Source organism: Larus michahellis, chromosome 2 (assembly GCF_964199755.1).
Source record: "Larus michahellis chromosome 2, bLarMic1.1, whole genome shotgun sequence".
Classification (NCBI taxonomy): Eukaryota; Metazoa; Chordata; class Aves; order Charadriiformes; family Laridae; genus Larus; species Larus michahellis.
Window position 1 is genome coordinate 155,212,094 of NC_133897.1, and position 576,716 is coordinate 155,788,809.

At 41.7% G+C, this 576,716-nt stretch overlaps 4 protein-coding genes across 8 annotated transcripts; 2 read left to right on the forward strand and 2 right to left on the reverse strand.

Moving 5' to 3' along the window:
* The first annotated feature begins 7,296 nt into the window (after positions 1-7,296).
* On the forward strand, positions 7,297-137,240 carry COL14A1 (collagen type XIV alpha 1 chain). Of its 4 annotated transcripts, none has more exons than XM_074577743.1 (49): positions 7,297-7,737; positions 11,382-11,503; positions 17,178-17,294; positions 18,227-18,370; positions 21,595-21,681; positions 45,365-45,520; positions 46,230-46,349; positions 47,758-47,922; positions 48,338-48,499; positions 49,922-50,073; positions 51,061-51,190; positions 56,498-56,643; positions 57,983-58,112; positions 61,370-61,509; positions 63,207-63,333; positions 64,396-64,535; positions 67,671-67,803; positions 68,954-69,025; positions 69,819-69,961; positions 73,780-73,909; positions 74,996-75,118; positions 76,527-76,676; positions 77,313-77,429; positions 79,276-79,422; positions 81,658-81,732; positions 83,092-83,231; positions 84,472-84,595; positions 85,730-85,873; positions 87,875-88,039; positions 89,546-89,584; positions 89,801-89,939; positions 92,139-92,281; positions 93,207-93,316; positions 94,969-95,127; positions 99,581-99,658; positions 99,935-100,021; positions 104,259-104,312; positions 104,715-104,810; positions 106,060-106,113; positions 107,292-107,345; positions 117,518-117,571; positions 118,504-118,575; positions 120,538-120,573; positions 120,967-121,033; positions 121,534-121,722; positions 133,714-133,791; positions 134,806-134,961; positions 136,309-136,401; positions 136,495-137,240. In XM_074577743.1, exons 2-49 carry the CDS (start codon positions 11,416-11,418, stop codon positions 136,632-136,634), a joined length of 5,565 nt encoding a protein of 1,854 aa, XP_074433844.1. In that variant the 5' UTR covers positions 7,297-7,737; positions 11,382-11,415; the 3' UTR covers positions 136,635-137,240. The 4 variants fall into 4 exon arrangements, 3 of the variants coding, with proteins under 3 accessions (XP_074433844.1, XP_074433846.1, XP_074433845.1); XM_074577745.1 differs by lacking the exon at positions 136,495-137,240 and adding an exon at positions 135,742-135,815 and having other exon boundaries at positions 69,819-69,970; positions 136,309-136,387; XR_012585791.1 differs by having other exon boundaries at positions 7,298-7,737; positions 69,819-69,970; positions 135,742-136,401; positions 136,495-136,544.
* Positions 137,241-140,963: 3,723 nt separating this feature from the next.
* MRPL13 (mitochondrial ribosomal protein L13) lies at positions 140,964-178,266 on the reverse strand. Its single transcript, XM_074577748.1, has 7 exons — positions 178,079-178,266; positions 177,305-177,428; positions 173,189-173,282; positions 171,486-171,546; positions 160,455-160,541; positions 159,997-160,118; positions 140,964-141,264 (listed from the first exon to the last, which is right to left on the reverse strand). The coding sequence occupies exons 1-7, from the start codon at positions 178,103-178,105 to the stop codon at positions 141,240-141,242; spliced, it is 540 nt and encodes a 179-aa protein (XP_074433849.1). The 5' UTR covers positions 178,106-178,266; the 3' UTR covers positions 140,964-141,239.
* Positions 178,140-206,259, forward strand: MTBP (MDM2 binding protein). 2 transcript variants are annotated; one of them, XM_074577746.1, is made up of 22 exons: positions 178,140-178,331; positions 178,783-178,863; positions 180,524-180,597; positions 180,682-180,827; positions 181,311-181,369; positions 182,248-182,392; positions 183,636-183,753; positions 184,330-184,464; positions 185,254-185,348; positions 185,801-185,873; positions 187,499-187,616; positions 188,170-188,343; positions 189,495-189,608; positions 190,948-191,112; positions 191,503-191,596; positions 193,002-193,157; positions 195,735-195,830; positions 199,325-199,591; positions 200,679-200,925; positions 202,097-202,210; positions 203,957-204,022; positions 205,564-206,259. In XM_074577746.1, exons 1-22 carry the CDS (start codon positions 178,250-178,252, stop codon positions 205,597-205,599), a joined length of 2,655 nt encoding a protein of 884 aa, XP_074433847.1. In that variant the 5' UTR covers positions 178,140-178,249; the 3' UTR covers positions 205,600-206,259. The 2 variants fall into 2 exon arrangements, with proteins under 2 accessions (XP_074433847.1, XP_074433848.1); XM_074577747.1 differs by having other exon boundaries at positions 178,140-178,292.
* A 4,046-nt stretch (positions 206,260-210,305) lies between these two features.
* On the reverse strand, positions 210,306-326,547 carry SNTB1 (syntrophin beta 1). Its single transcript, XM_074577749.1, has 7 exons — positions 325,838-326,547; positions 267,604-267,820; positions 251,626-251,833; positions 222,986-223,125; positions 215,893-216,089; positions 214,406-214,596; positions 210,306-213,079 (listed from the first exon to the last, which is right to left on the reverse strand). The coding sequence occupies exons 1-7, from the start codon at positions 326,358-326,360 to the stop codon at positions 212,987-212,989; spliced, it is 1,569 nt and encodes a 522-aa protein (XP_074433850.1). The 5' UTR covers positions 326,361-326,547; the 3' UTR covers positions 210,306-212,986.
* Positions 326,548-576,716: the final 250,169 nt, after the last annotated feature.

Below are 576,716 nucleotides of genomic sequence, written 5' to 3' on the forward strand. Positions count from 1 at the left end.
GCTATTTGTTTAAGGCTAGTATATACACTTGCTTTCCTTCTGTGTAATTTCCTGTTATTTTTAGCTTTATAGTTAAGGCACTTAAATCCTATTCAGTGGGAAGAATCCAAGCACTTCCTAGGTGCGTATGCAACACAGAGAGCTAGTTCTGCAACACACGTAGAGAAGAACCAAAACTTTGCCTCCTTGAGGCCCCATCCCTGGAAGTGTTGAAGGCCAGGCTGGATGGGACTTTGAGCAGCCTGGTCTAGCGGAAGGTGTCCCTGCCCAGGGCAGGGGGGCTGGAACTACATGATCTTTAAGGTCCCTACCAACCCAAACCACTCTATGGCACTATGACACCTCACTTTATACTAACAATTCTTTGCATAGCTTGAGACAGCAAATGGCCATCTCAGCCTTAGGGACAGCTCGTTGACAACTGTGTGGGTACTACAGTGTAGGTACTACTCTACGACTTCAGCAAAAATCCTGAGCAGCACCATAGTCCATCCCATGGTAGCACCTTCTTCTCCATAGAGGAGCTTTATAGAAGTTGGCTTTGGCTGAGCGGAGCCCTTCTGCACAGAAGCTGAGTAATACAGGTCTTCACAGCTGACCCTTTCTCGACTCTTACGATGTAGATCAAAGCATGGGGACTTATAAAGTTGGGGGTTTTTTAGCAGGCATAGTACTTGGATACACAGAAGCTAGAAAGACAGAGGTTTGTTAATACAAAAAGAGATTTTTGTCCAAGACTGCCCCCATCTGTTACTGCTTCACAACTGAAAAAAATGTTTAAAACTGATGTAAATTCTCCTTCTCATACCTGATAAAGTGAGATTTCCGGTATACTGATATTTAGTATTGATGTTTATTGGAATAATTTACCGACAGTTATTTCAGCTGCTTAAATGCTCCTGAAATACAAAAGTGGAAGGCATACTGAATTTCTTCAGTGAGTATTTGAGTGGGGTTAATTTTATAGAGCTGTTTGCAACTAATAAAATATTCATATTTTCTTGGCTTTCTTATTTACATTTTGTATAAAATTATTTTGAAACACAGGCTACGATTTTTTACAACAACAGCTTTCTCTTTGGCAAATACAAATCGCAGTACCATTTCTCTTTCATAAAATTTCTGCTAAGGTCAATTCAATATTTTACGTGTGGAAAGCTAACTTTATATGTTTAACATATGCTTAAATAAATATTGGAAAACTAATTCTGTTCTTGAAAATTCTAATTGTAATGCTTAAAAATATGTAGGGGAACAAAGCATCCTTCTCTGAATCTCTTCATCCACTTCAAATCCCTTAAAACAAAAGCAGCAAAGAGAACCAGGCTGTTTAAAACTGACCAAAGAAAACAGTTTAGATGAATAAAATCTGTGAACAAATTGCTGTCTTAAAGGAGAGATTTGTTCAGGTGTTTATTCAGTGGCAAAAATAACTTGTGTGTTGTCATGTGATGTTATTCTAGAATATAACTCTGTAATGATTTTTCAGTCTAGTGAACAGACACGCTTTTCTAAAAATTGCAAATAAGAAAAACTGAAAATTCCTAGTTTTACATTAATCAACAAGCTGGAAAAATCGATCATTGGACAGCATTTAACAAATCTTGCTCCACTTGTCAAGAATTTTACTCTCATGGACACGTGTATTAGAAAAGTGCTTAAAGTACACTGAGGCAGACCAGAGATGTGTAGTTATAGTGTTCAAGAGTATATAGGGTAGAAGCTCAGACAAGAAGCTCAATAGGAGACAAACAAAAAGCTCTGCTTCTTTCAGGCAATAGCTTAAGATACATGTTATTTTGAAAGGAATTCTTCCTTGTTCCAGACATCTCTTGTATTCATTACTCAAGGTATATATTACAGAGACCACCATGGTATTGCTTCCAGCTCTTACTGAGTTTAAATATTCATTTCAGCCTGGATTTCATTCCAAAGAAAATTACTTCTGGCACAGCCAGCCAGAATCTGTAGGTCTTCTGCTTATTCAGTAAAAAATGGGGGGAACCCTTTCCTCACTGCTTTATATCATACCACTGGTGGGCTGCAACTTAATCTGCACTGCAGCGTAATCAGTGAAAAGAAATCTATGTTCCCTCTTGCCAGACTGATGCCGTGTTTCTGCCTACCTATTTCCAGCTGCTGGTAGATCCAAACATTGTAAAGTCTGGCCTTTCCTCTTTCCTGCCTCTTGCCTCCGTGCTGGCAGTCTCCCAGGATTTGCCCATCAAGTGCAGCGCTCTCTTGGGACGGATGATGAAGTCTCGGCACGTAGTCTGGGAACAAGAGGGAGCAGTGATTACAGATTTTGCATTTTGACTGCAATGTTGTTTATTAATGCTTTCTCCCATAACTTCCTCATAGACACACTGATGAAGCACAGGCTGGATAAGTGGATGGTGACATGAATTGAAAACTGGCTGAATTTCTGGGCTGAAGGGGTTGTGGTCAGCAGCATGAAGTCCAACTGGAGGTCAGTCACTAGTGGTGTACCCCAGGGGTTGACTGGAGCCAATAATATTTAATTTTTTCGATGCTTGAGAGTGCACCTCAAACAAGTTTTCAGATAGTAACAAACTGGAAGGAGTGGCTTATACACCAGAGGGTTGTGCTACCCCTCAGAAAGCTGGAGAAATGGTGCGACAGGAACCTTATGAAGTTCAGCAAAGGGTAGCACAAGGTCCTGCCCCCGTAGAGGAATAACTCCTGGCATCAGTACACACTGGTGGCCAACTGTCTGAAAAGCAGCCTTGTAGAAAAGGTCCTGGAGGTCCTGGTGGACAAACTATGCCAGCAATGTGCCCTCACAGAAAAGCAGGCCAACAACCTCCTGGTCTGCATGGGAGAGATAATTGCCAGCTGGTTGAGGGAGGTGATCCTTCCCTTCTACACAGCCCTGGTGAGGCTGCATCTGGATGCTGGGTCAAGTTCTGGGCTCCCCAGTACGAGAGAAACATGGACTTACTGGAGTGAGTTCAGTGAAAGGCCACAAAGATAAGGGCTTGGAGAATCTTTCATAAGAGGAGAAGCTGAGAGAGCTGAGACTGTTCAGCTGAGAGAAGCGAAAGTTCAGGAAGATCTTACCCATATGCATAAACACCTGATGGGAGGGAATGAAGGAGAGGGAGCAAGACTCTTCTCAGTGGTGCCAAGAAACAGGGTGAAAAGCAATGGTCACAACGTGAAACATGAGAAATTTTATCTGAACACAAGAAAATCCCCTTTTTTGTTTTCACTGTGAAGGTGATCAAACACTAGAGTAGGTTGCTCAGAAAGGCTATGGAGTCGCCATTCTTGGAGATACTCATAACTCAACTTGACATGGCCCTGGACAACCTACTCTAGCTGACCCTCCTTCAACAGGGAGGGTTGGACTAGATGATCTCAAGGGGTGCCTTCCAACCTCAGTGAGTCTGTGATCCTGTGTAATGCTCATGGATCCAGAACACTGCCCAGCAAGAGACCAGGAAACTCTTCCTTCTCCTCACCCTCCATGTCCAGTGAGGTAAGGTGGGCCCCTACTGTGCGAGCACATACGTGCATCAGAGAAGAGAACGTCACTTCTCTGGTGGACTGCCTTTTCACTGCAGCTGCAGGGAGGCTGTGGGTGTAGGAATTACACCCATGGTTGGGGCTAATTTCTTGGCAGGCTGAACTCAGCCTCCCTGCTGGTCATGGACTATAATGTGTGGCTGAACTCTCTCCCTAAATGGATCTGGATAAGCTACACTTGCCAGAGGCTAAGAAGAGGGAGCTTAGCTCCCACCCGTGTCTCCAGGATCATACAAGTAACATGTCTGTTCCTCAGCACTGGCCAGAAAAGGGCTCAGCAACCAGCTCAGATGTTTAAGTGTAAACCCAGGATAGATGAATTTCACCTCACAAATCTAAAAGGATCCAATTAGAATGCAAAATGACAACCTAACTTTACAAAACACTAAACTCGTCATTCTTCCTGTTACCTTCTGGGAACCCTCATACTGAGAGATGAACAGAAAAATAAATGACCAAGAAATACTTGTATATTTCCATCTCCCTATGCTCCCTTTGCTAGTTTTGCTCCTTTCCCTGCACATTTGGAGGAGCAGGACCAACACTAAACACGAACAGTTACACTTCAATGGCCATGGCATCAATCTGGCTTCCTACAGATCCCTTTCACTTACCTCATTATATGTAATAAGCTTCAGATGAATAAACCTAGCAGCTCACTAAAGTGCTGACAGCACTGAAATCTTCTAAAATGTATCAAGGAAATGAAAATGACTCATCAGACACGCCAACCGATAACGAAGCAAAGCTGGACTATTCTGGCAGTTCCTGCCTAAAAACAGAGCTGTAAAAAGCCACATTTGTGGGGTTGATAAGAGAGAAACAGCTGTAGCACAAAGTAAGTCACTAGAAAAAAACCATTTAACAAAACATAACTACCCTTTTCAGAAGACATTTCACTGCATATTCGTATCACAAAATAACCGTGACATCGTTTTAACTACTGAGGACAAGAAACTTTGAAAAGCAAGCGTGGCTAATATGTAAAAGATAGTGTATCACAATTACATTTTTCATTAAAACAGGTCTTTTTTGTGTTTTTAATTTGGGAAGAACACAGTCCTAAGTCCTTCTCTGATCTCTCAGCACATGACTACAGAAATCACTTAATTATTGCAAGCGTTGACAGACTGATCTTGGCAAACCCCCTTCCAAAGAGCATTGTATGTACGTTTATATAATATGAATTACATATTTAATATGAACTTTTAATAAGATTTATTTAATCATATTTAATAAGAATTACAAAATTTAAAGCAAAAGTCACCTATGCTTTACCTCAAGTATTACCTCAATTACCTCTGTCTTTGTGTTCTTCAGTTCTTTTAATAGCAGGAAAAAAAGTATTTCTAGGAATTTTGTTAGGCCTAGGGACTAGTTCAAGTCAAATGGATATGGATATACATAGTCAAAATCTTTGAATATGACTGGAGATTTTGGATGCTAGGGGAAAGAGGGCATTTAAAAATGTACATCTCTTTGTAAGATACATTAGTTTAGGATATGAAAACACTAGTCACCTTTAAAAACATCATTGTAATAAAATAATACAAGACTTGATTAGTTTTTAATTATTTGCAATTCAAAAATATTCCCCAAACTTGATATTCTTATTTCACAAAAGTCTTGTCAAAAACGGTACTGCAATTAGCATTGCATTTATTAATATATCAGAAAAAGTCAGAAAAATATTCTAGGTATTCTAAAAAGCAGAAGATATTCAAAAAAGATGAGGATTGATAATTACAGCAAAATTCTTCCCCACAGGCACCCAAAATATCCATTGTTTTTGTTTCTGTTCAGTTCCCACAAGTACTGCTGTCAGTGATCCATTACTTGGTTCAATTGCACTATCAGATATTCAGCCCAGTTCACTTTGAGCTCACCAGCCCGTGCTAATTCTGTTATTTGTGGCACTGGCCTTGGATTAGTGGAATTGTTTCCAGCTGCGTTTTCAATATCATTCCCATGTAATCCTATTTATGGAAATTTCATGGAATCTATACTAGCCAAGCAAAGAATGGACAGTATCTTGTTGGTTTGAATACTTTTAAAATGTGGTGGCTGTAAATCCATGTTATTTCTTTTGAAATCACAGCTCAAAATAGTGGAAGGTAAATTCATGGGGCCAATTCACATTCAGCAAATTTCTTCTCAAAACTCTGTGAGGTCTGTTTTGGAAGAAAGACGAGAAGGAGATATTGGTAAATCATTTGAACATTAATATTGTGCGTATTGTGATCTTACTCTATTTCCAGATGTGCAACTTATACAAATTCTTCCAGGGAAGCTTTACCTTTTAACTTTTAGCTTGAACTTTTGAACAACATGAGCTCTTCCTTGGAATTATGCGAGATCTACTGTGCTCTCCAGAGGAAGCTGAGTAAAGCTCAAAGGTGACAAGCATGATTCACTGTAAAAAAGGGGACAAATAGTGTAAAAATAGCATCGTAAATCAGGAAAATAAACTGATATTAATATAATCAGCTGTTACCCTTGAAAACATATACTTTGCATAAACTAAAAATATTAGTTTCATTGTGGATGCAAACAGGTAATTAAAAATTAAAGTATAAAGTCATTTGAAGGCTCCAGAGAGTTACAGAATCTATCGGTCTGTGGGATCCTCAAGACTTTACTGTGAGTCCCAGTACTGTGACTAGATGCAGCCACAGGAGGGTGCTCGTGGACTTTGTATACTACATTATAAATCCGGAAAAAAAAGAGGAAGGAAAAAAAAGAAAAAAAAAAAAAGAGAGAGGGAGTCAGAGTCGCCCTTTGGCAGGCCGTTTCTTGTCCTGCCCCGAAATACATAAGCCAGCAAGCAGTCATAGATTAGGCTGATTTATCTTTCTACATTTACTGAGTCTTCAAGGGCATTGCAAATAGACCTATTCATCTGCTTGTCTTCTGGACATTATTGTTTAGCTAAATACATAAATTAGGGACTGAAACGGTACAAAATGGATCACATTTAGCATCAATGATCTGAACATCTTATTGCTTCAGAGGAATCGTTATCCTGCAAGCTATTCTCCTCTTGACTGGTACAAAGTGATAGCCACTGCACACAGCTGGCGGTGTATCAGAGTAACTGCAGAGGATCTAGGGATGGCTTTTTAGATCTAGGAATTCTTTTAAACCATTGGTATAGAAAACAAACGGACATAAAAGAGTTTATTTAAAGCTCAAACACTTCTGCAGTTTCAGAGGAAAGATAGCTGTGCACTGTGACTGGCCAAGAGCCTGCAGGACTAGGAACCTTACTTGGCAACAGAAGGTCCTGTTTTGCAAAGTTTAGTCACAGTCACCTCCCCGGGACTGACTGCATTCCTCTTCCCGTGAAGGGGCTCCCACTGACATTAAAAAAGGGATGCACATCTCTGCCTCACCTGCGCCTGCTCTTTCTTAACTGCAGTCATTTGCAATTTTATACAGATGACCAGGCACATTGTAATGAATATTTTCATTCACCTCTTAAATTCTTGGCACTTTGTGAGCAGTACCTCAATTGTAATTTCAGTAGAATATACCACAGGGTAACTCGTATTTCTATACGAATATAGATTCCGCAATTCCAATGTCTATGCATATGGCAAAAACGTGCATATATACTACGATGTTTTTAATGCAGGTTTATGCTAAGCCAGACAATTACTGGAACACTTTAATATAAATATTTCCCCGATGAATCATTAATCCATACATGGCAATACCCGGCACCGGGGGACACGCACATTCCGAGCCGGAACAGGCACCTTCTCAATCATTTCAAACGAAGAGGAAGGCGAGGAGAGGAAAATGAGTTAAAAGGTAGCAAAAACCGGAGGAAAGAGGACACCGAGAGGTACAGCACCTGCCGTGTAAGGCTGCCCGGGACCCCCCCTCCGCCCCCGGGCCCGCCCCGGCCCTGCCTCCCCGCGCACCTGGCCGGCCCCCGCCGCCGGGCCCGGGGGCGGAGGGTTGGATCGCAGACATCGTCTTTTTTTTTTTTTTTTTTTCTGGCCCCCCCTCCTTCTTTCCACCTTCTGCTCTATAATTGCCCGCCTCCTTTCTCTACCCCTTTCGCCTTATCGGATGCGGCGTGGCGACGGGAAGAGCGGCCGGAGGGGAGGGAAGCGGCTCTCCCTCAGCGCCCGCAGCCCCGCCTGAAGCCCAGCGGCCACCCCCCCGCCGATGACCGCACAGGTCGGTGTGAGCTCCGCCGCGACTCCACTCCGGGGCTGGGGCGAGGCGCGCTTGGGGCTGGTCGGCTCCGGGGGCTTAAATCCCGCGGGGCTCGGGATCGGGATGGCTTCCCACCCACCTGCCTGCACCCCCCCCCCCCCCCCCGCCCCGCGGCGTCTGGAGCGGAGCCGCGGAGGGAGAGCTGGGTGCAGGAGGGGTGGGGAGTGGCGAGTCTGAGGCGGGGCGGGAGCCCCTCGGAAACTCCCGCAAAAGCCGTACTTTTAATTAAAATAAAATAACCAGCCCCACTGTAAAACGGGGGGTCTGGCCGCTGCCCGCGGCGCGCCGAGGCAGATCGCTTCGCCCGGCCCGGCGAGGCTGCCCCCGCCGCGGCGGGCTGCCCCCGGCGGAGGGGGAGAGGTACCCGGCGGGCAGTCCCTGCCCCTCACAGGGCCAGTCTTTCGCCTCAGCTCGGCGGCAACAACGAGCTCCGCGCTGCCCCTATCTTAACTTGCCGAGGGTGGCGACGCGCTTTCCAACGGGAGGCCGGTGGATGCTGGTGCCCGAAGGGCAGGCGGGGGTTGAGGCGCGGCCCCTCAGGCCGGGCTGGAGCCGCATTTGCGAGGGTTGCGGAGAAGGGAACGAAGCGCGCCCGCCGGGTCCCGGCACCGTCTCCGGGTCCCCACCTCGCCGCCGGCCCCCTGCACTGCCTTCCCGCCCTTCTCCTGTGGAGGCGGCGGCCATGGCGGCGGGCCGAGCAGCTCCCTCGAGGCCGCGATGGTGCGGGGGCAGGTCGCGGTCTTCGTTTCGCCCAACGGGGCGGGCACTGGACCACCCCGCTTCATAATGAGATAGGAGAAATGAATCCCGGGCTCCCGTTCGGGAGGGCAGCGCGTCTCTGCCTGCCGTGCGGAAGGGTGCCAGCGCTGTGCCTCCTCACCTGGGCTGCGTGCGCTTCTGCAGCCCAGGCGGTGGGAAGCACGGAGATGTGCCTGGGTTTTCTGCCGGGTTAGGAGGTCTCGGAGGCAGGTTGTTCCCTCGGGAGAACGTGCCCTGGTGCCAGGCCCGGGGCAGCTGCCCAGGATCCCACCCTGGAGCCCATCCGGCAGAGGAGCCGTGGGCATGGTGGGAGTGGGGCTCACCTCATGGGCAGGGCCCTCGGCTTGGGAGGGTTTGGTTTCTGCTGACAGGGCTGTTCTGTCAAATCACTGTTGTACCAACTAGTTAGTAAAAGGTGAAATATATAAAAAGCAGGAGGAAGAGGTTATTTCTTTTTATTCCCTGATGTCAGCCACTAGGTGGGTGCAGACGGGTGGTTACCTGTCCTAGTTGAGTGAACCTTGGAGTGCGGGTCATTGCGGAGGTGAACTTGTGCCTAGTTTATCCAGCTCCGGTTGTATGTATCCCAGTTAAATCTTCCTTCTCTGTGCAATGGCTTGTGTCTCAAAGCAGCAGTGGAGAGTGTTTCTACGAAGGATTACCTGCCAGTTAGTATTTATAGCCCTTATTTGGGAGGAGGGTTTATATCAAATGGGGAATTGAGCCATCACTGTGAGTGAATATTGTAATGTCTAGTTTATTACATGGAAAGAAACCCACACACTGTCAGTAGTGACTGCATTGAAGAATGAGGTGTATGCTGTTCTTTGAAGAGTCTGCGTTTACTTGTACCAGGTTGTATTCCTGCGTGAGGAGGGAAGCCTCGATACCCAATGTAAGACACACAAGGGATGTATTTCAGACTGTTTAAGGCTTAACTGTCTTAGTTTTTCCTATTGCCTGTCACTAGGCAACTGTCTGCTGACCATGCTGGCTGGTCTGGATACAGTCCTTGGGTGTCTGGCTCTGTGCTCATGTAGGAGGAAACCTGGGTGCTTTGCTCAGGTTTCTGAATTCCATCTGGAGGATGTGTCCTAAGGCAGGTTTTGGTGCACATTTTTGCTGTTGGATTTAGCTATTTGCCTCTGTCTTGGGTGGTTTATGCTGTAAGAGAAGGATTCAAAATATACATTTAAGTAGTGTGAAATTTGTTGGTAATTTGTCTAAAACTTAGGTAACCTTCTGTGGGAATGGAATTCACAATGGTTAAGCCCCTTATATTTTTCTAGGTGGTACACGAAGCATTCATGGCTGGGATTTGCAACGGTAGACCTACCAAGTCCTGGCAAATTGTAAATACTTGAAGAGAGAAGGAGATGTAGGTCTTATCTGTTTAATAATGGTTGAGGTACTTCAGCCTGCCTTTTGTGTTATATAGGGGTTGAACCACTTGCTTTGTGCCTTACTCAGAAGACAATGAAAACACGGAAGGCACATTTCAATGATGGTATCTTGGGAATATTAGAGAAAACCACACGGAAGGTAAATGGGAGGGGTGTGCAAAACAGAAATACATAAACCAAAAGCTACCAAAGTAAACCTTCAGATGTTGACTCTGTTGACAGTAAGAAATCAACTATGATTCATCTTAATTTAATTCTCCCGTTAAATACTAACAGGAGAGGGCAGCAGAAATTCTTATTCCTGGCCCAGAAAATCGGCTAAAACTAGTGCAGTAAAGTTGAGTGGTAGATAAACATTTATAAGAACAATGTTATGAACATGATGTATCTTGAGAGGTACTTCTCTATATGTTGAATAACTGTACTGGAAAGTGCTAAAGGCCAAGTTCAGGTATTGAAATTTGTACTGTTTTTAACCTGGCTTCTGTGAGCAGATAAATTACCCTGTCTGGAACTTGTTCTTTGGCATCAGAATTGCTTCCTGTAACCCAACTAGTTCACCTAAGACTACCTGGAACGCTCATATAGTGCTGCACTCCAAAGTGTTGATGTTCCTAACTGATTAAGTTAGAGTAAATATTTTTGACCATGGCATTACCTACAAATAGAATTAGTGCTTACTCAGCTGATACACTGCATGCCTTCTGAGGTGTGTCTGCTTTAGTCACTGAAAGTGTCAGGGAGTACAACAGAGTGCACAGAATAAGTTCAATAAGCTAGAAAAAGGAAAAACAGAGTAGGCTCTAGAGGACAGTGAGAAGAGGGCTTGTGTTTCCCTAGGACAAAGTTCTGCATTTTTTGACAACTGATGTGCAAAATTGCTCAGTTGAACTGATCAATGATTATTTCACTGGGGTTATTGAGTATATGTATTTCCTATTTTATGGTAGGCTTGCAGAGCAGTTGTGTCTTTTTTTTTTTTTTATTACAGAATCCTGAAATACATAATTTAACATGCCATTCTGGATATAAAGTAGATGACAGTTTTACTCCTACTTTGTTACTGAGGGCTTCAGAGTTCTCTACCACAAGTATCTTGATGCTTGCAACACTGGACTGTATAGAGACACCCATGTTACCTCGTTATGCATAGCAAACTCTATTTCCAGTACGCATGTAAGCTCAGCAAAGAATATCAATTTTCTCTTTACATGCACTAAATTTTCAGAACTGTTGAGTAGTCCAAATTGGGTTCTTTGTGTCTTTCAGGTAAAACATGCTTTGGTTGTAAAACTGCTGTCAGGATGAAATCTTGGCTGCAATGATGTCTGTGGCAAATTCCTATTTTTCTTAATGGAATCCAGATTTTGCCCACACTTTTCATTGAAGTGGATGCCTTATCTTTGCAGCTTTAATAAATCTTTTTGTTCTATGTGTTTTCAGATCTGCTGATACTGTGTGTATTGAGGGAAAGAAGATGCTTTGTCGGTATGAGACACAGAGCTGTTTCCTCTTGGCTTTTTTAGCTGTCACAGCTTTCTTCATCAGTGATGCCCAGGGACAAGGTAAGCCATAAATAAGAAGATGGAGCTTTTCACTCTGATGTGCAGGAATAGACTTCCTTATTCCAAGTGCAAGTGTTACTTCCCTCTTAATAGGACATGGATCCGGTACTACTGAAATGAAGCAGTTTTGCTGCTGATCTCGGGGGCGGGGGTGGGTAGAATTATGTGTTCATGTGTGTTCTTTGAACCTGGTATCTCAAATAGGGAAAATCTTTCTGCAAATTCAGATGTCTCAAAATGAGTTATATGGAACATTTTTTTTACTCTTATGTACATGAAAGTGTTGATCAGAAATTGCTGTGACTGTCTTCTATGTAATCAAAAAAGTTTGAAGGACCAGCTATGATATTAAGCTTGTATGGAATGCTTTTTTTTTTTTTCTTTGTTGGAACAGTAGCTATTGTAACACTTACATCATACAGGATTGCACAAGACTGTTAAATGTTATAGACTACTTCTGCAGCTTTTTTTTTTATAAATCTCCTTAGTGGGTATTAAAATGTACTGCAGAAATTGTTAGGCTTAAATATTTGTTGGATCATATTGACAGTGGTTTGACTTCTAGAGAAAATTTACCGTATTGCCTGGGGAAGAAGGGAGGAAGTGTGCCAATGAGTTTTTATGATTTCTAAAGAAAGGCGTTTCTGTCAACTTTATATTTATGTAATCCCTTTGAAATGAGACTGCACAGGCATAACTGGGAGCAGAATTTCATCCTGGGTCTCTTCTAAAGCGTCTTGTATAATGCATTATTCACAAGCGCATTCAGATAGTAGTGGCAACCTGAGGCTTTCCAAGTTCTGGTAAATGCAAGTAGCAGTGCTGTCCAGTCAGCGTGGCACTGAAGTGTTGGGGAAGCATACTATCTTGGATGTTTGGAAATCTGCAAGCATTTTACAAGCTTCTTCCAGAACTTAGGGACACATGTAAGCAGTAATATTTCATGTGGGCGATGTGAGGTGAATGAAGAAATACATGTTCCCAATGTTCAACACATCAGTTCTGGTCAGAAATGAGGTCCAGAATGTTTGTGACTTAATGAGCCAATAAAGCAAAGCATATGGTTTGTCCTTTCTCTGTGTATTTCAGTCCTAAGACATATGGTTAAGATTTGCAAAACAGGATTGGGGATTGAGATCCATCTCCAGAAAGTTTTGCAAAATTCCTTGAGCCTGGAAAACCATTCTGTGTTGTGTTTGTTTGTTTTTGTTTTTTTTTTTTCCTTGAACTTTGATTTAATCGGTCATACGTAAGGGAGAAAACTCTCGAACTATTAATACAATAAAATGAAGGTCAGAGAGAGTTTTTTCCACAATCCTCACACCAGCAGAAACTAGAGTTGGTGTACTTGATGAATAAGAACAATACTTCCCTTGTTCTTACCCTCTTTAGGCAAGCATCAGCTGCTGAGTGCTGTCAGCAGTGTGATACTAAGCTAAGTGGACTATTGCCTTGGCTCAAAATGGCTGTTATGTTATTGAAAGAGGTGATATGAAGTCTCTATTTCATGTTTGCAGTATAAAAATATCTCTTGCTACACTTCAAGTAACAAGATGTTTCTCAAATCCTTTCTTTTCTCAAGGTTGCCACCCTTTGCAGCAAACTGTTCAAGCAGCTGGCTAACCATTTACAATGTAATACAGCATAACAGTATGTTTGTCTGTTTTAAGAAATTGCACACTTTGCCAAGGTGTAGGAAGAGCTGGTACTAGTTCCAGCTTGTGGTTCCTTCCTTTGGCAAAGATGCTCAGGTGAAGGTGTGCAGCGTGACTTCTTGGAAAGGAGAATGTGTTTGGGAGACTGAAGTCAACAGTCCTGAAGCGACAACTTATTCCTTCAATTGAGGAGTTATCTGTGTTGAGCTACATGGGTTTATCTTGTTTATTGCCCGAATGCCTTATAAAACATATAGTGCCATTCAGTTTTTACTCAACAAAAATTATTCTGTCATCACTGCTGTTTCTTCCTCATTCAGTGTAATGTCGCTTAAACAACAGCAACAAAAAAAATCCAGCTTTTGTCTGTTTATGTTCTTATATAGTGCACAAAAATAGTGCTGGGCAAGAAGAATACTTTCGAATTTTCCATTTATTCATAAAGTAACTTGCTTTAAGAATTTTCCTTCTGTATGTAAAGACGGAAACTTTTCTTTGTGTAGCAATAATTTCCATGTGTTACTAATGTAAGTGCAGGGCATATTAACTTGTTCAATTCTTATGACACAAGTAAATTGGAAGCTACATGGTTTAGTTAGTATCCAATCTTAGAGTATTGGATGTCTTGGAGACCTACACATGTGCAACTTATGGTATTTTTCCTTTCCATTAAGATACTGAATAGTTCAAAGCATTTTTTCCCTAGTTGTCCACAAGAGCCATGTATTCGGAGTGCTAATTTATCTGGTGGCATAAACCAAAGCCTTGAACTTGTCTGTATTGGGTGACTGCTCTAATGTTGCTGACGGCCATTCACTTTTGCATTCCTGTAAAACCACTTAACAAGCTCTAGCTACTGATTTTTATCAGTTAACTGACTCAGCTTGGATTAATTTTTTTCCCTTTCTGCAAGAAGTGAGATTTTGTTCCACAGACCATAAAGGTCCAAAGAAATAAAGATATCCTCTTCAGGTTGGTGAACGTGTAGTGATTCCCATCAATATTTTGTTGTCTGTTCAAGTGTTAGATTTTTAACTTCCTTAGCTATATGTACTTTTCTGTGCCAGAAAGTTAGTCTTTGCACAACTAAGACACAGTTGAGTATCTGTCTGGTGAATAAATCTTTTCTTCCTTATGGTTAATAGCTGTGTGGGAATGTCTGTTCCCCTGCACTGCCATCTTTGAAACAAAAAGTACCCAGTGAAAATTGACTAGTTATGTAAAGACTATTCTGGCACAAACTTTTCTAGTCTTTCACATTGTAACTGTAGTAAACAGAAAAACTTTTGGTGATTGTGTCCTTCTTTGCTTGTGAGATCTGTGATTGTTTTTTAGGGGCTCCCAAAATTTACCTGGTTTGGTGATGGCTAATAGCAATTAGGCCAGAACTATGCTTCTTTGTTAGAAGGTCCTTTCATAAACTGTTAAAGTAGGATGGAATGGAATGACGGGGAAGGAAGAAGAAGGCAGAGAAAATGAACTCTGAAATCCTAAGACACGATAACTTTTTGTCATTCCTTGGTGCTTGTTGCTCTCTGCTCTGCCTCTTAATCCCCATGCAAATTTACCACTTAATCCTGGTAAAATGTGCAGCATTCTTACACTTGTATACTGTCATTGTTCTGAAGTTTACTTGCTATTCCTTAGACAAAATAAATAATAAAAGGAATTGCATATTTTGCAAACTTCTAGGTATGATTTGTCACTCTTTGTTCATTCAGCCCCAATTCATTGTGATTTATGTATAGCTCAAAGACAGAATGAATCTTGAGAATGAATTAAAAGCTGTAATCCATAACTACAGTCTGCTTGGCTTTCAAAACTTTTTGCCATAGTCTTTGTAATTTTATGACAATTATAGCATGCTGAATGTTCTTGCAGAAACCTGCCCAGCAAAACATTTTACAGTATGAGGGCCAAATTTTCAAAGAACTGATTTTGTTTGCAGTGATTCCTGCACACACTTCTTACGGGCAGCCTCTCTTTCTCTGAACTTCAGGGAGGTGACAGGCAGTCTGAAGACAAGGTCCGACAAGATTGTGCCCAGCACCTGGGGAAATGCACTGTTTGGGTGTAAGCCCAGTGCTGCGAATTGGAACAGTTTTGAGTGTGTGGAATTGGTGTGCTACCTACTGTTTCTGTCTCCCTGCCTCTCTTAAGCATGTTCTCTGAAGTCTTTGAGGGTGCGGAGGTGTTACTAAGCTGTTGTTCTTGGTGCTTACGTACTCTCTTTCCTGTGTTCTGGTGTTAAGTCCCTCAAGGCAGAGAACTGCAGGACCTGCCTTTGCTCTGGCAAAACTGTCCCTACGGATTGAGAGGCTGGATGCAAGGAAATATACCTCTTGTATTTAACCTCCAGATTTTTACTTCTAAGACCAAAAGTATTTTTAATGTTAGATGGCATTAAAAAGCACCACCCCGAATCTCAAAACTACAGCCTGCCTCATTCCTTCTATTTCTTTCTTCCCCCAAACTCTTGGAAAAAGAAGCACGTAGGAAAAAGTAATCAGTTCAGGACAGGTCTTTGGCTGCTGCTGTTGCCAGAGCTGCATTGACTGTAGCAGGTCAAATGGAGAGGCCAGAGACTGTTGGATAGCACATTCTGCCTGTTGACTCAGATGCTCCGTGTGCTGCAGTCCTTAAATCTCAGAAATATGAGAACTATTGGCTTCTTAAATGTAGTGGACCAACAAACTGTGGCATGAGCATAGTCACTTAAGAGCTATCTGGGCAAGAGATTGACCCTTCTTGCCTGCAGATAGTTTCCTTTTTTTCTTGGACTTATCAACAGAAACCTTAAGGGTGGTAGTGGCAGGGGCACCAAGGGTTTGAAAAATGAAGGAAAAACTTCAGGGGGGCTGTGGAGGTAGTGGGAAGAGGAGGGGTAAGGTTAATGGAGGAGTTTGCTAAGCTTTTCTAGCACTTTCTGTTGCTCAGCCTCTGGATAGCTTCCCTGGCTGCCTTCCCCTCTAGATCAGTTAGTTCTGAATGAAATGGATAAAGATTTCCCCTTATTGACAGCCTTGGATAGCACAGGCTGCACACCCAGTAGCTCTGCTTCAGTTGTTTGCTGTGAAGAAGGGATATGCAGAGCACCCTGGAGCAGAGCAGAAATGCTCTATAGAGTGTTGTCTGACATCGGTGGAGCTTGCCTGAGCGGAGAGATGCAAAGCTGTGAAAGGCTAATTGATGTACATAGGTACAATATTACTGATATTGCAGGAATGACCCATGTGGATTTTCCAGTTGTTTCTGCGTGCATTGCTTCACTGAAACACCACCTCTTTCTCAATCATTTCATGCTTTTATTCACTTCACTGGCTGCTTCTATTTGAAACCTAGGTGATGGCACAATTTAAATGGAGGCAGATTTGCTTACCATCTCCAGATTGCACCTCTCTCAATCTTGACTAGCCTACCCATGTCTAGTAGTCTTGATGAGACCAAAGCAGCGCTTGCAGCTGGGCAGGTGTGTCTGCTGCTTAGGCCAGGTTTGCAAATTGAGCAGCTGATGTTCCCCCTGCCTTGTGCATGCCTATCTTTCCTCTTGGTTACTGTGTCTTCACAAGGCTTTGAAAATTTGGCCCTGACTGACCTTAAATGTGGGGAAACTCCCACAGTAATGTGAGGTAAAGGAGGCTAGGTAACACACATTGTCAGTGTAAGCAAGGAGAGCAATTTTAATTACCATATATTAACAAAGAGCATTTTTATTACCAGCTTTGCCTGCTAAACTAGACACTTAACATCTAACACTGTTTGTCTTCCTGTCCTCTGCTGTTAGGTTGTTAGTTTGTTTTTATAAAGAGATAAATAAAAGGTATGTCTGAGGGAAGTAGTGCACTGGGGATGTAATTTTACAAACTAATAAACTGATATATGTGACACTTTGAATAACTTGCATCCTTTATAATTAAAATTTTGTGTTGTCTTCCTATATGTGTTTATTTTTGTTTGTTTAAAATTGACAGTTGCTTTTTATTTGAATTTAAAATGTTGTTTTCTTTCCCCACTTGCAGTGTCCCCACCAACAAGACTAAGGTATAATGTAGTCAGTCCTGACAGTGTACAGATCTCTTGGAAAGCCCCTAAAGGGCAATTCAGTGGATATAAGCTTCTTGTCACTCCAAGTTCAGGTAAAACAAAAGTGTCTATGTTCTTTTTTTAAGGTTCTTTTTTTTAAGGCTTAACAGCTTTTTTGAGGCTAGTGTCCTCTGTCTTTATCTTTTTCCAGTGGAGCGTAAGGAAGTCTAGGAAGTGTTCAAGGGAGATCATAAGGACCCTGTTCCAGTCAGAGCTTAGAGGTGGATCTCTCTGAGCCTTCTCCCATAGCGAGCACCTCAAAAAAGACTAAAAAGATTTTTAGACCAAACTTAAAGAACCCACCAAAACTAACCAAACAAAAAGCCCACAGTTTTAACTTTTTTTTTTTGCGTGAAAACTTGAAATGTAAAATAGGTAACAAAGTGGCTATTATCAAGCTACCTGTGCAGAGGTATTACTTCTGTATATATTTAAATTTAGATAAAGATACACTTTTAACATACAGCTAAAATACATATTTTTACATGTGTGTATACAATCTTTATATATATGTATACATATAAATGGTTAATATTTATACGCGAGAATTTCCTTGCCCAAGGGAAGTGGGCAGAGAGGGTGTTCAGAGATGATGTGGGTGTGATGGGGTCAGAACTGTCAGCCAGTTACAGAGCAGTGTGAAAGCCTGTGGGTGTGATGTTACCATACTTGACAGCTTTTTGTCAAATGCTTCTTTCTTCTTAATCAATAGTTTTGCTGGACACTGTGGCTGTTCCATGAGGCCCTGATACAAAGGATGATTGATTGATCTTAGAGGGTTTCTATCTAAGAAAACTGTCTGTCTCTCGTCAGGCTGCCTGAATTGTTGCTTTTCTGGGATGCCCTCTGGCGTGGCTGTATGGATAGTCCCAAAAGTGGGAATACTTGGGTAATTGTAGAGCTTGAGTTAGTTTTAAGTCATTACATTTACTGTGCTATAAGAAAAGTTACATATTTGTGGCGGTTCTTGTCTTTTCTCTTACAGGTGGAAAAACCAATCAATTAATTCTTCAAAACACTGCAACCAAAGCGATTATTCAAGGTCTTATTCCAGATCAAAACTATGCCATTCAGATCATTGCATTCAGTGAAGACAAGGAGAGTAAGCCAGCACAAGGCCAGTTCAGAAGTAAGTGTCTTTTTATGCCTGATATGCAGAATTTATCAGATATTTAACATAACTTACGGAACAGTTTTTTCTGTGGTGGAAGGCTAATCAGAGCCACAGATTTTAACTGGTACATACCTAGCTGGAGGTGGGAATCGATCCAGTTGCTGTTGCATGGGAGATTCTTGCGTTGGGCTCTCTGTTTCCATTGTTTTGGAATCCTTTTCTTCCCCATTCTCTTATGAAATTAGCCAGTATCTCATGGAAGAGAATCTTCAGGGAGCGGAAACAAGAAGGGAAGTGCTATAATTCTGATACTTCAAAAATTTCCTTTCCTTTGTCCAACTTCTTATTAAAACATTGTTATAGCTGTGCCAACTGGCAACTGGTTGCTAGTTCAATGATACTATGAAAGGCTAAATTCTTACTGGTCTTTAACTGTCAAGTATATTTACAAATTATGCTTAAGACTTTTTTATCCGATCTATACATACTCTTAATGTCTGTATCATAGTGATATATATGTCTTAGCTGATTTGTCTTGATCTGCTTCTGAAACAGATCAGCTAAATAAAGTCAGTGGAGATTTGGCCGATAAAGATAAAAATGTGACAGTCTGGGAGTGCAGTTGAAAGCCTACTGAATTCCCTCAGCACTGAATTTTGCCCACTGTCATTGCTAAACCACCTTTCTCTTAGAACCAGCATAAGACAGAATGTGCTGGCTGCTTGATGTGGTGTGTGTCGAAGTCTGCTTAGCTTTTCGTCACTGCAGCTGTGTGTTTACTACTTTAAGTTCTATCCTGGTTAGGAAACCCACACAACCACAGATTACTTTAGCATTAAAGAGGAGCCCACAGAAAGCAACACCAACTTCTGTAATATTAGGTGTGGCTGCTTTTTAAATTACCTCTATTCTTCAGGAAAAGTAGAGCTGGGAACTTGACTTAAGAATATGGGGGTTATGTTCTATTTAGTATACTGTTTCTTTGCTGCAAGTGAAAACATGTAGTACTTAATGAGACTGGAGTTTCATTTGACAATGTGATGTCTTGCATGAGTAAAAGGAGACACAGCATGTATACAAATCCTTCTTTTTTGCTATCCTATATTCCATGTTTTTTCCCCTTCTCTGACAAACAGTCACTAATTCTTGAGATGAAAAAAGGTCAGACATATACAAAACTTTGAGAATAGCCTCAGGTTTAGTGCATTGGAAGTATGTTTTTAATGCTGCTGAGTTGTAACTGATGTACAAAGAATTCTCAAGCCTACAATAAAATTTTATTGTTAAAAGAGTATTCCTCTTTATATAGCCAGGTATACTTTCTTCTTCTAGTGCTGCTTGTAAGTTATTGTACACAATATGCAATTAAAGATCACTGGGGAAATTTTTCCTTTTAAAACACAGCTGTAAAAACATGCACTAGGTAAGGTTTTTGTCTGTGTAAATATGTGAGTAAAACTGTTGTCGTCTTGTCAGTTCTTCCTATGTGGTTAGAATTCTGACAGAAATGTCTTTCCCAAATCCAGAAATCTCTGTCAGGATGTGACCAACTTGTATCCTATGAACATTTTCAGACTTTTGTGTTGTTTCCCTGGAGACTTGCCAGTCAACAGCACTAGCATTTGAGGAGGCCATCAAGCAGCTCCTTAGCTTGCTCTTAACCTTTTCTCAAAGGAATGCCTTTAGAAGGCTAAGTAATGGCATCCTTTTTGACTAGTATTATTCTGGTAATTTCATCTCTTATTTTAGTTGGAGACTCGTTTAGGTAAGGATTAAACCCAGACTTCTGAGTAAGACCTGGTGTCATCATGGCTTTATCTGTAACCCACCTAATAACCAAAGCCTACCTTGGTAAAAGCTGACTCCTCAGCAAGCTTGTGGACCTGAATTTGCTTCTGAATCAGTCTTACAACTGTTCATTAAAGGTAGAGGTGATGTACATGTGCACATGCTGTGTTAGTAAGGAGAGGAGTCAAAACTTCAATTATTTTTTCATCAGTTTTCCTACCCCTGTACCTGGAGTGCAAGGGCCATAGGTTCTGCAGAGGGTTATCGCGCTGAGAAGGCCACACTCGGATGTTTGACAATGGCTTGTTGTTTTCCAAAGACCTTAGGATGGTCTTGTGATTATATTTTGGATTGGAATTTAGAGCGCTCTTTGCTGTTTGAGGTAGTTCATCTACTATTTGGCAAATTAGCGAAATCCATTTGACTTTCGTTCCGCTCCTGTAGAACAGAATACCTGTCTTATCTATTTTATTTCTTGTGTTTCAAGAGACAGATAACCTTCTTTTACTCTCTTACTGTGGTGTGTGTTGTTTTGTTTTTTTTTAATGATGTAGCACAGAGAGACCCTGATCCTGGCTAAGACTTAGTGCCTGCTTGGATGAATGTTGGTCAGAATCCAGCTCTACGTAAATTAAAGATTTTAATTGGAGTAGAAATTTATTTTCTATGAGAGATTTTCTCTGTTTCATTCTTTTAATCTGTTCCTGCCCATTGTAGACAGCTGGGGCATTGACACCGATTAGTGTTCTAAGGAAATTCTGAAAGGAATTTTTTTTTTTTCTAATATGTAACTTTAGCAATGATTTTGCCAGAATCTTTCAGACTGAGTGGAGTGATACTGGCTACCAATGTAATATTAGGAATTGCTAATCAAGCTGGGTTCTGCCTGGCTGTTGTGAGAGATTTGGAATGTGATAGGGGAGGTATCCCACCCGCTTGTGGGACAGGAAACTGTTGAAGTCTGAGCTTTGGAGCAACTTCGCTCTCATGGGAATATTTGGTGCCCTGAACACAGATTTGGGCATGGGATCTAAGCTGATTCTTTAAAGAGAATAATGTAACAGTTGGCTTATGTGCTTTTGTGTTGAATGACTTGAAGTGGAACTCTGCAATGCTGGACCTTCCCCAGCTAGCTCTGCCAATTTTCTGGACTATATTTCCAGTGGTGGATCTTGTCAGCGTGGGTTTAGGTACTGATGTCACTGTATTTGGACTCTCCTGTGTGAGGAGAGTCACTTCTGAGAACTTTAATGATGATAGGATGGGGAAAGATTCATAAAAAGAATAAACCCAAAGGTAGGGAGCAAAAACCCAGTAACAATCACTTGTTACCTAAGCATATTGCAAGATGTTGTGTGCAGCTTCTTTATCTGGAAGAAGACAATTACATGCTTCTGACTGCACTGTTTCTAGTTTGATTGATTATTTTTTTTCCCCTGCTTACTTTTCAGTTAAAGATATAGAAAGAAGAAAAGAAACAAGTAAATCCAAGGTGAAGGATCCAGAAAAAACAAATGCGAGTAAACCAGCTCCAGAAGGTCAGATCATAACACATGTGACTTGTGTGATATTCTGAAAATAGTCAACTTTTTTATTTAACTTCACCATTGTATAGATTTTCTTTAAGTCAATACTTTAAATCTGCTTCCCAGGGTTAAGTTAAACAGAAGGGAAAGCCCAGTTTTTTCAGGAATGTTGGAGAGTTGCTACAACAGAGGTATTGCTTTTAGTTCTGTATTCTGCTTTACTGCTTTATACAGTAAGCACTAGATACCAGCATGAATACCATGAAAGCAGTCTTTGAACCTGCATTAAAAAATCACATTGCCTGTACTTCCCCACTTTGAGTAGTGAAAGAATTGCGCGTGTGCATGTGTCTGTATATGTAATAATAATTTCATATCATCTTGGCTGCAAGACAGACTTGCAGTATTATTCCCACCTAAGGTCAAATTGATATTATTGTATAATTAGGCATATAATGACTTGATAACTCTGCCCTAATGTGGGTCATATGTATGAAAACTTTTGAAATATTTTGAGGGGAAAAGGAGGAGTTCATTTTTTCTGGTTGCATGGAGCCAACCTTCTGGTGAAAAGTGATATTGCTTGTCATGAGAAGCTCATCTAGTATGGACAGTAAAATCTATTTCAAGCTTAATATATAACTCTATTTCCTGTTATTCTAAAATCCAAATAGCATCTTCTTTATGAAGTAACCCCAACAGTAATTATTCCCTTCAGCGGTTATTTATGATGTACAGAACAAGCACAGACGAGAATAGCTTGATATGACCTTAAATAGTCTCTCTGTGAATAAACTGGACAGTTTCAAGGATCCCATTTCTCCTGTCCCTTTTAGCTCTGTCTCCTACTAAAGCAAGCATCAAAGACCTCACCCAAAGCTCCTTGAAGCCCGTGCAAATTTTTCTGACTTCAGTGGGGTTTTTCTTCTTACTGTATATACTTGTGTCATGTTGTATTTGTTAACATTATACATTTTCCATATAGTGTTTCTGTTTCCATATAGCATTTCTCAAGCTGAAGCACTCTTAAATTCGTCACATTGGGTGCATTGGGGAAAATGTTAGCTAGTATTTGCAACACTTATAGAAGCAAGTTATACCTGCTAGTGCATGATGGCATAGCAGATAGGTGATCTTTCTTTCATGTCTGGAGGAAGACTGAGTTGGAAGAAATGAGAGAACTACGGAAAGAAAACTTGATTTGTTTCTTAATGAAAGACGAGTGATAAAAGTTGAAGGAGGGAAAACTGAGCCTGTAATAGGAAAATGTTGATTAAATACAGACAGAGGAAAGTGTCTGCCAGACTGTGGGAGAGGATTTATGCTTTTTCATGGAGTAGGGGCAAAAATACAGTTGGGGAGAGGAGATGGGATCTGCAGTCTCTCCTTTTTAGGATTCTTGTTTACTTCCAAAGTCTTTAGCTCAGTTGTTTTCCTCCTCCTTGTACAACTTCTTACTCATCTAAACTTCTTAAGTTCTATCGAAGCAGTTTGTATCAGAACAAAATACACTTCTATCTAGGACTTGTGAAAAGCTATTGCCTTATGCTTACTGTGGCAGGTTTTACTAGAAAATGGGGGTATGTATTTGAAAGAAGGCAAAACATACAAACTTTTTGATCAGCAGAACTAACCAAAAAGTGCTATGCTAATTTCTATGAATTCTTGATTTTGTTTAGCCGTATTCCCAATCCAGCTATATTTTAATGTAAAGTAATAGACATTTTTCCTACTGTCTAGTTGTTGCATATTTCTTCCCTTTGCACAGTATAATGATTATTCAAAGTGATGGAGATTCCAACTGAATGACTTCAGTGGGAGTCGAGTGAGAGTCCAAGCAAAAACATTCTACAGAAATAACAGCATCAGCAAAAAATGTATAGCTGGGATAGAAGTGAATTCAGAACTGATACACAAAGAGTAATGATATCAGAACTTTCCTAGGTTAATATATAAAGACCGTTCCACCTCAAATTGAAACTGGTTCAAAAAAAAAAAAAGTCAGGAAGAGTCTGTGAAAGAAATGGATTAAAGAAGTAAGAGCAAAATTTTATGGCAAAAGCATGAAGAATAACTTGATCCTCTGCAGATGTTTGACAGGAAATGATTTGAGTATGACCAAATGAGTTCAGGCCAGCAGTTAATTGGTTTCATAACAGTTTAGTATATGGCTAAATCTGATGAATTTAATAGCAACTCTCATACAGTCTCTGTCAGTGTTATATCCTTGATCAAGTTGGTAAGACCTTAGGAGTTAACAGTACAAAAGAAATCATTAGGTAGTATCATATCTTACCTGCAAAAACAGCAATCTTTGCCCACAAAACTAATTGAAAACACCCATTGTCCTGATTGTTATTGTCAGTGGTTGAGGCTTCTGCTCTTGTCTTGACTGAAAGAATAGCAAAAGCCTATTTCACCATTTCTGCAAGTATTAGAGTCAAGTTTTGATGTAAGGAGGTGCCTTCTGTGAACATCTACCCTTCTTACAGAAGAGTGTTCATGAGAGGAGAACCTAGAGTGTCCTTGAGAGACTTAAAAAGGCAGAGATCATCAGTCAGTCTCCCGCCTATGGAGAATTGTCTGGCAAAATTCTCCGGTGTGACAACTAGGGCAAATTTGGCATTTAGTAGGCCAGATGATCTGAAATCAATGTTTTGGGACAAAACTATTAAAGTGTGGTAATACGCTTCTCAAAGTATATGAAAAAGCACATGGACTCCGTCAATAATCATAGAATGGTTCGGGTCAGAAGGGACCTCAAAGATCACCTAGTTCCAACCCCCCTGCCATGGGCAGGGACACCTCCCACTAGACCAGGTTGCTCAAAGCCCCATCCATCCTGATCTTTAACACTTCCGGGGATGGGGCATCCACAGCCTCCATGGGCAACCTGTTCCAGTGTCCACCCTCACAGTAAAGAATTTCTTCCTAATATATAATCTAAATCTACCCTCCTTCAGTTTGAAGCCGTTACCCCTCACCCTATCATTACACTCTCTGATAAAGAGTCCCTCCCCATCCTTCCTGTAGACCCCCTTAAGATACTAGAAGGCTGCTATAAGGTCTCCCCAAGAGCCGCCTTTTCTCCAGACTGAACAACCCCAACTCCCTCAGCCTGTCCTCATAGCAGAGGTGCTCCAGCCCTCTGATCATCTTCGTGGCCCTCTACTGGACCCATTCCAACAGGTCCATGTCCTTCTTGTGCTAAGGACTCCAAAGCTGGATGCAGTACTCCAAGGTGGGGTCTCATGAGAGCAGAGTAGAGGGGCAGATTCACCTCCCTTGACCTGCTGACCATATGCAAGGTTCCAGTTTGTGCATTATGGGAACTATTGTGATCTGATCTACATGTATCCTGCTGATTTTCCCAAAAGGTGTAAAAGGCACATAATCATAGAAAGTTATTGTTTATAAATACTTAGCTAAAATATTTTCTTCAGACTCACATAATAAAAGCCAGAAATTTCACTTTCAACTTCAGTGCGACAAAGATTTCACCATAACCCTTCTACTCATAGAAATTAGTTCTTCTGTAAGAAATGCAAGATAGATCTCTGTATTAATGATTTCAGATGGTTTCAAAGATTCTCACCCTTATTTTCATCTGTGGTTTGGAGGACTGATTCTGAAGTGCTGTGCACTATTTGATTGCCACTGTCTGAGGGTCCAGGTAGTGCTGGGAGGTGTGGATGTCTTCTCTTAACCTCCCAAATCTACCTTTTTCTTCTGTCCTTAAATTAGCTTGCCTTTGGGTTTCGCTCTGTCTTTATGGAACTCTGTCATTGGCTTGTGTGGCTTCCTAGTGATTTTTCCAGCAGCTTCAGTAACCTAGATTAAATTTTTCCATCTATTGTGTCCTGCCCATTCAAGTAGTTTGAAAAGATTTACTCCTTTCTTTCCTGCTCTAAGTACTATGCTGTTATCTCAAACAAACCTCCAGTGTACATCCAGTAATATTGCTGTGCCAGATTAATTCAAGTTTAATGTCTAGCACTCATCCATCAAATGTTCACTTTATATTTAATTTCCAGAAACCTTCTCTGGCTTTTCTGCACAACCACTTTCAAGTCTTAAAACTTCTTTCTATCTGTCAGTTTTCAGCTTAATGATTTATCACTGCTGCACACTCATATTAGTAATGTCAGAAGCCTTGTCTCTTTCTCTCTGAGATAAAGTTCGCAGACTCAGACTCAGCTTCTTTCAGCACGCACTGATATTTGAGTACATGTGCCCTGGCACTTCTCCAGCTCCCTCATGTACAAAGCTCCTTTCTCTACAGCGACAGGGGTTAATACATTCTGTACCTTCTCAGGTGTTTTACAGTTTCTCAAAGAGCTTCTAAGAGTGATTCTCTAATCAAATCCCTTTGAGGGAGGGAAGAATCACGGTGTTTTGACTATGTCCTGTGGCAAATATGTGGCTATGTCCTTTCTCTGCAGAGTATTTTTCTGTGTATCTGAAATGTTTTTAGCCACCCATTTCAATAAAAACAACAACGCTGTGGACCACTTTTATTTTCTTGCTTGTGGACTTTATTTGGGGGGTTTTTTGAAAGATTTGGTGGGTTACCTAGGCTAGCAGCCAAACTCCCACCTAGCTGCTTGTTCGCTCCCCTCCCCAGCAGGACAGGGGAGCGAAGAGGAAGAATGGGAATGAAAAATCTCATGGGTTGAGATAAAGACTGGGAGACTGCTTACCAATTACCATGGTAGGCAAACAAGACTCAACTGGGGAAAAAATTAGTTAATTTATTGCCAACTAAAATAATTTTAAAAAATTTGCTAATGTGGGTAGTGGGACAAAGGCAAACATTAAAACAACAGCTTTCCTCCCTGCTTTCCCGGGCTAAACTTGACCTTCTTCCTCCTCCCAGACTCCTTGCCTCTTCCCTTGTTCTCACTGCAGGTTACACTCAGTCCAAGTCTCTTCAGAGAGGAAACAAGCAGTGCAAAAGGGGTGTTGAGGGGTTATGATCAGGATGTAGTGGTTTATCCCTGCCATTCCTTTCTTCTCCATCGTGGGTCCTCCACAGGCTGCAGGGAATATCTTCTCCGCCATGGGACACCTTCTCCTCTGACCTTGGTGTTCCCTATGCTGTTTCTCACTCTTTTTTTTTTTTTTTTTTTTTCCTTCCTTCTTCCTTCTCTGCCTGTCATTTTTTGCCCTTTCTTAAATATGTTTTTCGAGAGGTGCCACTAGCTGCACACAGGCACAGGGTGGCCCCTGGCCCCTTCTCAAAAAGGCCACCCCTGTAGCCTCCCTGCTGCCAAACCTGGACAAAGACACCTAATACAAGAGGCACTCTTTTAATGGTCTACTAGAGTAAAGCCTTTACACAGTCTTAAACCTGTCCTGTTCAGAAATTCCCTTGTGCAAACCTCAAATCAGGATGATTTAGGACAGCATAAAGCATATATGTTCCAGATTTCTCTTCTGAGTCAAGTTTTCGCAGAGTAAGCCTTCTACAGACTGTAGACTACTAAAACGATGAGAAAGAAGCTCCCATAAAAGACTACGTGATTTATGTATGATGCAATGTAACAGTTACTTCTCATTGTAAAATGCATGTAATATAGTCATACAGTAAGTATGACTTGTTAGGGAGGTCGGAGATCTTCACTGCACAGAACATGCTGGTTAGTTCAGCCTTCCCAAATGAAAATTACGTTTCATCCCTGGAGCAAGTCCATGAGGGGCAGATGTGTTTATTTTACTGATTCCTATGAACATCTAGTGACGTGTGGCCTAGTTAAAAACCCTGGGAGAACTGCAGTTTTTTAAATCCCTTAGATGCTTCTTTCTGATGGAGTCACCTTTACCACATGCCAGGAATCAAACTGACAGAAAATTACCCGAGCTGCCTGGGTAATTCCTTCTGACACGTGATGGTTCCACTTTCCTCTCTATTTTCTTCACTACTCAGTGCTGCACAAAGAAGAGTTTTTTGGTTATATTGTATTAAATTCCAAGTTTTCAGCACTTCTAGGGTTCAGTATCATAAAGTCCCCTAAAGACCTGAAGCCATCTGTCATGAGATACTTACCTGCTAAATATTAATAGGAATAAGTATGCCTGCAGCTTCTTTCAGGTGGGTGTGCTCTGACAGTGCTCTGAATCATGCAGAAACAATGGCTTCCTGGTCCATGTCTAGAAAACAGGTGGAGTTCTCAGCTGTCTGCAAAAACTCTGTAGACAAATCCAAAGTTATTCTGTTTTAGAATCATAGAATTGTTAGAGTTGGAAGGGACCTTAAAGATCATCTAGTTCCAACCCCCCTGCCATGGGCAGGGACACCTCCCACTAGATCAGGTTGCTCAGAGCCCCATCCAGCCTGGCCTTAAAAACTTCCAGGGATGGGGTTTCCACCACCTCTCCGGGCAACCTCTTCCAGTGTCTCACCACCCCCACAGTGAAGAACTTCTTCCTAACATCCAGTCTGCATCGTCCCATCTCTAGTTTTAATCCATTCCCTCTAGTCCTACCATTACCCGACATCCTAAGAAGTCCCTCACCAGCTTTCTTGTAGGCCCCCCTAAGATACTGGTAGGCCTCTATAAGGTCTCCTCGGAGCCTTCTTTTCTCCAGACTGAACAACCCCATCTCCCTCAGTCTGTCCTCATAGGAGAGGTGCTCCAGCCCTCTGATCATCCTCATGGCCCTTCTCTGGACACCTTCCAGCATGTCCGTATCACTCTTGTAGCAGGGGCTCCAGAACTGGACGCAGTACTCCAGGTGGGGTCTCATGAGAGTGGAGTAGAGGGGGAGAGTCACCTCCCTCGACCTGCTGGCCATGCTTCTCTTGATGCAGCCCAGGATACGACTGGCTTTCTGGGCTGCAAGTGCACACTGACGGCTCATGTTGAGCCTCTTGTCTACCAGCACCCCCAAGTCCTTTTCTTCAGGGCTGCTCTCAAGCCAGTCGCTGCCCAGCCTATATCGGTGCTTGGGATTGCCCCGACCCAGATGGAGGACCTTGCACTTGGTCTTGTTGAACTTCATGAGGTTGGCATGGACCCACCTCTCCAGCCTGTCAAGGTCCCTCTGGATGGCATCCCTTCCCTCCAGCGTGTCAGCCTCCCCACACAGCTTGGTGTCGTCGGCAAACTTGCTGAGGGTGCACTCTATGCCACTGTCCATGTCGCTGATGAAGACGTTAAACAAGACCGGTCCTAGCACTGATCCTTGAGGGACTCCACTCGTCACTGGCCTCCACTTGGGCGTGGACCCATTGACAGCCAGCCACTCTTTGGGTGCGGCCATCAAGCCAGTTCTTTATCCACTGAATTGTCCATCCATCCATCAAAGCCATATTTTATCAGCTTGGAGACCAGGATGTCATGTGGGACAGTGTCAAAGGCTTTGCTCAGGTCCAGGTAAATGATGTCAGTTGCTCGCCCCTTGTCGATTGATGTGACCTTCTCATAGAAGGCCACCAGTTTTGTCAGGCATGATTTGCCCTTGGTGAAGCTGTGGTGTTGTACCCAATCACCTCTTCTGCAGACCTCTTCTTTGATTTTTTTTTTCTTCCTTATGTATTTTACATTATTAGTGATTTTATTATTTACATTATTTCTGCAATCTTTCAAAGCAAATATTTCTGAATGATTTTTTTTTTCATAGTATTTTTTCTTCCAGTGATATGCACACTATCAGATAATGAAAAAGGTGTATCATTCCTCAAAATGACATGGTACATATATCTGAGGTTTCTATTATAATAACTCTTACAGTGAAGTCACATCAGTCTTTGGATAGTGATAGAAATGAGAGGTGCAGTAAACTGGAAAAATACACCGATTTGCTTTCTTCTTCTAATACCGCTATCACCTTTGATGCAAATAAGCTTTGACATTCAATCTGTAGCTGTTGAATGGCGCTATTTAAGCAGAGTAGGAAAAAATCTGCAGAGAGGTACATCAAGATAATATTCAGCAGAAGAGACTAATTATCTAATTTATTAACTTGTCTGTTTAGTTAATGTCAGATGGTTCAGTAAGTATTACTAGACAGTGTGAAATGAGTGCTATGAAGTATTTGACTAAGCCACAGGAATGAATACCTTCTGAACTTCTGCTCTGTTGGCAGTGTTTCATAGTTTTACTCACTTCATCCTGGCTAGTGGAACTGCAAATGTTGGTTTTAGTCATGACGTTTTTCTGGTTTTTTTTCATTACTTACTGAACTCCTAGGCCATGGAACTCATTAACTCTGTCTGTACGCAACCTATAATTGGCCTTACTAACAGCGTTTCCGTGAGCTTTCTGGAGGGCCCTCTAGATATTGTATTATGAGCAAGCAGAGGAAAGACATTGTGACTATGTTGTGTGGGCATTTTTCCCCAGTGCCATTCTGTGCTTCCTAAATAGTCCTTACTTTAGCCCTCACGTTAATCTGCTTCTGCAATCTGAGGGTCAGAGCAAAGTTTATTGGAAAGTACTTGGCTCTCCCATTGTCGATATGATTTCTTTTTTCGTCTTGTGTTAGGGATCACTGAATCCTGTAGCTCAGTAGAAGCATGCAGGGTGTCCCAGCTCCATGCCCCCAGCTCCGACCAGTAGCAAGGATGAGCATGTGGTACCAATAGGTCTGGGGTGATCAAGCACAGGGCTTGGCCAAACAAGTACTAACCAGCCATATGTGTAGATGGAACTGGCCCCTTTTATCCTTTTGTCTTTCCATTTTCCCATGCTTGTTCCTCAAACTACCTTGATCCCTCCCTTTTGTTACTTTTTGGTTCCTCCCCTAAACATATCATGTTAAATCTTGTACAATCCCCAGATACTCTTTCTTGCATCCCATGAGTCTCATTACCCCCTAAGCAGTAACCCCCACAAGTCTGAACCATGAACAGACCATGTTATGAAGTAAGTACAAGCTATAAAAATGCGAGTACAAGTTATAAAAATGTGTTGCTGATTTTGGAAGATACCAACAAGATGAGACCCCTGTAATTAATATTTAGTTTGTCGGTTTATGCTGTACTTATACAAGAGGCAAACACTGAACTACTTGGCCTGCAGCTGCATAATAGGCAAAGCACAAGGTCACCAGGGAGGTATCTTGTGACTTTTGATAATTCCATGAGTATTATCTGCTGATCAGTGGTGTTGGGTATTTTTTTTAATTAAAGCTTCTGCTGTAATTAAATTGTTTCTGCTTTAATTAATTAATCCAGTGCAGTACAGTATAATACCAAAGGGTTGATTGAACTAGATGCAACCAAGCTTACTACTGAACTACTAGCAGTCCAGCTATATTGTCCACTACGGCACTCTCCTTGCTGAATGTGCTAGCCTGCTCAGAACTAGCTAGTTCAAGGACTTCTACCTTATCCTCCCTTACAAAGTATAGACATAACGGTGGCCATTAGTCTTTAGTAGCAGTTTCTTATGTGCTGCAGAATAGGGACAGATGCATTTCCTACTTTGGACATGTGGTAAGTTCTTTAAACATCGTGGAATACTTCAGTATGATAGGCTTCGTTTTGTTACATGTGTAAATTAAAGTCTGTATTAAAAAGTGTAGTGAAGTTTAAAACTATTGATTGCATTTGTCTAAGTGGAAGGCTACTGTCTACATTTCCCTAAAGGATGTATATACATCATACTGAGACTTGGGTATTTCATCTTTGCAGTGTCTGTAGGGGGTATGCAGGTGCATTACCTTGTCATGTATTGAAACAGGATGCATGTTTGCTGTCATTTAACTGCCTCGCAGCTGGGGACGTGCTCTGTGTAAGCTGTTACGTTACTTCAGGACAGCTTTTTTTTCAGTTTACTGTTGAGTTCTGTGCTTACCATCTTGACAAGGATTCTAGTAGTCTTTACCAAAAATTGCTTTTCAGCATCGTGATATGCAGTCTTTTGACCTAATTATGAATAGCTCATGTGTGGTGTATATCTGCTTGTTCTAGCATTTGCTAAACAATTAAAGGTAATATGAACATAAAAATGAATCTTTTGTCCATGCTTCTTTAGGGAGGTGGTCTCAGATCCCCGTGCCTCCCTTGAGAAGACTGGGGAAAGCTTGGCAAGCATTTATAATTATGGTCCCCTCACCACGCTCTTTTGCCCTCTCTGAAGCTGCTTAGCCCTGAATAATTTTATAGACCTATTTTAGTTTTAGACTCTGTCACTTTGGCTTTGAACTCACTTGGCTTTGTTCTGCCTAACCGTAGCCCAACCAGAGGATCCACGGTGCATCCTGTCTCAGCTTTCACTAGTGAAAGCAACACCTGGCCATCTGATCTGTGCCAATACGACACCCATTTAAATGCCTGCAGCCACTCTGGTGTGTCAGTGGTTTTGCTGCTGGTCAGATCACTATCCTGTTGTTGTGCTAAAAGATCTTTGTTCTGGACTCCACCTAGAACCTGCCCAGCAGTCCTATCAGCAGGCCCCCATCCATGCTAGGTTGGCAGAGCATGGGTTTTTTTTGACAGTGACTATTTTTTAACTTGTGTAATGTGAATGATGGCTTTCCATTCTTCTTCTGTGTGACTCCTCATGGACATCATCTTCTTTCTCAACTTCAGGGTATGCAAATATCTCTTTAAAAACAGGAGATGAAGGAGATTTATCAGAATATACCATTGCTTTCTTTGACATTTGAATTTAGGATACTGTATCCAACCCATGTTGGTTTCTATGCTTCTCAGAAGGTAGAATTTATTGAGAGGCATCCATTAAGTTTCCAAGCTAGTCTACAAACCCGTGAGCCACCGCGCAGAACTTTGTCCATTAGAAATTCCTTGTTAGTCACTGGAGGACTTACAGGAGGACACTGTTGCAAGGAAACTCTTGGGTAAACTCCCCCTTGCTATATGGAAAGTTTAGCTCATTGTGCTGTGTATGATCAATGCTTATTCCAGGAGTTCTTACGAATTTCTCTGGAGGACATAGCTAAGCTTTTGTGTCCTTTGACTACTACTTGAAACTTGGATTTCCTTTCGCAATGGCAATGCTTTTATGGACCTGGCCAGGATCCTTCGGCAGACTTCTGCTTCCTGCCTCCCACGACTGGAAAACCTGATAGGAAGTATCAGCATTGACATGGACATAATTCTTAAATACTTTTCCTTTGCCATCATTTTGGTAGTTGCTTTAGAGAAAGCCAAGCAAGCTACACTTAGAGATTGTAGCATTTACATCTGCCATCTGTCCAAACTAAATAGCCATTAGTTTACTTGCAACTGTGTTGAAATCGTCTGAATAAGAGAGAAATATATTCTTGAGAGAAAGCAAGCTTGAAATTGAAGACTCAAAAGTGGACATGAAAGCTGGAATTGGGAAAGGTTCACTCTGAGTAGTGCATTTTGATCCTGACACAAGGAATCTCCAGTTGGAGTGAGGTCAGGGAAGGAGAGAAACAGAGAGAGAAATATTTGGGTGGGAAGGGTCTCATATTTTGCCATGTCTGATTTGGATATCTATAAATTTGTGAATATTTTATTTATTTACCTTAGCCTAGTGCGAGATCCTTCAATTTGTGTATGCCAGACAAACCTTGCTTTGTTCAGAAGATGAAAAGCTTGGCATTAGAAATTATGGCGAGTCTCCATTTTTACCCAGGGATTCCACTCATCTCCTGTCTCCTCCTTTCTGTAGGAGTAGCTGCTTTTCTTCCATCTGTAGGTATGTTAACATCATATAAATGGTCGTGGTGGTGCATTACCTCTCATACAGTGTTCCAGGCCAGGCACAAGCTGGAGATTGGACAGATTGCCTTTCTGTTAGTCACATTCTCCCTCTCTGTCCCTCTTTAGGAACTCTCCTCGAGTGCATGTGCTTCATTGAAAAGTAGACACAGTGTTGACATAGATATCTAGAGAACTTGTAGCTCAGAAAAAAAAAAAAAAAAAAGAAGTGCTTTGTAGCTGCCTTTTTATTTTCTCAGAGTAGAAAAAGAGACTTCGCCTATCTAGGACCTAAACGTAAGTTTCAATTTTGTCATAAAGTGATCCAGCTGCTAATATCAGAACTACTCAGGTTCATAACCCTTGAGTTTTGTTGCACAGTAAATATGTCTAATGCTTGGCAAGTCTGAAACGTTACCAACTGTCTGGGCACTTTTTTCTTTGGTAGCTTTCCCCAAGGCACTGACTTTTTTTTTTTGCAATCTATTCTTAGTTGACGTGAGAGACTGCTATTCACATTCCTGAACGACCAATTAGTAGAAGCTCAGCTGAATGAATAGTCTTTCATTCTCTTATGATTGCTTTTCATCTCTGAAGTCATTCGCTCTTGAGCATCTATCCATGTGCTGGCACGGCTGGATTCTGCTGGCAGCAAGAGGCTCTTACCTTAAGTCAGAATACTTCTGTTACTACCATGCTGAGACACTCCTTAACAGTTCTTCATCATCTGGCAGCATGAATGCTCTTAATCTGAAGTCTGCAGGCTTGCTCATGGCTATGTATATTCTAGGTAAATATCTCTATTATGAGTGATGACTGTCTTTGACATGAGACGCTCTCTATTCTTTGAAACTGAAGCTACATAGTAACAAGTGGAAACGCTGGGCAGTTTTTAAAATTTATGTGGCAACGTTGAAGGGACAACCAAAACCGCTTTGGGGAGATGGTAGCAGACCATCTATATATAAAAATATATTTTATATATAAATATTATATTAATAAACACTGAAGTGCAAGACCAAGACCCACTTGTAAGAAAGCTATGCTCATAAAGGATTGATGCATTCATCAGCAAATCTATCTATCATGAATTTGCATTCCAGTTGTTTTGAATACCCTAATGAACAAGCTGCATTGCTTTGTGCTTTGGACAGCAAAATGGGAGATTAAGGTCACTGTTTTGGTCTCTCTTTTCAGGGACTGTGGTCCCTGAGATGGCCTTGTCCTTAACGCCACTAGAAGGTGCTGAATCTTTTGCTTTTCATCTGACTGCTGTACAAGTTCCCTTTCAAGGCGGTTCCTTACATTTTGAGAGGGGAGTCTTGTTTCACAGTCTGTCTCATTCATCTCATGCTAACACTATTGATCAGCATCAAGCAGGAGCTTGTACTGAGGAGGGATGATTTCGGGGTCATTTCCACCCTCGCTGCATAATCTGAGGGTCTTCATACTCTTTCTAGACTTGTTGATGCAGGACTCTTGATTCTGGGCTGTCTCATTGTCGGCACCCTTTGCCTGGTGCCCTGTGTGCTGAGTAAGCCTTGGTGTTACAACTGAGCTGTGCTCCTTGGTTAAAAAGGTGCGAGTTAGTAGCTGAAACAGAATTTACTTACCTGGCTGAGTGGTCCATGTTTTCCACCTCAAAGGTGTTCTGGCCTGGCTGGTTAGCTGTGCTGGTTGTACTAGTCTGTCTGCATATAATGAGCGAGTCCTCTTTCCTTATCTGACTGCTGGGTTTCATGTGCGTGTCTTTGGCTTGGGAAGTGTTTGTTTGGCCAGTAAATTGAGCTGTGGTATTCTGGTACTCATCTCTCCTGGAATGCTCAAAGGAGCTTCTCTGGAACACCAACTTGATGCTTGAGCATATTTAGTTTCCTTGTATGCAGGAAAGTTAGCAGAATTATGGCTGCATAGTAGCGCGGACAGCTGTTTGAGCTGTTAATCTCAGCAGGGTCTTTGCTTGGGTTTGGTTTGTTTATGTGGTTAAAAATGCGTGGTAAAATTTCTGGTCTTTTGCACTGATCTTTCTAGTAAGTACGGTAAAGGAATGAGAGCTGTAAATTGTCAGCATAGGGATGGTAGCTCCTTCAAAAAGACTAAATTGGCTGTGGTCTGTGACATGCCATTGGTATCTCATCTCTTCTCTCCCTGCCCTCAAGACCTTCCAAATTCAACATCCGAATTTAGCTCAATAATTAGAGGGCAGGGAGGTGATGTCAAACTGCGTCAGCCTTAAGAGTTTCATAATGTTCAGTGTTTTTTATGTTTGTGAAGTAGTAATAAAGCATCAGTTGCAAGCAATAACGATGTATCTGTTAGAGGTTAGTTGAGAAACATTTAAAACTTTGATGGGGCAGGTCTGTTTAGCCGTACCTTAAAACCAGAAAATTACACTCAGAAGCTCGTGTTTTGTCTCAACAGAATCACAGGTCCTTTGCCAGCCTTGCAACTGTTAGTATTTTATTAATCTGGGAATAGGAAACAGATGGTGGGAGCGGAACCCTAAACCTAATCTAATAGATGTGATGATGCAACAATTATTACTTATTGGAAAAAATTGAGCAAGAACAACTGAAAAATTATTTATTGAATATGGAACATATTTTTGGAAAAAAAATTAAAAAACATCCTCTATTGAGCTCCGTTAGACTATTTTAATAAATTTTTATACGGTTGCCTTCACCGTGCTTTTCAGGCATCAGGGTAGTTTAACTATATGCATGCATATTGAAGTACATGGTTTTAGTTATGGGCCAGCAGTTTCAATTTGATTATGGTTATTGAAAATTTCTAAGTAGCTACTGGCCAAACTAAAGACAAACCCAGATGTCTAAGTATAGTCTGTGCCTTGTGGCAGGCCTCTTCTGTGGTTTTGACGGTTCCCATAACAGTTGTATACTCTGGATAGCAGCCAGTAATTTGTCTAGATTAATTAAAATAATTTTCTTCTGTGTGAATTTTAAATTCACTCCTACAGCTTTAGAATTTGCCATTGTTTCTGGAAGATGTTTTAAAAAGTATTGTAGGCAATGTAATCATTAAAGTCTTATTACTTCTTATGCAGACCTTTTCTGCAAAATCAGATTAATATTTTTCTCGTATGTGTGCAAATTAAAGATAAAAAATTGCCTTCCTCTGTAGAGTGAAATTGTCATGAAAATCTCTGTACAAAAGTCTTAGGATAAGGTTCTGCATTAGATTTTTATGCAGTTGGATTTGGGGATAAGGCGTGTCGTTTTGTTTTAAAGCCTTTGAAACACTATAAAGAAAAGTAGCTATAAATGGCATTGAATGGAAGAAAATATTCAGTAAATTATTTTGAGATTTATTAGTCGTCCTTCTGTAGTTTAAAAATGTAACTGTCCGCCATATATGATATTGCATAACTGATGTGCCTGTGTGCATTGTTTATCTGTCTAGCTGGATGGTACTGTAAGTACAAGATCAAAGAAATAAGTGAATGGAAGAGACTGGAATCTCAGACAGAAAGAAATGTTGCAGGCTTGAAGGCATCAGTGTAACCTGCCTGAGGGGAAAAAATACGCAACATGGTTATTTAGGAATTTGTTTATGGTAGGGAATAATTACTTTAGTGGATGAGAGGAATTTGAAAGTCTGTGAACTAGAGGAAAAGAAAATCAAAGGTTATCTTAAATGCTCACTTAGGAAAAGGTATCAGTGGTGTGTTTGTTGCTGCTTAGCCCACTGATCAGTGCTTCAGTACAGCGCAGCGGAACAGACTTTTGGGATTCTTCTTTTATGTTGCTCATTGAGACATAACTAAACAACCACAAAATCAAATCCTCTGAGGAAGATTTTTTTGTTTTAATGTTTGTCTGCTTTTGCTTAATAGCACATATTTTAAGAGATCAGGAATGAAATATGTGGAAACAAATTATGGTAATCCTGTTGCCAGGGTCTCTGCATTGAGTGGCAAACTGTCAGCTGCATGGCTCTGGGGGAAATGGTCAAGGGCATGGGGGTTCAGGTGGTCATCTCCTCGATCCCACTTATGAGGGGAAAGGGCTTGAGGAGAACTGCGTAGATCCTGTTGGTCAAAAACTAGTTTTGCAGCTGCTGTCAGCAACAGGTTTTGGGCTTCTGTGATGGTGGGACACCCTTTGAGGCTTGATAGCTGCTTGCAAGAGATGTAATCCATCTTTGCAAATCATCTTTGCTAACAGGCTGGCCAGCCTGGTGACAAGAGCTTTAAAATAGGAATGACGCGGAGGGAGATGAGAACCTGCAATCACACGAGGATTGGGATGATGGGAAAGAGCGCACCCTCAGCAAGTTTGCAGATGATACAAAACTAGGAGAAATGGTTGATCACCAGAGGGTTGTGCTGCCACTCCAAGTATCCTCAGCCAGGTGGAAAAATGGGCCGAGAGGGAGGTCATGCAGTTCCACGGAGGGAAGTGCAGAGTCCTGGGAATAACCCCAGGAAACAGCAGAAGCTGGTGGCTGCCTGGATGGAAAGCAGCTTTGCAGAAAAGGCCGTGGGCATCCTGCTGGACACCAAATTGACCGTGAGCCAGCAATGTGCCCTTGTTGTAAAGAAGGCCAACAGCCTCCTGGGCTGCATTAGGAAGAAAGTTGTCAGCAGGTCACGGGATCTGATCCTTCCCCTCTGCTCAGCCCTGGTGAGGCCACACGTGGAGTTGTGTGTCCAGTGCTGGGCTGGCTCCCCAGTAGAAGACAGACATGGATTTACTGGAGCGAGTCCAGTGAAGGGCCATGAAGATGATTAAGGGCTTGGAGATCTTTCATAAGAGGAGAGCTGAGGCAGCTGGACTGTTCAGCTTGGAGGACAGCAGTTTCAAGAGATATCTTTCCAATGTGTAAAAATACACATTGGAAGGAGTAAAGAAGGCAGAGACAGACTCTTCTCAGTGGACACAAACTGAAATAACTGTAAACTCCATTTAATCAAAGAAAGCGCTTTTTTTTACTGTAAGGATGGTCAAATGCTGGAGGAGGTTACTAAGGCTGTGGAGTCTCCATCCTTGGAGACTGACTGGAGATGGCCCAGAGCAGTCTGCTGCAGTTGCCTCTGCTTTGAGCAGGACAGTTTGACTACAGTCTCAAGAGGTCCCTTCTCACCTCCACTCCCCTGTGATTCTGGGAGTTGGAGATTTTTCAGAATAGGGTGTTCACTCAGACACCTCTGTGAGTTAGACAAGGGATGAATTGCTACATTTGAGAGGGCACGAGTTTCATCCCAAGTTTTGTGGATTGACACATGACATCCAAAATTACTGATGCTTCTGAAAATCACTGCATATTTATATTTATATGAGCATACATGTTGGTTACATTGTGGTAATATAATTTAGAGAAATGCTTGAAGGTAATATAGGGACTTGAATTTGAAAGTCCTCTGCACTGTAACTGTACTGCACCATCTTTTTTGCTTCTGGACGCAATGGCCACAACATTGTACGTACCTGGATCTATAATACTGAGCTGTAATGTAACAGTATTGTAGCAGTTCGCTTCAACTAATTTTTAATTAGTTCTGTGTTAATGACTTTCATAGATAATGCAGCTTGTTCTCTCAGGCAAGTTCTTTTCTGTTATTTTACCTGTTGTATTAAAGCTGTAACTCAGGCACAGACCAGCTCTTTATCATGGTTTAGAAGGATTTATACGTGTAGCTTAAATAATGTTGAGGATTTCTGAGTGCAAATTTCTTCCGCAGCCTCATGATTAACTGCCTTCTAGATAGCCAGAGAAAACTGTCTCAGGGATTTCATACTTCATTATTAAGGGGAAAAATCACCCTTTTAAATCCTGGCATATTTTTTACATAGGAATGGTGGATAAATATGACCGTATTAATAAAAAATTATAGTTCTCTGCCTTGAAAAGTAATTTAGACTTTGAGACAGTTGTTTCATTTAAAACATTCGTGCATTCAGAGACAGAACTGAGAGCAAAAAGAAGTAGAGAATTATCACTGTAACCTGCAGAAGAGCTTCTTAGGTTTCATGTGCCTTACAGGAGGGTTGTGGACCATTTTCAGTGTAAATCGTTATGGCTAAATGGACACAGTATCTTGCGGTGTTGAAGTTTCAGGAAAGATTTCAGCAGTGTGCTTTGTCCTGTGTTGACGTGTTGCTCATTGGAAGAGAAAGTAAAGTAAATGTTTTGAACTCTCGGTTTAAATGCAGAGGGATTTTTAAACATATTTTTCTAGCTAGATACACAGACCAAGAGAGTTTAGTGTTGCTTTTTGGGAAGCTGCTGCAAACATCAGGTGCTTTGGTACTGTCATTCAGCAATGGTCTGCCAGAAAACATCAGCACTTTCTTTCATAGTTACCTTTTATATTTATTCTGGCTGTCAAGTAAATTAAGATGTAGGAAGAAAGTTCTAAAAAGTTTTTCAAAGCTAGTGATTGCTTACTGCCGAAGTACAACTACCACTGAGTGTGTATGGAAAGGTGCATAGAAAATGGCTGTGTGCTTCCTTCTCTCACACTTGAGAATTATCGCTAGTATATGTATGCAATTAATTTATCAGCTACTGCTTTAACCAATTTTGTGGCTTTAAATTCAAAAGGTACGCTTTAAGTAATAACATCTATTTATTTCTGTGTACTTTTTGAAAGTAGCAAAATTATTGAACTACAGCACTCACAGTCAAATGTGACACGATTAGATGGAGCAGATTTAGTAAATCTTAGTATTCCAACTCCCCTAAATAACAAATTTGTAGGCCTGCCAGTTGGGCTATATTAGTTTCCTGGAACAGAACAAGGTGCATGGGAAAGGGCTGGCTGCTTTATTTTATTTTGTTTTTTTTCTAGGGAGCAGGGACAAACTTCTAACCTCGTTGGGCTGCTCTTTCAACCTAATGATGTTCCAGCATTTGAGTCCTTCAAATTCAAGCTATGGTTGGATCTAGTTCAAAGAAAAGCAGTTATGTTGTATGCATTTGTCTGGTTCGTAGCCTGACATATGGGATGTGTTAAACTGAGGTCTAAGTGCGATGATGATATCACCAGCACAGTGCAATAATATCAATGTCAGAAGCGTGGACTAGTGAGTTGCTGAATTTTGGAGCTGAACACTGCCTCACATCTCTATTTTTTTTTAACCCTTTTTTAAAAAGAAGTGACATCTTGCTGATGTAGACTTATATTGCCCTTCTCCTCAGTGGTGCTTCTGCTCAGCTGTGGTGCTGTCAGTCACTGTGGAGGACTGACTTTTCTCTGTCATTCATGCTTTATTCACAAGGTATTTTCCATTTGCTTCTGTCATCGTGCGTCTTGCCTTCTGTGCTTTGTTACGTTCGTGCTTTGAATGAGTCTTCCATTCATATTGTGCTATTACTGACCCCTGCTTGAACTTTCTTCCTCTCCTTCCACATATATTTGACTTTTCCACTGTGACAGAGAGTAAGAAAGGAAAGGAAAGAAAGGAAACAACAAATTGCAGACTCAGAAAGAATTAGAGTCTTAACTTCTAGCAGAAGTGTGTGTTTTGGCTCTTGAAAATGAGAACAGAGTTTCATACCAAGGGGAGGCAAACTATCAAGTGTGTTTCTGCAAAATTTATCATAACTGTGTGCAAGTTGAACTGGTTCTTCTAAGGCATTGAGTCCTCCTGGGTGGCAGTGCCTGTATTCGCTGCTTCTCCCTTTGCCTTTCAAAAAACTTTCAAAGAGTGGTAGAACTAACTGCAAGAATCACAGGGCCACTACTCTAGTCTGAAATATCATAGTTTGTATTTGTGTCTAAGTAAGGCTCGCAGGTTTTTTTGGTCAAACTTCTGTTTTTTAACGCTGCTTAGTGATCGCATGTGTGAAAGTATAACAGCAGGTTGAAAATACAGGCTCAGAGGAGTGGTGGGTGTTTACAGAAGTTTGCAGACCCTGCTTTGTTCTGTGCACCCCCCGTACTGCCGGAGTCCCTTGCAGTCCTAACCTGCGCTCCATTCCCTTCAATGGGACGTCTCAAGGGTCACATTTTGCAGGCTCCAATAACTCCCAGAAATATCCCAGAAAGTTCTAGCTGGGTCTTTTTTTCAGCGCTGCCATCGTTGGCTTCACTCTCAGCCAAACTCTGATGTGGGTCTTGGTAGTGCTATAGCACTTGCACATCGGAAGTGCAAGCAAATGTGTCACCTTTAATATCTGGGGGCTTGAGGGGTCAAAGGTAGGAAACGTTGTTTGGTAGATGCAAAATTCCTTCAATGCTGGTTATTTTTTGAAAGGTTTCCCTGAAACAAAGGAACTGAAATTCTTGATGATTATATGGCTGTTGGCAATACTGAAGCAGGTTTTGTGCAAATATCTTGTCCTGATACATTGCTGGTAGCCTTTAGTTGTATGCTGCTGTCTTTGGAGGTGAAATTTTGAGCCTATGCCTTCATTTGTGACATGCAGAAATGAGCAGACCAAGCCCCTTCCTGCTCAGTTAGCTTCTTGGCAGAGTGGCAAGTTCCTTCTGTCAAATAACCCTAGGAGGATGGTAAATTTCTTACAGAAAGTCTATTAATTTTTCACTTTCTCCCCATCAAATTCCTGCTTCCATTTTAGGTAGATGCACTGAAGACACTTGCTGGTATATAAGCTCTTTTTCTGAATTTAGGATGTTTGCAATTCTGTCATTTTCTCTAACCTAAAAATCACAGGCTCTGTTATTGTTTGTTGTGGAATGCAGCACTTGAAGTAGAATAATGCTATCTATATAACATTAGGAAACTGGGCTCCTCCCTACTGTCCTGCTCTTGAAACTGGTGAGTATTGTATAATTCAAAGGAAAACGGTACCTTCTCTCTCACTACTGTTTTCTTGATGACCGAGTGAAAGGGAAATACGCACAACCTGATCACAGGTATTGAAACTTGTAGTGGGCTAAAACAGAGTGTTGGAAGCTTTTTTTATATGGAATTACATGCTGTTATCTTCCTTTAAGAAATGTTTTTGAGAAAATTGCCTATTAAAATTACGTTCAGATACTTCAAATGTTCAAAATTACCCCCAAACCCTATAGGAATTCATGACCGTGTATGCTTGTATGGAAAGATTATTGAAAAAGACATTTGCTAGAACTGGTAATGGAAACTGGCTAATCTCAGTGGGGTGTGTAAATTATTTGCTACACACTGTGTCTTTTAGACTAACTTTATAAACTAGGATGGTATGGTGTTTGTATTCCTATCAGGTTTTAAAGGTTTCTGTACAACATGTTATTCCGTTTAATATCTCACTGTTGTTTATTCCGTTTTAGGGAACTTTCTACAATTCTATTAAGTACAACAAGGAGAAAGCATAAGCAAATAGTGGGTGTACAGAAGTAACAAAACCTAAATATTTTATGCAGAAAAGATTCAACAAGTATCTCCTATCTACGAAGAGAACGAATCAGATTTGCACATTCTGTGACATTGCAGTACAATCTTGGATCAAACCACACATGCTATTTTAACAAAAAATAATTGAATGATACTATTTGCACTGATCTGATGATGTGGAAATAAAATATTGAAAGGAATGCCATTATTGTTTTCTTTATTCTTCGTGTTTTGCTGCACTACATGGATTTAGTAAAACCAATAAAAGGTTTTATTCACAAAGCCGTGACTACAGGATTAAAGAAGCCTTACAGGCAAAACTTGATGATATGAAACGAGTAAGACCTAGGGCACTAACTGGGTTTCACAGTAAGCATAAGATTTTAGAAGTACAGAAGGGAAATACAGCCACAACAATCCTGTTATCCTCATTGGGTTATAGGATTAAACTGCTGGGATCATACTGAAAAGGTACATCTGTGCTACAGTACAGCTGCTTGGATGTGAATCAGGGGTCCAGTTCTATCGTTCTTACTGGTGTCGAGTAGCGTTTTACTTTGCCAATAGTTCTTTTGAAGCTTAAGAAGTTAATTATGGCCCATGTGAGAATGGCACAATTGAACTGCATGTTAATGGGAGACAAATACTGCAAGTAATGCAGGCTGATTAACAGGAAGTTCATTTGGCAAAGATATTTAAAATACGGATTTTGCCATGACCAGTAAGTTCCTATTAAGTCACAAAACAAATTTCAGTCCCGCTGAAATCAAGGGAATTTTTCCTGTTGACTTCAGTGATACAAAGATTCGGACCTCCTTTGGATTTATCTTCCAATTTAAGATCATTTTTGTGATGCTTACTAAATGTTCCCCAGTGTTTATACATTAAAATGTGTTGCCAATTCAAATAGCGTTGTCTTGTACTGTAAAAACTAAAATAAAATATTTGTTTTGGCATGTTTGTAAGTGGAATTTTTGTCATGTGTTTAGAACTTATTCTACACTGCTGGCTGCACGTAGGAAATGTTCCCTGCTCTTCTAAAAACATTTGTAGTACATGTTTAAGACATTAACTGTAACTTTATGGACTGGGTTTCTTGCTCAGTGGATTTACACTACAGAACTAATCTAACTTTTAATTATTACCAACTTTTTGAAGTCCTTTTGCGCATCAGATGGTTTTCGCCTGGGAGACTATCAGTTTGTCTTTAATGAAAAGATTGTCATTAATAATATGGTGTTAAAGTTTTAAGTTGCTAACCATGTGATTTATTCCCTCTCTGTAACAGGAGAGCTGCTTGTGAGCTAATGTGAGCACCTTTTTGATGATTTCTCACTGAATTACTTCTTTTATTTGCTGAGCATCTCTGCTCAAGATGTTTCTAGCAATGTACCTGGTGATTCCTGTTAGTACCACCTTAGGTGTTAGTATCCTTTCTCAACCAATTTATGTAGTGGATCCTGAAAAAATAGATGCTAAAAGTTGGGCTGCAGCTTACTTCACTAATCTGTGTTCAGGGATGTAATTTTCATCCCTAAATGGGCTGTGATGCATGATACCTTTTCTACTAACATGCTTTGACTTGCCTACTTCTGTCCTTATTCCATAGTCAGTCTGGTGGGGAGTTTGCTGTTTTTATACTTCAAACATAAGCTCTTGTTTGGTATAGCTGTGTAACATCACTCATTCGTTTTCCCTCCTTACAATACGAACCCACTATTTCAGCAGCCTTACTTTTACAGTCACGCAGCCACTTCTGTGGGATGTGGCAATTCTGTCTGAGGCTATGGAAACCTCTTCCTTTCTCTTACTTCCCTTCCTGTCATTTTCTCCAACTGAAAGTGGCACTTCTGTTTAGGCTTCTCAATTGCTTAAGAATTCCTAGAAACCTTCTAGTTGGCTTATCTTGACATTTTTTCCTCTATTCCCATTTCCTCTGATTTGCCCATTGGTTAGCTAAACCGTAGCTACTAATGCGCATCTCTGCTAATTCTCATCAGGTCTTTTCTGTTGCTTTTTTAATACTCTTTTATTTTTGTATATTTTTCCATAAATCTGTTAGACTAAATCTTCATGTGGTGCTAGTTCTTATAGAGATTGTGAATTTGAATCTGAGTTGTTTGCGTTTTACCTTTACTGTATTGAGTGCCTCCGGCTTTGGTCTAATACAACATGTTCAATTGACCTGCAGTTTTACTCTAGACTCCCAGGGTGGGATTCACTTCTAACTTTAGAAGTCTACAATGGCAGCTAAAGAACTTTTTCTACAGAGTTGTGGAGATGTATAGAAACACCTGCTTTTCTATGTTGACTATAAAAGGGGGCTTGATTACTGTTTTGGACGTCTGCATCTCTAGGTAGCGTTCTCTGCATTGTCTACACCTAAGGTTAAGTGTCATGGACTGTATAATGTGTATGTATATTCTTGAAAATGCAAATGAACTGCTGGTTTGGTTGTGTTACACGACAGTTAAATTTTTCTTTCTGAAGTATTGTATTTTTATAAGAAGCATTTATTTTTTTTGTGGATCTCCCAATAGTAATTTTGAACAGCTTAATGAAAAAGCTGAAGTAGATAATGGCCAACTGTTCTATTACTGAATTTAGAACAAATAAGTTTAGTGATTTTGCTTATTTCTCACTTTGCCCGTGGAAGGAAGCTTGAAGTATTAAGCTTAGTGGGAGGAGGAACATTTACTGGATTACAATTTTATTATTGAATTAAAAATATTGTTTTCATTTTAATGATTTACAGGAAGCCTGTTTACCTGTAAAACTCCAGCAATTGCAGATATTGTGATACTGGTAGATGGTTCTTGGAGTATTGGCAGGTTCAACTTCAGACTTGTTCGACTGTTCCTGGAAAACCTGGTTTCTGCTTTCAACGTGGGATCTGAGAAAACAAGAGTAGGTAAGGTGCTATGTTTTTTCTTAATATTTCTGTAGCAATGTAAAAAATTCATGATTTCAGGAAAGTTAACAGCTTAATGCTACTTATTTGTGCAAGATTCATCCTCACCTGAAACTAGCACTACTGTCATAAAAGTAATGCTGCTTCAATCTTTGTAGTATTAATTCCTCACATGTTACTGTGATACTCAGCTTAAGTAAACTCTAATGCAATGTCAGTGGAAAACTAAAAAACAGTGGAAACAATCTTACTGACTTCAGTCAGCATTAGATCAGACCCTTGCAGTTTAATTTTCAGAGGAAGAATGTGCCAATGGATGGCTTCTCTCGTGCTTTAAACTGGCTCAGATGTTGTATTTCTGTTCTGCTATTTGTATTTTAGTCTGATCAAAAGCATATTAAATAAAGTCCTTCTTCTTCAAAACCCAATTTCTTGGAATCTTACTAAACCATGAAAAAGTTGTGTACTCTTCATTTACTTTCCTTAGCACTTGAAAGAAGGGCTTTGAAAATAAATTGAGGCATTGCCACTAAGAACAACTTTGTACTATTTTTTTGGCATCAAGCAATGCAGTCTTTCTAGTATGGTGGTAAAGCTACTTATGGTAAGCTTACTGTGGTAAGCCGTTGGTAACCAAGTACGTAAAGTGTACATACTTGAAAAAAATGCTTTATTGCCTGATGGATTACCTTAATTTCTGGTTCTTTAGGTCTTGCACAGTACAGTGGTGATCCCCGAATTGAATGGCATTTGAATGCCTATGGCACAAAAGATGCCGTTTTGGATGCAGTCCGTAATCTACCATATAAGGGAGGAAATACATTAACAGGTAAGGCATATGTTTCAGCTTTTGCCTTTTATTAAAAAACAAATTCTGTTGCACAAACCAATAAGTGTTATTGCTTACTATGAAGGGTAAAAAGGGTTTTTGCAGCTTACTAATGGCTTTACCCGATATCAGTGAAGTCTTTCCTGAAGTGCTTGTCTTTTGGCTTCACTGGAAATCTTTCTGGTTAGGACAGAGTCCCATAAAACAAAGTGTGCATGAACTCTCTGTGCTGGAAGTAAAACCTTTTACCTGCTAGGAAGAAAATGCAAAATCCATTCATAATGTTCATACACAGAGCTTTATTCTGGAGAAGGAAAGAATGTTGTTTTAATAACTGACAACTGGCAATAGTAACTTTTCAAATGATCACCTGGGGCTTTTAGATTTCCATTGACCTTTTAGCAGTTAGAGCACTGAAGCCCTAGAAGACACTTAGTGATGGATAAATGGGGGATGCCTGTCAACTTAGGAAAAATACAGTCTCTGAACACAACTCCGGTGTCATCAAAGCAGCAGTTAGCAATATTGGCTGTCTTGCCAGGAGAATGATATATCCAAAGACCCAGACATGGCTTTGAGTAAATTGCTGCCTTCCTTTTTTCTTTTTTTTTTCCCTTTGTTTTTTTTGGCAGGGAGGGAAGGGGAGAAAGAATGTGAAAGATTGTCCTCTTCTGCGGCAGCCTTTATTTTGATAGACGGAGAGATTGCAGTGGGAGAAAGGACAGAAAGACTGTAGTATGATTCTAGGAATGAGATTACTGTGAGGTAGAAAGTAGAAAATTATCACGATTATTTGATATGAATGTTAGAAGAAGGTGAGTTAGGAACCTTTGCTGTGGGAGAGTTAAGAGAGTTTTCAGGTAGGATCTCATTGTGACATGTAAGTTTGTTCTTAGGAGTTCTTTTTCCTTCCCTTTAAAGAATTAGCAGTTATTAAAATGAGATTCTCCCTAAGCTTTATTTAAGCTTTACTTCAGCTTGTAAATTGGAAAGAACGAACAAACAAGCAAATTAAAGTAAGATTGTATGTACTATGACGTTTTACTAAGATGTCCAGAGCATATGCTTTCATTGTAGGTAGAAGGAGAATGGGACTTCCTATTCTAATTTTGTAGAGTAAGAAAGGAAAGATGATGCATTCACAGGAAGATCAATTTAGGTTTCCATAGCCAGTTTAAAATACTTTGATTGATCAAAAGGCTGCTGAAGATGAATGTCAGCTTCCCTGTAGTTTAGATTATGTGTTGGAATTTAATCTTTCAGTAAATAAGTTCTTCTTTTGTACTTTCTCTTCCTTAAGAGGTTTCTCAGGATTTTTAAATTGAGTGGAAAGACAAACACTGTGATATTAGCAAAATCAATGGACGTTTTTCCCTCTTAGTGTCTTTTAAAATGTTTCCTTTTTTAGGTCTTGCCTTAACTTACATTTTGGAAAACAGCTTTAAGCCTGAAGCAGGTGCAAGACCTGGAGTGTCTAAAATTGGTATATTGATCACTGATGGAAAGTCCCAAGATGATGTTATCCCTCCTGCTAAAAACCTACGCGATGCTGGCATTGAGCTGTTTGCTATTGGTGTGTATTCTGCCATGCCCATATACTGTGTCCCATTATACTCTGGCGTATTTGTGTCTGTTGCCCTCTGTATTAAGGGATCGTTCTTTTCTATCTGTATCTGGTAAGTATCATCGTTAATTTAAATCTTCTTTAATATGTTCGGCAATTCATTTCTGCTATAACTGGAATTAAGCAGTGCACACGAATGCTATGTTATCAGGAGACAGCTGAAAGAACGTAAGTTACACCGGTAGAATTAACATCTTGAAGTAACATCTTAACGACAGAGCAATCTGTGGTTGGTCACTAAAACAAATAAAAAGAATTGGATTTTAGTAATTTTTTTATTAATCAAAATTTATCAATTTTTAAGCATACAAGATTTTTTCTTTTTTGTTGCAAATATTTTCTTTATTCTTCTTTCCAATGAAAGGTGTAAAGAATGCAGATATAAATGAACTCAAAGAGATTGCCTCTGAACCTGACAGCACACACGTCTACAACGTTGCTGACTTTAACTTCATGCATACCATTGTTGAAGGTCTCACCAGAACAGTGTGCTCACGGGTAGAGGAACAGGAAAAGGAAATCAAAGGTGAATAAGAAACAAGGTCTAATGTAACTTAATATGAATTTAGAGCTGCTAATCCTATGGCAAATACCTGCAGTTCTAAGCTGGTTTCTGGCCCTTGACTCGTGCCGTGTGTTCTTTTGCTGACAAGAAAGCACATTGTCAGGGAAGTTATCTTCCTACGTATGTTTTATTCTTGCTTGGATATCTTTGATCTTTTGCTCTCTGTCTTTGATAGGGGTAAATATTACGGTATTTGGTAGTACCAAAAGTACAAAAATATACATTCATTCTGCTGTAACTATTTCCAAGTGGTGGGTAAGGAAAAATTTTTTTATAATACACAGGTTTGGGGATAAATTACTTTAACAGCTGCACATGGAATTGTTACATTTGTGCTGTGATTTCCATCTCCTAACTTACTATTTTTATTGTCTCGTAAGTTTTCAAAATTTTAGACTGTTAATATTGTTTTATCCCTTCCTGATGATGGATTATTTTTGTGTGTGTTTAATACAAAAAAATATTTCAGAGCATGAGAAATGGTGAAGGAAATTGTTCGTATATAAACAAACCTTTTCTGACTACAGTATTTTTTTGCTTCTCTGAACAAAGGGAGTGGCTATGAAAAAATGTTGCAGTTTGTCAGAGAAACAGTCCTCCTACCTGAGGAAATTCTTTCCGAGAGGCTTCAGTGGATTTTGTTTGTATTGCTTGGTTTGTGATTCTGTGATATCGCAGAAATGCTTAGTGATTTTTCAATAAGCTTGTCATATATATCAGTAAAGGAAGGCGTTCTTCACACATCTTTCTACCTGTGCAATGAAAAAGCATGTATTAGTAAGGCTTCATTCCATCTTTTTCCTCTTTTATTCACCTGGAAACTGGAAGAAATGCAGAATATTAGCTGTGTCTTAAGGAGGGAGTAAGCAGTCAGTTGGGAAATTGAGAGGGAGAGGATGGAAAAACCATAGAGCGATGAGACGTCTTTGTGGAAAAGAATGAATGCCAGAGAAGATGAGCATTCCCTACATCTCTTCAATCTGCTGACAGGCAGCGTATCAGTTTCCAACCTGCTGAGGAGCACAGGAGATCACAGCTGTATATGTACTTGGACTTTTCGTGGCTGGGAGGAAAGCAACCTGAAATAGAAAACCAGAAAGAGAGGGCTTGAAAGAGTGATGGGAGGAAGGACAGAAAGCTTAGTTTTGTATATTTATTTCTTTCATATAAAGGTTTATGAAAGGCCAGGAAGGCTCAGTGACAACTCCGTGTGCAGTACTCGTTCTTATTATTTTTTTGTTTCCATTGAAAATGGTGTAAATAAGTGTGGAGTAGCCAATTGTTTGATTTTCTGATGAGGAGTGTTGGAGCTTCAGCAAATACAACAAACCAAATAATTATTTTGCAGAGGGGAGTTAAAAAATTGTGTTGTCTCTAACCTAGGAACAATTGTTGCTTCACTTGGGTCTCCTTCGGATTTGGTCACATCTGAGGTAACAGCTAGAGGATTCCGGGTTAGCTGGACCCATGCACCAGGCAAAGTGGAAAAATACAGGGTCGTGTACTATCCCACCCGAGGAGGACAACCGGAAGAGGTAATAGGAGGAAAAGCTTCCCAGAAAATTTTAATACAAAAGCAAGAACTAACCAGACAGAAAATCCCCGAAATTCCCATGTGGACTCTGAAGCCCACTGCAGAAAAGAGATACGGTCACGTTGGATGGTGGTGAAGGTTAGGTAGTAGCCAGGCTGCTTTTCTGTCGTGTAATTTAAAGTAAATGTGCTCTAACAATGAGCACTTTTGGGGGGTGGGGTGAACTGCCTGCATTTTTGCTTACACTTAACGGTTACTTGAACCAATTCTATAGACTTCCCCTGCACCATTCTGCTTACAAGAACAGAAGAGGTAGGAGCTGATGGTAAGCCAGATTTTCAGTTCTAAGAAAAAATAGATCATAAAAAAAAGATGATATGGGTATACATTTTGGGATGTCGACAGCTGGTAATTGAAAATTTGGAGAGGTGTTTATTTGAATAGGACTCAGGCATTTTGGATACCGGAAAAAATGCAGTAGAACAAGCTTTTGGCTTCAGCTGAGAACTTACAAAATTGAAGGAAAAGGCAGAAGAGCAAAAGGATTTAACTAAGGATCTATTTTATTTCTTTTTGTACTAGAAACTTGTTCAACATGGATATGTATTAATGTCAGTTTGAAGTACTGTGTGTGTACATAAGTAGTACTAAAGGAATATTTATGATGATGTAGTATTTACATCAAAAAGTGCCTAATATACATTCTAAAATTTTATTCTGTACACTTTATTTCTCTAAGCAATTCCTTTCTTCTAAATGGCTACTTATATCAGTTAAACATTTTGATTACATATGTGGTTGCTGTTCTTTTTTCAGGCACCTTACTGTACATAAAGGTAGCAAACGCAAATTTGATTTATGAATGGAACTTTAGTATATTGATTCTTAGATGCCAGTGTAAAAATTGCCTGAAAGAGGGATTGATTGATTTGATGATAATATGGTTAGTTTGCCTTATGTGTATTTCGTTAAATTTTCTTCTAAACAGATTGTGGTAGATGGAAGCTTATCAACAGCAGTTCTGAAAAACCTGATGTCTTTGACTGAATACCAGATAGCTGTATTTGCTATATACTCAAATGCTGCTAGTGAGGGCCTCCGTGGAACTGAAACTACACGTGAGTGTCCTTATCATGTTTGTTACGGATTTGACTGTCTGCATTTAATCATACTGTGTCTTTGTGAAAAAGAAATGTGGAGGAGAGTCTTTTTCAGTTTAGCATCTTTTAATGCATTTGCCTTAAATAATTTCTGTTTGAATTAATTCTGGGCTAAGGTCCTAAGTCCAAATGCACTGTGGATATTTAAACACTGAGGAAGGTTTTATCTCTGGGCTGAACTTTGAAGTTGATTGTATTGAACCCTAAATTAGAACATTCCTACACTTTGGGTGTGGAGCCAAGCTTTATAAATTAGGTTTGTGGCGGAGGATGATCTCATGAGGGGAGGATTAGGTGGGACCAAAAATACCTGCATGTGATTCCCACCAGTGCCAAAGATTTCAAGGTAACTTCTCTAAGTTCTTTCTCAATGATTCAGTTACTTTCTGTCTATAAAATGGTGACTTGGGATATTGTAAGAAGGATTATGTTTACAGTTTTGGGTTCTGTAATGAAAACTGTGGTAGTACCTGAGATAACGTGCTGCTATTGATCATATCAATTTTATGCATTTGTATACAAAATACATTTACTTTTTTAGTAAATGTGACAGATATTAGGAATGGAAGTAGAGAGTAACTTTTTAGTTCATCCTAGGAGCCAGGAAGTCAATATGTGATATATCAATAGCTGATATCTGCTGGAAGAACAACACAGCAGGGCTCAAGCAATCTAGAAGATTCTACAGTGCTTTGACAATAGCTTGCTGACACAAGTGCTTGAGGAGCCAGCAAGAGAAGCTGCTGTGCTGTAGCTGATGCTTAAAAACAAGGAAGAATTGACGGGGGGTTTTAAATCACAGGTAGCCTTGGCTGCAGTGACCATGAGATGGTGGAATGCAGGATTCTAAGAGGAGTGAGGAGTGCAAAAAAGCAGGACCACAACTCTGGATTTCAGGGCAGCAGTTTTCAGTCTCTTCAGAGACGTGCTTGGAAGAATCCCAAGGAATATGGCCCCGGAGAGGAGAGGGATCCAGAAGAGCAGCTTGATACTGACAGATCACATCCTACGACCCCAATAAAGGTCCATACTGACAAGTAGGTAATCAAGCTAAGGTGACAGGAGGCCAGCACGGGTAAGCAAGGAACTCCTAACAGAACTCAGACATAAAAAGGAAGTGTATAAGAGACGGAAGAAGAGGCAGATGACCCAGGAGAAGTACAGAATTGCTGTCTGATCTTTCAGGGGTAAGTTTAGGAAAGCCAAGGCCAACCTGGAGCTGAATCTGGCAAGGGATATGAAGGGCAACAAGAATAGACTCTACAAGCGCATAAACAGTGAAAGGAAGACTGAGGAAAACATGGGCCCACTCCTGAATGGGACAGGGGACCTGGTGACAAATGAGGTGAAAAACACTGAGGTACTCAATGCCTTCTCTGACTCAGCCTTTACCGGTTAAAATAGCCTTCAGAAATCCCAGGCTGCTGAGATCAGTGGGAAAGTCTGGAGAAAGGAAGACTTACCCTCATTTGAGGAGTACCAGTATAGGGAGCACTTCAGCAAACTGGACACACATAAGGCTGTGGAACAGGATTGGCTGCACCTGTGAGTGCTGAAGGAGCTGGCTTATGTCATTGTGAGGACAGTCTCGATTATTTTTGATAGGTCATGGTGACTGGCAGAAGTTCCTGACCACTGGAAGAAAGCAAATGTCAATCCTTTATGAAGCAGGATCTGGGGAACTACAGGTCGGTTCATTGTCACTGCAATTCCTGGGAAGGTGATGGAGCAACTAACTACTCCTTGAAATCCTTTTCCAAACATGTGAGGGACAAGGAGGTGATTTGAATTAGTCAGCATGGATATAGGACGGGGAAAAAACACATTTGACCTCACGCAGTTCAACAAAGGGAAGTGCAAAGTCCTGCCCTTGGGGAGGAATAACTCCATGTATCAGTACATGCTGGGGGGTGACCATCTGAAGGGCAGCTCTGCAGAGAAGGACTTGGTGGTCTTGGTAAATAACAAAAGCTGAGTGCGAACCAGCAATGCACCCTGGTCACAAAAAAGGCCAAGAGCCTCCTGGATCTCATTAGAAAAGGATTCCCAGCAGGATGAAGGAGGTGATTCTTGCCCCCTGCTCCACACTGATGAGGCCACACCTGGATGCTTGGTCCTGTGCTGGGCTCCCCAGTACAAGAGATATGTGGACTTACTGGGGTGAGCCTATGAAAGGCTACAAAGATGACTAAAGGATTGGAGCATCTTTCATAAGAGGAGAGGCTGAGACACCTATGGCTGTTCTGACTGGAAGAGAGAAGACTCAGGGTGATCTTATCGATATGTAAAAATCCCTGATGGGAGGGAAGGAAGAAGAGGGAGCCAGACTCTTCTGAGTGGTGCTCACTGACAGGACAAGAGTCAATGAGCACAAATCAAAAATCCATTAAATTAAATCTGAACAGAAGAAGACACGATTTTATTGTGTTGTTGGTCAAACATGAGAGTGCATGTCCAGGTTGTGGAGTCTGCATCTCTGGAGGATGATATTTAAAACCCAACTGGACACGGTTCTGAGCAATCTGCTCTAGCTGGCCCTGACTGAACAGGGAAGTTAGAATAGATGATCTCAAGAGGTGCCTTTCATCCTCAGTGGTTCTTTGATTCTGTGTCAGTGCTAATCTTCACAATCTGAGAAAATAAAATAGGATCATATAAAATTATTTAAGACTTCTACTTTAGTCTCAGTCTCCCAAAATGTCATCTCCAGCCATGTTATACCCTGTAACACGGTGTTAGGACCGGTTTAATTTATTGAGCAGAGAGAACAGTCGCATACTGAGCCAACAAGATTGTTTTGTATTGCACCTGGTATTCCTTTGAAGTCGCGTAGTCAAGTTCTGACGGAGCCCAGCCCCGCTGGCTTTCTGAGATCTGATCAGATCACACCCCAAGGTCATGCAGCATCAAGCATCTTATACAGCTGCCTTTGATAGTGTGTTGGAAGTAATAGTCTGACATGTGCAAGTGTTAATCACTTCACATGAAAAAATACCTGCCGTTTGAAAGTATTTTTTTTACTATCCTAATGGGAGAAGTATGAAAAATTGTAGTTTACAATTGTGTGAGATACTGACTTTGTGTGAGATACAGACAGATTAAAATAGCCACCAATCACATTTGCTCATATAGAACATTGAAAATAGGTTACGGGTATGTGATATCTAAATAGACACATTCAATATGCATACTGTACAGATAATTAGAAAGGTTTCTGATTTAATAGTCACTTCTAACTTGAAATAAATATGAAATGCATTCACACTTTAATTTGCTGCAAATATATTTTACCTGTTTTAGTTTATTCCAGTTCGTTTTTAGTAGGTTTAATTTATCCCTGTGTTACCAGAATATTAGGTAACCGTCCAAGATGCAAATCAGCATTATCTATTTATATTTGAGATTCTGAGCTCTTCAGCTGAAAATTCCAGTAGAAAACACCACTTGTTTAATTTCCAGTCACCTCTTCATTAATTATTATTTATATTGCCTGAGTATGTAGGGAGTTCCCGTTGAGAGTTAAAATATGACTCATAAGTTAGAGAATACTTTTTTGTAGATTTTTAGAATCGAAATAAGGAAAAGGAGAGGTGGTAGATACTCTGTCTGTCATCCTGGGGCAGTCTGAATAGGAATGAGACAATGTGGTAGGAAGTGCCTTCAGAATATCTTGACATGTGGTTTCTTTCTGTAGGTATCAGACATCAGAGTGGAGCTCTGAGGGAGGAGACTGAAGTACATTTTAAAACGTTTATGGATAGTTTCTCCCTATAATTAGAGGAAATGTGGGAATTCATGGGAATATAAGTCAACACATCAACATGGGTTTAAATAGGTTGGAGGTAGGCTGTGAAAGGTTTGGAAGTGAAGATAGATGGGTAACCTGGAAGTGAAAACCTAAAGAGAAGCCTGGGTTGAAGTTTTGCCCACGTTTACAGACCTGAACAACACACTGAGTGAATGTCCGCAATGAACAAGAAAGGACTGGCATGTTTTGTATATGGGAAGTTAAAAGCTCTGTTAGAGCTTGTTGAAGATAACGTAATAGATATACTACTCCTTGGAGATGTCAGCTAGACAGGCTGCAGTTTTTGTTTGGACAAGGAGAGTAGAGAAGCTGTGTGAATTATTAGCTTTGTAATTAGAATTGGTTGCTGAATCTGTGTCTGCAAATCAGATTCTTCAGAAACATGCAAAGCAGAGCTTTGTGTAGAGGTTTGACATCCAGCCTATGACAGTCTCTCTGAATTCCTAATAAGAAAAGTTTGATATCAATTACCAATTACCTTTTGGTTTTTTCAGACCCTTTGAGTCATTTTAGGAACTATTCTCAGTGTAGAAGTTCCAAAGGCGCAGCCAAAGTTCCCTTATATCTCTCCAGTGACTGGATATTTTGGTGGATCCATCAATCATGGAACAGCAGTGGAGAGACCTTGGAATGTTATTCTGGGAGAGAAAGAAAGTGAGGACAATCAGAGAAGTGCAAAATGCTACTTTAAAGAGTTACAAAAATGCAAAGAACCTGGATTGATGCTATGTTCTGGTATCAGTGCCTTAAATTCACAAGTAAACCTCCTAATAATGTTTGAATTTCACTCAGCCTGCTTAGTTGTACTCACCAGGTCAGCATTCGCCATGATTTGCAATGGATGATCTTACCCACATTTGCATAATCCCACTGATGTAGGCCTGGGAGCCAATTTGGACAGTCCAGGCCTTAAACACACAACAGTTTGTAGTCAAAATATTTTGATGTGCGCAACGTGCTCATTCAGGATTTCCTCCAGGGTGCCCTACCTCATGGCTGTCTCTCCCACACTCTGGCTTGGGCACTATTGCCAGAAAGAGCCACCTCTGGGGGCTCCTACTTGTTCCATTTGGCACACTGTGCCCATTTTTTGACAGCAAGTGGTCATCCTCCTGCAGATCAGGGAGAAGGAAGGGTGAGATCTGAACAGAGTGATTTGGTGCTTAAAGGACAGAAATCCTCCCACATGAAATGTTCAAAGCCATTTAGGACAAAGAGCTGAAATGCTTTGTAGGGGGTAGCTCTGCCCTGGTGCTAGAATTGGTTAGGTCATCATTTTCTTCTTCCTCTAATTCTGTGTTCTTTTCAGCTCTTCATGGTTGTGGCATGCAGACAGCACCTCCATGTCTGGAGACAGCTATATTCCTTTGTGTTTCCTGGGGTAGAATAAACTGTTTGAAAAATAGCTGGTTGTTCAAGTGAGACAACTGAAGTGTCTGTTTCTTGTTCCACTGTAGTTGCCTTGCCAATGGCGTCGGATCTGCAATTGTATGATGTGTCACAAAGCAGCATGAGAGCAAAGTGGAACGGAGTAGCGGGTGCCACAGGCTACATGATCCTCTATGCTCCCCTCACGGAAGGATTGGCAGCAGATGAGAAGGAGGTGATGTATTGAGCTTTCATTTGAATAGCAATTATTCGAAAAATAAATCTTTTAAAGAATAAGCTAATACATGGCCTTTAACCTCTCACTTGATCAGCAAACACTTTGGATTTTTTTTCCACGACTGCCTTAAGTATTGTATGTGTTACAGACTGTGAATAAAGTGCAAGTATCAGTTTATTATTTTTATATGTCATTGCCATAAAAAAGCAACAATTTCATGTGAATTAGAGTTACTCTTTTGAAACTATATATGAGATGATACCGTATCATCATATAGAACTAACACTCAAAGGAAGAAAAAAATGAAGTAAAACTAAGATATTTTGTAAGCGTGTTATCAGAAGAATATGAAGTTTAGCCTTTGTTCTCATCAGGACCTTTAAAGTAAATAATATCTGCAGATGTGAGATTTATTGCTTTTCTTTTAGTTCTGTTCAACTTTTATTTTTAAATCTAAAAATAATGCCTTCCATCGAAAGTGATTTTTAGAAGGTATTTTTAGAAGGAAGAGAAGGCGGGACGAGGTAGTGACAGTCTGCTGTCACTAAAATAGTAAAGCCAGTAGACTTTTCTAAGGTTGCTAGCATAGTTCCAGTGGAAATTCTGGTCCGGGATTTGAAAGTTTTTATGATGAAGTTTCTGTATGTATATTTAAGATTATGTACATCTCTGTTGAAGCAAGAACGCTACAAAGCATGCAGGGGCATGCGAACTTGTGGAGAGTGTAGGAAGCTTCTGAAAGCTCGCACAGACTTGTGCTCTGTGCTACATGAGTGGCTGTCAGCACATAATTCTGTTAAAAATGGGGCCTCCTGAAAACTAGCTGATTCAGGAGGACTGAGTCTTACCCCCGAAGAAAGACTTTTTTTTCAGTAAATAAGTCAGTCCATGTTAATGTGTCTCTCAGTAAAGAGGTGGAGGAGGAAAATGATACACACCTTAAATAGCAACAAATCTGAACGTCAGTGTGCACAGAAATCAGTTCCTCCTATGGCATTTCAGTCCTGTCACCAAAGATGAAACAAGGTGTAGCTGGGAATTAAAAGGTCTTAGTAACTGCACGTTCTAGAGAAGACTATTTTGTCATTGCTAGCGTTACTAGTTACTTTTAAAGTCCTCTTAACTATATGTTGGCTTTTGGCTTTTTGACAATTTTGTTCTTTTGATTATTGTGCAAAATCCCAAAATCTCGGGCCAAGTACCACAGGCACAGTATCAGACAGATGCTCAGCAGAGCATTTGATCACATATCTATTTTCAAGTGTGTAAATAGCATTCTTCCCCATTGAGAGCTAATTCAGAAATAACGTGTCTTTTTTATTCATGGTGTTTTTAGATAAAAATTGGGGAGGCCTCAACAGATCTTGAACTGGATGGACTATTGCCAAATACAGAATATACAGTCACAGTTTATGCCATGTTTGGAGAAGAAGCTAGTGATCCCCTTACAGGACAAGAAACTACACGTAGGTAGCACATATCTATATTTGCTCCAGTGTTAATAAAACTTCAGAAAAGTCTTTGCACATATTGGAGCAGACATATGATCTTAAAATTTGATTTGAATAGTCCATAGGGCAAAGTCTTAACCGTGCTTAAGTTTCTCAGTACGAATACTTAATTTGTAGAGGCTGAAGAGGTGAGTTTCTACAAAATCCTTTGTTTTTTTGGAATAGGATTGTGAACTCTTCTGCCTTGTTGGTAGTGGTGCTATGGATATCCCTGTTGATCTTGATGGAACTATTGATGGTTTTCAGAACTTGCTGAAGGTGAATAAAGGTCACCACGTAGAGCTAAATTGAGACCACTCTGTTTAGCCTCCTGTAGACACAGAACCAGGTGTGGGGGGGAGCCTGCTCAGATGCAGAAGTTCATTCCTCTGGCTCAGTAGTAGTACAGACAGAAAAGAAGCAAAGAGAAGGTTTCTGTCCAACCCCTGCTGCCTAACATCTGGTAAACGAAAGGTTGAAAAGCGCCTGTGCGCTCATGATAGATGGTGTGTTTTTAATAAGCGGCAAGAGTTTTGCCAGCTAAATTCTGTCCTCTGCTAACTGTACACGGCACTGTATGTCAGGTCTCTAAATAGCCTCGGTATTTGGAAGACAAAGGAATTGAAAAGAAGCGATTGTGCTGCTGGGATATTTCTGGGACTGTGTTCAGTGACATCTCTATTGCACCCAGCAGCGGAGTGATTGCTTCCTCTAGTTCTGTGCTCCAGGCATGAGTAAGCCAGTGTGAAAGTGACTTACATTGAATAGGTGAGTGAAGTTCAGGCGTGTGAGTGCTAAGAAAAAGAAAGGCCAGAGCAATTGCTAGTAAGGTCAGCAACTAACGGTGGAAAAAGCTCTAGGAATGCTGTTTGAACTGGCTCATCTCAGAGAGGACAGTTGTAGACAGACAAGTCCCAATAGTGAACTGCAACCTGGGCATGTTCGTGGACTTGAGTGTAGAAGGTTCTTAACACTTGGAGAATCAGATCTTTGGCTATTTGTCCCTCTGTCCCTTTCTCCCTCTCTTTCTCTGGAATGGTTTAACCCCAGCCAGCAACTAGCAAGAAAGTGAACCCCATCCCAGCTGAAACCATGACAGTCTCTCACTCCACCTCCTTGCCTCCCCCTGCCCTTGCTTTTGGTCAATATCTGCTCAAGGTTTTGAGCTCAAGTCAATATCTGCTTAGGTTTTCATTTATCCTAAACAGTAGTTTTCATTTATCCTAAACAGTAGTTTATGACTGTGCCAGCCTGAATTCACTTCATGTCGTATGATCTTGGAGGCTGCACAGCAAGAAATCTGGCTAACACATTGGATGGAAGATCACATGCAAATTCCAGGTACATTGGCAGAAGCTGAGGATTCGTGACCGCAGTGTTTGATCACAGAAGCTAGTAACATATGTTAGTCACACCATCATCACTGCTGTTACCAGACCAGAATAAAAAAAACCTAAAATAACCTTCGTTTATTTTTAGGGTGACTCAATGCAGGCAGCTCTAACTGATCTTTAGCACTGTAATATGAAAGAAGATTGATTTTAACCTTCCATATGCAGCTATTCAAATAAGGTCTCTTCTAACAAGCTTTCTAACAAACGTCTGATGAGGCAGTGGGGCACTGTGGGAGGAAAGAAAGCTCTTAGTGAGCCCACCTGTCCCCCATGGTCAGCGTTCAATGGTGACATCTTCCCTGGCTGAATTTGGATTTAAGCTACTTTTTTTTAATTTTATTTTTATTTTCAGCGTGATTATTTCTGGCTCCCAGGTAATGAACAGGCTACCTAGTATTTTCTTCCTGGAGCATATATCTGCCTGGAGAGTGATCTACCTAATTTGCAGTAATTTTACATGTAGTATCTGATATTCTGTATTTAGTAAATAATATTATTCTACACGCTGTATCATTGCAGTTGCTGTAGTGAAACCTTTCTCTGTGCCAGAGGCATGATCAGCCAGCTCATTCTGGGGTGGAGTTTCTTTTTGGGGTGAGGATTTATCCGAGACTCACTGTAAATATCACATAACTCTGGCAGCAGGACTGCCTGTCTGGTTGAGAGCAACGTTGTCAGGAGGTTGATTCCAAGAGGAAAAAGCTGAGACTGAAGCATTTTGTGGTATGGCCTGGATGGTGAAATGAAGCGCATTCCACGACTGACAGAGAGTAGAAAGGAAAGCCAGCACGTGATACTCCCTTTGCTAGACTCTGAGGAATATATTGAATGCCAGAAAGTGTGGCAAACCCATCTAATACAATTCCAATGTGTTCCCGTCTTTTCTTTCCTCATAACCAAGTTGACTGTTCCTAAGCTGGTTAGGTGTTTGCTTGCAGATTCTGAGTTAATATATGGCCTGAATAAAGATCCCACATAATATATGGGGGTTTTATCTTTTGCTTTTTCCCATGTGCTCTTGTGTGAGGCGAAACAGCTTCTGAAGTGCTGATATTTATCTGTCCACATGGATTGGTGAGGAGTGCCTGTGTGAAGGCAGGATGGATAGAGAAAGGTGTCACAATTCTGAGGAAATTAACAAATGTTGGGCTAGTACAGAACCTACTTCTGAGAGTAACAGACAGCACAAAATGCTTTCTCTGGTGTGAAAGAAAAGTGGCTGCAGCCTGAGACTGTCTTGAGTGACATTGTTTTCCTTCAGCTCAGGACAGTCAAGGAGTATATAGTATATAAATATGGCTTTAACTGGAGTTGCTGTTAGGAAACAGCTTCTTTGTGTAAGAAAAGAGGAAAAGTTAAGCAGAGTTAAAAAAATTAGCATCTTTGGAGGTCTTCAGAGCTATTTATGTCAGGGACTTTTAGGATTCAGAAAGTTTTTTTGCCGAAATACTACTATCATGAAATATTTTTGCTAGGATACTCACGGAAAACAAATACATACAGGATGAAGATCTAGTTGAATTAAACTAATTTACACAAATTTATTGTGGAGGTTAGATCTTGCTATGATATCTGCTATGAACAATAATGTAATTTCTTTCTTTTTCAGTATTAGTTGAGACGCACTTAGCAAGACTGAAAGTTCTGTTTCAGCAAAAAGCTAAGCCATTTTACCTGCCTTTAAGTACTTGTGTAGCTCCGTTGATGTAGGTCTATTAATATAAGTATCGGTGATACAAATTTTTGAATGGAAAAAATGTTGTTTATTTTCAAGACATGAAAAATTTCACAGCTAAAACCTGGAATCACTTTCATGGTTTTATCTCTTTCTTTTTTAAGTGCCTCTAAGTCCACCAGCAAACTTGAAATTTTCTGACGTTGGACACAGTAGTGCTAAGCTAACATGGGATCCTGCTTCCAAAAATGTGAACGGCTATCGCATTATGTACGTTAAAACAGATGGAACAGAAACCAATGAGGTAAATTATTAGCTCCTCCCTTCCCTCAACCAATCTCAGAACTCCCCAAACTTCTGTAATTATTAAAGATGACTTTTATAAAGAAAAGGTACCTTGCAAGCTGTAACAAAAGATTTGCTAAATAATTCTGAAATTTAGTGCAAATAAGAGTTTGTTTAATATCGGATATACATTTGGAGTGGATCATACTTGTGGGGGACAGTACTCTGAACTTCTTACATACCAGAACAGCCATTGCTGGCGCACATAAACTGAAGGAAAGTAGTCAAGTGACCAATGGTTTGCAGGTGCAGGATCTTGACTAAATGTGTGGTATGGAAATATTCGTTCTTGATTCAGTCCTCATAACAGGTCTTTCAATATATCATGCGTCATGGACTCAAGCTCCTTCAAAGAGACTATCTGAAGACTTTGCCACATTTTCTTAACATATATTGCTTTAATTATATATTGAAAACTTGCTTCCTAGAAACAGGATTTGGTTTGAACAGAATGATAAGATGATATCAAGATGTTCTAACTCAGAATTTTGCATTTAGTAATTTACTTATGCAGTATTTAGTTATGCCTTGTTTCTAAAGGTGCTTTATAATAGTATCTAGCAGCATGAATTCTGTGATAGAATGAAAGATGGGATGGGATGGCATGATATTAATACAGAATCTGAAAAAATACAGAAAAGTTTAAAAAAAATAATTGCACTATGGGTCTGATTATTAAAACAGGCCAGATCCCCTATAAAATAAGTTGTCATGGACAACAGCCCTCCAAAGAAGTCTTTAATAGTACTTATGTGTAATTATGTTTCTTCTGGGACATATCTGGCCTTTCATCCATACAAGATGGAATTTTGTATTAAATCTGAAGAAACTGTTCCTGAGTTTAGAAGAGAGCATACTTGTGCAATATTTAGTGTCTTTTCTTTCTGCTAAGCCCTTAAAATTTAAATTAGAAATCACTTGACCTCTTCCCGTTGATTACCCTTAATGTAGATAATAAGTCTGGCTGTAGTCATGACAATGGTGTTTGAATATCTCAGGCTTGTGGTAATATACTTTATAGTGTGAGTGAATGCTCAATAGTTTTTTATCCACCTGTTTCCTTTATGTCTGTTCAAAGAGCAAGTGGCACTTTTTTGTTGCTTTGCGTTGGTAGCATTTGCCCTGTGGTGCCGAGCTAACGTGACACTGAATAATTGGACTGGTAAACTGTCAGTTTATACAGCTTTGAGTTTTATATCCCTGGCAAAGTGAGTGACATTAACTGCAGCCTGGATAGAGACCAGATGAAACTGTCATTTTTTTTCTCTTGAAAAATGTTAAACATAATGGCTTATGCAATGATTATCCATAATAAGGGACTAGGTTCAATAACCCCAAAAGTTCGTTCCCCTTCTGGGTGAATCCCCTGAATACTCAGTGCTGATATGTTAGCTGCTGAGTTAAGCTTACTAAGGCTGAATTCTCCTTTTCCTTAGTTTGTCATAAACAAAATTTTCTTTTTCTCTAGTTTGTCTATGTTAATTGATTTTTGTCAGCTTTTATGGCCCTAAATTAATACTTGTTCGTAGTTTTCACAGAATTTCTCTACTAATTACATGACGTTTTCTTTCCGTTTCATTATTACCCAGCAGAATTTCAGACACTGGTAATGTAAAGTGTACGATCAATATCTATTGCAAATTATGCTTTCTCTAGGTGGAAGTTGGTCGTGTTTCAACCCATACTCTAAAAAGCCTGACATCCCTTACCGAGTACACTGTTGCTATTTTCTCCCTGTATGATGAAGGACAATCTGAACCACTTACTGGCAGCTTTACCACAAGTAAGTATTGCAGAACTTTTGAAGGCTTTCCAAGAAGAATTTTTATACTTTCTTACTTTACTGGAAAGTAAGACCAGTAACAGTGAGTGTCTCTGGCTGTGAATTCAGATGTATGGAATGCTTTCTGTTTTTTTCATTGGAGTTTTCAGCTTCTTCGCTCCCTTACTATGGGTCCAATTGCATCCTTACTCGTGGGAGTAATCTCTTGACATCATGAAAACATTTACGTGGATAAAGTTCATTTGTTAAGTCTTTCCAGTCAGCCATTTTAAAGCATTTTTTATTGCAATTAGGTAGTAAAGTGTTTGTCTCCCCAGTTTTCTGAAGCATCATTCAATGTGATGGCATTTGTCCCTCCAGCTGAAGCGTGATGAATTTTGAATCATACATTTAACCAGTGAACTATCTGGCAATAAAGGGTAGAAACTTACATACGGAGAAACTGGAACCAGAGGAGAAGACAGAATACATCTGAGGTTCCTGTAGTGTGTTTAGCACAGTTTTGGTTTCTGTAGCTGTAGTTCTGCAAGTTGTGTATTAAACAAATGGCTGATGACACTTAGCACTGCTTTTGAACATAACAATGGGAAGAGAAGGACTCTGGGGGAGGAAAGAGAAACATGAGGTGGAAAAGGAAGGAGAGCATACATGTACAGAACAAGAGGTTGATACTTACATGCAAACTGCAAATGGAAATGCACGCAGAGTCTCTGGAAAGGACAAAGACTGGGACTTTGCTTTGAGATAGAGAAAAAGAGAAGAGCGTTATTGCCCAGAGCTCTAAGCAAAGGAAGGGGAGTGAGGGTTGCATGGAGCTTCTTCAGCAGAGAGAGGACAAGGAAGCTTGTCCAGTTAGAGTTGATAAAGAGCATGTGTTGTGTGTATTCTCATCACCCCACTACAAAACCACTTCCCTATGGTTGCACACAAATAAGTGTGCAAAGAATCTGTAGTGCCTTTGTGATCCAACTCCCATGTTATGCTCTTTGTAACAAACTGCAAATAAAATGGTATGTGCTTGACCTTACTTTTCTGGCTTTTCTTTTGCATAATAATTTGCAGAAAGAGTTCCAGCTCCGCAGCATCTGGAAATTGATGAAGCATCGACGGATAGTTTTAGGGTCAGCTGGAAGCCCACCTCCTCAGATATTGCTTTTTACAGATTGGCATGGATTCCTTTGGATGGGGGGGATTCTGAAGAGGTGAGTTGCCTTGACTTTCTGAGGGTGTGAAATGGAAGAGAGAATTCCATTCTGGGGACACATATGCTGCAACTTTTGCCAATTAAATATGGCCAGTTGACTTACAGAAAAATCTGCCCCACTGCAAAGCTCTCTAAACCAAAATCAAACCAATATTCCAGTTTCTTTTTGAAGAGGAAGTGAGGAAAGAAAAGATGTTTTGTGAATAATCGAGCTAATCTCTAATGTCCCAGTTGCCACAGAGCTAGCATTGCTGTTTGATAATACTTCAGTTTTTAGAGGTTCATGTTCTTCACTCTGCTGTGAAGATGATAACAGTAGTTGAGCCAGAGGAGTGATATCCTCACATAAGGCTCCACACCTGTCTAATGTGCTGGCCACGGTAAAATTGCCTGTAAAGACTTAGTTATGTAATGTCACAAAGGGAAAAGTTTACACATAGTTAATTTATTAGATTTTTCCTTTATTCCTCGTTACGGTTCTTTCTCTTTTTTTGATGTTGTATTTTTTGCTCTATGCCCTTATATGTCTTCTCCATAGTGCCATTTTCATCTGTCTGAATTTTTAAATGATTTTTTAAATTTCTTTAGCTTTTCCTAGCTTGTTCTCTTTTTCCAGGTAGAAAAAGACAGACGCTTTCTCTCCCTTTCCCAAATTTCTGTCTTTCGTAGTCTGTCTCATTTCTTTTTTCTCTCTCTCTCTTTCTTTCTTTATTCATTCTTTTAACTTCTTTTGTACTCTTCAATCTTTAACGGCTGTCTCAAACATCTTGTTCTCTTGGCGTCAGCACTGTGAAGAGAGGCCACATCCGCAAACTGTTTATTTGGGTACAGAACTCAGTGGGGAAGATGACATTTTCCCCCTGGCCCCAGGTTTCATGGATCATTTTGTCATCCATTAGGGCAGAAAGCAGTCATTCCTGCTTAGGTTATGTGGCATTTTCTCTGTGAATTTAGCTTAACCAGATTCTTTCCTTCCTTTCACCTGGCGAGAGGTAGTCACGCAAGAAAGAAAGAAATTACAGGAGCGAGCGGGGAAAAAGAAGTAGTTGGCAGATGAGTGAGTGGACACAGGTCATCCCCTAGCATTTTCTCCTGCAGTAGGTGAACTGATTAGTTTCTGTTTAAGTTCCAGTGAGTGGCTGTCAGTGAATCCCTTCAAGCCATCTGCATTTTTAAGTGAGATCTATATCTGTGTTCTTTGAGTGTGAGAATATCAAGAAATATTTGAACTGTTAAGGTTCCATTTGTTCATTGTATTCACCAAGAACTGCTGCAGGCCCTAATATTTTAGTACATTGAAATATTAAAAATACCCGAGCTGCTTTCTTGTTCTCCTCGTGTGACCTCTCTAATGGGGTCAGGCCTAGGATAGCACAATACCTCCGGGCTGTTGCCTCTTTAAGCTTCTTTCCCAGCTAAGTGATCAGTCATGCAGAGAAATGACACGCACTCCCTCTGTCTTTCTCCCAAGACCCAACTTGCCAATTAGCTGAGTGGGGTCAGGGGGTGGTGGTGAGAATTATACACCTCTCGGCTTACTTCACCCACACTGCTGATGGGTGAGGAGCGTTTAGTGGGGTGTTAGCGCTTAAGAGCCAGAATAAATGTAAGAGTGACCTTTTATTTCTAGGTTACGGTAGAGAATGCATGCTGTTACACTCGCGCGCTTGTTACTGTTCTTGCTTCTGTGATTTGTCCTCTCTACTTGGAAGTTCAGCACTTTGTGTTCTTTTTTTTGTGGTCTTCTCTGTGGGCTAAATTAGCAGGGAGTGGTGGGTGATGGAAGTTATGTTTCAGAAAATATGCCAAAGTTATGTGTAAGATAGTAACTATGTATAGATATTTCATAATGATTTCATGTATGACTAGAGGCTCTGGAGTATTGGAAAGGAAGGTATTACTTATACCTACTTAGTATACAGCTAAATTCACTCAGGCTTGTTTCGGAAATTTTCCCAAGAAAATCTGTGCCAGAAAGCGTGCAGCATGGGATGCCTAATTCATTATTTGATAGTTGTGGAAGGCATGGCCCCAGCTCATTCCTTTCTGCTTTTGTTTTTGGTATCTGAGTTCAGAAGGTCTATGATTGTTTTATGGGTCCCTCTTCCCCAGGACCAACTCAGGAAATCTCCTGTGGTAATTAAAAGAATAAAGTGTGATTCACTGTTTCTACTAACTGCTGTAGTAAATTTTATGCAGCATATATCTATTGTTTCATTTCCATTATAAGTCTTACTTTGATTCTGTGTATACAGTGGCCAACTTTAACAACTTGCCAGTGTTATCCTAGAGAAAGATTATTTTATTGTAGCATCTGCGTGCATAACCTAAAAACTATTCCCAAAACCAGTCAGCCCATTTCACCAGAATAAACTGCTCAGGCTTGTTGCATTGTGCTTTACAGTCCCTTTAGCTCCAACTCCTGCCCATCTGTTGATCCCTTCAAATAAAATAAATGAAACACACAAAAACCTGAAGTGAAACCTTCTGCTTAACATTTAACATTGCACATGTGAATCTTCTGCTGCTGTCATAGGTAGAAATAAGGAAAATTCCTGTTTAAAACATCACATCATATAGCAAACTTCTCATCAGCACATCTCCTTAATCCCCAAGTCTGCAGCAAATGTTCTTTCAAGTCACATTCAGATGTGTGGGACCATAACTCAGGTTATAATTCTGGTGAACAAACAGCATTTTGTAAGGCTGTGGAGGTGCCGAATACATTTGTCATAACAGTGCTTGAATGGTAGAAACATGAATGAAAGTTCATCTAGCCTGTTATGTTGCTTTCGTTGATGAATATTTTGAATTTTAGTGATTTGCAAATGCAATGCATATGGTCAGCTTTAGCAATTAATTAGATGTGGGTGAAAGTATAAGACTACACATTGGAATGATCAAGCCAGCCACAAAATAATAAATAAATTTGGAGTATTCTTAACAGTGTTTTTTCCAGTTGTAGTCTGTGGTACTTTTTGTTTCAACATAGCTAATAAATTCTTTGGGCAGATTTGAGTGTAGATTTCATTTATTTTAAATGAGAATCCATTTTCCTTCTTCCATTGCGGTCAATTCATATAAATTAATCAAATGCAGAACTGATTTTCTTTAATCTTGCTGTGTTACTTAGGTTGTCGTAAATGGAGATGCAGACAGTCATGTTATTGAGGGTTTGTTGCCCAACACAGAATATGAAGTTTCTTTGCTGGCAGTTTTTGATGATGAAACTGAAAGTGAAGTTGTTGCTGTTCTTGGAGCTACGTGTAAGACAAACTCTTGATTGTAATTTTTAGAGTTGTTTAAGGGATTTAAATTTAATGCATATATCTTAAATTTAAAATATAGTCCATCTTTGGGTAGCTATAATATTGAAGAATGCGGTGGTTTTGCAGGAGGGCTTTGCAGACTGTGTTTTTTTCTTTCTTCTTTAGTACTATGTGATAGATGGCAGTGAATCAAAATGATGGTTTGGCTCCTTATGTTGAGCTGTGGCATCAATAACCTCTGGATCTGTGTAGATACTCTTCCATCCTACATTTCAATATTTAGTCTTTGGCTAAGGTTCCTTGTGAGAAGATACATTCGATTTTGTGGGGAGGGAATAAATGTTTTAAAGTAAATAATTTACAAGGATTTCATTTAAAATCTTTGGCATTTACAATATACCCCTTTCTTTCTCATTTATGTAATTTATACTTGCTAGAAGTGAATTCGCTGAAATAGTGGTCCAAAAAGCTTACACAGGCATCCTGTGTTATTAACATGGAAGTAACAAAGATAAAACTTGAAAATCATGTACAGTATATTTTATAGTTAATAATCAAAACAGCGGCCAGCGTTTCAGTTAGATTACTCTCTTTTTACAGATAGTGACCTGGTTAAGTAAACAATGATATTTTTCATGTGTAAATTCAAAAATTTATTTCAATCTTAGGAATTTAATTGCAGTCTTAATCTTGAACCTTCTGGTAAGAGAAGAAGCCCTTCCCCATCCACATGATGCTGGTATTGCCCGGTGTTGCTGAGCGCACTTTCTGGTTTTGACTTGGGTGGAAGTGAAGCATCCTTAAATAGCCCTCAATTCAATTAATCTGACAGCCTTAACAAGTGGTCAAAGTGGAAGTCATTATGCATAGTTTAGCCAGAAATGTGGGAAAATATATGCATTCTTATTTAATTGTACAGTTTAAAATGAAGTCTTATCTGTAGGTCCGAGTGCTAATCCTGCAAATACGTGTGCCTAAAGTAAACTAAATGAATAGTTCCCTTGTAGTCTCTGAAATGCCTGAAATGTGTGGGATGCTTGTAGGTGTGAGCACATAGTTTCATTGTCATAGTTAGAAACACAAGAGAAACACTGTGACTTCTTCCGTGTCTTGTTGAATTGTTAGTGAGCAGAGTATTGTTTTTCAGTTGCCGGGACTACCACAATACCTACCACTGCATCTACTACCAGTACCACAACTTCTAAGCCCACTACAGCAGGTAAACAAAACAAATGTCAACAGTTTAAATGCTGAACGCAAAGAACTAAGGCTCCCCACAAGCACACCCAGATCTAGGGGCAGAGAGCTGTGATGCTACCGAGGAGCTGATAACCCCAGTTCCTGATGGTCCATGCGGTCAGAACACTGCCATGGCAGATCTTGTGGAAGGATCTGTCCCAGGCAAGAGACGTCACCGGTGAAAAGTACTATCATGCTCCTGCACCACCCTTCTCTATACGGCCATATCCTGCACATGCCGTGTGTGGAGCCAACCCGTAACACAGCATAGGGATTCTGAATGATACCAGTGGTATTACATACAAATAGAGAAACTAATTTGGAATATTCGTCTCTCTTTTCTCTTTCCCTTTATAAATACGAGCTTGGAAACTCTTCAGAATTTTGTTTAGTTTTGAGTGTTCTGTTTGTTTTCCCTGGAATTAGAAGACTGACTTCTAAGTAAAAACAGTTCTGGATTATTTCTCTTCTGTAGCATACTAGCTGCAGTGGAGCTTTGATTATTCCAAAGCTCCATGAGCCAAATAATATAAACAAAGCAGATGGGGTAATATATGATAATGGCAGTATAGGATAACTATTATTTTATTAAATGGTTAAAGTTTTTATGTTATTAAGCCCAAGTGTGACTGAACTGTATGGGTTTGTCCCACCACGGATCTGCAGACCCATTGTGATCTCAGTAGAGCTTTCAGCTACTTGGTGATAATTAGCACAATTTTAAATCTAAAAATAGCATTGAGAAAATATTAATTAAATATTTTGGACTTTAGTTTTTCGAACAGGAATCAGAAACCTTGTTATAGATGATGAAACAACCTCAAGTCTGAGGGTGATATGGGACATTTCAGATTACAATGTCCAGCAGTTCAGAGTGACCTATCTCACTGCGAAAGGTGACCGTGCTGAAGAAGCGGTAAGAATGGTCTGTATGGGTTTTGTGAATAGCTTCATAAGCTTGAAAAGTTTGTTTAATAATTGCTAAGGCATGGTCTCTCCTTATATGACACTCCTGTTGCAATTAGTAAAAGGTCCACGTTTGGTATGACTGTGAGACTGAACTTCAAAGTTTTCATCGTATAGCACCTGCTGCACGGCAGGCAACAGCAGTCAAATGTAAGATCAAGGCCCAGTCACAGGCCCAGACTCTATTTAAAGAAGTCATAATTAAAAGACTAGCTGCCAGTTCTCCTTTTCCTGTATTTTTAAAATCTGTCTAAGTTTTGGGGGTGTTTTTTGGTATTTTGGGATTTTTTACTCCTCGGCCCTTTTTTATCCTTAGATTGTGTATTAACAACTCTTAACTGCTTGTACAGGTCAATCTTAAGTAATTGGTTTTCTTCTTCAGCAATTTTGCTCCTTCCCTAAAAGTCTCATTTTATGCTAAAGCAATGTAATTACAGTTCAAATGCAGAGTTTCCACATTGCTTGTTAACCGGAACATGTTACAATAAGGACAGCACTTTTAAATCTAAGTGCCTAAGAATATTTGTTATTTTTCTAATGCCATGTGATGATCAAAATTAAAATTGTCTTACACAAAAAAAAGTTTCTGGTGATCAAGATTTGAAAAATATTTGCAAGAATGAGTACTACATGTACTTTTTGTGTGTATAGCAAATATTAAAAAAATAAAGAAGGCTTAGCTGTATTATTTTAAAATTTCACAGTTTTTGAAATAATTTCAGGCCAAGTGCTTTCTTCCTTTTTTTTTTTTTTTTAAACAGTTGGGGAAATCTTAATATTGTAGTGCTTGGTTTCCACAAAAACTGTTATAAAATTTTAACATAGCTCTATGTAGATCCATTTAAGAGATTAAATTGTGTAGTTTGAGGTTATTTTCTTAGTAATTAGCTCAGAATGCAAAAATATTCCCCATGTCATTCTCCTGTGTCTGTCATGTGACTCACTTCTGTTCATAGAATAGTTATATTGAAAATATGGGATATTGGTTTTGATGACGCTTTTAGCCCTATATCAGACTACATCAATAAAAAAATATTAAAAGGAGTTAGCTGAATATCATTTTTCTAGAAAAATATGAATCAGTCTCCTTTTATTTTGGTTTCATTCATCTTTTATGAGACCTTGGTAGAAAACTACTTTTTAGCCGTCTCTTTCAACTTTAATCTGAAAGTGAACTTTCAGTGTCGTGGTTTCCTTTTGGACTGGAAAACATGCTTTATGAGTTTATCTCGACTGTATGATAGTCTAGTATATAATACAGTGGCAAACTTGCACAGCATAATGACACAAGTTGTACTAGTCTTCTGACAATAACCCAAAGGCTCTTAAATTCAGATCCCAGATTTAATCTTCAGCTCTGGGAAGCTTAATCAAATTTAGTTGGATGGTATAAATGTAGTTCTGTTTTAGTATTCAACGTCTGTTATTTTAAAAGGAAATTAAAACTGTAGGAAAGTTGTTCAGATTCTGGCTGTCAGAAGAATATTAGAGTTGACTCAAAAGTTCATTCAAGAATATTCTACAATTGCAAGATTAGGTAGGTATCTTGGCTCTAATTCTGCAAATTATTTGATTTTACTTACACTCTCAAGTCTTACTGTCCTTGGTCACAATTCAGCAAACAGATTAACCACATGTTTCATCTTTGAAATTGATCCCATGCATAAATATTTTACTGAATATGGAATGACGTAAGATTATACTTAAATTTTAAGCACATTTTAAGTGGAAGGAATGTATTTTATCATGGGGCTTCAAGCACCTGAGAGGTGCAACCAGATGCCAAAAAAATGACACAGACGTTCAATTTTTAGGGGAGCTTTTATATCTTTAAGTACATTTCTTAAGCAGAACACAAAAGTTTTGTGGAATTTGGGCTTAAATATACTATAGCGTGACAATTCTGTGGTGGATGCTTAAGTTTTTTGGCTCTGATTTCAGTGATATAAATTTCAGTTACTCCTCCCTTTCCATAAAAATATTAATAAGCTTTTTAATCCTTGATGCAATTGGCTGAAAATCAGGGACTAGAAAATGTAATAGAATACTTAATAGAATACTTTTCATTACAGAAGGGTCAGACCCTAAATTGCATGTATGTCCTTGGGTGTGCTGTACATACTGGAAGGATCACTTTTTTTTTTCTTCCTTAAAGCCAAGAATGTTTCTCACTGCTGAAAACTGTGTTGTTCTGTAGATCTTGGATGCGCACACGTGGAAAAGAGAGAGTTCTCAATGCTTGCATCCCTAAAAAAAACTCTCCTAAAAAAAATCTCCTAAAAAAAACCCAAAAAAGTTGGTTGTTCTTTTTTCAGATATTTGGTTTGTGTGTTTTGAGTATGTGTATGGAAGAGTTTAGCACGCGAATCTTTCATACGCATGTCTCTAGATGGTTTTGTTTAGTTTTGATCAATGAATGAAGTACTTTTTTGACAAGTCTCAACACCTGGGTGTACTAGATTAATTTCCTTCTGTGTATGACTTTCCAAAATTAGAAGTAGTTGGAACGTATCCTGGAGCGTTAAAACTGGTAAGAGGTTTCTCTTCTGAGTATATGCTTCAGAAAATTTTGCTCTGCCATCATCACATGCATCAGTCTTCTTTGAAAGAACAAAACACTTTTAGGCTCAGTTTCTGCTTTTTCCCCTTGAGTTTAAAGGCCTTGTAGGTCTCTCAACTGCTTGCCAAATATACGAGGTTCTGGCTCAGGTGATAGATTGGCACAATGGACATGGGCCCGGGAGGGTCCAAAATATGAGATTAGTCCTTGTGACTGTTGCTTCCAACAACGTCACTTCAGAGCTCAGGTTTGGTGCAGGAAACACAGAACTGGTTTCTTTTTTTTACCACGTCCCCTCCATGCGTTAGGTACTTCCCATTCGGTCTTTGGAGGCTCTCTGAGGTTAAAATTTTACTGACAAGTTAAAAGATTGCAAGGCTTTACTTGGGCACTTCTACCACCACTATTGTGATACTAGTTTTTGTTCTGGCTACAATATAGTAATCTATTGAAGAGTTTCAGAAATAGCTGCTTATGGGGAAACCTTGTACTGTATTAAAAGAAGCAGCACTTAATTCAGCGGTTTGAAACATTTACTCTAGCACAGCCAAAACTGCCTGGAGGATTTCTACAATTTTTACAGCTTCTCTACTTCTACTGGGTTACCAGGTTGGATTTGTGCTGCAGAGCCTTCCCTGTTTCGTGATAGTTTGGGATCCTTTGCTATGTGTGGGATGTACTACTACTTTGTCTCCTAAATAGCTACCTTCATTTCCTTGTCACCAGACTAGATGCCAATGGGACAAATGTGTTTTATTCCTGCTTGCTCAGTTCATGCTTCCTGATCCCCTGAATTCCTTTTCCTTTCTTCCAAAGAAAATCAACCTTTATTAATTGGCATAGCGTTGGGCAATTATATTCATGCCAAGAATAAATACAATAAGAGGATTTATTTTGTCTGTGCAGTAAAATTGTTTAAATACTAGCCATCTGTATAGTCCCAGTGGTTTATGGAGCTGTTGTGGCTCATAGGTTTAATATAAAACTGTATTATCCCATAGGCACATTCTCCTTTTGATTTTACTCAGATATAACTAATAGACCGATTAACAGGGGGGAGAATTGAGTTATTTTATTTTACCATAGAGCATCAGAAATATTTAAAAATGCAAGCTATACAGCAGTACTAGTGGAATGTGGTGTAAGATATGAAAAGATTTTGGCCGTAATCCTTAAGCTTGATTGTTTCTGTTTTTCTGACCATCCAGGTAATGGTGCCTGGGAGACAAAACACTCTTCTGCTTCAGCCTCTGCTGTCGGACACGGAATACAAAGTTACCATCACTCCCATCTATGCTGATGGGGAAGGAGTCAGCGTCTCAGCTCCTGGCAAAACTCGTAAGTACAAACTTTCTGCTTGTCTTTGGCCAGGATATGCATGAAGAAAGGCTTACTCTTTTGGCCTTTTTTCCTTGGCTGTAGTAATATATTTTAGTATAAATGTGGGCTTATTTTGCGTGACTTATATGACTTGAGCTTTATATTAATCTCAGTTCGTTGATTTATAAACAACGGGTTCCTTCTAATTGACAGATTGTATTTTATGTTCAGATCCTGTGAGCTTGCAGAACCTTGTTGAGTAATAAAGCTGGTAAGTCCTTGATAGATAGCCCACCAAGGACAAACCAACTAATGCAGAAAATAAAGTAAACAATGCCTGCTGGAATAGCACCAAACCAACCATTGTGCTGTTAGATTTTCTTTTGTGTGAGATCATTACTTCCTAAAGGTCATTAGAAATGCTGCTCAGCTTTTTATAAAAGTGATTGCATTATCTCTAGAGTTCTGACCAAGTACCAAAAGATTACTCAGCTGTGGTTGAAGTTCCCTCTCTACTGTATATTGGTAAAAAATCATCTCATTGTGCACTGTTAGTCATGATAGTATAATTTTATGGAGTTATTCTCCTAATTTACATAATTTCTGCCTAAAATGAATTGCTATTTGTGTAGACACTTAAATCATTTGTAAATTATTCCTTTAATTCCCTTTGAAAGCATTAAGTGTTCATAAGAGCATGAGAGCATACATTAAAAACTGTAGTGCATTTGGATTGAAAGAAATAAGATAAAAGATAATTATCTCTGAATTGTCTTGCATTTTTAATAAAACATAGGGACGAAGTTGGAAATTAATTTGAAAATTCATTGTTTGTTGAACCAAGTTTGTAATTAGTATATTGGTATATATACTATATATATATGTATATTGGTAATGTAATTGGTATAACTTTCTTAAGTATATCAACATTAATCCACTGGTGTAATGCCAAGGATGAATTTGATTATAGGCTTTAATCCTGGCAATTTTACATGTAAATCTAAGGGAACTGGGTATGGCACTATTTACATGTGCGTGTCTTGACTTTTATGCTTGTGCTTGTATGAGATAAACTTGTGAAAGCTCAGTTTGGTTTCTTTTTAGTACCGCTGTCTGCTCCTAGGAATTTACGTGTGTCAGATGAATGGTACAACAGATTACGCATCAGTTGGGATGCCCCACCATCACCCACAATGGGTTACAGAATTGTCTATAAACCTATCAACAGTGAGTTTTTAAACTGATTATTTTTGTCATTTGTTTTTGACTGTACAATGCCTTGACATCGTCTTTTGCTGAATTTTGTACTTAAAACTGACAGTTGCAGTTACAACCTTGAAAGTGCTATAAACTTAAGTGTCTCAGGTTTTGAATATGAAAGTTTCATAGTCACAGAATGACGCAGGTTGGAAGGGATCTCTGGAGGTCATCTGGTCCAACTCCCTGATCAAAACAGGGCCAGCTTGGAACAAGGTTTACTGGAACTTGTCCAGTTGAGTTTGTAATATCTCCAAGGATGGAGATTTCAAAACCTCTCTAAGCATCTGTTCCAGTTTTTGACTACCTTTGCCATGAAACTGTTTGTCCTAATATCTAATCAAAATTTCCCATGTTGCAAATTTTGCCTGTTTTCTCTTACCATCTTCCTGTTTGCCTCAGAAGACATTCTGTCTCCTCCTCCTCCACGCCCTCCCATTAGGTAGGTGTAGGCAGCAGTAAGATTCCCCTTTAGATATACCATCTTGAGGCGGATCAAACCCAACTCTTTCACTCTGTCTTTTTGTGTCATTTTATCATGACTCTTTCTATTTATTTCAGAGACTACCTTTGCTCTCTTCCTGTTCCTCTTTTCTGTCTTCTCCTGTCCTTCAGCTTCCTTCCCCTTACGATGCAAACAAAGCTTTAGTTCCCTTGACTTTTACTCTTACCCTACACCTCCCCAAAAAACATTGCCCATTTTGCGTGTGCTGCATCCCTTGCCCACCTGCACATTGCAGCTGGAGAAGGCACTCAAGCTCCTTCAAATTTCTTTAGAAAAATGAGGTCCTCTGTTGAGAGCGAAATATAAATGTGTCACCATTAAGGGTCTAAAAGACTGTCCAAAGACAATACTGTTGCCTGGTTTCTGAAGTGTATCCAGAACAGCTGAGAGGTGACAAAGGAGCTGTTTGCAGTTCTGATTTGGGAAAGTTTTATTCTTTTCTATTTTCATTATCATTTTTGCACAGTGTTAAATGATGCTGTTGTATAAGAACCCCTTAGGGACTGTATTGCTGGCTGGCATCTGCGTCCCCCCTGTTGGTCCTGGCACACCATCAAACTGGGGAGATCTTTGCCTGCCTATTTAGGGCAGTAGTAAGTCATTGAAGCATAACAAAAGAGTCTTAACAGATGCCAGTGTCTAACCCTGCCCTAATGAATCTCACTGTTGAATTTCCCAAGTGTGTTGTGGCTACTATCCATGCAAGGACTGAGCAGAGTTTGTTTTTGTGTATGGTTAAAAAAAAAAAAAGGCAAAAAAGTAGTGTAAGTGTAGGAGCACATGTAATTTTGGATGCATCTTAAGATTTGTTTTAACTACCTGCCAATTCAATGGATGAGCAAATGATTTTCGCATTTATTTCATTTTTTGCAGTTCCTGGTCCTGCATTGGAGACCTTTGTAGGGGATGATATTAATACCATTCTCATTCTAAATCTCTTCAGTGGAACGGAGTACAGTGTTAAAGTATTTGCTTCATATTCAACAGGCTTCAGTGATGCCCTAACAGGCGTAGCCAAAACCTGTAAGAATGATTTCATGCTCTTCAGATCTCTACAGGCTGTTTTTTGCTATAACTATGGCTTTGTGCAGCTCCCTAAATAAATTTTCCCATGGAAAACTTTCTCAGTTGTGTACAAATTGCTTTCCTGAAATAAAAGTCTTTTTTTTTTAATCAGACTGTATCAGCCTTTAAAATAATCTGCTGGATGTTGGCAAGACTGGGATCGTAAAGCAGATGTTATTATTTATCAGCCAAACGTATTTGTGTAGTAGATTTAAGTCTCCTTCATGGAAAGTCTATTGTTTTTCTAGCTCTCTCTATATAAATTGATTTAGTCTTTATATATCTAATCCTCAATTTTAAATTAGAGTTTGACAGAAATATTGCTGTTATAATGATATTTTTGTACTTATTTGTAGTTTAGCAGTGTTCATTACTTAGTCTTAACTAAACTGACTTAAGTTTCAAACTTTTGGTCTAAAGACTTACTTTTATTTTCCTTCCTGTTTTGGATTTTCTTGACATCGTTTTTTTAAAGCAACTTCTGAAATTATATTTGTCAAATGATTTGACGCAAGTGTTTCACTATAATTCGTCAGTTTTTCTTGTATGTCTTATTAGAGTAGTAAATCTAATTTTTTGTTATATAATTTGCAGTGTATCTGGGTGTGACAAATCTGGATTCCTATCAAGTCCGCATGACTAGCCTCTGTGCTCAGTGGCAGCTCCACAGACACGCTACTGCATACAGGGTAGTTATAGAATCGCTTGTGGGTAAGTTACTAAATCATTAGATATGGACCTATAGCCTAACCCCGCAAATTCAATTGTGTAAGTTAAGAAATTGTATGCAGCTGGACCTGTAACTGGCTCCTGAAATACTGGGAATCATGGACAGAAGAAGGTTGTGTGTACATTGAAAGTTTCTAGAGTAGAAGTAGCATTCCATCAAATAGATGTTGATAACTTACACTTTTTATGGGAGGGAGTTTGATCTGTCAATAGAAGATAGGAGATTACCTGAGTTTTTTACTGGTGTGAGGGACAGAAGATGGATAAAAGATGAACTGAGTACATCTAAAATTGTAAATAAACCATCAATGATAGCTCTGTAGGATTAGGATGGACGCGAAAGGGAGAGTAGAAGGGTAGGGAAAGCTCTGATTCAATCCAGACCATGCTCACAGATTCAGAACAGCGGTCCGGTTTTGTCTGTTCTCATTCAGTTGAACTCAGTTGAATTCAGTTACTCATCTGGATAAGCATGAGATATTTTTATGTGGCAACACGTGATGCTTTTAGCACCGACTGTGTAGAAAGTGAATTACAGCCTCTTCTGTCTCACTGATTCTCAGGAGTAGCCAGAAGAGGTTATGGAGAAGTTGCTATTTGTGCAGACTAATTCTCTTACCCTCAGTAGACATCAATGATCTTTTGAATGGTGACAAATTAGAAGCTTGGATAACTTGAGAGAAGTGTAGTTAATAACATTTAATAGGATCTATCAAAGGTATAATGAAAAATAATACTTACTTGCTTGCAAAAAAAATAATGACCTTTCTGTGGAACGGCGAATGGATGGTGATATAGTTTATTTGAAGGCCTGGAACACAGACAAGCTGTTCAGATAGCAATGATCTTGGCTGGCACAAGACAGCGCAGATTTCTTTGTCATCTGGGTGCTAGCCAACATTCTGCTTTCATCATATAGAATTGCCAGAATTTTTAACTGAGCCAAAAGAGCCTAAATGTGAGCAGAATGAGCTAAAGTGCGAACAATTGCTTCTTATTAACATTTATCATGAAGAGTTTTGATTGTCAGGTTGGGTGTGTGTCGCATTCAGACAGTGATCAATTATTTTTATACTAGGGTAACACCTCCTGATAAGCATCAGATGTTTTTTCCCAGGCAGTGAATGACTACTTGGCATTTTCTGTATATACTCTGTAGAATGTGAGATCAGTTGCATGTATTTCATTCCTTTCTGCTACAGATTATGACTTGTGCTGAAGATTTTCTTCTTATTATTAAAGTATACCTCATGCTATTTCCAGTGTCCAGGCTTTTTCCATTGTCAACATGTTTTCCAATTCAGAATTTAGCAGAGTTAATTTTGGAACCCTGTAAATACTATTCCTTAACCAACTTGTGAAGTAGGTACTAGTGAAAGCTGGAATACAATATCTAGTTCAGTCTCTCTTGCAGTTACTAAGCACGTTACAGACTCTGAGAACCAGTGGCACAGACAAAGGATGCCATAGAATTACATAATGCAACAGTTCCTCATTAGACTCTGATAATTTAGGACCGGATCTAAAGCCCATTGATTACAGTGTTAGTGGTTTTTATTAATTTCGGTGCATGGGATGAAATTAATCTTTTTTCCTGCAGATGCCTGACACATCCCTCAGCTCCTACTTAATACGAGGGATGAAATGTTAGAGACCTCTGCACAGAGGTGAATTTCCAGAAATATGGCAGCATGTAGTTCATTAATATATGTCGACCACTTGCCCTTCATCTGCTGTCATATCCCCTTCTTGTTTCAGACTTAAATTACATTGTTCAATAAAACAGTACAAGAAAGTATGTTTTAATGGTTTCTTTTTATAATTCCAGATGGTAAAAAGCGAGAGGTAAATCTTGGTGGAGGGACGCCTAGACATTGTTTCTTTGAACTGATGCCTGGAACTGAATATAAAATCAGCGTTCATACACAGCTTCAGGAGATAGAGGGCCCTGCTGTAAGCATCATGGAGACAACATGTGAGTAAAATAGATCAGAGCTCAGCCAGCAGCGATAATGCTTGATTGCATCTCGTGTGTTGCTCTTTGCCCACTGATGTGCTATTCCTACGCAGTTTCCTTTGGCTGAGTTTTTAATTTTTCAACGACATTGTGACTTGTCCACAGAGGCGCAGGATTCTTACACCACTGCTGTGTATTACTTGGGAAGTCACATTCATCAACTGTGTTGACTTCGAATGAAACAGGGAGGATGGTTTAGCTTTCTTCATAAAAAGCCCCACTAGGGGATACTCTGAAAATCTGTGACCTTGTGGAGGAAAAAAAAAATGAATCCAGAAAAACAAAGCAGAGATACAGAGAAAGTTTTGTATCCTGCAGCTGTTGTTATATAGTAAAATTTCACCAGTGTCTAAGTAATTTACAGTTAAATGGGACTTTGATACTCAATCTTCTTATGTGTTTTAAAACCAACCAACCAACCAACCAACCTTTTTTATTGTTCTCAGTAACGCAAGACAGGCAAAAACCCCAAATCTCCCAGCTGTTTATGAAGGCAAGATTCTGCTCTCATGAGTTCAAAATACTGCAAAACAAAATACAGGATGATCAGAGTGAATATTTTAACATTATCTTCTAGCTTTCTTTGAGCCCATTTTCAATCTCAGCGATACTCTTCTCATAATACATTACTATACACCACAGTGCTGTTACCTGTCTCTCAGGGTAGATAATGTTTATAATTTTCCTCTTCGAGTGAACCTTCTCACGCTTACGGTTTCACGGAGGCATGACTCCACTTCTCAGTTGTCCGGGGCTCGTTCTCAGAGCAGTCAGGAGCAAGCCAAGTTTCACCTGCTTTTTGGAGGAAGGCATTTGATGTGCTCTGCAGTTCAGTGAGTATGGAGACATCATGAGGAACGCACTGTGGCCTACATCTCCATTTAAGAAAGATAGTTTGTGGTGCAGACAAATTATTGTATCACCTCAGAAGAAAACACTCTTCATGGTGACCTGTACCTCGCTGGTACTTAGAGAGCAGCCTTTCAAGTCCCCTTACTGCAGTTGTGACCCTTTCTAAGTGGAAGTTCCTGGTCTGTCTGTGGCCATGGAAGCCCTGGGCATTAGTTTCTTGTAGGTGTTTCAGAGTCTTAGCCCTTTCTCTTGTTGAAGCCAATGGGAAAACCCACATCAGTTGTACTGGGAGTCAGTTTGGATATGGACATGAGGCTTGTAATGAACCCTGTTTGCACTAACGTTTCGCGCAGATAGGTGCCTTTTCTGAAGTTGTGTATCTAACTCTATCCATTGTCTATAAACATAACATATATTATAGCAAATAACAAGCATAGTCTTACTTGAAGGAATGATATTACGTCACCTGTGGCTTCTTATGCTAACTGCATTGAAAGAAATTGGATAAAATGCCCTTGAAAGAAAGCAGAAGCTTTTCCTCAGATAACAGGGGTGGAAGTCAATATACGTGCATGTTATCTCTGAGAATTCAGCCAAGACTGGATTGGAAGGCACTAAATAGAGCTCTTGCATTCAGCAAAGCTGTCAATCAGCGATCATATAATTAGCTAGGTCTCTGGGACGTTGTCATTCCAAAGGGTATTGTCAGGAGAAGGATGAGACAGAGTAACCAGTTTTCAGAAACTCTGTATAATAACCTTAGTAGACGTTGCTGCAGGCACAAAGCCACAGTCCTGTAGAGTTGTGGTAGGAAATGCATTTCTAGCTGGAAACATGACGAGGTCTTCCACCAAGTTCAGGAAAATCTTAATCAGAACAAGCTTGCTTTTGCCCTGTCTCTTTGTGTTTTGGATTGCAGAACTAATATCTTCCTCCTCAAGTGGAGACCTACTTTCTGTGACGAAGAAAGGAAAAGGACACTGACCTTTTGCAAAATGAATTATGGATACTCGGTCAAGAATGGGGCTGACCCATGGTTTATTACACTGGGGGAACCCCAAAAGGGGTAGTTCCAGTAGTAGTTCAGTTGTATCATTGTATCATTCACACTGAAGTGCAGACATTAATTGCTCTGTAATAGTACTATCCTTTTTCAGGTGGTCAGTAGAGGAGGACATTACATGCACATGCTCACCTACGTTTCTCTCCAGTTGCATAACTAGTTGATTAGAGATAATGAATTTTAAATTTTGAAGATGAGTAGAAAATGCTGTTTTTAATATAGATAAAATATATTGGGCTTTTAAGGATTTTTTAATATTCCTTCCTTTTATTCTCCAGTACCATTTCCAACTCAACCACCAACAACACCTTCGACACCACCTCCACCACCTACGATCCCTCCTGCGAAAGAGGGTAAGTGCTGCATGTGTGGGTTTACAATAATTTCAAGGTGTTGATGCAATGTTTTTCTGCTTCTGACACTATTTTAGACCTGTGAGGATCATATTTCAAAATGCATTTGCTGCAGTGACACTGTTAAGGCAGCTGGCTTAAATTTAATGAGCCAAAAATCTGACATCATTATTGGATTGTTGAAATTTGCAGAAAGGGGAATTAATATGTGTGAGACTTCCTTTTTCCAGAGCTCCTAAACCATACATATTTTGCAACTGAAGCAGATATCCTAGGAGTAATTAAACTTCTAAAACAGCGTGACTTAAAAAAAATATATCTACTTTAGATAATGAGAAAAGTGTTGGCCGTGTTCAGTTTCTTCTCTCTTTAAATACAGACTTCCTTCTATTTATCATTTGAACATGTAGTGTTTTGTACAGATCTCATAAATATTTCTGTGAGGGCATTGTTGTTGGAGACTGAGGGTCAAATCCATCAGCTAGAAGTCAGTGGACCAAACTAACATATAGTAATTGAGAAATTAATCCATAAGTACAGAAAAAAAAAAGACCTTGCGTGTGTGTTTTAGAACTGTACAGAGATAGATGGTTGGTTGTTTTTTTTTTTTAATCCAAGGAGTAATCAACAGAAAAAGAGAAATACAGGTATTTATCTGCCTGTCCCATTCCCTGGATTCAGATGAACATTTTTCTTCAAGATGAAATATGTTGAAAAACGTAACTTTGCTTTGAGACCGTTTCTGACCCCAAGCAATAGACGTGGATTCTGTAGAGTGTTGAAGGTTCCCAGTTCCCATGAAAGGCTGAGCTACTTGTGTGAGCAGGTGTACAGTTCTGCAGGCCATTTTGCGTAAGAACATGCTGGAATAAGATGAGATGGGGGAAATCTGTGTTGCTCCTAAATAGTGTAGTTAAGGGGGTGAGCATTAGGCGCTACGGAGCTTGGGGTAACTTTTTGAATGGACCAGTTTCCCACTGGGTACCTCCACACTCGAGATTTTCTCATCTCGTTTACTGTGTCATGCTAGGAGTCTGGGATTGTATGAGTTCCTGTGTGAATTTACTTAACAACCTAAATAAACATTATGATGGTCAGCCAGGTTTTAAAGAACCGTTACGGCCTTGAAGTGTATTCTGTGATAGGATGTGTCAGTGCAGACCATTCACCCCTTGCAGAGCTCGGCTGGTTCTACACCTGCGCTGAAGTCAATGCCAGCAGGTCTGTTTGCTAAAGCATTATTAACTGACATTAAACAAGGGCTTTTCATGACAGTTGCATTTTCTTAAGTGATTTATGAGATTCCATGAGGAGATGAAGCATTGCTCTAACTCCAAAATACTTGCTTTTCTTTCTCAGTGTGCAAAGCAGCCAAAGCTGACCTCGCATTCCTGGTGGATGGGTCATGGAGTATTGGAGATGACAACTTCAATAAAATAATTAGCTTTCTCTATAGCACTGTTGGAGCTTTGGATAAGATTGGTCCTGACGGAACGCAGGTAAATAGTATGTAGATAGACGGAGGGCGCATGGACTCGACGGAATATTTTAGACTAACACCAGAAGTGAAATGAATCAAAAAGTAATTGACATAATTTCAGAAATTTTTGTGTTTGAAAATACAAACTCCTTTAGGATAGCTTTTATTTTCTCAGTATCTTCTTTTATACACACTGTATGGTGAAATTCATAAGAATTTTGCTAGCATGAAGGCTAAGTATCATTTCAGTCTCCTCTAAATCATTCTAATGAGCTTTAAGTTGTGTTAATGTTTTTGGTATTGGTACTCACTGTGGTGTTTACTTCTAAATAACCTAAAAATGGCACTGATAAGGAAAATTAAGGGTTCATTTATTTAAGATCGTATGTTCTACAGAATCTACAGTGCTTGAAATAGGGTGTTTACAATGATTGTTGTATTTATGTGTTTGTTTAGAAAGATGCTTGAATCTGCTCCAGAAAAGATTATTCGCAAATATGTTACTGTATTACCTATATAATATGCAATTTGGGATGACATTGAAAATTATTTTTAACTTGTCCAAACCCTTAACAATGCTCAGTTTTTACTGTTTCCTGCCATACAGCTATTTTTTCAGAATATAGTCCATGGTGCTTCAGAAACTTATGCACAAGCTTAAGCTTACGCATGTGAATAGCTCCTTTTAAATCAGGGACACCACTTACAGAATATGAAGTTCAATATATGTTTTATGAGTTGTAGGGGTTTAGCATATAGTATTGAAATACAGGGTCTGGATCATGTAGCGTCATATTTGGGAGAGACAATATTTCAGAGTATGTTCTTGCATCTTTCTATTACTTGCTTCAGTATTTCTCCCTAACTTAAGTTACTTCTGTGCAGCTATTAATTCATGGAGACTTAATAAAGTCCCTGCAGTCCTGTGTATGAGTAACTGTACACGTGTGAGCAGCTGTAACTAGGATTTTTCTTTTGGGCTTGATTGAGAGTGCTTTTGCCAAAGTGGGTATTACTTTTCTCATCCTGTTTGCTGCAAAATTAAACCAGAAAGTGTTAGGTGGTTGCCAAGGCTGCAGAGAGTAAAATTGAACTTTATTTAGTGAAAATTTCTTAAAGAGGAAAAAAATTTCTGGCTTCTATTCAAGGATGAAGTAAAGTGAAAAGATAAGTCCTTGTTTTAAATGAGCTGATTCTCTTATTTTTTGCATATACACTGGGTAGTGCTTAAGTAATGAACGCATCTTCTGTGTGCACAGGTGGCAATAATTCAGTTCAGTGATGATCCCAGGACAGAATTTAAATTGAATGCATATAAAACAAAAGAGACTCTTCTTGAAGCTATTCAGCAAATAGCCTACAAAGGAGGAAACACAAAAACAGGTGAGAAAGGTCATGATTATGATGCAGATTTTCTCCCAACTACTGTCTGTGCAGTATTTCCCATTTGCCAAGTGGTTTAATATATCAATGCAAAACCAGTGAGAACATGGTATCTCCGTGCTGGAGGTGAAAGGTTGGGCTTTGAAGTTAGAAATTCTTCGTAATCTGCAGTTTACACCCTTCACCACCTACTGCTGGGTATTCACCCCTCCGACCAACAGCGAGGTCACAGATCAGGGAGGAAGGGAGAGAGGCAGCGAAGCAGGAGTGAATGACTTTGGGTATTGTGGAATGGGGAATAATGGGAAATCAGCTTGGCAAGTGAAAAAGTGGGAGGGGAGAGAAGATGGGAGGGAGCTTGCAGAGCGTGTAGAAACCAGTGGACAGAGTGGAGGGTCTATTTGGTTATAAGCCAGGACAGTTAAGCCTCACTGCTATGTTTAAGACTGGACTGGGAGAAGATGCCTGTTAACTGAATGTAGTTACATTTTAATTAATCCCTTAAGATAGCTCTCTGATGTGAAGAAATTAGAGATGAGTGCTGAAAGGGTTAAAATCTGTTTTAGTTGGAAACTGTATGTTTTGTTATTCTCAGACTGCAAAGAAATTTCTTGCAGCTGTTGCATTGCCTCCAATCTCAGTAGTATCAAAATAACACATTTTCCATTTACTCAAGAAAATGCTACAATGGCACTTCCAGTTGTTACCTGGACTGTGCCCTACGATCCAGTAAGGGAAGATTTTGTTATCTCTAACCCGCACAGAATACTGTTTCCCACACGTCATGTTCTTGAACTTCACCTTCTTGAACTGAAGAAATGAAGCAATCAAATTTTAAAGGTTTAGGGTAAAAATTAAACTTTTCTAACTCTCTATTTTAATAACTACAGAATGCACTGATTTGCAGACTGCTGAGGACACAACAGCTCTTACTGAAATCTGGTTTTAGCTAGGTGCTCGGCTTTCTTCAGTCTCATGATAATTATTCAGGTCTTAAATCATAGCTCTGGCACATTTGGGGCAGAGTATGTGGAGATACCTCCTTTTATTGATGTCCGACATATCATATGAGAAGCCAATAGAAATTGGATTTAAGTCACAGTGAAAGTATGTTGTCAATTTTTTCTGTTTCAGGCAAAGCCATTAAACATGCAAGAGAAGTCTTGTTTACTGGAGAGGCAGGCATGAGAAGGGGCATTCCAAAGGTTTTGGTTGTCATTACTGATGGGCGATCACAGGACGATGTGAACAAAGTCTCCAGAGAAATGCAAATAGATGGTAAAATGTGTAGTTTTAAGAACTATTCACATTTTCCTTTTTCTCATTAATTATAACTACGTAAGTGTGGGCATGAGGTAAGGGTAACTTTTGCTCCAGGAAGATTTCCAAGTTTAAAGAAAACAGACAGCAAATGCTGAGAAACTCAGAATATCACTAGATATTAGATTCTGGATGTTTTTTGGTGATTAATACTATTGTTTTTCCTTTTAGCAGCAGTGCTAAAATCATGTAGTAATCGATGGAATTGCTCCCATGATGCAGAATTTCAGGGACACGATTCCTAGAATCTGGACTGTCATCTATGAAGTGTAGTCTCGTGGTTACCAGCAAACTGAACTGTTTTGTTTTCTATATAAGTGGTCCTTTGAAAATTCTTTTGTATGTTCTTTTACTGGTTCTGATCTGCACTTGTGTTACACTAATTACCTTTAGGAATTATTTTAAACCACCAACTTTAGAGCTTTAAGCAGCCACATGGTGTTTTGAGTCTAAGCATAAGAACTGGGTTAATTGTAGAAATGTCTGATGCTGGGGTTTGTACCAAAACCCAAAGGGCACAGCGTGCCACATGGAGCAAAACTAAAGGATGGAAGAAAAAAGCTATCATCCTTTTAATTAATGTGAGGAAGTCTTAGAAGAAATTACATGCATGCTTTTTTATTTGCCTTTAGAGTTTGGCGGCTATGAAGTTACCAGTTACATCACTGATACCTGGAACGCGATGCAGTCGTTGAGCATGGCTGCCTGCTTGTATTATTGCTACAGGCTGAGTGCAGTGCCTTCATAAATAAAATCATATCACAAAATAGTAGAGCATGCATAACTTGTTTTAAGTAGCAATCAAGAAAACCTCAGATTTGAGATTGAATTGGAGTCTATGTCTAAGCAGAACAACGAATGTTCAACTGTCAGCCGAGTCTTGCAGTTGCCTTATTAACTATTAGCCTGGCAACAACCTCGAGAGGAGGCGGCATACGGTGGGAGTTCACTTGCTGGCTGGGATGTGTCACCTTGGGCAAATGACTTCCTCTCTCCCATTTCCGTCTGTGGGTGCTGTATGCTTAGGCTGCAGACAGGTCGGAGCAGGTACTGACTCGCATCTGTGATAGGGACTGGCATGAAGAGGTGCTGATCTTGGATGAGACATGAAGATGTTGTTATAATACATTAAGTCAAAGTTTTGTTGTGCTAAAAGCTTCACAGAAGGTGATGAATGCCCTTGGGCCTCATTCAAACTTAAAGACAATATTTCTTGACTGGAGTAAATTTGGGACTGAGCCGTGCAAGAACAGTATGTCCGTTAACAATATCCAGCCTCATGTAGGCAGGTTTTTTCTTTATCTTCTACAGAAAGGAAAATGTTGAAAAACTTTTAGCTAGTTTGTGGCTCCTCAAACATATAGGATACAATTCCCATTTCATTTAAATTTTTGAAGTCAGGCTCAAATTTTGAAATATATTGACGCAGGATATATAGAACATATTCAGCTAGTGCAGTTTACTTGCTGATGAAATGAGAACACATTAATTTCAGTGTTCACTCATGAGGCACCAGTGGCTTGAAAACGCGGATTAATATATGGCAGAGAACAAAATCTGTGAAAGACCTACAGGAAATTAATTTCTGTGCTTTGTATTTAGGATATACTTGATACCTGGATATTTTTGTGTGTAATACAGTATAGAATTAAATTAGAAAATTGTTTAAACATATGCTAAAACTTTAAACTACAGAGTAGTCTTAGATGTCTTCAAGAAAACACTGAAGCATTAACTTTAACCGATTAAGCATAAATAGCCAAAAAAAATCTCTCACAGAGAATGTATTATCTTTATTTTAGATTACATGCATGAATTTTCTGGTGTTATGGTATGATAATAAAATTTCCACCTTTGTATTTAATCAGGAAAGGAGCCAGTGCAAATACAGTTGTGTTCATATTGTATTTCCACTCTCTAAATGATTGACTCACAAGAGTGTTCTTTTTTGTTTTACAGGTTTCAGCTTTTTTGCTATTGGAGTTGCCGATGCTGACTATTCAGAGTTAGTGAATATTGGCAGCAAGCCCAGTGAAAGACATGTCTTCTTTGTGGATGACTTTGATGCCTTTGCAAAGATTGAAGATGAGCTGATCACTTTTGTTTGTGAAACTGCATCAGCAAGTTAGCCATTTTGACTTTTTTTTGCTTATAGAATAAGTGCTAAATACTGGGGGGTTTTGCAACTATTAATTTTCTATTAAGAGGTATTCTTGAAAATGTCCTTTTTAAACATAATTTACTTGTAGGTATTATAACTCTAATGTTGTTTCCATAAAAGATTAAGGACTTAAAGTTGTTGTGACTTGAAAATAATTAATGGCTGTTTGCTATAAATGCAGAATAGATCCACTGGTTGTCAGAAAGAGATTTCAGATTTGAAACATTGTTAATAGTTTAGAATTTAGTCATAAAAATTTAATTATATTTTATTTTATAGGCTACTGTAACCATCTATAAGAGTAAACTACATTAATTGTTATTCAAATCACATGATTAATCTATTAACAGAGAGCCAATGATTAATGTTTGTATCGTCATAGAAAACAGAAGAGTTGTAGCCTAGGGAAAAGCATAAAACATGCCTCAAACTCTTTGAAATCTGTGAAAATGCCACACTTCAGACTTTATGAAAAGGAAGGGAAAGACATTCTGGAACAACACCTAATGGTTAGAGATGAGTAATTCACATGCTTTTAGGTGTGTGCCCTTAGAATGTTTTCTTGTATATGAGGCAGGAATTAGGCAGTATATAGCTGCCGTGAATGATTTATGATTATGTGAGTTACGGGACTGTGAGTTAGGAGAGCTGTTGAACACAAATATGTTGCTTGTGTCCCATCAATTCTTTGGTTTTGACCATAAACTCTACTTGCAAATGACCCTAAACTCTACTTGCAACTTTGAACGTCGAGAATACTCAACAGTAGCACTTATTGGTCACTTGTGCTTGTATTCCAAAAGTCATCTCTGAAGATGAGTATCCTGGGGTGCCGTATTTGACACTCTGCACCTAGGCTTATTGATTTCCCAGGGCACCTTTCCTGGAAGAGATTGGTTTACCTTCCTCCTTGCCAGAAGAAAAATATAAAACACATTTACAGCTATTTAAAATGCGTGCACACATCTTAAGGACTGCATGCAATTCTGGCCTCTCTTGCTCATGAAAGCTATTTTGGAGTTTGAAAAGGTACAGAGAATGGCAGCTAAAGTAATCGAGCCTGAGCTGGAGTTAGGCTGGAGAAGCTCTCAAATAGTGAACTAGGGAGCACTTGGTTAAAACCCAGTATAAGACATACTTTTTTATGCAGCAAGCAGTGAATTTATTGCCACAAGAGGTTGTGAAGGCAGGTTCATAGAAGGATTAGACAAATTCATGAACAACAGATCCATCAAAGGATGTTATATGTAACACACAGGGATGTACCCTTTAACATCTTTCCTACAACCCTTGTGGATCCTGAGGAGCATCAACTGAATGGAGTAGAAGGTGGCCAGGTTTGCATGCCCTTCCTAACCAGCAACTGCTTTTGCTGCTGTTGGGGATAGAGTACTGGGCTGAGTAGATCATTGTTCTGACCCAGTGGGATGTGTTTTCTGTCCTTAAATATATCTTTCCTTCTTTTCCAGCCTGCCCATTGGTAGTTAAAGACGGCAATAATTTTGCAGGTACAGTATTTTTGTGTTCATTTTTGTTTCTGATTTATGGAATCATTTTCATTACCTGATTTTCACAGTATTAGGCAATAAATTTCCCTCTATGCTAACAGCTGTTAAACAGATGGTGATATGAAACTCTTTGATGCAACTGGCTTTGTCCTTTTTTGTTTCCTGTAATGTGGTATTAATTTAAATTAATAGAATGTATATTTTATTGCCTTCCAGGATTTAAAATGATGGAAATGTTTGGTTTGGTTGAAAAGGAGTTTTCAGCTGTGGAAGGGGTTTCAATGGAACCTGGTACATTTAATGTTTACCCATGTTACAGACTGCACAAGGATGCCCTGGTATCCCAGCCTACCAAGTATGTATTGACATGTAAATATTCATAAAACACATGAATATTGTCCAATGCAGGCAATTATTCATTTTAGGGACCAGTATTTTCACGTCAGAAGAGCAAATGTTTATCTGCATTATACTAATGAATAGGAAGAGTGTTTGGTGTCCAGACTCCTCAATCAGTTTCATTCAAAATTAGCAGTTGGGGGTAAAAGTGGGTAAGCCTACTGGCTAGTTTGGATATCCCGCATGAGCCAGTTTCAGGCTTGTGCCAGTTTAGCACTTAGCATCTCTATGCAGCTGTGTGTATGGGCAGGTTCCAGTATGTAGTACTTTGTGAAAGATGCCTCTGGAATGTGGGTTGAAGTCTATAAGACTTCAGTGTGTGCAGTGTCTTGAAGTCTGAATCAGAGTGGGAACCTGCTTTAGGTGTCCTCAGTCACTTCCAGCATCAGGCTATGTCCATTCATTGATTACAAAGGAAGATTATCTCCTTATGTTGAAATGAGTATGTGTGAACATCATCTAGTACCTTCCTGGGGGGAAAGACATAGTTCAGTCATGAGGACTGTGTCCTGGGAGAGATGTGGAGGAGGCAATGAAGAAATCTCCTGTTGAACTTTTACAGTCATTCCTCAGAGAGGAAGTGATGGAAACTCTCCGTTTCTTCTGTGAATAGTGTGTGTGCTGCCGTTGGTTTCTCTCAGTCCAGTCCCCCACTTTGTATTAAGTGGCATCAGAGAAAGGCAGTGGCCCTGCTGGATTAGACATGGGAAGATGTAACAAGAAGTATTCTTTAGCAGAGATAAATAAGAAAGAAAAACAGTGGGAAATTACTTTTAAGGTTTACATTAGAAGTCATCTTAGTCTTTTTGTGCGATTATCCAGTCGGAGCTATACTTCTTGGAGCTGTTTCACATTCTCTGCGTTTAGTCTCCTCCTGGGTCTAGATGGAGTGGAATTTCCAGGGATTAGCATTTGTCACTTCTTTTTCCCTTTCTGCTTCTTTCTAATCGGATCTGCTGCATTTGTATGTTCTTCTCTAGCTACATCCCCAGCCCAATCTTACTGCTTCGTTAGGCTTTCACTCCCTTTCATGGTTCAGAGAATACCTTTCTCTTGATGATCTACAGGTACGTCTGAACAATACCGCTTATTTTTGTCATCTCATCTGTGCACTGAATATCATTGTTATTCTCCTTTTTGAGTGCTGTTTCCCCAAACCTTGTGTTTCCCCTGTTGCTTATTTGAGTTTTCTTTCATTTGCACTTTATACAACGGGCATACGGTAAGGCTTTTTTCTTATACCTGTTGAGTTGCCTCTCTCTTTTCTCTGTGGGAAACGTGCAGTGTAACATCACGGTTGATCATCTACAGACCATTGTATATTGATTATATATCACATTTAACCCCTTTTCCAGCATGATTCATATCTATACATCTTATAAGTGCCAGAAACACTTTAGAAGGAATGGATCATATTTTGGGAAAATAAATTGGTTAAATAATGTCTTCAGGCTTTCAGATCTCTTTACTGTGATTTTAAAGAATCAGGCTAATTAACATTTTAAAAATATGGTCAGTCCTTTCAGACACTTGTCCAAATGTCCCACTTTGGGATTTGACAACACAAGGTTAAATTACATTTGAAATACTAAATAACAATTTTTAGGAAATGGGATAAAACAACATACTACTTTTATATCATAAACTTCCTCTGTCTCCTGCAAAAATTCTAGGAGAACAGATTGTATTTCTGTATGTGTGATCTGTTTTGACTTCACTTTCTTATATACTGGTGTTGAAATGTGTAAACTACATTCCCTGTAATTTATAACAGTCTCTGTCCTTCCTAATTTCTATCCGTTAGTGATGGTTTAATGACAAAGGACACGTCTATTGAGATTGGTCTTCCAAGCAACTTCTATTTTCATTGTCTGTTAAACCAGACAGTAGCAAGGGTCTTGCGAATGACTACTAATTTTAAAAAGCTGATCTCTGATTTGGTTAAAATTAAAAAAAAAAAAAAATTAAATGCAATTTTGTGAATTTCAAGGGAAAAGATAGCTTCTTTCTTCATAAGTATTCTTTTGATAGTTATCGAGTTGAGTAGATTTTGCGAACACTTATTCAGAGTAATAGAAGGCGTGTTAAGTGAGCATCTGGTGAATAAATCACGAGATTTAATGTTTCAGTTTATAAGACATTCCTTCTCTTACAGGTATTTGCATCCTGAAGGTCTCCCTTCTGATTACACCATTACGTTTCTCTTTCGTATACTCCCCGACACACCTCAAGAGCCATTTGCTCTTTGGGAGATTTTAAATGAAGAATATGAACCACTGGTTGGAGTTATTTTAGATAGTATGTATTTTGTATTTTATCAGTGACTTTAACTGTATGAATGATTCATTCTCTGTCAAGGTTTATTATTGCCAACGATTTAATCTGCTGCTAGAACAACTATCTGTATCTGGAAGGTGATAGTCCCTAATGGATGTTTCTTAGATTTAATTTGACTGAGTTTAATTTGGAGTTAGAGTCAAATTTTGAGTACACTGCTGTAAAGTGGGAGCAATGATACTGAAATGCAAAGAGCTGTACTAGGTGTAAATTGATGTAAGGGAGCTAATCATTTGCTTTTAAAATTTCCACTGCTCTGAATCTGGTTCTAATGGAATCTCTCTTGATACGTGCCAGTGTACTGACAGTACAGTATACGTAGATGTGGTGCAGTCTGGTAGATAGCAGACTTAAAGCTAGAGACATGAACTCTTGATGACTCCTCATTTCTACTTGATTTGACTTCTACAACTGTAAAACAGGGATTATAATTTAGAAAGTTTCCACACTTACTATTGAGAAGATGTAGCTGCTCTGATGGCTGTGCTTCATAGCTGCCAGTTTTAAAAGAGGTATATTTGTACTTATCTCTCTTTCCTACAGTCTTTTAGATATGTCACCTTAAAATAGGTGGGAATTAGGCATTTAGCTAATTTGAGGAACTTGTCCAAGTCATACAGAGAACTAGTGGGAGAGTAGGATCCAGGTGGATATGGGTGAAGTAGACTCCCAACTATTGGTCCGTCCTTCCTGTCAGAGCAGAAAAAAGCATTTCTCTGAGATAACTTGTTATTTCTGGGTCAGTATATCACTTAGGAATGTGTTTTACTAACATGTGATCTGACATCTTTGGTCGTCTTTGTTAAACATAAAATTGACCCTTTCAGATAACGTATCAGGCCTTTCCTTCCTCTCACCCGGAGCCCTTATTTTTATTCTCACACAGATGGTGGTAAAACTCTGACTTTCTTTAACTACGACTACAAAGGAGATTTTCAAACTGTGACTTTTGAAGGTCCTGAAATAAGGAAGATATTTTATGGGAGTTTTCATAAGGTTAGTAATGGTAATAGGAAAAAACTGCACTCTGAATAAAGGTTTGGGAGTTTTTCATGTTTTGAAATCTTCTTTCATGTGGTCAGCCGCTGCCAAACGCAATTTATTTTGCATATTCAGAATTATTTACCAAACCGTCTTAAGTCTCTTTGAAATATTTAATTAACATTAAAAAAGTCATAGCTTTTGTGATGAAGCTGATGTGATCAATTTTCATCTCATGCCTCGTGACCGTATTTTAGAGTTGATTAAAAATACTTGCCTTGAAAAGCAATTTAGAAATAAATTGGCTTTTCCTTTTAAGGTTTGGATTGGAAATGTCACTCAAAATGAAAAGAAAAAGTCCAGCAAAAAAAATTATCCTTCTTTTGACCAGAGTTGTTATTTTTAAACATATTTTAAGGGCTATGCCATGTCGAAGTTTCTTGGCTGTTAAAGAACTTCTAACATTCTTTCCAAAAGCAGATGAAATAGTGCTGGGATTGTAGCACATACTTTTTGTGGAAAGTGCTTTTGTTGTTCACTTTTATTTCTGGTGTTTGTACCTTTACTAACCAAAAAAAAGGAGACTGTGTTTAGAGAGATAGTATTTACAGAGATTAACTTTTCTGTACTTTCTTTTTAATCAATGAAGCAAGAAAGGGAAGGTAGGTCAGAGCTTGGATCTAATTCTGGCTCTCTTAAGTTGTGCTTTGGAGAAATATGTGAGGCTTTAGCAAATTCTCCTCTTAAGCATTTTTCTGCATTTTGAATAAGGATGCCTGCTCTGCCTGTGTTTGAAAGGTGCAGGAGACCAAATTCATACCAGCTTTGTGGTTATTTAGTTCCCGCTGAGCCCAGAGCAAAGCAGCTACAGGATTTCTTCCTGGCATTCTCTCACCTTGGGCTCCCGTCTCCACATAGTGTACTGGTATAGAGAAGGCACTGCATTTCTACCAGCTCTTCATCTGGTCTCTTCCCCAAAAAATTGTTCTTTCCTTTGCTGAACTGAGAGTTTGCTCATGACAGGACAGTTGTGGTTAGGATTGTCCTCTCTGCTGGGAATGTCTTTGCTGCATCAGCGATGGACAACAGAGTGTGAGCCAAGGCAGAAGGAACTAACTTTGTTGCTGTGCTCTGCTTTTTTGTACTGCGTTTGGTGTGATTTGATTTTTTTCTGTGTAAAAAACTTCACTATGAAAGATTTTGCTGTGTTGTTAATGTATAATTTATGGGCTAAATTTTACTGCTTCGTTTTGGCTTTTGCAAGTGGCTATAAAGGATGTATTGGTGAAATCCAGCGTTATATAGCAGGATCATACAAGGCCCAGGAATTCTTACTGACCACATAAATCAAGGGTTCTTTGGGATCTGGGTGGTATACGAGCATTGTGTAGGTCTTTTGTCAGGGATAAATTATTTTCTTACCAAATACAGATGTTCCATAAGCGGAAAAATAAGCTAAATTAATGAAACAGATTAGAATCATAGAATAATTCAGGTTGGAAGAGACCTCTAGAGGTCATGTAGATTATTTGCTATGGATTATTCTCTGAGTTGCATTAGCAAACATGGAGTTAGGAGCTCATTTCAAAAAATGCCTCACTTTTCACAGGAAATCAATGTATCCTATGTGCTCCTTTGTATGTTAAAGCATCTTTTCTTTTGCTTAGTTGCATGTTGTTATCAGCAAGACTACGGCCAAAATAATTATTGACTGCAAGCAAGTGAGCGAGAAGACCATTAATGCAGCAGGGAATATTAGTTCTGATGGCATAGAAGTGCTGGGGAGAATGGTCAGATCCAGAGGACCAAGAGACAACTCTGCACCAGTGAGTAGAACAAGAACAATTCTTTAAACCATTTAAAATATCCTAAAAGCAAGTGTTTGAGTCTTTGCAGTTAATTTTAAGTTGAAGTAGAGCAAACTCATGTTTGAAACAGTAAAGTTCCAGCATTTCAGTAATTCTACGAATGACTGCAATAGTTCTCAACTTGGGCAAAATCTGTTTTTGGTTATTTTAATAAACGAAATCACTGGATCATCATTGTTCAAATGTTATTCTCAGACACATGGGTAAATACAGTTCATACATTCAGGTATGACTTGTCTTCCAAATTTCATTACATAGTGTAATAGAATGTATAACTCCTTTGCCTGGAATCATTTAAACTTTGTTTTGATGATAATTATTCCCCATGTCTCTTATTCCCTCTTACTCTATGTTTACCCTAAGTGCACTATCTGTTCATTAAATAATTGAACTGCTTTGTAAGCAGTCTTAGTATATCTAGTTCTCTTACAATAGAAAATATTTCAAATGTGAAAGATCCTCCCCAAGACTAAGTACTTTTTCATTCCTTCAAAATTATTCTCCTAGAAGCAGAAATTGATCATTCTGTTTGCACAGCAAGCTGTGGGAGTCTGTCCGTTTTGCTTCAGATGTCATTAAGAAGGTTTGTTTGAGTTTTTCAGGTAGATTTAATTGCTGAAGAAGAACTGACAATCTGATGCTGATCTTAGGAGGGCGGCTTTGCTGTGCAGTACTGTTTGCTAATTTTCTTTGGACTTTCTTGACCTTAGAATGAGGTTAGCAGAGAATGTGAACCTTGAACTCAAGGCTTGACTTGAATAGGAATGAGGTTTCAGAAATGTATTTACTTGCTACTATATGGGAATACTCTTGTTTAGTAAAAAATAAGCCCTCAGAAAGGGTTGCGTACAAAAAAGAGCCTTTAGGCCTCAAACTTATGGATAATAATTATATGAAGCCTGGAAGGACAATTACACAGAGGAACCTTTGTAGTCACATTTCAATAGAAACAGAAAAAGGCAAACTTAGGAAAACTTGGAATTAGAGAAGGCTTTGTAAAGAAGTGGAAAGAAATGGTGTCTTTTGTTAGAACCCAGGAATCTATAAAAGATAAGTCAGACAGCCCACTCACTGAAAAATTTGGTTTTGTTCAAATGAACTGTAAAACTGACGTAAGACTGCAAATGTGTAGCTGAAGATGAAAATTCTTTACTCCACAGTGCTGTTTAGCTGCCTTCAAGTATTACCATAGATACCAAATTATGAGCAGGTCAAGAAAGCACCTTAAACACCATTCTTTAAAGTCTCTATTCTGCACATTTTATGCATATTGTGTAGAACTTGTGTGAACAGTCACATTTAAGTGACATTAAGCATGAATGAGTTGGTTTCATCTACTCCAAAAATTAGAGGACATCAAAGCAAGCTAGTAGGAGGTGGGATAGAAGTTCTTCTCACAGCAGGTAGTAGATCCGTGCAATTCCTTACCATAGAATTTTGCGGGTACAAAATATTTATCTAGATTGTAGGAAAGCCTGGACAAATGAATGAAAGGGAAATATTAGCTCTTAACAAATCTGGGGCAGGAAATTCCTGATCTGAAAGTCATTGGAAGCTAGTGGACTCTAAGGTAGAAGTATGACTTACACCCTTGTGCTTCATTAGATGTCACTTGTGCCGCCGTTGGAAACAGAATACGGAGATTTATTTCGTTCCGGTATCTTCATTTTAAGAGGCTCATGAAGTCATGCAGACAACAACAATGTCTTTTTTGTAAAACACTTCCAAAACCTTTTTGAATCGATATGAAAATTGGGATTTGTTGACAGTCCTGAAAAGTTTTTTTTTCACCAGCTGTGTTTTCATGAAATGCTTTAATCTTAGTTTTAGAGATGCTTATTACATAAAATAAAAACAGGCAGGCAGTTATTTTGGAATACAGTTTTGAATGTTTTGTTCTGACTGTATTCATGTGGAACAGTTTAACGTTGTCAGAATATTTTTAATGGTTTGGGTTTTTTTTTAATAAATTAATCCAGTGCAATCACGTGAATTTTGCAAAACATTTCAATTTGAAATAACAGAATTGTATCAGAGTTTGTTTTTTTTTCCCCATCAACGCATAGGCTGTACAACAGTTCAATGAACAGGCAGAAACAGAGATAGATAGATAGATAGATAGATAGGACAAAAAGGGGATTAGGCTAAAGGTGCCTGGCCCGTTTAACATCCCTTAATAGTGAGGCACCTCCGGATGAGGCACTCCAGCCAGCTCGGGCAATGGAACCCGACTATGACATACAGCAAGTAACGTACTTTATTCCTGCAGTGAGATTTACTGAAAAGTCCAGCTTTAAAACATTGTTTATTTACAATTCGTAAACCTTCTCTTTATTGATGTTTCCTTTTCTTTTAAATTTAACTTGTTTACCTCCGTGTGAATGTACTGTTAGAAAAAGTGAAGTGTGGGGTCATCTGCTCATGAGAAATCCTTGCAGAACTGTAGCCTGATCAGATGAGGATGGGCAGACTTTTCTGTTGTACTGGTTCTGCTTGCAGAATCACTATGAATACAGAGAATTATGAATAAAAGTTTAACAGTAGCAAAGAAAGCTTTGTTTAGTTAGTTAGCTTGAATCAGAGCAACCCACATAATATTTTAAAATAAGAATACTGAGTCACTCAACATTTGGATGGTGAATGCAGCAATTCAGGGAATGTCCATTTGCTCTTTATTTTACACCAACATGCTGGAGATCACTAGGGATCTTTAGATTGTCTAATCCAGAGAAAATGAATGCATATACATGCCTATGTAGGACTGCATAAATTTAGCCCATACGGTCAACCTTCTGTGGTTCAGGATAACAGAATAGCTTGGGATGGATTGGGTTACGAAAAAATGGCACTACAACTTATTTCCGAAACTAAGCTGCTTTCTGCTTAACCAGCTCAGGTGTTTCTGTTCTCCTTTTTCGGGATGTCGTCTTTGCTTAAGTAGTATCATGCAAATGCCCAGGGTCGTTCTGAGTCCCAGAGCGGTACGTTCATGTGCTTCTGCGCTCAAGCTAATGAGCCCTCCCAGAATTAGTAGCTTTGGGATGTGTAGCAAAGAGGCTTCTAAGTGGCTCCACGTGGAGTCAGCTTGCATTTGACGTAGCCAGGGACACTGACTTGTTGGACTCAGGACAGACCTTTGTGGAGCCAAACTAAGGGTCCAAAAGCCGCCTTCCTGCTGCACTTCAGCTGTCTAAGGTGTTTCGCATGGAGCCAGCTCATGTGAGTCTGCATCTGCAGTACAGCATATCTACAAACCAGCTAATCTGCTGGCAGATAAGAAGAATTTCTATGCATATGAAAGTATTCCTTTGTTTAAAATATATTAGTTGACTTATATAAGAAAAAAAAAAAAGAGTCAAAACCGAAGGTGCACATATGTAGTTCATTTTAACAGCTTTAGAAGCAATGCATTTTTCAGAAAGTCTTTAAATTCACTCCTCTGTTCTAGTGTTAAAATAATGCCACTGAAAATAATAATGGGAGCAAAACCAGAGAGAGTTCTATCTCTAGCAGTTCCTCAGATTTTTTAACATGTGGGGTTAATTTAATGGGATGTTCTGTTCCATTCTTCTCTCTATTCAGTATGCACTTAAATGAGGCATGGAAAAAGAATAGAAATAGTAACAGAAGAAAGCTTCATCTCTCTAGACCCCTTTGTTCAGTTCAATGCTGCAAAGGAGACAATTGGTTTTACCATTGAGTCCTATTTAATATATTGTTTCTGACTACCTAGCAGCCATTATTTTTACCAATTGTGTGTGTTCTTGTAGATTAAATTCCTGTCCAAACCACGTTCCCAGACCTGTGATGGGAATTTTCTGCCCAGTGTTGTCGTGTGTTGAACAAGCTTTTCACCGTCCTTAAGCTTAAGTTGCCTGGGAATAATATGGCTAAGAGAAGGCATATTCTAAAGCAAAATATAACTGGAGAAGATGATAAACATTATTTGTGGCTCAGCTCCAGTGTAAGCAATAGGCTACAGTAACCTTGTCCCAGATAAAATCTGAGCACCGTACCAGTGGGTTAAGAGACGTTACTCAGCTTTGAGAAGCTGAGCTCTTTTGCCTGTCTCTTGGTGCCTCCTTTGCTAGAAAGAAATATTCGGAGGCACCACTGGGCAAAACCAGGAATTTAATCAAGGACGTGGGGATAATCCAACAGCTGCCTGCAGCGTTTAACCTTGAACAGCTTGCTTGGTCCACGTAACGTCTGATAGTTTGGACAAGCTGGTTAGAACACAAGCCTTTTACTGTTTAAGTTAGCATATTTGTGATTAGCTGCTTTCAGTTGATACCTTTTCTCTGTCTGCTCTGAGTGTTTGAATCAAGGTACCTTTTTTTGCTGATGGCTCCGTTTTGCACTGATCTTACCACTAACAGTCACTTTGTACATCACCCTTGTTTTTAAACAGTTGCAGTTACAGATGTTTGACATTGTTTGTGCTACCTCATGGGCCAATCGGGACAAATGCTGTGAGCTTCCTGGCTTGGTAAGAAACCTCTTTCAATAACTGTAGAATTTACCTTTTACTTTCCCCTTTATTGAGACAAATGTTTTAATGGAAATGGATGGTTAAGGGTTTTCAAAAAAAGCTCAAGTCTGCTTGGATTACTTGTCCTATGGAAAGTCAATGTGATCTGTGTTTCTAAATCAGGTAGGTGCTTTTGAGGCATCCGCGTAGTACTGTGTGTTCAATTCCTAACATTCTTAACGTCGGAATTGAAGTTTTGGACATCATTCTCTTCCTATCTTGATCTTTCCTTAGAGAGATGAAGAAAATTGCCCTGCCCTTCCTCATGCTTGTTCCTGCTCAGAAGCTAATAAGGGTCCCCTTGGACCTCCTGGACCACCGGTAAGATTTTATTCAGGTTTGTGGTCTGCTGTAGTCAGACAGTCCACTGGCCACCTTTATTCCAAGACATGTGAATATACTGCCATTGTATAACTCATAAGGTTAAATTAGGGTTTCAAGTGTTGGCAAAGAGATAAAATTACATTCAATTTATAGCAAAGGTGTTAAGTAATATGCTGTAAAAAACCTTCTCACCCAATAAGTCAGTCAAATTTTTAATGGTTTAATTGAGACCTGAAGCGCTTAGGGTAATCTGTAGACCTTAAACATTGTTATCTGTCTGTAGCATTAGTAGATATGGCATAATTAGTGCCATTTGTTTTCAAATTTTTGATCACCTGCTATCTGTCTACTCTAGCACGTGTATTAAATGTGGCTTTTGAGTTTAGCTTTCCAAAATGCTAAGTTTACAGCATTCTTGCAAATTTAAAGATATGGAGTATGAGAATGGCACTTGTGTGATAAATGATGAAAGACCACCTTTCTGTCTTAAAAGCCCTAAAAGTATATATTGGAAAGCAGAACTGAAAGTGCTGGTTCTTCTGAGGGCTCCTAGAGGCAGAGAGGTACCCAAAAGCAGTGAAGGGAAGAGAGGATCAAATGAACTGGCTTTGGTGAAAGTTGAATTGAAACTTTTTCTAGCTTGCCAGTGAATGATGAAATACACACTGTCACAGCTTTTACCTGTACTTTGGGGTGTTACATTGGTAGCACTCGTCTAAGTGTTTACTGTGTAAATGTTAAGTCAGTGTATATCTAAGTTCCTTGCGTAACCGGTGGAACTAGATAGTCTCTTCTAGAAAAGAATTATTTAACTTTCCTTCTGTCTCAGCATAGCATCTTACAAAGAGGGGATACATCTCCTTTCTCTTTACTGGCTTGTGGAAGAACTCAGATAATGGATCAGACCGGGCAGCTGAGACATGGCTCACTAAATTTAGATAACCAAGTCTGATTTTTAACTGTTTAGAAAAGTTGTGGGCTCTGCAATGGTCTGTTATTGGTTTGGTTTAATGAGAATCCTAACGGGGATGTTTGTAGAACAGTCATGTGTTTTTTTCTTTTACAACTAGATTGATAACTCTGACTGGCATTTTAGGGCTGCTTGCTCAGCTGGCTTGAGATGAGGCCCTCCGGTGAACAAGTTTGAACTGTGTGTTTCTCTGCTCATACTGTCTCCTGGATGCTCCAAGAGCATGTTTTGAAGAGAAAGAGCCAGTGAAGGAAAATAAGTTTCTGAAAAGGTTAAAGTACACAATTTACATGAGATAGATGTTCAACAACAAAATTAGCGTGCACATAAGTCATTCACATAGTGGATCCTAGCAGACATTTATCCTAGTAACAGCTCAGAGGTTAGTCTTTCTGCAAGAACTGTTCTTCAGGCTCCGGTACAAAAACTTAAAAAGGAACTCATGAGAAAATTCACTGAAGAGGTGTATCTTGAACAAGGAAAAATTATTCTGTTCTCCTATTTGAATGCAGTTTATAAATCAAGTGAGGATTAAGGTTTTAATTTCTGTACGTAGGTGTCCGATTTGTGTTCTGTGAAAAAGACACAGGGATAATTCACACAAAAATGCAACTGAAATAGAGTAGTTTGACCACATTTCACAGTAAAATGAAAAATGTTTGAAAGTTATTTGACTGGAACGATGTGTGTTACTATAGTTCCAAATGTATACAGATCAGGAATTGCCAAAGCTTAATCCAGCAGTAAAATAATGTACTTCTATTTATTACATTTAGGATTAACAATATTTTGAGTAGCATAGTGCCATGCAAGAGGAGGCTTAAAATCAAGCATAAAAACCTGCCTAGGCAGGGGAGTATGTGATTCTGGAACTCAGCCTGTTACAAGTGATACTTTTTTGCCAGACAGTTAGATGGCATAGCTCTGGAAAAAAAGTAAGAGGCCTAGGAAAAAGCAGAGCAAAAGAATAAAGTCAGTGTTCATCTCTGCGCTGACCAACAGTCAGAAAGTCACATGTGCTGTGTCTGGTCAATACCGCTCCAAGTCGTTAAAGTGTCATGTGACTTTTCTCTAAGCCAAGGATTTTTCTGTTTAAGGGATGAGGATTCTGCCGTGTAACCAGTTTTAGACATTAGACCAGAAAGACTCCAAATAAAAGGCTTCCATTTGTTTGGGATAGTAACTCTGGAAATATTTTTTTAAGCTCTCTTAGGAAGTGGGTCGTTTTGGGTAAGACAAAGTATCGTTTAGAGTTAAGACTATCTGGCAGTTTTCATTATGGGATACTGTTTTTCTGGCTTCATCTTTGCCAGAATTTGATCATGCTGTCTGAAGTTCCCCACGCAAAGTCAAAGTAAGATATCACACAAACCTGATGCCGGCATTTGCACGGGGTGCTGCAGAACTGGAGAAGGTGAAGGAGGAGACAAAATATATCGGAGGACTGGAGGAGTTTAATTGCAAAGAAAAGCTTTCAGTGCTTCATAGGTTTTAACTATTAAAAAGAAATAAGGAGGTGACTTGATAACAGTTGATTAAGAACTGTTTCTGCGGGAATGCACTGGCTTTAATTTAAAATAAGAGAAAAAGGCATAACAGGAATTCTTCGCTAGAAGTAGAAGCCAAAGAAGTGAAAATTTTGAAATTAGTCACACCGGCTTAGTAGTGCTGGGGAATAACGACCAAAACAAATCTATGAGAAAAATGAGGGAGGCTCTTGTGATGTTTTCATCTTAAAGCAACACTTTTCTGGAACGTGTGCTTTTACCATGCAAACGTTACTGGGTTCAAAACATGGATAAGTGTACCAAATTCAGTGTGAATCTTAAAGCATATGATTGGCTTGGCATCAGGCTAATTTTAAGTATATATTCTTAGTCAATAAAAACGTAATCTGTTTCTGAGAATGAAATGGAAGAAAACTGTGATTTTGCTTATGTTAACAAGTTGCAGTTATATTGTTGACTATTTGCGTAGGAATTTTTAATCTGAGAGAGAGAGGGGGAGAGGAGAAAGACAGAGGAGGGAGAAAGGGCAGAGGGAGCTACTGGGCTGGAATGCAGAAACGCGAGGATCTGGAATTTGGGAACTGGCAACTGGAACACGGTTCTGTGGAGAGCATGGGATGAGATTTTAGGGTTGTAGCCGACCGTGATGGAATAGGTTGTGGCCATAGAGCTGTGGGGTGGAAGTGAAAAGACTGAAGGATCTGGGACAAGGAGTAGAAAACTGCTCCATGATCACACATATGAAGACTGTATCATGATACCTTCACTGAAGAGCAAGAGTACTCCGGTGCTTCCAAACGTTTCTGTTGTTGGTATTCCTACTTGAAGTCTCATAGCTACTACATATGCATTTAATCTGATAAGCATATTTTCTGGTTTTATGTCTTTAATGCTGTTATTTTTATATGTATTATGTATGTCATTTTTATAAGTACTTAATGTAGCCTCTAAAGACACTGTTCAGTTATGGTGGCAAGTTGTACAAGGTCCTTTTTGAGTAAAAAGAAGGGTAGAATCCCTGTCAAGCTCATAGCACAAGAGATTAATTACTATACTCAGGTGGGGGAAGAGGGAAATTGATCTGAAAAAAGTGGAAAAAAAAGTCTTTATTTATGCTGTCCTAGAGGACAAAGCACATGCAGCGTGTATATGCAAAACACGTTCATGGCAGCGATCCATAGATATATGCAACTCCAGTGTCTCAGATGATACTAATAAAATAGGCAACAGTTGGTTAATAAATGATTAACAGATGTAGGCACTGCTGAAGAAAGCAAAAAAAGAGAAAAACAGACAAAAGAGTATTTTACCTAAGAGTAGCTCTAAAATAAACCATGGCAAGTTGAGTAGATCCTGGAGTTGTCCTTGCTGAAAAGTGTTCTTGAGTCACTGGAAACTCAGCCTTAACGATGTGGTGATTTTGGTGAGAACAGAGAGATGTGCCGGTTTCAGCAACTGGAAGGGAACGCGTGACCACATGTATACATTCCCATCCATATCGTAGCTTTCTGTGTTATTTTGATGCTTACATGGTGTGCAGTCTTGGCCCTAGAAAGTAGTCACATCTGTCTTTAAATCTTTTCCTGTGTATGGCCACACTTAATTATGTTCTCAGTTTAATTACTCCAGCGGACGTATATGGACAGACTATTCACTGATTCAGGAACAAGAAAAAACTGTTTGGGCTTCTCTGGATTTCATTTTTGTTTATTTGAGAGTTTTGTTTTTCAGCAAGTCCTGTGCTTGTGCTTCACAGGGTGGTCCAGGTGTCAGAGGTGCCAAAGGTCATCGTGGCGATCCAGGTCCAAAGGTACTTTGTACAGCACTACACAGTTGACAGATGCACAGGTTCTTGGTTTATCTCTGCTGCATGTAAAGCTTGAAATGAATTCCAGATTCTCTCTCATGTCGCCAAGGAAAAAGCACAGTGAAATGCCATTGGCATTTGGTGCGTCTCTTTTCATAACAGTTGCTTGTCCTGTTTGTTCCTTGATAAAAGATATAAAATTCAGAATGCTGCTGTCACAGCATAAATTTTCATTTTTTTGTGTTTATAAAGGAACCAGGCAGTTTTAAATTGAACCTTAACTGCTCAATCAAATGTTAACCCATATTTCCGGTATTTTTTGAGTCTATTGGTATTGAATTCTTCAAAAAGAAGCTGCCTTTGTCCATATGATAAGAGTTTAACTTATGTTTTGTGCTACTTTAGGGACCAGATGGACCTCGAGGTGAAATTGGTGTTCCTGGACCGCAAGGACCTCCAGGACCACAAGGACCCAGTGGACTTTCTATTCAAGGGCTTCCAGTGAGACTTATAAAATCAATAGGGTTCTTTCTTGTGATGTTTTGAACAGCACGTGTCTTAGACTGGACTGAAATCTGAATCTGAATTTCAGTGTTTGAGATGAAATCCCAGATTTGTGTTAAACAACACGGGCGTGGCCATGGGTTCAATGCCAACATTCCTGGTTTTATTTGGATCTGAACTTTTAGTTAGCTGAAGGTATTTGATCGCAGGTTGAATATGACTCAGGTATTAACATCCAGGCCTGGAGACAAGTGAAAAAAATTGCAGTGGGGGTTGTAACATGGCCCCAGACCAAAATGTTAATATTTTATCGTTTTCTGGTGGTGGTATTGCTCATTGCAGATCAGTTCTGACTTGAAAGGTATACCCAAGCAAGAACACTGTATTCGCTGCCAAAATTAAGCAATAGTATCTATTACACTTACAGAATCTGTCATCAGAGGAGATGATTAGGCCTGGAGTTTGCAATGCTGTTGTGAAATAAGTTTCAGAATTTCATCATAAAGACCCATTGGTAGAATAATGAACCAGCAGCATTAATCTTGTTTCATATATGTGTCCGGTAGATGGGTACACACAAGCCTTGAAAGGTAGTAGATATGTATATTTTTTCTGCTAGACTTTTTTTTCAAAATTGACTGCAGTATAATACACTTTCTTCTTTTTACCCCATCTATATGATGCTGCTGTACAATATAATGAAGTGATTTACCAAAACTGTATATTCTTGATGATGCTGTCATCAGAGAATAATACAGAATACGTTAATTATAAGAATAGTTAATTGATAGAGAAATTGTGTTTCTGGATAAAAAATTAATTAAAATTAGTTTATTATCTAGAAAAGTGTATCTTTGTCATGCGTATGTAGTGTAGAAACACATCTAGTTTCCATAGAAATATATTAGTTTCATCATTATAGGAAATACTTCTGAGGGCTGAAGAGAAACAGATTTCCTTTGAGGAGAAAAGAAAATAACGACCTTTTTTGTAACATAAAGGCTATAGTTTCATCAGGTTAATTCTGGAATCCTTTAAAATTAGTTTTACTTTCTTTATTTTCTGTATTTGTAAATGCTTAATTTACAGTTTTGCAAATAGTCTGTAGGTTTGCTTTCAGCAGAAGAAATAATCTGTTTTCTTATTGGTTGCTTAATTGCTTTTTTCTAAAGAAGCTGAAAGGAACTATTAAAAATAGGAAAGTAACCATGTATTTGGTTTACTGTGTATGATTCTTAATTTGCAGGGGCCACCAGGTGAAAAGGGAGAGAAGGGAGATCTTGGTTTTCCTGGCCTGCAGGTATTCCCTAAGTTATTGCTTAACCTGTCGCTTACTAAGTTTGAATGTTGAATTAACATCATTGTGAATTTAGGGCACACATTCAGAAGTGCTGAGAAGCATGTTGTTGGGGTGAATTTGAACGGAGATTCGGAATCGGGAATCTGGGGTATGCTGGTGTGCAGCGACCAAATCATTCAGGGCCTGAAGAACTGGTTACTTTCTTGACCTTGTTAAACACTGAAATTAGATCTCTATAGACTCAGAAACTCTCCACCCTTAGATTTTTGCTTACACAGTGAATAATTAGCATTTGCTTGTTTTCACTCTGAACTCATTAAATTCCCCCGGAATTATCTAGGAGGACAGATCAGGCACTTAGTCTTTTTGATGCCATCTTTCACAAGATCGGCATCTTAAAAAGCTGTAGTATTCAGTGAATCTTACTCAATTTCGTGTCTGGTATTTAGTCTGGGTATTACATTCCAATTGATTGCTGCTTTCCAGGATCATTTGCTCTTCCATTTTTAGATGTGCCTCTTGTGCTGATCGTATCCCTCCAGTATTTGTTGGTTGTTGCCAAATTCCCCCTTCTTGTTCATATGCACTAGGGATAGTAAACTTATACAGCCTTTCCTCATAAATCGGTTCTGTTAGCCTTCCGGACCACTGTGGTGATGGTCCCAGACTGCTGCTCTGCAGTCTTTATGAGCCAGAGAGTGACATTTCATCTGAACAACGGGGAACTGCTGGATGTAACTTGTAATCCTGCTCAGGCAGGTATTGCCCCTTTGATATTGCTGCACTGGCTTCAGACAATGTGGTAACAGACTCCATTTTAGCAATAAGAGAGAGAAATAGCAGTTGTATTTTCAGTTTAAGGTACTGATGACACAGCATGGGAATCGTGTAGGAAATCAAGCTCTCTTTTCAGCTTAGTCAAAATTGTTTTTAACAGAGGATTGTGGTGAGGGGGTATGAAACCTGTGCATTTCAACACTGTCTGTTCAGCCCCCTCATTTCACAGAAATGCCTTCTTTACTGAATCTCTGCTATGGCTCCACCCATTATTGAACTCCCCAGTTCCATTTATCCAAAACATTTATCCAAAAAGCACGTCATACAGTTTCACTGGAAAGTGATTTAGTTGCATTCTGTTAACTTGATCTCATCATTTTCTCTTCCTTTATCATGATTAGGGTGTCCCAGGAGCATCAGGTTCACCCGGAAGAGATGGAGCTCAAGGTCAAAGGGTAAGGTAAAACAAACATGTTTTGCGTATATTTTAAGAATTTACATTCTATAATGGGTATATTTCCCAGCATGGTTGATTTATTATAGTTTATGTCACTTGTATTATATCATTTCTGGATACCTGTATCTCTGTGGCGATCAGCAGAGCAGACAGAGATCGGCTGGAGGATCCTTCCATCTGCTAGATCAGGGCTGAGAGATACTAGACGAGTGATGGGGAGCCGCACACTATGTTTGTGTTTAGCGCATTTGATAGGAGTAGATGTCACTAGTGTCCAGCACTGCCAATTAGTCCATTTTCTTATACGTTTAAAATTAGAGGGTGGTTAAATGGTACATAATTAGCATGCAATCCAATGCAGTGATCTAAATTTGCTTTCTAGCTAATTAATGAATAACAGGGACAACTACAAGGGAATTTAATATTCAATGTAAAACAATACCTGTAGAAACTGCTGACAAGAGGAAAAGGTGAAGAATAATACCAAAATTTAGTCAACCTTATTCTGCTTCTGGTAAAACAAATGAGGATACTTACAGTCTGTCTGGGAATTGGTAAAAAAATCTTCACATTCATGTGTGCAGTTAAACCTGTGAGTCCTCCTCCCTGTCTCTTTGGGGAGACTTTTGTTTCGTTATTAGACAGGCACTGGAAGGTTACTGTTCGCATAATACTAGGTTACTGTCTACAGCAGGAGTTCATGTATTTAATACGACTTTTCAGTTTCACTTGAACCAGATTTACATATTCATGATCCTTTTTTGGGTACATTCATGTAACTTGAACTTCAGAGAAATTTTGGACCTTCTTTGGATTTCTGGCATTAACCCGAGACCTTGTTATAAAAAAACATCCCTACAGCAAAAGTATTTGAGCTCACTGTTATGAATTTAAGCATTGGCATGTCTTTATGTATAGAAGTAATTCCACTGAAATTACTGTAGAATTTGGGCAATGCATAGATATTTTTTCTCTAAAGTCAGGAAAAGAAAGTAATTTTATTAAGATAAAGATTTGCACAACGTTATCGTAAGATGAATAACCTTCTAATCACATGAATGGCCTTCGAATTTTCAATTAAGTTGTGGTGAAATATGAAGGTAAATATGTTCCTTTTTCAACTTATAATACTGTGATGCCTTCTTCTGTATGGAAGCTCATTTTTGCATGTTTTTAATGTCTTCTTTTTGACTATATTGGAGTTTTTTCCCCCCTAAATTCCCCAAGCTTGGTGTCACCTGTTCATCTCCAGGTTACTAGAGACCTGGAGCCTGACAGACACTTGGATTTTTGCCACTGTGCTGTCTAATCTTGGTCATAGCCAGGTTGAGGTGACTTTGGTGCTAGATGCTGTTCGTGAGTGGTATGTGCCTCCTCTTTCTGCATTCCTGATCACGAGGGACAGGGAGCATTCTGCAATTCAGGGAGAAGAGAACTCTGTGGTTTTACTTTATTGTGTAGCTGCCGGTGTATTTAGCAGTGGAGACCCTCAGCCGTGTCTTGAGGTCAGCCGGCAGTTCAGAAGTGGTCTAGTTTTCCCACATGTGGAAGTCAGCAGGTTGTTGCAGAGAGATGGTACTTCTGAGAGAGGCTGGCAGGAAGACTAGCGCAGCAAAGGCTTTTGATACAGCCTGGGATGGTCACGCAGTGCTTGTTCTGTAGAAGACCCCAGTGTTGTCTATAATAAGGTAAGGCAATTACATAAATTGCCAGGCTTTGTGGATGTGGTAATAATGCTTTGTGTGTTCACTTTCTTCTGGTGTTAATCAAAGGAGCTGCATAAATAGCTTAGATCTCATAAAATTAGGTCTATTAGCCTGTTATTGTCTCTGTGCAACCGTTATGCAATATTGTCCAGCAGTAATTATTTCTATGACAACAAATAATTATGTTACACTAATTTTATGGTGTTATAACTCATTTGATTCCTGTGAAGTTACGACAACATAAAATTGCTTTTAATGGGTGAAGATTCAAACCAATGGTTTCACCGCAGTCTCTCTGAAGGCCAAGTGCTTGAGAAAGGCATAATTCTAAAGGGCATAACTGCAGCAACAGCAAAGGGGAACTGGAAAATTCCTGAGAAGTAAATTGCCTTTTTGTACAATATTCCCTTTGTTGGGCTTCCTCCTGTTAGCCAAGACGCCAGGCTGTTTTGCAGCTATTATACTACTAGAAGTGAGATTTTCTATGTTATTATTTTCTCTTTAGTATTTATTGTCCGTTGAAATTTTTTAATTATAGTGGTACCGGTGCTGTAGAGTACTTAAACAGATGGCTAAATCACACTGATTTTAATGGGAGGTAAGCACGGGACTGATATTTGCTAGGAGATCTTTGAGAGCTTTGCTGAATTGGGGATAATGTGTTATTAGACTCAAGAACTCCTGGAATTGGAGACTTTTTTTCCTTCTGGTTGCTGGAAGTTGGAATCACTGCACTTTTACAGTTCTTTTTCCTTCCCTGCCCTTTTTTTTTTTGATTTCTAGTGTTCATCATTTCTGGTTTTATTTTTGAAATCAGTTGAGAAAAGGTCTTTTTTTCATCTTAATGTTATAGTTCAACAATTAGTCGATAAACGTTCTTTTTGTATTTCTGAACTTCTGCTTTTTAATCCCTGGTTTATTTGTTTTTCTCGGGTTTTAGTACGTCATTAAGAAATAGAGCATCTCGCCTGCACACTTGCAGCCCAGAAAGCCAAACCGCATCCTGGGCTGCATCAAAAGCAGTGTGGCCAGCAGGTTGAGGGAGGTGATTCTGCCCCTCTGCTCTGCTCTGGTGAGACCCCACCTGGAGTACTGCGTGCAGCTCTGGGGCCCTCAGCACAGGAAAGACATGGACCTGTTGGAGCGGGTCCAGAGGAGGGCCACAAAGATGATCAGAGGGCTGGAGCACCGCTCCTATGAGGACAGGCTGAGAGAGTTGGGGTTGTTCAGCCTGGAGAAGAGAAGGCTCCGAGGAGACCTTATAGCAGCCTTCCAGTGCCTAAAGGGGGCTACAGGAAGGATGGGGAGGGACTCTTTATCAGGGAGCGGAGCGATAGAACAAGGGGTAACGGCCTCAAACTGAAAGAGGGGAGATTTACATTGGATATCAGGAAGAAATTCTTTACTGTGAAGGTGGTGAGACACTGGAACTGAGACACTGGAACAGGTTGCCCAGAGAAGCTGTGGATGCCCCATCCCTGGAAGTGCTCAAGGCCAGGATGGATGGGGCTTTGAGCAGCCTGATCTAGTGGGAGGTGTCCCCGGCCATGGCAGGGGGGTTGGAACTAGGTGATCTTTAAGGTCCCTTCCATTCTGTGATTCTGTGAATTCATACAAAGATCATTTTCATAATTAAATACTCTCCCTATGAAAACAAGTGGTATGTAATAAAAATACCATGTGAAGGTTGAATCAGAGTAAAAAATGTGTTGTCTGATAATAAGGCAAACTTTCCGAGTATGCATGTTAATATTTTATACCTGTCTGGTAACTGGTTTAAATCTACATCTCGGAGTCCACACGAGGAACAGTCCCCTCCCCTCTCATTAGCTTCCAGTTACAGAAGAGTGTTATAAAAGATTTTATAAAATAGAAAATGGTTTCTTTTTAATGTATGACTGAGGCCATGGTTGTTTGGTGTCCTCTCTTGCTGTCCTGTATTTGTAGCTGGCAATATAGAGAGCTTTTACTAAAGAGAACAGATTGTCTTTCTCCACCAGCTCTCCCAACGTTGAAAGATATAGCTTGAATTGCACATGCAAGAGAATCCAAACTGACATCATGCCTCTGGTGAGTATGTAGACAGTAATTAAACTCTCTTGTGCTTTTGGTTCATTTATTTCAGCCAAGAGTATAAAATTTGGAAGCAGACTGAAACTGACCTTTGTTGAGATATGTAGGTAGAAGGGAGAAAAGTCTTCCCTTTCCCATATCTTCATGGCTACTATCCAAGGTCAGGTCACAATTGCAATCCCTGTTCTTTCTCACAAAGTGCAGGCCACGCAAGGGGACAGATCTACAGAGCTGCAACAAGAGAAGCCTAATATATCATCCTGAGCAACAAGCATGCTCTGCTTGATGACACAGTCTCCATTGTTCTGACTCCCAAGTTTGTATCTCTTGTGCCTGTGACATTGTTACCACGTTCTGTTGCCTGGTGGTTTCCTCAGGGGTGTCTTCTCTTGGCCAAGCTCGGCCAAGAGGCATGGTTCTTCCTTAGCAGGGTAAAAAGTTCTGGAGGAAGCTCTGTTGGATGTGCTTCCCTGTATGTCTGCTGGGGTGGGACCACAGAGTTAAACTGTCAAGTGATTGGTTTCTCTTGCTGAGCTGCTGCGGCTAGTTTGGAGTCCAGAAGCATTGGTCAATGCTGCCTCAACCTGCTTGAAGACACCGGTCTGCAGTAAGATACCTCTAACTGATAGAGAGGGTGATTCAGTCTCTTAAACACTTCTTCAGCTCCTAAGGGCTCTGATCATCTCACTCTGAGAGCAGGAAGATACAGAGACCATCTGTGAGACACAGAGCCTTTGTCTCTAGACTAGCAAGTTAGATATTGCCAGAAGATGATTTTGAGCATTAGCTAGTGACCTGTGTGGTCTAATGCTTGTCATTCCTCTTGGTAGTGTTGGGCTGGGCGAGGTCTTTCAGGACACTGTTTGGGGGACAGCATATATCAGAAGCCATTTCCATTAGGGAGTTTAGATGCACACTGTTTTAGTGTAATTTATAGCATTGTAAAATTAAAGTTGGAAGGGACCTTTAGAAGTCATCTAGTCCAACAGTCTGCTCAAAACAGGTCTGATCAGATGAGGTTGCTCAGGTCCATGTTAAGTTGAATCTTGAACACTACCAAGTATGAAGATTCCACGACGACTCTGGGCAACCCATAACAGTATTAATTTAACCACTTTAATTGTAACTTTTTTTCCCCTAATGTCTAATCATAATTTCTTCTGTTTCCACTTGTGTCTGTTGCCTCTTGTCCCCTTGCTGTGCACCTCTAAGAAGAGTGGTTACATCTCTTTTCCTCTGGTCATGTAGTTTAAACAGCGTTAAGCTTACCAAGCAGAGCAAACTCCCTTCTTTCAACCTTTCTTCATATGTCCTGTGCTCCAGCCCCTGACCAGCATGGTGGCCATCCACTGGACCTGCTCTGGTATGTCAGTCTTTCTTGTACCAGAGATACCAAAACTGGGCACAGCACTCCAGTGGTAGCTTAAAAGCTCTCAATAGAGGCGAAGGAGCACTTCCCTGAACCTGCTGCTCAACCTGCTGGCTGTGCTCCTACAGCCAGACTCTGTTTGGCTGCTTTTGCTGCAGGGGCATGCTGATGAGTTGTGTTCAACCTGTTGTCCCCCGGGAGCCCCCAGTTCTTTTCCACAAAGCCACAGAAATGCAGCTGTGTATGTTGGTATGAGCGGTGTCGCATCTTTTTCTGTAAGGACGTGCTTAATTTACAAGCAAAGGCATAGTCAAAGGGACACAGATACCCAAAGAAAGGAGTATTGTTTTCCAGATGTTACTCTTAATAGAACACTGCAAATACTGGAGGAGAAATATGACTGATTAGCAAAAGATATGCAAGAAATTTATGTTTTAAATTCTGAAGAATTAGTATTAAAATCATTTCAGACTATCAGCTCGTAGATGTCCCTGGTAGTTTTGCAAGAAAGAGAGGAAATACTAAGTCAGCATTATGGTGTGTTAAGACAGAACTAGCCTATTTTGATTAAATAAAGGCTGTGCATTCTGAGCAACATTTCAAAAAAAAACAAACCCACATTTCTACTCTTTTTCTGGGTTAGCTTTAATTTAAAATAGCTCATGTTGGTGCATAATCTTTTGCAAGCTACACCCCAAATTAATACACTGAGATAGTGTTTTGTGATATTTCTGTGATGGTCACACAGTGGTTTATCTTGAGAGATGTGGTCAGAGTGGTTTGTCTTCATTTGGTTTTGAATTTTTCATCAGAAAAAGAAGAAAGAAAAAAAAAAGATGAGGCAGTCATGGGTGCCAGCTGCCATTTTTTTTTTTAAAGGCTGTATGTTAAAGTCTTTCAAGACTGGTCTCAGTAGCTTCAGTTAAGGTTTTGCCAGCATCTAGTGCTACCTGAAAAACCAAATCTCTGCAAGTACCCCAAACAAACTCCAGGCTACCAAAAGCTAAAAAGTTTATAGTGAGGCCGGCAGCAGTACTGACTTCAGCAGACTTGAGATTTTACAGGGATTTAGATGGTGCCTACATTCTGTGATGCCATTTGTATTCTGGCAAATAAAATTCCTTATTAAAAAATTATTGTGGCTACACTGTTTCTCCATAACTGTTTTTCATGCCATTAGCAAAATATGTCCTGTTTTAAGTTAATCTTCCAAAATAATATAAAACTTGATTCTAAACTGCCCTACATATGGTTTGCCAGCCGTATCCTGGGCTGCATCAAAAGCAGTGTGGCCAGCAGGTTGAGGGAGGTGATTCTGCCCCTCTGCTCTGCTCTCGTGAGACCCCACCTGGAGTACTGCGTGCAGCTCTGGGGGCCTTGGCACAGGAAAGACATGGACCTGTTGGAGCGGGTCCAGAGGAGGGCCACAAAGATGATCAGAGGGCTGGAGCACCTCTCCTATGAGGACAGGCGGAGAGTTGGGGTTGTTCCTCTCAGCTGGGGAGAAGAGAAGGCTCCGAGGAGACCTTATAGCAGCCTTCCAGTACCTAAAGGGGGCTTATAAGAAAGATGGGGAGGGACTTTTTAACATGATCTGTTGCAGTAGGACAAGGGGTAATAGTTTTAAACTGAAAGAGGGAAGATTATACTAGATATAAGGATGAAATTTTTTACGATGAGGGAACTGGAATACTTTACACTGGCACAGGTTGCCCAGAGAGGTGGTAGATGCCCCATCCCTGGAAACATTCAAGGTCAGGTTGGACGGGGTCTGAGCAACTTGATCTAGTGGAAGATGTCCCTGCCCCCCCTGTCCCAGGGGTTGGACTAGATGACCTTTTTAAAGGTCTCTTCAGCCCTTCAACTATTCTGTGATTCTATCATTCATATCAAAATTTTGTTCCCATCCTGCTCTTGGATATACAGCTCCATGGAGGAGATTCAGTGGTTCTGTACAGAGCCATTCCTATTCTGGACTTGACTGCATCAGAAAGTGCCGTTGTCCTATGTAGTTCCCCAGTTATCCTGGAGATGGTTAAGCAAAGCAGAGACTTCAATAAACGGGAGAGTAAATAACGTCTTTAAGGCTTCAGTGCTCAGAATACAATTCTGTGAATTCTCACAGTGCTCTATTTTCTTCTACATTACGCAGACCAAAAATAATGGGAGAAAGTGCCAGAAGAAAAACATTCCCAGTCTTCCTGCCAATTTCCTGGTACCTTCTAATCTCCTCTGCTCACTACTCCTAAGTTCAGAATGAGTATCAGATCCGTTCTGGCCATTGGATGGTCTGAGTAACATCATAGTCAAACTCTGTTGGCAGCACAAACAAATATCTTCGATCGTTTACCTGTGCGAGGGAATAGGTGTTGCCATACTCCTTCTTCAATCGAGCCTCTCTTTGACTTCATTTCTAAATAGCAATTTTCACATCTAACAAATACAGTAGGACGCGATGTTTTGTGTCCAAGCGATACAGACACAGTGCCAAGAGAAATGAATCCTTGGAGAACAGACAGGGGATGATTCTTGAGCAGCCAAGGGTAAGAATCCTCACAGAAGAAAGAAATTGTGAAATATATTCAAAGAAAATATAATTCTGATCATACTGTTAGTTCTACTCTTTGACTGGGATTGGGAGAAGGGAGGGACATACAGCATTAATTTTCTTTAGAATCCACACTAGATCCTAGAAGTCTGTGGAAGCTCTACATTTGCCTCTTCCTAGTTAAATTAAGCCCTTAAGAGGGTCCAGCCAGTTTTCGTCCTGCTTTAGGACTGATCAAAAATAAATGCAGGTTTTAAATCTTTGCTTTAAAAAGTGAAACATACTTGTAAATAGAATCATTGTAGAATCCTATTCAGCCTGATGTAGATGGGTTTTTTCTTTATCTTTTATGGAAAGGAAGATGTTTTAGCTAATTTGCTGCTCCTCAAACATACAGAATACAATTCCCATTTTAAATTAAATCTTTGAAGTTATGCTCAAATTTCAAAATATATTGATGCAGAAGAACATATATAGAACATATATATGAAGAACATTATAGAACATATGAGAATCATAGAACGGTTTGGGTTGGGAGGGACCTTCAAGATCATCTGGTTCCAACCCCCTGCCATGGGCAGGGACACTTCCCACTAGACCAGGCTGCTCAAAGCCCCATCCAGCCTGGCCTTGAACACTTCCAGGGATGGGGCATCCACAACTTCTCTGGGCAACCTGTGTCTCACCACCCTCAGAGTAAAGAATTTCTTCCTAATATCTAATCTAAATCTCCCCTCTTTCAGTTTAAAGCTGTTACCCCTCATCCTGTCGATCCACTCCCTGATAGAGTCCTTCCGCTATATCCACCGAGTGGTCCATCCATCAAATTCATGTCTCTCCAATTTAGGGACAAGGATATCATCTTCCTGAAGGTTTTCAAAAACAAATCTATTTTGCATTATCTTTTAGGGACTTCCGTGTTATTATAAAATTATGAATAGCTGTCATTGGCTTTTTCAATTGTTCAGAACTAAATGCTTCTTCCAGAGAATATCAGAGACCCTATTTTATAATTTTTAATGCATTTCAAAGTTCCTTATACTATTCTCTGTTTCCTCGAGAAACACCAGTTTCGAAGACTGAACACACATTCCTTTGCAAATGTATTTAATTGAGCTAGGCTTGCAATCTTTTCTTTGTATACGTCTTAAAGCTACTGTGATGGAGACACTGCTGGTATCTTTCTTTCAATACCACTGAGCTGTTACGTTTGCTTTAGTTCTTACTGCGATGGGGGAGCTGCTTTGGTCCTTGGAGCTTCAGGAACCAACTGTGAAATAGGAAAGTATTTCCTTATCAAGACTAAGGATGCACAGATAATATAGTATGAGTTGATTTATTTTATCATCGAAACACCCTTCTGGTGGAATTATGAAAAACCCTTTCCAGGTACCTGGCAGATAATATTCCCCAACCGGTTTTTTAATGCCATGTGATATCAGGTTTGAATCATATTTTCCAAATTATGTAAACTGTAAAAGTAGTAGTTCATGCTGTATTCATTACTGTGTCGTAAATAAAGTTTCAGAAAAAAAGTGCAAAATGAAAAAGATGTGTATTTTTTTCTGAAGCTCTGTGAGATACTGAGACCTAGAATGTTCTTTACTGTGTGTGTCATAAACACTTTCAAACCCTCTCTTTCCTTCTACTCTCACCTCCATATTCTGGTCTCGACCCACAGATAAGATCATATTTCTCCTTTTTAGGCTGTAGTAATTCAAGAATTGTCTTATCACCAGGCTGTTCAGAAACCTGTGCTTTATAGCATGTGGTTACAAAATGTGCATATTGGTTAATCTGCAAGAATACTTTATTAATAGTGTATTTTCTTCTACATCTGGTCAGTCTTTTTTTTTTTATGATTTGCTTGCTTTCCAGTTTCCAAGTTGTCTTTAGTTTTTGGCTCCCATTTCTGGAAGCTCTGAAGCACGTTCGTAATGTAAACCACATGAGCATTCCTGCTGCTTCCTGAATCAGGACCTCGGTGATAGCTAGTACATATGTACCGTATTGCTGGGCAGAGAGATGGACTCGCTGTTGCCATCCTTCAGCACTTAATCAGTGGGACTGTGAATGGTTGCAACCAGCGAGAGCAGATGTAGAAGGGTGACCCATCTTGTGGCAGAGAAGGCTGACAGCAAACGCCCTCCTTTACCTTACTACAGCAGCATAAGTGAAACTCACTCAGAGGTGAAAATTGCCAGTAGAAAGAGTTTTGCGTTGCTGCTTCTTACTGCAAAAGTATTGTGAGACTAGTTGGATATTTATTTTTTTAAAAATATTGGCGATGCTATAGCTCCTTTTCAGAAATAAACCCTCCCCAGGGCAAATAAGGGAATTTTCTTCTAAGAAACCACTACCACCGGTTATTACTTTAAGAAAAAGAAAAAAAAAAAGTCTTCTAGATGAAATGGAACAGATTCATGAAGTACATATAAAGAGCTGATAAAATTGCATTTATTTCTCTTTTATAGGGCCTTCCTGGCAAAGATGGACCCACAGGCCCACAAGGACCTCCTGGCCCAATGGTGAGTATTGCCCATGGAATTTGTTACCATAAAAGTCAGCAGGATTTTGGGGGGATTGTAGGTCACTCTCTTATCTAGGCTTCAGCGGACAGACCAAGGCCAAGGATTCTGCTTGGAAGGTAAAGTTCTCATGATGCATGGGGTTGGCAGAGAGTTGCTTGTCCAGTGTCGTCTCTTTCCACTCTTACTTAGCTCAAGAAAAAAATGTCTCCCGTGGGAAGGGGAAACAGTTGTTCCGTCACTAGATCGATAGCTTGTTCTTACTCAAGTAAATGCACCATATCAAGGGAATTAGTGCTCTTAACGTTTGAAACAAGACTTTCTTTTTGTAAGGAATTCCAATTAGGATTGTTAGTTGAAGTGAACTGCCAAGTGTTGCTTGGTCTTGGGGCTGGGGGTGAGTGCGAGTATCCAAGTGCTCTCATAGAGGAAGAGAGCAGAGGCCACATTCAGCCTTCAAAGCAAGACATATGTTGCCTCCAGAATCAGTCTTATCCTTCTCAGCTAGGGCAGCTAGGCAAAGTTAACGTCTTCTTGATAGATTTAAGACGTTAGGTGAAACTGCTGGTGGTATTGAGTATTCTCCAAGCAATTCTCCCGCTCTTTTAACAAAGAATGTTCTGAGTCATCCCCTCTGAACACAGTAGTAACATCACAAGATCTAGTCTTGTGGTTCAGCAATCCGTGCCTGTTTCAGAAAGCAAGCAACACAAGTCCATTTTTCTCAAGTGCTTTTCTAAGATCTGTGCTTTCGGTGCACTTTTTCCTGCAACATGTACTTCTTAGTCCTCTCTCCCAGCATCTTCAGTCTTTGACTCTGCACTGTCTGCTTTGTGAACTTCCGCTCCGTCACACCGTAATTTCTCCCATCAGGATTCATGGATGTTGATTGTCATCACCACTAAGTATTTTCTTTCTCTTTTCCCGTGTAGGGCATACCTGGTGCTCCAGGTGTTCCTGGGGTTACTGGAAGCCAGGGGCCACAAGGTGATGTTGGAGCTCCTGTGAGTAAAATTAATTAATATTGCGATACTTGCTGTGGTGGATTAATTGGTTTCTGTACCTGGCTTCACAGTTTTACAGAACTCCTCAATATTTATCGCGTATGATCTGCTTGCAGTTAGTGGCTCAGCAAAACATCGTATTGGTCTTTCTTTGTTCATTCTTCATAATTAAATTTATTTGTTGATCTTATGTACAATGTTTGGAATACAGGGATTAGAGAGTCAAAACACAAGATTTAAACACAGAAGTTAAAAACATAACAGTATGTGAATTTGTAGTCTGGGTGTAATTACTTTCTCCTCTTTTTCTTTTGCACTTCAAGCAGCTCTCAGGAAATTAAAGTATGCCATTTATTAACCTGAATATTTCCAAAATATTGTTCTGATTTTCAAACTGTGAAAATACTGCATGAATACAAAACTGACTTTCATAGTTACTCTGGCTTTACATCAGGGCAACTGACTAATGATCAAGGCTTTTTCTAGAATGTTATTATAAATTTGACCATGGTTTCATAGAGTGGAAAATTACACTCTCTGTACCAAAAATAAGTATTAGGACCTCTAATACTAAGTTTGTCTTTCAGATATTATTTTCTTTATTATTAAAAAAAAAACCAAACAGTTTAAGTAGAAGAAAGGAATACAACTACAAAATGAGTGTGTAAATTACGTAAAACAGAAGATTTACAGTGGGCCTCTTTTTTTCTGTAACAGTTCAGATACTATTGTGTATTCAGATTTTAACATTTAAGCTCTTGGTTAATTATAAAGCCTCCTCATTTTTTTTCCAGTGAATGTTCTATTTAATGTTTAAAGGCATCAGAATGTGATAGTGTGTACTTCTGACTCGGTTTGTAGAATTGAAAATTTTTTTTCAAAATCCAGTTTGCTTTGGAGACTTAGTCCAATGCAGGCATTTTTCTTTGGTTAAATGGAAATGAAATGACTGCTAATGTATAAGGAAAGATAGTAACCTAATGCCCAGTTCTGCATAGTTTGTAAGTGTAATCATGCCATCTACTAAGGAGATTTGATGAGCTATGGAACTTATTACTATCAATGTATAGATTGATGAGTATTCAGTTCCTGTCCAAATGCGTGTTCCAGGTATTGAACTAGATTTCCTAGAGCGTAGATATTCCTGTGAGTCAGGTAAGACCTCTGCGGTGAATGTTTAGACTCTAGTAGTTCTGAAAAACCGGCTAGGTGGGTAAACATATATTGAGTTCAATAACTGTCTTTCCCAAAAGGTGGAGTACTAGAAAAGAGGCCTAGAAGTAATCTTGCAGTCTTTGTGGGAGTTTCTTCTTTCCCAGGATAGAATAAGCTGTGCTTTAGCCATGCATCAGTCAGCTGGTTACCTCTTCATGCAGATCTGTCCTTGCTTTGGGAGTTCTCAGGAGATGTCTAGCCCACCTCATTGGTGAAGTTGTAACTGCCCTAGACAGCTTGCTCCAATCCATAATGATCCTTACTTTCATTACAGCATTACGTTATCTTTAAGTCACACTTAATTTTCTGTGCAGTTTAATCCCATTGCGGACTCTGGTCATAGTAGATGCAGAGTCTTGGTGCGACAAATGCTACAAATTTCAGACCGATATTTTGTCTCCCATCAGCCTTCTCGTCCTTATACTCAGTGATGATTAGACCCATTTCAGCCATGTGAAATGCATCATCTGGTGGCCTGCCCTTGCTGAAATGTTAAACAAGAGAATTCAGTATGTGACAAACCCCTGAGAAAGTCATTGTCACTGTGTAATTGCCAAAGGTGAACATTTTGTTGAGCACTGAAATGGGAAATGTATATTTGTTACTGTCATGTGGCCTCCTGAAACCATGTTCCTTGTTTGGTTTTTCTCCTTTTACTGTGATGCTGCAAGGGAGACAACGTTTGGGTGTTAAAAATTTTGAGCAAGAACAAAATGGGAATTAATTTTCTATTGAATCTTTTCATAGGGTCCTCCTGGAGCTAAGGGTGAAAGGGGTGAGCGGGTAAGTCTATGTTCACGTTAGCCACCATTTTTTCCCCATCTGGCCTTCTCCAACAATTTATGTTTCTTTGTGTTTACAGGCACAATAGTTTTCTCTGTGCAATCAGACAAACTTTCCTTCTTTTCCAGACATTGTCTTATATACAGCTACAGTAATGTTTTGAAGATGAGAAGTGTGTGGCATTAAGCTTGTCCCCAGATCTCTAACTAGGGTTGGGTTAACTTCAACCTCTGTTTCCTGGCTAAAAACGTTAATGGGAACCAGGGAAATCCCAGAACTTTTTTGGCTCTTTTTCTCATCTGTGAAGATATAATCTCTCAGGGATAATAAATGTCTTTCATTTAATGATGATGCAAAAATCTGGTTTATGACACTGCTGCTGTTGTTATCCAGGGTGATCTCCAGTCCCAAGCAATGGTGCGTGCTGTTGCTCGGCAAGTGTGTGAACAGCTCATCCAGGGTAAGGGATAATTCATATGCTTCCATCTCTAGAATGGATCTTTTCCTGCCACAATTACTTACAAAATGATGCTTTTCAGAGCATCCAAGGGGATATGTTTCTTTTAGGCTAGACAGTCAGGATTTATATTCTGACTAGATGTATGTTCAAATGGATTTGTGTCCAATTAGAGCTGATTAGCATCGGGCACCTAAAAAAAGGGCTGAATTGTCTCCAATCTGTTATAGTATACAGCGGCTTCTGCTGGAACAATTTTAAATTTTTATGGACATAGAATACAAAAACAAAAAACCAAAGCATGGAAATAAAATTCTACACAATAGTTCTTCCCCTTTTCTGTGTACTCCCTAAACCACTGTCACTCCACCACCAAGCGCACAACTTCATATTATCAAAGCACTACAGACCACAGCCCTGAGGACCTGCCAGTGCTCTGTTCAAACTTAGCTGAACCAGATTCTCCACTGCAACTTGCAAATGAGGACATTTTTTCCTGACAGGTCATATGGCAAGATATAACTCAATTCTGAACCAGATTCCAAGCCAGTCTGTCTCAACACGAACCATTGCAGGACCTCCTGGTGAGCCAGGTCGGCCAGGGGCTCCGGGGCCACAGGGAGAACAAGGATCACCAGGCATGCAAGGGTTTCCAGGAAGTCCTGGGCAACCAGGAAGACCAGGAGAAAGAGGTAGGCTTTGTACTTCGCATACAAAAAAAATATACCTCCCTTTCCTGATACGTTCTGATGGCTTTTGTCTCCTATCTAAATGTGAGAACAACGCTTTTCTCACTAGTCGATTGGTGACCTCTACACAAGCCGTAATGAAAACTGTGAGACTCTCAGTCAAGAAGGTAATGCAGGCTTTGCCAGGTGGGATTTGGCAGGATCAGACAGAGGTTAAATGCCTAAACTGATGAAGATCAGTGGCATCTAATTGGGCACATCACATCACATCATGCTTTCATCTTAGTAGGACTCTGAAGTAACCTGGAGCTGTAAATGCAAAGGAGCTTTTGGAAAAGGCAGCTGCAAAACTGATAGATTCGTGCTGGGAAAAGATTGAGCTTTTCTGCTAAACTTGAAATATGTCAGTGTCAAGATTTCTAAATTGTGATAGTCTGAAAGGAGCAAAGTTGATAAGAAAAGGGGAAAAATCCTAGTTTGAGGGGTGGAGGGAAAATGGTGAGGTCAGAGAGAAGTATGCAATTAATTGTTCATTTAGAGTAATTCTCTGTATTCTTACGTGTATGCTACACCCCCTTCTCCTTTCCTCCTCCAGCATTGTCTAATAAAGAACAAGCTCCATGTTTTGACTTACTCTCCCTCTGTGCAACCTGGCAATCTTTGGTGTAGCAGACTAGCACTAACAGAGGTGGTACCAAGTGAATCTATGATTGTGAAAGTGTTTTGAAGGCCATCACATGAGGAAGTGACCAAAAACCCAAGAGACAAATGTGATATTCAAGAGCAATGAATTGGTGTTGCTGTTACAAAATCTAAAACGGGATTTAAAAAATTAATTGCTAAGTTCAGTTTGAGGAGCTTAATAGTTCCAGTTCACAGTAGCCCTGATGACCAGAGTTAAAGCATTGTTTTGAAAAGAAACTCTTTGAGTGAACCTGTGAGTCTGTGGGTCCTTTTTTTTCCCCTCAAGACTGTAATTACAAATTACCTTATTGAAAAAAGAGGCGAGGATTAGGGCAGTGGCCTCTCAGTCGTGCTGCTGCCTGCTCCAGCTGAGCAAAGACCAGACACTGTCCAGAAACAAGGAGGAGTGAGGGGGTGGGAGGCAAGTAGGGAAAAAATATTGGAAGAGACAGCGAGAAACTGACTTTAAAAGTGATGACCTGGAGAGACTGAAGGCAGATTTCAGGGTAGTTGCTTAAAATATTGGTGTGTTTCAATCTCAGGCAGGAACAGTTTAAATACACAGCATATTTTGCAGGGGCTTCAGGAAGAGAGGAACCAAAATGCCAGGCTACAAAAAGGGAAACGTGTCCGGCATTTAGCATGTATTTTCCATTGTGTTTGTTGTGCTGAGGCCCAGACCCACATGTTGTACTACTATGAAATCGCAGAGCGATTAGATATAGTCATTGAAATGAAACATGATGTGGGTTAACCCACTGCTGATAATGTTAATATCAGGGAAACAGCATTGGCGATAGAGTGAGTACAGAAAGGGTAAAAGCACATTAAAAAAGAATATTATTCTTTTCCTGTCTCTCCAGATAACTGATGTTAGGAGGGACTGATTTTGGCAGGTGGTGCTTGTGGGGAGTTTCATACTTGGTTGAGAGCAAGCACTTATCAAGCACACTTCAAGAACTGTCATCAGTCAGCCAGGGCTTTCTGCAGATTTTCATAAAATGTGATGCCAGATGTTGGGAGTGTTTTCCGGTATTTATAGCTTAAAATGAGATTGTTTTTAAAGAAAAAAGAATCTTATGTGTAAACTTAAAGACAAAATAATTGTCTTTATTTGAGTGAAAATGGTTTTTAGGACATTCATGTTAACTAGAGCCTTGCACAGAACCTGGAAGGGAAAGGAAGAAGCACATTGAGAACCTAGGAAAAATATAGAATAATTTATCACTCCTTGAGCATTTAATTTCTTCAGAAGCAACTGAAATTTTAGATTGATGGTCTGCCTAATGTAGTAGCAGTCTATTTAACAGAAAGATACCTCTTGAGTTGTACAGACCCTTGGGACATTTCAGAACCCATTTGTAAGGAACTGCTCTAAGCTAAACCCAAAATGCAGCAGCGAAAAGTAAAAAAACCGTATTTTTACCAGCATCATGCTTGTGGAGATTGATTAGAAGTTTCTTGTGTGTTCCCAGTTCTCACTTATTTCTTAACCACATGTCATATAGTGAAGTGGCAAACTAAAATTCCTCTGCTTCTGGATGGAAGGGTTTTTAGTTTCCAGTGAATACAGAGCGGAAGGTAAATGGATTCACCCCATCCCTTGCTGAGCTGGAAGCCATTGTGCAGCAGGACAGCTATGATGTAGTCGCCATCATGGAAACGTGGTGGGATGACTGTCACGACTGGAATGCTGCGATGAATGGCTATGAGCTCTTCAGAAGGGATAGGCAAGGGAGGAGAGGTGGGGGTGTGGCTCTGTACATTAGGGAGTGTTTGGATTGTATAGAGCTAGATTCCAGTGATGATAAAGTCGAGTGTTTATGGGTAAGGATGAAGGGGAAGGGAAATAAGGGAGATGTTGTGCTGGGAGTATGCTACAGACCACCGGGCCAGGATGAGGAGACGGATGAGGTATTCTATAAGTGGCTGGCTGATGTCTCGCAATCGCCAGCCCTTGTTCTGGTTGGGGACTTCAACCTGCCGGGTATCTGCTGGAAATATAACACAGCAGAGAGCAGGCAGGGTAGGAGGTTCCTCGAGTGCATGGAAGATAACTTCCTGACACAACTGGTAGGTGAGCCTACCAGGGGAGGTGCCTCGCTAGACCTACTGCTCACAAACAGAGAAGGACTAGTGGGAGATGTGGTGATCGGAGGTCATCTTGGGTTTAGTGATCATGAAATGGTCAAGTTTTCAATTCGTAGTGATGTAAGGAGGGGGGTTAGCAAAACCTCCACCTTGGACTTCTGGAGGGCGGACTTTGGCTTTTTCAGGACACTGGTTGAGAGAGTCCCTTGGGAGACAGTCCTGAAGGGCAAAGGGGTCCAGGAAGGCTGGACGCTCTTCAAGAAGGAAATCTTAAAGGCCCAAGAGCAGGCTGTCCCCAAGTGTCACAAGTCTAAAGGGCGGGGAAAATGGCCAGTCTGGGTGAACAAGGAACTACTGATGGGACGTAGGAATAAAAGGAGGGTTTATCACCTTTGGGAGAAGGGACAGGCAACTCAGGAGGAGCACAGAGATCTCGTTAGGTTATACAGAGAGAAAATTAAGAAGGCAAAAGCCCAGCTGGAGCTCAACTTGGCCACTAACACTAAAGACAACAAAAAAAGCTTTTATAAATACATCAACAAAAAGAAAGCCAGGGAGAATCTCCATCCCTTACTGGATGCTGGGGGGAAAGTTGTAATCAAGGACGAGGAGAAGGCTGAGATACCTAATGCCTTCTTTGCCTCTGTCTTCAGTAGTCAGACCTGCTATCCCCAGGGTGCTCAGCCTCCTGAGCTGGAAGATAAGGATGGAGAGCAGAACAACTCACCCATAATCCAGGAGGAAGTAGTCAGTGATCTGCTTCTGCACCTAGATGCACATAAGTCTATGGGGCCGGATGGGATTCACCCAAGAGTACTCAGGGAGCTGGCGGGAGAGCTCACCAAACCTCTCTCCATCATTTATCAACAATCCTGGTCAACAGGGCAGGTACCAGATGACTGGAGGGTGGCTAATGTGACGCCCATCTACAAGAAGGGTCAGAAGGAGGATCCGGGGAACTACAGGCCTGTCAGCCTGACCTCGGTGCCAGGAAAGATCATGGAGAGGATCATCTTGAGTGAGCTCTCACGGCAAGTGCAGGGCAGCCAAGGGATCAGGGCCAGCCAGCATGGGTTTAGGCAAGGGAGGTCCTGCTTAACCAACCTGATCTCCTTCTATGACCATGTGACCCGCCTTCTGGATGCAGGGAAGGCTGTGGACGTTGTCTGTCTGGACTTTGGTAAGGCCTTTGACACCGTCTCCCACAGCATTCTCCTGGAGAAGCTGGCGAATCATGGCATAGACAAGTGTACTCTCTGCTGGGTTAAAAACTGGCTGGATGGCCGTGCCCAGAGAGTTGTGATTAATGGGGTGAAATCCTCTTGGCGGCCGGTCACCAGTGGTGTCCCTCAGGGCTCAGTTTTGGGGCCGGTTTTGTTTAATATCTTTATCGATGATCTGGATGAGGGGATTGAGTGCACCCTCAGTGAGTTTGCAGACGACAGCAAACTGGGTGGGAGTGTTGATCTGCTTGAGGGCAGGAAGGCTCTACAGAGGGACCTGGACAGGCTGGATCGATGGGCCAAGGCCAACTGTATGAGGTTTAATAAGGCCAAGTGCCGGGTCCTGCATTTCGGTCGCAACAACCCCAAGCAACGCTACAGGCTTGGGGAAGAGTGGCTGGAAGGCTGCCCGGCAGAAAAGGACCTGGGGGTGCTGGTGGACGGCCAGCTTAACATGAGCCAGCAGTGTGCCCAGGTGGCCAAGAAGGCCAACAGCATTCTGGCGTGTATCAGGAATAGCGTGGCCAGCAGGAGCAGGGAGGTGATCGTGCCTCTGTACTCGGCACTGGTGAGGCCTCACCTCGAGTACTGTGTTCAGTTCTGGGCCCCTCTGTACAAGAGGGACATGGAAGTGCTGGAGCGGGTCCAGAGGAGAGCCACCAGGCTGGTGAGGGGTCTGGAGACCAGGTCATATGAGGAGAGGCTGAGGGAGCTGGGCATGTTTAGCTTGGAGAAGAGGAGGCTGAGGGGAGACCTCATTGCCCTCTACAACTACCTGAAAGGAGGCTGTGGAGAGGTGGGTGTTGGCCTCTTCTCCCAGGTGAATAATGACAGGACCAGAGGAAATGGTCTGAAGTTGCGGCAGGGGAGGTTTAGGTTAGATATTAGGAAGAATGACTTTACTGAAAGAGTGGTCAGGCACTGGAACAGCCTGCCCAGGGAGGTGGTTGAGTCACCATCCCTCGAGGTATTTAAGAAACGTCTAGATGTGGCACTTCAGGGCATGCTCTAGTGGCAGAGATTGTAGGTTGTTTGGTTGGACTCAATGATCTTAAGGGTCCTTTCCAACCATGAAGATTCTGTGATTCTGTGCTCTGAAGTATTGTTTGTATTTAATTTGTTCAGCAAGTCTCCGTGTATAGTCCTGTCCTGAAGATCTCCAGACAGCCACTTGGAAGTCTTTATGAACAATGTGTTTCTTTTCGCTGATGTCATCAGCATTTTGGTTGTATATAAAGTCAATTTAATGTTCAAAACCAGTGCCAAATTAACAACTCTGAGAAGTCAGCCTCCACCTTTAAGTACAGAAAATACACTGCAACAGTGACAACAGTGTCCATAAAGCGTACTAAAAAGTATTAGACATTAGAAGGGAAAAAAGACCATTTTTTAATTTAGCAGAGTGTTGCTTTTTTTGCTTCGCAGTTCAAACTATTGGGGTTGCTGCAAAAACCTGTTACTGGCTGCGAGCTGAGCGGCAAGGTGCCGGTAGAGTGGGAAGGGAAGAGGTGGGGGAAGGCTATAGATGTTTCCTCCTGCGCACCTCTCCTGCCCACCACCCGTTCAGTCCCAGCCTCTGAGCAGGGGAGAGAGCCTGTGAGAACTTCTGAAAGCAGCGTGTGGAACTGGTTAGAAATCATCTACCAAAGAGAGCTTTGCTGGCTAATGTCAGCAGTGAGAGATCTTGACATCAGTGAACTTGCCTGGCCAATGGCTTCTTCCCCCTTATTTACCTTGTCACTCTGCCAAGCGTTAATCAGGGGTTTTGGAAGGAGGCTTGGACCGAGACAGTGTCCTGGAGTTTTGCTGGAAACCTCCACTTGAACTTCTAGGTTCAGCGTGTCCCATTCCTGGATGTATTCTCTCACTAGTAACACATGGGCTGGGCCTTCCAAGAAAGACCACCTCGGTGAGAAGGGATAAGTCATTCTCTTGACAGATGCAGTTCGCAGTGTCTGTTGCCAGCTGAGATCTGCTTCTTCCCAGTGTAGACGTAAGTGGAGGGATTAGGATCACACTAAGACATTTGTTATTTAGTTTTCCGAGTTGATTATTGTTTTAGCTGTACACTGTGGGGTCTTATCTACTGTATTTTTCTAATGATATGAAAAGAAACATCTCTGACAATCTCCATATTTGTTAGCAATACTAACATTTTATTTGTGCCACAGCAGGCCATTTGAATTGGACAGTTGATTTAAAGATTATGGAGGCCACGTTGTGTTGTCAGTCCCCTATAGGACATAACCCCAGATAAATCACTAGAATTTTGCTTTCTTACGTATCTACATAAATATAGGAGTTTGGAAAAAAACAAACCCAAACACTAATTATTCACAGCAGCCATCTCTATTTTTATTTTAACTAGTTCAGAGCACTGTCTTCCAATTTTATTTAGTTAGTTCGAGCATCTTTTGTTTTGATTTTATGTTTATGAACTGGGACTTAAATAACTAGCGTCTGGCTTCTGAGTGCGCTCAGGAAGTAGCTGGACTTCTGCAAAATAAAAAAGCATGGTTTTTTTCTTCTTTTTTTTTTTTCAGTTATTTTTATAATACATGAGTAGTTTTCTCAACTTTGAGGAAAAATGTAAAAGCCGTAGTAAAAATTATGCTGAGGCACTGCTAGCCTTCGGATGCTGTGACAGCGCAGTTGTTACTCTGCTACTGGGTGGGCTCCTGCTCTTATGATGTGTCCTGAAGTGCTGCACAAAACTTATGTCTGCTCACTCCATCCCACTGATTAAAATACAATAAATACCTAAGCCGTCACTGGGAAAGTCACTATTCTCAAGTACAGTTTCATCCAGATTTGCTTCCTGGTTTCCTATGAGAGAGTTAGTTAAAGATGTGTCATCAAAAGCCACGTGTTTACAGCTCTGATGTCAAAATTCCAATGAAATGAAATGGAACTTTTGCCAGTTGAGCCAATTAAATATTTTTATTTCCAATTTAACTTCATCTGGATAAAACCAAAAATAACCCTGTATTATACATTATGGTTACAACTGAACATCTTTGAAAGGGGACATTTTTGGTAGCAGTTTAATTTTTCTTAATTGCAATATGCAGTTCTCCTCAGAGGACGGTATTCTCTTAAAGAAAAAAAATAGAGAAGCTATACCTAAGATTTCCTTCTGTGCAGAAACCATGGACCTCTGATTTTCTTTGCTAGAGAATGTGTTCATGATCTTAAGTTTTGTTTTTAATAACTGATACTATCAGAGGTATCTTTAGCAGAGCGTTGGAAATAATTGAGTTCAGTTGCTTGTGATCTCCAGGGGGCTGAACTCCGGCCATTGCTTATTTTGGATGGGGACAAGACACAAAACAGTGGTTAGTGTGAAGAGGAAGAGGCAGTTTGATGGTATTGCTGAAGTTATGTCCAGAGCACAAATATGAAAACAGTTACTAGAATTTGAAGCCATTCTAACCCAAATGACAAATTTCGATATACACTTTTATCCCTGAAGTGATTAACCATCTCAGTAATTTACATGGAGAGCGGTGTCTTGCCCAGTTGACTTTCTGTAAGCTATGCTCTAATGAAATGCAAAGATGAGCTTGATAGACAGCGAAATGGGTGAATTTTGAATGTACCGTCATTTATAGGAGGGAGCCATTAACTCTGAGAGGTCTGTGAATCTGTTAACTTACTCTCATAAAGAGCTTTGGTGGAGAGTCCATTAGGGAAGACCATGAAGTGCTTGATTTTAACTCAAGTGAGTTTTGCCTTAGGAGCAGGGTGTTCTTGCTTCAGTGTCTATGTTCTCTTTCGCTTGAGTAAACTTTGCTGGAAATTAAACTAAAAGAAACCTAAAGCAGACTTGTATCTTGGCATTCATTGTGTTTGCTTTAGGAACTTGATATCCATGTGATTTCAAAGAAGGTTGGTCCTGCGCAAGAGCTTCATAACTTGTTCCAGAATGAACATTTTATTCTTAGCCTGCGTAGATTCATTCCATATTTATCATTTCTTACTGCAGTTTATTCCCTGAACATCACGTACGGGTGTGTGTAAAGAATAATAATTGAGTGCATGGGAGGCTGTGATTTGAAAATTGTCTTTGAAGACCCCATGTAATGTTCCTGTACAGTAGGATCCGCAATGGTCTGTCATGGGCCAGTCGTCTTATGATCAAAGTAATCCACACATACAGACTTTGCCCTTTGCAAATGGCAAGCGTTTCCTTCCAGGGCATGTATGGTAAAAGACAATTTAGATGAGTTCACCTTGTTAAAAGGCCTGCAGCAGAAGTAGGGAATCGCAACAGAGGAATCTCTCCATATGTTGGAAGCGAGCCAGGGCTAAGCAAATTTTAGGTATACAGAAACCGCATTTGGAATGCAGGACAAGAGGTTTGCCTGAGAAACTTGTCTTTAAAATGGATGGAAGTCAGTTATTGATCACAGATGACACGCTTTTGTTTGTCAGGTTCCCTCAGGAATATAAATGTAGGTTAGAGCATGTATCTGCCCCCGGGACTTCTTCCTGCATACACTGTGCAATGCAGGTGCAAACACTTCATCAAGGGTTCTGGGTAGCGCTTCTGACTGGAACTGCAATCTCTGCTAACCAAATGCTGGATTGCAAACAGGAGGTTCATACTGGATCATGGAAAACAGTCTCAGAGAGCAGGAATCCCATTGCTGAGAATCCCAGAAGAAAACTGGTGAGGCCCCACCTTGAATACTGTGTCCAGTTTTGGGCCCCTCACTACAGGAAAGACATTGAGGTGCTGGAACGTGTAGGGCAACAAAATTGGTGAAGGTTTAGAGCACAAGTCTTATGAGGAGTGGCTGAGGGACCTGCGCTTGTTTGGTCTGGAGAAAAGGAGGCTGAGGGGAGACCTTAGCACTCTCTACAACTGCCTGAAAGGAGGGTGTAGTCAGGTGGGGGTCGGTCTCTTCTCACAAGTAACAAGCGATAGGACACGAGGAAACAGCCTCAAGTTGCGCCAGGGGAGGTTTAAATTGGATATTAGGAAACATCTCTTCACTGAAAGGGTTATCAAACATTGGAACGGGCTGCCCAGGGAAGTGGTGGAATGGCCATCCCTGGAGGTATTTAAAAGATGGGTAGACGTGGTGCTGAGGGACATGGTTTAGTGGTGGTTTTGTCAGTGTTAGGTTGATGCTTGGACTCGATCTGAAAGGTCCCTTCCAACCCAGACAATTCTATGATTCAAGGTGGCAGAGTAATTTAAACACTTAAGACCCATTGACCTTCAGTGAGATTTAGGAGCTAGGGCTACCAAAGACTATGGACATAAAATTCCTGAAACTTACCATTTGGACACTTCATAATCTGAAAGTCTAAAACAGCCTGAACCAGACCAATAGGTACCTCGCACAACCAGGAGGTGAGTAAGGTGGGTGCACCGCAGTGTGTTAGTACCCAGCAGTCCGACACAAGTTTGCTGCTGTTCCGAGGTCACCAGCGGGGTTGTATTAATGGTGCTGAGCCCTTCCTCAGCAACAAGGTTGTATTAGCTCAAGGCTACAGCTTCAACAACCTGGTCACGTCGCTTTTAGTAATCCTGTAGTTTGGCCAGAGGCTGCTCGTTACCCGCCTGCAGAAGGCTGGTAGGAACGGATTTTGTTGTAAGATCAAGCCGTGGTTTACAAGCAGACAGAAAATAGGAAGATTAGACGTGAATGAGGCTTGCTAGAAGAGAGGGCGGCGGTATCTTTTTGGCTTAATGCATCCCTATACTCGGCACCGTGTCAGTCGAATACCGTGCTCAGTTTTGGGCCCCTCACTACAAGAAAGACATTGAGGTGCTGGAGCGGGTCCAGAGAAGGGCAATGGAGCTGATGAAGGGTCTGGAGAACAAGCCATTAGGAGCAGCTGATAACTTTGGAGGGATGAGTTAGAGCCTCCAGGCCGCGGTACACGCAGGCACTCGTGTTCCTGCCCTGGGCAAAGGAAGAGTTGGTAACACTTCTAACGTGCCGACATAGATAGGGAGTGATGTTAGACTCAGAATAAACTGATGCAGCGTTGCAGTCATCCAATGACTAAACGGTCAGGACAACCAAACACAAAGATTGCCCTTTTAGAAATAGTTTTATAAATATTTTGTTATCCATAAATTCAGGGATGAGGTGTACAAGACCTTGCTCTGTCTTGCCCAATATCCTCTAGAAGCGAGAGGGAGAAACCCGCTGTTTGCAAAATAATGGTGTAAACGTCACCCGGACTGTCACACCTGCTCTCTTTTGCCCCTTCCTGCTGGTTTAGTTGGGCCATGGTATTTCTCCTCTTGGTGGCCAAGTCTTTCCTGTAAAATACAGCATTACTAGAGACACTTGGAAAGCTTTGGAGACCCCCGAATGGAAAATGCTGTGAGAAGTGGGCTATGGTTGTGTAATTTCTCTGTGATAAAATAGCTGGTCACCAAAAGATGTGGTTTTTTTTTAACTCAAAACCGAAATAGAACAGGCAAAATGGAAAGAGGAAGTACTTAAACTATGCCAGGACAGTGTGAAAAAGCCTCGTAGAGGTAAGACAAAGAGCTCATCGTGCTTTGGTTAAAAGTGATGTGCTCGGTATGGAGTTACCGATTGCAGTGGCGTGGCCTGTGTTTTCCAGGTGATTGGGCTACAGGATATATTGCCCTGGAAGCCACCTGTTCTGTAGAAGACCTAGAACTCCTCAGCAAATACCAAATCCTCTGTAATTCAGTAGACTCTTATTTTGTAAACTCGATCTGAGCCATTCTTTGTCGGGATGCGTTTTAATTACTTTTTTTTTTTTTTTTATGGTTAAGAATTCGTTCTTACTTCTTTGCTTCCATCAGAAATTAGCTTAGGAAGGAGAAAAAAAAAATTCTCCTGTGGCTCCTTGCAAAAAATGAGGTGTCCTCCAGATGTTTTTTCCCTAAGAGGTAAGAGTTACCTGAGCGAAAGGGAAGGAAGAAATCGGAGATACAGCCCCATCAAGGGCAGCGGCTGTTTCCTTTCTGCTTTGTTTTTCGGAAGGTGCTCTCTGCTGGCTTTGACTCTGAACGTGTGGAAGCGGTGAAGCAGCGAGAGCAATTACCAGTGCTGGGAGGTCTGGAAAAGGGGGGAAAAGTCCCACAAACCAGCCTGGATTTGGTGTCTTTGAACCATCCAAATCAAACACAGACTTTACGAGAGTTTCCAAGGTGCTGGTGGAAACTCAGGGTCTGGAATTTGTAGTTTTGACACCTACTTGAGTTTGACGCGGCTCACTGTGATTGTGTAGAGAAAGTGTTTCTATAGGATGCCGTAGTGGTAGTGCAGAAGGAGATGGAAAGCTGGAAGAAGCCAATGCCTTCTGTGGATTATTAGATCTGTGATCTCCACGGATCAGACCCAACGACAGAAATTTAGGGCCATGAGCAAGTGCAGGAACCCAGCTCAATGGCTGTGCGCGTTGGAACATCCGAGTTTCACGACTGGGAGACTCTTACACTGGGCTGTGTTTGGGGAGACGGATTTTGCCTGTGTTGAAAATCCTGCCTTGTGTTTTAGCAGGACTCTGCAATAACTCACGATAACTCTCTCCATTTATGCGTAGAACCATCTTACGCTGAGCCGCTGTTTGGCGGGTGAATGTTTGCAGGGAAATGGGCTGTAGCCAATTACTGCCACACAGTAATTTATAGACAGCTTTGTGAGGCTCGGAGGATTCTCCTGACTTACAATAGTCGTACCTTGGTGTAGTCCAGAGGCACCTTTCCAGCAGGAAGCGCAGCCTGGAAACTGGCCGATGCCTCCGCATACCACCTCGATGAAACCACCGTGGCAGCAGGAATGTTTAAGACCCCAGGAATGCCATGTTTCCCTTGGGAGGCCGTCAGGGAAAGGAGGGAAAAAGAACCAAATAATTCTTTATTTTTACCTCCTTCCTCCTCTGCCATCTGTTTTCAGATGAAAAAATAACATATGGGACTATAACCCTGGTTCAATAATAAACACCGCGCACAGTTTTGTTCAAAACGTGACTCTGATGAGTGCCGTTTCCTTAGGTTTACCAGGTGAGAAAGGAGAAAAAGGCAATCCGGGAGTTGGAACACAAGGACCCCGAGGCCCACCGGGATCCACAGGTAACGTTGTTGCGTTTAGGGCACCCGGATGAGACCCCTCTGACCCACGCGCGAAGCAGCAAAGACCTGCAGGGCTCTGCCCTCCGCTTCTAAGGCTTAAGCAGCGCAAGAGTCAGTAGTTCAGGCATCTCAACTCATCATTTTCTTACTATGTAATATGACATCGTGATCTGCCACGGGAGGGTGTCAGCAGTCACGCAAGTATTTTCCTTTTCCCTGCGATAAACTGCTTCTCCACAGCCGCCTTTTTTTAATGTTTTAAGGATTTTTTTCAGAGGTGGAGTCAGTCTGAAAGGGGAAAAAATTAATCTGGATTAATCGTGTTTGTTTTCCCATTGACTCAAGGGCATACCTAACTGTAACTCGACAGAGAAATGTATATTGAGCACATTAATCACAGGGATTTATATTTAGCTCCTGAAAAAAAAGCAGAGAGGGTGGTATCCAGGTCCTGTTGAAACAGGCATAAAATTGCGTTGACTTCGTTAGGATATTGTGGCCATGAGAGCACGGGTGCCCAGGCACCCAGGGGGTGTATTGAAAGGCAGTGGGTGAATGAAGAGCTGCGCAGGCATCCAGGGCCGTCCTCTCCCCAGGAAACGGCCTTCCTGAACGGCTCAGCCTTGGTGAAACATTTGCTCTAGTGTAAATTTCTGGCTAATGGCTGTTTCTGGCAAGGGCACCCGCTCCCAACGAGCCTCCTCTCTGGCCGCTGCTTCATCTCCCTTGCCAGAGGAAGGCTGCAGCCTTTCCCTCAGCTTGCTCGGGGGGAGTCGGAGCCAGGATGCCCAGCTCCTCTGCTCGAACTGTCTCCCAAAAGTGTTTGTAGCACGCTCAGTGCCATGGTTTCCTCGGAGCCAGGATACCCAGCTCCTCTGCTCAGACTGTCTCCCGAAAGTTGTTTGTAGCACGCTCAGTGCTGTGGTTTCCAAGCACCAGGCCTGCCAAGGTGGCCTCAACTCACTGCTGTATGAAAGACGCTGCTCTGATGTTTCATCTCCCCCTTCGATGCAGGACCTCCAGGAGAAAGTCGAACTGGCAGCCCGGGACCACCAGGTTCTCCAGGCCCACGAGGTCCCGCCGGTCACACGGGGCCCCCGGGCTCGCAGGGTCCTTCTGGCCCGCCCGGGTACTGCGATCCGTCCTCCTGCGCTGGCTACGGCATGGGAGGTGAGTAGCCAGGATCTGCGGAGGAGGGGGTGGCATTTTCTAACAGCCAAAGTAAGATGGAGGCTACTGGTGAACCTTGTGCTAAAACGTGGTAGCTCCCTAAAAACGAGCATGTCCAGCACTGCTGTTTTGTGGGCCTGCAGCAGGAAGAGAAGGTGACCCCAGCGTAGTGACCAAAGGAAGTCCACCATCTGATCCCGGCCTGTAGAACGGATCCCGCGTAGTGGATTTTTGTCCTGTGCGTGTTTGTGTAGTTGTGCCATCCTGCTCCGTCTCAGCTGAACGGTCTCTGTGTTCAATCCCCACCTCCTAACGTCCGCGACAGCGGAGTTTTTACATTTGTAGTTTTTCCAATGTGTTGCTCAACTTCCTTTTCCGGGGGCCTCCGGGTGGCATGAGAGCATGACCCTTACTAAACCCCTGGTAGTGTCACCTGACACAGGGATGCACGTGTCCCTCATTAACCGGTGAAGCAACCTGGAGAAAACGAGTCTTTCTACACCTTCTCTGTGTCTTGCTTTCCCGTCTCGTTCCAGCACGGAGAGGCCACGGGAGGAAGTTAACACAATTACCAAAAACTATGTCGCCCGCCCTAAAATCGGAATTTATTAGTAAAGCACTAGTTACTACAAATGTTATGCACAAGGCGTATTTGTTTGATGTTTACGGTTTAATCTGCCCGTGATTTGTACGTTTTACTTACCTGAATGTTTTTGTTGTCGTCTCTTCCTCTCCCTTTCTCCTCACTTCCCCTCCCCGTTGTTGGTTTCCTGTTGGAAGGCCCAATCCCTTACAATGGCTACCCATCCCGAAGGTGAAAGGCTCCCCCTGGGTCAGTTCTCCTTTGGCTGAAGGTCAGAGATGGATGCTGAACTGCTCTGTGCTTTCCAGCAACAATATTGACTACCACTAACGAACTCACTCGCTGCTGTACATGCACTTAGCTTCCTTGCGCTGCTCCAAAGTATCGCCTGACCCATTTTTGCCTGTTAATCGTCTATTCTAGGCCATAATTGGAATTAAGCGAAAGCAGGCGGCTTGTGCAGTGTGTAAGCGCAGTATTGCAACTGGACATTTGACAAATTCCGGTGGTGGTTTCCAACTAACTTGGCTGTCTGTTGGTGGGTTTCCAATTGCTCCAGCTTATTAATTTTGTTAAATGTTTTCACTGTTCCTTTATGTGAATAAAAGATGTGTATTTAAAGATTATATATATATATATACTCACACACATTATATATAAATATATCTCTCTATAAAATGTCAATTTCCTAATGAGCGCTTTAATTTTCTGCTCCCCTTCTCCTGTGTTAACCGTATGAATGCTCTTGGTGGTGGTGGGTTAAGGTGGATACGGTGAACCAACTGATCAAGACATCCCCGTAGTGCAGTTGCCACATAACTCCTACCAAATCTATGACCCCGAGGACCTTTACGATGGTGAGCAACAGCCGTACGTAGTTCACGGGTCCTACCCCCTACCGCCCCCATACTCCCAGCCCTCCTATCCATCACCTCATCTTGCTCAACCAGAGTTTACTCCTGTTCGAGAAGAGCTGGAAGCCGTTGAACTGAGATCCCCAGGAATTAGTCGCTTCCCAAGGAAGATAGCCAAAAGGAGCGTCAAGACTCCAGGACGCAAAAGGGCGAATGGGAAAAAACCCTCTCAATGAACTGTTTAAAAAAAAAGGGAAACGTTTTATGTGCATCTGTGTTTGGCCTTTTGTCCAGGTGCCCGACCTGGCGCGGAAGATGTTTACAGGCTAGTATATTAAAGGAGAAAAAAAAATGTACATGACCAGTTGACACAAACCTAATTATCTTGCATGCCAGAAACTTAGTATGTTAGTGGGTTGGTGCTAGATGAGGATGGAAGGTCACCTGTAGATCTTTCTCTGGAGTACTGTTCCGTACACTATTCACGCTGTATCTAAAAAAAGCTGCATCCGGCTGGTTGGGCTATGGAGAACCATTCGGAAAAGTTACTGTTCTGTTATCCATGTGTTTCCAGTTGATTACGGTCCGTTAATTTTGGATGACTTGCTTTACTAGCGGAGTAACCTGCCGAAATTCACCGCAGAACGAGGCATAATCAGGTTCCCCTGACGCCAGCTATTACCCTTTCACAAAGAAATCTTAGGTTAATGTATTATTTTTTTTTTAACCCACATTATATAAATACACCAGAATGTTCCGTGGGAGCACACTGATAATTTATTGTGAACCTCTTTCATTTCTGTTTTGTATGCAAATAAAAGTGGCAAGCTTTTCTACGTTAATTCTGTACTTGGTTGATTTTTAACTTAGAACAACCGTGTGGGTGTCTGGGGGCGAGAACGTAAAGAGAAGAAAATACATCTTCCTTTTTCAACACTTTTGGGCAACAGTTTTATTTTAAAGGCTATGGGTGCTTAGTATAAATACTATTTAGCTTTATTTTTAAAATTGTAGATGAAGAAGTGGAGAGAGTTAACGGTGAGATGAGGTGGCCGTACCATCAATGGAGGTGAGATTGGGTAGACTGACCTGCCAAAGGCAAGCGCGTGGCAGGAGCAGGCGCGGAGGAAGGAAAAGCCCCGACCCAACGCTGTTTGAGGAGCACAAAGCAATTCCTGATGCTCCACCAAACCAGGCAGATTATAAAGCGGCTCAATAAAGAGTTCTGAATAGCACTATGGAGACCAAGCATCAAAGCAGGATTTTAAAGTAGAAGCTCAAAAAGGGCCATTTATTTAAGTTGAAAGCATAGATTAGGAACACTTTTAATCCAGCCCTATAAAGACACGGAGAGCGAGTGACCGGTGGATCCCAGGCCTGTGTCCTGCTCACCCCAGCTGGGTGGGTGCGTTGGTGCTCAGTAAGGAAAGACCTGTCGGCTTTTGCTTCCAGCCACGGCCAGACGCTCACCGGGAAGACAAACTGGTACCTTTACCGTGTAACCTCAGGTTCCCTGCCCTAGAACTCAGCCTCGTTAGTAACACAAACCATTTAGAGCCGTGACGGACACCCACAGCTCTGTCTGCCCCAGGGCAGCGTCTGGCTCGATGGCCATGGCGCTTCCTGGGCTGTTCCTACTCATAATGAATTTGCACCCTAGGCTGGTCGTCAAGCCACGCTGCATCCAACTCTCAACTCCTGTGGGACCAGGAATAGGAGCAGGGCAGGACCAGGGCTGTAGGGAAGACGGCGTAGACATAGTCAAACTCCTCAAACTAAGGCAACTGGCATTATTTGCCGCATATCTGAAACGGACGGGAACAGCCTGACCAAATCCCTGAGTGTGCCTCTGCTGGGGGGCTGGTGCCACCTTCGCTGTCCCCCTTCCAGCCCCTGGGGTCCCCTGGGGACACGCACCCGACGGGCTGCCAGCGCACCCATCTTCCCCTCACGCTGTACGGGACGGACATGCATGAATCAGAGAGTACTCGGGGGTAATCAAGTAGGCATACTCATTACAATCTTATAACTTAATTTATATACCAAAGCACAAACTTTAATTGCGGTAGGTAATTTGCTTTATGTTTATAATGGCATTTACGGGCAGGCTGCCAACCGGAATGCTCCATGTGTCCTCGGTCATCTGCTCACTTGCTGGGTGTGCCTCGGGAATAAAAAGTAACAACGGGTGGGCACTACCAAGTCTATAAAAATATTATTCAGGATTTGTATGTTCGCCAAAAAAAGTAAGACACAGACGTGTAGAGTCAACATTTTCTCCAAAATTCAGTCTCTGACTGATCAGGAGTGTCTCATATTTTTCCAGACTGCCTAAGAAGCTGAAGTTGCTGACTGTGAAGTATTTAGCACATGATGAACAGCTGATGCCACCTAAATCTTACCAATAAAGTTTAGGTACCGTGTCCTTAAACAAAAAGGAGCATTTACTTTAACCTATTACTTTTAAAAATACATTTACTAGTTAACTAAATGTGGTTTCCGACTTGAAAATGAAGCCTGCACACTCACTGCACAGGAATGTTTCCTGGGATAAGCCCATCTGAACGCCAAAGACGTGCCCAATACCAAATTCTTATTTCATATAATTAGACACGATTATAAATAAAACAATGCTTTTCTTCCTCTATGATGCTTGTATAAAATGGGTAAAGAAAGCACAAATTTTCTTCAAGAAACACTGTAAAATTTGGCAGGTAACGCATCAGCATCTTCTACTCTACAGAAACCAACGGGTGCTTCATTTATTTACACGACAGCTTTGGCTTGAGGGTTATCTGCACAGAAAGCAATAATGGACTTCAGGGAAGTAATTTGCAGAAACAAAATAATTTTTAAGACTTATTTTGAATCATTCAGCACTTAAGTTCAGTTTCCTCAATTGGTTTACATAACAAAAACGTTGCTGCTTTGTTCTTTAATACATGCCTTAAGGAAGGTGTGTTCCTGTGACTTGAATCAAAATCAGATTTGGGCTTAAGAGAGGAAAAAAAGGAAGATTATCCCCTGATGATCTGCCTTTACTGTCTGTTATTTCAATAAACTCTTTAACAAAATCTATCCCATGTTGGGTTGTCAGCAGACCTGCTCCTAGAGAGGAAGAGCCACCACTTAAGACACACCCTGCCCGGCCCCCAGTGGGTGTTTCACTGGTCGCCAGCACCGCAAGCTCCAAAGCGAGCCCTCGTCTCCCAGAGCGACGCCCAGCTGGAGAGGGGAGCTGCCGTCTGCCTTCTAAGGTGGACAGAACATTACAGATACCAACTCTCCTGCTGACAATCACGTAACATCACCACATCAAGAATGAAACAGTACTAGGAATATACTTAACAGCATCCAGCAGCTAGAAAGTAGACGAGAGCCAACCTTGATATTGTCATTCAGCACACTAGAGATTTAAGCGCAGAGCAGACTAACAAGAGCCTGAAAACCAGTAGGATTATTTAAAAAAAACAAGTAGTTTTCATGCTGTTCGTTATGCAGTTCCTGGAGGTACCCCTTTGGATGCAGTCTAGCAGACAGTATCACCTCTGAAATTCCTGCTGTCCTTGCTGCTCCACAGTATTCCAGCAATATGTTCTGTTGGAACCAAAACATCCCTCTTTCAGCATCCAAGAAACTCCAGACGCTGTGAAATGCTGCCATCTTCCTCCCTGTAGCAAAGAGGCCTCTGTAAGCACACACTCATTTCCCCTTGGCTTCATTTTCAGCGTTGCAAGCACACCATATGGCATCCCATACCAAGAGACGGTCAAAGCTTCAGGACGAAAAATGATGGTCGGTGACCAAATACTTCTTTGGTCACAATGAACAGGCGAAACGATGGGCAAAGCATCTTGTGCGGAAAAACCCTTTCTAGAAGGTTGCTGAAGGCTGCGAGATAAACTCCCACAGGACACAAAAAATGACCATGACAAATCTCACCACCTCCTCATTCCTCCAAGATGCATCTTTTAATAATACTTTTCTTATCTCTAAGAGGACTAGAGTACGCACACACACGTATTTGGTACCTGCGCCCATTCCTCTGAAGAGTTGTGTTTTTCTAATGTGTAATTTGGCTCTAGAAGTTTGTTTCTGCCCAGCACCACCACCGGAACTTCAGTGGGTACATTCACCTAAAAAGATACGGAAAGCGCAGGCCTGCACAGACGTGCATTCAGCAAAACCTCACTGTTGATTTCACGTGGTACATCCACTCCGCATTCTAGCAGAGACTTTCAGGAGAACTGCGCAATCTATTACAGAAGTCATAAACAGCTCAAGCCACCGTTATTTTTACACCCCCAAAGAGAGAACGAGTTCTACATGGCAATTCCCTTGTTCTGAGCTCGGACTGGCATCCTCTCGCTCGCCAAGCTGCCTACGGAGGGATCACCCCCTTTACCAGAAAAGCCCATCAGGTTATTTCCCGACAGCGTGCTGTTCGTGGGAGCTCTCGGACCATAATTCGTCACTGCTCCTACCGCATGGAATTCAAGTTTTGTAACTTTCAGAGCGAGACACTTCATTTCAGTAAACAATGCAGTTTCCATGAGATGTAAATATTCATTAAAAATATATCAGTTCTTTAATAATAGTATTATAACAAATGTAATTAACAAATACACAGAGTACAGGTGGCATTAACAATATAATATCTCTTCTTAGCTGTTTCAAATACAATAATTTTTATAATCTTTCCAAATAAAGCTTGCTAATACTTGTCAAAAACGTTCTGTACCCAAGAGCTGACTGAGATGCACAGATGCCTCCACGTTAGAAGAAATTTTTTTCAAGGAGGAGAGACATTCCTGATGGCAGTTTTTCTTCTTTTACCGTTGTTACTTCTTTCGAAAATCTTTAGGTCTGGGGGGAAAAAAGAAAAAAAGGGCAGGTGTTTTGTTAAGGAAATATATGGAAACTGCAGTGGCTTTGCTTTAAGGATGCAATAACAGCCATAAATGGTTTTATTTCCTTATTCTGGTGCTTGAGTTTTTGTGCTGATGAATATTTTCTGCATTACAATAAAAAGACAGAACTAATCAAAGAAGCTTACTAAGAACTCCAAGAATTTACAGACATCAGGTCAAGGTGCTGCTTACAAGCCACTCCTGCTTTCCTAAGAAAACAAAAAGAGTATCTTTAACTGAATGCAGTCTCACGATGACTTTAAACACTAGCATTAATTTGTCTCCACTCTTAAAAAAAAATAAAAATCTGTGCATAAAATGGCAAGTTTTAAGTTAACAGCCTAGCCCACCACAACACTACCAGAATAACTAAAACCAATGACTTAAAGAAAAACCTAGTTTGACTTTTACAGATTCTGCAATCCCTTCTGTTTGGATGACAAATGTGGAAAACATTCAGACAAGAGACTGCTGTGTGTAATCCTCGGCAATTTCCTACTCAAGCAGATGTCACTCCGCCTGCCACACGCCCGCCGGCCGGAGAAACCACATTCTCCCTGAACCTACAAGGCACAGGATCAGACTGCAGCGTGGTTTTTAAAAGAACGCCAAGCTTGAGGGCTCGATGCAAGTCTGCAGCCCTCACAGGTCCTGGAGAGAAGTTCAGTTTTCACTAGAATTGAACAAGAGATGTAGAAACAAAGGTTTTGGAAACATGTAATGGGATACGAGGTCAATGCATTTGCTGTGAAGTTGAATGAAAACAAAGTCTGGAATACAGGAAAAGCTGCAATCCACAACGGTAAACCAAGTTACATTCACAACAGTGGTAAATTTTATCATTAATTTTGTTCACGCATGCAAATTAGAAGCAGGTATCAATGGAAGCAGGGGCTTACACTGAGGACAGAGAGTTTAGATGGCTGCAGAGATGCCAGACAGAAATCCAATGCTTCAGTAGTCACTGAAATCCTGTGTTGCAGATCTAGCATTTTTCAACTAAAAGCACTGCAAAGTGAAGTCACGCAATTCCTGTACAAGCCTGTAGCATCTCATGTGAAAGCCACTCTGGAATTCAGTCTGTGCTATTTCAAGCGTATCGTTTATGTATCAGGAATAGCGTGGCCAGCAGGAGCAGGGAGGTGATCGTGCCTCTGTACTCGGCACTGGTGAGGCCTCACCTCGAGTGCTGTGTTCAGTTCTGGGCCCCTCTGTACAAGAGGGACATGGAAGTGCTGGAGCGTGTCTAGAGGAGAGCCACCAGGCTGGTGAGGGGTCTGGAGACCAGGGCATATGAGGAGAGGCTGAGGGAGCTGGGCATGTTTAGCTTGGAGAAGAGGAGGCTGAGGGGAGACCTCATTGCCCTCTACAACTACCTGAAAGGAGGCTGTAGAGAGGTGGGTGTTGGCCTCTTCTCCCAGGTGAATAATGACAGGACCAGAGGAAATGGTCTGAAGTTGCGGCAGGGGAGGTTTAGGTTAGATATTAGGAAGAATGACTTTACTGAAAGAGTGGTCAGGCACTGGAACAGCCTGCCCAGGGAGGAGGTTGAGTCACCATCCCTAGAGGTGTTTAAGAAACGTCTAGATGTGGCACTTCAGGGCATGCTCCAGTGACAGAGATTGTAGGTTGGTTGGTTGTGGTGGTTATCTCAAAGGTTCTTTCCAACCATGAAGATTCTATAATTCTATGATTCTATATAAAATTTTATGATTACATGAATTTTAAAGAACAACTATAAAGATGAGCTATCGTTCATCAATGTTTCTTTGTTTTCCATTAAAATGGCAGATTCTGTATTTACATTTGGACTTGTAGCTTTTGTGCCTGAAAGAACTGCTGTAAACACCATATCCCTTGTTTATATACTTGCTTAATCTTCGACTTGGAACATACTCATCATTTGATGGCTCGTATGCATTAGATAGTCAATTCATCTTTCCTAGAGTCCTGGATTTCGGTCCTCAGAAATATTCCACATTTTGATACTCAGATCTCACCCCTGCACACCAGAACGTATATTTCATTATATGACACTGTTTGTGGTGGATTAAGAGAGCAGGATTTTGAAAAATTCTGAGCAGCGACTCAGCAGAAGTTTTATCACTGCATCCATCCTAGACAGGTGGACCAGTGCCGAAAGATTTTCGAGATGCAATGTGGTAAAGACATCATTGTCTTGCAGCTTATAGCTATTACTGATCCAGTTGCACACTGCTCAAAGGATTTTGCATTTTTCTTTGAATGGCACATTTAAAACTTCAATCCAGGGTTACACTGGAGTGCTGCAGAGCTAGAGAGCTCACAGGACTTTGTTCTTGGGTGAAAATGCAATTTATTTTTTTTTCTTGCTAGCAATCTGTATTTCAACCTTAATGCTTGTTGTATTAAATGCATAAAACATTGGACTCTTAGTTTGCAGTCTTACAAAGTTAATGAAGCTTAAAGGCAGAATTTTCTACACCGAAACACTTGTGTGAACAAATATAAAAGTTTTTAAAGCCTTTTCTATTGCCACAGTAGGCTTTTATGTCTACTAGTACTTGGCTTTTGGAGGCCACAGTCTTTCTTTTAAAGAGTCCTTGGCACTAGGAAAGCTAAGCCTTGAAAAACACTGCCTTTGGCAAAAGTTATAAATATTTTGTCAGACAAAGACTATGGACCTAGAAAAACCTTGTCCACTCAGAGAGAATTATTAGCTACTTGGGAACAGCAATGGATAACTGCTCATTGATAAATGACATAAATCCTTGCAAGAGTGGTGTTCTTTGATGGCAGTGCTTTCACTCCTCCTCAGCAAAGCACGGAGATTATGCATTTGGAACAAAGGAAATTATATCTCCTGGAAGACATGGTTCAGAAATTCACCCAAAGGCAAGACTTCACATAGCCTCTCTTTATTATTTTTTTTTTTTAAGGCAATGTTCTTGGGGGGAAAAAAATTTTGCTGTATATTGACAGCAGGCTCCTAGACAAGGGGAAATAGGAGGCAAAATGTGGGAACTAGCATCTCTGAAATCTCTGCTGAAAGGCAACGTACTGTGGGTTCACTGAAAATACACAACATTAGTCTGTGCAGCAGATGTCTGCCACCAAAACACGTAAAAAGATATCTGTTCCACTAACATTTTATCCTGCACATAAAAAGCATTAAGACACAGTCCAGCGAATTCTCGGCAAAATAGTCAGCACATTAAATTAAAATCCAATTACACCATGCCTCTCAGTGCTTGGTTTCCTTAACAAATACTTTACCATTGAGCAAAAGAAACTGAAGAGCTGGTCCTGAGCTCTGACCACAGATTCTACATCTCTTATATTCTCCAAACATTTTTGCAACCTCACAGCTATCCGAAGAGGAATACAGTTGATGTAAAATTCTGACAATCCACAGTCATTGAACCTTACAAAACAGGTAAACTTCCACATAGGTACAAATTCATGGGATCAGTTTTTGCTATGGAAAACAAAAGGTTCTTAGTGGTCCCCACTGTAACTGGTAGTGCTTTCTTCTTCCCAAAAGTCTGCAGAATTAAGGTATTCCACGTAAATGTTGTCCTTTGATACAGACGCCAGCCCTACACTCTTGAATGATGAAGAAATCAAATAGACCAAAAGAGTTTTCTCATTTACCAGGGAACTGTAATGTTTTTGCTCTGTACCCCACTTCCAGAAATACGACTGAGGTCAAACTAAACCCTCGAACACGGGCTAACATTTTCTCCAGAGGTGCAGTAGGTCTGGTTGGGTCTATTTTATACTCTGATTTCTCTCACACACACACTTGAACACACCTCTTTCTAAACCAGTACTCTACAAAGCTTTTCTACTCAGACATGTCCAATTTCTAAATAGCCTTGAATTCGCCTTCATTTTGAAAAGAACTGCTGTTCTTATCTCCTGGTCAGTGTCAGCTGTAAATGATAATAATTTCAGCAATGTTAATCCAGTCTACAATACAGAGAAACAGTACAATATCGAGAGTGAATGTGCATGCATTAAAAAACCCCATTTCTGAAACAAAGTCCCATTATGTAACAAAATAAGCCAAATGCCTCCTTAAAACTTTAAAGTCACGGCTATATACACCTAGAGGTTGTCTAAAAGCCTCCACCATAACTCCCACATCAGAGAAGCCCCATCACTGACAGCAGTAATACCACTGTTGCATGTACTATGTTATAAATCATATAATTAAAAATACTACAGTCAGTTCACCATTGTACGATTCTGTAGAAAGCAGAATAAAACTGCAGAGTATTTACTCAGGAAACAAGTTATTCAGAGTTTAAGAGAAAACAGAACTGAAGGCAGATTAACAAGACTGAAATGTTAGTATTAGTTTCAAAATGGAAAGTAAGATAATAAAGACAATCTTCACTGAAAAATACTTCAATATATTACACCATTCTCTCAAAAAGGTGTCAGGATTAGAAAACAAAAGTTCTCAACTTGCTGACCTGCCTCTTTATAACTTATTCAAGGTATCTACAGAGTCTGAATAGAATATTAAGAGGAAAGTGGTGGGACGGCAGTTCTGCCTGGCTCAATAGCACAATTTTCAGCACACTAATAAGCAAACACGGAGTGATCTCCAAGAAAGGGATCTGTGAATGACCTGTGATGACTCGATATGCAGCCTGCAGGATTCCATGCTCCGCAGAGCAGAGAGAGGAAAGCGACAACTGGTTTATAAAATTAAGAGAAGTTTGTTTCATATTCTGAACATAAAGGACCTGAACATCCTTATTTTAAGTCTTTGTGAATCTGGATATTCTTTTCATACCTGTTATTTGAATGTAATGAAAATAATGGGGTAACTGTGTACTATCTATAAAGGATAAAACATCCAGGCGTGAACAAACTGTTAAAGGCTGCATCTACAACACTCAACAGAATATGCAAAATGTTGGTGGAATTAAGGATGAAATGGGACGGTTACTTGAACTCTCAGAAATAATGCGCTACGCTTAAGGGATTCTGAAGACACCCTATATATCCAGGTTATTTTTACCTATTAAAAAAAAAAAATCAGAGCAATTTGTGAAATCTCACTGAAACACAAAAACGACTTATTCTTTCTCAAAATTAGAACCATTCAGCTACATTGACAAACTCCAGAGATTAGCTGGAGGGGCTAATTCAGATGTGCAAGTGCTTCAGATAGGACCTCTCCTACGAGAACAGGCTGAAAGAGTTGGGGTTGTTCAGCCTGAAGCAGAGAAGACTCCAGGGAGACCTTAGAGCAGCCTTCCAGTACCTAAAGGGTACGGGAAAGGTGGGGAGGGACTCTTTATCAGGGTGTGTTGCGATAGGACGAGGGGTAACAGTTTTAAACTGAAAGAGGGGAGATTTAGATTAGATACTAGGAAAAAAATCTTTACTGTGAGGATGGTGAGACACTGGAACAGGTTGCTCAGAGAAGCTGTGGATGCCCCATCCCTGGAAGTGTTCAAGGCCAGGCTGGATGTGGCTTTGAGCAGCCTGGTCTAGTGGGAGGTGTCCCTGCCCATGGCAGGGGGGGTGGAACTAGGTGATCTTTAAGGTCCCTTCCAACTCTAACCATTCTATGATTCACCTACCAATGTTTTGGGGGTCCTGGTGGACACCAACTGAACACGAGCCAGCAACACGCCCTTGCTACAAAGACAGTGGAATGGTACCCTAGGCTGTATTAGGCCAAGTATTGCCAGCAGGTCGAGGGGAGTGATCCTTCCCCTCTACTCAGCACTGGTGAGGCCACACCTGGAGTTTGTTCGCTTCTGCACTCCCCAGTACAAGACAGTCATGGACACACTAGAGAATCCAACGATGGGCCACAAGGATCATTATGGGCCTGGAGCAGCTCATATATGAGGAAAGACTGAGAGAGCTGTTACTGTTCAGCCTGGAAAAGAGAAGGCTCAGGGGGATCTCAACAAAGTATATAAATACCTGAAAGGCAGGTGCAACGAGGATGGAGACAGGCTCTTTTCAGGGGTGCCTACTGACAGGACCAGAGGCAATGGGCACAAAGTGAAACACAGGATGTACCGTCTGAACATCAGGAAACACTTTTTTTTTTTAGTGTGAGGGTGACGGAGCACTGGAGCAGGTTGGTGTAGTCTCCATCCTTGGAGATACTCAAAAGCTGTCTGGACACAGTCCTGGGCAACCAGCTCTAGGTGGCCATGCTTGAGCAGAGGGGTTGGACCAGAGGACCTCCAGAGGTCCCTTCCAAACAACTGTTTTGCTGTAATACGATGTTGCAGTTAGAATGGCATTTCAGACAAAACTGTAGCTGTGTGAAATCTGCACAGACACCTAAGACAAAATTCACAATGTCAAGCTTTAGCCTAAGGAGGCAAGTACCTTCAAGTCATCTCTAAAGTCAGTGATGAAAGGCAGGGCTTCCCCAGAATGCTTTAAGTAAAGATCCATTTTATTTATTCCAAATGGAGTTTAAACTATCTATGCTGAAGTAATACCGAAGTTTGGTGATCATACACATTAGAAGAACAACTTAAGCAGCTTCCCTAACAACTCCCACCAACTCTAACATACACCACTTTGTGCAGCTGCATAAAACAAGTACCTTTAATCTAGGTCAGTTCCCTGCGTCTCTTTATTCCATTGCTACACAAGCAGAATGGAAAGGCAGGAAAAGCAACGGACAACACTTAAACCAGCCTTTTTGCCAGAAGAAACGCTCATGAAGCTATGACCTCAGCCTCTGAATATCTCAGATGGCAAACTACTAAACAGTACAACAGTTAACAGTAACAGTACAAAAAGCCTACTTGCATAGTCGCAACTGTGATGGGACCCCCTGTCTCCATAATATTCAATATTCTTTTTCAGTATAATGTGAAAGGTGCTCTTCCTAGGGGATTTTTCCTGTCGAAGTGGACAGAACAGACACCCTTTCCAAAAGTTAAATGTGTTCAGTTTTCAACTCCTGGAGTGAATATTTATTTCCATCAAGTCTGAACAGACTTGCTGCACAGTTCCATCTTTATTAAATTCTTGTCAGCACATTCCAGCAAAGCTGTTTCCCTTTGCCTAGCAATGTTTTGTGGAGGTAAAACAGCCTCAGAAAAAATAAAATAAAATAAGGGGGGCGGTGGGGTGGTGTTACTCTGTGAAGACCAAATCTAATCACCAATCTGTGTTATACTGCAAGTATCTCGATTTCTAAAATACATAGGCCAACTTCACCCCCTTATTTCTAGGCAAGTGAGAGAACACCTTGTAATACAGTCCTTACAGCAGATTGATGAAAAATAGCATTACCTCTAAAAAACAATAAGGTTAGTCAAGGCTCTACAGTAATACATGACAGTGCCTATTTTATATGTTAAGAATTTATTTTACAATCCTTTACAGCATTTTGATTTTCCTTTTGATAAAAGGATTTGATAAATCCTTTTGATTAAAGGATTTTTTGAATCCTTTAAAAATATTTTCATTTTTAATAACTCTGAATACTTCTTCAAAACTGCAAATTTTAGCCCAAATTATTCTGTTTCTTAGAACTTGTAAATGCATTGGGATTGGCTATAATAATATAATTTATAATGGATGTTGCTCTTCTTTCTTCTTCCAAAAAAAAAAAATTACACACCTGCCTAGTTTTTTCAACCACATGCTGCTGATAAAGTAGCATTTGATGGCATGACCGTATCTTCTTTCAAGCTCAAAAAAACTGGGTGGTCATCTCTCCATAAACAATTTCTACTCAAAATGGTTTTGTTGTTAGGTTGCATTGTTCGAGGCATTTCAAAAGAAGTTACAGAAAGTCAAATTTCACGGACTTTCCAAGTCATTTGTGTGCTTGCAAACATGTCTTCATGATTGCTAACTAATGGTTTCAAAGCTGCGTCTGCTAAGGAATAAGACTGTCAGTGCTGCAGAAGTGGTGACCTGTCAATACCTGCTCTTGACTCAGCAATGCACACCTGGTCTGGAAGCTCTGAAGACCTCAAGTTGCATTTTTCTCTCGCCTGCGGGCAATTACCTCAACATTGGAGAACGTGACCCAGAGAGCCAGCGTTCCCTGTACTTTCTGCAATCTCACCAGCAATAACAATGAGTGTTCAGAAAGGATTTAACCTTGCATCGTCACTGGAAAAGGTCAGTGCCTTAAGGCTAACTAACGCTGCACACTAATAAAACTGACAAAAAGATGAAAGCAGCGGTACAACAGCAAAACGTGAAAAGGACAGGCTTAGAATTCTGTTAAGATTTCACTGCTTCTATGAATGAGAAAAAACACTCCAGGATGCATTAAAAACCCCATAAAAATTAATAACCATCCTGTATGAAAGGCACATCCATCTCTTCCATTCACAGTCTGTGCAATGCTGCCTATTACTTGAAAAATTTCATGTCTGGTGGGTTTACCATTTGCATGGGTTATCCATCAAAAAAAGAAAGTATCAGTCTTAACTCACAGTTATCTAAATGTTTTAAGAGCAACTTGTGCCAGAGGATTTTAGGTCTGTGGCTGCTATGATAGAATTTTTTCCACTGCCTTTTTTTTTTTTTTTTTTCCCTTTTCTTCCCCCCACCGCTCTGTTTCCTGCAGAACAGTGGAGTGTTCCCCAAACAGCTGAATGACTCTTCAGGATCACTGTGTAGTTTTACAGAAGCTCTGCGTGATTTTCCTACACAGATTTCAAGAATTTTAAGTAACAATGGATAAAATCTCTCCAAGTTTGGCTGAAAAACTAAAACACACAAAGGAATGTAGTTTAATTAGTGCTAAAGTACTTCTGAATTACCCCCAAATTTGTTAAGTAGTTAACCAATGACATCCCCTGGCTCATAAATGTGTCTTTTAGGAGAGTTTATAAACAACGCGGTTTCTAACAGAAGACGACAGATAGGGGAAGACCAAATAGTGAAAAGATCTTGTGGATTGATCACGCCACTTCGTACCTAGCCCTCAGCCAGCCTATGATCCAGTTACTCTGAGGCAGCAGGCACACTAGATCTGTATTACTGTAATGCTCTTCTTCATATTTATGGAAATCATCATCACAGGAATGTGGGATTATTGCTACCTGATGACAGTCAGCTGCTTACACTGGATCATTCTACGTCTCATCTTTCACGTCCGCTTATTAATGACAATAGGTGTTCTTTAGCCTTCTCTAATAACAAAAAGTTCCAAATAATTTGTTTTTATATAAAACTGTTGCACAATACACATAGCATGAAATTTGCAGTCTATCTGGCATACTTTTTAAGGTTAATTTATGAATACAACTATAAAATTTGGAGTATCTTAAGATTCATTTTTATAGACAAACTTAAAAGACAGACTTCAACACAGAGCCAAAATTTACTGTAAACTCCAAAACAAGAGGAATATATATATTTTTCAGGTACACTTTGCAAGTTGTGCCAAAGTCAATAGCTATTAGGTAAGTACACTATAGCTAAAGGGGATTTCTGAATACATTTCATCTATTTGACTAATCACACCAGTAAATCAAAACCCAAGGATTAGACATGGCTATCATTCTCTGTAAAACCAAATTATGTGGTTACACTCAAATACCAACAGAGTTTGGAGCTGGGGGCAGGGGGGGCGGGGGGAGAATTTGAATCATTTTTTTACTCAAGAAGTACCTACCATCCCAGGGTAGCTCTATGCCTCTGGTAAAATAATCAGTGAAACAGCTCATGATATTTAAGCTATCATTAAATTTCCAGTAACCACCTTGGCCTATTCTAAACCGTGAACTTGTTCTGCTTGGGGGCAACAGAGCCTTTTCCACATTGGCGTAGTTCTCAGGCAGACTATCAGCTCGGCTAAAAAGCATTTCTGCAAGTATAACTTATTCCACTTGGACAACAAACCACAGTAACAGAAGCTGCATTTAGTAACAAAACAAAGTCAGAAAAGGTGGCTTTACTGAAACTGTTACGCCAGTACAGCTACAGTGACTAACCCTTTCCTGCATACACAGAGCTTAAGATAAATCTTTTGTGGTCCTCGACTGCAGCTTGGGTTTTTTTCCACATAAAACTAGCACTTAGCTTGATTTATGGACACTTTTTAAAAATTAAACCATCTAAAGCAACACTAATATGCATTTAGGTACTCTTAGTGAAGCTAAGAATGGCTTATTACAATTTAAAAGAAACTGGTTAGAACCCCAGTTTCCCTAAAAACAAATTAAGCAAAACTGAAGTAAACTCATTAAAAACTACTGTCAATCCCAGATTTTGACCTGGATTATATGAATTCTGTCTATAAAATGATTTAAGTTAAATCAATGCAATGTGCATGTAAACTTTATCTCAGCAAGATAATGCTTTTTGCAAATGAAAGGGTTCTCCTTAAGTGATATATTCTGCTAAAAACTGTAGGACTGTAGAAAGGACAGCACTGTACACTTGGCTTTGTCCAAAGAATTACGTTATTCTTCAAATAAACAGAGTAGTGGGTAAAGGAATGGTGAAATGCTTTCCAGACTTAACTGTCAGCGCCAAATGCAAAAAAAGCAAATCTAGACATTTATAAAAGAGCAATTAAAAAATAATCTAATTTCATCTGAGCAACACTCTCACATACAACAATTCTCACACTGCTTGTCAAATTCTCATTAATTTAGTTCCTATTCTTGCATATGAGATCAACACATTTTAGGGGAAAGGGAAAATAGCTTTGGAACTTTCTTTTTGGGAGCCTCTTCAGACAGCTGTAGTAAAGTGCCCAGTTACCCATTTATTAAACCTCTTGCTTTCAACTCCAGTTATAGCTATAACATAAGGTGCGCCCAGGTGAAGGGTACTAGAATCAGTAGCACTGGTGTGTTTTATGCATGCTAGGGAAAAGCCAGTAATTCATTTTAATAGGCTAAACAATCTAAACATGAATTTGTTGGATTTTTAAGATGATTAAGCTACCGACCCTTCTTCATTAGTATCCAGGTGCTGCCTGCAGTAAAAAACTAATGTAGAGGAGAGCAATTTTCTTCTCAAGTATCTGTGTGGCTTTTTGTCCACGGGAATTTAGACCCAGCTACGGGAGCCTGAAATGTGAGACTCAGATACCTTCAAGACTCTTGTTAAGTTAAAATTCTACAAAAAATCATGAGATATTTGTATGCCCTTATTATAACAACAACAACAAAAAAGTTATCAATGACAGTTCAGAGATTTTAATGGGGGTTAATGATCTCCAGTTAGTCACTGGAATTCCTACCGAGAACCAAAAAAGCCACAGAAAATGAACTTCCAGAGGGATTCCTCAAAGAGTACATTGGAACAGGATTGGGCTGTATTGGCAGGACAGCTTCTTCCTGGTTTATACAGTTTCTAGTTTTAGGAAAAAGTAAGACCAGCTCAAGTCTTTCACAGAAGTTTGCGTTGGCCACCTCTTCTCTGAACACTGATACACGCCAGCCCTGCGTCGTGAGAGAAGATCAGCACTCAAGTTGGAGGGTCAGTACTGATTCCTAATATAGAAACACCCCATGGCCCAAGATAAGAACCAAACACTACGACAGGAGGCATGCTACAAACACAGTTCAAAACCCAAAACGCTGCAGACACACTCTGCAACTAAACTGGAACTAACAAAATGGCTGGAGTATGTTTATTTCAGCGCAGAATTTTTAAAGCCTCATGAATAAACTCAAGACAGTCCTTATAAAAATTGCTCAAGGCCTCATCATCTTTGGAAGAAGTCTTTATGGTTTTCTTTCTGAGCTTCTCCATATAGCTGGAGCAACCACCCCCCAATTTTTGATTTATTGTACCTTATATTTCATTGCAGAACAAAAAGCATTATACAAACGTGGTATTAACTACAAGTTGTAATTGTTGTAACACTGGAAATACTCCAAATATCATTTTTGTATCCAATATAATGTGAGGTACCTTTTGGTGTTCGTTTCCTGTAAAGTTATCTGGGGAAATTAACTGTCAAAAAAAGCTTCATAAAATAAAACTGCCAGCATCTTACATTTATAAAAGTACTGTTTATAATATCATTTCAGCGGCACATCCAGGGTATCTCTGGCTGCTTCTTCAGCTCTGTTACTACTAAATCCCAGAAATAATTTGACTAAAAATAGGAACCTACGCTAGAAACTGTAGAATCGGGCAAGACCAACTACTGTCGCAGTTATCTTCTAAGACACCAAACAGGAAGGGCAACTGTGGCTGAGAGGATCTCGTAATCCAAACCCCTTTCCATTTATCAACGCCTACAAATTTGTTTGCTGGGAACATCAGCAGTAGGCTTCGGGTTGCCTGAGGTTGGCAAGGCTGACTTTAAGGAACACAAAGCTAGAGAGGAACTGGAAGTTGCAACCACCGTATCATTAGCATAGGATGTATAAAAGGATTATCAGAGCCATCTGTGGTTCCTAGATGTCCGACATACTCCTGTTTCATCTTTTCTTTCCAAGAATATTGTGATTCTCTGCTTTCAAAGCCATGAAGCACTGCTGATGAACTACCAAGAACCTGTGTGCCATGCCATGGGGGTGACACGCACTGTCAATACCAGGACACTGCCTGTTCAGCCAAAACAAAATTATGGCTTCAGCCCAGGTTCTGCAATCCCCTGCCTCAAAGCAGGATGTAAAGACGGGGGCCAGAAGTCAGGCAAGTTTCTCAGAAAAATAAACATTAAAAAGGTGTTTGGTTTTCTTAAACGAAATTTCAGAGTTTACAATACATCAAGTTTTAAAAACGTCAAAAGTGTTCAAGGACTTTTTTCCCCTAGAAAGACAAGCGAGAGGCTGTCTGGCCTGAGGAGAGCTCCTACCAAGGCTGGCAGCGGAACAGGCACTCTGTATGCACACCAGCACCAGCCGAGTGCACTCCTGGAAATCAGACGGCTCCGCTTTCTTAAGGGAAACTCTCAGGAATGCATCCATCTAACTGGAACAACACAGAGCTGCTGTTCTATATATTTGGTGACATTCTTATTTAAATACTTCTTCAAAAACAATTTCCTGCCTTTAAAACTGTCTAAAAACATATATATACCCAGACAGTTAAACAACTTTAAAATGGTATGTAACAGGAAAAATTACACATGAATCTGATGTATCCTTGCTTTTATGGAACAGAATTGTTTGCTTAGTCATATGTGACTGGTGAATTCTGTGATGATTTCTGCTTAAAACTCATTTAAAAGACACACAATTTGAAACTTCAAACACACTTGCAATAATGGTTTCATTCATAGTAAGAAGCTACAAAATCAAACTCAGTCAAAGGAACTAGTTTTTGATCTTTCTCCCCTCTAAATGTGTCTGGAAAAAGACATAATTTAACTTTCCTGTATCTCATGGTTTTCCATCACGCCTATTTCAGACCTCTCCATCGAGGATCTAAGAGAGAAGCTCTGCACAATTTGGGAAATTAATTGGTTCAGGTTAGGAATAAAAGGAAAGAATGTTCAAAGAAAATTTTCACTCTGAGGGTGGTGAGGCACTGGAACAGGTTGCCCACAGAAGCTGTGGATGCCCCATCCCTGGAAGTGTTCAAGGCCAGGCTGGATGGGGCTTTGAGCAGCCTGGTCTAGTGGGAGGTGTCCCTGGCCATGGCAGGGGGGTTGGAACTAGATGATCTTCGAGGTCCCTTCCAACCCAAACCATTCTGTGATTCTTTGAAAATCTCTCTCACTGGAAATATGCTGACATTTAATTCTCCGCTTTCATAGAGCAGGATCCCTCCTTGTGTCTGATCATGAACTCTGCTATGGTGGAAGGAGGGGTGACAGGAAGGCTCTCCACTCTGAAAAACAAACTATTTGCTAGGTTTTCACACCAGCCCTTTGCTTTCCTTAAAAACTGTTTCTCTGTTTAGCATTCCACTTGGATATCGTATATTTGTCTATGGTGTGTCAGTCTCCAATTACCAGCAAAATAGCTTTTAAAAAAACATCCATAGCAAGACATTTTGATACAAAATAGAGGTAAAAACTCTCTTCACATTCTAAATGAAAATTATTTACATATTACTTCAGATTAAAGAGAAAAGGGCTCTTTTCCTCCTAATACCAGTAACTTCTCATATAAATTGTGTTAACTATCTTACGGCTATTTTATATAGAGTGAGGCACATTTCTCGGGTGTAAGTATTAATGTGAAACCTTAAAGATTAACTTTCTTGTCATAACTGTGTTTACCTGTATTTTATAGCTGTACATACCTTTACACAAGATCTGCTTTTCATTTGATCTTTTCCATTAAAGGATACAGCTACTTTTAAAGGGTTAATATCAACTAATTTTTTTTTTTCCATAGAAATATGACGTTCCACAAAGAGTGTTTTCCCTCTAACTCCTTTTTTTTTAATCACTCTCAGAAGAATTTAATTCCCTTTGCAACCTCTTGTTAACCTCTTGTTAAAAACAGTGGTCAAGTGGTCAGCAGGTTGAGAACTTCATGGAAGATAAATAATCATTAAAAACAAAAGCCATGTAAGGCAGGAAGACTTACTAAAACCATCTGAAGGGGGAAAACAAAAAAAGAGTTTCTAATTTTTCTGCATCTTTCATTTTCTGGTTTATTGTAAGGACTACTCACTCTTACTGCTTAGAAGCTATCTCTAGGTTCTGCAGAAGCTCACAGACCAATGTACACACCAGCGAACACACAGGCCTTTTATATCCTAAATGCACGACACAGAGGATAAGAAAAGGCTACTCGTTTTAGCACCATGAGCTCTCACCCTGACTTCTAACACCCTCGTAACGAACCCAAGGGAAAAAAAAAAAAGCCCAAGGAAAAAATCCAAACAGGATAACACTCTTAGCAACCCATACTAACGGTGGTTCTTAAACACAGTTTATTGAAATATTAATCTATTTTACTATCTATGTTTACTTTCATCATATATAAAGAACCATAAAATAATTTGCATCAGAATGGACCCCAAAAATTTATCTGCACCACTCCCCCACTGAAAGCGGAACTAACTTCAGCATTACATCAGGTTGCTCAGGAACTTGTGCAGTCAAGTTCTGAGCATCTCCAAGGCTGGAGGTTCCACAACTTGTCTGGGCAGCCTTTCAGTTGGAGAATAAAAAAATAGAAAGATAGTTTTGCATTCTGAGATACACATATATTCCTACAACATTAGTAATTCCAAACTCCAACCAATGTTCCCTTTACATTGAAAACTCTTCTGAAACAATTTTCACGTCAGGTAGCTGGTTTTTTTAGTACCTCACAAACTGTAAAGACTATCAGATTTATACAATCATACTTTAACTAACCTGTCTTTGATTTGTTAAACAAAGCTGTCTACAGTATTTTGCCCCTTTTTGTGACTCATTTTTAAAAGAACTTCTTTGCTATCCATCTCTAAAAAGGTGACATCATTAGAGAATACGTAAAATGTAAATATTTAAATCTTTGTTGCTTCTACAGTCTTTGAAAGGAGTAATGTAAAGACTACTTCTTCCATGGTCTCACACACACTGAAAAAGTTCAGAACACAGAGTCTATTACAGCTGGATATTCATACAGCCTTTCTTTTAGTGCCTTTGGTGCAAAGCTGTCTATCCTCAGGCACTCCACCTGACACTTTAATCAACAGTGACCGCTACAATTCACTTTAAGTCCTCTTCTACAGACTTCTGTGCTTCACTTATCACATCAGAAAGTTATTTTACCAGATTTGGTCAATTCTAATCTTTTATTTCACAATTAAGCCCTTCCCCCCATAGTACTCTCAGTGCTAGAGAATCACCATAACACATTTATTCCCTCAGTCAGGAAGAAAAGCATTACTATTTTTCCCCATTACTTCAAATTGGAAACCCCGTCCAATGTCAAAACTGACAGAGAAGTGAGCTGAAGGTTAAATTAAAACTCATCTATTTGACACTAATATCTGGCATCCACAATGGTCTGGTTGCAGGCCAAGACAAGCAGCTAAAATTACAACAACAACTACAGTGATGAGCCCTGAGGCTAGTTGAGAGATGGCAGATAACCACCTTCATTCTTGATCCCTCTGCTAGGACTCAGCAGCTCCTGAGAGCAGAAAAGCAATATTTACAACTTCCTGAGCCATGAGTCACATCTGGTGAACCACATTTAAAAGCCACCGATGGCCAAACACTTCGCTTTTTTGAATCCATTTAAAACTTTTACTCCAAACCTACATGTTAACTGCAAGACAGGGAAAACACCCAAAAAGACAAAAGCCAAATGGTGTGCATCTTCAGTAGTCATGTCAACCCTCATGACATCTCACGCTTCACCAAGTTCAACCACTAAAAGCAGAGGAAAAATACTCCACAAATGAAAGGTCTCCTACTGTCTCTGACATGCAAAAATCAGTGCAACTCGGTATGACTACTGTGTGTGTGGATGTGCAAGCACAAATACACATTATACATAAATACAGAGTTCTATGCAGGCTTTTTCACTTGACTTAAGACTAGATAAATGTCACAGACTGACTTTCTCCTGTTATTACTAGGATTTGCAAGCAAAAGCCCACTAATGTTAAGAAGCTTCACTAAAACACTATTTTGGTTTCTGTTAAGCATGTGACAGAACAATGGCACATTACTTGGTTTTCCCCTCAAAGGAATACAAATCCTATAAATACATGTGAAACAGATACAGACATTTGTTCTACATATATTCCTGGGATTTCTTAATTGTATTGTTCTGGCTTAAGCAGTGAGAGCTGCTGCCCCTTAAAAGGAATTATGAGCACGCTCTGCTTTTAAATTGCATTACGGTCCTACTCAAGTGTTCATTTATGTTATCTTATTACCAGTTTTCTTCTGGAAAAGTTATATCTTCTGTCCACATATCTCTGCTGCCTTATCTCCGCTGCCTATGAAGGGTAAATGCCCTTACTTGCATATGCCTTGCAATGCAGAGAAAATACATGCTGTAATTTAAAATGTTTGATTTACTTTAAAAAAAAAAAAATACAAAAAACCCCTTTCATAATTTTGGCAAGCAAAAATAATCAGGCCCCTTTTAAAGGTATACCGGCAGTTTTGGCCATGCACTAAAAATTATTTGCTTTCTCTTTTTACTGCATTGTCTTCATTAATTCAAATTCAATTTTGCTCCTCCAGATTAACTTTACCTTCCTACATAAAATGCCTCCTCTCTTTGTATTTAAAGACTTCCTTTCTTTGAAAGAGCGTTACCGGTTGGTTTCGCTATTGTACAATGATTTTTTTCTACAGTACAAGGCTTGCTATATCTAGTCACTAATAGCCACAAATCTAAACCATGGAGTTGCTGCAGATCAATCTCTAATAGTGTTCTGCAATCTGCTGGATATGAAATTCTACACTGAACCTATTAAACGTTCCTGTAAAAATAAGAAGCAGTCAGTTCTGGCACTTCAAAGTCCTACTGATTTGAACAAGACTTAGTGAAACACAGGATGTACCATCTGAACATCAGGAATCACTTTTTTTATTGTGAAGATGACTGTGCACTGGAACAGGTTGCCCACCAAGGTTGTGGAGTCTCCGTCCTTGGAGATACTAACAGTCTGGACATGGTCCTGGGCAACCAGTTCTAGACAGCCCTGCTTGAGCAGGGGGGTTGGACCAGATGACCTCCAAAGGTCCCTTCCAACCCTGACCATTCTGAGATCATTCAGCTATTGAGACACCTGAGAGATCATATCTTAGGCCCACTAGTGAGAAATAAGCAGCTGACCTCTGTCCACATGCAGCTAAGGTCCAGTTCAGTGGAACTACTCAATAGGATGACACCATTTGAGGCTCATACCAGGTCTATTTTCTAGGATTAGCATATGAGTAAGTACACGGGAACACTTTTTTACAGGACAAAGAGAAACATAAGCTTTTAAAAACTACTACAGAAACAGAAATACCAGTCATCTAACTGGTGAGAGACCATCAAGTTGGTCCTGATGTTAGCTTATTTACACTTTTCCACATCTCCCTGCTTGTTACATTTCTTCTCAAATTTCATTAGAATAATCAGGAAAAGGGCCATCTTTCAAAACTGATTACTCCCTTGACTACTGTAATGGGAGCTTGAGCCTAAATAAGACTCTCAAAATGAACACAAGAAAAATCATACTGGTTCTAATCTGGAAACGTTCCAAATGTAACACATTATTTTCACTAACAGGTTGACTCAATGCTGCATGTAGTGGTATAAAGCAAACCACAAATACTCATTCATATGCCACACAACTAATGTGGGACTGATTTTGTGCATGGAAAGAAACTACTGATCAAAATAAACACATGGTATGTTCCCTGCCAAAGATCCACCCTCCAAGGACTAATTTAGTAGAATTCTTTCCCTTCCTCTGGAGAAAACCTGAAGGGTTCCCCCCGCAATGAATCATTCCCTCACAGAGCTGCATGGTGTTTCCTTTGGCTATGGCTAACAGTTAAGTACTATAGAGCACACAGAACTCAAATAAGGTAATGAAGTTTTTTACTCATCTTTTACTCAACTCATTTTGATGAAGCAAAGAGTTGAAAACATGATTTTAAGTAAAGCTTGTCTCATTCAAAGGCTAGAAACGCAAAAAAATTAGCAACCACTCCCTTCTAATATGACTGTTCTTTGCTTTAATGACCTCCTCTCTCCAAAAAGAGACGACATAGAGAAAAACCGTTACTTTTTTTTCTTACAGATAATGTGAGAGCCTACGTAGTACATACTCAGTCAAAGTGTCCTTTTAAAAATAAATCTAAGATACTTACGGAGTCCAAACCTTCGGAAAGGCAGCGATTTCTTCTGGTGTATATTCATCTAACCTCTTGGGGATTGCCCGTGGCTGAGGAATCTCTTGTAGAAGATTCTTCTGTATATCTTCTGGAATAACCTGAGGCAGATCAGAACAGTCTTAGCTACCTGAGTGTTTAAAAAGCACCACCACTCCCTCCCAAATCCAGACCAAAATTTGTCAGCAGTACTGCATTCTTCAGGCTAAGTGTGTGACCTAAATATAGAAGACAAATCTCATACGTCTTATATCTCACAATTTTGTGAAATAATAAAGAAAAAAGCATCAACTTTTCAACTATATTTAGATATATTATAAAAAACAGCTTGATTTTTCTTATTGACCTTCTTACGACAAGAGTTTTGCTATTGCTAACGCTTCCTTTTAACCTCCAAGGCACACAAAAATGAGTATGTTAACTTCATGACTACTCACATCTTCTGGGAAAAGGTGAAGCCTCTGCATCATAGTTCTTCTCTGAAGGTTTTTTGGAAGCATCCTATAAACAGTCAGTTTAACAATCTGTGGAAAGATAACATGGCAACAAATAATCAGACAGGCTATAAATAACATGAAAAAGGTAAGCTGTTTTTCCCCCTGCCCAGTCCACTAGTCAGCGAACCTCTTTTCAGTCAACTTCTTCCTTGCTGAAGAACTCTGGCACCACATTTAGTGTTTTGGAAGAAGGAACACTTGCTCCCAGTCATATAAACACTTACTGTAACAGCCATATAGAAAATTTCAGCTTAGAAAGTTAAGAGCTATATTTAGCATTGTGGATGATTGCACAGGATCATTCAACTTCGAAAAGAATTGAGAAGCTTGTAGTAACTCCATATCATATTGCACATTTATATACATGTTATTGAGGAAAAAAAATTACGCTCTAACAAATTTACCAAGCGTTCTCAGCATCTAACACCGTAATTTGCAGCGTTTGAAAGTTTTATATAACTAATGCATTGTATCTTAAGCAAAGCTGACATACCAAGACATTGCATCATGAACATACTATACATATTTATAATTTATTCCTTTCCTCTTAGTTCCAGATGAACAATCTCACTTCTGAGCACTAGGAACAAATAGAATTTGTGCACCTACCCTAGATGATGCTTATTGAAAATTAACAAAATCCAAAAGGATTTCTCTTGGACTCTAGTTTAGATGCCCGTAATTTAAATACAAAGCACTTTGTTATGGACTTCACCCAAAAGGGGAACATTTTTAGATGTAAAACAAGGCATGCGACTGTAGGAGGCAAAGAGGGTTTTATAAAGCACAGCAAAGCATTTAGGGGTAGACCTACATGCAATTTTGTAAGTAGATGGAAACCCTCTTTGCCTGTGCTCCAAGTCACCTAGACATAAACTAGCTCCAAATCGGAAACTACCCATCCATGCTGAGCTCAAGTCGATAAGCCACACTGGAATGCAGTGCACTAAACACAAACAAATCTCCCCGGCATATGGATATTTTGAAAAGTGTACTGAACAAAGTTGCTTTTTCAAAAAAATTAATTAAAGGAATTCTATCAAAATTTTAGAGATAATCACTAATACTGAGTTCCCAGCTGGAACTACATAGTTAAGAGAGAATGATTGTTACAGGTGAAATTAATGAGAAGTGCAGGTTCTTAAACTTGCAGGCATTCCTACTTGGATTCTGAAGTTAGTAAACACTCAGACAGTTTGGCCCCAGTATTATTTTCATTTTGCCATTCATAGGCTGGAGACAGAACTTAACAGGCAGTAACCTTGTCTTACGATCCTCATAAACGTATGCCAGCTGGCATTTACAGAAGCCTTAACATCACGAAGATATTTAGATGTTATGCAGCAAGCACCACAGATCTGTGGACAAATATAATTAAGCAAGACAACAGAAGAAATACACCTGGTCAGGCAGGGTAATCTGTAGCGTTGATATCCTCTCTAATAAAAATCAATACACAACTATTAAAAAACAAAGATGAAAACTAATGCTTTTAGGGATAAAAACTATTATGCTTGTACAGCAAACTAGCTTGTTTAGGTCAGTATATCATGTGCTTAGACAAAGGCAAGATGAAGACAAAAAATGAACCTTCACTGAATATTGAAAATAAAGTGAGACACTAACAATGCAAGAAAACACAAGAATATTAACAACAGCTCATGTGAACAGCCTATTTACCATTAGTAATTTTCATTTTGTACACTTATTTTCCTTTCTACTCAATATTTTTCCTTAGAGCCAATGAAAGATCAAAACATATCACATCTAAAATAATGGATCCAGAGACTTCACAACATATTGCCTAACTGGGGGGATTTTTTTTCTTTATCAAAAAATTACTTTGAACTTCAGATTGTGTTAATTCCTTAGATTAATAAACTGTACATACACATGGTTCAACATACGACGTATGACCTACAGATACACAGAACTAGTTATTTAATGATTTCAGTCCAATAAAAAGAGAGACTTTAAAATACTTCAATGAACACTGCTAAATATTGTACTTCTTCAAACAACTGATGTTTGTGTCGGATTTTTCACCTTCCTCTGCAGAATGTGGCATAGACATCTATTGAAACAAACCAGTGAACTAGATGAACAGCCGGTCTATTCTGGTTGTAGGTACTTCTGTCTGGTGAATGTGATTCAATTTTGTTTAACCACATTACAAAGAGAACAGTTCAGTTGTAAAACGGTGCCTATTAAGAAGTCACACTGGAGAAGAATGACTGATTTATATGCTCAAGTTTAACAACAAAGGAATACTTTCAATGTTGTGTGCAGTCACTGGAGAACTGACAACCTCAGGAGATGACACACTAACATGAAAGCAGGACTTCGAGAATGAATCATTGATAATTATATATTCAATAACAGCTTCTATAGGTAAGTAGACTAAGTGCAGTAAGCGTAATGCAAGGTATGCTTTGGCACATCTGCCAATCCCTGTGTTGTTCAAGAACTCATTTGTCTTCCTGTGCTCTGACACATGCAAGAAGTACATTACTGGAAGATCTGGAAGAACAGAAAAATCACCCTCATGTGAAGTGCAAACCCATTTTCACTGCCAAGCAGACCACAGAATGGTTTGTGTTGGAAGGGACGTTTAAAGGTCATCTAGTCCACCTCCCCTGCAATGAGCAGGGACATCTTCAACGAGATCAGGTTGCTCAAAGCCCATCCAACCTGACCTTCAACACTTCCCGGCAAGGGGCATCCACAAATTCTCTGGGCAACCTGTTCCAGTGTCTCACCCCCTCACAGTAAAAAATTTCTTCCTTACGTCCAATCTAAATATAAATCTCTTTCAGTTTAAAACCATTAACTCTTGTCCTGTCAGTACAGGCCTTGATAAAAAGTCTTTCTTCATCTTTCTATATTGAAAGGCCACAACAAGGTCTTCCTGGAGCCCTCTCTTCTCCAGTCTGAATAACTCCAACTCTCTTAGCCTTTCTTCACAGGAGAGATCATTTTCTCTGATCATCCCTCTGATCATTTTCATGGCCCTCCTCTGGACCTACTCCAAAAGGTCCATGTCTTTCTGGTGCTGGGGACCTCAGAGCTGGATGCAATGCTCCAGGTGGGGTCTCACCAGAATCACCTTCCTTGATCCGCTGGCCACCCTTCTTTTGATGCAACCCAGGATACAGTTGGCTTCCCAGGCTGCAAGTGCACATTGCCAGCTCATGTCCAGTTTTTCATGCACCAATATCGCCACGTCCTTCTTGGCAGGGCTGCTCTCAATACATTAATTCCCCAACCTCTATTGATACCAGGGGTTGCCCTCACCCAGGTGCACTTGGCCTTGTTGAACTTCATGAGGTTCACATGGGCCAAATCCTCAAGCCCATCCAGGTCCCTCTGGATGGCATCCTGTCCTTCTAGTGAATCAACTGCACCATTCAGCTTGGTGTCATCCGCAAACTTGCTGAGGGTGCACTGAATCCCATTGTCTATGTCACTGATGAAGATATTAAATCCATGCCTGATCCAGAGCAAGAAACTGGACTTCACTGTTACCGCCTCTCCCATTCCAGAGCTTCAATGAAATTGAATGAACTCTCAGAGGAAACAAACTTACAACTTACTAACCAGACACTTCAAACAGCTTATTAGTTGCATGTTGTTGTGGTTATCACAGAGCCTTTAGTGTCTGAGACACTTGAAAATATTTCCATCTATACATTAGACCTATGTGGAGAACAAGAGAGGAACAATAACCTTGAGTTTGAGCACAGATGTTCCCTGCCCCAGCAACTCACGGTAGGGGCAAAGAGGGAAAAAAGTCTTGGCTTCTGAAGCAGATCATAATTTCCTTGCTGGAACAGGTCAAAGGCAGACTTATACCTCCCACCCTTCAAACTCATTCACCATGGTCAAGAAAAAAAAAAAGAGAAAAAAAAAGAAAAAAAAAGGAGGGCTGAGGTGATGATAAACTATTCTGTACTTTTCTTATTGATTTACTGCAGGGTAGTTAGTTCAGCTACAGAACAGAAGGCCATACAGGGAGCTAGGACAGAGAAGGTAGTGCTGGAAAACCTCTATCTTCCTTCATTGTAACTTCTGCCTCAAAGACTTTTCTACGAGCCAAAGCAAACCTAAACCCTGCTCCTGGAAAGACCAAGTTTACATCCAGGCTTTTTTTGCCCAGAATTCTGCCTATAGCCAGAACCTCACTCTAACTGGTGTGATGACAAGTCAAAGAAGTTAGTAAAGTACAGGCTTAACTGAAGCTGTATGGACTGCTTTTGCAACTTGAGTAAGGTTGTGCAACAGAAGAGGCAGATCCAACCAGCAATATTTACAGGGTGTTAAGTAAGGGTTCTCCTGTTACCTGAACATGCTCAAGTTTTACTAAAAAACCACCAAGCCTAAATAAAAAGGTACAGAATTGCAAGAAAAAGTCTGCTACTGAACTCACACAAAACCTGAACCCAGATTCAATGCTCCCTGAAAGCACACATCAGAACGTGCTGTTTCTTTAAGGAATTTACAACAACAAAAATCTGTCTATGTGCTTGTGATACACTTCTGATAAAAGACAATTCTTATTGTTTTCTATGTGATTATGTTTACTTTGAACTATTAAAATAACAACAGTTTAATTTTACACAAAAGGTATAAAACACAGTTGATTTCTGTGGGATTTGAAACTGGCAGAGGTCTACCTACCCACAGGTCTCACTGCAACCTCCATCTCAGTTTAAAACTAATTCATACAGTTTAACAGTTTATTCAATTATTTATAGATTCCTACTGCCTTCTCTCCCTAGTCCTTTATCTTTTAGAACTAGCAACCTGTAAAATTCCATGTCCTCATAAATACTCACTCCTAAAGGCCATGACACTTTCACTATCAGGTAAAGACATCCACCCTCAGATGTATACAGCCAGGAGAGAGTTAATATTGGGGGATTTTCAAAGTACTGCAATGCTGTTTGCCCCAGTTTTGAATTACAAGATTCCTATTGGCTGCAGTTACAATTACCATCTTGAATACTGCAATACCTTTTTTTGCAGTTGGCTAATTTATATACTCACAGCATAGACATGCTCTTAATCACGCAGTTATATCACATTACCTTTTTAATTTCCAATTTAAAGGGCTAATTAGGACGAAAGGAATCTGAACACGGCCATAGTAAAACTCTTGCACTTCCAGTCCCTTACTACACGGTCTAACATTTTATGAGTACAAATAAATTAAACGTATATTTATTTGAAACACTGTGTGAGGCTTGAACATTTAAATTTTTGCAATAGGCTTTGGCTCATGTGCAATTTGCAGACTACGCTTGATGGAGACAAGTTCTGAGAAAGATCCTTTGCCAGATAAAACATACTGTAAAGAAGGAAATCAACAGAGCAATACCACTCTTGGTCCTGAGAAGCACAAAATAATTGGCCGAATTTCCAGAAGACAGTCTACCCTAACAGCTGAAGTAAGTCCAAGATCACCAGGAAGCAACTCTAGAACATGGGAAGGACACAGTGCTCCAGAGAAAACAAGAGTGATTAATTACAGAGCATACCAAAAAAACCCTAGAAAAATTTCAGGAGATACACCAGTTACTCAGAGGTACAGCCTGACACAACATCTTCTTTCTACCAGTTCTTGGTTTTGTGTTCTGTATTTGACATTGCTCTTTCCACCACATATATTATAAAACCATACAAAGAACTTCACCTTCCTACCTCTGAGAGTTGTATGAGTAGCACAGCAACAGTGAACGTACTTAACACTGCCATAAGAATTATTTGGTCACAGACAAATTAAACTTCCATTGCATGCCATTTAACTTCCCACTACCATTCAGCACTTAAAAACTTAGAAGTTTAATGTATTCTTTAAATTAATATATTAATTTGCCTTGCAAATTTAAATAAGAAATGGATATTTTTTAAAAGTATTTATTTTTGTCTATACAAAGCTAAAGACCAAGCCAGCTCTAAGACTTATTTAGAGCACCTAGAGATTTTAAGATAACAGGTTCTGTAAAAATATTCTCCTCCCCATGCCATACTAACTTCTGTGTGCTTACTAATCCAGACTTTGAAGTTTTGCTCTACTTAATTAAAAAACATTACTCTGTAGTAATAAAGGAAAACGCTGTTATACCTGGTGTTTCAGTAACTGACTTTTAGTATGTACGCATTATTATACCAACTATCCCTTACTGATTCAAAGAAAATAGGCTTTCAAATACCAAGAGCAAGATTTAACCATGTTTTCTGTCTGAGCTTTTCTTCAAAAGACCATTATTATGTAGATATAATGGCAAGTCTATACGTGCAAGCAGTTGCTAAAGAGCATTCAAAAGGAGAATTAGAACATTTTAAGCCCCTTCGTATCAGTGCCAGCAGCTGAACAAACCAGAACCCTGACACCCCCGGAGGCCTCCTCAGGGGAGACTTCCATAGAGCTACCCTGCCTTGCTTAATAATCTTCCCTAGCAGGTAACATTCATTCTGAACAATTATTGCCCATTATTTCTTTGTCGGAGGCAATACAGCCTCTGAATACTGCAAAGGTCAGTCCTCTCACTCAGCATCTGGTATTAGCCAAACATGATTTCTTCTTTTTCTTTTTTTTTGGAGGAGTTTCTGATGCAGCCAAAAAAAAAAAAAAAAAAAAAAAGTAAGCCAAGTTTTGCTTACTTTTAAAACTAAAAATAAAATAAGAATTGATTGAAAACTTTGTCCTGACAGGATTACTACCTGGTTCTACAGATTGCATCTGTCAACATATTTTGCAGGCATTTTAATTAAAAGCCGTAGATTTTTTCCCTCTGTGAGATTTGCTCCCTCCCAAGTCTGTGAGATTTAAAAGCACATCTTTTAGTCTTCCCATATCAAGTACTTCAAAGTCTAATTTTGAAAGTGTTGGTCTCATGCCTACCAGCATTTTTCCAGCTAAACGAAACTTCTGCAAATTTTATTAAAAACCAACAAGAAAACACAAACTTCTACGCATTTCAAACACACGTACCTAAAATAAAAAGTTTACCTGTTTCCTTTATTTTCAAAAGACTGTCTTGGCAATGAAAACACACCAAATCTTTCAAAGAAATTTTTCGTAGCAACCTACAATGGAAATTAATGTTGTCTGCTAATATATATCCGAAGGGAGTAGTAATACCATACAGAATATTAGTATTATATTAACCTGAAGAACAGAGAGGCTGTTTCGAACTACTGCAACAGGCTGTTATGCTGCACCTGAAGAACATATTTAATACTCTCATCTATGGGTGGTCCAAGAATTTACACTAAATCTAAGTCAGAGAAAGGAAATGCTGAAACATGGAGAAGCTATTTTTTTCTTCAGTAGGCACTTCCTGAAGTAGCCTGGCCAAGTCCAATAGATGAGAGCTATTCTCTACTGTTCTCCAGAAGAGCAGACAACTGAAAATACTAGAAATTTTAAACAGATTCAGACACTACCCTCCCCATGCCTCCCACAGGAACTCAAAGGTGCTAAATGTAAAAATGTGCTAGACTATCTACTTATCTACTTTAGATATCTTTTTGGCAACACACTGTAACTTTTCCCCTTCCATAAAACAAAATTTTTGCAAAACGCTGAAAAACTTGGTGCAATGAACATAGAACTTTAAGTTCTACATAAAACATCAACTATGCAGACCTCTTTTTGTATTCGCTGTCCCATATTAACACAAAAGATACTTAGAAGTGGACAAAATAGTAATATTTTGTCAATCTCAGGCATAAAATTATACATCCAAGATTAAATACTTATACTAGGCACAGGGTTTTTTTGTGCACATTCAAAATTCAGCACAAATCCTTCTGAAGCACCATCATCTGCAAGGAACATAAAAGTCCAAAGTTAGTAAGACAGATACAATAATGTTAATCTCCGTAAGCGAGAATATCCAATCATCATCCATCCCCACCTTGGTACCTTATGAAGGAACTAGAAATGATCAAGGATGATTATCTAACCGTACTACAAGTAAACATGTCTAAATTCTGACAACTATACTTACGACTTTCAGCCCTCCATGTAAACATAAACTACACAATTTTGCATGATATTACTCATATTACAAACCTTATGAAGAACAACTGAGGGAGCTGGGGTTGTTTAGCCTGGAAAAGAGGAGGCTGAGGGGAGACCTTATCACCCTCTACAACTACCTGAAAGGAGGTTGTAGAAAGATGGGGGCTGACCTCTTCTCCCTGGTGACAAGTGATAGGACGAGGGGAAACGGGTTCAAGTTACGTCAGGGGAGGTTTAGATTAGATATTAGGAGATATTTTTTCACTGAAAGGGTTATTAAGCATTGGAATAGGCTGCCCAGGGAGGTGGTGGATTCACCATCCCTGGAGGTGTTTAAAAAAAAGGCAGATGGGGCACTTAGGGACATGGTTTAGAAGTGGCTCTTGTCAGGGTAGGCTAAAGGTTGGACTCGATGATCTTAAAGGTCCCTTCCAACCTCAACAATTCTATGATTCTATGATTATAACCTTTTTAATCAGCTATTAGCTGTGTAACAGTTTTTTCTAAAACCAGTCTCTCTGTATACTAAAAACTATGTTTAAACAAAACTATAATGGAAAAATATTTATCTTGGGGATTTGTATGTTTGAATTTAGACATATGTGAATAAAGACAGTGCTAAGCAGTACTGGAGGCCTACTATATACACCCACTCAGGGAATCTTACAAGCTTTAATCCATTTCTTACATAAACCGAAAACAGTCATATCCATCACAAAATCTCTATGTAACACCACGCAAGTTCACAAGGTGTTATGTCAACATCCTTTTCCTTGGAAGTAATCCCTTCCATTAATTTAATGCCTTAATTTCTGTAACATCACTATTTCCAAAAATAATGTCGACTCATCTAATGAAGGACTACCGGGATGAGCTAGCAGGAGACAAAGGGACCAAGTGCAGAGAAAAAGTAGTAGCCTGCAGGATGAAGACAATGCTTTGCAGAATGAAGACACTGATTCCACAGAAAGATACAGCTTGCTTCCTACAACCTACGCAATTCCACTGGCTTGAGAGGATTGAATTTAACGTGATTAAAAGGGAAGAGGTCTCTTTTTAATTCAAAGAAGAGAAATAGAGTGATTTATAAGAGTCTATGTGTCATTTAGATCATATTTTGAAGATCCAAATGCTGCTTAGGCTAGGCATTGTTCTCTTTACAATAATCCTTTTTCAGGTTTTAATAGCCAGTTCTAAAAAGAAAACAGGTTAATAAAACATCATATGATTTCCATCTTCGTAATATCCCAATGTATTTCACACCAAAACAATTCAACTAGTAAATAAATGTTTCTAGCCATAAAATCAGTTGCAAGTCAAAACCTGTAACAGCTATACACACAGAATATATCATGCCAAATTACCATCTACTACTATTAATTATGACAGAAATACATATGAGAGATCTTTATGAGAGGGACATCCAAAGACTTCAATACAGAGAAAGAGTTAATTGCTGAGGGTTCTCCACAATTCTGTTAAAAAAAAAGTTTCTTGCGCTAAATTAGACCAAGCCGTGAGCCACATCACCATTTGCTGAGCCTCTGTCCAACATGCTTTAGTTATTGGCAATGCATTTAATCCTCCTCTGTTTGCACAGAAATTCATCTACGAGTCTGGCAAGAAATGAGGTATTTCAGAATGAATGCCAGAAGGTAATTTATAGGACATCCAGTTCTCAGGCCCTCCCAAACAAGTTGTGTTACACTGCCTCCCAGTGCACAGCGGCTGCCTCAAGCCCAAATGAAAAGGGTTGAAGAATCCATTTTAGACATAGAACTACCAATAATTCCCAAAGGAATTACAACTATCTCAGAGCCTGTTCTCAACAACATTTAAGTTAATTTGAAAAATTCTAGACAGAAAATAATATTGAACTGCGGGATTCCATTTCACTTTAAATAAAGAAATTGCAAAAGTAAAAATGAAAACCAGGCAAATTCATATGGTGGACCACTTTTTTTATTGAGTACTTGTACAATGTCTTCTGAGAGAGTCTTGGAACAAACCAGGATTTCTAAATCATAGATAAAAAAAATCATTGACAAACTCCAAGAATTTTACAGCCAATAAAATTTCTCTAGGAAAAGGAAGTAGCATTTCTATATTTCATATATAAGGTGACCCAAGCCAAAGCATTTCAAAGTCAAAAATAAACATAGATATCTGTTAATCTCTGTGGGCCTCATATCATGTTCTGAAACACTAGTACTTACAGAATTCAGTCCTCCAATACTGACCATTCAAAACCCTAGTAAAGTAATTTCATAACTGTGTAAGTCAACATCCCAAAACGTTCATATCTAGCACTCTGTTTTTTTAATCAATAACAAACACATCAACACTGATGTTCAGTAGAATTAATAATAGTCTGATACAGACATTTATCAGAGAGGCTTAAATTCAATGTAATAATCATTTCCAACTCTTTTACAGACCACGAACACACATTGCAGAAAGGCTTTTAAAAAAAAATCATTTAACAAAACCTACAGTTGAATTTTACTGGGAGAAAGAGGCAGGTATACTTTTTAACATTTTTAAGACTAGCATTATTCTTGCTGGCTCTTAAAAAAGTAGTAGAGTTGTTAAGCTGAAGTACAGCTTAGCTAAGTCTAACTTGGGGCAGTTCACTTATGAGAAAGGTCAGACGTTCAAAACTAAAAGCAAGTTAATCGGTCAAAAATGAGTGAAACAAATGAACTTGACTTGCTTATTTGAACGACATGGAAGAATCAAGAAAACGCACAACCTACAATCTAACCCTCAAAACATGCTGTTTACAAAAACACTGTCACAAGCCAAGCTTCTAAGAGCCCTTAGCAGAATGTCTGTAATTTAGCTTTAGACATGCAGGTGACTGATCCCTTTTGTTTAGGGGAACCAGTTAAATGAAAATAAATCAGCTTTTCAAATGAAAGGGAAGAAGGGGAAACACTTACAGCAGTTGGATCCTTCAAATGCAGCTGAGTTGCTGTCACTTGTTTGAAACCACCAGGATAACTAGAAAAACATAACAAACATACAAGCTTAGCACTCAAGTGTATGCTGAAGTGTGATTTTAACACAAATATTACTACATTTCAAACAACAGCGTAATGGTACAAGCCTTCAAAAAAGGAAGCCGTTCTCACAAGGCCAACCATATTGTATTAGAAAGATTCTATCCTGTGAAGTATTTAATGCCATTGTACCTTCTTATTTATTCACCTGAGTATTAAAAAGTTTGTGTTTTGCAAGAAGATTAATATGTTTTTTAAACTGCTTATTAAATACACCACCACAGCTACAGAATACAATGGGAGTAAGATATGCAAAACTTGGAAATATTTTAAGATGATCAAGACTCACCACCAGTCTGTGCCTGACATACAAGACAACCATTTTGAACAATATTTATTATTTTCCTACTATTTTAAATAAACCTTAGCATTATTTGGTGTATCTACCGTAATAAAATTTGACTTTTACTGCAGTGCATCCATCTTTTTAAAGTCTATGTGATATGGTGAAGTTGCACTAATTCACATTTATACCTATACTTTAAATGAATGATACAGTGGTGCAAGAAATTATATGGATGTCAGGTAAAGCTGGGTTTCATTTTGATTTACATTACCAGGTATAAACCTAAGTGAAATGAAAACAAACCTAACATCATTAAAATATATCCACTCAGGGAGCTGCACAGATTTAAGTATTTGTTTTAATTGTACAATTCTTTTCACTTACTCAAAACCAACTTAGCCATTTATGCAAGAGCTTTAATGTACACAGAAGGTTTTAGAGAAAATTTTTAAGAAGTCCTAGGTGTGGGGGGGAGAAAAAAAGCGCGCATTAATTTCCATCAACGCTGAACAAGAACTTCTCAGCAATTCTGCAAAGGAACTTCAGGATTGAAACATCAGTATTAGCAACATTACCTGTCTCAATGTGATTTATTCACCTCTCAACAGGATACATTTTAACATTTAGAGATTATGATTTAGCATTGTCGGAACAACTGTTCTTATTTGATTGAACTGATCATTGCCATACCATCTGTAATTGATTATTGCACTTCCATCTGTAAACACGTTATGCCTGCTAGAATAATATATTACACACTATCGTATGCATCAGTACAACTTGAGACCATCTCATTTCTTACTAGTTTTCCCATTTTTTTCTTTTTCATCCTCTGATTCAATAATCTATCAATCTTGATATTTACTGTTAGGTAAATAGGTACTGATAGGATAACGAGGGTTGGACTAGATGATGTCCAGAGGTCCCTTCCAACCCTATGATTCTATGATTCTGAAGTAACTGAAGCTGGCAACTGTGTATTTCTTAAATGTGCAGTGCCAAGAGGAACGTCTTCTACTGCTTAGTAAATAGAATAGTCCTGATCATTGGGTTCATGGCTTCACACAAAACAACCTGGCTTACTCAATAGCTCTGACTACTTTTGAGTTAGACTATTTTCCTAACAACATACAATGTGGAAATAGAAAGAAAAAAGGAAAAAAAAAAGGCAAGAAGAAAAAGGCTTGCATCATTTTAAACTTCTCAACACATGCAAACACAAAACAGGTAGGATCTCCCTTTTGAACCAATATGCTAAAAAATATTAAGAAAATATTATATTAAATTTTCCACTTACCCAGTATGTGAAGAGTACACTTTCTGTTCCCATTTGTTACCAGAGAAGGCAATATGTCTTGTATTTATTATGACAACATGATCTCCACAGTCACCTACAAGGTAGAAATTAGTGGAAAATATTAAAAGAACCATAGAAGTAATAAACCAAAATAACAACTATAAAGTGTGCAATACACATATATACACATTTCATAAAGCTCAGATTTAAAGATCTGGGCTTGTTGAATCACACCATCCAAACCTGCATTTAAATACCAACCTTAATTACTATTTTTGTTCATACAGTCAGGCTAGAAAGCAGGTGAGAAGGTAAAATACCACCAGATTAGATAATTAAACCATTGCAACTATTCAGCTAAAATCTGGCTTACAGGTAGCGTATTATTTTATTCAACACATTATGCATATGCACCTATATTTAAAAAAAAAACAATAAAAAATGCTAGTTCTAAACAATGATCCTAAATATTTGTTTAATTTTAGTTTTCTCATAAAAACAATATCAATATTTACTTGAAGACTGAACATTTTGGATAAGTAAAATAGTTCTATAAATAATTACAGTCTAGGGCTAAATACATGAAAGAAACAAAAAGTTTGAGGGCAGGAGGGGGCAAGGGGGGGAAAAGCCCCCTCAGAAACCTAAAATAGGTCTTTTGGGAAAAAAACTACATTTTCATCAATCGAGCAGAAGTGAATGTTACAGCACACGCAGACATGTTTAGTGTTGTATTGGCAACTTTCACATCAGGAGTTTTTTAAGTGCGAAGTCTATAATCTATCACCAACACCTTGCCAGAAACAGTTACTTTAATAGATCTTCTTTACTAATAAAGCGCCAATAAAACCCATACTATATAAAAAATATGACGAAAATATGAAAAATATGTAGTTTTTAATTTCAGAAGTAATCATCTTGATCAGCTGTAAAAGCTATAACCACCCATTCAATCGATTGGAAAATGATTTGTCCCAAGCTCACTCTCATATGCTTTAACATATTAGAACAACATAAGTATCTGAAGGGGCTCATTTGATTAAAACGTTTTTGAGTAGGTAACAAAGCAGCTACTCTAAGGACTTAAATTGAGCATGTTGGGTTTTTTATAGGAGCATATAATTAATCAATGCAAGTTTCACACCCTATTTAAGTTTTCCACTACTTCTTAATTGTGTGTTCTTTTAAAGCTCTACTTTCAACTACAGCTAAAGTGCAAATGCAATTTAAACATCTTCATTGATGCAGCCTTTCGCCATCAACAGATCAGTTCTAAAAACACTGTATGTCTAAATAAATGTCAGGGAACTGACATTGGGACCTCGTGCTCTTGTTTATTACATTTTTTAGTTGGGAAGATGAAAGAATAACCTCACCTAAGGAAATTTTTGCTAACAGTTCACACTTGCATAAACACTGAATTAACAATTCCAGAAACCAATAGATTGATTATGAATAATTAAGAGCCAGGCAAAAAACTAACCGGTATACTTACACACTACCTGAATAATGACTGCAACCTGTTCTTTTTAAAGTAGACTGAATTTATGGATAGCTAATGTCTCCTTCAAAATTTCAAATTAATAGATTATTTTCCACCCGTCTTTAAATAGCGTTGCTCCCATAATCTAAGGGACAGCTGCACTTAATAGGAAGAAAGCAAAAACATTCACTATCTCCACAAACACAGTCAAATTGCATCCTACTTTTGAAAAAAATTCACAAAATATCATGCAAGAAAACCATTCCTTTAGGCTATTTTCACGCTATAATATTGAATTATTCTTTTATGAAGTTTTGTTTTCCTCAAGAAATACACAGAAAACAAGGCCAGAATATTCTATTACATTATGGTGTATGCAATTTGTTACATACAGCATATACATTGCACCTCTGCAGATAAAACTAAGCTGCCACAGTAAATCCATTTTACATCTCTGTACATTTATAATTTCAGTAATTCCTATCGCACAGTAAAAAGACATGCTTCAGGTACATGCATTTTTCCTCCTACATTTTAATTAAGGACTAAATGGTAATTAAATGTAGGCATCATATTGTCAACTGCTAACTCACAAAACTGAGAAACTACTTGCCAGATCTTTCATTAGAAAAACAGTCTTCACTGTTTCTTCTAGCCATTATAAACCAACATTGAATCTAGAGCAACACCTGAGTCAGATCGGGTTTGTGGGACACTTCCTCCAGCCTAGTCTTCTCCTTTGAGGATGCAGAAGACAGCAGTAAATCCTACCCAAGCAACAGAAGTGGCTCACCTACACCTGCTCACAACCCAACATAAAGAATCAGATCACCCAATTTTTTAAAAATCTGGCCTGCTATTTCTGGTTCTGTATTGCGAACCTGCTCACAAAGACAGGATGCAAGGGGATGAGGGCAGAGCAAAGGAGAGGTGCAGAAGAAACCTAAAAATCCATATTCAAACCTCCCGAACAAGGCTGTGCCCTCTTACTTAAGGCATGCGGTCTGACAGCATCTAAAAATACGAGACTCTGGAGAATAATGAAAGATTATCCCTAAAACAGAAAACATACATGAAATCAGATTTCTCTCCTTCCCTAACCACAGCTTAAATTCAGTTCCAGATACTTTTCAACACAATAAATAAATAATGATTTTATAGAAGGGTATCTAGATACCAAATTTAAAAAAAAAAAACCAAACCAACAAAAAACCCAAATAAATCCCCCTAATGTTATTCTGTCTAAGGAACTGTGAACTGTTATCTCCCAGACACTAAAATATTTCTTGTTAGTTCAGGAAAAAAGAAAAAAGAAGCGTTAAGTACACCAACAACAAATTCATACACACTTTTCCCTCTTAGAGAGTATCAAATGTCTCTTAGTAGTAGTAACCTATCAATGTCGATCTCAGGTGTAATGCGTTTGGTCCTGATTTATAGAATACTTTAGACCAAATAAAGTTATCATTGAAATGACTTTCCAGGATTTTATAACTTCATAGACATAAAAGTATCAAGTATCTTTCCCACAGGACAACAGAGAACATTTCCTCTCAGCGTCTGCTTTATTTTTCAGACAGCCTTAGTCTCCAGTGACATCTTGTGGATAAGATATAATTTGCAACAGCATAACTCTGGTATATAAAACATCTTAGAACACTACAAATACTACCTTCTATTATGAAAAACAGATCAAGTATAATTTTTGTATGGACACTCTACATGTATGAGAAAAGTTTAATGCTTTCTTTATGTTTCAGTAACATCTCTTGAAAAATTTGCAAGACGCTTAGAGGAAACATTGTACTATAGATATGAGGGATCACCTTTTTATTATCACTGTGAGACAGGCACTACAGTATTACAAATTACGAACAAGATCACAGATACATCTTTATTGCTGAATGTCTACTTTGCAGAAAAGGAAAATGATTTTTTCATTTCAACAAGAAAATATCTTTCAACAATGATCAAGTCTCCCATTTAAGAATCCGACAGGCTCCAGCCTCATCATCACAGAATGCCCAAGGTTGGAGGTCAGGTTGTCCAACCCGCCTGTTCAAACAGGATCAGCTTTCGAATATCTCCAAGAATGGAGACTTCACAACCTCTTGGGAAACCGCTTCCAGTAACCCTCACGATAAAAAAATGTCTCCTGATGTTCAGAGGGAACATCCTGTGTTTCAGTTTGTGCCCATTGCCTCGTGAAGACAGGACTTCTCTGCATCTTATTCAGAATGAAGAACCATCCCGAGACTCTGTGGTGATGTGCAGCTACTGAAAGGTAGCATTCAGAAAACCTAATCACGAATCACATCAGTGCTTCTTTATGTGCACTGTGAATTAAATCTTTACATCTAAAAGCAATGCAATGAATCACATTTGAAGGTTTTAAAAGAAATGAAGGCAGAAGCCATCGTAATTCAGCTACTAAAATTAAATTATGAATTCATAATGAGCTTTATATGGACTGGTAAAGACAATGATGTAAGATTCTAGGAGGGTATGAAGGAAAAAGATGAGAAGGAAAACGAAGACATTTAAAATTTACAAGGCTTAATTTTAAAACTGAAATCAGAAGAAAAATACAAGGGAAGGAAAGCAAATTTGCTTTTATCTACTGCAATACTCACTGAGTGCATGATAAATAGGTTTATGCCTGCCTTCAAGTCTGATGACAGTCGCAGCTGCGATTTTTCCTGGTGGCTGCATCCTTGCATCGAGAAGATACCAGGCTCTGGCAAAAGTAGCCCATTGCTAAAGAGAAAGAGAGGTAGTACTCAACATGGTAGAAGAACACATCACCATACATAGATGTAGTTCCTCTAATTAGATCAACACTTTTTTTTACGCTCCAAAATACCAGAAAAAATATTAATATTCAACAACACCCCCTCCAAATAACCTTTAAGTGGATGGTGATCACTGCTGTACACATTTCCAATGTAAGCGGGGGTAACAATACTGAAAGGTCCCCAGCTCTGAGGAGCTTGTTTCAAAATGAATATTTTTTGCTGCAAGCTTCCATTATTGCTAACCGAACTGTGGGATCTCTGTAAGCTACTTAACGCCTAACAATTTCCCTCCCGGCGAAGGGCACAACTCCCCCAAACGCAGTTTCATGCCCACGAAGGGCCTGAGCCGGCTACGGCAGGGAGCCTTGTCCCTCAGGCACAGCCACACACGTACCGACCGCCACCCGCTCCTGCCAGCGGCCCCTCAGGGCCCGCACCAAGGGAGGCCGCCCGCCGCCGCCCTCGACCCTCCCCTGGGCACCGACTGCCCCTTCCTCCCGGCGCCCGCCCGCTCCTCACGGCCGCCCTCCGCACCGTGGCGGTGCCGGGGTCCCTCAGAGGCAGCGGCAGCCCCGGCACAGGCTGCACCGAGGAGGAGAGGGCCGCGCTCACCTGGGCCGCCTTAGTGTAACTGGCCATGGCCGCCCGGAGGGGAAGAACGGGAAGGGCAGCGGAGCCCCTTGGCCGCCGCACCGGCGGGAAGCGGAAGCGCTGCCCTGCGAGGGGCGGTGCGAAGGCGGCAGCGCGGGCTGTTCGCAGCGGCGGCTCCGTCCCCGCCCGGCCATGGATCGCTACGTTCTGCACCTGAGCTGGGGGGAGCGCCGGGGTGAGGGGGCTGCGGCCGGCGGGCCTGGGCCCGGAGCGGGTACGGCGGCGGGGGGCCGGGGCCCGGCAGGGCGGGAGGCCGCGCCGTGTCGGGGGAGCCCCAGCCGCGGGGCCGACCGGGCTTCCTTCGGGAGGGAGGTTCTTCACGACCGCCTGTCTGGAATCTGCGCCCGTGCAGGCTTCTCTGGGTCACTACCTCGTCAAACACCCCCTTTTTTCACTTTTTAATAACTTAAGCCTTCAAAACTTCGGGGTTTTCGTGTGTTATTGTGACACTCTACATAACTCGGTAGAGCGTTCCTGAAAGGTGCGCTACTGCAAGCAGAATTTGACAAAATTTGCCTTTTTAAACTCCTGCAAATCTGTAGTTGAGAGGGTTTTTTTCTTTAAACTAAACTTCCAGTATTAGACTGAACTTTTTACCGTATTTGCAAGAAAGCAAGACTTCTGCAATTCAGTAGTTTTAATAAAAGCTTTTTTTTTTTTTTCAGCTGGGACTGCTGCAAACGTTTATCAGTTCCTGAAAGAAAGCTGTAACTCATCTGTAAATGCAGATGTGAGCGCGTTCCCAGGTAAGTATAGTAACATACAGTAAGGTAAGGCAAATGTTTCCCAGGAATTGGCCTGGGCACATTTTAATGTTCTCGGTGAAACAAGTCAGAAGGCTAAGGACGGAAACCTGATTTCTGAATGTGCCTGAACCCGCAGGTGGGACCGGTGCTGCTGTCTCTGTGGAGAACCTGGGTCCTTTCAGCAGCCGAGGTGTTAGGAGATGATTAAATAGATTGGGCACAAGAAAGGAAAGACAAGGGGTTTGAAAGATCAACAAATTCCAATCCAGCTTAGCAAAGTGGAGTAGGAAAGGGCTTGTTTCTTATGTGCAGCTTGATATTTTCATTTCTCCTATGATGTCTTCTAATTTTTTCAGTAGAAGCAATATTTGTCTGTTGGGTAGCAATTCAGAACCCTAATCCATGAATATTTATTAAATCATTTTATCATCTTAAAATAGACTTCTGAAGATCTGCTTCATTACTTTTAGTGGTTGGGTGGTTGTTTTGTTTGGTTTTTTTTTTTTTTTGTTAAAAAACGCTTTCTTTGTTCTTTACTTGGTTTGGATATTGTGTTGAGTTGTTAGGGCTCATCTTGTCACAGCTATCATCTAATTGTGATTCATGTGGGGAACCACTATAAGCCGTTAAAATTCATGAAGATAGGAATGTTAGGCTGATTTCAACTTCTGTGCTTTTTATTGCATAGAAATGTTGAGAGAGCATCTCATTTTGTGCCCTTGTGGCCAAGAAGGCCAATGGCATCCTGGGGTGCATCAAGAAGAATGTGGCCAGCAGGTCAAGGGAGGTCATCCTCCCCCTCTACTCTGCCTTGGTGAGGCCGCACCTGGAGTACTGTGTCCAGTTCTGGGCTCCCCGGTTCAAGAGGGACAGGGAACTGCTGGAGAGGGTACAGCAAAGGGCTACCAAGATGATTAGGGGACTGGAACACCTCTCTTATGAGGAAAGGCTGAGGGATTTGGGTCTCTTCAGTCTGGAAAAAAGACGTCTGAGGGGTGACCTTATCAACACTTATAAATACTTAAAGGGTGGATGTCAGGAGGATGGGGTCAGGCTCTTTTCAGTGGTGCCCAGTGACAGGACAAGAGGCAATGGGCACAAACTTGAACATAGGAAGTTCCACCTAAACATGAGGAGGAACTTCTTTACCCTGAGGGTGGCAGAGCACTGGAACAGGCTGCCCAGAGAGGTGGTGGAGTCTCCAACTCTGGAGACATTCAAAACCCACCTGGACATGTTCCTGTGTAACCTGCTCTGGGTGACCCTGCTCTGGCAGGGGGGTTGGACTAGATGATCTCCAGAGGTCCCTTCCAACCCTATGATTCTATGAACTGCATAAACGTTATGAAAGTTGTGATTTAGTTTAGGTACAACACAACTTCTGCAAATGGAGAGCAATATCGACCAGAATGCAGAGGAGGTCAAAAACTTTCTTATGTATTAATAGTCAGAGGATCATTAATAGTTAGACAGTTACTTAGACACTCACCTACACCTTAATATGTTTAGATCTTAATTATGATGCTAAATTAAAGTATAACTTAAGTCACTGTGCATGTTAAATGACTTGTGTGGTCTTTCAACAGAGATGCTCATACTAGTAGGAAGAATAGATTGTAGTGGATTGATTATTCTAAATAATGGTTTTATCTCTTTTCAGCATGTTCAGTGGCTGGTATTCCAGGTGTAAAGAAATGGTATTTTGCAAGCCATGTTATATGTGGTTATTATCAGGTAAGAGAGAATATAAGTTCCTCAACTCTGCCTGTCTCTAGTGCAAGTTAAAACTGATGTTTGGAATTCTTTTTGCTCGATTAGTTCTGCAGTTCTGATTGGGAAGAAGTGAGTTTTGACACACAGAAAAATGAAGACTGTCTCCAAACAAGTAGTGACGAATGCCTGGGAGCCATACAGAATTTTGAGGAAGAAGACAATAACAGTAGAGAGTCATTGTCTGTGACTGAGTATGCATATTATTATTTTCATTGAAAGCATAGTGATCTGACACTTAACAGTGATAACCCAAGGGAACCGAGAAAATTTAACAAGTTATTACAAAAGCAATAGTTAACTATGAGTAATCCCTTAGTACTACTGAAAATAATTCCATTTCGTTTAATGTAGCTTTTTTTTTTTTAGCTACAGGTGATTTTTATAGAATAACTGGACAGTTCCCTACCAGCTGACAGTTAAATATACAAAAAGAAGTTTCTTGCTAAGAGAAAGCTGACTGTCTTGAATCCTGCTTCCAGTTTTACTGAAGATAGTTTTGATGTAATATAGCCTACTTCTGCCTTAGTAAAAGGGGGGATACATATATCTCATTGCATAGAATGTTTGTGCAGATTTTAAAGGATAAGATACTTAGATCAGTTAGTATGCATTAGTTGTAACTTTCTGTTTCTAAATTACCTTTTTGTTTCCAACCAAGTTCTCTTCATTTTCAGTATCTATGATGAAGCTGCAGAAAGTCTGCATCAGTTAGCTGATAAACTGCCCGCCCCAGGTAATCTCTCATAAAAGAGCAATCTCTTTTTGAGTTTATCTTGTTAGTTATTAGTCTAAAAACTCAGCTGATGAAGTCATAGTCGAATGGAAGAACTCAGAGGATATTAGTTTGTTAGTTGAATTAACTTGTATTCGGCTCTTGCAAGTAGTTTAAGGAACTTAAATTGATTGGCCTCGCAAATCAGCCTGTGATTTGCTTCTTGTTTCTTTGGAAGGCTGTATTTCAGTAGAGACTAATGTAGCTATTTACAGAATTAATTTTTCTATCTGAAATGGCACCAAAGTTATAATAGACAGTAAGCAATATGAAACTCAACATGCAACCACAGGAAGTTTTTATGAAAAAAATGGAAGGTTTGACATCGGGCTTACGTCTGATTTGCCAGGTGATTGTGGGTGGGAGCTAAAAAGCTGTGAAGGAGCATAGATAGAACTGGTGGATTCAGATTTTATAAACTGCAGATGAGTATCACTTTGCAGGTTAGTTGAGTCATGTTGCAGTAGTTGAGTTGGGATAGCAAAGGAACTGAATGCGGAAAGAATGAGAAATAGCAGTTTAGAGGTGTTAAAAGGAGGAAAATGACATAGTGTAGTTGTATTGGAGACAACTCTGATCTGTCAAATACAGCGCTAAGTGAGAGAGGAGAAAGGTGTAGTAACTGAGCAAATGGCAAAATATTTCATGTTAATCTAAGAGGAGCAGTGAGAGATGAGCTAAAATGCATGAAAAGTGTTTTAAATCTTGCTGAGGTTCTTGGAGTTGATCTTTAAGCCCATTTCAGTGCAGTCAGTGATAATTGGTACTTTTCTATCTTTAAAAGACTGAATCATTTACTGAATAATGGTACTTTGAGTCATATATAACTGTTCTTATAGGCAGAGCAATGGTTGACGTAATTCTGCAGGCTGCTGAACGAGATGGACCCAAGCTAAAAGACTGCTTATCTGCTATCGGTGCCCTGAAACACCTGAGAGAATGGCACTCTGCGAAAATCATTATTGCAGCAAATGACTCTAAAGGGTATGCCATTTATTTTAGGTCTATAAACAAGGCCACTCTTGTTTTATGTTAGTATATGTCAGCGTTTTAAAACAAAAACAGTGTTTGAGTACTTTATATGTATACTTTGAAAATACATAGATGTGTCCCCTGTTATTGTTTGAGGAATTACTCATGCTGATTTGTTGTAAATACATGCCCTAACCAGAGGGGCAGGCAAAATAGCAAGTCCTCTGAAGTTCCTGTTTCTATGAGATCAAAAGGTAAAATATTTTCTCTTTTCTTTCCATCACTAGTGGCTTCAGTGTGCATACTATGTTTTGAAGATGTACTACTATGCTACATAATAACTTGTATTGATTGCAGTTTTCTAGTGTTTGTAATATGAATACATAACTCTGCTGGTTTTACTTTAAATTTTATATTACCTGTGGTATTACATTTAAGGGAGAAAAAAAAAAGTGTCTGATTTGTCCTTGGCTTCATAGAATATGTGGTTAATCCTAAATTAATAAAACTTTAAAATTAAAATGTTGAATGCTCAGTCCTTAGATAGAATAAGCAGTATGCTTACCATATAGTACTTCCTAAGGTATATGGAGGAAGAGAGACTTATTGCGGTGGCTTCCATGAGCACTTGATCTCAGTGTGCATTGATAGCTTCTGTGCAGCCAGCTTTTGACTGAATAACTTTCTGCTGCCTCTTACGTAAAATGAGGCCACTTGGGCATGCAGTTTCTCTGATGAAAGTTCTGTCACTTATTCTTCCTGTTCTGTTGATGGTGCTGGTTACTCTTAGGAGACAGACTGCCAGTGGGACCCACAGTTACTGGCCGTTCTCTCTCTCTGCGGTTGTTGGGTTTGGATAATACTTGTGCAGCAGTCATATCTCTACTTAGAAGGTTACAAACCATCTTGATGGGCCAGCGATAGCCCCAGTGATGGCTACCTGGCTTTGTTCTAGCTTCTAGTACCCAACCTTACTGTGGTATGCCTGCAGCTTGCTATTGCTGGTCTTATTTGATGTCTGACAAAGTTCTTTGCCATGACATTCACGGAGCATATGAACAACTTCCTTTACGGAGCCTGAACCAGCAATTCTATAACATTTTCTACTTTGTGGAGTGTAAAGCAATATGTGCCTGTCTTAACATACGCAAGACTATTCAGTGCGAAGAGGTATTAGGAAAATTCAGTCAAATTGCACTGCATCTTAATTTGTAATACTAAATTCGGTAAGATTAATTCTTCCTTATTTTTACAGTAGTTGGCAAAAGATTGCAGACTATCTGTTGGCAGACGTTGTATCTTCGGATGATGTCATGAATATTATTGATTTAAAAGAACTCTGGAGAGGGAAGATTCAGATATGGGAAAGAAAGGTAAAATAACTTTTTTCATCTGGTTATTTTTTATAAAGCATCCGAGTACCTAATTTAAAGTGTGTGTGGCACAGGGCATTTTATGCTTTAAGCCACATTTGGTTTTGAAAATGTAATTCAAGAGGTAACGTGCAAAGTATCTGGGTGGGTGGGGGAACAACTGGCTTTTTAGCACGATGAAAGGATAAATGAGATCAAGGCATCGTGATTCAAATTTCAGAAATCCAGATGCTCTCCTCTAAAATGTTTGCCTTAGAATTTCTTGTTCAAAATGAGATTGTTTTGTATCTGTCACAAATCATTATCACGTAACTCTGACAGTCATTATTGCAAGCACGTGTCTCATGTTTTTGCAAAGACTGATAGCTTTTTGATTGTGAAAGGCATTGTTTACATTTTCAGTATTAACGTTTTGGATATAGTAGTTGGTTATCTCGGTCTAATATTTTTACCTAGTTTTACATATTTGCTGGAAACAAGTATAATAGTAATTGTTTAAAATAGTAATACATGTAACTGGCTGAAAAGAAATATTTTTTCTCTCTCTGTTGACACGTTAATTGTCTCTTTTTCCAGTTTGGATCAGAAGTTAGGTTTCCAGAATTTTGTATAAAGAGCACTTCAGCAAAGACGTTCAGCACTTCACATTTAAGTTCTTGCTTTGCTGTTAAAAATGAACGACAGTCAAGGAATGCTGACACTTTGCCAGAGGCAAGTATTATTCTTGTTCTTTCTTTGAGCCACTAGAATTCATCTGTTTTACTTTCCTGAGAAAATTAGTAGTTGGGGAAGTCCTAATCAGAATAGAAAATTAAACATAAAAGTTTAATGATTGCATAAGACTGAGAAATAATTCTGTTGTTCACGTGTGTTCACAAAACAGGTCGTTAAAATTTCATCTGTTCTTAAGAATGTGGTGCCGAATTTTTTTTAAGAAGAAACTGAGACTTTGTTCAGTCTTAATACTCAAAATATGTAACTTATGTATGAATTCTGTACTTTTTGGTTGGTGTTGGTTTTGGTGGTTGTTTTTTTTTTTTTTTTTAAATTGCTGGTGCTGTTTCACGTTTTCCACTGGAAGTAGATATTTGATGGGAACTCCAGAATCATACTTGTTGAAAAAAACAAAAATGAGTGTTTATGAAAACCAACATCAGTTAAGAGATTATTATTTTCATTGCTAAAATATGTACATTTTTGATTGCATTGGTCTTTTCCTGGTAGATCTTATTTTTCTTTGAATTTGGGTAAGAGTTACAACACATTTGATGCACATGATTGACATTCTGGAAAGAAAGTTTTATTAAACAGAATTAAATACCTTCCTTGTTTTTTATATAATTATGTTTAATATAGTATTTGTGAAATGCTTTTTTATTCCTTTATACCTCTTTCAGATGCACTTGTAAGGCAAATGCCTCCAGCAAAACACTTGAGGAAGTTCTACGGAGATAACATCATACATAGTGTTACAGATTTTTTGATTTGATCTCTTTTCAGGTTTTTCATTACTATGGTCCTGCACTAGAATTTTTGCAGATGGTGGTTCTCTCTGATCTACCTTCCTTTTTTATATCGGATCTGGAATTCGAACTGTATCCTTTTCTAAGAATCTGTACTACTGATAATGGTCTGTAGCAGAAAGAAAACAATCATGCAAGCAACACATGAGGATTAACAAGGACTCACTCTATTCTAGCCTGCCAACGCAGTCAAAGTGATTAGTCAGAACTGGGTTTTTTTATGTTGCTTTTATGTTTACTAGTCTTGGTGTAACAATGGCAGCTTAGGGTGTATAAGCCTGCCAGGATTTTGTGCATATAATTATCTGTTTATGCTTGCCTATATTAAAATATCAGTGGTGTGTTTCATCATATAACATTTCCACTTTGCCTGGAAAAGTGAGTTTCATATATTTTGTGGTACTGAAGTATCAAATATTAGACACTTGCAGACCTTATTTGAAAAATAATCGTAACATGATTTGTGAAATAGAGATGCATACAGTTCTTTGTGAAGATGAGGTTCCTTAAACTGCTCTGTTCAGGAGCCTGGCAAGAAAGGGTGTCAAGGAGACATCTACGCTGCTTTTGGACCAGATTTCATCTCTACCTAGGAAGGTAAATATTTCTTTTGTTTAGGTTTAGCAGAAAAATTAAGATATGTTTATTGCTCATAAAAGATACAAGAATAATATTTTTAAACCTAGTCTCTGTGTAAGGTCCTCCAATATTTAGTTTTAAAGCAAATTTGGCTTCTGAAGTTGCATGCTGTACAGATCCTGACAATTTGTAAGCCCAGTGAACGTTTTTCTCTTTACCTTAGCTAAGTTGTGATCTTCTGAAACATTTTGTAACTTTTTAATCATATCCTGATAGATAATTTCTGTGCTATCATAATTCAACTAATTTCTAGCAAAAGGCAGGCATGTGTGCAGCCTACAAAATGTATCTGTCTAGTCTGAAGTAGTAAGCTTTTTTATTTTGCCTGTGAGTATTCTGCTTTTCCATTCTGATTTTGGATAAAGAGAGTTCTTGAAACATTTACGAGCCTACTTTTTTTTATTTTACTCTTTTTCCCTTGGAATGATAGTATGATTATTCATAGCCACAGTATTAGTTTGAAGATGTTTTTCCTGAATATTTAAGGTGATGTATGCTTGTTTAGGAAAGGTTTTATTTTAGTGTTTATAAAATAAATCTATGCCAATCAAAACAGAACCTGCAATGTGAAAATGCTGATACATTTATAATTAATAACTTATGTTCTTTGTTTACTGCAGAGATGGTATTCCATTATCAGGCTGTATGTTTCATCTTCAGCTTGTGATTTAGGTTTTCATGTCTTGTGATCTTCAGCTTGTGATTTAGGTTTTCCATTCTCCATTATGCTTAGCCAGAAAACAAAGAAATCGTTTTTCTAATGCTGTACCAAAAATATCTTTTGGAATAGTTTTATATTGGTAAATATCCCAGGTAATTTTCATTTTGCACGAGGATACTGAACGTTTGGTCAAATACCTTTACAGTCTAAGAGCTTGCATTTCTACTAGTTCTTTCAAAGAAAAAGCCAAAACAGTTAAAACACATTCTCAGGCTACTATTTATAGTTGCACATGTTGAATTAAATATGTTTTCAAGATAATAGTTTCTTGTAGGGATTTTTTTTCAGACTACTGCTGGAAATAGTACACATTTGTAAGCTTTTTTTAATAGCTGTAAAAGCATTGCTTTATTGCTTGAGTATTCAAACGCTTATGCATTTTTTTCTATTAGTGCTTATTAGCCTGAAATTTATGTACAGACAGAAACATAATCCAGAATCTGATTATTTGAAAAGGATAATATGTAGGGAGAAAAAAAATTACATTTTTCAAAGGAATGCAGTTGCTGATGCCAACTATATCTCTGAATTATCTTTTCATTCTGGATACTACTTCTACAGAAGTGTTTTTAGTCGGATTATTGAAAGATTTGTAATAGGTAACAAATACTTTCTATGCACGAAATAGAAATTCATCAGTTAATGATCTCTCAACTGGAGCAAAAAATAAGCACAATTTTTACAGCTTGTGTATAAAATGCTGTTGTTCTATCTCAATTAATGTGAATGAAAGAAGTGTTGAATAAAGATTATTTTCTTCAGTTGAAGTACGTTTGAAATAATGCCAAATCGGTATCTCAAGAATTAAATGTAAAATAGCTTTTGTAACATTCTATGTATTGTATTTGCTCTTGTTATTTAGGTTGGAGCTTTATTTACGTTGCCGTGTAATGTAAGCAGTGGAGTGATCCCATCCCCCACCCAGCTGAGTTCCAAGAAATGGAAGGAATATATGGCTAAGAAACCCAAGGTCATTACTGGTAGGTAAAGTGAAGATGACTACAGGTATATTTTGTTGTGGTTATATCTATATGCACATTTGCATGTGTATGTGTATATATATATACGGTGGGGTTTTTCTATACATTTGGGATACCGTTTTTTCTCCAATGAAATTAAGTCGGTGATTGTAATCTTTATTGATACAGAAGGTTTTGGTGAATGTGAGTTTGGCTATGCAGACTTGTTATAGAGGAAAATTGAAAATGGCGAGCATTAGGGAAGCAATGCGTCTGCTTCAAACCATTTCTGTGTTCTATCTATCAGCTAAGATCCAGCTTCCATACACCTTCCTAAGGTGATTGGAGAATCCGTGGGCAAAGTGTTTTGCTTCTGTAGATGGAAATCCCTGTGCTTCATTTAGATGCTTCCCTTCTCACTTAAGCATTTCCAGAGGTTCTTTAGTGCACTTGCATTTAATTTCAGCCTCTTCCCAGGAAAATACAGAACATCAGGAAATGCAGATGGCAGATTATAGCTTGTTTTAAAGCTGTTTTCCTGACGGGGTTTCACAGTTCTGTCCTGATGTTTAAGTTCCAGAAATTGAACTGAAAGGAGAATCTTGTCGATACTATTTCTTGCTGCAAGGCAATGGCTCTGGAGGATGTAAAGCAACGTTGATTCATTCAGCTAGCCAGATCAATGGTACGGCCACTCTTGCTGCAGTAAATGGAAAGCTAAAGACAAAAGCAGAAGAAACAGAGTCAAGTAAGACTTATTACTTATTTATTTAAGAGTTTCTGAGTGCAGGCAAATGCTACTAAGATTTATGTGTTCCTTTTATTCATTCCAGCCTGTGTTAAAGGGAGAAAGCAAGGAGGAACATTACATTTTGATTAGTATCTCTGTTATTACAGCAGTATTTTTTCAAATTGATAAAAACACATAATATGACCTTATTTATTCACACAATTTACTACTACCATATTTTTAAAATCAAACTACATACAGTGGTAGTCAGTCATTTCTCATAACTATGATTAGTTGTAAATATTTTAATGTACAGGGACATCCAGGTAGTATTAATGCAAATCAAATTTGCAAAAACTTAATGTAAAAAGTGTGTATCGTTGGTGTAAAAACTGACCATCCCATGCCTAAAATCTAGTCAATTATCTGTTGACAAGCCTATTTCACTGATGGTTTGAAATAAAAACAGTAAGGCTGGCAGGCAAGTTGAATTTCATGATCGTGTCTTCAGTTACTTGGCAGATGTCTGTATCACTGCAGAGTGGTTAGGATATGAGCTCGCAGATAATCAGCTGCTCCACTAGGTAAGAGTGTGCATATAGACATTTATCTTGGTTGTCCTGTTACAACTATGCGTACTAGATAACTTTGCTAATTTGCTCTTAATAATGCTGACAAAGATAAAGAGCACAGTGACCTGCATCTTATCCTCTCATTTCCTTATTATCGAAATAAATCCCTGTGCGACATGACTGACTGCTTACCATTTGTCCTAATTAAAATCCCATTAGGATGGTGTCAGAAGACTGAAAAGTCCTTGACCATATGTTGGGAGAAAACTTTTCTTTCCTGGTATCCAGCTTAGGATCTTTTTACCTTCTTTAAAGTCATGTTGTGTTGTCGTTATATTGGGTTTTTTACAGAAATTCAAAAATACTGGTCAGACATCTATTCCAAGTTATCCCCCTGGTGTATTAATTCAATTGCAATTAATTTCCCTTTTTTTTTTTTTTTAATAATGATTAACCATATTTGAAAGTCTGCTTGTTTCCTTTGAATATGGAAATGGTATGTCTGCTGGGTTTATGTCTTCTTTTAAGAAGTACTGACTTGGTGTCTCCACAGTCCTATGAGAGATCTTAATAACAGAGTTCTCCTAATCTCTATAGGCTTTCCTATTGCTGACTTTATCAAGTCTCTGCCGCGTTTTTGTGGAGAGGAGATTGTACAGAGAGAAAAGAAACTGTCTTGTCTCCAAGTGTTTGCCTTGAAGGAATATCTCAGTAAGTAATGGGGAGAGCACTGGTAGTTCTCAAACTAATGTTTAAAAGGTCTGTATTTCAAACTGAATGGGACGGCTCACCTTGCAAAACGAAGGTGAGTTGATCACTGTGAAGAAAAAAAGCAGAGCTTTAAAAAGAAACTCTTTGTAGTATATCCATGATTGTATGTCACATAATGACTTAAATATTGAGGAAAAGAGAATACCGAACTTAAAATAAAGTTGGTTGGTGTTTGTTACACTTACACTCTGAGAGTCTGAGCACACTTTTGGAATAATTCTGTGGTAATTAACTTTTTCTCTACTTTGCTTTTTTATGCTTTTTTTCCCCATAAAAACTTACCGATGGATGCACCTTCTACAAAAATAAGAATTCTGTTTTGGGGGTTTTTATTTTATTCTTTCTTGCAAAAGTGGTGAACAGCAGAGGAGAAGTATGCATTGGAGATTGGTTACATTTATCATGATACATCATTCGTAATAATAACTGAAAAGTCACCCTCTGTACATTTTCATGACTTTGCAGAGAAGTACATTTGACTGTTCTGATTTTTTTTGTCTAAGTCCATTGCTCAAAAAGACTCAATTTAAAACAAAAAATGCTTCTGAGAGATTGTCAGGATTATTATTGAAAATGGCATACTGTGAAGATAATTTAAGTGTATTATCATTAACAAAGTACCAGTTTCAGGAAAATAAGATTTCTGCTAATACTCTTGTCTTCCACCCCCACCCCCGCCAACTTGCAGTCATTCTCAGCTTCCTGTCTACCTCAACCCTGAGCTTGGGGCTGCCTTAGAGCTTGTGTTTTGAGTGGGTCACCCATTCTCCATGAGGGTGAAGACTGAATAGGAGCAGTTGGGATTTGCTAGTCATCCTAAATCATATCAGAATTACCTGACCTTTGATATTCTAGCCAAAAAGACCGGAACAGGGTGTCAGTTACATTGGAGCCACACTCCTGCAATGGTGGTAAAAATAGGTGGGTAGGAGGCTCTACAGACTGGAGCTTTTCATGTTCAGCAAGTCCAGATGTTTGTCTCTGGGGGATTCAAACCTGGATATACTCAGAAATGCACATATGAAGAAATTGAAGGACCGTAAAAGGGTGATTGACATGTGATTTCAGCTCTTCTCACTGCTAACTTTTTTCACCTCCCATTGGAGTAGACGGTCCATGCCTTGCGTAAGGCTACAGTAGTAAGTGTCGCGTTAACTTACTTGTGTCATTGTTTTGGGGTGGGGAGTTTTTTGTTTGTTTAATTTTTAACAGGCTCCAGTTATTCTTTTGTTACTTAGCAGGTGTAGTAGCTTTTCTTTCTTTCTCTTCCCTTTTATAGAGAGAAAGGAGTTGACCGAGCAGCCTCCAGTTATTTCTACTGATGAGTTCAAAAGCTTGTTAGAACTTACAAGAGAATGTTTTCTGGACCTGTGCAACACTCGTCTTCCTAAACCTGTTCGACAGAAGGTTGCCAATAAAACTAGGTCGTGCACTGTGACTTCTGGTAAGTATCATTATTTAGAAAATACACTGCTTATTTTGGTGTGTTTTCATACCTGTTGTCAATTTTATACTTAAAGGAGAATCTTTTACCAAGAGAGAAAAATAGAAGGAAAAGTAAAGCAGCTTTCTAGGCTTTTTTTGCAAACTGAAATTACCCTTGCGTTAACTATTTCCTTTCTTCTCGTTGACAACAAAAACTATGCAGAAAACATTTCTGATCACAGCACCAGGCAGGTTTTCCTTATATCTGTATATTTTTATATATATATAAAGGAATATATACACATACAGATATATATGTGTATAAAAAAAGCAGTGTATATGTACGTAAATATTTCTTTAAAGAATAAGATTCTTCAGTTAAGGCTTATCCACCATATATTTCTTGCAGGATCTGATTTAATGGAGCCAAATCCATTGGAGTGGCCAGAAAGACACGTTCTTCAGAATTTGGAAAACTTTGAAAAAAACAAACAAAAAATGAGGTAACGGTTAAATACTGGAGATTCTTTGTAGTGGCTGTCGAACATCACCCTACAGGAGCTGTGTATGTTGACAGCCATTTTGTAAACTGTTTTCAAACATATTGATAATCTTTCACAGGAAACATTGCTTAAGGCTAAAACTAAGTTTCTATCAATTTCCGAAGGTGTATTTTCTTGGTATTTAAAGTAGTATTGTTTTGATTCTTATTGAAAAAAATGCAGCTGAAAGTTAGCTAAAAGTAACATAGTTCCAAAATTAAATTACCAAAATAGCACTACTAGAAAATAGCAGCTATAGTTGAAAAAACATACAGAAGGGTTTTTTTCCCCCCAACGTGCCCTGGGGCATAAATAATTAACACAGTACAGCAGTTTTTGTCAGCATGTATAATGTGTTTCTAATCTCCTTTTATTTCCTAAATAGTCAGGACTTGGTATCAGATCTCAAATATTTGGTTTATGTTTGAAATTTATATTTGGTTTTCTTTTTCCTTCAGCGGTGTTTGAAGCCTGTAGACATTTGCATCACTTAATACAGCCTGTTGATTTTAGTTTAGCTCTTGCTTTTACGTAAGACTTAATGATCTTTGCTGGGTCTTAACATTTTTGCTGACAGATCTTTAGAGCAAGGTGTCCAACTTCCTTTTTCTTAGTCACTTCCATCCCATTTCTGTCTTTCAGATGGGCTTAGATTGGAGTTTTGCATGTCGGAAATTCTCACGTTAAGATCTCTGCTTTCTCATGGGTATTATTGTTGTTGTTGTTATTATTGGTTTTTGTTTCTCAAATGGGTAAAGTTCTTCCTTCTAATTAGCTTCTGAAAAGCTTCCTGCAGACCTTTCTGTTTCATAATCAGTTAATGTTTATTTCATTATATTCTGAACTGATTATCTTCTTATCCTGAATCGGCGTACGGCATGTTGCTTAACAGTAGAAAAGAGCTATTTGCTATACTTGATTGAAGACACTTCAAAAAAAAAAATGGAGACTTGAATGCAGTAGTGGCTTTATGGTTCCTTTGATGCATATTGTATGTCTCTTGCTTTTTTTTTTTTTCCCCCTAAGTCAGGAATTAATATTTGATTTTACGGGTCTGTAAACGGAAAAAAAGGATGAAGAATGTTCTTCCCATGTTCTATTTTGTAACTAAGCTATAAAACCTTGAAGAAATTACTTTCTTCAGTAGGGTGGTAGAGAATTTGCATCAACTGTAGTTTATCATGAACATTGGTGTAAATGTTCAAGGAGCAACCTTGTTCGTTTTACTTTGGAAATAAGCTTAGTTGCTCCAGCCTAGCAGTGATTTATTTTTTTTTTATTTTTAATGCAACAAGATTACTATATTGAAAAAAAAAAAACCATTGGTTTTGCTTTTTTTTTTTTTGTTTTCTTTCCCTGTTTTCAGAGTTTCTATGTTTGCACACTCATCTGAACAATTGCTGGGGCATAAAGACAGCCAGCGGGAGTCATTGACATTGCTCGACGCTAAAGAATTACTGAAGTATTTCACGCCAGAAGGGCTACCAGTTGGTGATCTTCAGCCACTACAAATTCCCAAACGGTATGAATCCATCATATTAAAGCCACTGAAGACTATACTCAGAACTGATGTAGGGGTATGTGAACAACGACCCAGTGAGAGTCTCAGAGTGGCCTAACTGGATTTGAGTTTGTAGCTTGCAACATCCTTGCATCGTGTGTCTGACAGTGAACTCAACTGCTACAGTCCTCCAGTCGGTGTTGCGTTTTAGTTCTTTCAGAATCTGAAGTGGCTGCAGATGATGATGTTGGTCCTCTGCATTTAACTAACAAAATAATCACCTGATGTGCAAAAGTGTGCAAAGTAGACCTTTGCCATGGCTCCGCTACAGGCTGCCACCACCACCATACATGTCCATTTAAAAAGTATTTCCAGCAAAGCACAAGTTACTGTGGCAGAACCTTAATTTTATTGGTGGGATTTCTTTCATTCAGTGGAGGGGAGACTAGGTGGGAAGACAAAGTGTAAAAAGGGCAATAGCTGAGCCTATTTAACTACATTTGTCTCATCTCATGCTGGCCAGCATTCCTGTCTATATTCTTATGTGGTAAAGTGCTCCTTAAAGGAAGCTTGTCTACTCTGACTGCAAGTATTCATCCTTGTGTGTCTGCTATTAAGTATTAGTGTATTAACCACTGCTTTTTCAGCAAGAAGATTGATACAAGGAGTTAATGGAGTAATTATCAGGTTCTGAACATCTGTTAGAGTTATGGCCAACCTATATGAGAGTCAGATAGTGTTTGTAGAAGCAGGGTCTATACTTTTATGCAGTGTGTCACAGACTGCTAGGTAAGCAACACGATCTTTGCATTCACTAGAGTTATATTTGTTGACCCTTTTAACGTTGAATAATAGAATACATAGTGGAATTACTGGATACAGCCCTCGATCTTTTTTTAAACTTCATTATATGTGATAAATTAAGAGAGCTTTTGAGAGGGAAAGGTTCTGTAGGATTTTGGAGAATACTTATTGGAGTTTTGAAACTCGCTTGAATTCCCCACTCAGAATATCTTCAATTGAGTTGGAAAATACACAGTGAAGATTGAGAGTCTCCTACAGAGTTGTTAGTTAATGAGTGCAGATGATTTAGGATTTTGTCTATAATGAAAAATATTTTAATTCCGATTAGTTGTGTGGGAAATATCTGAATAATTTGTTGACTACAAAATTATTTTTTTTTAATCCCTGATTTTTCAAAGCCTCCAGAGAAGCTTTATAGCACAGAATACTTTGATTCTCTTGAGTAATTTGCTTTGAGCTATAGCTGAGTGAGGGTTGAATTTGCGGGCGGTTGCCCCACTTTGCTTGGATTTCTGCCAGTTGATACGAGGAAGTATGATGATGAAACCTTCGCTTTGTAGTACCTTACTGTAATGTGAGTCTCTCATAATTCTTAGAGATCTTAGATATCTAAGGGAAGTGTAAAGCCAAAATCAAGATACTAGATAATAAAGCTTGAAGGCTGTAAGGGCTTCCAGTGACTTCTGTATGTATGTATGTATTCTGCTTGGTCCAAAAAGAAACTGGAAAAACCTATGAAAATCCATAGCTAAGTTATTGTCTGGGAGATGGTGAACCATTCCTTTTCTGATGTACCGGGTTGCTGTTACTGTTGTGTCCAGCAGAACTCTGTACTAGCTGCTCATCCTCTAGCAGGTGCTCTGCCTAGATTCTCTGGATTAGTAGCTTTGCACAGTAGATGTTCAAGCACAGTGACTACAGACCCAAAGATTTCCCTGACCAACAGAAGGAAAAAAAGAGATTTTATGAGAGACTGGTGAATTAAAGGAGTTTTCACTTGTTTTCCACATTTGAGTTTAACTAGAGATTTGATAGAGTTTTGCCTGACAGTCTTTCTAAATGGCCATCTTGCTAGATTCAGTTTTGCATCTTTCCTGGATGTTTTTCCCGGGTAGTTTTTCCAGTGGTAATGGTGCAGAGACAGTCTAAGTGAATAAAACTTGAAGCAATGTGTAAGTTTCAGATACTGCTATGTCTTGCCTTCATTTCTTCCCTTCGTTAGAGATGATTGGGATGTGACTTTACAGGGTATGCTAGGATCTGGCAGCAAGCTTTTCCTGTCTGTCTTTCTATGGCTTATCCTGTTGATATACTTTAAAATACATTGGTATGATTAAGTTGCAGAGTGTTACTAGCTGGAATTCAAGTATCACAGGTGACAAGTGATTAGTTATGAAGCCTTGGAAAGGTGACTGTTAGGTGAGACAACAACTTGAAGCTAAAGGGGAGGAATTCACTGATTATGAGAGGTCAGTTCCTGGTTCCTCTCAGTTCATTCTACCACTCAGGTGCCCCATTGGGAAATGGGGTTATTGTTGCCTGTTTTAATTGATAAATTATTTGGAGCAGTGACCTCTAAACTGGTTGAAATGTCTAAGAGCTTCTGTAATAATAATGGATCAATAGCTATTAGTTAGTTGAACTTAAATTCTCACTTCAGTAAAGATTTAATTTTCCATTGATGCTGCAGCCCAGGAACTTAGATACAAGACATGCTGTTTTGGTATTCCTATGTCAAGGCATTTGTTTCTGACTGTAATTAGTTAAAATAGATCTGTATTTTTTTTCTTTCAGTGAAAATGCATTCCTTTTGACACCAGAGCTTACTCCTCGGAAACTCAGAGGTTTGCCTTTCGAAAAAGCAGCTGGATGCCATTATCATGGACTTGAGTAAGTTTCCCGGTTTGTTTTCCCAAAATTATTTTTCAGCTTCTGGTCAAGGTGTAATTAGAAACATTTCAAGCAACGTGAATCTTAACTACGCAAAACTTCATGTATCCTTTTCCTTCATTGGAACAACTTTGCACGTGCCACCTCGCCCTTTTTTACCTTTATTTTATTCAGTGGTTTAAATTGCAACATGTCTGCCTTGATGGTAATGGAAAAACTTTTAGGTTTTTTTCCTAAGTTGTACTGCTGTAGCTACTCTCAGTGTCTCTGGAAATTTTAATTCAGAATTAGAAGTGGCAAGGGGAAGAGTGTTCATTAGTACATACCAAGTCCCTGGAGCAGCACATAAATGAACTAAATACGTAATTTCTACTTTAATATTAAATTGTAGGCACTTTCAGACTAGTAGTCATGAGGTTTATGAGACCTGCTGTGAAGCTAACTCTGTGTTCAGGGAACCTGAAAACAACACCAGCAGGCAAGCATTAGTGGTAAGAACCTTTGAAAGGATCGATATGGTTTGGACTGTATTTAGTGCCAGGCAGCCAGCGTTCGTAATTTGTCAAAGTGTCCATTGGGAAAATATCATATAATGTAGCTGTAAAAAAAAAAAAAAAAAAAAAAAAAAAGTTTCTAAAAATATAAATATTGTGATTGAGGAGAAGAGGAAAAGTACATATGCAAACACAAGAGTAGATAATTCAGCATAACTCTTCTGTATGGACAGGCTCTTGGTCTTAATGCAGTATATATTAAGAAATGCAGCGGATACCAAGCAAGGCAGTTCAATCTTGGTGAAAATTTCTACAGCCTCCTAAAATTGCATTCTCAGATTATCTGAATGTGACTAATGATACCGCTGGTATTTTTCTCCTGTCAACTGCACAAATAGTTTGGTTAAGCCTATGTTTAATATCTGGTAATTTTAGCCACGTTCTCTGGGGAGGTGAAGCAGTCATTCTATCTGTTCAGCTGTGTGTTTCTTCTCTTTTTCTAAGTGGGAACTCATGAGCCTCTTAACCGTTTTAGATTTGTAACAAAAGGCACAGAGAGGCAAGTGGGTAGGTGGGGGAAATGCAGATTTGTCCTCCCAGGTACGGGAAGAAAGCACTTGGCCCGTGTATGTTGGTATGTGGTAGCATGTTCACCTGCCTGACCTCAGCAGGGAGTGCGTGTAAGAATTCAAATTAGGCACAGCACAGCTCATGTCTGCCTCTTCTCATAGCAAAATATGACCAGAGAGAGGCATGGATATTGTGGAGAGGAGGGGGACCCTGGCACATTAATGTTACAAGGGAAATGTGCTAGCAATAAGGGAGGAAAGCAGGAGAATGAGACGGTAGAAACTAGTGCAAAAGGGAGGAACCTAGACCTGTACAACCAGAACATATCGTAGGAACACACGTGTTTTGGATGTGTTTGGAGCGGATGTGTTTTGTACCGTGCAGTTGTGATTGCAGTTTCCATCTGCATAGCTGATGTATTTATATTTGGAAGTAAAGTCTTGTCAACAAAACCAGGAGTCGCAGTTATGATTAAATCAAATTTCTGATGTAATGAACCTGTGCCAAACACTTGGATCTTGTGTTGCAAAGAGGAAGTAATTGCTGTTAAAGCAGAGTGAGTAAAATGGCAATTTAACTTCTAAAGATAAAAACATTTTTATCTTTGTAGGGGATGTGATTACTCAGGGGACTGAGAATATAAATAAGGAAAATTAAATACCTTGAAATTTGTAAGTTAAGAGAACTTACTCTTATCAGGTAATGAATTTATTTCTCGTGGAAAGTCTCACTCAGCTGTACAAATGGATTCAGTGGTCTGCTATTAGAAAAGTGAATTTCTCCCTGAATATGAAATACTCTGAAAAAAGTGGAAAAATCGGATCTAGAAATTTAATGTAACTCCATGTTAAGAAATAAACGTAAAGAATATTTCTAGAGTTCCTAAGGATAGGAAACATTGCTGAGTAGTTTGGAGGGTGGGCTGAGAGATAGCTCACGTTGTTCGGAATGCTTGTTAAGAAAAGGATGGAATAATATTGATAATAGCATTGTCTTTCCCTGCGGTAGAGGTAATGTAAGTTACTGGCCTCTTGCAAGGAATCTTGGAAATTTACACAAGAGAAAAGTCAGTTGAGATGCATTTTGTACAGTTGCAATCTCATGAGTATATTTCACTGAGTTAGCACTGTTCGTTTGTTCTCTTTCAGCTCCCTGATGTTTAATACACTTTCTTGTTTTGATTTGGTTGATTAAACCGCTTATTCTTTGTGTAATCAATAGGAAGCTGGGAAGCTTGTGCTTGTTCAGTGACACTCCTGTATTTTTAGCATTTAAAAAATGTGACTCTCTCATATAGCAGTACTTATCTCAGACAAAGCTGAAAGTTGCATTTCCGAAGAGTGCAATTAGCAAAGAATCTATACTAAATAGCATTTAAACACTTACCGTGACGGTTCTTCGTCATAGTTGGTTCTTCCTCATAGTTACACTCAATTAGTACAATCTCACAGCAACCTAGTTTTTGGCAAAACCTGGCTTTTCCTAAAATTATGTCAGTGTCGTTGCGTTTTGGGATTCCTGAAGCACTGGTAACTTGAAAATGACATACGTTATGCTTTGGGATGTGTTCTTCAGGCATTTCCTATGTGATTCTTTTATGGCATGTGCACTGAAGAAATCTCGTGTTGTTTGTTTTGGTTGGTTGGGGATTTTTGGCCAGCAAAGTTGCACTCTCCCAGGAAAAAACGGAGGGATATTGCATGATCATATTATCTTGTTAGAGTGTATCATTTTATATATTTCTGGATCTTAATGTTTTGATGGATGCTTGTAAGGTCTGAGGTCTGAAAATGCTGTATCCACTGTGGTGTGCTGGGTTCGTCATGTATTTGGGTTCAGAGCTGTCCTCATTGCTGTTTTGTTGGAGTTTCACACTGGTTGGCACGTTAACAGGGGTAACATCTGTTACGTACAGACTGAATTAATTGAAGATGTCCGTGCCCGCTGCAGGACGGTTGGACTAGGTGACTTCTAAAGGTCTCTTCCAACCCAAACTATTCTATGAATATGAAAACCAGTAAAATCTTAAAATGGAGAGACTGATGATACAAATGTAACACAGGGCTGACTATAAGGAGCAAAAAATCCATTGTCAGCATCCTATTGTTCAAGGAAAAAATTCTGCTAACGTCCATGGAAATCTTATGCGTAAGACCACGGGATAAAGACTTACAAACAGTGTATGATTCAGTTTCTTTGTTGGAGTTAGAGTTAGACTTAAATATAGCTAAATCCATCAGGCATGTGTTAATTTACTGGGCTGTTTCAAGGTATCTTTCAGAACAATACACCAGTCCAAACAGAAAAAGTTTTGGAGATTATATGATAGTCAAAAAGTAAGTTGTTCTGTGGTTTGTTTTTTTTTTTTTTCCTGATTGTAAGAAAACAAGAGACTTTCTCTCACAGATTTCTCACAAACTTCAATTTTAGATATTGTCTAGATAACAGAAGAGCCTTAGAGAGAGATGTGGGATATGCTGAACTTCAAACTCGTCTTATTCGCTATGAAACTCAGACGACTTGCACCAAAGAGTGCTGCCCTGTGCCGGTTGTCTTGAGCCCTCTCCCATCTCCCGCAGTCTTGTCGGAGCCTGGAAGTGTCCCTGATGGAGAGTCTTTACAAAGTGAATTCAAAACAGAGGCATCAAGGCTAAAACGCAGATCAAAAGACTTGGATTGCTTTTATCCCAAGAAAAGGTAATGCACTGAATAAAATAAATCTTTAGTTTGAAATATTTCAGTGGTCTCTTGTGAAATGCATCTTTTCTTTCATCTTGAAATGTTTTTAGTCAAGCTATCTAGATGAATACTCTAGTTGTTTAATCCTCTTCTGTAGGTTCATTTCTTCCCTCAAGTGTGACTTCTCATTGATAGCATTAGATTAATCAAAACCATGCAGCACAGGCACCTTTTATTTTAAGATATTTGGGGTTGTATCTTGCAGTCTCAAGTGCCTTTGAGAAGATGACAGATAGGCTCATCTCAGACCGAAACTGTCAGCGCTGTTGCAGTACAAATGAACAGCTAAAGATTTAGAAAGTACTGCGCAAACAGAGTAATTAAATTCCTAATCCAAAGGACTGCTGGTATAAGGTGACCTACCAAAATTCAAACTTATTGTCAGCCTTGTTTATTAAAATCTTTTCTGGAAGCCTAGTTTTTAAGACTTTCCTTTGTACCTTGTCCTCACTCTGAAGATGCAAACTCTTTGCATCAATAAAAAATTAACTGCTACGTAACACTACTTCTGAATTCACTTTTTACTTCAATACTTCACTTCTTCCTTCTTTCCAGTTTGGTACCCTTTGCAATCTAATCACAGTAAGCCTCAAATAGAGGTATGGTTTTAGGAATATCCATATCTTTTGCAGCTTACTGAATAGTTAGAAAAGAAGATGTGATTGTACTTAGCACTTCATAAATTGGAGTTTCAGAATTACGACCGCCCTTACAGTTGAAGGATCAAGCATTTATGATGTTCCAGTAGAATTGTAACGCCCAACTTCCCATAGTTAAAAATGAGTTGTGACATCCCTGTAGGGCCAAAAGAAATTAGGTAGTTTCAAGAAGTTTTGTTTTATCCTGGGACTGGAGGCCAGCAAATTCTGTTCTCCGTATGCAAAACTACCCCTTCTTCCACAGAGTTTATCTCGTTTCTTCAGTTCGTTTCTAGACTTTTTTAATCAGAGGTGTAGTGGGTCTATATATCAGAGACCAAATCAGTGAGTGAAGTGTTCTTCTGATACAAAAAATGTTTTGGTGTTTTGTTTTTTTGTCTTTCCAGGCTAACCAAATCTGAGAGTACAGATTCCCTCCTCTCTCAGGCAAGCGGGAGTAGTGGGAGTCACTACACAGTTGCTGTAGCGAGGAAGCGCTCTGAAAGAGCAGTTTCCTTAGCTTCGATGCCATTGAAACAGCCTGGTCAAGCCCACAAAGTAACCACTAAGGTTGACTCAGGAAGTTGCATAATTGCAACTGAATCCCAGACTTCAAAGCCGGCTAAGGAATCAAGATCCCAGAAACATACACGGGTAAAAGCCTTATGTTGATTGCTTAGTGAAAAAGCATCTGCTTAACGTCTTCCCATGTGACTTGATCTTTTAATTTTTTAACTGAAAGTGAACTGTCTTCATCTCTATTTGTTACTGTTAAATTTCATTCCGTTCACTTGTGTAAGTGAATCCTGAAGGCACTGAGGAGAGTGCTGCGGAAGCAAGCAGTGAAAAAGTATGTAAGGAGTATTATATCATGCCCAGGGAATTAAGGCTGAGTGGAATAACAACTAGGCATAAAAAAGGTGGGAATGGATATCAATGAATAGGAGTTATGAAATGTAGAAAATTAATATAAAACCTAAAGGCACCGAAGAAATATCTGTGCTGGAAGGGTGTCCTGGTTTCAGCTTGGACAGTCAAAGCCATTGTAGAAGAACAGACTATTCTGAGAATCAAGATATTCCAGTAGTTGTACAAGTCCATTAATTGAGATAACATTTAAATACTTTGATGCAATAATGTTTAATTAATAGCTGTATATATTACAAATGCCACTTTTAAAATACAGTATGTAAAACTGTTTCTGACTTGGTGATCCTAATTTTAAATTAATCCCAGGGTGCTAGAGAGGGCACTGCATGAATGTTGGCATTGTGCTGTCAAAGGCAAGTTGGGAATGACCCAAGTAAGCGTAAATTGGTGTGACTCATTCAGACTTACAGCAAAGTTTAAACATCTCTGATATAAAGAATTTCACAGTAAATTTCCTAATTGGTCTGTAGTGTTTGATTATATTTTTTTATTTTTTTTTTTTAATATGGATGTGTCAAACAAGGGAATATCAATATAAAGAAAAGTTATATTTTTATATATATATAGTATTTTGGGGAAGAGAAAACCCAAGCCATTATCAATTTTTTTTCTTTTTTCCAAGCTCCACATGAGTATTCACTGATCCTTTACATTGCTTTGACATGTAAGCATTTCCTTAATTTTTGAGATGAAGGAAATAGAAACAGATTGTTAAATAACTCTTCCCAAATTTGGTCAGTGGGTTGACAGCATTTGGCCAATGGATTAAAAACAGAGCCAAGATCAAAAAAGATCAGATGTTCTTTTTTTTTTATTTTTCCTTTCCCCCCCTTGAACAATTTTTCATGCCAGTAATTGGGATGAACTTTTTGAGTGTGTTTCTGTTGCTTCCAAGATGCTGAAGGAGGTGGTTGCCAAGACTCTTCAAAAACATGGAATTGCAGAGGATCACAAGTGCTTTGCATCATGCAGCCAGCGCCTATTTGAGATATCAAAGTTCTACTTAAAGGTAACTAGAAGACATGCTCTTAGAGTTGTTTGTTCTTAGTTAAGTGAATCCATTCCTGAATAAAACTTGAGAGGGACTGTGGGATATTCAAACTTGATTAGGCTAGTACTTCCTAAAGATGTGTTAGTAGTTTGTAGAGTATGTGGATAAACCTTTGGCCTTACCAAATGCAGAAGCAAGTTTCACGATATATTTTGGTGGTTGTTTATTTGTTTTTAAGCCTTACAAAGCAGTAGTCTTTTATGTGAGATAACATGTTAAAGCGATGGTCTGGTAGGTTAAGGTCATGCTTATACTATACTTCCTTAGCTGTTGTAGCTGTCTCGCGGCCATAACTGTGACAGCTCAGCTCCTCCCTTGTTCTAAGGCTCAACAGGGAGCTTACACAACTGACTCAGAAATTCTAGTCCCCTGACATGCTCACAGAAGTCCTTGTAAATGCATTGTAAATGTGCACAACTATCTAACACACACTGACCTGTCAGCGCCATGTAGAATTGCATCAACCTCATTTTTAGGAGGAGATAAGAATTCTTTCCACGATACCTAGGAGTCAGTGCTTCAGCCCATGTTACTTCTAGTGACTAGTTACTTACTAGTTAGTTACCAGTCCGGGCACAAAACGGGGTTAAATTAGAGCGGAGGGTGTTTAAAAGCTATTGCTCGCAAGCTGAGCGGCTGTTTCTGTTCATCTGCATTCATTTAGCCTACCGCTATTTGGGAGCTAACTCAGTTTAGTCAGCTTCAGTAAAGGTGATTTAAGCTAAATGAAGTTGCAATTGGAAGAGGGCTGAATGCTTACACAGACAATTAGAACATCTTGCTGATGAGAACCAACATCTTAAATAATTAGAACACAATTGCACAGTCTGTAAGCGCTCCCAAAATCTCCCTGAAATATGCCCCGAAGGAAAATCTTCTAATCCAAAATCTGAAAGAACTGCTGTAGGGATGAGTGAGTAGGGCAAATCAGATGGGTTGATGGTGCCATTCCAAGTAGGAGAGGAAAAGGAAGAGTACTGCAGTGATCCGGTCCTTCAGAAAGCCAACAGGGAGAGAGTTGTAGCAGGATTTTGTTGTCCTGAGCTGTCTTGCAGCCCCAAGTCCGTAGGAGCCCTTTGAATCCTTTTCTGTGCTGCGTGCTTCAGAAACGTGGTATCATTTTCCTTTGGAGACAAGTAGTAAATGAATTTTCCTAGTTTTCCTTTCTCTTTAGGCAAAGTTACGTGCGTGCTTTGTTTAAGAGAGTGGATTAGGTTGGGCTAATTGGACTGCAAAACAGACAAACTGTTCTAGGTTTTTCCTTTCTCGCACTGATTTTCTTTCTCCATGTCCTCTTTTCTGTTCTTTGCCAGAACTCTGTATTGCAGTCTAAGTGCCCGGTTGATTTCCATGTTTATGTAGAAATAAGATTTCAGTCAAGAGTGTAAGAATTTTAACTATCATTTAAGAAAAAAAAAAAAAAGACATGTCTGGAAGTGTGTGGAGGGTTAGGAAAAATGTGGCCAACTGCACACTTGGGTACTAGGTTTGGATTGCTGTAGGGAAAGCAGCAACCCGTTGGAATAGATTTAGATTATTTCTTTCTTTAAAAAAAAAAAAAGAAACAAAGTTAAATAATTCTTCTGAACAAGGTGATGAAAGAGTAACACACGCTTCTGCCCCTGGTTATTAGGGCTGTTATAATCCAAATTAGAACAAGCGTATGAGTTTGCTAATTTCTGTGGCTTTGCGTTTCATATTTAGGATCTTAAAACTTCTAGAGGACTTCTTGATGAAATGAAGAAAACTGCAAATAACAATGCTAAACAGGTAAGACCATTTGTTTATTTGTTCCTGTAACTAGCGATGGATAAATGCAGCTGTGGCAGCTTGGCTGTAGAATGGTTTAGTCCATAGCTTTAAGAGATGAAGAGATGCATTCCTTTGGCTGCAGGTCTCATTTCACTCTCTGATCTCACAAAAACTCTCTCAATCAGTAGTCCCATAGCAAAATTTCCGGTTGCGTATATTCAGGTTTTAGATGATATTCTAGTTATAGCTGCCAATATGATGTGCCACAGCGAGAAATGGAAGTGAAGGCAATAAATGTTTCCATGTCACTGGGGAAAAAAAAAAAGAGAAAAAAAAAAAAAGCAGAGATGAGATATTTCTTCATTTGTGAGAAGCCTGGATCATTAGGGAATTATTCTTTCCTTGTGTTGAAGGAAATAACGTTTCGTTTCAAAGGTTAGGAAGCAGTAAATGGATCTATAAAAAGAAATTAATTTCTTAAAATAAGCAATGAAAATCAGTAATTTTAGGCTTGGGAACAGATGTAACCGCAGGAGCTATCAGATGACCTTATTTGTGTGTAAGGTGGGACTTACGTGAACAGTAGCACAGAGCAAATGACAGGAGTAAATACTCCTGTCCTCCAGAAATTAATTAACTCTCTGATTTAAATCATGCTGAAGTGACTCCGTGATTTTAAAAAAAAAAAAAGTATCGTGACTCTTTACAGTACAGTTTTCAAAATCATAAATTAAATGGAAGGATTTGGACTGGGGTAGTTAAATAAGAAAATCTGAACTCTTATGGAAAACTGCTAGATCCCCACAGAATTTATTCTACGAGAGGAATATTTATTGTGTTCTGTACTCAGTTCCCTCGTGAATTGCTTACTACAGATCATAAGGTTTCAAAAACTACACGGGTTGTGTGGAACTGGGATATTGGCGGTATATATTGTTTCTCACCACCATCTTTGCCTGGGGAGGCCAGTTGGTAGTTTTACGTATGTTTGCTGTTGGCAAAAAGGCGTTAAAATTGGGCATCTCTGAAGCTGGCCACCTCTCCCTGCATTTGAGAATACGTTGAAATTGCTTTATAAAAAATGGAATTGCCCAGGACCAGTCAGTGGTCTGAACAGCTACCCAGTTTGGGAAACAGCAGTAATAATGGTTGTGGATACAGCAGAGCACAAATTATCCTTTATTCTTTCCTCTGTGGCTTTAGGAATTTTTTGTGCTGGAACACTAGCTGTATAGCGTTGTGCCTGCACCTTGTTGCCTGGTGCATGGAGAGCATGGGGTGAAGTAGCTCAATTCAGGGGATCCAAAATGCCTTTTTCTAAAGGCAGGGCATTCTGTAAAATGAAATACAATTCTTGGGTAACGCTGAATCCTCTCGGTTTGCTAACAACGCTCTCTCCTTTTGAATGGATTACTTTTAAATCCGGTTCAGTAAACACCACAGGGGTGGTGATAGAGGCGGTGATAAAGAAAGAATTGATAAATTGTATGAGAGGTTCTCAAGCTGCTTTCAAGAACCGCAGTTGTGTAAATCATTTGTTTTCTCCTTTCTTGTCCCAGGTGATTGAATGGGTTTTGGAGAAGGCTGGCAAGTAGAGGCACTGACCGGCTGCTGTTCACGCCTTCCTCCAAACGGCAGAGACAGAGCACTTCGGATTGTAAGAAAAGCGTTACACTGCCGAACGCGTGCGCACGCGTGTCTACGCGCCGGAAGGACTCTGGTCGGTGTAATTATATAGACTCAATTCTCAAGCACAGTAGCACGTTTTGAAACTTTTTATAGTGAAAGTTTTAATTTTTTAAAAAATTCAAATGAAAAAGGTTTTTATTTTATATGCGTATTTATTATGTTTCATTGTTAAAAGGAATATAGCTTGACTTGGTTTGATAAAGCTTAGTATGTTTTTCAACCAGTATATTTGTTTTTTATGTGAATAAAAACCCCACCAGATTTAATTTTAATAACAAAACTACTTTGTTTTACCATTTTGCGTGAAAACCTCTCTGCTATTTATTACTACTTGCTGTTATATAAACTGCTGTTTACAGCGTCGACCGTTGACATTTTATAGAATAATTAAAAACAGATCCTGTTCTGCAGGTGGAAAGCAAATAGAATTTGAGTCACAGTTATCTCTGTGTTGTAGTATAAGAGAAAAACAAAACAAACATGTCTTTTGAAACTCGATGCAAGGTCCCATTAAAGAAAGGATCATTGTTTTACAAGCTGAATTTCCGGTATAATTTCATGTGTACTCTTTGTAACACTCCTTAGAACAAATCATAACAGAGTTCTGAGATTTCTTTTCATGGGAGAGGAGAAAATCAAAGTGATCGCAGTAACGGTGATTGTGAGAGCTGTGAAAGAGCTGGCATGCGACAGTGGAATGTAACGGAAAGAAGAATTTCTACCTGAGTTGCAAGCACAGGAAAATACTAAATTCAGCCTCTGTTTGCCTAAATCTCAGGCATGTGCCTGGCTTGTACTACTGTAATTATTCAAATTAACATTATGTTGAGATGAGAATTTCCTACCAAAACAAATCTGGTTTACAACTTTCAGTGTAAGGATTTCCTATGCGTCATATAAACTAACATGCTTAAAATTGATAGAGGTGCAGCGTTAGCATTTGCGATATTCTCCTGGAAGGAAAATGGATTAAGCAACACTAATACAAATGAAATTTAATATTATGAAAAAGTAATTCAACTGAACCACGTGTAGGTTAGACTTAACGCTGTAAAATCTACTCATTCTCTCAGGAGCCTTCCTGACTTTGTGACATTTATTCTTTGCTTAAGTGTATCTTGTGTAAAGCCGAGCCCTACAGAGGTTTATGGTGTCTAATGAGATCTTGCATTTAACTCTTCTGTTCCCTTGTTCCAGTGTGTATTGTTCTCCTGAGCTCTTCAAGACCTTTTATCTGCGGGTGTACTTGTTTTATCCGCACCCTGAGCGGCCGCAGGAGAGCTCCGGAGCTGTTTTGCTGTGCCCGTGGGCTCTAGAGAGCACAACGGGTGTCTTAGAACACGACTGCTCCGGAGCGGGATTACCTTTGTCTGCACAACACGACCTATTCATAGCGTGCAGGTTAATAACTTCAAGGGCTTTACTGATTTGGTGAAACAGAAACACAATGAGGGTAGATAATTAAAAAATTATTTAATAAGTGCATGCATGAAACTGCTCCAATGTATTAATTACTGCGTATGGCTCACACTTCTTTGCATTCAAGACAGAAATTGTTTCTTCATGTAATTGTATGAATATGCTTAGAGACAAACACTTTAAAATACGTGAACACTTACACTTGTACTATGTTAAATTTAAAATGCTTTTCAGCTAAAACAAGAAATTAATCAATATATTAATTTTCCTTAACACCCAATATTGCATAAAGAAAGTCTCTACTTCCAAATAGAGAGAGAAGAAAGACTTAAGTTATAATCTCATCTCTTCAGCCTGAGCGCTGATACAATTGTCCAAATACTAAAGCACGCTACTGAAAGTTTCATTTCCTACTTAATTTTGGGGGGGTTTATATACTTGTAATTACAAAAAAAATTGTAGTTAAATTATGCATAAGTTGATAAGGAAAAGTACAGAAACTCCACATTTTATAACATGCTTATGGCTTGCTGCCATGAGCAAAAAAAATCCTTTTCCAGAAAGTAATTAATAATCTTTAGCTGTTTTTTTTTAATTAAAAACTATCCGCATGTATCTGTAGAAGGACTTCTATACAAAGGTGCTTTTTAAAATTATTCTCTATTATTTTCTCGTTCCTCCCTTACCTCTCTGTGGTGTCCACAGTGAGCCCTGGATTTAGATACTCTCTGTCTTACTTTATGAGCAAGTAGAACCCAACGGTTATTGTTTTAATTAATACTGTCGACGCAAAGGCTGGCCTGAAATGATCAGCAGGAAAGCACTTAGGGAAACATAAGCATTTTGATGTATGGTTTGTTTGCCTGATTCCCACTTCTGAACTCACAGTGCTGCCCAGGTCTCATTTGCTCTTTGTGATTATGTTGTGGTTTTTAGGATAAGTGATAGCTCGGTTGTTATCGCGGTTTAATAACACTGGGCCCCATTTGAGCTGCGATAACTGTCCTTGGGGTTGCTCTTGCCCCCAAAAAGGCATGCAAAATAATTTGACCTAACAGTGGTAAACCAAATTATCTTACATCTGTCGTAGTTCAAAAACCCCACACTAAGAGTTGCCACAGCTCAGCTAATGTGTTGTAACTCATGTGATGTAGAATGTGATGTCACTCTTTGCCTCTCAACTTCAAATTATTTTCTTTTTCGTGGTTGGTGAGCCCCAAATCCAGTCTGCCCTGAGCATACTTTGCTGTAGAAGGTTTGGGTGCTTGCTTTCGTGTTTTTGCAAGTCAGGATATAAGTCATACTCACCAGTACGCGTTTATGGTCTACCCGTAATCCATGTTGTGCTCTTAGGCAAGACTGGGGTAAGACAGCACTGATGTGGTTGCGATTACTTGGTGAAACGATCATTCTAGTATTACAGCACTCGCGTGATGAATGTTGCTGGGCTACAACAGAACTTAACTTGGGTACAAATGCTTTTCCAAATTCACTCTCCAGTTCTCCCTTGGGATTTGTTTTCTAATGCCTCTCATTATTTACACAAGCACAGAAATTACGACGAAGAAAACAAACTGCAAAGCTAATGTGTAAAAAGTAGATGATATGTTCAGAAGAGGTTATCTTTGTTACTTAAATATTTAATTATTTTCCCCTCATGCTTTTAAACTAAACTTTTGCCGTGGTTCATTTAGGGGTTCGCTTATATCAAGCAGGCTCAGTTTCTTGAAATTTTGCTAGTATATTATTAATATCTGCTCTTTAATATGAAAGTCACCACTGAATTCAAGTGTCCATTTTAGATACAGTTCCAAATTATAGTATTTACGGTAACTGTGTGTATGTATAGTAATATATACCATAGTAATAGTGTGCATGTAGAGTAAATAGCCCCAGCAAACAGCTAGTTATAAACCTGACAGTTTGACTCTCATGAAAAATAAGATAAATTTATAAATCAATGATAGTATGACAATCTGGAACATATTATTTGTTTAGGCTCCAATTCTACTTTCACTGAAACCAAAAAAACTCCAGTTAGCTTCTAAACGTGGGTAAGGAGACATCGAGAAGTCTTACAGATGGAAATCGCATCAACCTCTACTTCAAATGATCGGCGCTTCCCAAAGCAAAGAGCTGGATGGAGCGTGCTCCCGTGACCTGTGGGAAGAAGGAATACTTACCTTCCGCCGAAAAGAGAAAGCCCTCATTTCATTATTCGGAAAACACCAATTCTCATGATGTTCATGGTAGCGATTTACTTGGTAGCACGTGAAGAGTTGTGGTCTGATTTATAAAGTACCTTGAGAGATTCTAGTTCTGCTTAAAGAGCAGGAAACACCAGTATGCTTCCCTGAACACGGTCAAATCAGCTTTATTTTATTTTATTTTTTTAACAAACACCTTATATCACATTTTTCCGGTAACACATATGTTCCAATAGGTATCCAAGTCTTTCTAATGGTGAAGCTGCTCTACAGGCTTTCTGATCAGACCGTTGCATTTACAGTCAGTATTTTGTGAAAGGAATGAGACTCTAGAATACTGCTTTTTAGGATTTCGATGAGGCTGGTCTGCCATACCTCAGATTTAAATTCTGCAGTTGGCTTTTCGATTTGGGCCACTAAGTTAAGAATTGGAGAGGAAGAAATACATCCTTTTTTCTGTAACTGTTCATAAGAACTAAGGAAAGCATGTGTTGGCCTCACTCCTTGGATGTGGAAGCTTGAGCAGAAGTTTCTGTTCTTTTTTTTTTTTTCTTTTTTTTTTTTTTAATGATCTCTGTAACTGCACAGTTAAATATAAGCAAGAGAGGACGCGTTGTAACTTCAGCAGGTGAGTCTGAACCACCTTGCCCAGAACATCTCTCTTTCTGTGATCTCTTTGGCCTTTCAGTAAATGCCAGCAGCAAAAAAAAAAAAATGCTGCTCTTGGCCTGGCATCAACAGCACCGCTGCTGTGTGGGCACCAAGTTTACCTCAAGGAAAGCACCAATGCCCTCTTGACAGATCTTGAATACTTTTGTTTGTTTCTTTGTTTACAGATTTTTAGAAGTCATCCCATCAATACGACGAATAGTCCTCTCAAGTAACTGAATGCTTACAGAATGACTGAGGCTTAAAATGGGAGTTTCCCCAGCCCCAAACCAAAGGACAGCCTTGTGTGGGTACAAAGTAAGCTCACCTCACAAAAATCCAATAAATGACTTTATTAAATATATTCTTTTCCTCTAAAATATAAATATTCACTATACTCTTATAAATGTGGAGTAGGTCCATATTTCATTTGTCTATCCCATCCAAATATGAATCAGTCCAAAATCTGAAAATGAAGAAATAGCATCTGTAATTACTTTTTTTTCTATAAATATATATAATATGAATTTTCTTTGCAAACTGTTTAGTTATTCACTTATACTTCATATAGTACTGAGCACCTTAGATTACATATTGTCTCATTTAATTGTTGGTACTAATATAGGAATTTGTAGTATTTACAATGCACATACATGTTAGGTGTAACATTCCAGTGATTTGTAAGTGTTAAAGGAATAAGGAAATAGTGCAGTATAGTTTACACACGTATTTAACCTACCCCACAGTATGCAAGTTGTAACCTCTGGAACTTTGACAGGAGCCTGCATCCAGATTTTGAAGTTAGACTTTGGAACAGCAAATAAAAGTGTCCTGAATCGCTTTTTAGAAACTTCACGCAATGCTTTACTTGACACTGTGATGTGAGTTCAGACTCGAAGACCCAGTCCCCGAGTGTACCGACTGCTCTCGGCTTCTCAGAAGGTGCTCTCCTAGAAGCTTCCAAGCCAAAGGAGACCCAAGTAACTGCCACAGAGTTACGCGAACGGCAGTGGTCGCTAAATGAGAAATGTTTGGAAATTATTGGTAAGTGATGTAAGCTGTTATCTCCTACCTTCTGAATTTACAAGAGGAATTAATTTTTAAGTGCAAGTACCGTGACAGTAAAAACAAAGTTCACAGCAAGGTGAATCCCCTCCCGGGGTTGCTTTTGGCCGGTGAGAGGCGCTGGGAGTGGGGCTGCTCTTCCAAACGGCAATGCAGCTGTTATTCTGCAATTATTATTTTCTGTATTTGTGAATTCAGCCCACCATCCTAATTTTTTAATTACTTTTGATGATTAAGATACTTATGGAAACCACCATGAACTAATTCCTATGCTGTGAATAAACAGCATGACTTACACTTAACTCTCAAGACTTAGCTTAAAAACAACATGGAACCAAACTGTGGCTTTAATTTTCCTCTTTGCCAGCGAAGTGATGCTAAGTTGAAACTTATGATGTGCTTTCTCAAGAATAAAACAAGTGTTGTAATATGACAAGTGAACTTCCACAAACTTCGGTTTTATTGCTTCCTGCACAGTTGCTGTCCTGAAAATGTGTATTTAGGGCAAAACTCTAAAAGCAAACAAACACCCACCCCTGTATGACGGAGTTTGTTTATGAAGTAAGAGCAACATAAATGCCATCCCTGTTCTGCGTCTTTCTGTTCCCACCCGACCACACTAAGCCAATGGAGTAGTTCCAGGTGCAGGCTGCGTGTGCCAGCTCCGATGAGGAAGGTCAGCGTTCCTGCCTGCTTCATGCCCAACCTAACTGTGAGCAAGGCTGCAACTCGGTGATTCGCATGTTTTGACTTAAAAGAGTAAGTTGTGGGTACAGAGAAGAACATCTTGCATTTCACCAGCAAGGAATAAATCTGGACTTGCCAAGTCATGCTCGCAGGAGCAGTTCCTTCCACATTAAGGCTTTTCTGGCAGTGCAGCTCGTGTTCCTGTATTATCAAGTATTCCGCTTGAATAACTTTTCGCATCTAATCCAGAAAACTCTCAAAAAATCAAGTCTTCCTCCTTCCCCACATTTATTCTTCGAGGAAGACCACACACAACCAGCCTTGTCAGAGCTGAGGGGGTGACACAGCAAGGGTAGGGGGACAGGAAGCTCGGCATGGCTTTCTGTTGGAAAACTGCCACGGAAATGTGCTGGCAGAAGCTTAGGTCGTGCTTCAACATGGATTCAGGTACCTTTTACCGGAGCTGGGGATCCCGGGTAGCTGCAACTCATTAAGCTGTTCTGGGAAGTCACTGTAAATAATACATCCTGTGTGTTCATTAACAAAGGACGCTCCTACCTGCACCCCCCTGGCAGCCAGCTCTCAGTACCGCGCTACAGCTAGTCGTGCTTTGGATCCATCGCTGGGAATGTAGGTAAGATGTATTTATCACTTAATCTGAAACTGCCCCTCAGCAGGGACCCTCCAGCTGTTCACTGCCCACACCTGTATTGCTTTAGAGCATCGGACTCACAGGTGCGTATTTGCCGGCCCTGCTGGGTGTTCAAGCGACGGGTTCTGATGGCACCCCAAAAGAAAAATCTTCTGTAAGCAGTGCACGGGTTAGCACAGAAAAAATATTTTACTTTTGGGTGGTGGGACAATCTTGTTTGGAGAACTTCTACTCAACCAACCTTGAGGTTGCACCACAACCAACACCCACTCTTGTCTGCTTAGCCCTTTACTTATTCTATACAAACAAGTACATTGAAATAGGCACAATTTATGATTCTGAAACATTTACAAGTATGGTACTACACGCTTTTACTATCTCATGGGATTTTAAAATCCCATTATTTACAATGAAATCCATTGTTTTCCTTGTCATGCCACCTCCATAGCTGATCAAAATGAAACCTGGGCCTTGGAAGACTGCAGAAATGACCAGGGCCCAGTATTGAGCCCCAAGCCAGTGTATGCTGCTAGCTGGTACGGGTTGCTGCTGTTGACTGTACTTCAGATTAGCATGGTCACGCCGTCTTTCTTTGCAGAAACAGATGTATTCCGCTTATGCCACCAAGCCGAGTCTTGTAATCTTTGCCGACAGGAAGGAATGAATGATGAACACAATTGGTTTTGGACAGGAATGAAGGTCCAGTTGCTGAAAGTACAGAAAGAAATCAAGTTGAGAATGATTAGATTAGATTACAGCTCAAATAAGCAATCATTTATGGAGTACGTGATTTGCTGCCTGGTCTTTTCAACAGACTTCTATTAATAACAACCCTTTATTACAACATATTGTCTTTTCTTTGCATACAGCTGCAAATATTTAGGTTACTAAAAGTAAGTAATAAGCATCTTGAGAGCAGATGAGATCCTGGTGCCTCTGGGCTTGCATCCCCCAGGTAAGCAGCAGAAAACTGAGCCAGATGCCGCAAGAGGTTTGACTCTCCATCTCTTTGGGCTCTGTTTCTGACCAGGGATGGTGGTGGTTCTGCTGTGTCCAATACCCAGTGCATCTGCTGGTGGTCACTGCTGAAGCCGGCATACCGCTCCTTCCGCTGATGCTGCACGGGTGCTCCTCTGTTGACACGGGTGGCAGTGAGACGGAACTGAGACTCGTTTATCCGTAGTCACAGTTCAGATGATGTCACCACGCGCTTGCTGAGCATGGCAGACTTGTCAGGGTGGACAGCAGGTTCAACACTAGGTTCACATCAAAACCAACCAGATTTGCCCTTCCACCAATCATACATCAACTTTATTCAGAGCTAGTAGCAGACTCCCTTCTGAAAGCCTGCCAATAAGCAGTTTGCAGAGTATATGTTATCAAAGGCGATGTGAAGAATTAAGCACCCAATGTGCTCAGGAACTTCTGAAAAAAATCTGGCAGGAAAGACCATGTTTACATGCATAATTTATGGTAACTAAACTGCTTGTAGGAATAAGCACCTTATTTTTAGGCATTGTGACAGCTAACTTGGAGGCCTAATCAGATGCACTACATCTGTAGTCTTCATTTTTTTTTCAGCAACTAGATATTCAAAAATGTCTAAAACATGGCTTGTTGTCATAACATAAAGTCCGTATGTGTTCGCTGGAATTAATAATATCTCATTCTGAAGTTCTTCCACCCACAATCATTTAAAAAGTGAAATGTATGCATATAAAAATTCTAAAATTTGGCTACATAAAAAACAATTTGTTCTTATATTTAAGAAAACTTTCAATCCTTCTTTGCATGGTTTTACCATTTTATCTCTCTTTTTAGTTTATCTCGTACTAGAAAGCACAGCCTCTAAATACTGGTTCTGGAACCTGGTACTGCCCAGCTGTTATTAGAACAGAATAGAGCATTTCACTTGGAAGGGACCTACAATGATCATCTAGTCCAACTGCCATTAGTGCTTCGCCACCCCCACAGCCTTAAGGATGCATTACCAAAGAGGTGGTAGCGTGCATCTCTGCTAAATGCAGTACTTACAATTTCTCCATCCTTTCCTCCAAAGTCTAAATAAAGCATCCTTATCCCATCATCTGAGGACATTTTCAGTTTTTCGTAGGGATATTGTGCAATTATCTTAGAGAAGGCACCATCTTGTGGTTCAGTTGTAAGAGAGAATCCATGTTCGTAATGGATGGTCAAGCGGCACTCCTGGTTTTTATATGTGCAAGCTGAAGAAGGAAACAAAATTTAGACTTTAATGCTCTTAAAAGCAACAACTTCCATTTGGCTGCAGGTACCTGCATCTCACATTTGTTGTCAACGCTATCTTGTGGAAACCAACCTTTCCTGAAACCGGACTAATCATGCTCTAACTGTAAACCTGCAGATTTGGAAAAACACCAGAAGCCGTTCTGTTGTGCTAAGTCCAAGCAAGGTTTGTTAGTTATGGTGTAAACACACAGCCTGAAGTCATGCTCGGTGGTAACAAAACCGATCTCAGTCCTTTCAGTTACTCACTGCATTCTTCATGTTGCAGCGTACATCTACGTGCTGACACAAAAACTATCTACTGAAGTTTAAGAAGGCTCAGGCTGGCATCTCCTCCTTCCAAACCTTCACAAAGTCACAGCTCCTCTTCTTCTTACATCTGACATACGTTAACCGAGATCAATAAATGCAGCACACAACGCATAAGAAAATTAGAAGCTGTAAAGGGTTTCCCTAACGTATTTTGACAAAGATGAAGACACTCCCGAGTCCTCGTTAGTGTTGTGGTAATTGAAAAAGGGCCCAGATGATTGTATATAATAGCTACTGCAGTGGAAAGTCTGCATCTTCCCCTCAGCTCAGAAACATAAGCCGTGATCCAAATTAAAAAAATGAAGAGTTTAGGTGTTCACATCCCAAATTCTCTTTTCCACCACTTTCCTGTGAACAGTTCTGCCAAGAAGGAACCTTGGTACTGGGATAAAAGCACCGCGATAAAAGAAAGGGCTGACGCCCTCCTGTTTTCGGAAAGAAGGTTATCAACATCACTTGATAACTGAGGAGATGGATAACTGGGCTGAGGAGAGGGACATGCCTTCGAGGTGCTTCTCACTGAACACCCTGGATGGTTTCCAGGTCCTCGGTGTCAGTGTCAGTCCTCCTCTTCGTCCTCTGCAGAAGAAACCCCCACTAAGCTCTCAGGGGTCTCCCGAGTCTCAGTAAAATGCTCTTTTCTGTGGGTTTCTCTGACGATCACTCCTCCATGACACACAGCCCTACGCGGCTGACTACAGACTTGTGTCTGAAACAATGTGCTGAAAACAAGACCAAAAGTCAAATTGAAAGTGATTGTGTCACTGGCCACAGCTACCACACCAGCTGGGACTGGCTCAGAAATCAAGGGGACAGTATTTTAAACACATAGAACCCTAAATACCTACATTTTTTGAAACGAATCACCTCTAGCAGAAGGAGCTTGAACTACCCATGAGGGTGACAAGGAGGTGTGGGGCCATGGCGCCACAGGGGTTACTCACATGTGGTGATTTCCGTGATGAGCTCCGCAGAATTGTGGCAGCCCTGCACTACGCTCCTCGTCCACAGTGACAGGTCTCGGCTCGTCTCTGTCCTGAACAGATGGGTTTCGATCCCCTGCCTTGTACCAGTTCGGGTTGCAAAAGACAAATCCACCCCGGACTGTGGTGAGCCTTTTCCTGGGCCAGAATGGACCAACCTGCAATTGGATATGAAAACGCATCAAGGAATTCGAACGCTGACAGAGCGCACTGTGCCAAAATCCCCACCCGAGCACAGCTCCGCTCTGTATGTTCCTGAACGCACACGGCTGGGAGCACAAGAACTCGCATCTTCTCTGTATTTGAGACTAAAGTGACTCCCAGTGGCATGAAGAAGAGCGAAGGTCCAAAGCAGTGAGTAATGAACCAGCTGGACGTGCATGTAATGACGGGGATGTCTCAGAGGGCCCTAAGTTCCTAACAAATTGTAGCAAACGTCCCTTTGGAGGAGGAACTGAGAGAAATCCCCGACTGGTCTGTTATGGGGTTCGGTGCACGGATACAACTCCTCGCTCGGATGAGGCAGCTGAATCCGACTTTCACTGTCAGGCTGCAGTTGCCATAAAGCTCCAATATCTGCAGAGAAACTCAATGATAAATGCTGTCAGATAAAGTAAGAAGTTCTGTAAAATACGCAGATGCCGAAGTACTGTCTTGTGCATACTTTTCCCATAAAGAACCTGCAAAATGCAAAATGCTGCAGCTATTTATAATCTGAAATTCTCTCATATTTTGCTGCAATTAACATTTTTTTTTGCCTGGCATCGACAGCTGATCTCCCATGACCAGGAAAGGTTTGTTCATCTGGGCAAACCCTCATTGCAGGGAATATTTTTGAGCGAGAAAAGCAACACCTCATAATATTTAATTCTTCTTTAAGCCTGCCCTTTTTTTTTTTTTCCTGCAGAAGTGTGGACAGTGAATACAGAATTCACCCAGCGACGTAACACTGATTCATCGTAAGAGAATAATCCAGAGGAGTTTGTCACTTTGAGACCCAGGCACTAACCCTCTGAGGGAGTCACAAAATGAAACCAGGGAAATTCTTCTGAAAAGCTTATTTCTGTCTTGTGTCTCCTGTTCCCCTTTCTATAGGCAAAGAATAGACGCCATATGAAACTCTACAGTAAGTATGTAGCATGGCAGTAGAACACTTGTGCTGAAGCACAAAACATTCGATTATACTAATCATCTACTGAATGCTAATTCACCCTCAAATTATTGTTTTGCAGCTGGCAGAACAGTTGTCTGATAGCTGACAGGGTAGAAGTATGCCATCAAACAGAGATCTTTTTTATTATGGGTAAAAAAAAAAAAAAAAAAAGCAGATAGGAAAGACACATATGCAGGGGGACCTTTGATAGTATTTATGTACCAGCTGTCAGCACTGATGGATTTGGGTGCAAATGAAAGGATTCCCAAGCTTTAATAAAGCACAGCTTTAGGTTTTGAGTTATTGAAACACTAACCATTGGGCATCTGAAGTTTTCCCCAATTCCCTGGCAGTCCATGCTGGTATTCGGGATGTGCACTGTGCTGAGCAGATGCACCCCTCTTTCATACCCCGCTAGAAGGTTTGCAAGGTTTGTTCATACTCAGGTTTGTGGTAACTTCCTTTGGATTTTGAGCATCCATCTGGATTTCGTGGTCGCAGGAGTTCCCGGGAGGCAAGGGGCAGAGTATCCCGAGCAGAGCTGCCCTATCGCTGTGTCTGGGCAGAAAAGCCTCTTCCAGAGAGGTGGCACAACCCTCTCCAAATGCTTTTTTTTGCCTCCATCAAGGGCTGCATTAACACCCTGGTCAGCTTTGATACTTGGGGCCTCCTAACTGCACCCTGGGCAATTTTGTAGCCGGGGAGTCAGCAGCAAACGAACAGCCCAAAACCTTTTATTCACTTTCATTTGGCGTGAGGAGGTGCGAACTGTGAGGGGAAGCTGCATCTTGATAATTAAGGCAGGAGACCAAGACTGGAACTCCCCGGTGACTTTTGCTGCTGCCTGTCCCTGGCCAGTCTCCCAGGCACAAGCAGGGCCACCGCTCTCACGCTGCCTTCTGCTACCGGGGGGAAACTGCGAGAAATCACATCAAGTTTGTCATTAAAAATAAAACTATTCCATCTTCCCCCTGGGTCATCCCTTCTCCTTTATACAGTGCTCACCAGCTGTGCTAAAAATTATTTTCTAATACTTGAGATACTGAATATGTGAGAGACAGATGGTTCCAAGGTTTTATTTCCTTTCAAATCCACCCCCTTCTGCATCTTCATGCTTCATCCATAGCACTGGCATTTTAGGTGTTTCAGCATAGGGACAGAATGAAGATGTACTTTACAAATTAAAGTATTTGTACGCATCCAACATGAACATTTCTTACCTGTCTTCTCATTCACATTATCCCCTCATTATTAAAAATTCTGTCTCACTATTTAAAAATCGTATTTAAAAATACAACTCAAGACCATGCTTTGGAAAATCATGCGGTTAAACATTAACTAGACAAATATGCAGGGGGACCTTTGACAGTATTTATGTACCAGCCGTCAGCACTGATGGATTTGGGTGCAAATGAAAGGATTCCCAAGCTTTAATAAAGTGGCATTCACACAAGCGATTTCATTTACATAAAAGATGTTTTGTCCTAAAGACCACAAAAATACCTTAAAAGGCAAAAGAAACTTCACAGGCGGCTTCCCCTCACCCCTGTCACTCTGAACGCAGACGGTGGTATGTGTGTGATGCACCCTGCACCCCAGAGCTGAAAAGGCACCCCAGGGCCAGCTCTGGTGACATTCACCCACAGCCCCTGAAGATCACTGGGCTCTGTGGAGGTTTCTGAGATGTCTGTGAGCACGCAGGAGCCCGGTCACGCTTCCCCGGAGCAGCCAGAGCTGCAAGAGGGCAGGAGAAGGTTGGTCACCATCAAGTGTGTTTGCACAGGGCGTAGACAGCAGGCAGCGTCAGTGAAATGCAACTCCAGAGAGCCAGGAAGACACTTCTAATCTTCTCTCATGTCTTCCTTGTCTCTCTATGTTTTGGGGACCTTTTTAGCATTATTCTTTGCAAACATGCGATAGCAAGATGGGTATGGTCAACCATGAAGTGCTGGTGCTGGGTGAGATGCACTGGGACCTGCTTCTCATCCTAACTCTAGGAAAGGAGTTTCAACCAGGAAAATCTAATGGCCTCTTCAAAAAGCACAACGAAACCAGCACTGACATTCAAAGCAAGGGTTCAGCTGCTCATTTGAGACTTACCTCAGAAGAGACTGTGATACAAGTGCATCAACAGTCATGCAGCTCTGCCCAGTAGAAAGCCACTATCATCTGATCTTTCTTATGTTGAAACCACTCCTTTACCCCCGATTTAGCATTTGAAACCTGCTCTGGAATGGCTGTACTCTTTGGAAACCGATGCACATGCTCTCAGCTCATCCAAGCTCCGCCCCGGAGGGAGCCACAGCCACCCTCACTGCCCCGGGAAGATGAGTGGAGAACTTGCACAGCTTGAATGGCACCTCCTACACCTTCCCTGGGTGCTGGGGGACCCCAGTTCTCCCCACCTGCCCCTCTCTCCACTTGCACAGACAAATAATCAGTGTCCAGATTCCTTCTCCAACTTTCCACGGCATTAACTATCAAACCGCTGTAATACTTTCTGGTTGCAGACCTCAGCTTCGCACAAAAGCTATTTACCTGATCTTTAATCAGAGTCCAACATGGGCTGCTTTATTATTATTATTTTTTTTCATATCTGGCTACAAAAGATAATGCAATATGATTGCAAACATTTAAGATGTAATTACTTAAGCCCCATTCCCATGCTGGAGGGAGGCACTGTTATTCAGGCATAAGGAAACACTGAGACAGAGATTATGACAAAAAGGTCCTTGGAGTCAGGGCTACGAGCCAGCTGCCGTGCCTCCTGCTGCAGAGATTTAAAGGACCAACTTAAATCTCCTGATCTCAGTTTTTTTTGAGCTATTACTTATATTCCACACAAAACTGGGAAAGACTGACTGGAAAATATTTTTAAGTCTTAACAGCATCCATAGGTTGAAGGCAAACTTATCAACAAACAGAAAGGACATGTTGAAATTCTGCTGTTGAAATACTGTAAGAAGATTGTAATCCTTCTACCACTTTCCAATTTTCTCTGCTCATTATGTCTTGGGTAGATTAAGCATGACTCTGTACAGTATCTGGCACTGAACTTTTCCAGTTTCAGCAGCTTTTCAAATATGCATTAGCTAAGCAAAAATGTTTTCCCGAGGACCCATAAAAAATCTGAAAGATGGGAGCAGCCAAGATTACAACATGTGGTCTGCAAACTTTCCAGGTGAAAAGTTCTAAATTGCACTCATCAATGCGCAGAGGGGATTAAAAAACCCATCACGAGGAGGGTAATCACTGGCCGAGCATGAACACAGCAGTCAATACCAACAGCAAACCCTGGGTATTTTTGTGGTAGGACTGTACTCAGTGTGACAGATAATAAAAGCAGAATCCTGCAGGGTTTTAATCAAAATCATCCAAACCAGTAGGTGTAATGATTTAGGGGATCTGTCAATTTATGTAATCTGCGCACCTTGGGGATTCAGGTATTTATATGTGTTCATCAGATTGTGACTCTGTTCTGAACATCAGGTTCTGTGTATCTGCTGTCTTTTTACCTGAGTGTTAAGTTCACAGCGATACTAGTAAGAAATCACGGAGACGGGCCTGGAACGGTTCTCAGGAGGTCACCCAGCACATCTCCCTCCCCAGAGCAGGGCCAGCTCTGCCGACACGCTCCTGAGCGTTACACGTTACCCGTCCATCAAAGTCCCCAGTGATGAGGATTGTGCATCTTTCCTAGAGAATCTAATCCACTACCTCACTCGCACACCAAGTTTTTCCCAGGACCTACCCCGAACCTCCCCTGCCACAAATGCAGCCAACTATGTCCTGTTGTATCCAGCAGGGACCTGGAGAACATGCTCCCCTGTACTCCTCATGGTTTCTCATCTTCATACTGGAAAACTAGTGACATGTTTTCCATGGACTTCTCTAGTAAACACCCAAGGTTTCTTAAGTATTCCCATACTGATAGTGTTTTCTAGGTCTTAACATTTGTGTTGCTTCCTTCTAGACCTCCCACAGTCAACTGGCATCTTTTTGGAAGTGCAACGCCTCACATGAAGGTGGTGTATCACCTGAGGCTTTACTCATGCTCTCTAGTTAGGTTAGATTACTACATCTGCCCAACATGCAACACTTCTGCTGTAACCCAAGATGACTGTCTTTGTTTTCTCAACAACATAATACCATAGATTTAAGGAGTATCACCACACTGCCCAGACGCTTCCTGGCAGAGTAACTATTTTGTCAGTTGTCCTCCACTCCAAACCATCACAGCCAATTACTCCCCAGCACTGAACTTTGCGCTTGTCCTTTCTGACCCGCATCCCATCTTTCTTACAGACCATTTTCCTAGTCCATAAAGACCCTCCAGCAGCCTGACACCAATGTCAAGCAACTTCTCAGTCCCCTCCAGCCTGAAGGCTGATGCTCTTCCACTTACACGGGGAGGTGACTATTCCCACCCAAGGCAAGCCATCTGCTATCAAATCTCCTGAGAAAAAGTAATTAAGTAACAGGCCCTCCAAGAAGAGGACTTAGATTGTTTGATCCAGTAAATCAGTGGCCACTGGTGGTGGGGGCTGGTGATGCCCATCAAAGGGCTACCTTGACACATGAAGATGTATAGGCAGGAAGGGGCAGGGAGCGTTGCAGGACCTCTGGTCACTTTAAGGAGGAGGACTTGGGTCCATGTAGAAATGACACCCCGAAGCAGCAGGGAAGAGCTGCATCATGTTCTGCTGGGGCGTTCTCTATCCACAAACTCTTAGTTGACACACCTGGACACAGTCTCCAGCTCCAACACCTTACCCAGTTTTCACTGGGACTTGTCACTTGCAATTGTCAACCTTCACCACCATGACGTGCAGCAGGCTGCAGAGTTTGGGGCTCTCACCTCACATTACAGCAACGCAGGGTGAGTCAGAGGCCCGCTTCCCAGGAAGCCTGAAAGCTCCATCACGGGTAGGTAGACTGGGACAAAGCAACCATCAGCATAATTCACTGAGCTTAATTTTTTTTTTAATATAATGATTTAGCAGCAAAGCCCCAGTTCATTCAGGGAGAGAACTAAGAGACCAAGAACAGAAATTAACTAATGAGAGTGCAGTAAGAGACCCACTGCTTTTGGCCATGTGCTACCAGCCCTTCTGAATGAGAACTCATTGAAAATGGTACAATAGAGGCCTGTAGCAAGGCCAAAACAATGGAATAGCAGCTCTTTCTCAAGCCCTTTGACCATACTGGCAGAGAAATGTGATTAAGATTCACATCAAGAAGCACAGATATTTTCCACTGCATAAAGACAGCCATGGGAAAGCTCTCTCTGAATGTGTTGATGGATACCTTCAAAATAATGCAGATAGATAGTTATTTCCAACCTAGATTCAAAAATGTGTCTTCCAAGCTTACCATTTTAAGCTAAAAAAGCCAGGAATTCTTTTTCTGAAGCAGGAACACAAGCTGTGCTGAAATGAAGTGTCTCCATCGCACGTGCAAGTCCCCAAAAGCCCCAAACCGGTGGGGCACAACTGCCCCACCAGCATGTCCAACTCAGGGCAACAATTTAATGATTTTCAGCCTGGAGGAGAGGCTGGACATCTGAGTGCTTCTGCCAAGCCCTCAGGTTTGCACACTGAAATAGAAATCTCAGGAGATTTTGCTCTCAGCTTTTTCAGCGCTCCTGCCTCTGGATCCGGGCCAAATGGCCACATCCATAATCCTTCTGGTGCGCTTCTGGCCATCAGCCTTGGCCAGAACTTGAAATGGAGGAGAAGTGAGGAGTTATGCTGAGCACATCGGCCCATTGAAGAAGAATCTGCTTCTCGGACCACAACATTTCAAGTGTGATATATAGCTGTACAGCAGCTATACCTGTTCCTGGCTGACTCAGCTGTTCCCACCGCTCTTGAAGCGGTTGTAATAAAAAAGCACAGGTACCTGGTGGCCAGCAGAGGGTAGGTATGCAGAGGGCTGAACCAAGCTTCCTTCATCCGCGGCATGCTCTCATATATTAAGAGGTCTTTCTCCGTCAAGACCACTAACACTGGCTTCCAGTGCTTCTCGTTGTCTCCCGGCACCTGAAAAAGAGCGAAGTCTCAGTGAAACAACAGGAGACAAAGCTACCATTGTGCAAAGCCTGATGATATGAACGTGTCGAGTCCTGGGTGAAACAACGAACAAAGGAGAGTTTTACTTCTTTGGCTTTTTGACATCTCCTACCTGAATTTATAACCAGCTGCAGCAGAAAGGGAATAAAGTGCAGTGACATCTGCTGCTCTCATTAGCACTGCCATTTCCAGCCCTCCTTGCAGCCTCCCCTTACTACAGGCTACTCCATAAGTGCAGCAGTGGAAGAACACCGAGACAGAGCTGGCTGTTATTTAGTTGTGGTATGCATGAAAGGACCTTAAATATATATTTATAATGTGCACCATTCGTGTGTAGCTGTCACATTAACCTGTGTGCTGGGCACTGCTGCCGCTGTTCCTATTTTCGTGAGCGAAAAGAGCTGCAACATCATCACTATTAAACACGAGTGTCAGGTAGTAAAAAATAGTGGTTTGGGATCAGATGCTTTTTTCCTCAGCAGTTCACGTTTTCATTGCTTCTCCTCCTTCGTACTGTTCTTCCAGTTTTATAAGTGCCAATTTATAAAAGCACCCAACCTAAACATGGGGTTGATCTGAAGCATCGACTCAGTGATGGAGCTGCAGCTACATCTCAAACCCATCTGTAGAAGATGTCTGAAGTCTGGGGCATCAGAGCCCTTTACTGGCTGCAGAATCCAGAGGTGGAATTATATTTTGCAGGTTAGACATGTGGTTGTCCACATGGCTACACAATTACTGCTATAGGGACTAAGTATAGATCCTGGTTTTTACTTACTCTACTCTGGCAGCATAGAAGTGATTTAAAATAGATGGGAACATGAAAAGGTCTTAGTTTCAAGTAAGAATGAAGCTCTTGTCTTTCACAGACAAAGTCGTCATTTTCCTTTTGGTGCACATAAGGAAAAAGAAAGCCCCTTACACAGTAACATTCACAGCCATGCTTTCAAACCCGAACATCTCATCTGGGTACTAAAGGGAATGAAACAAATTTTGAGATTCACCAGAGAACATGGTTGTCTACATGACCCCTCCGCTAAAACCTTCTCTGGGAAAGAGAAGCAATTGTCTATGCTGTTCTATGGTTGATGCCACTGGGCACATCACCGAGTGGAGAAACACATAAAAAGGATCAATCAAAGGCTGGCCAGGTTGGGCAAGACACAGCCAGGAATGGTGATTCAGATCCTTGAGTACGATGTGCCTTCAGTGACGGATTCAGATGGAGAACCACATTTGAAACACTTGTATTTTATAGGAAGACAGGCTCCCACAAATTTCTAAACCTTTAAGGACTTTCGAGACAGTTGTAAGATAGCTTCGCATTGCAACACCAATGCCCAAAGCAGATCTTAAACTAAGATTTTTGGCTTGCATAATTTTTAAGAGATATTTTACTTTCTGAATTAAGCTTTTCCAATAATCATATTCCTGTTTACAGCAGGACAGCATCGGTTGTGTTCAGGCCTTTGTGTTAATCAACTTGAAGGCCTTTTAATTTCTTCAGAAGCGTCAATACTTATTTACAATTTTCTTGTGGTGACAGTTTCTTGAAATGCAACCTTTCATTTTCAAATAGGGATGAATAGAGAAGCTGCATAATTAACACACCTATTCATACACTCCAGAAAGTATGCAAAATCCAGAGTTTTCACAGCCCAAGTACCGTGGAAATATTCACATGAGCAAAAAGCATTCTCAGCTTCTTACTACCACAGTTATTAACTACAGTTAACATCCTAGTTCCTAGCGTGGGAATATAGAAATGTTAAAGTTAATAAGATTAATAAATGTTACGGTTAATGTTAACATTTAATTTTTGAGCACCTGCCTGTGTTCTTTAACTAGAAAGATTTCAGTATATACTTTTGAAGATTTCCAGAAAAGAAAAAGAAAGATAAATATGAAATTTCTTATAGGATGAAAAAGCAGGATGTTCGGACCCCAAACCTGGAAGAGTAAGCCGGCAGCGTACAGGGCTGTTACTTCTTATTTTTCAATTCTGTGACCACAAGCAATCCAAAGACTATGGGAAGCTGCTCACAGCTTTTCTGCAGAACCACCCTGCCAGTGCAGCGTTTTCAATCACAAGCTTTGCTATTAGGTGGCTGGTCAGTCAACAGCGACTCCAGAAAATCTGGGAAGCACTGCTCCCTGTAGAGCAACCACAAGAAAGGGAATAAAACTCATTTTGCCAGCTGGTCCCACAACTATTTGCTGGACGGGTGTAAACATCAGGAGCCAGAATTTCCAGCACGGATCCTGCGGTTACCACCTGCACGGTGAAGCCCACAGCTTTGCCCCAGTCCTTCCCAGTAGCAGGGTGACTACAGAGAAGATGTGGCACGGTCATAAGGCATTGAAGACTTTTTCTCAAGTATAAGTGACCTTATGCTACCTCTCCTTGTAGGATGTATCTGTGTACTGGGGGTATACTGGGCACCGGAGAGAGGAGAACAATGTTTGCCTGCGTCCTGCTAAGGAGCCATCCCCAGTAAGAAGGGCCGTGCAAGACACACACTTTTAAGCACACTTTTTAAACCTTGCTAGGACCATAGCTGTCTCACTGGTAAGGAATGCTGGTGTAAGCAATACTGCTGCTATTTCAGACCTGAAGGATTTGTGTGCCTGAAAGCTTGTCTGTTTTTTTTCCAACTGTAACAGCTGATCTAATAAAAGATGCTGCCTTTCCTTAAAAACCTTCAATTGCGTTACTGTTCCCTGATTTTGTTGGGGTTTGGATCAGGCTTTAATAGCAGATGCCGTGCTGTTCAACAGGCAGTTGGCACTTCTGGAAGGTGTCAGAGAGAACACGCTGTCCTGTAAATGGTAATAACAAATTTTACAATGGAAGAAGAGAGACTGCAAATATACCATTAGCCTGCAGGGCACATTCAGAACAAATCAGCATGGGAAACTAAGCCAGATCGAGCAAGTGTCATACCAAGCATGAGTGTAATAGCAAATTACAAAATAAAAGCAAAGAGCATGTTGCTTACAGGCAGCTGACGGAGTTGTTCAAATCGTAAAGGTTTTAAAATCTGACCTATCACAAAGATAACGTGAAATACTTCTCTAAGAGTATATTTAAGTATCATTTGAAATACATTTTAGAGGCACCCTTTTAGACAATGGTTAGGGCCAGCTTCTTAGCCAGAATTTCACAGAAATCTGGCACTTGTGCTATAGTGTCTTTGCACCAGTTCCCACTTGCGTACATACAATTCAAAGTGCATTGATCTCTGTTGCAGACAAATAAAATCGCCACCCACTCCAAAAAACTCTTCAAAGTCAACCCTTTTTCAAAGTCCAAGATGTTAGATCCAAGATAGACGAACTAGAGAAAAGAAAAATCAGTACTCCTCAAACCTCCCACCGCAATAAAATCAATCAGCACATTTTCTGCTGGCCTTCTGGGCACTGTTCAGGTAACTCCAAGCAACAGGTACCAGCGCCCCCTCTCCATGCCCAGCTCGTCTCAGCTGAGGTCACTGCTCAGCTGGTGAAATCCCACTTCAAGACAGTGAAGCTGTAAAGGTATATACCAGAAGTAAGCTTGCTTTTTTTTCCCTTTCCTAGACACACTGTGCCTCTAGATCAAAGTCTTCAAGCACAAACCTGAAAAGGGAGAACATATTCTAACAAAAAAAAAACCAACCCAAGAAGCATCCTTTTTGCTACTTGCAAACCTCTTAGCTCCTCATATACTCACCCCGTGAAGTGCAAACCCCTCTTTTTCCCATATGCACCTCTCTGCTTCGTCTTTCCAACGTCAGCAAGTATTTCATGTATAGCAGATATGAAACTTGTGTACAACAACGTGACGACTGGGCCTGGGGTCACACCAGAGGAGACCTGTAAGCTCCTTGCTCAGCCACAGGCTTCCTCTGCAAAGTCAGTCTAAACGCTCTGCGTTTCCATGCAGACGCCATGGCCTCTGCCGGGACGACAAGTGCTGCTGTTAACAGGCAGTACAGAGTATAGCCATAAATGTGAAGGTGGGCAAGAAGTGTCAAGGACGGCCGCTGTATTTTAGCACCTTCATGGAGACTTGGCCATCAGCCTTCGGCTGACACAAGAGCAGACGTGCTTCGATGCGGAAAGCAGACGGCTCACGCAGCGTTAGGACCGACCAGACCCCACCGCACCAAGGATGCGCCTGAGCTCTGGCTGCTCCTGGATGCCTTTGCAGCGGTGGGGCAGCATCGCTCCAGGCTTTGCTTCAGGGCTGGATCTGCTGTCTGAAGGACTGGATCTGCTGTCTGAAGGACTGGCTCTGCAAATAACACCGTAGCAAGCTCAACGTTATCTGTACAGCTGCTCCTGCTGGTTTTCTGGCAACTGCTCACATGCTTAAGGCCACTGCTTGCCATGTGCCCTTAAAGAGTAACTCCTCTGATACATAGCACACAATATTTCAAAGAGGAGCCAGCTTGTTTTTCCTGCAGGCGATGGGGACCCCTGGCCCCTTTAATGGGTATCACAGCTTCCAAATCTTTTAATAGTTTTCACATATAATTAGTTGCCGTAAAGACAACGGGTATCTCAGTGGAGATAAATCCTTTTACAAACCGCTTGGCCCTTTGCTCTTTCATCTGCCAGGTCTCCTTTTCGTAAGGTTTTTCTTTGAATTTCAGTTATTCATCTACTTCAGGCTGCCAGGAATGGATGAAAGGATACTTTTAATCTATGAGGTTCACAGATAATTAAATTAGAGGCCTCAGTCTACTCTGAAAAGCTGTTTTGTATTTTCATTAACTCAAAAGGGACATTTCAATTACATTCCCTGTTTAGTAAACAAATTATATATTGCCAACAGACTCCACTGCAGCAAGTATCCAAAAATGTGGCCTTTTGGAGAATCACCGTGAAGGTAGCAAGTTTACGCTTACAATAAGTGGTTTCATAGAATCATAGAATCACAGGGTTGGCAGGGACCTCTGGAGGTCATCTAGTCAAACCCCCTGCCAGAGCAGGGTCACCTAGAGCAGGTTGCACAAGAATGTGTCCAGGAGGGTTTGGAATGTCTCCAGAGTTGGAGACTCCACCACCTCTCTGGGCAGCCTGTTCCAGTGCTCTGCCACCCTCAAAGGAAAGAAGTTCCTCCTCATGTTTAGGTGGAACTTCCTATGCTCAAGTTTGTGCCTGTTACCTCTTGTCCTGTCCCCGGGCACCACTGAAAAGAGCCTGGCCCATCCTCCTGACACCCACCCTTTAAGTATTTATAAGTGTTGATAAGGTCCCCCCTCAGCCATCTTTTTTCCAGACTGAAGAGACCCAAATCCCTCAGTCTTTCTTCATAAGAGAGATGTTCCAGTCCCCTAATCGTCTTGGTAGCTCTCTGCTGCACCCTCTCCAGCAGTTCCCTGTCCTTCTTGAACGGGGGAGCCCAGACCTGGACACAGTACTCCAGGTGCGGCCTCAGCAGGGCAGAGTAGAGGGGGAGGATGACCTCCCTCCACCTGCTGGCCACACTCTTCTTGATGCACCCCAGGATGCCATTGGCCTTCTTGGCCACAAGGGCACATTGCTGGCTCATGGTCATCCTGTTGTCCACCAGGACTCCCAGGTCTCTTTCAGCTGAGCTGCTCTCCAGCAGGTCAGCCCCCAACCTGTACTGGTGCAGGGGGTTATTCCTCCCCAGGTGCAGCATGCAGCACCCTACACTTGCCCTTGTTGAATTTCATAAGGTTTCTCTCTGCCCAACTCTCCAGCCTGTCCAGGTCTCCAGGGGGTTTAACCCCCTTTTCCATCACCCTCTCCCAAATCTTGGAGCCACACTACCTCCTCACACATAGCACTGGAGGAGCAACCAAGAAGGAACTTTCTGAAACATTTTTCTTGCTATTTCCCCTCCTCCCTCACTTCAAATCTCTCTGTGCTGACAAGAGCCAGCTTTGACAGAGGCTGGGATATGTTCTGCTATGTATTGCTTGCCTTTTCATTGTCATTTGATGAAGGGCTATGACCATGTTCAGAATTAATTTGATTCATTTACAGAAACCTACTTGTCAGTTCCTGAAAATAACAGCTGGGACTGAAAAGGATTTTTGCAAGACGAACAGCAGAAATGCGGAAATGCATCATGCAAACCCCAGCACATGCAACAACGTTGGTATTTCTGTGAGTTCATTTGATTGGAGGCAATTTGCAATGCAGGAGTGGGTGTAAGTGACAGCCGTAGGCAGGGGATATCAACACCGCCCACGCCACACGCGGATGAGATGTGTTCTGCTGCTAAACTTTGTAGTGTTAAACAGGAAATAATGTGCACGTTATTTAGGAAAAAAAAAAAAAAGCTAATGAAAATGTGTCTGGTTTTGTTCTTCTCTCTCTTTGACCTCAGTGACGGCTCAAAGGCGGCTTGTGCCAGTATCAGATCTGGATTACAGTCAGTGCACACACAAAAATCCCCCAAAGGGTACAATATTGCCTGCTGTGAGCAGCGAGCGAGCGATGCACACGCTCGGCCGTGGTGCCACTGCTGTGCCAGCAGCCAGGGCCACACAGGTCAAGTGGGAACCACAGCAGGGACCACGCTGATCCACCTCTTCTGCTCTCCTGAGCAGAGCTCAGGGTACACTCGTAGCTACAGTTATGGGCACTTCTGGGTATGGACAGGACACCCATTCTCAAGAGAGACCTGTTCAAGTCTGAACTTCTAAATAACCTTTAAAATGACAAGACACAAGCCAACTTTTGTCAAAAGTAACACAGTCAACCACGTCAGCATGGCAATATGTTCAAGCCAATGTCCTGACTCTCTAGACTAATAAAGTTTTCAAACAGCTCTGGCTCGTATCCAAATACCTCTAAATGTCAAGAGAAGCACCTCAGTCCTCTGTACTCACCCACACAAGAATGGCAGGTGATCTGAGACCTTTCCTACAGCCAAACAAGAATGCCCGATCCCAGTTTAGTAGTGGAGATTTGCTCCAGCGCTTGGTGAATTCAATCAGAGTTTTTCTAATGACCGTTTAGGTTTTGGACTAGGCCCTTGGGAAACAAGCCTGGAGGGCAGCATGTCTCCTACACTACAGAGAAGATGAAGCCAAATTCTTCTTGCAGGTGCACAGTGAGAGGATGGGATTCAATACCCACAAGTTGAAACAAGGGAAATTCTGATTTGATACTCAGGGAAACTTTTTCACTCCGCCATGGTGGTCAAACACTGAACAGACTGTGAAACGTCCACCCAGCGAGATACTCGCAACGCGACTGGGCAAGGCCCTAAGCAAGCTGGTCTAGTTGGCTCTGCGTAGAGCTGGGGGGGTTGAACCACGAGAACTCCCTTCCAACCTGTATTATTCTGTGAGTCTATGAAACATTGGAAAAAATGAAAGTAGTCCAGATTTGGATCACATCATTTAGGTTGCCCCTGAGTTAAAGTTGGTTGTATAATTATTCCGTACATGTGCAGTTTTTCATGCATACGTGTTGCATGAATGTTGCAGCAATAAGAATGCAGTAGTCATATAAAACGGTTATTGCAGCTGAAGGGATTGCGGGATGGTTTGTAGTTACCTCGTACCTTACATCATTTAAAGCTGTATAAAATGTGTATCCTCAATCCTTCTGACTTGGTAGAGTTTACCAGTCTGGATTTCCTTTGCAGTAGATTCCTTGCAAAAGGTAAGAAATGTAAGGCATTGGAAAACCCAGCATCACATAAACTTCATTCACTGTACAACATATCTTAAGTGAAAATATATTTCACAACTGCATGAGAAAAGTTTAAAACCCTGTTGTGTTCTCTTTCTTCTCCTGATCCACGGGTCCACAGAAACTGACTAACTAAATACACAGAAATCCAACTCCAGGGGAATCAAAAAGGAAAAAAAAATGGCAATTCATCTATTTTAGAAACCTCTACCATGGCCCAGGATGACTTAGCTACGCCTGAAGTTGAGATTTGAAGGTCCGTAAGTAAGAGGTCTTTTGCAGTGAGACAGGAGACTCTTAACTTTCTGACAAAGTCAGGAATCTTTCCAGGGAAGAGCAAACAGGCAGCATACATCAGAGATGGTAATTGCCCCACGCCATTTGCTAAAGACACTGATTGCTTTTCATCTTAGAGAAGGTGAAAGCAACTCCATTGTGTTTTAAGAAGCGTTCTGATGCTTTCTGATTAAAACACATTTTCTTCCATAACACCTTCTTCAGACCATGAGAGCACTGTCTGAAATTAAGTAGTGGTAATTTATGATCGCAAGGCTTTGCAAACAGCAAAGGTCTGCTCCTGAAAAGATATAGTGCTGAACTAAATGATTTCTGTAGAAAAACCTGCACTTTGCTATTTTCTTTTTCTTTTTTTTTTTTTTTCTTTTTACTGCTTCTCAGAAATTGCCAGGGGAGAGCAGGGAAGGGAAGAGGATATTTCATCATTCAAGGGCTGTGGCAAGGGAAGACCTGCCCAAGCTGTAAGTCGCAAGGACAGAGACAGAAGGCAAGTCAGACACGTGGGAAGGTCAGAACAGCCGAGCTGGCACTGGCAACTGAGGCTGATCAAGAGATAGCGGACAGGCCAGCTACAGTTGAACTGACCTTCAAAGCCAGTTTGACTCGGAACAAACCTGTGGTGGAAGGGGTCACATTTTAAGTATTGCTTATAAAGAGGCACAGGGGAAGGAGGAAAAAAGGAAAGACCATTAACCTCAGGCTTTTTCTAATCAGTTGCACTGATTGCACAAATGAATGGAAAGCCTGAAGAGTGGAGGTGAGCACAAAGCTGCTATATAGAAGCAAAAACCTGTGCAAAAGTGGAGGCAATCACAACTACCCCCTCCATGACCTACCAGCACCTGTGTTTCACCCAGCAAGCTCTCTCTTCCAGCACATTCACACCACACATTCAGGATAAAAGTGAAGATGCTATTAGCAGACATCTCTGCATCCCTTGTGTGTTCATGCATTTTGAGTATGCATGCCTTATCTATGGGATGTCTGGGCTCTTCAGAATGCAAGTGAGGGTGGCTGTAAACTTGCTTTCGGAAACACGTCTCATGAACAGAAAGGTTGGTGATAGCAACTGCCTGAAGTTTAATACAAATTTAAATAAAAATCACAGAATTAAAATATGGGATGAACTGTACTTCTAAGACATAACTCATTTCTGGGAGAGATGAGTGGCTGTGCTGTCTTCAAAATAAACACTGGACCTCAAAGTGATGAGGGAAAATCACTGAACTTCCCTTTAAAATGCAGCAGTCCCCTTCCTCCAGGAAGCCAAGCCTGCCCTAGGAAACACTAAGGACCATGGCATGGTCTTGTATCTTCCTCTTCATGGAGCTATTTTGCACACGGGGGTCAGCCCCAGAAGAAAAGGGATCATACCTGTGAATGGCTTTGAGTTAGAGGCAAGAAGAGATGGGGAGCTTTGGAAGCTCCACCACATCTCCTGTGCAACTGCTCAAGAACAGGTAACTGTTACTTAGTGGTGGGGAAAACCAGTTTCCCCTAGGTATGCTCAAGCGTACTAAGAGCAACCAGTATTCTCTGCTATGCCCTGCAGGCCGCTATATGCAGGAGTTTTGCTGTGAGCAGAGTTTTCTGTTCATGCCAAGGTGAAGCATTTTATGAGGGAGTTCATCGTCATCAGTGGGGTATAATGGTAATTGTACAGGAGCAGAATCAATGTAAAGACACCAGAGCTTCAACTCACTGTCTCTAAAGAGTCTATAATTTCCAATTGAATCTGACTTCAGCTGATCAAGTGGGTACCAGATTAGGATAAATGAGTAATAATACCCATTACCTCAAAAGATACACACATCTCATCTTTCAATTCAGTAAAAGTGCACAGATTTCTAATCATCAGCTCAAGAACACTTGTCAACAGCACCCAATCAATCAAACATGAATGCTGGAGGAGGAGTTTTGATTTGAAAGCAGCTCGCAGTTTTTAATGATGGCTTAAACATGTAAAATGCCATTTGAAATTATTACGGCGTCTGTTTGGTGAAGGACAGGTAATCATCAATGTCTACATTAAAACTATAGTGACTGAAATCTGTCCCAGAAGATGTTCTGTGCTTTTCTCTATCACATTGTCTTTCCTAATATTCAGTCTCAGAAATAATGGTCCATGATGACTGGTACCTTTTGAAGACTGACAGATTTGACTGCTTTACTCAAGGGTCATCATAAATCACAAGTGCTGGAAGAAAAAATAGTAGGGGAGCAATACAGAGAGAACAAGATGTTTCTTTGTCATTGTTATTATGTTGTCTCAAGGACAGTCCAGAATACTGTGTCATTTCAGTGTATTGTGTCATTGATCAATATTCAGCAATACTGCGATGCAACTAATGACCTCAAGCAAATGAGTGAATTCACTACACGCCTGGCACAAAAATGTACTATTTTCAAAAAACACTGACAAATCCTCTATGTTATGCTTCATCAACTGGAATTTTGAACATGCTGAGAAATATTTGGAAGCCTTACTGAAAAAGCAAAAATACAAATAGAATCCATAGTAACTTGGCTTAGTTTTGAAAAAATACGGAGCAGCCACAGGTTTCTGAAAAGTTTGGTGAAAATCAGGCACAATTTGGAATCCAAACCTTCTTATTTAGATGCCTAAGTAAAGATTTATAAACACAAACTTCCTATATTTGTATTTTATTTATTTATGCATTTAGTTATTAGCTGCTTGTCATTTTCAATGGCATGCAATTATCTGAGACCATATCCTTGTTATAGATGGATAGGAACAGAAAGTCTCCATCTCTGCCAGCGCAAAGACAGACCTCCACAAGCTACCTAAGATATTAAAGGAATATATCTGCTTTCTTGCTGGGGGAAAAAAAAAAGGAACTTAAACGTGTAATTTTCATTAGAATTTTTTTATTAAAACTTTCTGATGGGCAGAAACCCAGCTGAGCTCCAAGAGACCTCTGCCCACCAAACAGCTTTCCAGTTTGCTACACCTTGGCAACCAGTATGGAGAGCTGGGAGACCATCCAGTACGTCTCCATGGTAGATCTCAGTATTGGTGGATCCCAGAGTGCCAGCGAAGGTAGGAAATGAACAGTTATTCCATTTAATATCCAATCACTTTCACTCCTTGACCAGGACAAAGTTGAACTTAAAAATCTTTGCCCCCCCCCCCCCTTTTTTTTTTTAATTTGGGATTTGTTAGCTTTCTTAGGAATGGGCAAAGAAGACAAATAAGATCTAATGAAAAAGTGCCACCTGCCCCACTGAAAAGCTGAGAATATAATTTTTCTGCCTTCCAACAAAGCTTAAACCAGTCACTGGTTCAGAAATGCGAATGCTTAGATTCACAGAAAGATTTGTCCAGCTTGTTCTGTAAACCCTTCCCTGACAGAAATCCCCAGCTACTCTATCATAGTCCTTGGCCAGTTTCACCATCAGGAAGTTGTTGCCCATGCTGGAGCACATGCCACTGTGCTCACGAGGGTACTGCGAGGGCAGGTATCGTTACATGCTTGAGTGACTAATAGAAAACTCAAATTTGGGTTTTTAGTTAAATGTTTTTCTAAGATGCTCACTATTCTAACCCTGCCAAAGTCATTTCAGGAGAGCGATGGTCACGGAGGAAATGGGTAAGTGGGAAGAATGCAGGAGAGAAAGTTCGGAGCTAGAGGATAAGTGCAGTTTGTCACTGGCCCTGCGATTTGCAGGACAGCTGTCACCACTGCCTATCTGGTACATGAAGGAATGCATACACATCCCTAATGCTGCAAAAATAATTGACAAGGCAGCTTTAACAGGAAACCAGTATAACCATCTCTAGCCAGCCAAAGCTCCCTTGGGGATGTCAAGCGGAGCTTGAAAATCAGTTGGAGGTTTGCTTGGTATTTAAAATACATTTTTAATTCTTGCTGATCCATCAAGCCTTTTTGCTTTGCTGACATTCCATAGTTTCAAGCTTTTCTCTGTGGCCAGGAACCTACAATAAAAATGAGAGCTCAGCTTTCATAAAACCCCTTTATTTCAGAAGACGGTAATAGAAGAATTGTCCCTAAAGTAAAAGTATCCAAGCTATTAAGTTTGGACCTATGGCCAGGACATGAGCTGCCACTTCTCAAGAGGCATCACTTTCCCTGACCTGGTACTACTTATATTACAAGATCTGACAAGATCACAGCCCAGGGGTTCATGGCAACAACTCTTTTAATTAATCTACTCACTATGACAAAAACGTAGCAAATATTGAAGGGCATGTGTTAATAGAAACTATGAATATTCAACAGAGACATACGAGGAAGACAAACATAAAAAACCTTCTACTTGGCAGTTATCTACACTGAGCTTTAAATTAGCCACACAGGACAAATGGATTTAGTGCTGTGCCATGTTATTTCATCTAGATTACTAAAAGATACACAATTAGGGCCATCAATCTACAGACCCAAATCCCACAAATATCAGCAAATTACATGCTATAAGCTATGCAATTTTGAAAGCTAATGCTCTTTATCTGGCTCTGATTCTCAGTGTTTCATATTTTTGCAATAACCACAGCATTTAACTACTCGTAGGACAATTCTACTGAGAACTGAACATTCCTCTAGAAGAAACACTTTGGAGGAATAAAGTTAATTTCCAAAGCCAGTAAACAGATTGCATGCTACAGGTTCTCTCTCTGGGGCTTTAAGAATTATCCCTGAAATACATAATTTAATAAAATAAAGAACTTCCTGGTAACGGCATTAGACTTTTACATCTCCTAACAAACACACCACATATCCCTTTGGATATGGGCAATGATTTTTGGCACGAGAGATATACGATCTCATGAACCAACTGATTTCGTCAATGGAAGAACTCCTTCCTGCTGTGGGCGAATAAATCACCCCAGCCAGCAGGTGCCAGCCACTTACTGTAAGAGGTGTGGTAACACGAAGAGCGTGGAGCTGGTATTACTTCTGCAGCAACAAGAAAGTGAAAAACCCAAGAGGACAAATACTTATGAATGTTATCAAAGTCACTACGTCTAATTCTACCCTCAGCGTTAGAAATGTATGTGCACTGAAGTCACGGAAAAATTTTACAGGTTAGAATCATAGAATCATAGAATTGCTGAGGTTGGAAGGGACCTTTGAGATCATCAAGTCCAACCTTTAACCTACCCTGACAAAAGCCACTTCTAAACCATGTCCCCCAGTGCCCCATCTACCCTTTTTTTAAACACCTCCAGGGATGGTGAATCCACCACCTCCCTGGGCAGCCTATTCCAATATTTAATAACCCTTTCAGTGAAAAAATGTTTCCTAATATCCAATCTAAACCTCCCCTGACGTAACTTGAACCCGTTCCCTCTCGTCCTATCACTTGTCACCAGGGAGAAGAGGTCAGCCCCCATCTCTCTACAACCTCCTTTCAGGTAGTTGTAGAGGGTGATAAGGTCTCCCCTCAGCCTCCTCTTCTCCAGGCTAAACAACCCCAGCTCCCTCAGTTGTTCTTCATAAGGTTTGTCCTCCAGACCCCTCTGGGTTATTTCCTCTGGCTTTATTCCTACTATGAAGACAAAGATGTGGCTTTTCATTGAGATCTCTTTTGTAGTTTGTACTGGCCTAAACATCTTACATACACTGGTATAAAAAAATCTGAAGTAACTCAGTTGAGTAACACCAGTATAAAACCACAAAAAAAAAAGTGGAAACCGTGTACTTCAGTAACGTTGTCATATGCAAATATTCATATAACCCATTTTAGAAGTACGGCAAATGGGATTGGATATCATACCAATGGTTTCATACCAAAATTTCTGGATTTTTAAATACCATGCCCTCATTGGCTTTTTTATTTCCTTAGCCATATGGAAAACAGTCAGGCACAATTAACCATTTGTCAGAAAACAATCTATTAATTACCACCATTCTGTGCGAATGAGCTGAAAATCATGTTCTTTGCTTGCCAAAAAGCTTCCATTTCTGCCTCATGTTTGTGCTCAGAACTAAACATAGCTACAGATACGCTGCTTGACATAACTGACCAAGGGAAAAAAGAACAACTGCGGCTGAGGTTTTTCAGAACCAGCAGCCAGCGAGATTTTTCTAAAGATAGGTAGAGGGTCAGCTGGGCTTCACCTCTGCATCTCATAAAATTCTTTACTGACAGATCTTTGATTAAACTGGGCAGAAATAGATTAAATCCCAATTAAGACATTCATATTTGTGGCAGGGCTTGAAAGAGAAAAGAAAGTGTGTGTGGGAGAGTAAGTTACAGCGTTTTCTAGGCTTAACCTTAAAAATATAGGACCTGACTTCAATTATATTTATATCTGTACAATTCTGCTGACGTCAATGGATTTACTCCTAAATTATGCCAGATGGAAATCAGGCTAGCTATTACCACATTTTCATGCATATAACCAGCACCCCTTTAAAAGCACCGTTTATTCAAAAGCACCTCCTCAGGCAGCATGCATCCTCAGATGACCCAGCTAAACTCAGAGGAAGAGGCAATCGGTGATGGGGGATGCCAGGGGAGAACTGCAGAGTGATAGATGGGGAAGAGGAGATCCGGAGGGAACTTCCTTTGCTGTTATCTGCACGTCCACATAACCTTCATAACCTGCTGCTAAAGCCTGGGCACTAACCGGATAAACTCTGGGACTGACACAAGACAACATGGTGGCTATCTGCTTGCCTAGCAGAAAAGCAGTGCATGATCTCTGTTACCTCTGAGACCGATATTCCTATATCTCATTTTTCAGCACAGCAGCCTGCAGCGCTGTTGTTTCCAAAACTTTGAACCCCTTTGCAGGTCCGCGCAGGGCTACAGGTGCATAACCAGTATCAGTTAGTGGTTGGCTCCTCCTAACTGTTTTACAGCATTGTTCACTCGCTTGGATGGGATCCTATAACCACAACCCACTCCTTCTGCTTGTGCTTGCAAATATCCAAGCAGCTGTTTCAAGTTATTTGAAGGAACTAAAGACTGAAGTTTTACTTGACATGTTCAGGCTAATGGAAACCGATGATGTACATGACCTTTGACGAGTGCAAACAGCCCCTCTGTCCAATCTGAAGTGAAAGAAGACAGAGAAGCTAAAATTCCTCTCCTTGAGGTCTCCTTGCAGCTGTGAAGAATTAATCTTATAGGGTTATGAAAGGTTCAGAGAAGGCTGGTCCTATTCTTGCCAATAGGGGATTTTTCAACACCTTCCAGCCCACTCAACAATTTTTACACCTGTCTGCGCCCAACGGTCTCTGCAGCTCATCGGTGGGCTGCTCCTTCCATTGTCACCTTCACACAGGCTCCTGTAGCTCAGCTTCATTTCCCAGTCTCTTCCAGTGCTGTCCCAGAGCCCTTCTCCCAGGCTCTATTTGTCTTTTTCAATAATCCATTTGGCTTATGTCCCACAGGAACAAAAACCACAGCAGAAGGACAATGTCTGATGTGCGGTTCCATTCTCTACCTCGCCTACTCAGATGGTTAGAGTATGGAGCAGGGTCTGCTCCTCTAGGTAGTGTTTATACTGCAGTCTTGCACCAGGGCATTCCACGTTTGGCTAGTCCTTAGGCTCTCTCATACTAACGTAATCCTTAATATTATGTTATTAACCACAACAGTCACCACCAGAAACAGTGCTGCTCTCTTCCTCCTTTCAAACTGTTGCAACAACAAGCAAGAACCCAACAGTAAGTCAGCTCCTCCTCAATAACCAGCTCCCCCAATAAACACAAACCCAGGGGTCCTCAAAGCGGAATGTCACATAAAAGGTTCCCACCCTACCCATGCAGCTGTGCAGCCCCTCTCCACGCTGCTCCTCTTTGCAACACCTCCGCTGCCAACAACTTCTTCCATCTCTTCCAGTTTCCTTTGCCTTGTTAACATCTGCCTGCAGTTTTGAGTATGCAAATTTTAACCTCCTTTTTTGAAATTTTGAGAGAACGTTAATGTATTCTTTAACCCTATGATTCAGGAATCCAAGGGAAATAGCAATAATAAGCATTTTTTTAAGGGGAATGAGCACGTGTGTGTGTTTAAACCTAAAGTTTTAATGTATTCTCCCCCTGCAGAAAGCCTCACGGGATGAGATGAGGCCAGAGACAACACCATAAAGCACTTTAATTCCATAAGGAAATAGGTAAGCTTCTATTTCCCTAGCAGACTTCTTCTCAAAGTGAATTTTTTAGACGCGTTTCCATAAACATCATTGACATTTCCAGTATGAAGCACACAAAAGCAGCTCTATCCACACTCCGCATCAGCAGCCTACTCTGGACGATGTCTGCAACTATTTTCAGCAGAAGATCAACAAATGAATGTTTGCACAGCAGCATCTACTCAGCAGAAATGTATAAATAAAAAAAGACCCAGCAATAACGCAATGTGTTCACACAGTTTCAGGAATCTTCACAGCGGCTAAGTCGTTAGTATCTAGTGATTAAAAAACCCAGGTGTTTCCTTCCAGCAGGGCTACAGTTACCATATGAGCACCTGAAACTCAGGGACTCCAAATAACACCTTAGAAAACCTTTGGTAAGTCCATTTATGTTCAACAGCAACACCACTGTATTGGGAACAGCAGGTTCAAACACAGGAACACACACATGTGCGCCCTCCTTGTGATGTACACCCAAAGAAACAGTCACTTTGGCTCCAGAGTGAGCCAAAACAGGCGTGCTGCATAAGCCACTATGCCCTTCCAAAGGAGGAGAGAAAAATCCCTGTACTTAAAAAAAAACGTTCCAGGGTATCTACCCATATCTCCGAGATGGTCCTCAACAGTCTTGCAATAGGGGCTGGTGAGAAAGGGTGTGCTTTTGCTGACGCTGGAGTCAAACCACCCTATTTGTACTTGCTGACAAGATGTCTCACTCTTCATAACAGCGTGTCATCTAAGCACTGCTTTTTTTTTACCAATTTCTTCTGCCTTTTCCGATCCCCCATCTCCAAGAAGTTTAATTTCTATCATTTGTAATACCTGTGACTCTACTGCTGCCGACTTTCCTGAAAAAAAGACTAAGCTGTACCTCAGTAAAACTGATAGCATCACTGGGTTAGAAGAGCAAGATACTTAATGTCACTATTAATGTCACAGAAAAAGCCATGACTCCGTGGGACATTTCAGCAAAAGCAGCTCTAAAATGGACTGCAGAGTTTTCCATGGATGCTATTGTATGACTATTACTAAGGGTCGTGTCGCACATCTCTATTTAAATTGCATCATTCCTGTGTGTCGGGCTAGTGCCGGAAAAAATCCAATATCATCCCAACAGGTTCTGCCATGAGGTCAGGTGTGTTGTAACAGTACCTAATTTCTCCACACCTACGGTTGTCTGACAGGGTAAGTCCCCAGTGCCTCGGTTGAGTGTGAGACCACTTCACTTCTCTTGTGCCCACGTTCTCCAGGACTTGGTGACGCTGCATGTGCTGACTCCTGGTAGGGAACTCTAGCAGGAATGATGCAAAGATGGGGCAGTTTCTCATACATTTAGGGAACTTTGGTCTTCCAGAAGATCCTGCTTTGGACTCCCCTATCCACTGACCCCACTTCTCACCCTGTCCTGTTACATGTCAGGCTGTTTTTTCTATCTTGTATCCAAAGTCTAACGTGAACACCAAAGATTGCATCTCTATGTACTTTGGGTTTTTCCATTTTATGTCACTTCATTTTTTTGTTTGAAGCAGTAACGGTCCTCCAGCCGTATTGATCGGTTCTCACTGCACAAAGAGTAGGACATAAAACTGTGTGTGACCTGCAGAAATCACATTTATTCTGTCTCTCTGTCCCCTGCAGCTGGTTGTTCAGGGCTTACATTAAAACTGAAAATGTTACTTTCTTATTTAGTCATTGTGCAACTCTCCTTTCCTTTCCTAATCCTTCAAGTGAGGAAAACAGCCAGGAGAAGGATACTGTGCATGTTGGGATTTTTGTTCATCTCTCCACGGGGATGATCAGAAAAATAATGTCTCTCCCTAGATTTACAATTGTAAAATGAGATCAAAATCTGGCCCTTCAAGGGAAGTGTTACTTTTGGAAGTGATCAGAAACAGCTGCTTTCAGAACCAGTGATGCCGGCTGTTTCTGGTATTTGAACTTAGGAACTTTTACTTGTGAGGATAGGAGAACTTTGCTTAAGTATTGCTAAATAAGGCATCTATTAATCAAAAAAATATAGCAATGCTCTCAAATTCCTTGGAATGCCATGATAACCATTAGGTGGTAATCTCCAACAAGGTTAAATCTAATGTTATTCAATGGCTGTTCCCCAAAGTAGATTCCCTTTTGGTAGTAAAATCATTATCTTACTGTTTAAACATTCAGGCTTTCCTCTCTATTTCACAGTTCATAAAGCACCTTTATAGTGTTGACTTTTTTTTTTCCCGAACAGACAGAAGACAGTTTGTTTTTCCTGCCTTGATTAAGTCCTACATCCCACAAGCAGTGAACCTGTGATACTGCTCTGCTGTCTTTAATTGTCTCCTTCTATTAAGATGCCAGCGCTGTATGTCTTTCCTGCAGCCCCAGCGCGATTTTGCTACGTGCCTGGCATTAGTGCTGTTGGGTCTGAGGTTAATGTGTACACCGTACAACTCATTAGCTGCGCATTACTATCAGAGCCAAAAATCAACATGATTGATCCAACAATATGTTTGGGCTTGGGACCGAGACTCAAATGAGGTCTCACCAAAAGCAAAGGTCAGCAACTTGGCACAAATTTTGCTGTGCACAGAGAAAGCTTTTCTTCCAAACTATTCATCAGGGAAGGTACAAATGACAACTAATATGGGCCTCATTAAAAACGAGAAGAGGAAACCCCTTGGAGAGGGTAAGGAGGCTCCCTCACTATCTATTTTTTTTTCCCAGTCCTTTCCTAAAGCTTTTATTTACGTTACAGTAAAGACAATGGGGAGCTTAAAGGTAGCTGTGGGGCTTGGCGTTTAGGAGACTCGTTAGACTAATTATCTTGATGCATGCTATCAGTTACTGTCCAGTTAAGCAGAGAGGATAACTCTGCACGCAGAAATAAATCTTCAGAACTGAAGGTTCTGGGGGAAGGGAATAAAAACATTTTTTTTTATCAGCAGTATTATTTCTTCTAGTTAAAACTCCAGTGTCAAAACATTTCTTGTCTTAAAATAACTAAAATAAAACAGACACTAGTTTTAGAGAGGGAGAGAGGAGAGGAACGATACGAGAAACCGTTTCAACTGTGGATTTGTTTCAAGCACAGTTCTGACGAGGATTTCACGCATAACTCAAGCACTCTTGCCACATTCAGGCCCTGAAATTGGTACTTCAAAGTATGCTATTTTACATATGGTATCATCGTGTTCTTTCTTCCTCAGTAACCAAGGGTGTTGAAAATGCTATTGATACAACAATTGGGCTGTACGAGAAATACTTCCCTGCAGTCTCCAGAGTTGCTGTGTTGCAATATAATTGTCTAATGGCACATTTTTGTAAAGGCTGTCATGGTATTATGGGTATAATTTTATTTTTACAGGATACGATAATAAGGTAAAAGGCTGGCGTTAATAGCCTTAGGAACCTATTACATAAACAGAGGTTGAGGATTAAAATTGGACTGGATTTGTGGAGTCTGCATTGAGTAAATGTCTTGCCACACTGAAAATTATAACGCATATAAATTTTCCCTCTCCAGTATTTTTTTTTTAAACTCTTCTATTCTTCTAAAGGTCAATCCCTCTTTCCAACAGAGAACACAGCTTCTTCTCAAGGTATTTTTAGAAAGTCTGTTTATTTTTCTCACCTAACAGTTGTTTGGCAAAATAGGATACAAGCCATATATTGCTTCTGCTTGTACAATATCGCTTGTAAGAGCGATACTCTCCTCTACACCCCTCAAACATTAACCAGCTCATCTGTCCTAAAAGCACTTGTGGGCAGAGAAAACGCACCTCTGCTTGCAAGCTGAGTGGGCGAGCAGGATGGCGCAACACTATGCAGAAAGACAGGGGGAAAAAACAAATGTTCTCCTCTAAATTTGGGCATTTTTACTAGGAATGGCTCCGCTTTTGTCAGGAGTTTTCTCCGTGGGGATCAGCTGGGGGTCCTGAGGGAGCAGGGCCGCAGGGCAGAGAGAAGAAGGGGGTTTTATGGCCTATTCTACTGCTTTCTAATCTATTTATTCATGCCATTAATCAAAAAGCTGAAATGAGAGTATTGATATGCTAGAAAAAAACCCTTGATGCCTGGGGTGAGAGGAATTCATACTGGGCAGAGCCTGAAGGTCAATGCGCCCCCAATGGGCCCCTCCATTCCCCTGAAGGTGATTTTTAACTTCAGGAGGCAAAACCAGCAAGTGAGAACAAGGTAACTTCAAACAGAGAAAAAGCAGCTGGACGAGAACTTAATGTTTGGAAAAGCTGGGATTTTCTAAGGTAGACAATTCCTTTCCTTTCAAACTTCTTACATGCAGCCAGTAAGCAGAAAAATGCAGACAAATGAGCAGACAGTGCAAGGCCAAAGCTCTTGCAAAACACCATCTTTCTCAGCGCCCATCGCATCACAGTGGTGTGTAATCAGGTTAGATCAGCCCGAGCCATGTAAGAATAAATCTGCTTGTCCCGTACAACTGGAGTGGGATCCAGGGGCCGGAGGGCGAGCTGGGTGCCCACAGCATTGCTCAGGTCAGTGCGGTTGATGGGGGGGATGCTCAGAGCTTTCCTACTGCTCAGTCTGCATTTGCCTCGCTCTATGTTTCAGCTGAGTTTGACCCAAAGCATTGCCTTAACAGAGGCCTCCGCGCCCTGGATTAACCACTCCACAGCATCTCCAAATGCCAGGGATGAGCTCCACACCTTCCCCAACCAACGTGCTGGTCTGCTTTCTCCCACCCTGCATCCCACAGCTTTCCTACCCCGCCACTGCTGACACCTTGCCTGCACCAGCGGAAGGAGGCAGAAACACATCAGGGCAGGAGGAGACCATTTTTTGGTGCTTAAGTGCTTAAAATAATTGGGAAGGGAACCCTCCGTTCCCCACTGATGGCAGGGCTGGATATGGATTTAGTAGAGGTCTCTGCTTCCTTATGCAACATGTGTTTTATTCGGGAGAGGCTCATGTTGCATTTAAATCACATTTGGAAAACAAGGAGCACCACTGTCTCAAATTTCTCCACTGTCTTTCTTGCAATATTTACTGTCAAAGGCTGAGAGAAAAAAGGAGGCCTTTCACCTGCTTCTGAAGGAAGGGGATCAAAGCCTTCCTTCACATCATACCTGTATCTTTCCTGCCTTTTTTTTTCCAACTGAACTTGACTGCAAATACGTTCAAACATGGGCTTTCAAACCTGCAAAGCCCCAAAAGGTGAGCTGACCCAGCACGTGAGCAAGGGGAGGTGGACCCTTTTGGACAGAACCAACTGCAGCTGCCGAGGCGAAAGATGGAGAGAGGCCCAACATCCTGAAAATTTAGGAGGAAAATCCCTCATCTACCAAAATCTAGAAAGTTCCTTGTCCAGCAAAATCCATCCCAGCCCAGGTGAGCAGCAGTTCAGGTTCGGGTTATGTATAAAAAAGAGTTAAGCATCCATGCCACGGCAGCTGCGCTGAGCAAAGCAGCTGGTGCTCAGGACCGTGCTGGGACGTGCTCCCACAGCCCCTGCAGAGGAACTCAGAGAAACAGCTCCTACGCCCCGGGGGGGGGGCAGCAAACCCCCGTTTCCTTTCAGCATCCTCTCCTTCTTCCAAGCCCATCATTTCCCCTCTCCAACCCTGCCCCGGGTTTGTTGGCAGGACATCTGCAGAGGTCCCTCTCGCCAGAGAGCCACGGGCCACCACATGGATCCCACCTGTGCTCCGTGTCCCCCCCAGCCCGCACAGGCAGAGCTGCCAGAGCAGGAGTCACGTCTCCCGGCTCATAATTCCTCCTGATGCAGGAAGAGAGAACTTGAATAAAACTCCATGGCAGGATGACATTAAAAAAGGACTTTCTTGTCATTCCTAGTGCTCACAGGAACAGCAATAACAACATGCTGTATTTTATTAAAAAAATTAAGACAGTTAGGATGGTTAGATCAAAACTGAGGGAGAGCAGGCAGGGTGTGACTACCTCCGCTGGGATCTGGCCAGAACTAACACAATCCTTGCGGGAAGGGCAAGGGGACGTGCAGGGCCCATTTACACTTTTACACATTCATACCCGTTTACACAACTTCACACTTCAGCTCAATGTCTGCAAGAACAATTTAACACCTGAAGACTACCACAGGCACAATGGCGCTCACTCGCTATTTATCTGTGCTCCGTAATTATCTGATAGAGGGGGTTTCCTTCACTACAACAACCAAACTGTACCCCAGAAATACAGACTTTCGAGCTCAGGTCCTTCATGCATTTACCATCATATTCCTGTAATTTTTCGTTATTTATTTACGCTTACTCTTTTTTCCAATCCCCTCGCACTGAGCACTTCTGCTTGACTTAGATTTATCATTTGCTCGGCCCTCATTGGCATGGGAAGAAATAGCACATGTGTTAAATATAAGAATAAAGACTAGCAAAGCCTTTAGAACAGTAGAGTGAATGAAACGGCTGTTTTCAGCCCGTTTCCCTTAATATATCCATTTACTGAAGGCACCTAAAGCAAGAAGAGAACAATGTTACTGCTGAATAAAAGCAGCCTGTGGAGGAACCTTGCTGAAGCTGAGAGAGGAAATTACTCTTCATGCTATTTCAGGTTTACGTCTTTCCTAAGAACAGGCTGATCGTTATCCCAGATAATGAAGACTGTTAATGTAATTAAGCACTCTGTTGTGGTGTTTTACAAAGCAAACAAGTAAGTTCCAGAATTAATAAGCCGCAAGGTTAAGTGACACAGGGCAAAAGCAGGACTCTTCATTTGGATGTAAGTGCTCCACAGCAAGTAATAAGCTGGGATTTGAAAGTACAATTTCTAATTTAATATACGCAGAAGATTTTCTGATTTGAGGTATGTGTAATCTCCAAAAGGTCAGATCAATTTTAAGATTATGACCAGCTGTATATTATCATTAGGAGAAATCAGGTCCTTCTCTAACCACTCAAAACAGGAGGCCAAGACCAAATCGCCTTGCTCTTCTTCCTGGGCATTATAGATGGGTAGTATTTCCAAATGTGCATAGGTAATTACTAGAGAAAACAGAGACTGAAACAAAAGAACAAAACACACCCCACCCTCTAGATACTAGAAATTGCAAAGGAGACCACCCTACAGGAAAGTAATTTCATTGCAAAGAAATCAGAAATCTGAGTAATAGCTTTCTTAGCAAACACCCATGTTTCTAACAACCATAGGCTGATTTGCACTGGGGGTTAAGACACAGTACAACGCAAAACTCACTGCAGTTTCAGCCTAAGCACACACAGGTACTTTCCAGGGCCAGAACACAGACCTAGGGATCACTACAACCTGAATTTTATTCCTGAACGTGCCACGGGTTCAGTCCGTGCAGCCTGATGAGGCAGCTAGCCCAGAGGAAGAGTTATACGTTGCCTAACGAGGCAGCCCTGTTTCCCAGTCCCTGCCCCTCTGCCACAGGCTCTCCCTGCTTCTCTTGCGCTGGGATTTGCATTTGTCATAAAACCTGCAGAAAGCTAATGCTACCCCACCCAAAAGTATCGAGTTTTCTACCAGCATGACTATCTGATCTGGCTCAGGGTCAGAGAAGCACTGCCACCACCACCACCACCATGGAACAGCTGGGAGAGCTGAGGGGGACGGCGGCAGCCCCAACCACGGACACGGCCGTGCCGGAGGTTTGAAAACATTGCCTGGCAGCTGCTGTGCTTCACGGGAAGGTGGTTAAAATCAGATATTCACAATGTTAAATAAAGGCAAAATGTTTTAACAAATGTGATGGGGTGGTGGTTTTCTCATGCAAAGCCATTTTAAGCTTGCTTTTACAATTTGGAAACTATGTAAAATTTTAAGACTGAAGCTACTCTCCCATTCTTTGAAAACTCATTTATCTGTGATGAGAATAACAATGTGTCTCTGTTGCTGTCTACTTGTTCTGTTAACCAGTGAACATACTTCCGAAGGAAATGGTAAAACAGAAACGTTTTAATTTCATACTGGGGAAAAAAAACCCTCAAATACACTCTCATGTCATTTGCCTAAATCTTGTTTGGACAGCTTGCACGGCTCACAACCTTGCTGTTATCACTGCCTCCTCTGAATTAGAGCGAGAGCAGGAAGATAAATATAATACTGCAATATACAGTTTGATACTGAAGAAGATCACTCTGCTGTGCCATGCCTCGCACTTCGGCTCTAACACAATGATATGGTTATCTAAGGTTTGAGGAGACTGAACAGCTTGTAATATATTAACACACTTCTCATTTCGGAGATAGTGTCAGGAGCTGAAAAACAACTCCAATTCACTGTGCTGCTTTCGTTATTTCCTTCCAATATCAGGTGTTTTCTCCCCTCTGATCCCCACATCAGATCTGTGGGAGCAGCGACGCCCCTGCCCGGCGCAGCAGAGCGACGTGAACAGGAACCAAGCGTTGGGGTTAAGGTCTAATGAGAAAAGCCCATAGGACACTTTTCCTGCAGCTTCAAATATTAACATTATAAAAGACAACTTGCAGCAACTCCTATTTTTAAGTTTCTCAAAGGAGCTTTGTGATAATTTTAAGAAGCCCGCTGCCTGTAAGACATTTGACATCCAGAAAGGAGAACAGTCTCTGGCTGCAGAAGTGCTTTTCCTTTCCTCCAAGCCTACATTCGAACTCCACTGTCACTGGCAGAGCGAGGACAGGGAGAGACGCAGAGCTCAGGGTTTCATTTAGTTTTTCTTTTTTAACCGACCCAGCTACAAGCCTGGCTCCTTGCTACAGCTTCAGCTCCCCCTGAAACCGGTCAGGCTTTTGCTTGTGTGGCGACTGCTGAATTGGCAAAAGCTACCTTTGCAAAACCACTTTTGCCAGAACACCTTTTTGTGTTTGCATTAAAGAGGCAAAAATGTAGGTAAAGCTTTTGCCAATGATATTCCGGTCTATTGGAATAGACATTATGAAGTGATAAAGTAAGCTACCATTTCCTCAGTGTTTTAGCTCTCCAGCACTAGAGCCGAGTTTGCTCCTCACAAAGGAACTCAGTGGTCGGTGGATAAACGTGAGAAGAAAAGCAGTGATGCCTGTTTCAGCTCCTCTACAAGCCACACAGGATGTGCAGAACTACAAAAAAGCAGGGGAAAAGAGAGGTGGAAATGACATTTCTACAAGGACTGAAAGGATTCCTGGAAAGAAGAGGGGCAATTAACACACCCATGGAAAAGCTCCTCAGTTAAGATGTCATGACTAACTTTTTTTTTGTCTTTGGTCACTAAAATTATCTTTACAGGGAGCATTAATAAAAGGAAAGACCTGGAAAGATTAAAACCCCTATGTTCCCTCCCACTCAGCACGCTTGTTAATCGCACAGGGATTGCTGAAGTGAAAAGACAAATACAAGAAAGAAAAGGTAATGGGGAGCACACACATTTCATTACAAACTGGTACTTGACGTGTCTCTTAGTTACACAAAAGTTTTAGTGCACTGGTGACTAATGTAACTCTGTAATCCTTGGCTGGCTTCAGAAACCCTTGCCATACAGTCAAGGTCAGGACAAGGTTAGTGCTTTAATAAAAGAGGGAATATGGCATCTCTAATGATTGCTTCTGGCTGTTTTTCTCCTTACCTATAATAATGCCACAGTGATTGTTTGCTTTCTTAAAGTGATGCAGAGCTCTTTGCTTTACCTGCCGACGGACCCTCACTGCCCACCCCGGGGCACAGCCAGAGAGCTGATGGTGGACCTCCAAGATGGATGTTTCATGCTGAAGACCAGAAATTTAGGGCTGTCTTCACAGGGAAGTTCAGCGAAGGTGGAAGAATCCTGTTAGCATGCAATTGCATGGTACCTTAGATAACCTACCATTTATTTTAATGGTACCCACCTGAGGGAGGCTCCGATAATGAATCTATTTTTGTAGTACCATAAAGGTTGAAGTTTAGAGCTAAGTTTAGAGCAGAGACATATAAAAAATGTCAAACCAGGAAATAGCTTAATGAAAGCAGAGAGTAATCACAGCAAATTACAGTGAAACTTCTATGGGATTACATTTTGCATTCCCCAAACAAGCAGAGGAATTCATCTCACTTAGCATCATTCCATTTTGCTGAGAATTCACTGTAACGATATGCTATATAAGTAACAGTGCAATGACATAAAAGCTGTCTTAAAAGTTAGTCTGAGATGCTTTTCAAAACGGAGTTCAGATTTCTTCCCACTGCAGTCCATGGAAAAATAGCAAGATATGCAGAAAATATCACAGAGAAAAAAATTAATGGTAATATTAGGAGGAATGCAAGGCACATGTTTTATTTCGTATGAGGTCCCTTTCTAAGGCGGTCCCTTTCTAAACTCCAACATTTAGAAACCAACCAGCAGCGGATGTGGTAGGGAAGTTCACCCCAGGAGAAGAAAGCTGGTATTCCCGGTGTGCTTCCAAAAATCACTGCAGAATTTAATTTCTTCCCACTGGCAAACCCAGGTTTTGCACAAGGGGCATCTAGGAAATACCCAGTGGTCAGCACCTCACCTAGCTGCCTTGAACACCTCCTCTGAAACAGTACATACACAGTTTGCATATATACCTTCCTCTTCCACCCTGCAGGTTATCTTTCTTTCACCCAGGCGTTACAGCCCACAGTTCAGTAACAAAATGAAAGCAATTTCACATTGCTTTTTACCATACGTAGCAATTTTCTCTACTTTTCAACACGTCTCCAACATAAGAAGCTGGGAATTTTTGACCTCACCCCGTAACTGTTGCGCAGCTCTGGATGGTTAGTTTAGTGAAAAAAACATGTTGACTTTTGGGTAACAATGTCACTGCAAATCTCTCAAGGTTGATTCTTGATGACAGACGCTGTAAATACACTGGAACGTGCACAGAGCCACAGCCTGGCCCTATTAAAGGCAACACAAGTTTCACCACTAAATTCAGCAGGAGCTTGAACTGGTCCATAATGAGCAGCATGAAATAAGATCTCAGTCCATAAGGCAAAAAAAAGAGGAGAAAGAAGTGTGTAAATGGGATATTGTGTATTAACTGTAAGGAGAGGAAGTTCATAAACCAGAAGCATGCCATGTGTCCACTTACAATGACCTGATCTATATGATCTGCTACAGAGCAGTTACCCTTTTAGAGGACAGTATTTTGCAATAGAAAAAGCTTCTTATATTCAGCTTTTCATAAATTTATAGAAACAGATACAAAAGGGAAAAAAAAAGATTAAAGACCCCACAGCTGTACCATTTAATACTGTTAAAATTTACTTACCAATGCTTTGGTGTTTTAACCCCAAATTATTTGCCCCAGTTTTTACATTTTCTACAGCACTAAGCCACAGAGTTGTGCTGTCCTCCCCACTCTGCAGGGGGCGGGACAGGAAAACATACAAATTCTGCCCGAAAGGTTTTGCAGTCTTTTCCTCACTAACAGTGGCGTGGACCGACCCACGTTTTGCTAAAAATTAATGCTGTGCCTTCTTAAAGCACGCTAGATAGAAATACGGCACCTGCAGCTGCTGCTCACGTATTTTCATCTACAAAATCCCAGATGGAGCAAAAACGTACAGTATTTTTTTCCGGACAATCACAGTCAGCTTTCCATACCTGTTTGGATGCAGAGGTTGAAAGGGCAGCATGTACATACCCTACACACCCCAGCTGCAGAGGCAACCATGCTCTGAATGGCCACCCAGGCAACATCGGGACGGGAGGTTATTTCTAGGCACAATTCCAATGCTGTTACCTTAGCAAATCCACACTTATCAATTGGTACAGTGCCTAAACCAAATTCTGAGACTACTGATTTGAAACCAAATCATCTCATACTGATACCATCCTTGTGCATTCCTGGGTTGACTTTCCACAGGTCAATAGATCCCAAACTACTTTCAAACTGAACACCAGCTTTCCCCTGTGGCGTAAAATACGTTGAGACTCAAACTGTGCAAGACACAGGGTAAGAGTTACAATTGAAAGCTTAGCCTTCTACAAAGATCAGCTCAAACACAGGGTTACAATTAGAGAACAAGCTCCCAGGCACAGCAGAGGGGTGGATCAAAGACCAAGTAACTGGTTACTTCCCAGGCTGGGATTGGGAAGGTGACATCTCATGTATGTGAACAGGAGACATAATAGCAGGGGAGCTGGAGGCTGTTGTCAGGTTTTGTGACTCATGTCCGATGCCTGAACTTGAGAGATCATGAAACTCTTCATTTCCCAGGAAAGACCTTGCTAATTGTCATACAGAAGCAAAGACTCAGGGAACCTTCTAGGTTTTGGGGCTGTTCTTTGTTTTGTTTTGTTTTGTTTTTCAAGCACAAAAATTGGTACATTTAGGAAAGAAAGGTCTTCACGGAAAGCTAAATCAAACCCCAGAACCTCATTTAGCCTCTCCACTTCCAGAGGAGGCTGAATTCAGGAAGAAAGAGCAAGCGAGAAAGAGAGCACTTAGAAATGAAAATGTTTTCATTACCTTTTCTGCAAGCCAACCTAGGTGCCTAATCTCTCGACTTCCAGCAATCCCTGTTTTACCCAGCTGGTCTCTGACCTCTGCAATCACCCTGGGGATGAGCTCATTGACGCTGGAGTGGATGGCATTGAACCAGGCCTGGGCTGTAGCCGAATCCTTACTCCTGAGCACCACGGTGTGCTTGGCATCAGGTGAATGAACTTCAATAATTCTAGAAAAACGGGGGGGGGGGAAGACATTATGTTCACACAGATACTGTTAGGCAGCTAAATTTATTACCTCGGTTAGTGTTAGCAATGAATTAAAAAGAAGGATACTAATATCAAGACCCAGCACTAAAAACTTACCTTTACAACACCCAAATACAGTAGGATCGTTCTAACTGAAGCCAGGTCTGTACTGACATTACGGTAAAATCCTTGAGAAAGGGATTTGCCAATGCTGATGCAACCCCACATCCAGCATGTCAATAGGAGTTTCAAGAAGAGAAGCATTCGCCCATTAACATTCCACCGACATGGCAACCACTCAGAACTGCATGGGAGACGACTGCGGAGAAGCTGGGGATAAGCTGCTGCCTTCTTTAGCTGGATATCACAGCATGCCCAGAGTTTCTCAATGTGCTTATTTTACACATACAGAGCTAAATGAAAACCACCCTCATCCCAAATGGAGGAGTTTTCTTAGGATTGCCCTGTGGTTTCAGAGACACCACGAAGCACCAACCAGAAGCCCACCGCAATTGGCCTTCTGCAGGAGTTACCAATGTCCTCAATGCTCCATTTAGATCCTGCTAACAGCAGCAGCAAGGAAGTGCTAACCACAACCGTGTGATTGCTGCTGGCAGGCATCTTTTACCGTTTTCCAAACTTCTGTGGATAAAGATTATATTTTTTTTCCAAAACACATGCTTACTAGACCATCCTGTGGGCTTCTATCCCACCACTGTGGTTTGAAAAGCACAGACGAACACAGCTTTCAAGAAAATGAATCTTGAATCCTGTCTGTCGTGGTTATGGGACGTGTGCCAACACCTTTGCTAACAACAACAAAAATGCTTTGAGAGGCAGCTGCAGCTATTTCAGCTCTGTTCTCAGCGAAGTTATTAGTTATTAGTATGGTTTTGTGTGCTCTTTATAGCTTTGTGGGCCACTTTTACTTAAACATTTGCTAAATAACCCACTAAGTAATAGTCTGTTTATCTTTATGTAGTCATTATAAAACCAAGCCCTGGTCATTGCCCATCCCTCTATTCTGTATCTCTTCTGTATCAAAGTTGTGCTTTCTCATTATACACATACAGTGACTGCCCCTGAATGTCACCCACATGAATTCAACCTGGGATCTGAGCCTAAGCACGTACTTCTGTCCTGTGTATTGTTGCCTGATCTCTGGGACACACAACGACCCCTTTCTGTAGCAGAAAAGTAATTAGTTCAGTGGAATTTATTCAGTTTGAGGTTCAAGTATTGTAGTACAAATATTTGTTATGCAATTACAAAATCCTGCAATTTGGAGCTTAACTAACAATTAAGGGATTTTAATTAATTGGTTAAACCAGAACAGAATCCAGAACAGAAGGTGACTCGATCAGCGCTGCTCTTTGGGGCTGGGAGAGCGAGGACCGCTGACCTCGTGTTTGTCCATTTTGGGAAGGGGAGGTCTCCACGTAGACACTGCTCTAAAGATAGAAAAGGTCATGATTTTCCAAACTCAGCAGCCGAACTGTTCAGGGTCCTAAATCACTGTTTGGATAGCTTAAAAAGTGGGTTGATTTTTGAGAAAGCCCTGAGCCAATATAATAACGCATGTTTCCTCAGTAAAGCTGCTGGAGCTCAGCACTGTCTGAAAATAAAGGCTCTTATTTAGCCGCTCCAGGATGCACCGAGGATTCAACTTCAGGTACTGAAAAGAAAATTCCATGTCAGATGATGCAGGTCTGGTGAATAAGAAAACTATGTTTGTAGATAGGTACATTCCCAATCACATCAATTTTTTTTCTGAGCTGCGAGAAAAAGCCGTCTCCCTGACGGTTATGATTTAGCCATTTCTGTCCGATGATGGTTACGACCATGCACAGCTACCACACCCTGGTCTGTCTTCCCATGAGCAACACTGCTCCCCCACTGCCGTATGAACTTGAGTTTGGACTTGTTCTTGTAGGCAGCTATCAATGGAAACAAACTATACAGGCCTGGATTTTCAAAGTACATTGTGGTAATTGGTGAAACATTGCTTATTACTTACAGAGCGCTTTTTGGCAGGAGATCTCACAGCATTTTATAAATGAGGTCAGTGACAGCATCCTTGTTTCACCACCCAGAGAGTGGAAAGGTGCATAACCCAGATGAGGCAGGGAACAAGCCAGGAGCAGCACTCAGTATTTTCTGCACTCTAACTCCCATTTTAATACATCTTTTAAAGAGAAAAAAAATATTTGTACGGCACAGCAGCATTGTGCTGTTTTTGAAAAATGTTAATACACCGTATAGATTACGTGAAACAATGCTCTTCACAAAGCTTGTGGTTTTTATAAGGGAACTCCCACCTCCAGAGTCACTGCGTACTGTGCGGTAAACAAAGTCCTGAACAAGGACTATAAAGACACAGAAGAATGTGCTGCTTTTTCATTTGCAAAGAAACAGCAGCAAACTTGTGTCATTTCTTTTTGAGTTGCAGCAGGCTTTGTTTTAAAAATAAATTATCTAGAACTGAACGAACTTCCAAACGGCAGGTCGCTTCCCTCCAATTTAGAATACACTTAAGTTCTTACTTAAAGCAAGTGGATTAACATACAAACAAGTATTTCGCTCCTTGAGACTTCATCAAAGTTTGTTTGTCTTGATCGTGGCTATTGAAGTATTTCTACAAGAGTTCTGTCCTCTAAAACAATGAACAATTAGTTAGCTCTTAACCATTCTGTTTAAGTGGTTCTAAACTATGCATATTCTAATATATACACAACCTACTGTGATATTCTAATATATACACATCCTACTGTGATATCAATGTATACATTCTAGCATACATACGCACGCGCACACACATACTGAGCCATGCTTGCAAAAATACTCTTAAAATATCATCCCTCGGTGACTTCTAATGGGGCTATTTTGGGGACTGCTTGTCAGTCATCAACGTTTGACGGTGATGCACTAACAACTGCAGAGTCTATTTCGTTCCCTTTGCTGAGTGACAGGAAGATTGGACAATACTGCTACACTTCGCAAAAGTGAGTTCAAAACAGGAATAAATGCTGTATTGACAGGTCTGAAGCTGAATCCTTTTATCCACTCCGCTGGTCCAGCCCGAGGAATACATCTGCAAGCATCGTTCCTGTGCAAGCTGCTAGGCAGGGCACCTTTTTTATTCGTACCACAAGGACAAGTCTAAATCACGAACTTACTGAACTCTGCTACTGGCTATTTGCTGTAAGATCTGGGCACTTTAAGAAACCGGGCTTACAGATTTCTGCTCAGGATCCAGGACTCCCATCTCCACAGTCAGTTGGGATGAAGATACTAACAGAAACGTATAATCTTCCTGGAAACCCATGGGCTCCGACTGCAATCGGAGCACCCTGTGTCCCTATACAGTCTTCCCGTTTCTGCCTTTCAGCCTACACTGCTTTGATTCACCAGTCCATTTGGATGATGCTTTTTGTATAAGAGCTGACTGATGGCATTTCCATATTTTTAAAAAAGCAAAAAAATACCAGTGACCTTAGTAAACTCCAACACTAAAGCACTTAAATGTTTCCAACAGTCCAGCCATTGTAGCTTTGATTTGTTCCTTGGCTAAACTGACCACCGCTTAGTGACTTCTGTTTATCTGCAGTTCAGCGATAAAGTTCCCTTAATTCCCCACTGAATTGAAATATTTAGGGCAATGCCACAGCTGTGTTTATTCTCACACTCCACCACAGTTATGTAAATACTGCATATGGAGCTGCTTCTGATAAAGCCCATACCAACCCAAAGGAATTATATGTTAGCTCTAGATGGCTGCCAAGATGCGCGGCATCTCTCCAGCTTGGCAATGCATATGAATGATATCACATTTTCTCAGAGATCATTTGGCAGACGTTATAATAAAAGAGTAATTTTCTCTCTCCTTCTCAAAGAGTCCCACTGAGCCGAGAAGTGCTTCCAGCCTCCCCTTCTCCACCTGCAGAACACGAGGGTGACACAAAACCCAATGTCTCCAAATGCCGTAACCTTGCACACGAGAGGCCAAAACTCCCTTCCTCGCTGCATCATCCAGAGCTTTTACTTTGCCAAGGATTAGAAGAAGTTGAAACCAAATGTTTGATAGACCATGCTCATTCCACATTTGATAAGGCCTCTTTCTGTAGGAGTGTTCATTATCTAAGAAATACCTTTTATCAAATCTCTTGAAAGCACTTCTCCCACCGGCATTGGCTCAGGACCAAATCAGGCACTGATTTACACTTTGTGCCTTTTCTCGGGTCAGATTACGCATTCAGTGACTGATTAAAGTGTGGAGTAAATCCCTTGAAGTTAATGATAAGCTGGAGCGAGAGTTACTCGAGTCCATCACGCTACTTTGGTTTTGCACAGGCATAGCCAGGAACAAAACACTCTGCCACTGACTGCAAACTTAAAAGGGGGCAAGGGCCAAACTGCTCATTCCATCTCCTCCATCATTGTCTGCACATGAAACTGTGGTAAGTAATTTTGTTGATTTCTGAGTGTACAAACACAGGAGCCTTTCCAGCATAAGAAGGGATTTTGAGGAACACAACCAGAGATTACATTTAAATAGTTGTAGGTTTTGTTATAAAATAAGTTAAAAACCCTGTTAAGGTTCTTTTTCAATTCTACATGCAGCATCAGGAGATGAACCAGGAACAAAATACATTAAAATTAAGCAATGGAAACTTTGGGTTTTAGTCTGCAAGGAAAATATTCCGCAGAGAGACTGTTAGGCTTGCAATGAATTCCCCAGCACACACTGAAGAAGCATCTTCATTTGATGCACCTAAATGGAGGTGAAAGCATTTTACCAAGCCAGTGCTGTTTGGTAATCAAGTGGAATTTTTCTATGTGAAAGTCGCTTGGACCCCTCACTGTCACAAGGGTACCCGCTGTATTAACAATCACCTGCTGACTTTCAACTTCCAGTGGAAAAGACAACGTAGTTACTTGTTTCTTGGGAGCTGGACTAGACTGATGTCCAAACAGAGGGTGTATATATCACTAACGAGCTGTCACAGTTGATTTCATTTCTATTTACCACCAGCTGGGCTTTAATAAAAGGGATATCAGATGTGCCACGTGCAAGTAAGGAAAGGATTTGGTTCTGCAACGGACTTGCTCACACCGCTGTGTGCTGATGCCGACCGATCTGCAGAGCACATCACACACTGCCCTCTCTACCCAGAACAACTATGAGAGTCATGTAATAGTTTTTAAATGTCTATGGACACTTCTTAACAAAGAAGTAAAATTATTTCCCTGCATTGCCCAAAAGATCTCTTATCTTTTTCCTTCTTGAATTTTTCTTTTACGTTCCGGTTGTAATAGTGCTGAATATTTGGAACACAGGAATACACAGACCAGCCTTCTTCACAGGGGATTCAGCATCAAACAATGGTAAAAGTGCTGTTTCAAGGAGCAGTGGGGTCAGTTACTTGGGGAGGAAAAAAAGGAATGATTTCAGAGGCATGGTAAGAATTTGCTTTAACCTTTAAAAGATGCTGCCTGAAACTTTAAAAGCAGAAGATGTTGTGATTGGTGCGGTCAATACATTGACCACAGCTCTCCAATGCAAATCTTTCACAGCAAGAGGGAAAGTGTATCAATGCTAGGAAAAAAAAATTGTTTCAGTCAGAAAAGCTGCATCTCTAGCAAAGCCACAGCCAACCTCAAAGCGCCTTCTGCAGCAAAGCAAACCTTCTGCAGCTGGAGCTGCGTCTGGGCTAAGCAAAGAGCACCTGACTGTAGCTGCTAATGGTGGTAAATGACCCCTTCAAATTGAGACGAGGGTGGGGAGTCTCATGCTGCTGCATAAATAAGAGATCATTGGAGAAGAATTAGATGTCTTCTGAGAAAGAACACCGCTGTCGTCATTGCTGGTAGGCAGCACTGTATGTAGTAGGACCTACAGGAAAGAAGGGGACATGATCCGCGAGCATGGACTAATATGAAAAGGGGACAAATGAGCAGGGTTGCTGATAGATCAGCTCGGTCTTGCTGATGAACTGTCACGGGAGAAAGTCTCACTGGAAGAGACAAACAGCAGGGCCACCTCATCTAGTAGTATCTGTCTGAATGTCTCTTACATGATCAAAAAATTGCCGGGGATCACCAATTAGTTGCCAAGTGAAGCAAAACAGAAGCCAGACAGTTCACCAGCCACGACAACAAACCCACAAATTCTCTCTGGATTCATTATTGGCCTCTGAGCACTGGGGAGAGGGCACCATCTGGGAGCCAGCCTCCTGGAGATGCTGCTGGCCTCTTCAGGGACAGCCAGCACAGGTCACCTACCGGCACGTTCACTACTGGTAGTAAACTCATCTTCCCATTTAGAGATCAATGGAAAAGCTGTATGCAAGCAATGAGAACAAATAACAGCTTCAGCATTACTCTCCTTACTCTCCCTGATTCCTACTACAGGAAAACAGGAATTTCCATCAGCAGAGATGCATGTGAAATCTGGAAGTGACCACAGGGTATTAAAACAGCAAAGGCTGTGCATAAAACTTAAGCACTGAAGCCCAAGCACAGCACCTACCAACAGTGAGCTGTGTCACCTACAATGGCAGCCCATCACGCGAGGCTCCCGCGGTGGCTGTAATTTGCAATTTGCTGCGATATAAGCGACTACAGAAAGTGCAGGAGAAAGCAGCTTCGAATACATCAGCTGAAAATCACGCTTGTTGATTAACGGCAGGTCAGGCCCGATCGGAGCTATAAGACTGAAATCCAATTTGCAAACCCACTGATAAGGGAGGGAAAGCACAGCACTGAGCACAGGACAACAGCCAGGCAGGAAAGAGGGTCTCGAGGTTGTCACTGGCTCCAGGCCGTAACACAAAGACTGTGGGGACAAGGAGCACAACAGGAAACTGAAACCCTTGCATATCAACTTTCTTTGTTTGGCAGATCTCGGGGTGTTAAAATTGCTCTCCAACATTATTTAGAGGCAGCCTGGATGTCAACACTTACATACCTTTACATACAGATACACATAAAACATGATTAACTGTTTGCCCCTCTCTGTCCTGCCCTGCAGCACTCACATCACTCTCCCTTTAGTCTGTGACACATTTCTTGGCGCATTTGTCTTCCTCCATCTCTGCAGTGCTTTTATTTTTCTCTTTTTTGCAAAAATGTTCATTAAGTAAAGACTGCTTCATTTTTCACTCTCCTGATTCATGGCTTCACTTTGTTGGTTGGCTTCTTTGTCCATCACCTTTTCTTCATTTGTTCTCCTCCCTTCTCCCCATGCATTTCTTAAGGCAGTTTCTTCTTCTTCTTGTTCCCCCTCCCCTGATTCATTTCCAGTTACACTGCTCTTATTTCTATTCCTCATCTCAATCTTCTACAGCTGAAGCTGGTTGGAAAAATGAAAATTCTTTGACTTTTTCAAAACTCCCCTAAATGAAGCAGTGGCTGAAAAAACCACTAAAATACAACACAAAAACACACCAGCTTATCTTCTTTTTCTCCATTAACTCATTATTTAAATATTTTCACAGAAAAGAAAGACTTTGCTTAAAGGTTTTTTAATCAAAAATCCATCTGAAAGCATTCTGCCAGCCTTGGTTACTGCCACCTCCACACCACACACATCCTTCCTTGCCACCCACTCACTGTGACACATTTTATTCCTGTCAGGTCACATTTGGTCCCGTTCACACATAGACACACACACATACACAAAGTTTTATTTGCACTCACATATCTGCATGCATGCACAGACACTTTTTTTGAGCAACGCATGCAGGAGCTTTGCCCATTCCCATTCGATTTGTGCTGGAGATGGGAAGGATGCCAGGAGCTCACCTGTCCACCCCAGAAGGATGGGGAGGGGAGAAAGCCCTATGTCATTATGTCAGGGGAAAGGATGCAACTTGTTTTTCAAGAAAGTGAGACATGACTAATCCCAGATTCACCAGATTGAAGGTCAGTCACAATATGCCGTAACTATCCAGTTCTTCACTGGTATCTCAAATACCCTTCAGCAAAAGTCAGCAGTTTCCACTGTGTCGCCAAATCCTGGCACATTTCCCCAGCAATTCACTTCTCAAACTGTCACCCAGAGACTACAGCAGGTCCTTAGGACATTAGAAAGTTATTTTAACATGATTTAACAGAACAAAAATTAAGCCTGAAGTAAATAAAATAAGTAAACATCCAAAGTTCAACCTAGTTTGTTGATGTGTTTGTGTAAATGAATATCCTTGAGGTTGCTCTGCAGAAAATGGCCTGTGGGTTGTTTGGTGAGGGCTTTTTCTTCCAAAAAGCTTAGCTGGTGATTTGACTCAAGAGAGACCAAAACAATCCTCTTTACAGAAGGAACAGTCCTACAGAGGTGTCTTCCAAGAAGGCTGAGAAGAATCTGAAGCTAGGACATAAGTTCACATGACCCAGACTGATGACCTGTTTGTCTGGTGGAGATTTTCACAAATGATTGAAAAGAAGTATTCCTAATAATGAAAAAAAACAAAATAAAAAAGCCACCATTTCTGCCTAGAGGCTTCAGAGCTCCAGTTCCTACAGGGTTCGAAAACTGCCCCTTAGCAAGACAGATGATAGCAGCTTCCAAAATGCATCAGCGATTGCAGAGCTGACTGAAAAGCAGATGATGTAGATAATAGAGGACTACCAGACAGCTCAGCCTGAACCAATTATTAATTCTAGCAGTTAACCATTTGCCCCAAAAGAGAAGAAATGCAATCTTACAAGTCTCTTCTCTGACAAGCCCAGAATGCATTGACCCTAGCTACCAAGGAGGGTCCCACAGCCATGCAGCTCTTAGAGAGGACATGTTAATGTGTCAAGGAGGAGGTCTTCCCCATTGCTTGGCCATTTATCCATCCCATCACTCCACTCCTCTCCCTCTTCTGCCCACACTCCAACTTCTTCCTTCTCCTACCCTCAGGATATTGAAGGGAACGACGTAAATGCCTTTTTAGCTAAATCACCTAACTTCTCTCATCTTGAAAAGAGAGAACAGTAGATAAATCTCAAGTGCCGCCTACTTATTCATCCCTTCCAGTAAAGAGCAGATTTTGGGGGCAGATTAGCAGTTACAGTACCATAAACAAACAAGAACATGACAAGAAACATCCAACTTTACACAAAAGGAGGATTTGGATCCATAACAGTAAAATAGTTGAGAGCTACAGTTAAAACCCCACATTTGCCTTGATCTTAAATTTACTGCACTGTGTGGGCAAGGATGTAAAGCCTTCAGAGTGGTAGAACATCCTTCTATAACAGACCGTGCACACTGCGATAGCCTAGCACAACAGGGTGGTTTAAGGGTGAGGGGAGAGTCAACCAGATTTTCACCCTGATTATCATAGTTTTTGTTCTTTTCAGGATTTGAATTACATCCTTTCAAGTTGCTTTACTTTAATGTTGGGATTGTTGATTTCTTCCCTCGTTTAACAGTAATCTAAACAGATAATAAACACAGCCCACCAGGAAAAAAAACAAACCAGTAACAAAAATTCTTGATACAAATCAGGACTTTGACTTTTACAGGTTCAATGACTTCTTCAAAGGACTTATTGATGTTCAAATAGCAAAACATGTCTGTACCAATAATGATAATTAAGTGCTATGTGCCTTTCATCCAAGGATCTCAAGCTGTATCTCACAACAACACTGTGAATTAAGTATGATCTCTCCATTTCACAGAGATTTTGTCTACAGCCAGAGAGCAGCTCAATAACAGCACGAGGAGCAAGGCAGAAATTCCCTGGGGGGGTGTGGAGAGGGATTTTTAGTACTGGTAATGCGCCCATTATAGTATCTTTGCCTTTGTTCTATGCCCCATGCATGCCTACGTCCTTTCTCTGTCTTTTGCCCATATACAACATATGGTAACAGACCTAAGCTTCCCAAACCAGAGGCCAGTCCTGATAAATCTGTACTGTCCATTCGGAAGGGAAGATTTCCGCCTCCCCAGGAAGGCCCGCAGAACCGCTGATGTCCACCCAGGGCTGACACAGCTCCAGCGTGCTGCAGTGGTGCCAGCACAGTGATGGAAATGGTCCATCACCTTCTTAGTCCTGGGTCTAGGGCTCAGCCTTTGCCCAGTACCTTACCCCATCCATACCAGTGTTGTAGGCTAAACTCAGTGTTATCAAACTACCTCTTAAGAGGCAAAAAGCAAGACAAATGGCACGTACACTCCATGAGAGCAGCTGTAATTCATTCTCGGTACCATGGTCACCCTCCACAGCAGTGCCCTGCCCTCTGTGAGCCCCACACCAGGTACGTGACTCAGGGGATCTGCTCCCTTGTCAGTGGGGAAAAACCCCAGGCTGCAAAGCTGCACAACTAAACCATGCTGCTCTTCAAGGAGAATCCAGCCTTTGCTTTGCATACCAGTGGCTGCTTGTGCCTGGCAACATCAAAGCATGGTCCTGTTTACCAAGCAGGAAACGGGCAGGGTGGAGGCATGAGCCAGCCCACGCTTTCATGAACAAGACGTCCAGACTCTTCTGCGCTGCCTAATACTTGCCTCCCTGCCCTGTCAGTCGCCGTTAAATTACACCACCATGAGCCTGAAGAGGTGCAGGAGCTAAATGTCTATGAATAGGACAGAATTAGGATAGGATAGGACAGGATAGGATAGGATAGGACAGGACAGGATTATTTCAGCTGGAAGGGACTACAATGATCACCTAGTCCAACCGCCTGACCACTTCAGGGCTGACAAAAGTTAAAGCACGTTGTGAAGAGCATTGTCCAAATGCCTCTTAAACACTGACAGGCTTGGGGCATTAACCACCTCTCTAGGAAGCCTGTTCCAGTGTTTGACCACCCTCTGGGTAAAGATATGCTTCCTAACATCAAGTCTGAACGCGTCAAGTCTTGTAGTCCTTCTAAAGAAAAACAGTTGTGCTTTGGATCAACAGTGAAACGGGGAGTGCTGACAGGTTCCAAACTACACACGGTCATCTTTCATAGAGTTTTAATGAAAAGGCACGGAGTTTCTACTAGCACTCCAGACATCACATATATAAAAAATCAATCGGCCTCACAGCTGAAAATGCATCAGAAAAACATTCAAGAAGTCCATTTTTGGACAGTGCTGTCCTGTATTAGTGTCACAGCACCCTGACTTCTAAAGACACTTGTCTTTTTATTTCATCTTCACACTCTTCTGCTAACTTCTTATGTTTGTTATCAGCATTCATGGCTCAAGTTTTTTGGCATGAGGATTGGTTTTTACTGTGTTGTATTAAATCCGGTTGAAACTCAGTTTTTATTTTCAAGAAGTTTCAACTTTTCTTTTTATGACTTACTGTAACAAATTGAAGACATACGGATTCATCAGATTTTGTTAGACATTTAAGATTTTGAAATTTCATTTTAGAATCACACAGGGACATTTCATGCTTACATAACTTCTCCATCAATGTTACATGAATTACAGCACAAAATGCTAAGTCTCACTGACCCCGCTACTGTGCATTACTGATGTGTTATTATAGAATGCAAGAAAAACATTTAAAAAGGAATGTGTGCAAAAGGAATCAATTTGGGGAGCAACAGCTTTGCAATAAATATTGCAAATTCTTCTTTCAGTGAATCAGTACTTCCCAATGCAAAAAAAAAAAAAAATCATGAAAGTAATGAAGCTGATTAAGTCTGTAGCTGCATTTGGAGTAAGCAGGTCTCTGTCTCACACCTCTGTCACCCCAGGAAGCTTGTAATTCCCAGCCGCAGCTCAGTGCGCAGAGCCCCGGATTCCAACTGGTTCCTCTACCACCTTTAAAACATACCTGCTGAATTTTGAGTTGGTGGAACGCATCAAAAGAAGGGCAACGAAGCTGGTGAAGGGTCTAGAGAACAAGTCTTATGAGGAGCAGCTGAGGGAACTGGGGTTGTTTAGCCTGGAGAAAGCCTTATCACTCTCTAGAACTGCCTGAAAGGAGGCTGTAGCCAGGTGGGGGTCGGTCTCTTCTCCCAAGTAAGAAGTGATGGGACGAGAGGCAACAGCCTCAAGTTGCATCAGGGGAGGTTTAGATTAGATATTCGGAAAAATTTTTACACTGAAAGGGTTATTAAGCATCGGAACAGGCTTCCCAGGGAAGTGTTTGAATCACCATCCCTGGAGGTATTTAAAAGACATGTAGATGTAGCACTTAGGGACATGGTTTAGTGGTGGACCTGGTAGCGGTAGGTTTGGAGTTGGACTTGATGATTTTAAAGGGTTTTTTTCAAACTAATTATTCTATGATTCAATGATTTTATCTTCTGACTGTAATTCTCAGTTCAACCTTGACATGGACAACAGATATAGATATAGGAAGTTCATCTGTTTCTCCATGTGTCCTTGCTGTGGTCTTTGAACTACACCTGCACTTGCTGTGGCGTTGCCACTGCGTGCAGCTGGCAGCACGCTGCCAGGAATCCGTCCCTGGCTCATTTTTCCTAGCTTCAAACCCAAAGCAAACCTTTCCCATCAAAGGGCTGAATCCTGCCAGCAGGTATGGCGAGTACCTTGATCCTTAAAACTGGATCACTGCTGAAGTTTCCTCTAAGGATCACACTGCTCTGGACTCCTGTCACTGGAAAAATGTGATCTGTGCACGCTAACGGCTGGCAGGATCAGGCCCACAATTCCCGGGTTTGTCTGAATGAAGTTCAAGCAGGATTTTAGGGTGATTTCAAAAACAGATGAGAAAACATTTTCAGGCAGCACAGCATGGCCTCATTCCTACCAGGAATGTCATGTGTCCTGTGCTGTGTACAGAAGTACCTTTGTATCATATCCCAAGACTTTAAAAGTAACAACAGAACAAATTTTACCTCAGAGACCTATTTCCCTTTTTTTCTTTCTCCTATTCCTTAATATTATCACCAGAAATCGATTAAAAGCTTTTTATAGTGCAGTAATATTTATTGCTTATTGGTATTACTAGCTGTGACCATTCCCACATGTACCTGCACTGGGAGGGGATGCTCCTCTGTGAGGTCTGACATCGACCTTTAGTGCTGCCACCAAGAAGGACACTTATCTGTGAAAATGCAGGCAAACAACAGATTTAAGTAGTAATTATTTTAACCCAGTTTCTTCCAGCCTAAAATATAACAATGGCCCCTGTGTCTAGAGGAGAATGACATAGATGCCACTAAGACGCTCTCCATCTTTTCTCCTGTTGCCATGCTTGTACTATTAAAAAAAAAGTCCTACACACTAAGTTTGGCATTGGTTTGTATTAACCTTGGTATTTTACAGCTTTTTTAATTAGGTATCAGGGAAGACAACTCCATACCTCCTTCAGAATGAACCCACGGGCAGGTCAGGTGAAGGAGACATCTGAGAATCACTGGATTTAAAAGCACCAGACTTCACCCCTGCTCTGAAATAAGAGGCTCACCAAACTGAGAGCACACACAGATGTAGCAATCTCTTAACTGGGGCCAGTCTTCAAGGAGAAGCAGAAATCCTGTGGCTACGAGCTCTAGTGGGAAAACCAGATATGTAACTTCCGCTGTGCCTGTTAAACCTACATGTCACCCCAGCTTTCTCAGAATTGGAGATGTTTCAGTGCCAATAAGCAGGTATTTCCTCCTGGGTCTTTTAACACAGGTGTCTGCTCACGCTGAACATTGAACCACTTCAGCCTGGTCCCACAATGCTGCTGTGACATGATCTCCAGCCTGCACTGGAGAAACATCCGCACTGGAAACTTCATGCTTGGTCTTAGACAAAAATTAGCTCAGCTATAGCCCAAAGGAGCCCTTTTATGGCCAGGATATGCTTTGGCATCCTGCCAGCAGCACTCTTCTAAAGCCATCCAGCAAAGTGACACCATCAGTTATACGATCTATGTGTGTCAGGTCACTGGGTTGTAAAACAGAAGTGTCATAAGCATGTAAGGACGTGGTTTGGGCTCTTCCATGAACGAAGATCAAATTATTTCGTGGAAGCTGATTACTGTCTTGGGATATATTCCAGTGGGAAAGGGTCACTGCGTTGTAATAGCAATACTGGGAAATCAGTTCCAGTATTCAGAATTGTTAAAAACCCCTGAAATAGGTAAAGATGTGAATCGATGGGATGCTACTGTCACACTGCAAATAGCATGAGGGTGAGGTACTGTGTGCTTGGATGGAAAAATCCCACTTAGACTGTACACTGCACTGTGTTGGACTACAGTAAAAATCAGAAGTCACTCTTTCCACAGGAAATGACAGCAACACAAAATGAAAACCATGATAATAAGCAACACGACTCTCCCACGCATTACTTCCTAGTAACACCTAAGAACACACACATTTGTAGCACACTTCGAAAAAGTCAGCTCCATCACAGAAGTATCATGAGCAATGAGTGTGTGTCCCTCTGAGTTGGTCCTCCTGGCCTTCAAACAAAACGGAAGACCGGGAGAGGGACAGTAGCTGAGAACTACACTACAGTCAAAAAAAAAAACAAACCACAATGGGAAAAATGGTGAAAGAATGAAGCCAACATGTGTAAAGCATCGTTACATTGTTCTGATTCAAACAATGTTTGACCTGCATGGATATTTTCAAAATACTCTCCATGGCAGAGAGAACGACAAACTCTCAAGCTAGTGCCAGAGCTGTCAAACCTCAACATCTTAAACTATACAGATAGACGTGGAAAAAGAAAAGCGGCTGATATCAAGAAACATCTTGATTTAAACTTGAGAAGGGAGTGCTAAAGTAATTGCTGTTTTACAATCACACTTCTGCAGTAGTCAGTTATCACTGACTATGGTGGTAACCACTTGGTGAGACGAAGAGCAGAAGCAAGGTCAAGCAATACTAAATAATAAAGCGGGGGCGGGGGAGGGGCAGAGAACCCTTAAAAGAAGGTCAGACAAATATAAAAAAAAAACAAATAAGGAAAATTACACAGATACTGAAAAAGTTTCTGAATTGCAGTGCAAGAGATTACAGGGGAACCCATCCTACCTAAACCCCCTTCTGCTCTCCCCTCTTCTCCTTATCCTTCTCTGCAAATTAAAATGTAACTTTTATTTAAGCCTATACGTAAGTGCTGAGAATCAAAGGGATTACACCCAGCTTCTGGGCAAGGCAGCACACTGCAGAAAAACAATACGGCCATTATTTGGATGGAAGAATCAGTCTGACTTGACTGGTCCGTTTTTTATTAGCAGCTGTTAGAGCAGGGATCAGAGAGTGTGCTGGTGTGGTGCAGCTGTTCCACATATGTTATAAATAAGGGCTATTAAAAGCTCATTCTATTTTTAACGTTATGAAAAAATTCAAGAAGTCACAGAAATTCCCCATTAATGCCTTGTAAGTGGAACTCGTCTCCTAGTCTCGACTTTAGTGTCCAGAACTGAATGGACAAAACAGGCCATACTTAAAATAATATTAATTTAAAAAGAAAAGAAGAGAAAATGCAATTTAGTGGAATTAGATTAAGCCAGCCCGGAAGACGTAACCAATTAGTGTCTACAGCATCTTTTCCTTCAAAAACTGACACTAAATCAGGATGAAAACAAACTCTTGCAATTCTAATTCTAATAAAAATGTTGGATTACCACACTGAAGAGTTTCTCTACTACAACCCAAAAGCTGAACCCAGCACCATAGGGCTCAGACACCACCACCCGCCTTTCCCAAACCAGTCCTTGCTTGCCCCTCGCTGGGTTGCTGTGTGTGGTCAGAGCCCATCACCAGCTCCTCCTCACCTACCCCAATGCTGAAAAGATCAACAACAGTCCAAGGCGACGGCAAAATTCCAGTCCTGGTCAAATCCTTTGCTCACCTGTTTTCGGGGTCCGACACTGTCATGTTGCGTGTCACGTAGCACATCTTGAGTGGTATTGTCTTCTTGTCTCTGTGGATGGAGAGCGAAAGCTGCGACAGGGGGTCAGCAGAGGCACAACCCAAGCGGGGAGACTCGGGGGGAGGCGTCTCCCACCCAATTTCTGAAACAGGAGAGCCTTTCTTCACATAGGGGGTTGCTTCTCTCATGTATTTCACTATAGAAAAAAAAAAAAAAAGAAAAAGAAAAAGGAACGTAATAAATAAATGGATATTCGGTAGTTGCATCCCATGTGAGTTCTTTGAACTGCTACCAGCCCTCAGTGCTGTTTATTATTTCTACTCATCCAGCATCACAGCACTGGAAGCTGTGCAAATACCGAAGATGGAGATCTGACTGCTGCCCATCTCAGTAGGGTGCAATGAGTAAAACAAGGGAAAAGAACAGAATAGGTGAAATAAGAACATATAGCTAGTGTAAGGCCAGGAGAGCCACAGAACTTCTATTTGACAGGCTGTAAGTCCTCATGCAGCAATTCCTTTGTACAGAAGCCGCAAGCTGGCTGAGGTACAGGGAAGTCTTTAGGAAAGACATTCAACCAAGTGACAGTGAATCTATTATTCCCCTATCTAAAATGTTCCAGCGATACTCCAAGTGCTGCAGTCTCACATCTTGCTTCTGGCTCACGCTTGTCAGTGTCCCGTCACTGATCTCGACAGCTATTTCTGCTTGCTGGGAAGCAGTTTTATCTGATCTACTTGTACATACACATATGGAGTAAACAAAACGCAGTTCACCTCTTAGCCTTCTCTTGGGGAAATAAAATTGAGTTCAAGGGTTTTGTGAGAGTGGAGGTGTCAGATTAGATCTCTTCTCATCCTCTTCCAACATTTTTTTCCAGTATCGATAGGAAAAGTGAATGTAGGATTCCCAAATGATCTTACTTGAATGCAAAAATCAATACCTCTTTTACACTCATACTTTATATTCCCCTCTTTATGCAGGCAAATATTGCAACATTTTCCCTGGGAAAAATAGATCAAGATCACTTTTGCTTTTGCTTTTGATGTGCTTGGCAAACCTGCCAGCCACTGTCTCCTTCTCCTTCACAAACCCGATGAAGCCCAACTTAGTAAAGACCTCACATTTAAGCACCCTGGTTTAATGTATATATCCAGTGTACACAGCTGTGGCTGCCTGACTGGCCAGTGCCACTTGATTGTACCCATGACTCAAACAGCGACCACACAAACCGAAAGGGCAGGAGCACCGTGAACTTATTTAGGGAAGTTATTAAAATGCTGTGAGAGATGATTTCAAGGAAGTGGTGCAGATCATGTTAGCTCAGCTGAAGAAGCTGGGAATGACCGAGTAACAAAAAGATGGGTAAACTGCAAAAGGGCATTGTGGTGAAGGAGGTTAAATTAGGGAAAGCAGTTTTTAAGTTCAAAGTGAAAGCAAGGGAAGTATTCAGCGGCATGGAGAAGAAAACGGTGTTTCTGACAAAACTACAGATAAGGTGAGTAATTTCAGCAGCACTTTTTCAAGGCACTTAACAGCTTTACCGAGAGATGCCTGTACAGAACTAGAGTCCAGGCTCTGTGAGCATCTATTGCCATCTTTTCTCTAAAACACCTTAGTGTACAGCTTGCTGTTGCTCTCTCTCTCCTTTTTAAAAAATTTTTTAACTTCAATTATAAGGACTTCTGTGTTCAGGTATTTTACAGGATATCCATCTGTCAGAAGGATAATTTGTGATTTATCAGAAATGCTGTCCTACCCAACACCCATACTTTCTTTGCCCCGTACTATTCTGAGTAGTTTTTGAAATTAATTTCTTCCCTGCTCAGGGAAGTGCTGGCACAGGATTCTACCAGGCTTACAGAAACTATTTAAGGCAAAAGGTGTTGAGATTGATTTTTTTGATCTTTTTGTAGACAACTACCTAGAGTCCATTATCTAAAAACCTAACTCTCAACACCAGTGCTCATCCTTGGTTACTCCGTAAATTACCTGAGTTTCAAAGATGCTGAAAATATGCAGTTCCAGTCAGTGTCATAGAGATACTGGTTTTAGCAGTAGGTGTCTCAGTTTGGATGTACTCATAGCCTTTGGGAACAGAGAGACTAAACACATACAGACGTGGTGAATCTATTCCTCTTTACACTGAACGAATATGACTTTGTCATTAACTTAGATGGGAGGAACAGATGAAGCTGTAAAAATCATGTTTGACTGCAAACAAAATTTTGTTCCCTTTAAAATTAGATATTATCAATTAATCTGTTGAAAAAAGTAATTGAGCTCTGTTACAGCGGCATGCCAGCAAATGTGATGCTAAATAAAGGCCCAGGTCTCAATAACGTAGCTATTTCCTCTGGTCTATTTTCATCCTCTTTCAGCTGCAGCTATATGGATTAGACCTGAGCATCTTTTCATTAAGGAAAGGAGAGAGGGGCAGGGAGAGGAAGGAAGCTGAAGTGAAAAATTTGGCTCTAAACATAAGCAAGAACACAGAATGTGAATTTAATTCCCCAGAGATGGGTGCAGAAGAAAAGAGCCGTCCCTTCCATGTGCCAAGAAGCCAAGTTTCCATGCGACGCGCTGGTGAGTTTGTGGCTGGCAGCTGCACTGTTTCAGAAACTCCGGTGAAAGAGGAAGCAGGAGCAGGAGGAGAGAGCAGAAACACAACCCTCTTTCCACAAATTGAGTCTCAAACACAGCAAAAGCCAAGAAAACTACCTTGAGGAAAAATGTCCTGTGAAAACTCCTGCCAACTCCTGAACTCACAGGCATCTAGTTCCTACTAACTCTCAAAATGAGACAGACGCTCAGCCCCAGAGACTTACATGAATAAATGCCCATCAATATACTGGTAAATTGCTCGACACCATCTTCCTACAAAACTCTACAGGATGATTAAAATATAAAGTGAATAGCTTTTCTGGTAAAAAAAAAAAAAAAAAAAAGGACTTTAGTAGTTTTCTACAAGTTAATTCCTACTTCCCACTAAATACAAGCACAGCTTTCTAGATTCACGCTGAAATCTGCTGGGTTTTACAAACCAGACTTTACGGCTCCCGCATATTCAAATGTGCTTCATATTTTAAAAGCCCCCAAATGTATACATATAAATGCACAAATGGAATATTGGAGTGGAACAGGTGGCAGAACTTGATCCATTTATATATTTTTTTGTATTATTTAAATTTCAGAGCCAATGTTTTCCATTTGCCCCATCAACATCCATAATTACGTGTCTACAACCAAAGTCTAGTTTACGAATTTAGCTGAAATAAGGCACATGCTGCTCAGATGATTCATAAGTTTTATCAGCAATTATTTCCTATTTAGCTCTAAACTCAGGATGCAAATACTGCAGAACACTCTGTTTTATATCGATGCACCAGTAACCCTACTACACACGCGGCAATTTATGGTGACCCCCCCACATGTCTACATTTTGCAGTCTGTCCATTAACCAGTTCTTAATCCACCTAGTAAAAAACAAGTTGATACCAGTATGTGTAACAGGCATACCCCTATTCCACACTGCACTATCTGAGAATCTTGAATGCAGCAACGTTAATGTATAACTGAAGTTATACAATTTACTTCCATCATCAAGTTTTAAAACAAGAAACAATATGATACAGACTATTGGACATTAAAGTAATAACGTGGATAATATTCTGTTTTCAGACCATTACACTCAAGCACTAGATTTCCCTTTGGATACAGCACAAATCCAGCTATTGAAAGAGACTACAGAGATCACTGTTTTTATATATTGCCAAAGAAACCACCTAATGGATTAACCCCCTCGCCCCAAATTTAATAAAATTAAATAAGGCACGCCGTTATATAACTTTGAATTATGTATAACTATTCTATAGGCACGTATATATATGCCTTCAGAATACATACGTATCTGTAGTATATACACAAATACTAAATATATATTTATATAATAACGCTACATTCTTTAAGACCACCAGGATGTACTTTGCAAACACAAAAACCAACATGCAGGGACTGAGAAAAAATTCTAATGGTTTCGTTATTATAACTCAATTTACTGATAAACTGTAATTTCAGTCGAGAGTTGTCTAAACCCATCCATTTGATGCTATAGCTCAACCTCAGAGATCCTTATATTCAGTACTAATTACTGATCCATGCCCTTTTGGTGCACGACTAATTAGAAACCGCGGTCAAGCAATTAAAATTGCAATCTCCGGAGCACCCCTCCCCACAAAGAGGAGAGGAAGGGAAGTGGCAATCAAATGAATTAATCCACTGATACACACTGAAATACTTTGCATTTATTTTTTGATCTGTAAGACAGGCAATGTAGCTTCCAAAAAAGCACTTCATTTATAGGCACTGCTGCCAAGTCCCAAGTCTCCACAATTAATCCTTTGTTACTGTTCACAGATGACTTTGTTTTTTGTGGGGGGAAAGAAGCAGGCTTTTAATGAGAGAAATACTACAGACCAATTTGGTCAGGTCCTTGGCCAGACGCAGTTCTGAGGAACTGGGACTCCTCTGACACATTCAGACTGTTTCCTAGGAGTGAAGACAAAGACCACTGAAGAGAAGCCAGCACTCCCGAGCAAAGCTCTTTCGTTACTATAGGAATGAGGACAGGATGTGTAGGTTTACAATATGAAAGCAAAAGGAACAACATGCCCGAATCTGCTCGAAAAATATGATGAAGGAATTCCCCTTTGCAGGGGAAAAGCACAATCTCCTCTTTATGCATTCGTTTTCTCCCAAGCAAGCACTCAGAGACAACTACCAAACCTAAGTAGAAAACATCACCCAGAAACCTCCTGAGGGCTATTTTCAAAGGATGCACTAATGTTATTGATACCTATACACAAAAAAGATTTTTGAAAAGGTTTTTGAAATCCATCTTCATCTGCTCTGCTTTCTGCGAGTGTGAAAGATGGCCCAGAGAAGAGGAGCTAGGCAAGTCCTCCACCACACTTAAGATGTTTTAAGACTGCGTGTTGGGATCAACCTTTGGAGTCACTCAAGCCCACAAATTGAACATGATGAGATCAATTGCTTTTATCAGCTTATTGAGTATGAACGGGCTGTTTGACTCATCTGTGCGGGCAGCACGGCATACAAAAACTCTTCTTGCAAATATGATTCTCGGTTAGTCTGAGAAGAGCTGCTAATGCAGAACGACAGGAGGCCCATCCTGCAGGTATGCAGTTCCCATCTGGAAAGGAGGAAACAAACGAAGACAAAACACTTCTGAGGTTGTAGAGAGCATCACTACAAGTCCAAATTAACAACTCGGAGCCATCTAACAGCTGCTGAAGTGATACTGTCCCAATACAAAAAAAAAAGTGGACGGTAGCAAAACCTAGAAGTAATCACTGCAGGTATGTGGCCTTCAGAAGGGCAGATCAGCCAAGCAAGTCAATCACTCAGCACGGTTCTGTTGTTATGCTTGATGGAACATTAAAACACAGAATTTGCAGTCCAGCAGTTTTGGTAAGACACAAACCAAAATGCCCCAAATGGTTTCAAAGCTAGTAGTAACTGAAAGGAGAAGTCTTGCCATAAAATTTGTAAACTGTGCACAAGCAATGCCAACATAAATGCAGAGCATTTCACACTATTGCCAATGGAACTGAGATTAACAGAGCTGGAGAAAGGTCTACTGTATTAAAATTAATTCGGTATCATGATACCAGAACTTGCCTGCTACGTTTTACAGTAGAGATCAAATTTCCACTAAACTCAAGCAAACCTAGAGTGAAGACTGGTGTATAAAAATGGGATGAGAATCTGCACAGCTGCCAGTGCTACTACCAAAACTAAGACCCAAATACTTGAAGGAAAGAGTTTATGAATCAGATCATCTATGAAGATGTCGCATGACCCTTTCAACAACTTTAATGTGGGCATAAACCAAAAACCAGTCAACAGTTCTGCTTGTGAGTGTTTCTACTCCATTTCCTACAGCAAGATCTGTTACTACGTTCAGACAAGTAACATCCATTCACATCATCTACTTTCCCGTGTGCTGAAAGGGATTTGAAATAGTAAACCTCTTGATCTGCCAAGAGCATCAGATCTCCACCTCTGGGAGATGATATAAATTAGTTAAAATAAACACCTTGTGAGAATACAAATCCTCTTTATACTGTGGCCATTTCTCATACTGTAGTGAGACTAAGTTGAATTTACATTTTCTGCTGTTTTTAAATTAATTCAGATGAATTCAATGTATGTTGCTTCATCTCTTAAAGAGACAGGCTTGGATCTAAATTGTAAGGGGGTGTTTTTAAAATCCTTTTTAAAATACTTTCTGGGTATGCACTTATTGAAAGAGTAACTTCAGAAAGATCCAGAAGACAAACATGCCTTTGAGATGAAATTTACCTGAAAGGAGGGCATTAGCAATTGGTGACAAGAGGTTGCTGGTAGAGCAACCAGGCTTCAAGTTCAAGCTTTCAGTGGGCTACAGACAGGCTGGGTGAAAAAGATCAACAACTGCATTTTACAAAGATAAAGAATACTTCACAGTGTTCCTTTCCATTAGCAGTTGCTTTTATGAAAAAGGTGGAGCAATGTTAAGCAGTGCTGTAAGCACCATCACACACTTGCACCCCAAAAATAAAGGCACTTCCTCTTCACAGCACCTTGCAATCAGCAATTTTTCATGGCTAGGAAAATTTCATTGCCAATGAGGTAAGAAAACTGACAGTCCAGACAGCAGACCAAGGGATCGGCATGCTCAGGTCCCCATCAAATGGGAGAAAACGGGCTGTGCTCAGGAAGCCACGCGTGGGTGCAGTTGGTGAAACCTCATGGGTTTGATAACCCGAATAGAGCACAGCGACCAGCCGCACTGTTATCCATAGCAGGTCTCAAAAAATGAAACTCGCCACCAAAGATGTCTTAGAAGTCAAGAAACTGTAGGAGAAAACTCAGTGGTGAGTCTTGGCAGGAGCCACAGGCAGCCCCTGTGGATGCCTTCTCCTTTCCACCTGCGCCAGGGACATCCCTTTTCCTCTCAGATTTCAGCACTTGTGAAGCTGGAGATTACATTCCCAGACCATCCTATGCTTCTGTGTAACACCAAAAGATCTTCAGAGTTACTTTTCCTCAGTTTCTTTTCCTGAGACTTTGCCTATGCTGTGAGCTGATTCAGCCACTGATTCCCCAGGCCTGATGCTCCCCTCCAGTAAACATTTCTTCAACCCTTCCTGAGTTTCCTCAGTGCAAATGTTTCTAGGGAGTGAAGGCTTTAAATATCTCCTTATCTTATATAGCATATCAATTTTGTCAACTGCAAAACCTGGTAAACACTAATTAATTTTCATTCCTCCACAAAGCCACGGTTTTATACTCCACATCGAGCAAGCGTGAGCACAACACACAACCTCCTCCCCTCCACTCTGTATTAGACTTTGCTTGCAGTCAGCATTGCCCACCCACTTCTCCTTGCTGTCCCTTGGAGCTGGCCACTGCTAACCGTCCCCTTTCGGCTCCTTTCTGAGTTACACCACAAAGTCCATCTTTAAGGTTAACGGCACGCATGCTCCAGGAAGCAGCAAGGACAAGTTTCAATGCTGGGGTGAGATCTTTGTGTTTCTGTTCAAAATAGCTTAACGGAAACTGAACAAACACGAACTTTGGTCGCACAGAATCACAGTGAAACCTGAGTCTGGGTCACCGGCTTGGTTCACAGCTCTAAATACGTGACACTTACTAGCACTTGAGCTGATGAAGTGACCAAAAGCAGTCACAGGTTGTCAGTAATCTGGTATACAAAATTTTCAAACTGGCAAATTAATAATAAACTAAAGAGAGACTCTTTACAGTTGACGTTCCTCAATACTTTCCATTATAATTTCCATTACTCATACCTACTGCACTGAACGCGTTACAGTTTCCTTCAAGCGATTTAGTTTATTTTAAATTTCAGAGTTATCGTTTCAATAAATTGGATGTATTCAGTTCTGGTTTTTGATATGTCACTAATGAGAAATGTATGAACTCTAGCAGCAAGGTCCCATAAGCTATTCATCTGTCTTCCAAAAATATAACATACTTCCTCAAAATAAATGCAGACATCTCTCTTTTCATAATCTGAAAACCAAATTTTAGCTTGTAAATATTCTGTAATCCCCAGCAGTACAATGTTTGGTTAAAGAGGAGATGCTTTGGCTTGATCTAGAAGGAGACACTGGCAGTATCTTGAAGAGCTTGTACTCAAAAGAAACACTATTCGGTGGAGAGCAGGGAGCAACTACATTGCACAAGTGTCCCTTAGCTAATAAACTAAAAATTAAAAAAGACTACTGTCAAAACCTGCAAGCAGTAGCTATATAACTTACTACATTTTTATGTAAAACGTGACACAGCTCATTTGCTACATTGTTATGTGACATTATGAACTCTACAATTAGAACTATGCAAATCTTTCATAATGGAAGTGGGAAACATCTGAAACAGGCAATTTGGGAGCTGAACCTGGAAATCAGCAGTCACATTTTGAGAAAAAGCATTGTGGGACCTATGAGTCACTCATTGATAACCAAATGGGAGCTTCTGGTTGTCTCCAAGGCAGAATGCTTCATAAGTTAAAAAATAAATAAAAAAGAGGGTTTAGTCACATGATATTAGGACTAGGTCATCATACTGCTTGTAGAGTTACAAGGAGTTGTACTCAGAATAGACAAATGTGGCTTCACATAAAGCAGGGAAATGGAGCAAAATATATTTCTTCAGTAAACTTGCAGTACTCAGATTCCCAAGGACCATCTCCTACCCAATATTGACATATTGTCATATTATCTCAGGAATAAGTTGATTCACAATTTCTCATGTGCCGCTCATGGTAGTTGTTCCCCCTCTCTGTTAGTATTTATAGATCCCTCTCCAATCACCCACACGCTCAGATGGAATTCAAGGTGTCTGGCATCGCCAGCATGCTATAATTTTTCTATTTACATGAGTAATCTCAAGTGTCAGAACAAATATTTCAACCACTGGTGATTATGTGAAAAATACATCAGGGCATTACGGTTTTAGAGCATGCTGTTATTTCGGCAGTCACACAAATCATTAAGTAGTACAGGATAGACTGAAAATGCACCCACTGAGGGAAATTATTATGCTGTGTATGATTGTACCTGCTTTACAGATGGCTAAACTGACACAGGCTAGTTAAAATGCCTTCCTCAAAGTCATGCAGTAAGTCAGTGACAGAGTTTTCAGCACTAAACTTAATTTCTACCCATTTATGACTTTTCATTTTTAAACAGCCCAAAGGGATCCCAGTGGCAGTGAAAACTGGATTCACAATGCCTACAGTCTTCTCCCTATGGGAAGACCTTGAAGACCTTTCAAGATCCCCAGGATTTATTTTGAAGAGCAGGGCTGCAATCACCTGCAACATTTCAAAGTTCATCGTTTTCATTCTTCACTGGACAACACTAAGAGCTTTGAAAATGAACAAACTCAGGGCCCTCATTCAGCTAAGAACTTGCCATAACTCCTGTGGCTGGGCTATCCATTGAAAGGCATCCGATCACCATATAAGTCCTTATTTTTGAGAATCCATTAGTTTCCAACCTTACAATGGCCATATCCAGAACACTCAAGTGCCAGTGATTATAAATACTTCTAGATATATGCATACAGGTACAGAAATACAGACAGGTAGATAGATAAATATAATATGAACACTACTGAAGTTCAGTGACTTGAACTGAAAAGTCCTGTGAATGCCCATTTGCCTGCCTACCTCTCTCTCCTTTTCTCATTTAAACCGGGAATAACAAAGTTTGGTAAATTTGGAGAAGCATCCAGTCGGTTCTACACTGTGAGCCCACAGGAATCACTTCACTCCATCAAAGACTACCATCTCCAGGCTGCCATGCCATCACAGTTCAACAGGAGAAGCAGAACAGCTTCTCTGACAAGATACAAGAAAATCTGTATAGTTGTCTTAAGATTTCTATATAACAAAGACAAAAAAAAAAAAAAGAAACACAAATCCAAGGAGGTCCCTAAATCAATCATGGGGAACTGGGATAAGTTTTTCTGATCAGAGGTGGGTATAATGTAGCAACTGCATTTTTCTTTATTTCAATGTGTCATAATGATAGCTCAAGACCACTTTTGCCTGATTATGAAGTCCAAGTACAGTCTCCAATTGCCTCTTCTCCACCTGAAGACATTCAGGGGGAGGAAGCACACCTGTATGTCCAGCAAGGCCAATGAAAAGAGAAGGACAATGAAACATTAGGCCACATCCTTGTGCCTGAGTGATTTGGCTTCCATTTGAATGGAGCCCTTTTCTCTCAGGGATTATGGTTTTCTCTAGGAATAAGCCACCAAAACCCTAACAACAAACTACAACAATTAAAGAATAAGCACACTAGTCATTAGCACCGGCTACACGGTATTCAGAATGCAGCAGCACTTTCAGCACAGGAAATTCTCAGAATTGCAGCACCCAAAGAGACCACGACTGAAACCCAACTGCGCTGCCATAGGACCATGGCATCATGTGCTGCCCTTTGCGGCTCAAAGTCTCTTCCTGAGACGATAGCTCTTCCGTTCTCATCCCCGAGGAGTTGTAGGTACTGTATCTTAAAAACTACCAATGATCCCTGATGGAATACGGTCCTCCTGGCACTCCAGTGCATAATGCAATTTGGGGGTGAAAAAGAAGACTTTTTTTTTCTGGCAGGTTTATTATTTTTAAATAGCATAATTTAAAACTATTCTGCAGATAGTATCTCAGAAATGAATTAGTGAACACAGGGCACAAGGGAAGCAGTGAAAATCCTTCAGAAAAATCCCGAATTCAGAAACAGATTTTTTTTCCATGAAATGGTTTTGTGGAGTGATCTGGAAATACATTCTCATTCAAATCCATTTCTCTACAAACGAAATAGTACTTTGAGTTGACATTTTGATTTAAAATGTCTTTTTAAGATCAAACTCCTTTTCTAATAAATATTGCATGGAGTGTCCCCCAGCATCCATTTTGTCAGATGGAAAATTCATATAGTTATGATTCCATTAGGTTTCTTGCAGTGGACTGGGCATTTAATCAATGAGAGCAAAGAGCATCTAAATAGGGTTAGGCTTCAAATTCCTTTCAGTGAGAAGTTAAATCCCCATTAGCTTTGAGCCATAAGCCCCCGTGGGTTTAGCATGCAGCTTAAAAGATAACGCTGTGAGGGGTCACGGCTCTTTACTGTAGTACAGAAAGCCTATTTCACAGATGGCCCTGCAATAATAATGTAAATATAATCCTGTTTCAGTGGACACTTTATCCATCCAGAAAACAAGCAATGTTTTCTGTCCCAGAAAAAATCACATTAATCTTCAATTTAAGGGCAAAGTAATTCTCTGCTCCATTCAGGCCCTATTACAGAGAATTACCGGGACTCGCCTGGTATCACGCCGACGCTGGGGCCAGCGTGGTCCCCCCACCTCTCTGTAGGACAAGACAGACACAGGTTGCTGTCAGCAGCTGCTGAACAGCAAGTGCAGTTGACTCGGCACATCAAAACGCATTTCCTCACTATGCCACATGCCAGTTTTGACTGTTCCAGGTTAGGTCAAAGCCAGGTTAAAATAGTACAACCTATTGTTTTTCAAAGTCTGCAAACCGCCTGCCAAGTACTTTTTGGTCAACTAGTACGGGGAGGCTGATAACAGAGGTTGGAAAAGAACCTGGCAATTCCCAGCTGAGCTTCAAAGGGCTGTAATGAAATGCAACCCCAGTTCAAATCATCACAGACAAAACCGTTTGTTTAATCAGTGAGAAGAATGCTAATTTGTTTGCATCTCAAATTTATTTGCCATTTGTACTACGGGAGCACTTACCGGGATTAGTGAAGAGCCAGGGCATGACAGCCCCAGATGCTGCGCAAACACAGAACAAAAAGCTGGTCCCCCCCCCGAGGAGCTTAGAAATCAAGTACAAGTCAAGAGACAATAGGGACATGACAAGGAAATAAGCAGGCAGAAGTGCCTACATTAAAAGTCATGCATGTGTCTCCAAGCGTTGTTACAGTTGTATTGTATTCCCCTGTAACAGAGACAGCTGTAGCAGGTGCTGTTTGTAAAAACACCGGAAAAACATGAGGGAGAAAAGGAAATACGAGTAGGGTGATACAGTTGCTAGGATGCATTTGCAATTAATAGTGGCAAGAACTTTCCCTGTGTTGTTATCACTGCTGCTTCCCATGCAGGGACTCCATCAAGACTTAAAACTTTCAGCACCATCTCAGGCATAGAAGGATTTTGCACTGGGGTTGTTGCTTGAATCCTGCTATACAGATACAGATATAGATACAGATATAGATACAGATGATACAGATATAGATAGGTATAGAAAAAAAATGTTTGTCTGAAGCAAGGAAAACTCAAGCAACTGGGAGCACCTAGCTAGCCAAGGATGCCCACCACAGACTGTATAGACGTGGGACTGGACTTGGGCAGAGGTAATGCAAAGAAGAGTCCTCCATGTGTGTGCAGATTAACCGCGGCTCTGCTGAAGCTCACACTCGCTGGCTTGGCCTCACATGTTCAGGCCAATTCCCACCAAAGGGAAAAAAATCCTCCCCGTATGTCTATCCTGTAAGTCCTGAAAATAATTTTGTTCCAAAAGTAAACAAGCTGGCGAGGCGAAGGCAGGCTGAAAGCAAAGGATGGTGTATGTGCACACCTGCCATTAGCATAACTGGTTTTCTTTATGCTCCAGTGTGGGAGTACCTTTGAAAAGAGGAGCTGAAAGCACAGCTTTTCAATCCAGATCATCTATCCTTTTACATAGGCTTGGGGATACACACCAGGGATAACTATCTGCTGGCGGCTTGTTTGCTTTATTTAGTTCAAGGGCAGGTCTCTCTCGCTACTTGCAGAGAGCACGATCAGATGATATCAGTTCTTTTTCTTTTTTTTTTTTTTTTAACAGCAGCACAGATGGGCACAGCAAAAAAAAAAAAAAAAAAAATCAAGAACAATTTCTGCCTCAAAGAGCTTCTGATCTCAGGATCACTTACAACTTCTGCCAAAGTCACTGGGTTCATCTTCAATGGGAATTAGATGGGGTCCAACGGTCAAAGCTGAAGATGTGAACAGGCTACAAAGAGGGAAAGAATGAGAAGTGGAAGGAAAACTAACCCCGGCAGGTAGCTGCATGAGTAGCTGTTGAACTCCAGTTCACCAAGAGATATCCCAAATGGAATCGCTGGAAAAAAGTTTTGACCTCAGCTGTGCAGGACCATACCTCAGCACAGATCATAAACACCAGCCGGTCTGTGTCCCCAAAGTCCGGGTGACTCTTCTCTCATCTCGCACACCAAAGGCCATCAGAATATTATCGAGATATCTCTGAAGAGATCACTCACATAAGTAAGCTGACCTTTGGGCTTATTGCCATAGTAGGTTTGTGCTCCAGTTTTTAAAGGACAACTTTGAAACTCTAGATTTCAGCAAATGTCAGAAACTGATAAACAATTCAATATTTATACCATGCTCACGTGCAACCCTTTAAAGACCACTTCTGCAGTTGCTCCCCTTGCAGAGCCTGTAGGAGGCTGAAGTAAAACTGGTGGCAGATTGGGACCCTAAAGCAAAACTTTTGAGGAACCCTAAAACCAACCTGCCTGGTTGGTTACTGCACTGAAGAAAAGAAGATGGGGAGCTGGGAGAGGATTTTAAGCTAGCTGATGGTGGAGGTATACCTGTGACATTTACACCTCTTCTACCATAAGAAGTGTCAGAAACCTCTTCCCTGGGTGGGTACATAATGGCCTACTAGCTACCAGAAGTTAGGAGCTGAGAATATTTGAGTGCTGTATACACTCTTTGTTTAACCAAGGGTTATTCTGTAACTCTTTTATTAAACGCATGATAGATTGCAGAGTGTACAAGCCTATTAACTGGAAAGAGGGAAGACCAGTTCAGAAGTATGTGTCTGTAAATAAAGTCCTTCTAGGTCACTTTGGCTTCCTCAAGACTCTTTTTCACACCATTTATATTGCACTGCCTTGCTTCAGCTCACCAAAGGACCAAATCATCATATTCTTCAGAGACAGGGCTGGAAGACTCATGGGATTCTTCCAGGTTGATAGTACAATCCCCGCTAAACCTCAGTTTAGCTTACGACCTCTAAGATCTGGCTCACACTCTGCACCTTACAGATTTGTGCTTAGCAAGCAGTGACATTAATGATCGATGGTCAGAAAGCCCTCTTCAATGAAAGTGTCGAGGAGATAATTTAGTAGCAACAGAACAACTATATCTACACAAGCTAAAATAGTAATATATAGACCTAACATACGCCATGTCCTAGGATGCTGGAATGGGGAGCCTGGAGATTTCTGGCTCCCCAATCCTCCAGAAGCTGTCACCTGATCACAGTGGTTCTACCCCATCAACCACCTCGATCAAATCTGGATTTTCTCTCTGCCACAAACTTCTCGGCAGCAGTCTCACCTTTACACCAGCACCTGTCCCAGTCCCTTCCCTGCCTTCCTCCTACGGGCACACCCTGAATATCCCTCTCTCACCCGCCCCAACGAGTGCCAATCTACTCCATTCCCTGCCCAAAACACCTCACCTTCCTTTTCACCCTTCCCTCCACAGCAGCAGCCACTAAACTGTGTTGCAGAGGGGAAGGAGGGAAGAGACATGGAGATAACCACTGCTTCTGGGCCAGGCAGTTCCTCGCAGTTCCGTTCGCCCTTTGCTCCACGCACACACGTCCACACACGGAGCAGCAGCTGCTGCTGGGCCCCAGCACCTCTCCCACCCCAGCAGAGCCCTGGGCTCCAAGGCTGTGTGCTGCAGCTCCGTGCCCCCATGGGAAAGCACAGCAGCAAGAGGCGAAGCATCCTCTGAGCTACATGTTGAGCCATGGTGAATGACGCCAACACGTTCATGCCAGAAATTCTAACTATCTACCATTACATAGAAATATTGCCTCCCTGACAAAAGCTCTTTACAGCATTCAGGGCATTTGCTACGCATCAGTATTTTTGGATTGCTTCACAGCGGCTCAGCACCCACCACAGTCAGATCAAGTGTCTGCCCCGCTCCACGCAAGGGAAGCCGCTGATAAAACGGCCATGAGGTGCCCATGCCCACGGCCCACCACCACCCCTCTGTCATGCATGGGGAGCTAGAATAAAGTAAATGACAAAATACACGTAATTAGAATTAAATTTTGAGACAGGGATTGTGGATTTCATGGAAAAGGAAACTTTTGATGAAGGACACAGTGTCCTAAAAAAAAAAACCAAACACTAACAAAAAAGCCCCCATACAGAACAAACAGAATGGTTATTGGGGCTGTTACTGAGATGTTACCTAACAGGATGAGCAAACTCATTACAGCCTGGCTGCCTGCGTGACATTCTTCCACTTTCTTACAGTCTACAGTGCACTTCCAGAGCGCTAGCTGCCATGGTGAATTCCAGCTATATTCAATACAGGCAGTAATTAAATGGTTATAAAAATGTGCAGCTGGAATGCTGACAAGCTCTACGAGCGGCATTATCGGCAGTGACGGTTGGGGAGTCAATCTGCCGCACTTCTCCAACGGTTTAAGTAATGTTTGCCAGGATCCCCCAGCCGACACTTTCTCCCCCCGTCCCTTTGCATCACGCCGCAGTAATCGCGCAGATGCCTGCTGTGCTCAGACGATGGAAAGCTTGAGAGGTTCTTCAGGAGAAGAAAAAAACAACAACAGAAAATCTCATGCAATTAAGCCACGTTTCACTTTCCAGCAAGAGTAACCCAATGGGCCACCAACAGCTCCTCTCCCAGCCATGCATCCCCACACCCCTATGGCACCCCTAATGATCTTGCTATTTTCCTTCTTATGATCAGAAATAATCAGTTTTTTAAATATACACCAGGAGTGTGTGGCGGACACCTGCCCGTTAAGCTCAAGAACAAGCAGGTATATTTACCCTGAAATTTGTGACCAGGGTCTTCTTGGTAGATAAGATCCTCCTGAAGGAGAGGGCTGGGGGGAAAATGGGCTGTGCTACCACCTCGGCCCTACGCTTCTGACTAAAAGCTCCCAAATCTCCTAAAATGCTCTTGTAGCACCTGGGCCTCTTCTTCCCTGGGGAGAGAGCTGAGGAAGGAAGGCCCAAGCATGCAGGGACTGGGTGGCCCTGCTCTGCCGTCCCCGTCACCCCTGTGCTGCAATCACAGCTGTCCGAAGGCAAGCACCCGAATCCGCACCGTGAGGAAAAGCAGGCTCCTTTGGCATGGGCTGCCACATTTAGAAGCGCCATTGTTTTTCTTTAGGCTCGGCAGTTTCTCCTCAGGCGGGAGGAAGCGGTGCCCGCGCCCACGCAGAGCCCGCTCCCCGGCTCCCTCCCGGCGCTGAGGAAAGCCCCCGCTGCTCACACAAATGCAACATCTTGACGAACGCTGCAGGTTCCAGTCATCTACCCCGTACAGAAATACCAGATCGGAAACAGAGACACAAACATTGATTTATTTTTCTTTTCCTATTTATTCTACACAATGCGCTCTACAGTCCTTCAGCAGCCTCAAACAAGCATTTGATTTAAATGATCTTTTCCTGCCGTCCGCTGCTTACGATGCCCTGACTATATTCCCTCTGAGGACACCCCTTTGTGCCTTTGCTCTGCTTCTACCACAAAACCAACAGGGCTTTCCCAGCTGGTAACCGCTAAGGCAGGGAAGAGCAGAGATTAGCTCTGTTTTACTGGATGATTTGTTTCCTGTGATCAAGCAATTAGGTAGGTCAGAGCTGAGTAATTCCACAAAACTAAGTCTATGTAATCGCTTGTTCATCATCTTCCACTATTATTCTCACCTTTCATCCCTATTTCATTCCCATCAACAGTTACACACCCTTGGCACGCGGCGTCTTCAAATGCTGATCTCTTCAAGCAAGGCACTGTCTCCTTTGGCTTCCTTCTGCATTGCCCAGCACTGCAGGGAAACCACTCTGATGTTTGCGAGGATGAATAAAAGGTCTCTCTTGCTTTTTGTTCGCAAGCACTGCAGCCGTCCAAGCAACCCCGCCGAAAGCTGGAGGGGCAGGAGGAAGGAAAACACACCTCAAGCCTTGGACAATATATTGTACCTCCTTGGAAACAGCCATCGGGAGTCACGATTCAACAGCAACGCGCTGCACAGCAAGCTTAGCAGAGCCTCCAAACATGCTCCTCAAACTTTGCTTTTCCTCCAGCCTAAGTGCAGCCCCCCCAGCGCCGATACAGCATGATCTGGCCTCTAACGCATGTGACATCGAGACCGTCACTGTTATTCCTGGCCAGTTTCCTTCATGCTCTTCCTTAAGCATTTCCAGGGGATACCATGTGCCTCCCAGATGATAGCTGAGTAAAATAAAAATAAATGAGAACAAGCAGAAGCTTGAATAGCATGACATTAAATTTCCGCTTCTGCCTCATTAAGTCAGCTGCCCCATGGTCCATCACAAAATTCAGACTATTAATTTTAGGCTACCCAGTCATCCTGTGATAAATATCAGAGAATGAAGTTTGCTCCTGGTGAAGGGGTCCAATTCCCACCACAGTGAATGAAACCTGCTAAAACAGAACAAAAGCCAGCCTAAATCTTACGAAAGAAAATTTGGAGGGAGAAGCAAGGTAGGTGAGGGATGGGAGAAGGAGATTTTGTGAGTTTTTTATGTTCCCAGGTTTGACCCAGTGAGGAAAAACCAAATGTCTGAATTGGAATTCTTCACAATATTAATGACAAAACGCGTTTCTCTTAGAAAAGCCCAATAGGCCCACAGAGGTTCCAGGTATTCTGCAGCAGAAAAAGTTTAGATCGTTTCTTCTCAGTGAAAGATTGCACTGCCAGCATATTCCTACATGTGTTATTTCTACTCATCATCAAAATAAATAAATCAATATACACATAATATTTGAACACCTTAGACATCATTTATAAACCTGGAATCTCAGCTGTAGAAAACGTGTCCTTCAGCTTTTACCCTGAGAATAACCAGATCAAAAAATGGAAAAGTCTATATAAAAATAATAAGTTCTTGTAAATGAACTCCATTTTAGGAATAAGCAATTTCAAATGGTACCTTCTTCTTAAAGGTGAGAAAGTACAGAATCGCAGCCTCTACAGTCCAGCGTGTGCCTCCAACACACATGGCTGCAAAGCGAACATTAAATGAAGAAAGCTGCAGAACTGTGGTACACCATGCGATGGTGCGGACAAGACTTGGACTCCTATCTTGAAAGGTGAGACCTTTATCTCTATCTGAAAAAGTTACTGTCCATTTGTGAGGTTAGAAATGAAGCATATTCTGTACTGGGAATACCGATATATGCAACATTTAATTGCTGCGGAAAGTTAGGAATTCCCATGTTTAGGAAATGCCTGGAGACCTTCCCTTCCCACCCAGTTCCCCATGCTACGTGTTTTGTTCCCCCTGCCTGTCAGGCATCTCTGTTATCTGCACAAAGTGAAGCAGAAAACTGCTGCCATGCTAAGTATTTTAATTCCTCTCACTCTCCATGTATGTAAACTACTACACACGACTCAAAGGAGTACATATTATTGAAACTACTTTGTCAAGGAACTTTAATCTGACACTCAAACCAACATCGACTCTCTTCTTACAATGCAGAGAGAGGTGTAGATTTTTAGGAATGGTTTGGGATTCATTCGTAAATTGCATTTGCATTGTCCATGCAAACACTCAGATGAAACAAAACTGTTAGGTTATTTTAAAAAATATTTTGAAATATTTTGAAACAATTTAAAAATAATTTTAAAATAATACGCACGCACACACACACACAGAGCATTAAAACAGAACACAGTCTTGTAACTTATTTATACTAAAAATAAGATGCACAAACCAATATAGTTACTTAAAGTATGAATAAGGGTAAAGGAGAAGTCATGGCACACAATGCGAAGCCGAGTCACAGCATAAGGAAATGCTTGTTTTAAGCTCAGCTTCGATGTCTTTCATCCCTTGCCCCCTCAGACAGAATTCCTACTTCACCCGTGACATCAGCGTAAATCCTGTGGGATGGTGGGAATCACAGCTTGGGAATCAAATCCAGTCCACTTCAGCTAGCGAACAAACCTGCATTCCATGCGCAAAGAAGCACTCGTTTCTGCTCAGTTATACGGCTGCCACCTGATTATTAAGAGTTAATAATCCGACAGTTTGATGTGTCATTTGTGACAGCGGCAGCAAAAGGGATATGAGACAAATCTTACAAACACTGATGCTACTGAAACACTGCATTATCTGAGGCAACTCAGGCCTTGCTCTAAAATTGTCCCTGAAACTGAGTGACATCTCGGGTACTCAGCACGCCGGAAAGTGTCAGGTGTACAACCCAAAATCCAGAAACTTACTGCAAAAACGAGACTGCCATCAATGTAAAAGTCAAACTTTAAAAAGTCCAACAGAGATGCAAGGTGCTGCTGGCAAAGATCTCCAAGCCTGGGGAAAGACAGCAAGAAGACGCTGTAGTATTTTTTATGACATACTCTCTTGGGAGAAGGCTTGCCAGTAGGGAGACTGAATAAAGCCCCTAAAACCACCTGCTCTCACAAGAAATCATGAGTTTCATCTCACAAGCAGAAAGTAGGTGAGATGCTAGAGCAGCGATGACAGAGGGGCTGGAAACCCTCACATCCTGACAGAGCACAACAGGCCACACTGCGTGACACTGAACTTGCCAAGGTCCTCTTCTCTGTCATTTCATTTCTGGACTACACTGTCCATAACCAGCAGGTCCGTTCCCGCGGCAGAGAGCAGCGATGGGGCACTGTGATGGCCCACTCCTCGTTGAAGACAGGAAGCACTGCAGCCCCCACGGCAAGCAAAAACTGTTGTTGCATGGCCAGAAAAGTCTATGGCAAGCAATTTGTTCTTATTTTAACTGGTATCACATGGAAGGAGAGTTTGTACAGCCACACTGTATCAGCCCCACCTAATAATGACTTTCATTGATCAATTTTGATCAAAGATGACAGAGACCAGCAGATACATTCTCAAACACCGCAGGGTAGAGAGACTTTATCAGTGGCCTGCTAAAGGAAATAACTGGAGGCAAACCCTCCTTAGACACCAGAAGACCTACAGAAGGGAAATGGTATGAAATATTTTCTCCCCTGTGTAGATTCCTTGGTAAAGAGATGTAAAAGTTCAGCAAAACTTTTCCTGTGAGTGATATTACGAATGTCACTTTCGCCCCTGGACTCTGATGTTTACAAGGCATGAGTTCCCGTCACAGCCTTATAATATTTCTGGTTGATTAATTAGATTAAGAAGTCAATCAACCACAAAACAGGATTCACTGGAAACCAGGCTCCATTAATTCTGGGGCTGTCAGAGTTCGTTTTTCTTGCAAATAACCAGGAAGTCCAATTACAAGAACAGCAGAAAACCAGAACATTGGATGCCTCAAAGAATTAACAGAGAGAGCCCAAGCCCCAAATAACATTTTGTCTGAGTAGGAACCTTCTCCCTCGCAATGGAAAGAGCCTGCCTTGTGCAAGACTTGTGGCTGCTTTCAGCCTGTGTCAAGTCCCAGCCAGAAGTACCCATAAATAGAGAGTCATCCCCACTTAAGCAGTGCTCCACGCTGGGCCAGATGGAGCCCTTGAGGAAGCTGAGTAGATTACTGAGACCTGAAGAGCCATAAAACCCCTTCTGTCTAGAAGTGCCTTTCAGTTCAGAGGCACGGCAATAGCTGGGCATCGCATGTACCCAGGGCAGCAGCTGGCCCAAATGTGCTACAGGATTCGAGTCACCAACGTCACCAATCCCCACGCTTAAGCGAGCATGGTGACATTGGTCTTTAAAGACAAAAAATACAAGGAAGTCTTCTTGTAGAGCAGAAACCGGGCACTGGCTGAGCTCCCAAGACTTCAGGAGATGATTTAATTGTCTCTGCTGCTTTGGCACTGCTAGCTTTTGGTAGACACATGCTGCTGCTGTTCTCTTGGTAATCAAGTTGGTAAAATCAAATGGCTAAAAATGAGAAGCCTAGGGAGGGAAAGGAGGCCTTTAATGTGATCTAACACAAGTTAAAGTCTAAACCACAGAGAACAGCCAACAATGTGGCATAAAGGGAGGCATCCACTGAGTTTAAATTACTACCTTAGAAACTGGCAATCTCTATAGTTCACAGAGATAAATAGACCTCTCAAGAGGGCAATTCATGCAGCAGTTATTGTAAAGTGGGAAGAAATCAGCTTTCAGAGCTGCCAGGTTTTCTCTTTTTCTCTGCTAACAACAGGGAAGATTCAGTATCTCGTCTCAGCTAGCTGTCAAGCACTTAGCTAAAGTTCAGAGGGATGAACTGCACCCTGAAGACCAAGAGACTCCACTTAAGCAACCTGTACTTGATTTTGCATCAAATCCAGTATTTTAAATCCAAGGTCATATCACCCAATTATAATTTGTAAATGCTGAAATGGTGCTGCAAAGACTTGGGAGACAGGAAAATAAGAGTAAATTAAATGCTCCGGAGTTTCCATAAGGTTTTTTTGATTACATTACCATACCCAAATCACATGCATATACATTATTCTTTTAACTGCAATCCATAATGAGAGATGGCAAGGCAGTTCATTATGTTTCACAAGTCCCAACTAATGGATCTTAAAAAAAAGGTAGCTTGAACCTCCTTTTCGCATCACTCCCCAAAATTATTCCAAATTGAAGGTATGGATTACCCTGTTTCCAACATGGAGCTTGGATAGGCAGAGATAGGACAGAGATATTCAGGAATTCTTCTGGGCAGGTTTATTTTGATGGCATCTTGCACAGACAGTGAGGGATGGATGACAAAAAAAAAAAAAGACTCTTGCTTTTCTCAGAAGGCATGAAATTGAATAATCTTTTAAAGCAACTATGTGAGGCAAAACTGAATAGAAAGATAAATTTAAAAGATCACAACCATCAAAAACCCCTATGTATTTTCCTTTTTCATACAGAGTTACACAATGCTATATCCCTGTTACCACGCAATATACTACAGGCAACTAGATGGTCTGGCAACCACCCCATCACATACATCCCCTACAGCAATGCCGCCTTCTCCTTGGACGTCTCTCATGGAAGCCTGAGGGTTTTCAAATGTCCTGCTTTTTGTCTTCACAAATCAAAGATGGTAAGTGAGGCACCAGCAACGTACCAGTTACACCTGATAACCCGAGAGCTGAACAGGCACAACACAACTGCCAGGCAGTCTCACCGCTCCATGGGTGGATGTCAGGTTTCCAGCCTTCACTCCACCGCGCTGCTCAGTGACACTTCCCAACGCAATTACCAAGAATTAAAACTAAAGGCCGAGCTGTCAAAATACAGCGTAGTCAAACACAGTTCTGCAAATTCAACTAAGTTAACTTCTTTTATTATTTCCACCAATATTTATTGCAAAGAGCTTTACTGTTGAAACTGATGAACTTGTGCATTTGTACTGAACAGTGAGGATTCTCTTCAGGGAAGAATTAAACTCAGAATCTAATACTACTAAAAAAGAAAAGAAAAATGTTTACAGGATTAGATAATGTGTTGTCTGTGTTTCAATTGATCTTTTTTCTGTTTAAAAGAATAAAGAGATTTTTACTTACACAACTAAAACCTGAACTGTACTCCAAACCCGCCACCATCACTGCATCAGCTGCCACCTTAATTCCATTTATAGTCAAATGACAATAATTAGTCTTAACTGGACAGGAGAAACTGGTATACCTTATTTCCTATTCAAAAATATTTCAACTATCATAAATTAACTTTCTCTACTGCAAGCACTAGTCTGGAACACAATTATTTCAGAATTTCATCTGAATTGTTATTCAGGCATAACAGCTTGTTCCCTCAAAGCAGAGTCACCTCACTCACCCACTGAAAAACTCAAGTGTTCAATGGGAACCTTGTTCGGAGCAGCCACATCAGACAACTGGCACCTATGCCCAAGGTCTTCATCACAATCATTCCCCAGGCTCACATTACTGCATGTTTTCCAGTCTGATATGCACAATTTCAAGGTACGAGTTAAAAGTTAAAGCTATGTGTTCAGCAGGTCTTTCAGCGCTAGTTTTCTGCAGACAAGACACATTTATATGGATTGTCAACCAATAGTTGTTTCAGGGATCTTCATTTCCAAATGCTAAAAAGTGTATGCAGAAGGGGAGAGCACAGAACTTGACTTTTCAAATGTCAGAGTTATATGAGTGTTTAAAAAGTGAAAAATCTGAAGTTATGGGCAAAATACACAGAAAATCTACCCTAAAGTAGGCAAGGCATAAATAAAACCAAAAGAAAATCCCAAATTTTCTAACTCTATACTCAAAACCATACAGAGGTCTGAGCTGACCAGAGCATGAAGGAAGATATTTTAGTTTGCATAGAAAACCTTTTTTATTTCCTGGCAATAAAAACAGGGCACTGACCTCTCTGCCATAATCTCAGTCAAGGATGGGTAGTAAAAATAATGGTCAGAAAGGTAGACCTCCAAGGAATTTATTTAGTAGCTGCAGAGGAGAAACTCAGGAGATGAAAGTTTTTCTAACAATGAAGCAAATCCGCTCTGCGTCCAGACAGCCCCTCTGTTGAGACAGTCTCTTGGTTACAATAGAAATAAGATCACAGTTAATCTCCAACAGAGAGCTACATGCCTTGGCTAAATCAGAACCTACCCCCCTTCCCAGTGCTCTCTCCAAAAGCCCTGCTGACAACAGCAGAGCTGACCAAGCGTTAGTTACGAGGATGCAGTAGGCCAGCTGAGGTTGAACCAAAATTAATTCATCCTCTCCGGTTTGGTTAGCCTTTTTGCTTGCGGATGCGGCATCATTTTATAGGGATGCATTTATTTTTGGAGCTTTTAGGAGCTGGTGATGGCCATCTTGTGCTCTGCTTCCAGGTTCCCTTCCACCTTGTTCCAACTCCTACAGCCACCCAGAGTCACACAGCTAATTGGCATGGTCATTTTAGCTGTCATAGATTATCAATTTGTCATTTGATGACCGATCAGTCAGCAGATGACTGAATTTGGCCCACTCCTCAGTTTAAGGGATTTAAGAGAGAAGGAATGGCCAAATTCAGTCCCAGAGTTAACAGAGATTTTATCACCTTGTCCAAGTGGAAGAAAGTAGGTACTATTAAATGCTATAGGTAACTCTATAACTTCGATACGCTCTACTTTTGGCTTCTTCCTTAAATATTTCATACTAAGAAAGTCATCCTGAACCTATACAAAGACAATAACATGAAACTTCTGTACACAGACGGAAAAAAAAAAAAACAACCAAACCACTAATCCCAGAGAAGGTCGCAAAATAGCCCTATGTGTTTCTAATACGAAGAACCTTGTCATAGCCAGAGCTGAAAGGAGAACTCGGCTGAGCTGCCGTGAAGAAATGAGTCTCCAGGGGAATGCTGCCGTTTCATGCAGGAATACTTGGGCATGCATTTGTAAGCTACTTCTTTACAAGATTAAAAACTTTGAATATCCTCTTGATACAGGCTTTGCTAGCACATACAATAGGCAGGCTCCTGCCAGGCATGGGTTTGTTTACCAAAATCAGAGACATAAAGAACCGTCTGGACATACAGAATCTAATTACAGAAACACTTCCAATCCCAAGAAAAGAATGAATAAACCCAGCAAATACAAGCTCCTCTGGGAAGATAATTAGTTTTCTTCCCTGGCTTTGCACTATCTGCAGTAATATTCTATGGTTACCAGCAAATTTCCAAAAGAAAAACTTTGCCTTCTACTAATTTCTGCCTTGTTCATGTTTCATGCATGCTTCTTGGAAAGCATCTTCTCTGACTGGTAGTAAGATGCTCAGTTATTTATAAAAGTAATGATAAATGAATCCAAAGAATTTACATTTACCTTCCTTATCCTGGACTCATTTCTCCAGCCTTCAGAAGGTTTTAATTAATCACTGAGCAAAAACTTAAAATGCTGTAGGTTGGAAGGGACCTCTGGAGGTCCCCTGGTCCAGCCCCCGCTCAGAATAGGGGCAACTTCAAAGTCAGGAGCTGGCTGCTCAGGGCCTTGCCCAGGCAAGTTTTGAATTCCTCCAGGAACGGCGATTACACAGACTCTCCGGGCAACTTGTCCCAGTGTTTGACCTCACATTCTGAAGATTTTCTGCCTTATATTGAATTGGAATTTCCCTTGTTTCAACTTGCAAAATTAAAAAATATCAACTACGGGCAATTTGAAGCCTTAAGAACTGCAAGTGTTGGCAAATCCCAACTCCCCAGCACAGAGGCGGGAAAGCAGAACCAGGGGAAAAAAAGGACCTGGATGAAGTCTACATCTACTGGCTATTAAGGTAAGTAGAGGAGACACACACACACATGGTCATTCCCACTTTTCCCACAGCTGATCCAGGTATTTCGGCGGAGGGCCTGGGGAGCTTTTGACCATGGCTGCAGCCTGGAGCCTGGGTCAGTGCCGTGAGGAGCATCTGCTTTGTTTGCATTTGTATCAAATTCTACCACTAATCCACTCTTTAGGAAATTTTTAAGTTTCACACACTGTGGATTTTGAAGATTAAAGGCTCAAAACATGTTGCCTGGATACCATTGGTTAGATAAGATTTCTGAAGAGAAGATTATGCAAAGAATTACCAGACGCAATGAAATAGCTCAGGAAATGCTTTTGCATTGCTTGCGCCATTAAATTTGTCCCCGATGTTTCTCTTTTCATCTGCAGAACTATTTCTTTTTTAAAAAAGCTAAATTTGAAAGGAAAGCAAACAAACTCTGGTCAACCGGACAACAGACAGAAAAAAATGTTTGAGTTGGTCTGAACAGTTTCAAAAGTTTTGCTGAATTATGCAGGCTGCAAGCCAAGTGTTTCCTGGATATCAGAAGGTAGCAAATGGAATATTGACCCAAGTAAAATATGCCAGTATATTTTTATCCCAAGACAGTATCACTTGACAATTCTATTTCTTAAAAAAATTAGAAGATTTTGTCTTCATTGCAATAAGGGCAAAAATAAGCAAGACAACGTTAAAAGCTATTTCCCAAAACAGGAAGAAAATCACATGTATAAACTGTATATTACAGTTTGGATAAATCAACTATAGAAAGTTTGTTCTTTTCTTTATCAGGAAGATCTAGTACAAGTCTTCTATCATACATTTAGGTTGTATGTGGTAGGATTTTGGTTTTTTCTTTCAGTTGTTCTGTTAGAGATCGGTCAGACCAGACAGTCATTTTTAGAATAAACTTTAAATAGATCAGTCAGCTCAGTCGCACTATTTGTTTACTGAAGCAAAAATGACAACTACGTTCACCTACGAAACAAAAAATCAAAACCCAAAAGCCATCTATCCAGTATCTACTCGATTCAGTCTGATCGGGTCATTCTGGCAGCTCAGTAGTGGCTCCTTTCCATAATAGCATAAGGATGTTTCCTCTTCCGCAGCAAAGTCATTTGCTGGCTTGTGCAAATCCTGCCATTTGTTTTATAAGGGGACTCCAACAGTACCAGTATAACAGCACCAAGCCGTCTTTGGCCTGTGAAGGTACCACTGCCTAAGATTAGATTTCTTACTCCAATTAAGATGTGCCTGTGAACAAATGTGATTTTAAATACTGACAAGTCAACAAGTTCACCCTTAAGATGAAACTGAAATAGCAAAGGATGTGCAGAATAAACAGACATACTGACGACCCTCCTTAAAACTTTTGCAGCCAAGACATGAAAGTCTTCCAGAAAACTCCTCAGGTTTTTCATATAAGGCAAATATGAACAGCAAAACACATTCTTTAGGATGAAAGGACATGCCAAATGTTGGCTTTTGGTGGTCTAATTCTTGAGATCTCTTAGATTGCTCTTCATGATATCAAACTTCATTACAAACTTGATGAATCTTCACCTTAAGACAGATGGGACAATGTGGATTAAAAGGAGGCCAACTGAATAATTTGAGATCACAAAACAACACTATTACAGAAGGAACCATGGATGTGGGATTTGCTGTTCTAGGCAATATTCTTAGGCAAAATTCACCTCGGGACATTAGATTATTGAGGTAGCTAAGGTACAAAAAGTTATGGTAGATCTAGAGCAACCATTAGGTGGTAATATGACAAAAGTCAGCATTAAATTGCCAGAACATGCAGTGAATCTATTCCAATAAGGTTCTTTCCTCTGAACCTACATCTCATTACCACGAACAGAAACGCAGGAAAGAGGGAGAAACACGCATGTTCAAATAATACAGACAAAACACAACCCTCATGCAACACACAACTCCTGGATTTTGTTGTCCCTCAATCTCATTAACAACTGCATTTCGTCATCCACTAAGACCTACAAATTTGCAGGGCACAGCTTTGATTTTGAAAATCTATGGCCACCACAGACACTTTGATGTTGTGATTACTGTTCACCATGCCCATCTGGCCTCATAGTGCTGACAAAACGATGTCCGTAATGCAGCCTGCTGGAATTGGGACATTTCAACAGATAGCTTGATACTCTCTTCCTACTACCAGCTCATAGGAAAACCCTTAGGACTATATAGGAAATAGTGATAGAAGACCCCCAAATCCAACACAGTTTAATTTGCAGCCAAGGCGTGAGTAGAATCACCTGCTACTTGAGAAAGGAAGACTGGGCATAAAAAATGAATAAAACATTAAATACACAGCAGGTAATCAAATGACTAAAGCAGTTTTGAAGGGGTTTTTTATCATTATTATTAGTAGTATTATTATTATTATTTTGGGCAGGTGGTACTAAAGTAGTCTATCTGCTCCTAAACTTGCGTCTCTCAGTTGGATACACAACATACAGTTCTTGTGCCGCAAGGCTGAAATAAACTACATTTTAAATTCTATACCCAGGTAAAAAGACTTCCTACTCAACTTTATGGGCAAAAGAAAAGAATACTTCTGTCTTGTTAATTTTCAGATTTCCAGTTCTGTCTCCAAAAAAGAAACGCTAAAAAGCTTATGATCTGTCAACCCATTACAGATCTAAGTGGTTCATTGTCAAGTTACCCAGCACATGTAATAGGTCTGATCTCTGTTTTTTTATATGAAACCACAGATGAATGCAGCAGAAGGAGCTTGGCCACTCACCTTTTGGGAGGGCAGAACATAATGTTACCAAAGATCCTACCTTTTCAAAAGGCCCTGGCAGGAAAACGCTGTAAGCCTATAATTTTTTATTATTTTTTTTAAACACTTGAAAGATCTTAAGTGCTAGAGGGTGTACTTTCAAAACCCTTACATAACCTGTTATGCTTCGACAACAGGGCTGTTCTGTGCTCTGAATATTCCAGCAAGCAGGCAAGGCGCAGGGAGCTGGTGCCGGCAGCGGCAGGCTGCCAACAGGACTGGAAGAGGAACCCCACATCTGGTCAAATCCTGGGTTCAAAAAGACACAGAAAAAGCTGCACGTCTGCAATGGGCAGGAAAAAGGGCATGAGAATCAAATCCCCAGCGTGGTCCTGTCCAAAAAAAAGAAAAAAAAAAAAGCCCTCTCTGTCTGACACAGTCCACCGAGCTGCCTCTAAGCCAACACAGCGTAATTGACCATAAGTTTAATTAAACTCTCCTTAGCCTAAGACTTGGGTTTTGGTACTGTCCAACACCCCTCCTGTGCTCGTCAGGATGACGTTTTTGCATTAGCTGGCACATCTTTAATAAACACCTGCTCCTCCCTGCTAACGTACCCAGCACTTCAGCAAGCCCTCCCTACGGCTCAGCGCATATAGAGAGGCCAGTCCTAAAACTCGATTCAGTGATCATTTCTCTCCAGAAGCATGAAACAGGTAAAATCCCCCAAGGAGCAGAAAGAAAACCAAAGCACACACCCCAGCGCCACGAGACAAATCAGAAAAGTATCACAAATGAGCAGCTCCTGCAACGTAGGTATTTATCTACCGAGAACTACAAGGGAACTAAATGAGCTATTAATTTGCGAAGGTCACTGAACAACCATCAGATAACAGGATTCAGTCACTACTGACATGGACTGAATTTCAAACACCAGTGGAAGGCTTAATTTTTGTTTTCTTAATTTCATGATCAAACAACCAAATGCACTCAAGGTTGCTGGCGTGCCAAGAACTGACCAGAGGACGTGTTTCGGGTTAAGGGGCATGAGTTCTACAGTACCTTAAAGGGAAAATCTAAAGCCTGTACCATAACCTACCCTTTCTTGGGATAAAAGTTTTCATCTTCTAGGACTGCTAAATTAGCACTGTTTGCAAGCATAGATACCCAAGAACCCTTCAGTTCGAGCCCTCCACCCAACCAGGCTTTGCATTCACCCTCACAACTCTTCTGCAAATGAGGCTGGGGCAACGCACCATCCTCCTAACACCCAAATTTCTTTTTTTGACAGACCCTCCTAAAACAGCCACAGTCACCAGCACAGCAGGATTCCCGTGAAGAAAAAACTAATTGCCAGTTGTGAGTAAAAGCAAGAATAGATGCATTAGTAGAGAGAGAAATATAAGTGGAATCGAGCTGTGAGTTTTACCTTATTCTACGCCCAAGAGTGCACCTGAAGAGTATATTTGCCTACTGCAACTGCAGAAAGTCCTGGAAGCAGAGATTTGAGTGCCTATTTCCAAGTTTCTCTCATTAGCATTTTTACAAGGAAAAAGGCTGTTTTCAGGAGATGCAATTTCAAACTATTACTTTGTAATTGCTAAAATGGGAAAAAGGGGGAGGAAAGAAACAACCCAGAGATCATTCCACCACCGGCATTTGGTCTGCCCAGTAATGAGCCCCGCGCCTGGAAGAGAAAAGGAAGCATCTGGTTCTTCTGCAAAGTCCCAGTCGCTGCAAGCAGAGATGTGCTGGGAGCCAAAAGTGATAGAGAAGGGTGACTCTGGCTCCTGGTTTGCAGGCACCGCACCACCTGTGGCCTTACCTGCTCCCATAAAAGCTGCAGCTGGAGCGCCGGCTGCTTCGTGGGCTCCTGCAGTCTGTTACTTCAAGGGCAAAGCCATAAAACGAGGATTAAAAAATAAAATAAAAGTTGTGGAGCTAACACGGTGTTAGCACATACCGCTTCACTCGTGTATACACCATGTTCCTTCCCCCTCTCCCTCACTGATCCTGTTTATTTAGACTATGGGCACTTTTTAGAAGGGACTCTTCCTCCCTATATTTGGATGCTAGCACCCCAAACTTCCCTGCTTTTTTAGGCACATACCATAACCCAACCAGGACAGGCCATGCTGCCAAACAGGATCAGAAGTTAGGCAGCAGATAAGCCAGTGAGCCTCTCCAAAGGGCTCCCTCATTAATCAAGGGATGTTACTAAACAAGAAAAACAAACTAGTCCAAGCCAGTGAGAGCTTGCAAATAAATAAGTAGTACAGTTTGTTCACAAGCTTAAAGAGTATTACATTCAACTGGCTGAGAAGATGGGAAGAGGCTGGCAGAGGCGCTGGTGCAATGAAGGCAGTGGGAAGCCTTGATTTAAACAAATATCACATTTTTATCCAATTTTGCATTTTTTCTTTCAAGTATCTCTTTAAAATGTTATCTAACAGTGAGAACGGAAATATCAAAATACATTGACCAGCAGCTACCTACTATGACATCACATTTGGTATATTTCTCCTTGCAAGAAGACAAACAGATTTAGGATAAATATCCTAATTTCTAATTATTAAAATTCATTATTTGTGTCACTGTTTGCTTGGATGGCAATGAGGATCCAATGACAAATGGAGAAAGCAGGGCTTTCTATACTGCAGCCACCCTAAACGTGACGTGCTCTCAGCATCTGATTAATGTATGGCTTCTAAGCCAGCAACCGCCACCACTTCAGCAATTTGAGCTTCCTTAAAGCTTCTGCAGAAAGCAAAGACTGCCAGTTTTGGGGAGTCCTATTGTAATTCTCTGTTTCAAAAAGAAGTTCAATTAAAACAAGAAAAAACTCCTGTTTCAATTACGCAAAGAGCAACTTCACGCAACCAGCCTCCGCACACACCTGGCCTCCACAGAGGCTGTCCTGCTCCTCCCCTTCAGCTCCCAGCCCTGTATCTCTTCCCTCTCCCTCCAGTTAGATCAAGAGATTAATTAAAAAACTTAAGTTGTAAGAAGCTTGAAGCAAACACCCTTAAAGGCACTGCGCTTGGGGTTGTACTGGAAATCAGCTGGGAAGTCAAAGCAGACGGCAGCCCCCAGGACCTGGCCCCTGACTCAGAGTTGCCAGGTGTCTGTTGAAGGACTTCACTTTGCCTCAGCTCTGAGCCCTCGAATTCCATCCTTGTACCCCCTGAAATTCAGACACAGAGGGTGAAATTATGCTGTGCAACTCAATGAATTCCAGAGCGGTTTCTTCTCGGTGTCATTTAGATGCTGTAATACAGCTGAAGGACAAATGCGGTGCCGCAGCACCGGGGAATGGGTCTCTGTCAGGGTTTAAGGATCTGGTCAGAGACAGAAGAAGGACTGAGCTGGGGAATCACTGATAGAAGTACATCAGGGAACCACAGAGGACTACTAAAACCTTCCCATGTGCCTTACACCGTGGCCACTGAAGTTATTCCAGGGTTGAAGTGAAAAAATGTATTCTTTCTAGCGTGTCTATCAAACAGAGCTGGCAGCAGTTCTTCGCAGGACAGTCAAATTCACTCATCGACTCTTAATCCCCCCTGCTTTCCCTCTGCCAGAGTCTCTGGTGTTTCAGCTCTTCACGGAGATGCTATCTGCCTCCCAGTCCTATGTCAGACAAAAAGTCTTTCAAGGTTATTTTAAACCAATCTGGACGGTCATCAAGATAGTCCCGTAAGGGATTACTTATGAGATTAACATTAGCTATTATAACTCGGTGAAGAAAGCTAAACGTGATAGTGGAAAAGGCTCAGAGAAAATCAGCTCAGTGCTCAGGGACTGCAAGAGAGAGAAATACATTGATAGTACGCTCACATCTCCAACGCTGCATTCACTCTTGGTCACCCCATCTCAAGAAGGATTTGGAAAAACAAGAAAAGGTATCGAGAGAGATAAAAAGGATGCCTGTATGTGCCAGCTTCTAGGCATACCAGGAGACTAAATATAGCAGGACATGTTGAAAAAATGTATTTGATGATAGAAATGACAGAGAAAACGATGAGTATTCATCATTTTTCCTACCAGAGAACTAATGAGCGTGCTGTGAAATTATCAGCTAGCTGGCTTAAAAGAGAAGTATTTTTTACCATGTAATACATTTGCCTGCTGCAAGATATTGCAGGCATATTTTTGGATATTCCTGGGTTTAAAAAAAGACTTCAAACAAATCCATGGGGGTTAGGTCAGTGGTGGCAGTGGCTGGGGTACAACACCTGGCTCCCAAAAACCTGAGCTGCCAACTGTCCAGAGGCAGAAAGGGATACAAAGGGAAGGAGCACCTCACCCTCATGCAGATTTTTGTATTTTTCCCCTAAATATCAGCTTACTGGCTGGTGTAAGAAAGAGCATCCTGGGGTGGCAAACATCCAGCCATATCTGTACAGGGACAAACCTGTAACATGGTTTGGCTATGCTGCTCGCACAAGCAGCTGAAAGCCACCATTCCTCAGGTGATCCCAGCCCAGGGGGAGCTGCAGGAGGAGAACACCTTCACTGCAGCTTTGGAAAGCAGCTTGCTCACCAGCAGCAGCCCTGTACGCTCCCTACGTGGTGCCAATAAAAGTCCTTCAGAGAGTGTCCAGGAGGTGCACTCACCACCCCATCCCATCCCCGTTCCCAGGCCAGGGATGAAGCCCTGACTCACTGATGTTCTCCGGGGATGCTTGCCAACTGCGTCCCCCCAGAAGGACATGATACCAACAGCCAGCAAAGGTGTAAGAGGAGGTCTCCCTTCCCACAGGGACCTGTGCTTTGGTAGTGGCCTGACCTGGCCACCATTTTCTGGATTCATACTAAGCGAGGTGTCCAACCTCTGTCCTCCAGCTCCACGTGGCACTGCAGCCTAGCACACCAGTCAAGTCCTCCTCCTTTCTAGCCAAAGTAGGAAGCGTAAGAGTTAAAAGCAGGAGGGCCTGGTGAGAGGAGGGACTCAGGAAGCGCAGGCTGGAAAAAGAGCAGACTTGCTGTGATAACTTGGGGAAACAGGATGTCGCAAGGAGGCCAAATGCCCACGCTGTTCCCACACCCCGATGCGATGCTGTCCAGGCTCCCGCATTCCCCCAGAGGTTTGTCTTTATTTTTAACAAGTGCAAAAAAATCCCTAAGGCAACACCGTACTGACAAATATAAATGACTCAGCTGGAGATAGACTGGCTGAGTAAGCCCCAAGACTAATTTTCCCTCTAGCTGTCCTCCTCTCGGAGGTAATCTCATACCTTCACAACAGTGAGATCAAGACAAAATACATCCTGGTCTGTCTGCTGGGCTGGGTCAACACAACACTTTGCATCTCCCAGCAGCATTGAAAACTATTGAAAGGCAGGACATTTTCCTCTCAGTCCACCTATAACCCCAAATAAACTTTCTTACTTCAAATAATAAAAAAGTACTGTCAAAATCAATCAAACCAGTCCTGCAATTAATATTCTCCTAGCCACCATAAAGATGATTGAAATATCAATACCCTTAGTACCCCCACATAAAGATGGGCTAAAAAAAAGCTTTTCTTGAGTAAATAAAGGGAATTTGCAAAGGCCCAACTTGCTTCAATTTAAGAGCTGCATAAATAAGGAAGAGTCTTATGAGATCTTTTGCTTAGAAGCTCAGAGCACTCAACCTGCGAAGGAATTGGAGTGTCACATTCCCAACAGTCCATTAGGAGGCCACATGAAAAAAATTCATAAAATCCTATTCACCAGCAAAGGTACCTACCTAATGAGTGCATGTGTTTTCACACAATCAAAATCTTACTTATTTGTCTCCTAACCATGCAAACAAACCCCAAAATGTTTAAAAAGGTATATGCCTAAATCCAATTCCATACATTACTTACATTAATTACATTTTCAGGGCATGCTCTAGTGACAGAGATTGTAGGGGGTTTTTTTTGTGTGTGTGTGGTTGGACTCGATGATCTCAAAGGTCCTTTCCAACCATGAAGATTCTATGATTCAATGATTCTATCTTTGCATGTTTGTAACAAGAATAAAATTGTTCGAATGAGTTTTTCTTCTGAAGACTCATCCAAAGAACACTGAAGTCAATGAAAAGACTCCTTTCTACTTTATCAAATTAAGAAGGCTTTGGATTAGGTTCCAATACCTGATTGAGACTCAAGAAAACACATATACTTTCTTTATTTTTAATCTCCTTCGGTCTTAGTGCATTCAAAGGCTCTACTTGATCATCTACTAACGATGCAACTAAAGAATCACTCTTATAACAAATAAAGTATGTTAGCACTGGCCATAGTTAAAGATCCCATTAAATTGAACCATAATATTTGTTCCCTTGCAATTTAGGAAAGAATAATTTCATTATTAAATATCCAGCAGACACAAGGCTTTGCCAAAACAACTTAGGCAAACTTCATTTCTTGCTTCCGTTTTCCACCAGAGAACTCCAATGTGCTTTACCACCATTAAAAGAAACATTTTTGAAAGTGACTTCTAATTTTACAAAGGGGCAAATTTTTGTTGCTCAGCTTCAAAGATGTTAAACTGTGCACAGAAATGCGCAAACACCTCTATGCACAACTTCGGCCTTCAATTACTGCTGCCTTAGTAACATGCTGCTTTGATGGAGACATTCTCCCCATTTTTTTCAGCAACTGAGATTCTAGGAGGAAAAAAAAAAAGAGTAGAAAATACCATTGGTCTGAATACGAGGGCTGTTTTCTTAGCAAGCTTGTAACAAACCCAATCCTCAGACACGGGCATATATCCCTTTAAATTGCACTTTTTGTAGTTTTGGGAAAGGCATAGATAACTACATATTTAGTGTGAAGCAAATACAGAACAGAAATAGCACGAAAATTCATAACCTAAAGCACAGAACCAAACCAGTAGGTGTTTTAAACAGTTCAACTTCTGAGCAATTTTTTTTAAAATAAAACCCCAGCTCCGATGCATTTGTGTAAGCAACCTTCTTAAATTCCAGAGGCTGCTCGGTTCACTACTCATGTCTAGGTGTCGAAGAGGCGATGGGGGCTTGCTGCGATGAGGATGTTGCACCAGGTGACACGTAGGAGAGGGAACCAGAAAAACATACAAACAATGGTGACCCAGAAGACACGAAGGCAGAGAGAAAAGGCAAACAGAGAATTGTTGGGCTCCTCTTGCATATGGATGAAGGCACACCACGCAGAGTATTTCACAGATTCAGACAGAGCACATGAAGAAAACGGTGTGCTAGCCTGATTGTATGCCCTTACTGCCAAACTCTCCAGGCATCAGCCTCATCTATTTTGCAAAGAACACGCTTTGGCTCCTTTTTGTTTTCTACGCTGTTTCCTGTTCACCCTTTCTACTGCTTTGGTTTGTGAAGCCAAAACCTCCGATCAAGCACCAGATTAAGAGGACGCACATTAGAAAAGCATTCTTTATTGCTGCATTTGAACAAAGCTGACATTTCACATACATTCCTAATACCGATCAGCTAAAAGGGTTTACGGGGCAGATATGCTCCCCCCAGGCTATCCGTATCCGTATTACTAAATCTATAAGCCAGGACAGGATGGATTTTAGATATTTAAACAGCAAAACTAATTAACTAAACACAACTACTTCCTTTGAAGCTTTAGGAGATGGTAAAAATTTCCATTTATCTATTTTTATGTGTGAATCGGAAACATTTGTGAAACTTGGTATTCTTCTGTCATGGAAATTAAGAACTGTCTTTTCAAGCATAAGTCATCAGAAATCCTGAACTGAAGTGAGGGCCACTAGCTTCACTCTGGCAGGTCCCCTGGATTAGACGGCAGATGACTCCTCATCGCTAATTTCTGTTGGGTTTGGAGAAGTATTTTTACTTTCTCAGAGAGTACATTTACCACCTCTCCACCTGCACCTTCATTTAAGGAGGGCATTTCTAGATTTATCAGCAGGACTAAACATCAATATTTACAAAGGTTTCAATATCGGACACTTTTTTTAGCTTGCTCACCCTAAAAATGAAAGTTTCAAATTGCTACGGCACACAAAATCCTACTTTCTGAGGTCCATGCTGTTCCTCCAGGACCATCACTGGTGTAAAGACTGCCGATACTTTTGCTGAAATAACTTAAGGCAGACCAATGCCTTCATACCTTTCCAGATTCAGCTTGCTCAATTTCAAGATAAATTTAAAAAAATGTTTTGAGTCTCAAACTCACATTTTGCACCTCCGGCAAATTGTGGCAAGAAATTGGGCCACAATCCTTCACTGTGGCAAGAAATACTCCAAATCCTCCCACCTCCTCTGTCCCGTGCAAAACTGGGTTTCAGTCTTCAACTTCCAATAGCTTTATCCTCTCTGAGAAGCTGAGAAAGGTGCAGCTGAGACCTGGGTTTGCCCCTACGAAAGCTGAGACCTGGGTTTGCCCCCACTAAAGCTGAGACCTGGGTGTGCCCCACCACTAAAACTGGGTGAGGAGTTTCTGTAAGTCATGCACAAAGTCCACAAGCCAAGAAAGGCTTTGACAAAGAGCCGCTCCTGCTCCAGCAAAGGGCACAGATCCCGGTCAGCCCAGGTCACTTTTCAGGGAGGGTGCAAGTTCAGGAAAGCAAAGAAACAAAGATTTGTATCATAAACTCCTGCCTAGGCACTTGGTCTTGGTGCTAGCTTAAAGGGAAAAAAAAGAAATTAAAAAAGTGAAGTTTAAGGGAGAAGGAAGGATGACAGATAAATGGTTGTGAGGTCTAGAGAAATTAGCCTGCAGAGCCAGGTAAAAGAGTTTGGAAGAGCAAGAACAACACAGGAGCACGTGTAGAGATGCAGCGTGAAATATCTGATGCTCACATACAAAAGAAAAGAAAAAGAAAGAAAAAAAATAAATCATCCTTATGGGTGCGTCAAGCATAACTATACAGTCTGGTCCTCTGCCTTCGCCCTACGCCACGCTCTCCATCCTGGTGTCACCTGCACCACCCCACAGCCTCTCTGAACAAAAGGGACGCTGGCAGCTCACACCAGCCACCGGGGAGCGGGGAGAGGAGGAGAAGGCGACGAGAGAGAGGGGGGGAAAACAAGGTGATTTTACTGTATCGAGTGTTAAGATAAGCTGACACAGTGCCACAGTTCACCTGCTCTACACCCAGAGCTCCCTGAAGGTTTTCTGAGTGCCTCCACCGTGTACTTTCTCCTGGGCACTCAGCCTAACACTGTTTAGGGATATTTAAAAGGTAACCTGAAGCCCAGGAGCTCATGTAGCCGTGGTGATTTCCAGGCTTGCTGATTTCACTGTTGGCTGAGTCTTCACAGAAAACAGCCAGTTCCTTGCTAAGACCATCTCTGAAGAGGGCTGATGCAGTTCAGTCCTGTCCCGAGGGGGAAATTTTGGTGCGGATTTCTCAAAAACCATGATAAAATAGCACCGAAAGAGATATGTGAGGTGTCACAATTCATCTGCCCACACCATGAGTTTGGAGAGATGCCATCTGGGCTATTGGCAGTGAGGGGTCTCCACAGCCACCCCATTCTAGTGCTTTTTTGTCATGTCTATTAATTCAAATTAATGGTCTTGCGGGGGGCACCCCCCCTCTCCCCCCCCCCCCCCCCGCAAAAAAGGAGTTAGTCACGGTTTCAGACAAAATGGTTCTTATTTCCTGTACTTTCCCAGAATTAGAAAGTTTCAGATAAACTGACATTATGATAAAACATATCAGTTAAGGGGATACAAAAAAACCCACCAAACCAGAACAATGTGTTAGTATGTGAAGAAGGCTGCTGCCACCGAAAGCAAGGGGTTTGGTGGCTGCTCACAAACCATGCTTTCCAACTGCGGGCTCAGACTGGTTAGCGTGTAATCGTGCTTTCTCTAGCAGGTTTAAGAAGTCCTAGGCCAACTTCTCGGTCCTGTCCTTGAATCACTGTTTGCCACCCCCTCAGCCACGCTGAGGGCGCTATATTGGGGACGAAACTACAAAAGACATCGTATGAACCAACCCAAGTCCAAGGGACGCGGTCAGGTGCCATTCAGTAACTCTGACCACAAAGCAAGTGGGGCCGGAGCCAGAAAAGGGATCAGAAAAGATGCTCCTGTAGGGAATCTTTTTCACCCTGTTGATGAAACAACCTGAAAACACGTTCCTCGTGGTTAGCTGGGTGAACCAACTCCCTGCCTGACTGCAAACCCCCCAAGATTCGTGTAAGGGACAGCTCAGGGCTGCATGGCCAGTGCAACAGCCCCACTTTATTGCTGGTTTAATTGCCTGAAGCTGACCCCTAGAGACTCAGGTAAATGCCTGGTCCACGCAAAGAAGAGTCAGGAACACATAGGTGGGGGTGTAAGGAGGACAGCACTGCAGCAGCAACTATTTAGAAAAGTTTTAAGTCTAATGCAACCATGCTCCAAGTTCTCCAACGTTCATTAACTCACCGCAGATTAATACAGTAAAGTCTCTCTAGGTCATGCAAAATTGCATTTCCACACTGCAGTACTGCATCTCCTGGAAGAGCCAAAGCAAGGACCTGGAAAGCAGCCTCACGTTAAGAAATACGTTGTAAGTCCTGAACAAGAAAATACAAAGCCATCCTGTGGGCATGAGGCAGGCAGTCTTGCAACCAAACCAATGGGTGACTACCCTTTTGCCTGATCTGAGACGTGAGTCAAGTTCCCAAGATCCTTTCAGCGCTACCAGAGCCTGCTAATCCCAAATTTTTCTGGGGTTTTTATCCTCATATCTTTGCAGCACTTCACAATTTTCTGATTTAGCTAATGAAGATAAGCTTCTTACAATTCTGAATTTATTTTTTTTTTTAAATTAACATATTTTTTCCAAGAAAGCAAGTGTTCAAGCATTCAAACACCTGGTAGTCTGAGTAGCATTCCAAGATTAGTTAATATGTCAGAAGAGCATGCAACAGAGCAAAATACTGGTTGAGGTGCAAAGAACCAGCACATTTAGGTTGGTGTCACCAAACTCAGAAGGAAGAAGTCATAAACGACAGAACCGATAAGCAACAGGTTAAAAAAGTTAAATTGGTTACTAATAGGACAGGGACTGAATATGTAAGGGAATAATATATTAAAAAAATCTTACATAAATAAACTAGAGCATTTGGAAAGGTTGCAGAGCTCACAAAGCAACCCAAACAGCTATAGCTCTGTGAAATGGGAAGGGAAGTCAATGTAATTAAATGGCCTCAAGGCAGAGCAAATACAGCGTGGTTGGGTTTAGCACGGAACACGTCAGCTAGATCTGAGACCCATGCAAGCACTAAAAAAAATCACAGGAGTCCCACACTTAATGTGTCATCAGCTGCACAGTATGGACCAAATTTAGCATGCCCAGGAACTCGAAGCTTTTAAGACATGTCTATGCACGGCTAGTGAAAGCATGAACTGTACATAAATTGTGCATAAACATCTGTACATAAACTCATTCATGATTAAGATGCATTTATTCCCTAAGCAAGGTGTATAACAGTAAAGCTGCTGCATTTCAGATTCCCTTCCTGCCTTAATCCAAATCAGTATTTAAATAAGCACAACTCTGGCGTCTCCACTGAGCCTGTGCTTTGCTCCTGGGCACTACAAGACTGGACTGTCCCTCTTCTCTCCCATCAGTGGTCGTGGGAGGTGTCTCATTTTCTGGCTTTTGATCCTCACTTCAACTGTAAGATCAGCCCTCCTGCTATCAAATCAACCCAGCCTTTGTTCAGGACAGGTACTTTTAACTGCAGAATTTCCCACTCCCACACACAATCCAGGAGACAGCCTGTATGAAAGATTTATATCAATCCTTTATGCAGCAACACAAGGTTATATAAAAGCTGGGATATGCAGCATACAAAGCAGGTGAGAAGCACACTTTAACTTATAGGTGACACAATTAACACTGGAAATTCAAGATTGTCACATATTAGTCTAGCGCTTTCCAAAAAAAGGGTTGTTTTTTTTCTTTTCAACTGTGGCACAATTTGCAACACTAAGAGAGATCTTGGCCCTGCTCCATCATAGAGTGTTTGAAGTTGGTTTCACCAGGGCCAGCTTTCATCCATTGCATGTTGACAATAACAAGACAAGCCTCAGCACGATGGGTGCAGTTTCACAACGGCTTTACATGGATCTTAAACACGAGCTGTCCCCAAAAAGGGACCTCTAATGACTCAAGCTTCCCCTGACCTGGCTGCCACCCAGGCAGCTGCCTTGGGGACCTGGAGCACCCCAACATGCAGCATGGCCACAGGGGATCGGTTGTCAGAGCTCAGGTAGACAGGCAGGAACGAGCCACCGAGGCCAGGAGGAGGGCAGGAAAGCCCCGCTCAGTTCAGGCTTTGGTTTCACAACACGTTGGCCTCAGCGACAAAATGACCTCACTGGGTTCCTCCTCCAGCCTCAGCGCTTCTCCTGCCCCACGCTGGAGTCCAACGGGCGCTTCTGCCAGCACAACCGCTTTCGAGTCTGCTCTGTAAATTCCATCAGCAAAAAACCAAGCATTAGAGATGACACCTTTTCTGAAGCATACCTTTAGCCTATGTCATTTTAAAATAATCTGCTCCTGGCGCGACATTGCATAGTTAAATCAGTGCAACCACGAAGAGGTGCACTGCAGCACAGGGATGGGCTTTTCTTATGCACGTTTCTTGCCAAGGCCAACGTACAATGCAATTACATGCTAATATTCTAAAACAGCAGATATGCTTTTTTATATTACTTGCAACAAAGCTACGTCACACTTTCTGCTCTTGGGATTGTATCCTGCTCTGCACAAATTCTGTGTTTCCCTCAAAAACACAATTCTGAAGAACCACGTAACTGAGGGAGAACTGAGAACTGTCTTCGGGTTGCGAAGCAAAAGCTGGAAAAACATTGTAAGGGAGGGATCTATGTCACAAAACTTTAATCTCCTAAAACATGTAACTGGAATCCAAGCTAGTATCCCTCGGAGGGAGTGAGGAGGGAGAGCGGCATCTCCAAAGAACCACTCAGCCTGTTCCTGTCTCTGCAGCCCACCGTGAGAGCAGGGGTGCCCAGCCTAGCCTAAATGCCTAATGTAAGAGCAATCCTTTCTAAAGCTCTGAACACCCCCAAGAAAGGGGAAAACCAAAGCAAAATCACAAGCATCTTTCTCTGCCTACTACCTTCTAATGCTTAGACTTAGAAATTAAGATTTTGGGGATGGCAAAGGTCACTGCACAATCAGTAAAAAAGCACAGTATAAAGCCAGCAAAAGCTTTATACAAGCAAGTTCATTTTATAAATAAAAAAAAAGTTTTTTAAAAAAGAGGAAATTAGAGAATGATTTATTCTTTCAACCAAAAGCCCAAATCAATTAGATAATGTTCCTTCAAGAGCAAAGACTGTATCCCATCCATTACCATCCATTACCCCTCAAAACAAAGTCAAATGCCTTCTCACAGCTTGACGAGAGCCTAGATTAAGATTTTGTTTCATGTGGCCTCTAGCTCTGCGTCCTTGTTAAAACCCATTTCCCTGTTAGCGTATCTCATGATTATGCAAGAACGTCCAAAATTTAGGAGGTAAAGGACTCTTCTTCACTCTCCGAGTGCTAAAAAAATGACATCCCCTTCATAGCTCCTTTAAAACAAAATAAATTAAACCATTGCTATGATAGCTCTTGGTAGCAAATTAAAGTCTACCTAGAAGCCTGGGCTGCGGTCTGGCTGCAGGATGCTGCCAAGGAGCCCAGCGAGGTCTGAAACTACAAAGGTGACAGATTTCTCTGGCAGTTGTGGCACGGGGATGGTATCAGCGGGACATTTTCCCTCCTACCCCACAGGATATAATAAACATCGGTGGGTGATGATAACATCCCAGCCACAATCAGTCTCATGCTGTGCTGGCTCAGTGCTCCTGTGTCCTGGAGGGAAGACCATGGCCAGGACCACTCACACCAAGGTGCCATGAGCTCATTTCCCCTCTGTGGTTACCTCTACAGCATGAACACCAAAAACCATGTCCCAGAAGCAAACATGGCAGCTAACTAGGCCGGAAAAGATATGTTTCACTTGGCTTTATTTGCTGAAGCCCAGCCCTGACCAGAATGACAGAGGAGAAGGATCAGTCTCTAACAAGTGAGCTAGAGGAACAAAGAAGGGACTTTGTGCTCCAGCACAAAGCTTCTTCAGCACTCGATTTCTAATCAGTATTACTAGACATTTACAATACTGCCTTTCCTGGCAGCCAGCCACTGGGCCCACCTCTCACAGCCCATCACCATTGCTGCAGATAAAAAGACAGAGAACATTTGGAGGTGACACATGCATCTCCTGTAGGCTCCAGCTTCACGGCTGTTCACGTTTCAAGCCTGGCTCCATATCACTAACTGAGGTAGAAGGATCTGGAGCACAACAAGCAAACACAGAAATCAGCCCCTACATGGTGGGTAGGGTGTGGGAAGCATTGGCCCTGGTGATGGAAACACTCCACACTTTGCTACAAGTAGTTTCAGCCCAATTAACCTCTGCAGTTTACAGTGTGCCAGGCTAAGTGGTGAGAACGGGCAATCCCAGCTGAACAGGATAGCATCAGCTATCCCAGCTGCACAGGATAGCAATGGCTTTTAAGTGTCTTCCTCCTCCTCCTCTGATGGGTAATTGAGATAAAGCTGAAGGAACCATACCAACAACACTGGCAAAGCCCAAAACTACAGTCCCAGACATCTCTCCTCTCTGCTACTGAAGGTAAGAGGCGCTGCAAGCTACACCACACTCAGGAAAAACTGTGAATAGCTCTTGGGCCCTGGGAAGTAACTTGAGTTGAACAGTTTATTTAGGACTAGTGAAAATACCAAGAACTTGAATAGTATCAGTGTAAGGCATCATACAAAGGAAAACGGCAGAATTAGATTCCTTACATCAAATCCAGGTCTCCTCCTAAATTTCCCAAGAGCACACCTGAAGTAACAAATAATGACAGAAGTTATTAACATTTTTTGTCACAGAATCATAGAATCATTTAGGTTGGAAAAGACCTTTAAGATCATTGAGTCCAACTGTAAACCTAACATTGACAAGTCCACCAGTAAACCATGTGCCTAAACACCACACCTACAGGTCTTTTACATGCCTCCAGGGATGGTGACTCCACCACTTCCCTGGGCAGCCTGTTCCAGTGCTCGAGAACCCTTTCAGTGAAGAAATTTTTCCTCATTTCCAATCTGAACCTCCCCTGGTGCAACTTGAGGCCATTTCCTCTCATTCTACTAAGTCATTGACTACTAAGTCATTGCTGACTTGTCCCTGCAAGAGGTGTTCCTACTACACACTTAAAGACTTAAGTTGCCAAAAAAATAAACAGCCAGCAGCGACTTTGCTGGGCACCACTGCACCTCTGCACCGCTCGGTGCTCCAGGGCAGCGAAGCAGCTCCAAGCCTCTGACCAAAGGAGAAAACCTCTGCAGAGGCAGCCACTTGGGCAGTCTTGTGACACAGCTGAAACACCTTATGGCCAATGTTAAACTTTGGCTTGTAAAGATTGGAACTGTTTAACTGCCTGCTCAACGGTTCGCTCTGCAGCAGCGTTTTAACGGGGACACAGAGGAGCCACTTGTCTCTGTCCTGCTGATGGACAAGCCGCAAACAGCCGGTCGTGCTGGGGCAGAACCCGTTTTACCCATTCCGTCCGAAAGAAGAGGGATGTTTGTGCTGGGGACACAAAGGCTGATCTGTTCAGAGCTGGCCGGAGTCCTCCCGCCTGGCTCCCATCGCCGCCCTGACCCAGGCTGGCGTCCAAGGGGGAAGGGTAAAAACGCAAAATGCTGTCCCATTTCCCCAAAGACCGTTCCTAGCAAATGTCATTATCTCAAAATGTTGCACTTTGAGAATACTTGTGTTAAGTGCTCATGAAAATCTCGAATGTGTAAATTGGAGTTTAATTTGTATACTCAACATTGGCGCTCTTTAAAAAGAAGTTAAACACGGCTACATTTTTTCCAGTGGAAAAAGCTATGATCTGCAAAACGGTTCTTCTCTCCTTGGCAATCGCTACCATTTGCTTGTTTGTTTTGGTGCTGTGTAGGTTGGGAGGGAGGAATGATAATAAAAACATAAACACTTTTTCTCCTCACCTTGAACAGTGACAGGCTTAACAGCAAGCAGCTTTACATAGTGCAATCAGCACTCGTATGCCCACAGGAGAGCAAAAACAAAATCATGGGTCTTCATCTTGCATAGCCTTACCCAAACTTACCTTCAGTGAAATATATTACGATATCTGATGTATGCAGAAGGACATCTGGATCTATATAGTTACAGGATTGGGGCATAGAGAGAGGAGCCCACACACACTAAACTCCAGCCTACGCACGCGCTGCAGAGAACTGGATGGGGCGCTCTGACTGTCCTTGCTCCCTGCCCACCCCGCCTCAGCCCGCAAAGCAGGGTATCTCCATATAATATTATTTTCATTTATTGTGATTATACAATATTTATTTAAAGGCTGAAGAGAAGGCGTGACCTAATTTTGCTCTGCAAGCACTTTTCAGGGAATACCTATGCAGAGGAGCCGCGGATGCAGCCAGGCAGCCATGAGGAAGGCTGGCCCAAGGTGGGCTGCCAGTGCCCATACTGAATAGGGAGATGGTTCTGGGACACAAGCAAACCTCCTCCCAGAGCAAGCTGAGGCCGACAGGCCCTCTTCAGCCTCCTTGGCCACTGCAGCTCACCCAAATCTTTAGCAGAACTATTTAGAGGGCTCAGGCTGCACCATGGGGGCCTTCAACCAGAACTGAACCCCAGAGGAGCTGATGCCAGGGGCACTGCAGCTGAAGGGCCTGGTGAATTAGACTCATGTTACTCTTTTCCTAGCATTTATCAAGGAAATAACATTCAAAAAGCATGGAGTTATTGCAGAGCTGTGTCTCACTTGACTTTTCTGAATCAGTTATTCTACTTTAACTGTGTACTCTTCACGTCATACTGTAACAGCCTTCTTTGCAACACTCTTCTAAAGCTATGATTACAGGCTTAAAATTAGGGGTTAGTTTCAACTCACTGTATTTTCTAATGATGCCTATATTTAAAAGGAGAAAAAAACACAAGGTCATGGGGTTGCATTCCAGGCCTGGAGACCTCCGGGCTCCTGAGCTAACCCAAATTCTCCCAAGACCTCGGACACGAATTACAGCAGGCTTGCAGCTTATGTACCATCTTGTGACGATACCAATTCTGTCACTTTTCAATCGCCCTCAAACTGCGGTTGCAACTTTGCACCACTTTAGAGATAACGAAAACCACCAGGCTTGGCTGTTAGCCAGGTGGCCATCAGCTGCTGATGAAGCCTGCCCCGGACACGGCGTTCAACCCCAGCAGGGATCTGCCAGCGTTCAGACACAGAGAGCAGCCAGCCGGGATAAAGTCAGCCAGCCAACATTTTGATTATGCAATTACTTGTTAAGCTACAGCTGCAGGTTTTCCTGCATAATCAGGCTGATAAACATCAAACTTTTTTTCTGATGTTGCTTCGCATCCTCAATGATGCAGTCGGAAGCCAGGAAGGAGGCGAATGATATCCAGAAAATTCAGGGGGGAGAAGACCGTTGTGTTGTCGGGTCAGGGGGAAGAGCCGCTGAGGCTTTGGGCTTGGGGTGCTCTGCACGCCCAGAATCCCTCTGATGATTATACACTGCAACGGCACCAAGGTAGCAGCAAACTCTGATTTCTCCTGGAGAACCATCTACGCATTGACAGTCCTATAGAGAGGGCGGGAGGGCACTTACAAACTGCCGTTCAACAGGAAAGAGGTCAAATTTCTGCTGGATGCAGCTTTTTGGAGAAAAACATAACTCTACAAACCGGCCTTCACCTGAAACTACATTTTTGTTGTCTCCAAAAACAATGACTGCTTCCTGCTCCAGTTAAACATTATTTTTAGTGTGCCTCTGCTGTTGCAGAGGTCAGAGCTTAGCTCTCAACCAGAAAGAAAACCCGAAACATCCTTTGGAAAGCTGTTGATACAGTATCTGTCACTCTGGAATTTAAGAGAAACCTTGCAGGTTTGCAGAAGTAACATTCGGATGCTTTTCTAAATTGAGACAAGGACCCACAGCTTAGGCACAGATCCCACTGCGCTCAATTACTCAACCTTTGTGATCAGCACTGAACAGTAGGTTAAGAAATAACGATTGTTTAATCAATTATTATTGCACAAAATGACTGAACTCCGAGACTGAACTGCTGCCCCGTCTGTTTTACAATGCTTCTGCGCGTGGGGCTTTGGGGGAGCGGGAAGGGAGGAAGGACAAGCCGAAAGGGATGTGGAGGCAGGTTTGGTTTGCTGAGCACAGTAAAGCTGCATGATAACACAGAGCCTCGACTGAAAAGCTCGCCAGCAGGTCTTTTCAGCCACGCAGGAAGCCAGCAAAGTGAGTCAACACCCAGGAAGGACCAAATATCCATCCATATTATTGTAAAGGAGAATTAATGCAGTAAGTGTCAGAGACAGGATAAAGCTGCGTCAGCATTTTTCCCCCCCCCTCAGTGATTTATGTCAATATCGCCGGCTAAAAAATATCCTAATCCCACTGAAATCAATGGGAAAATTCATGCCAAATTGAATAGGAGGCGGCTTTCGCTCTCCTGTCTTCTGCTCCCTGTTCACTCTCCTTTCTCAGCACTCTCCAGCAACGGCAGGTTGTCCCACCAGCCCGGCCATCACCCGCTCGCCGCTGGTGGCTTGGCCACAGCCAGCTGGACATGATGGTGGGGTCCAGGCGGAGAACACAGACCCTGAGAAAGCCCAAAATTGCCTCCTGTGAAGCACTCCAGCAAATGAATGAACCCAGAGACTCCTTCAGTGCAGGTATAATCAAGACTCTATTTATTTCCATTTTCATAGAACAATTAAAGTAATCTACATAGCGCTGACAACAAACAAATTCTGTCTTGGATACAAGATAATCCATGTAGAACACACATGCAAGCTCACGCATATGCTATCTGTGTGTACCCACTTGTACCTTGTGCCCATGTAATATTGCTGATAGACATTTATAGCTGTGCCCACGCCAGGGCTAGGTCAGCTCTGAAATTAAACAGCTACATTTAAAGGCGTTCCTAAACCAACATCAGCCAACGCAAGAGTGAACAGAAAGAAAGCAAAGGGGGGAAAAAAAAGGAACAAAATAATGCAGTGCATATCCCCCCCTAAAAATAATTTCCTACCCTTCGTGGTTTCATGAACACTTCTTGATTCCTTCATATACATACAGTTCTACACGAAGTCTTTAATACAGCAAAAGCTAAAAAAGTAGTGGGCCAATTTAATTTACTGTTGCATTGAGGAGGTATTAAAATTACACCTCGAAGAGCTATTTTAGGCAAGTTTTAGAGACTCGAGAAGTTTCTTCCTCATTTCCCTCTGTATTCAAGGCTTCTGCTGTGCGTTTCACAGAAACAAGGAATTGTACCCCCAGAACTATGACTAACTGAAAAGATCAAACATAAATGTCTTACAGGAATTCATATAATATATCAGTTGTGACTTCTCCACTGGAAGCGTATCTGTCTTGGCTCATACCAAATATACATCGTTATTCACTTCGTACAATGGGTGAATTGATAGAAAAGTAACAGAACAAAGTGATTAAGGAGAACAGCATGTCTAAAGTTTCCAAAGAACAGAATAAATACCTGCACTTACAGAAATTAACTACATATTTTAACAAAATGGGAAAAAACTACTGCATTGAGTTGGTCAAAACTTTTTGGCCATGAAAATTTCCTGTTGATAAACGTGACGTGATTGCAAACATTCTCCATGAGGGGAAGGTACTTTCTCTGCTATTCCACAGAGAAAACTCTACTTAGAAAAGTTCTTAAATGCAAGTTCAAGTGAGCCTTTTTGAAAGGAAATTGCTTTCTTTTTAATTATAAGATGCCATTTCAAATTAAAACATCATAAGTATTCCCGCAGAAACTTGTGTGTTTTCAAGTCAACCCTTCCTTTCCTCCCTCAAAAACAAAAAGGTATTTGTTCCTCGATATTTTGTTAAAGAGAGTGACCCTCGAAACCTTTCTAGGGTCTTAATACTGTTTATGCACATGGACAGAAAGCTCTGGCAGTACTTGAATGAAAACTCAAGCATTAAATACCAACATTTCAAGGTATGCCTAGGAGAAAAGTTCAATGTGTGTATATATATAAAAAAAGATCAACACAGAATGGTCTTAGCATAGCAGTCCTTAGACAGGCAAAGCCCAGAATCAATTTAAGTTTATTTTTATTAGGTGAAATTTATAATATGCCCAGACTCACTATTTATTTCCTCAAGGCTTCACAGACAAAGTGCTGCTCTTTTGATAGTCTATCCCACATGTTTATTAAAACAGATATAACACAGTGAAAGGAAAACATAAAACTGACAGAGGATCATTTTTAGTTTCAGGGATATTTTATATGCCATCTCTCAGAACTTCAACTTACGGCTTTCCTTAATGGAGCCTTTCAGGGTTGATTTTAATGTGCTAAGTGGAAATTCCACTAGTTTGTTACTGCAATGTTTTCTTTATGACCTGCCCTTGTACATCACTTAGGTCTGGCTTATTTATACAGACAGCCGTTCACTGAATGGACTGGGAACGTCTTAAAACCAGTTGCTTTCACTTGCATTCTTCCTGAATGAAAGGGCTGTTTGCTTTTACTGCCTTTTTGGAAGGACACTTCTCCAGCGTTCCACAAACATGAAGAAGACTGAAGTTACTATGAGGTTCTTTTACCTTCTTTAAGGCAGAAATACAGATTTCGTCCCCAGGGCTAGATGAGAGCCGTGTCTATAAACACCCTGGCATCAGCCTGCAACCCAACTGCTACCCCTGGAAAGAAGAGGGCAGCAGAAGCCATGAGAGCAACAGCGGCTTTGAGCAGATTAGCTGTAGCATCTGTAGCACCTTCAGGTGCGTCGGCAGATTTAAGTGTTGCTTGTGTCTCTCCCCGCCAGCGTGCCTAGGGCTTCCACAGCTGTTTGAAGAATTTGAGCTATGTTAACACTTTGACCGGCCATTTACCTGAGCATCAAAAATCTAGATGGGTTTAATTTAGGCAAAGCACAGCAGTAACACCTGGAGCTCTTCACCAAGAGCTGGCTGTCATCATCCGAGTCATTCCAGCTTGAAGCTCGGTCCCCTTCTCTTGCAGTAAGCACATCTTTATTCAACAGATTCTCGCAGGGGAGAGACCCAATGGGTAACACGGGCAGCAGCTCAGCCTCTCCAGCCCCAGCAGCCTAAAACTGGCACGACCATGTTGGCCTCAAGCACATTTGATGGTCAAATCCTGAACAAGGAATGCCTGTTGCTGGGGCTGTTCATTACAGAAGTATGTATATAAGTACATCTTCTGGTGTGTGTCTCTGTGCCTAGGTGCGTATTTATACGGGAGGTAATCCTACAAGAATCCTGCTGGTTCTCTGCAGACATCCCTCCATCCCAGCCACACATTGCTGATGGAGGCTGTGTACCAGGAGAGTCTGCCACTGCATGAGACAGGACAAATAAAGCAAAAGGGGCAGACAGCTACCAAGGATAACGTGTTCTTTGGGAAACAATGGTAATTTGGATGCCTTTTTACCTGTCCACAGCATCCCCAACAAAACAAAACAAATCAAAAAATCCCCACAAAGAATTCAAACAGCAAGTACTGAAGGCAAATCCTCTCACCTCATTCCTGGAAAATACTCCTGAACATCCCATAATTAAATCCCTCGTTTGGCTTCACGTCAGCAAGAGAAGGAATCCGCTGGCTCCTGCCCGACAAGAGTAAGACCAACAGGAAGCTGCCTCCTACGAGGGAAATCACGTCTGCCACTGCTGTCCTGCCAGCCCCACTACCGCCTCAGTCCGTCCAGGCTGCTTCCCAGTGACTAGAGCCCAAACTCCGGGATAAACAGATAAACTCTCACTGCCTGAATTAAAACCATTAGCTTAAAGCAGCCTCATAAAGCTACGTGCCGGATAACACTAAACCCCTCCAGCATCTTCACCTTCACACTGCTCCCCTGGCAGAATCAGAGCCAATGGCAGTTAAAACACATGTGTTAGTACAGTAAATCATCCTGGAAATGGCTATTATTGAAATAACTCAGACGAGAGCAGCAATACGTTACTTCCATGGTATAGCTTTCAATACTCTCTCATAACTACTTGATTATGTTAAAAGCCAACATATGTATTGCACCAGAAGAATATGCCTATGGCAAATGGAACATAAAGCTTAACTAATGGCCCTATTTCTCTGAAAGGGCACATGAGGCTGATAAATAGTCCCATGAGGTCATGTTATCTGTTGGAGTAAATCAGCTAAGTTGTGCCTCCTCTGCTAGAAGTGAATCTATATTCTGATACTGCCCTTTTTTTTAAAAAAAAAAAAAAAAAAGGGTTTTAATTTTATTTTTATGTTATGATATGTCTCTAACTTTCAGACACTGGGAGAAAGGGATCCTGTTTCTCAGATACTTCCACCATGCCAGCAATTTACCAATTTTTAGCATGCTATTGCAGTGAACAGAAGCTATTCACGCAGGTGCACACACACACAAGTCACTCACCTAGGCGCTGCCTGAAGCGGACTCGCTGCTCCAATGTCATCTTTAGATGGAAACATCCCGGAGCCGTGAGGAATAAGCACAGCCACAGCCTTAGTTTTGACGGCTTTTAGAGCTGCGCCAACAAGCATGACTTCCAACAGTTCAGCAAAAAGCTGCACGACATTTTTAAAAGGAGTGTGCCGTATGTTAATCATTTCTAATCAGAGACAGTTTCTCCACGTCTACTGTTCTGGCTTATTTCCTTACAATTAAGAAGACTTTACCCAATTGCTACAATACAGATGAGCTGCTTTGGCAGTGACCTACTCTGTCGTGCCCTTAGTATACGCGCAGTGAAAGCCATAACCAGTTCAGTAGTTCAAGTTCTAGGCAGACAAAATTAAAACCAGACCGTAACAGAAGTGTACAGTAGTAGCAGTCGGAAATTCAAGTCTGCCAAACAGTTATGCAGAAATTATGTCCCTTAATTTAATTTACGTGAAGGAACAAACTTAACCCAACAGCAAGGCAATATCTGGTGGTGAAGCAAACTGAAGGACCAGTCACAGCTGATTAAACCTGTTGTAAGCAAGTTTGTTAACTTACGTTTTAGAGAAAAGTATGCTTTGATAGCTAAGTGGATGATGGACAAACCAATTTTGTCTTTTCCCAACTTGTCCTGCAAGCTGAGTTAGGTAAAAAACTTTTGTGCCCTGGTTCATTACTCAGTATTGCTGGACTCTTAGATTTTGCAAGAGGCTGGGTGCCATCATTTCAATGAATCCTCTCTCTTCCAGAAGTGCAAGGCACAGAAGGCAGGGCCATTAGCCATCTTTTAAAGCATGGAGACCGAGCCTCACCGAGCACTTTTCTTGGTCCTGCAAAATAGCAGCTGACAGCCATTTATTTAAGAGCGTGACGGAGGCTCATAACACACCTTCCAACATGTAGCATGAGCAACAAGTGGCACTGCACACTTTCTACGTACCTTGTAGTTTGTCACAAACTTCTCTAGCCCCAATCAGCCATGCCTCACCTCGAACATCTTCTCACCCCCTCCTTGCAGAGACGCTCTGCGAGGCATGTACCGAATGCTGCCACTCCCCTGATGTTCCTTCCCATCTCTACAACGAGCTTTGTGCCTCTGCCAAAACAGGCTATTTATTCCTACTATTCAGAGTCCCAGCTCTTTCCCAATCCGCCACAACAGTACGATGCTCTCCCTGATCGCTCCGAGTACAGATGTCCTGGCAAAGACCCTGGGCACAGGCACGGCTTATGCTGACAGCAGTATTTTTCTCTGCTCGACATAGTTGAAGGTTTGGAGAGGTGACATAGCCGAGCCAAGCGAAGCTCACTTTGCACCAGCCACTGTAGTGAGACCAACGGGGGGGTTGGGAGGGGGTAAGAGAGATGAACCTCACTCACCTCCACCCACCACATCAAGGCCATCAAAACTACGTTATAGAGGCCACTCAATAATCCTATACGATATATAATTAAAAGACTTTTTGCGTGTTCTAGAAACACTGCTACCATCCCTTCCTCACTGACTATTTTTCTGAGACGCTTGAAGAATTTTTTCAGACTTGGAAAACCAGAGTGCACTGCTGGGACAGCTTTGTTCCCATCATTTTTTGCTCATTGATGTATGCTATTGCTCTCTTGAACTACTGTTTCCTCCAATTTTCCTTCTACTGAAGTAGCTGTAGCAATTCTAACAAGTAGCCATGGCAACATAATCTTGCAGAATAAAGTACAAAATAATCCTATGATCAGAAATCTAAATTAGAAAAATGGAATGGAAGTAATGTGTTCTTAAAGCCTGGAAGTAAGTGACCACTCGAACAGATTACAAATAGATATGGTAATCTCTCCAACACTTAGGAACTGTCAATGCGCACAAATGGATGCTACACTTAAATTTACAGATAAATTACTACCAGGAGAAGCTCCACACCCTGTGTTATGAAAACAGTGAGATTAGGAAAGTAAAAAAAAAATTTAAAAATCCTTCTCAACGCATTGGGATCAGCACCTGTATTGGGCTGTCCCAAATCCAAACTCTGGTTTGCATTACGGAGACTCCTCAGCAGTTCCCTCGGGATGGACGTGCAGCGAGTACCCAGCGGGCGGCAGGGATGGGGGCAGGCGACGCTGCTGGCGACCACCCGTGTGAAAACACCTTCCTGGGAGGGTGGGAAAGTGAAAAGGCACCTGCCATGGCAAAATTAAGATACAAACACAGTTTCATTAACTACAGCAAAAGCCTTCAGCTTTCAATTTTACTCTGTCTAATGGTCTAAAGATTCTTCAAAGAGTTATACCAAGTTTTCAATTTGATTTTCCACAAAGGAATTACTGCTGGGATTTTAAAAAATGCTTTTTTTCCTAATGATACTTAACATGTAGACTCTGTACGTGCAATTGAATCCCAGATCCCTAGACATATTTAATCTTCTAAGCACCCTTAAGGCGCTGGTACTAAGTCCCTCCTACAGGACTTAGTATATGATTTCCAAGGTGGGCGGGCTGAGGGGGTATGCTGCACTTGGTCCAAATAAATCCAGGAATGTGTTACCCACAACTGCCTTATTTTCTTTACAGTAACTGAGAAAGAGGACTTGTACCAGATTTGCTGCAAAGAGGATGTACTGATTCTTATCAGTGAAAGGTGATACAGACTGTCTGGACTGCTAAATTAGCCTGTAATCTAATCTAATCAATGAAAGACACATCAAGTGTTCCCACTCAAGCTTCCCCATCAGCCACAGGCAGCTGAAACAATCAAAAGTGACATTCTCGAGGACTGCTTAGACCTGGTATTCTTGAGAATAAGATTACCTGCTCCTTTCCCTTTCAATTTCACTTTCAAACCGCTATGTGCCAAGGGCAGCTGCACAGGCTGTGAAACGCAGTGTGGCCTTTAAGTACAAAGCATTTCCCTGAGTGCGTATTTGCTGGCACCAGGAAAAAAAAAAAAAAAAAAAAAAAAGGTGAAGTGTTTTCTCCATACGTTTACTGGAAGTGCGAATAACTATGCATACAATTTGCAATCACTGAGATTTACAGCCCTGACTGCAGTACGTAGCTATGTCACGTAGGCACTTGTTAAGTGCCCTGTGCCTCATTTTTCCCCTATGCTTGCAAGAGACGCACTTTCTTGGGTAAATATTGTATTTTTGTTAACCCACAGAAATCTCCTGTTGTCACTACTTCACTGAAAGAAATACGAAAACATAGATAAGATAGAAAAATACAGCCAACAGGTAGCCGGGGCCTATTTTACACTATTTCAACACGTAATTCACAAAGGCAGAATCGCTTTGCTTCATCCAAAGAAAATTGTAAAAGGGTAGGAAGGGGAGAATCCTTACAGTTCTTACAGAAATATTGTTTGGAAGATAATACACGTTACCACAGTACAGATTGCACCCTGCTTATTGTTACATTGCTTTAAAGCTGTGGATTAGTCCCAAGAGGGCTACAGAAGAGGACTATAGTATACTGTCCATATGCTAAAATTCACTAGGCAGGGGGCTGCCTCTCTGCAGGAAATTTCTGCAAACCCAGAGAGGCTCCGAGAGCCACTTCTCCAGGGAGCTGTAACCCCTGCCTTGCAATTGTGTTAACTTAACTGGGAATCACTCAAACCCAATAAAAAACTCTGGCAACACTGAGAAGATGCTCCTTTTCCCGCTACATATCTTCCACCACTTCATCAGAAGCTTGTCCACGCACATTTGACAAGTTAGGAAGTGATGCAATCTAAAAAAACATCCTGCAGCTAGCTTGCAAAAAACACACTAATGGGTTTTTTTTCTTCCACATCCAAATACAGCATCATGCAGAGGGGTCCTGCCTGACATTAGCACAGGCTACTTCAATTTTTCATTTTTTTTACCGAACACATAGAGAATACGAGTAAAGCACAACCAGCTCGGTTGCAGAGCATGCCGAGGGACTGCTCTCATCTAGGATGCTTTGATTAAAACAAACACCTTTTGTGTCTTGAGAGTCACTTGAATGTAATGTGCCTCACACCGCGCAAGAGGGGCTGCCTGATGTTCCAAAGTGCTTATTTAAGAAGACCCAATGTAACCGAACCACAGGGAAACTATATGTACAAACACTAGCTGTCATAATTTTAGCTGCCTGCAAATACGCATTGTACAAGGAGGCTGCCTCGTGTCTCACGTAGGGAAACCCTTTGCGCTCTTAAACGCTGGTGAGAAGGTCCGTCCTGATGTACTGAACACCTGGGCCCAACAAGCCCAACACTAATGCTGCCCCTGCCCCTGCTCACTGGCTGCTTTGCTCCCCTGCACCCATGTCCAAGCCGTGATGGAAATCTCATAGGAAATCAAACCCTGCGAGCAGAAGAGGTCCATCCCTGCAGATGAGGAGAGAGGAGGATTTCTTGGGGCTCAAGCCCTCCTCACCATCACTTCCTTCTCCTCTTGAACCTTCTTACAGGTCCTCCTATGGCAGCGTCACCTGTTGACTTATTTCCCTTCCGTTTATCAAATCCTACCTGATTTCAGGGCACCCTGGCCAGCCCCCACAGATCAGACCTGTAAGACAGGGTGCAAAATGAGAGGACACAACAGCCCAGGATGACTATTAAACTTGTCAGAATAGGACCCATCCCACGGGGCTTTACAGCCGTGCCACCCCACACCAGCACAGCTCCTGCAGCTCTGCCACCCTTAACCCTCCTGCAAATAATCTCTGTTCCCAGCAGCTCAGAGACGATGATCAATGGAGCAAAAGGGACAAGTTAAAATGAAGCACTGCCCCATCCCTTCCCCTCTTCGCAGACCTTCTACCTCCTGCCACCCCACCCCCGCCAGTGCCAGCCCTGCTGACCACGCATGGTGCAGAGGGCTTGGGGAGGGATTTTTCGCTCCCTTCCTCCCTGCACAGGAATGCCGGAGAGACTACAGTTTAGTGCTGAGCTGGTAAATGCCTCATCTCACTGAGCAAGCAATTTCAGGAGTATAACAGACCGGCTCCAGCACTCTGATGTTGGGTGTATTGAGCCATACTGACCGCATCGTCACTGCCGATAACCTCTAGGAAATACTCAACCATAAGACCCTTTCCAGGAAGGCAGAACGCATTGGGCGACACCCAGAACCCTGCGGCATCCTGAAATGCGCCCCTCCTGCTTCACACCTTGCCGTGCCTTTGCAAGTTCATCTTTCCTGGTTCTGGATGTCACAAGCAAGTCTCAGAATCTCCCTGAAAATGTAAAGGTTACATTTTGACCCTGGAAACACACGCTGTCCTTGCTCTGTTAATTGGAGAAAGATCCTAAAGAGGAGCTGCGCAGGGGTCTCGCCCTGCCCCAGCGCAGGCTGCTTTTTGCAATATATAACTCTCTAAGAAGTCAGGAAACGGCAAACTCCTATAGTCTGGAAGGAAAGGAAAATCAAGGCGCTCTCTCTTTAAAGGGAAAAATAACCATTTTTGGATTTTCCTTCCTTTAGTAATAAAAAGACCGTTTTAGATTGTGCTGCTGCTGAAGGAGCTTCAAAGTGGGAAATTGAATGGCAGGGAATTGTTTTAAACTGCCTGTTTACAGAAGGCATTCAGGTAGAGAGGTTCCCCACTGAAGGAGTAGCACCTCCCGGGGCAATGCTGCGGCCAGCTCTCCTTTTGGTTACTCCACTGAAATAGCAAGAGAAAAGCAGGACAAAATACTGAGTTCAGCGTCAGAATATTTTAACCTGACACAGGGATGACTACTGAAGTATGCTCTCGATTTACAAATTACAAACTCAGACGCAGAAACAACCACTGCGGCACGTCAGCCTTCACCGAGCAGAGGAATGCAAGAAAATAGCCGCGATGGTGAAAGGAGCGGAGAGAAGGAGGGTGCTAAGAGTCCACCTGAAACGGCTTCATCTTCGCTACCGCTGGGAAGAAAAACGAAGGTTTTTTTAAGACTCATACAGCAGCAGCGTGTTCAGGTGCTGTTACTGCAGGCACCGTGCATCGGCAGGGAGACTGTTGCAAGCACATATATACATGACTCATTACATCCCACCAAAAGTCAGCCTTTGCCTGGCCTGCACCCCAAGGAGACCTTAAACTGCGTAAACAAACCAGTGACAGAATCTAGATGCAACAGCCTCAATTCAGACCTCCAGGAGAAGTTTATGTTAAGACTTCACAGGTACTTTCGTAAGCGGTTCGCCTGGAACGAGATGCACTTTGGTCCCGGGAGCTGCGCTGGGCAGGCAGGGAGGGGAGATGCAATTGCCCTCAGCTTCTTCAGTCCTCACGGGACACTAACTCCTTCACTGTCATGTCGACAACATCAAATAGTTTCTCAGTGTACACTACTGCAGTTGATGTTTTCTCACCTTCCCTCCCCTTCAAACTTTTTCTGTCGCTTTATGCCATAGTTGGTTGTACACCTCCTTTGCTCCTCAGAATAAGCACCAAAAAGACACCTGTGAAAACCTGTGCGCTACCGAAGGGCTACAGGGACCGTAGCTCGGAGGAAGGCGATGGCACAGGGGAAGAAGGCGCAGCAGCATGCCTCAAATGCCACTGACCTCCAGTTAAATGAACTTCTGGGGAAATACGCAATCCCTTTATCAAACACGTGCCAAGGGCATTTCTGAAGCTGTTCGTTCTCTCAGGTGGAGCACGTCAATTAGTCCTTGTGAGCAGAGGAGGATGAAACGCCTGTGAACACCTCGTGAACTCGCTGTCCTGGGGAACCCGGCTCTGCTTCTGGCTCACACCTTCCCCAACATCCCACCCGTTCTGGGGGGGACCCTGCCGGGGACACCCTCCCTCCACGCCTCCTCCACACACACCAACGTCTGCTCCTTACGCCGGGCTCGGTTCCTAACGCTACTTCTTACAAAACTGTTTCTGTCACCCTTGAGCAAGGAAACGAAAGTCGCTGCTTTGCGGGGATGGTTCACGTGTCAGCGAGGCACCGCCAGCTTCATTCAAGCCCCTTTTCCCCCCTTTTCCCTAGTCGGGAGTTGGGTGGGGGAAGGGGGCAAGGAAGAACCGCACAAAACTCGGGGCTTTTCGAGCTGGCTGGGGAAGAGTCCCCCAAGCCCTTCGCTTACTGCCCGCGGGGGCTCCTGCACTCCGTTAACCCCTCCTCTCCCGGCACCCTACTCCCCCCACTTTTCTTGGGCTAAAAAGCCGTCAAAACGCCCAGGCGGCAGATCCTAAAGATCCCTCGCCCCAGCGGGGGTGGGCCAGGCTCCCACCGTCACCCCTCAGCCTGGGAACCGACCCGCCGCCGGGACGAGACGGGGCTGCGGGGGGCTCCGGCGGCCGCGCACGGACGGGGCTTGCGGGGGGCTCTGGCGGCTGACAGGAGGACGGACAGTTCGAGCCCAGGTCCCCGGCAGCCCGCTCGTCCCTTCCCGAGGGGCTACGACGCTAACTCACGCCGTCGGGAGTCCCGGCGCGGCTCGGGGTTGGGGGGAATAAAACTATTCTCGGCTGGAAAGCCGCCCGGAGGAGCGGGACGAGAAGCAGGGGGGCGGCTCTTCATCCCACCGCCCCGGGCTCGGCTCCGCCGCCTCTTCGGCAGCCGAGCCGACCTGCCCCAAAGCCTCCCGCCCCGGGACGTGCCGGCGGCCGGGCCGCCCCCCGTCCCCCGGTCCCCTACCTTCCAGCAGCACCTCCTTGCCGGCCCGCTTGAGCGCCTGCACCGCCTCGTCGTGGGTGGCATCCCGCAGGTCGGTGCCGTTGACGGCCAGGATGGCATCGCCCACGTAGAGGGCCTGGGTCTGGTCGGCCGCCAGCCCCTTGAAGATCTTGCTGATGAGGATGGGCATCTTGTTCTCCTTGCCCCCCTTGATGCTGATGCCCAGCCCGCCCAGCTCCTGCTTCAGCACCTTCACGCACCGCTTCTTGTTGGAGACGGCCTCGGGCACCTGCTCGGGGGGGTCGGTGAAGGCGGTGCGCACCGCCGCCGCCCCCCCGCCGCCCTCGGCCCCGCGGCACGCCGCCCCATCGCCCCCCAGCCCGTTGTGGGCCGCCCCGTCGGGGCGCTCCTCGCCGCTCAGCACCAGCGCCTCGCCGCCCAAGTTGGCCAGCACTTTGTGCCACCGCTCCCGCACCAAAACTTCCAGCCAGCCGCTGCGCTGCGCCCGGCCGCCCCCGCCGCCGCCCGCCGCCGCTACCGCCATCTTAGGAGCATGCTGGAAGCGCCGAGTGACGGCACCCCCGGCACGGCACGGCGCGGCACGGCGGCACCGGACTTCAGCCGGGGGGCGGCGAGCTCCCGGCGCGGCGGGGTGGGGCGAGGAGCCGCGGCCGCCCCTCCCCGGGGGCCGCGACGGGGCGGGCGCACCTGGCGGCGCCGCCCGCTGCCGCCGCGTGTGTGTGTGTGTGTGTGTGTGTGTGTGTGTGTGTGTGCGGGGGCGCGGGGGGTGGGTGCGTGGTGTCGGGGCTGTGAGTGTGTGTGGTGTCGGGGCTGTGAGTGTGTGTGTGTGTTGGGGGGGTGTCGCCGGGGGTGTCCCGCCCCTCCCACGGACACGTCGCGGGGACACGTCGTGGCGGAGCCGCGGGGTGCGGTGGCATTTAGCGCTGAAGGCACCGGCCGGGAGCGGCGGTGACGGCCGCCGGCAGCTCCCGTCCCGCTGCCGGGGTGTCGCAGGGCGGCGGAGGAAAGCAGCGGCGGAGAAGCGTTAGCGAAAAGGCAACTTTGGCGTTCCCAGGGACTTCTTTTGGTTTTTTTCTTTTTTTTTTTTTATAAAGTAGATGAAAACTCATAGGCAGCACAAAGGTGGTTAAATTTCAACGCTATGACAGTAGAATCCAAGTTGTTTCACGGCTTTGTAGGATGAAGGTGGTAACTGATTCTCATGGATCCTTTTGCACATTTTGAAACTGTTTTCTTTGCCGTTTGATTACAAACTTTAAGGCCTACTGAGGCCACACTGCAGTTTTTCCCATGCTCACCTTCCTCCTCGGGAGCGGTTTGGTGCCTGGTGAGGGCTCGGGGCTCCAACTCCGACACCAGAGAGGACGAAGCTTTCACATTGCTGGTTTGGAGATGCCACCAGCGGGCCTGGGGGTGCTGCCACACAGTGATGTGACTTGGCAGACACCAGGCACCTCCTGGAATGCCTTTGTTTCTGCTCCTTCCTAAGCTGGGCTGAAAACCCCAGCGGTTCTGGACCATTTGGTGTATGTGAGATCAACACTTTGGGGAGGCTGGGGTGGCCAGGGACGTTGTTAGTCCCATTCATTTCAGCCACATGAGTCATGTGGGTCCCTAAATGCAGCATCTTGCTCCTCTCTTAGGCGATGCCATTCATTTCTGACAGCAGGGTTTTACTCCCAGGTATACACAGGTGCCTCAGGTTAACTTGGGACTCATCTTGTCAGCGTGGGTGGGACCCACATATGGGATCGTCCCCGGACAAGCTTGCCTCGGTTTAGTAGAGTCTCTCAGACCACGGCCCTCACGCTGGGCTACACAAATCACACCCCCTTCTTTCTAAAAGAGGGCAGAAGGAGGCCCCAACCCTCCTTCGTCTGCTGCCTGACCCAGGCTGTGCGTGGGTCCCTCCTCCCCGGCTGGAACGCAGCCCTGCGCCTAGGGAGAGCGGGAACCCACGGGCCATGGGTTATTCAAGGATAATGGGTGGGCGGAGAAAAAGCAGACTTGAAGAGAGGTCTTGTCATTTCTCATGTTAATTAATGCAAGGTGAAAAGCTCTAATTAAGTTTTCAGGGCTGTGAATCCAGAGCGAAAAGAAGCATGTCCCGCTAAACCTGAACAAGGCACCTAAGCCCTAGACAGGACGAGGCTGTAACACACCTTTTTCTCCAGCATTTCTCACCGGCTAATTTAGGCAGCTCATGTACAACACCCTGGATGTTTGGGTTGGTGTTTTTTTTAAATCCCATTCCCAGGTGCCAGGCATAGTGAATGAGTGTTCTTGTTTCGGTTCCAGCAGCTTCAGGTAGGTGAGAGAAGGATGGGGAGGAAAGGACAGGTGTACAAAAATCAGGTGTTGCAATGCTGGCTGTCGTACTGCGCACATTCCTGTGTAGCTCCGAGCCCAAGTGACCAGGCCAAGTTATAAAATCAGGCATCTGTGTTTCCCAAGGGGTCAGCTTTTACCAATTATTTCATATTTTTTCTTCATGAATTAGTAAAGAATCAGTGCTGCTGCTAATGGAAATGTGTCTTTAAGTATTTTTTTAAAGTCATTTCAGAAAATTTACAAGGAAAAAATATTCAGATGGTTTCTGTCCTGTTGTGAAAAGGTAATAGAGAAAGGAAAGGAAATGTTTAATGCCTCGCACTTTTCCTTCGGCACATTGTGCTCTCGGCCGTGTTTGCTGAGTGTGTCTGGTTCTCCGGTGGGGTTCCCATGGAACTGCCTCGTAGAGCCAATTGCACCGCGTGTATCCAAGAGCTGTGCTTGTTCCAGCTCTTTCCCTTTCCCATTCCAGCAGAGGTAAATAACAAAGTTTCCCAGGGCCAGCATCCGATATATTGGTCCCTGGTATGAAAAAGTCTTTATAGCAGTCTTCATTGCAACCTCTTCCCCTCTCCTCCTCACCTTGGAGCTGCAAGAAATCAGAGGTGATGTTTTAATCTTGAAGATAATAGTAAAAACAAGGCAGTGTAAGAGATGCTAAGGCACAGGCCCAAGGCAAACTGTCTCCCGGCTGGTCTCCCCGCCTGGAGACAGTGTGATTGATACCTGATGTCTGCGCTTTCCTGTCCCCAGAGTGCAGGCTTGTAACTGTATTTGTGTACCCTGAGTCTTTGTGTACCCCAAGAGCAACTTCTGGCTGCTGAACTAAGGGCGAGAAGGAAAAGGTGCCTTGAGACGTCTCCGCTGGTACCCTGCCAACATTACCTGCCTCAGGTCTGCTGATCGCATCTGCAAGGGTAGTTTCTGAAATACAGGTTCATGCAGCAGGAGCAGGAATAGAATAAAAAAACTGGTGGTTAAAACAATCGGGTGTGCAGCTATTGAACGCTCAGGTTCAGAGTTTCAGAGGAAACTGTTACTCCGAAGTCAGCTGCTGGTCCCTAGTGGTTTCCAGCGCATGACAGAGTGCAAACTCCTAATTTCAGCTACAAGCTTCTCCTGACAGCACTGTTTCTGACATAATCTGTAAGTGCCCACACTGCAAGTGCAGTGTTCGGTGTGACTATTTGCAAGGAAGCCGGGATGCGCAGTGGGGTGGGCAGAGCACTCAGTACTTCCAAGCCCCTGTCTCTGGTCACTAGAAAGGCTTCCAGCGCAGACAAAGCTTAGCAAAAGTCTCTCTCTGTGAAAAGCAGACCCCTTCAAACAGGTCAAATAATCATCTTTTACCGTTTGTATTTTAGTGGGATGTAAAAGCCTGAACTAAATTAGGGCCCCTTTCACTCGTGCTGTATAAACAAATGGTTAGGCGAGATAATGCTAATAGTGGCTGTCGAATAGGCCTTTGATCTGCAGGGGACCCTGGGCTCAGCTAAAGTCAAGGGGCTAAAAGGAAGAAGCAGTTCAGTGAACTGGAAGAAGTGGGGGGGGGTTGGAAAACATAGAAACTGCCTCCCGAGACAAGGAGCACCAAAGTACGTCCAGGTCGGAAGCGCAGTAGAGATCTCTGAGGAGCTGCTCGGGTGCCCAAGCAAGGGGAAGGGGTTCGTGGTCTGTGTGTGCACACAAGAACGAAAATACAGGAAAAACCATGAAGACAGGGTGGTGAGGGTGGCGCTGAGGAGGTTCTTCAGGCTCAGCTTTACTAGAGGGGCTACTGGAGACAGTCAGAACACTGCCTGTTCTTGGTTTTTTTCTTCCTGTTTTCAGGCAAAGAGGTCAGCGTTCACGTCCTATGTAAATAAACTGGCCTCCTGACAGCAAAACCATTGTAAGGCCACATATGCAAGCTCGCCACTCAGACAGCAGTGCAGGGAACACAGCTCCCACCTCACTTCCAGGCAGAGAAGGTAAGGACACAAGGCAGCCTTTCTATAGCTGTAGCTTCTTTATGACTGTCTGTGCTATTCTATAGCAGACATGTAATTTTTGAAGGACTTTTGAGAGATGCTTGAACCCTTCTAGCATTTTTTTTTCTTCCTTTTTGCTTTATCAGTGTAGCAACGATAGCTCCAAGCCAGCTTATCCGAAATTCCTTTAAATTGGAAACAGGGTTGTGATCCTTGAACATGTTTCAGATGACGGAGGTTAGACAAAATCAGGTCCGGGTAATGACGTTCCCGTCTTGTTACCCTGACACCGACCAGCTCAACAGACGGATCTAGACAGGAAGGAAGTCCAGTGTCGGAAGCCCAGTGCTGGAAACTCGACAAGTAATGAGAGAGCTGGAAGGGAGTCCAGTTCCTCCAGTGATCCCAAACACTGGAGCAGCCAAGTTTCAGTAAGTCTTTCTGAGGAACGTGCCTGAGCTAACCCTACTCGTTCCCCCTTGGCAGCCCCTCCTATACCCTCCCAGCCTATGCATGCTGGGATGCAGCAGGGTAGGCTCCAACCCTGGTGCAGATGTCCCTGTTGCATGGCGGTGGGACCGCACGCTTGACCGGTGTCACGCCTTGCAAAAGGCATTGCTGCTGGGGGGCTGGCAACCCGCCTAATCCCCCCAAGCAATCCACCCCTTCCTCGGTGTTGAGGGAGCTTGTTGGCTTCAAAGTCAGCATTCAGCAATCATTACTCATTGGCGCTGATGGGGTTATGAAGATGTCAAGAACGCCTGAAGATCTTCATAATCTGGGGGTTGCGTTATGGCTTATTTTTGAAACGATGAAAGCATTGTTTTTCTTTTCCTAGTTTGAAGCTATCCAGGTTTTTACGCACATCGTGGCATTTGCAAATAAAATTAATGCGTAGCTGTTTGCCAGCAAACGCTTTATGCATTCAGTTTTTCAAAGCAGGAACCTACTTGTGTGTACGTGAGAGAGGTATGTATGTGAAATCTGTGTGTGCACCTACGCGAGTCACGTGGTAGCCAGGCAAACCGAGAAAATGTTCCCATAGCCGGGGAGTTGTGGGCCAGGCTGCAAATGAACACGTCTCCCTTCTGCAAATACGACTCTGGCGCAAGTGAATGCAGAAGCGGGTGCCAGGAAGCATTCAGGTTTCTTTCGCGTGCAGATCTGGGGCTGGTTCCTGCTACCATTAAAATGACTTTAGAATACACAGGATCAAGCTCAGAACCTTAGAAACTTTTGCCTTGGCTTCAAGCAATTTTATGAAAGAACTAAAACCATCAACCTCTGAAAATAAAGGCTCATAACTGCAGTGTTGACACTATAGCAATGCAGAGTTTTTCCTGTCCTGGTGTCCTACACTTGCTCTGCAGATCTCTTTCAGTGCATTAGTTTCTTAACTTTCTCATTTCAAGTTACTTTGCTCCTGTCACTTCACAGTTTCTTGAATTAGTTTTGTATCTCTTGCATACCGATCTCTCCCCACTCCCTAAGCTAAGCCCAAGATGTTTTAAATGCCAAGATCAGAGGTTTGCATTGCAGTTAATTCTTGGACATATAATAAATAATGAGGAAAAAGGCAGTGGAACCCCAGATTTCACCCAACACGTTTCAGCCCTGGTTTTCCTTTTCATCAGAAACAGGTTAATCTGGTTGGGTCTCAAAGCAACCAAAGCATTTTTACCATCTTGTTCTTTCCTGGTCTTAACCTATTTTTTTAATGCTGCAGGGGTGTGATATGTCGTGTGTGACAACCATGTGGTTCTGACCCCGCAGCCCAAAGGCTTCATGCTCATGTCTTCGACCTGGCAAACCCTGTGTGTTACCACAAGACTCACTTGGAGGTGCCCTGCCTCTCACCCCACGCATGCCGTGGCGCCTGTGAAGCACACTGTCCATGACGGCTTTGGGTTTTTCCTGCCCTGGGATCTCCTGCTCATCTGTCCTCAGACATCTGTGCCTGCAGCCTCCTTCCCCACAGCAGGAGAGAAGCTGTGCTGCTGTGCAGGTCCCAGAAGTGTTTGCTTTCTTTGTGCAAAGCAGTTCGGCTGGAAAAGCTCGTTTGCTCCTTCTGTAGCCTTGAGCTCCAGCTGTACCCGGCACGGGTGAACTAGGGTCATCTTCCCCCTTTCCATGCCACTCCCAGGGCCATAAATCAACCTGTTAGAGTGGTAGGAAACAGAGATGGTCTGCTAGGACATAAGGGAAATGCAGAGAGAAGTCTAGTTTGGAAAGAGGCAATTCTCCAAGATTGGTCCCGCAAAGATGATGCTGGGCTCACACTAAGAATTCAGCACAGGTTTGTCTCCCAAGAGGAGCCGCCAGCCCGAGAGAAGGAAGTAGCATGGTCTTGCTGGTTGTCAGAGGAGAAGGGCTCCCTAGGAGTCCTCCAGGACCTTAGCAAGGCTCACGTACCTCCTCATGGGAGCAGCAACTTCATACTCCAAGCAGGAGGGATGTCACGATTCTCCGGGCTTCGGAAGCACCTCACTCCCTCATTGCTATCGCAAGAGAGGGCAAAGAGGTCAGGCAGCCCCTCTGAGCGCTGCGCCGTAGCGATGGACATGAGCCGCAAACCAGAAGTTGGGATCTTGCTCCCACCCATCACATGGCACCACCGCATGGGAGGGGAAGTGGTGGATTTCCCCAAAAATGCCTTGTGCTGCACAGAAGATGTGTGGACAGGCAGAAAGCTGGCTCCACTGAGGAACAAGAGAGTACAAAGCTATCACTGGAACCCTGGGAATAATAATGGTCACCTACAGGTCCTCTATGATATTATTCTATTTTTTGCATGTGTATGTGACATTGCCATATTCTTTTTGCTTCACTTTTGAGCTCTGCAAAGGCTTAGTTCCTCCTCTTGCTTCAGATGAGATCTGTGCTAGTTCTCTTCTCACCACATTGTAAATCAGGTGTAAGTCCAGGGAGGGCAATGGAAGACTCATCTCAGAGAAAAGTGAGTCAGCTTCAGTATATTTTTGATTCTTGGGTGTTTCTCTCGTGCTCTAGAAATAAGACACTAAGTGCCTACTGTTAATTAAGATGGGAACGATCATGTGCGGGGGAATTATGACAACGTGCTTATTTGCCCAGACCAAATTATAAGGCGGGTCTAGGAGGGAAACACTGAAAGCATGTTCTTATTTCAGTGTAATCAGTCCGAGTTAGCTTTCCATGGGCAGGAATGTCCTTAACGAAAAGCAGGGCCAGACCCAAGCAAGCCAGGGAAGGTGTGTGAGGCAGGGTAGGAGCAGATCCTTCACACACGAGATGCATTCACCGCTAAGATTGTAAAATGAACCCACAGTTCTTTGTTAAATCAGAGATTTCTGTTGGAAGCAAACCCACCATGTTTACATATCACAGACAAAGTTGCTTTCAATGCCATTTTGAAAAACTGTGAAGGTATTTGACACCGAAATCTAAGCGACATTGGCTATGTGACAATAAAACATCCTGTGTTAATCCCACCTGTTGCATGATGGGTCCTAGGAGAGATGTTTGAGCACTTCTCCCATCTGCCTGGAAGACTCCTCGAGCAAATTTGCTAAGTGGAATAGCTGTTGCTAGGATTTTTTGGTCTTTTTTTGTTGTTGTGGTTTGGTTGTGGCTGTTGTTTTTTTTTCTTTATGTCAACGTTTTTTTGTTTATAAGCCCTGTCCCACAGGCTCTGAAACCCACTGTCCAACTGCACGGCCATGGACAAATCCTTGTTTTGTGTCCTAGTTCCCTGTACATTAACAGGCACAATTACTTTCATAATGACTTTCTTTATGAGGTACTTTGACTTTCTTTAATGGAAACTGTCATATGTGCTAGACAGTGACATTTCTCAATATTCAGGGTGGAATTAAAAGGTGAGAAAGTCACAGAGGATGCAGGAACCTCTAGATGTAGTCTCTTCCTCACCACCCAGTACTGCCAAACCACATCCCCATTAGCTTTTGCACACTGAGCACACTCTAGGTTATGTGATAAGGGAATAGGCTGTCCTGTCCTGTCCTGTCCTGTCCTGTCCTGTCCTATCCTATCCCATGTACCCCTCGCTGCTGCCACTGTCACTGCTTCTGCCCAAAGGCTCTACCTAGACTTGAAGCTTTTAGTGGTAGGAGCTTCCTGGTACGTGACTAATACATGTAACATACTAACTTCTCCAGAATGAAAAATCATATTTAGCATGGAACATAATGAATAATTTTCTGGCAGGGTGGAATAGGCTGAGTCCTTTTTAAAATCAGGGTTGTGGTGAAGGTGACTTTTTTGCATGTTTGTATAAGAAGTTTCGTCTTTCAGTAGGTGATGTTAGTTAACCTGTGCTGAAACACAGTCTAACTGTTAACACTGTTAATGGAAAACACTGTTTCAAAGGTTGGGTGGTGTTTGAAGTATTGGGTTTTTATTTAGTATTTATATAGTATAAATTAAAATTAGGTTTTTAAAATGAGAGTAGTATTAGAAACTGCACAACGTGTTTAACAACCGGTGGGATAGTCACCACAGTTATTTAGCCAAGTACACTTCCTCTGGGAATCTGGTTCTACCACATGTAATGAGACAAAACACATGGGGGAGAAGGGGGTGATTTTAGCAGAATATGGTCCTCCATGCAAATACAGAATAACTTTCTACTAGGTTTGAACTGAGACAAATAAGCACGAGCCTCTGAAATCCAGCACCAGGAACACACAGGAGGGTAGCTCTGGACCGCTTCCCAGTTGCCTACAGCAGTGTTTCTCATTTTTTTGCTGGGTGGCAATCCATTATTAAAATAGAAACAATAGAAGCACGATTGCTGTGCATTTACTATAAGAGTGAAAATGTATTCATGATAGGAGTGATAAATTTGTATAATTGGAGTGTATGTTTGGCGAGAGAATACAAAATTTCTAAAGATAGTGCTGTTTTGAGCCTGTGGGAATACGTGGGTTTTTTTGATCCAGATCCTTTAATGTTGTTTTAAGGCCGTGATAGAATTAAAGTAGCAAAGTACGACCAGCAGAACTGGGAGCAGTCCAGCAAAACGACTCCAGCCCCATGGAGGGGCCCATGTGGTGCTCAGTACCGCTGACCCAGGGCAGTGGAGGGTGAGCCCTGGAGTAGAGTGTAAAGGCCTGGAGGAGGTCTCATATAGGGACGTGCACCACACACTGCTGAATGAGGATCCACTTGTTAGACAGCAGTCAAAAGTCTGACTCCTGCTAGTCTTTCACAGCTTTCCCCAGCCCTATCGTAGAATCATAGAATGGTTTGGGTTGGAAGGGACTTTAAAGATCATCTAGTTCCAACCCCCCTGCCACAGGCAGGGACACCTCCCACTAGATCACGTTACTCAAAGCCCCATCCAGCCTGGCCTTGAAGATTTCCAGGGATGGGGCATCCGCAACTTCCCTGGGCAACCTGTTCCAGTGACTCGCCACCTTCATAGTGAAAAATTTCTTCCTAATATCTAATCTAAATCTACCCTGTTCCAGTTTGAAGCCATTACCCCTTGCTGCATTCCCTCTCCAGCTTTCTTGTGGACCCCCTTTAGGTACTGGAAGGCCATTATAAGGTTTCCCTGGAGCCTTCTCTTCTCCAGGCTGAACAACCCCAACACTCTCAGCCTGTCTTCATAGGAGAGGTGCTCTAAGCCTCAGGTCATCTTCGTGGCCCTCCTCTGGACCCGCTCCAACAGGTATCTGAGGGCAGCAGCTACAGCTTACTGAAAAACAACATTGTTTGGTGGCAGGATCCTTTTTGTTTTAACATTTTGTTCATACAATACTGTATTCAAATTCCTTTCACTTCGAGGAAGCTCTCTGGGCCCACTGATGGCAGCAGTAGTGAAATCAGCGTGAACATTTATAGATCTGAACAGCTGTAAATGGTCACCAGGGTTTGTAACAACCAGACAGCCCCAGCCCCCAAAGACCCAAGACTTACAGACTTTTGTGTGCCCTTCTGAAGATAGTCCAGCAGCTCTGAGGGTTCGTGCCCCACTGACATTTGATGGGCTCCCACGATCCTTGGTGCAGCGCTGGACAAGAAGGTCTAGACAGAGATAACTGTGGAGCTCTAAGGCTTCAAGTCTTTCACATCTGTACAGCAAATGTGCAACATCTGTTGTCTCACGGAGAGTGTTTGTTTCTTCAAGAAAATCCCTAACTTATTGGGGTCTTGGCATAGGGTAACACTCGTGTGGGAAATCACATCTCTTGGATGGGATGTTTGGCGCACTGTCCACATAGCAAATGGAGTCGGTATTGTGAGGGTCCCTGCGACAGCGTCTTCTGCTGGATCGGCTGAGACTCCCCAAACCACCGTCCTGCTCAGCTTCTGTAGTCCAGCTGGGATGGGGTCCTACATGACCTGCTACAGATTAAACTATGAGCAAAACATCACTTAACTATCCTTACTATGTGCAGAAGGCTGTTCTGCATCAGCATTTCTGCATCTGCAGGAACAATCTCTACTGAGCATTTAGAAGTAGCTCATCAATGTATAAGTTTGTCAGTTCTGCAGCAGGTACTGCCTGGGGCAGTCCCCAGCATGGCCAGATTCTCCATCCTAGATGCTAACACATTAATACACCAAATAGTGTCTATAAAATGATCTATAGGACAAACTTGAATGTCTATAGCTTAAATTCCATAGCTCTCGCTACACAAGGCTTCTGGCTCCATTGCAGGAGGCCTGGAAGTCTGGCATGGTAAACTATTTCAGAGTCCCAAATGAAGCTTTGAAATGAGAGCCAAAGACCCTGGAAGCAAGATATCACCTCTGCACTCTCTTTTAGAGTTTTTAGTGGCAAACTCGAGACAAAATTTTCTCTTTACATTGTTTTGCTCCAGGAGTTCCTTGGGGATTGTTTTTAAGACCAGCCATTCAGTGTGTTCAAAGGATGAGTTAGGGAAGGGAGGGAGACTATAAATGCATCTTTTAATCTCACCTTCCTTCAGCGGGATGCGCCCTGCTGAGTTGTGCCTAGTAGGCCTATTCCCATGGGCTTATCTGCCCTTGCAGCAGTGCTGGGAGACAAGATAGCACAAGGTCCTTCCTGGGATGGCTGACTTATTGCCTGTCATCACAGACAGCAGACATTTGTGGGTGGTCTGAGTTCCGTCTGGTTCAAGCTTGTCTCAAGGCCGCAAATTCACTGTACCACTTTTGGATTCTGTTTGATACCCAGCTCTGGATGTGGTGAACTGCCGTTGCATTTGGGCTCAGTGCATTGACAGGTTTGGATAAAATGCGTCAGCTTTTGTTGAGACTCACGTATTGAGAAACACAGAGGATTCATGCTTCTCTTCTGATCGTTGGAATTATTCTCAGAAGGTTTTCCCCAGCAGAAAAAGTAAATTCAGGGTTCATACTCATTTTCTTGAAATTCTACTCTGGCTTCCTAGGAAGCTTTGAAGGGAACACCACTGTCCAATAGAGAGGTGTAGCAGAAGGGAATATAAGACCATAAATAAAGCAAATTCCCTTTCTGTGCTTTCATAACCCATAACATTCATCGTTTTTGCCCATATGTCTTTGCAGTCAGCAGGTTTCCCTGTGTTGCCCATGATCACCTTATCGCTAAAAACACACGTGGTGAGATATGGACTGGATGAGTGGATGACAAGGGGGTTGGAAAATTAGATTGTTAGTGATCTGGGCCCTGGAGTAACTGGCAGCCAGTTACTAGTGGTGTATCTCAGGGACTGATATTGGCGCCAATACTGTTTACTGTCTTTGTTAATGGGATGATGGGATAAAGTGCACTCTCAGTGAGTTTGTGGGTAAGCAGTCGATACCCTGGAGGGCAGGGCTGGAGTTCAGAGGGAGCTGGACAGGCTGGAGAGGTGAGCTGACGGGTACTCACAAAGTTCAGCACACGTCAGTGCAAATTCCTGCACATGGACCATAATATCCCACTGCACCAGTACAGGCTGGGGGGCAACTGGCTAGGAAGAAGCCATGCAGAAAGGACCTGGGAGTCTAGTTAAACAATGTGTCCTTGCAGCAATGACATACTGGGCTGTATTACCAAAAACGTGGCTAGTAGGAGGAAAGTGATGCTTCCCTCTTTATTTAGCACCTTTAAGACTGCATCTGGGGCAGCGTGACCAGTTTTGGGCTCCCCAGTGCGAGAAAGACATTAATAAACCAGAGCAAGTCAATGGAGGGTCACTGAGATGGTTGGGGGCTGAGGCACATGTTGTAAGAGGAGAGGCTGAGAGACACAAGCTTCTTCACCCTGGAGAAGGCTTAGGTGGATCTTAATGCAGTTTACAGCTAACTAACAGGAGGGCATAGAGAAAAAAGAGCCAGGCTCTTCCCAGGGTGCTCAGGGAAGCAATGGACACAATTTGAAATGTGGGAAATTGATATAAGGCTATCAGAATTCCTTGATATAAGGTGGCAAAAGAAATCCCGCAAGGGTGGTCAGATATTGAAACACGGCCCCAGAAAGATCGTGAATCTCCATCCTCGTAGATACTGCATTATCAACTGGACACAGCCCTGAGCGACCTGCGCTAGCCCTAAGCCTGCTCTGTGCAGAAGGCTGGACTAGAGACCTCCAAGAGGTTCTGTGGTTTGGTGACTCTGAGTTAGCCGAAGGGCAGATCGGGTCAGAAAAGATCGGTGCTTTCCTGGCCGCATCAGTCAGCTTGTTCTTCGCAGACAGCAGGTCAGCAGAGCACACTCCACTGCACATATCAGTTGTGCCTTCTCTATTTTTAGCAAATGCTGGAAAAGGAGTAAGTGATAGATGCAACCATGTTGACTACCTATCAACACCGTTTAGTGACCTGGATCTAGCCCACCCCCCACTGAAGCCCATTGTACGATTCCCATCCATATAATGGGATTTGATGCAGGTCCGTTGAAAACAGGAGGATTAAAAAAAAGCTGCAGCATTAGAAGCAGAAGTCGTACTAGCTCAGTACAGAATTACCCCCGGCCCTCTCCCAGCTCTTCCTCCCATCCACACACACTCATCCTCACACACATGCAACCTCCTTTGTGGTATGTGCAGTTCTGTACTGTAAATCCTACAGCGCTAAAATTAATTAAAACGGAGCTGCGTGTTTACTGTCAGCAAGAGAATGATACTCTGTTCATTACAGATAAAACTGCTTTAAATCTGCAGGAACGCCATGGGAAAGCAGGAAGGTTGAGGCTATAAAAGAAATGAAGTGATCAAAGAATATTAGTTTCAGCAACTTGTGTTGTTTCATGATACTCATCATTCAGGACAGAGTGTAGCTAGTCAAGTGTGATTAACTTCTGGGATCTGACATCTTACTCTCTTTTCTAGCAAGAACCAGAGTGTACAATGTTCACGGGAGAAAACCGATCAATGGAAGCGTGCCATTACCTGAAAGAATATGTTCTTTTGATTCTCCTCTGCCGCTGAACAAGTGCCTTTTGTTCCTTGAGGAGACGAGCAATATAAAGGGCTTTGCACAGAATAACATAAAGAAGAAACAGGCCTTATATACAGTTCTCAGCAGGAAAACAACAATTTGGGGAGGGGTTTCGTTAGGGCCCAAATCTCTGCTAGAAGCTCAGTGGGGAGGAAGGGAAGAGCAGCGAATACAAACAATCAGGTATTTGTTAGGTGATACGGGACCTATGAGCACATGGGAGGCTGCGCTTTCATTCAGATAGCACAGTAAAATAAACAGAGTGTGACAGCGAAAGATGAATGGGAAGTTAATTCTATTTGCATTTACAATATTTCAATGGCCATATTTTCTGAACAATGGTCCCTATTGATGCTACAAGTGCTTGCACATTGTGCCTCCTTCTTGCTGAACAGACATGACAGTATTCGAGCAGCTGTATTCTCTAATTGGAAAAGGGAAGTTTCCAAAAATGATGAAAGGCTATTATCTCATCCGTGCTGAAACTGGTCGGAACTTAACTCATTTTGGTGCCTGATTTCAACCCTCTTCCCCCTCCTCCCCTTTTTTTTCTTCTTATTTGGGATCTCTGGGAAGATTTGTTCTCTCAAGTGTCAGAGCAACTAGAGGCTAGACCTTAATAACTTCAAGTCTAATACTTCAGTATTTTATCACAGGCTAGTGCTTATCAGGATAACAAAATAAACAGTAGTTTTGTCTACATTAGAAGGAGTTTGCTGTTATGAGCAGGCCATTTAGATATACATCTCCTTCGCCTTTATAAACTGTGTCTCCACTAAGAGGATTTGCTTGTCTACATGGTTCAGCTCGGCTGGCAAACTTCCCCTGGTGCGTACAAGGTCCCTGTACATTTTTTTATTCTAACAAAGCACTTGGCCATGATAAAATGCTTGGGAATTAAGGGGGGAGGAAAAAAAAAAAAAAAAGAAATCTGTTTTCCAGTGAAATAACTTCTTACTCCTGTTACTAAAGGACTTTCTATACACAGATGTGCTGTTTAGGGTATGAATTCTTCATACTCTCAAATGACATAGCTCTGCCAGCAAAAACTTTAACCGTAGACAAGACAAACCTCTGTCCTGGAGTCTGAGCCAAGTTTAACACCATCTGTCTGGCTTAAAGGCCAATTTTTACACCATTTGGCTACAAAAGAAAATTTACATTAATGCTGCGGATCCTGAACGTTTGCTTGCTAGCTGTCTGTACACCAAACTGCCTGATTTTCTCAACGTCTTATGCTAAAACTGGCCCCCTCCCTGGCCGCAGGGACAGCAGGCTGCTGTAAGCAGGTCCAGGTGCTGGCTGACATCTGGAGAAAGTCTAAGTCATTTCTAGTTTGGGATCTAACAGTCACCGACAGGAGAGCTCCAGCCTCTTCCCTCATCCCTTATTTTTGAGGCAGCCCAGCCCTCCTTGGTTTTGAAACCATTGCCTCTAATTTCTCAGGTCCCCAGGGGCTTACACAAGCTCCCTGGAATTCGGTCCCATCTGTGGAGCACTGTGTTAGTGGTTTAACCCTTGAGGGACACAGCAGGGAAGGGCAGGAAAGCTTAGGATTTTCTTAACTATGGAAGCACTGTTCTTGAATTACATCAAAGCAATAGAAATTCTCCCACCGTCACTTCCACTTGATCACGTACAGTCATTCTGTCTGTCTTTTAAAAATTTTCCTCGTTGTGATGGTCCAGACCTTGCTCAGAATAACACCTTGTCTTTTAATCTCCTCTCCTTGAGCAGCATCCACCTGTGCAGCTCCTCTGGAAAAGCGCTATGGCAATAACAGAATGGGGAATAAGGCTGTAGGAGGCACATCATGATGCGGCAGATGAAAACCTGAAAATTAAGAGGAATCACTGCCATTTTCCACCTTCACTGTGAATTTGTCATCATCTTTAATCAGTAATATATTTTATACTGCTTTAGATTTTTAACACAATGAACAGCAGATTCTCCCAACAACCACAGGGATTAGTTACAGAGATATTATTATCTCTGAACTAGATGGAAAGAAATGATCTTGTAGCAAGAGGACACCTCTACAAACCAAAAAGATATTGCTTTGGGTCTGAGACTGCGGACGAGTAATTTAATTTCCATGCTTCAATTTCTCCGTCTTATTGAAACAGGAACACTGATATTCATCTGCCACGGAGGGGCATTCTGATGAGGATGAGCAGGGTAGTGCAGGGCTTTTACGGCGGGGAGCGCGAGCACAAAATGAAATTAAAATTTAAAGGATGAAGAAAAATGGCAGGTGCAGAGAGGCTGAGCAGCTCGCTGAGGGCTGTGCGGCCGACCATCTGCGCAGGCAGGATCGGAAAGGCAGAGCTGCCAGCTGCCACTCCCAGCCCAAGCGGCTTCTGGCTGAAACCACCGGCTTCGCTGAGACTCCGGAGAAGAAAAGTGCAGGGTTTTGGGGTTTTTTTATTGGTTGTTTTTTTTTTTTCCCCCCGGGTTTGTTATTTTCTGGTTGTTATTATTACAGATCGCAGCGCAACCCTGGGCGGCGTGGCTGGTGACATTTTGCAGCGGTGGGTGCCACGGTTAGCGAAATGCCTTTTAGTGAACTGAAAGGAATATCGCTGGTTGACCTTTTGGTTGAGACATCTGTCCCAGACTACTGCGTATGTTAGTCAAAAGACAGTCACATGTTTCTTTTCCTCTTTTTCATACTTTTACAGGCCAAAAAATCCTGCAGCCTCGAGTGATTACAACCAGTTAATTAAATGCTTTGAAGGGGTCGTTTCTTGTATTTTTAAACCAGGACCAGGAGAGGCTTGAACTTTCACAAGGAGTTGAAGAGAGAGGGGAAAGACAGACTGAAAGACAGGACAGAGCAGGCTATTTGCGGTCTCCCAGAAGATGTCCCGAGGGATTACGGAGGAGCTGGGATGGAGTCAGCAGCCGTTCCTCCACATGCTCCCCTTGCAACCCTGCCGCCGAGCCTCGCGTTTGCAGCTGGGTTAAGTCTGGTCAAGGCCAACCCCGTCCACTGATCCCAGAGGCAGCGGCCTCTGCTTCTGCTGCTTGCAATGGAGAAAACTTTTTGGTGAAACTTCCCTTTTTTCTTTTGCCCCCTTCTTTTTTTCCCTTTCCCCCCCTCTTTTTTTTTTGCTCCCATTTCAGATCAGCAGCTGCTCTTCCGTTCAGCCATGCACCCTTCTCTCTCCCTTTAAAAAAAATAAAGGCATTGAGCATATGTATCTCCCATAACAAATTCGTGGGTTGAAGGATATTGGCTCAGATGGCGTTTTGTGCAGATTTTTGTACTGCAGGTTGTGATGTGACAGCCTTCAATTGCCCCAGTGTCTGTGTTGGACACATTCTCATCTTTTGCTCAGAAATCCAAGTCAGCACCGAGATGAGCTCATGCGTGTAAAAGGCAGGTATGTAAGTGCCATCCTGATTTCACATCCAAGTTGTCTGTACAGGGATATGAATGTAATCACTGGCATTTGGGTGGTTTCTGAGCAGGCTTTTGGAAGCCCACCTTTGGCCAGGGTTAACTGGGAGGCTCCAGGTGGCTGCTATTGCTCGGGATATGCACTTTTCATGGCCATTTCTGAAAAGAGACTTCTGTGTGTGGACGCGTGCGTGAGAAAGACTGCAGCCTGAGCTCACAGATGGGACTTTAATGATGGCTCTAATTCCTGTTGGTGACAAAGTCAAACCTGTTTTGAACAGAAATAGTAAAAGTTCGCAGACGTTAAGTTTTCCAGTCAGGAAAGGAATCAATATCGTGTATCTTAGGTGACCGAGGGCAGAGCTTGATTACCAGAAATAAATGTTCAGCCTGCGAGCAGCTCACAGACTCGAATGCGCTAACAAATTTGCTTAGGCAAGCTATTTAAATAGCCTTTGGTGGACAACAAGCATAAACACTGCTGCTTGTTTGCAGAAAAGATCTCTTTCTTTATTTCTTTCTGTCCAAATTTCCCTACTAATTTTTCTTTACTGTGAGATGTTCACCAGGAGATATTCCTTCAGTTCCAGATTGTCTTCTTTATGAAAAACCTATCCTCTGTGTGGTCACTTCAAATGTGCATCAGACCAGAGATCATTCAAATGATCTTTTAATGCTTCTAGATGATGTTCTGAAGATATAATGTGACATCTAAGGAATCTCATGTGTTCCATGAAACATGGGAAAGAAATTAATTTTTCCCCAAAAGGCCTATGCGCAGCTGATACTTATTTTTCAAAGGTTTGCTCTGAACTTGTTTCAACTGTGTTTTTTTTCAGATGGAAGAGTAGTAAGACAGTAATAGGAAAGAAGCGGCACTAATAATGCAGGATCAGTTCTTTTCTTCTTTCTCCTTTGCCTCAATATCCAAAGTCTGATAGTTGCTGAAATATATTCAGTCCTGAAGCACAAAAATGGTGAGCTGGAGAAAAACTAGGATGCAGAGTGGCTGAATGGGAATATTGACAGCAGCTGTGAATTTTCCAAACTCTTTCATGTCTCAGAGTTTTCAGTTCCAAAGCGAACACAAATTATTCATTGCTCCACAGGTATTTCAATAGATCACTTCATTGATGAGTCGATATGCAATTACATTCGTGCTAAAGCACTCATTAGCCATAACACCTATAGCTCTTTAATTATGGGGATGGAACATGGCAATCACCTATATGAGTTAATCATTGAAAACTGCCTGTCATTAATTCCTCACTGTTTGGGATCTAAAGCTTGCAGGGTGAGTCTTTACTCAGCCAAAACCCTCGGTGAGGACAATGTGGACTTTGCCAGACAGGCTCAAGTGGAAGTGAAGGGGTGTTTTGCCTGAGTTAAGAAATAAATGCGTTTTGTTGCGGTTCAAATTTTTCACTTCCCCCCAACGCTGTACAAAATCCCATCGGTCAGACCTTGCTGCTGTGGGGGGTTTTTGCAGCCCGGCCACTGAAATTGCCTGAAGGAGCACTAGATTACAAGCCTACAGTATGTAGCAATTTCCATGGGTGACGTGTCCCTTCTCTTGCACAGCCAGCAGCGTGCCCTCCTGCTTTTCCCCACTCCCTGGTGAAAATCCCCTCGGCGCAGGAGACCCCAGGGTTGGAAAAGGGGCTTGACTTTCAGCTGCGCCATTCTGTTCCGCAGGCCGGGGAAGTCGCCTGCTTCCAGGCGAGACGCTCCCGCTGCCTAACTGCTCCTGGGGCCTTACAAACAGAATGGCCGCTTGCTCCCCAGATGCACGATAAATAAATATGTATGAATTTAGCATAAATTCAAGGTTTTGCTTCTGAAATGGCTACATGTAGCGTCAGTCAGTATTGAAGTGGCTTTTCTTTACCACGTGCTCCTTGCGCTTTCTTTTTCCCCGTACAGTCCTGCCTGACAGCTCTGTCAAAATGTGAGCTGGTTTTGTGCCATGGGCAAAATGTTTATGAAGAACAGGACTGGCAACTGAAATATTTTTTTTCTGTTTACCTAAACTAGTTTTTGAATCCTACATTGCCAAGAATAAAAAAAGCTCATGCAATCCAGGAAAAACAAAAACTAGGGTAAAACTAGTAGATTAGAACAGCAATAACTATCCTACAATAGTAAAGAAAAAGAGACTACAAAAACGCTTCAAGCTTGGAATTTTTTTTCATTAGCATTACTCACCGATGCTTTGTTCATTGCTGACATTATTTGAATTTGTATTCTGTATCGCAAGCAGCTTTTGTGTGGTTTTGTCGCTTTCTTGGTGCCATCTCAGCAGAACAGAACACTTCCAAAAGCAAACCTGGGGATAAATGATATCCCGACATACAGCCACAGCCTTTTAAGAAGAAAGGAACAGCTTTCCCTGGAAAAGGATGGAAGCCCAAGAAGCACGTTCCTGAGGTGAGAAGCAAAGTGGTGTTGTACGTGAGAGCGCTCAGCATTGTAAGATCATGACTGCGCTGGCTCTGGCCCAGCAGGAATCCGGCACGTGTTGGGCTGTCGACACTGGAGGAGCTCTGACACCACTTGGGTTGGTCCTCTGCTGAGGGCTGAGCTTAGCTTGGGGGCGTTTTGTGGTGGAGTGGACAAAGGCAGGGAAGTGGACCTGTTGGCTGAGTCACTGCATCACTTGTAGTTTTTACATTTTAGGACTTTATTTTCATGCCTCCTTTCACATAAAATCAGCCCCGTCACAGTCCTGAGGAGCCTGTTGTGCTGGAGTTGGAATGTCCCATCCTAGGGGATCTGAGACCTTTTCTCCTCCTCTGATACTACATGGGCTTGTTATTTTGCATGTTGGACTTGCTCAGGAGGTCAGGGTAATTCAACCTGAGTTACTGCACACACCAAACCACAGTTTTAGCCATTAAAACAATTGCCTGACTTGACATGGCTGTGGCTCAAAGCTGTAAGGGCTGTCTTAGTGTACAAGTCATTCAACTTCGGCCTTATGTTCCCTTCATTTTGTCCCCACCAGCCACACCTCATCTCCTTCAAGGGGGCAGGCTGGCTGTTACGTCCACACCATGAATTTCTTACAGCATCGGCAGCCAAAAACGGGGTTCCTAAAGGGCAGGAAACCACTGGAGCTGGTGCAGAGTGAAGGACATGGATGAGGGCTGGAGCAGCAGCATGGAGCTGAACCATGAGGAGGTCTGGAGAAGAGGACAGGAACGAAACCAGAGCTAGAGCTGACAGCTGCTCTGGCTCAAAGAGAGGGATGAATCCAGCATCCTTGCTGTGGCCAGGGCTGTGGCATAGCAAGCCTGCAGGCAGCTTGGCTCCTGACCATGCCTGACTGGAGACCCTACTTGGTGGCCTGGGTGAAAACGTGATTGTCACCAGCTGAGAGGGTGGAGGGCGGTGGAGAGAGCTGATACGGCTGCTTCCACAGTTCAACCACCTTGAAGAGACTATCCAAATTAATAGTAGGCTTTTTATAACTTCATCAGGACTGGGGTAAGATTATTGTTTTCTAGCTCCTCAAAAGGCAGGGAAGCTGCTGAGGAAACACGGTGTGGGGACACACGGTGGTATTGCTGCTGGGTGAGGATAGTGTGGTTATTCATTCCTTTCTCAACAGCACAGGACAAGGCCATAATTAAGGGAAATGGCAGACACTGTCATTATCACATCAGCGGATCATTCGGTTGTTACTGTTTGCATTGCAGGAGTGCCCAGAGGCCCAAATTGTGTTGAAACACCTAGTTGCTGCGCACAGGACATACTTTTAGGGAGATCGTCCCTGCCTGGAAGAGCTTCTTCTGCACACACAAAGCTGATCATACTGCAAAGAGAAAATGTGTGGTTTACCCTAAGTTGTAACTCGGGAAGTCCTTGACAGAGCTGTAAATCGCTCTAAGGACAGGCTCGTTACTCAAGCAAGGCGGAGGCAGCAGATCTGATCAGCTGATGTTTTCGTTTTGCGTCTAGGAAGAAAACGTGGTATATGCGCAGAACAAGCAACTTTAAATGGGGTGGTGGAAGTGCCAATTCCACTTGTTAAGAAAGCAGACTGATCATGGGAGGCTTAGGGATTTTTGTACACCTCTTTGCTAATGATCCCTTTAATTACTTGCTGTAAGTCATCTGGAATGAAAATATCACCCTACCCATTTAAAGAAGAAAGGTTTTGTAATGCTGCGTAATATGTATGGATTTAGGGCTCTGTGGATTAAATTTGGCAATTTCAAGCATGCAAAGTTACTAATCCACACTGTGTCCATAAAAAACAGAAAGAAGAAGCAAGGCAGGCTGATGCCCCGAGGACGGCCGGGGAATTCCACACATGCCTGTCTTCTGCAACACGCGTCCAGGGAGCAAACATTAACATCGGTGGTGCAATAGTTATAGGCAGACCAAAGGGACACACTTGCAGCGAAGCATAAGTGATTTCATCAGTTACTTCTCTATGTTTTCCCCTCACGGTTATTTTTTTTTTGACATTTCTGTTCTTTTAGTTTCACGGTGTTTTAAAGTATGTATTTGTCACATTTAATTCTATTTTCCTGTAATAGCTTCATCCACAGAGAATTCTCTTGGAGAACAGCCCAGAGATTTTTCTGTTTCTTCTTATGCCTTTATTTTCCCTGCATCTGCTATTACGTCATTTAGATGAGTTACATCCATATAATTTTAGCTTTTATGTCAGACTTACAATGCCGTAGTCAGGCTGTCAAAATGGCTAAGTCCTGAGGATTTTATGGAGGCAGAATTTGCACTGAATTGTATGTGATTGCTTCAATAAGTTGAATGTTGTAATATTTCTAGAAGTAGGACAAAAGAATATAGGTATAAGAATAGGACATCAGTAAAAAAATAATTCTAGAGGCCAGTAAATTGAATCATATTGTGCGGTTTTTCACAATGTCAATGATGAACAGGAAGAAATCAAAGAATCTTGATTTTGGGGTCAGTTTTAAAGCCTTAACCACACTTTTTGTTCTATAATTATAACGTTTTTTGTTAAATTTCATTTAATACTGAATTTAATAAATTCTGTAATTCTTTTCCTGCATCTCAATGATAGAACCTGGAATCTTGTATCAAATATTTAATGGGTTTAAGTTTCCTGCTTGTACTTCAGTTGCCCTTTAAAGATCACTGGACTACACCCATCTGTACTTTTTCTGCCTTTCTGTCTGTCCCCCCCATCCATCACTTGTGGGCATCACTTTAGGGCTTAGCCCTATATCCCACTTGGGAGTCAGTGCTTGCGATTTGGTAAGTTTGTGTAGCAAAACACAAGAAAGAGGCAGGAGGATTATACTGGATTTACAGAACCCTTGTAACTCCTGTTGCATATTTGAAGATCCTGCCATTGCGTAGGAGTTGCTCAAGGGCAAGATCCTCCAGTGCCTACAGGTAACAAGTCACTCTTTCTGAAAACTGTGATTTTTTTTTCTCCACCCTTCCCCTGTCTTTCTCCCCCTTCTTCTTCCTCTTTCCAAATCTCTCTGAGCGGGAATTATTTGTTTAACTTAATCCAGCATGTTGAGAACAGAATAAGACTACTCATACCCCTACACCCCAAAAGTAATTAAGTGGAATAAAAGCAATTACAGATTTAATTTTTCTTGCTCAATCTATCCCTCTGTTTTCATGTGTGATTAACCTATCAAACACTTTGATTCCTTTCTCAACTTCCCCCCCCCCCCGATTTAACTGGAGTTATTTGTAGCAAAGTGTGAAGTTTGTCAGAGGATTAATTACATCGGCGTTGCTGCCAGACTGTTCACAGTACCTTTATTCAAAAGTCACACTTCATAAAGTGAGGTGTCACAGAATCATAGAATGGTTTGGGTTAGAAGGGACCTTAAAGATCATCTAGTTCCAACCCCCCTGCCATGGGCAGGGACACCTCCCACTAGATCAGGTTGCTCAAAGCCCCATCCAGCCTGGCCTTGAACATTTCCAGGGACGGGGCAGCCACAGCTTCTCTGGGCAACATATTCCAATGTCTCACCACCCTCACAGTAAAGAATTTCTGTCTTATATCTAATCTAAATCTATACTCTTCCAGTTTAAAGACGTTACCCCTTTTTGTAGCACTACATGCCCTTGTAGAAAGTCCCTCCCCATCTTTCCTGTAGGCCCCCTTTAAGTACTGAAGGGTTGCTGTACAGTCTTCCTGGAGTCTTCTCTTCTCAACTCTCTCAGCCTGTCCTCATTGGAGAGGTGCTCCAGCCCTCTGATCACCTTCGTGGCCCTCCTCTGGACCTGCTTCAACAGGTCCATGTCCTTATTTTGTTGGAGGCCCCACAGCTGCATGCAGTAATCCGGGTGGGGTCTCACCAGAGCAGAGCAGAGGGATGGAATCACCTCCCTCAACCTGCTGGCCACACTGCTTTTGATGCAGCCCAGGATGTGGTTGGCTTTCTGGGCTTCAAGTGCACATTGCCGGCTCATGTTGATCATGTTGGGGTGTATCTGAAAACCAAGGCATGGGTAGGTTTTATGCATAACATGACTGCTGTGTGACATCCTATTTTTCTGGTGAGCCCTCTGATGATCTGGCTGCTGTCTCCTCTGAATTTCTCCCCACATCTCATTCCTGCAGCCTCAGTTAGTTATTGAACTTGGTCCTATCAGGTTCCTGAGAAGATGGATTGTTTGGAAAAGCAGTTAAAAATTGCAGGACTTTAGAAAAGCTTCATGAACTTTGCTGGGCAAGTGCATTACACAGATGGTGTTTGGGCTGATGAAGAAATTAACACAGGCATTCTGGGTTGATTGGTTCTAATGTCCCTGCACAAGTAGGTGTTAGTGACAACATTAAAAGAGCCTGGCTAGGTCACATATTTGATGGAATAGCAAATCCTTTAAGATTTAGGGTCAAATGCAGCTCAGATTGGCACACCAGGTGATCCCCCTCCTTGTCAATGATATGAAATAGCTGGATTTCATCCTTAATATATCTCAGCATTGTTTGCTGCAAGGGCATATGTGCTTTCAAATAACCTCCGGGAGGCACTCCTGCTCTCAGGAAGAGGAACTAAGGAGGGCTCCAAATGGCAGGTTTGCCCACCAGTAACAACGTCTCCTTAAACACATAGCCCACAGTGAGCAAAGCTCCTGCTGCTGGGGTGGTGCAGTTCCAGTGCCTCCTTGGATATAGCAAAGAAAAGGAACAGAAAAGGAGAAAGGAGAATAGCACAAAAAGGCAGAAGTGGTACACCTTTTCCTGTCCTTTTTGGAGAAGAACCGTGAGATGACAGATAAGATTCCAAAGGAAGACTGTTGCCTGCAGCGTCATTGTGTTGGGACATAGGCGCGTGATCCCTTGCAGGTGGATACCGCTTCCCCGCCGGGCAGGGGACAGGTGGCAGAACAGGACTAAGTGCTGCAAAGAGCTTGTCTGTCTGGCACTGCGACTAGTTGTGTCATTTGTGGCTGTTTGCACAGGCACACTCTAGCCACTGGTCTCTGCACGCTCATTTGTTAATGGGGATGAGCGGGCAGGGTCATTTCCCATTACGTGTCAGCTTTGCTATCTCTCTGACTCATATTTCTTCCGCTGTGTCTGCTTCCACTGCATGACACTACAACGTCAAGGACAGCCGTTTCCTTTGGTACAAGAGGAATCCACTCCAGCCAGCAGCCAGGCTGAGTTATCAGGCTGAAGGGCTTCAAATGGATCATAATCAAGCCTTCAAAGTCCAGGGGCCTCATTTCTCAGACAGTTAGACTATTCTGACACTCGTTCCAACGGTCATTTCAGAGGGAGACCTCTGATCATTCGAGTGAGAGCAAGACTGTCACATCCGTTTTATACGAGTAGCTAAAATCCTCCATCAGTAGGTGAGTGAGTTACAAAAGCAGATGATTAAATGTATGCCATTCCCATCCATATATGAAATTGAGACTTTGGTCCTTAAAATTATGACCCATTTAAATACTTTGGTGATTTGGGGTTTAAGCTTTTGGGGTATATTATTTTGCAGAATGTGAGGCAAAACGGGGGCCAGGGATAGACCCCGTTGGGGTCTCATGTTCAAATGCTGCTCCACATTAACACACACAAAACTGCTTCTTCTGTTTTTCAGAGGTCCTGCCACATTTATTGGTGATCAATTATAAGAAAAATAGCCTATGAGTTTATATTTAAGTGCTTCCATAAAGATCTGCTAGGCTAAAATTCTCTGTGGCAAGTTACTTCGTTTGGCCATGATAGTCCCTGTGAGGAACATCCCTCATGCTTTCCCAGCAACGATACTTTCCTAGTTCTTACAGGAAAGGACAGAGTTAAAATCTCCTTCATATACAACAGGACAGAAAGAGAAGTAATTTGAATATTCGCCTCAGTTTTCCTGGAAAGGAACAGGAAAGAGTAACAAGTTCTCTTATAGCCCTAAGTGCTTTATTGCCCTTGCTAATACTTTCAGTCAACCAATCTCAAGGCACCTTGTAACCAGGAATAGAACGTGTTGCCAGTAGATGCTTAACTTTTTGGCACCCGGTTAATAGCCAGGTAAATTGAAGCAGAGCTAGGGGGAAAAAAAGGACTGGCACCCAAGTTTCCTGACTCCTTCCTCATGCTCTGTCACTCCGTTACGTTAGCGTTTTCATTGTGAAAAATTAACATATTCTCTATTTGAGGCACTTCAAGCAACTGAGCATAAACAATTCTGTAGTTTTACAGGGCTGTCTAAGTGAAAAATGGAAAGACATTTAAAAATTCAGATTGATATTAAGGAACACTAAAAAAAAAAAAAAATCCATAAAGATTCTTTATCATTTTAAAGATTTGTTATCTGTGGGCACGTTAGTACGATATTCACAAAAACATGTTTGAAATTAATGGGCACAGGCTCCTTGAAAAAGTCTTCTACTCCTAAAGTTTAGGAGGAAAAACGTCCCCAACACCCCTGATGAGTGTCACGGTTGCCTGCTGCACAGCTGAGAGGAGGTAGGTGCTGACAGCGCAGAAGCAACCGCACGCAGGTACCTGCTCCAGATGCTCTTCCTTCATCGTTCAACCCCCTGAGTCTTATGTAGAGCATCACATTCTTTGGAGTGGCCTTAAAACAGAGCGAACAACTGACATAACCAGCTGGATACGCGCAGTAAAGACACTGGTGCACTCAGAATTAAATTTTCAAAGATTTAGCTGAATGCTAGTCTTAGACCCACATGTTTCAAACAGGTTGAGCTGCCCTTCCTCCTGTTGAAGTTGGCCAAGGAGTGGCTCTCGGTAATCTGGGTAAATTTATAGCAAGGAGCCTCCTCAAGGTGCTTAGGGAAGATCGGCTCTTCAGGGCTTGGATATGGTGGGCTAATTTTTGATCACTGTAAATCAATGGGTTGGCACTGCTGTGGTTATAGAGAAGGAGCTTTGGATCCTGATATTATTTCCTTTGCTGACAGAGCCTTTTCTGGCTGCCTCAGCAAAGGCCTATGATATAGTCAACAAGTGGGGCTTTACAGCAAAAAGGGTGCTGCTACCCTGTCTCTGAGATCACCGATTCAAATGGCTGATTGCCCCTAGCGCTATAGCTTTCATCTGGATCGTTTGTCCCTGCAAGAGGCTTAATTTATTGGAATTAATTTCATACAGCTGCTGAAAGACATCAAAGTGCAGTGAGAGGGAGTCGAGCAAACTCAGTCCCCACGGTGCCTGTCGGGAGGGAAGCTGCCATCTGTCTCCCTGACGAGCTGCATTTAGTTTTTTTTGCCGGAGAAATTTGTGCGTTTTGTTTCAGTCTCAGACACTGTTCCTCAAAGATGCTCTCTTTAAGCAGTTGATGTCCGATGACAGCGGGCCCCAGGGTAATCACTGCTGGGGAAAATACAGTAAAGCTGCAGCTCAGGTTTAAAGCTCACCTCTGTAGCATGGTGGGATGAAATTGGCTGAGAGTATGTAGGATTATGTGGCTGCTTTAAAGTCTTCACTCACACTCCACTGGGCCAAACCAGTCTGGGGGCAGTTTTCCATTGAACTTTGCTCATTTTCTCCAGGCCAATGTGGTGTATAACATTGTCCGATGGGAGAAAGACAGTGTCCACCCATATTGCAGGAATGAGAGCAGCTCTGTGAGATACAGGGCAACAGAGAATCTCACTTCCAGAGGTACCTTTACCCTGTTCTCTCAGCATTTGAGTATTTGTTGATGATTTTGTCTTTTTTGATCTAACCAGAAATTAAAGTTGTGCTAGTTCAGCTCAAACCAGTGCAAATGTGTGTAGTGGCAGCAGTGGGAGCCCTGTGCATGCACTGAGCTCTCAGGCACATGGTGCCTTGGATCAGGAAGGCTCGAGCCTCTTCCCACATCGCTCAAATGGTGAGGTGAGATGAACAGTTTGGAAACATGTGGTGGTCCTTGCCTCAGAGCTGTCCCTGTTGAGTGACAGCGTGACATCGCTAAGGCACTGCAGGACAAAATGTCTTTGCTTCACCTCTGCTGAAGGCTTTGCTGGGAACCAGCAGCTTTGAGGGTGGGAAACATGAGTTGTTCAGCACTTTGCTCTGGGAGCAGGAGTGACTGCTTGGCCATACCACAATGAAAAAGAAATATATTTCTATTGGCACAACCGTAGAGCTCTTTGCATGGCTTGGGCTTTAACCGGTACAATGCTATGGATGGAAAATCCTATAGGCTTTAGACATTTTTTGGGGAAAGGGAAAGAATTGTCATTCATGCATTTGTGTAGAGCTCAGCACATGGAGTCTTGACATAATGGGGACATCTAGATATCACTGCAATATAAATGATAAGTAACAGAAATGCAATGTCCTACTACAATTAATAGTAATGAGGTAGAAAGAAAATGACTACTTCAAAGATATGATAATAGCATTTCATGACATACAGGCATTATAGTTCAACAAATAGGTAGTCAGTTGTAAAAGAGTCATCAGGACTCAAAGTGCTCTTTCTAGGATGTTTTTACAGTGGTCTCTCCCCACTATAATGTGCACTGTGCTGCAGACAGCAGGAGGAAGATGTCCAGCACATCCTTAGACTATGACAGTGCTTCTCTCTGTTTCTCCTCTTTTCTTTTTAAGATGAAAGACCCTCTCTGTGTGTTTTAGGGTGTATGGTTTAGGATCAAGTTAAGAAAGAAGTTAGGAACATATGTGTTTAATTTTCCCTTCAAATTGGCATCAAGAGCAGAGGAGCATAGGACGAGGAGGGACCTTGCGTGCTTCTGGGTCCAGTGCTCTCCAGCTGCAGGTTATTGCTTGAGGTAATCCCCTCCTAAATGGATCAAGTCCTGTCTCGGGACTTTTATCTCTTTCATCCTTTTTTGGGGTTGTTTTGGATCCCTGCTCTCCTAATGAGTAGAATCCTTCATCTAATTTCCAGCCCAAATTTACTCATGGACAGATAGTTCACAACCATTTGCTCTTCTGCCAACATATTCTTTCCATTAAATAACTCTTTCCCTCCACTGGTGATTAAACTCCTGATGTATTTATATAGAGCAATCATATAATCTCTGTCTCTATTTGGCCAAATTTTTCTGGGTCCCTTGGTACTGTTAAGTTTCAGTTACCAAATATGTGAAAATAGTTGAAGGTCCTGTGGGAAAAGACGTCACTCAGCTCTCTGAGAGCCATACCATGGAGACACCTGGTGAGCTGGGACATGGGAAGGAGGACACAGCTCACATATCCATCTACTCAGCCTCCATGGGTACTTAAAAATGTGCCCCAAACTTGGGAGACCAAATCCAGTTTGGAGACCAAAATCCGTGTTTATTGACTGTCAGTGACTGGGAAGAGACTTCTATCCACCAGGGGAATGAGGACTTTGGCAAAGGTCTCCCAGAGAGGGTAGATTTCCTACTAGATGTTCCCTTCCTGGAAAATTTTGTTTACCTTATATCTGCAGGTTTGTATTTGCCACTGCAGAGCCTGTCTGAAGGAAGATATTCTTGTGCAGCATCCTGCCTTCCTGGGTCTGCGTTCAGAATGCCAAGATTTATTAAATGGGTATTTCTTGGACGGTGGCTTTTCCTGGATTGTGTGGTTGGCTGGTACGTGCAGATAAGGTAATCACCGCTGCCATTGCAAGGGAAAACAAAACTGCTGCAAAGCAGGACGACTGGAAATCTACTTTCTGTTCTTGCTCCTTTTTGTTAGTGTAGCAGCTGATTGACTTTCTGCTGGCTGCCTTTGGGAGACAGCTCAGTGCTGGAATTGCTCACTCCAAATCCCTCGGTGTTACCGGACTGCCCATCTGATTGGCCCAAGTGCTGGAGCCAAACTAAACTCTGGCAGAAAAGGGAGCAAAAATAATACCCGCCTGAGCAGGTTTTGCACAAGTAAATCCATCCACCTTTCCTTTTTCATAATTCTTTCCCTACCTGTAATCCATTATTTTTCAGAAATGAAACTGGTTGGTTGCTTGCCGAGGAGGGTGCTTGGCAGAGGAAGGTCAGCTGAGATGAGAAGGTGGGGTCACATACTGAATTTTGCACTGAGCACTGTGCAGAACATGTCTCACTGTCCTGAAACACGGACACAAAATTTCCCTGGTGCCACGGGGTCTTCAGGTTCCCAGTTGCATAGAAGGGAAAATAATGAGCATTGCAGGACAGTTAAGCAATAAGAAGGTGCCTCTATTCTGAGGTTTTCTCTGTCATTAAGGCTGCGGCTTCAAACAAATCAGCATAGTTTGGTCACGTTGTTTGTCTCTGTTGCTCGGCTGAGTCACACCAACCCTTCAGTTTCCTTCCCAAAGGCTCCCATATGTAAAGTCCTTCTTGCCTCACCCACAAGGCATGACTTTTTCTGGCTAAGATGAGCGGTTACTTTCCTACTCCAAATGCTTCGCACAGTCATCTGCGAAAAGAAATGTTGAAAACTGTGTGACCTTCGGGAGTTTCCATTTGTAGCTGGCTCTGTCTTTAAGCCATTCCCTTTCTGCCTCACCATTGCACACAAAGCATCTGAGAAAACAGTGGGAGCGTTGGAGAGCTGTTCAACAGCCTTGATACCAGCATCCAGTACTTTTGGCTGTGGAGGAGGTGGCAGATGGTTTGCATGTGGTGTTTACAGCATTCTTTCAGCGGTGCATCCACTGCACGCTGCGGAGGATGTGTTTTGGGATGCTCTGTAAGGAGGCAAGGCACGGTGACGAGCAACACCAAGGCATCATGTAGTCAAAACCTAGCCCACATACTCATTGGAGCAGGTATTCCCACATCAGGCTAAATTCTACTTGGAAATACTCTGCTTGGCTCCTAGTGGGATTGCAACCAGGACCGGCTCAGTCTTTGGCAGAGGAAGCCCTGCCAAGAGGGACGGTGGCAGCCGTGACACAATGAACATGGGGAGGAGCAGCCGTACCACCGCTGCCTCTGTGCAGCACGCAGAGGAGAGCAGGTTTGCTGGGAGCTATGGGGGTCAGCTCCTGATGGAGGGCTGGATACAGGAAGAGCTGACTGGGGAGCAGGGAAGGATGGACTTATCCCAGCGGGCACCCAAAGCATCCCCAGCTCTGCAATACCCAGCAGAGCTACCTTCTCCACAGCCTCCCTTTCCCTTCACAGTCTGGGAATCAGCTCTGCTGTCACTAATAAAATAAATTTGGGGGCTCTCTCGAGGATAAGGAGTGCATATATTTATCCTTATGGCTGGGAAAAATCAAGTACTGCTACATGGCTGGAAAGCCTTGAGACAGCTCTGACTGTCCCAGCACAGCCAGGAGTAGGATTTATCATGGGATCTTCTTTGGGAAAGGGTGGGACCCCCGGGAGAGAAGGTAAAATGATGTATCTTTGCAATGAACATGACATGGCTTTTCTGTTCTTTTGCTTTTTTGACCCAAATCATCCAAGTATCAGCATTTGCACAGCCAGATTGTAGCAAGAGCAGCAGAACTAATGGCAAATAATTTTCTAAGGGTTTGTGTTTTGGGGCAGAACTTCTGTGGGAATTGCCCAGTTTCCGAAAGGACCTAAGGTCACAGTATAGTCCTTCTCTCAGTGGGGGTAATTATGAGGTCTCTCCCCTCTCTCTGATTATTTAGTACTTCTACAGAACTTGCCAGAAGCTTAATAATGTTGAGACCATTAACCCTCTATTAAATTCAGCTGCTGTGAGCCAAAAAATTCAAAAATTATTTGGGAGGAGCCGACTGTTCAACAAACACAAACTAATGACATAATTCAGCTGGAAATTGGGCCAACAAAGCACTGAGGAATGAGGAGGAATTTAGCCAGCTCCCTAATGGTGTGCAGGATTGCAGTTGGTCCCAGGTGGGAAAACACAGGTGGGATCTTCTACATGCAAATTGCCTCAACAAGGCAGAAAAGACTTGAAAACCCTGGGCCTAAGTGTAAAAATGGTGGTTGGTGTTTGATCACCATTCCTGGCTCTGCTGCGGAACAAACTTCCTTCCCTCCTTGTGTCAATTTGCCTTTCCCAGCATGTGCCTGTTTTTTTCTGCCGGGATCAGGAGCTCTCCGGGCAGGAGCTGTCTGTTGCTGTGTGCTCGTACAACGCTTCTGATAATGAGAACTCCTTCTTGGTTCAAGCTGTTAAGCATTCCTATAACCCCAGTAATATATACTAATAAATAATGAAAGTAGGAGCAGAGAAACTATCAAGAGGGCCGAAGCTTGTTTAGCTGGATAAATGGCATTTGACTGCACTTCTAAGCATGTTTTGAAAGCGAACTAAAATTTTCATTCCTTGCCAAGATCCGTGGCATGCCCATCACTAACACCTAAAGCGGTGCAGAGCTCTCTTCCAGAGCCTGCGTAGCAACCTCAGCACCCTAACGAAGATATCATCTACTGGGATAGATAGCCTTTGGTCCGATCTCCGATCGTGACAGATGAGCAAAGGAAAACGCAAGTTGAAATAAGTTCATTTTAAAATATATTTATTCCTGCTGGGGTTTGCTAGTCTCTGCATGCCGTGTAGGATCGGAGAAGTTAGCCTGATTTCTCCTAGCTTGTGAAGATGACTTCCTCAATTTTGCTTCACATTTTTTGGCTACTTTAGCTTTATTAGCCCAGGTTACAAATGGACCCACCACTCCTTTGTGGGAAATAGTTTTCCATGCAGTCATCTGCCTGTCATTTGTGTGTGTGTGTGTGCACGTGCTTGCTCTTCTCAGTTTTCCCTTTTTTCTGACCAGAAGCTCTGTAGGGTCCTGCTGTTAATGGAAATTCTGTAACGCGAGAGGGATAAGGACTGTGTGTACGTGTGTGTACGTATGTGTGGTGGGGGGAATATACGGCACGGCACGGCACAAAGCCAGGTTCCTTGGACTGAAGTTCGTAGGGAAGGGCAGGGAGTGTTTCTGTGACGCTGAACTTCTTGTCCCTGATGAGAGCAAAAGGAGCTCAAACTGCTCCACTTTCTGCTGGTTCGTGCCACAGACTGTCCCCTCACGTGGGCTGTATCTGGCAGATGAGGGGTTAATCTGTAAGTGCTGCAAAGAAGCATTATAAACAGTGTTTGGAAAAAAACCAGTCTTGTCGCAGGAGAGGCCCACCCTCCAAGGCTGGGGAACGCTGGGTCAGCAGCTCTCTCAAATGGGGAGCAGCTCTGAAACTTGAAGAATTATGGCAGAAACTGGGCAGCTTTGAGACATCGTCTTACCTCTCTACGGATTCTCTGTGCCCAGTTACATATGACGTTATGTGTTTTCGCTTGGCTACTTAAAAATAACAGTATGGACTATTTTATAAATAACCTTTAAATATATCATATAATGAAGTAAAATATCTTTATTTCTCCTTAGTAGCTTTAAGCATTTTCATGCAGCCATAAAATCACCTGCAACTTTGCAAATCTTTTTCTCATGCAAAGATTCAGTTTTATTACACGTATTTTAGTGTTGTTTTTTTTTTCTTTCATTCGATATCCCGCTGGTCTATTTTAAAACATTTCCTAAGCCTGAACACGAAGGCTAATGCTTTGCAATGCTCCTTCGCCTTTCCCAGTGAACGAACATCTTGCCAAGCAGCCTCACAGGCGAGGCTCGGTGTCACCGGATCCTTGCTGAAGCCTGGCAGAGGCTGCCTGTAACCTGCGCGTGTCTGCGGGACCCTCAGGCTCCCCATGCTGGCATCTCCTGCCGACCCTCCTGGGGAGACTGGCTTCACCTTCACCTTCTCTTACTGGAGCATTTTGAGCAGGAACAGCCCAAGACACGGGAGGTCAAACTGGGGAGGATGAGCATTAGGACAGGCAATGAAGTATTGGTTTGTTGTCGTTTAATGTTCCTCCCGTGAGAGTGACTCTGCACTGGGCTGTCCCCAACATGCTGGCCTGTCAGCATGACCCCGTGACACTTCATATAAAGTGGAGATAGATATTAATACGTATAACTTGCATCTGGATATCCAAATACAGATTAGTTCTTCTCCATAGATTAAGACCCATGTCCTGGTAACGGACTATGTTGTTTAGCACTGTTGCCTTAATAATAGGATAGCAAATTTTGTTCTCTACACACATAGTTAATTTCCCGTGCATGCAACTACAGCTACATGCCAGGTTATTTTATGAGGAGGATGGTCCCAGAAGACATATACACACAGTTCGCTACAGAATTTTAAAGCTTGCCAGTTGATGTCAAATCTTTCTTTGTGGCATCCATCTAAACAGTGTGAACCCTCGGGACGAGGAGACTCCTCTCAGCCCCACCAGTGGTTCTCAGCACTGGGCACCTCCGTCCCTGGGTACGTCACACAGAAAGAGGGACATGACATGCAGGCGTGAGTCTCTTTTCATGGGAAATGCTGCATTTTCTGTTTCTCACTTCTGTTTCTCTGAATGCTTTTTATCCATCAGTACAGCGGGCAACGTGACACTTGCTTGTATTTCCCAGCCATGCCAGGAGACCCGATAAATATTTGCACAAGTGCTTTTGGGATCTGTGGTTTAAGTGTCCTCTCTATGGGCTGACACCTCCAGTGGCTCTGTGAGGGCAGGGTACGGGTCAGGTGGGGCCCCAGGAGCACACAGAGGCACTCTCTGCCCGTGTGGACCTCCCTGAGCACCGAGCTCCACGCCAGAAGAGAGCTGCTTTGTCTTCTCTTTCCCAGCTGCTATTATGACTGCTGATTTCACACCTATATATATATATATATATATCTTTAAAATGTTCATTACACAGACTTGTCTTGAGAAGTGAAGTTCTCTCAGTATGATATATTCCAGTGAGTTGTCTGGTAATCAGGACAAGGACGTAATTGGCACATTTCTGCTTCAGGTGGGGGCAATTAAGAAAATTTGGTGTTGAGAGCAGACATTGTTTTGACAGAGAAGAGTTGCTAAGATTCTGCAAGTCTGGAGGAAAAAAAGAGACAGTATTGTTAAATTATGTAACTTCTGAAGATGAAAAAGCAGTCTTTTGTTTGCCTAGTTGTTGCTGTAGTCTTAAAGTCAATAGAGCTGAAGCACAGTAGATCATGTTGAAAATGCCTTGTCTCATTCAGTTCTCTTGCCTTGTCTTTCCAACCTGCACTGAATAAAAATGTTCTTCACTTCTGGACAGATTATCAAATTTAAAGTGTATTAGCAGGCACCAGCTGTGTGCTGTAATTATTTGGCTGAATCTTCTGATGTTAGAAGAGAAAATCTGAGTTAATGGCTCAGATGCTCTCCTGCCTGGTTCCCTAATATCCCCCACCTTGCACCTGGTGCACCTGCACAGAGCAAGGATAAAGCAGCAGGAGGGCAGAAGGGAACTGTCAGGGATGTACAGCACAGAGGGACAGATGACTACTCATGCTGCAAGAGCTTTGTAGCAAAATATTAACCATTCTCTGCTAATAGTCCCAAGCGAGGAAGGAAGAACTCGGTTGTATTTCTTTCCAGATGGCTGTAATGTTGTCGCAGGAGTCACGCAGGGCTGGATTCAACTATCTAAAGAGAGATGTCTGAAGTCTGGCGATACCCAAAAGAAGTGATGAATTTGTGCGTCTCAGGTGATCTCCAGGGATGTGCCCCGCAGTGCACCTCCAGCTGGGCTGCTGACCCCAGGGCTGGAGGAGGCAGGCAAGGGAGCGAGCTTGGTTGGCATCAGTATGGTTTCGTGGGTTTATGAGTTACCTTCTTTGCCTTCTTTTAGTTAAATGAAGGAAGGCAACTTTCAGTAATTCTTAGTGATGGAGGCTAATTCAGAGCAGCAGGAGATGATGAATAGATAAAGCAGTGGGTGCTGCAGCTTTTCATCTGCACTTTGTGTGGCTCTGGGCTTTTGGCTTGGGACTAGGCTTGGCATGCGGGACTTATAACATCATAGAATGGTTTGGGTTGGAAGGGACTGTAAAGATCATCTAGTTCCAACCCCCCTGCCATGGGCAGGGACACCTCCCACTAGATCAGGCTGCTCAATGCCCCATCCAGCCTGGCCTTGAACACCTCCAGGGAAGGGGCATACACAACTTTTCTGGGCAACCTGTTTCAATGGCTCACCACCCTCAAAGTAAAGAATTTCTTCCTGATATTTAATCTAAATCTCCCCTCTTGCAGTTTAAAACCGTTACCCCTCATCCTATCGCTATGCACCCTTGCAAACAGCCCCTCCTCAGCTTTCTTGTTGGCCCCCTTCAGGTACTGGAAGTCTCCCCGGAGCCTTCTCTTCTCCAGGCTGAACAGCCCCAGCTGTCTCAGCCTATCTTCACAGGAGAGGTGCTCCAGCCCTCTGATCATCTTTGTGGCCTCCTCTGGACCCGCTCCAACAGGTCCATGTCCTTCCTGTGCTGAGGACTCCAAAGCTGGACACAGTACTCCAGGTGGGGTCTCACGAGAGTAGTGTGGGCTGTCTGCAGAGCCAATCACACCTCCCACCTCCACAAGGTAACCTCTCCTGCAAGGAGTTTAGTTCACTTGCACCAAAACTACTCTGTGAACTGAGCCAACATGCAGTAAATAAGAGGTAATTGGAGAATTTCCTTTCAAACTGCATGACAGCCATGAACCAAAATCCTGATGCAAATTCAGGAAAGAGATCAGTGGAAAGTGAGACACATGGGGTATAGGCAGACAATTCCTCCTCCATCTGCAGTAACTTGAACACTCTTCAGATTTTAACCGAAGTTACATCATAATTTAGATAATCTATTTATCTCCCTGTAAATGTATGGACAAATGTTCATTGCTGAAGTGTTGCATGGACACCTCTGGACTGCTCACATTTTGAGGTCCACTATCTAATGCCAAGTGGGATCTGCAAACATGCATGAGCAAACCCAGCCTGGCAGAAACAAGCAATTCTTTTATAATTGCATATTTTGAATTCTGTTTTATTGCCAAGCTGTCCCCATCCTTCAGTGGCACGTGCTTTTCCTCTTAAAGCCTTTTTTTTTCTAGCCATGGGGGAATGGAAACTTACCTTAGAAATGAAAGCTGAACCTTTGGGGAAGGTCTCTGTTCGACCAGTGGGGCATTCGGGCAGAGAACTACAGAATAAGATGAGACTGGAGACAGAATTGCAAATGTTGGCAGCCTTTTCATGTATATGTTACAGGGATACCAGAGCAGTCTGTGCTAGTGTTGAAAAAGCCAAACAGTTTTGACACAGCAGCTCTTGACCTTCAAATGTAAGCTTTTAGGAGCAGGCAACCTGCGTAGGGTACAACATGTACACATGCAGTGCTATTTTAATAGTAATTTCCTTTTTTGTGCTGGTGTCCACCTTTTCCTCAGCTCTCTTGGTGAGCAAGGCTTTCAGTAGTAACAATTAGAAATGCAATAGTTCCTCTGGTGCTCTGAACGGCAACAAAATATTCAAAACCATGTAGAGTACTGTGCGGATCAAGTTATTGCATGTGAAACCTTGCGCAAGTGCTACTTGCAGTCAGTTATTCCTGGCAAAAATATTTCTACAGTTAATAATGTAAACAGTGGGAAAAATGTAAATCTGATATGAAATTCACTTGTTCTGCTATACCATCTGGAAAGGGGCCAGTATGTTAAATTGGAAACGCTGGTATAATTTACCATAATACATCCATCTTGACTACATGTTGTAAATACCCACTGGTTAATTAAAAGAACGGAGTACGCGGCAGATCACCTGGAGCTTTCTGTCACAAAAAAGGGAATCTGAAAATTCCAAGGTAATTCCAATTACATATGAAGAAAGCCAAAGGAGATTTTATAAATGGTTCATTGATGTCAAATTGAGAAGAACAAAACAGAAAATACAGTCTGAGCTACTTGTTCCATATGCTGAGCATCATTACTAAAATTATGCAAAGAGAATGTAAAATATCCTTGTCCAGCAAATATAGAATTCTTGTTATAAGCTTTTTACATCAAACACACGTAGGAATACATTTCTGAATAGGATACAAAGCAGGTTAATCAGAACCCTTCTTGCACTGAGATTAGAATCAGACCTTCTAGTCCATATTCACATTTATTAATTCACAGAGAGTCTGGAGTTTTGTCCCAGACTTTACAGGTGAGGTACATATCCACCCTTGCTTTGCCTGGGAAAAGAATACCCTCTCTCAGTCAGAAAGCATCTTTGCTGGCAGTATTAACTATAGGCCTGTAAAGTAAACTTTGGTCAGCCTGATTTAAAAATGTCAGTTAGGTATTAGGAAAGAAAATCATTCCTAGATGGGGGCTTATTTCATTAAGACTATCTTATGCACATGGAATTAAAGTAATTATTTTTTTTTTCCTGCACAGTTATCATGAGCTGCAGTCATAATGAAAATCAGGAAAGGTACGTAGGAAAATGTCTTGTAAAGCAGGGACACACTTAAAGGCTTTCCAGTTTTCTTCAACCTCACAACGTGATAAATTGGGAAAGAAAATGCAACCCAATGTCTAGTGCAAGGTTCTGAATGGTAGGATGGCTATATTTATTCCTGGCTCTGGCAGTGACTCTTACACTCTTGGGTGAGTCATTGATCTACCTGTGAACGAGATGGCAATGATAAAAATTAATTTTATCTATATCTAAAAGATGCAGTGATTCACAAAGTTTAATTCTGCTTTTAAAACATGTTTTGAAATACTCTGATAAAATATTGCAATGAGATATTGCTGTGTTTCCAAAAAAGCCCTACAAGAGTCATAGTTTAAAAACTGTACTTTAATCCACAAAGTGACTCAGCCCCTGTGAAAAATCAACATTTCAGCTACAAATCACCGGTCTGTTTCTAAGAGACCTTTTAATACAACTTACTATAGAATAGTATGTAAATTTTATGGTGTTTTGAAATTACTTTTGAGATACTAGAGGAATGAAGGTGACACCAGTTGGTTTTTTTAAAGGGTCTAAGGTAATCTGCTGAGGTTACAGAGCACTAAATCTGATCTCTACTCATAAATTGGTGGTAGTATAACATAAATGACTAGAATTACTAGACATACATAAATGTTATAAACTGAGGAGGAGCTCAATTGAACTTATATAAAGGAAAATTTTATCTCATATATTGACTGGCTTTCTTTGAAGAACTCATCATGTAGGCGATCGGTACTATTGAACTTGTTTTCCAAAAAACCTTTGACCAGGTCTTTTACTAAAGAATTAGAGAAAATAAGTTGTCTTGGGGCGAGATGAAACATCCTTTCATGGATTATTAATATCTGGTTAAATTTTAGTGAGGGAATTACTAATCATGTTTAAGATGTGGAGGGTTACCAGTGGTCACCCCCCGGGTAAACGTGCTGAGACTGCTGTCATGAACAAATCTTTCATGATCCATAATAAAAGGAGGAGTGAAAGTGCAAGGCAGAAAAGCTTAGGGAAAATGGGAAATCATAGAATCATAGAATGGTTTGGGGTGGAAGGGACCTTAGAAGGTTGCCTAGTCCAACTCCCCTGCAAAGAGCAAGGACATCTTTCACTAGACCAGGTTGCTCAGAACCCCGTCCAACCTGACCTTGAATGTTTCCAGGAATGGGGCATCTACCACCTCCTTGGGCAACCTGTTCCAGTGTTTCACCACCTTCATCGTAAAAATATTTCTACCTTCTACCCAGTCTGAATCTACCCTCTTTCAGTTTAAAACCATTAGCCCCTGTCAGGTAGGAGAGCTGCTCCAGCCCTCTGATCGTTCTTGTGGCCTTCCTCTGGACCCGCTCCAACAGGTCCATGTCCTTCCTGTGCTGAGGGCTCCAGAGCTGGACGCATTACTCCTGGTGGGGTCACACCAGAACAGAGCAGAGGGGCAGAATTGTGTCCCACAACCTGCTGTCCATGCTTCTTTTGGTGCAGCCCAGGATACAGTTGGCTTTCTGGGCTGCAAGCGCACATTGTTGGCTCATGTCCAGCTTTTCATCCACCAGTAACCCCAAGTCTTTCTCGTCAGGGCTGCTCTCAATCCCTTCATCCCCCAGCTGGAACTGGGTGTTGCCCTGATTCAGGTGCAGGACCTTGCAGTTGGCCTTGTTGAACCTCATGAAGTTCACATAGGCCCACTTCTTGAACTTGTCCAGGTCCCTCTGGATGGCATGCTGTCCCTCAGGCATATCAACTGCACCACTCAGCTTGGAAATGCTTTAGGATAGTCAAACAAGTCTTTGAAGACATGAAATCCTTCTGATTTCATGATACAGAGTGTTTTGGCAGTAAAATTGCAGATAAAATTTAATATCAGTAAATGCAAAATGATACACGTAGGTGGGGAAAAAAGGAACAACTGTAGCTAAAATGCACAGTGAAGAGCTCTGCCTTACCTGTCTCGGAATCATGGTATGCAAAAATGTTGCCTGAAGTTCAACAGTGATCAAAAAAGCAAATTAAGTTTAGAAATTATTAGCTAAGGAACAGAGAATAAAAAAGAGTACGTCATCGTGCCACTGTGTAACTCCAGGGTATGTCAATTTCTTGAGCAGTACCTGCAGTAGGGACTATGTTTAAAAAAGGGAAAAATCATAGCTGGATTGGAAAAGTAAGACATAAAGGTGGAGAAGGGTCATTAGAAACATGAACTGTCACAGACTCCTCAAGGCTGGAAGGCACCTCTGAAGACCTAGTCCAATCTTTTTCTCAAAGCGGGAGCAACCAGAGCAGGTTGCTTATGACCATGTCCAGTTGAATTTTCAATATCTCAAAAATGGAGATGTTTAAATGTTCCCTAACTTCATCTCTATCCACCAAGGATAAGTATTCCTTGCTGCAGACTTTCCCACCGGTCTCAGGGGCCTGCAGTTCCTGAAGGCTGGGCTGGCCAATGAAGACTGAGGCAAAGAAGGCATTGAGTACCTTGGCCTTTCCCACACCCTTTGTCACTGGGTCCCTTGCTCCATTCAGCAGTGGGCTCATTGTTCCCCAGTCTTCCTTTTGCTACTTATCTACCTTTCTTGCTGCTCTTCATATCCCTCATCAGGTTCAAATCCAGGCAGGCTTTGGCTTTCCTAATCCCATCACTGCACACTCAGAGAGTGTCTCAATACTCCTCCTGAGTTACCTAGACCTGCTTCCACCTCTTCCAGACTTACTTTTTTGTTTGAGTTTTGTCAGGAGCTACTTGTTTGTCCATACAGGCTTCCTATCCTCCTTTGCTTGACTTCCTGCACATCCACAAGGGCCAGTCTTGAGCTTGGAGGGGGTGACGCCTGAAAATCAACCAGCTCTCTTGAACCCCTCTACTCCCCAGTATACCCTGCAGATTCTTCCTAGCAGCTCCCTGAACAGGACAAAGTCTGCTCTGCTAAAGTCCAGGTCATGATCCTGCTATTTGACTCATTCCCTTCTCTTGAGATCCTAATGTCCCCTATTGCATGGTCACTGCAGCCAAGTTTGGCCCCCGAGCTTCACCTGCCCTACTAGTTCTTCTTTGTTTGTATCTGTCAGGTCCAGGAATTGCCTCTCCTCACTATAATCAGTTGGAAACTTCCTGGATTGCTCCTGTTCTGAATTGCTGTGTTGCCTTTCTAGCAGATATGGGGCTGGTTCAAGTACCCCATAAGGACCAGGACCTGCAATATAAGACCTCTTCCAGTTATTTGAAGAAGGCCTCGTCTGCTTCTTCTTGCTGATCAGGTGTTCTGCATCAGACACCCACCACAGTGTCATCCACATTGGTCTGCCCTCTAATCTTGACCCATAAGCTTTCAGTTAGCTCATCCTCCTATTCCAAAAAACTGAACAGGTTTCTACTATTCACGTTGGAACACATGACTAAAGGAAAGGGAGGAATATAACAGATTTTTACAATTTGGGTGGTGCAAAAGGGATGAATGAAAAAAGGGGCTTCACTGTTTGCTGTTTCTCACGGGACAAGAGCTAGAAGGCAATCCGCACCTTAAAACCAAACACCAAGAGTAGTATACTTTCACCCAATGCATGGTCAAATTATGGGCTCCTTTGCAACATGCATTTCTATAGGTCAGACATATGTATAAACTAAAGATGGGAAAAGACAAATTTAAGGAGGATTAAACACTGTTACTGAACACTAGTCTTAAGTTACTAAAAATAATGGTTTGGATACCACCCTTCTGAATGCTAGATGCTGTAATGCAGAGCAGGCAATAATCGCTTTGTCCTGTTTTCTAATGTGCTTTCTGCTTCTGGTCACTGCTGGCTGCTGCGCTAGGCGGATCTGTTGTCTGAGTACAGGGGGGTCTCTCCCTAGTAGGTATATGTATCTGTATGCCGGACAAACCTCATTCTAACGCAGTTCATCTATTGGTCTATTTGGATTGTATATTCCCTGCAGGCAAGGTAGCATATTCTTTGCAGGCAAGGGAGCAACTTGGTTACAAGAGGTAAGACAATTGAAAAGCAGTGTTTATACTGTGCCTCTTCATTTGAAGAGACAGTGGGCTAGAATAAACACAAGCAAATATTCTGAATAGCACCTCAGGGGTTCAATTTTTGGACATTTCAGTCCATTAGCTCTAACTGGGAGCCAGCGGCTGAAACCAAGTAGCAGTTTCTATCTTCTTTCCCCTTCCCTGCTTCGCTGGTAACGTTCAAGGGCTTGGCTAGAAAACATTCAGACACAAAGACAAAATGGGCTTGAATTAAATGAAAAAAATTAACCAAAAGACTATGGTACTGTTATGGCGGTTCTTTTCAGAAGCTATTAGTTCATAATGCTGTTCTGGAGACGGCCAGGGAGGGACTACCTCGAAGCTCTCCATTGCACAATAGTTTCCATATGATGTATATGACTCTGGAATGGGAAGGACTCATAAATCTTTAGCAAATTGAATCCTGCACAGGATTCACAGGATGCTTGAGAGAAGCACGGAATGAGACTAGCTTATAAACCTGACCTAAATAACCAACGATGAATCTTAAAGCAGACAGAAAGTGTCTAGGGGTAATAAAATAGGCAGAAGTGCTTGCAAACTTACTCTAAATACCAATTGATTCCACTTCTTCTAATAGCTTTCTGAATCCATCAGCACAGACCAGGGAAATCTCTCTTTGTAATGCATTTAGTCCAGGAGACTTCTGAGCCTTAGTCAAAGTAGTAGGACTTGAAGACAAAACTGATAAAACAGTAGAAGAAAATTCCAAATTAAAATTGTGGCCTCAAAAAGTGAACCGTTACTTTTTCTGTTCAGTACTGTTAAGTGCCATATAATTTGTACCATGTCCTTTCTATAAAAAGCTAATAAAGGAGAGCTGGAAGTGACTGTGGAGGGCAGCCTGCCTATGTGGGAATGACCACACGCCCAAATACCAGAGGATACCGAGAGTGGCACAATTTAGCATAACTATCCCTTTGACATTTTCACGGAACAAGCTGCTACTTCTGTAATTTATTTTAATGTGGCTCCTCTGTTTTTTCACAGGGTGTTTTGAGCAGAATATAACCATGTACAGCCATCAGGCAGAGACATGGACAACTGTGAGTGACTTTCAGCTGTAATGATTAGGTGGACTTGGTAGAGGTGTCTATTATAGTTCTAGAGCTTTTATATTATCCAGCATCACTTGCTTGTTATGAACCCACACCTGATCTGACACTCAGAAATACCCCCACACTGGAGACAGCAGCTGGGAGAGGTGAGCGCCTCGGCTTGCCTGTCCCCCTGCCCCCCCAGGGGCAGGCGGGCACCTCCAGGGAGCCCTCAGCCTGTCTGATGCAGGGCTCGCAGGCGGGTCGGATCGGTGGTCAAGGGGACTGATTTATGTCTCTCCCCTCATGGTTGCGGGAATCTCTAATCAAAATTAGACAATTACATTTTAAAAGGCCAAATCCCACTGTAGCCATATAGACGATCCACTTCAGTGCATAAGCGTATATTTTACTTTTATTTCAGTGGGATGTTACCGAGTGTTTGGAGTCAAATGCTGTCTTAAATTCTTTGCTGGCTAGAGGTAGTTGAGACATGAGTTCCCAAATTTGGACCACAATGCGAAGAGGGAACTGCAACTTTTTATAATTTTTTTTTGTTTGCCTTTAACAGGCACTTTTGAGTGTAGGTGATGTAAAAGCCGATATATAGAAATAGGAACCTGAGTCTGAAACAAATGGTGTATTAAAATAGTATCACTGTGAGCTCCTTTCCAGAGTGGGTCTCCACAATAACATCGCAATCATTGATAAACAAAGCAGAAATGTGCATTTTCTAGAATCAGAAGAAATGTTTGATATGCAGCAATGCAGCAGAGAAGGGTTGGCAAAGGCACCACACCAACAGTCTGGCAACACTATTACTTCTGCAAGCTTTGAACAAGACATTAATTGTGACCATTTTCAACTATCCCTAAATGAGCCCTTAGCTGTTTTGAGTTAACTAGATGTTTGTCCTTGCACCTGGAAATGAACCCAAGTAAAAAAATGTTTGGAATTAGTCAATATACGAAACACATGATGAAAAAACCTCTAGGTGACTGCACTGGTTGTGTAGCTTTGTACAAACATTTATTTTTCCCGGGATTGATGGGTATTGAGCGTAGCTGGCTGTTCCACTCGCTTGCTTGTTTTACTCTTCAAGAGTCTGTTGTTCGTCTGTTCTGCAAACACTGTAAGGATCTGTCCTGATCTGTAGTCCTAAGACTTGCTGCAAGACTCCTTTTATATCTTTCTCTTAACTGTTTGGACAACAAGAGGAGTTTTATACCGTGATGGAGGTTATGCCATCCCATAGGTTTGCTGAAAGGGTGTTACTGAGGTTCAAGAGGGCGCAGGGAGTTGGTGTTGTACCTGTAGTTGTTGTTCTATGTCAGGTGATTGCATATGACTCCAATTGTGGTAACCACACTTAAAAGTATTTTTAATGGTTTATTGAAGTTAAGGGAGAAAAAAAGAAGAATGTAGTTGAAGAATTTGACATATAAAGTACGAAATGTGTTTTTGACATTAGGTTTCTCTCCAGCACTGAAAAAAGTAATCATAGGAGAATCTCTTGGTTGGTATTAAAAGTAGTATAAATAGTGCATTTGGGGAGGGAAAAAGAAGTTAACTTGCATGGTCTGGAACTTTATTTTTGAAGTTCGATCCTGCTTCCTTTTAGATAAAGCAAGACCAGCACACACCAGTGAGAAGAAATGACAGGGAGAAAATGTGTCTTGTGCTGGTTTTCACTTATAGCTCACCGTGGGAAGGCATGGATCCAGCTCTTAGTTTGAAAAAACACTTGGTGAAATGGAAAGCTTTTACCGGCATTGCACTGCTTAAGATATCAGTCCTATCTGGCCTCTCTAGGATCTGCAGCAGGAGTCAAGTTTTGTGCCTGTATATTACAAGAAGCTGGGATTGAGTTTTCTTAGGGGACTGCTGTCTTTTGGAGCTTTTCTCTGCGAACTTGGGCAGGAGTCCTTGCAGCCTCCCCAGTGGAGGACCCCCCCAAGGAGCCCTGGGAGGGGAAATGGTGAGGGAGGAACCAGCCAGGGTTACACTGTATATCTTCTAATTGTTTTCCACTTGGTGACCCCATGCAGCACTACCAGCTGAGCAAACCTGCCCGTGAGCCTGGCTGTGATCTGTCTCATGTCTCTGACATTCTGCTTGTTATCCTGCCAGTGGATACCATTACTGCAAAATGCCTTGTTGAAATCAATCCTGTTTATACCACGTGTGGTTACTTTTGTTTGCAACTCTACACAACAAGCTGAGGCAAGTTCCTCCCACATCGTAGCACTTAAAAAATGGGTCCCATAGCTCTCAACTCTTACCAGGGGGCACTGAAAACCATTTCTCTCTCTTTAATAGAGTTTTATTTTCATGCTATGGCTGAAATCCTACTCCTCTGGCTCAAAAAGAGTCACAAGGATGACTTACACACTCATGGCTGGCAAGACTGTTTCCTTGCTGAGTATGTGACAATATATACCCCACCGTGGCCTCTTACAGGCAACACGGGACTACAGTTATCCACTAGCCCTTTCTTAAATATCACAAGACTCCTTGGTCTGGAGAGTGAAGCTGTAGGGCCCTCTTGTGGGGAGAAAACAGCAGTCTTGCTTGTTGTGAAATGTATATACTTGGGTGAAAACCTGCAGTGAATGTGTGCCGTCATCTGTTGGAGCATTGTACTGTGAGTCACGTTGTGTGACAGCCCGGGCATCTTCCACTGGTGCTCAAATCTGATTCCTATCTGCAAGTTTGGAAACGAGAAAGGGTTGTATTTATAAATCTCAGCCCTGCATATAGCTGCTGACCTGTCTACCTCTGTCCCTGATCTTCCAGAGGGTTTTTTTCTCTATCCTAGTCATGGATGTTAACTCCTAAAACCAACCTATTTGCTTTGTTCAGCCAGGCCCAGAGCTGGTGGCACTTCATTCATATGTGGATCAGTTTAGTCCTTGCCACGGTCATGCCATGACCTGGGGACCTGCCACATCCCTATCTCTCCTCCAGCTGGTGACCACAGTTCCTCACAACCCAGTGCAACTGCACTTCCACTGAGGGGGAGTGTGGCTCAGTGGCCTCACCTCCTTGTGACATGCCCTCACCTCTCCACTTCTTGCCTGCTGACACGGAAAGACCTTGGCATGGCTTCCTGGAGGCTTCAAACACCTTTTGTGCCTTTGCACCTGCTTCAAGGAGTCCTCATCTTGACCCAGGGTGTTATCTGTGTGTTTAGAGGAGCTGTGAGCTGGCTGCAAGCAGTGAAGGATGCCAGAGCTGGGGCCCAAGGCAGGCAGAGCTAGGGCAGCCGCCTGCTTTATGTCAGATCTGTGTACAGGAGACGTCAGGTTTTAGCTCCCAAGTATGCCTAAAAAGTTAATGGGAGGAGTCGTGTCTGGTTTCACTCTGGGCAGGCAATGCCAGGAGCTGGGTGCTGGACCTTTTGTACTGAGGTGGCGAATGAAACTGTGAAAGGCAAGGCATGACTACAATTCAGAAATCTTTGACCCAAGGGTTGCATAGCTCCCTGGCACAAAACTTGTCACACTGAGTATCCCAAGTGTATTTGAATAGCTAACTCTGGCTCTTTTAGTCACATCCAGAAGCTCTGGACCTTTTCCTATAGACCAAGACCCATTTCTGACATCCAACACTCCTCTTTAAGGTAGGATGATGCCTGCTTGCTACTCAATACCCTGATAGCTGTATTGTTCAAAAACAAAGCAAAACAACAGCAACCTACGCCTCCGAAGCTCAAGTTGGAAAAAGACCGTTGTCATCATTGTATCATTTTTATTGCTCTATTGTAGGGTGTTTGTGTATTTTCGCTTGCTGTTTCATCTCAGTCCATATCTGCCTCTTCTGTGACAGCTTCATATCCTCAGGCATCCCATCTATTTAGCCGCAGCAAATAATCTCCTAAATTACAACCCAATCTCGCTCTTTCTTTTATATGTACAGTTAAAACCTTCTACTACAGTTATCTCAAATATTGAATTTCATAATATATAAACCAGTCAAGGAAATTCTTGGAAATATTTACATTATTGCAAATTCTAAGAATCAAAAATATCAGAAATGAGATAATGTGATTATACTTGGAAAGTATGGCATATACTTAAAACCCGATTTCAGAATAATTGATACAACATAAACTTTTGTCTTTTTTTGGTCTTTTTTTCTTTCTGGAGCTCCTTTTTTATTTTTTTCTGGCATCAAAATGCCTAATTGGCATTGATTTTTCATAAAGTAATAGTCAAACTCATAAAAGAGTGTAGGCCAGTGTTGTAGCCAAATCTTCTGTTGGTTGATTAAAAATGTTATTAATGGGTTCTAAAATCTACTTGATCCTGACATGGACAGTTTGCTGCTTTTTCTAGTTAAAGGATTCCCCCGATAATCTGTCCTTGCTACTGTTTTGGGAGGATGTAGAAGTTAAAGAGTTGTCTCTTGAAAGACATGACAAAAATCAACAAGCCATTGATGAATAGAGAAGGAATGCTTCAAGACAGGAGATTATTTACCTTTTCTTATTTGATATTTTTGTATGGATATACAAGGCTTTTAGGAGCAAAACCTGTATTTTGGCAGGATGTCTTACCCTTGTCATGGAAACTGTAGGAGCAGAAACAGTGGGCTTGAGGTTCTATAGTTTGGAGTAAGTTGGTTTGGAGCGTGCTGAGGGGTCTTGAGGGAAACATCGCTGGTTTTGGAACAAAAGCTATTGATGAACTGTTGAAGGTATTCAACCCGAAGCACTGAACTCTACTGGGTATGCTGCTGACATGGAACCTGAACCTCACAAACTGTAATAAGATGCCAAAAAATAGAGCAAACACTCCATCACCTCCAGCAACAAAGAAATACAGATCACAAGTTCTGGAGCTAGCACAGGACCTCAGGAAAAACCTAGCAATGTTCCACCAAAACCTATTGCACACCTGGCTGCAACTCTGAATTGTCTTGTTCATGGGATTACCATAAGCTAAATAAAAAAAAAGAATCATTAGTTTCTTATATGATCTGCTAAACATGAGAGCTTGGATTCTAGGAAGAGCAGCATGACTCAGGAGACTAGTGTTACTTGAACTATCAGCAAATCTTAGGAAGGAGGATCAGGCAGCCTATTTTTCTGCCCTGAGGGCAATCACGTGTAACACTGCAAAATCACAAATCTGTATGGCTTTGGTAGAGCTTTATATTCGTTTTGTGCAGTGTGTAAGGTATTAGAAGAAGAAACTCAATTCACCTTGGTTCACTTCTCTCTCTCCAGGACAAAGCATGCTTCGAAAATTAAATTCCCTTTGATTTCCATAGTGTGCTTTGACTAAAATGCTATGTGAAATCTATAAACCAGCGCAGGAATTGTGCTTACAGAACTGACATAGCATTTTGTTATTTCCTCCTGAAATAGTGCTTCGCAGGGCCTGCCTTGTATCTAACAGGAGGTGGCACAGCATTAAGAATCCCGTTGGTCTTATTCCACCTTACGCTTTGCTGGCAAAGTCCCCAGTTTTCTGGTCTGCAGCGAGTCATTCCCTTTGTGTGCCCTTTTCAGCCATCCCAAATGTTTAGACTTGCGTTCCAAATCTGTGGTTGTAATGGAGACGGTTATGGAGCTGTTCCACAAGTATATATTTAGACCCAGCTCAGCAACAGTCTAAAAATGTGTCTAAATCAAAGTATGACAAGGTAGCACCATCCAGAGGTACCTTAACTGTCTTGGAACTAGCTAATGCCGTGCTGGAAGCCATACAGTCATGGCGGTGCAATGGTCTCCTGGGGTCATTTTAGCCTTGTTAAGGCCACGCACGTTAGCCTTGATACAGTTTTTTTTTGAAATTTGGCCCATTCCCTGAGCACTCCCACTACTTTGTTCAGAGCTAGTTTAGGTAGCACTATATAGCGTTGTAGGTATGATTTCTGTGGATGGATTCCCCTTCTAACGCCCCGATAGCTAAGTGCTGTATTATTGGGCTGAGTTGGGATACTGCTGTCTGATGTTCAGACAGTTGTGGCTCAAAACATGCACCCATTTCAGTGGGAAATGTGATGCTGAAAACAGGGTCCGAAGGGCACAATCCTGCACTGTTGAAGTCAGTTGGGCTTTCACCATTGATCTCCACTGGGGAAAAATCAGGGATCCCATCAGCTGTCACTGCAATATTACTGTAAGATAGTGGTAGGTAGCTGCAGGCAATGTGATTTGGAAGAACAAATTAGAGCAGACAGGGGTTAGATCAATATCTGAAAGATGATTATCTTGGTCAGCACAGAATTTTTTCCATAGCCGAATCCAATCTAAACAATCTCTAAATATATCACGGACTGTGAAATTTCAATCCCTTTTCTGTCAGCCTGTTCATGCGAAGATGGATGACATGCCTGATGAAGTCAAAGGGCCTGATCCTGCTACTGCTCAAGTAACTACTAAATCTCTCATTAACTTCTGATAAGCCCTGAAGGAGTCCCTTTGTCAAATTGCTCAATTAAACAGAGGTAGCAGATCCTTTCCAGGTGTAATGGGTTCACAGTAGTTGCACTTACACAGGCCTTCTCCCCAAAGGAAAGGATCATACCTGCAAGCTTTTGGAAACTAAAAAACAAGCCAAAAAGAAACGGAGATGATGTTCAGAATGAGAGGCTGTTATTTTAGGCAGCTCTTGACCGGGACAGACTGCACAGAGACTTGGTGAGAGCCAATTATTGTAATAATTTATTGCAGGGGGCAGGTGCTCTCAGATGTGTGCACATGTGCTTATGAACTCCACTGCAGCCCCTCGCCTACGGCCAGGTATGTGCTTGGAGGAGGGAGGCACTGCTGGCCAGCAAAATCTTCATCTAGGATGACAGGAAGTTAAAGAAATGAGAAAACTGGGCAAAACTTGGCTTTCACATTGGGAAGAAGTTTGCCTGGGATCCAGCTGGGCTTTTTGCAGAAAAGGTGGCCATCAGGACTGACAGCTGGGACAGCCAGGTGGCCCCTGAAGTGGGGCAACAGCTCGAGGAGGGGGCAGGTGGAGGGCAGGTTTTGGGACACTGTCCCTGGGGTACCTGTGGTGATCCACCCAGGCAATGTTAAGGGACAATCAAGAAAGGGGTGAAACGTGTGTTTGCTGACAGGTTACAAACCTGAGACAAGATAGGATTAATTGCTTTTGCAGTAATGAGCTTGTGGATAAGTTTACAGCAGCGCTCGTTAAGCACCTCTCTGGGAAGAACTATCTTTCACCCAGGCGGAACCCCCCAGCCAGCGTTCCGAGAAGCTTCCACTGTCACGGTGGGAAGAATATGAAAAAAAAAGAGGGGAATTACAGTCAGCAGATCTGCCCAGCAGGCTACAGGCTGGAACTGTAACTCTGACTCCAGCCATCTATGCTTTGCCCTCAATGTAATCACGTCCGTATACATATGAGCCTCTTCCTGTTTATTGCAGTAAAGAAATATTTTGCCAAACTGAAGAAAAATAACAAAATTGATATGACAATGAGGGTAAAATTTCAGGTATAAATATCGTCATCCTTAAAAAAGGAGGCTTTAAACCCCTTTTGCATTGCTCACAAGAATTAATTCTGACTGCTGTTAAAACCCTGGTGTCCTAATTATATTAATCATTTAAATCTTTAACTGCTGCATGTTATTTAAAACTTAAAAGAACTACAAACAACTTTGTATGCCTATAAGGCTGCAACAGGCGTTTTCCTTATCATTACCATACATTTGTTTTTATTTCTCACTTCCAAAATATTATGAAATATTGTCAAATTATGCAAAATTTAAAAAAAAAAAGAGTTGAGTGATCAGTAATCACTGGAGATGAATAGTACTGGGACAAATCAGTCAGGATTCACCTTTTTGGGTGGATAGTCAAGTTACAAAGCAATGGATTTTGAAAAGAATCGCGTCAGCAGTGATGCCTGGAACCTCACCTGGGTTATGGATTAACCTTGCCATGGATGCGGAAACACACCAACACTTTTTCTCTATGTGCAGTCAGCTCGGACCTGGGAGCACACAAATTGGCTGCACCTTTTCCAAGACAGCTCTGGGATGGAGCTAGTCTACCTGCTGATGCTCAGCGTGGAGGTGAAAGCGGTATCTGCTGAGGCATCCAAGCTATGCTCCTTGGGATTTTTTAGGCATAGCAATAACGATTCACTCTTGATAGCTTTGTAAGTAAAGCACACCAGAGCGGTTGTCCAACTCATTCATTACAATAGGAAAAAAAATGCATTTGAAGAGAAATGCAGGGTAGTAGCTGCATCATTCCTTTGTAATTTACAACACAGAGATTACTCGGGCCAGGTCCTCCATTTGTGAATTCAGTAGCAATTTTGCCATTGGTTCAGCACAAATGGGGTGAAACCTGCTCAGGCTACCCTGAAATCCTAAAATAAGGCTAATGTCAAAGAAAAGTTCCGGTTAGGATTTGTCAATAGATGAAGCATTTTCCAATACTACTCGTGCAGACAGGAATAGCAGCAGGCTGGCGAACTCCCTTAGGCATCCAGTGCTCAGCAGCACCAATGATGGGCTCAGCTTGCTCCTCAGGAAAAATGGATGTGTCCAGTGATTGCGTGGTGGGGGCAAAATATAAAGAGCTTAGGGCTGGTAGTAGCGGGAGTTCATGGTGGCCCCAATACTTCCAATCAGGAGCATTTTCCTTTGCTCGGAGGCTGAAGCGGTGCTGCCTGGGGGCAATCAGGTTGCTAGATCAACTAACACTTGCACGACCTGCTCTGGGCAGGATCAGCATCCTGGCTGGAAACGAACTGTTTTTATTTGCAAAATTGAAACTCACTTTTAAGAGAAGGAATTTTGGTCTGTGCTGTTGTTTAAGAAGGGACTTGCACTGGCTGATGAGTGGCTATTTAGCTACAGTTTACATTAATTTTACTTTGGTTTCGCAAAGAGATTAAATCAAATGGTCCATATCTGCCACACGTTGGATTATGCTATATGCATGCTGTTATTTCCACAATGACAATTAGGTGATGTCATGTCTACTTTGTTCTTTGGGCATTCTTCCCCACATCTGGTATTTTGGGAAGAACTTAACATTCACTAAACCAGCAACAGATTACTCTAATTCTTCTTGTACAAATTAAGACTCTGATCCTGTGAAGCATTATTCACATGCTTGCTTTCATGTACAATGGGTTGTCCTATTGAACTTGCAAAATGAATGAAGTTATGCTTATGCATAAGTGCTGGAAGAATTCGTGCCTAAATAATGAAAGTGAACACTGACAGTATATAATTATCCATAAGCTTCAGCTATAAACACAGCAGAATCCACCTCCAAAATAAATGTAGGAAATGGAATGAAATGGAGAAGTCTGTGAGAGTATTTTTACTTTGCCTCATTCGCAGCAATTTTGCACTGTTAGTAATAACCAAACTGGTAATCTAAATTGCCTGCTGCTTGTGCTATATATGAACTCTGGCACATGATTTCGTTTCTGCATCCATTTAGACACTCACTATTGCCAATAGACGTTAAAAGTGGAAGAGGGGAGGAAAGGAAGGTCTCGAAATAATTTCAGTGCACTTTTGAGACCCCAATTTATTGCTAAAAGCCATCCATTACTATAAGAAAATTAATAGACGTGATTCTCACCATACACAGAGTCCATTGCCTTTAGAATGACCCTATCATTGCCAGTCTAGATATATTTTGTCACTTACATGTCCTTAGTCCTCAGGTTTTACATCAATTCAGGTTTATTCAGAGTTGGCTCAAATACAGAATTTCAAGTTGGCAGACAATAATAATTGTTGCTCAAAATTATCTAATGAACTGGAACTTTGAAAACGAAAATTACTCACAGAGGGCCTGTGGTGTGAAAGAAAATGTCATTGCTGTTTCTTTCATCACTGCCAAGAGAGGAGTGTTAGTTGAACGCACAAGCTCCAGAGGTTTGCAGGTTGACTGTCCACCACATTCCCTGGACTGGGTACAATGCTCCCAGGTTCCTGGGCTATCGTATTGTGATTTGAAGCCTGGTGTGGTAGGCTGTGAAGTTTTAAAGATCAAGAAATTGATTTTCTTTCCAGAAATGGACCGGGAGATGCTGTGCAGCTACTTTCCACTTCAGCATCCTAGTTCTGCGAGCATAAGGTGGGAGCCTGGAGAGCTGCGGTTGGAACAAGGACCTCATGGCTCTCAGGCAGCTGACTTCACAGTCACCTCTCTCAGCCAAGAGGCACTACTTGAGGGAGCCATGCATGCAAAGGACTACAACCTGCTGCTGTGGAGCCATGGCCCTGAGAGCCCCGAGGTCTCCAAGGGCAAACAGGCCCAGGTCTTGGCTGTGGAGGGCAGGGCTGGGAAGACCACGGTGCCTGGGTCTCTCCAGCTTCCTGTAGAAGCATTGAGCCCTTGGCATTATTCTCTGAAGGCAGCCAAGTTCCTGTGGGAGAGATGCCTGTGGTCTACTTAGAGCTCAAGAAACTTGAGGCATTTCAGTTGAAGGATTTCAATTCAACCTCCAGCTTTTTCAATGAATTTGATCAATTTCAATGAATTTCATTCCTGAGCTTCATGGTTTGAATTTTTGAATTTTTACTTTAATTTCCTTTCTAAATTGTAGAAATTAAGATGGTTTTGTTACTTTTGAGTAATTTGGGGAACTTCACAAGTACTGGTACGAACCTTTAGCATTATAAGCACTAGCATGAACCTTTATCTCTATCAGGATAGAGGAAATAAATCAAATATGGTCAGATTTGTCTCCTTCCCCTGTGTATAAAATGCCAGTATGGCCTAACACCCAAGATATTAAAGAATTATACTAAACCTGTTTTCTTTTAACATTCTATATTGAATTACTTTAATTTATATAATTTTGGGGAAAAACCTGAATGTAATTTTTTTTCTTCCCATAAAGATTCTGGGAGTAGTTTGTTGTTCTCTTAATCTTAATGGAACTTTTGTACTTGGAAAATGTTTTGTGGCTACGTGTTCCTTCGTGCTCCCACTTAAAGGCGAAATGTTTGTTTCATGTTTTCCACAAAGTGCATGCCTCAAGATTTCATAGATACCACAATTTTGACATTCTAAATGATATATTAATTGAAACTTTAAGGATATCAGTCTTGCGCTTTCATTCTGGATTATTTCTGATTCTAGCGAAGGATTCTGTGTGGATTTCAGATTTCTTTTGCCTTGTTGACTGGATCTTTCCAGCTATGTCTACAATATTTTGAACTGTTAATATAATCTACACGGGGCATTGCATGAGGCAGCAATCCTGCAGCTAGAATAGTAGGCAGATAATTTAAGATCATACCGTGATACATCAGCACAGGGAGGCCAATTTAATATGTCAAGGGCAACCTGAAGTCTGGCACTTTCTTGCCTTTACAAATTTTAAATGAATTAATCTTATATGATAATTGCATACTTTTTTTTTTTGTACTAGAGGGAGAAGTCAGAGGATACATTTCTAGAATAAATGAATTACTACATCTTTAGAAAACAAAAAAGAGTTTGAATTTTAGTTCGTGGCTTTTCCTGAGTTATTCCTCCAGCTTAGTATTCGTCCTTCATACCTACTGGTGCAGAAAGTAGGGTTTGATAGACTCGGCAATTTGTAAAAAAGTTTGTTGTTTTCATTTGCTCTGCTGGGAAAAGAGCACTCCCAGGTATTTCTGAGTCATACAAACAGCTACCCCAAATATTGATCGGTTACTCCAAATATTGATAAAATAAGAGTCTTTTATATGAAATGTATCTATTAAGTGAAGGAATGTGTTGGTTTTTTTAAAAAAGCTTTTTGCTATATTCAGCATAAGCTGAAGCTACTTGAAAACTACCATTCCTCTCCAATACAGTAAATATCCCTATTAGATAAATATCCCAATTAGATAAATATCCCCATTAGATAAATATCCCCATTCTTAGATTTTCCAGAGCTATGTCTGTGACCTGTGTCGTACTCTTGCTTACTGAGAGCTTGTATTGGGCCAGGACAGTTTCTGGGTGGCCAAGGGGAGGACTTTCATCATAGCAGAGCTTTCTAATGCAAAGGTATCTAAACAGGTACTGAAGCTTGTTGGCAGTTTCACAACGCTGAACAAAATAAGGAAATTATCATCTATTTGTGCTGTCTTTGTCTGGGGTTTCTAAGCACTACTTGACTTTGAATTTTTGAACCAAGGTAAAACTAACCAGAACAGATGTATTTACACTTCTCCTCTTGGGCATTTGATAAGAAACAGGAGGGCTGGTATGTTTTTCAAGCTTAGGTCTCTGGTTTTGGGCTCACATCAAGCTAATCAACCCACAGAGCCTCTGAGACTGCAGGTGGTGTGTGATGAACCAGCTCAGAGCACAGATGAAGCAGATGTGTGCTCCTCCCTAATCACTCACAACTGATGGGGACCTAATTTTTCTAAGTAATCCCTGATTATCTGCTATGCTCTTTTCTTAATCTGCCACCAGATCGGTTGCAGTGGTTGACTATGGGATTGCAGCCTGTTGACAGTCAGCTGTTCTACTCAAGCCATACAGATATTATGTGTTTCCTGACATCTTCTTTTCCTTGCTTTCCCTTTTTACTGAGAGCGGCAAGACCCTTTCTATGATCTTCTCCTGGCTATCTAATAGATTTATAAAATGTTTTCTTGTTACTTCTTACTTTACTTGCTAATTGCGTCTCATTATTTTGTGTTGCTTTTCATGTCTTTGTATGCTTCTGCTTTACTTTAATTCTTGTCCTTAGCTGTTTGAGCTATGTTTTGCTGTCTGGTTCCTCTTTATATTTCAGGTTAATGAAGACCTCTGATTTAGCTGGGTGCCTCTTTTGTTTCCTCTGCTTTTTCTGCTTTTTTTCTTTATTCCAATGCTTTTAATTTTCTTTACTTTTATTTTATTTTTTTATTTTAAAATGAATTGCCAGTTTACCCGATCCCTTTCCTTTATGTATATTTCTACAGGATGTTAACTACCAACTCCTTGAATTTATTCTGCTTAGCTTTCTTAAAGGCTTTTCTTCTGTATTTCTTCTTTGTTATAAGAGCCTCTAACCCCCCCTAGACACCTCTGCCTGCCCCTTCCATCATTTCCCTGATGGTGAAAAGCAGATCCAGAAAAGCCTGTCTTCCAGATGTGTTCTCTATAATTTGCCCGCAACACCTGCTGGGAAGTCTGGGTGAGATTCCTCAAACCCAACAGAGATGTACGTGAGTAAATGAATGTAAGCGCAGGCCTGAGATCACTCACTTTTTTTTATGGACAGTATTAAATAGCAATTTGTAGTAAGTAGGAGTAGTAAATAGTAATATTTTTTTTTAAGTGTCATTTATCTCATGGTAAATTGGTATCTGAATCAATGAATGATATCCTAGAAGTGCCCATTTAGCAACACTGAATACGAGGAGAGCCTTGGGTTGTTAGTTCATGTACAGATTTCAACGCTGCAGGTATCCCAGGTCCCACCTTCTGCTGTCTGACGCAGACCCTTAGTGGCAGGTGCCTGGGGAAAGTGTCCCATTAACCCCCAGCCTTGTGCTTGCATGGCTCTGATAGCTGTAGAGAAAGAAAAAACTTCATCCATCCATCCATCCATCCATCCATCCATCCACCCATCCATCCATGCATCCAGTGCCAGGTTTAATGGACAATAATGCTGAAGGCCAACTAGCTCCCTGTGTGTTAGTTCAGTGGTTGCAGTCCATTTCTCATGGGCAAGATGTTGGTCACAGAGGTCTTCCCGATGTTTTCATAGTCATGTTGCAATATAAAATGACAGGGAAAACAAAACATGGTGGTTACTGATTTCTCCATTTGCATCTGATTCACTTCAATGGCTGCTTAAGGTGCTGGTTTTCTTGTGTTCAACAGGTTGTCTGAACTTATACAATGCACCTTCAAGGGAAGTGAGAGCCAAAAGCCATTACAGCATTGATCCCAAGGCTATTGTCGGCGTTGGAACAAGTCCCAGTTGAATGTAATTTCTTCTTAGCACAAGGACTCACATCTTGGGAATAAAAGCAAATACTGTCAGACTGCAAGACAATTGACTTTTCTGGTTACAATGTAATTAATGCTATTGAAATCTCAGGGGGAAAAAAAAAAGCAAAGAAACCACAAAAGGTTCAAGTTTAGGACTACGCACCTTTCTTTCACTACCTATCTCAAGAGAAGTGTGTCCATTAGAAATACAGTTCCAGATGCCAAAAACAATAGAAATGCAGACTTTAAGGTCTAGCCAAATTGTGGTTAAAGTTATTTCTCTGTGGATCACACTCAGTCATTAATTTTAAGGCTGGACATTCTCCAAACTCTGTGGTTGCTTTGCAACAGGGGGTAAGAGCCCAGTAATTAGATGCCTTACATTTCACTGTTTTTTCTAATATATCCAGTTGAATGAAAATTAGGATTTCAGAACTTTGTTGCTTTCTGAAGGAAAAGCAAAGGAGTAATGTAAACCTGTTGAAAATGGACACAAGTATTCAAAATAGAGAAAAGCAGTTTATATAAATCAATACAGCTCAATGGTTTGGATCAAGTGTATGTGGTCTTCGGGATTTTCATTTTAATTGATAGAAAAGTGCTGTGGTCAAATGCTTTCAACATAATTAAATTCATAGGAAATCATTTCATTTCAATATGGCTTGTCAGGAAAAGGTGATTCCTTTGGAGAACATAGGCAAAGAAGCACATGAAAGACTTGCACTTTTGTATAAAACATTGTGACATGCGCTATTCTTCAGAGGCATTTCTATAAAGAAATCAGTAAACAAACCAGCAGCACAGTCTGCTTCCAAAGCAAAAATAATCCTTTATGAAAGACCATCCACAAAATTAAACACTTACATTAAAAGATGCTGCAGAAAAGCATAAGGAAGGGTTGTAGTTTTTTTGAAAATAGCTTTTTTTAAAAAATTATTGATTCAGTAGAAGCAATTTACCTTTTAAACTTCAAAGGAACACAGTGAATAAAAGTATAGTTCTCTCTGCTGAGAAGCATAGCAATTTTTTGGAAAAATTATTTTAGGGTATTGTTAGGAAAGGCCAAAATTCTATTCAGCTTATGTTTAAAAGCCTGAGATACCTTGCTCGGGATTTTTTCTACAATATTCCTTGACTTCTGCTTGTAATCTTTGTATTGTATGGGAAAATGGCCTTTCATGTAATCTAAAGATGTTCAGTCACATTAAAATATTACAATCTTAAGCTAAAACTTCTTAAAGAAGATTAAGGTTTTGCTCAGAAAATTGATCACCGCAATTCAGGAAGTATCTTTATAGCTAACCTTATTCTTGTACTCCTAAGCTCTTATACTTTTAAACACTTCTTAACATCTGCTGATGGCTGCTATGGTAGAAAGGACACTAGATGGAATATGTCTTGAACTGACCAGTGTGGATTTCTGCACAAGAGACCTCCTGGCCCTGCTGTGGTCTGTTAAAATTCCCACAGAAAGTAGGTAAACTCTCAGGTAATCCTGTGTTGCTTTTTGGGGCATCTTTGGGGTGCATTCAGGATGCGGTACAAGAGGAATGCTATTGGCATCATAAGCAAGCAGCAGCGTAACCCGTGTTGCTCTTGGACAAGTGTAGGATCACCCTCTCCTCTCTCATTTGAAAGAAAATTCAGACCTGTCTCCTTTCCTTGCAGTATCATCCGTGAGCTTACTCCACAGGTTGGTGTGAATCCCACAGATACCACTGGGCTAAAACTAGTGTGATTCCACTACCGACTTCTCCTGACCCCGTACCTGCTTGGGCTGTTCCCACCTTCCTTTGTCCTGGGTCTGGTGCCTGGTCAGCAGCTCCACAACATTTCCATGTTGTGATACTCCACAGCCATGCCACTATCTCCAATGCAGGTCAGCCCAGATGCTTTTCTTGCGTACGCCATCCCTTCTGTCGCTGTAAAGATGACATTAACTCGAATGGGGTGAGTTAAATTTGGATTCTTATGCTCAGCTTTGAACAGCTGGACTTTAGTTGGTTTAAGGAAGACCTTTTATACTACTTTTTTAGCCTCACAACTTTTTTAAAACTGAAAAAATGTCATAACCATCATTGCACATCAAATAATATGCAAAGTATCCCCACAAAGCTGTGAAAATAATTCTGTATATGTGTCAAATGCTTGATTGCTTCTTAGGAACTGTTACAGCCTGTGAAATAGTGGCTGGATATTTTTAAATCTTTTATTCACTTGATAGTCTAGGAAGTATTTTTTATGTAAATCAACTGTACGGAGTTATTTTACTGTCAATGTAGACTATAAAATACATTAAAATTAAATTGAACTAAATTATTTTGGGCATAAAAATAGGCAGTGGGCTTTAATTTCCAGAGGGGGGCATTACAGACCCCAGCTGGATCTTGTCAATGTACTTACTGATGGTCGTTGAAGTTATAGGACTATATGAAACTCCCTGTAAGGCGGGGCTGCAGGTGCTTTGACTGATTTTTTATTTCCATTTTCCAGGTGGTTGAACCATAGGGCTTTTATGAAAAAGGAAAGTCTTAAACAGCTAATTAGACCAAGGCTTTCTAAAGAAGCCAATCCTTTCGGCTAAACCATTTAGGGAAGATTTGCTCACTAAGGTTTCAAGTGCTGCAGGTTTTGAGTTCCCCTCTTGCAGGAGCTGCCTCACAGATATACATGGGGATATCCAGCTTCACGGCACTTCAGAAAGGGCAGCTGAACACAGAAATGTTTAGGATCACCAGCCTTTTCTGAATGGTTTCACTGGAAGTTGTCATTCCAAACGGTAGGTAGCAGTAGTCCATAATGCTGGGGAGAGCAGCACTCACAGCGATTTCCATTAGTGTTCATCAAGGGCTGTAGGGAATATTCCTGCATGGGAATTTATTGCCCCAGATGTGCTTAAAGCACTGATTTAAGTTTCAGTCCTGCAAACCTTGTGCGTGTGGTTAGTTTAAAACATATAAGTCAACTGAAGGACTTGGGGGGCGAGCTTTCCAAAGTCGCAACACTCACGCCATGGCAACCAACTGGGGAATAAGCCAGGCCAAACAGAGCAGGGACAAATGTTCCTTAGCTGCCTCCCAACATGTGAAATGGAAGACTGACCATCTCAAGTGTACGTATACCAGTGCACGCAGCCTGGGGAACAAACAGGAGGAACTGGGACTCTGAGCCCAGTCAGAAAGTTATGATATCATAGGAATAACTGAAAATAGGTTATAGGAATAACATAGGAATAACAACTCACATGACTGGAGGATTGTGACGGACAGCTATAGGCTGTTTCATAAAAACAGGCAGGGAAGAAGAGGAGGAGGAGTCATGCCCTATATTAAGGAGAACCTTAAAGCCAGGTTAAATAGGTGTAGAAGTCAACTACAGTGATTGTGGAAGCCCTATCGAATGCCTCTGGGTCAAGATCAAAGGTGTCATCTCCAAGGGGGATCTTACAGTACGCACCTGCTACCGACCTCCAAACTAAGATGAAAAGACCAGCAAAGCAATATTTGGGTCACTTAAGAAATCTTTGGGTCAACCGAACCTGGTTCTTATGGGTGCCTTCAAATACCTAGACATTTGTTGGTATTTGGCTCACCACCTGGACGTCGAGCCATTGTCTGCAACTCTTTGAGTGCGACTGTCCAGCCAGTTCCTTATCCACCAAATGGTCCATATGTGAAATCCATGTGTCTCCAATTTAGAGACAAGGATGTCCTGCGGGACAGTGTCAAATGCTCTGCTTGAGTCCAAGTAGATGACATCTGTTGCTCTCCCCTTATCCACTGAAGCTGTAATGCCGCTGTAGAAGGCCACCACATTTGTCAGGCATGATTTCCCCTTAGTGAAGCCATGTTGGCTGTTGCCGATTGCCTGCTTATTTTCCATGTGCCTTAGCAGAGTTTCCAGGAGGATCTGCTCGATGATCTTGCCAAGCACAGAGGTGAGGCTGAACAGCCTGTAGTTCCCTGGGTCCTCCTTTTTAAAAATGGGAGTTATGTTTCCCCTTTTCCAGTCAGTGGGAACTTCACCACACTGCCATGACTTCTCAAATATGATTGATAGTGGCTTGGCAACTTAATCCGCCAGTTCCCTTAGGACCTATGGATGAATTTCATCAGGTCCCATGGACTTGTATACCTTCAGGCTCCTCAGCTGGTCTCGAACCTCATCTTCTCATACAGTGGGTGGTACCTCATTCTCCTAGTCCCTGCCTTTGCCTTCTGCAACTTGGGTGCTGTGGTTAGAGCCATTGCCGGTGAAGACCGAGGCAAAAAAGTTGTTGAGTACCTCAGCCTTCTCCATGTCCTGGGTGACCAGGTCTCCCGTTTCCTTCCTGAGTGGGCTGACATTTTCACTAATCTTCCTTTTGTCATTGATATACCTATGGAAGTTCTTGTTGCCCTTGATGGCCCTGGTCTGATTTAACTCAATCTGTGCTTTAGCTTTCCTAACCTGATCCCTGGCTGCTCAGACAATTTCTCTGTAATCCTCCGAGGCTACCCGTCCTTGCTCCCACCCTCTCTAGGCTTCCTTTTTCTGTTTGAGATTGTCCAGGAGGACTGGGAAGCCTGCATATGAGGGGAGACTGAGAGAACTGGGTTTCTTCAGCCTTGAGAAAAGAAGGCTTAGGGGAGACCTTATGACCACGTTCCAGTATTTAAAGGGTGGCTACAAAGAAGATGGAGACTCCCTTTTCACAAGAAATCACACAGAAAAGACAAGAAGTAATGGATACAAGTTACTTCTGGGAAGATTCCGACTGGACACAAGAGAAAAATTTTTCACAATGAGAACATTCAGACATTGGAATAGTCTCCCCAGGGAAGTGGTGGGTTCCCCAACATTGGACATTGTTAAGGTTCGTCTGGACAGCGTGCTGGGCCATGTTGTCTAGATTGTGCTTCTACCAAGAAAAGTAAGACCAGATGATCCTTGAGATCCCTTCCAACCTGCTATTCTATGATTCTATGAAGTAAATTCTATTGATGTCGATATACAGATCATCCATTTAGAAACTGTAAAATTGATATCAGTCTTTCTTGGGTTTGTTTTTAAGTTTGTATATCTCTATTACTGAGCAGATTATAAAACCCAGTTGACATTGAGTCATTTTTTCCAGCACTTACTTACTCTTATTTTGTTAGTCGGAACAGTATGACTACAGGATGGAAAGTTGAACATCTCTGTATTACAGGCTCAAGCTGGATGATTTATGAGCAATGTGTGGGGTAAGATTTTAGAGAAATATAAATTATACCTGTTCATCATGTTGACTTCTTTTAATGTTTCCCACATGTTACTATGACAACATTTATGGGATATATATTTTAATTTCTGTTGCACAGAGGAAGTGTGTCAGGTCTGCACATTTCACTTGATTTTATGGTTGAGTGCTGTGCCTAATGTAGGTTGTAAATCTTCTTGGAAAAATATATAAGAGGGTTTTCATCACAGTGGCTCTCCTGGCAATTCTGAAGTTTTTAATAAGCATAATTTAAATTTAAAAAGAACTTTTACACCCGTTGTGATGTGGAGACTTCTAAAGTGGGGGCAGCAAATGCTGTACAGAAAAGCAGAAGCTTCATGGTAACAATTGCTGAATGCATTACACAGTTCAACACATTGTTAAAACCCTTACATCAATAAACCTTGGAAAAATATCTTGTGGCCAATATTTAATTTCCTGTTTTCCTTATAGTGGGTACAGGATAGTTTTTAAACTTCCAGATTTATTTTTTTTCTTTGTGGAAAAAGTGGCTTAAAAAGTTCTTTATAGTTCTCTGAACATGTTTTCCCTGGGACCTGAAGGTTTTCATGACAGTGAGATTTTTCTTTAAACAAATAGATGTAAAAACTAGACGGAACTTTCTGAATTGGGTTAGACAGCCTCAGTTTCTGCATCGTAAGCTGTTGTTCTACATGCCAATTAGTTTGCATATGCATCTGAAACCAATGCTGAGAAAAGTGACAGCGAGCTGGGCCGATAAGTTGTTGAATGGAATTATTCAGCAGGCCAAAACCCATTAATCACAGGCAACGTTCTCCCTGTGATACTGCAGCGTGTAGTTAAATAAGACTCCACTTATTTATTTACTTTTCAGTGTAATTTTTTTTAATCAGAGCGGGAACATTAACTGCAGAGATTCCCCCCAAGTAAAATCTCCTCCAAATCACGAAGTTAGAACTAAAACATAATTACCCATAAAGAATGAAGAGTTTTAGTCATTTCCTGTCATTTCCCACCAAATTAAAATTTTGCCTTGCAGTACTGCTATACAAAAATGCCAGTCCTGTCTCACATATAGTAAGTGGAGCACCCTGTATGAAGGCTCCATTCTCTCTCCTTTTCCTGTTCTAACACAGCTATGTTCATAAAGGAAAGGAGAAAATCCACATCCGTCTTCTTTCAGTCTCTTTTTTGATATCACTCTCATCTTGTCCTTGTAGCTGCTATAGCTTTTGCATGTGGACCCTTAATAAATCTGTGGAATATCAGCTCGTTTAGGACAAATGGCTGCAGATGTTTATATTCACGTATACTATGGACTATAGCGGTATAATGATATCCTTGTCTTTCTAAGCGTTTGGCCTTTTTTGGTTGCCTGCAGCCCACGCTGTGCTATGCCTCTGGGCATACCATTGGTTAGTAATGAGCAGGTTAGTTCTGCTCTCCTATAACTTTATTACTTCTTGTAAAGTTGTGGTATTTTTAAAAAAGTGTGGCTCTAAGGGTATTTACACCCTAGAAATGCCTGACAAATGTAGTTAGCCAAGGGTTTTCTGAAACCCCCAAAATAGTCCTCACCTGACCTTCCATCAGTGGGAAGTACCACGGCTTGAAGATTAGCTGATGCTTCATCACTCAGCCAGAAACAACTCTGAAGGCCACCTGGCGGGGCAGGAGTGACCTCCCACATGCTACCCACTGCTACTTTGAGAACGGCAGCTATCCACGGGGCAACAAATTCAGAGCTAACTCACTGCCCAGCTGTGGCAGAGCTTTTATAAAAGACTGGGCCTTTATTGTGGTTCCTGAAAGCGCAGGTGTGCTGCTAATCTTTCACTCAGGCTCTGTGACCTGCCTGGGATCTCCTGTTTGACATGGACTGTGAGGCAAGTCCCTTTCTGGAGGCCACCAGAGTATGAGCTGAGATCTGTGACCTCCTTTCCTCACAAGGTCAGCTGCTGGCGCATGCTTTCTCTGTCCTCTACAGCAACAACGTGGTAGTATAAATCATTCCACGGCTCTCCTTTTTTTGCCAAAAAAGGTTGGACCATATGATCCTTGAGATCCCTTCAAACCTGGTATTCTATGATTCTACGGTTCTATTCTTTTCAGTTTATGCCTGGCCTGTTTGGATTCTTGCAGATGTTTCAAATTCATCCTGCATTTTGACCAATTTTTTTTTTTTTCCTCATTTGGAAAATTACACAAGCTCCTTTTTGCAGAAAAGGCTTGCTTCATTTTGTAACGTTAGACACACTGACGGAACAGGAGATAAAAAAGGCTTTGCTCAGAGCTTCACAATTTCTTCATCAGAATACAGACGCTAATTTCCCATGTGATTTTCAGACTTTAAAGATAATATCATATTACTGGCCATGCCAGTCTCACACAATGGGCCAGAATATGCACAACGTTTTCATCTGACAGACCTAGACCCAAATTGCAAGTGTATGCCAAAGCACAAAGGGCAGATTTGTGTGGGGAAACTTGAGTCTGTTCTGCTAATCCTGTCTGTAGGGAACTTTTATAGGCATCCGCTGGAAAGCGAACAAAATTTTGATGGGGTCAGGTTTCACCACCTGTGAAACACTGGTGGTAAGTTTGTGTATATTCTACTGGAGATGCTAAAACAATGGTGCAAAAACAATGGTGCTTTCACCTGCGTTAAATGGTGTAGGAAGAAAAGAAATGAAATGAACAAACATACTACTATGCGTTTTCTCTGAAGAATATGCTGAAAATTATAAAGGAGTATAGTATAACATACATTTCTGTTTTATCCAAGGCATCATGCCAACATATGATAATATTGTTGAGCGTTTCATAGAATCATCGAATTATAGAATGGTTTGGGGTGGTCCCTACCTTGAAGATCACCTAGTTCCAACCCCTCTGCTATGGGCAGGGACACCTCCCACAAGACCAGGTTGAACACTTCCAGGGATGGGGCACCCACAACTTCCCTGGGCAACCCGTTCCAGTGCCTCACCACCCTCACAGTAAAGAATTTCTTCCTGATATCTAATCTAAATCTCCCCTCTTTCAGTTAAAAACCATTACTCCTTGTCCTATCACTGCACTCCCATTTCTCAGATGAACTCAGTGCATATCACACAGCTTAAATTTGGCAGAGGAATAGGAAGAGGGAGAAGTAAACTTCAGTCAGTTTGTTGTATGGTCCGTGGTGGGAAGAGAATTTCCAAAGCAAGTAAGGGGTTTAGATACATCAATCCACTGGAAGCCTGTTGTTAAGAATCCCCTGTCCCCCATTTATCATGGGTGTACAAGGAGAGACTGAAAAACTTTCATTGTTGGTATTTCAAAAGGCTTATGTTCATTTACAGCAACGTGGTAGGAAAACAAAGGCAAAATTTTAGCGATGATAATTGCTTTGATGAGGAGCCAGGTGTTAGCATAGACCTTTGGCAGCTATCTTAAATAGCTTGTTTAGCTGTCATACTTAGCAGTGTAGCCACACCAGGCTAAATGTATGTTGACCTTTCCTGATCCTGCAGCCCCAGCAGCCCTTGGTGTCTCTGGTATTTGGACAGGAAGCCAGCAGGAAACGCCAGGCACAAAAATCTCTAAGGCACAAAACAAGAGTTCTTGTTCAGACCATGCTTCAGCTCAAAGAAGCTGATAAGCACTATATGCGTTTGTTTCTGACACTGGACCTGGGCTGAAAGGTGGGAAAACGAGGAGGATCTCATTCTGCGATCAAGAGAAAATGGATTAGGCATTGTACAGAAATACAAAAAAACCACAAAATAGAAAGATGAGCCCTAACCAGACAGTTCCTCACCTTTGTAGGCAGTGTACAGATAACAGTGGGAGATGATAGGTGAGATAGGTCTCCTTATGGAGACTGAAGGAAAATAGGAAATAATGACCAGTGAAATATTCTGTCATGACCTCACCACTGCTGGCTTGTGATCAGGTAAGCACAAAAGTCTGAAAACTGAGTCTGTGATTGGCATCGTACCAAAGTGCCATGCAAGATGCAAAATGTATTTATAATTTTTTAAAATCACTTTGTGACTAAACACATTTTAAAGCTGCATACGAAATTTACGTGCCTCTCAAGGATGCATTTGATAGTAGTGGTTTTAGGCTTGGTGCTATAATGGTTCAACTCCAAGAGTGAAGCAAATTGATTTATAATGTGATAGAGTCACCAGAGCCATCAACACATTTACAACACATGACTTCTCCTCAGCTGATAACACTGTAGTTTATGGTGGATTTTGGCTGAACTCAAAGTAGAAAAGAAGGCAAAGGTTGGAAAGCAAATGGAAAAAAGTACAACATAATGAAAACGCAGTTGCATCCAAGTTTGGAAGTCAAGCAGAAGTATGGGGAGGATAAAAAAGGCCACATGTGTCTTGACAGTCTTGGTAAATTTGAGACGCATGTTCCAGGGGCCTAGGCTTGACTCCCGGTTGAAGGAAGCTTAGCATTAAGATCTGCATAGAAGTGGCCAAACATGCTTTCATCTTTTTTTCTGCTAATGTTTGTTGGCATAACAACCATCCCCCTGAATTGTATTTGTCCTTCTTTCAGAGCAGAATTGTCCACTGACAGCTAGATGCCTATGTTGCTGCTGCAACTGGGAAAGTTAATTGATTGAAGAAGTCTCAGTAGACGGCCCAGTTGGTGGGCAGATATCTAAACTGACCAACAGAATGGAGAGAGGTTGTCTGTCTGACGCTGGATTATGAATTAGGTGTCTGTATGAGACTGTCATTGGTAGGTCCAGTGCATTTCCTGCACTTCGAGGTCTAAATCGTGGTTTCGGATATAGATGGATAACTCACTGTTTTAAAATGCTGGTTTATGCCTGACACTGGTACACTGACCTAGCAGTTAGAGTACACACTCCAGAGGAGGAAGACTTGTCTCCTATTCTTTGTTGAACCTTAAGAAGTTTAAATATCCAGATACTACCTGAGTTCAAATGAGCATCTTAGATATTCACAGTCTTGCTGAAGCTAGACTGTAACGCTGCCAACAGCATGGGATTCATGTGGTCAAAGAGACATCTTATTTCCAGTCTCTGCTCCTCAGACCGTTTTGTGCAGTTAGCATTAAAAACAAAATAGAAGCTACTAACCAAAATTTCTAAAGTATTTTGGGAAAGCTTGAGACCAAGCTTAGCTTGGTGTCCTCGTTACTAGACTTGCAGATTTGTGTTCACCTGCAAAAGAAATAGAAAGCTGTCTATCTTTGTCATCTTCTTTATCATTTGGTAAATAGGGTTGTTCTAGAAGTTTCTGTAGTGGTCAGAGATCCTAATATCCTGTGGACATCCTTCTTTCCTTAAGGGACAATGTCAGTAAGTGTTTCACTGTGTGGACATTACTACCTGTTCCTCCATTTAAGAAATCTGCTAAAATAGACTCAGATTCATAATGAGGCATAAATTTGTCCTATGAAATTACTGCATGCTCAGGTCTTCTCTTTTGTTGAGAAACACTAGATGGCAGGATAGATATTTTGAAATGTTTCTACTAAACTTGGTTAAGGCTGCTCAGGTGACAATACTAAATATCTGTCACGTCTGATGGTGCTGGTACTGCCAATGAGAAGGCATTATTCAGCAGTTTGTGAGATGATCTTACTTTAGTTCATTCCTGTGCTATAATGCCTAAGTCCTGCTGAGGCACTGTGGTGACAGATAGTTTAAAAACTCCATGAAAGTTTTGTTTCATATGTTTGAAACTTTGAGAAAATGAGAAATGTATTCTTCTGTCTGGTACACAACAGATTTTTATTGACACTGTGTATTACAATTGCCCAAATAACTGAAAAGTAGTATTACTACAAGTCAAAATTTCTATTCAAAGGTGTCCTGTTACCCATCCAAAACAGTGAAGCAGAAATGTAACTGTGAATGTCAACTAAATCAGATATGACACGTATTATTGTCCAGGCAAGTGACTCTGGCAGCTGTGATATGGGGAATTGACAGGTCGTGCCTCAGGCAGAGGGGAAATGCTGAAACACCTGGATAGTCACATACTATTAAGAAGCCAAACCTGCAGTTTCATGCTTTGGTAGAAAAAATATTTGATTCTTCAAAAGACTAGGACCTGGGCTAGAGCTGGGTTACACCTGAGATTTAGTACGTGCTTCTTTATATTCAATATCCTTGAAAAAGGCAGCCTACAGGAGATTCAAAGATATTTTTTTATTTTTGTATCAACAAAAGCTAACATTGGAAAGTAAGTAATAAGATTGTTGCTATCAAGTACCAACATTTTTGGAACCCAGTCCCACTAAATAACTCCATCTCTGTCCCTGGTGGCTATCAATAGTGAAGATGCAATTGCATTTTGTCATACAGTTAAGATACGATTATCAACAGACAGTTTATCCAGTCTTTGGCTTAATTTGCTGCAGATGAAAAGACATAAATTGGCTTTGTGCAGAGTCAGGTGTGGTCTGCAGGACGTATGTACTCAAGTGCAGTGCCATGAAAATGCAGGTGATCTGCCCAGTAATGCTTTAGATCCTGGCACAAAGCCTGAGCTGAAAAAGCCCATGAGGGAACACCTTCAAGAGACTTCCAGATGGTTCTGCACAGGCAGCTTGGGCCCAGCTTGATTTATTTGATTTGGCTAAGTGTGGATATAGCATATAACTGAACTAGAAAGCCAGTCAAAAGCCTGGAGCACTGGGGAGCACAGTACAGAAATGAGCGCGACTCTGCAATATGATTCCCCACGCATGCTTTTGTAACTATTATACTCTTGGTTATTCCATGACTTGGGCATCACAGATCCCTTTTATATATAAAGAAAGAGACAAGTATATATGGAAACACATCAAATGCATAAAGAAATATTTTATTTCCTACTCCTTGTGATGTATTAAGTATTGTCTGGCATTGTTTCTGTGTGTCAAATTCAAGGTTGTGATTAATTCTCTTTTTCTTTCTATTGCATTTATTCTCTATATTTCATCACGCAGTTATATTTATATTTTGTCAAGGGTATCCAGAAAACCCTGCTCCAAGGTGCTGTTAAGTTAAAAGAAATAACTAAGATTTTTCAGCTTCAGAAGTAATCTCTTGATGCGTTGTGCCTGAAATTCAAGATTGCTTGTGACACAGTAGCTGGGGAAGTACGAGCCCACAGCTTTGAAATAGCCAGTTGACATTGACATTGAAGAAGCACTACGGAGAGCCACTGACTGACACCTTGCTTCAGGAACACGAGGCTGTAGACACACGGATGTGGACACTGATCTTCGCTGTCCACTGAGAGCATTCTGTATGTAGAAACCTGCTATTTCAGTTTCTCTGAGTTTGCAATGAATAAGGGTGGTTAACATCTATCAGAAAACCTGTCAAATTCTCAGGTCATGCTTGGAACAGGATTTGGGCAGTATCCCTTCGTGGTTTCTGTTGTTCTTGACGCTTTGTATCTAACGCTAAGCAAAGAAGAGTAATTAGAAAAGAAGTGCAGCCTGGGAGCCTGGAAAGCAGATTCCACTGCGATGAGGCAGAATTAAAGCAGCTGATCCAGAGATTTATCTAGTGATAGGAAGAATTCAGTGATGAGACTGTAGCTGCATGATTGAACATGCCCTTTGTCAATTCAGAATGATATCGGCTTCGGTGGGATTTTGCAGGTCCTAGGTGGGAAGTGTGAGGCCTCCAGAAATACTTTCTAACAAAGTACTTTCTCAGTTAAGTGATGGTCTCAAAAGTAGATTTGAAAGGGATATTATCTTTTTATGATGAGTGATATGCCACTGTCATGGTTTAACCACAGCCGGCAGCTAGGACCACGCAGCCGCTCACGCAGTTCTCCCTCTTCCCCCAGAAGGGCAGGGAGAAGAGGGAAAAAAGGAGGGGAAAGGGAAAGGAAAAAAGACCTCATGGGTTGAGATAAAGGCAGTTTAATAAAACAATAAGAGAAACGGAAAATAACAATAACAATAATAAGGACACAGGTCACTCTCACCACTCGGTGAATTGGTACCTTCCCAAGCAGTGATCGCGAGTTCCCACCCCTTGGCCAACCTGATTTATATACTGAGCATGACACCTATGGTATGGAATATTCCATTGGCCATTCCATCATTCTGTCTATGCTCCTTCTATGGGAACCTGAAAAAAGTCCTTGAAAAATATAAACAACACCTGGCAACAACTAAAACTATATGCATTATTGACATTCCTTTCACACCAAATCTGAAGCACAGCAATTAGCTCTGTCCCAGCTGAAACCAGGACAACCATTTTTTTTACAAAACGACGTTAATGAGCCAAATGTCCAAATCTGTTTCCTTGGGTGCAATTGGGCCCCAAGAATCAACTCAGTTAGAGCAAACACCTTTGCAAAATTACTGGAGGGACCACTTCAGAAAAGTATATTCAGTGTGACTGATAAAATAGTTCATGCTACTTCTCATTGCAACACTATATTCCTTAGAATGGTTTCAATTACATATAGTCAGTCGGGGCCTGTCTACGGGGAGAACAAAGCTGGCTTCAGACTTCTGAATTTTACAAGGCCAGGGGGCTGGGCCTCAGTCACTCCTGCCGGGGGGGAGTGTGGGTGTCTAAGAGATTTGGCCGTTCCTGCTGCTGCTGGGTGGGTGACAGAAATGATGGCAGTGCCTCTGGAGTAGCACCCGCCTCTCCCTGCAAAAACAGCCACCATCCTACACAGCCCGCCTTTCACTGGGTGGTGGAAGCAAGCATGGCTTACTAGGGCTGCTCTTGTCCTTGTCTGGCCAAGCCTAATGACTGATGGCTCAAATCCCTGAACTTAAAGACAATTGGCAGCTTGCTTACACTCTGCGAAGACACTGTCAATATATCTTTGGACAAAGAGGCTTGCATGGGGAATGGATTAAAATACCCATGCATTGCTAAGGCCTAACCCCAGGCATTGCTAATGCCTAACCCCATCTACTCAGTGCAGTACCCAGTGTGCTAAGTCATGCCATAGTTTATTGCAAACTAGTCAGTTCAGCATACCAACCCGAGTGAAAAAATGGGGTCACAGTCACAGACGAAATTAATACACCTCCATGCAAAAAAGTGTTATGCGACCTTTACTGTTTGTAGGTGATCAGGACTGTGGTTTCCAGACAACCAAACTTCCATCACGTCTGGAGGAGATCTAACAGCACTTTGAGGAAAGAGTTCTGCTTGCTGCTCTCCATCCTGTGCAATGCTACATATCCTTCTTGGCCATTGAAAGCAACAGGATCTCTGGTATTAAGGATGTTTCCAGGCTTGACTCTGAAATACCTGACAACAAGTCCTTCACAACGTGCGTTTTCATTGTGTGTTCCCGGAGAGAAGAAGAGAAAAGGGTTTGACTATTCAGAACCAAGAGTTCTGAAAAATGTTGCATCCAGTATAATGGCTTTATCAAACTTACATACATACTATTCCATAGACTACATAATGTTTAAAATTATCCTGTCACCTATAAAGTCCTGAAAAACAAGGTTGATCCATTTACAGGCCTATTAAGAATCACAAGCCAATATGGCCAATGCGTTAATTCACCCTGAGGCCTTGCTACCATAATCCATCATTATCAGTCCCAGAAGTGGAAAGCCAGCATGACATTAAGGACACATAGAGATATAAAATCTGGAAACTGCTGGAACTTCTTACTAGCCAAGTAGAATAAGACATCAATCAAAAAGGTCATAAAGTGCAAATGATAAATGGTTATGCAAGAAAGCAAACCCCATGCACTATTTCCATCACATTTCTATTCCTCTAGCAAAAAAAACTCAAACCAACAATCACTGCAGTTAGCAAAACTACTATCGGGACTGTTACAGTTGAAGAGATCTAAAAAGACTGAAGTCCTAGGAAGAAGGGTAAAAAGTGAGCTGTATCTGCGACCTTTATTTTTCTTTGTTGATTGATAAATAACAGCAACAGGAATGGGCTGAGAAAAATTGTGCAAGATCTATTGGGAATGGGGAGCTGTACATTAGGAGGAAAAGGACTACTGCAGAAAGATGAATCTTGGCTTTGGGAAGCATGTGCTAAAGTGGAAGAAAGAAAGCTCGAGGTAGTAGGTAGTGCCCTCTCTGTCCTGTAGGGTAAATATTTTGCCCACAAAGAGCTGTCCCTTACTGTCTGTCTGACTAAATCGTGTCACGTGCTCTTGCAATAAATGAATATCCATGAAGACCAAATGTATTTGGGAAGCCAGCAATCAACCTGTACACGGTAGAAGAAGGATCAGGCCTGGAAAATTTGTCAGAATCCAAGCCTGATGATCCAGTTCCCTCCTGGACTCATTAATAAGTGCATATCACTTAGCCAGGAGTTATACTGGCCTTGCACTCCTTCATGCTGCCTTGTGCTCTACCAGGTCATGATGTCAAGCTCATGAAAAACAGAAAAGGGAGAGTTACAGAAAATCGCCCTGCTGCATGGCCTCAGCTCTACCCACTCTTGAAATCAGTCTTTTGGGTTTTTCCCACAGTAAAGTATATATAAACCTACTTGCTCTTGGTATGAAAATTATGGTAATTGTATGGAAAGGGCATATATTGTAAAGCTGCAAAAAACTGGACAGGGAGGAAGGGTCAAAAGAATTTACTGTGATTCACAGGAGGAGGAGTCCTTCTTGATTCATGTTACAGGTGATGGAGGCTGCAAGGGAAACTATTATTTTTGATGGCAACAGCAACAAAGAGGGGAAGAAGGGTTAGGATTGGCTGCTGAGATACCCCGCTCCTGCTCCCTACCTCTGCCTCAGGCTTTCTCCTTTCTTTCCAAGTCCTTTTCTTTCCAGCAGGACTCTGAGGGAGACTGATGGGGGAAGAAGAGCTAAGGCATACTGAAGGAAAGATGCTTGCTCATTCCAGCCACTGCACCCAAAGGATAGTCCCTCCTAAGCTTGGTTCCATCCCTCCCAAGCTGCTCCTGTCTGTCTTATCTCTAGAAACACTTTTGGGCCACAGCCTGCAGTACCAACAGGCTGTATGCATGCTGTAGGCTCCTAGATATACATTCTTCTCTGCATAACTCCACCTCTGTACCTGGAAAGAGGGTGGGTTTGTTGTTTTCTGAAATTTGGCTCCCATTAGACTCACAGTGTAGCTAAATAACACCCTGGAGACAAAGCTTACTTTATGAGTTCCCACCTACTGGCTACACAATTCTTTACGTTCTTTCTCTCCCTGTTGCAATTAACACCCTCTCAGCTGTGCTGGTACAGATATTCCTGAGGCCGAAAACATGGAAATAGTCCTCACGAAAATAACCTCTAATTTCAAAATCAATAAATGGAACTTTTGGAGTCTCCATCCTTGGAGATACTCAAAAGCCACCTGGACATGGTCCTGGGCAACCTGCACTAGGTGGCCCTGCTTGAACAGAGGGTCGAACTAGATGAACTCCAGAGGTCCTTCCAACCTCAACCATTCTGTCATTCTGGGGTTCTGTAAAACAAGGTTAAATCCCTGTTACCTGTTCAGTAATGGCAGAAAGGTAACTGAGTCAGCGGAACCAAGAACTTCTTAACAGGATTGTGTGTCTCATCTGTGCTTCCCAGCGTGGCCTGGCTATGCTGAAACTTGCTTTTGCATATGGAGCTAGAAGAAATGGGTTTTTCAGAAGTCTGGGTCACAACCAGGCATTAGGGTCTAGCCTGAGACCCTTGCTTGGGTATATCAGCTTGGGGAGGGGTATCCAGGAGCAGAATTTACAAGGTTGCTGATATGGGCAGAGTGGGAATTGCATAGATATAATTTTCAGAGGCTGTAACACACCACCTTGAAACCAGTCTGCTCACAAGCTGTCTTGGTTCTGTCATGTCAATTTGTATCAAGAAAAAGTCATCTTCTGCAACCTATAACATTTATGACCTACATATGTGTTCTGCTGAGTGGCAGTAAGTGACAAGATCAAAGCTTGGTGGGTGATTAAACTGGAGAGATTTGAGTCATAAGTAGGAAACTGATATCCAGTGCGCTGAGAGGGTAATGTATCTTGGAAACTCATTGAAAAAATGGTTACGAATCAAGGCTGTGAAGCTTAATTGGAACTTCGACGAGGTGCAGAAAATTTCAAAGCAATCTGAGACTGCGCATGCATTTAAAAGCACTTGGAAAAATAAACTATTACTTAAGAATTTATTCCCACTATAATATTGCGAACTCACCACAAACAGTTTCATACATTAAACATTTAGAATCCAGATTCACTCAGGTCTGTTGAGTGGTATGAATAGAGCTGCACTAGTTTTACCATGTTTTTATCTAATTGTTGGCTTTAGGGAATGCTTTTTGAGGCAAAGGAATGGTATTATCTGGCAATATAAATAAACATTAAAATCAGCCTAAACCTCAAAGAAAAATGCAATAGCTTTTTGTCTGCCTCTATTCCTGCCACTGCATTTTGTGTGCTTTTGTTTCTGGACGGACAGCAAAAGCTGAGATTTGTCACACTTTGATTTAGATGCTTAACTGAAATATCTTAATGCAGAGAGAAGCTTCCCAGGCTACATCCCTGGTGAAGGCGAGGTGATGTCAATGGAGGATGATTTAACACACTGGTGCACCTCGGGGAGAGAAGTTAGTACATAGGTAGGCTGAATCGCCTCTCTGTCTTCTCTTCTCTCTGTCACTCCCTTGCCTACAATGACAGCTTGAATTTTGAGGTTCCTTAATTGCAGCAACTCAATTCTGAATCTAAATCCCGGTGGGAAGAATCTGGGTGCAAGTCCTTGCAGCTGATCAGCAATGACTTTCCATTAGTTTTCCATCTGTCTTTGGCTGCTCCTTTTTTCCCGTATAAATTTCTGGAAATGCTGTAGTAATTGCCACACACGTCTGTATAATGTCTCACTGTTGGTTCTCGGTTGTCTCCAGACCCAATGTTAATATTCCCTTCACATTCTGCAGTAATGCTGTCCATGAGACAAGGGCATGGACCTAGGGTTTCCTTTCAAGGATCCATACATGATCCTTAGGGCAGTCAATCACAGTAGAAGCTATATGTTCATTGTGCTACAGAAAGTCTACCAGTTCCGTTTCCCTTACATTCTTCTAAGAGGAATTGCTGATAAACTTAGAAAGTTTATTTTATTTTTTTATCTTAGCATAACACCAGGAAACAAAATACCTAGTGAAAACTGGATAGGGCATAACAACCCTATCTCTGTATCAAATGTGTGATTTAGCTTCTGTGTCACTGAGAATTTAGCTAGGAAATTCTTTGTGAGGAACAAAAATACACCACAAACGTGAAATACATTGGCTATTCTTCTCCTGAAAGGGCAATAGCCAGGGACTTCACACCCAGGCAATCTGATACTATTTAAGGAACTACCTAGATAACACTTCACATATCACCTTTGGAATTGCTACTAATAGAAAACATAGTAATAGATTTCCTACTCATTTTCTGCATCTCATGAAACTGGTAAGGTACTGGAAAGATGAGAAGCAATGCCTTTCTTTATAATATGGCATAATAAATTTTGTTCTGAATAAAAGAGGAAACTAATTTGACTCTAAGCAACAGCAATATGATGTGGCTGGTAATCTAAAAAGTTACAGAACCATAAGAGGATTTTGAAGTTTAAGTGGTGAAATGAGTTTATAAAAGATAGGTCTAGAAAAAAGCACAGTTTAATTCCCTGACTTATTACTGGGCTCTAGGGCCATGCTCCTAAAACTCGTTTTCCTTTTCTTTTGTAGATATGCTGTTATTTCCCCCTTGATATCAATGGCACAGTACATTTCAATTCATTTGAAATAATAAAATATGGAACAAAAAGAACTCTTATCTAGCATACAACTATATTGCAGCTAACTGTAACCTTCTTCATGCGTTATTAAGTGTACAGAAGAGGGAAGAGCAGATTTACAGTTCGTCCAGGAGATGTCTCTCTCTTCCTAAAATATGCCAGAGCCACTTGTGTTTCAAGGGCTCTATCAAGCCTTACAGATGTTGGCTCTCTCGGCCCACAGTTATGACCTCGCAAGAAAGCAATACGCAGCCTGACCGCTACGTATGCTGTGCTCTGTTGTGGGGTTTGGCTGCCGTTTCCAGTGCAAACGCCTCATTTTTAGGTCAATGTTTTTAAAAACCATGGGAGCTGAACAAACATTTGCGCTGCAGCCTTGTTTTTTTCTCATGCACTTCAAACTTATGCAGTAGGCTAACTTGCTTGATTTCTACAACCAAGTAATTTATTGTACAGTTCCGTCACTACGACCAAAGAAAACACAGTGATATCAATGGATTTTAGGGACAAATACAGCTCATGGGAGCCTGAATATATGTTATTATCCTGCTAACAATATAAAGAATATAGTGTGGACAGTAAGCAATTCAATATTCTCATTGAAATACATCACAAAGAAATTTAATTCTTTTTTGAAATATTTTGAAACACTTTCAGGTCTACTGCACAGAACATGCAGAGTAGCAAATGGTCCTATGACAGCCAATAAATTTTAGTTTTGCTGATTACACAGCAAAACAATTTATGCTTTAAGAAATTACTTTGCTTTTAGCATCTCCCAGGATAGTGAAAACACTTGCAGTCTTAAGTCCTTTGGATCTACTGTTTTCCATTCTCGTCATTGCAGTGCCTCTGTACTATATGCTATCAGCTCAGGTGAACCAAACTAGGTGAACCCTCAGGCAGGACGGGAGGCTGCGTTAGCAGAGTTTCTCTGATAAGAAGCATACAGTTGAGCATTCACATTTCCCCCCAAAACTCCTCAAGAAGCGAAAAGGGGTAGTAAGATGCCCCCAGCAAGAAGTGGGGACAAAAAAGCAAGATTGAGCCTTTGTCCAAAAAATCAGGCTATTCGCACTGCAGTATGGATTTAGTTCAGAGGAACTTTTAGGTGTGATTTGGAATCTTTGGGGGCAGGAGTTGTCCTGTGGCAAGTCTATCTCTCTTGGTAATATTTCTGCAGACAAGCTGAGTGGCAGTATTTGGGGGTAAGAAAAGAGAAGTTTCATCTGAGCTTCATCTGGTCAAGGCATCAAGACTAAACGCTGTTCACTTTTGTCAATCGTCGTGACATGATTCCCCTCGAGGATCAAAAAGTTCATTAAAGAGTCATGGAGGTATCTGAGTTAAGTTTAACTGAGAAAAAAGGAGCTGCTTATAACTTTCTAAGGTTGGCTTTCAGGGTCTCTGTGAAATCAGAGGAAACGATACGATATTCACACACTTTTAAGGACCTCTTTTTAATTCTAACAACAAAACTCTATTAATTTGTCTTAAAAAAAACATTGAGCAGCAAAGGTATTACATGGAAGTTAAGGAAACCTGCTGAATATCACATTTCTTGGACACTCTAAATGGGCAGAGTGTCCTGTGTGCTGTGGAAATGTTCCTATTACTCAGCTGGCTGACATGGAAGCTCTTATTGTTGGTGTTTTTGTTTTTGTGTTCTGCTTTGCAGCTGCACTTCCCCCCAGGAAGAAAAGCGGGTGCTTCTGCTGACTCAGTCCTAGCCAGAGTCCCCCAAACGCGCTGGAGCCACCTGATTCTTAGAGAGCCTGGAAGTCATTTCCAGCCAAGCGTGTTTAATTTTGAAGTTTAGTCAAACATCCTGGAGAAAACAAAATCTTAAAGTGGAATTTTAAATACAAAAACAAAAGAGAAAACTAGGAAGGGAGGGGAGGAGGCTAACTTTGTGATGTGCCTAGAAAAGCGAAAACTTCATCTCAAATGCCAGCATGATGTGAGCAGCTGGAAGGACTGGAAAAAAGGTTCAACTTTTGGGTGGAGATTTGGGGGTCAAAGGAATGTTTCTGCAAGCCACTCCAGCTGCCAGCAGGCAGCCTGAACCCACCCGCCTTCTACTGAGTGTGCCTTGAAGACTTCACATTAACCTTTTCCAAACTGCACTTCTGCTTTTCTGATACCACACTCAAACCATGTTCTTGGAACTTCTGCCATTAATACATTAAGCAGCTTCTTGGATTTGCTGCCAGGAGGGCCCACAAGGACCATCCAGGTTAGCAGGATCCAGGCCCACTCTGACTGAATTCTCCTTTGAATTCTTGCCTGCTCCCTACAAAACCTTAGATTTTAAAAATTTCCATGTCGGGGGGATTCACCTGTAACCTTGGTATGTTGTACCAGGTACTAGCTATCCATTCTCTTAAAATATGACTGGTCTATTTGATAACTTGTCTGTAAGTAGTTTCCAACCTGCCACAAGAAGAGTCTTGCACTTTTACTTCAGAGATGAAGAAAGGAATCAACCTGAAAGGCAGCCACATTTTCCTACTTCCATGTAAATTTCTCTCCTTGGATATTACTGCCTTCATTCAGCCTTGTTCAGGCAGAAAGCTCCTTGGAGATGGGGATGGACCTTCATCCTTAGGTGTGCTGCGGCACCTGAGTGACATGGCCCAGTGCAATGTCACCCATAATTACTCCAAGCAATTCTGAATTTCCTTTACTTTAGTAAAGCCTTTGAGAGTTTCCCACAGCATTCTCCTGGAGAAACTGGCTGCTCATGGCCTGGACAGGTGTACTCCTCACTGGGTAAAAAACTGGCTGGGTGACCTGGCCCAAAGAGTGGTGTTGAATGGGGTTAAATTCAGTTGGTGGATGGTTGGAAGTGGTGTTTCCCAGGGCTCAGCACTGGGGATAGTTCTGTTTAATATCTTTATCAACGACCTCATCGAAGGGATGGAGTGCACCCTCAGTAAATTTGCAGATGACACCAACTTGGGTGGGAGTGTAGATCTGCTTGAGGTTATGAAGGCTCTACAGAGGGACCTGGACAGTCTGGATCGATGGGCCAAGGCCAACTGTATGAGGTTTAATAAGGCCAAGTGCCGGGTCCTGCATTTCGGTCACAACAACCCCATGCATCGCTACAGGCCTGGGGAAGAGGGGCTGGAGAGCTGCCTGGCAGAAAAGGGCCTGGCGGTGTTGGTCGACTGCTGTCTGAATATGAGCCAGCAGTGTGTCCAGGTGGCCAAGAAGTCCAACAGCATCCTGGCTTGTATCAGGAACAGTGTGGCCAGCAGGACAAGGGAAGTGATTGTCCCCCTGTACTCGGCATTGGTGAGGTTGCACCTCAAGTACTGTGTTCAGTTTTGGGCCGATCACTATAAGAAAGACATTGAGGTGCTGGAGCAGGTCCAGAGAAGGGCAATGAAGCTGTTGAGGGGTCTGGAGCACAAGTCTTATGAGGAGTGTCTGAGAGAGCTGGGGTTGTTCAGCCTGGAGAAAAGGAGGCTGAGGGGAGACCTTATCGCTCTCTACAACTACCTGAAAGGAGGCTGTAGCCAGGTGGGGGTCGGTCTCTTCTCACAAATAACAAGTGATAGGACAAGAGGAAATGACCTCAGGTTGCGCCAGGGTAAGTTTGGGTTGGATAATTAGGAAAAAAAATTTCATTGAAAGGGTTCTCAAGCATTGAAACAGGCTGCTCAGGGAAGTGGTTGAGTCACCATCCCTGGAGGTATTTAAAAGACCAGTAGATGTGGCACTTAGGGACATGGTTTAGTGGTGGACTTGTCAGTGATAGGTTTACGGTTGGACTTGATGATCTTAAAGGGTCTTTTCTAACCTAGACAATTCTATGATTCTATGATTCTACCTACCAGCTTATTTATCAGGAGCAATATTATCCTACTAACACAGTGCTGCCTCCATGTAAGCCACCGCCCTGTAATATTTCCTATAGGTAATCTGAGTTTAGAGCCCTCTGCCCCTCTAGCTGGGTCATCAGGATGAGCTGGGTGGGAGGCAGAGTGAGAGGGGCTACCTGGGGTGGTGCTGACCGGGGCTGCATGAGGTGAAGTGCAGATAGCGAATGCTACCTTGGAGCGTGCCAGAAGGAGCAGTCAAGGGAACATCTGGAAAGCGGTAGGAACCGAGGAGCTATGGGATCTTTTCTAGGATGCGGCACACTCCTTATAGTGACAGCATTCAGATAGCCTCCAAAATGGGCATCTTTTCAGCTCTGCAGAGCCCGTCTGAGTGAATAGTAGTGGGGTTTTTCCTATTTCTTTTTATCTTTTGTAACTGGATTTTTAGCTAGTTGTATCTGTCTACTTAAGCCTGACTTCTAAAAGAATAATGTATCTGTATTAAACTTCCTTCAGTGCTTAGCCAATGGGTCTAATTTGGCTACATATATTTGCAGACACTCTCAATGTTTATTTTACAGAGCTATATGTTTGCAGATCCTATTTTACTGTCTAATAGCACTGGATCTTATCCATCTTTCTCGTCATCTCATTTTTTCCCCGAGAAACTCACTGTATGATTTCCAAATTTCTAATTTCATCCTGATGTAGTCATTGCAAGGCTCCTGCTTGGGGAACAATGGGAGAGTGAGTAAAATTTCGGTACATCTCCTGAATGTTTATATTAGCAACTTCTGTAGTTTCTCCTCACGTTTATACCAGCAAGGATTACAAGCCTTTGCATACTTCTTATGCTGTGTAAAGACCTCGATGTGTGATCAAGTTACCATGCTCTAAACAAGTTACTACAGGTCAGCTGATAAGTAGCAATTATCTGTGTACCTAGCGCAAAATACTATGAAATTATGTGATTTAGATAATTCTCTTTCCTTTAATGCAATCTTGAATCAAATTAGTTTGGATCTGACAAGCCAGGACATGGTGGTGCCTGGTGCCTAGTGACTTCAAAATCACTGCAAATGGGCAACATATCTGAGTTTCATCATCACGTAAAATGTAAAAATATCTCAATTGCTGTACTGAAGCCAGGGAAAGTGGTCCTTCAGTTACCACTGAAGTAGCTGGCTACCATCTTTTAAAATGACATGTAGGTGCTATTAGAAAGAAGATATTACCAGGTTTGCTGTAGCTGTTTCATGTGCTGTTTTGTAGCCCATTGTGCAGGTACCATGTACTGATTAAGATGGTTCCTCCTGCAGTCGTGGGATTTCCTATTTTCAGTTTGTCTTAACCTGGCTGAAATAGGGGAAACCCTTCAGGAGAAGGGACAAGCTTTTGGGCCAAGTTGGGATTGGGAGGAGGGAATTCTTCTAGGGACACAAAGCGGACTGTGTGACTCTTACTCAAGCTGAGAGAGCACTGAAAAGCGATGGAGTAGAGAGCAAGGATGAAGAAAGGACCCACCATGCAGGGACACACTGGGCAAGAGAGATTGGCTTTCACATTTTTTATTTAACATCTTACGTAGAACTTCTGAGCTTTCCCAATTGACATTTTCCTTGTACTAATAAAATCTCATACTAGAGACTGGGAATGTTTGAGTCTTCAGTCTGTTCATCTCATACCCTTTTCTTCAGCAAAATATTAGTAGTGTGGGTACCCTTCTGTTCTTCCTCCCTAACTTAAATGGCACTGCTCATTGTGTAGTTTCCAGAATGAGAAGGAAGTGTGACAGATGAGATGATACACACTTCAGGGATGTGTACACACTCAGGCATATCTGGGTGAGAGCACTTTCCAGGCCAACACTTCGGAGCCTTCCCTTGTGACAAATAGCGGTGGAGCATGAAGGTGTGGAAAGCACCTTTAAAGAGGAGATGTGTGCCCTTGGGCTGGAGAAATAGGAAGATGAGGACCATGCAGGAACATCTGGCCACGAGGGCCTGAGAGACACTTTGAATTGCACCATAATCAAGACTGTCTGTGTTTCAAACTCATTACCGCACTGCCATCCTCTGTTATGACAGCCAGAATGATGGTGACCACATTCTGGCCCAGAGGTGACCATTGGTCATGAGAAGACATTGTGTCCTGGTGCGCAAAGTGGAAGAGGACCTCCTTTCCCTTCTTTTACCTCTATACCCATAATAAAATTTGAATCTAGTAAATAGTTACATGATTTCTTGTTGTATACCAGTAAGGAGGTGAAGGTAGAGCCTACATTAGCTCCCTTACCTGATGAATGCCACTGTTTACCTTGGTGATTTATTATTAGCAGATGTATAATTTTCCCCATACTTAATGGCGTCTTTTCCATCAGGTCATTCTTTATTTGAGTGTACTGGTTTGATGCCACTGTCAGCTAGCTGAAATAAACAGCTACACCAGTATGAAACTGTTGTAAAGTCACAGAGAGTCACGTCATATGTCTTATATGCAGAAAAAAAAAGTCCCTTTTCCTTGTTTTTCTAGTAATACTAAATTGCTGTTTCTTCAGAGCAATAGCTAGTTTCTATGATCAGCTGTAAACAATTACTAAGCTGCCTGTCTTGATGATTTATAGCTAAGTTATAAAAGGGTGTACTTTCTTCCAGGCTGCTTGCTAAACCCAGAGGAAGACCCTGAGTTAATGGTGATGATGCTATTTTATCACCTGCTGTGAACTAATTCTAGGAACTAGTCAGATTTTTCTGAGGAAATTGCTTTGCAATGTGAAATCATTAAAGTCAATACTCTTTTCCTTTCTTTTCCCCTCTGTGTGTGGGCATAGACCAATACGAAGAAGTGATTTTTGGGGAAAAGGTGCTTGTTTTCAGGATGAAATTTCTGGTCCAAACCAGAGATGACAGTAACGTAAGGACAATAGAAGAAAGCATGGTCCAGTGGAGATATCACCCATGGGGAAAACGTGAGAATTCAAACAGAGTTCATGTTTTGAATCTGCTGCTAATTTAAATCCAGTGTGAATTCCTTTCTGACCTGCTATTTGGGCAGATATTTTCTTTTTCATGAAACACTGTAAAAGATGTGGTTTTATCACATTGCAGAATGCATAGTTTTTTACTTAAAATTTTGAGCAGTTCTTCAAGGTAGGAAAATTACTTCCAACAGAGATGCAATAAGAAAAATCAGGTGACTATTTTCATGTATTTTATTTTGGCTTAGTACTTGGCATCTTTTAAGGGTTAAAAAATACAACAATGAACAAATTGTGGCATGTTACTAGTTATTCTAAAGCTTCCTTTAAAGCTACATGTATTAAGCACCCTGGAGTTTTTGTTTGTTTGTGATAGCTGTTGTGTGTGATCATCTGTTATTAATTACAGTATTGTTGGTCAACTGGCTGTTGCAGTGATTAGTGGTATTGTTACAAAAGTATGCACACTCCCTTAGTACGTGGGTGGTGGTGGCAGTTGTGTTGATATCATTCCTGCCTTTTTCACGGGACGGAACTTTAGGTCTTATTTGGTTGCTTCATTTCTACCAGATCCCAGTTCTTTTTACTTTCCTTTTTTTTTTTCTGAATGTTTGTGACTTTACAACCACTGATACAGGAATGGATCTTCTGAGGATATATGAATTTTCACCTCCTATAATAGATGCACAGTGCTCAGGAGCATAAGATACACATGCTGTCTAGAGATACCAGAAAAACATTACATAGCATGTAATTAATTGTCAGTTTTATTTTTGTGAAGTTACCCTCTAAAATGTAAAATAAAAGAATGAGAAATGAATTTTAAATTAGACAGTGGCTTCTAGATAAAAATAAAGCCAGTCATTTTGATGTCAGATGGTAAATAAATGTTATGTGAACCTCATTTCAGAAGGAATTCAGCCATCGATGTATTTCTGTACTATATATGACACGTTCGTGAACTGTTTTTCATATGCTTCTGCTTTAAAGCTTAGGGTTCAAGAAACCTGATTTTATCTTTTTTTTTTTTTTTAATGATACTATTACTTAAAAGGCTGTTGACTTCTTATGCTGGGCAGTGTAACACATAACTGGAAGCACTGAGCGAGAACTGCTGTAACGATAGACGTACAACTAGTAACTGTGAAGCTACTGCTGTAATTAACAAGTGTGATGGCAAAAAGTCATTTCTGGGAAAGTTTTATGTTCTGCAGGCTCTGAGGGCTAGTGAGAGCTTTGGAGAAGCGTGGGTTTTTGAACACTGCAGAGATGAGTGCAGTGAACCTTATCCTCCCATGCAAAGACAACTTCACAAAAGAATTCCTCGTACCCTGGTTTTTTACAAGCAAATTCCACAGGCAAACTGGCCCTTACTGCATTAGTTTAGCTGAAATGCTGCTTTGGGCAGCCATGTCCTATACAATACAGTCAATTAATTGCATCTGTATCTAACTTGAATAACAATCCATAGTGATCCTAAAGTTTACAACAAACACCTTTAGTGTGTTCCAGGTAAAGCTGGAAATCCAGGATTACTCATTAATTTTTAAACTTGATGTATTATCCTTTGTCTAATAGAAGAATATAGTGATGTAAAACAGCATAATGTTAATTGGACTTCGGCCAAGAAATTCTATATTGGGCTTTTCAAGGAATTGTTGTGATGGAACTGGGTGAAACTTGCTTCATAGTACTGAACATTTCAATTCAGGATGAATGCAGAAAGTACATAAATACCCTCATTGAATATCAGTAAAATAAATAATCACCTTTGTCGAAAACTCAGACCAGATACAGAACTGGAGCTGAAAGTTCAGTTGCACACTATGTATGTCTTTCTATGGTTATCTTTGTGAGTTTAAGGGCAGGCAGTTAAGTGGGTGGCACACTTTGTGTACATAAAATATTGTAGAAGAAGCAAGAGTAGAAGTTCGTAAGGATGTGGCAGAAGAAAGATATCTGATACCTTTTTCTCTTAAGTGGGCCTTTTTTTTTTTTTCCATGTTGCATAGATGTCTCATAGAGCCTGACTGTGCAAAGTAGAAGGCCAAGGAAAGCAGTTCTTCCTGTGAATCCCTGGAGCTGCCAGGATGAGAGTGGCCACAGCCAGAGTGGCTCTAAGTTGTCACACAAACACTCACAGATGAAGCATTTGCTAAACTCACTTAACAGCCACCTGAGAAATCAAATCTGTTGAACAGGATGGCCAGTCACCGGCTAGAAGGTGACAGGAGTGTCTGCTATGAGGGTCCTTGCAATGGCATCTTCAGCTGGATAGAGTGAGATTCCCTGAGCTCTCCCTCTGCTCAGCTCGTGATCCTGCCGGGCTGAGGTCCTGCATGACCACTCCATTACAGGCATAATCCGTAATATATATGATAGTAAAGGAGTTACAAATTCTGTCTTGTCTGCATAGAAAAGACTGCCCTACATGACCCCTCTGCACCTACAGGACTATTTATAATTCTACAGCAGGATCTGCCTGGAGGAGTTCCCAGCCTGGCCAGATTCTCCATCCTAAATGCTAACACATTAAAGACACAAGTAGTGCCTGTCAAATGGTCTAGGCACAGCAGCAACTGTCTGATGAAAGCTCTGGCTCTGCCCAAAATTCCCACCTGGACACCTCCTGCAGGAATTAAGCAAAGGCTTTGCTATGAGGCTGGCTGAGAGCTCAGACAATCACCTTGTCTTGGATTAGTCTCTTGTGTCACCTCCTCAGAGACTAGCTGGGAGCTCTGGGACCACCCAGGGAACTAATGCCTAAATGCGCAGGGTGTGCACCCAGGCACGGCCCCGATACCCAGCTCCATCGCGTCTGTAACTACAGGACAAACTTATCCTTATCTCATAAATTAAATTCCAAAGTTCTTGCCACAAAGTGCAAAATAAAAATCAAAACGATAAACCTGATTTGACAGGGCTGCTGATCTACTCCTGCAGATGTAAAAGGTGGACCATATATAGTGTCTGGATTCAAAATGGGGAATGATGTTACTTCCTTTTGGCAGCTGTCTGGCCATTTGAAAAACATTTCCTGTGCTGAATGTGCACAGGATAATATGGTTCTTCATTGACGTGCACTGAAAATAGGAAATACTCTACCAAGTGCTTTGCACTCACAGTCATGATTCTTCTTTTCCCTAAGGCTCTTTTGTGTGAGTCTGGAAGTATACAGGGCACTTGAAGCAAGTGCTCATTTTGCTGAAGATCTCCTTAGGTCAGGGTGAAGAGCTGTGAGTTTAAGGGAGACTCCGTCACTAGAAGAAACCCAAGCAAGCTCAGTGTCATCCGCGTTCTTGTTTTCCCTTGCTAATAGCCCCGGACGTGTTCCCGTTGTGGGCAGGACAGGACAGCTCCCCAGTGTCCTCACTCGTGCGTGCTGTGCTGAAAGGAGGAAAAGTAAATGCAACAGCTGGTACATTAAATTCATGCCTTCTAAATCACTTCACTGTGGTGATAACAGCCCTATCAATATCCTCTTTCACTTCTCTACTACATAGTCTTTTTTGTTTGAGTATTCACAGGTCCCTTTATGTCGCAAGACTTCTCCAGCTGAAAGCACCACTGTCCGTGTATTTCAAGTGAAAAGGGACATTTCTATTTTTATTTTAAGATTATGCTTCTGCTGTTGACATGGAATATGTGTGTTAATGGAAGTGTTAAAGGGGACGTTCGCATCTCTGAAGAGATTCTTGATAGAGGAAGGAATTGTTATCACATGCCGAAGATTTGTGCCTTACCCTTAGTTCAGGTCACATGGAACTAGGATAGCATTTCGGGTACAGTATTGGGTGTTGGGGTTTTTTTTAGCTTTGGGACATTCATATCCATCTAGACTATTGCTGCAAAAAGCATTTTCCTAAGCCATAGCTTTCACCTCTTTTTCTGTCCTCTCTTCCACTACTTCTCTGGCACATCAAACACAATTTTGTCTTTGTTCTCAAAGTTTTTCTTGGCCTAATCTCCCCCACCTATTTGTATTCCAGTACTGAGAAGGTGACTTCTGCCTCTGATCATCCCAGTTTGACTCATGTTGTTGCACTGCCATTTCACAGTCACCGGTCTGTCTATCTCCATCTAATCCCATGTCTCCTATTTAGCTTGTTAGAATCTCTCTGGGGAGAAGCTCTTGTTTTCTGTGTTGCCAGCTGATGCAGTTAAGCCATGGGACCCCACTGGGGAACCTAGGGTCTTTGAAAATATAAATTAATAAAATACGAATTAGTAAAACCAGTGTCGTGCAGAGGGATGGGAAAGTGAGAGGGAAATAAAGTGATACCCTGGGACTCTCTACATTAGCCAGCAGTGGTGCCTAGCAGGAGCCGATAAGCAGAGAAATGGTGCTGAGGATCTGCTGTAGGAGATGCGTACATTGTGCTGGGGGGCTGTTTCCAGCTAGTTCTAGCCTGGTCCTATGGGCTGGAAGCTCATTAACAGCTGGAGCACAACTTCTGGTTCTGTTTCATCGAAGGGGAATACGGTGTGTGCTCTCTGAGACTGCTCTGAGATGTGAAACACGGCAGGTTTTGTTGTTGGGGAGGATTGGGATGTTCACTTCAGAAGTGTCCTCCTGAGCCAAAATGTAATGCTAATGTAGGCACACCCTCATTGTGTGCGTATCTTCTGTACAATTTGTCATTATGACATCAAATTACCAAAATGTATAAATATTACTCCAAGGTAATAATTTTTTTTCTGATTGAGATCTGAGTTATTAATTTATATTCACCAGCCTAGAGTGATTTGTCAGAAGAGACAAATAATTTCCTTCCATAAATGTGTTTGCGCTGACAGGAGTAGCTTGATGGAGCCCAGTGGATGGAGCATTATGAAAAAAACACCAGAGGTTCAGTTTAAACCTGCTAAAACATAAAACCAGTAGAAGACACTAAAGTATGCCAACCAAGAGCACCTTGGATGTAACATATTTAAAAGATCTGCCTAGTATTGTTGAATGACAAGGTACTTTTTAGCAAACTGGAACTACAATATCTTATTCTTCTTTTAAAATTTCACCGTGCTTCACAAATTCTGTCACCTACCCAGCCAGTAGGGAATGGTGGTGAAACTGGAGAGAACAGAGGAAAAAAAGAGGTATCCAAACAGGTGTCATCAAGAACTTTTACATATTTCTTATTTCATCATTTGACTTGTGATGACATACGGATTAATAATTATCTGTGCTGCCATTTACTTTTGACTATAACATGATAAATAAAGCGAAATGCAACACTTGCCTTGGTACTACCAGGCTTGAAACCTGATATAACGCAATGGAAGGATGAAATAAAATATACAAGCATTACTCCCCAATGCCTATAAGACTAGCGAGATGCAGATTTAGTTCGGTACCTGTATAGTTTTAAACTGGCTTTAAAGTGAAAACTTTTAAAATCCTCTATTTTTCAGTATGTTGCTCTCATTCCTTTTAGTTGTTTTGTTTGTTTTTTTTTAAAGTGATTTGATTTCTTTGTTCTGCTAAGAAAGGTTAATAAAATCTGCAAAGTAACTTAAGCCTTAAATATCTACTTTGTATGTTTCTTCTGCTAGTTAAAACATTGATTTGCATTTCTTACAAATACTAATTGCACAGAAGGTTGTGGGGATACACATGTGCGTGTGTGTGTATGTAATATCTTGCTTCCTCTTTTCAAAGCATTGTCCAAACACCAGCTAATTGATTTGACATGCTAAAGAGAAACTCAGTGCAACGAAGTCATTTTGGTATGAAAGACATTTCCAGTCATCTCCGTTCAATAATTGCAACCACAACTTCAAAGATGATACAGATGCAAATTGAAATGTGTGATCTTGTTCTATCTGGATTTGATTTCTTTCCCCTTTTGCTCTGAAATACTCATCCTCCCTTTCCTGCTGGGATCAATGATGGCTGGGACTGCCACGTACAATGAAGCTATACAAGTCTAAAGTGATTGAATTTTACTCCAGGGATATAACTCCAGTTCCCTCTTCCTCTCCTTCAATGGGACTGGCCCTAATTTTATGCATATTCCGTGAGTTATATCCAAAATGTAGGTATGAATAAAATCTCCTAGGAGGAGGATGGGGAATCATGATCCTTATCTTCTAATAGGCCCCATTCTGAGATCATCTTTCTCTTATCTCTTTCCAAATTCTATTCTTCCATATGGGAATACAATAAATTGTTGTTGACTAGCGAATACCCCCACAACTCTTGCAGAAGATAAATCACACCACACATCTTGAAGTTTCTAAGCCTATTCCACCAGTGGAAGATAGTGAGCATCAAGTCCGTACAGATGGAAGGTTTTTAATATTTTTAATACCTTAGCTAGTCCAAACATTTTGCTGACTATGTGAAGTCCAGCGGTAACTTTGAAATTACTGCTGATTTTCCATGAAAGACTCTCAGATGCTATTGAAAAAACAGAACACCCTTGTGACCCTGCCTCCTCGTAGCTGTACGTATTGTGCTAGAAAGTTTCAGCAATATTTTCTCCTGTGCTTGTGGAACACACTGTCATAGCAGTTAACCATCATCTGCACAGAAGATGATGACTCTGAGGCATCTGTAGGCATTGTTTTGTCTACTCACCTCACCCATTTTCTGTCCATGTGGCTGACTCGGGAGCCAGCAGCAGACTGCTCCGAGTATGACCATGCATGGCAGCATGTGACACCACAGCTCTACCTCAGTGCACGACACCATGGCAGAAGGTACTTGTTAGCACATGGATGCTGCAGGAGGGGTAAGAGCACAGTATGGAGGAAGAGCCTAATCTTTGAGTGGACTTCAAGCATAACAAATAGGGAAGATGTAACCAAAATACGCAAGAAAAGAGTTTGTAAAAGTGCTCACAATTTCTGAGGTTTCTCCAGAGCTCACAGGATTAGAGAACATAAGCTTCCTAGGAGCAGATTTTCTTGTATTTCTTTCTTCCAGCTAGATCAAATTCAGAAATGCCATTAAAATGTCACTTTTTTGCATTTTTTTTCTGGTGCTCCCAAGTAACGACGTGTGAAATTGTAGCATCTCATGCGGAAATTCAAAATCCATTTGAATCTCTGTAAGTAAAGCTGCGAGGGCTCTGCAGGAGGAGACAGCACAGTTGTGGCTGACTGGAGCTGCGCAGCTGACTTAGCTGCTGCTGTGAGGTTATAAGAAGAAACACTGAGGTCATACTCATGTTTGTCCAGTAAGGCATCTGTGCATCATTGCATGCAAGTGGCCACAACCAGACAAGGTTGCCATAAGAGCAGAAAAGTCATGAAGTCAGTACTTCTATGATTCTGTCATTTTTCCATACATGCGTGGCTTTTTTTAATGCTTCAATATTTCAATCAGATTAAAGTGCTCAGTAGGAAACCTGAATAACCTCCTGTAGTTTCCTAAATGCATATGGTGGTTTTGACTGGGAGTTAATTTTCTTCATAGTATAGTAGCTAGCATTGGATTTGTGCTGGAAACAGTGTTGATAACACAGAGATGTTTTCCTTATTGCTGAGCAGTGCTTACACAGAGTCAAGGCCTTTTCTGCTCCTCACACCTCCCCACCAACGAACAGCCTAGGGATGCTCAAGAAGTTGGGAGGGGACACAGCTGGGACAGCTAGCCCCAACTGACCAAAGGGATATTCCACACCATGTGACATCATAGAATCATAGAATGGTTTGGGTTGGAAGGGACCTTAAAGATCATCTAGTTCCGACCCCCTGCCCTGGGCAGGGACACCTCCCACCAGACCAGGATGCTCAAAGCCTCATCCAGCCTGGATGAGGCAATATAAAGCTGGAGGAAGAGGAAGGAAGAGGGGCATGTTCAGAGTTGTGGCGTTTGTCTTCCCAAGTAACCATTATGCGTGATGGAGCCCTGCTTTTCCTGGAGATGTCTGAACACCAGCCTACTGGTGGGAAGTGGTGAATGAATTCTTTGTTTTGCTTTGCTTGTGTGCATGGCTTTTGCTTTACCAGTTAAACTGCCTTTACCTCAACCCACGAGTTTTCTCATTTTTACTCTTCCCATTCTCTTCCCTGTCCCACTGGGGGATTGTGAGTGAGAAGCTGTGTGGTGCTTAGCTGGTGGCTGCGGTTAAATCACGACAATGCAGGATGATTATTTTGTTTGTACATCCTAATTCCTTAGAAAAAAAGAAATAAAAAATTCCAAAACGCAGCCCTATGATTTTGTTTTTAATTCTAAGGCATGGGTTTACTGTGCCACGGTCTCTGATGGTCAGACACCTTGGGCTCTCCTGGAGCACTTGGAGCTGTCACAACCACCACTGCCTCAAGCCTCACTGACAGAGCTCTGCAGGTCTTTGGAGTGTGAGCATGGGGACTGGTAGAGATAAGTGTGTTTCTGTGGCCCGGGAATTATGAGGGGACAATGTAGTCTGAATACTGCCATGCAAAGTTTATTTTCTGTTCTGTCCATTTTTTTAATTGAACTTTGAAAATAAAGACACACCTTAGATTTTGGCCAGTATGATAGCAGTAGAAGGCTAAAGGAAAGAGGTCTTTATTTCTGTTTGCTCAAGTAGGTATAAAGCTGCAAGAGGGGGAAATTAATCCACTTGATACAACAGGCGTATGAACCGTATTGGAAGGTGGAAGGGCTGTGAGTTCATAATCACCACCTTACTCACTCGCAATTGAACTAGTGATTGTTGTGGCATTTAAAATTTTGGCCAACTGCCTCAAAGGGCCTGTTCAAAGCTTGCTTCACACTGCAGAGAGAGCCCTGTCAGGCAACCTGATGAAAATAGAGCAACAATGACTTCAATGGGCATGCACAAAACAAAAGCTTTGAGGCCTTGGTGACAATTTTCTTCTTTTCTTTCTTCATTTTTCTGTTTTAAATTGAGTTGATTTACATGTAATTTTGTTTAAAGACATTCCAAAGCACCTTACCCAGGCCCTGTGGCTGACTGACCAGCTAGTGTCATGAGAAAAGTTGTTTTCTGAAAACAGGGCACATGCGTGAATATATGTCACGTGCTAATCCACCATTGCACGTGACAGGCTATTTCACATTAAGCAAGTTCACCATTGCAACAGGTAGTTGGGGTACAATTGGCAACGAAATCCATTTCTGGCATTTCCATGTCTTCCAAAACGATTTTGAAATCAGAAGAGTTGGCAGCAATAAGACTTTCTCAGGAGTCTTCTGTTGGTAACTTATTCTGAGGATTCCCTGAAAATATTTTTCAAGCTATAGGTATCAGGCATGAATCTTCAGTTTGTTTTGAACATCGCCAATGAGTGCCACCTTCTGTTTAATTTGTATTCATCGTTGTAGGGTAAATATTATCTATTCATTCTCCTTAAGGTAGGGGAAATCTCCTGATAAGAGAAGACCCAAAAGGTGGAAATTATAGCACAAAGATGCAGCAGAAGAGCAGAGAGGCAGCAGAATTCTCCTCACTGCTTGTGACAAAAGGCCAGCATGTATGTAAATGTCTGTGTCGTAGTTAAAAAGCACTAGTCTGTTCGTATATGTCTAGGGAAAACCATTTTGTTCTCCCTGGAGGTTTTTAGGTTTGCTGAGCCCAAAACACAGTATGTAAAGAATTATATTTTCTGAATGAGATTGCCCCGACGGGCTGATTTCTGTCAGCTGCTCTTCTGGCTTCATCAGTAGCTATGATGCTGGTGGGCTGGATTTCTGACCCTGCCTCCACCACTTGGGGCTTGGGGCTTTCACGTTTTCCCAGACCTCCTGCCAGGCTGCAGCGATGGACCAGAGACGCGTCCAGCCCTAAGAAACTGCAGACCAGAGTTATTCTGCTTGGTTTCACCACTGCCTATCTCTGGCCAGCTCTGAATGACCTGTATGGGATTTTGCAGAGATTGTTTTTCCCTACTAAACACAAAGAGAAATGAAGTGCCTGAAAAGAAAAAAAAGTTATCTGAAAGTTATCAAAGAAAATATGCCTTTCCTTTCCCTTTGCATGCAAACTTTCCAATGAGTTTCTACTTGAAGATCACTGCTAGCCATGTGTCTCTGTTGTACAAAAGAAGACCTAGTTATCTGTCAAAATTTTATTTCACAGTTCTTTTCTTTGTTAAAAAAAGAAGTCCTTTTCTTTGTTAAGGAAAAAGAGAACATAATTAATTTTGTTGTTAGGACAAATATGACGAAAACAAAGCAGAGGAAGCGAAAGATTATAAAGGGGGGGGAAAAAGCTTCCTCTTCCCTACTCTTCCACTGACTTAAAACTGATAAACTTCCCAACAAATTTTCTTTCAAATTCCCCCTCAGGATGCAAGCATTTTTTGTGTGTTATATTTCATAGGCAACAGTTTGCTGCCAGGTTTTAGCTTCACCCCACTGCAGTAAGTGCTGAAGGCGGGGGTGTCAAATGCCCTGGCCTCATCATGCCGTGGCACAGCAGCAGTAGGTCAGAGTCTGCTCACCAGTTTGGGTGAGGAGCAGAGGTATGAAAGGTATCTCCTGCTCGTCCCAGCAAAGAGACCTGCGCTTTACATCACAGAGCGGTCTCAGGGTGCAAGGCGATGGAGAAGGTACCTGGTGTGCTTCAGCCATTGCGGAAGAAAATTAATGAAAAATCCAGCACCAATGTCCTCATTTTCAGCCACTTGTCCTGCCTAGGAACACCTTCTGTCCTTTCAAAACCACCTGTCAACGAAGCTGCTTTTGCTGCATGCCTGGAATTGCCCATTGCAGATTATTTCTGAATTCTTTGAGAGGCAGGATGTGGAATATGGAAACACATTTATTTTCCATGCTTGTAGCGTTATAATTAGTCTGTATTTAAATCTGAAACAACTTTACAGTGCTGCTCCCTGGCTAGCTGGAAAGTACACTGTAGGGATACCTCACATTGTTTGTTGTTAGTTGCGTCTCTTTTTTTTTTTTTTACCCTTCCTGAGGTAAAGATTACTTTGGAAGGGATTTGCTTTTGTTGTTTCAGCAAGCAGAGCCAACTGGCAGCGAGTTTGGTGTTTATATCGCAGTTGTTTCTTCTCCAGGGCACAGTTTTTAGCATTGCGCAAAATGGTATTATGTTCAGCTCAGGAAAAATACTTCCCCCTCCACTGCAGATATAAACGTGACGCCCTGCGGGAGGCGAGGTCTGTCTCAGGTGTGCATTGCTCCAGGAAACACCTGGATGCTCTAGACACAGTTTAATGTTGCTGGTGGTTTAAGAAAGAGAAAAAAATACGCAGAGAGGAGAGTAATTTTTCCTTGTGCCTCAAATAAGCAGTATTTTTGAGCCTCGTTGACGATGTTCCAAAGGAAACGTACAAAATAAAAACTGAAAAAGAAAACCCCAGCAAAAGCATTCCGAGCAACCTCACTGGCTCTATGATAAAACTGATCTGGGAGACTCATAGCCAGTTTCAACTTCTTTACTGCATGAATGGCTCCATAGGACAGGACTTAAGAATACCTGCAGCTCAGTGCGTCTTCCAAGATTTATTCTGCAACCACAGACCAGCTCCTGAGAAATGTCCATTCCTGCATGGATAAACTTACAGTAAAGCAAAAAGTCTGGTGTGATGCTATTGCTTATGGCCTAGAACACGGCCCTTTGAACCACACTACCAAGATGTGCCAGTGTACCAAGGAAGTAGTTTATGGGCAACCTTGAAAAGTGCTAGGATCCTAAAGTTGAGATGATATTCTAAGGAAAGACAGTATAGAGAGAAATATATATGTTAACGTGGTTGTGGTTGCCTGTAATGCTGATGCAGCACTCTGAACTATTCCATTTTAGTTATATTTTTTAAGAGTTTCTGGCTTCAGGCCCAAGTGTTCACAGTAATTAATCTTTCTAGTAAGAAAATAATGAAGAATTTAAGCTGATTTGGAGCAACAGAATAAAATCTTTCACCCCGGTGATCTCAGTGGGGCCAGAACGTGGTGGCTGTAAATTGGCACAGGTCCATAAAGCCTCACCCAACTTTGCTGCAGTGTAACAACGTGCTGAAGGATGCTTTCAGTTTGTTAACTGACTGGCGTAGATCGTGTATCCATCCAGGGAACATGATGTGCAGAAGTCGCAGCTTGGCTCTGGATGAATACCAGTGTTCTGTGAATCATTGCTGAATCCGACGTACTCATGAGCCAAGTGGGCCTGGGAAAAGCCAGGTCAGTTTTGCTTAGTCCAGGTTTCCAAGGTGTTTTTGGAATGTGGAAGTTTCTGCCCTTTTTGGACTCCACAACCCTAAAGCCAGTGCTAGGTTGAGTATATCCATATTCTTGATTAGCATTTTCAGCGGTTGTGTGCCAAATATATGAGGCAGACAGTACTATCAGAAGAGTTTCTCAAACACATTCACTTTTATTAATAACAAAACAAGAAAAAAATAGTGCTAGAGAAGTTACAGACCCCTTTCCTAGACTCCCCACTCCTCGCTCCAATTGTGACCTCATTCTTCCTGTGAGTCTTTCCTTGGAGAGTGTCCTAGGCTTGGCAGGTTCGCTTCTCTTTTTTCTTCCTCCAGGTTGGTTTTCTGGCATGTGGTCTGGATGCTCTCTTTTGTCAGTCATATTTCCTTCTTGAATTTAACTCTCTTTTGATGATCTTTTTGCCAAACTTTAACACAGCTGAATTTCAGCACCAGATGGACATGTCCCAACAAATCACTGTCCTCAGAACTGTCCCGGACTTTTTCAAGGTGGCCTTGACAGGACTAGTGTTGATAACCTGCTACCAGATGTTCCACCTGTCTTCTGTTCCCCCAAGGTGGAATAGAAAAGGTTTTTATTATTAGGGTTAAGCAATTGCCACACAAAATGGGGTTCACAATGCAAATGGGCATATATGATGTTGAGCAGAGATGCTGCACTCTTACCACATGCTTTTTTTAATGGCAAATGAGTAACAGATACATATGCATTCATGTGCAAAAAAGCAGAGCCTCATTCTTTTAAACTTAGACACCTTTTCAAATCATATGTGCTGAAGTGTAGAGAATCATAGAATTGTCAGGGTTGGAAGGGACCTTAAAGATCATCTAGTTCCAACCCCCCTGCCATGGGCAGGGACATCTCCCACTAAAGCAGGTTGCTTAGAGCCCCATCCAGCCTGGCCTTAAAAGCTTCCAGGGATGGGGCTTCCACCACCTCTCTGTTCCAGTGTCTCACCACCCTCATTGTAAAGAACTTCTTCCTAACATCCAGTCTGAATTCACCCGTCTCTAGTTTTAATCCATTCCCTCTAGTCCTACCATTACCCGACATCCTAAAAAGTCCCTCACCAGCTTTCTTGTAGGCCCCCTTAAGATACTGACAGGCCACTATAAGGTCACCTTGGAGCCTTCTTTTCTCCAGACTGAACAACCCCAACTCCCTCAGTCTGTCCTCATAGGAGAGGTGCTCCAGCCCTCTGATCGTCCTTGTGGCCCTTCTCTGGACACATTCCAGCACGTCCATATCTCTCTTGTAGCAGGGGCTCCAGAACTGGACGCAGTACTCCAGGTGGGGTCTCATGAGAGTGGAGTAGAGGGGGAGAGTCACCTCCCTCGACCTGCTGACCACGCTTCTCTTGATGCAGCCCAGGATACGATTGGCTTTCTGGGCTGCTAGTGCACACTGACGGCTCATGTTGAGCTTCTCATCCACCAGCACCCCCAAGTCCTTTTCTTCAGGGCTGCTCTCAAGCCAGTCACTGCCCAGCCTATATCGGTGCTTGGGATTGCCCCGACCCAGATGGAGGAACTTGCACTTGGTCTTGTTGAATTTCATGAGGTTGTCATGGACCCACCTCTCCAGCCTGTCAAGGTCCCTCTGGATGGCATCCCTTCCCTCCAGCGTGTCAGCCGCCCCACACAGCTTGGTGTCGTCGGCAAACTTGCTGAGGGTGCACTCAATGCCACTGTCCATGTCGCTGACGAAGATGTTAAACAAGACCGGTCCTAGCACTGATCCTTGAGGGACTCCACTTGTCACTGGCCTCCACTTGGACACGGACCCATTGACAGCCACTCTTTGGGTGCGGCCGTCAAGCCAGTTCTTTATCCACTGAATTGTCCATCCATCAAAGCCATATTTTATAAGCTTGGAGACCAGGATGTCATGCGGGACAGTGTCAAAGGCTTTGCTCAGGTCCAGGTAAATGATGTCAGTTGCTCTCCCCTTGTCTATTGATAGAATACTTCTCATAGAAGGCCACCAGATTTGTCAGGCATGATTTGCCCTTGGTGAAGCCGTGTTGTTGTACCCAATCACTTCTTTGTTATTCTTCTGCCTCAGCAGTGCCTCCAGGAGGATCTGCTCCATCATCTTACCAGGCACGGAGGTGAGACTGACTGGTTTATAGTTCCCTGGTTCATCCTTCTTTCCCTTTTTGAAAGTGGCGATTATGTTTCCCCTTTTCCAGTCAGTGGACTTTTGAATATAATAGAGAGAGATTTAGCAACCTCATCCGCCAGTTCCCTCAGTACCCGTGGGTGTATCCCATCAGGTCCCATGGACTTGTTCACTTTCAGGTTCATTAGATGGTCACGATCCTGATCTTCACTTACGATGGGCAGTTCTTTCCAACCCCTGCCATTGTCTTCTGTGACTCCGGGAGTGCGGCTGGAGCCCTTGTCAGTGAAGACCGAGGAAAAGAAACGGTTGAGAACCTCGGCCTTCTCCATATCACTTCTCACCAGCTCCCCCCTTTCCTTTCTGAGGGGGCCCACACCCTCCCTATTCTTCTTCTTACCATTAATGTACCTATAGAAATTTTTGCTGTTTCCCTTGATCTCCTTGGCTAGATTTAATTCTAACTGAGGTTTAACTTTTCTCACCAGGTCTCTTGCTGCTTGAACAGCTTCCTTATATGCCCCCTATGAAACAGGTAACTCATAGTCCCTAGCATAACATAGGGCAGTCCCCAATGAATGAGGTTTTTCACAATATAAAAAAAGACTTTCTTTCCAGGAAAATGTCAAATGGTATGCCTAAATGATGTCCCCTTATAGTAAAATCTTATCACTTCAAGCTAAATATACTAGTTCAGAAAAGGAGGCTGAGGGGAGACCTTATTACTCTCTACAACTAGCTGAAAGGACGTTGTAGAGAGGTGGGGGTCAGTCTCTTCTCCCATGTAACAAGCGATAGGACAAGAGGAAACGGCCTCAAGTTGGGCCAGGTGAGGTTTAGGATGGATATTAGGAAAAATTTCTTCACTGAAAGGGTAATCAAACATTGGAAAAGACTGCCCAGGGAGGTGGTGGAATTGCCATCCCTGGAGGTATTTAAAAGACGGGTAGACGTGGTGCTTCGGTTTTGTGGTGGTTTTGGCAGTTTTAGGTTTATGGCTGGACTCGATGATCTTAAAGGTCCCTTCCAACCTAGATGATTCTATGATTCTAGAAAGAATTAAAACTAACCTGTTCTTAAAAGTAAATGAAAAAAATGACACTTTTGAATATGATGCATTAGCTGTTACCTTATTAAGTTATGCTGTTATCTTACTCTCTCTTTTAACCGAATTGCAAAACTCTTACACACACTGGTGATTGTAACACAGTACTTCAGCTGGTAACGAACAAAATGTAATCTTACAGTACTCCACACTTCACTCAGGAATAGCAAAGCTCTAGTGTAATACTCATTCTATCACCTTCTATAATAGGTAAAGATGTGTTTTGGCACAAGGTGCCTCTAGTCACTAAATACCTGGCCCTTAGCCCAGTGAAGTTAAATTTCTGGCCAAACGTGTTATGCACTCTTGTCTGTGGCTCGATCATGAGGGTAATTGCTTGAAACTGCTTCTGCCTGTGCTCAAGCAGCTTGGAGATACAAGTCAAAGCTTAATAATATCTAGGCACCCCAACCTCTGTGCCATTGGCAGAATCATTGAAAATATTCCCATTTGCCTCACTAGGCTTTGGATCTTGTCTTGGGTTACCATGGTGAAGGCTCACAGCATATCTTGTATGAGTATCGGGAGAGAATGCCAGGGGCTGATACTGAGGCACATGTTGTTCAAGATCATCAGCAACCTGGACAGGGAGTGCATCCTCAGCAAATGTGTGATGATACTGAACTAGCGGGAATGACTGACATGACCCCTCAGTCCAGCGACCTCAGTAAAACTGGCTGTACCAGCAGAAACCCCATGAGGGCCAGTAAGTGCCTTTAGAGGAATAACCCCTGGCTTTGCTGTAGCCTGGGAAGTGACTGTCTCAATGACAGATCATAGCGGTGGATGCCAGGTTGAATATGAGCCACTGCTGCACTCATTGCAAACAAAGCAAACAGCAAACTGAGATACATTATGAGGATCTTGGTCAGCAGATCAAGGGAAGCTCTTCTCCTGGGAGAGCAGCACTGAAGTGGAACAGGTTATCCAGAGAGGTTATGAAGTCTCTCCCAGGGTGTTTTCAATGCTGTGTTAGGCAAAGCTACAGCTGACCTCATCTACTTGGTAGTACCCCTGCTGTGGGTGGAAGGTCAGATCACAAACTTTGGAGGTCTCTTCCAACCAATGCTTCTATGATTCTGTGATTTTAACTATGATACCTATAATTATATATCACAAAGGATGGGATAATAAGACCAAACTAAACATACTTTAAAAAGAAATAATCAGTACAGAGCTAAATAAAACTAACTGGAAATTCATTCATACTACAAACAAATCTACCCTCTGTCTGCTGATGGGAAATCTTGAGAAATACAGACAAAAGGAGATAAAATGCAAGGCAGAGGGAGATAAAGTTACATGAAACAAGAGGAAGGATTCCAATAAGTCAAAGTTAATTAAGAACATCAGTATCATCTCAACAAACATTTCTCTCATGAAGGTCCCCATGCTAGCTTGAACAACAGCTCTGGAAGTGAAAGGTAGAATACTTTCATTCATTTTCATGCCTTTGTGTGTAAAACTCATAGTGTTAATTTGGCATTCAATACATTTGTCTTTACATAAACCTGCATAAAGGAACGGAAGATTTACTCCCTTTGAGGCCTAATCTCTCAACCTCGTCTCTGTCTGAAACATGCAAGAAACTGCACTTATGGCAAAGATGCCTGTAAGGTAATATGTGGTGAGATAATGGAGGCAGAAAGCAAAGGTTTCTTGCTGAAGCCAGCCTGGTGTGGCAATCTTCATGCACTTTAAGTCACTGGTGATTTAGGTGAACACGAGCATCTTTGTCCTGGCACACCATGCTTGGGGATTGGTCTACAGAGTGAAAAGGTGCATGGATAACATGTTCAAAAATGTTCCATAGCCAAATTCTGAAAGTATCTGAGTGAAAATGCGAATGATGCAAATGAAAATGCAAAGCGAAAATGTAAATGACTGCCTAACCAGGTTTCCAAAAGCAGTGGAGGAGATATAGCCCCATTTCCCAGTTCTGAACTGCATCTATGTACTATTTAAGCCAAAAGATAATTTTCAAAAATGCACTGTAATGGAGGCCTAGATCCATGAAAGGGCATAGACTTTGGAGAACCTAACTCCCAGGCACTTCCTCCCCAGCTGAAGTCAGAGTCCTAGCTTAAAGCTGCACTGATTTAGTTTTATGGCAAACCATGATATATCTATTGGACCAGAGAAAGGAGTGTGAGAAGTGGTCCAGATCCTCATGGCTCTTGGATCTCATAGCCCCTAGAGCACAGAGCAGTGCCGGCGCCTCAACGGGAAAGGCTGAATTCAGCCAGGGGGAATATTTCCTACGCTCTGATGCTCTGCAGTTGCTTGGAAAGCTCATGACTTATAATGGGATTAAGGATTTGCATTGCACCATTGAGTCAGATGCAGACTACGTGAATGGGGTGGCTATGTGACTCTTAACAGCGTCACATATTATAGAAGCAAGTATGTTAGTATGCTGTACTGGGTGGTGCTAACACTACAGGGATTTCTTTGTAGAGTAGGAGAAATTACAGTTCCTTCAGTCCTCCTGATAAATCTTCCCAGGTTTTAGCTGCATGACCTGACTGCTGGGGTCAAGCAGAAGAAGGAGCGTAGCACTGTCTTACCTCTCTCTCAGCTTTGTGTGAGGCACTGTCTGGCCGTGTGCACTCAGAAAACCCTGTGTTGTGCTGCTAGACACGAGGGAAAAGCTTAGGTTATAAATTCTGACAAAATTCAGCCATGAATTCAGTGCCTGGCTCCTCAGCACTGTCAAGAATTATGCAATTCTGGGTGTGACCAGCAACAGACAGTTTGGTATCTGGGGAATTTTACTGGGAGAAGCATCTGAAAATCTAGGCAATCATCTCCCCCCAGAATTGGGGAGCTGATGAGGAAGGGGAGTGGGATTCTGAGGATCTAAATTTTGCACAACTCTGTCTTAAATAATAGAACACAAAGGTCTTCTTCTGAATTTGCCTCTTTAGAGACCTGAAATGTCCTGAGGAGCTCATCAGTTCTTCAGTTAGAAAATGTTCCTCTCCTGTTGTCCGATGTGTCCTGCCAAAAGGCCTTGAATCTGTCCCAAGGAGGGGCCAGGGAGCAGGAGTCATGGCTAGGGACAGCGGGGGGACAAGGCGGTCGTGGGATTCTGCAATGCAGTAGGACCCCAGGCAAGAAGGAGGGTAAGCTCCAACTGGGAGCAAGAGGGGGGCAGGAGAGGAAGAGTAAGAGGAGCCTTCCTCTGAGCTGAACCCAGCAGTGCGGCTCCTTGGAGAGGGCAGAGAGCTGCAGCCCACCGCCCTGCTTTCTAGCAACTGGTTCAGCAATGGGGTTGACTTCAGCAGTTAGCTTTTTGGGGGGCCGAACACCTCCCTCACAAGCTTGTCTTCCTCGTGGTTGTCCCAGATATGAAGGCGGCACACACGAGGGCCTAACTCCACCAGTTTGTGCTCTTCATAGGTTCTGAACCTTTTAAAAGCCCATTTTGTAAATGTTGAATGATTTGGGCACATGTATGTATATCTTCTTTTTTCCCCTAAATGAACATTTCCAAAAATCACTTAAAAAAAAAAAAAGACAAAAGCAATTGACAAAAAAAAATGCTTTTTCTGGCAGCTTTTCTTTGTGCTGAACAATTGTGCACAAATGATAGTCTCTTGCTACAAAGTGAATAAGTATTCCAGCCAGCATTATACACAGAGTGTTTTCCCCAATTAAGCTTATATATTTTCCCTGTCAACTTGCTGTACCTGATTCTGTTATTTTTTAAAAAGGAAGTTTGATTAAAGTCCATTTGTTCACCACAAATCATTTAAAACTGCCAGCCTTAAATATGTGGTAACTGAGAAATATCACCAAAACAAATTACATCACCTCCTCTGAGTTGCTAACTGAGCTTTGAAATTCTTCCTTTCTCCAAGTGGGGTTCAAGGAAAGTGCATGCCAGTCCGTGTTCATTGCGAAGCAAGCTGTGTGTGCTGGATATTCCCTCCTGATCCTGTACGGATACCATTTGTGCGCAGATTTGCATGGAACAAAAAGTTCAGCCTGTTCTAGGTTCTTCAGCAAAGTCCCTCTGGAGGCAGCAGTTGTTTGGTGAACCAGTATAGAAAAGGCAGGTAGACTGGGAAATCTCTGTAATCTTGCAGAAGCTAAGCATAATGGATTATACCAGCTTCTCCAGTTGACTCTCAACCTGCAGGTCTCAGGAAGTCTCTCTATCAGTGGACTAAATTGGAGTCCAACGCCAGGGAGACAAAGATGGACTTCACTGGTCATGGGTAGAATCATAGAATCATAGAATCATAGAATTGTTGAGGTTGGAAGGGACCTTTAAGATCATCGAGTCCAACCTTTAGCCTACCCTGACAAGAGCCACTTCTAAACCGTGTCCCTCAGTGCCCCATCTACCCTTTTTTTAAACACCTCCAGAGATGGTGAATCCACCACCTCCCTGGGCAGCCTATTCCAATGTTTAATAACCCTTCCAGTGAAAAAATGTTTCCTAATATCTAATCTAAACCTCCCCTGACGTAGCTTGAACCCGTTTCCCCTCGTCCTATCACTTGTCACCAGGGAGAAGAGGTCAGCCCCCATCTCTCTACAACCTCCTTTCAGGTAGTTGTAGAGGGTGATAAGGTCTCCCCTCAGCCTCCTCTTTTCCAGGCTAAACAACCCCAGCTCCCTCAGTCGTTCTTCATAAGGTTTGTCCTCCAGGCCCCTCACCAGCTTTGTAGCCCTTCTCTGGACACGCTCCAACACCTCAATGTCCCTCTTGTAGCGAGGGGCCCAAAACTGAACGCAGTACTCGAGGTGGGGCCTCACCAGTGCCGAGTACAGGGGCATGATCACTTCCCTAGTCCGGCTCACCACACTATTCCTGATACAGGCTAGGATGCTGTTGGCCTTCTTGGCCACCTGGGCACACTGCTGGCTCATATTCAGCCGGCTGTCAACCAACACTCCCAAGTCCTTTTCTGTCGGGCTGCTTTCAAGCCATTCTGCCCCAATCCTGTAGCGCTGCATGGGGTTGTTGTGACCCAAGTGCAGGACCCGGCACTTGGCCTTGTTGAACCTCATACCATTGGTCTCAGCCCATCGGTCCAGCCTGTCCAGATCCCTCTGCAGAGCCAACCTACCCTCAAGCAGATCAACACGCCCGCCCAGTTTAGTGTCATCTGCGAACTTACTGAGGGTGCATTCAATCCCTTCATCCAGATCATTGATAAAGATATTAAAGAGAACCGGCCCCAGCACCGAACCCTGGGGGACACCACTTGTGACTGGACACCAACTGGATTTAACTCCATTTACCACCACTCTCTGGGCACGGCCATCCAGCCAGTTTTAAGGTGCCCCATAGTTAGCTCATGTCACCTGTTCTTCAGAATGAGGAAAATATATAAATATTCAAACTTCAAGAGAACCTCTGGTGCTTTATGACAAGCGGGAATGGTCTGTGCTGTTACACCAGATGCTTTTCTGAGCTTCACAGCAGGAGAAATTCTGGCCATAGCTGATCACGAAATTAATGGGACAATATTTTACATACTGTACTTACCTGTGTGTAATTTGGCATTGGATATCCACTGAACTGTGTTTATGTGAAAATACTCTCAGGATAATATAATCCTTCACGTGCATAAACATCGTCTGACCGGAACGTTAGGCTATGTGGGTAAAGTTACGATGTTACGTGTGAGGAGAATATAGCACTTTTATTTTACCTTATTGAATATAAAATTCCTAACTGTTTTTCATTTACAGTGTTACTCCTGAAGAACTGTTACAATGAAATAATTAATAGAAAATGACATTCATAATAACACAACACCTGTTCATCAATTAATATAACAAAAAGCAGTCAAAAATAATTAACTGAAAGAGAAAGGAAAAACAGTTATATAAAATAAGGAAATGATGAAACACCAGGTACAGCATAATAGAATTAAATAATGGCTATTATGCAGTAATTTGAGTTGAAGGTCTGTTTTTTAGACTACTCCTGCGTCTCAGTGGTGCTCATTCTCTCTGAATGCCAAGTCCTGCTTGTCTAAAGCAGCGTGGCAGTTCTTTCCATTAATTTTCAGTTTGATGATTACACAAAAGTTTTAGGAATTCAGTTAGGACAGTCGAATCTAAAACTAAGTGTAAAAAGCTGCAGAACGATCTTGTAACTGTAAGCGTTTGCAAGCAGAGGGAATGTCAAAGCAATGTAACCCACTTTAAAAACATCACTGACTTTCAAAGATGGGATCATCAAATACTACTTGGCAAAGAGGTTGAAAAGGCATTGTTGATCATTTTGTGAAAGCATAAGCAATTGTGAAAGCAAATGGACTTCAAAAAGAATGTAAGAATGGACGGAAAAAGAACTGAAATTGTTGTGCCATTCTTCAAGTGTTTAATGGATTGGGATTTTGGATTCAGCACATGGTTCTAATTTTTCTATCACCAGGAAAGACATAAGGATTGAAGAGGTATTTACAAAAGTAGCAAAGACAGGCAGGCATATTGGATGTTTTCCAACCTGGAAGAACTGAAATAGGCAGCTAAGCTGAAATCTTCAGCTCAAAAAACAGTTGATGGGGATGGTTTTCATAGAAGTATCTAAAAATCCTGAATTACATGAAAAAATTGAGTAAAGCAAGGTATGCACTGCTTTTGTAGTGCAGTAACTTATTCACTAACTTGGTATTGAGGACTTCATTGGTTTCTCATTGAAAGGATCACAGTATTTAATCACGAGAAAAAAAAAAGAGAAAAACACATGCAATTAGTTAAAAAGGTTTAGAGTTGCACCTGTTCTCAATATCTGAGAAAAAGGATTCCAGGTAACTAAAAGGAAGGTGCCGCTAAAATTTGCAGGTAAAGTATATAGGCAAAAAAATAAAAGATTACATGTGAAAGAGGTATGGAAGACCTTCTAAGAGCTTGGAGGATTCACCTTAGAACCAGGTGTAGGATGGCTAGAGGAGATCCCATGAGCCTTGAAACTGATAGCTTCAGATCTACTGGAGACCAAACTCTCCAGGGGTGGAAAACATTAGTTACCAGAGGACACCCTCTGTCTGACTGCTGAAAAATGGGAAGCCAGCATCGGAGCAAGTGGTGACGATTCAACTGATGTAACTGAACAGTCGCATGTTAAAAGAGCAGAATCTGCTGGAGACAAAAGCCTGAAAAGTTGAGATCAACATTGGTGACAAGGCCCAGGTAAAATAGTCTTAAAAATCTGAGTAGAATCCTCCCTGTTATCTTCCTTAAGAGATCTAAAAGGCACATTGTGTTTCTATTTGAGATGCAAGCTGATTTGTAGAAAGACAGAGATGCTGCAGAAGATACTCTGCAGATGTGACCAAGTCACAGAAGTTGAGAAAAACGTTTAAATTTTCTTGCCAGATTCTGAGGGGCCTCACTTCCTACTGAAACATTTGATGTTTTATTGTACAAAGTTGAAAACCCCATGCCAATGTTTTAAATATAGATTTTGATTTCACTGATAAAATTTGTTGTACCAAGTTGTCTGCTATCAGTAGGAATTTCCTTGTTAAGAAAAGATAAGCATTAAATAAGCACTGTGCACATCCACATATCCATAGCCACTTACTTTTTTTGGAGTGCACTTTTCACTTTTTTGGAGTGCTCTGAAGTCCCTTATCTCCTGAGCACTTGAGGGTTCCTTCACTTCCTTCTCTGGAACTGACGATTCGAAGTCCTCAATCAAGATCTCTCCCCCTGCCACTGTTTACAGCCCTCTGTCATCTCATCGGTCAAGTAGGATGTCCTTCACTCAAGTGTTCCCAGGAAGGATGTCTCTACCAGACACATTCCTTAAGCTGTGCGGCAAACAGGAAAGCTCTCGTTTATATGTGGAAACATGCTTACAGGCCACAGTGTTAGGAGAGGGGCTGTAAATTCCACTGATGTCCTTTTTGGGGTCATAGACCCAACCGATGCACTCGAGTAAAAGGATTCACTGCAGCAAGCTCTTCAACCACATCTAAATGCTCTCAGGCAGCACTCTACCTGGCTGCCTGTCCGCTTGATCTTGCAGGCCTGTCTTGTGGTAGGGAAAAAAAAGCTGAAGAACTGAAACCCAAAGCATTCCTACAAAGGTCCAACAGTGCAGCTAAGACTTTATGTGGCCTGCCATGCTGTAGCAGCTTTACTAACAGCACTAGAGCAGTGGTCACCCCCAGAGCCTGACCCGGCTCGCTGCTGTGCCCTGTGGCTTCAACTTCAGAGCTCACACTTTTCCATGTGGGTACAAAGGCAGAGTAAATGGACAGGTAGATATACCCTAAACGTGCTCAGAGAAGCATCAAACTACCTTACACAAGACAGATATTAAGTTTAAGAGTAGAAATAAGTCTGCTTTCATGCAGTTATTGCCCTCTGGCAGAGCACACATTGGCAGGAACCTTGGCAGCTCCACCATGTAGCTGTGAGGCTGAAATTGCAGACACTGCATATGGGCAGGTTCCCACGTTGCTCCTTAAGATCGTCTGCAGCCTCTACGCTTGCAGTGGAGCGTGGTTTGCATAGCCTGGGGTGTGTGGGGAGCGCAGGCAGGGAACGTCCCCACACCCTCAGCCTTCTGCAGCGGTGCCAGAGCTGGTTTGGCCAATGCCTGGTGGCTTTTTACGTGCTGCACCTTCAAAGTCATCTAGTGGGGGTTTGTTTCTGCCCTGTTAACAGCAGGAGGTGTAGTTGGGTAATTCTAACTATCTATGACACATTAACGTCTCATCCAGAACCTAAACACTTAATTGCTTGCTGGCAGATTTCCCTCCATTTGGCATCCATCCTGCTGTATCACTCTGGGATGAAAAACATAAAGGATATATTTATTATAGTTGGGACTGGGAGGGGGCGAGGGGGAAACCAATGAGGTTAATGATAGCAGGTTTGATTCTATTAACTTTGATGCTGAAGGACGTTTTATCCCAATTGACTTATTTTTTCCTATAATAATATAATTTGGGGAAACGGGGGTTATGGTCCTATTGTAAACAATGAAAACTCCATTCAAGTCAATGTCAGCTTGAGCTGCATCTAAATGAGCTCTTCTGCCTGGAATTCAGGACAGAAGTTGTTTGCCTAAACACATGAACGTTGTATTATTTATCCAAGAAGATTTTGTTTTAATAAATACAAGATCTGAATTCAGAACGGACCACTCCTATGCTCCCTGGCACATGTCAGAGTCAAAATTTTATTTCTTTTCAAGCTGGAAACTCTTCTGGTTTGTGTGTGTTCACATGCTTCTTTTTTTTCTAAAACAGGAGATAAAGATATCACATAATCTTTTCTGATTTGGGCTATTGCCAATTCAGCTCTTAATTTCCATCAGGTTCTTTTAGTGTCTGCATCAGGAATAATCATTAAAAAGACAGTCTTAATCTCCTTCTATTTGAATTTTTAAAAAATGTTAACTTTTATCTGTTTTAACTGCTATTTTTAAATAATAGCATCTCTTTTCTGATAAGCCTGATTTATCAGCCCTGTCAAGTTGCAGTTGCTTTGGAGGGGAGACTGCTCTGAGCTTAATGATGTTTCTAAGAGAAGCCCATGAGACTGGCTACGTACGAGGGAACTGTTGTTTTTTTCTCTTTAGTCTTCTCCTTCCTTTTGACGGTACTCCTGTTGACAAGGACAGAGACCCGGGACTGGGATGGACCTCTGGGCTGTCACGTCCAGGGCACTGTGGCACCGTGTCATGCAAACACTGTGTGATAAATGTGTCGTGTCGCAGGTGAGAGGTGAAATCTATAGGAGGAATGGGAAACTTCAGGAAAGGTTTGAAACAGCACTTTCGATCAGCAGCTGGCCTGGTTCTGACTTGTCCTGGTAGAAATCAGTAATAGTTACATGGCATCAGGTGGAGTTGCTCCAATACGACACCAGTTTAAGTGAGAAGACCAGATTTCGAAAGGAAACTTCGCTTCCCTCTTCCTCCGCAGACTTACATGTTTTAACCATTAAAGATGATGACACAAGAGAGAAAACTCCCTCCATCACCATCAGGAAGTGTTTGAAATTGAAACAAACCACTCAGAGCCAGATCTCGCGAAATAAGACAGCCGTGAGTTCAGCAGGACACTTCCCTCATGCTCCCACAACCTGCCTCTGGCCCAGGCACTCCCTGCACTCAGCCACTCGCGGCAGCTTTCGCCGTTATTCGATTCAGCTGTTTTTTCCCTGTTCTCCCAGCATGCGACACGTCCCTCCCGGGAACACGCAAACTCCCTAAACAAATGCTGCGTGGGCAGCCTGGTGAGCGGGAATGGAGCTCCCGGCACCCGCTGGAGAATACCCCAAGGTGATGGATACGGCATCTAGCAACCGCCTTCCACGTGTGTTCTCATCTCTGCTGATTACCGTAATGTCCGTGTATAAATAGTAGCTCTCCCTTTTTATATCCCTCTCCTGCCTGATTCACTCGATGATGCAGCGTCAGTGACGTTTGACTCACTGCCATGGCGATTGCAAAACGAGGGTTTCATAAACATTGGATTGTGACATCTGAATGAATCAGGCGGGAGGAGGAGGACGGGCAAGCCCTGCGAGAGAGCTGCACCTGAGCCAGCCTTGGCCCCTCTCCCCCGACGAGGGAAATGAGCACAGGGATGATGTGACGTCCGTAGGGAGCAAGAAAAGAGCAAACCCATTGGGAATGATAGGAGAGCAGTGTACTAGGAAAAACTTCTGTATCAGGGGTGTGAGTCAAAGATAAGAATTGGGAGGTCTGCTAATAAACTCTGAGAAAACACACTAAACATGACTTTTACTTTCTGTTCTGGAGAAAAAGTACAAGGAAGCTGCAGCAGATCTGGGAGCTGGATTAAACATAAGTAAAAGCTTATTTCAAGACAGATACAGAGAGAACCAGAGAAGTCAACAAGAAAAGGAGAATGTGAAAGTCTGATCTCCAGGCTGAAAGCATTTTTTTGTTGCTGTGTCGTGAACATGCTTCTGCTCGGAGTCTGATTACACCAATTTTTAGCCATCTAGTCGCAAAGGGAAAATCTGGAACTGTGTCCGGACAATATGGGGGTGTTCATGGGGGCCCTCAGAGTGTGATCCACAAAACATGGTGCAGCCAGTAGAAAGACCTGCTGGCTACAGGAAGACCAAGGACAAGGATTCAATTCCTCCTCCTTGCTGGATTTGGAGCGCTCCAAATAGCTTGTGCCTCTCTCTAGCTGTACACCCCAGCCCATGACTTTTCGTTCAAAACTTCATACGGAGACATGGGGAGGCCTCACTTCTAACAAAAGATGAAAAAATGTGTGGTGATAGTGTGCTGACATTCCATGGTGGGGATATTCAGCCGTGACATGGGAGACCATCCTTCAGTGAGGACACACCAATTGCTGTTCCCCACTCCCTGGCAAGGCCGAGCTGGAGAAGGGGCATGTTATCCTCCCAGTCTCCTGCGCTTCTATGCACAACTTTGCTGCGTAAGAGACAACTATTCCTAGAGCTTTACACATTTCACGGATATTTTTTTATTGTACATGAAGCAAACTTTGAATAAAAATACAGAGCAGGCCTTAAAGCAGGGATTTTCCTGTTTTTAAGGGAGGAATGTCCTAAATCACTAGCACAGACTAAATTAGTCTTTGTTTTCTTTCTGGCTGGGTAAATCAAGTAAATCAATGCTTTTTATATGCAGTTAAGAGAGTCCCAAGGTCGACTCACACCTGCCAGACCTGCCCCAGAAGAGCCTGAGTCTGGTGGTTGGGGCTCTGTGGTAGGCTGGGCGACACTGGTTCACCTCCTTTTAGGCAAAGAAGAGAAGTGACTTGAAGGAGAAACGCTCTGGCTTCTGAATGACGCCATGAGAGCAGAGCTCTCCCGCTGTGACGTTTTCAAAGAAACTCATAGACACTGGGTGTAATCACCTGGGCTGGTTCACGCCTTAGATCACAGATGGAGGGAAGAACATTCAGAATAGAGAGGAGTGAGAAAATAGCCCAGATTGCACAGATTTAGTGTTCAGAGGGCTTGTGTTTATTTTGTAAAGAGCACATGGAGTCATGGTCAGCCTTAGCACAAGCCCCCAGCCTGAATTTTGCTCTCATTACACAGTATACTAAAAAAATAGTCTGAAGCAGACTCTGCACCATTGTTGGTGACCTTTAAGAATTTGTGGTAGCTGAGGAAGAAAGCAGAAGGCTGGGAAAAGGCATCTACTTCTTAAAAAAGGAACTTAAAAACAAAAGAAAAAGCAAGAGGGAACCTATCAGTCTAACTTAATTTCTTGGAGAAAGAATTTCATAAATAGTCAAACAAGCTGAGAACCCTTGAAAAAGCTGAAAAACTGATAAAAATCAGAGATGAATGTACAAATGCTCCGAGATGACTATTAGCCAGCAACGTCTGTGTTAATAAAGTTTCATCTCAAAACAGTCACATTTTTATGTGATGTGAAACAGACGTTGTGAACAGGGGAAAAGCAGTGTCATAAAAGCAGTAAAAGGGATTTGAAACTGTTTCAGATGCCACTCTCATTAGTAACTACAAGGATATGATTTTTATGGCACTTGTATGAGACACAGAACTGTTTGAAAAATGCGCTCACAGAGCTGTTATCAATGTTTCACTGTTAAAAAAAGAAGGTGATATTGAATATTCAGCAGGTTTCTCCTTTGGGTCTGATTCTGTTCAATATTTTTGATTGCTATCTCTGTGACTGAATATTGAGTGTGCTTATTAATTTGCAGATGATTGAAGTCTACAAATACACTGGAGGACAGGGTTGAAATTCAAAATGCTCTTGACAGGCTGCAGAAATAATCAGGAAAATGACAGGGCAAAACTCAAAGGAGCAATAACACAGTATTTCTCTTTGGCAGGACCATTCACCTGAACAAGTAGAGGACAGGAAACGATGAATAATTTGGGGAAGGATCTGCGCTCTGTGTATGCATCACAAGCTGAGCATTTCATGCTGTTGCAAGACAAAGAGGCTGAAATATGGAGTCAGAAGTAAAATGATGGACTGATCTTTCCATTTCACTTTGCGATGAAAAGATATTGCTCTCCCCATTCGTTGCACCATATTTTCAGAATGATGCCGGCCAGCTGGAAGAAAACACCAACAGTGATCAAAGGGCCAGACAGCATAACCCATGAGAAAGAATAAACAGAATCAAGGTTATCAAGGTAAAGAAGAGCAGCTTGGGGCTAGGAGGGACAAGGAAGGACAAATCTTAGAAGCTTGTTTCCAAGAGAAAGGGACTAATCTATTCTTCATGACTGTGCAGGATACAACATGATATAAAGGGCTTAAAATAGAGTACACAAGATTCTGGTTACATCTTAGGAGACGTTCTGTGATGGTAATAAAAGTCTAACAGTAGAAGCTTGTCTAGGAAGGATGCTCTCTTCATCATCAGAGGTTTTAGTAACTGGTGAGATGACAATATAACTACCATAAATATAGTTGTTTCTCCCTTGGGACAGATGACTCCTAGAAGATTTCCATCCTCTATAATCCTTTGTTAATTATGATGCAGAGGTTTTGGCCTACTTTTTTTCATTACTAAATCGCTTCAAAAAAGAGGACATAAAGATGGAGTGAATGTAAAGCTATTTTAGGCAACTTCTCGTTCGTTTCTTTGCGTCCTTCCAGTATGCAAGGGTATGTCCAGCTTTCTAGATAATGCAAAGGCTGGGGGCGGGGGGTGTGTGCATTCCAGTAGCTAGAGAGCACGGGACTTTCTGACAATCTGAAATTGAGTTAAGATCAAAATATAACCCCTGTCAAATTATCTGCAGGTGGAGTTAATATTCAACCACACTACACAGGTGCAGGTGAGGCTGGAATTGCAGTAGTTAGTGCGAGACAACTGACTGTGAAACTACATGGAAGTGGGAGGACTGAAAATCAAAATAGAGGTTCTGCCACCTTGCAAGTTTATTTTGGTGTTTTATAAGTTAACTTAGACATATTTTCTTCCTGGAAACACTGAAGTTCTGTTCTTCGGGGTCTTCTTCAATGGTTGCTAAACTTGCCATACGTACCCATTTAACTCTTGTTGGGAATATGGATCTCATTCTAAAGCAAAAGAGAGAAGTGCTACTCTTTTACTCCTCTGAACACGAGTCCAGCTCTCTGTATGTGACAGCCCCCTCTAAACAAGAGCTGGGCCATGGCCAAACTCCAAGATTTTGAGTTCTTCGTTATTTATGAGCGTTTGAATTTTGCAAACAGTCCCTCGACTAATGATAAACTATGAATTTGTCTCACTTGTCTACCACCCCAATGATATTCACAACCAGTTAATAATCTATAAAAAGGCACATTTGGTCAAATCAGAAGCCCATGCTAGAAGAACTCCCAAAATAAAATCTGATAGAGTAAACACAGCAGTCAGTGAGGAGATTGCCACTGACTAAAAAGGTCTTTCATTCAGACACTCAGGATTTTCAAGAAAAGAAGTCTTGTTTCATATATTCCATGTTTCATATATTTTGTCTGTTTCCATTTGAAAGAGAAATTTCTTCTGTAAATTAAGAAGTAGTTTTTGAAAATAACATGCATGCATATTTATTTTATTCATGTTTGCTTATTTAACATTGTGGAAGAAATTGCTGTATTGTCAATACAATTGCCATCTGCTTTCTCTTTATAGATTTTTGCTAGTACAAACACGGCAAGAACACAGTGGGGTTTTTCTCCTTCAGAGCTGGTGTTACATGGCCTTTACTATACCATGCCGTACACCGATTGCGCTGCAGCACACTTGACGGAATTGTAGCCATATTATTGTAGGGTATGGGAAAGCATTTGACATTACATGTCATGCTCTAATAGCAATCACAAAATCCCACCCAAGATACCTGCTCTTGCTGGATTCTAAGAGGAGTTTTTCCTAGGTCTTCCATTAAGTTAGGTCTACTGAGTGTCAGGTTAACTTCTTAAAAATAGGTCAGTATTTTCTTCAAGACAGTGGTTATTCAGTGTCGTTCATGAAAAGTAACTCAGAAACCCACTGCTTTAAGGGAAAAGATCTGTGCTTTGCTGCTCAAAAGCTATGTCTTAATTTTTCTGAACATTGGGAGTCACTACAGCTAGTTCTGGGAATTCCCATCAGTCTCTTACAGTCACCCATGAACACATGTATTATTTTTTTTCCTTTAATCAAAGAAAAGTTAAGCATTGTGGTCACCTATTCTCTCCTTCAACATGTCACTGTCATTGCATCAAGGTCACAGAATCACAGGATGGTAGGGGTTGGAAGGGACATCTGGAGATGATCTAGTCCAACACATCTGACACTTCTGACCTGACACTTCTTTTTACTGGACTAAGTTTGATTTAGTCCATAGACCTCATATACTTGCTCCCCTACAAGGACTGCTGAGATTAATTTGTCATTAGTAAGACTATCTGGGCACAGAATTGGGAAATAAGCAAATAGACAAATTTGAAACACAGACCTTAAGGTGAAGAGCTTCACATTGTAGCATGTGTCACCATGGCAAATGATGACAGAAGTAAACACTCGTGGGAATGGAAGTTAAGGAGAGCAAACAAATGTTTTATCCCTGAAAAATAGTGATGAACACTGCTTTTTTTACTTGTTGCTAACTACGTGAGAAATTATTTTGCAGTGAGTTTTGGTGTATATACATAAGCCGGTATTTGGTGGTACTGGTCTTGTGTAAAGTGTACCAACTGGAGCAGGGACTCTGACCCAGACAAGCCAGAACATCCAGACATGACTCACCTCTTGAAAGGTCACCTTCCATCTCTGTCCTGTGACATTATGCTTGGAAAGAGAACTGTGTCATCTTGTAGCCGCTCTGAATGTGATGAAGGCAACAGGAAGTGATCCTCAAACATTGCACAACAGGAAAAAGCTGAGTTGAAGTGCTTAAGATAGCCTAGCAGAAGTGACATGGCTTTCTTTGAAAGGCTTAGGGCACTCCTTCATGGAAAAACAGAGATTCTTCAAGAACACCTATAAGCCTCTTGCTTTGCTGTGGTGACCTCTAAGGATTCAAATGAAGATTTGTACAGAAAGCTAGTATCTTTCATCACAGCATTGGATAGAGCCAGAAAAGATAAATTTTTGTAGATACGGGCCCTTCTTCAGATCTCAAATACAAACCAAATAGAAAATATGAATCTTCTGTATTTGTGATCATGCAAAGGGTTAATGTGAGCCTTATCAATTAGAGCTATGAGCCCAGAGGTTTTTTTAGTTCATAAAAATTTTACCTTGAAGAAAATATTATGCTTTTCCAAGAGAAGTAGGCAGTAGGTGCAGCTTATGTTTGAGACTGGAAGATTCAGCTTTTGTATCCATTAGGACAAATGGGGAAAAAATGCAGCTTTTGAACAAGCAATTACTGTAAAGGCTGTTACATAAGATAGTATGCAGCAGTTTGGCTTGGAAGCATTTCACAAACGTGGGTAAAGCTTCACTGTATCTTACAGACTGGCTTTTATAATAGTCTTTTTTGATAAATTTGCTATATGATACAGCTTGGTGTATCCGTACATGGACGTTAGATCCTTTTTTCAGATCACTGCTGATTTCTTGTGAGGGAGATGAAGACCAGTCCAAGGATTACAGCACCGTGCTCTTTCTGGTCACCCCTGCGCCCGGTCCTGAGCCCTACCTTTCTGGTTCACCAGCTGAACACTGGCTTAATCAATGAATTGCTGCCAGGCTCACCACCGCTTCAGGGACTGTCCTTCCCCCAGCTGGAAGCTTGTGCCCTTGTTTGAGCACATCTGGATTACAGCAACTGGATAATAACCAGGAAGATTCAGTCTCCAGATTATGTCTGGGTGCCATCCAAAACTTCAAAAGATATAGGTATTTGGCCAGATTCTCACTTGCATTCATGTCCCTTTATTCTGCTGTCATTTCACTTTATACTATTGGGTGATGTAAATGAGAATCAGGCCCTTGGCCATTATAAATCTACAGTATACATCAAAACATGGAGAATGGTAACCGGAGGCTGTGGCAATTAGCGTTGTGAGTCTGTAATCTGTTTCTTTGTTCATACATCACAGTGTGCGATTCCTTAGATCCTGTCCAACTAACGCCTCAGCCAAGCATTTCACTTGACACAAGTTTGTATTAGGGATCCAAAATCTGTAAGGAAGCTGCTGAGTTTCAATGTGACTCTTCTGCAGACACTCTTTAATCTCAATCCTGTTCTTTCTTCTTCCAAAAATATCTAAACCTGGAGTATATTCACACAAGGAATTGCATTTATATATATTGTGCTTAACTCTCTACTCTCTCCCAAAGCCCTGAATATACAGGTCTGACTTAACTCCTGGCATGATTGAAAATTCTTGCTTTAATTACCCTAACCTTGTGAACACGCAACGTAGCATCTTTCCACTCTTTTAAAAATATGATATCTTTGGTTTTTGAGTACTTTCAAAGACAGTAGAATCCATGGGATAGTACCAGAAATCCTTTTACCACAATTGGAAAAAGTAGTATTTTTTTATCTTAGAGGAAAATATGTCTTTGGGACACAATGTCTTCAAATCCAAAGGGATTAAAATATAATTTAAATGAAAGCTGTCCTGGCCCATTAGCCATACACCAGGAAAACAGGTGACATGTTTTAGCATTGTATTTCAATCCCGTATCACCTTGACTTTGTACTTGTTCGTATCTTGCATACTATTAAGTTATGCTGAAAATTGAAAACCATATTCTTTCCCATCTTTAGCACCTCTCTAGGGTCAGCAAAGGAGACTACTGCTTGCTTTTCTGGTGATATTTGTGCCCAAGCACAATTCAGAGCAGCTGGAAGCTGTTCCAGATGTTCTCATGCGGTCCCCGACACAGCCACGGGCGGTTTGCTGATGCCTGCGGTGCTCTGGCAGCTCACCCTGCTCGCTCTCCTTGCCACTGAAATGACTCCATAGCATAATCAAGGAAAAACAATGTAAGAATGAGCTAAGGCAATTTTATATTTATTGAAGTCTTTTTACAATGTCTATCTTTTAACGCTTGTCTATCTGTACATCTTGGAAAGGGGCAGGACATCTTCTAAAGTAGGAAGAATTTGGTCCTTCAGACTTGAGGGCTGGGTAAGCAGCCATCAGCAACTCCCTCTGCCACCTGTCCCAGTGCTGCAATGTCCGGATGCCCTGGGATGTGCTGGTGCTGCTCTTCCTTCTGCAACTGGCATTTTTTTGAGTCCTAAACTCCTTTTAGGGCACTGACCTGACCAGCTGAGAGCAGTTTCACTTCATGCCCATTCCTGCTGTGGATATGCCACCCGCTTTGGGCAGGGCAAAGCATAATCCAGATGGCATAGGCTAGCACACATCCTTCTGGATCCCCCTAAGCACACTCTTCCTAGCACGCAGCTCTCCCCACATCAGTAGGAGTTTAGATTTTGGAAGGCTTCATACCTGCTGCTGATGAATATCTCATTACAAGCCAAACTGCTGTGACTTCTGAAGCCAAATGCTTAAACACCCATTGGTAATATTTGCTGTATTTTGTTTTTTTCATCATTTGGACCACTTCTCTGTGTTAACACTTACCCAGGAGCAACCTTCCCATCCCCTCACAGAAGGAAGGTTTTCTTTTTTGCAGCTCCTCTTTGTTGCCAGATGAAAACAAATTGGATTTATGGCTCTCGCTGAAGGTGGCAGAGAAGCCAAGAGATTTGAAAGGGAAAAGGAGAACAACTTGCACAAAGACATGCTTTTAATTAAAAAAAATGTTTTGAAGTACTGCATAAAGAACTATTAATTTTTACTCTAGCAATTATGTGATATTATATCCGCATGGAAGTTATTTGCTCTCACTTCAAGTCTATGGTAGGTTTTTTGCTCTAGGCTCTTTCTTTTTTTTTTTCCCTCTTTTTTTTAGAAGGAGTAAATTAAACTACCTCAAGAAAAGGAATTTTTCTATTTCCTGTTAATTTTCTTCTTCCTTTTTTGTCTCCTTTTTTTCTTTTCTTTTAGGACAGAGGTTTCTAATGATCACGTTTGGCTCCGTACATCCTCGCACCTGTTCCCCTGCAAAGCTCCTGCCAAAAAAACTGTTTTGTAACCCCAAGTAGTAACTCATCACGAATTAAGTCAGAGCAGAAGTTGCGGTGTCTCTACCTTCCCTGATCTGGACCGTGTTTTCCTAAGTATAACACTTTTTCCCCCAGATGATGCAGCTCAGGCTCCTTCAGCTCAGGCTGCTGAAGGAGATCGAGCTGCTCCACGCTGCAGCTGCAAGGAAGTGCAAAATGGTGATGCATGGCAAAAGCTTCTTCACTCTTCCTCTCTGTCCTGAGGCTGAAGCAGATAAATGTGACATCTTCTATAGCCCCTGCTTGTCCCAGGAACAAAATTCCTAAGGCAATTTACAGACTCTCATGCCCGGCGTTGCATGAGCAGGGTTGATAGCATGGGGGTTTTATTCCTACCATCCAAAAAAGCAACTTTCAAAGGTGGGCATCTCAAGGGCAGTATCACCTAATGGAAGAAATGGATGGGTTTGCTTGTATGTAGATTGACCTTTAAACTTCGAAGTGTGCTAGTGTGCTCTAAACCACTCACATTTATTTTTGACCTACAGGTGTATTCACATATGGAGAAGGCTATAAGGGGACACGGGGAGCAGACACTTGGGGAAAGCATCCAGTTGCATTTAAACACCTTTAAAATTGAAAATTGACTGAATGGCCCCAAAGTATTTCAGAAATCAGCCAACTGGACGCTTTTGTATTTCTTCCTCCACCTGGCTCAGTGCAAGCAATACTGGTTTTATTTTTCTCTGGGAACTTCTAATCCCTGCAAGACATATATGTATTCTTTCATTAGAGATGCCTGCACAGGACTGACAAGGAGCATAACCTGGCTGAGGTCTCCAGCTACTTATTTGAGTTTGTGCCTGTCTGAAGGGCTGACTAATCCCAAGAGTTCTGCATAGCCATTACCTGAGAGTGGCGATGCCTTTGGTGCCTTCAGAGCCCCTTCAATGGCAGCAACCTTGTACGACCATTTTCCCTTTTCATCTGGTGCAGATCAGCTTCTCCAGAAAAGAAGGAAGACTTAGAAAATCAGGGGGGGTTGCTTTTTCTTTTGCTGCTGTTAGAAGGAAACCTGAGTTTTACCCAGTTCAAATCTTCCTGCCCTTCTGCACTTTTTTTTCTGCACTGAAATTTGTTGTCACTTTTATTCACTGGGCTGGGTTAAAAAATTATCGGAAGTGCAAAGGTGTTTCCACCTTTGTTCCCAACAGCTTCCCTTGCTCCAAACAGTTGAGCCTGATTGTCAAGATGAAGGTGGGTGTAAGGCATTCATCACAAAACATCCCCACCAGAAACTAAAGCAGAGTGTTTTCAGCACAGGTCAGTCGTGTAAATCTTTCTGAAGACTATGTACACATTTGGTCCGAGCTGACTGAGGTAGGTAAACGTGTTGTTTATCTGAAAGAAGAAGGGAAGGGATACTTAGTTTCAGTATGGATTTGTCAAACTGTCACAAATGAATTAAGGTTGGTTTGATAGCAGCCTTCATGGAAAAATATAAGCAGTGAATATTAAACATCTTACTTTTTTTAAATAAAGCTCTCATGTGTTATATACTGCCAAGCAAGCTGGAGAAACTTGGTCTGGGCAAAACCCGAGGATGTCTTTAGATAAAAGTCTGTACTCAGGAAATGATTGGCAACGGCTTGCTGTCAATGTGCACTCAGTGGGGCTCCAAACTTTTGTCTGTCCTGGATCTGGGACTATTCAGTGTTTTCATAGACTATTGTACTCTGCGTGGAAGTCACCTACTGAATTTGTAATTTATTAATAGTAACCATACTGTTGCACAGACAGCTGTTAACCAGCAAACAGCTGCGTTGCTGGCTGGGAAGCACTTCTGCTGTGTTGAAGGGTCTGTCCTGCATGCGCTGGCCTAAGTGCAGAGGAATCCCTGAGGTGCAAACTCCCTCTGGGAGAGTGTGGCAGCAGAAAACTTCATGAAAATGGCTTGCAGATTCAGCAATCCTGGAGCATTTTCAATCTTGGTCTCTCTTATTGCTCTCAGTTTATTTTTCTCTTCCAAAGATGCTCTGTTGGCAGGAGTGATGGCAATTGCCCAGCACTCTGGCACTCTGCAACTTTGCATCGTGAAACCTTTTCTTCTTCCAAAAAGACCCTCCCTCTGCCCTTTGCTTCCATCGTGTATTATTCACTTCCCTCAGAATATCAGTTTTCTTCCACTTTGTCACTTCTTGTCTTAAGCAGTATCTAAATTACATAGTTATTTTGGCTTGGTTTTTTCTTTCTTTTTTTTTTCTTTTCCTTTTTGCTATTACATGCTGCTTTTTGTTCAGACCTCTGAAATAGCTGACAAAAAAACTTCTCCCTGTGGGCTTTTCATGCTGGCATAAGGCAGAAAAATCCAGTTAGAACCAGTCTGCCCTATGAGAGGTGCAGTTTTTTGCTAAATTTCTTTGCTACTTGGTAGCAGAAGTTTTAAAAAGATAGCACTAGACTCTGAAGAGGATTTAGGCATTGCAGTTCAATAACATTTAATTTTAGGTACCCTATAACATTAAAGGTGGGTAATACACAATAAAGGTAGTTTCAGTGATTTCTACATATGCATGGGGAAGTTTCTGAGACCAAAAAGGAGAATACAGAAGTCTAATTTATTTTTGAAGGATATTGTTGGAATGGCTGACATGGAACATACTGAGTTGATTGCACGAATTCATCCTTGCTTGCTCTCCACTGTCTTCTCAGTCCAGTGCTCGGGCCTCTTTCTTACAGGGAATACGATATGAGCAGCTCAGTCCTACCATAAACCATCATCTCAAATCAGATGACTAAATCCTTTCTTCCAAGGATCAAAACTTTGATCCCCCTTCATAGCTGGAAGTCAACTACTTGACTTATTGAGGTCGTTTCCATTTCTGTAAGCATGTAGACAACTGGGAAGAGGGTCGGGTTTCCTAAATAATCATCAGACATAGAAATGTCCCCTTCACCCTTATTTTGCCCTATGTCCTTGTTTCAGGAAAACTCTCATATCTTCCTGAAATAGTCCATAAATATGAGGTTACAGACACTCAAATAATTATGGCAAAGTTCTTCCAACTTTGTATGAGGTGCTTAGCTATTTTGGGAACTGCAAAGTGAGGTTTTGTGATTTTGTATCTGTCCTAACAAATTCAGCCTAATTTTTTTCCTTAATAGTCACCGGGAAGGGGACAGAGGTCCTGTTTATGCACAAATCTTAAAATATAATACCAAGAGGGTCACTGGATCAGGGACTAGACTAGATTTCCACAGCAGCTGGTAAATGGGCCAAATGCAGCACTACACGATCATACTCACTCCTGGCTGCGTATTTAGTCCTCAGCAGATGAACATCTAAGTGGAATAGCCTGTGCAGAGGAAAGTCCTACATCAAGTTCCTACAGCCGTTCACATCATGGCATGTCAATTTCCTTTTTTTTTTTTTTCCCCCAGGGAAACATCTTTGCATTCCCGACTCCCATATTCTGGATGATGGTACTAACTGAGTGAGGATGGTTAAAGGCAGCTTGAAGGCTGCCTTTGAGGCTGTTGAAAGAATTTTTCTTCCGTTGATGTCATTGGGGCTTACATGTGAAATAAATGCCAAGGAGTCTGTAGGTGTCAAACAAAAGACAAACCTTAGGCATGTCTGATACATTAGCAAGCGCTGAGAGAGTATGGATCTCAACAGTGCTATGCTGGGCTGTCTTGAATACCAGTGACCTCCAAGGGCAGACAGCCATCTATGAGCCTTCCTATGTATAATCTATGCTGTATATGAAAAAAAAAACCCAAAAAACCAAGAAAAAGGAAGAAGAAAAAAAAGAAAAAAATTGAAGAAAACAAAGAGCTGATTCTAACATCATTAACACTTATTTCCCCTTATTTCCCCCAAGTTAATTCCTTGGGCTATATTGAGGTTATAAGAAATGAGGCATTTGCCATACTTAAATGGAAGACAAATAAGGAAAGAAGGCTGAAAACAGAGTGTAAAGTTTGTGATGGTGGGGGTGGGTGGTGTTACTGGCCATTAACATAATTGTGGGAAATGCTGGGAGCTCAGTTCTTTGGTCCTCTTACAAGCACACAGGCAAAGCAGTGCTAAGTGTTCATTAAAGAACTCTACTGGCTGGGATGGGAGAGGAAGGAGGCAGAAAAAAGGCTTTTTCCATCGTTAGTTTCTACAGTGACGCTTATTTTGCCATAAAACTTCATTTCACAAAGCCAACCATTATAAGTGATGCTCTCTCAAAGGGGTGATCTCTCTATCCTATTCTTAATTGCTTTAAGTTAGGGTTCAACCTATGTTTCATGCCTATAGGATGAAAGCTGGGCATGTCACCCAGGGATGTGTCCTTCCCATGATGGCAGATGAGGTATAAGCCAAGAGTGATGGCTCTCACCGCGTCTTTCTGCCTGGATGCCTTTTCCTTCCTCCTCATAACCCAATGAACAAGCTGCACAGATTTGCAGCTTTCCTCCCTGTGTTCAACTAAAGGAAAATGGACTCTAGCAGTGATAAAGCTCAAATTTGAGAAGTATTTCACCATTAATTTTACTCCATATGTAGTCTTCAGTTTAATCTGAGGGAATTTAGTTACCTTTGAGGCCTCTTTCTTTCTATTAAATTTACTTGAAATCAGAAATGGGTTCAAAATTGATAGTCAGGTAGGGATTGTGATAGTATCAGCCTTTTTCGCTCAGGAAACTCCACTTAGAAACACTATAGCCAATGGAAATAGGGAGAAGTCATCTAGTTTGTTTTTCCCTAGTACTTGTTCTGTTGCAGACAGCTGGCAATGGCTGCATATTGTTTGAAAAGTCTCTTATTTTATAAAGTACATATTATTTATATGGTGAACAAAATTATGTGTTAACATACTTGTGTGTCATTTTCTGTTCTCTTTTTAAAAAATCGCAAAGAAGAGCGTGTATTTAAAATTCTTGAATTAAAAATAAAAACCGTGGTAGAGCAGACAAAAACCAACATAAAGAGACTTTAATGAAAAGTTTCTTATAATTTTTATAGGATTTTCTAATAACTAGGAAGGCAGGAAATAACTTGAGACGGAGCTCTCTCCTTCTGCGCCTGACTCCTCCCAGGGTTTGAGTCCCTCATAACATCTCTGGAGCTCACCCATATGAGAAACAGCTGCAGTTTAACTGTGCAAATGCTGCACTCTTTCTAGCTGGGAAGTGGGTTTTGATTAACTGCTAGGGGAGAAGGAAAGAGAAAATTCACCATTTTAACTACTGTTATTAAAAGTCAATATGGGGAAATATTAGAGAAGAATAGCTTAACTCATGGAAATAGGAGGAAATACTTCAAATTTCATATTTAATTGCTTTCTGTGCTGATTATAGGCAAGGTACACTCTAACAGTTTTTTAAATGTTCAGTATACAGAATATGAATGGGCGAGTGTGAGCAGGCTGTGCTTCAGTTAAGACGCTCAGGAACGCAGAAGATGGCAATGAAAACCTAACTCACAAGTTCTATGGTTTCACAGCTTGCCTTGTAAGTGACACTTAAATAAAGTAAGAGGCACTTTAACAGAAAAGGCCCAGAAAAGGCTTTATTGTTCAGGAAAGGCTGTCCTACAACATGGTTGGTTAATAATACACTGCAAGGCAGACTAAAATAATAGTACAGGGAGTCTAAAAATGTATGTCATCTTAAAAGCAGAGATATCATATCTATAATATTTTTAGAGACACAAAAGTTTGTGTTATCTGCCTGCAACCTCTGCAAATCCTCCATATGTTGGGGGTTGGACAACAGTAATTCTTTGTGGAGACGCAAACAATTTCAGCTACACAGAGGTAGGGATTTAGAGGGCTAGATGATTAGATAGGATTTAGTTGGGCTCCCTCAACAGTTTTAAAAGCATAATATTTTGTCTTAAGGAAGGTATCTGAATCAACGTACTATTGAAATGTTGAAAGGTTTCCCTAAAATACATCGTTTTGATGGATTGACCAATGAATAACTGCTACCGGTGAATTAATGTGTAATGACTGTAACTATTTTTTGTGGGAGAGTCCTGAACCAGGCAGCTGAAGACTGTGAGAATTGGTCCACTATTTAAAACCTGTGGAAACATGGAAAAGAGGGAGGTTGGACAGTTTATGTACTTGGTCCTCTTTCTAGGGATGCAAGGCTCCTATTTTATTCTTGAATCCAACCGAAATGTACTGTCAATTCCACTGGTTTTATTATAAATAAGAAAACTTTCAAATTGCCTTATTTATTTTTACACCTACAGTTTTAATAAAAAGTTTTTATAATCTACAGCTAGAAATACACCTACAAATTCACAATAAGCCCTGTAGGTTTTCTCTTTTATAAATACTGTGTTGATGACTCACAGAATTTGCTAATACAATTTTATATCTTCATCTGTTTGATAGGTTTTTCTCCATACTTTCTAGGTCTTGACCTTGCACCCATTTCTGCACCCATTATCAAGAGTCAGCTTGCCACAGGAAGAAGGCCCCATCTTTACCCTTTAACGCAGTGGGACAACAGCCTATTCCTGAGCAGTTCAGAAGCTCCCTGAGGAAAAGGGTGATACTGATTTTGGGTTGTTTCAGCCAGCTAATTGCCATGGTTTGGTTCTTCTACTGCGTGGGTCATGCAAAGGTTTCTGGGCCGCGTGCAGCCTGGAAGGCTGTGAGTGACTGCACTTTGCTGGTGCCGCTGGACCATTGGAAATCAAATTATTAGCAAGCCTGTTACAGTGTCCCAGTTTTAGACCCTGTAAACATCTAAAAATATTATTGAGGTTTGTTCCTGCCTTTGATGGTTTGTAGGGTGTTCCAGGCTAATAGCAGATAGCAGCAGCATGCATTTCTGTATCTTGAAACCATTTCTTCAAAGGGGGAAGGGGCACTAGATACTTAACTGCTTGATAAAAAAGAGGTGACTGAAATGTTTTCTCAAGAAATGAAAGGAGAGATGGCACAGGGGAAATCAACAGGCTGAAAGTTCCCTAATTAACCCTGGCACAAATATGTATGGCAAAGCACACGTGAAAAGATGATAGCTAACTGCATCCGCCATAACGAGGGTTCAGGACGAGAGGCCGCATTCAAAAGAGAAACTAGGATCAGACAAAAAAAGTTAAATAGAAGCAATGAAGAGACTTAATTTTTTCCCATTATTGGCAGTAATTCCCAAATTAAAGGACATAAACACAAATCATCCCCAAGTGGAGGGAGGATCGGAAGCACATTATGCGACCAGCTTGGCTAAATCACAAGCCCTTTGCTGACCTCAATTACAAGACAGAAGCATACAAAAGCCAGAAACCGGGTCAGGCAGAATATAAAAAATAAAATAAAAGGGGGAGGGAGGGACAAATCCAGAAAGGCACAAAACTGAGATGCAACTAGCAAGGGACATAAGGAATCATTCTGTATGCACATTGGGAGCAGAAGAAAGACAAAGCAAAGGACAATTCTGCTATTTTACAGAGGGAGGTATAGAGGTTGCTCAGATATTTAATGCCTTACGGTCTCGTTCACCACTGAAAGGCCAGCTGCAATGAGACAGATGGAAGAAAAGCAAATAATAACAAATGTTGGAGCCTGAAGCAAAGCAGTAGGAGGAAAGAAAAGGCTAGGCCTGGAGATGATTGGAAATGGTACTAGAATGGTTAAGAAAAACCAGAAAAATCTCAAACCCAAACCATGTAGCCAAATATGGAACTTATCTTCAAAACAGAAAGGAAGGAAGACCACGGAATTGTGGACCAGTCAACTGAAGTTCAATTTCTGGAAAAATTCTGGGAAAAAATGATCCAGCCATAAAAACTTAGAAGTCTGAAGGAAGAAAGATTGAAGACAATACAGATTTGTTGGGAACTAAACATTTCAAGCACAGTATTTCACTTTTCTTTCTTCAACAAACAGGCGTGGTGATAAGGAGAAGCTGATAATCCCACATATCCTGACTTTACTAAAGTTTTGACTTTTTCAAGTCAAGTTTTCTCAGCTATAGGATGGATGGCAAACTGGTTATAAAATTGCACCATAGAAAAAATTACAAATTGTTCATTATTAGTAGGTAAGGCTGTTACTACATAGTACCTGCAGGAGTCTGTCCTGGGTCAATTTCTGTTTGATATTTTCATTAATGACATAGATGACAGAATAGAGATTTATCTTAATAAACCTTCAGAGGACAAGATGCTATAATGATCCAAGAAAAACAAAAATCAAACACACAAGGGACAATTTCCACACAGTATATTTAAGTTTAAATGATCGATTGCATAAAAAGCTAATGGGAACAATTCATTAGCTGGTGGCTCTTCAGACAAGGACCTGAGGTTACAGAAGGTCACATACCTTCTACAATTAAAAAAAAAAGTCATGCTTTTGCAAAGCCCTTCAAACACTACACTGGGCTATACAAACAGCATAAGCAGCCTGTAGACACGCTGTAGTCAGCACTGGTGAGGCCTTGGCTGGATCATTGTGCTCAATTTGGGGATTCTCACTTTAATAATTTGAGCGGTCCAGTCATTAAAGGTCTAAAGACCATAATTTATGAGAGGAACGGAAAAAGAAACCTCATATTATCAAGCCTGAAGGAGACTGTGGGGGAACATCCAAACATTTTCAAGTATGCAAAGAAAGGAAAATTCATACTTGTGAGATAAAGATAATAAAACACCAAGATAACTTGCCTAAAGAGATAGTGGAGTTTCCATCATGAAGGGATTTTAAGTATGCTTAGACAGACTTGTCAGGAAAGCGAAAGAGATAACTGATGTAATTACTACAGCAAAAGGATTAGATGGCCAATTGGGATCCCTTCCACAATGAAATTTCAGGTAAACTTGGAAACTTGTTGATGCTGTACTTTTGTTTTATGGATCTGGAAACTGACTGAGCATTGAAAACAAGGGTAAAATCTTCATCATTGAGTTAGTCATCAGGAGAAAGTAACCTGATATTTTTGGGTGTGTTGATGGCTCACTATAGCCTGTCATGTCAAATGAAACTTGTTTGGTAAACTAGAGAGCCACCATTCTGCAACCAGCTTCTAATGCACTGTTGACTGCCAATGTATCAGAGAGTGAGCTGGTAGAGGAGCTAATGTTAGGATTTGTTACTCTAAATGTTTTGATCTTTATAGTTCTTCAGTTCTCCAGGATTTGGAAAAGTCTTTTTTTTTTTTTTTTGATAAAGTGTTCTTTTCAAAATTTTTGAGTAACTTTTTCTATCTTGGATGCATAACTTTGGGTTGAAAAACCTACCTAGCTGATGTAATGGGACAGTAATTCCATCATGTCTTTTCATGCACATAAAAATGTAATTTAGAACATGATTACAGAAAAATCACAGTTATGTTGGCCAAATTTTCCTATTTCTATTCCCGCCCTTACAAAACTTCCTGGCCAGGTCACTCTCATTTGGGAGCCTGCAAACATGGCAGGTGCAAGACTCCAGTACCGAATGGGTCAGTGAACCTGGCCCCTTGCTCCAACGCCCTTCGCATTTCTGGAAGGATACGGTATGGGGACCACTGCAACCTCCCCCAGCCTTTCAGTCTCTTAGACAGAAAACACAAACACAGGAAATTTGTGATCTTATTTCTAGACTTCCCAGGTGTACTCTTTTATGAAAAGGCCATCCTTAGGGTGAATCGAGAGCTAGTTACTTCTCAAGTAAATGAAGTGAAATACTGGCTTTATTGAAAAAAAAGTCAATTTTTGTCTTGATGCTTATCGAAGCAGGATAAAATAATTCCTTCTCTTTTATAATTGAATACCCTTTTTTTATGTTGTTTCTACAGAGGGAGCAATCGTCTTTATTAAATTCTGTGGGATTGTTCATTTTACACTCTTCTAATGCACCCCAGGGTTTTCAGTCAGGATTGAGAAGATGGCTTCGGTCCCAAAGACGTTTCAGTCACGAATGACAGAAATACGCAAGTGGGAAGAGAAAGTGGGGCAGAAAAACAAGAAAGAGTCACTCACAAGCAAAAGAATCAGAGCAGAAGTGAGCAGACTTCTAGTCGATCGTATCGCTATAATTATTAATTGTAATTATAGTAATTAATTTTTAATTAATTCTCTAGTTGCATTTAACATTGCTAAAATTCTTACTTTATTTCACCTGATTTCTGCTTTATTTCACCTGATTTTCTGATTCATTGATTTTGCCTATTTAGTTCCAGAAATTCTAATTCCCCCTTAGATTTTGTCAGTCCCACCTTGCCATTTCTGTTTGATATGTTTTGCCCCTTTCTGTTTAATATGTTTTATCTGTTACCTACTGCCGTTGGGGATTTTTCCTGACTAGCTGTCAGGAATTTCCGTTATCCCAACTTCCCTATTACCCTAAAATCACCCTTAATCCAGAGCAATTTGCAGTAAAATAAAATAGGGAATGTGTTTACAAATTCCAATAGAAATGACATGTCTGAAAACATCTTGGGAAGAGTGCAAGTAATTTAAGAGAAGGCAATGTACCCTCCAAGCCCTGCCACTTAGGTTAGTTTAGAAATCTCTTTCTGCAGTATCCAGCTGAAAAGCTATTTTTATTTTTATTTTTTTTGCTTTCTAGCTGAGGAGCTACTTCTTGACTAATTCCTTCATCTTTGCTTTCTTGGAAGATAATGTCACCTTGGATCCTGTGTTTTCTTTTAAGTATCATGTTTGGGGGTCTCTTCAGATTCAGAATTTCTTCCCTCCTCCTTGTTCATCATTTCTTCATTCCTGATTCAGTCAGGAAGTGCTGGAACACTGTGTGTCCCACCTCCAGGATTGGAAATGCACTGTCCCTTTGGCTAAGGATTACTCCCTTGGCTACAACCTAAATTGCTTGTCAATTTGTTGTAAGGTCAGCTTCTCTGTTAGGTGGGACAATGGTAAGTCCCAAGATAGTTTTTTTTTCAGACAGAGCAAAACTGTAGATTGCATACAAAGGCAGAACTTGCTAATTGTGCTTTGTGAAATCATATAACTGTGATGACAGCATGCAGAAATTTACTGCCTCTTGTTTCGCACCAGCCTTCTTGTCAAGAAGACCAGTTTGAATCAATGATAATTTGGTGTAATTGGCCTTTAGCCCTATCCGTGTCATGTTTGCTTTCTGTTCTATTTCTTCAACCTCTACTTTTGATGGCAGAACCTCCTCGACACATTCACCCCCCTTTCTCTTCTATATAGAGCTCCACAAATGAGTTCTCATGGCTCTGAGATATATGCTTTCCTCTGGGCCTGGCACATATTTATAGGATCACATATATTTGGAAGTGCCTTGGGCAGATGGGAAAATATATCAAAGATGAAGTGACAGGTAATGGAGCTGTCTGGCTAAAATCCCTCCTCTGATAAGATCCACAAGCATCAGTGTATCTCATTGGGAGTTTTTTCAAAGTGTTTGGACCAAGTATTGTGAGCACAGAGAATATGCAGGGAACTCACTGAAATCTCCATAATTCACCCCAATACCCATTGTCATTACTCCGAAGTCTGTTAAATACTGTTTAATGTCTGTGGCTTTATCAAACAGGGTGTGTTCAAACCTAAATCTCCCATCCTTCAGTGGAGTGCATTTTGCTAAATGATTAATTAGAAAAGAATTATATTCCTGGGCAAAAGTCCTTTCTTTGCACAAGCACAGCTTCAAGAGAGGGGATGGGACTTGCCTCTCCCCAGGCTTGCCTTCAGCCCAGGGGTTAACACACTTTTTCTTGGGAGAGGGAAGCGGTGAATTCTGAACCCCAAAAGAACACATTTCCAAGGTGTCACGGTGCCTGAGTGAGATTTCTACCTAGAAAAGGTGAACAAAATCTGTCTTCATGGCAGAAAGGGTTGTCTGTGGATGTGGGGTTTTGTGCTGGATATGCTAAATGATTATGCAATTTTGAAAGCTAAATTTCAGATGCCTCTTGCTTTTGAATTACCTAGAATATAAGTGAGGCCTTTGTACGTTATGCTTCTAGGTCTCAGTGACCAAATCCTCTTTACATCATACTTTATGTTCCTCAGGAGGTAAATTTTCCTTCAGCTGCAATAATTTCCCAAGCTGCCCCATGATATCTTAGTATGCTGCAACCATTTGGTCCTTTTGTTCATTATTTACTTCCTTGCTCAATTTTCAGGACAAAAATTATCTTAATAAGGTAGGAGCAGAGAATATTATGTGTTTGGTTCAAAGTCTTGAGAGGAAAATATTTTAGCTACTATGGCTAACCATAATTATGACTAGTACTAAATTATGTGTAATGAACTGGCCCTTGATTAAGCCCTTCCGAAGGAAAAAGCCTAATAACACTTCCAAGTTGCTGTATGCACATTCATTTCTATTACACTTTATTCTTCCATTATTTGACTGTTGGCTGGTTTACAAAAGTACATTTTTCAGAAAGTGCTCAAATTTTTACATTTCCTTTGATATTATATATGTGAGTTTAATCACACACTTTACATGCTTTTTCTATAGCTTTTTAACACAACAGCTCAGCAGTAAGGGTCCAAATTACCCAAACCAAATTAATCTTAGTAACATGGCTCCAAAACCACCAAAGATGCTCAGGGGAGCTACATATTATCAAGTTGGTGAGTGAACTGCAGCAGTTCTACCATCAGCCATTCACAGTGTTCGTAATGATCTCTGTTGCAAAGTATTTAACCTTTGGAAAGAACAGTGATAACAAGGAGGAAAAGACTCCCTCAACCAGAAAATATATACTTGCAAGCACATATACCTATTTTATTTATTGCATGTTATTGTTATTTGTTAGTCCTGTAACCATGACACAGACATATGCTATCATGGTACATGGACCCTACCTTAACTAACAGATGCTTCCTAATGAAGCATCAAAGTATTATGAGTTCTGTAACAGGGAATTGCAATAATGAGTAGGACTGTGGAATCAGGTAGACTGGGCATCAGAAGCAAGCATCTGTAGATTAAATGTCTACACAGAATAGGTCTAGACATTGCCTGAGCACTAATGTATAAATTTCCAAGACATCTCCACAGCCATCAGAATGAACACCAGAGACAAGAGAACTACGGGGTCTGTGCATACTGTTTTTTGAATGTGATGTATTTTGTCCAAGCCGTGCAATGGCCTCATGGAAACCACTTGGCTAGAACTGAGCAACCACAGTGCCCCAGAATGATGTCACCCAAACAACCAAAAAAAGGATAGAAATGGCCATATAAAAATGGGGAAATATTCCTGAAAAACACCTAACCTGTCTTTGATATCTGAATCCTTATCTTCACAGGAGATCCTGTAAAACAGATTGAAAGATAAATCTCCACACTAGGTTTCAGAACTGTACTAAAATTTATGGATTTAGCAAGGTACAGGCTCTATTGCATTTAATTTTTCCTGACTCTATTTAATTTTTCCTGAGTCTATTAAACTGTAACTCTCTCTGTTGCACAGACAGCTCTGGTCCTCTATCTCCCTCATAAGACAGAACCACCTTCTCTGTCTGTTTGCTAACACTTTCTTCTGCTCCACAGATAAAGTACCTTGTCTCCCCTAAGCTCAGGCTGATAGATATAGGCTTAATTATTCTCAGAAAAATTGCTTTCTAACTGGAAAATTGCTACTACCATTCAGACCTGATGGTCTGTGCATCAATAATATACGTTTTCAGTAACTGTAATGGTTGGTCATTTATCTATTAACTCTGCCTCTCTGAGTCTTTCTGATTTCTTGCATCACATCGTTTTGTATGATTCTGTTTGATAACAATTTTGTTCAAAGTTGAATTGACACAGAGGTGGGTCATTGCTGTTGTACAATGACAACAGAGTTGTACAACACTCTTCTGATGCCTTTCAAGATCATCTGCTTCATGTGAAGAAACAATGGGGGATGTTAATAAGGCTGCTTCTTCCTAACAGCGTAAGTTAGGAATACTTAACATACAAGTATAAAAGCCTAGAAATCCAGAAAAAAGAATAGAACTTTTCATCAGAAAACATCATTGTTTAGAAACTGGCAAATACTACATGATTTTTTGTATGTGTTGCAAATAATACAACAAAAATTACTTGCTTTTATCTTTTCTCCTGCCTAGGTATGTATTAATAGCTAACTAGCTATTAATAGCTAATAAGTATGTTCTACTTAATGGAGAGAACTATTTCTATATTTTCAATGACAAAAGATGTCCAAGTTTGTAAGATTGGTTTAAACTGGCTTTATTTATTATCTGATTTATTTTTTTGTTTTCCCTTTAATAGTGGAAAAATAAGCACCAGGAACAAAAAAGTTAACAGCAGCTTTTTCCAAAGTTCTGCTGAAGTGTGGAGTTTTTGCAGCATTTTTCATTGAAAGAAGAAAAATCAAGGAAAAAGGGGAAAAGTGATCTTAGGTCATGATTAAAGGTTGTGTTCTTGGTGCTCCTCCAGGACTGCTTGGTTCTGACTCAAATAGAGAGATTAATGCTCTCAAAGCTGCGATACAGAGAGTTGCGGTTCTGTGATTGCACATCCGTGATTTATAATATCTGTTGCCTCTTTTGTGAAATTGCCTGTGGGGAAATTGTTTGGGATAAAAAAGAAACTCAAGTGACCACTGTTGTTTGCATCCCTTTTTGAAATGAGACTTTATTGTTGGGGTGGGGTTTTTTTCAGGAAACCATTTGAAAGGGGAATTTTGGTCTGGGAACACTGAAGTGGAGCTCAATTATGACTTGTATGTTTCATAGCACAGTGCCGTTCACTTCTTCACTTTATGTCAAGGCTGGCTAATCGCACAAGGTTCCAGAAAGCAAAAAAAAAGGAAATTCAAAAGAACCTACAGTTAGGCTCCAAATACAGGAAAAATCTCTATCAACAAATCTAATGAATACCCAATAAATCCCACCTCCCCAGATCTGAGAGAGAAGAGGTGTTTGTTTAGTATGTTTTCTGGATTTCTAGATCAGCTTTAAGAATGAGTAACAGATTTCATACCATTTATTTTAGTAATTATATCATGGACTACTGAATCTACAGGAAGTAGTAGACACATCAGAAGGCTGTGCTGCCATACAGAGAGACCTGGACAGGCTGGAGAGTTGGGCAGAGAGCAACCTTATGAAATTCAACAAGGGCAAGTGTAGGGTGCTGCACCTGGGGAGGAATAACCCCATGCACCAGTACAGGTTGGGGGCTGACCTGCTGGAGAGCAGCTCAGCTGAGAGAGACCTGTGAGTCCTGGAGGACAACAGGATGACCATGAGCCAGCAATGTGCCCTTGTGGCCAAGAAGGCCAATGGCATCCTGGAGTGCATCAAGAAGAGTGTGGCCAGCAGGTGGAGGGAGGTCATCCTCCCCCTCTACTCTGCCCTGGTGAGGCCGCACCTGGAGTACTGTGTCCAGGTCTGGGCTCCCTGGGTCAAGAAGGATAGGGAACTGCTGGAGAGGGTGCAGCAAAGGGCTACCAAGATGATTAGGGGACTGGAACATCTCTCTTATGAAGAAAGGCTGAGGGACTTGGGTCTTTTCAGTCTGGAAAAAAGACGACTGAGGACTGAGGACCCTATCAATGCTTATAAATATTTAAAGATGGGTGTCAGGAGGATGGGGCCAGGCTCTTTTCAGTGATGCCCAGCGACCAGACATGAGGTGACGGGCACAAACTTGAATACAGGAAGTTACATCTAAACATGAGGAGGAACTTCTTTACCCTGAGGGTGGCAGAGCACTGGAACCGGCTGCCCAGAGAGGTGGTGGAGTCTCCCTCTCTGGAGACATTCAAAACCCGCCTGGACGCGTTCCTGTGCAACCTGCTCTAGGTGACCTTGCTCTGGCATCTGTACTAGAGGATCTCCAGAGGTCCCTTCCAACCCTGACCATTCTGTGGTTCTGTGATTCTGTGAATTCTTTATTACTGTTAAGGGGCTTTTCCAGTGTGACTTCATGCTGATAGAAACAGCCATACCTGAACACCAATGTTAGCAATCTGAGGTTATTTCTGTGCCGGCACTCCTGTTGGGACAGAAACCTTCCCAAGAGGGAATGTAGAGATCAAACCCAGAAAGTATAAAATCTTTTCTAGTCAAGGGGTGGGGAAAAGGACACCAATATTCAATGCAAGCAGTAGCTGAAAATAATACCTGCACCTTTTAAATTTGAAAGCAAAAGCAAGCAGGGAGTTGAAATGAATCTGGGCCAAGAGAGGGGAGTGAATGAGCCCAGAGGACAGGAAGGCTGAGCAGGTGGTAGAGGAAAGAAATATAAAGGGTAGGGTAAATTCCCATTTTTATACTTGGAGCTTTCTGGGGCTTTATTTGTGTGCGCGACCCAATTAGAATCTCAGCTGTGGTTGGGGCATCTGAGATCCCCTGTGCACAAATGAAACCTGCAGTAATAAACCTCATTAGTGTGACCCACTAAAATTGTACTTGGGAAATCATGATGAACATATCCTGATATCTCTGTTCAAATATTAACGAAAAATAGCCCTCAGCACAACTTTCTTCCCTTATTAGTAATTTTATTCAAAACTCAACCCTGCATACGATACAGTGAAAATTAACAACAAGGAAAATGACGGAGTTAAAATTACCATTTGTAAAGTACTATGTGCATATATTCTATTATGTGAATCTTTTACTATAGTCGTGTTTTATTATTACATAGCAAAATAATTACAAAAATGTGTCCTCTGTGAAAGAGATTCTCCCATGTGGTAACTTAGACATACTTGACTTTCCATTATAAATTGATAATTGTAGTTTAAAATTATAACTGGTAACCTCTGAATTGATCTGATGTAGCAAATGACTATTTTTACTTAATTATGACCCACTTATGGTTTTCCTCTTTGGATGGTGAAACATTTTGGTCATTAACACCAGATTGCCTGAAAGAGTTGCCCTTTCCATGAGGACTAGAGGGTCCTTTGCATAGAGTAAGTTGAAATCTCAGACTTCTCTCCCTTTTACTAAGGAATGTCCTGTTTTATTACTTCTGACAAATTTTAGGCACATAAATCCAGATTCATAAAGGGATTTGGACATAGTAACCTTAGCATTGCTACATCAGCATCACTTTGGTGATGGAAATTACAATCCCACACTAAAGACATAAATACTCTGGACCAGTGTTATTCCAGCTTTTGGAAGCGTTGCCCTCTTTTGGTCCATGAGTCTTCATACAATTTTCCCCACATCTGCATGTTTAACTTAAACACCAGCTCAGGTCAGGCATAATTGCTGGAAGACCTTAGTTACTCCAGGGTAACGGAGGGCAAAACCCAGCTACAATGACTAACTTTTAATGTAAATTTTGGTGACCCTTCCCCAGCTGAGCAGCTGCTGGCAGTTGAAGCTAATTAGCAGTTCCCTGGCTCGTATCAACACTTGCAGCCAGTAATAACTGTTACTTTTTACACTCTTATGCTGGAAGAACAGCTTCTGTCTCATAAGAATAGAACAAATCTATGCTGCAGTATGGTAAAGCATTGCATAGAACCTCCTGACACCTCTTGAGTGTAAAGGTGAACTCCTTGGTGGTCAGGACACAAAAAATGCAGGGACCTAGGAGTCTGATGAGTTTTGTAACCCAGATGTTCCTGGACAGAAACTATTCACTGAGATGATGGCATCTCTGGGAATGTGCCACAGGATAACTTTTAGCACTAGAAGGCTTCCTAGGAAAGGTTTAAGGTCCCAGCTGGCAGGCAGGACTTTTGTAGATCACTCCTCACAGTTCAGTTGTGGCTCAGCCCCGCTACAGGCGACAAAGCACCTTGAATCTTTTACAGAGAGGTAGAGCGGCTGTGCTTAGATTACTGAAGAAACTGATACTCAAATATTAAGCTTGCCTTTGGCCTGAGCATTGCTTAAAGCACCAACTTTAGCAGAGCGGTGCAGGCTCTGTTTGCAATGCACTAGCATGTCCCCAAACATGCACCAGGAAGCATGAGCATTCGAAGGAAAATGTGTCTTTGACCACTGTCTCTCATCATTTGCGGTCACTTATCCATCCCAGGAGAGGTTTCTAAGGGAACCACCAGCAGCTCTTCTTGCCAGAGATTCCCGGCGTTTGAGTGATGATTCAGTCGACATTTGTGTGATCACACTGAAGGGAGCCAAATCTGTATGGTCAGTGACAGCCTTCAGAGCTGGAAAGGAGAACCGTATAGCGGAATGAGTGAGCCAATCCGTGGGGATGTGCTCCGTTCAGTGACTCAGGAAAATCTGCACTCTGGAAATACTGCATTACCCACATATGTTACATTGCACTAAGAGTAGCCTTGGAAGGATGAAAACATTTATCTTGTCTACACTAAAAGGTTTTGTCACTTTAACGATATCACTGAAATCTTTTCATGGCACAAAATATCTGTACCATTTGAGATCTATTTGGAGCTTTCTTGTGATCAGTTACGTGTATCAGGATGCTGGTGTATTAATATATTGGATTATTGAAGAACGGTTCAGTGCTAGACCTGTTAACGTGGGAGACCACCAGTCATCTCAGGAATCCTACTGAGCTTGTCCAATTGAACATCGAGATTTGTGAGTGTACATTAAAAATCTATCTATTGATGTGGGGTTTTCTGAGTTGTGGTTTTTTTTTTTTAATTAAGGAAAAAAAGAAAAAAGGAAAGCAGGCTTTAAAATTGATGCCCTAGTGACAAAGGTGTAGCAGCTTTCTGGAAAAGCCAGTCTGAGATTTCAAAATTATAGCAGGGCAGCTGGAGGTGTTAGGACTGCCCTGGTTGTTACAAGTGATAACACACAGGTAAGCCAGGTGTGTGCATTGATTGCATAGAATTCTTTTCATTCTCTGTCTTTGCTAATAAAAGTAATGACGTTTTAATTTGAAACAACCACATCAGAAGCATACCTAAATAGGTATATCACTATGGGATAGACAGTGTCTTGTGTTACATTCTCTTGAAAACGTCCTCAGCAGCCTTTAAAAGCCATCTACCTCTGCTAATAACCATCTGGTCCTGCACACCTTTGAAAATATCATTCACTGTTTTAAATGTATCTTTTTTCCTACTGGAGCTTAGGACTGTAGAGGTCCTCATGGGATCAAACACAGCTTGCCACTAGGCCTGCCTGTGACATGTTCTTATTTTCAAGGGAATTTTCTTGATCTTATATTTGACAATAATCTCTATGAGACTAGTCCGTGAATTCTCAGTGATGTCCAGTGAAAGTTAACACAGCAAGTTCTTAAATTAGACAATCTCGAAATTTCAAAGCCTGCAAGGGTTGGAAGCCAGACTGCACAGGAGTGATTTATCAGCTGAAATTTGTCATATTGCATATCTTCCAGCAAAGACAAATTGCAGGTACTCTAGAAACCATTATACTGGGCAGGACAGATCTTTTATTTCTCTCTCTTTAACCTGCATTGTTTACCTGTCTCTAGTAAAGTTGTCACATTTCCTAAAGGCACAACTGATTCCTCCCCTTCTTCATCCCCTTTTCATCCTGTCCCCTTGAGGGGAAGATTTATTTTCTCCTTTAAATGGCAAGTCTGGGCTTTATACCTGCTACATAAGCAAGAGACGAATCCTTTAGGTGTCTCATGTTTTTACAGAGTAGTGTAAGGATGGTTGATTTGACATTGGTTGTACCAACAAAATATGAACGTTTTCCCAGTTTTTACAACTGTATATAATAAGCTCTCATACAATACTTCTTTTTCTCCAACAGGCCATGGAAATGTAGTATCATTATGGGTATGGTTATGCTTGTTTTCTAGCCTAGGAACACTGAACTCCAGAGAAATGAGGTGACTTTCCTGAAGTCCAAGCCTACATGGGATGAAGGAAAGGGTCCATATGCCATGCCCTACCTACTGGTGTGGAGCTGATGCTATTATCTTGTTCTGTCTTTTCTTTTCTTCTCTATCCTTTTTCTCTAGAGGACAAATAGCTTTTCACTGAGTGAGGCAGCTGCTTGTGATTAAAACATGAAGTTTAAAACCAGCACAGACAAATAACAGTACTACATGAAAGCACAACTCTGGTGACAGCAGCGTAAAGAAAAGGCAGTAACACTAACAGGATTGATAGGTTTTCAAGAAACAAGTTTTGGAGTGATTGGCCAGCAACATTGATTCTGACACCAAAATCAGTCTTTATAAATGGAGTAATTCTTGTTTCATAAAATGGCTGACTAAAGGGCTGGACTATACAAGAAGATTCTGAAAACTTCTGACAAATATCTGCAATATTGGGATCTCACAATACCCACTATGTACAATACCTTTGTGGGGTTAGAGGGAGCACCTACATCAGAATGATCTCAGAACTCTTGTAATACTTTACACAACTTAGTGTATGTGTAAAAAAAAAAGTTCTCTAAACGTACAGGTTTAGTTATGTGTTACCCTAAAAAATAGAATTCCAGTTACTACAAATAACTGATCTTCATTGAAATAATTACAAACCCACACTCTAAGTATAACCATATCATTCCTTCTGCTAGGATTGTTGAGTGGGTGCATGATTCTTCAGGAAAAAACTGAGCTTAGTCTGAGAGTTGCTGAGGGGAAAAAAAGACCTTAGCCTCAGGCCTCAAGAGAAGGGTTGAGAAGCTCCTTATCTTTGGTGAGGGGGTTAAAAGGTGGAGAGGCTGGGGTTGGAAATGTTCAGCCAAAGTAGGAGGACTGTGAAAATCTCAAGGTGGACAACTCGGAAGGCTAATCATATAGCTTGAGGAAAGGACTATAAAAATCTTGAAAGGAAGCCAATTATAATTTAAGAGTTGGATGGCTTTGAAGATGAAATGATAGTGGAAAATTTCCTGGAGCACAAAAGGAGCTGTGGCAGGAAGCTGGAAGATAATGTGGGGTGGGATCCCCTGGGTTCTCTTGTCTCATCCCTGCCATCCTCAATCCCATTTGATAAATGTAATGAATCCTATCTTAAAAGCAGATAACATATATATAATAACTTTTATTTTTTATTTTTACTGTTTTCCCTTTATTAGCTTGCTAAAAATTCCTTTTTCTAACTGTTGGGAACCACCTTCTAACTTCTAATTCTTCAATTTCTAACCAGAATTTTCTCTCTGACAGTTATCTACTAGTCTGTACACCCTTGTTCTTAAACTGAAACTTCTTTTTAATACAGTAGGTCTTTTCACCCGAGGTGGGGGGAAGCTTTTAGCGCAAGGTTGATTGGGCCTTTCATTTACAAGAGCAAACTAGCTAAGCTCTTTTACCTGCAGCTTGCCATGTAAGGTATATGTTCCCTAAATCACTCAAGTTCTTGCTTCTGCTTTTGTTTTTCACTAAATATTTCTTAAAATAGGAGGAAGGTAGTTACCTCTGGTGTCCTAAATGAGACATCATCAGCAACTTAACCACTTTTGTTAATACTTCCCTCTGTGTGCCTAAAATAGTTCCTCCATTCACCCTAGGGTCGCATCACTTTTCCACAGCAGTGCCCCACCAGCTCATTGTCAGCCAGTGATAAAAAATGGTACATAGTTAACACATCTTCAACCGTTTCCAAATGATGCATTTTGTGCCAATTGATTTGGTTTCAGTCCCTATCTGTGATTCTTATTCCACAACCAGCTCTTGGTGTGATGTTTGTCATGTCCATGTTGATACAAAACTTGGAGGTGTCACCAGCAGATTTTGTCAAAAATTCCTGTTTTTCATTTGTGAAAATATCCATTAATTCTGTGATTAAGCAAACTTGTCCTAAGGTGGCTGAAATCAGACAATGCTCCTTTCAGATCACAGTTCCTGGCGTTCAAAACTGTTTCTTGCTTTTGCCCAGCACTTTCCTCTCAAATCCTCAATTACTATTGTCACTAGTAACTTCTCATAACAAGCATCTTACTGATATCCATGTAGGTGAGGTATGTTGAGTTTTGTATCAAAAAGCAACTTAGCACATCTTTCTTTCTTTTTTTTTTTTTGGTCTCCCAATGAAACCGAACACCAAGGACAACTCATTACTAAGAATATTTGTTGTGAGGTTGTGTCCTGTGATAAATCATGACTCTACAAAGGTCTGAATCTGGCTTGGACTCTATAGCATGACCATCAGAAGAACATGTACTTAGCCATTTTCCTCATAAACGGATCTTGTTCCGTGTTTTGACTGTTTGTTTTCTCCCTGTTGTCTCTTTTGTCTAATCCAATAATGGTTTTGTCATCCCTAATATACAGTGACATCTCCTTTTATAAAAGCTCCCATTTGCAATTATGCGCCTGCTTCTTGATTGAAAACCTGTGAAATGTATCAATTGTTGCTGAATAGAACCGTTAAGGAAAATTTTCAGTTTTGCCATGCTTCTGAAAACATGCTTAATCACTACAATAGCCTAGTAGCTGCAAACACAACAGGACACTCTCTCTTCCGAGGGGCGCTCGCAGCCGAGACTGACGTAAAGAGGGAGGATTAGGACTTGCTGTACACGCAGAAAAGGTCAGTAACAGAGCCAAGAGCTGAACTCTCGAATCCCTGTTGAGTGCTGTTTCTCCTCAAGTTTGTTGTGTATCAGGGGAAATATTAGTCCCACCTGTACGGAGAGACTGAGACATCTGGCCCGAACGAGGCATCTCTGCTTCCAAGTTCTTTTACTAGTCTACCCCCAGACTGACTTCTTCAATACGACTCTGGCTTTTTTGACATTTGATCCTCCCTTCTTTTTCCTTTTGGCATTGCTTCAGTCACAATCCCTTGTACATTAGTTCAGTGCTGGATTTCCCAAGCTTTTAAGTTGTACAGGGAAACATTCCCTATAGGTTTCTTATTCTTCAGCTACACCCTTCCCCATCATTTTATATCTCTTCTTCCGTCAAAATCTGCATGAAAACATTTTTTTTCTAAAGGGTCTCTGTTTTGTCTGCTGATTCGTTCATATAAATTTAACTCTACAATGCAACTAATCCAAAACCAACAGGCATCTTATGAAAGAACACAGAGAGAAAACAAATCTAATACTGACTCCATTGAGCACTGCCGGGCCAAGAAGCATATGTTTCTTCTCCAGTCAGTGACATTTTATATCTAAACTTATTACAAAGTAATTAGAACAATAAAACACATTAACTTAAACTCATAACAAGTCTCCTTTCCTGCTTGTATTTTAAGAAAAAAGTAGCATACTTTTCTGTTGTTCTTAAAAAAATCTAATAAAAAAAGTAGGAAAGAAAATGCATTGAACATCTGGCTTTCGGTGAGGTCTTGCTCTCTCCTATTTTTTCCAGCTGTGTTGGCTCTTCACTTTGATGGATCCTTGCTCAAGCATCCCTGAAGATCATTTTCCTACTGATTGGATGTCCCTTGGCTATCTTCCCATTTTGAGAAGAGAAAGTAGGAGCGGATACCACACATGAACTTGGCTTAAACGGGACTAAACTGTCCCCTCCACTTTCAGGCACAGCTGGAACGAAGAACTCGAAAATATATAAAAAAAAAAACAAACCCAAAAAGCAAACAAAAAGCCCCAGTCAGACAGCTATGTCTACTTACTCTGGAGAAACAGAGCTGTCTGAGTACCCTCACCTATTCCTTAGAGCTCTGCATTCTTCTGATCAGGGCCAACCAGGAGGAAAAAAGCCAGGTTAAAAATTCATCAATAAGCAGATTAAGAGAAATGTGGTCTGCTGAGCAAGGGACTGGAAATGGAGGTGGTTTGTTGGGATTTTTTTTAGCCTGTTAAGTGTTATCTAACTTCCCTAGTTTATGCTTAGATAAATGACATCATGCTGTCCTTCAAATTTCCACTCAGCTCATGGAGTATCTCCTTGTATTCCCTCAGCCACGGCTCATAGCACTTTTTGCAGTCTCGGGAAAGTTTCTCCTTAAAGGGTAGGACTGAGTGAAAAAATGCCACTTATCCTAAGGTGGGAATAACTGTTATGATAAGAGTTTCCATAGCTTTGGCTGGGATTTCCTGTGCAGAAATATGCATCCTACAGCACATGTGCACATATGCGGTGAACATGACACATCTGGGAAGGACCGTATAAAAAAGTACTGCTGACCTGGGACTGTGTAGTCAGACTTCAATGGGGTCTTTGGGGTTTACGTGGCATGCACAGGTCATGACCACAGCATGCATGCAGTACGCTGCACGTGTGCAGTAGAGACTTCTAGAATAATGGCCCAGATCCTTTAATTCCAAATAGGATTTTACTTAAATTCTAGGTGGAAAATAGCACATATTTGGAAAATTTAGACATATGGTAATCGTATTTATTCTCCTTTCATCTGACTTTTGTAACAAAGGCCAAGAAAAATCAGTTTCCTGTATGATAATTTCGGTTTGACCTATGGCGTATCTTCTAAGAATAGCAGCTTGTCTTGATCTGAATAGATGGATGACGCACCATCAGTATGTGAGTTGTTCCAATGGTTATTCATGTTAGAAACATTTGTATACATCTAAAACTATTTCTGCTGCATTAAACCTCATGGTAATTGTCTTTTGACATCAGTTTCTGCTAGCTGAGCTTATTTTGGAGACCAAGTGACAGAAAATGCTTTCTGCCTGTATTAGATGACAGCAGCGTTCTTAGCCGTAGTAGTGCACTGGGAAGGGTATGTGTAACACAATACACCTCATGACTTCTTGCAGGGATGCCCTTATGGGCCCTTGGCAAAATGGGCTGGATAACAATGGCCGTTAAGGCAGGAGGGCTTGTATACATGACAGGTGAATGGGACACCCAAAACTGTCCAAAGCTGATAAGGTTCAAGAGGAAGCTGATTGTCAGTTGGATTTAATATTAACCAGGAAAATACAAAGAGCAAGTTTGTCTGTTGTTTGGTGGTGGTTTTTTTTTTTTTAAACAAAGAAGGAGTCAGCTCAAAAAGCAATACAGAAGGATGAACTTTTTGTGATGTAGGGAGAGACTTTGGAGAGAACACCACAGTAGCAGCTGGTTTGACACCTGGTTTGACACAGCCATGGGGTACCCTACCAGTGTCACAGCGCTGCCCCGGCCAGACCCAGTGTCCTCCTGTGGGACACTGCAAGGAGTCTCCACCCAGCTGGTGGGATGGGGCAGCACATGGGGACCCATATGCATGACCTCCCTGAGCTCTCCCGCCAGGCTGTGGGAGTGGTGTGGGCACATACAGAGTAAGAACACCCACATCTCCAGCTGAAGCGGGGTACACAGCCAGAGGGGTGGTGTGAATGCAACGGAGCGTGTCTGTGTTGCTATCAGTCACTGATAGAGACATGGTTAGCAATGTGTAGGTGTTTGCTAACAACTGGTGGTAAGTGTGTAGCATTTGTGATTTCTCTGTTGATTCTGAATGCACAGTTCACTGATCGCTGAATTCTGCCATTAATAAATCACCAGTCAGCTTTGATCTTGAGCTGGTTTTAAACCATGCCAAGCCATTTTTCTCTGCAACACTTCTCCATGCTTGGAGGGCGTAGCGAGGTGGGGCTAGGTCTCTTCTCCCAACTAACAAGTGAAGGGACAAGAGGAAATGGCCTCAGGTTGTGCCAGGAGAGGTTTAGATTGCATATTAGGAAAAATTTCTTCACTGAAAGGGTTGCCAAACATTGGAACAGGCTGCCCAGGGAAGTGGTGGAGTCCTGCAGGTATTTAAAAGACATATAGATGTGGCACTTAGGGACAAAGTTTAGTGTTGGACTTGGCAGTGTTAGGTTGATGGTTGGACTTGATGAACTTAAAGGTCTTTTCCAACCTAAATGATTCTATAATTCTATGAATAAAAAGTCAAGATGGAAAAGAGCTGACATAATTGAACGAAAGGTAGATATCGCACAGGTGACAGACTTCAGATGACTGCAAACTAAATATGGAGACTCAGAAGTGTGCAGTGGAATAATGAAGAAATAATAAACTTGCCTTTCCCCTCTACTGTCTGCTATGTAGTTTGATTACACCATGCAGGGAGGAAGGTGTGCACCCAGCACTGTTGCCTTATTTTTCCGCAACTTTTATATTTGAAATAAAATTCCTCGGCCTGTAGCCCTATTTTAATAACTTGATGACATGAATGAATGTGTGGAAAAAAATAGAATGAAGAAAAAATGTAAAGTAAGCCCAGCAGTGCTCAAGCAAGGACTCTTTTGCCCCAGTGACAGCCTATACAAATAAAGTGCGTACTCAGTGTGAGCAATACTTCACTGCTGCTGCTATCAGATCCAAAAAACACAGACTCCGTGAATGAATCCCGTGGCACTGTTAGAGGGATATGAGAGTGTGTTTATGCCTTGCGAGGGTTTCCTGGGGCTGACGAGAGGCTGGAGTCCCGCAGGAGTTGCGGGAGCCGGGGCAGCTCCCCTGGCGGCAGGGACCTCCGAGCACTTTCTTGCCCTTTTCCTATTGGAAAAGACGGGACTAGAAATGGCAAATTTGAAACACAGAATGAAAACATATTTCAAAAGCTGTGCGCATCATGCCTGCAGCAGGGCAGTGAATGCGGTTTTCTAACAGAAAGTTTATGAAGGGCTGATAAAATCGTTTGCACCTTGTTTAGAGAAGGCCTATGATAGCACTCAGAAACACGCTGTTGCAGAGGCTGTGATGGGTTTCACATATAGCAATGTAGCTGAGCAATGAACACTAACATGCTACTGTCCAATTAAAATAATTAAGTAAAACCCCCAAATCAGCTAAAATCATTGATCAGCTTGGCTATGGACCAAGAACAAAGCAGAATTAATTCAAATCCAATGAGACAAAAATGACAGGGGAAAATGTTTTTTCTTTATTCTACATGGTTCAGCTACGTATTTTATCTTAGTGTTGCATGATGCAAATTAATGACGGTTAAACATCATATTTGACATTTGTAGCCTCATAAGCAGCAGAAAATTTGGATGTTTTGCGATATTCGATTATCTTGGCTTTGCAATGGATGACACTTTTCTGGTTTTGCAATTTTGGCTTTAGCTGAGCTGGAAACAGGCTATAGAGTATACACTTCAAGTATACACTTGAAAAAATGGTCAAGAAAATCAGATTTCTTGTTCCTTACCTGAAGAGACTCTTTTAAGTCAACATTCCTTCTTCCAAGAGGGAAACTTTATTGGACATTATTCTAACATTCATCTAATATTTCCCATTCGTCTGTAGAAGCTACCTCTGTTAAAGATTGCTGTTCCAAATTCACTTTTAAAACACACAATTTAAGCTATAGAAGACAACTCAGCAAACTCATCTGTATCATTACTCCCTTTTCCCCCTCCCCAAACATCTAAATGAAGCATTTATAATTTTTTCTTGAAACTTATTTAGTTTATTTTTTATCTCACTTGTCTTCATGGCTTTATAGTAGCTCTGGAAGAAGATGTGCTCCCTGAAAGTGCTAGCTGCAAATCAAAGGATTTGGATAATAATCTGGGAACTGAAAAACTTGGACATATGGGTACGCTCACATTACTTGGGTACAAATGCTGAAAGATGTCACAGGCTCCTTTTGAGGATCTGGGCAAGAATCTCTCCTCCACAGTTACAAAGTGATGAAATGAAAGAACAAGTTGACACATCCCTCCTTTATAGGCATTTCATGGTTTAGGCACCACCTCCTTCTGCTGTTACTGCTTTTGCTTTCCTGTCCGTAGATAACACTGTGCATCAAAATGTGTCCTGTTCTCTCTACCAGATGGTCAGGTCTCACAGAGGGATTTGGGCTTGTAACCAATAATGACATTTCAGTGCAGCAACAGCAGCGTGTGTGTTGTATTGTTAGATGCAGTGTACTATGGAGGAGTTGTTTATTATAAACTGAGGTCCCTGATGCCGTTTTCTACTTGTGATTGTCCAGGAGGGAAGGTTAAAGATCTCACATGTTCCCTGTGTGCCTCCACGATGTAAGAAAAGATTCATTTAGTCAGTGCTCCTTTTCTCAAGTGAGCAGCCTTGTGGGCCAGTATTATCTATTCTTCCTTAAAATGACAAGTCTGTTAGCGGTTTTGTTTGTAAAGTACACAATGCAAGTTAGTCAGCAAACACAACTCTTGGATTTGCCCTCCTGAAAATCCAAGTGAAAATTACCTAATCAACTTTGCATGAACTGTCTTCAATCGTACTGTTTCTTCACTCAGCTTGCAGATTTTTGGGTGAGACTTGGGAAGGCGCCTGCCTTGATGAATCAAATCTGGTCAAAGGGTGGATGGCGGAGATTTATATATCCATATTACTTTTCCTTAGGTCCAGGAACTGGTTGCCCCTGGGGTCAGTGAAAAGGCTTTAGATAATCCTCCGAGCTCATGTATGCATGGACTGAATATGACCTCGGATGTTTATATGCTACCAGCTGGCTAGTGAGTTGTACACGCAATATCACAATATGCAGCTTGAATATTTCCTTGCAGAGGGTGCTCCACCCTCTCTCTTGCTCTCTTGCTAGAACAAAATCCTGGTGAGAACATGGGAAAGTACTATGTACAATGAAGGGAAGGAAAAGAGGAGCCAGTGAAAAGGAAAATCACTAATTGATATTTTGGCATGTAACAAAGATCTTCTGCATAGATTTTACATCATGCAAAACAATAAGTTCATTAATCCCTCTGAACCGTGTTCTCTATTGTTCTCATCTGTAGCTAAAACCTTTGCTTCTAGGAATTAGTCCAAAAGATCAGAAGATTATTGTTGCATTATGGACTGCAGATTGTGTGTGTAGATTTATATGTTAAAATTGCCAAATGAATTGATGTATTATTATTTTTTTAAATCTTAAATCTGGTGTTTGGTCTATGGCTTGGCATAACATCATGAGGTCCCTCAGCACAAAAGAGAGTGCTTTGGAATGAAAAGTGCACAAATACTGACGTCAGGTCATCGTGTTTCAGGTTGCAAACCAATATATCTTTTTGAAGTGACCTGCATTTGAAAAAGAAGTGTTCAAAACTTTAATTGGCTTTAAATAAGTTTCTGTAACTGAGAGCAAATGGCAATTTCATGATAGAAATTTCATGAAGCCCACACTGTTGGAACTGAAATGGCAAATATCAGCAAAGATAAACTTTTTAATGCCTACATAACAGCAACACTGGGGACGTTAATGTACTGAAAGCAAACAATGATACTGTTGTTTCTTATCATAACTGGTTAGGGTATTGGGAGATAGACCTCAATCATTTTGCTCTTCTGCTTGTAAACAGAGTGACTGCTTAGATAGTAGTCTCTAGTTGTGACATCCCTTAGCAACGCATTGTGAAAACACAAACATGCTGCTTTATTAACTGTTCCACCTTAATTGTGTTTTAAGTACATTTGGAGGATATATTCTCGGATACTTATGAAGGGGGAGATGCAAGAGACCACATACGGCCATGAGGAGCACGCTGCGGGAACCTGCCCTACTGGCATCATAATTGCAAAGTTTGGCAGACTTTGGACAACATAGGAACTGCTTACCCAAAAAAATGGGCTCTTTGGGTAGCATTTGATGTAAAACTGGGAGAAAACTACTGGCAATTTGCTGCGGTGATAAAGGGGGAGGTAGCACAGCTTGTGTGCTGGGAAATGTGGACAGATGAAGGTGTTGCCGTGAGGGGTTTTGAGCAAGAGATGGGCTGCCTGGGAAACCGGAGTCTGAACCAGACCTGCAGAGAGTCCGCAGTGTGCGGGAACATCAGTGACCATGACAAAGGGACAGCAGTGATCGTAGGTGCTATTGACACAGTTCGTTAATGTGAAGGATATCAGTCTGTGTTTTCAGATACATGGAATTGAGGACACTGTTATTGCTGGAGAACAGCTCTCGCTTCCTCCCCTCCTGTTACCATGTTTTGGTGTGAATGCTGAGCTCCCCTGAAGGAGGTAAACTTCTCTGTTGGAAAGTGTGGTCCTCATTCCCACCGATATTTTCTGCCTTCCAAATTGGGTTTAATAGGGAACTAATCAGTCAACATATTTCAACTGCAATGCAATGAGGAAGTGATATTTTTGACAGAAAGTGGGCAAAATTCAGTTTTAGTTTTACTAATGACTCCATTCCACTTTTCACAAATGGCAGCCCTGATAGTAATAAAGTGTTGTTTAGTTGTAAATTGATGGGGAATGGCTGCCCTGTGAATGCAGGGAGTTAAAATTCAGGGATTTGAGACATGGTACGTGTTATGCTTGATCCACTTATGGAGCAAAAGTCAAGGAATGAAAAGTTTGCTGGTGTTTAAAGAGAAATCCTTAAGTTTTCGAATGCTGGCCTACTTTTCTCTAATTCTTAGTAAGGAATAAATGATACATACTAAAGGCAATACATAACAATTTTTTCCCCTAGAAAAATAGAAATCACATAGTTCATACCAAGTAGGCATGTTCATAGTTCTTTTTAGAATGCAAATCTTAAGATAGTACACAGATATGTTTAAAAGTCATTAATTTAGACACAGCTTTCAGTGTAACAATCAAGGCAGGTATTTGGTATAAATTGAGATCCATATTGTTCCAGCTATATTGCTACCAGCAGAAACATCAGTCAACAATTTACTTTTCTGAATCATACTGATCTCTTCCAGCTTCTGATATTTCTAGAGTGTATGGCTACATTAATAAAAACACTAAGATTGCATTTCTTTGTTTATTTTCTCTTTATTTGAGTAATGTAGTAACGGGGTATTGTTTTGACTTTGAAAAAATCAGCTTTTGTTCTTTCTAAAAATTATTTTCCTCTTCTCCAGGCCCAGCATTGCTTAGTCCTGCCATCTTCAAGAATCCTTTTCCTTATTACCTCCTTAAGGTCTAAATGATGAATACGTGAAATGACAATCTTAACTAGCGTCTAATGCGGGAGGCTCTTATTGACAAATTCATGACTTTGGACTAATGTTATTCTTTGTGGAAGGCTGAAAGGCATAATTAGTGTTTTCAAAGTCACTCTAGATCCTTGGACGAAAGGCACTATATACAGTAAGTGTGAAGTGTTTTAAATGAAGAAACGTCAGCTGGCAAGTACAGTGGGACATGCCATAACCGTGCAGCAGTCACAAGGGTATGTTCTCCCCCCACCAAAACGCATCAGCGAAGTCATGACAGTCTGCTGTTTTTCTAGCTCATTTTGCTTTAAATCTGAACTTTGCTGCAGGTATTTGCTTTTTCTTCTCCTTTCCTTACATCACAGCATTGATACACACAACTAAGGGAAAGCTGCAGGTGTTTCTTTCTGCAGAGAGAAAAACTCTTGTAAGTGAAACCGAAGAAATTCCTTTTCAGACTGGCTCTACTGGATGATAACAGCCAGTTTTCAGGTGATGGGATTAACAAATACAAATCAGTATTATTTGATCCCCGTTCAGTAGACTTGCTAAAATAACATTTCCTAGATGATGATGCTTGCCCAGAGATCTTTAGGAATCTTTACAGGACCAGGGTGAGACAGACTGATGCTTTTGGCTAACCACAGTTATTCACATGTATTCTCTCCTCCCCACAGAATGATGGGCTATCCAGTGCGTACAAAAGGCAATACTGACACAATTGCACAAAAATAAGCAGGTAAAGGGAGAAGGTACTCTCTTGTTCTGTAGCATTTTTTAAAAAAAAAAATATGCTTGACATTTTTTTTTAAATAAATTTAAAAAAAAAAACAACATCACCAATTCGGTTTGATGCAGACTGCTGTTTCATTTTGATTTATAACATCTTTAAGTGGGACGTGGTGGTTGTTTGCACAATCAAAGGTACTGTGGAAACGAAGATCCAGACGTAGAAGGGGAGCAGGAGGCCCCTCCGCTGCTGGTGTGGTGGAGGGGGCTGGCACAGCAGTGTGATGGCAGTCCCCGAGGAGGGGACACCTCGAAGTACCCGTTGCTGTTCTCACCCTCCCGGTGGGGAGCAGGTAACGGCCAGACTGCCGCATTTTCGAGTTGTCCTTTGGATCATGTCCTGAAGAGGGCTTGTGCACAGAACAAGGCCAGGTTTGACAAGGCTGGAGTAGAGACATTTTTTTCTATTAGAAAAAGCCGAACACAGGAAAGATTTGTTTTGATTGTTCAATAATTGGTTTTGGACTGAAATCACAAAGGCTGTTGTACTTTTTTTTTGTGCATAGGAGATTAAGTTCTGATTGTGATTTTTATAGAAGGAATTAGTTATATAAAGCACGTGATATGTTAAAGAGTGGCTAATAAAACTGGCTGCATTTCTCAGGAAGACACAGACCAGGATTTTCTAGAAACTATAATATGTGTCCAAAAATTTTAACTTTACAATTCTGTTCATGTAAATCTTGAACTGAGACACACCACTTCACTTTCAATAATGCAGGATTATTCTCACTTTAGTTTGGCTACCTGCAAAGTACCTTTCCACTTGTCTCTGGTGGGACCAGTGCAGTCCATGCAGTGACCAAGCTCTCTTGGGAAATATTTCATCTGACCTATTGCGGTGCCTGCTTTAGGGTGAGATATTCTTGCTATTAACCAAAAAGAATTTGACCAAGAAGTGCAAATGTAGCCATCAATTTTTTGTCACAGCTGTGCATCCCTAAAATGATAACAAATCTTCAATACCTGAATGAAGTGGTGACTCCCCCTTCACTTTTATGTTGGTTCTTGGTTTGGGAGAAGCGTGACCTGAAAGGGAGTGCAAGAACAGGCTTTTTGTGGGACTATTAGTTTACATTAGAACAGAGCTTCAATGGGAGAAGCTGTTAGATTCAGAATAGGTGTATCTGTGACCTCTTAGCAAGGACCTTTGACAAGCAGAGAGAGCGAGGAGCTGAAATAATTACCAGATGGTCTTTCCTCGAGCAGATATTTTCCCCTGGAGAGAGTTTGCAGTGCATTTCCTTGATCCTGAACTTCCACTCTGGTGACACTCCTGAGGAGCGATGCTTGAACATGATGGACAAATGAACCTGCACCTCAGTACAGCCAGGTGGAAGCTGTGGATGACCCAAGCCAATATCAACTAGAAAATGAATCACTGGGTCAGTTTTGGAGTCTTCCGCACTGCATGTGCCCAGTGTCCTGACCAATGTGACTGAGTACACTATTCATGCTGTGAAACTGGAAAAAAAAAATCTTTTAAGAAGTGCTGTTAAGTTATTTTTTGCAAGGCTAGCCCTTGCTTTTATTTTAGATCCGGTTTTTTTTTCGGTACAAAGGTAACTAGAGCTTGTTCCTACTTGTAAGACATGATTAAAGAAAAAGCTGAACGTCACAGATCTCCTAGCCTGAGTTTTTTGACGATGTGTTTTTAACCCATTGCATAACTAGCCTTTCTATAGCTACTGTCGTATGTAACAAAGGTACAGGGGAACTATAGGCTTATTTATTAATCAGACATTTATTTCACACTTGTCCCAAATTTAACTGTTGCAGATATTGACAGCCTCTATTTGAGATACTTTTAGGGTTTTTTTTTGTTTCTCTTTTTCCCTAAAAAAATACCTCCAAACTCCTGTAGTTCTCACATAACACATCTAGACATGATTTCAACTTCACGCCTGCCAATTTGAAAGTGGGCAACAGACTACTTGGAATGTGAAAAACAATTTTGTTCCTTATGTTAAGTAATAAATATAAAAAGAAGTAAATTCTCGAAGACGTGCCAAGAAAACAAACCACAGAGAGCATTCACATTTATAGGCTTAGTTATCTGTCCACATTTTTGAGGCCTCTACACCTGTGGTGTCATTCACACTACACATGCGTCTATATCTGCCTATTTTATATTCTTCCAGTACCCTTTTGAATGCAGGAATTATTGCATGGCCTGTGAAGTCTAGGCTTTGGAACTAACTTTTTCATCTCTTTAGACTATTTTATATTTCTTTCTGAACACATTTCAGGTAATGCATTGGCAAATGTCATGGCTGCCGGTTTTGGCCAAGGTGGCATGGTTTGCCTCCAGGATACTGCCCCACCTTGGTCAAAAAAAGCCATGATGTTTTGGCAAGGTTTATAGTCTTTGCTACGTGGCAGTCACAAAAGAGAACCTGGAAGAGACTCTCCAGGGTTATGGTTTACCTGAAAGCCTATTTCTGCAGCCTGACCGAAGTTGTGGACAGGGTCTCCATAGATCCACTTATAATGGTCAGGAGCTGGAGACTCACCCTGCAGCTACCGAAGGATGATCTACATGGGGAAATTGCCTGGCAAATGCAGAGTGGAATAAGCTCCATCACTTGTGTAATAAATACACCAAAGCACGCCCTGCATTCTCCATATCTACAAAAACCTTGCAATGAAAGTTTCGTGCTGTGCTTTGTACTGCCCTTGTCAAAGGTAGGAGCCTTGCTTCTTCCCACAACGACGGCAAATTACAGAACAGATATTTCATCACATACATACATGCTGCTTTTCTGCCTTTATTATCCAATTTCATCCTTCACTGTTCATAAAGAGGAAAGAGGAATTAGCAACAAAGTAGTTGTAGACTGCCTTGGGAGAAATAGCTCTAAATAAATTATTGCCTCAGAAACTACAGGAAAAGCACTTCTTTCCAGATGCTGAGGAACTGTGTATCTGTAAATATGCAATGTTGTTTCGGGTGAGTTACTGACTCTGCACATTTATAAGATCTCTGCAACAACTTCCATCAGACTTTCAACAATCTCTAACCATTTTAAGTGTTACCTGCAGACATTTTAGCAAATCCTTCTATAATCGCTCAAACCAGTGATTGTGTAACGTACACACATTCCAGTGTTTGACTCTACGTTTACTCTCAGCAAAAAATCATCAAAACACTTCTTGAAACTCTTCAGTATCAGCTCATTAGGAACACAGGTAACAGGAACAGTGTCAGTGCTTCAGCTGGCATCACTAATTTAACCTCAAAAGAGGATTACAGTGCATTACTGATATTTTTAATCATCTCTGTCTAACAATTTAATTCATGTAAATAATTGTTTTGAGTGACAGTTTCACAAAATCCTGGGGGAAAAACAGGGAGTTTTTTCCTTTCTTTGTTTGTCATGGCCTTGGATAATTTTATTCTGGGTTTGGATAGTTTGTCAAAATAGACCTCGAGCCAGAGCATAACAGTTTCAAAGCCTAACAAATATGGAATGAATACAGCAATATCAACCCAACTACCTTATTGTAAGTAAGACTTTTTTGAGAGTGTTCAGTATTTTCAGTTCCCAATAAAAATAAATGTTACCTCTAATTTGACATCTGTGACTATAAATGATAACATTGTGAACAATATGTCCTAAGGCTCATAAACTGAGCTAAGAAACTTCATTTTCAACAAACAAAGTAAAAAAAAAAAAAGTAATGTTTCCCTTTTCTCAAAATTTGTCCTCCCAAAGCTATATGTTGCAATTTATGTTTGGCAGAGTATGCAGAGTATGATTTGGGAAAGAATTTAAATACCATGAAGGACATTTATGTGCAGCAGATGAATTTCCTCTCGTATCTTTGCCCCACTGATCAGAGAAACCAATTTAAAAGGGGAAAAGGAGGCAGATACATAACATATGTGGTTTGTGTCAATGTAAAAGTGATCAACATGGAGAGGTAGGTTTGAGCTCAAATGTTCAGATCTGAGTCCAGAATAGCCACGTGATTTGGAGAATGTTCAGATCCCATACAGTCTTTCCCATAAGGAAATGGAGAATTCATGTGAGCTTAATGCTTTGGTGACCGTGCCTTCTCTCTGTCATACATTGTGCTTTGACTGAATGCTCTTTTTAGAACATACATAACAGGGCAGTCGAAAGATATATCAGATACATCATGGATTGAAGAGATCACAGTAAAATGACTACGGGTGAGTATGGGGGTTTTCTCATGTATGTTTCCTTGACTTCCACATAGTTTTGGGGAAAGACAGAGCTTTTTGCTGCTTTGGCTTGCCAGCTGGTTAAGATGAAGCCTGCCTTTCCCTATTAAATGTTATGCATTTATTGGGTTTACTGGTTAATAATGAGAGTATTGTGCAAGTTACGCTGACTCAGTGCCTTTAGAGAGGTTATTTCACAGACACTCTTAGTAGTTCAATACCAATATTTGTGGAAATAAAACAAGCCTTGTCATGTTCTGCTATATTATTCTTTCCATTGCCCACTGTCTGTGGAAAGCAACTAGCTTCTCTACATTTCCCAAAATCATGCTGGTATTAGGGCTGGTTTTGGCTTTTGTTGTAATATGGCTCAAAATTAATACTTTTGCTGCTTCTATGAACTGAGGACCTTTTAGATTTTGTTTTAATATGGCTCAAAATGGAGACATTTGCTGCTTCTATGAACTGAGGACCACAGGAGAGGACAAAACGCTGGACTGATCCACAGGAAGCAGATTAAAATGTTTTATGTCTAATGTCTAATGTAGTTCACTAGCTGACCCTGTGGAAAAAAAGGATTGCAGGAGGAATAGTGGGAGAGATGACAAAATCTTGAGACATTGGAGAAGAGAAGAAGCATCTTGCTTGAAAAAAAAAAATGTGTGGTGGTAGCTATTATAGGAATGCTCAAAACCTTAGCCAAGCAATGGTGATGGCTTTCCTGAACTGCACAGCAGATCCCAGAGTCTAGGTAGGGCCACAGTGCAAACCCATGGCAGATGTCCTCTTCCGTGGTTCTGCATTCCAAAGGACATCCTGCTGTGGACAGTCCTGTATATGTAAGATCTGTGAAGGTACTCCTTGTCTGAGTGCTCTCAAAGATGGGGGAGTGTTGGGGTTTGTAAGGCCTCCATCAGTTAGTTACCTCTGCGGCTAAAAAGAGCAATGGCCAGTGCTTACAGAACAGCCTACTACTGCTTAAAGTCAAACAGGGTGAATTTCTTCATGGCCAGCACCTATTTTGCACAAATCCACACGGAAGGTTTACAGTGAAACATGGAATAAGGACTTACCTGTTCTTTGGTCCTGGTTCAACATCCAGCTCCGGGCCTTTTGTGGCTTTATCTATATGGCACATTGCAATTTGTATAAGCAGAGAGACCCCAGCTTGGGCTGAACTAACTGGGCTGCGTTAGCTATGCCTGCCAGAGAAAAATGCTGTGCTAAAGCAGTTAAATCTAAGATAGCTTTTAACACTTGTATTTGGTATCTCTGAAGGTCCACTGCGCTGTGCTTTCTCCACACACTCTGGATTTTCAAGCTTTCCTCTTCAGTGACATGAGGAGCTCCCCGCTGCTTCCAGCTTGTCATATCCATCGTCTGTATTTCTCTACAGTGGTGTTCTCAGGCCTTCCTAGCACCTAAGATAGCTGAGAAGAAATCCTATTGGCTTAGAGGGGTGAAATCGCACTTTAATTATTCCAAACTATGGAGTTGTCACAGGCAACCTGGAGGGAGAAGGGAAAAGGTCAACCTGGAGACATTGTCACAGTAAGAAAATATTATAGCAATATTTCAGACATTTGGGTACCTTATCTAGTTATTTTGGGATGATGGAGAGAGTCTACATTATATTCAGTCAAATAAATTTCACTTCCATCTGGTCAGAAAAAATACGTCATTTTCTTTCCTCACGGCATCAGCCACAGATTGCAACACCACTGCTTGGAAACTGGACTAGTGTAGAGATAAAAGGAAGAGTTTCTCTCCAAAGATGCTCAGGATGGAACACTTCCAATACATGCACTTTGTATGGTTAGATCACGCGGGTACTAAAGTAGCTCCTACCCTTGAATATATCTTGCTGCGGTTCAATGCAGGTCCTTTAGGGTACATAACTTTCTGGCATGGGCAGTCCTCTGTACACCGTTAGTTCTGTAAAAACCCAAATCACTGGGTTTTCTATTGGTGCAGGACATTGGTGAGGGTTTACACCATTATAAAATTCAAAGAAAATTCAACTTTTAACACAAAAAGTGTAACAGCAACAGAACAACTCTAGCCAGGTGGACCTCACAGATGATGATCAATTAGGAAAAAAACCAGTTCATGTAATTGTTCTGCTGTGGTGCAGTTTATTACCTTTTTGAGGACAGGGACATGGGGAACTTCTTTGGCTCTCTCTTCTCTGGCCATAAAATTAGATATTAGACAGCATAGGCTATAAATGTGTTTGTGCCCTGCAAGGATTTGAGGGTGTTTTGTAGTTAATATTAAATGATTGTTTTTCCAAGTGGTAAACTGACAGTAATGAGGCTAACTGTGAGTCTGTTAAATTGGCTATTACTGTGGCATGCTATTTTTCATTAAGGGATTTCTAAAACCTGTACTAATTCTGCAAAGTACTAGAGAAAAAGGGCTGAAAACCAATAATTTCCTTAGCTTTGTTGAAACTATCATTAAAATGCAGAGGATAAATAAACCCCTGCCTTCAGGCTAAAAAGTCTGGATTGCTGTCTGCCTACGTTCTCTTTAAATCTGAAAGTAATTCTACTTGAACTTCCATTTGATTTGATTAGTCATAGGCTTGAGGTTTCTTTTTTGGTTGATTTTGTTTTAGTAAACTGCTGTAGAAATTTTTTCAAGTATGCTTGAGAGAGTCTTGGGATCAAATTCAGACTTTGTGTAAGTGGAAACTTCGCTCTGGGTCTGACCCTGGCCTGGGCAGCAGCACCATGAATCTCTGCAAGTCACTGGAAGATGGTCGTGTCATGCATAACTATTTGGAGAGGTTTCTCCTCAAACTGTCTAGAGCACTCAAATGCAGAGGCCAATGTCCCCAGTGCACTGGTATCATTTACCAGAACTGCAATTTAGATGTCAAACAATTTCCTACAAAATATTCCTAATATTTAGGATGTCAGAAATAGTTATAAAATTTCTACTCTTAACAGTATTTCTATTCTTAATAATCAGGATATCAGAATTCGTGATAAATACCTGCCTGGCTGGAGAGAGAAGAAGCTGTTCTGGTGGCAGATGGGTCTGCGTTGTTCATAACAGCACTTCCTGAGAACGTGCGTGGTTTCTGTTAATCTTGTTCAGGCATGAGCTTCTTAAGGTATAAGTGCTGATAGAAATTTTACTTGTTTTGGCTAGAAATACCATCATCCAGGATCATAAGCATGACAGGTAATTTTATAATTTGAAATCGTCATGTCGAATAAGCAACTCGGTGTAACAGAGGTAAGAAATGTTAATACAGTGTGTTTTAGACTCACCTCACAAAGACAATTTCTAGGGTAAGGGTCAAGAATGAAAACATATGTATTGTACGTATGGTACCTAGGCCAGGTCACACACACTGTATTTTTGTAAGTGTTCAGGTGACAGCCCTAAAATTGTATACGTTTAAAAAGGGGGTATCAGCTTGGTGACACAGCTGCTCAGAAAGCAGCTCTTTGTTCTGCAGTTTCCCACCTAAGAATGAAGATTGCACTTTTCCACCTCTCTGTATGTAAAACTACTTTAGGAGGCTCTCACATACCATTGTGGTAGAAGCTGTGGGATTACACAGATTGTAATTTCAGAAGACATCCCGGTTTATCAATAGCATAAATGTACAGATTCACCCAGATGGATTATTTTGGCTTCTGATGTGTCTGCAAATACTGTCATGATAAAACCTTAACTTCTTTTGCTATTCTGTCTTAAATTATGGAAAAAAATATTTTAAAAATATAATTAGCTTCTTATAATTTATCCCACTCATTTCATTTTTCATTCTAACTAAAAGAATCCAGAAAAAGCCATTAGTCAAACATTGATGGCAAAAGCCACTCTGTCAGGAGGGCTTTGGATATTGTGGATCTGCTTAGGGCAGAAGGGTGACCTCTGATGACAGCCCTCCAGCAGTATACTCCGTCATTCTATGGGTACTGTAACGTGATGATTAACTTATTTTTACGGGGCAGTTGCGCATGAATGTTAGTGAATGTGAAAAGGTTTATTTGCAATTTTCATTTTCTCTCTTTTTTTTTTTTAAAAAGTTTTATTATTTTTCAAATAACATACTTTGGGCCTATAAGAAATTAAATGTCTCTTCAAGCTGATCAGGAATTCAGTTCCTAATGTGGCAAATAAGACCACTTGTTGCCTTGTACACAGAGTGAAAAACAAGCAAATATCCCTTGTTAATATCTTCCTAAGCTGCTTAGTTTTGGTGTACAGGGCTATGTGGAAACTGGTAACAAACATGAGCTGCCTGGGCCTGGTGGCCTGGGTCTTGCCTTCCATGCTTCAGTACGGTCTGATCTGACACAGGACACAGAAGCAGCATCTTCCTACTTTGGCAAGAAAGACAGACATTTGCAGTGCTTGCGTAATTAACACCTGTTATCATCACAGAAATTTTAAATTAGTTTGAAACAGAGATAAGGCAGACACTAACAGTGCCAGACACGGACTCTGTGTTGAAGAGCTTTCTTTTCTTCTGTGACCTCACAGTGTCCCCGCATCAGCTCCCGGGTTCCTGTGAGCATCGCACTCGGCGTCTTTGTGGGGTATGTGAGACTTACCAATGCGGTCCATCCCCACTAACAGAGCCCAGAGTCTATTTTGACAAAATCTGGAGAATACTAATGAACTGATTTGATCTCGTTTGACCATTTGCTATTCCAATGATATTGTCCAACTACTGTGAAAAACCATATGTGACTTTTTACATAAGGTCAGCATTTCCAAATTACCCTAGAGATTAATCACAGCCCAAAACTTATTGCAATCTCTTGATTACTCATTATTACTTCTTAATATAGGAAGAATAAATATTTTACCAACAAAACTAATACATGAAGTAGAAAATAGCTTTACTTAATGATACATATGTATAATTTACCTTAGACAAAATCTTTTCATTCTTAGTTAGAAAAAATATTTTATTGGATAAAGTCATTGTTTCATCTCGCTCAAAAGCCTGTCTTCAACACTGACATATACCAGTTAATCAGTAGTGGTAACTGTTAATGAAGGAACATTATCTTCTGGTAAAGTTCCTCTCCAGCCCAGCAATAATTTAGGTTGGGCAAGAGAAAGTCTTAACCAGTCTGGGACCTTAAACAACTCCATCTGAAGCCACTGGAAATATTTTCAGTGAATTAAAAGATGGTTTTACTCAGCCACTTAATTTATGCCCTAAAGCAGAAGGTTTGTTAAGCCTTATAATAATTACTATGGTTATCAAAACTGCAGGTACTGGCCTCAAACATATAAACTTTTTATCTTTGCCTGCATCTCAACAAATAACCTCTCATACTAAAAAAGTGACAGAACATTTGTAGATTTTCATTAGCCTGGAAAAAAAACCTGAAACCTTCTGAAGGAAGTTCATGTGTGGATATTCTCCTGGTTCTTCTAATAACAAATGAACACATGCCTAGTACTTGCCATGCTCCCAGGGCTCATACTCATAACCTAATTAGTCTCTGAAAAGAGCTATTAAAAATAATTAAACTCATCTAAGAGGACCCTTATGACCATCGGAAGTGGCTGGGTAAAAAGAACCACTTTTTAAATATTAAGTGCTACATGACAGCCCAAGCACTTCAGCTAATAGTTTGCTTACTTTTTTATGCATATGCACCACTGAATTCTCCTCTGAATTGGTGGTAACAGGGATTGTGTCGGCACTTCTCCGATAACAAGCTGCGCACAGAAGCTACAGCTGGAAATGGAAATTGCACAACATGGCTGTTTAGTCAAAGCAAGTAAATGTGTTCAAGAATAGTCCATTTTCTAATGAAAATCTTCCTAGGTACAAAGGCCTGGCTTGGCTGCCCCTTCGTCTGCAGCTCCCAATGTGTACAGGTGTCTCCAATTCAAGTGCTTGGCACAGGACTTATTAATAATGGTTGGAAACTATTTTATTTGGAAGATGAGGAGTATCTCAAAAGCAGAGCGCCAGCACTGATGAGCAGGAGAACGTGATGAATAGTACTTTTAATGAAGTCATTAATAAAGGATTTGAAGTGCTTTGCCTGCTAAGTGTGCTACATTGCAGATGAGAATATTCCTACTTTTCCTGGCCAAATCTAGAGGACTGTCTTGATTTCAGAACTGTGTACTTTCTGCTTTTTCTGTCTCTCTGCGGTCTTCACCTGGAGATGGACAAAAGCAGTGTGATAGCTAGTTTGGAGGAACCTGATTTTCAGATGTGTGTCCCTCCAGCTGCCCAAGACTGGGGCGGGACCCCACAGGCTGCTTGTTCGGGGTCTCTGGGCAGTGGTGTGGTGCAGAACAAACAGCACAGAACTAAATTTCAGATTGGTCAAGGAAGAAGCAAGGCAGTAGCTAACACAGCACCTATTGAGAAGGGATTTTTAACCACAGTTTTGGCTTTTGGCACCTGAAGTCTACCTAGCTCCTGCTTGAGACACCCAAGTCTCACTTCAGACCTGTCCCTAAAATTATTTTATATTTAGAAGCAAAATATGATGGTTAAGTAAAACCTGTGTTACTGGCTCAGGTATCAATTCCTTTAAGCATTTGGTTACATCGTGTCTGCCCCTAAAGAAATCTGATTTGTACTCTGGTATTTTTCACTCTGCCACTGCCATTAGAAGTAAAAGGCAGCCTAAACCTCAGAATTTAACCTGGAACCTTTTAGAAAAGGAAATTTGGATTTATTCCACTGGAATTAGGAGAAAACCAGGTATTGAGATCAGTTGGACTGCAAAACCAGCCAAAGTTAGAGTGTGTTGAGAATGGTAGTTTGGGCTCAGACGAGTTTCTTATCATGAATTATTCATGGCACTGGACTATTAAGAAGATTCTGGTTCTTTTCTTTAAGATGTGTAACTTTAAGGATGAAATTACAGAAACTTTCAGTGCTTACAAGTTCTCACTATCCCTCAGACAACGTTTTTTCTTTTCTTTTAAAGCTTAAGTTCATTAAGTTTTTTGACAATCTGGTGGCTTTTAATGCTGCCCAAATGGAAACTGATGCTTTTTTAAAGGTCTTTTACAGCGAGGTAAAATACACAGGACACGGAGCAAGAAATGGATAGGTTCTGATTTTAACCAAGTCCTAAAATGTATGAAGTCTCTGGGCTGGGCTAAAATGAATCTGGAAATATAGGATGGGATCTGGCCCTAAGGTACATGGTTTTAGGCACTTAAGTTTGGCAGATGGCTTCCCTCTTGGAGGCTGGCAGATCTTTCCTCCTCTGCTGGCTATAAAGGGCACATAGGCACTCGCTTCAGACCTAACCTTCAGATAGTTGAGAGAGGCAGATTTCTGGTTAATTTACAGAAATAACCCTTGAAACCTTCCAGATAGTGACTTTATGACTTCCCAATTATTTTTTGATCTGCAAGCAAAGTATCTGGGAATACATATGGAAGAAAACACGTTCTGTTCAAAGGCACGTTTCCCATGTCAGAGGCAATGCCAGCTCTACAAAAGAGCATTTGCAGATCGATGTGTCAATGGTATAAACCTTAAATGGAGATTTGCATTCCTGACTTCATAGGTAGGAAGCCTCATGTCACTGCTGACCAGGCTGTGGAAACTTCACTCTGAAGGAGGGGAAGAAGAACAAACATCATTGTGGGGTTTTTTTTCAAAAAAAAAAGAAGGAAAAAAGAACTGAACATGCAGAAAAGGTGATTTCTACAAGGTCTTATACTGACTCTGAGTACCTACAAAATTCTGTCCTGTATTTGAGAGAGCCCTGTGCTGAAGGAGTTCTCTCATCCTTGTGCATGTAAACTCTATTTCCAGTCTTTTTCTACGCAAAGGGTCTGCTTTGTGAAAAGCAGCTGATCAGTGGTTAATTTTCTCATTATCTTTGAAAGAGAGCAGATACGCTGAATTAAACTCAGACCTGCTGAGATAATTGATCACATTGAACTGGAGGGGGGCTGTACCCTTAAAACCCCTCCTGCAGCTAAAGGAACAGCTCTTGAGTGAGATGGTGGTTGGCAACAAAAGCAGGGGGTTGCCCTTAGGAGACCAGGAGGGCCTTTAATTGTGGAGCAATTGCATTATGCTTCGATGGCCTGTAACTTACTCCTGCAGCATGCAACAGATGGGTACAATATTCCTCTGTAACAACACGCTGTGTTGTGGGCTACTCACACATGCACAATATCAAGACATATCGTGGGTATCCGCAATCAGTGAGCAGATCATATCACTAATTTTGAGACTGCCCATCCACTCTGTTCTTTTCATCAAACATCGTTTCTGAACTTGCCTCCTGGGAGGAGTTTTCTTTCTGTTTCAGACCTCCAGCTCTAGTAGCTTCATTTAAGGATCATTTCACCAGAGGAAGAAGTATTAGGTTTCTGTGTAAGCTATTAGGAATTGGCTTTAGTTGAAGCTGTGAGAGGAATACGGAAAGTATGGGTTGCGGAGGCTGACTGCAATGGTTCCCTCCTGGCGGTGAAGAGGTGATAACAACAGATAAAAAGTGGTCCAGAAACAATGAGCAATGAACTGGGAGGTGCCTTCAGAACTGGAGAGCAAACAGCTGCTCGCTTGATTCACTGAACTCATCCTTTTGTACCCATTTTCTACGCAAAGTAAAACAAGTTATTAGCATAGGTCTCCAGCAAACTACCAAAAAGATCTGGAATATAACTTTCCACGTGCACCAGGTGAATTCCCCTTCTTCTGGGAATGAAATGAGAATAAAACGGCCTCCTCTTCTCCTCTAGTTGTGAAGGGCCAAGGAGCACATTGTGATATCCGAAATATGCTTCCACAGTCAACAGAAATAAGGGCATGAGATGTGAAAGCAGGAGACAGCAACCTCAAAACTGATGGGAACGTGTGTGTATTTGTGTTTGGTTCTTCAGACGTTCCTCTGGAAAAAACATGCAAGACTCTTGCAAAACAAACAGTATTGTTAGTTTAAATCAATATTCTCTCAGTTCGTGACACTTCATGAGTACCCGAGGGAGGAGGTGTACGGTCCTGGCCACCCCTCTGGCACCGTCACACACTGGCGTGGCCGGAGTTCCCCTGTCAATGCAGGCAGTGAAGGACAGCCCGCACCACCTCAACTTCTGAGGGCTTTTCTCCAAAATTGCCCTCAGGGGATCCCCATGGCAGAGGCTGCACAGAAGCCACCAGTGCGCTCCGTTTTTATCACCACTAAGGGCAAATTCCCTTGAAGGTTTGGGCTTGGCAGGGTGCCACCCGTTGACTCAACACCACTGTTTCAGCATGTGGTTCTGCTGCTGTTTCTTTACAACACGTGTGTGGAAAGTGTACGTATTTTGCATTCTTTGTCTTTCTGTTCCTTCGCTTTTGATCATATAAACCATTATTTTGTACTTGTTGATATTTTCAACTTCCATCAGTAATTGCAGTGGTATAATGAGATAATTGATAGCCAAATCTCTTTTGTTTTAACTCAAATTTATGGCCAGTTATCTACAGCTTCTCTCGGTTCCTTTTCAGTACAAATCCCCTTGCTTGACTTGGGCCAAAAGTATTTTTTTTCTGGAAAGCATTGAAAGAAATGGTCCTGGCTTCCTCCTTTTAACAAAAGATAATTGGAAGTTATAGGATTTCTCACTTTACCACAAATGTATCCAACCTTTTGTGAGGATTCCTTTTGATTTTGATGAACTTTGAAAGGATAATCTTTATTCAGCTTCATTCATATCCAGTCATTGTTATTGTTTATATGAGATACCCACTTGCTTGGTCAGCTCCAAAAGTGATGATTGTGAGGAAAGACATTTGTGGAATACTTACGCATTAACTTATTTCTTTTAGTTACAAGGAAATGTTTCAAAAATACTGGAGCTTTCTTGATTATGTTTTTTTTTACTTTTCTCCCCTCCTAGATTTTCTTTTAAAAAAAAAAAAAACCCAAACAAACCAAACAACAGTATTTTAATTTTTTTCAATTTTGGTACATTTGCTACAGAGGAGAACTTGAGAGGAGGGAGGATGGGGCAGGAATTTCCATTTCATACAGAAAGATATTTCTTTACAAATCAAATTCTAATTTGGCTTCAGCCCCTGCAGAAACCTTGACCAAATTCCCATATGAAATGTTTGGATCAGATTTTAAAATTCCCCCTAAGACTATAGCTTTTACACATCAATACTCAGGTTTCAAAAAAACATCACTTTGTCTATTTCATTTCAAAACAGAAAGTTGTATGTGGACACCTGGAAAATATTATTTCCTAAATGACACAGAACTGGAAAAAACTTATCATTCTCTACTTAGAGAACTTCTTTTTGTCTTAAGTGGACAACAAATTTTGTTACCGTTACCGTTAAATTATATCTGTGTGACGAGCAAACGTAATTGTTCCAAAATAAATCATCAGAATAAAAGGGGAAATTAGAACAATAGCTAACAAGACAGCTGAAACCTTACAAATCTTTTTTTTTTTTTTATCTCCTGTAATGTTTCTTTCTTTCATTCCTGCCATACACCATTGTCTGCTGTCATCGCTTACCACCTTTTGTCTTTTTTGGATTGTGAAGTAGGACTTGGACCTGTCTTTAAAATTTTGCGGGCTGCCACGGATAAGAGTGGTTCTGTATAAATATGGCAATATAATTATGGCTGCTTATACCTTCACTGTTGTTGCTGTGGTATATGCAGGCTATCTGCATATAACCTGTGACTTTAAAAGCACAGCATCTAACAACAGTAACAGTCGAGGAAATTAATCCCTATTCACTCACCCGTCAGGACGAACCTTGGTAGCTGAACAGATCCAGTCCTATCCGGTGGATATATTTGTACACCCATAGCGCTTATTAAAATATCAAACAATAAAAAAAGTATCCATAAAACTCTAATTTTTATATAAATGTATATATATATTAGCCATTCCTTTGAGAGAAAGTACAAAATGGGAAATTTCAGGTCATGAACAAAAAAGCCAGTAGTGCTAAATACACAAAAGTGAACTACAAGGCCTGGGAATGTAAGCTAATAAATGAATAATAAACCAGACAGACAGATAAGAAAGGCTTTTTCTCAGAGCTCTGCAACTCGCACAACTTAATCTTTGTAAGGGAGGGAAGTGTTGCAAATGCTGCCTAATATTTTTCTGAAGCTCATGTCCCCTGCAAAAAAAACTAGTAACCATGCTGGAATGATTAGAGTGATTGTACCATGAAATGGCTTGGATTTGCTCATCTGGCTTCAAGTTCAGAGGAATGACCAACAAGCTGACTTATGTTCTTAACAGTGTAGACCCAGAAGGGTTCGAGCAGATGTTGCAGGCTTACTCCAGGCAAATACATGAAGTTTTGTGGTTTCTCTTAAGTGTTTGCTAATATCTACCACATTGCAAAGTCAAATGTCCTTTCTCAACAGAGCTGACTATTCATAATACAATACAGATGATTTAATCTGTGGTTAGGACTTTCCATTTCTACTAGAGCTGTGTAAAGTCTGAACTGCTCAAACCTACATTATATTGACATACAAAACAAAAAAAGGCCAAAAATCTCAATCAGTTCCAAACCCTCAAACTCTAACAGTTCACACCTCTGCAGTTCAGTTATGTTGTGATGCTGTCTGCGACCCTGTGCGTGTCCATGTGCTACTATGACATTGCTCCTTCAAGGCCATAAGTGAAGTAAGAGTTTTTTTAGACAAGTGTTTGAAGCAATTAGAGGCGAGTATATTTCCAGAACTAGAGGCACGAGGACCTCGAATGTACTTGATTCTGTCACTCGCATCAAAATTATTGTTCATAGTCCTCTCTTATTGGTGACTCACACAAAAAATAAATGCTAATTTTTCATGTTGAAAACATTATTTGAAATTCACTACCAGGTAAAGTAGTTTTAAAATTATTATTACTATTTCTTTCAAAACTAATTCTCTTTGCAGTCTTGACAACATTGAAATCCTGAAGACATTTGTGTTGTTTCATTTTGGATTGTTTTTTTTTTCCAGAAACTTCCAAAAACATGAAGTTCCTGAAGGACTCAAATGAATCCCTTTGAGTTTGGCGAGTGCTTTTGGACAAAAGTATTGGGTGAGAGAAGATTTAGAAAACCCTAAACAATTTGTTTTGACATCTTTAAACAAAGACATTTAATAGTTTTTGCTTGAAAAACTGTTTTCATTAATAAATGAAGACAGCAGCCAGAGAGATTTGAGACTCACAAACAATACACTTTGTGTCAGAAGAAATACCTCTGCTGACAAAAAATGTATTCTGAGTTTTTGTTGGTTTAGCAAAACAAACAATGGGTTTCAGTTGACTGGTTTTCTTTTTTATTCAGTTTTCGGTTTTCTTTTTTATTTTTTCTTGGTTTGGACAGAGAACCCAAAAAAAAAAAAAATCAATTTCATACATAGCACTACTCTTGAGTAACTCCCAGAACAAGGCAGAATGAAATAAAGTTTATATCTTGGTTGAAACGCTGGCCCCTTTGAAATCAATGGCAGGATTCCCATTAATTTCACTGGGGTCAGGCTTTCACCTTCATCTTTACCTTAGAGCTCAGTTTTCCTTCATTATACATTGCAGAAGTGAAGGAGGCTTCTTTCTGGTCAAATCATTGCTAGTGAATCTGTCCCAAGGGAAACACACAATACACATGTCTCCTTTCTGTCCTAAAAGAGCACTGGAAAAAGCACATTTCTCCAACTTTTATAATGTATATGGGCGTTTTCAAATGTATCTTAATGTCTTTGTCTATAGTAAACCCTGTTTAAGATGTTAATAATTTTTGACAAGCACTTCCCTTGTGTCTGGATTTTGAAAGGAAAACCTAGAGCATAAAATGGCCTTGTTCTAGTCATGCAGTGGATTGAAACCAGCAGAAGCTGATAGCAAACAGCTTTTCTCAAAACGTAAGTTCAGTTTTCTTTCCCATGGATTTCTACTTTGCCTTTTGCTGCAAGCTGGCAATGCTATTTAAAAAGACAGAACAAAAATCAAACTCAGAAATCTCCCTTAAATACTAATGCATTGTCCAATTATATATATATTTTTTTTTTTTCATAAGCTGTACTTTCTCTCTGACATCCAAACAGAAAGGAAAGAAATTGTATCTTGCAAAAAAAGTCTTAAGAGAGCTTTGTTTAGAGCATGGAGCAAAACAGAGGACTCCCAAAGGGGGAGTCTGCACCCTGGAGGGTCAGGGCAGCTCTTTCCCGTTCCAGGGCAGCGCAGCGTCACACACCTCCAGTTCCTTCTGTTTGTGGAGTCAATGGCAACTCATAGAAAATATACACTTTTCACTAATGTATGAGAATAAAGCAGCATTAGCTCAATCACCGTTTTATTTATATGCAGCTTCAAGGCTGTAGCCTATCAGAAAACTTTTGAAAATTCAGATATTTTTATGACAGAGTTGGGGATGCATTAAATTTTCTAGGGCTACCAAGTCATCATATATCGACAAGCCATGGTGGCTGAGCATGTGCTCTTTGTTACTGGAACTTGACCGCGTGTCTGTGTCCTTGGATGCCTAAAAATGTTACTGCTGTGTGTCTTCCTATCTTACAAAATAAATTGTTGAGGGAAAGTAAAACACTTCAGATTCACCTCATTAAGAAAGGCCATCTCCAATCCCCAAGGTACATCTGAGAGAGTCTCTCCAGCGGAGAGTTGGTGTGGTCAACGGGGGTAGAGTGAGATTCATCTCATCCTAACCTAAACACCTGCAAATGGCAGGGCATCCCATCCTAGCGTGCAGTGACAATGCTGATGACGGTCATTGATGGTCATGAAAGCTGAGACTCCTTGCACTCATCTGGACACCTGCCTCTGGATACCCTGTTAACTTGGGGAAGATTTCTTCACTTTCATTTTGTCTGCTGGTGTTCTCCAAGGTAAAACTTAAATTAGGTCTAGACATTTATTTTGTTTTGAATGTGTTATCCTTATAATCATGGATTTCACCAACTTTCTACTGCTGTTATATGTAAATTGTTCAGGTCTTGCCTGTATTGAATTTGTTTTTCATTTACTCATGGTAATATGCATTTATGTTTTTAAGTAAAATCTCTTGCTGCTTGTGACTGGAGACTCCCCAGGGAGGCAAAGCTGATAACAGCTCTCACCTTAAACCAAATTAAGAACATCAGTTTCTAACCCATTGTTAAAAAAAAACCCAGGCAAATAAAAAAAAAAACCCAAATCTGTGAAGAGGAGTTGAAATTCTAACTTCATGTTGAATGACAAAGATCATGGATTGATTAATGAAAATACAAGGATCTTATTCAGGCATTGTGCTATAAACGCTAAGAGGGCACAAGACGTCCTACAGTGAGAGAGAAAACAGTTGCAGGACTGAGCAGAACGTTTCTTTAATATGACATATTAAAGGAACAATTTTAGCTTTGCTAGAAGTCACAAATTTAGAAGTATATATCTCTCCTCTACCACATATTTCCTCCTCCCTCCCTGCTGGACCAGCCTATCCCTTCTTCCCATTTTCTGCTGCAGCAGTGGCCAGACTTTTCCTTTTCACTTGCTCTGGCAGCTGCAGTCCCACCCTCGTCTCGGCGCTGAGCACACAGTGATTACATATGTCTATTGCAAATGATCATTTTCCCTTCTGCCTCCCAGCTACAAATTCCCATCACAGTATACCCCTCTTTAAATCTCTTCTTTATTGAGTTTCATCAGCATAAGGCCATTGTTAATACATCTGTTTGAAATAAAAAATAATTTCCCTGTGTCTGCCACCTCCTCTCCACTACAGAGTCTCACCCGATCCCAGGTTCCAGCCGTGATTAACCGACACACATGTGGTTCAAATAAAAGCTATCTTCTCTTCACACACACACCCTCCCTCTCCCAGCTGTAGACTTCCCTACTGCATTATTCTCATTTGTAGCTCTTCTGCCTTGTTTTCAGCCATGCTTTTTCATTGATGAGTTCCCTGTTCTTAATACTTGCTTATGGATGCGTTTAGCATCTTCCTTTCAAAGATGAAGCTCTAAAAAAAAAAAGATAAAGAAATATTACAGTCTTAATTTTAGATCTTAAGCTTGCAGAGCTGGAGAAATTTACCTTCTGATCCAGAGGGGGCACAGCAGGCTTGGGAATGGCACCTGGGAGCCGGTTTTTAACTGGTGTAAGCTGGAGCCGAAAATCAAGATCTTTGGGCTAATGAGCATGGATTGTTCTTCCTCCCTTTTCCAAGATTTTACTCTTTCTGAAGATAGGTGTCTTTGGCCTGTGGTGCATGTATCAGACTTATGGTGTGTTTGGGAAGCGGTGGGTTTCAGACCTACAGGCACAGTGTACCTGAGGGGACAGCGGCGGTACCCTGGAGAAGCTGGCTGACCCCCTTATGTTGGTGCAGGCTGGTGCCTGTCCCACAGTAAAGCAGGGGTGGATGTAAATAAGACTAACTAGACAGGCGATTTAACTCAGGTCTTGGTTTTTTAAATCCTTTCCTCTTCTAGTCTGCTTCTTTCTTTTCTAATGCTTCGTTGTACCTGCAAAAGGAAACTGTTCGTGGAATATAACATCAAAAGCAACACCTTCAGCTTCAGGCAGCTGCCAACCAGTGAGCGGTGCCTGCAGTTCACAGGAACAGAGTTATGTCAGGCTTCGCCTGTGACAATAGAGAGAGTTTAGGGAGACCTGTTGGCTAAAACTAGATAGACCAGTGCTGGCACAGCCCAAAGGAAGGAAGAACAAATGCCTAAATACCAGTCCTAAAAGTGGGTAATGAAGGGTCAGGTGCTAAGTGGGAACTCTCTTAGATGGCCTAGGAAGCAGAGCAGAGATCAGTTGTTGCATCCCTCTATCACAGCCACAAAATATTGTGCTCTTGGCCCTGGCCTCTTGAATGCCTCATTCCTTGTTTGTTTTAAAGTAAGACTGTGATTTTGAATAGATGAAGACATCCTTTCGACCGTGCGTCTTATTCAATGGCCGGAGATAGTCTTAAATTTGTGGAAGATTAGGGCATGGGCCCATCCTTCCTTCCATCTGCACGGCAGATGGCTTGTGCATGTCCCTAGTTTAACCCAGTGGGGCTCTGGGTAATTACCCTGCCTGCTCGTGCCTGTTACGGCAATTATTCACACCCAAACTATGTTTCGGTCTACTCTGCAAAAGCTCTCAACACTGAACTACTTTCCCTTCTTTTGGCTGTGCTGCTATTAACACAACCAGAACATGACGGTACAGACAGTCCTTACGCTTCCCCGTGTTTATGTTGTATCCCATAAGCTGGTAGTGCCAACTCCAGCTACTTAAAAATTATGACTTGTCCTCCAAAGCATTACCAACACAAAAGAATTAATTAGGAAGCAGTTGTGCTTGTTTATCTGACTTCTTTCTTCTTGAATTGAGATTTTCAGCTTTCCTCTGTGACTGTAGTGTTTAGAAATGTAAATATTTTTTTATTCCTTTTGTCAATGAAAGCTAGAATTCCAATTTAATCTCTTGTTTTGGGAAGGTGGTGCTTTAGGAAGGAAGCACACCCGTTGTCATGGGTCTCACTAAATACTTAGAAGAGTTGGGAACATGTTGCAAGACTTAACTGGTTGTTTACAAAGGAAAAATTGCAAATATACCAGATAACATTCCACCAAAGGTAAAAGTTGCTGGTCATTTGTCACTTGCTAAATGTCCCTTCCTAAATGCCAGCAAAAACAGTGAAGAAAGCCATTCAGACCTTGGTGTTGTTGATTTCTAAAACATGATTTTGAATAAAAATATCTACAGTATTGACAAGTGTTTTAGGTCTTAAATAATTTCTCTATTGTGAAATAACTGTATTTAATTTTTAAACAATTTCCCACAACAGACAAAGGTCTGCAGAGGGGACAGTTAACATGCAGTAGATAGACAGGAAGCACAGTATCAGAAAAAGATCTTTCTGACTATATTGGTACAAATGTATGTGGACTCCTTGATTTTGCTTTTATTTTTTTATGACCTTTGTAGTTCACAATCTAACAAGAATTAAAATATTTAAATATTAAAGTCTTGAATTTAGAGACAATTTATCTGACCTCACAAAAAAATGGAGCAACTCAGAAAATCTGTCCAGAAATTTCAATAATGCTTCTGCAAAAGATTGTCCTGATCCTCTGCAAAAGTATAGTAGCACAGATATTTTACAATGGTGAAATCCCAGACCTGAATTAAGAGAACCTTTGAAAGAAGATCCATAATTTTCTGGTTAAGCCTCCAAGCCAAAAGGACACAAAGGAGTTATACTAAATGTTGAAGATTGTATAGATTTTCATAGACAGCTTCTGTATCTAACATTTGATTTCTGCAAACATGATAAACCATAAAGTGAAAGAATATAGAAGGAGATTTTGGATACTACAAAATCCTTTAATTGGAGAACTTCAAAACAGATAATTAGCCCAGATTTCATATAAAGCTGCAATCGTGAGCCTATGACATACTGGCCGTTTGTTTTCTGTACGACCATCTTGACATTGCTTGTCACCAAGAAATCAAAAAGTTAAAGCAAGGCTGTAAGGAGAGTAAGGTGTGATGCATGTGCTCAGCCCAGACCTCTCAAACCGTTTTACTGAAATCCTGACGTGATCCCAGTTAGCAGTGACAAATGTCTGGCACCATTAGCACATGTGAACTGGTGTAGACTGTGGGTCTACAGAAATGGAAACAGCCATTTTCTTGACGGCAATGACTTGAAAAAGAGAAAATAGGAGCAATAGTCGGCTCCCTCCCTCTTCCAAGACAGGAGAAGGTGCTGTTGGGAAGGCAGAACTTCCGCAAATGATTATTATAAAAAAGGAGTATCTTAAATGTGGGACCTAACTTGAACACTCCTTAGGCTGGCTCTGTCCCTATGGCCCAAACCAAACTGGCTACAAATAAACCATATTTGCCTGAAGCAGAAAAACTTGATTTACATCTCTCCCTCCTCCCCACCCTCCTTCTCAATTGACCAAAAATGCCAAAGGTGTCTCCAAGGGCACGTTATGATGGAAGAGAGACCAAATCAAAACTTGAGATTTTGTTGTTACTGTTGTTGTTATTGTTACTTCTACTAAAAGGGGTTAGACAAGAACAAATGATAGGTGGTCTCGGATGAGTTTACAACGGACAATCCACTCCTGGATAACTTTCAATTTTCCAGATGTTGGCCAAGATGGACAGTTTAATCTTAAGTGTAAACTAACAATAAAGGCCAAATTAATACTGTATTTTCCCTTTGCTACTGTAAAGTAGGGGAAAATGTAATTTTCCTTTTCGGACTTGTTTTCTGTAGATTCTTGAAGTTCTTTGCATGCACAAGGTGCAGGGATCTTGCTCTGGATCTTGCTCTGATGTACAATTTTCTCACACAATTTTGGAAGGCATTCAGCTGCAGTAATGGCCCTTGGCTCACTGTCCATCCATCCTTCCAGGGCCACGGATGTAGGCAGAAGGCTCTGCAGACAGCAGCACAGGACCCTACCTTCCTGGCCCTGAAAAGTTAGGGATAACACCAGTGTAAACACATGAGCTTGCTGAACTGCGACTTTAGAGGGAAATGCGATTGGAAATGTTACACTTCCACGTAAAACGCATATTCCTCTGCAAGTGCATGTGTACGCATTTCCTCGGCTCTGCCTCTGAAACCAGCACCCGTGACTGAGCTCCTCAGAACTCTCTTTACAACACTATAGAAAAGAAAATTGTGGGTTTGGCTCATCTGTTGTTCAAAGAATTGTTAACTGAGTTGCAGCTGCAAGGCCAAATACTTTTCTGACTTGTACCTCTGCAAGAACAGAAGGCTTCTTGGGGTCTGATCAAAAGGCAAGAATGCAAAGAACGACTTGCAGAAGTTAGAATTTGCCTCCAACCATCTTTCATTTTTTACTGCTGGAAGTGACACATCAGCGGGAACCAAAAATAATACGAACATACAGTCTGCCTTTCAAACCCCAGCAGAATTTGCAGGCCTGACGGTAGAAGTGCTTTATCTCAAATCACTGCTCATAACAGTCCCTCGTTGGTTCTGCAGTAGAATTATGAGAAGTAAACACGTGCACGCACGCACATGTGTGCACCATGTAGGATGTACGCTACAGGCTTTGCATAATCAGCAAACATTTGGCAGCTATCAACCATTAACAGCTTCCTCTTCACAAGCCTAATGACGGCCTTGTCTTTTGTACTCCAACCATAATTGTTAATGTATTTAAAGAGCTATGCCTTTAAACTCAAAGGCATGCATATTTTCATATTGAGCTCTATATTTGATTCCTCTCCAGTTAGTCCACATATATGCAGCTGGTTTCATGGCTGGATTCTCTGCTCTGCAGTGAAGTGGAAATATTTTACAGAATTTTTCTCACAGTTGAGCTGTTCACGTGTGTCCCTCAAAATACGTGCTCTCTGTCTGGATCTGCTGATGACTAATGAGGGTTGAAGTGTTGCTGAAGCCTTTCTGAAACTGGAATTCAACTACCAATCTTTCTATTTTCTTTGAATTAGTACTTTGCTGCCAATTTTTCATAGTATTGACCAGTGATTCAAAAATTAGCTGTGGGGACAGAAACACACACGGAGTATGATCAGGTGCAAGTCTTGCTCCTTTGGGAGCCTGGACTAAAAGGACACGACATCTCAGTATGCTATGCACACATCCTTCTTCCTACACGGGAGCAGCTATCCTACGGTCTCTGCACTAGTATAATTCAAGATCTGTGCAGATAGCTGTTAACAACACAACCATGCAGAGGGAACATTTATGCAGTACAGTGTAGGGTTACCCCATTCCGACAAGTCTTGTTGCTATTTGGCTGTGCAATGGATCCATTTTACCAGTTTCAAGTCTTCTGTGGTCAAAAGCAAGGCAACTCTTACTCAAACGTGTTACAAGATGTCTTTGAGTCATTTCACATCCAGAAGATTTAATGAGTCTTAGAAATCACTTCACCTTTCTGAATCTGTTTAAAAGTTAGACTTCCGATCCAAACTAATCATCAAGGTTTACTCTATAGTTAGTAAATAAATAATTCCAGGAGTGTCACTCCTCCTAAGTGAAACAAGTAGCGCTATGAGCATACAGTGGTACATTTTCAGATTGGTCAGTCCCATCTCTGTCTCTCCACTGGCTGAAAAGGAAACCTAGATATGCGGAATTAGTTGAGATTAAATCTGGACCTTGTTGACTTTACTGGGAATTGCTCACAACCTCTAGGGGCAAAGATCTGTCCCAGATAACTATCCACAATGTTGAACTGCTTGGTGTTTGTATGATGCAGATATGTAACTGCTAGAGGCTATGATATGACCATGGTGAATTCCTCTCTATTAGTGAGACAAATGGGTTTTAAAACAGAGACAAACCAAATATTCTTTTCATGTGGTCTAGCCATTTGTCTTCCCATCAGAAAATTAGTGGGTTTATGGTGTTCCTTCATTGCTGCAGTCACAGAGGCTTCCTTTGGTCTTCACTGCTGCTCTCCAACTCATTAGCAGAGGTGGGCCAATAGCATCATCTTAACAGCTGGAATTAGTGTGTCAAAACTGATTTTGCCTTATTTCTCGGCATGTTACTATGCACTGACGAGTGACAAACTGCATAGAAAATATGGTCTCAATGTTTTATGGAAAGAATTGCTGAAATATTTGACAAGCTTCAGTCAAACCAAGCTGTTTTCTTCACTTTGAAGCCAACTTGCCAAGCAATCTTTCAACACTTTGTGGTATTTTATGTAGGATTCTTCAGTGTAAGAAAGTGTAAAGTTCAGTGTTAAGTTGTACCAGTCCCCTCTGCTATGTTGCTGTAAAAACACGCAAAGTCGAAGTTCTCAGCTTTTCAGTCATTCATCAGAGTGTGGTGTAGGTACAGATATGCTAGATATAAGGCAGTGCCAGATTAGTGTACTTTGCATATATTTATCATGCACCCTTTACTGCCTCACCTGTGGTTCATTTTTTTACAAACACTTTCAAACTACTGTAATGGTTTAGGTTTCGTTCTTACTTTTCTGAACAGTCTGCTTGTGTCTTGAAACACTGTGAGAAATTTCCGAACACTCCTAAGAGCACAAACCAAAAGTTCCAGCTCCAGTGAGCAGGAGGAGCTATTGTTGTGTTTGGTTGATCAAAACTAGGGTTCATGTCTCTCTCCCACCTATTACCGCAAAATTTGCAGGCTTCCAGGACCTCAGCCTACCTGCCCTGCAGGCAGTCCCCAGATCCCTTGTGTCCCCCACAGCTCTCATTTCCCCTCTCTTTACATTTCTACCCTCTTTTGTCCCATGTGATACCCCAGCAGCCCCTTCCCACCACAGTCCCAGAGGTCTCCTGATGCCACTTCCTTACCTTTTCCGAAGGTAGCCATCCTTTTCCAGAGGAAAAAAATCATAAAGTTTTATGTGGTACAGCTGTTTCTAGAGAATAAATCAGCTGCCTAGCTCCCACTCTTCTCCTTATGGAAAGCACATAGATTTAAAAATTGACTCTAAGGGAAACAGGGTCACACCAATAATTTGTACCTTCGCAAATTACCCAAGACTAGACAAAAGAGAGCCTGGGCTTACTGGCACATCACTACATCACTCCTCTGGGCCTCACAGGACCTCACAGGATAGAAGCTAAAAGAGTTTCTATCAAAAAATTGTGTGTCATAAGGGAAAATAAACTCCTTTCCCTGCCCACCTCTAAAGTTATAATTTTCTCTCTCGCAGAATTTTGTGCTGTGATGTTGTCATCAATTCTCTAGTTCTCCAAAATGAGGTGAGAAGAATTACCAGCACAGTTGTAGAAATCTAAGATTTCTGAAATTGCTTTTTAATATTGCTTGTGCTTCCAAAACACACCCATGTTATGTTTTATTAGCTTGAATTTAGAAATAGCAGATGGCTTGCTCTCAAACACATCCCTTGCAAATCAGGCAACCCTCCAGCACCCAAACTAGCAAGCTCCCTAAATCCTGACCATAGCTGCACAGATGGGATAAGGTGCCCGTGTCACACTGAGCAGAGCGGTACGAAGATCTTTTTGGGCTTCGCAATATGCCTGTACCCAGATGTTTCTTGCCCTTTATTCAGTCTTGCTCTGGGGGTGGGAAGTAGAGGGGGGGATGGTGGTGTTAAGGATTATCCATTTTGATCCATTTGTACAGCATCTGTCATCGCATGGCCCAGAGCTGCAACTGAGGGAGCAACTCCATTGTGTGGCTGAACAGAAATTGAGTTAGAAATCCAGAAATCCAAGTCCCTTTGAGCTCTTTTCTGTGCAGTAAGTTGTCACCGAATGGTTGTGGGCTGTGTTCTTTTTTGACATGGGTTTCAGTAGGACAGGACAAAAGGATGGGTGATGCTGAGACAAAGCCCATGACTGCTCAGCAACAGGAATGAGGAGGACCTTCTCTTTGTGATCCTCATTGTTTCAGCTGCTCTCTGCTTCTTAGAGCTCAATGGAAACTTTTAAATCGCAAAAGTTGGATTGACTTTCACTCAACTCATAAGAGGTGTCCTCCAAAGTGTCCCAGAGATCACCGTGCTGCAGAAAAAGGAACCTCACTTTTGTCCAGCCTTGGCCCAACCGCTGCCATGTGCTAAGAACACCTTATCTCTGCTCTGCCAGCCGTTCCAACAAATGCAAAGTGAATCTCCACCCCACGCAGAATTTTCACGGAATCACGGAATCACGGAATCTTCAGAGTTGGAAGGGACCTCTAGAGATCATCTAGTCCAACTCCCCTGCTAGAGCAGGATTGCCTAAAGCACATCCCTCAGGGCTGCATCCAGGCGGGTCTTGAAAATCTCCAGAGAAGGGGACTCCACAGCCTCCCTGGGCAGCCTGTTCCAGTGCTCTGTCACCCTCACTGTAAAGAAGTTTTTCCGTGTATTTGAACGGAACTTCCTATGTTCTAGCTTGTGCCCATTGCCCCTTGTCCTGTCGCTGGGAACCATTGAAAAGAGCCTGGCTCCGTCCTCCTTAAACCCACCCTTTAGATACTTGTAAACATTAATCAGGTCCCCCCTCAACCTTCTCTTCTCCAGGCTAAAGAGTCCCAGCTCTTTCAGCCTTTCCTCATAAGGGAGGTGCTCCAGTCCTATAATCATCTTGGTTGCCCTACGCTGGACTCGCTCCAGTAGTTCCCTGTCCCTCTTGAGCTGGCGAGCCCAAAACTGGACACAGTACTCCAGTTGTGGCCTCACCAGTGCAGAGTAGAGGGGGAGAATGACCTCCCTCGACCTACTGTTTTAACTGTTTCTGTTTTAACTGTTGACGGGATCTGCCTGCTGTAGTTTCTGAGGGATCTGAAGGGTTTCTTGGAGCTGGCTGTGTCTATGTTGTCAGCTAAAGTCAGTATACTTTGAGGCTTCAAATAGTAATTCATCCATAGTGTAATTCTTTATTACAGCATCTACTCTTGTGTTATCTGCTCCCGTGCTCTTGGACATTTGTCTACCACAGGTTTTGTCCATGCACACTCAGAGCCTGTCTCCTTCCCCCACTCCTCTAGTACGCAAGACTAACAGGAGCAAAACTGAAGCATGTAGTTAATCGCTTATCTACTGTATGATAAAATAGTCAGATTTCAGTGTACTGCAGAAATATTTTGTTGGTTCACACCAGAGTTAGAGAGAAGCTGCCACCACAGGAGATATTCCTGACTCACATTACCACCAGTGTGAACACTCTCTCCATCACCATTCACAAGTCTCACTGGTAACTCTTGAATTAATTTAATCTCTCCACAAGACTTGAGGAAGCCTTAATGCTTCCATATTTTCACAAAAGCTGACTGCATCGTTCTGCCGTCAGAAATTAGTCTGCTGTTAACTAACCAATCCAGAGATTTTACAGAATAAACACTGTTTATTAATGTCAGTGATGTACTCAAACACCAAGTCCTAAGACCTCATGTTCAGTTCTGAGGTCTCAGATGCTATGTATTGTTTCTGAGATGCAAAATTACATGTATTAGCTGCCATGGAAACTCTTAAATGAAGCTGTTGTGATCAAGAATGCAGAAGGGTTTGCAATTTGCCAATAGGTAACATGGAAGGTGAAATGGATGGGTAGGAAAGGAGTTATATATTCCTATAACACAGTCCTTAAAAGTTTTTAAAGTCATGTCAAGTGCTAACAATGAAAGCCAAAAGCACAAGTCCTGAACTTCTAGCTTGTTACTACTTTAGACCCCTCTGAACATGTGCTAATTGCTCTCATATTAGTTCTGCAGCTAAAGAGATGAATTTTGTAGTCCTTGCTCAAGAATAACAGCCATTAAGTGCACATGGGCCCAATGGTCTTCCAAAACACATTTAGAAATGATGAAGAATAAACCCTTGCAGAGAAGTTATTTCTACCTGCAGAGTACCCTGGAAATAGAAGATGTTTTTCCTTATATGAAGCTATGGTTAATGCAAAACTGAGGAACTGACTAATATAAAAACAGGATGCAAAGCCTATTAAAAGTGGAGGCTGTAGAAGGCAGAAAGCGGCCGTGTGGTGCAGTGGGGAAGAGGAACAAACCATTATATTCAAAGAACACAAGAATGACCCATTCATGTCTACTTGCCACAGCAGGGAGCCTTTTGCTTTCCAGTGGAGGCTAGAAATAACAGCATTCAAACCATTGAAGCGCCAGTGGGAACCCTTACAGAACTCAGTGAAATGCCTCCACAGACAAGGAGGAACCATTACTGTGTTTAATATATCCATGAGGTGCTGATACTGATACTGCATTGAGAGCAGAGATGGAGCACTGTAGATTTGCTTTCCAAACACAAATGTTTTACTGTATATTTTACCAAGGTATCTTCGAGCAAGTTAGCACATCTTTGGGACAAAAATGAGAAGGTTGTCTTTTCCCCTGCTTCTTCCTTTTGGAGCATAGAGCTGCGGTGATTGGCGTGGTAAGTAAGAGACAGCGGTGAGGCAAGATGCTCATCAGTCAGGTCTGATATGAAAGTTGGCTCATGGGTAAATAGAAGCCTAGATCAGAAATAATACTAATTTCTGGCCAGATTGTTCTTTATCTACTGTGTTTTGCAATGGGGAGTGAATGCTTTGGCTTCACAAAGGAAGCCGAAAGGCAGAGACACTGCGTGGGCTGCAGGCTGTGCCCCTGCTGCAAGTGCGTGTGGGTGCCATGAAGAGTCCGAGCAGAATTACTGAGCCTGCAGCATCAGCGGGGTGCCGACAGGCTGTACCTTGCACACACAGAAGGTGGTGACAAACGCCAGGACATTTCCTTCCCTCTCTTTCCCCTTCAGGGACGGAAGGCTTTTTGGGATTGTGTGAGGGAGGTAACTGACTGTGCCAGCAGTGCACGCTGCCGTACCTGCAGTTGGAGGGCGGTGAGCTGCAGCGTGGGTGTTTGCAAAGGGGTTGCTTGTGAGGGCAAAAATTCTTCATCAGCTTTGCCAGCTCTGTCTCATCTAGTGAAACTGCACTCAGATGCCACTCATCTCTTTAGGACCTTATTCTGCAAGGCACGGAGCCTCCTTGATGCCAGCTGGCATCCTTGAAGACATGACTTGGAAGGCTACTAGTGTCCAAATGGGAAAATGTAGGCACAGTATGAGATCAGTGTGCTATGGCTAAGCTGCTCTTTGACGTATCATCCGACCTTGTTGTGCCTCAGTTTCTCCTGCTTTGTCCAGGGGACGAAGACTGTTTCCTGCTACGTCTCTGTACAATATGGTCCTTGGTTACGGGAAAAAAAAAATATTTAAAAGGATTAATGTTGTAAATTGTGGTGGAAAATGCTAGAGATGCTAGAAATAATTTGCAAGGCAGCATCTAGACAGCCTGGTGTATAGACCCATCTCAAGCTTATCTGGACATATAACTACAAGAGTCTACTAAAACCACCCGATATTTCTCAGGTAGAAAGCATACAGGCTCAGAGAAAAATGAACCCCCAAAAAATCCCACCCAAACCTCCTAAAAAATCAGCACTAAAGAAAAAGAATAAAATATTTCAGAGTCTTCAGCAGTTTTGTGTCCTGGCAAAGTGCAGATGTTTGTTGAACTGGATGTTAAACAGAAAATTTGTGTAGCTGGAGTGGGGGCTGAGAGGGAGTAGGAGAGATATGGAACCTGTTCCTCCTCACCTCGGTTTATCTCCTCAGCCCCAGAAGACTCTTTTTGATGTATTTTGTCTTATATTATTTTATACAATATAAATCAATGAGGAATGAGACAGACATGTGGACCTAGAAGTCTGTTCATTTAATCATCCCCTGGACGCAGTCCCAGGTTGTGAACCAAATAGGATAAATACAGGGAAGACGAAAGCTGCTGAGCCTATCTGTTCAAAAATTAAGCCTTTGTCTGTGGGTTGCTAATGTAAACAGGGTGGACTCAAAGAGAAAGAAATAATCACCACTTGCAAAGAGTTCAGAGAAGGTCTGCTGTGCACAATCCCCCCAAAGATTAATTGTGTTGGAGTAGCTGGTGTCTGTCTACTGAGCTCTGAGAGTGAATGAGCAGCCTTGTTTGGACACATATTTACTTTTATTTATAGGTAGCTAGATCTTCTTGTTTGATTCATGGCGGTAATTCTGTCAAGTTAAAAAGCAAGGAAGTCAAGATATTTTTAGATTGTGGGATTATTTTTTTTCCCAGCATGAAGCGGCTCTCACTAATAGATCTTTTTTGTGTATTTTAAATGCAGCCGTGAACCCTCTTGGTTAAGTAAGTCTTTTCTACCAAATGCATTTGCCCTGGAGAGCGATGGCATAAACCAGAGGTGCTGCAAGGTCTGAAGTGTGTCATGAAGAGCACACGGTGTAATGAAGGTGCCAAATTTTCTCAGGCTGAAAGTGCTATCTAATACTGCATGGAGACAGGGAAGACAAACTTGATGCAAACTCATCTGCACTGTCTTCTCTGCATGCATATCACTCCCTTACATGAAATATATCATCCAGAAATGCATTAGGGTTTTTTTGTCAGAGGCTACGTCTGCATTCGCAGGCAGTGTCCATCAAAAAAATGGATCTGTACAGTGAGCAGCTGGTCCTGCAGACCTGACCTCCACCCTGTACACCATTCAGGATGTTTCCTTGAGATTGGTTCTGGACTGAACGCCTATTTGCAGCTGTGGTGCCTGACACACACACTCTTCCAGTCCAGTTTCACCCAAAAGAAGAATGTTTGTGCATTGGGAGACTGCTCAACAATGCGAAGCAAAGAACAGTGGATGGGAACAACTTGCTTCAAAAGTGCACTTCTGATCTAAAGTAAAATAACAATATAGACAACCTGGAAAATTGACCGGTTCAGTCCTAAAGTGACCTTGGGACACATACATATGAACCTTACAGCAGAGATGACTGGGGGGATCCCAGCCCTGGAGTGAATTGGAAAGCTACAGTTTCTGGCTGCGTGAACCATAAATACATACGCATGGAGGCTGAAATGCTTTATTGTTAGCATCTTGGCTGGTGGTACCATGCTCTGGAAGTGGAATAAGACATAAGTACTGTACATGAAATATGTGGAAGTGATTGTAATTTTAATTTTCAGTATATGGATGTTTAATCTTAAAAATAATAGAAGATGATCTGTATGTCATTCTCATGAGGTCCAAGAAGGCCAAGTGTAAGGTCCTGCACTCAATATCGGTACAGACTGGGTGATTAATTGACTGCGGGCAGCCCTGCAGAGAAGGACTTGGGGATGCTGGTGGATGAAAAATTGAATGTGAGCCACCAACATGCACTTGAAGCCTATAAAGCCAACTGTATACTGGGCTGCATCAAAAGAAGGGTGGCCAGAGGTTGAGGGAGGTGATTTTGCCCATCTGCTCCACTCTGGTGCGACCCCACCTGGAGCACTGCATCCCACTCTGGTGTCCTCAGCACAGGAAAGACATGGACCTGTTGGACCGAGTCCAGAGGAGGATCACAAAGATGATCAGAGTGATGGAACACCTCTTCTAAGAAGACAGGCTGAGTGAGTTGGGGTTGTTTAGCCTGGAGAAGAGAAGGTTCTGGGGAGACCTTGCTGCAAACATTCAATATATAAAGGGGGCTTATAAGAAAGACAGAGACACACTTTTTACCAGGGCCTGTAGTGATAGGACAAGGGACAACAGTTTTAAAATGAAATAGGCTAGGATTAGATTGGACATAAAGAAGAACTTCTTTTCCTCTGAGGGTGGTGAGACACTGTAACAGGTTGCCCAAAGAACTGGTGGATGCCCCGTCATTGGAAGTGTTCATGGTCAGATGGGACTGGGCTTTGAGCAACTGCAGGGGGGTTGGACTAGACGATCTTCAAAGGTCCGTTGCGACCTACACCACTCTATGGTTCTATGTTTCCTTTTATCAGGAAAAGCTGGGCCACAATCCAGTAAGTCAGGCACTTACTTAACTTGAAGCCTTTCAGTGGTGCAGCCATCAGTGAAGCCATCCACATTTTTTCATCTACAAAGTAAAGGCCATGGCCTTAGCAGCACTCAGAGCTAATTCAGGAAATCCAACACCAGCTAATACAGATTGTGTTCTTCTGCTTTCTGCCGCTGATATACACCTTGAATATGGTGACTGGCAGCTGCAAGAGAGCTTTGGTGTCAGGCATACTGTCAGCTTGAGTTTTGTGAGAATGTGACAATTCTTTTTGCTAAAATAAATACGTATTATTCTTTGTCTGCACACTTTCCTATCTCAAAAAAGAAATTGGGGGAACTGACAGATCTGAAGTTTTGTTACTCTTTCTGTACACAATTGATCCATTCAAGTGATATATAGAGGTCCCTTCCCAAGCTGAATTTGGCTGTCTCAGGCACTCGGGTTTCTTGCCCGCCCATCTCCAGGAGGCAGTCTGCTTCCAGATCCTGGGAAGAAATCTCCCCTGGGGAACACGGATCACTGTCCTCTTGGGTGGGGGTGTGCCAGCTACTGTCCAGATCCTAAACACTGGACTGTATTTCTTTTTAGGAAGAACCTTAATTTGTTTATGAAAGGGACTGTCTAGCATGGCTTCTTGTGATAGCAGGAGACTAGACGTGACCCACAGGGTGACCTTATTGCCTGTGTTCTTGTGTACAAGAATATCTTACGCTCCTGGTTGTACTTGAGCAGATAGTGATCACAAAAACAGCCTGTGCTGTTTTGGGGCTATTTGTGCCTTCCAGATACTATGATTGCTATCTTAGAGCACTGCAGGGGTGTCCTAATTTCAGCTAGTGTCTGTGTTACTAGACTTCGTGCAAATGCACAGATGTAAAGCATCATTTATCCTTGTAGTCCAGCAGTTTTACCCATTGGTTTTGGTTTATTTCTCTGCGCACGTCTTCTTTTCATATGACTTCATATGGGCTCAAGTTTTCTATTGGAAATTTTCACTTTGCTTTGCGGTCTCACTACTAGCGTGCTACACAAAAAACTCTCACCCTCAAAAACTCCCACCCTCAAAAACTCCAGCTCCTGAATATAGTGAGTTTGTAATCTGTTTCAGAAATAATTTCTGCTGTTTTCCTGGTTCAGTCAGCAAGAAATCTCAGACATTGGCAACAAAGTTAAAGCATTTAAATACATATTTAAGCTCTGAGAATAAATGATCTGTATGCCATTCAAATTTCCCACTAAAATCAAGGGTTATGATGATTAGGCTACTTGTGTTGAGAATCTCATACTTCTAATCTTAAATTTAGGAGTTTGGCCATAAAGTTTGTGTGTTTTTTCAAGTCTACTTGACATAGGGGTCTCTAATGTGATGATCAGCATTGGAGGAAGAAGATCAGTTTTAGGAGCTCTTTACTCCAAGAACTTCCAAGGTGATTAAATACATCCTCCTATTTGTGTGACTGACTCCCACCAGAGTTTCCACAAATCTTTGAGGGCCTAAACACGAGCACCCTGGGTCCAGTCATGACTTCTTCCAATTAAGGAAGAACCTGTGTTCTGTTCTATCTTTCCTTCAACTCTCTGTCACAGAGAGCACCTCCTGATAGCCTGGAACTCTCCTAAACCCTCTGCTTTAGTCTTTACGCTGAACATTTGAGGAAGGGATGGACAGAAGGAGGAGAGTGACTGATGTGATCAAGCCTCCATGGAAATCATGACTATTTCCATTGAACGAAACCCTTCACAACTTCCAAAATCATTCCATGCGTTAGAGAGTACATCATCCTTAGCAGGTTCAACTTATTGTGCGTCATGACAGGACAGATAAAGTAGTGAACACTGAGGTTTTGGAGTAACATTTGTTAACTCTACTGATAAATTCCAGAAATTTAGGTCTTGGGTTTCAAAAACATAGCTCTGAACTTGCAGGAATGACCACAAGGTTAAAGAAACAAGAGTTTTACAGAAGTGCATATATATTTTTGGTACCCAAGGAGAAAACAACCCCACATGGAATACAAGTACAGTGAATTTACTGCAATTTCACTCTAATTTCCTAACCAGCTGCAGACTTTTATATCATCTTAGGGATTTTTCAAGAAACATCTTGCTTTTTAACAAGTCATTTGCAAAGAAAAACAGTCAAACAAATTTTCCATCTCTCTTCTTTTTTACTATTGTGTTGAAGTTTGAGGAATAAGCAAAAAGAAAAAAAAATAAAGAAGGAAAAATGTGCCAGCAAGTTATTAATCTGTCTATTGCCTGTTGCCAGCAAACAGGGAGTGTCATAATTTTTTCTAATTTGGTCACCATCACTTTCTCTTTGCAGAAAGCAGAACCGGAAAGGAAACCCCTCTGAACCTTGTCAACCTCCCAGGGCTCCTCCAGGCTCTGGAGGAGGATCTGAAGGGCTCTGCTGCACTTCTGCCAAGCTGCCGAAGTGCAAAGGTCGCTCTGCTCTCCCTTGGGACTCATCTGTTTCCATCACGTATACAGACGGGGCAGAGAAGTCTTTCAGCTTCAGACAAGCGGAGGGAGGCCCGTGGAAAAGAAACATTAAAAAAAAAAAGAAAGAAAAAAAAGCCTGAGGCCCTCTTCAGAAATGGGTGCACTGGTCCAGAGACACAGAGACAGGCAGTCTGCGTTATCAAAGTGCATCCAGTTGCGCATCTGGCAGCGTGTTTATATGGGCCAGGATGCTGGGTGTGCTGTCTGTGCACCACGTCTGCAGAAATGGCTTCTTTGTCTTCCTCCATTTCTGCGTCTTTCATTGAGGAAACTCCATCGCTCAGTGCAATTCGCCAACTCTTAAATACTCCTGGCAGCCCATTCTCGCAGTGCCGGAGGCCGTGATTGCTGGAAGTGTCTAAACAGGGGTAGGTTTAGCCCCAGTCACGGGCAGTGCAGACAGTCTTGCATGGATCAGAAATGCCTTGGCTAGATACTGTTATCTGAATGGGGCTGTTCCTGCAGACACTAGGAAGATATTTCCTGACTGACAAATTAGCGGAAAATGCTGAGGTTCTTCTCCCTTCTCCTGAATACAAGAGCAAAAAGACATTCTGGGCTACCTTATTGTGTTTGAATATATCTGTCTTTTTTTCCCCCACTAAGAGCTTTACACAGTAGGCATGACATTTTTTTTAAATTTTTTTTTTTTTTCTTCTGCAGAAAATACAGAGAGATTCCTACCGCAAGTCTAAGACTTACAGACCACCTTCAAAATACACCTTCGGGGTTTGGTGAAATTGTATAACTGCTTTTGCCATTGATCTGTCTTCAAGCTCTGGAGCTGGAGTTCATGTTTTATGAAACTTAAGAGTATCCCCTAATCCCTGACTGGAAGATCTAAACATACACCCCTAACGTCCTCGCCAGGTAGGGCTATTTTCCTAGAAGGACATACAAGAGAATTCAATAAGCTCGATGTGAGCTGCCAGCATGGGCATCAGATAGGACTGCAGAAGCAAAAAGGTGGACGTGGCTTTTGACTTAAATATACCCTCACTGTGTGGTCTCCAGGATGTTTACATTCATATATATAATATATATATATATATATATATATATATATATAGCCGTATAAATCACAGAGCTACGAATGCCATGTGCCATTGTTCTCAATCCTTGGAAAAGGACACTGGATCAACTAATAAAACATATTTTTAGTTTCAATAAACTTCATTCCTTTATTTATCATGTCCTGCAGCAAAATTTCTTGTTCTTTGAGGGAAAAAGTACTGATTTCTTCAAAAGAAGGTCAAAGGCTTTTCATGCAGCTTGAATCTGTTCTTATTGTTTAAATACAGATAAAATATATGGCTGCTTGTACTTCTAAGTTGTGCAAGACTTCTGGCTAATAAAAGGCTATGGATCTGTTCGCAACTATCGAAAATACCCCTATTAGTTCCCTACTCAGAAAATAGCAAGGAAAATACCGTGTTCCTCTTTTTGGTAAGCCACATCCCTTTGCAAAAAAAAATGCTGACAAGATGTTTGTTTGAGATGCATCTGCAATTAGAGAACAACGGTCTTGGGGAGTACTTTTACGTTTGTAATAGAAGGTCCCTTCTAAAACCAAAAAATTACTCAAACATGCTCCAAACCTAGAAGATTATTTTCTATCCATCCCAAACAATGGATTAGTTACAATTTCTGCTTCTATAACTTTTTTCTGTGAGATACATAGTTTACTTCTTCCCACCAACGCACTTGATATACTGAGTGTTTCATAAATTATATATTATAAGTTATGAACTATAAAGATGCCCATATTAGCCTTTAAGAAGCCAGCTGGGAGCCCAGAAACACCGAGGCTGATAGCACCGAGCTCATTGCAGGCTGAACTATTTTCCCAAGAAATAAGACAAATTATTCAAAGAGAAAAGACATGTTGTGTATCACTTCTGGTACCTAAACAAACTATTAAAAGCAAGCAGAGGCTGTCAACCATGTGAACACCTGTATCTTTAAGGCAAAAGGCAGTTCTGGGTTAGGAAATTTTGCATTCTTGTTCTTTCACTAAATCACTTTCTTATTTTGAGGAAAAGTGTGCCTCCATTCTCTTCTATAAAAACATTGGACACCTTTTGCAGTGATCAGCAACGTAAGGAGCATTTTTCTTTAGTAGGAATTGCTTGATTATTTTTGCTAAAGGTTTTGAAAAGACCTGGTATACCTGCAATTGGTCAGCCTCCTTTCCTATGTTCATCTAACATCTGCCCTAAAAACATGGACAGGGAGAGCGAGAAGACAGCCTGTTCTGTTATCGCGTGCCAGGAGATTCTTTTCCCTACATAAAGGGGATTTGCAAAGAAGAAGGAGCCAGTGTCTCCTCCAGGGGCAAGTAAAAGAATAGGAAGCAACAAGTTGCAAGCGGGAAATTCAAACTGGGCATCCGGGAAAAGTTTTTCACCACGAGCATGGTTCAGCGCTAGAACAGGTGACCAGAAAATCCTTTCCTTGCGGTTTGCAATGGTGTCCTACAATGTGACAGAGCTTGGAGGTCAGCTCTGCTTTGGGGAGGGTACTGGACTAGATGACCTCCAGAGGTCTCTTCCAACTAAGTTTTGCTAAGAATTTATAATAATGAAGCTGTAGAGGAACGGAATTAGTAATTTGAAACTCAGTAATGCTAAAATGTTCTGAATATTGTAAACACTGTTTTGAGGGGAGGCCTTTTCTTTATTTCCCTCATCTCAGTCCTTCTCCTAACTTCTCTGTTAAGTTTGACTTCTAAGTCTTAGGTACCGTGTATTATTCTTTATGACCTTATAGTAGACACATGGGATGTAGACAGATTATAGGGGAGCGGCTGCCATCCTCTGTTGGCCCTGGCCAGCTATTGCATTTGTGCTCAGACGGGTAGAAATTCCCCAGAGTTCATCAAATATCCAGGGCAAAGGCTGGTGGCAGAACTAACAGTCGGGAAACAGCTTTTTTTCAGTCTGACCCACTGAGGTCACTGGGGTTTTTGCCCCACACAGGGGACTTGGAACAGACCCAGCATCACACCGTAGTGTTTATCTCTGCGCCGCCATGTCCGTATCACTGGAAGCTGGTACAGGCTGAGGGAAGAGGTAGGCATTATCCTGAGCCTTTTGTCTTCAGATTTTCCTTTGTTCCAGGAGCTGTTTTTTGAACAGGTATCCACCCTCTTAGAGCTGTTTGTTTCTCTGGCAAGCTTGCCTTTCACACTCTTTTACCATGAGAAAACAGTAAGCACTCCAATAAACATGTTGGTGTAGCTAAACAGGAGTTTCCCAAAACATTTGATGGTGCAAAATGGAAACCCTCACTGTCTGGCAGTGTGCTGAGTGAATTCCTTCGACTCCTTTCATCAAGGTGCACCCTTGATACCTGGTGCAATTCAGTGCCCGCTGCTGTGCGATGCCAGGCGCGATGCAGGATGTGGGGTGTGAGATACGGGATGCAGGATGCGGAATGCAAGATGCAGGACGTGGGATGCAGCATGCGGGGTGCAGGATGAGGGATGCAGGATTGGGGGTGCGGGGTGTGGGGTACAGGATGCGGGTTGTGGGGTGTGGTGTGCAGTGCGGGATGCAGGGTGTGGGATGCGGGATGCGGGATGCGGGATACGGGATGTGGCATGTGGGATGTGGAGTGCAGAGTGTGGGATGTGGGGTGTGGGATGTGGGATGCGGGATGCAGTATGTGGGATGCAGGGTGTGGGATGTGGGCTGGAGGGTGCGGGATGCGGGATGCGGGATGCAGGCTGCGGGATGCGAAGTGTGGGATGCGGGGTGCGGGATGTGGGACGCGGGATGCAGGATGTGGGATGCAATATGCAGGGTGCGGGATGCAAGATGTGGGATGCTGGATGTGGGGTGCAGGATACTTGGTGCGGGGTGTGGGACGTGAGATGCAGGATGCGGGATGCGGGGTGTGGTGTTGCAGGTTGTGGGGTGCAGTGCGGGATGCAGGGTGCAGTGTGGGATACGGGATGCAGGATGAGGGATGCGGGGTGCGGTGTTGCAGGTTGTGTGGTGCAGTGCGGGATGCGGGGTGCAGTGTGGGGTACGGGATGCAGGATGCGGGGTGCGGTGCAGGATGCGGAGTGCAGGATGCGGGATGCGGGGGGGAGCGGAGCCGCTCTCCCCGCGGAGCCACTGCGGGGCGCGGTTGCGCGGGGAACCGCGTCTCGGCGCTCCCCGCTCCCGCCCCCCTCCGAGGGGGAGGCATGTGATCCCTTTCTTTTTTTTTTTTTTTTTTTTTTTTTTTTTTTATTGCTATGGAAACAGACCAAAGCAAAGGGTAAATACACGGACAATAGCAAAAGACAATTTTAATTTTCATCCCCGCTTAAATGTCACACGTTTGTTTAACGCGCCGCCGCTGTAACCGGAGCCTGCATCTGCAGCCCGACGCGGCGAGCCGGTCTCCGAAGCCTGAGGAATACAAGTCCCTCATTATTGCCAAGTGGGATCAGAGCACGTAGGTCTGTTTAGACACTGCGATGCATTGTAAGAGGCCTCTCTTCAGGGATAGCCATAAAAGCCTCCTTTTTCCCCCCCGTTAAAAAAGAGCAGCTGTATTCTTCTAACGTGGACACCGCCGAAGACTGCCTGTCTCTGCCGCACAGAGACCCTCCGGGGCAGGCGTGAAAAAGCGAACTTCATTTTAGAGTCTGCACAGCATTTCCCAGTGCAGGCTTATGTTTTGGTGGGAGCTGCGCTCGCTCCTGGGCACGTGTCTCAGGAAAACCGGTGGGGAAGGTTTCTGAGGCTGTGTACTGCTGACACTCAAAGCGTCTGAGAAATATTTTGGCAGCTCTAAACTAGCTTTACAGTATAAGCCTGAGCAGCCTCACAGATTAGAGTATTTCAGGCTATTAATTACCTGCTAATGGCTGCTCCAAATACCTTTGACATTAAAAGAGAGACCATAGCCATTACCTGTTGAACAGAAGAGAGAGGTCACTTTTCAGTACCAACACTCTCTAATTTTGTAGCTGTGTCTCAGCCTAGTTTTCCCTCCTTAAAACCAGTGACAAAGCGCTCAATCTAAACAGAACAAAATTGGTTATAGGTACACAAGCAACATCTCATTAATCATGGAGTGTTGCAGATGTGAACGGGGTGCTCTAAACTGTTTACCAGCTGGTTCTTGGAAACAAGACTTCCTGGATGACTTTCCTACTGAGATATGCTGCCCCTCCTTGTAAATCCCTTGGTGGTTCCTGCTTCCCAGCAAGAGCAAACTCCCCATTCACACACAGGATTGTTCCTAGAATTGCCACCGGCGTTGCTAGAAGAGCTCTGGTCAGGCGGGTGGAAGATATTGATTGCTCTGTGCCATTTCCCAGTGTGAGCCCGCTCATGACACACGCAGCTCCCAGAAACGCAAGCACCACGCCGTGGGTGACAGGGCAAGCCCCAGGGGCACGTGGAGTCATCTGCTGCGTCTGGAGCTGGGGACGACCTCTCCTGAAAGGAGGGATGGGCTTTGAGTCTGGCTTGGAGTCAGCGTGCTGCTGGATTTCTGTGAAGGGTGTCAACGGCAGCAGTCTCCCCCTGCCGCCGCTTTACTTGGGAACCTGCGCGCGTATAGTTTTGAAAGCTCACAGACAAAAATCTTGGCACGTGAAGGCTGAATGGCCTAGTTGGATTTGGGAAAGGGGAGGAACAGGACAGGAGGGAATGACCAGCTGGGCTCCTTTTGGCTCAGTCAGGAAAGCCAGAGTCGCTTCTGATGCTTTCCAGTATCGCAGCACAGTGTTTCACAGCCATTCTTGCAGATTATTCAATATTTCACATGCATCTGAAGCAAGACAAAAGGGAGGAGAAAAAGAGCAAACAACCCACATGCGGTTGTATATCGAGGAGCAATCTTGTGTTGGCATGGGGAGGGTCTAGATGGTTTAAGCGGTCTTTTTGTCTTTAACACCTTATAGTTCTGCATTAATTTGCAAGGGCACATTTTAGATACACAGTAAGCAAATCCGGTGCTATGCGCTAACATCCCTCTTACACCGTATTAATGTGAGTATGAGTGCACATTCTGACTATCTCTTATCATAATACAGAACTGTTTGGCCAAATGCCTTCTTCGTTTATGATTTCCTGGTTTGGAAAGCATGCAGTTATTCCCAGACATTCCCAGTAGGAAAAATCATATGGAAAATTACTGCAAAAAGAGGTTCTGGATTAAAAGACCCAACCAGTTCTCCAGAGCTGTGTTGTGAGACAGCATTTTCTCTCTGGCAGACTTGTAAGAAAAAACATTGAAGGATATTTTGCTGTCAAGGGATAGTAACATCTCTCCAGGATTGCAAGGATTTTAGGAGATCATCCAGGAGCCATGTTTGCAATTAATATTAGTAAAAATAGCAGTTGATTTTAATGCCTCAATATAGAATCAGAAATCTTTCTTGTAGTCTGTTGTATGGTTGGGTTTTTTGTGTTGGGTTTGTTTTTCCAGAAAATTGTATTGCAGTATTTACTATGAATTTAAAAAAAAAAAAAAATCATCTAGCATTGTTGTCCTGGTTATAAATGAGGTTGAACGCCTGGTTAAATACCAGATGAGCCCAGCTGTTTCAAAGCACATTAATCTGCTTGTTACCAAGATCCCCACATCTTAACCAAGTGAATGAAGGAGCTGAATTTAGCAGGGCCAGACTGATGTTCCCTTACCCCTCAGAAAACGTCTATTTGTGTATGTACCGTGACTGCAGGCTCTTTAGCTATTTATTTAGATCTCTCACACAAAATGCCCCTCTCTCTTTCTCTCTCTCCCTCTCAAACAAATCTCTGATTTTAGGGTGTAAAAATATGTCTGTAGGTTAAACCCTGTGTTCCTGGGAAAAGAAACTGTGTGTATACCTCAAAAAGACTTTGGCAAGTAACCGAAATCTTTCAAAAAAGGAACTGAGTTGAACAAAATCCCTTGCTAACGTAAACTAAGCTGTCTGGAGGTCAGCAGAGGAACAGGGACCTCCTGCAGCTGAGAGTCTGTGCAGTGCTCCCAAGACCCCTGAAAACTCACTCAGGCAAATGGAAGAAAGTGTTCCTTGAAAGTGCTCCTCACCCTCCAGCTCCTTACTTTTATCAGGAGCTCTGGCAGCATGAAAACCTCAAACTGGTGGAAGCAGAACACACATATCTGAATGGACTTTATCAGACCCCCTATCTCTAGGGGATCACAGCAGCTGCCCCTTCACTCTCTGCTTGCCTCCAAGGCAGCAGGATCAGGTTTGATAAATCAGAAGGAGAAAGTCATACCCTTTGGATTGACTTGGTTTAGGTTTCTGGGAAACATTTGGCTACCGTGGACATGCTCACTCCGCAGTATTTCTCTTAGGCCAGTCATGGCCATGCCAGCATCCTATTGTCTCATTTACAGCGTTGCACTTGTACTGCCTATCGTCTTTCATTTATTACCTTTTAAACCCCTTTAATTCTTCTAATTTCTTCTCAAGCAACCATTTGAATAATTGCCCAAGACAGGCATATGAATCTACTAGTTGACCTTAGGTCTATTGCATTCCATATTTCTAGTTGTTGTTTTTTTTTTTTTCTCACAGACATGACAACATCCTAATGAATTACCACATACTTTCAGCACGGCACTGCTGTGTCTATCTGGAGTTCACCCTCTGTGTCTTTAGGAATGCCAGGGTGCAAGGATGCTGTTGCTGCTGGTACGTGCTTTTCCCTTCCCTGGCTCTTCCCAAGCAATTAGGTTTGTAAAGGGCTTTTTATTTTTAATTTATTCATCTTCTTTGCATCGTCGGATATTTTGGACTCCTCTGCCATGGCAAGTTAAAACAAATGGTTCTTCCAGTAGTCTGTCAGTTTGTTTCCAAAAGTTTGGCTCTGTCTCTACAAAGTAATTATTTTTGCTGGCATCCAGCTACCTTTGCTAGTTTTCAGATGGACTTGATGTCTCTTTCTCCTGGCATGGGGGCTTTTGAATGCCTGCCATTGCAAGATGATGTTGTTGTTGTTGTTGTTGCTACTTCTGCCTTTCATCTGGTGCAGGATTCTCGCAAAACTCTGAAATCTCGCGCTCCCAAAATCCCAGTAAGCGGCCCTCTCGTGTTTCCTGCTTTCACGAATTGTGGCTTCGTAGACAGCAATTTCACAGATTGATTTTGTCACTTTTGATGTTTTCATGTCTGGACGATAGTATCAAGTACCAAGAAACTTCTGTAACAAATTGAAATCCGTATCCTCTCGGAATTTGTCACAGATAACGGACAAATACGCTTCTGCATTGGTCCCTTTGTTTGCCTGTTCCAAAAGGCTTTACTCTGCGTGTACCATAACAAAGCATCCCTCTTCAAAAACCAAACTGATACCGACTGCCATCAGTTCAAGTTTTCAATTACTAAAAACCTGCTACCATATATATGTATACATAGATGGAATATATATACACAAAGATAAAAAAGCAAATATTTCATGCCTCTTGCTGCAGAAACGTGTCTTTTCCCATTTAGCGAAGCTCCCCCGTACCACCTGCAATCTTTGCTGACTGTAGGAGGGTGAGACACCTCATTTCAAGGGTGATCTGGAGAGTTTTTTTGTCCACAACCCTGTTAACTTCTTTCTCCCGCTTGTTGAAATGTTCAGCCTCCTGGTGTTTTGTGATTTTGAAGCTCCAGCAGGCTCAGCCATGTATGATGACACACAGGCTGAATATTAATCAGCGCTTCATTCAGGCTGAGGTGATCTACAGCGGCTTTGCCATGGGCATCTGCCACACTACGCTTCAGGCAGTTTGCTTCAGTCCTTTCAAGCCCGTTGATAAAATGACAGCTAGCTTTTTACAGCTACATCTGTATAAGAAAATAAAGCAATGCCAATGAACACTCCCAGGCACTGGAGCTTGACTGTCTTTGCCACTAAATTCCATGTTTAATTCACTAGGATGGACACAGTGGCTCTGTATGCCCACCCCGGCAGTCCTGCCACCCCTTGGCTCCAACCTCTGCTCTTCCTCCCTCGGCCCCTTCGTCAGACATGGCTGCTCTTCATCAGCGCGCCCGGCCGTCGGTCCTGCACAGCTCCTGGTGTCCTCTCTGCAGCTATCCCGGCTTTTGTTAATCAGGCAGCTGAAAATTTAACACCCATCCTGCTGAAAGTAGCCTGCTGATTTCAGAGGGAGCAGGATGTTGTCCTAACCGTTTGATTACTCACTTCATGTAATATTTTTATTTTTTAACAAAGGTGTTTACTTTTCAAATGAAGATCATTGGTTGAGCCATGGCAACTATAGTGTCTGTGTAGCCAGCAAACACTTAATATGTGGGTGGGTGGTTTGGATGGCCTTGAATACATAATTAAATTTGTTTTTCCTTTCAGCTCCCTGTGGTGTGTTATTTTTTTATATTTAAAAGTTATTCCATCTTGAAGACAACTGTTTTTTATTATTAAAAGGACAGCTTAAATGCATTTAGCAAAAGCAAGTCTCATTCCTTTTATGTCTCAATCTTTTTTCTGATGAAAGAAGTCCTTTAGTGCCTATGATCAACTTCCTACAGCCAAAATGTTTCTCTAAACATTTTCTAAAGGTCTAGATGCTTTGTATACTTAATGGAATAAGCTCCACATTTCCCGATCCTTAAAATGTTCATCAGTAGCTTCTATGTTTTATACTGCATCAGCAAAATTGAGGATTTAGAGTGGTACCCCAGCTGTAGAAAGAAGCAGGTCCTGCTTCTGGTGCAGGTGAAACGGAACAATAAATGAGGGACCATCCCCGGGATAAGGTGAACTTCTGCAGCCCCTGTGGGATGCAGCAGTGCCTTTGAAGCACGGCTTGTCAGCACGAATGGAGCCCTGTGAGTTTTGGCAGTGGCAGCCCAGTGGACTGTGTGGGAATTTAAAGTCTGTCAGATTGGGCAGATGGCTTAAAACAGACAGGTTCAAATTCTGCAAGAACAAGTGTGACACGGGCACTTTGGGGCAATGATCCACAAATGCAGAGCTGGAGTAATTGACAATGAAAGCAGTACAGCAAAGTGAGTTTGGAGATTCTGATAGAGCTAAAATTAAATAAGACTAGAAAATGTCATTTGCTTGTGAAACACCACCTTTCTTGTTCTAATTAATTCTCTCTGTTTTTTACCTAAGTTTCAATAGAATCATAGAATCTCAGAATAGTTTAGGCTGGAAAGGACCTTCAAAGATCATCTAGTCCAACCCCCCTGCCACAGGCAGGGTCACCTTCCACTAGGCCAGATTGCTCAAAGTCCTGGCCACCCTGACTGAAGCACTGCTAATGATGGGGCATCTATAACTTCTTTGGGCAACCTGCTCCAGTATCTCACCGCCCTCACAGGAAAAAAAAATTCTTCCTTATGTCCATTCCAACCCCCTTTCAGTTTTAAATCATCCTCTCTTGTCCTGTCACTACAGGCCTTGGTAAAAAGTTTTTCTCTGCCTTTCTTATAATCCCCCTTCATATATTGAAAGGTCACAAAAAGGTCTCCCCGCAGCCTTCTCTTCTCCAGGCTGAACAACCCCAACACACTCAGCCTGTCCTCATGGGAGAGGTGTTCCAGGAGTGTTAGGAGTGTCACAGACAGGTTTAGATAGCGTACCTAAGCTGGTAAAGCTCAAATCTGGTGCCTGTGTGATAAGGAATATAGAGCACGTATATGGTAAGTCTGAAGAAACGAAGTTTGTTTAATAACTAAAAAAAGAAGATTGAGGAGAACAAGGCATGCTTCTTATATGTTAGTGTTGGTATAGGAAGGACAGGGAATCATTGTTCTGGGTGTTCAGCAGGGGAGAGAATAAGTCTATTTATATTCCAAAGTTTTATATTGTAAAAGAAGAAAACTTTAAATATATAAAGCCTCTGAAACACTGGCTGGCAAGTTATGTGCGAAAATATTTCACTAAATGTGTTCAAGAACAGGCAGATGACCCTCTACTGAGAAGGGTTTAATCTGCTTGATCCTGCCTCGGTGCAGGTTATTGGGCTAGATTTTTTGGTGCGTGTTTCTTTTTAGCCACACAGTTCTGTAAAGTACACTCTCCATGGACAATCTGGGAGAAATTAGGGTTGAATCCAAACAATCAGGCTGGGACTGATACTCACGTCTAGATGAAACAACCTAAATATGAAGGCGGAAACTCAACTAAGCAGCTACTATTAAAAAAGGACTATAAATAAATTGCCTAGCCTTTGAGATGGTCCCATTACTGTGGGAAACCACGAAAGAATAGTTATTTTTAACTCTCCTGTTGGCTTTGTCATGGCAGTTGATCTAGTGATTTATTGAAATGCGTCTGTAATGATTTCACTAATATACATATGACATGATGAAAAATGCCATGTTTAATGAGTTTTATGTGAGTCATAACAAACTGCAGACAGTAAAAGCCTGGTGACATTTTAAAATTCTATGGAACAAGAAAAATTTTAATTTTAAAAGCAGGAAGCTGAATTCTGAGCAGTGTTCTTTCTTTAATTTCCCATTAAATCAAGGGAGACATAATCATTTTAAAAGGTTCTATAATTAAATGTTAGTCTATTGTAGTCAAAGGAATTGAAAGTCAGTTGGGATAAAACCAAACCAGGCAACTATCTGGAATCTGTTGTTCACTGTCTCTTGGTCTTTGCCAAGCAAGCTTTGCTTTTACATGGCTTTTGTGTTTGGTTAAAATTAGTTCTCACATAACCAAATAATATTATTATAGAAAGGAATAAAATCAGCAACCGTAATGTTCTCTTTCTGGAATGTCATGTTATGCTGTAAGAGGTATTTAGTTTTAAATTTTAAGAGACAGTTGGTTGTTCAAAAAACTCCATTAATTATTCCTTTGCACTCAGCGTCTTTGCCCATTTTGGTTCAAGTTAGCCAACTAACTTGCTCTGCTAATTGCCCCGCCGTTTGCTTATCTCCATCAAAATGGCTCAATACTCAGATAAAAATAGATACAAGTGGGCAACCCTTTTAAGGTTTGAAGTTGTTTTTTTTTTCTTTGCATGCTTAACAGTGGGCTTTTGAGCTTTTCCAAGTAAGAAGAAAAGAAGCTTGAATCTCCAGTGACTAGCTTACTATAGCTTTAATTCAAATCTGAATCTCCCATTAAGGTCATCTCTGTAGTGGTTTGAAGTTTTCTTATTCGTTAACCTCTGCATTGAACTGAATATTCCTCAGATTCCCTAATTAGTTACAGTTGGAGCTTTAGTGACTTTCAAGACTTTCCTCTTTGAGCTAGAAAGAAAAAGGTTCAAACAATGGTCAGGAAACCCTAAAACCTCTTATCTCTCAGCAGTTCGATTAGACAAGAAGAGTACTGTCTTGATGGATTGAAAGTGCTCTGTACCAGATAAGAACAGGAATGATAAGAACATTAGAGGTCTCCTTTTTTTTACGGAAGAAAAGACTGCTTTCCTTTTAAGCGCTATCTTTTCTTCATTTGCACATTGCAGGACAAACAGAATGTGTTTGCAATTAATATTTCTGCTTACACGCTTGTTATGCCTCAATTTTTTGACAGATACAGCAGAAAGATAGAAGATTAAATGAATATGGAAGGAGCTGAAGCTTACTAAACTCATTTTATGTTGTGAAGCCTTAGCGACACTGGAAAAGAAGGTAGAAAAGATGGTGCTATGAAAATAAGCAAAAAATGTATTTGTTCAATGCATTAACTTTCAGATAGTGTTAAAAGGTAAATGTAGGTGTGGAAAACACGTTAATTCCGCTGGAAAGACAATTGTGTAAATGTTCTGCTTATTTTGCTCCATTCAGTGGGTTGCTTTTCTTTCAATTGCTTTATATTAATCACTTTGGTGCTAACAGGCCTTAGAAGGAAATTGTTTACAGATATTTTCCTTTGCTCTGACAGAAATATGAAGCCATTTTCAATCAGCTGCCTCCTGTCCTGCATTTGTGGGCCAGCCATTTCCCCATTTAAGTCAATCAGGACGTAGCCATCGACTTAAACTGGAGCAGATGAAGTTCTTTACCTAGCAGCGGCTAAAAAGCCATGGCGATGAATGTTTTCTATAAGTCAAAGGGTGTTTTAATAGCTTAGGGGTTTTTTTGTAGCTGATTAACTTTGTCTTCCACTACCAATATAGCCAAAGAGACCTTACAGGGCTCCTTTTAAGGAGCCTCAGGCTGCATTTGTTCTCAGGCGCACTTTGGATGCTTTGCATTAAACAGTTCCACACGGAATTTTCCTAAGATCTCATAGTCATAGCCCAATGTACACCATTTGAAAGGCAAAACCACCCTGATACAGTATATAATGCTTTTAGCTGTATGGGAGTTTTTTTTTTCCCTGGTCATTGTTTAAGAGCTTCTCTCTGGAGATTTCTGTAGCTGTTTTTATGGGAATCTATTTATCATTACATGATGTTAATTCAGATGTTTTCATTGAGCCTACATACTTCTTGCCTCTACATTTATAATTGCACAAATTTATGATGCTGTAAAGTTCAGAAACTCGAGCGATCTAGTACAGATGATATTTGGGCCAAAGTAGCAGATTGTAGCCATCATTTCTAGTAGCTTTTCCTATAACTTTAAACAAACTAACCCGAACAGCTAAGATGGTCTGGGTTCCATAATATCAAACTATTTACATATGAACAAAGTCAACTTGAAAGCTCAGAAAGATAGGCCTATTTAGAGGAAATGGACTAAACTGTAAGTTTGATTCTATAATCACATCTTAATTACGTTTCACTCATCAGTTACTGCTGGCCTTTGATGAATCCTTCTGAGCAGCTGGTTTGCACGCATGTCTGCCTTTGCTTGCAGAAGGGCTAGCAGGAAATCATAAAAACTTTCAGGGGAAATCTGGCTCCACTGAAGTCAATGGCAAGACTCCTGCATGCTTCAGCAGAGTCAAGCCTTCAGTCTGGGATCCTGCCCACAGGCAATTATGACAAGAAAACAGGAAAAATGATTTGGCTAGTGAGAGACGAGGAGGAAGGAGCTGGAGAAGATTGCTGGGAGGTGGTGGAAGAGAAGTGGCAGCGATGAGGATGAAGGGGCAGAAAATCTTAGGAGAAGGAGGGGTCAGAGAATGGTGCAGAGGCAACAAGAGAGCAGTAAGAGGAGGCAAGGGTGTGAATGATTGAGAGGGCAGCTGAAATAAGGGGCGCCGCTTTTCAGACTAAAGAAGAGAGTGTGTTTTTAAGTGTTCCTTAAAGGCAGAGAATGACTGCAGTGTGATGGGTGAGCTGAAAGGGTTAAAAGCCTTCAGAAAGAAAACAGGCATCAAAGACCTTACTCTGTATTTAAATCCAAATCAGCCCTGCCAGAACAGTTCATCCCACCTCTGGCCTGCTCCCAGGGAATCTTTTCCTTCATAACCCTCACAGCTGGACTAGGGTTGGGCCATGAGGCGGATGAACAGAAAAGGACAATCCGTAGGACAGTGCCTGGAGGCCTCTTTCCTGAGGACTCCATAGCCTGTGGCACATGGTTCACCATGTCCTGTGACCAAAATGTCAGCTGCTCTTATAAAGAGGCAAGAGAAGAGCGGAATTGGGGGCCCACATGTCTGTGACACAACTGCCGTAAGGCAAAAAGCACCTGCACGGTGGATGTGAAATAGATGCACCTAAGATCATATGAGAGAAGAAGCGCTTCTCTGCAAGCTGCTGTGAAGCTTCCTGCAGCAGCAACAAGTACCACAGCACTGCACTGGGCTTTGAAACCAGACATTTAGGCTATCGCTGTCACGCTGAGTGACATGGGCTTGGGACTGTCCTTGGGCATTGAGGCCAGCTGGTGTGCAATGGCTCGCCCACGTATTTTTTCATCTTCCAAAACCTGCATATGAGCTTACAAAAGAGAGCCAAAGAGATTCTCCTGTCTCCTAAGGCAAAGAAAGTTCTGCACCCAGTCCTCCCAGGCCTGTGCTAGCTCCTCTGATTATTTCTCACCTGTGAAAAAGCTTGCTGGCCAGGCCAAAACCTTGCCAGGAAGTAGTCCTCTGTCTGAACAGCACAGATGGTTGAATCACTTAGCTTTGGAACACTGCTTGGTGCTATTTAACTCACTATTATAGAAACATTGATCCTGTCTTTCTATAAGGTATTCTTATTGCTTTACTTTGGCATGTGAGAAGGAACATTCACAGGTTATTTTAAGTACTTGTAGCTACATTAATAGCAGGAACCCGGGGAATTAGTTCAGAAAGAGCATCTTTTTGTATTTCAGGACATAATGATCCCAAACCAGAGTGTGAGAAAGAAGCACGTTTCCAAAAGGCATAGAGAGAACCTGATGAGTCAAGTCCTCCAGGGCCTGGATCACTTTGTAGGACCCAAGGCTGGAGAGCTTGCCATAGTCATACTCTTTATCGGAGTCACCAGGACACATGTACTGTTGGTTCTGTGTGTGGTGTTAGCTTAGACCTGCATGGTTGTCAGGATGCAGCAATCAGCTCTGAAGGTGACTTCAGGAACACAAAGATTTCCCATCACTTCCACCAGGTGCCAGAGAAATCCTTGGTTTAGCTGGCCCCGCGTGCACAGCTGGAGAGATGGCAATTCCCTTCCTTCCTTGGCTGCCATCCAACACCAAGTCAGATAGGGGACTAAGAAATACCACTTCGTACACACTCCTGTTACTGCCTTTCCATTCACAAATGTAAAAACATCCTTGATTTTTTCTGACAAAAATGTAAACAAGGAGACTAGCCAACCCAGGGGATCTGTAATAGGATATAGGGCCTTTCACCTCTGTCTTATGAACAAAACACCATTCCCCTCCCATGCACGTTCAGTGGCTTGTGAGAAGAGAGCTGGTGGTCTGAATCCAGTGTCATGTGTCTGCATCAGGAAGCCACTAGATTTGGGACTAATTAGGGTCTTTGTCAGCAGCCACCGCAGAGGGGCCAGCGAGGAACTGGTACCTCCTGCACAGAGATAAGACACGCTGACTGTGCACGGGAAACTGGTCTAGCTGATGTGGGTCCTGCATTTACCCAGGACTAGTAACCGGTCTTTAGACATCTGTAGGAAAGCTAATCACGAGCATGAATTCACTTACAAGACCGTAATGAAAGACAGCACTGTAAATCATACTTACACATTTTTGTAAGAGGGTGCTTGGTGGCTCAGATATGCAATGCAGTATCTGACCACGTGTGTTTTGATGAGTAAAAAAGGGGAGATCTAATGTCATGGACTTTAACATCTGACGTTGCATCACCTGGCCATGAGCAGTCCTGTGCTGGCTCCAACCGCAGCACTTGGAGACCTGCCGGCTGCCAGGCCCCACGCCTAGGTGAAGGAATCAGACCTGCCTTAAGCTCCCGTGTGTGTGAGAGGAAGGACGTCTGTCTGCCTTCTGCAAACAGCAGGGCAAGCCCCTTCCACGTTGCACAGGAGAACTACCTCCGGCCATAGCGTTTCGTTCCTGGGGTTCGGAGGCTTAACTATCCGTCATCTGATGGGGGGGAATTCCCAAACACCTCAATACTGGTAGGATACATGGGAGCCCTTTGCTTTCAGCTGTTAAGTATATGTATAATAACTGTAAAAGCTTTTCTTTGTGTTCTTCTGTTAAAACTGAGTACGCGGCCTCAGACTCCGGTTGATGCATCGGAGTCTGTGAATACTCTCTGAGCTCTGCCCTGCCTTCAGACTGCTTCCACTTGGGTACAACTGCACTGAATTTAGTTGGATTCTGGGATGCTGTACAAGTAAAGATCTAAATTTAAACTGGATGTATGACCGGCCATTTAAACTTGTGCTTGTCCACACTGGGCTCTGCAGTGCCCCTTGACATATGAAAATGTGTAGAAGTAGAGCGAGTGTATTTCTATGGGCCCTTTTTACTAAGGGCCTCCCCACCTCTGACGCAACAAAACAAAAAAGAATTCTAGGAGAAAACACTTGGAGAGAAATTTTCCATTAGCTGTGGCGGTGGGTCAGGCTATTGCAGCTCCTTTGCTGCTCAGTTCCGCTCCTCTGTCGGAGACTGCTATGTTGAGGACAGAGTCCAAAGAGCAGAACACGCAAAAGGTCCTCAGCTACTTCAGCAGAGGATCTGATGGCTGAGCTCCAGCCACCTCCTGCAGAAGTTCAAGCTGAGCTCTCAGGGCTGAATGAGCTGTGGGGGAGAGTGGAGTAATATCTTGAGCTACATCATCTGTTCACTAAATGAATGTAACTAGGACCCAAATTAATCAGAAACTCAAAGAAAAACATCGCGCTAAGAAGGAAGCAAAAATAGTCTGACTATTCTGAGTAAATCTGGGATTGCAGCTCCTCTGTGGGTCCAGTTCCAATACATCCTCCCGGTATTCCCCTCCGTCCTTCCCGGGTCACAGCAGGAATTTGCCCTCATTTATCCAGATGCCAGATCTTTTCTTCTGTTGGATGCAAGAAAACAGCAAAGACGATGTAGCACTGGGCACACTAACGTGCAGAGGTACATAAGACTTTCATCAAACCCAGAAAAAGGTGGGTAACAAAAAGCGTTTGACATAGGAGTTTTCAGGCTATGGTCCATCAGATGCAGGACATAGCAGTTTTCTGCTTTTAGTGGTTGGAGTGAGCACTGGGTGGATGCATTACATGATTACTGGTGGACCAAACGCACTAATAAAATAAAAGTCAGCTAACCATCCGCTCATATAAGCTGATTCAACCAAATTCCTCTAGAACCTTGAAACAGTGCAGGCATCAGCATCCTCTCTACAGGCTCTGCAAGTTCTTCTGGTTTTCCTGGTCTGATGGAAGTAGACAACCCAAGACACTGTGAGAACAGCATTCACTGGGCTGCCAGCTGCCTTACTGGGAACATGGGGTATTAAAACCCCCTAAAAATCACTGTACTCTAGAAATTTCTGTTTCTTTTTTTTTAGATAAGTCATTCAAGTCAATTAGATTCCTAACCATCTACTTCTCTTAATAAGCCTGACATTCAGGCTCTTTCATACTTATTTTGTCTAAGCACTTTCTTACTACTACTCTGCCCAAGCTATAGATATCAGGAACTTGATTTAAGCAAGTAAAACAAACACTTATGGATATGTTAATTGCAGTAAAAACCCCTAGGTTTTTGGTCATTTTTGGAAAAGCAACAAAGCCAGAAGACTAAGGATCAGATCTGAGAAAGTTCTTAACAAGCCAAGACTCAGAATGCACCTTTTGGTGGTCACTTATGCATGGCAATACTCAAAACTCACTGAGGACCCCCCTGTTCAGCTTGGATGTGGAACATTTCATACCAAGCACTCTGGGAAAGAACCTTCTCTCTCTGTGAGCCCTGAGGTCCTATATTCTTGTTTACATCAGGGCACAGATCCCACTGAAAAGTGAAGGGAACCTTACCTAGCCAGATGGTTTAGGTACTTTCTTGTAGACAAAGCCTTGGATCTGAGTCCCTTCAACATAAACTACTTAATGAGTCAATGCCCTATTGACATAGCTGTGATATAAAAGATGGATGTAACACCAAGGTTGAAAATTTCATTGTTATGATCCTTCAGACTTAATGGGAGAACGACCTGACCTCATTCAGGTGTCAGCCTTGACTTCTAGCAAGGGATGGGGCTCTGAGCAACATGATCTAGTTGAAGGTGTCCCTGCTTATTGCAGGGGGGTGGACTAGATGGCCTTTAAAGGCCCCTTCCAGCTCAAACTATTCCATGATTCTATGATTCAGTCATGCTTTTTGCGTGGTGTTTCATACAGCTTACCTACAGGTGCTGGTGGAACCTCACTCTGCTGAAGTGCCTCTGTGCTGAAGGGCACTGAAGATGTATTTGAGAGAAGTGATTTAGGACATTACTATTATCTGCCACTACTGTTCCTCCTCTCTGCCAATGCTTAATGAGCACAGCAAAGCTGGAAACACAGTATCTGCTCAGATCTCAGCAATTTCAGTGAAAATTGTTTAATTTATGTAAAATTTTTTAGTTTATTTGAACATACCTTTCTGTCAAAGGAGTGGGTTGTTAATTCCAGGAACGAGGCAGAGTGGAGGACTCATTCTTAAACTGCAATAGTTGCATTCATTAACCTATTATTATCTGTTCCTTATCTCTCTCCAGGTCTTTTCAAGTTTAGACTCTGAGGGTCTAGTGCCCAAATATGATATTGTAGTGCCTACTTTGCTACTCCTTACAGCAAGATCAGATAATCACCAACGTACTCCTTGATATTTCATCATCAAAATTTTCCACTAACGCAGAAAACAAGATAAGCACCATCTCTAAATTACTTGAAGTGCTAGGAGAGGACGTAAACAAAATTTCATTCTCCTTCCCAATAGACTACACAAATCTGGCTGACATTAGCTTTGTTTAGTTAGAAAGTTTCCACTGTGTCTCTCTACCTGCCTTTTCAGTGGATGCCGTTAATGACTCAAAGTCAAGACTCGAATCTGCTTACTGCAAACAAGGAGCAATATCTGACAAATCAATGATGAATGCTTGAGTTTTGGACTCACAGCCATGAGGGCATAATATTCTGCAAAAAAACCAGAGAGATTGGACACACGAGTCTCTGCCCTGCAGGACAGATTTTCCCTTGAACAGCTTGGTGTGAGCGTCACAATAGTCATGATCTCCTGCTGCTCTTCAGGAGATATGAAGGTTCGCTTTATGAAGGCATTCATAAGTTTTGGAGGTGTTAATTACTTGCTCAAGAGCATTGCAGTGCTTTGAGACATGTATGTATCTGACACCCATCTGTTTCGCCTCCTGTTTGTTAACACAGCTGGAAAAATTGATACGCAGGAACCCACCTCATCCCAGAAGTCTTTAAAATCTAATCCCTACTCCTGGACATCCAGCTAAATCCTTCTAAAACAATTAGGGAATGTGCGGTTGAAGCAACAAAAACTGTAAAGCATCCTTTGGAAAGGCAATGCTAACTGGTGTGTTATTTGGATATACAGTGATGATAAGATAAAATTGTAATGGGCCTGGTGGGGGACCCAGAGGTCATGATCCCTAAAGTATCACTGTATTTAGCTGATCTATATCTCTAGACTTTAACGGTAACTGTTGTTTTTTTAAACAATACCTTTTGTTCTCAGTTAATGCACTTCTTGTTGGTTTGGGACAGCAATCTAAACAGTGACAGCCACCTGATAATAGGTGTTGGCAAGGTGATAATCAGTTTGTTTGCCTTTTAATCCCTAGAGTAAGTAACAGATGGATTAAAAAAAAAAATCTTAAAGTGTGTTATAGATTTCAGTTGGAGTAATAATGTTAGTTCAATTGTTTGTTTGTGATGAGAGACAAGGTAGAAACACTCTTTTACCAGAGTAACTGGTATACCTACGAACAACAGAGAAAATATTTGGCTCACATTCTTGTGTCTTTTTTCCTTTTTCCACTGAAAGCATGAAACTTTTTCTTTCTCTAAAACCACAAATAGGGACGCAAAATGTTCAGGCAAAAAGACTGAAGTGTGAAAAGACTGAAGTCCTTGCAGGACCTTACGTGCATCCCAGAGTGGAGGTGTTTTGTCTGCCCCACCAGTGAGAGGTTTAGTGGAAGGGGGCTGGGGACATGGAAGCTGCGAGCAGCAGAGGGGGCTAAGGGAGCTCAGCTGCAGACATGCTGTAGTCAAGTGCCAGGAGCAGAAGGAAGTTTTTTGCTGTCTCTATGATAAGCATTTTGAGCCTTCTGGCCATCAGCCAGCCCCTCCTAGGTTGCCAAATCTGTTGTTGGCATAAGTTTGGTTTTCTCGTGGGGGAGTTTGTTACTCTCACTCTTTCACATGAACATTTCATGGAAATGAAACCTAAGGTGGCACTGCGGTTGGTTGGTTCTTTTGAATGAAGGATTTCCTGTTGATGACAGTCTGCTGCTCTTCTTCTCATGACTACAGTCCTTGAGAACGAAAGGCTTTGAGCTTGGCATGAGGATTAGCGGTTTTTTCCTCTACTCTGACATGGCCAATTCTCATGCCAGAACCTCATGCATGTCTCTCTAACCCTAGTTTAAACATTGGCTCCTACGTTTACTTTCTGTGTTAATTAGTAAAATCAATTTTTGCTTATTTCTTTATTGCAAGTATGCTGGATGACTGAAACATAGAATGCTAGAAGGCTGTGTGTGGTAGCTCCTGCCATGTATGCTGGCCATTTGGAAAGTGAAGCAGGGTTTTATGGCCCATGACTGGTTGGAAACATGATATTAGGAAAGCTGAAGAATGAGAAACAGCAAATGACTTGTTAAATGCCACCGACCATCTAATCCTTACAAGTTTATAGCTACAAATCTGTGTTTGAACATGACTGAATTTTCAGTGACTACAATTCAAACATCTGTACCTCACTGGTCACCCTCAACCTCAGCATAGCCAAGGGAGATCCAGTCAGTACAATCAGGAGTTGTAGAGCATTACTTGTCTTGCCCTAAAGAAGATGCCTCACTGTGGCTACGGAGATTGTAGGACAATGCTGACACCCCAAGTAATCTCTTTCACAAGTTCAAGCTTTCCACTGTACATCATCTTCCCCACACATGAGTCATTTCAGGTATTTCATCATCTATCTTGCCCTCTCCGTAACTTTTCCATTACACTATATCCTTCTTCTGAGATGAGGGAACCTTCTCTGAGATATGCACAATTTTCATTATATGGACTAAAAATGGATTTACAAGGTAGCATGATGATGTTCTCTGCTTTGATTTCTATTCCCTCTGGTATTTTCTAACTTTGAATCTGCTTTTTGATTTCTGCTGAGGTCTATCAAAGTGCTTCTGCAGAATTACTAATCATAACCTAGAATCTCACTGCTCAGTAATAAATCAGTTCATTTTACAGGCAAAGTTAGGATTGTTTTACCTTGTGTTGATTACTCAATCTTTTGGCTGCATTGAGTTTACTTTGATATTTTATTGCTCAGTCACCGAGGGCTCAGCGCAGTTGGCCACAAGCAGACAACCTGTGCCAGTGTGGGTACTGGAGGCCTTCCCGGCCTCTAGCCTCTGCTCCAGAAAGGCTGCAGGAGCACCCAGGTCATATCTGTCAGCACTGTGTGGGCATCTCAGACCATCAGGTCTCACAGGCAACGCTATGCCATTCTATTCAGGCAACTGAATTATACATTCAGTCTCTTAAAGTTCTCCCAAAATTCCCCACAGCGAGCCTACTTTGGAAAATACTGAATTATCATCAAACTTTCTCAAACTGATCAACCAGGTTGCTCATGAATATGTACAAATTGCAAGAACTTGCTTTAGCAGTCGGTCTGTAGAGACCTGGCTATTCTGTTTGACCATTTTTAAAGATACCAGAAAATTGTTTTCCACATTTCCAGTCATTTAAAACAAAGTAACCTCTATGCGTTTTCATCAGTGAATAAGGTTTATTCTCACAGACTCAATCCAGATTACTCCTTGACATTGGATGTCAGTGTCTTTTATTATATCTTACATCAGAAGGCATGTGACGCCCATCTACATGAAGGGTCAGAAGGAGGATCCGGGGAACTACAGGCCTGTCAGCCTGACCTCAGTACCAGGAAAGACCATGGAGAGGATCATCTTGAGTGAGCTCTCACGGCAAGTGCAGGGCAGCCAAGGGATCAGGGCCAGCCAGCATGGGTTTAGGCAAGGGAGGTCCTGCTTAACCAACCTGATCTCCTTCTATGACCATGTGACCCGCCTTCTGGATGCAGGGAAGGCTGTGGACGTTGTCTGTCTGGACTTTGGTAAGGCCTTTGACACCGTCCCCCACAGCATTCTCCTGGAGAAGCTGGCGAATCATGGCATAGACAAGTGTACTCTTCACTGGGTTAAAAACTGGCTGGATGGCCATGCCCAGAGAGTTGTGATTAATGGGGTGAAATCCTCTTGGCAGCCGGTCACCAGTGGTGTCCCTCAGGGCTCAGTTTTGGGGCCGGTTTTGTTTAATATCTTTATCGATGATCTGGATGAGGGGATTGAGTGCACCCTCAGTGAGTTTGCAGACGACAGCAAACTGGGTGGGAGTGTAGATCTGCTTGAGGGCAGGAAGGCTCTACAGAGGGACCTGGACAGGCTGGATCGATGGGCCAAGGCCAACTGTATGAGGTTTAATAAGGCCAAGTGCCGGGTCCTGCATTTCGGTCGCAACAACCCCAAGCAACGCTACAGGCTTGGGGAAGAGTGGCTGGAAAGCTGCCTGGCAGAAAAGGACCTGGGGGTGCTGGTGGACGGCCAGCTTAACATGAGCCAGCAGTGTGCCCAGGTGGCCAAGAAGGCCAACAGCATTCTGGCTTGTATCAGGAAGAGCGTGGCCAGCAGGAGCAGGGAAGTGATCGTGCCTCTGTACTCGGCACTGGTGAGGCCTCACCTCGAGTACTGCGTTCAGTTCTGGGCCCCTCTGTACAAGAGGGACATGGAAGTGCTGGAGCGTGTCCAGAGGAGAGCCACCAGGCTGGTGAGGGGTCTGGACACCAGGTCATATGAGGAGAGGCTGAGGGAGCTGGGCATGTTTAGCTTGGAGAAGAGGAGGCTGAGGGGAGACCTCATTGCCCTCTACAACTCCCTGAAAGGAGGCTGTAGAGAGGTGGGTGTTGGCCTCTTCTCCCAGGTGAATAATGACAGGACCAGAGGAAATGGTCTGAAGTTGCGGCAGGGGAGGTTTAGGTTAGATATTAGGAAGAATGACTTTACTGAAAGAGTGGTCAGGCACTGGAACAGCCTGCCCAGGGAGGTGGTTGAGTCACCATCCCTAGAGGTATTTAAGAAATGTCTAGATGTGGCACTTCAGGGCATGCTCCAGTGACAGAGATTGTAGGGGTTTTTTTGGTGTGTGTATGGTTGGACTCGATGATCTCAAAGGTCCTTTCCAACCATGAAGATTCTATGATTCTATATTTTTTCCTAGATCCCCTCTTTGTTTTTTTAGGTCAGTATATCAATGCAAGGAAGGTGTGAAACTTAATTCCTCTGTTGTATAGACAGAAGTATTTGGCAATTCAGTGTCATGAGCTGGAGTTTGCTCACACTAAATTTTCTAATGAAGAAATATCTCTGGCCTCTTAAGGACATGGTGGTGTCACTCAGTTTAAGGTATGCTGTGTAAAACCTGCACATTTTCACAGTCTTGACAGAAAGCTGGTTGTACAATGAGGTTTGCAGTATCAAAGAAGACCTTCAATAGAAGGAAGAGAATAATTTTAGGGTTTCTAGAAACAAAAATGGCTTTTGTAAGAGTAAGCTTGTGTTTATCAAACCACTGGAATCATTTAGAGAAAGGAAATTTAGGTGATTCAGGAAGAAAGTAATTCACTAGGCTGCCTTCCGTTATTTCTTATAAATTCTCAGTTCAAATTCAGCCCTGGAGCGGGAGGCTGGATTAAATGACTTCCTGAGATGCCTTTACATTTATTTCCTGTTATGACTTTTCAAAGCTTATGAGAAATGAAGGTAGAATGAAAGGAACACTCCCCCCAGTTATGGTTCTTCCAGACAGTCCCTGAAATGTCTTTTGTCATTGATCTATTAGTCTCCAGGTGAAGAACTGGTGGAGCTGGTACAGAGGTGATGATTTAATTAAAAAAAGACACTATTGAATGCAAAATAATAATCACAGAAATAGCCTGAATTGCAAAAATAATTAATTTTATTATCACAACAATAAAAAATGGCATAGGCAGCCTATATAATGTGCTTCTCTAGTTACTTTGCTAAACAATAATATGCAGCAACTCGAACTATTTGTGTGAAATGTGAATAACCATGTTGAGTGGTGTACCTGGCACAGACATAATAACAGTGTACCTACTAAATAAATTAACTAAAGAAATGATCTTTTCTCCAAAAATATTTGAGGTGACAGGAAGCAATGAGCCTAAGCTGCAGGCTTGACAGCAGCAGCAATTTTCTAAGAGCGAGGATAATTAAGAACTGAAATAGACTGCTTAGAAAAAAAGGCGAGGGGATCACCATCAGAGAGGAGGAATGTACGTGAGGAAGTACATACGTATTTGAAGTTACATTGGCACAGAAGGGTGGTCTAGATGACTTCTTCAAGCCCATTTTGCAGTATTTCTTGAGATGGCAGCTCAGACTTGCATTCTTCCCTCCTTACCTCCAAACTGCGACCTCTGAGGCTTCCTCATCTGGAAAACCTGACTGCAAAAGTTGCAGGAAAATCTGGTGTTACTGAAGTCTGCTGTCGGACGATAGACCATAAGCACAGAAAACATGCTCTCAGACTCCTGTGCAGTTTCCAGTGGTTCTTCATGTGAGCAAATATCATCAGCCGAGGTCAGAGGCAGTGGGCGTAAAAGGTTGTGTGTGTCCTCTGCATGTTTAGCCGTTCTTGTGATTTATTTTCAAATGGTGTTCAGTGTTTCTGCTGACTCTGGCAGGCACAGGCATGGACCCAGCCCTGGATGACAATGTTGGCTGTCTGCAGTGGAGTCTGTTCATGTGTGTGACAAGTCGCCTATTCTGGGAGGATCTTGCTATGAACCCTTACAGAGTTGAGAAGGTAAACTCAGGGCACAAAGCAGGCCGTTTGGGTTGGCATGAGACATTGTGTCTGGGCTCTCTTTCTGACTCTGTAGCTTGTTTACTGAATTACTTTGGGCTGATCTCTAAGCTCTCTGTACCTTCATTTTACCATCTGTAGGTCGAGACTGGAAGTTGTGGTGATCTGTTGCGGTGACTGCAAAACGATAAGTTTTGCAGTCTAGGAAGATAAATGACTCTAATTCCTGAGCTAATTCCTGCAATAATGCAGTAATGCTTTGAGCTCCCACGCTGTTACCTAAGCGTTGTCTGCTGGCAGTCTGTGGAGCATATCTGGCCCATGGACCAACATTACCTCCCAGCAAACTGGGAGCACATTCACCTGATCGCCTTGTTTTCAGCAAGGACAGTGAAATGTGCTCCAGCAAGACTGACATGGTAGCAGAAAGGAAAAGGCATGGTCGTGACATCTTGCCACTCAGCTGTCCATTATGCCAGCAGCAACTTTGAGAGGATTGTAGATTAAAGGACTCTAGTTCCAAGATCTGCTACCCATGGGGACATGAGTTCTTCTCTGTCCTGTTATTACATTTTTAGGTGTCTCTAGCACATGGGAATAGGTGTCCTGAGGCTTGAATCTGGTTCCTGACTTCAGAAAGTTGGATTACTTAGAAGGCCCAGAGGAACAGAAGGATGAACCACTAATGGCAGCAGAAATGGCATTACCTGTATGGTATTCCAAGAGGCAAACTAAGAGAGATACACATCCTCAGGAGAGGAACAGACTGTTCCTCTGGAAACAGGAAAAAAATAAGGTGTAGGCTCAAATTGTAACTTCAGTGTATGAGAGTGGACCAATTCAGACAGCAGGTCAGGAACACTGAGAAAAAATACTTTTACAGGATGATAGCTAGCAACACAAAAGTACCCTTTTTCTCCTAAACAGTTAAAGCCAAATTAAATAGGTACTATATTAAATGTCTGCAGAAATAATGAATGCTGTCTCAAATTTCAGCTATATCACAGCAAACCTGGAGCAAATCTTTTGTTCTCAGTATCAAACCTGCTTTATGTACTTTACTGAAAGCGTCTCTTTGGAAAACCCTTTAAAAAGTGATATACAACAATGTAAACTGCATTTGGCCGTCATGTCAGGAGCAGATCCAAGCGCCCCAGGTAGCTTCACACAGGAGAATTTTCTCCCCGCCAGCTGAAAGCAAAACACGTCATTCATGGTGTTCAAGGGAAGGAAATAAAATTTATACAGTGTTGTGTTTAAAACAGGCAGTACATCTCTGAGGGAGAAAAGCAAAACTGAACTCAGCTGAGCTCTGTAGTGTCAGAAACCAGAGACCACCTGAAGAAGAGTTGCTTCTGTTTGGATACATGTGGAACCTATATCTGCTCTGGGGCTTCACCTGGGTACTGGGGAAATCCCCCTGCAAGGTCTGGCTTCGGTTTAAGCCTTGACCATCCCTTCCTGTATTATCTGCTTGTGGGACTCCCTGAAATGCTCTTTCCTCAGCATCCTTAGTAGCAGTACTAAGTCTTTTGAAGGCTAGTCTGAGTGATACTGCCTAGCCAAGCTCTGCAGGACAGCTGTGAAGGGTGTAAGTGCAGAAAGGCAGCAGAAATGGAAAACAGAATTGCTCATTTGGGACATCCAGCCTTTTCATTCTGCAAAACCCGATCTCATAAAACAGCCAGGGACTCCTCTGCAGCAGGGAACTTTGAGCTAGAAGAGACTCACACGGGTGATTCAAAGTCTTCCTACCTCTCCCGCGTAGCAAGCATAGAACAAGGACAGAAAAAGTATAAACCAAGGAAGGTGCAGATGGAGCTTGTTTCTCCTTGCAATCCTATACCAGAAGCATGGTTATGAGGTAAGGGAAATAAGGCTATTTTTATTCATGGTGGGTGTTGAATCTGGGCCCACCACCTTAAGACCATGGGATTTCAAAGGTGAGGGGTAGAGCTTGCCCAGACCCAAGGATTTAACCATAATATACCAATTGATGAAGGTATGAGGAATGAAATAGCAGCGGCCAACATTTCCTAAGCAATTCTCGTTATGTTCCCACAGGGTCTGCAAAGCACACGTGCTTTTGGTGGCTGTGACGGGTGGCAGGGAGATGTCGGTGCAGGGAGTCCCTTCTGCCCAAGCACCTTCCCGAGGAAGGTGGCTCTCGTGCTGCTCTGGACCTGAACCTGAGGGTGGCAGTTGCTTGGAAGCCCTGAGCGGTGCCGGGGGATGTTGTAGGGCTGGCACACAGGCTGCTGCTTCTGGCATTTGGCAAAACCCAGGAGGGTGAAGCTGGCCTGGCTGCAAGTAAATGTTTTCTCATGCTATAGCAAACCTTGCTAAGGAGCAGCCCAGCTTCCCTTGGCTTTCACCAGATTAATTCCCTGATACTTATTTTAGGTCTTACTCCATTCTTAATCCATGTATTGTGAACATCAGCGAGTTGTGCCTTATCTCTGTTAGCTCTGAAGAGCCTTGTTGCTCTCTGCAGTGGGCCAGCCACCACAGTGGTGACCAGAGTGAGCACCCTGCTGTGTGGTTTGGTGCTCGCTGGCTTCCAGCCATGGCATTAGCTTGAGCCCTGAGAAATTACCTCCCCAGGGAAGCAGTGGATTCCCCAATATTGGATGCTTTTAAGATTCAGCTGGACAGGGTGCTGTCTAGACTGTGCTTTTGCCAAGAAAGATTGGGCCAGGTGATCCTTGAGGTCCCTTTCAACCTGGTATTCTATGATTCCGTGATTCCATGATTCAATAATTCTGTGATTCTATGGAATGTGCTGCGTCTCCAAGGTCAAGGCGGTCTTGCTGAGTGAGCTCCAGGTGGGCAGTTAGGAGGGTGGGTGAATCAGTGACCGGTTCCCAACAGAGATACTTCCAGGAGTGCAAGTGATGAAGTGCCTAATTGTGGCCAAAAATGCTCCCAGTTTTACCTCTGAATATCTGGGCTTCTGTCTCCTTGTTCCACGGCTCTATCTCCCACTGACTGCAGATGAGGCTTTTACAAACGCTGTTCTCGCAGCCGTGAGGCGCGCGTCCGTGCTGCTCGCAGTGCAGTACTTGTGCACTGCGACACATCGCAGTGGCTGCAGGGTCCCGCGCTGGGTTAATGTGCTCCCTCAGGCAGAGATCAATACTCACGTCTGACCCCAATCCCCCTTCATGGCAGGCTTAGCCTGACATTTTAGCTGGTCCAACTGGCTCCGGTGTGTAAAAGAGCTTAACAAGCAGGTTGCTGTTTGCACTCGTGCCATTTACTGCGTTTGCATAATCTGAGTTTCTAAGCTTTCCGTGCAATATTTTTCTTGAAAAATCAACCACCTGGAAGATCGTTTGAGCTCCGCTCACAGCTCCTCAAGCTCATGTCAGGTATGGCTGGAAGTGGTAGCTGCAGAATTTATAAACAGAGCAAATTCATCACCGAATGCGTAATGAGCCAGGCCTTGGAAATGAAGGACACCAGTTTCTTTCTTCAGCATCCTGTCTGGTCCGCATCTGACATGTTCAAGCCAAGTAGACACCATCAGGAGCATTCACACTCTGGGCAGCAGCGGGAAAAAGCAACAAAGTGGCATTTCACAGCCTGAGCTGCCGCTATTGTTCTACGCAAGATCTATAAATTAAATAAGGTCTCAAAGCTTCTCAGTAAATAAAAGCTTCTAAATACATGCAGTTAACAAAAGAGGGTCTCAGAAATGAGCAAATTTAGTTTTCTGTGAGAGTCCTACTGTATGTTGGCCATGAAAAATATCTTTGTCTCAGTCCTTGCTTGTTTAAAGATTGATCTCTATGTGGAAACTTGTACCAAAGAGTAGTTGAGATGTTCTATTTTGGGAAATCTATAGGGGAGGTTAATTTAGGTAAATCAGGGAATCGTATTGAGATTTCAGAGACAGAAAATCTGGAGGGGCTCACAGGCTGAGAACATTGGCCTGTGTTATTTTTCTGAAACAGCTTCAGCTGTGGCCAGACTTGGGAAAATTTAAATGAGGTCTGCAGTTGGGATGAGTCCAGAAGGACAAGTTTTGGCTCCTCCAGTTCGGTACAGCGGGAAGAGGTGGGAAAGGTGTTGATAAACAGAAACGAACAGAAATGAAAAGGCTGCCACAGCTGGCTGACATTTAAAAGCTGTGAGCCACACTTTTACTTCAAACTCCCAGCAATGGGGAGTTTTAAGGGTCAGATCCTCATACCAGCCATACCAAACTAAATGGGGAGAAGCTCCCAGACTGCTCCTCATTTACACCAAGAGACGGGTGTGAATCTGGATCTAAAAGGAAAGCTAGACAGGCCGTCACGCTGGGTAATGATGCAATGTGTCAGAGCTGGGAATCGGGCTCCAGGCGTTGCAGCGAGGACTAGAGGCACCCTGCTCGCACACGTACTCCCTGCAGGTGTTCAGGCTCTGCTGATTTCACTCTACATGACACAAAATGTTTTACGTTTATTCCTTTCAGCGTTTTCCTCAAAGTAAGTCCTAAGCTCTCCTTCTGTGGAGGCAGATGGTCATGGAGGTCTCGTGTTTGGTGGTTATAGCCATGCGGCAAGGGAGGGATGATTCCAAGCCCTCCATCGCCCTACTTCCACCCACTGCTTTGAACACCTTGTCTCTATAAAGGGAAGGTGAAGACACGAGGACCCGGCAAAAGAGTCATTGAATTGCAGCTGTGGGAATGCATCCTCTTGGGTTATAAACAGCCACCAGGGAAAACCATGGCTTCTCACAGGTTTGTTTCCTCGCCTCTTGAGGAAATCCTCCTCCCTTGCCCCTTCTCCCATTTACATGAGTCTGGGCTGCACATCCACTGCCTCTCCTGTGCTGAGCTGGCGCTGCAGCCTCCGGGCGTGGGAACAGATTTGTGAACTGTCTGGAAATAAACAGGCAAGCTGTCCTACCCACGCAGGCAAGTCTGACACTATATGCCCAACACTGCATTCCTTTGGGCTGGAAGTCCTCGTTTATTCCTTCGTAATTTTATTGCATGCATTTATTTTTTTTTCCAACGAAAGCAGTCTATTGCTTCTCCCCATAGAACCATTAGGTATGTGACATTTCCACCAAAACAATAATGTTTTCAAATGGTGCCAATGAAATGCTGGAGGTTGGATTTAAAATGAGAAAAGAGAGATGTGAGCAACTAATAGGTTTTTTCTCCAGCCCCAGAAAACTAAACTAACCTCTCAAGGACAAAAGCTTGCAAACAAACTTTTGAACGTCTTTACAAGTACTTGAAATACTTCTAAATGAATGTATCTATATTCATTCCTGTATTTTATGGACTGTTGTGCCCTGCTTCACACTGAAAATAATAAGTTGATGCACTAGTCTGAGAGGAATCAACTGAAAGACCTTGTTTTCTGCATGTGTGGGAATGTGTCATGTAAATATAAGTAGTTTCTTCTTTGTGGATTGCTCATTTTCCTGGGGCTTATTCTCACAGCAAAAAAAAACCCCAAGAAACACATGATTTTTCATGCCCTAGCAGCTCTCTTTGTGACATTACGGACTTAAGGGGAAAAGCCCAGGCACAATAACTTCTCTAGGTGTGAGCTATAGCCAAACAGCCAAAAGAGTACAAAACAAAACCAACAATGTAAGTTGCTGGTTTGTCAGAGCTAGAGTGTTTAAAACTCATAGTTTACCTTATTTCCTAAGTATGATTATTATGGAAACAGCCAAAGAACTTGAGCAGTGCTGGAGTCACCTCTTTATAGCTCCTGTGGAGAGCAGAAATAAGCCTGTGTCACTTGCAAGTGAGGAGCATCGCTGATGTATTCCTGCTTGTCTTTTGGGCCAGGAAGGCATAAGCTTTTCTGAGCACCTTTTAGACCCTGAGGGCTTGATTTGGTTGCCGGACTGTAGATGTCTGGAGTCATATGAAATGCCCTGTTGTGCAGAGCTGGAAGATACAACAGCAGCTACAGGGCATTCAGACTGTCCTGGGGCTGCTGGGGCCAGCAGTTCATCCTGGGGCATCTCAGGCTCAGGCGGTCGAATCCCATTCAATTCCCCTTTTCCCCTACAGGTGGTCTGATGAAATCAGTCTTTGCAGTTTTATGAAGATTTAGTTCATGCTGATGATACCAAGCAGAACATATTCCAGACAGCCAATATTCAAAACATAAAAACAAATTCATACATGCACAATTATACCTAAGTTCTCGGATCACCTCACCTGAAATCCATTGTACAAGACATTGGGCTCCAAAGTAATTGTACGAAGCCCCTAAATTTGTGTTTAGCTAAGAGATGTCCGTCAGTCAGGCACCAGACACCATCTGAAGACTTGAAGTGTTGGAAAAGCTATGACTTCCTCTGTTAATTTGCTACAGTAATTAATCATGCTCACTGTTAAAAAAAAAAAAAGCTCATTTGAATCTCATTTACCTATTATCTAAAATAAAGTCATGCCTCTGGCTTGTCTGGTGAAGACGTTGAAAATTGCTTCAATTACGCTTGCTTATCTGAGTGTAATCCCTAAAAAATCAGACAAGTGGAGCTGCAAGGTAGTGCTGTTGGCACTTAGCCTGCAAAATGAATGATGTTTTTCCCCAGTCCAGGGTGGAATCTTTCCTTCTCCTTATTTACTACTAAGTCAGCAGTGTTTTCTTTCATCCATTCACCTTGATTAGAAGGAGATGTGCTGGAAACAGCGAAAAAGTGTCATTAGACAAGGAAGACAGAAGTGACAGGGATATCATGTATTCATTAAAATTTATAGGTACGCATCTCAGATGGTCTGATTTACTGTCTACAAAGAGTTATGCTGCACGGAAATATTTCATGCAGCCTAGGGGTGTGTGAGATTTCAAAACTGTTATGTGTAAAAATGTCTTGGATTAATGCCATGTCAAAAGGAAAAAAAAGACGTCCAATACTAAAAAACATTTTAATAAGTTGTTCGTTGGAATTCAGATGTGAACCCCAGAATATTTATATTGATGCTATTTCTCTCTTGCTTCCAGCTCATCCAGCAGATACAGATATACGTTACTAGCAAAGACTTGCTTCAGATCCCCTCTTTTAACCAAGGAGGAAACTTCTCATCGCTCTCGGCAATGCTGTGCTGAGCCCTCTTGAGGGCTCAAGCTTTTATCCTCACCCCATTTCTTTAAGGTTGGCAAATAACGTTATCTCAAGTCAAGTAAGGGCAGAGTGGGGGCACGGAAAGGTTGGAAGGTCTGCCCTCCCATCCATGGGAAGCCTGGGCAGGCGGGTGAGCGGGGACCACACGTCCCACACGTGGGTCTGATGCAACCGCTGCCTTCTCCTGCCCTTTGCTGCAGCTCCTCCAGCCAGCCCCTCCACGGGGAAAACGTGTGTGCTGCAGCACCTACTGTATCTTTCTTTATTAAAATATAAAAGGTTGTGATCTGCTTGTTAACGGTTTGCGAAGTCTGGTGTCTCCTGGATTCCTCTTGCACATTGTAATTCATAGCTCCCTGACAAAGCAGACGCATTTTTATCTGATTTTTTACAGTTTACTCACCATCACTTTAGATAAACAAGCTCATGCTGAAAAACCAGATCTTCATCCCTAAAGACAAATGCTCAAGCAGGAAAACAGCCTGCCGGTGACTCAGTGACATTTCTTAGTGTTTGTTGTGCAGTTTAATTAATTGCATGCAACTCGGATTTGCACGTCCATCGCGCTGGATTTTACCTACCCCTCAGGCTCAGCTGAGCGGGCTGTAATAAACCTTTTTTGGATGAACGCTCTCCTTTGTTCCCCAGGCACCCCGTTCCTCACTCTGGGGCCCCGGGGACTTCACTGCCCGCTATTTTTGTGGTGTGTGTTATAGGTAGAGACAAAAAAATCTCAAAGGAGACAGCAGGGAAACAAAAGTCCCCGCTAACGCCCCGGCGCAGGGCTGTGCGTGAGAGGGAAGGCTGATGCCTCGGGAGCTTCTCTATCAGCATCCCGCCGAGTATTATCTTCCTACACAGTCCAGCCTCCTCACAAAAGAGTTAATCACTAACTCATCATCCTGAAAAAGATCAACACAAACGACTCTTGCTTATACATTGACGGGGTTGTGCTAACATACATTTCCAGGCCGGGCTCCCCAGGGTTGGATCCAGCTGTGTTAATCTGCTTCTATCCGATGCAGCCAGAAGCAAGTTAATCTTTTCTGTCAGTCTTGCTTTTAAAGGCAATGCAAAAGAAAAGCAAGAGAAGCTCTGAGACAAGAGCTAAACAGCTTTTAAAGGAGCTAAAAGGAGCCTGTTTTGTACGATTGCTAAGATTGCTAATTTGCATTGCTCGCTTTTAAAAGCTCATCTGAGTGTGCTGACAGTAAGGGAGGCAGAAGGCAGCGCTGCCCTGCGAGGCTGCGGTCCTGGGGACAGAGCAGGCAGAAAGGCAGCAATTAAGTCTGCAGAAAGAAATAATGTAAATATTTTGGCTGCCACAGTAAAGACCATTTAATGGAAGTTAAGGGCAACAAAGGGATTGAGGAGTGGCTCGGGTGGCAGTGGGATGTTTTCATAGACCCTCAGAGGAAGAAAGACAGGACATATTTGAGAGTCCCAACTACCCGAAGTAGCCATGCGCGTGTGGAAAACCGTATTTAGATCCTCCTGTTTCCATGCAGAAACAAAGCACTGTTCCCCCTTTTAATAATAAATGAATAAAGAAGATGGGAGCTGTCAGGCAAGGTGGGGAGAGAAGGGGATGGGGCAAGATGCCACTGAAGCTTCCCCTCCAGGGAGAAGATCAGGGCTCCTATGGCCCTGATCTGTTGTCACAATGTCCCACAGCTTAAACTGAAGGTGTGGTGTGATCCCTATACATACTCTAAGGAAAATGAAAAAAGCAGACCCACAAAAGAAAACATCCCACAGACAAGCTGCAGCCACAGCCCCTTCAAAGCAGGGGCAGGTAAAGCTGCCTGCCCAGCCTGCACACTCTCTGTCCCAGTGCACAGTGACAAAACCTTAATTTGCACAACAACATGTGATTATTTCCACAAACCATTCCAAAACGGAGCTTGCAAAAAAAGGGAATGCTTTTCAAAAAACATTAAATGCAAAAAGCTTGCTTTTTTTTCCCCCACTGAAAATTTCTCTCTGTGTATTCCTCTACCCTCTGCTTTGCTCTGTTAAGAATGGGGATGGCTGCATGAAGCTGAAAATTAATTCTGTGCCAAAATCCATGAGTGGTCTATGCACTGCTTAAATCTGACAGAACGGCACAAAATAGAAGACAACTTGTTCAGAGAATTGTTTAGGGAGATTTTCATCCTCTTTTCTCCTTACTTGCAGACTGAATAAGGTAAAAAGTCCCTTAAAGAGTTCATGAAGGGTCATTTTAAGAAACACCCTGTGTTACTCAGGGAAGAGTTGATGCATTTCAAATCAATCCATGTCAGTCCTCACCGTTTTGGTGATGCTGTGCACTCAGAAAAGCCCCACTGGAAGCATTTCGCCTGGGTGACAGCATTGCTTTCTCCGGCCCATAAGTGCACAGAGAAGCTATAGGATCTTGTACAACTGTGTTTGTTCCTAACAAAGAACCCAGTGTTTGGTGTCTCCAGGCTGGTGCTCAGGTAAGCCTCAGCTTAGTGAGACACCTGAAACAAGACAATCTTTGAACCCCTGAATTCTGCCTCTGTCTTGGGTGTTTTAGATCTTTGGAAATGACTCAGCTTAAAAAGAAAGCACACCATGTCATAGAATCATAGAATCGTTTTGGTTGGATGAGACCTTCAGGATCATCAAGGCCAACCGTTAACCTCGCACTGCCAAGTTACTACTAAACCATGTTCCTCAGCACTACATCTACTGTCTTTTAAATACCTCCAGGGAGGTGACTCAACCACTTCCCTGGGCAGCCTGTTCCAAGGCTTAACAACCCTTTCAGTGAAGAATTTTTTCCTAATATCCAATCTAAACCTCCCCTGGCGCAACTTGACGCTGTTTCCTCTTTGTCCTATTACCTGTTACTTGGGAAAAGAGCCCAAGTAAGTCCCACCTGGCTACAACCTCCTTTCCAGTAGTTGTAGCGAGTGATAAGGTCTCCTCTGAGTGTCCTTTTCTCCAGGTTAAACAACCCCAGCTCCCTCAGCTATTCTTCATAAGACTTGTTCTCCAGACGCCTCACCAGCTTCATTGCCATTCTCTGGACACACTCCAGCAATGTCTTCCGAGGTTGCTCTGTGAAGAACATTGCTAAAAAGCCACTGACCAAGCTGAATATAAGGTCCCGTCCCGCTCCTCTGTGGAGGGCTGGGCTCTGCCTCCTGTGCAGCGGCAGTGGCCAAAGGTATGTGGGGCTGCAGTTCAGCCCACACACCAGCGAGCATCACGCAGGCAGGAGAACAAGAAGTGTTGGCTTTCTCAGGTATTTTGGAGTTTGACTGGGGAAAACACAAGTATCTTGACATTAGAGGAGATGTATTTAAGGCAGCATGTAATCAGTAGCGTAACTTTGATTGGGACTCCCTGAGATGGGACAATATTTCTGAAAAGCATGGTCGGCAAGAGCCTGCAAGCTAAATCCCATTGTAAGTAGAGGGAAAGAGTGGCAAAGAGCAAGTTAGATAGTAAAGCAAAAAGTATCTTTGAGGCTTTTAAGAAACATACAAATGGGAAACAAGAAGTACTGCGAAGTCTATTGAAAACAAGACAAAGAAAGGTAAAAGAGATTTTATATTTAGAGTAGCAAAAAGAAATACTGAACATTGGATTTTAGTGAACATTTCAACAACTGTAATAGAATCTTCAAAAAATATTTGCAGTTGACCAAGGAGGGACTAGAAAATGCATTCAGATATAAAAAGGAAAAAGAGAAGACAATTGAGGACTGAGCAATGGGAGAAGGAAAGGAGATGTATTAAATCATTCGTCTGACTTCTTTATTAACTTACAGAACTGGAGAGCCGCTTAAGACATTGGTTGATATTGGCAAGCAGTGGTAGAGGAAGCAGGAGGGAGTATGGAGAATAAAAAGTCTAAGTCAGGTTCAGCGGACAAGACTGCCTATCCAGATACACATTTCTTATTAATTAAAGGCTTATTTCCTTAGCATTTCTTTCCACAATTTAAGCAACCAGGTTCCCTGGTCATGCACATCTATACCTGCATTGCATTGCTGTCTCTGCTGTCCCCTCGAGATGAAGCAGCTCCCTTAAGGCTATTTTAAGACATGTTGCGACTGGGAAAGAGCTGAATGAGAGCGGTATAACAATAAAACAATAAAATAGATAGTGGAACAAGAAAGCTGAATTCTTCCAGTATAAAAATCAAAGGACATGAAATTAAACTAGTGGGTACTACGACCAAAGCAAACAAAAAGAGGCACTTGATTGACTGCATAGTGCATAGTTATTCTATGGCCTGTGGCATGGTAGGGTTGCAAATATTTCCATTAATTAAAAAAAAAAATCAGGAGCATAAATGAAAGAAAAATCCACCAAGGATTATTAAATATAAAAGCATTAACTTTGACTCAAGATATCCCTGAGTCACAAGTCACAGGAGGCTGGGAGAGCATTCCAGAGAAGCATTCCTGTGTGCTTGCCCTGTCCTTGCATCCTTCCTCGGATAACATCTGCTGCGTCGGCTCTGCCACTGGGGGTAGGACACCAGACCGAATGGACCTGTGCTCTGCTCCAGTACAGATGTTCTCATACTAAGTTTGTGTGCTGCACTGTGTACTAACTGGGGAATTGATGCGGGTAAAAAAAACCCAGTGAGTTTTGGTTTTTTGGTTTTTAACCCTGATCAGTTCCCTGACCTGGTTCATTAAGCAGCCAAATAAATGGTTGGACTGGCTCTTCTGAGGAAGTGAGGGGAAGAAGGACAAGCAGGCTTTGGCGATGGGATGGAGGAGCAGGGGGAAACAGAAGGGTTGACTGAGCCATTTTTGTCACTGAAAGAAATTCTTGTGAGGCCATAAATACTGATGGAGAGCTGGCGTGAGTCAGAACCTGAATCATTTCTGTGTGGATCGTGCATGATCAATAAAGCCTGCATAAAAACCGCATGTGTCCTAGTGTTATCTTAATGGTTGCTCAAAAAAACTGAGAGAATAAGATCCTCCCTTACACTCCTGGAAGAACTAGCCTGGGCGAGAAGCCCAGCCCTCCCTCCTGCTCCCCTCAGCAGCAGCACTGTGTTGACTTCGCCAGCGCAGACCAAGCGGAGGAGATCCGTGCCCTTCCCGGAGCTGTGGACTGGGAGAGGCACAGTTTCATTTCTGAGCACTGCACTCTTGTAAGTAGTGGAGCAAAAGGCAGTACTACCAGTTTGACAGAGCAAAATTTCTTTTTTTCTTTTCTGTGTAGAGCATTAACTGTAATCTCGGCTCTTCGCTTAAATAAAATAATCATTGATTTTTTAAAAATAAAAATATTGAAAAGTGCCCTCTGCAAGAAGTGTGGAATTTCTGCTCAGATCATAATACGTGTGCTAATGTATCCAGGCCAAGAAGCGAAAGGAAAGAAAGACTGAAGTCGAGATGGTCATAGCTTTGGAACTAGATCTCAAGGTATTTTTTCCTTTCTCCCTTCCATGAGATTTCATGGGAGCATTAAAAACAGAAACAGCCCCAAACTCTAAATTTTACAGATGTAGCTTACCTTAACATTGGTTCAATCCAGAAAGGCAGTTTCAAAAATTTCCCTCTTTTCCAAATTTCTTAAGGGATGAGCCTTATGCTTCACATATTCAGAGCTGGAAGCTCGGAAATCTTTAGCAGTCTCTGCACCAAAATCTTACAGACAATCTGCAGGATAAGAAAAACGTGTCTCTCGCTGACAGCCTTTGTAGTAACATGAGTCATCGTCACTCCAGCTACAGTTAAATTTCCTTTGCTTGTCTTCACATGGCAGCTTAGGTTTACTCCTCGCGCTACCTTGCACCGCTTTTAGAGGAGCTTTAAGAGTGAGTAGCAAATGCAATGTTTTCCTCCAGCTTTAGCTGACTGTACATTACTGTCCTGTTATTTCTGCTTAGGTGATGTTTTTAGATCTTGCCTTTGAGTCCTGCAAGCCAGCAAATTTAGGTGGCTGGATAGATTTTGTAGACAGCTGATTGAGCCTGCTTTCTAAATGTTGGCAAATAACTGTTCAGTAAAACATATTATTGTCCTCTTTTCTAATGGCAAAGGCTCTTCTTTGCGCTCCAAACTGGGCCAGGCTCTTTTCCACCTGCACGGATCACACCTAACTGCAAAGAGGGTTTCCTCCTTATTCAAGTGCCCTGCGGAGATTGTTGAAAAATGAAGACTGACGCTAAGTACTCCCGGGTAAGGTTGCATAGAACATACTTTAATTGCTTCACAACACCTCAAGCAGCCAAAATTTTGTTAGCAGTCTGTGTGATTCTTTCCTTAGCTGTGCTTAACACAAGATAAACACAGAGGGAGGAATAGGCCAGTGAGGAGAGCACTGGGCAGGGATCCAGTACGTCTGTAATGGATTCCTCACTCTGCCACAGATTAACTGTGGGGCCCTGTTCAAGATGTTTAATCTTGACTCATTTCTGTGTAATTAGACACAAAAGTTCTCAGGACATGAATTAGCTCTTTTTATGTGTGTATATACTACATGTCAGATGATGAGGACCTTATCTGACTTTGTATATTTGGATGCAACTAAAATTCAGGCAACGAATGCTGCTGATGTCGATGCTGTTAGTAATAACAACCCAGTTGTGATATTCAATAGTTGTAACTGCAAATGAAAAGCGTAGCAGTCTAGAGAGAACTGAATGTTAAAAAAAAAAAAAAAAAAAGAGAAAATCATTCAGAAAATTAATTTGTCCTAGAAAAATCTGATAGTTTTAGGAGTAATCTACATCTGTTCCTTGGTGTGCCACAGATTTACCAGGTGAAGCGTGGCTATGATCTCTTCCTCTTACTGCCCCTTAGCCTTCTGTCAGTAAAACGGGATTATTGATACTTCGAGGGGAACTGAGAGAGCTCTTGGAGGTCCTGGGAGGTGAAAGGAGGCCAAATTCCTTACCTGCTTGGAAAGTGCAGACTAAAGAATCGGATGATACCTTGACTTTTATGAAACTTTGTGTAATTCTATAAATATCCTAAATTGTGAGTATTTGTCCTAAATGTCTATGTATTTCTTGGAATGTCCTAATTTTTGCAGAAGGTTTAATGTAAGCTGGCTATAATATGAACAATACTTAGGCCCTAAGATGTGGAGCACTATTTTCCATCTAGATCTGATTTTGTCTGAGTGGGTTCCTAGTTCCTCTTTTAGACCTGCTGGCAGGATCTGCCCCTCTTGTGAAACCTGGGTTGCTCCCGTTAGCAGCAATCATCTCAACATTTGTAGCAGAGTATCCAGGGAGAACATGATGCTCCTTGTTCCTGCTTTGAATCATGAATTCTTACCAAACAAGTTCAAAGGCCAGAGCACTTCAGTATCCTCTCAATTCTGATTTTCTTGAGAGAAATTATTTTAAAATTATATTCTTGGGTCAGTCTGCAAAACAGAGATGAGACGCACCCCTGTGTAAGGCAGAATGCCGTAGGCGGTATTAATGTACCTGGTACCTGCAACCAAGTTATCACAACTAACATATTGCTAAACTGAGCACTTCAAAGTTTATCATAACGAAAAAATCACTATAAAATGTTTGAAGAACGTAGTATTCTTTCAGGTGAAACACTTTTCTGACTTGGCTGATGGCTAAATACACCCTTGGTTTATATGATTTTCTTAATGAGATTATTGTGAGTGAGATTATTTTTTTCCCCCCCTTAAGATCTGTCAGTAGTTCACTGTTAGAGGTTTAAGAAACCTGTGTAATTGAAATGCTATCAACAGGGGAGAAAGGTGCATAATATCTATTTCAATAAGTTTTCCTGGTGTCAAGAAGCACAAGCTAGCTGAAGGAGACCATGAAGCCACACTCACTTATGGCAGGAAGAGAGAGGCACCTTTACCAAATTCAGTGGAAACCTCTATCAAGATTAACTTGTAATTATAAAGTAGGTCTGGAAGGGACCCTGGGAGATCCTGTAGTTCATAACCCTCCTCCAGGCAGGTCCTGAATCACTTGCGGGGAATGTTTGTGTAACCCCTTCCTACAATCCTCCAGTAAATGAGATTCCACGACTTCCCAGGAGAACCTGCTCCAGGCCTTACCATCACTATTATTGAAAATATTTTTCCAGCGTCTAACCTAAACTTCCGTTGCTTGACTTCAGTTCGTGACTTTGTATCTGTGCCCAGCAGGCACGGAGAAAAAAATCCCTCCCTTTTCACAGATATCTTCTGTATTGCAAAATATCAGTTACTGCACACTTCTCCTTTCTGGAAGAGGGCCTGACCAAGTTTCCACAATTTACTGCATTATCACGTGTTTACTAAGCTGTGGTTTTTAGGCCTGTTGGCATTTTTAATCCACCCAACAGAGAAGTGAGATGCTTTGGCTTCACCCAGCTGTGAAGGTGCAGCTGATGCCCAGATACTTGTCTGTGTGCGTCTGTATCCTCAGCCTCTAGCTCAGAAAAAACAATTTCTTTGGCTGAAATTTTCCCAAAGCTACTCAACCTAGGCTTTGCTGGATCTCTGTCATGGAAAATTTAAATTAACAAATGGTTGAAGTTTGACAGTGCGGTCATCAAAGCGTAGAAACTTATAAGGCAATGTTAACAAAGCTGCTGTTTTTTCTGCTTGATTTATGTAGGCATGTGTACGTCCATGGGTACCCAGGCAAATACATGGCTACTAGCGTCTGCACTTAAACAATTCTCTTCATCTCCTGCTTTTTATTTAAATATTCTGGAAATGTTCATATCAGATAAACAAGAAAACAGAAAAATGCACTTTTGTTTTACTAACTTGGCCTTGAATCTCTGGTAGCATGACTGTGAATCATACAAATGTAGGCTAGATGCTTTTATGATTAGTGCTTCGGTAAAGTGTTTTCTATTGGTATTACAGACATCTTAGGAAGCTTTACTGGCTGTAATTTAACTTCTAAAATTTTTTTTTGGCTTGACATAAATTAGTTTATGTTATTGTTCTATAATATGTAAGGTGTAGTAGTTTTATTAATGTAAATTATAGTAGTTACAATCTTTATGCTTCTCTATAGCTTTGAATGGAAAACAAAAAAAAATCTCCATTGGAAAAAGGCTTTCTAAGTTGTGGGTTTAGTTCTCTTTTGGCTTTGGAACTTTATCACTTTCCTCTCGTTTTTGGATGATTCTTCTTCGCATGGAAAGCGGTGATGTTAAACATTGCGATCGGATGCGTGCTGGAGTCAGTGAGAAAGAACTGCCCGGTGCACTGTTGATTGAGGAAGGTGTGAACAGCAAACTTACCACATGGAAAACTACTGCACTGTTATTTTAATGGCAATATCAATTTAATCCAGGTGAAATTACAAAGCTTTTATCATTCACAACAAATACATTTGAGATTGGAACGTTCATATAATGTATTAACAGTAAGGAAATTACTTGATTTATATATCTACGTCTGTACGGAGCATAATCACTTGAGGATAAAAAAAAAAAAACACTTTGCAACAATTATTCTATTTGATGTATGACACTTTTGAGGTAGATAGGCTTTATTGCCCCCGCCCCCCTTTTTTAGAGGTAAAATAAAATCTATTCTGAGCACAAATATGAGTGTGTGCTGAAGAATACCTACCATTATAAGCAAACTCATTGGAAAGCAACATATTTTCTGTTAAACCACAAAGTGCTGAGAACAGTAACATCATTTTTTATTTTTTTATGGATTAAATTAATTCTCTTCTAAATCCTAATTCTTCAATTAAAATAAAGTGGATTATCAGATAGTGCTTTTCAGGTAAAACTTTAGTGGTTTTGACAATGTACAGTGAGGGGAAACACAGAAACATGTAACATACCTGCTCCCTAGCCTATCTTTTTTTCTTTCTTTCTTTTTTTTGGGATGGTAGGTTTTAAGAGGGATTTAAGGAGGATTTAACTGGTGCCTGAATCCTGTGCTACCATTTCGTGTAGGGCAGATCGTTGCCCTGTATGAACTCAAGTCTGCAATGAATTCCTCTTGTATTTTGTAACAGTTCTGTGTCTTTATGCAGCGGGAGTTTGCTGATTTTTAATTATGCCCTGGAGAGATGAGAGAAGCAGACCCACCACGAACCTTCTGAGATTTGCTGGGAAATATATATGTTTACTCTCTGTTTGCTGGTTTTGCTGTTGTTTTTGTTTGGGTTTTTTTTGTAATGTGCACATAATAGCACTGTAGATGCATAGAACTAAAAATCAGTTTACAATGTTTTGTTGAGTCACTCTACTTTGACGACTTGTAGTATCATGAGCATTTTAAGTAAATATAACTGAGCCATGCTGCTAAGTTATCTACCAGCCCCCATTGGCACATTCCTGTTCCTGCAGCATCCCTACGGGAAGCTGACCCAGGTTAACATTAAACTGGCAAATAAAGAATGACTTTGCAACAGGGATTGTTCCTCTGATCTTCATCGTGTGGCTAAATCAGCGTTTGTGCTGGGACATGGAGGGAGCAGCCCAGGGAGCTGCAGTGAGGCAGGGGTGAGCATCTGGACGGCGGTGCCAGCTCGCGTGGGTTGCCTGTGCTTTTATCGTGCCCGAGAAGAATTTTAAGAGGACGGTTTCTCGGCTGGAGCGTGCTTCTTTTCATAAAACACTCTTGATTTTCTACAGAACAACCCTGAGCGTTGCATAGGTGCACAGCACCTCCAGATGTCAGGACCTTTTACACAGGTAGCAAAACAGCGGTTGAAAGGTGTAGCTTAATCACCCAAGTTAGAAAAACTTTTGCCTAAGGCAACAGGGTTTCTACTCTACTTATTAAATAAAAGAAGTAGGGCCGGTAGAAAGCGTTCTTAGAATAAGAACATAAAAATGCATTATAAAGTTCAGCACCTTATTTTTATGATTCCCATAAAATCCATGAGATAACAATGTTTGCCTACTAAATTAATTTTCATCAGGCCTCATTGCACAGTCTGTTCTCCCGATGTTTCCCAGGGGCAGCTGCTTGAAGTTCTTGATTTAAATCGTTAAATGCTTGATTTATGGTGCATGCTTCCGGAGCCTTAACACTTTTCCAACTCAAATTGCAGTGTATCCTTATCCTAATCATGTTACTGTTTAAATATATTTGGATGGCGGGGGATTAAAGTGAACCAGCCTGTTCATTTTCTTGCAAAGGAGCAAGATTATTTATCTGACAGTTGCTGTAACAGGCACAGAGCATAACTCAGAACAGCCTTCTTAGCAAGTTGGAGGCAGACTTACTGCTTCATTGGTATTTGAATATCATTAGCTGGTGTGGTCTTGCTTCTAAAGTATATTCCCTTTGGATAAGATCCTTATCTGCACTGGAAATAGTTGATTATTTGGATGCTGGAATAAATTTAACTTCTTTTTCTTTCTTGAAACAAGAGAGAAAGAAGTCAACACCTCCAAGCTCGGAAGATGTGAAGCACAGGGCAGGAGGACATGTTTTTTCTAAGACGTTTCTCCAACCTCCAGATCCTGTTCAGAGTGACTACTCATCTTTGATTTTTGTTTTAAAAAATGTAGAGGAATTGCGTGTTCTTTTGTAGTGGGAAAGAAAGCTATCCAAATGTTGTTTGATATCAGCAAAGACTCATACCAGCCTCACCGATCTATTAAAAGGACCTTTGCATCATACATAAAATTATTATTAAACTGTATATGAGAAAGAAAACAGCAGATAAAGACAGTACTTTTTAATGTTATTTCTATAATGATAGACTTAATTCGGACTTTTGTCCGACTATCTTCCATTTGTTTTTCAGATTTGTTTGGTACAATATCATATTTCCAACAATCTTCTTAAAAGCGGGAGAACAGTGAAAAAGGTACCACGAGCACAACCACTCACATGTAAAAAACCACTTCTCAATCCAAGTGTGTTTGTGACATTTTGTACTCAGTTCTGTGAATATTTCAACACTGCAGCGTTGCTGGTAAGAATACTGGTGCAAAGTCTATTTAAAACTGGAATGCTTAGAAATTTGCCGAAAGCAAGTATCAAATTGTTCACAGATGGAAGCTGGTGGTGTTCTTGCAAGTCTCTTCTCATTGTTTTCTGTTTTCAGAAAATACAATTTAATACAGTGGTGCAACTTTAAAGAGAACAGACTAAGATTAGAATAAATCATGCTGCCTCCCTCCTCCCAGCAAACACTACTTCTTTAGCCAGCTGAAAGATTCCAATATTCTGTTTATGTTTGACATTGATCATTTATTTCGATTTACAAGAACAAGGGAATTATGAGTGCTGACAAGAAAACTGTGGGAATTACGCTGGAGTGATTTTGGACGTTATGAGTCAGGGTTACTGCGCCATCGCTTTGCCAGATGTTACCAGCCCCTTTGGACTAGAGCAGCAGCAGTTAACTGTGGGCTTCAGCGCCGCTGCTGCGCTGCATAGCCTGGTACGCTAACCTCCCCTTTGATTTCTTTCCTTTCCACTGATTTATAGGATTCAGTTGCATCCCATTTACAGGATGAATAGGATTCAGTTTCATCCAAAAGGAGTTCAGGTCATCCAGACTACACCACAGTGTGAAACAAAGCACAGAAAATGGGAATTATTGGGAGATTTGCTTCGAGGGCACCTATAACCTTGACTACAACCGTGATGGAGACACACTCTCAGCAGGTAACAATAAATAATAGGCAGTGACAGTGGAGACAAGTGGGTGAAGTACATGAGCTCCCAGAGGAAATATAACAAAACTGGGCTTTTTTCCTTACACAACTGAAGGAATGAACATTAAATCAAAGCCTCCTTTAAGGCCTTTTCTGCATACTACTTTCGGTTTCCAATAATCATTATCACAGAGTCATAAAACAGCCCAGTTTGGAAGGGACCTTGGAAGATTATCTGGTCTAAGCTTTTGTGGGAAAGGGAGACTGTCCAATTGCATCTTGAAAACCTCCAGTGATGGGAACTCAAACATGTCCCTGGGGAGGTTGTTCCAGTGAATGATTGTTCTCACTGTAAAAATTTATTTTTTACATTGGGATGAAACCTCTCCCAGTGCAACTGGTACCCATTGCCCCTTATCCTCTCCATGTGGCTACTTGTGAAGAGAGAGCCTCCGTCCTTTTTGTAGTTTCCCCTTAAGTACTGGAGTATTGCAATGAGGTCCCCCCAAGCCTTCTCTTCTTCATGGAGAAAAGACCTAACTCCTTCAGTCTTGCCTCGCAGGGCAGGTTCTCCAGCCCTCTGATCATCTTCATGGCCCTCCTTTGGACCCTCTCCAGTCTGTCCATGTTTTTCTTGAATCGGGGGGGCCAGAACCAGACACAGTCCTCCAGGAGCGGCCTGACGAGTGCTGAGTAGAGCAGGATGATCATGTCTCTCTCTCTCTCTGCTAGTGATGCCCCTGTGATGGAGGTACTGTGTAGCTCATATCTACAGGTATGCTGCTGTAGAAGTTGGTCAGGTCAGTCTGGCGTGATTTGCCTTTGGTAAATCCATGTTGACTTTTCCCAGTCACCTGCTTCATTTGGCTTGTAATAGCTTCTAGGAGGACTTGTTCCATTACTTTCTGAAGTCTTACTGAAGCAGGACTAATGAGCTTGCAGTTTTCTGGGACCTTTTCTGAGCCTTTATTATTATTATGGAGCAAATTAAAAAACTCAGATGAAAGATGCTGCATCCAATATGGAAAGACTCCCTGCCTCCAGTCACTGCTGGGGAGAGGAAACCAGCTTCTCTCACCTCCAAACTCATTTTTGTCTTCTGATACCCTACACTGCCTCATAAACATATGCCATGTCTGTATACCCTATGCACCTTGCTCTTCTGTATCGCTTTCAGGAAAGCTGTGCAGAGCTACGGTGATGATTTTACTCTCCCTTCTCTCCAGTTGAAAATGCAGCCTGGTCACAGTATCATCATCTGAAATTCTGGGGCTCTTTGCAGAGCAAGAGCTTTGTTCATGGCAAGTTCTTCTGGCAGAGCCGAGCTCTTGCAGAGCACCTCTCGGGATTTGCTCGACAGAGACTGAAGTAAATCAAACTTTTGCAGTCACCAGTCTGATCTCATATTATGTGTTTAAATTAATCATTTCTGCCTTCCTGACAGTTCTTCTGCTGAGTCACATGCCCAGATGCAGTAACCTGCTTTGTCTAATGGCTTGTTTTAAATCAAGGGGTTTACAAGGAAAAGGGAGGGTACAAAAGCCAGAGGTTAAAAAATGCACCCCTTACTCAGGGTGCCTAATTAAGTCAATCAGAAATGCCAGTAGTTATACTACCCCATATGTTGAATGATGCTTGTCACGTGTAGTTTTCAGACTGCTTTAGGGAGTAAGCAACTGACACTGAAATACATGTGGAAAATCAGAAATGCTGAGAGATGACAGTAATTAGCAAGACACAAAGATGAGCACGGGCCAGGCCAGCGAACAAGTCAGGTCTTGATGCTTTGGCCAGACCATACTGCTGTACTCGTAAAAGAACAAAAAAACCAGCTTTTAGCTGGATGCATTTAAAGAAAGTTGTCTGTTTCCAACTGGAACTCCCTTGAATTCTTTAAAATCATCCTTGTCTTTCTATTTAAGAATTTACTATGAAGCAGGAGTGAGAATATGCTGCATGCTACCATCTGGCTTTCCTTAGAAATATGGCACTATAAAAGGGAGATTGGCTTTACTACAGGGTTAGCAATAAAGCGGTGACTGCTTCTTCTTTTCTCCAATGGAAATTTATAGCAGTATCTTATATTTTACTTTTGCCTGCCTGTTGCGGTGTCTAAGCTGTGCATGAGAAATCCTGCACTCAGTCTACTGGCTGAGAAGATATTTTACAGAGACCAGCTTCAGTGAGTGAGGTTTGGTCTCCTTGACTGAAAGCTGGAAATTCCCCTCTGCTCTCAGAAAGTTGGTGCTTTTTATTATATACTTGGATAGTGTTGTGGTTATTACATACTTCTGCCCTTTCTACTGAAACTCGCAGATTTCTGTACTGTGAGGTTTGTATTATTTTTAGGATGCCAAATAGAAGACTTTACTATTTTGGTTTTGAGTCCCTTCTTGTCACTTCCTCAAAAATTCACACTAAATTTTTCAACCATTCCCATTTCTGAAGCCACGATGACAACGTTCCTTTTTCTTTCCTTTTCCTTCTTTTTCTTATTTTAAAAAACAAAGAAACAAAACATTCTCCAGATGTTTCGTGATCTCATTCCTTATTAACTTCGGAAAGATCTTGCCTACCACAGAGATCAGATTCACTAATCTATGGCTTCCTGACTCCTCCTCAGTTCCTTTCCTACAACGCTTCCAGGAATGTGCAGATACCTATTTTGGCATCAAGTCTGGATTCCATGAGCTCAAACCTTCAAATATATCTAATTACCAAACTTTTTTGTTTCCTTTTCTGAAACAGAGAATCTAATTTCCAGTCAAAATAGGCATACAAATTAGGTAGCCAGTTAATCAGTGATTAACCAAATAATTTCCCCTGACATGAAATCTGAAGTGTCCAGAGATCTTGTGCTGATTGCCTGGAAAATGTGACCATCCTTGTGTGGTGGGTTGATGCTGTCTGGACACCAGTTGTCCACCAAAGCCACTCTATCACTCCCCTCTTCAACTGGACAGGGGAGAGAAAATATAATGAAAGGCTCGTGGGTTGAGATAAGGACAGGGAAGTCACTCAGCAATTACCACCATGGGCAAAACAGACTCAACTTGGGGAAATTATTTTAATTTTATTACCAATCAAAATCAGAGTAAGATAATGAGAAGTAAAAAAAACTTAAAACACCTCCCACCCCACCTCCTCCCCTCTTCCTGGGCTCAACTTCACACCTGGTTTCTCTACCTCCGCCCCCAGCGGTGCAGGGGGACAGGGAATGGGGGTTGTGGTCAGTTCATCGCATGTTGTCTCTGCCGCTCCTTCCTCCTAAGGGGAGGACTCCTCACACTCTTCCCCGGCTCCAGTGTGGGGTCCCTCCCATTGGAGACAGTTCTCCACAAATTTCCCCAATGTAGTTCCTTCTACGGGCTGCAGTTCTTCATGAGCTTCTCCAGTGTGGGTCTCTTGGGGGTTGGACTAGATGATCTCCAGAGGTCCCTTCCAACCCTATGATTCTATGATTCTTCCCCGGGCTGCAGTCTTTCAGGAACAGACTGCTCCAGTGTGGGTCCCTCATGGGGTCACAAGTCCTGCCAGAAAACCTGCTCCAGCATGGGCTACTCTCCCCACGGGTCCACAGGTCCTGCCAGGAGCCTGATCCAGCACAGGCTCTCTGCAGGTCCCAGGTTCCTTCGGGCATCCACCTCCTCCGGGCTGGGGTGCCTTATAGGAACACAAAGAATAAAAAAAAAGCAGGAACTCTTTGAGATGTAGAACCAATAACTCTTCCCCAGGGCTCGGTATTGGGGTCAGTTCTGTTTAATATCTTTATCGATGATCTGGACAAGGGGATTGAGTGCACCCTCAGTAAGTTTGCAGTTGACAGCAAGTTGGGTGGGAGTCTTGATCTGCTTGAGGGTAGGAAGGCTCTACAGAGGGACCTGGACAGGCTGGATTGATGGGCCGAGGCCAACTGTATGAGGTTCAACAAGGCCAAGTGCCAGGTCCTGCACTTGGGTCACAACAACCCCATGCAGCCTTTTTCAGGCTACCTGCCAGGAGGTAAGTTCCAGCCTTTCAAATCATAATAGTGACGACAACAACAACAACAACAACAATAACAATAGCAATAACAATAAAAGCTTTGAGTTTTGTCAGTGTCATATGCTACTGCTATTCCAAATATATCTGAGAAGGGCTGCTTTTCAACTATTCCCTCTGGCAACTTTTCAGACAACGTCATCCTTCTGCTTTTCGTGTCAGAACTTGAGAGTTTACTAAAACTTTGTAGGCTGGCTGCATTTGGGGTTTCTGCTCTGGAAATACCCAGTTGCTCAGCACTCCAAAGATATCTTCATGCTTTATTTACGTTACAGTCACCCAGAGGAGCAGCCAGCGTTTCCAAACCCACTGCAAACCTGATAGGGGAGTTCCAGTGAGAAGAAGTCCTATTGGGCGTGTATTTTAGCCCGAACTGTAGACCCACACCTGTGCATTTGCTCATGAGTGCGAGTCTCAGATCCAGTTCACAAGCTAAGCTGAAAAATTCTGAATTTCGAGGACTTTAAAAAAAACAAGTTTTCCCTTTCCTTAAAAATTCACTTCTGTTTTGCGTAGTGGCCTTTGCTGAATTAAGGGCCCCTCTTCTTCTCCCTTCAGTTTCTTTTAGAGTGAAGCTGCTGTCATCACTTTTCAGTAGTTTTCTCTAATTGCAGTGTAGCAAACAGCGGAAACAACCCTGGTGTTATTGCTACCATCTTCAGTGTCAGCAGAGGGAAGGGATGCAGCTCAAAACGTTTTGTTAAGGAATGTGCCCATCCAGATACGTTTGCCACCTCTTAGCTCTGGGCAAGGAAAGACCGTACTGTTTCGTCTTGCCAGAACCACAGTTTTTCTAAGCATTTCAAGCAAAACCGGTTGCTGAGGTTGATTCTGGCAAAATGACGAAATTCATAAACCTGTCAACTCTTCCCACGTCAGAGGTGGGACTGTGTGCCAGCTCCGCTGGCACCGTGCCCTCTCGCCTCTCCCCCCTTCCCTTTGGCAGCTTCACTCCACGATCTCCAACTTACCAAAGCACCCGCCAGGAAATGTGCTCATTCCAGTGTCTGGATCGCTGCAGCACTGACTTGTGATGCTGGCATCTCCCTTATCCAACGAAATGTTGCTTTTACAACTCTTTGTGGAGATGGCAAAATGACCCCACCTCTTTCTAAAAGCGATATTGTTCTAGCCTCCCCCTTTGCGAACCGTTGACATTGTTGACTCAGCTAAAGGATTTTGTCTGTTTTGGGTCATTCTGAAGGACTTTACTAGGTGCCTGATTTTTTTTTTTTAGGAAGGAGCTAGATATATGTAAACAGAGAGTTAGCAGATCATAACTTAAATAGCACTCCCTCCCTCCTACTAAGCCATTTGCTTTCCTAACTGAAACCAGTGGTTTGTGATTCTTCACATTATTCTTTTAATGTCATGACCTGTGTGTCAAAGTGAGAGGTTGCTTGTGGATTTTTCTTGTCTTTGAAAGCAATACTTTCTCCAGAGACAAAGAGGTTCTTTTACAACACTCTTAGCAATTGCCATGAGGTGGGAGCTACAAATCGGGCAAGCCTGGGCAGTTGCATGCTGACATTTTTCATTCCTCGTGTCCCACAAGTATTTCTCTTTCAACAGGCTTCTGTGTAAGTGAAAAGGAACTTTTTTGTTTCCTTGATTTAGTTATATTATGTTTTAAAATTCCTCTTTGGCTCCAATTTCCCTTTGGAAGCTGCCCTGTCCATAAAAAGATTTCACACACCCCTTTTTAATTTTTAAAATTGCAAATTTGTGTTCTTCCTCTATCCCCATCAACAAATAAGGGACAAACTTACTGAATTTCGTTTGCATTTGCAAAGCCTTTGTAAGCTGTTTTCCACAACAGACCACTCATAGCTTTGCACCTCAGAAATGAAAAAGTAGGCAGATTTGGCCCTTGAAAAGAAGCCTTTTCCAACTTTTTGTAAACATTAATGACCTATTCATAAAGAAAAGGGCAAAAGTTTTGCACAAAGAGATATTAATACATTGAAAAACTGCTAAGGTCTGCTGGAGAAATAAATGATGGTGATGGCTTTGAGCAGACTCTTTAGGAAAGAGAAAAGAGAGCTACAAACACACCAAATTTAATCTTATGATGAGATTAGGAAGTTTCCATTGATGTTTCTGGTGATTTTCATACATACATAGTATGAGAACAGAAGAACAGCTTTACCACACCAAACATCAAAAATGTCCCTGTATCTCAATATTCTGCCCCTGACACTGTCAATAGTGGATGTTTTTGGATGAATGTCGGCATGGAGCAGGGATGCAGTGATACTTCCCTGGCATGTAGTCCCATTTCCACTGGCCGACCACTGCCAGACTGCCTGGGCCACCAGCATGTCTTTTCATTTCTTCCAGGCATATCTCCAACTGTGTTTCAACCTTATGGATACCATAATGTCTTGTGGCTGGCTGTTCCACAGTTTAACAGCAAGCTGTGCAAAAAAATAGTACCTGCTCTTGTTTGTTTTGAATTCGTGACCTATTATCATCACTTAATGTCTTCCTTCTTAATCTTCTACTGGAAGTAATGGTAATGAGTCATTCCCTATTTCCTATTCACCTTTTCCATTCTATTTCTGATTTTACAGTCTTCTGTCATGTCCCTCTTTTAGTCATTTTTTTTTCCATGATTAAGGAATCCTTATCTCTACACCTGTTGATTGTACGGAAGCTGTTTAGTATCTTTGATCTTTCTTTTTGTTGCTCTCTATATCATTCTGGTTATTCTATACACTAGCATAGAAGAAATATATCCTTCATATCCTTTCACCTTAAAAATATACTGATTACCAACAACAGAAATCTGATGGACAGAAAACTCTGACAGGTACTGCTATTTTAGGCCACCATTCAGAAAATTGCTGTGTGCCATTGCCTTCTGCTGAGGACAGATGTTAGTTGTGTTACTTAATGCAATACTGGAAGGTACTTGGCTCAGCTCCAGGCAGGCATTCAGGTTTCCAACTCCTGTTCATGCTTCTAATGTCTCACTCAGTTAGATGTGGTTATGACAGGAACCTCAAGAAAATCGAACATTCAGTGGGTGTGATGGCATTTGAGTTTGCAGGATCAGGGCATAATCTCTAAGCGTAATTAAACAGCAGTATTGAAGATTTTTAGAGGTGTTATAAAAAAGAAGCCCTTGGTAAACCGAGATTATGAAGGATTATGGGAAACCATTTTTCTGGATGATACACATGGATGATCTTTCAGGATGGCTTTGTTCTTTGTGTAGTAAATTGTCACCTTCCTGGGCAGAGAGTGCAGGGAGGTGTTACCAGAACAATGGACCCCATGGAAGTGTTAGGCAATATGTATGAATGCTCCACCGTGTTTGTGTGTAACGCACCCGTTCCAACACGGTGCTCTGCAGTACAGAAAAATGGGATACATGGGATTTATGGGATACATGGGATTTATGGCTTCATGCAAATGAAAAAAAAAAAAGATAGGTTCATAATTAAGTTCTCTTGTAAGAGGACAGGATTAGTGATTACATGTTCCTGTAAGAGGAAAGAAGCAGCAAAGGACACCTACCTTTCCCAGCAGTTGACTGCTCCTGGTTTGTATTCAGTGCTCCACAAGCAAAACCCCTTTGGTTACACACGTATTTAAAATCACCTGGCAGATACAGTGCCTTGTGCAACCAAGGCATGATTTTCGTCTGATCCAACATTTGTCTTCAGTGGGAACTCTTGTGTGGGCAAAGTCTGTGTGATCGGCCGACCCCTCTGGCAATGTGCTCTGTAAAACAGTAATCTCAGATAAAGGTCTTGTGTTCATTCCTGTTACAAGAAATGAAACTACTCAGAAACAACAAATGTGCCGTTTCTTTTCCTCTAGGTTGCAGCTTTCCATTTGGAACCCCTTCTTGCTTCATTTATCTGTTCCTATCAGCATATACTGGATGAGTGTCTTTTTATACAGTGTGTAATTCAAATTCATGAATGCAGTTCGTGTAAATTGGACATTAGTTCTGTTTCCAGATACGATGATTCAGCCCTAGAGAATTTGCTTTCTCTTTCCCATAGTTTGAAATGTCACGCCCCATAAGTAGTTGTCTTAAACACGACTGCTGGAAATCATGAAGAATAGCAAAGAGACACTCACTGCTCCTGGTAGTATTCTGGGCATGGGGGATTTCACTATCATCTTCCCTTCCTTTAATTAGCCTGTATTCCTGGACTTTCAGTAGAATAACTAAATGATTAGGGGGCAATAACTAGAGCTAAATTAAAGATGGAATAAGGTACCCAAAGGCAAATGAATTACATCTGCTATTGTACTGCTCAGAAAAGTGGGTCAAGTGTTTTGTTACCTGATGTGAGGTTGTACTTGCAAGGTCAGGAGAGCCACAAATGTTGAGTGTCAACTCATGAGTTCTGAGAGAAATCCCAAGATCACAGTAAATGTAACCTTCCTGTGAATGACTAGGCAGAAGAAGGGTTTCTTCATAAACCACGGAAGTCAAAGACTGAAAATTAATTTCAGATCTTGCGAAATGTTTTGATGCTCTCTGGGAGAGGTAGGGAAGGACTGAAGAGAGAAATTGAGGGCAGAATTAAAAAAAAAAACAAACCCTGACATGGCATGTTTCACAGTGTTGCAACACAGCTTGATGCAACCAATTGTTGGAAGTGCAAATAGCTCCATGACCTCAGGTCCAAAACATACAGCTCTGCTGCAAAGAGGTCTGGCAGGCTCTCTGACCTGAATTCAGATTATAATAAATGCTCTAGCAAACAATGAGGTGCTACAGCTTGCTAAAAAAATGCAAGCAAAAAAGGTGAGCTATGAAGTAATGCCAACGTGTTGTCAGGACTATATATAGAAAGTATGTGGCTGGAGGCGGCCATAACAGTCATAACCGCAAAGCCGTGCTTTCATAAACAGCAGAGGTGCAAAGAGCTTACGATGCAGATTTGCCCAAGACAGTGAGTAATCTTGCTGTCTTCTGCGAGTGGCCTGGGCTACCCCACCTTGGCAGTGGGCAGGAGCCAGCTGGAGGCGTGGAGCACCCCGTTGGGTGTCCACAGTGCTGCCCGTTGGATGGCATGGCCCTCGCCCAGGAGCACCTGGCACTGGGTTGAGGTCCCACATACGCCTGGGCACGTGGAGCTGTATGCACTTCAAAGGGTAACGTTAGCTTGTACTGGAGCCACACTGAAAGACTTGATGCTTCTTATGTACAGGGAGGCCAGGCTGGGGTGCTGCTCAAAAGATAACGACAAACTGTTAGATGTAGGTGCATTTTTCCCTAACTTCAATTTGAATTCCTAACCCAAGTGTAAATTAATTTCTTGTAGATTTCTCTGTTAGTTTCCATTAAAATATAAGAAAGCCATTGTGAAAGAATAACTCTCCAGCAATTTTGTCCTCTCCAGAAAGTCATATTATCACTTTTCACTTTATTAAAAGTGTGATGGGATTGTGCTCAGTGACTCCATTACTCATGTTGATCTAAAATTGATCCATGAGGTCTTAATTATACTGCAATATGTCTTAACTCTTTAATAATGCATATATATGTGTATACTATACACGCTGTATGAGCTGAGTACATTAAACGCTTTAGAAAATAGAGTAGCGGTTGTAACATTTGTAGAACAGTTTTCCTGCTCTTCCTATTTTACAGAATATGTTGAGTTCGTTTTGTATAAATCTTGGGGGTTATAACTGTTCTAAGACCTTAAAAATTTTTGACATCTGAGATTTGGGGAACACTTGGCAACAACCAGTATTTCTGTATGGTTTCTCTCTTTTATCTTATTTCCGTTCTCCTCTTTCTGCCTTTTTTTTTTTTTTTTTTGTACTTTCAAGCACAGGCTTTTTGAAGCAATGGGAAATGATAGGCTTCACTTAAAACAGACAACGATAATAAAGATTTGACATTTGCGATAGGTGTTAGATTTCAGAAAATCTGAAGGCACTGTTAGCAACAGTGTTAGAAACAGCTTACGGATTTTATCTTCACTACACAGAGAAAAAAATATTTATACATATACATGTATATGTTATATTTTTTATATATATATGTATGCAAGTATAAAAGCTGCGCTTTGCATATGAAGAACAGGTACAGTGAAAGTTATTCTTTTAGAAGACCAACACTGGGTGCCAGTTAAAGCCATGGAAACTTGCCATGGGCCCCGCAGCCCAGGGCTTGGCTCTTGTTTTCCCATTGTTTGCTCTGCTCATGTCAAGCGTTGTTTCAAGAAAGGCGATGGCAAAACTCCCACTGACTGTAAGGAAAGTGAGGTTTGGCCCTTGGTGAGCAATAAAAGCTCCGGAGCCCGGGGCTGGGAGCTTGCTCTGGCTCCTGCGGGGCTGACGTGCGCCACCGAGGTCAGCTCACACCCCACCCCTGCGCGCCCCATCCAGCTCCGAGATTTATAGGGCTCCGTGGAAAACCCCCCACATAGTCCTGCATGGTATACTCAGTCACTGATGAACATTTAATCACTCTGGCTCAAGGCTTTGAAGAAAACAGCCTTGCTGCCATTACATAAATCAAAGAAATTATTAGCTCCCCTTGTTCTTTTTCTGGTATGTTATTTACCTGACTATTGTTGGTGGGGACAGTCATCTGCACAATGGTGCAAATGAAAAAATGGGCCCGGCTTCCTGGAGAATGTCTCCCCTCTGGCCCTCTCAGGCTGTGGAAGTGCTGTAGGAAAGATCTTCCTCACCTTCAGATTGGTGCTTCCCTCTGCGTGGCTGACACAGCCCTCCTGGCACCTTGAGCCTGGCCTCTCAGTAGACCTGGCACACAGGAGCATGGTGGGGAGCTGAAGCACAGATGTCCAGGTATATAAAGGTCTGCCTGTCTCTGGAGAAACTGCCACTTCATGGGGTTTCAGGCAGTTTTTGAGATCCTCTCAGTACCCCACACATGATGGAAGGACTTTGCTCTTGAGACAACGAAGCTCTCCATGCCTGTGTCATGTCTACTCCTCCCTAGGAATTATAAAGTAGGAATTTCTGCTCTGTGTTCCCCAAGGTGCTCCATTACATATGATCATTAGCAGCTGGGATGACTGAGAACCACTTCAGGCCCTGGGATGAAGGAAATGCCCAGGTCACTTCACTGATGTTATCCTGGCCATGGTCTTCATGACCTCGCCCAAGTCTCCCTATCCCAGCTCCCGCACCTCCACCTGCAGAGCAAAGTAACTCATCAGGAAAGTCCCAGGCAGCAAGGGGTGGATGCAAACGGCCTGAGCAGGCAGGAGTGCGCGGCAGAAAACAGGGAAGGGATTGATGTGGGCATTGAGGCACCTCTCTGTGTACCTGGTCTTCCAGGGTGCCCCTAGCTGCCGGCCCCAGACAGAGATGTCCTGGCTGTCACACCCTTTCTGCAGCCCTCCAGGTAGCGACCATTGACAGGTTTGGGCAGTGGAGACCATTTTCTTCCAAGTCATGGCTCAGGAATTAGGACACCATCAGGAATTAGGATGCAGGCAATGACAGGGTGTCAAAGAAGGAAGAAGAGCCCTGTTTCTGTACCCCTTATCTCTCCACTGCAGAGTTTTTGTTCCCTTGAATCAAAATCTGCCCTTGCCATAAACCTGACGGTCTCCTAATTTGTTTTCCAACTGATGGCTTACTATTATTCTTTAAGGCTCCTAATATTTCACTAGTAGAAAATAAGACAATGTTCTAATCTTGTACCTGATAAACTCTGGAATGTGCAGGGGAGATGTATGTGGTTTTACTTAAATTTGTTTGTAATGTTTGAAATCCTGTTTAAGTCACCAGGAGAAATAAATAGTCATAACACAGGCAAATGATATACAGACATCACTGTAGCACATGATACATTCCACTGGCGTTAGCATCATCCAGCTTGTAAGGCGAAGAACAGATAAATCAATCAACACTTGCTTCAAACCTACTGTGGGGACAATCCCGTAGAAAGACCGATGCTCGATGAAGATGCAGTTGAATATAATTCATGATGGCTCTCACTGCTTTCCACATTTACTTTCATTCTTTTCTTGTGAAGGGTGGCAGGAGTGAAATATTGTTCACACAGGAAAGGGAGGAGGAGGACCTGTGCCTTTCAGGCTTGCTTTAAAATTGCAGTCTATATAAAAAACATTTTGTAAATGTTCAAATGAGGGAGGGAACACTATGTAGCAACATTTTTTGTACTAATAACTGGAATAGTTGGTATAAGGGTAGAATAACCTTTTTTTTTTGCCAGTTTTGTGGTTGGTCTTGGTCCCTCTTTTGTAACTCATCCTCCCTTTTGGTTGATACATAGCAGTGAATAATTTACGTTCTGAGATTTTTCTTTTAATACTTCAGGGAGCTAGTATTTACCCTAAAACTTAGCACGCGTGTCCTATTTGTGTGAAAATCTTCACCATAATTGACGTAGATGTATACAGCTTATATTGACAGAACTTCAATTTTCAGCCAGAAAAGAAAATCTGCTAAGGTTGAATACCCTTTTGGATAGAAGTCATCATAGCTCTCAGAGCTCCTGAGAGAAAAGCTGCAAAAAAGGCACTGACTGGGAGCCTGTTAGAATGAGAGAGCAAAGCAGTGAATGAGGCTCGGACCACGGACCACAGGAAGGGCTTTTCTGTATGCTGGCAAAGTTATCCCAACAGAAATCCATTGCTCCCGTTATTGTGGATCCTGCAAAATCGTATAGGCAAGCTTGGAGTCAGAACAACAGTTTACTTGGTGTTGTGTAAATCCTTGGCTGTTATACTCTGGCAGAAGAAGTCAGTCTAGATTCCAGCCATCTGGAAATGTTACAGGATAAAGGAAAATATTTTTCAATTTCATTTGGGGGTCAAGTCTTTTCAGTAACTTCAGGATACAAGGAGAAAACAGATTTCCTGATGACAATTGTCAGATACATTGTAAATGTCACCTTTCAACATTTCTTTGAAGATTATAGCAAAGACCCTGAAAAGAAATGCTTTGTTATACAGTCTGTTGACAGTCTACTTATTTTACTTAATGAAATAAGTTGCTATCAGTTCTGCACACCTTAAGATGGGGTGCGTTGTATACGTTATGCAGGTATTTTGTTTCACCCTACATAGTGGACCTGATCCTACAAATACTTCTATGCTAATTTGAACACAGAGGATGAACTCCTGAGTCTCTCCTATTGAAGAATAGTTTTGGGTGTGGAACAAATTGTCCCAGGGGATTGAATAGAGTATACTGAATTATTAACTCATCTTCTGTCAAGCTTATGAAAACCGTTAAAGACATCAAGTGCATGGGATCAGTGATATTTTCAGGAAACTTGCAGCCTTAAGAGAAAGCTAGTAGACATGCCACTGCTGCATGGGTATCCTTGTACTGCACATTACTGGGACATGACTGTTGTCTTTGCTCTTGGATTGGTGGACTCGAGAAAGCTGAGGATAAGGTACTTGCCAGCTGTCAGGGCTTCTTACTGTCATAGTTTTGGAGACAAACTATTACAACCCTATTATCATCATGATCCTAGTGTAGCTTCTTTAATTAAATATTGAAGCAGCAATGCTTCTGCATCTGTGAGTAACACACATCAGCAGAGACAACTGTAGCTGCTTGAACATTCAAACAAATAGGAACCATGATCTGAAGTGTTATAAAAACTGTAACTGCTTTTGAAAAGCTCCTTATTTGACAACTTCATAAATCTCTCTAACTCTGATTGCCCCTTTGGGAAAAAACATTTGGACAAAACTTTATGTTGATAAGCAGTATATAAATATTAGATACTATTACAACATTTATCGTCATTATTATTAATAAAACTCAAATAACATTAAAAATTGACGAATATCCAGTTTTAGAAGTCCACCCGCTGACATTTTAAAGGATTTGGCTTTAGGGCAGTTGCTTAGTGCTTCAAAATCTTGGCCCCAGTTTTCTCCCAACCCTGAATTTTAGTCATATCAAGAATATATGGCAACTCTTGCAGCAGCTTCAGAGAGGAAGCCTTGGCCCAAAGGAATTCATGACTCTGAATCATAGTAAATAATTTGCAAAGTTGAAAGACGAATCCTTGTCCTTCATCAGTTATAATCACATTCTTCATTATGGAGCTTGCTCCAGTGCCAAAAAGATGTTGTTTTTCTTTCCAGACACAGGGAAAGGTAGTGATTTGCCCAGAAAGCATACAGCATACACACACAAAGACAGATGTGGGGTGGGGGAAAAAGACAGCACACAAACAAAGTGAACAGGACAAGTATAGACTCATGACATAACAGCTGTCACTTTGTTGTGAGAAAAAAGTAAATCCCCCTTCTCAGTCCTTACCTTTTATTCACTCCTATGTCTCCCAAGCAGTTCCCTGCCATCATGTTATTGCTTTCACACCTCCCCTCCCAACACACAGCCTGTACTCTCCACCCAAATACAAAAGTGACTGACAGGATAAAGAAAAGAGGACTCTAGAAGCATGCTTTGGTCATCTAGTTTCTTGGAGATGCTCCAATGCAGTTTATCTTTAGGAAGGATTTAAAACCCTGATTCAACAGTTTTTAAAACTACTGCCTAGTACTATGGGTGTCTTTTAAAGCACCAAGTCTTTTGGGATTGATTTAGAAGTTACCTGGGGTGATGCTGGTTGATGTTTGAAATTCCAGTTTCAGAATTTGTTTTTTGTGAATACTTTTACTATTCACCAACACTCACTGTATTTCCTGATGTTTCTCATCAGTAAATCAGTAAATTAGCTAGGGTGGCATTATGAAGCAAAGAGAAAGAAATGTGAAGTTGGTGTCAATGCCACCTAAGATTTTAATGAGTACTTTAGAATATTTTTCAATTTAGGCACAGATAATTCATGGACGAACATTTGAATTTTAGCTCATGAACAGTTAGGATGAAGAAGAAAAAATGCTTAGTTCCCAAGTGTGGGAGTTATAACAAGTTTTGCTTGCGAATTAATATCAGTCCTACGGGGACACTCACTGAGAGTTGTTTATACTCACTGAAGTCAGAGTTTATGGATGAAGTATATCCAAGGGCTTTGAATCAAATTAGCAATGTTATCTGCTTATTTATTCTGTGACGTTAATGAGTCACTCTGAGCAAGCAACGTTTCAGCATTTCATACGCTCAAGTTTCATTCCACAAGATTCACTGCAACAATAAGTAAAGAATGATCTCGATCATTCTAGACACTCAGAGACTAAAAATCTAATAATTGGCAATTCAGATAATGGAAGAATGGTTTTGCAGACTTGAAAGTTTGTGGTCATTTCTTCTGAGTACTCTTACAGTCTTCAGATGGATGGGTTTTATTCCTGACTTGTGGTTTGCTTTGGCTCACGTATTCTTTTTTTCTCAAATGCAGCTCTCCACCACTTTTTTAATCCTTCTCTGAAGAATTTAGTTTACGCTGATTATGAACTTCTCACTTGCTTCCCCTCCCTCGTGTATGTAACAGCTTCATAGTTTTCAAAATCCAACTAATATCTGTTGCTGTCCTCACAGATGTGTCCAAGGTCAAACTTGGCAGTGAGACCGTTGGGTCCCCATATCTCTCCTGTCTGAATCATCTTCTTTCCTTCATTTGCCATGGAGAAGTGCCCATCTGCCTTTGCCTCCTTTCTACCATCCTTCTGGCTTCACTTCTTCCTTTCCACTGTACCGATGTGGCAAGTTGATTATTTCTGTCTGCTTTATTTCCTTCTCTCATCCCCTACACTCATTCCACATCACTGATTAATCCAATTCCCTACCATTCACTTACTTCCATTAATCTCCTTTTCAACCCTCTGTACAATGGCGTCCCCACTCTTGCCCCTGACCTTGTCTTTACAGGACAATATTCCTTTATGGATCTGAAGCTGAGACGCACCTCTGTGACCACTGCTTGCTGACCTCAGCAATGCTCCTCTCCCTTTTCCACCCACACTTACTCGTACCCTCCCCACCCACCCCTCTGGACTTTCCTCTGGCTGTTCCCATGCTGATCCACATCATCGTCCCTTTGCTCTCCTCTGATTCATCTATTGAACCCACACACAGCTATGACGACTTCTTGGCTGTCTCTCTGACAGCACTTGCATTTATTTTTTGATTCATCTGTATGTTTTGATGGTATTTTCCATCTGGATTTAAATGCTTGGACAGTAGGAGCATCAGGCACATGAATTAAGTATTGTGTATTCGCTCTCCTTCAGCTGGTTTCTTCCCTAACGAGTAAATGAATGCTTATCGAAGGAAAATGTAATTCACCTCCACATCACTGTTTTCAACATTTCAACATTTCCTTATTCTTCAACTTCTTTTTCTCCATGTTAAATGTGGGCTCTGACAGCAATGAGCCCATGTTGATCTATCTCAGCTTTTTCTTTTCTGTTTCTCATGGAGCCTTCTCTTTATTTCTCGCCTCTCACTGTTCAGGTGCATCACCAGTTGTTTCTATCTAGCTTGCCTCTAATGAATATATTATCCATCTCCATCTTCAACACTTCCTTCCATTCATATCCCTCCTTGATTTTCTCCAAGATGTCTTAGCTCTCTCCCAGGGCTAAGTATGTGTGACGTCTGGATTAAAACCTGATTAAAAATATCACTTGGAAGACGAAAATATTCACATACTCTCTCATTTTCATCCTGTAGATTATTCTTCACTGAATCTTCAGTTCTGTCTTGTCTCTTTACCAGCATTAGTTACCCACATCTTTTCCTACCGCCCTGCCGGCAGACTATTCCATCTATTTTTCTGCTTCTTTCCTTTGGCGTCAGTTGTGCTTTTCTGTCCAGTCTACCTCAGATACTGAGAAAAGTTTTCTGTATCTGTTTCCTAGGGGTCTCCTACTTTCTCTTTCAGTTCCCTCCTTAAAAAAAAATAAAATAAATAAATAAAGGAAATCTCACATGGCATCTTTGTATTCCTTCTTTCTGCCTTTATCCAACTTTCTCACAATTTCTTTGGATTTTGGTGTTTCTCTAGGCAATATGATCAAGGCAGGGAATTTTAGGTTCACTCAGATTATAAAATGTAGTCTATACTTATACAATGTTACATATGTTTAAGGTATAATTTTGAACATAAGGTGCCATGCAAACAAATATTTGTCAACATATATAAATATAAAGAATAATAGCTATGTGTACTGAATGCTAGTTCTGAACCATTAATTACTGAAAATGTGATATGGCCATGGAGTTGACCAAAATTCCTGGAGATTGTGCAAGGCCACAGAGTTCAGCTGGACAAAATCAGAACAAATCACTGCTAGTAAAGCACTATGTCCCAATCACCTTAGTCCTGCTGAGCTGTGTGGCCTTGGGGAAGCCAGATGGTTCTGTTATACAAACCTCATTTAAAGTTGAACATGACCCTGGTTCAACTAATGGCATTTCTGGTAAGTGAGGGTTCATTGTACATCATTTGTAGGATTAAGCAGAGAACAGGATGTTCATTATAAAAAGGCAATGGAAGACACAAACCAAGACAATTTATAATCTGAGTTTTTCCAACATTTGTGTTTCAGTCAATCCAGTGATTCAGCTGTTTTAATTACACCTCTTGGTCAAATTGTGGTAGAATAAACATTCAGGTTTTTTTTCTGTAACCATAACTTGAATTTTGTTTTCATCCACAAATGTGTAGAGGCACAACCGTACCACATGAAAGCCTGCACAGTAATTTAGCATTCCATCAATTTTTTGCCATCACTAATATTTTCCATATTCTCTCAACCAGTATTCTAGCCTCGAGGCTTTCTTTTGCTTCCATGTTGGTACAATCTCATGAGTGACAATTTACAAACCTTTCCTTCATATTTTTTTTTCAACAAGGAAGACTTAACGCAGGATGATTTTTTGACTTGGGTCAAAATGTGAGTTCTGCTTTCTACACTATCACAGATTTTCAGTGACCTGCAAAGGTCGCATCGGACCTTCATTTATGGATCTGCAAAATGAGGAAATGAGCAGTGTCCCATTTAGAAGGGATAGTAAATCCAGAGCATAAAAACAGTGAGACATAAAGATTCTCTGGGGATAGGGCTGTGCAAGTATCTCAAATAACTGCGCATTAGAAGGTCCTAATGAAATTTCAATTAAATCTATTCAGCTTTTAGTATCAGGAAGTTCCCTTTCCCAAAGAGTTTTTATTAGTCCTTTGTTTCATGAGATGAAGGATCTTTTGTGTCTACTCTTCAGCAAATGCTATGCTCACTTCTAAATATATTATTTGTTTTATTCTCATTGTCACATAAAGCATAGGGAATAAAAGGAAATGTTGCCTCTTCAAGAATTTAATTGAGTTGTGTCTTTGTATATTTAAATATCTTTGCCATGAACCTGTAGAGGTGCAATACTTCTGTCTTATGTATCAGGAATGGAAAGTAAAGTCTGTCCTTCCTGTTTGAATTCAAGCATCACACAGGAATAATGCACTTGTCTAATTTGTGATATGCTTTCAGGGTCAACATCCTGCAGCAGTATTGCTAAAGGCAATGTCTGGGTTTCCTTTCATGAAGGCACAAGAGAAGGAAATGAAATGAAACATCCATTATCTAGTCTACACCTGGAGGCTCACTGCTCTATACAGCTGGGAGAGCTTCATCTTTTCACAATAAATACAAGTAGGGTGAATGTTGTTTTTTGGTTTTTTGGTATTTTTTTTCTCACAGGAAGACAGCTTAGGAAAAGAAATCTTATTGTCCAAAGCCCAAGGACAACAAAAAACCTCTCCTGGACGGAAGCTACTTAATTACTTACTGTCTATCAGACAAGCTGCCGTTCTGCACTTAGCATCATGCTTCATTGCCTGACAGTACAGCTGGCTGGAGGCTGAAATTGAAAATCATTTTCCTTTGCTCAATTTCCTTGTAAACAGCAAAAGAATGGTGCTGATATGCCAGACTTCACTGGAAAAGTGCATTGCCAACATGCAAGACCTTTTCTCCAGTGGTTTTAAAAAAAGGAATGTGATTAGTCTCCTACAGAGCTAAATCAGGAGACCTTCAACTTATGCTTCATTTAGTCTTCGCTATGATAGACTCCCATTGATCTATGTTGCACCAATCACGAATAACTGAGAATACTAAGGCAAAAACCAGAAAAAATGATCTTACGTTATAAAACCACTTAGGAGAGCTAAGTGAGCTATTGTTAATAGGCAATTTATGAAGTATTCAGTCCAACAAAACATAAAACCAGATTTTTCAATCTTGCCCTATTTCCACTTCCATTTATATTAATGTCAATTTTACACTCTCTGTAATGCATGTATGGCATTGTAGTGTATGCCAACATTCAAACTTAGAACTGAGTATGCACTCCTGCGTTTTGCTGTAAAGCATGTGGGTGAATTTTGCTTTTCATCAATTTGCAAATAAGTAGAGATGTAACAGTTTTGCTAGTTTATTTGGAATTCAGGTTAATTCTATGAACACTTAATGCAAATGTATTTCATAGTATTATTTCTGATAGATTGTTTGACTCTCACAGTACGCAGGTGTGACCTCAGTGACCAGTCATATTTCATTTTCATTAGTATTAAGTTGCAAAGATAGTATAAAAGCGAGTAAGTGTGTACTTTTTGGGAGCAGGATTCATGCTGCTTTAATAAATATTATGTTTTACTAGTGTTTATTACACTGTTTATAGTTTTAGGGTCCAGCTTTGCTTCTTTTGAAGTCAAATGTGAAACTCCTTTTGCTTTCAGGGTAAGCTGTATTGGACCAATAAATCAGCGTGTTTTCGCAATGTACCCTTGAATTTATGAAGAACTGTTAATCAAAAAAAGAGTCATCTACTAACTGGTATAAGTCTGTTCAGCGACTGATTTAGCGTAGGTTTGGTAGCTGAGAACACTTTTGCAAAGCTGTGACAGAACAGCTTTCTGGGGCAGGCTAAAGCGCAATGCTCCCCGAGTTTCTTCAGATGGTTATTCAATCTGCTGCGTTGCGGTTGTGCTGATTAAAGGCACATATGCATTCTATAGGATGCACTCTACAATGCTCTGCTCGAACTTTCTAGTCCCTCAGGGGCACTTGTGTTGAAGAGCTAACAAAGTTTTCACAAAAAGCAACTATTTCCAGCGAAATTGATGACTTACTCACAGACTTCATTTACTATACAAGTAAGTGCCTTCATAAATATTCATAAATATTTGAGAAATGCCAAGAACAATCCAAGAAGGAAAGGGAATGCCTAGAGAAAGGCTTTTAATAACTGTACAGCTCAAATGTACTGCAACTTCTGTCTATGTCAAGTAGCCCAGTGTTTGCATGGATCTTTTACTGGGTCAGAGAGCTGTAACTAAAATGTCACATCTTAGCATTTAATAAAAAACACAGCATGGCCACTTTATCATTGCAACCTTGGTGTAGCAGAAACTCACAGGTATTTCTGAAGTAAAGCTTTGAAGTAGTTATGGGGAATGGACTTAGGAAAAAAGCACGTCCATAAGTTTTGGAAGATCAGGTCTTAATCAAAATTACTGAACTGTTAGGATCAGATGCTCTAGTTTCCTGCGTGTATGTCTGATCAGGACGGTGATTTCAATGTAAAGCACAAGAATTGCTGTGTTCAGAACCTGTGTTTCCTTAGACCTGCCAACATTCTTTACTGTCAAAGACAAGAAGTCTGCAGAGCGGGGAGGGACAACTGAATTCTGACTTTCTTGATACCCGTGTGTTTAAGAAGCCCGTGATTACCCACAGTGCATCAGCACAAAATCTGAAATAAAACATTTCCAGAAAAAGTACCCAAATGTTACTCAGTGTAAAAGCACGATGTAGGTACATTTAAAGCAAATTCATGTTCTAAAGAAGTTCTTTCTAATCTGTAACCAATTGCAGTAGCACGAGTGTTTCACAGAAACATCTGTTTGAATTTGCCAGCTGTGAAGCTGCTATTGAGAAGGCAAGTAATTAGTGAAAGATAACTAAACTAGTTATCTTTACAGAATAGCAATTAAAAGCTTATGTGAATTTTATCTAAAAAGAGAATTAACTCCTTTCATTGAGACATTTTAAAATCTCGTTTAAAAAGAAACCATCCTTACATATTAAAGACTGGTCTTTGCTGACGAAATAACTGATGTATTGCTCTTAATTTGAATTCTACCCACAAACAAAGCCCTTCCATTCATTGTGGAAATATTCTTGCACACAAGTTTACTGGCCCATTGGGAGGTATAGGCTAACAGCTCCAGTTAGCAGGGTTGCTGGATGCTGCTAATCCATTCACTATTTACAGCGTCTCTTCACAGCTGTGGCTTCTTTTGCTCCAGCTAAGCTAACTTAAGAGGCATTAAACTCAAATATAATGCTCTTGGATTGCTAGGGGGTAGGTAGAAGAAGGAGATGAGGCTCCCTGGTTTAATACTTTCTCTGGTCAGAGGAGCTGGTGGCACTCACTGAGGTGTGTCCTGTCTCCTCCTCATGTCATAGCTTTGTTGATAAAACCACATAATTCTTCCAAACTTCTCTCCAGGCTCCTCTGGTGTATTGGCTGGGGATTCATTCCACTGCCTACATGCATTTGAGATGCCCAGGATATTGGAGACACCCACAGGGCCAAGGATACAACTCAGAGACTGGCAGATATAACCCAGGGCCTATGAGACACTCACACTCTTTGGGGCAGCAGATGGAGGTGAGGTGGTACCCTTAGGACATCTCAAATGGCACCTGGTGCCTGTGTCTGAGCAAATGAATCGAGCCCTTCGTCTCTGCTGATGATAATGGGAGCTTCGATTTAGACATCCAGACATTTTGATCTGTGGCTGACTCCTAACTTGATGGAGGTATCGCTTTCAACTACCTCAGCAAGGTTTGCTAGAGCCCATTTGTCAAATCTCTTAAGATGCCTGAACAGATGGGTTAGCAATCTTGAAGACAGACTATGATAAGAATTATAGTGACAATATAATTTTATTTTACCAGGTTGTAATATTGGCATTTTAATTCTTCCAAGTGATTAGTAAGTATTAAATGCCAGGGACTGCTGAGGCTGTCCAGGCGGATCACCTGAACGGTGCAGGCGGTGGGGTAGTTGCTGCTGCAGCTTATTGCTACTGGATGGTGACTGCTGCTGTGAGCAGGTCTGAAGGCTCACAAGGCATTGTAAGAAATACCAAGTATTGTTCCGCATGAAGTATATCCCACACCACCGGCAAACACAATTAGTTTTCCCTATTGCTCCCCACTTCTGCACGACTGCCCAGCTTCATCGCAGGGGCAAGGTCTCTTGTGCCATGTTGGTGGCCAAGTCTTGCTGAGGTGGTTTCAGATGTTAGCGTCCCCAGTCTGGACCCCCTGCTGGGGCTGATATCGCTATACCTGCAGAGGAGAACACATGGTTGGATCTTAGCTCCTTCAGGTCACAGTTTGTCATGTCATGTTAACTTTAACATCGTTTCAAAACTACTTTTGCTTTGAAGTAACTTTGCAATCATCAGGACTCATGGACTTGTGTACACAGAAGATTTGGGGCTGGCCCACCTCCTGTTTAAGCTACAAGGAAATGTGGCACATTTAAGTTTCATGGGGAATCACAAAGGTTTGCATGAAGTTTCTGTTCCAGCACAAGGCACAGGTG

Coding starts and splice junctions, on each gene's coding strand:
- COL14A1 (XM_074577743.1), top strand. CDS start 11,416: ATGCTTTGTCGGTATGAGACACAGAGCTGTTTCCTCTTGGCTTTTTTA. Junction 85,874..87,874: donor CAGAGAAATGCAAATAGATG/GTAAAATGTGTA, acceptor TTTGTTTTACAG/GTTTCAGCTTTTTTGCTATT. Junction 134,962..136,308: donor CGCTGGCTACGGCATGGGAG/GTGAGTAGCCAG, acceptor TGGTGGGTTAAG/GTGGATACGGTGAACCAACT.
- MRPL13 (XM_074577748.1), bottom strand. CDS start 178,105: ATGGCCAGTTACACTAAGGCGGCCCAG. Junction 173,283..177,304: donor ACCTATTTATCATGCACTCA/GTGAGTATTGCA, acceptor TCTACCTTGTAG/GTGACTGTGGAGATCATGTT. Junction 171,547..173,188: donor GTGTACTCTTCACATACTGG/GTAAGTGGAAAA, acceptor ATGTTTTTCTAG/TTATCCTGGTGGTTTCAAAC.
- MTBP (XM_074577746.1), top strand. CDS start 178,250: ATGGATCGCTACGTTCTGCACCTGAGCTGGGGGGAGCGCCGGGGTGAG. Junction 185,874..187,498: donor TTTCATCTCTACCTAGGAAG/GTAAATATTTCT, acceptor CTTGTTATTTAG/GTTGGAGCTTTATTTACGTT. Junction 204,023..205,563: donor CAAATAACAATGCTAAACAG/GTAAGACCATTT, acceptor TTCTTGTCCCAG/GTGATTGAATGGGTTTTGGA.
- SNTB1 (XM_074577749.1), bottom strand. CDS start 326,360: ATGGCGGTAGCGGCGGCGGGCGGCGGCGGGGGCGGCCGGGCGCAGCGC. Junction 251,834..267,603: donor GTGTCGGACCCCGAAAACAG/GTGAGCAAAGGA, acceptor CCGTTTTTCTAG/AATTATTGAAGTTCATTCAC. Junction 213,080..214,405: donor GAGGAAAGGATGGAGAAATT/GTAAGTACTGCA, acceptor CTGTACTTTCAG/CAACTGGACCTTCATTCCTG.